Below are 576,716 nucleotides of genomic sequence, written 5' to 3' on the forward strand. Positions count from 1 at the left end.
GGCTCCTAACAGGGACAATAGAGGTGTAAAGAGGCCTCTAAAACAGCACCACTCTTCTCCTGCCCAAGTCCGTATTCTCCACAAAAGCGAAAGAACGTTAAAAGCAATGGGTGCCTAGACCCAGTGGAGAAGAGACCACCAGAAACTCAGCACACATAGCTAAGGAGCATTTCGACCCTAACTGAGGTGGATGCATGGAGGAAATGAGAAAAGAAGTAAATAAGCAAATAAATAATACAAAAGTAAGTGTGTTTGTTAACTGGCAACTCAATATGAGGCTACAGCACAATGACGTAACCACATAATGAGTGGGTTTGAAAAACAGTCAAAACTGCGGATTTGTTAATAGACTGAGAGTGTTGAAAGTAGAACAGGCAGTCTTACCCTTCAGTGCTGGCTAGACCACATTTAGAGTGTTGTGTTCCATTCTGTGACCCACACTTCAACAGGGGACACAAGAAACTGGAGCACATTATTCTTCCTGGAATAGAGAAGGAGTTGAGGGTAGATAGACAAAATGGTGTCAAGTCCCTTCTAATGCTGTGATGGAAGAACCCTTGAAAATTCCCTTCCTAGCACTGTGCACCTCCCAAGCCCTAGCAAAGTAACTGCCTTTCCCCCAGGAATGCTCTCTGCTAAAGGGGAGCGACTCAGCTCTTTCACGTGAAGGTAGGAGCGGCGTCTGGCCTGGACTCGCCTGGGAGACAGCAATGTAGCAGGTGTGAGAGCGTCAAAGCAAAGCCATCATGACTGCGGTGCTGCTGACGACCTGAGGCAAGTCCCTTTCTTCTGCACCTCATTTTGCTCATTTGCAAAGTGCGGAGAATATGTAGGGAATTTAGTCCAGTGGTCGACATGTGGAAAACCACCAGAAACACGCATGGAGATGTTTAATTTTGGAAAGAGTCTACCCTGAGCTAGTCCAGCAGCGCCAATCATCCTTCTTCCTACAGTCCTATCTGTACTCCACGCCTTTCAGAAATACCATCCCATTCGGAGTGGGCCAATGCATCCCGAAGAAAATGGGGAAAGGACGGATCAAGGGTACCGTCTGCTATTTACTAAGCAATTTCAGATTCCAGTTCTGCATTCACTTTTCTCAAGGTTGGATTCATTCCCCACTGCTACTGAAACAGAGACAATGGAGGCATTCTCCGTTCCTAATCACCCCCTCGGTCTCAATATTGATATTTAATAGGGTCATGTGGGCTGCAGGGGGCTTGGCTCTCAAGTCCTCAGGGTTACGAAGATTCATAGAAGCAGGGCTGGAATTTCTAAACACTCAGCTCTGATCCAAGCACTAAAATGGCAAGGACCTTCCTGACTATTATTAATAATTGGTCCCTGTGCCCAGCAGAGTCTGACGGCACCGTGGCGCCAGGGCCTGGGGTGGCAGTGCGCTGTGCCAGACCCTGCAGGTCCTGGACCTTGTGGGCTCCGGGAAGGGCTGAGCGTGAACCATTCCCGCTTCTGCCCTCGGGCACACAGCACACCAACCCGCTCAAAGTAGAAGGGCCTGCTGGGGCTCTCGGACGCCAAGGAACTGTTAGAGAGTAGCATTTTAATGAACTGAGTGTAAATGCATTAAAAACACATGGAATTAATGCTCCTTGAAATAAACATAGGTTTAAGAAAATGAGGAAAGCAAATGTTTTGGCAAAACACATTTTGGGTTTTTCGAACCCCAAATATTTGAAAACTATTCATGCAATCTTAATCCAGAGTGCCATTTAGCTCTCCTGTGGTGACGAATAATATGAAAGTAGGAAAATTCAGCGTCTTTCTCTGTATTCATGGGATTTCCACAAAGATACAGACCAACAGGAAGGCGTTCAGGGAACAGTTTAAAAAATACTTAGGAAATGAGGGTTTCGGTGTTTGAAAAGAAATGACAGGAGGTAAACGTGTGTTATTTGATTGATGGAAGGCAAAGGAGTAAATAGCTGCCATATTATTAATTTGAACGCTGAGGTGCGGCACTAACCAAACACTGAAGCTTAATGCGTATGACTCAAAAAGCCACAATCTTATTTAAAAAGAATAAAAATATGAAAAAACCCTTTCTCGATACATTTTGAAATCCTGTATTTATGTATGGGACTTGACAAGAAAGTAAAACTGAAATAGGAGAGTTCCCTGATCCCCCTTGTAGAGCGGGCTCACCTGCCTATCAAACCCCCAGCGGGAGGGGGAGCATGCAGACAGGCAGGTGCAGAGGCAGGGGGAGTGCTTTGGTCTCTGGCCCCGAGGTAGTGTCTAGGGGTGGGTGCTTGCAACCCCAGAGTTACAAAGCTCTTTCAGCTGTGCTATCTACAGATGGCTTGAGTGTTAACCAGCTCAATGGACCGTCTGCCTTTTTGCAAAGGCAGAAGACCAGTGTGACAGCTTTCTGTATCCTGAGCTCTTGCCCAGCATCCTGGAAAAATTGGGTCACACTCAGGCTTGAAGGGTGAATGTGAGGTTTTACTGAGTGGTGGAGGTGGCTTTCAGTGGGATGGATGGGGAGCTGAAAGTCGGGGTTGGAGTGGGACGGTAATCTTTCCCTGGAGTCAGGCCACCCAGTGGCTGGACTCCTCTCCAACCAACCCAGCCAGACTCCTCTCGGCATTTAGATGATCCTCCTCTTCTGTCTTTCTCTGTTGCGTTGTTCCACCATCCCTCTGCTGGTTTGCTGGCTTGCTGGTTGGCTTCTGGAGCCTGGGGTTCGGGGTGCATATGAGTGCAGGAAAGGGGGCGTGGCAGGCCAAAAGGCAACTTTTTGGGCATGAAAACAGGAATGTCTGTCCTCATTTAGGACCATGGGTCTTCAGGCTTGAGGGTGGGGCCTTTGCCGGGGAACTGGCCTCTTCTACCCAGTGTTTTCCTGTTTCCTGTCCGTATCAAAACTACCCGGAAGGCTGAGGGCACTGAGGCCAGGAGCACACCTACCTGCCATATGCCCCACCTGGGCCTGTACCTTGATCACCAGGCCCAAGAAAGACCCCTTCAACCCTCTCCACCACCTGTTTGGAGTGCTCACTGACAACTGACATTCCTAACCCACTCCCAGTGCCAGATCCAGCCCTGGAAATCTGACAGTTTTAGCTTCATCACCCTAAGGTCCTTCAGCTGTCCTCCAGCTGCCCCCACTATTTCCCCACCTCTCTAGAAACTGATTTCCCAATAGGCACGTGGTCTCAGATGGCTGTTGGCTCAGGTGTTAGCTAATAAGCAAGGTGTTTGCTGACAAGGGCTTAACGCCTCCCAGAGGCATTTGCATTTTAATAAGGACTGTTACAAGAATTCAGCCCCCAAAGGAATGAAGTTGTGATGGTAAAATGCCAGGAACCCACGTGGATATTTCAGAGCAGGGAGCCCTCTCCTTGGATCCTAACACCTGGTTAGCTAGCCCTGTCTATAGCTCTCTGGAGTGGAACATGAGATCATTTCACTTCAACCTGCGGGGGCTGGCAATCAGCTCACAAAGTGAGGTAGCCATCTTTAAACAGCAGGATCCAGAGTCCCAGAAATCTTGACTCGGCCAGATGGGATGTCAGAGGAAGCTTCTGAGGAACTGGAGACCAGGTACGGGAAGCCACTATGGAACATCTCTGGGCCAGATTCGGTGTTATCTTAAAGGTACCAGTTACAAGCAGTTCCTGACCTCAGGGAACTCTCTGTTTAGTGGAGGATGGGCCCTTTCAACAAAGATACAGGAGCACAAAGAGGGAGAAGGGATTTCTGCAGTTGGCTGGGGGAGCTCTCATCTTTCTCCCCGCACAAGCTATTCACCACGCCACTGCTCCGTCTCATCTCTGCTCCCTGCGTCTTGCTCCCCACCACCTTATGCACATTTGGGGCCTTTTTAAAGTTATAAAACTAAGATAACTTTATTTTAGAAGTTTTCAAATTACAGAAAAGCACAAAGCGGGAGGTAAAAATCACCAATAATATCACCATCCCTAGGATCACAGGGTTAACTGCTATTTTATGCTCTTCTAATCTTTAATCTACACTTAGGGATCTATTTTTTATAAGCTAAAGATCATAAATATATAATTAATACAAATATATTAAATTCTTATAATTTGTAAAAGTCCCATATTGTTAAACATACTTTGAAAATGTATGTTTTTATACATATTCCATATTATGAAAGGTGATGATCCATCTTACAAAGGGTAATAATTAACAAAGAACTTTGCGATATGTTTAGGTTTTAGCAAAATCTCTTTAATTCTTTATTAAATAGTCAAGCTCATGGGGAAGGAAATTGTAAAACTGTAAAAATCTTAAACACCGGAGCTTGTATTGAGCAATATATAACATTTTAGGATGATGCATCTCTTAAAGAAGGTTTGATAATGTTGCATTTTCATTGAAATTAACTCATAGAAATGTGAAACATCATCATTTTTCATTCCAGCCATTGTTTTGTGATTTATATTACCTAAAGTGTAAATTAACCTTGAGGTTGATTTAGGTTAGCGGTCTGTATTGCATAATAGAGAAAAACCAACAAGTCTTATTATTTCTAGGAGAATTTAGTATCTTTTTTCCCTTGAATGTCAGAATCTTAGGGAACAATGAGGGAACGTATTTTGCTAGCAAAAAGTGTATTTGCTTTGAGATTTTTTTCCCCTTTGGCTTAACATATCTGGCAACAAGCATCTTACACGAATTTATTTTCTTAAAGGGAAACTCACACTTCTGTAACAAATATGTTTTTCTTTTGAAAGAGGAGCTTTCTTGCTACTGCCCATAGTATGTATGGGTGTAGCCAGCCACTTGTCTAAGACAAAGCTTATTGTACAAACTATATGTTTGAAAAACATACTTTGACTCTTCATAGTATCTCAGTATCTCAACCATGACTATAAACAAGAATCACCTGGAAAGCCTGTTAAACTGTCCCAGGCCTTATATTCCAACTCATTATTGGGGTGGGGAATAGGAGGCAGTGGTTCTTATTTTTAAGAAGCCACACAGGGGATTCTAATGTCCAAGGGCCACATTTTGAGAAACACTGCCCTACTGAATAAAAGCCCAACACCTTAGCATGGGATGCAAGTCCCTCCTTAATCTCACTCCTCTCAGGCCCATCTCCCAACACTAGACCCATCCATTCTTTGTCACACTGATGAATCATTCTTCCGTAACACACCATTCTACTCCATGCCTTCATCCCTTTGGTCAAGTAGTGTAGCTGTCTTTTCCTTTCTGGTCTTAAGAACAAGTAATTCTTGTTCTTAAGAATTTTTCTGCTAATTGGTGCGTATCATCCTATTGTGTGCCTGGTGGTTTCCTAGTGCTGTTCTAAGCAATATATGTGTGTGTAAATATGTATATTTATATAAAAATAAATTTATGTTTATATATAAATTTATAATTTATATAAAATATAAATAACATAAATCATACATAATTTCCATATAAATATATAATATATAATTATATAAAATATAATTATATATTATATATATTTATATATGATAATTAATATAATATAATTTATATGTTCACATATATTTATGTATAAATGTATATGTTAATATATTATATATAATTATATACAATTTTTAAGTATATAATATAAAATATATTAATATAATATATTTTATATTAAACATTAAATATATACAATATTAAACATTAAATATTTATGTAGAAATTTATATATAAATATATATACACACACATATAAAAATTTATTTCATCCTCCCCGCCTCTCTATTAATGTATTATCATTTCCATATTGCAGCTTAATAAACTATGGCTGAATTAAATGAGTAAAGAGATGAATGAATATTATGAATATTTGTTCAACGTAAAAACAGCTGGAGTAGTGGAGGGGAACAGACTCCACATCCTAGGCCTGAGACTCGGGGGACATGGGAAATGACTGTTCACATTTCATAGGAATATGAAGATAATGGGTGCTATGGTCTGCATGCGTGTTCCCCAAAATTCATGTGTTGAAATCCTCTCCTGCAAATTGATGATATTAAGAGATGGGGCCTTTTGGGGACATGATTAGATCATGGGAGGAGACCTGCCCTAAATGGAATTAGTGTCCTTATAAAAGAAGCAGGAAGAGTTTGTTTGTGTCTTCCACCACAAGGACACAGCGACAAGGTGCCATCTGTGAACCAGGAAGTGGGTCCTCACTAAACACTGAATATGCTGGCACCTTAATCTTGGACTTCTCAGCTTCCAAACTGTGAATAAATTTCTGTTGTTTATAAGCCATCCTATTTATGGTATTTGTCCAAAAGAACTATGATAACGGGATGCTGATCATTCAGAATTTGAAAGAAAAGTATTTTAAAAACATCTGTCTCAATTTTTGTACATATTGTGTTGAAATTACAGCATAGCAATGCAAATCTTTTTATAATTTTTCATACCTACTCAAAAATATGCTATGGAGATCTTTATTTATGGGCATAAAATACGTTGCTTCCTAAGGCTGTCCTGCAGGGGAGGCTTTTCTTCTGGCCCTGTACTGCTCTTTAGTCAAGCCTCTCTGTGTGCCAGACACAGTGGCCTCCTCTCAGTTCCTCAGACACATCATTTTCTCTCTACCTCAGAGCCCTGACACGTGTGGGCCCCCTGCGTAGAGGCTTTCTTCTTGCTCAGTTTCAACTTGCCTTGCAAAGCCCAGATCAGATGGCCCTACCCCTAACATTTTTAGGGCTCGAAGCAAGAATGCAAATGGAAACTCACACACTATAGACAGAATTTAGACTTCTCAGATTCCATGCAGTTTCACATGGGAGTGCTGTGGTGTAAGAACAGGGACTCCTACTTGTGGCCGAAGCCTCATCTTTCTACTTTCCCCATCCTTGGCTCCTTCTCTCATCATGAAAGGAGGAGCTTGTGAATATCCCGGCGTGTACATCAAAATCCACACATACACACACTGCAAGCAACCTTTCTTGGTCATTATCCTGAAGCCTTGGGGCGTACCTATTTGTCTGAGTCCCCACTGGCATGATAGACCCAGGGAAGAGGCTTGAGGTGCTTTCAGGAATTCAGAGGTACAGGGCACCCCGAGCCTGGTCTAGAATGGAGGTGTGGGCTTCTTTAAAGTGCTGGTTGTGGTGGATCTTGCCTGGGGCCATGGGTGGCACTAAGCTCAAACATCCGTTTCTCCAAGTTTAATCTTCCAGATAAACTTTCATACTTCTCTTTGAAGTACTTAATAAGGAGAACTCATTCAAAGTTTAATGAGTTATTGTTCAAACTGGTGGTATAAGGTCTGACTCCCTTGCAAAAAAGTCAGTTTCACAAGGGCAGAGCTGAATCTTGTCTTGTTCACCTCTGTTTTTTCTGTTGTCCAAAACAGTGTCTGGCAAACAAATGGTGCTCATCATGTATTTGTTGAATGGATTAATGAAAGTCCGCTGAGACTTCTAGAAATAGTTTGAGTCTCTCAAAAATATTTTAAAAACTTTGCTTGGCTTTTTCTTGTATATCTGCATTATTATCAACATTAACAGTTTTACAGACTAAAAGTTTAAATATCACAGAAGATGTTCTAGCACTTTGGATCTAAAGATAAAGTCCTCAGTGGGAACTGTAGGGATAAAGGATTTAGGTACGATTCCCAGGCACAGGCCCATACAAATATGTGTGGTGTAAATCCTATAACAGAATGCCAATATCATATACAGAACTTTTTCTTTCTGGCAAATTACAAAGTTAGCATTAAAAAAATCAAACTGGAGGTGAAAAGAATAACATCTATCCTTCACAGGACTGCGTGCAATTCTACTTAGAGATCTTCATAACATCTTAAGGGAAAAATCCTTTTTGAAAGAAAAACAACGCTGGGTGGTGCTTGAAAATTCAGAAGGCAGCTAGAAACTTTGCCAATGACAACTGTAAGTAATAACAAAGTATTAAATTTTATTTTCCGTTTTTAAGACTGGATTTTTTTAAAAGCAGCAGGTATGTGGAGTGATATTTCTAACAGACGTTCTGAAAAACAATAATAGTTTTATTTATCTTGGTTGGTATGAAAACTTTGACCTTCAAGGGTAAGGTTTTGATTCATTGAGAGATGGGATCCTTATGGACAGAAGCCTGAATGCCTCAGTTTTGGGTTTTAGTTATTTTCAGAGTTTTTGTCCTCTTTTTCCATCTTACTGATTAGTGGGCAAAAATTACATTCTAAATCTGAAATTCTCTTCTCACTTGAAGCTTATTCTGTAATTCCGAATAATCTGGAAAGGATAATATTGTCTATATATCGGTGTTCTTGCAAAAAACACTGAGAGATGATAAGGCCACTTTAGCCAGAAGCCACCGTGGACAATGACTATCCTTATTTATTGAAAACTGTATTACAAGCCATGGAAATTCAAAGTGCTACAGAAACAAACACTCTTCCTTTAGAACCTGCTGAATTTCCCAAGAGCTTAACAGAACTCTAGCTTGTATTCTCTCTGGGAAAGATAAAATAGCAAACAACAAAACTCAAGGTCTAAAAATAAAACCAGTTAAATCAACACACAGTGTAGCAGAACACTGCCACTCATCTGGTCACCTCTGTAAGACTCACCTGTCTAACCCTGTAACCCAGAGTTTCTCAGCATTGGCACAGTCAACACTTTGGGTTGGATAACCCTCATTTAACTTCTCTCCTTTAACTCCTACTTTTTGTCACTGTGATAAATATGCACAACATAGAATTGATCATTTTAACAATTTTTGAGCGGCAGTTCAGTGGCTTTAAGTACATTCATGTTGTCGTGCAACCGTCACCGCCATCTAGCTCCAGAAATTTCTCATCTTCCCCAACTGAAACTCCACGCCATTAAATAATAATTCCCCCTCATACCCTGCCCCTAGTCCTGGGAACCACTTTTTTTTTTTTTTAATTCTAAAACTACCTACATCCTTGAGGCAAAAGTAAAGTGTGAAGCTGCATGAGTGTGCTCATATGTGTGTGAGTGTCATAATAATTTCATTAATTTAAAGGGCCAAGGACCAGGTGCTTTCCTTCCCACGCATGAGTGTTCTGTGGGGATTGAAAGACCACGCTGTACCATCAAACTGTCCAGCTTCAATCCTGCCCAAACCTGTTGCTGACTAATGTGAGGGATGTTTCAGATCTGCCTGCCTCAATTTCCTCATCTAAGCAGGGTTGGTTATAGTACTATCACGTAGAGTTTGTGTGAGGAGTAAGTGAGTTAAACACTAAGTACTAGGACTACCTCACACTCCATCAAGTTCAAATTCTGCACAACAGTAATCTCCAGATCAGTTGCTGATTCTGGCCAAAAGCCTCATGGCAGAACAGTTTGTTGCCATAGACATAGTAGATACTTAATCCCACTGTCTTCTCCTTGTTACAATGGATATCTAACTTGGAGTGTAATATGTTAGCTACAAGAATCTGGATTTCGTTTTCACACTCTGGGATCAGAAGACATAATCATGAGCAGATTTGGACTGCGACTCAAATGCGTGCAGTGTATACAGACGCGATGGCTGCCAACTCAGCCAGGAGACCAGCGTTCTTGAATCAGATGTTTCTGTTGTTCTGCAGGTGCATAAATGCAAACTACAAACTTCACTGAGCTCCCCCTCTTCTCTCTCCATAGTGTGAGCCCCAGGCACATGGTTCCTCCCTCCTCTCCACCCGCTAAATGCTGTTTCCCCTTCAACTATGTAATTTAAATAAATTAACATAGAGCCTGACAGATACTAAAAGTTGGTGATTATTATCTAACTTCAGATTTCACATATTTGAATGCTCCTTCCACCACTTGACTGCCTATGTAACCTTAGGAAACATTTTACCCTTAGTTTCTTATCTAAAGAATCGAAAGAATCATGGTTCCTGCCTCACATGATTCTTGTGAGAAATAATGAGATAACCAAATAGAATATGCTTGGCATGCAAATACTACCTTTCTTGTCCATGGGAGTACCAAGCCTTAGCAGGCACACATCACTCTCATTGCCTAGACAGGTGTAAGATGAGTTCAGCAAAAATCAAAGTTTCTCAAGTAATGTCTGTCAGCACTAAATGTATTAGTACTGTGAACCAAATTGAGTACTATTCTAGAAAGAAAGCGTCTAGAGTAAAAAAGAAATGCTATCAGTAGTTGTGTATTATGTGCTCGGAACTGTGCTAGTGATTTCACAAATATTTTCTTGTTCAAATTTTCATATGGTGTACTTAAGATATTATTATCCCTATTTTTCTTTTTCTTTTTTTTTATTATACTTTAAGTTTTGGGGTACATGTGCACAACGTGCAGGTTTGTTACATAGGTATACATGTGTCATGTTGGTGTGCTGCACCCAGTAACTCATCATTTAACATTAGGTATATCTCCTAATGCTATCCCTCCCCCGTGCCCCCACCCTACAATGGCCCCAGTGTGTGATGTTCCCCTTCCTGTGTCCATGTGTTCTCATTGTTCAATTCCCATCTGTGAGTAAGAACATGTGGTATTCAGTTTTTTGTCCTTGCGATAGTTTGCTGAGAATGATGGTTTCCAGCTTCATCCATGTCCCTACAAAGGACATGAACTCATCCTTTTTTATGGCGGCATAGTATTCCATGGTGTATATGTACCACATTTTTTTAATCCAGTCTATCATTGTTGGACATTTGGGTTGGTTCCAAGTCTTTGCTATTGTGAATAGTGCTGCAATAAACATACATGTGCATGTGTCTTTATAGCAGCATGTTTTATAATCCTTTGGGTATATACCCAGTAATGGGATGGCTGGGTCAAATGGTATTTCTAGTTCTAGATCCCTGAGGAATTGCCACACTGTCTTCCACAATGGTTGAAGTAGTTTACGGTCCCACCAACAGTGTAAAAGTGTTCCTATTTCTCCACATCCTCTCCAGCACGTGTTGTTTCCTGACTTTTTAATGATGGCCATTCTAATTGGTGTGAGATGGTATCTCATTGTGGTTTTGATTTGCATTTCTCTGATGGCCAGTGATGATGAGCATTTTTTCATGTGTCTTTTGGCTGCATAAATGTCTTCTTTTGAGACGTGTCTGTTCATATCCCTTGTCCACTTTTTGATGGGGTTGTTTGATTTTTTCTTTTTTTGTTTAAGTTCTTTGTAGATTCGGATATTAGCCCTTTGTCAGATGGGTAGATTGCAAAAATTTTCTCCCATTGTGTAGGTTGTCTGTTCACTCTGATAGTAGTTTCTTTTGCTGTGCAGAAGCTCTTTAGTTTAATTAGATCCCATTTGTCCATTTTGGCTTTTGTTGCCATTGCTTTTGGTGTTTTAGACATGAAGTCCTTGCCCATGCCTATGTCCTGAATGGTATTGCCTAGGTTTTCTTCTAGGGTTTTTATGGTTTTAGATCTAACATTCAAGTCTTTAATCCATCTTGAATTAATTTTTGTATAAGGTGTAAGGAAGGGATCCAGTTTCAGCTTACTACATATGGCTAGCCAGTTTTCCCAGCACCATTTATTAAATAGGGAATCCTTTCCCCATTTCTTGTTTTTGTCAGGTTTGTCAAAGGTCAGATAGTTGTAGATATGTGGCATTATTTCTGAGGGCTCTGTTCTGTTCCATTGGTCTATATCTCTGTTTTGGTACAAGTACCATGCTGTTTTGGTTACTGTAGCCTTGTAGTATAGTTGGAAGTCAGGTAGCATGATGCCTCCAGCTTTGTTCTTTTGGCTTAGGATTGACTTGGCAACGCAGGCTCTTTTTTGGTTCCATATGAACTTTAAAGTAGTTTTTTCCAATTCTGTGAAGGAAGTCATTGGTAGCTTGATGGGGATGGCATTGAATCTATAAATTACCTTGGGCAGTATGGCCATTTTCATGATATTGATTCTTTCTACCCATGAGCATGGAATATTCTTCCATTTGTTTGTATCCTCTTTTATTTCATTGAGCAGTGGTTTGTAGTTCTCCTTGAGGAGGTCCTTCACGTCCCTTGTAAGGTGGATTCCTAGGTATCTGATTCTCTTTGAAGCAATTGTGAATGGTAGTTCACTCATTATTTGGCTGTTTGTCTGTTATTGGTGTATAAGAATGCTTGTGATTTTTGCACATTGATTTTGTATCCTGAGACTTTGCTGAAGTTGCCTATCAGCTTAAGGAGATTTTGGGCTGAGACGTTGGGGTTTTCTAGATACACAATCATGTCATCTGCAAACAGGGACAATTTGACTTCCTCTTTTCCTAATTGAATGCCCTTTATTTCCTTCTCCTGCCTGATTGCCCTGGCCAGAACTTCCAACACTATGTTGAATAGGAGTGGTGAGAGAGGGCATCCCTGTCTTGTGCCAGTTTTCAAAGGGAATGCTTCCAGTTTTTGCCCATTCAGTATGATATTGGCTGTGGGTTTGTCATAGATAGCTCTTATTATTTTGAGATACATCCCACCAATACCTAATTTATTGAGAGTTTATAGCCAGAAGTGTTGCTGAATTTTGTCAAAGGTCTTTTCTGCATCTATTGAGATAATCATGTGGTCTTTGTCTTTGGTTCTGTTTATATGCTGGATTACATTTATTGGTTTGTGTATGTTGAACCAGCCTTGCATCCCAGGGATGAAGCCCACTTGATCACGGTGGATAAGCTTTTTGATGTGCTGCTGGATTTGGTTTGCCAGTATTTTATTGAGGATTTTTGCATCGATGTTCATCAGGGATATTGGTCTAAAATTCTCCTTTTTTGTTGTGTCTCTGCCAGGCTTTGGTATCAGGATGATGCTGAACTCATAAAACGAGTTAGGGAGGATTCCTTCTTTTTCTATTGATAGGAATAGTTTCAGAAGGAATGGTACCAGCTCCTCCTTGTACCTCTGGTAGAATTCGGCTGTGAATCCGTCTGGTTCTGGACTTTTTTTGGTTGGTAAGCTATTAATTATTGCCTCAATTTCAGAGCCTGTTATTGGTCTATTCAGAGATTCAACTTCTTCCTGGTTTAGTCTTGGGGGGGGTGTATATGTCAAGAAATTTACCCATTTCTTCTAGATTTTCTAGTTTATTTGCATGAAGGTGTTTATAGTATTCTCTGATGGTAGTTTGTATTTCTGTGGGATAGGTGGTGATATCCCCTTTATCATTTTTTATTGCGTCTATTTGGTTCTCCTCTCTTTTCTTCTTTATTAGTCTTGCTAGTGGTCTATCAATTTTGTTGATCTTTTCAAAAAACCAGCTCCTGGACTCATTGATTTTTTGAAGGGTTTTTTGTGTCTCTATTTCCTTCAGGTCTGCTCTGATCTTAGTTATTTCTTGCCTTCTGCTAGCTTTTGAATGTGTTTGCTCTTGCTTCTCTAGTTCTTTTAATTGTGATGTTAGGGTGTCAATTTTAGATCTTTCCTGCTTTCTCTTGTGGGCATTTAGTGCTATAAATTTCCCTCTACACACTGCTTTGAATGTGTCCTAGAGATTCTGATATGTTGTGTCTTTGTTCTCATTGGTTTCAAAGAACATCTTTATTTCTGCCTTCATTTCATTATGTACCTAGTAATCATTCAAGAGCAGGTTGCTCAGTTTCCATGTAGTTGAGCAGTTTTGAGTGAGTTTCTTAATCCTGAGTTCTAGTTTGATTGCACTGTGGACTGAGAGACAGTTTGTTATAATTTCTCTTCTTTTGCATTTGCTGAGGAGTGCTTTACTTCCAACTATGTGGTCAATTTTGGAATAGGTGTGGTGTCGTGCTGAAAAAAATGTATATTCTGTTGATTTGGGGTGGAGAGTTCTGTAGATGTCTATTAGGTCAGCTTGGTGCAGAGCTGAGTTCAGTTCCTGGATATCCTTGTTAACTTTCTGTCTCGTTGATCTGTCTCATGTTGACAGTGGGGTGTTAAAGTCTCCCATTATTATTGTGTGGGAGTCTAAGTCTCTTTGTAGGTCTTTAAGGACTTGCTTTATGAATCTGGGTGCTCCTGTATTGGGTGCATATATATTTAGGATAGTTAGCTCTTGTTCTTGAATTGATCCCTTTACCATTATGTAATGGCCTTCTTTGTCTCTTTTGATCTTTGTTGGTTTAAAGTCTGTTTTATCAGAGACTAGGATTGCAACCCCTGCCTTATTTTGTTTTCCATTTGCTTGGTAGATCTTCCTCCATCCCTTTATTTTGAGCCTATGTGTGTCTCTGCACATGAGATGGGTTTCCTGAATACAGCACACTGATGGGTCTTGACTCTTTATCCAATTTTCCAGTCTGTGTCTTTTAATTGGAGCATTTAGCCCATTTACATTTAAGGTTAATATTGTTATGTGTGAATTTGATCCTGTCATTACCATGTTAGCTGGTTATTTTGCTTGATAGTTGATGCAGTTTCTTCCTAGCCTTGATGGTCTTTACAATTTGGCATGTTTTTGCAGTGGCTGGTACTGGTTGTTCCTTTCCATGTTTAGTGCTTCCTTCAGGAGGTCTTTTAAGGCAGGCCTGGTGGTGACAAAATCTCTCAGCATTTGCTTGTCGGTAAAGTATTTTATTTCTCCTTCACTTATGAAGCTTAGTTTGGCTGGATATGAAATTCTGGGTTGAAAATTCTTTTCTTTAAGAATGTTGAATATCGGCCCCCACTCTCTTCTGGCTCGTAGAGTTTCTGCTGAGAGATCACCTGTTAGTCTGATGGGTTTCCCTTTGTGGGTAACCCGGCCTTTCTCTCTGGCTGCCCTTAAGATTTTTTCCTTCATTTCAACTTTGGTGAATCTGACAAGTATGTGTCTTGGAGTTGCTCTTCTCGCGGAGTGTCTTTGTGGCATTCTCTGTATTTCCTGAATCTGAATGTTGGCCTGCCTTGCTAGATTGGGGAAGTTCTCCTGGATAATATCCTGCAGAGTGTTTTCCAACTTGGTTCTATTCTCCCCGTCACTTTCAGGTACACCAATCAGATGTAGATTTGGTCTTTTCCCATAGTCCCATATTTCTTGGAGGCTTTATTCATTTCTTTTTATTCTTTTTTCTCTAAACTTCTCTTCTTGCTTCATTTCATTCATTTCATCTTCCATTACTGATACCCTTTCTTCTAGTTGATCGAATCGGCTATTGAGGCTTCTGCATTCATCACGTAGTTCTCGTGCCTTTGTTTTCAGCTCCATCAGGTCCCTTAAGGACTTCTCTGCCTTGGTTATTCTAGTTAGCCATTCGTCTAATTTTTTTTCAAGGTTTTTATCTTCTTTGCCATGGGTTCGAAGTTCCTCCTTTAGCTGGGAGTAGTTTGATCATCTGAAGCCTTCTTTTCTCAACTCATCAAAGTCATTCTCTGTGCAGCTTTGTTCCATTGCTGGTGATGAGCTGTGTTCCTTTGGAGGAGAAGAGGCATTCTGATTTTTAGAGTTTCCAGTTTTTCTGCTCTGTTTTTTCCCCCATCTTTGTGGTTTTATCTACCTTTGGTCTTTGATGATGGTGACGTACAAATGGAGTTTTGGTATGGATGTCCTTTCTGTTTGTTAATTTTCCTTCTAACAGTCAGGACCCTCAGCTGCAGGTCTGTTGGAGTTTGCTGGAGGTTCACTCCAGACCCTGTTTGCCTGAGTATCAGCAGCAGAGGCTGCAGAACAGCGGATGTTGGTGAATAGCAAATTTTGCTGCCTGATCATTCCTCTGGAAGTTTTGTCTTAGAGGAGTACCCGGCCATGTGAGGTGTCAGTCTGCCCCTACAGGGGTCGGGGGTGCCTCCCAGTTAGGCTACTCGGGAGTCAGGGACCCACCTGAGGAGGCAATCTGTCCACTCTCAGATCTCCAGCTGGGTGCTGGGAGAACCACTACTCTCTTCAAAGCTCAGTTGGAAATGGAGAAATCACCCGTTTCTGCGTCACTCACGCTGGGAGCTGTAGACTGGAGCTGTTCCTATTCGGCCATCTTGGCTCCACCCCTATTATCCCTTTTTCTCAAATGGGGAAACTTAGGCAGCAGGAGGTTAATGAACATGCCAAAGGTCACAGAACCAGTAAATAGCAGGACAAAATACAGTTTGGTCATATTCTCATCTCCTGTGTAACATTGCCTTCATGCTACAGGGTTGACTGATGAGACCCTGTAATGCAGTAATGATAAATAATGAAATAATAATTATATTATATTGTATCATATATCATACTATGCAGTGCTACAGTACACATAAAATTCCCATGTTATCTTTTAATGGAAATCTGTATGGGTACTTGCAAACTAAAACTAATTTTTATTTTCATGTATAACATACATTTAACTATAGTATTTGGTCAAAACTGAAACAAAATATGTTAATGATATTAGCGTTCTTTTTTTGCTTTGAAATTTGGTGATTATAATGCTGCTCTGTGCACAGCTTTTGCTTGATTTCTGCTCACTGGTTCAGGCTTGAAGACCTAATAAATATCTCTATATAGTCATTGTTGAATAGATCTTCACATTTTGATGAACGAAACTGGTTGAATTTGAAAAATCTACTGTTTGAGATTGGCACATAACCAAATTATAACTTTAGGAGGAAAAAAATACCTGATTGCTTGTTACTTTCCAAATTTTTGGCATGTTTTCAATGGTACAAAGCTGTTTCTAAATAAAATTTGTTGGGGGGCAGAAATCTTGAGAACTCCACAGTATACAATTTGCGTCATTTGCTTTTCTAAATTGTTGTTTCTTGCCAGTGTCAATAAACTGCTGTAAGTGGTTAAGCATGTTTGGTTGGCTGTACTTACGTATAAAATAAACAACGTGGCTAGTATTCTCTTTACAGTTGATGACCATGGGTGCTGTGTAACTACCCTGTATAACCCTTAATGAGGGAATAATGACATTTACCTTGCAGAGGTATCAAAAAGCAAACATGTTTTTCTAGTGCCTGGGTCCATGACTAATTTCCCAATTTCTGTATAAGAATTTTATATATAGGATGTCTTAAATTCCAATCCACATGCCTGACAAGCATTTTAAAACCTGTGCTTGTCTTACCTGGAATGACATCAGAGTGATTAATTTTTTTTAACCTTTTAGAATGGTGTCAGCTGGGATTGAGAAATTAATCAAGGGTACTACTCATAGTCTGAAGAAAATTTGAACTGTTGAATTAAGACAAGATGTTTGCACTGAGTGCCAGCAGGAATGGGGTACTATATGTAGTAACTTGTTAAAATATGTCATGCATTGAGGTATTTACATAAATTTTAATAGGAATATATTAGTTATACTTTTAAATTATACAGTTAAGGCTTAAGAACAACAGGCAATACATTGTGTAAAAGTTTGTCCGAAGGAACATCAGGTGGATTTGGAAGCACAAGGCAAACTCATTTTTCAAATTATAAAATCTACTGTCAAAGGGATAGAGTTTTAGTTTTGTTGCTTTTTAAAAGGTATAATAAACAGAAAATGCCAATAAAAATATATTTGAGTTATCTTAAACATAATTATTTTTCAGAAAAAAATGGCAACAGTTAATTACTTTGTTGTGTGAGAATCTTTGTGACTCTTAAGGCTGACCAAAAAAGGGAAGAGATTTTTAATAAGTAGGTTTGGAAGGCCAAGTTCATGGTGTCCTTCCAAGCTGGATAAATCAGGCAGCATGCTCCTTACCAAGAAAGGGATGGTCTTTTGGAAGAGAGGATAATCAAGCTAGATTCCTTTTACTCGGCATAAACATCAAAGTCCTTGTGGTGGTTCAAAGAAGAAGAATCTGCTTCCATACATTTGGCCAGATTTTTGGCACCTGGTTAAAGAGATTGAGCAACAAAAAGCCTGGCTTGAATTTCATTAAAATTGAGTATTAAAAGCATACTCTTACAATTGAAGTGGAGTGGATTGAGTCTCTTGATGGGGATGGGCCCTTAGTATATATGCATGGCTTGGGTAACTTTCTTCATTTGCTTAATTGGAAAACGTGCTGTTTTTATCTCTCTGTCCAACCATAGCCCCTCTCTCCACAATATTCTTTGAAGAACATCTAGCTCTCCATAAAATATCTAGCAAAAGAGAGAGAAAAAAATACTTTCACAAATGCTTGTCAAAATAAAAGAAAGCAAACGGAATTACATATCAAGTCTTTATTTCCTCTCAGATCTAACTTTGATTAGATGTGATGCTAATGATTAGGCTAAAATAAGTGATGATAAGCTTGTTTGTTAAACTAATTAATGGCATAAATGTGACTTCCCAAAACAATCCCGCTGAAATCCTGCTTCAGGTTTCCAAAGAAGCCTGTGCTTTCCATCCATTCCCATGGAATTTGAGGGGAGCCACCCATTTTTGCCAGTGGTTTAGCTAGAATTAAAATTAATAACGTTTTGGCCCCCTGCCTTTGCTAAAACTGCTGGGAAGCACAGACTTCTGTTGTTCAGTGCTACAGGCATCTTCCAGATTCTCAATTGGGAAAAATGTGAAGTCCGCATTCTGGCCTTGGGCAATAGAATGCTAGGCATGGAAATCAGCGCCTCGGGTTTTTACAGCAACGTCAGCCCCTCACAGGTCAGCAACCACAGCAGCTAACCTCTTTCTCCCAACCGCAACACAGAATGCATTTTCCAATGCGATGCCAATACATCTCCCAGGCCTTTGCTTCATTGGGATCGAGAGTTATTTTTTTTTTCTCCAAACATTTTGTTTTGAAAGTTTCAAAATTTACATAAAAGACAAAGACTAGTACAATAAAAAAATGTATATACCCTAATCTAGACTTATCAGTTGTTCCCACTTTGCCATTTTCCCTCAGTATCTCCTATTTATTTATGTATTTTTGCTGAACAATTTGCAAGTAAGTTGCAGACACTATGAAATTTCACTTCTATATACCTTATCATGCATCTCCTAAGTATGAGCTCGTAAGCACAGCACCATTTTTTACATGCCCAAATTAACATGCATTATGTTTAATATGAACTCCATATCAAAATTCCCCAATTATTTCTCAAATGTATTTTGTTTTCTTTACCTGTAGGATTCAGTGAAGATTGATGCATTGCATTTGGTTGTAATCACTTTTTAGTTTTGTTAAAGCAAACCAAATATGGCCTGAGAAGGACTCCATGCTTCTATATTTGAGTCCTTGTGGATGAACTGAAACCTAATTTAATAGGTAGACAAGATTGAAAACCTAACTTAAAAGTATGCACCTGTAACAATCGCTGAGCAGGCCGGCAATTGACCAATCCCAGCAGCCTTATTTCAGCCAGTCATACACTGCTGAGTGTTTAAACTGTGTTTAAATAAGGCAAACGCCAAGCTGTAACCAATCCAGTTATTTCTATACCTCACTTCCGATTTCTGTACGTCACTTTACTTTTTTTGTCTATAAATTTATTCTGACCAGGAGGCACCCCTGGAGTCTCTCTGAATCTGCTGTGATTCTTGGGGCTGCCCTATTTGTGAATCTTTCATTGCTTAAACTCCTTTAAATTTAATTCGGCTGAAGTTTTTCTTTTAACAGTTTCTTTTAATCTAGAACAGGTTCCTCATATTTTGTTTTGTTGTTCTCATGATAATTACTTTCCTGAAGAATCCAGGTTCGTTTTCTTATGGAATTTTCTACGTTGTGAAGTTACTGATTAATTTTTTTCATTGTAGATTCAGGTTAAACATGCTTTGACAAGAATACTCTATCAGTGTTTTTGTACATTTCTCAGTGCTTTATATACATGATGTTAGACTGTTCCACCATAATGATGCTAAGTTAGGCCAGTTGGTTAAGGTGATGATCGCAAAGATCTCCTCATTGTGAGGTAGATTTTCTCCTCTGGGATTAGTAAATAATTTACAGAAGAATACCTTGACTGTGTGACTAATCTGTTCCCTAACCTTTCATGTTATATTTTTGTGATCTGATAATCATCCTTGCTTGCTACAATTATTACTTAGGGGTTGCAAAATGGCATTTTTTCCAATTCTGTTATTCCTTCTTCATTTATTAGCTGGTATTCTCTTACGGAGAAATTTTCTTATTTTTCTATCTTGTTTATTCTCTATTATCATTATGAACTCATTTAAAAACATTCACTAACCTGGATGATTCAGAAAAGTCATTATTATGAGAACAACAAAACAAACAAAACGTGAGGAACCTGTTCTACATTTAAAGAAAGTGTTGGCCGGGCGGGGTGGCTCATGCTTGTAATCCCAGCACTTTGGGAGGCCGAGGCGGGCGGATCACGAGGTCAGGAGATCGAGACCACGGTGAAACCCCGTCTCTACTAAAAATACAAAAAATTAGCTGGGCGTGGTGGCGGGCGCCTGTAGTCCCAGCTACTCGGAGAGGCTGAGGCAGGAGAATGGCGTGAACCCGGGAGGCAGAGCTTGCAGTGAGCCGAGATCGCGCCACTGCACTCCAGCCTGGGCGACAGAGCGAGACTCCGTCTTAAAAAAAAAAAAAAAAAAAAAAAAAAGTGTTAAAAGAAAAACTTCAGCCGAATTAAATTTAAAGGAGTTTAAGCAATGAATGATTCACACATAGGGCAGCCCCAAGAATCACAGCAGATTCAGATTAATGTATTACAGTTATACCATCATTGTTCTTTTATAGACTCAAATGTGCAAAATTTGCTTCATGGGAGCCACTTTAACAGGCTCATGTGCTCCTCTGACGTGGTCTTAGTATTTGAGCACTTAGAAACAAGTAAACTACCTTTTATTTTCCTTGCCCTGGACTTAGAATTAGCTATTACTATAACAAATTATGATATTTTATACTGTGGAATGATGTCCAGAAATCAATAGCTGAACATGAACTCTGCTCATTCCTGTTGGAGTGTCATTATTTCTACCTGCTTTAGGTAGAGAGTGCTATAATACATGTGAATTTTATATTCAATTAAAATTAGTATTGCAAGATTGTTTACTTTCTTTAATTTTATATTAATACCTCTTTTACAGTTCAAATATTAGATTTAGTATGCTTAGTATCTGCATTAAAATTGGTAGTATAATTATGAAACTATCTTATGTATAGTGTATGATAAGTATAGGATCTCTTAATGGGATATTAATCCTGCACTATACATAATATTTCAATTCAGTTATTTTTGTACTTGAATATATGCCACAGAGAATGTACAATCAGAGGAATTATATTAAAAACTTACTTTAATTATTTTCTTCATTTGATTATCTACAATTTTGTCATTTTATTGAGGTATACTTTACACATGATAACACTTACCCTTGTAGAGTTCCAAGAATTTTGACAATTGCATGCAGTCCGGTATCCATACTACAAACAAAGTATAATGCTCTTCCATCACCCCACTCCTTCCTCATTCCCCCTTCTATTTAATCCCCTTCCTCCAACACCCAGCCCCTGGCAACCACTAATTTGTCTTCTGTCTCTATGGTTTAGCCTTTTGCAGAATGTCATATAAACAGACTCATATGTAACCACTGAGTCTGACTTCTTTCATTTAGTATAGTGCAATAGTATTGTGCAACTTAGTTCACTCAGATCATTTTTTTTTATTGATGGGTAGTATTTCATTGTATTGGTGTACTAAAATTTTTTTTTTTTAATCTATTCAGCATTTGGACATTTGGCTTGATTTTTGAATAAAGCCATTATAAATATTTATATGGACACATTTTCTTTTCACTTAGGTGAATAGTAGGAGTGGAATTGTTAATTTTTAGGTGCATTTTTAACCTTATAAAACACCTCTAAATTATTTGCCAAAGCGTCTGTACCTATTTTCATTTCTACCAGCAATGTATAAGAGCTCTATTTGCCTTTCACATCCTTATTAGCACCTATTATTGTCAAAACTGGTTTGTTTCTTTGCTTCTCTATTTCTTTCCTTTTTTACCTTTCTGAAATGGAGTTTTGCTCTGTTGCCCAGGCTGGAATGCAGTGGCGCAATTTTGGCTCACTGCAACCTCTGACTTCTGGGTTCAAGCAATTTTCTGCCTCAGGCTCCTGAGTAGCTGGGATTACAGGTGCCTGCCACCACGCCCAGCTAATTTTTGTATTTTTAGTAGAGATGGCATATCACTATGTTGGCCAGGCTGGTCTTGAACTCCTGACCTCATGGTCCACCCACCTTGGCCTCCCAAAGTGCTGAGATTACAGGCGTGAGCCACCGGGCCTGGCCTCTTTTTTCTTTCTTATCATTGTGATAGTTATGTAGTGGTACCTCACTGTGGTTTTAGCTTGCATTTCTCTAAAGACTAATGATATTAAGAATTATTTTACATATTTATTTGCCATCTGTGTATCTTCTTTGGAAAAGGATCTGTAAAATATTTTCTCCACCATTTTAAAATTAGATTGTTTGGTTTCTTACTATTGATGTTTTTTTTTGTTTATTTCAACATGCATCTTTTTATTTATTTTTATTTTTTAAATTCCTCCTACGTAGGAGGAAGGTAGGGTTTAGCAATGTGTTTTATTTTGTATTTTTATTTTTATTTATTTATTTTAACGTGTTCTTTTTTTATTACTATTATACTTTAAGTTCTAGGGTACATGTGCACAAGGCACAGGTTTGTTACATATGTATACATGTGCCATGTTGGTGTGCTGCACCCATTAACTCGTCATTTACATTAGATATATCTCCTAATGCTATCTCTGCCCCCTCCCCTCACCCCACAACAGGCCCCAGTGTGTGATGTTCCCCTTCATGTGTCCGTGTGTTCTCATTGTTCAATTCCCACCTATGAGTGAGAACATGCGGTATTTGGTTTTTTGTCCTTGTGATAGTTTGCTGAGTACGATGGTTTCCAGCTTCATCCATGTCCCTACAAAAGACATGAACTCACCATTTTTTATGGCTGAATAGTATTCCATGGTGTATATGTGCCATATTTTCTTAATCCAGTCTATCATCATTGGACATTTGGGTTGGTTCCAAGTCTTTGCTATTGTGAATAGTGCCACAATAAACATACGCGTGCATGTGTCTTTATAGCAGCATGATTTATGATCCTCTGGGTATATACCCAGTAATGGGATGGCTGGGTCAAACGGTATTTCTAGTTCTAGATCCTTGAGGAATCACCACACTGTCTTCCACAATGGTTGAACTAGTTTACATTCCCACCAACAGTGTAAAAATGTTCCTATTTCTCCACATCCTCTCCAGCACGTGTTGTTTCCTGACTTTTTAATGATGGCCATTCTAATTGGTGTGAGATGGTATCTCATTGTGGTTTTGATTTGCATTTCTCTGATGGCCAGTGATGATGAGCATTTTTTCACGTGTCTTTTGGCTGCATAAATGTCTTCTTTTGAGACGTGTCTGTTCATATCCTTCGCCCACCTTTTGATGGGGTTGTTTGATTTTTTCTTGTAAATTTGTTTAAGTTCTTTGTAGATTCTGGATATTAGCCCTTTGTCAGATGGGTAGATTGCAAAAATTTTCTCCCATTCTGTAGGTTGCCTATTCACTCTGATGATCGTTTCTTTTGATGTGCAGAAGCTCTTTAGTTTAATTAGATCCCCTTTGTCGATTTTGGCTTTTGTTGCCATTGCTTTTGGTGTTTTAGACATGAAGTCCTTGCCCATGCCTATGTCCTGAATGGTATTGCCTAGGTTTTCTTCTAGGGTTTTTATGGCTTTAGGTCTAACATTTAAGTCTCTAATCCATCTTGAATTAATTTTTATATAAGGTGTAAGGAAGGGATCCAGTTTCAGCTTTCTACATATGGCTAGCCAGTTTTCCCAGCACCGTTTGTTAAATAGGGAATCCTTTCCCTATTTCTTGTTTTTGTCAGGTTTGTCAAAGATCAGATGCTTGTAGATGTGTGGTATTATTTCTGAGGGCTCTGTTCTGTTCCATTGGTCTATATCTCTGTTGTGTTACCAGTACCATGCTGTTTTGGTTACTGTAGCCTTGTAGGATAGTTGGAAGTCATTCAGGATCAGGTTGCTCAGTTTCCATGTAGTTGAGCAGTTTTGAATGAGTTTCGTAATCCTGAGTTCTAGTTTGATTGTACTGTGGTCTGAGCGACAGTTTATTATAATTTCTATTCTTTTACATTTGCTGAGGAGTGCTTCCAACTCTGGTCAATTTTGGAATAAGTGCGATGTGGTGCTGAGAAGAATGTACATTGTGTTGATTTGGGATGGAGAGTTCTGTAGATGTCTATTAGGTCAGCTTGATGCAGAGCTGAGTTCAATTCCTGGATATCCTTGTTAACTTTCTGTCTCGTTGATCTGTCTAATGTTGACAGTGGGGTGTTAAAATCTCCCATTATTATTGTGTGGGAGTCTAAGTCTCTTTGTAGGTCTTTAAGGACTTGCTTTATGAATCTGGGTGCTCCTGTATTGGGTGCATATATATTTAGGATAGTTAGCTCTTGTTCTTGAATTGATCCCTTTACCATTATGTAATGGCCTTCTTTGTCTCTTTTGATCTTTGTTGGTTTAAAGTCTGTTTTATCAGAGACTAGGATTGCAACCCCTGCTTTTTTTTTGTTTTCCATTTGCTTGGTAGATCTTCCTCCATCCCTTTATTTTGAGCCTATGTGTGTCTCTGCACATGAGATGGGTTTCCTGAATACAGCACACTGATGGGTCTTGACTCTTTATCCAATTTTCCAGTCTGTGTCTTTTAATTGGAGCATTTAGCCCATTTACATTTAAGGTTAATATTGTTATGTGTGAATTTGATCCTGTCATTACCATGTTAGCTGGTTATTTTGCTTGATAGCTGATAAAGTTTCTTCCTAGCCTTGATGGTCTTTACAATTTGGCATGTTTTTGCAGTGACTGGTACCGGTTATTCCTTTCCATGTTTAGTGCTTCCTTCAGGAGGTCTTTTAAGGCAGGCCTGGTGGTGACAAAATCTCTCAGCATTTGCTTGTCTGTAAAGGATTTTGTTTCCCTTTAACTTATGAAGCTTAGTTTGGCTGGATATGAAATTCTGGGTTGAAATTTCTTTTCTTTAAGAATATTGAATATGGGCCCCCACTCTCTTCTGGCTTGTATAGTTTCTGTTGAGAGATCCACTGTATGTCTGGTAGGATTCCCTCTGTGGGTAACCCGAACTTTCTCTCTGGCTGCCCTTAACATGTTTTCCTTCATTTCAACTTTGGTGAATCTGACAATTATGTGTCTTGGAGTTGCTCTTCTCAAGGAGTATCTTTGTGGTGTTCTCTGTATTTCCTGAATTTGAATGTTGGCCTGCCTTGCTAGATTGGGGAAGTTCTCCTGGATAATGTCCTGCAGAGTGTTTTCCAACTTGGTTCCATTCTCCTCGTCACTTTCAGGTACACCAATCAGATGTAGATTTGGTCTTTTCATGTAGTCCCATTTTCCGGAGGCTTTGTTCATTTCTTTTTACTCTTTTTTCCCTAAACTTCTCTTCTAGCTTCATTTCATTCATTTGATCTTCAATCACTGATACCCTTTCTTCCAGTTGATCGAATTGGCTACTGAAGCTTGTGCATGCGTCAGGTAGTTCTTGTGCCATGGTTTTCAGCTCCATCAGGTCATTTAAGGTCTTCTCTATGCTGTTTATTTTAGTTAGCCATCCGTCCAATCTTTTTTCAAGGTTTTTAGCTTCTTTGCGATGGGTGCGAACATCCTCCTTTAGCTCGGAGAAGTTGGTTATTACTAATCTTCTGAAGCCTTCTTCTCTCAACTCGTCAAAGTCATTCTCTGTAAAGCTTTGTTCCATTGCTGGCGAGGAGCTGCATTCCTTTGGAGGAGAAGAGGTGCTCTGATTTGTAGAATTTTCAGATTTTCTGCTCTGGTTTCTCCCCATCTTTGTGGTTTTTATCTACCTTTGATCTTTGATGGTGACGTACAGATGTGGTTTTGGTGTGGATGTCCTTTCTGTTTGTTAGTTTTCCTTCTACCAGTCAGGACCCTCAGCTGCAGGTCTGTTGGACTTTGCTGGAGGACCACTCCAGACCCTGTTTGCCTGGCTGTCATCAACGGAGGCTGCAGAACCGCAAATATTGCAGAACGGTAAATGTTGCTGCCTGATTGTTCCTCTGGAAGGTTAGTTGCAGTGGGGCACCCGGCCATATGAGGTGTCAGTTGGCCCCTACTGGGAGGTGCCTCCCAGTTAGGATACTTAGGGGTCCGGGACCCACTAGAGGAGGTGGTCTGTCAGCTCTCAGATCTCAGACTTTGTGCTGGGAGAAGCACTACTCTCTTCAAAGCTGTCAGACAGTGACATTTAAGTCTGCAGAAGTTTCTGCTGCCTTTTGTTCAGCTATGCCCTGCCCCCAGAGGTGGCGTCTACAGAGGCCGGCAGGTCCTCCTTGAGCTGCAGTGAGCTCCACCCAGTTCTAGCTTCCTGGCCGCTTTGTTTACCTACTCAAGCCTCAGCAATGGTGGGCACCCCTCCCCCAGCCTCACTGCCCAAGTTGCAGTTCGATCTCAGACTGCTGTGCTAGCAGTGAGCAAGGCTCCGTGGGTGTGGGCCCCTCTGAGCCAGGGGCAGGATATAATCTTCTGGAGTGCCGTTTGCTAAGACCATTGGAAAAGTGCAGTATTAGGGTGGGAGTAACCCAATTTTCCTGGTGCCGTCTGTCTGTCATGGCTTCCCTTGGCTAGGAAAGGGAATTCCCTGACCACTTGTGCTTCCCAGGTGAGGTGATGCCTTGCCCTGCTTCAGCTCACAGTCTATGGGCTGCACTCACTGTCCTGCCCCCACTGTCCAACAAGCCCCAGTGAGATGAACCCAGTACCTCAGTTGGAAATGCATAAATCACCTGTCTTCTGCGTTGCTCACGTTGGGAGCTGTAGACTGGGGCTGTTCCTATTCGGCCATCTTGGAACCTCCCCACTATTGAGTTTTGAGTCATTTATATGTTCTAGGTGCCAGTCCTATATCAGATATGTGTTTTGCGAATATTTTCTGCAAGTTTATGTTTTATGTTTTTAACATCATTCTTTGAAGAAAAAAGGTTTTTAATTTTAATGAAGTCCAATTAACCAATTTAAAAAAAACTTGTGCTTTTTGTGTCCTGTGTAAGAATCTTTGTCTGACTTAAGATGGCAAAGATTATCTCCCGAATTTTCTGGTAGTAATTTTATACTTGTATATTTTAAATTTATAAGTATGATCCATTTTGATTTAGTATTTGCATATGGTACAGGGTAGATAGAGGTCAAACTTTATTTACTTGTATATAGGTATCAAATTGTTCCATCACCATATATGGAAAATAATATAATTTCTGCATTAAATTTACTTAGTACCTATGGCAAAAAGCAATTGAGTATATATGTGAGAATCTATTTCTGAAATCTTTGGTTCCACGGATATACATGTCTATCCTTTTGTCAATATCATATTACCTTAATTATTATAGATTTGTAGTAAGTTTGAAACCGGATAGTGTTAGTCTTCCAACTTAATTATTTTTTTCAAAATCATTTTGACTAGTCCCTGCTTTTCTGGTTATTCATTTCTTTATATTAATAATTTGATACTCAGCTTGTCAGTTTCCACAAAAATAGCCTACCAGAATCTTGCCTGTTGTGCTGTGAATCTATATATTGATTCAAAGGAGAATTAATTTACTAAGAAATTGAGTCTTCCTTGTGTTGATTTATTTTGCTCTTCTTTGATTTCTCTCATCAATGTGTTTTAGTTTTCAATACAAACACTCCACATATTTTGTTATATATAATAATTTTACATTTTGTATATTATAGTAAATCATACTATTTTCCTAACTTCAATTTTCAATTCTGTATATTAGCTATATAGAGAAGTACAATTAATTTTTGAATATTAACATTCCTAAATTCATATATTAGTTCTAGTTGCTTTTTAATAAATTCTTAGGGTTTTTCTATGTAGACAATCATATAATCTATGAAAAAAGACAGTTTTAATTCATTTAAATCTGTATGTCCTTTTTTTCTCAACTTATGAGACTGGCTAGGTCTTCCAGGTGATACTGAATAGGAGCCATAAAAGAATATATTCTTGCTTTGCTACTGATATTAAGGTGGAAAGCTTTCAGGATTTCACTCTGAATTAAGGTATTAACTGTAGATTTTTCAAAGATGCCTTTTATCAAGAATTAAATTCCTTTTAATTTCTCATTTGCTTAGAGGCTTTTTAAAAATCATGAATGGATTTTGAATGTTGTCAAATTTTTTTTGGTATCTATTGAGATGGTCTCTTTTTATCCTTTAGCCTATTGATATGATGAATTATACTGATTTTCAAATATTAAACCAACTTTATGTTTTTGTGGTAAACCTTCACTTGGTCATGATGTCTTATCTTCTTTATAAATTGCTAAATTTGATTTATTAATAATTGGTGAAGATTTTTGGGAGTGTTTTTATGAAGAGTAGGTTTTTCTCTTATAATATCTTTGTCAGTATTCCATTTTGGTTGCTTTCTATTGAACTATCTCTAAGTTCACTGGCTCATCCCTCAGATCAAGTTTACTCATAACCACATTGATGACATTCTTCATCTCTTATATATTCATCTCTATGCCACATTTGTTATATATAGCATTTCTAGTTAAGTCCTTCTTTTAGTTTTTATCACTTTGCTGAAGTTTCCCATCTGTTCGTACATGTGGTAAATCTTTTCCACTAGATCCACTAGAAGTTTTACATATTAGTCATAGTTATTTTATCATTTCTTTCTGATAGTTTCACATCCACGTCATCTCTGGCTCTGGTTAAGCTGATTGCTTTGTCTCTTAATAATGTTTCTCACCCTGTATGTGTATGTGTCTCATGATTTGTTTACTAAAAATTAAACATTTTTGTGTAAAACAGGAGACTGATGTAAATAGCATGTATGCCTGGAAGTAGGCATACCTCCTTTCAGACAGCTACAGCAGAAAATTGAGTCAATTTAGTCAGGATCTGAGCTAGGTTTGAGTTTTTTGTTGCTTTGATTAAATTTCCTCTAGTGATTTGTCATGCTTAAAACTCAGATGGAAGTGATGGAGACTCTGTCTTAATATTTTGCTTCATTCTCAGTTTTCAGACATCTCTATCCACTTGTACCATAGACGGGTTCTTTCTCTGTGGTATAGCCCCTTCCACAATGACAGACTGCTCTTTCTTGTTAATCAATTCTTGCTAGTCTGGAGTTGGGGGCTAGGGGAGTTCTCTGTTGTCCTGATGCAGCCTCAGTCTTAGATAGACCTTATATGTTTGGGCCTCAGGGGTGAAGTTTTCTGCCCTTCCTTCCCAAGGCAGGCAGTCAAACACCACCTTTTATCTATAGCAGGTCTTGGCTAGGAGAGTTTCCTTCCTCTCCTCCAGGAGTACTATAATAGTGTTGATATGGAATCCTGGGTTCAGGACTCTTTCTTACCCCTTTGCCAGGACTAGAGGGTTCTCTCCCTTTCTCCTTTTCCCAGCAACAAGGTGTTTCTACCTGTGCTCTGAGTCAATAGGGTTTACTGCCTCTCCCTCGAAGCTTAGGGCTTTGGAGAGAAGAATCCAAGCAGGAGAGGGGCTTTGTGACATTCCCACAGTGGTGGCTGATCCACACCAGGGTTTTCCTGGCAATTGTATGTTTTTGTTTGCCTAATAAGAACTTTAGAATCAACCTATGAAGCTTGAGGTGAAAAAAAATCTGTGGTGTATTTATCACTATATTCACACTTTACTTGGTGAGAAGTGGTATTATTAATATGTTCAGTTCTCCTAGCCAAGAACAAAGTATATATTTTTTATTTGTTCAAATCTACTTTTATGTCTTTCAGACATATTTTAAAGTTTTCTTCACAAACTTTTTTTGTTAGTTTATCTTAAAGTACTATATATATATATATATATATGTATATATATTTTCATCTCTCATATATTTGTATATATTTTCATCTCTCATATATTTGTATATATTTTCATCTCTCATATATTTGTATATATATTCATCTCTATGCTATATATAAAATATGTATATACATAGATACACACACAGTGGCTCTTATGACTCTTATAAATGATGGGGATTTTTCTCATGCCCCCAAATCCAGGTCAGAATAGACTCTCAAGGCAGATTTACACGTTGGTTTTCCAATTCCGTAGTCAGTCTTGTGATCCAAGACTGGAATATCTTTCTCTCAAGGCTTCAATGATGATATTTTTTAAAGTCCTTATTAAGGAAAATCTTACCAGTAGAGATTAGAGGCCCCTGAGTTCTTCCTGTTCTTTTTGGTTGGCTTGTTTCATGGGTCCAACTGTGAGCAGAGGTGGGCTACGAAGCTCAGCTAAAGTGAGGGGATATCCTTGTTTTCTGGCTAGTCAAGAACCCTAATGATGGCAGGCAGTGGGGGATAACAGTGCTATAATCCAGATAGGCTGGCCTTCAGGGGATGGAAACTAGGTAACATGTTCTCTGAGTTAATCCCATTTCTTGCTATTCAGCACCATCAAATTCAACACACATAGACACTGGCAAAACATTTTTAGCTTAGTTTAATTGCAGCTGAGTCCCCCCTTTTTCAGTGACCCTACGGGACCACTGGAAAATGATACTTCCATGAATTGTTATGGTGCATGGGATATAGACAAAATTAAAAGATCATTAGAGTGTTTCAGAAAACCAGGAGGCACTTTGGCACCAGGTGCTGGCCTAGCAGTTTTGGTTAAGGAGGTGATTTGCACATAGACGAACAACCAGGAAGAGGCCAAGGCATGGTCAAGAAAGGTATGGGGGAGGCATGGAGGAGTGATGCTAAGGGAAGAAGCTAGATGACTGACTCCAAAGAGCTCCACAGTGTAGCCTCTTTACCCTGCAGATTTTATGTGTGGCTGAGTTTGGCCTTTAACCTTACAGGCTCTGACACAGGACTGCAGGGCTCCATCTCTCAAAGACAGATTGGCATTCACTGAAGCACAACACTGATTATATCATCAGAATAAATAGGTGCTATGGCAGTGATCTTCATTGGCATTATCAGGAGAGCTTGTTACAATGCAGACTGGGGGCTCAGCTCCGGAGTTTCTCATTCAGTAGATCCGGGTTGGACATGAGAATCTGTATGTTTAACCATCTCTCAGGTCCTGTTGGTGCTGCTGGCATTGAACATCCGGTATTTACAACTTGAATTACAGAAAGGAGTCACTTGTGGAGCTCTTAAAACCACCGTTGCCTGGGCTTACCACAGACCAATTAAATAGGGATCTCTGGGGGCAGAGCCCAGGCACTTTTATGCTTTTATGTTAAGCTTCTCAGATGATTTTCTGTTTTTTTTTTTTTTTTTTCTGGAGATGGAGTCTCGCTCTGTTGCCCAGGCTGGAGTGCGGTGGTGCAATCTCAGCTCCCTGCAGCCTCTGCCTCCCAGATTCAAACAATTCTTCTGCCTCAGCCTCCGGAGTAGCTGGGACTACAGGTGCACACTGCCACACCCAGCTAAGTTTTTTGTATTTTAGTAGAGACAGGGTTTCACTGTGTTGCCCAGGCTGGTCTCGAACTCCTGAGCTCAGGCAATCCGCCTGCCTCGGCCTCCCAAAGTGCTAGGATTATAGGTATGAGCCACCGTGCCCAGACTCTCAGGTGATTTTCTTATGCAGAAGGTATTGAGAACTACCAGTATAGGCATCACAGAATTTTTCCTCCTGGAACATTCACCACTTTCAGCTAGCTAACTTCTTACCTGTCCTTCAAATGTCACCCAAAGTGTCACTTTGTTTTTTATTAGCCCTAAAATATCTGTATCTCTTTCCTTCAGAAACTGTCTCAGATTGTAACAGTGGGTCATTAGTATGATTATTTAGACACTTCCTGTTTCCTTAAAAGGCTCTAAGCTTCATGTGTCTACTGGGCTCATCGCTGAAGCCTCAGCCACCCTCCCACAGCGTGGGTTTGAAAATCAGCACTTAACTAAATGGAACCTTCAAATAATGAAGAAAGACCAACCAAGTTGGTCACTGTGATAACTATTTTCATATCTTCTTTTTAACTTCCAAGTATGTTTTAAAGGTTTTGTGCTCATAATTGCTTGCCTGGGTTTTACTGGCTTTAAGAATATGCTTAGTCTCCTTGTTGAACAATAAGCATTGGGAGAACAGCGTGTGCCAAGGCAGTGGGGAAGGGGAGATAAAATGAAACATTCAAATAACTGAGGAGGGCAGGCTGGATGAGCACAGTGTAACTAAAATGAAAGGCGGTACCGAAGGGGATTGAAACCCCGGGAAAGGCACAAGGCAAGGATGGGCTCTAAGTAGTGTACTTAGACCTGTGTTTTGCAAAGATCAGTTTGATTGTTGTGTGGGAAGTGGTCTAAATGGTCTCAGAATGAATGCCAGTCCACAAGCAGTCACAGTCAAGATGAATAATGATGGGGACTTGTGGGTGAATGTTGGATCTTAAACTCTGGAGCAGAATCTCATTCAGGTAGGTTGGTAGACTGAGGTTTTTTAAAAGAAGGACCATTGAATAGTGAGGCTGGTAAAACAGTGTGAGACAAGCCAGCCACTAGAGCAGGAAGTGTAGATGAGAACGAGGAATACAATAAATTATCAACGTTTCCTGGGGACATGTCAAATATTCTTAGCCCCATCTCCTTGACATCTCCTCTCAGTGTGACCATATTGAGGCCCAGAGCAATACTATTCACATGCTCTCAAGTGACTCCATCCATCAGCCAGGATTGGGGAACCATTGAAATAGATGGAGCTCAGAGTGGACAGGGTAAGGTTGAAAAGATGACTGGCAACCAAATTGGGCAGGCCCTTATGCTATTCCTCAGAAGTGATGATGATGACGTAATGTGGAGTAATGAGAACACTACCATATGGGGGCGGGGCTGTTGAGGGAAGGGCCCTGGCACTTGGAAATGGGTGCAGAGGATGTTTTTATCCCATGCATCAGCATAGAGTGGGAAGTCTACAAAATTTTGTACTCTAAAGCCTATAGGTGTTCCTCTGGATGACTCCATTATTGAAGTATCTTGGAAGTAGTTTGTGAAGAAGTCTGAGCGCTAGAGACAAAGTAGGCAGCTGGTTGCCTTTAAATAGTCCTCCACACCAGCTGCAGTACGTTCTCCAGAAGAACTCTCTAACAACTGCCATCAAGCTAGAGGAGGAATAACCGCCAGCATTCACAGATGCACCAAGTAGCTCCTGCCCTCAAATCCCCAAGTGCTTGTAGCCTTCCTTTTAAACATCCTCTTTTAGAGTTTTTTGAAACTCACTAATGACATGTTTGTATGGTTAATTGACATGGTCTAGTGTTTAGCCAGTTTACTGTCACATAATAAAATATGAATGGCCTTTTTTCTCATGATCTAAAGCAAGTTCTGGGAGGATAAGTGTGCACAGGTGGGTATTGATCAGAGTATAGACAGAGCAGAGGGGAAGGAAGTAAGATGCAGGGAATAGTGTTAGTTTCTGGGGTTTACTAAGTGACACTGAAGGGAGGAGGGCCTGAAGTGTAGGTGGAAGGAGAATCCAGGATTAGGGAATAGGGGTAAGAAGGAAAAGGAGCATCCCAAAATAAATCAGCACAAGTTTTTCCAAGGGCTTGCCCAGCCTGCCTGAAGTCATAGGAGTTTATTATTTCTATGTTCATAAACAACTCCCTTGTTCCTTGGCCCCAGGAGCAAATCCAGGTTTTTTGGGGTTTGAAGTTTATATAATTTGGGGTAGTTCCTCTTTGAGAAAAAAATTCAGATTATAATATGAAAGTGAATATTATGAGATAGGTAATCATAGAAAATTACAAAATTTAAAAACACTGTAATTATCACATTGCAAACTTCCTAAAATTACATAATTTAATTAATTAACTTCATGGCTTACCTACAAAATACTTTTTCCTACTTTTTGTCTGCACACTCTTTGATCACTTCATATCAATGCTTTTGTTATATTATTTTCTAATGAGAGAAAAGAAAGATAATTTAATATTTCCTTTAGCATGGATGATCAAAATTTGTTTTTTATTATTGTTTAATAGCATTGTTTTAGCTTTACAACTTGTTAATGGTATGCTATATAAATGTTCAAGATTATTGCCAAATTTGAAACAAGTGCCTTTTTCATAAGAATTGTAAGATTTAAGTTATTTCAAGTTTCATTGTGCAAGGATGAGCCTTAAATTCTCTTTGAATTTGATGATATTCAAACACCAGTTTGTTACCACAACCATATATTACTTCTTCAAACTTTACAATTCTATGAATATTTTACTGCACTGCTGGGGCTCCTTCCAGGTGAGAGGGGTGCAAGCATCATTAGATCCATAGCACAACCACCTCTGATTGCTTCACGTGCTTGTGTCTTATTGTTTAAAAAAAAAAAAGATAATAAAAGCTAACATTTGCTGAACAGGTTCGCTAAATTGCCTCATTTAATTTGACATTTTTTTTTTAGATAGAAATTAGCGTACCCCTGTACAGATGAGCAAACTGCTATTCAGTGAAGTTGACTTTGGCCAAGCAAGGACCTGAAATTAACTGAAATTTCCTGGGTGTCATTCCATCCATAGAGCTCTATTCCTTGCTTTTCTCTTCATTGCTGCCTATGAACTTTGAACCATTCTTTGCAAACCAAACCAAAATCTCCACAGAGAACCCTATAAGTCTGCTAAGAATAAAGAATAATCATGGGTATTTTATGGATTTGGGCAAAGAAGGTAACCACTTCTTCATAAAAGACTTTCCACATCTTGACTTTGAGTCTCTGTTTTATCCCTAAATGAGAGGGAAACATCCCAGATTCAGACTCCAGAAGGATCACAGAAGTCCTATCAGGGGCTCGGCTATTTGCAAGTCCAACAATTTGAGGCCCAGAGGCTGGGGGTGTTTGGCAAATGTGATGTCTTAATGGGCCAAAGCTGTTCAGTGGGATTTGTAACTAAAAAGAGATTTCAGCCCATCTGACTGAATGTTAATGGATTGGTCTGAGGCAGATTTTTAAAAATATACTGTTTTATCTACTCATAACAGAGTTAACAGGTTTTGATGACTCTGGCCCTTTCTTTTTGCTCTGTGTGTGTTGCCAGGCCAAATAACCTAGCCGTGTTGGAAACGAGTTTCAAATTACTTGCAGGTGGCTGGAGGCAGATGAAAGCTGCCATGGAGGTGTTCTTCATTCTATTCTCTAGTCCCCAGACTATCGGGCCATGTGCTGACACTTGGATTCTTGTTTTACAATATCATTTGACAAGTGGGATTTATGTGTCAAAATTTCAGTAGAAGCCAAGAAAATGTCAGAGTAAGCAAAGAGAGGCAGCATGAGAAAAGGGGGAGGGGGCTGCTTTTTAAACCCAGGAGTGTGTGAGTTAAACTGTGCCAAATCCCTACTCTGTACGAAACACACAGGGAGATTAACCCGGCTGCCAAAAGCCCGAGATTTCTTTGGTGTGTTTTTGTGCAGTGCTGTTACTGCCTTTATCATTAAGGAAACAATGTAATAAAAATGAGATCTTTTCCCTGAATGCATTAATAACGATAACTTATTGGTCCCGGTCCCAAACCACTGGAGCCACATTTAATTTGCTGCATTTATTGTTCTGGGCTGTGGTATACAGAGGTGCTCAGGAGCACAGCAACATCACTGGAAACACTGATAGAAAAGACAAAAGGAAAGGTTCCTGTTCTTACTTAGAATTTCCAAAATGTCCTAGTTACTAAATATTCATCAATCCTCCTAAATTTGTTTGAACTTTCCCCAAAGTTTTTATCTTATGGTTATTTTAAAAAGATTAAACACCTACACATATACACAAGTCCCTAAACCTTACCTGAAAATGTTAGAGTGTCCCATTAATTCCCACTTAAAATAACTTTTCCCCTATTCTTTTTTGTTGTTGTTGTAGGGGAGGGAGAGGTGGCAAGAGATTGAATGTTTAAGTTTCTCTAAGCCGTGTGCTGTTGCTCACCATATTAAGAGCATGTGTGCATTACTTCATAAACTATCAGATGACATACAACTTTATTTATACTCAATAAAAAAGAATAATGAGTTATGCAAAGTTATTTCTGACACAGGGCAGAATAACTTGGCAAAAAGGCCCCATTCATGGGGGCTAGCCCAGCCTGGCTCAGGGGCCATCATTCACTAGCTCCAAACAAATTTAAGAAAGAATTACAGCTGTGGACACCATGCCATGTGCCAAGGGTAATATGTACAAGTCATGATCAAGGATAATAACAAAAGCCCTTATGCCATCTATTCTTTTTTTTTTTTTTTTTTTATGCCATCTATTCTATTCCTCTCTGCAGATTAAGGGCCTCCAGAGTCAGGATCAACTGCCTAGGGAAGGCTTAGGAAGTCTGAGTTTGTGTATTCTCCAAATTTATGGAAGACAACATCACAGTGGCCATCAGCCTGGGGTTTGAAAATATCTAAATTGAAAAAGCTGAGATTTAGTCAAAGTATGAAGTACATTGGATCTCCTTATAGTCTGGTTTTTTTGTTTGTTTGCTTTGTTTTTTGCTTAATGACAACCTAGATGTAAGTCAAGAGGTAATTACGTGAACACTTAAGTTTAGTTGATAAGGAGGGGCAAATACTGAGGTTTCTTTGTGGGATGTCATACCTTTGTATTTTTCTCAACCATCCTAAGAGAAATATAGAATGTGTTTTCTGCCAGGATCCTGGGCCATCAACATGTCAATTTTTCTGATCTGCAAGTGTCTAATTTCTCTTAGTAGAAATGGTGTTTATGGGGAAAATATGTGTACAGCTAGTTGTTGCTTAGTTAAAATGAATTCTGGGAAACATACTTGGGGCTTCTAGGTATCATAAATACCTTATAAAGTAGCCCAAGAGTAGACTTGCTAATTTAGAAATTTTGGAAATAAAAAGATTGAGATTTTGGAAAACTCCCACTTCATGTGATATCAGCAGGTTAACTATGTGCTGTTAACTGCTGATAACTGGCATTTCATTACTGATGGAACTACTACCAACTGCCTACTGGAATGGTGTGTAGAAACACCATGACCAAACCTAGCATGCGCCAGTACTTATTTTTCCCTGAGCTCTATTAAGATGATTTATTACTAAATAAAGGCACTAATTTCACGGGCTCATATGAACTTAAATTCACTCGTATGAACTTAAATGTGTATGTGTCTCTGTGTGTATTTCTTTCTCTCTCTCTGTGTGTGTAACTTAGAGAAAATTAGGCAAAGACATTCGATTAACAAGTACAAAGAGGGAAGGAGGGAAGTTTAGTTTATCCCAGTAAAATGATTATTTTTAATGTTTCTGTACAATCAATAGGAAAAGAGGATGCGGGTGAAAGGGGAAAGTCACAGGTATTTATATCTAAATAGCTCTGTAGGTTTTAGACAAGGTTAAAGAAGGTAAGGGTGGTGATGTGTTTATTGGAGGTGGGAAGGTGGAAGTTGGAGGAGTGTACATCAATGGGCCCTTTTTTGTTTAGTGTCCTGGGAAATGGGGCCATTTCTGAAAGTCACGTGAGTCAAATGGAAGAGGTAATTTGAGAACTCTGATATTGCTGATATACAGGAAATAAGAAATAGGATGAGAATAAAAAGATTGAGCTGTAACGAAGGCCCATGTGAGAGTGGAAATGACAAATGTACACTAGTGGCTAATTGTTACAGTGTTGCCATTTTATTCAACTGAGCTCAACATGTCAGGAGCAGAAAAAATGAATGTGATAGGATTAAGTAAGGTGTATTAGTCTGTCCTCTCATTGCTATAAAGAAATACCTGAGACTGGGTAATTTATAAAGAAAAAAGGTTTAATTGGCTCACAATCCTGCAGCTGTACAGGAAACATGATTCTGGCATTTGCTTGGCTTCTGGGGAGACCTCAGGAAACTTACAATCATGGTGGAAGGTGAAGGAGAGGCAAGCCTGTCTTATGTGGAGGAAACGGAAGAGAAAGTGGGAAATTCTTGGTTTCCCAGAAAGTCTCTGGCTCTAAATCATATTCAGTTTCAGCAGAATATTTGTGTCTAAGCTTTCCCATGCTGCTGCTACACACTTTTAAACAACCACATCTCTTGAGAACTCACTCACCATATAGTACCAAGGGGGGATGGTGCTAAGCCATTCATGAGAACTCCACCCCCAAGATCAAATCACCTCCTGTGAGGCTCCTCCACCAGGACTGAGAATTACAATTCAACATGAGATTTGGGTGGGAACACAGATACAAACCACATCAGAAGGATTTGCTGGACCTAACACCCAGGGATCAGGAAGGTGGGAGACAAGGATGTTGCAAAGACACGGCTGAAATGATTGACTGTGTGGTCCAAGCTGGGTGAGAAAATTGAAACCAAGAGGAATTTAAGAGGGTGGGGAGGCATGATGAGAGTGGAAATGTCACAGTACAGACATAGTTAGAGTGTGAGAAGTGGAAGAATTAGAAGTAGAGATTGGAGAGTGAAATTTTACTAAGAGAATATGCTAGGGTCTGAATGTTTGTGTCCCCTCAAAATTTGTATGCTGAAAACCTAATAATCAAGGTGATGATATTAGAGGATGGGGTTCTTGGGAGGTGATTAGATCATGAGGGTGGGGCCCTCATGAATGGGGTTAGTGTCCTGATGAAAGAGGCCCCAGAGAGTTCCCTTGCTCCCTTTCACCATGTGAGGACACAGCTAAAAGGCATGACCTATGAGGCAAAAAGCAGGCCAGAGGCAAACACAGAAACTGCTGGAACCTTAATCTTGGACATTATAGCCTCCAGAACTGTTCTGTTGTTTACAACCTACCCAGTGTATAGTATTTTTTCATAGCAGTCTGAACTGACTTTGACAGACAATTCTTGGTTGTGGCTGGTATCTGGACTGTGGCCCTGGGAGTGGACTGATGTGTAAGAATGAAGGAAAAGTTCAATGATCTGTGAGGCTGGGAAGATACCTAAATCAACACATACATCGCCTCATGTAGGATACATTAAGACTCTGGTTGAAGAGAAAGTCTACATCAATTTAGACCACTTGGCCTCTGAAAAGATGTTGCCCTTGTTGATTTTCTGTGTATATATTGCTGAGTCTTTGGTTGGTAATGCTTTTTTTTTTTTTAAATTCTCAAGAGTCAAAAAGTCCCCACAGAGAAAACCCACATGCTAATCCTGAGCAGACCATGCAATGGAAGCATCTTGAGGCAGAGTGGTGAAGTTGAAAGCCCTGGACTAGGAACTGGAGCTGTAGAGTCCTGCTGTGGTTCTGCTGTTGACTTACTTGTTTAAATCAGATGAAATAACAACCTCTCTGGGCCTCTTATCTGTGAAATGAGAGGTTTGGCTAATGTGGTTTCCCAGGAATTTTCTGGCTCTAATTTACATTCAATTTCAGCAGAATATTTGTTTCTAACCTTTCCCATGCTGCTGCTGAGTTGGCCTAATTGCTAGCCCTCCACTGATTTCATTCTGCCCCACCCCACCCTCAGATGACTCCTTCTTTCCACTTAGAGATAACAGCACCAATTAACTCAGGATAATTTCCCTCACTGCCAAAACTATTTCCAAAATGCAAACTTGTGGCTGCTGATTCATGCTGCTAGAGAAGCACTGTTTCTTTCTGACTGGCTTCACGTGTGTTGCCACTACAGGAAGAGACCAAGTCACTGATAAAAATCTAGGGTAACCAGGAAAAATGGCCCCTTCAGATGACACTGTGAGAGTCAACAAGGTAAGAAAGAGGAAGTTTTAAAATCACCACCATCATCATTTCTGAAATGTGGAAAGTTAGTTATGCATGGTGCTTGCCCTTGGGTACCTTAAAATTGAAAACATATAAGCAAAACACCATATATGGCCTGGCACAGTGACTCATGCCTATAAATTCCAGCACTTTGGGAGGTGGAGGTGGGTGGATGGCTTGAGCCCAGGAGTTTGGGATCAGCTTGTGCAATATGGTGAAAGCCTGTATCTACCAAAAAAAAAAAAAAAAAAGAAAGGAAACACACAAAAATTAGCCGGGTGCAGTAGTGCATACCTGTAGTCCCAGCTACTCAGAAGGCTGAGGCAAGAAGAATGCTTGAGCCCAGGAGTTTGAGGATGCAGTGAGCCATGATTGCACCACTGCACTCCAGCCTAGGTGGCAGACCAAGACCCTGTCTCAAAAGAAAAAGAAAATCAAAAACCAACAAAAACTGAAAACCGTATAAACATCATCTTGTAAAGTGAATAAATATATAAGTGATTTAGGAGTCAACACATATTACTCAAGAGCACCCTATTGAGGCCCCAAGTCTCATTGACAAGATCTAATTGGAGTTTATATGTGTAAGGCCAACACTATGAGAATGAATGAGGTGATGAGCAGAAAAATAGTAGGGCTGGGGAGGGGACACAAAGAGGGACATTCTCAGCACAATGCCCAAAGGAGTTCCTTCTTTTACATGGCTAGATGACAAGAGAAAGTGATGAAGTCATAAAAGGAGTCAATGAGAGAGAAAGAAATGGGTGAGCGAAGTTCCTCAGTATCAAAGAAAATGTAGTTCAAAGGAGGAGAGGCTGGTGTGAAGAGGAAAATGACAAAGGTGAGTCAAAAAAGCTAGGCCTGGAATAGGTTTTTGGAATTATCCATTATGAGGTCATTGACAACTTTGTCATAAGAGTTTCTGTGGAATTAGAGGGCAGGATCCAGACAACATTAATTTACATAGCAAATGTTTGGAATGAAAGTGATATTTCTAAGTCGAGACTATTCTTTCGGAAAGATTAACAGCAAAGTTTGGTACTCAAGGGGATAATAAAAACAAGGGAAACATTTTGAGGAGGAATAAACCTTGGCCTGAGGTTAAAACAAAAGGGAAGAATTGATTGGAAGCAGGGCATTAACAATACATAGAAGAAGAATGGCACAATGGATGAAGCAGAAACCAGAGAAAGGAGACGAGATCACAATCCTGGGTGAAGGAATGAGGGGAAAGAGATTCTGAGTTTTGAAGAATAAAGGATATCAGCAGAGAGGCAGATATAAAGCTGGCCAGTCACTTTTATGTGGAGAGTTTCTTGAAGATTTCAAGCACAGGAAGAGGGAAGAAGAGCAGAGTGCCATGATCCAAGATCTAGGCTTAGAAAGTTCCAGGAGAAGAAGAATTAGAACAAGTAATTGGCTTATCTCCAAATATGCCTAAAGATGGGAGTGAAGACATTGCCTCACCTGCAAAACAGGGAACAATTTACTGTAAAACTAGAAATGATTGGAGCAAAGGTTGATTCTCTCACCTCTTATTACTTTTGTCTCCATTTCTATTACTAACATGGAGGGGCAGGAAAAAAAAAACAAAAAGCATTGCTGATCCTAGCAAGGACTTCTGCACATATGTGACCAACTGCTCTGTAGAGTGTATATTTGACAACCCAGAGTTCTGCTGGTGTGACATACAACCATTAAATTACCTAAAACTTCTCGTTAGCTAGAAAATTGTTTCTACTTCTATCATTTGTAAGTATACTCTAATTTTTTGCTGACTGGAGACCTATTTTGGGAAATAAATACAGGTCCACAACTCCTTATTGAAAAAGCACCTAAGTAAGGCTCAGCCTCTTCTACTGAGTTTCACCCACTATAGTAATGATCAATAAACTTTATTCTCAGATATACATTCAAAGGTTTTAAAGAAAAAATACATACTCTTTCATAAATTTTTAAGTTAACATCTAAAATTTTTCATTAACACCATAAATGATTACAAAGGATATCATTTTCCTGTATGTTATAAATGAATGACATTGAAAAATAGAACCATTACTTCATTTTCTGAAAGGTACTAATGACATCAAAGTACCATAGTGATCATTTAAAAACAAATTTTTGATTGACATATAACATTTAAAAATGTACCAAATTATGAGTGTACATCCCACTGGTTCCACAGAGTTAAGACACTCCTGTAACCAGCAAACAGACAAACAGTTCGAGAAGTTCTTCTTTGCTCCTTCTAAGACAGTCTTTTGCCACAAAGGTAACCATTATTGGGACTTTAGTATCACAGATTAGTTTCCTGTTTTTAAACTTTATGTAAATGGGATTATACAGTAGTTATTCTTTTGAATACGGCTTCTTTTGCTCAGTATTAAGTTTATGGAATTTATTGTTGGGAGTAGAAATACATCATTCTCCTTGCTGTATTGTAGTCCTTAGTAGGAATATACTGCAATTTATTTATTACATTTTTAGTGTACATTTGAATTATTTTCAATTTGAGGCTATTATGAGTAGTGCTGCTGTACATATTTTTATTCACGCTTTTTTGTGATATATGTAAATGTTTATGTTAGTTATATGTCTAACAGTGAAACTGTTGGAAGATAGGGTCATGTATATATTCAGCTTTATCAGCTATTACCAGACATTTTTTAGAGTATTTGTAGCAAATTATCTTTTTATTAGAAGTATGTGAGAGTTTTAGCTGCTCTGCATCATTTGATAGTCTCTGTTTATTTTCCTTTTACCTATTCTAGTGAGTATAAAATTTGAGTACTTTTCAAATTTTTTTTGGTTCTTTGGATATCCTCTTTTTGTAAGTCTCTTTCCATTTTTCTATTGGGTTATTCTTTTTCTTATTGATCTGTTGGTACTCTCTATAGAGTCTCTATATAAGCTCTTTGATTACATATTGCAAATATCCTATTTCTTTCTTTGGCTTTCAATTTTACTAGTAGTGTCTTTTATCCACAAGTTATTAATTTTAATGTGTACCAATTTTTAACTGTTTTCCTGTATGGTTAGTACCTTTTATATCCTGTATAAGAAATTTCTGCCAACTCAAGATTATGAAAATGTTCTTGAAAGTATTCCTCTAGAAGTTATATTATTTCAGCATTCACATAAATATAAGTATAATCTCATATGATAAAATATAAAATTACTAACTGTATTACATAATTAATTAGGTAAAAATCAATTTGAATTGACTTTTATGTATTGTGTGAGGCAGAAGTAAAAGTAATTCTCCCCTGCTTCATAGCCAATTGACCCAGGAATATTTACTAAAATGGCATTTATTTCCACAACACTGCAAGGCCATCTTTGTCATAAATTAGGCAACCTTATATTTGTCGCTATGTTTCTATTTGGCTATTGTTGTGCAGATACAATGTCATCTTAATCACTATAGATTTATAATGTGATCTGGTGATTCTTGTATTTATAATACTTTTTCAGTATTGCTTTGGCTATTCTCTACCCTTTAAATTTCTATATAAAATTTAGAATCTTGTGGTCACTGTAAACACACACATCCACACCCCATCTGGAATTTTTATTGAGATTATATATTGTGACATATACATTATATATTAGATTAATTTGGGAATATCTTTATACTATTGTATCTTCTAACTCATGAACATGGTATGTCCACCATTTACTTAAATCTTGTTTAATTTTTTTCAATAATGTTTTGTAGTTTTTAATGTAGAGGAATATGTGTAGATATATTTCTGTAATCTTCTAACTAATTGTATCTTTTTAAGATTTAACTTATCCTTATTGTTGAAATATAGAGACATGCTTAAATTTTTCTATATTAATCTTACATCCAGCCACCTTGTAAATTTTTTACTTTTTAATTTTAATGTTTAAATTTTGAAGGGGGTTATATGCGTGCAATCATATAATCTCCTAATGTCAGTTTTATTTCTCTCTTTCCATTTATTAAAACTATTTTTCTTATCAAAATGGGTAAGACCTCAAAACAGTTGAAAAGAAAAGGTGATAGTATCTTTGACTTATTCTAATCTCATGGTGATAGCTTTCAATATGAAATGATTAAATATGGTGTCTGCTATAGTTTTTCTAATTATTCTTTGTCAAATAAGAAAATTTGTATCTATTCTTAGTTTACTAAAAGTTTTTTAAAATCATGAATTAGCACCAAATTCAATTAAATATTATTTTCTGCATTTATTGAGTTAATTATATAATTTTCCTGCTTTTTTCTGTTAATATAGTAAATTACCTTGTCATTATATGTGTAGATGTGTATGATATGTATCTAGATTTAATTTGTTAATATTTTCACAGATTTTAAAATTTTATGTCCTTAAGGGATTGGCTTGTAATTTTGCTCTCTATGGCCTTGTCATATTTTGAAATCACAGTTTTAATGCCCTCAGTAAATAAACAATTACTTTCATAATTGCTTATTTAATGAAGGCATTAAAAGTTTGTGTAAGATTTGTATCTTTTTTTTCCTTAAATATTTTGGAGAATTTATCTACAAAGCCAGGTGGGACTAGAGATATCTTTGTCAGAAGGTTCTTAAATACAGATTCAGTTTCTTTAATGAATGTAAGAAAATGTTTTTCTTGTGTTAGTTTTGGTAATTTGTGTTTTTTTGAGGTATTTATAGATTCATTTAAACTTTTAAATATTTTACAATAAAATTATTAATAATATTCTCTTATCTCTTTTTGTTAGTAGGCTTTACACTTTGTAATAGTTCTAGATTAACAGAAAAATTGAGTAGATTATAGAGAGTTCCTATATAGCTTCACACATAGTTTTTCTTATTATCATTTTATGTTAGCATAGTATGTTTCCTATAATTAACGAATTAATGTTGATACAGAATTATTAACTAGAGCTCATAGTTTATTCAAACTTCCTTAGTTTTTAAACTAACATTTATTTTGTGTTTTGAGACCTTGTCTAGGATACCACGGTACACTTAGTTGTGATGTCTCCTTAGGCTCCTCTTAGCTGTGATAGTTTTGTAGACTTCTTGTTTGTTTTTTGATCACCTTGACAGTTTTGAGCAGTACTAGTCAGATATATCATAGCATGCCACTTTATTAGAATTTTTCTGATGTTTTTCTCATAATTAAACTGGACTTATTTCTTTTTTTCTTGTTTTCTAAGGTGAAAGCTTAGATTATTGATTTTAAGTCTTTTCTAATACACATATTTAATACTATAATTACCCTTCTAAGCACAACATTAGCTGCATTCCACAGATTTGTGTTTTTTCATCTCATTTTCATTTAGTCTGAAACATTAAAAAAATTATCTTGAAACTTCATGAATTCATGTGTTAATTAGACATGTTATTATATTCAGAAGTTATTTAATATCCAAATATTTGGGGTTTTTTCCAGTTATCTAGTTTAATTCTATCATGGTATAAGATAATACCTTGTATAATTTCTATTCTTTTAAATTTATTAAGATGTGCTTTATGGCCCAGAATGTGGTCTATCTTGGTGAATGTTCCATGTACATTTGAGAAGAGTACATATTCTGCAATTGTTTGATAAAGTACTCTATAAATGTCAATTAGGTGCAGTTGATGGTACTGTTCAGTTCAGCTATATCCTTAACGATTTTCTGCTTACTGGGCCTATCAATTACTAAAATAGGAGTGTTGAAGTCTCCAGTCATGATAGTATATTTGTCTGTTTCTCCTTGAGGTACTATCAGTTTTCACTTCACATATTTTGAGGATCTCTTGTTAGGTGCGTGCATATCAAGGATTGCTGTGTTTTCTTAAATAATTGATCTCTTTAAGAGATAAACCCGTTTATCCCTGATAATTTTGCTTGTTTTGAAGTATTCTTTGTCTGAAATTATTGTAGCTAATCCAGCTTTTTTTGTTAAGTATTAGCATGATATATTGTTTTTAACCTATCTGTGTATTTGTATTTAAAGTGGGATTCTTACAGGTAACATAGGGTTAGATTAAAAATGGTTTTTAAAAAATCAACTCTGATACTCTCTGCTTGGTAACTGGTACATTTAGACTATTCACATTATAAGTTATTATCGATTTAACTGGGTTAATATCTACCATAATGTAGCTGGTTTAATGTGGCAGATATAGCTTGTTTCTGTTTGTTGCCTTGTTGTTTCTTTTTTTCTCTCCTTTTTTCTGCCTTTTCTGGTTTTAATGAAGCATTTAAATGATTCTATTTTCTTTATTTTAATGCCATACAAACTATAATTATTTTTTAAAATGTTAGTAGCTAGAGTTCACAATATAAATTTATAACTAATCTAAATCCACTCTCAAATACCACTGTACTGCTTCAGAGGTGGTACAGGTATTTCATAACAGAGTAGCCCCAATACCTCCCTTTCTCTCTCTCTCTTTTTTTTTTTTTTTTTCTGGAACGGAGTCTCGCTCTGTCACCCAGGCTGGAGTGCAGTGGCACGATCTCGGCTCACTGCAAGCTCTGCCTCCTGGTTTCACACATTCTCCTGCCTCAGCCTCCTGAGTAGCTGGGACTACAGGTGCCCACCACCACGCCCGGCTAATTTTTTTTTGTGTGTGTGTATTTTTAGTGGAGATGGGGTTTCACTGTGTTAGCCAAGATGGTCTTGATCTCCTGACCTCGTGATCCACCTGCCTTGGCCTCCCAAAATGCTGGGATTACAGGCGTGAGCCACCGTGCCCGGCCCCTTTTTTTCTTTTACAACATTCCTGTCATTCATTTTAGGTTATCTGTATACTGTAATTATCCAATACACTTACTCTATTATTACCTTGAACAAACAATTACCTATGTAGTAACATTTCAAAGTGGTTACTTTTCCCTCTCTCTGCCTGGAACATGAAGAGATTTTTCTCATTTCTTCACCATGAGAATTTGATTTGGTCCCTGGCAGTAAAACCCACAAAACTGAGTCCCCAGAAGTTCATCCACTCTTAAGCTAGTCCACAGGCATATTGCAGCAGTTCCTCAACAATTAAGTGTTCCTACAATTTATGGCTCCAAGTGGCTTCTGCTTAAGGTGAGCTGATCTCATCTGTGATTCTCTGTATTCACTTATCTCTTCAAATTTCATAGTAGCAGTTTGTCTGGCAACCTCACTTTTTTGATGGATCTAAGAAAAGTCATTTATTTTCAGTTTGTTTAGTGTTTTTTTGTAGTTGTTGCAAGGATGGAAGTGACAACTTCTAGGCTCTTGTTGAATCTGAAACAAGAAGTCATCCTATCTTTTTAATGTCTAAAAAAATCAGTGGTAATATCCCATTTTTTATTCGTGATATTGGTAATATATGACTTTCCCCTTCTCTTCCCTCCCCTCCCCTCCCCTCGCCTCCCATCCCCACTCCTCCCCTCCCCTTCTCCGCCCTTCCCCGCCCTTCCCCACCCTTCTCCGCCCTTCCTCACCCTTCCCCGCCCTTCCCTGCCCTTCCCTTCTTCTTTCTTTCTTTCTTTTCTTTTTACTTTGGTTTTTTTTTTTTTTTTTTTTTTCAGAGTCTTGCTCTGTTGCCCAGGCTGGAGTGCAGTGACGCGATCTCAGCTCCCTGCAACCTCCGCCTCCCGGGTTCAAGCAATTCCCTTGCCTCAGCCTCCGGAGCAGCTGGGATTACAGGCGTATACCACCACGCCCAGCTAATTTTCTTGTATTTTTAGTAGAGACGGAGTTTCACCATGTTGGTCAGGCTGGGTTTGAATTCCTGACCTCAAATGATCCACCCGCCTCAGCCTCTGAAAGTGCTAGGATTACAGGCGTAAGCCACCCACTCAGCCTTTTTTTCTTCTTGATAGCTCTTGTCAGAAGTTTATTAATTTTATTAATCTTATAAAATAAGTACTTTTGTTGACTCTATTGTATATGTATTTTCTTTTTCTTTTTTTTAATTATACTTTAAGTTTTAGGGTACATGTGCACAACGTGCAGATTAGTTACATATGTATACATGTGCCATGTTGGTGTGCTGCACCCATTAACTCGTCATTTAACATTAGGTATATCTCCTAATGTTTTTTCTCCCCCCTCCCCCCACCCAACAACAGGCCCCAGTGTGTGATGTTCCCCTTCCTGTGTTCATGTGTTCTCATTGTTCAATTCCCACCTGTAAGTGAGAACATGTGGTGTTTGATTTTTTGTCCTTGCGATAGTTAGCTGAGAATGATGGTTTCCAGTTTCATCTTTGTCCCTACAAAGGTCATTAATTCATCCTTTTTTATGGCTGCATAGTATTCCATGGTGTATATGTGCCACATTTTTTTAATCCAGTCTATCATTGTTGGACATTTGGGTTGGTTCCAACTCTTTGCTATTGTGAATAGTGCTGCAATAAACATACATGTGCATGTGTCTTTATAGCAGCATGATTTATAATCCTTTGGGTATAGACCTAGTAATGGGATGGCTTGGTCAAATGGTATTTCTGGTTCTAGATCCCTGAGGAATCGCCACACTGACTTCTACAATGGTTGAACTAGTTTACAGTCCCACCAGCAGTGTAAAAGTGTTCCTATTTCTCCACATCCTCTCCAGCACCTGTTGTTTCCTGACTTTTTAATGATGGCCATTTGAACTGGTGTGAGATGGTATCTCATTGTGGTTTTGATTTGCATTTCTCTGATGGCCAGTGATGATGAACATTTTTTCATGTGTCTTTTGGCTGCATAAATGTCTTCTTTTGAGAAGTGTCTGTTCATATCCTTTGCCCACTTTGTGATGATGTTGTTTTTTTTTTCTTGTAAATTTGTTTGAGTTCATTGTAGATTCTGGATATTAGCCCTTTGTCAGATGAGTAGATTGCAAAAATGTTCTCCCATTCTGTAGGTTGCCTGTTCACTCTGATGGTAATTTGTTTTTCTGTGCAGCAGCTCTTTAGTTTAATTAGATCCCATTTGTCAATTTTGGCTTTTGTTGCCATTGCTTTTGGTGTTTTAGACATGAAGTCCTTGCCCATGCCTATGTCCTGAATGGTATTGCCTAGGTTTTCTTCTAGGGTTTTTTTGGTTTCAGGTCTAACATGTAAGTCTTTAATCCATCTTGAATTAATTTTTGTATAAGGTGTAAGGAAGGGATCCAGTTTCAGCTTTCTACATATGGCTGGCCAGTTTTCCCAGCACCATTTGTTGAATAAGGAATCCTTTTCCTGTTTCTTGTTTTTGTCAGGTTTGTCAAAGATCAGATGGTTGTAGATGTGTGGTATTACTTCTGAGGGCTGTGTTCTGTTCCATTGGTCTATATCTCTGTTTTGATACCAGTAGCATGCTGTTTTGGTTACTGTAGCCTTGTAGTATAGTTTGAAGTCAGGTAGCGTGATGCCTCCAGCTTTGTTCTTTTGGCTTAGGATTGACTTGGCAATGTGGGCTCTTTTTTTGGTTCCATATGAACTTTAAAGTAGTTTTTTCCAGTTCTGTGAAGGAAGTCATTGGTTGCTTGATGGGGATGGCATTGAATCTACAAATTACCTTGGGCAGTATGGCCATTTTCATGATATTGATTCTTCCTACCCATGAGCATGGAATGTTCTTCCATTTGTTTGTATCCTCTTCTATTTCATTGAGCAGTGGTTTATAGTTCTCCTTGAAGAGGTCCTTCACATCCCTTGTAAGTTGGATTCCTAGGTGTTTTATTCTCTTTGAAGCAATTGTGAATGGGAGTTCACTCATGATTTGGCTCTCTGTTTGTCTGTTATTTGTGTATAAGAATGTTTGTGATTTTTGCACATTGATTTTGTATCCTGAGACTTTGCTGAAGTTGCCTATCAGCTTAAGGAGATTTTGGGTTGAGACGATAGGGTTTTCTAGATATACAATCATGTCATCTGCAAACAGGGACAATTTGACTTCCTCTTTTCCTAATTGAATACTCTTTATTTCCTTCTCCTGCCTAATTGCCCTGGCCAGAACTTCCAACACTATGTTGAATAGGAATGGTGAGAGAGGGCATCCCTGTCTTGTGCCAGTTTTCAAAGGGAATGCTTCCAGTTTTTGCCCATTCAGTATGCTATTGGCTGTGGGTTTGTCATAGATAGCTCTTATTATTTTGAGATACGTCCCATCAATACCTAATTTATTGAGAGTTTTTAGCATGAAGAGTTGCTGAATTTTGTCAAAGGCCTTTTCTGCATCTATTGAGATAATCATGTGGTTTTTGTCTTTGGTTCTGTTTATATGCTGGATTACATTTATTGATTTGTGTATGTTGAACCAGCCTTGCATCCCAGGGATGAAGCCCACTTGATCATGGTGGATAAGCTTTTTGATGTGCTGCTGGATTCAGTTTGCCAGTATTTTATTGAGGATTTTTGCATCGATGTTCATCAGGGATATTGGTCTAAAATTGTCTTTTTTTGTTGTGTCTCTGCCGGGCTTTGGTATCAGGATGATGCTGGCCTCATTAAATGAGTTAGGGAGGATTCCCTCTTTTTCTATTGATTGGAATAGTTTCAGAAGGAACGGTACCAGCTCCTCCTTGTACCTCTGGTAGAATTCGGCTGTGAATCCATCTTGTCCTGGACTTTTTTTGGTTGGCAAGCTATTAATTATTGCTTCAATTTCAGAGCCTGTTATTGGTCTATTCAGAGATTCAACTTCTTCCTGGTATTTTCAATATTATTAATTTCTACTTAAAAAAATTATTTTTGCCTTCCTACTAATTTTTGTGGGTTTAACTTGTCCTTTCTCTAACCTTACATAATAATTACATCATAGACTTTCATTCCTTTTTGTTTTCTAATATATGTATTTAAAGATATAATTTATCTCTTAGCATTGTTATGTGTATCCTACAACTTCATATACATAATGTTTTTATATTTATTCCGTTTAAAAAATAATGCCATAGTTTTGTTATTAATTTCAAAATATTTTCTGATTTCATTGTGATTTTCTCTTTTGGATTATTTAGAATTGGATGCTTAATTTTCAAAAAGAAAATCTTAGTATTTGGATAATTACTTTAAGTTATTAATGGCTAGCTTAATTTCAGATAATATATTCTGAATGATTTTAATCCTTTTAAATGCATTGAGGCTTATTTTATAGCCAAATATAGTTGATATGGGTAAATATTTTAAATGTACTTGAAAGGAATGTGAATTCTTTTTTAAGTACATTGTTCTATATATATGTCAGTTAAGTTTGTTAATTGTGTTGTTCAGATTTATGTCATTAATTTGTTGTTGATTGATTTGCAAATGGTGAGAGATGAATGTTAGTCATCCACTTCTATTTCTCTGTTTAGTTCTTTCAACTTTTGCTTTTTGTATTTTGAAGCTATGTTATTCATTGTATACAGATATAGAATTTTTATATCTTATAAACTATCTCTATTTTTAGTAATGTTTCTTGCCTTTTTATTTAAAGGCTACTATGATATAAGTATAGCCACACCAGCTTTCTTTTGGTTATTGTTACCATGTTATCTTTTCCATTCTTTTACTAACAACTTTTCTGTGGCCTTATTCCTAATACATGGCTTTTAGAAGAAGAATCTGTTTTCTAAAAAATCTAGCCTGATAATTTTTGTCCTTTATTTTATTTAGTTTCTTATATTTAATGCAATTTTTATACACTTCAGTTTTTACTTTCTATGTTCCCTTTCTCTCTTTCCTTGCCTTTGGTTGTATTAATCAAATATTTTTATTGTTCCATTTCATTGCTTTATTATATTGGTAATTGTACATTTATATTGTTCTTTGGTGATTATCCTAGAGATTATTGCATATATCTTGAATTCTTTATAGTCTTAATATAAATTCGTATATTTATCCATTCCCAGATAGGACCTTGGAGCACTTTAACTCTATTTACTTTCCTCCTGCCTTTTATGTTACTATCCCAGGGATTTTAACTCTACATATATTTTTGATACCACAACTCGTTGTTATTATTGTTCTATATAGTCAGTTTTTTTGTATTTATCAATCTGTTTGGTTTTGATTCCTTCTTACATTCTATTTTTTTCCTTTGGTTGGGGAGGAGGGGATATTATATTATTTTTCCTTTTGCTGTAAAAATTTTCAGCATTTCTTTCAGTAAACATCTGCTAGTGAGGAATTGTCTATTTTTGAAGGGCTAAAAAAATCCTCATTTTGCCTTGTTTTTGTGACAGATATTGTTACCAGGCATAGATTTCTATGATGACAGTTGTTTTTTTCCATACTCTAAAGGTGTTTTTTCTGTTGCTCTCTGTAGACAAGTCAGCTGTTCATCTTATTGTAGCTCATTTGAAGATAATGCCTTTTTCTTTGGCTTGCTTTGAAATTTTTATCTTTTTTCTTTGGTTTTAACAGTTTTTTTCTCTAATATGCCTAGATGTCATTTTCTTTGTATTAACTCTAGTTTGTAGCACTTTTCATTCTGGAGGGAGGATTTTCATCCTGGAGGTGTGTTTACATCTGTAGACCAATTTCATTATGCCCCAGATATCTCTTTTTTTCTCTTTCTCTCTAGAATATCTATTATTCTGTCTTTTAGTTCACTAATTTTTTTTCGCATGTCCAATCTGCTGTCAAAATCTTCTCTTGAGTTCCCTATTTAAAATATTAAATGTTTCACTTTCATAATTTCCATTTGATGTTTTAAAATGTAATTTAGTTTCCAGCGGAAATTCTTCACTTTAATAACTATTTTCTTGAACGTGTCCATCACATACATTTTAAAGTCTGTTTCAATAAATGGGCCATCTATAATTCTTTTATTTGCTTTTTGGTTTCATTTCCTGATATGCTTGCCAATCTTTTAAAATAAACTACTTTTTAGAGAACTTTTAGGGTCACAGCAAAATTGAAAAGAAAGAACAGTGAGTTACCATCTTCCGCTTGCCCACACACACACTTGCACAGTGTCCCCCACTATTAACATCCTACCCCAGAGTTGTACATTTGTTACAATCATTGAATATACACTGACACATCCTTATCACCCAAAGTCCATGGTTTTCATTAGAGTTCATTCTTGTTGTTTATTCTGTGGGTTTGACAAACATATAATGACTTGTACCCACCTCTATACTATTAGACAGAATAGTCTCTCTACTATAAAAGTCCTCTGTGCTCCATTTATTTGTTTCTCCCTTCTTCCTTACCTCTGGCAATCACCATCTGATCTATTTATTGTCTCTACAGCTTTGCCAGCCTGCTTAGCAATTTTTGAGTGAATGGAAGAATTTTTGAGTGAATGTTAAGAGGAAGTACAGAGGCTCTGGATGGTGTTGCCTTCTTCTGGAGGGGCATCATTTTTATTTTTTGATAGGCAGCCAGGATGACACAGATTATTTCAATCCAATCAATGACTGAACTGACTTGAGGCTGAGTTTCAGTTTTGTAAGGCCTAGTCAATTCTTTTTATCTTTGCCCTGGAGTGTATAGCATATAGCAGCTTCACCGAGAATTTGGGATGCTTCTTTGGAGGTTTCTAAATGTTTTTCCTTTCAGCTCTCTGAGACAGCTAACATACCACTCTGCTTTTCAGAAACATTTTGCATAGTTACATAGAATTATACTCTGGCAAATTCCTCTGAGGGAAAAAACACTAAGTATTGGCCATATTTATTTGTATTTTCTTCCTCCTAGATCTTGGCCCCTCAAGACCTAGATGTCTTCACTCCCATTAGTATTACTTTTGTCCCTGCAGCCCATCAGATTGCCTAAAACTCTGCTGGCTTCTATGCCTCCCTCCATGTTGTTCTACTTTGGTTTTTAGCCTCCTGTCCAGGACTAGAATCAACAGATGGCTCAATGGGAAATTTGTTTCAGTGAATGTTAGCTCATTCTTCTTCCTTTCCTCTGAGATCATGGCCCATGAAGTCTAGGTTGCATTAGTATATCTTTGATATCTCTAAGAGAATTTTTGTTTGTCTTTTATTTAGCTTTTTTAGTTGCTTCATCAGAAACATGGTCTGCTGGAAGCTACTCTATCGTAGCACAATGTGACAATGATTTGATAAACACCATTATCCTTTTTTTTAAAAAAAAAAAAAGCTCTACAATGTTGGAAATTTTACATTGTTCCTTTTGTTCTTTGAACTGGTTTATGTCCATATTTTATTCTGCTTCCTCCATAGGAATCCTATGTGATTTAGGATCCTAATGTGGTATAACTTTTTACTAAAATGTCTATGCATCACCCTATAATAGTTTTCTGAAACAAAATGGACACATACAATATTTTTAAAACATTTAACATCTTATTATCAATAGTCTCTAATTCGTTAAGTCACTAATTCTGTATGTTACATAGTTGAATTACCTAAGAACATTTAAAAATTGCTGATGTAATTTTTGTCCTAACCCTAGAGATTCTAACTTAATTGATCTGGGGTGCAGCTTTGGCACTGAGATGTCTTTAAATCTCTTCAAGTAGTTATAACGTGAAGGGAATCACTGCTGTAACTGCTAAAAAATGTTCTTCTGGTTTGAGTAACCATTGCAAATGTGTTGGTACACAATCACAATAAATGAAATACATTATATATTTTGATAAAAGATAGTTCACAGACTCTCTTTCAAATTGTACCTTTGTCACTTTAAAAGTTTTCATAGGTAAGGGTAATACATAAGTATGGATAAGAGGCATGCCTTTTGTTCCAGATAGGTAAGATACGTCTTTTCTTTTCTTTTTTTTTGAGATGGGGTCTCACTCTGTTGCCCAGGCTGGAGTGCAATGGTGCAATCTCGGTTCACTGCAACCTCCACCTCCCAGGCTCAAGCGGTTCTCCTGCCTCAAGCTCCCTAGTAGCTGGGTTAACAGGCACACTCCACTGCACCCAGCTAATTTTTATATTTCTAGTAGAGATGGGGTTTCATCATGTTGCCCAGGTTGGTCTTGAACTCCTGACAGGTGATTCACCTGCCTCGGCCTCCCAAAGTGCTGGGATTACAGGCGTGAGCCACAGTGCCCGGCTGTCTTTTCTTTCTTTTTCTTTTTTCTTTCTTTTTTTTTTTTTTTAAGGTGAATAAGGGCATTTGTAAAAGATGGTAGGAAAGAAGTGGCCACAACCAAAGGCATATTCTCAGGCAGATTAATATTAGGAAAGAATACAAATGCAGCTGGAGGATCTGGAACTTGATAGACTTAAAGCTGTTCTTGCCGCATACCCCTAGGAAAATCTTCATGTATCCCCCAAATTAGGTAAGGGGTATATTACTTTGAAAACTCGGTTTTATAATATGTTAGATAATGTTCTTTTTCCCTTCCAAATTAATTGTTCGCCCTCTTCCACCCTGCTCTCTGCCTCTGGAGGCTGATCTCAATGAATGCCAGCAGACTTTCTTGCTCTCTGGCTTCTGGTTAGGTTTATTCAATGAGTTAGGGGAGAGATCAGGTCAAGGTGTTTATTTTCCAAGCTCCCTTTCAGCAGGGTTTTCAGTCAGCAGGAAGGCTGACTTCCTTGATTCAAGGTCACAGTTCCTCCTAGGTGGCCATCTCTACCTGACCTTCTCCTTGCTCTTGGTAGTCATTCCATCCACTTCTCCCCTTGAGAAGGTAACACCCCCAGGGTATTATATAATGCTTCTGATTTTCCCATAACATTTGAAAACAGGCTCTGCATGAAATCCTCCTTAAATTATCCTAGTTTGCCTGTCTGGTACACATAGGAACAATGGTATTCTCGGTGGGACTCAGTGGTTTCCACAGAGATTAACTGGGATCAGGAATGTTGTTGAACAGGATTTCTAGTTCCTCATCCTCTCTAATTAGACAGTACAATAATCTTTTATGAACTAAACCTCAATTTTGCCTGACAAACCTAGTATTATGGCTCTGTCGATACACAGATCCCAGAGAATGAATGCTTCAGCTGACATCATTTCAAACTAATACAAGGAGAACATGGGTATTCTGTTCCGGATCATTTCCTGCCCACATCTTTATGCTTGGCAAATGAGGGATAATTTGACAAACACTAAAGGAGGAATGTCAAACCTATATAATACATACATTCTTCCATCGCTTTTCCCCCGCTTACCCCTTATTTATATGCAATTCTGTCTTTTATTGTTTGTAAATCATTTCTTGGATGTCAGTCTCCTCTTCTTAGCTAGATTGTAAGTTTCATGGGGACATAAGCCACAAACTTATATGTCTTTGCAGTTTGTGCAGCCTGAAAATTTTCTACTCTCTTCCAGCCCACCTATCTTTTGCATGTCCAATCTGGTGTCAAGCTCATTTAGTGAGTTCTTAGTTTTAATTATTACATATTCTTCATTTATTTATTCAACAAAAATATTGAGCACCCATTCCATGCTAGGGATTGGGTGGATTGTAGGATATAAAAGTGAACAAGGACCCTGACTAGTGTTATTAAATGAGGATATAACTGATTGATTTTAGAAGACTGGTTGCTTTGAAAGGGTCACATGCCCTTACTCATCTTTCATGAAACCCCATCCACCCTCATAGTGGTTGCCAAGGATTTGGGTTGAAAACAATATAAACCAACTTCGTGTAATGACTTTATTATAGATTACAGACTCAACCAAAAGTTGGAACACCGGATGATATGACTTGGATTTGTGTCCCTACCAAAATCTCATGTTGAATTGTAATCCCCAGTGTTGGAGGAGGGGCTTGGTTGGAGGTGACTGGATCATGGGAGTGGACTTTCCCCTTGCAGTTCTTGTGATAGTGAGTTTTCACAAGATCAGGTTGTCTAAAAATGTGTGGCATTTCTCTCTCTTCCATCTCCCTCTTCCTTCTGCTTTGGCCGTGTAAGATGTACCTCCTTCTTTTTTGCCTTCTACCATGATTATAAGTTTCCTGAGGCCTCCCCAGCCATACTTCCTGTATAGCCTGCAGAATGGTCAGCAATTAAACCTCTTTTCTTTATAAATTACCTGGTCTCAGATATTTCTTTATAGTAATGTGAGAATGGACTAATACACAGGCAGAAAACAAGTAGAGACATGAGGAGTCTACCAGGTGAGAATTTAGTCAGAGCACACAGGGGGTCACAGCACTGAAGATGAACTCCTGGCTGTATGACTGACTCTAATGTCTCTCTAGAAACAGGACATCAGAGGTCAGTACTTCCCCTGATTGAGGAGAATGTTGTCAACTGTCTCTTCTTCTTGGGTCATACTTAGTCCAGACTCTAGGACCCCACAGTGATTATCTGTGGAGCTGAGTTTAGGTCCCTACCAGTTGCTAAGGGTCTGGGAGAACAAGGATATTCAGGGATTCTGAGAAGTGGCATTCCACTTCCAATTATGACTCACATAGTAGAAGATTTCCCCAGTATGGGAAGGGGCCCCAAATGCTTATTAGCCAAAAAGTGCTCATAACTGTCCACCCTATTTATAATAAAGTTTGCAGCCAACACATTGGCAAAGGTATTATGCACAGGTAAACTACCTTGAAAGTGCTGAATATTTCAGATGCCCTTGAAGCCAGCATTTTTGGGATAAATATTAGTGACTTCCTTAGGAATGGAACTATTCAGAGCAAGATTTTCAGTTCACTCAAATATTTGTAAGGACAGAAGACAGCACAATAAATTCATTCATTTACTTCTGTAAATATGTATTGACCACATGTTAAATGCAAGGAAGTCAAGAGTAGAAAAGACATAGCTGCCCCACCCCCACCATCCCGGCATCAGCTTCTAGCCTAGTTTTGGGAGCTGTGAAATTACAAGGATTTCACTTTACTAAAATTTAACCCAGAACATTCTCTCTCTCCCTCTTTCTCTCTGTCTCTCTGTGTTATTATACTTAGTATTTCTCTTGTTGAGAAACTAGTATTAGTTTTCTAGTTTACTAGGTAACTAGTAAAATGCAGAAAATGACCCAGTGTCAGAAAATTTACTACCCAAAATAAAAATTTTGGGTAAAAAACATCAAGGAAACCCACAAGTGAATGCTGGCAACAAAGATAATGATATAAAAGAGAAAATACATCTATAAAGCAAAAAATTGGAAAGATTTTTGCTTCTCTTTTTCCCCTATATTCAACATCCACTGGATGGCAGTTCTAAGGTAACGCCATGAGAATGTGGCCATTGCAGCTGCTGAGTTAGAGCAGCTAATCTGTCCCATGCAACTGACTAGGCTCTTCATGATTTCACTTGGACTTTACAACAATCCTATTAAGTAGTAGATGTTATTATCCTGACTTTCTAATTAATAAACTGATTCTTCAAGAGGATAAGTACCTAATGTAGTTGCACAGTTAGTAAATAACAGAGCAAGGAGTCAAAATCATCTTTACCTGACTCTAAAGCTGAGCTCTTAATGACGGCTCTATACATCTTATTGAAAAGGCAAGGTCTGTGGCATATACATGTCTGGAAGATGTTTGTTGGACTTGAAACAGACATCTTCTCTGCAGGTGGCCCTGGGATCTGGTTTGATAGGAGGTGGTGGTTGGGACATTTTAGTTTTGAATTTGCATGTGTAAGCTTGTTCTGTGGAGGAATGTTGATGATGCCATTTTTAGCCATTCAACTGGTTACCAAGCATGTGCCAATGAGGTGTTTTGTTGTATTGTGTCCTGACTGCTGTCTTATATGTCTTTATATAACTACATGATCATGGTGAAGACACAGCCTAGAGATTTCTGTGACTACTTGCATCTGGCTGTAGTGTGTACTAGGTAAACTCTAACGAAATGGCCTCCTGGTTCTTTCTGTGTAAGATTTCTTTTGCTATGGACTCACAATCTCCAGTCTTTTATCTTATCAATATTACTGCTTTATTTGCAAGTATCTTCAAAATAAAAGAAAGGCTGCTTCTTGGACTTGACTTTATAGAACACCGCACGTGCCAAAGCCATTCCAAATCTTACCTCGTTTTGAAATGCCTTTGTGGCTGGTTTTATTTTTCCTTCCTTTCCCTTATTTTAGATCATTATAACACATTTTATAGGTCGGCGTCAAACAGCAAGGCTTCAACAGTGTGGGGACTATTGCTGGAAGTCATGCCAGAACACACAACTGTAATCCACTAAGTTAATGGAAATGCAACCTTATGACTGAGATTTTACGTGTGTGGAAATCATGAAAACTCACAAACCCAATTCGCGCAACACAAAGAGAAAAGAGAACTGCCCTCTCTTCTACAAGCAGCTGGCCCTCACGCGGTTAAAGACTCAATTTGTAGGGTAGGAGACCCTTGGTAGTTCACATTTCAATAAATCATAAACTTTTACATGCATATTAAACACCAAAGGTCTTGCAACCATTTCACTGTTATCTAGATCTATTGAATTTTCACTGATGCCATCAAAAACCAAAGTGCAAGACAAAAAGCTATTTTATTAAAAACTTTACATTTGATCAGATCAACATCTCCAATGTCCCCAGGAGAGTAGCAACATGGAAAATAAGGTTTTGTAGTCCCATTTGGGCTCACTGGATGCTCCATTTTACAACTGCAGTTTTCATCCCGATACAAACCTCACATCTTTTTGCTAAGCAGAGTTAGCAGGGAAAAAATACTGTAAAGCAATGGTTCTCAACCTTGGCTGCACTGGAATCATCTGGGAAGTTTTATGGATCCCGATGCTTAGGCTGCACCCAGACCAATTACAGCAGAATCGTTGAGGGTGGGACCAGGGCATTCATATTTTCTTAAAACTTCCCATGCGAACATGAGCCCATGCTGAGGCCCCTGTTGCAAACCTTGCCCTTGGTAGTATTTCTTTTTTCCTTTTCCATGCCTCCTTTGTTCTTCATTGGGTTCCCCCACTTGCAGATCTGCCTGGAAAATTCCCTGAACTCCAAAATAATTTTTTACCCTGCATAAACTATTTCACAATAACACGAAAGCTTAATATTTTCTTTAAAGGAAAATGATCTCCAAGGAGGGAAAATGTTTTAAATGGAACACTGATTTCCAATACCATCACAGGGCCAATATCAGAGAGGTTGTGATGTGGATTTTCTCTCTCTCTTCAACCTCAAGGCACTTCATGAAAGAAATGGTCTGTTCTGACTATTTCAAGAAAACTCGGTTGCTGTGGATATACATGCGGTATGAATAAGAGCAGCATTTTAAAATATGTGGGCCATGGGCCATTGCATCAGTCACCTGGGCTCCAACTCCAGACACCTGAATGTCTCAAATAGGGACCTGGTTATTTTCATTCTAATAAGCTGCCCAGTGATGCTTATGCAAGCACATTTTGAAAAGTCTGGAACCAGCACGTTAACTCTCTGACAGCAGTGCTTTCTGTATAATATCAGTGATATGGTCTGCCTGTGTCCCCACTCAAATCACATCTTGAACTGTAGTTCCCATAATCCCCATGTGTCATGGGAGGGACCCAGTGGGAGGTAATTGGATCATGGGGGTGGCTACCTCCATGCTGTTCTTATGACAGTGAGTGAATTCTTACAAGATCTGATGGTTTTATAAGGGGCTTTCCCTCCCACCTTTCACTCTGCACTTCTCCTTCCTGCCATCATGTGAAGAAGGATGTATTTGCTTCCCCTTCTGCCATGACTGTAAATTTCCTAGGGCTTCCCTAGCCATGCTGTACTGAGTCAATTAAACCTCTTTCCTTCATAAATTACCCAGTCTCAGATATGTTTTTATTAGCAGTGTGAGAACAGACTAATACAATCATTTCATACAAAATATAAGAAAATTGAAGTGGAAGAAATATTGAGTCCTATGCTAATACAATTAATAGGTGGGAATGAATTTTTACAAAGAGTTAAAATACAACAGAAATATCTATTGTCCATGAAGCTGTTGGGTTTCACTGATGATAAATGTATTTGACTGTGTGTTTTGGTTGATAAATAAAAAGGGCTTCAAGGGGATTTGCATCATCAAATTCCATGCACTAAAATTTCATGCTTCCATGTCAAAATCTATGTTTGGCCAGGCATGATGGCTCACACCTGTAATTTCAGTGCCCTGGGAGGCCAAGGTGAGAGGATCACTTGAGTACCAGAGTTTGAGACCAGCCTGGATAACACAGTTAAACCTCATCTCTACAAAAAATAAAAAAAATTAGCCACGCACAGTGGCACATGCCTGTAGACCCAGCTATTCAGGAGGCCGAGGGAGGAGGATTGCTGATGTCCAGCAGCTTGAGATTGCAGTGAGCTGTGATCCTATGACTATGCCACTGCACACCAGCCTGGGTGACAGTAAGAAACCCTGTCTCAAAAAAAAAAAAAAATTGTGTTTTGGTACAGCCTTGGCCACTGTCTGTGTGACCTTGGACAAATTACCCAATCCCTCAATTATCATTGTCGGATGGGGGCCCCAGTGCCTCACAGACTGTGTAAAAATGTAATGAGATGATTTATGTGCTTTGTAATCGGTAATGCACAGCACAAGTAGTGGCTACCCCTGAAGCTTCCATTGTCCAGACCCACATCATCGTGCTGCACAGAGCTCAAGAAAGGTCTAGTCTTAATGAGGGACACGTCAATCAGTTTAGTGGCTGGGCTGGGACAGCAACCCAGGACTACTGGCTGTATCCAGTTTTTTTCCACTCCACCCCAACATCTAAATTGAGATGTTTGACTCAAATTTGTATCATATTGAGCAAGGAACTCAGAACAATGATTTGAATTCCTTGTGTGACAGATAAAAGTAAAATTTAAGTATTTTCAATCCTTCCTTTCTCATGTCTTCTAAAGAGAAGGGACATTTTTTCAAGTTAGGTACCTGAAGTTTGTTCTGCTAAAGAAAGAGGTAATAGGTAGAGAGAGTGGGAAGCGCTGAGAAGGCCAAATTGTGCTACAGGAGAGAAGGCTAAGAGCAAAAACCAAGATGAGAGGTAAGAGGAACTAAGCAGAAGAGGGCAAGGAGGATGAGGAGATAGGAGAAGCAAGTGGAGATGGGGGAAGGCAGTGGGCACTGCCTCAATGAGTGGAATTCCTGGAGGGAAAGAGATGTTCAGGGAGGATTTTTAGGAAACTTTGCTTTCCAAAGATGCACAACACAGTCTCTTTGTTCTCTCTGCAAGGCACCTTCAGGGATGACCTGCATTGCTTTTAAGTGCTTTTAGTGTCCAATTTGGGTTTACTTGTATGTTTGTTTTTCAGAATGCATTGGTGTATTGAGTTTGGCATAAGAAAAGAGTAAAAATGTAAGATAGTTACATGTATTTAGGTAAATGTTTTATCACCATTTTTCTCCTTGAGGTTTAAAAAAAATTACCGAAGGTAAATAAACCACCATTCAAAACAAAATAAACATAAATTCACACACGGTAAAGGCTTGTTAAGTGGGTCAGGCCTTGTCTTTATTTCTGGAGTTCCCTCACTCCCCCGCAGGATAAGGAGACAACCCTAGGCTAGACCCTCAGAGCAAACAGTTTTGCAATTTCTCTGTCTGTTAAATCTGTGGTTCCAGCATGAGGCATTCTGAGACTTTCAGTGCTCATCCAGTGTCACAATTTTCTATAACTTCCCATCTCACTGCCTTTCTGCCTCATGACCATCTATATCCTGATTGTTTTGCATCACTGCTATGGTTTGAAAAATGGTGTCCCCTCCAAAATTTATATTGAAACTTAATTCCCATTGTGGCAGTATTAAGAGGTAGGGCCTGTATTAATCTATTATCACACTGCTATAAAGAATTAGCGGAGACTGAGTGATATATAAAGAAAAGAGGTTTAATTGACTCACAGTTCCACAGGCTGAGGCATGGCTGGGGAAGCCTTAGGAAACTTACAATCATAATACAAGGGTGGAGGGGAAGCAAGCACATCTTCCCATGGCAGCAGGAGAGAGAGAGGGAGAAGGAGGAGGAGGAGGAGGAGAAGGAGGAGGAGGAGGAGGAGGAGCTACACACTTTCAAACAACCAGATCTCATGAGAACTCACTCACTATCATGAGAACAGCAAGGAGGATACCCACCCCCATGATCCAATCACCTCTACCAGGTTCCTCCCTCAACATTAAGGATTACAATTCAACATGAGATTTGGATGGGGACACAGAGCCAAGCCATATCAGGGCCTTTTGGGAAGTGACTGAGTTGTGAGGGCTCTTGCCTCATGAATGGATTAATGCCCTTACAGAAGAGGCTTCAGAGAGAATGTGCCCTTTCCTGGCCCTCTGCCTTCTGCCATGTGAGGATGCAACAAGAAGGCCCTCACCATATATCAAATGCCGACACCTTGATCCTGAACTTCCCAGCCTCCAGGACTGTGAGAAATAAATTTCTCTTTATAAATTACCTAGTTTCAAGTATTTTGTCATAGCAGCACAAATGAACTAAGACTGAAATTGGTACCAAAGAGGTGGATTGTTGCTTTAACAAATACCTGAAAATGCAGAAGCAGTTTTGGAACTCGGTAATGGGTAGCTAGAATGGTTTTGAAATAAATGCCAGAAAAAAAACCTATATTACCACTAATAGAGCATTAAGGGCAATTCTGGTGAGGTCTCAGAAGAAGAGAGCTATGGAGAGAGCCTAAATCTTGGAGATTATCTAAGATGTGAACAGAAATGTTGGTAGAAATGTAGACAGTGAAAGCCATTTTGATGAAGTCTTAGACAAAATGCGGAATATATTATTGAAAGCTGGAGGGAAGGCCATCCTTGTTACAAAGTGACAAAGAACTTGGTTAAATTGTGTCCATGTCCTACTGCTTTATGAAATGCAGAATTTGAGAGCTATGAACTAGGATATTTGACAGAAGTAATCTCTAAGCAGTGTTTAGGGCACTGCGTGACTTCTCTTAACTGCTTATAGTAAAATGTGAGAAGAGAAAAACAAGTTCAAGATGGAATTTATAATCAAAAGGAAAAGTGAACGTAAACATTCTGGAAAATTCTGGCCATGTAAAGAATAAAAAAATTGCTTAGAAGAGAAAACCAAGGATGTGACCAAGTGACCTTTTGATGAGGAGATAAGTGTGGCTAGAAGGAAGCCAGATGCTATTCATTAAGAAAATTGGAGAATAACCCCAAAGGCATTTCAGAGATAATCAATGCTGCTACTCTAATCACAGGCCCACAGCACCAGGACCTTAAAGACAGGACCCTTTCAAGGGAGGAAGGGACCCAGGGCTTCCTCATGTCTCTTCTTCCTGCATTCCAGTGCAGCACTCTGTCCACTCCCCCCACCCTCTCACCACACTGCTGGAGCTCCAGTGAGCTGAGGTGCAGCACAGGCTGTCCCCCTGGAGGGCACATCTGCAAATCTTGGCAGTGTCCACGTGGTGCTAACTCTGCAGGTGCTCAGAGTGCATGAGCTGTGCAGGCATGGCTACCTGTACCTGGATTTCATAGGATGCTTCAGAGAGTCGCAGGGCCCTGGCAGAGAATTGCCACAGGGTCAGAGGCATGTGAACCAGAGCAACTCCATCTTGAATAAGAGCTGGGTAAAATGAGGCTGAGACTTACTGGGCTGCATTCCCAAATGGTGAAGGCATTCTAAGTCACAGAATGAGACAGGAGGTCATCACAAGATACAGGTCATAAAGACCTTGCTGATAATACAGGTTGCAGTAAAGGAGCTGGCTAAAAGTCACCAAACCAAGATGGCTATGACGGTGACCTCTGGTCGTCCTCACTGCTACACTTCCACCAGTGCCATGACAATTTATAAATGCCATGGCAATGTCAAGAAGTTACTCTATATGGTCTAAAAAGGGGAGGCATGAATAACTCACACTTTGTTTAGCATATCATCAAGAAATAACCATAAAAGTGGGCAACTAGCAGCTCTCGGGGCTGCTCTGTCTATGGAGTGGCCATTCTTTTATTCTTTTACTTTCTTAATAAACTTGCTTTCACTTTACTGTATGGACTCTCCCTGAATTCTTTCTTGTGTGAGATCAAAGAACCCTCTCTGGGTCTGGATCCGGACCTCTTTCCTGCAACAACAGGGCTAGGGACCCTGCAGCAATCCCCCAAAAGGGCAATGCCTCATGGAATTGTATGGGACAGGGCTGCTCCTGAGATGCTAGATCTGTAAAGCAACCATCATGCAACTCCCCACCCTGGGGAGAGCCACAGACACTCAGTGCCAGCACATGAGAGCCGCAGTATAGGCTGTGCCCAGTAACACCATGCAGGTGGAGTCCCTGAAGCCTGGGGGACCCAAACTTCACCCTAGTGTGTCTGGACGGTGCAGTCTGGAGTAAATAAAGATTGTTCTCAAGCTTCAAAGTTTAATGTTGTGTGCCTTGTTGGATTTTGGACTTACTTGGGAAGCTATTACTCCTTTCTTTTTGCATATTTCTCCCTTTTGGAATGGGAATGTCTGTCCTATGCCTATCCCATCATTGTATTTTTGAAGCACATATTTTTTGATTTCACAGGTTCACAGCTGGAGAGTAATTTGCTTCAGGATGAAGAGTACCTTGAATCTCACCCATATCTGATTTAGATGAGATGCTAGAGTTTAGACATTTGAGTTGATGCTGGAAACAGTTAAGACTTTGGGGGCAATTTGAATGGAATGAATCTACTTTGTAGGTAACAAGGTTGTGGATTTCTGGGGGGCTAGGGGTAGAATGCCATGGTTCAAATTACGATGTCACCTCCAAAATTTATGTTCAAACTTAGTCCCCATTGTGATGGTATTTAGAGGTAGGGCCTTGGGGAAGTAATTAAATAATAAAGACTCCACCCTCATGAATGGATTAATGCCCTTATAAAAGAGGCTTTGGAGAGAATGTGCCCTTTTCCTGCCCTCTGTCTTTTGCCATGTGAGTGAGGATGCTGCAAGAGGGCCCTCACCAAATGTCAGCACCTTGATCATGGCCTCCAGTGACTCCAGAAATGCAAAAAATTAATTTCTATTCTTTGTAAATTACCCAGTCTCACGATTCTGTGATAGCAGCAAAAGCAAACTACGACAATCATAGTCCATTTTTAATCTGTGTCATACTACGGTTTTCATCTGTACCCAGTCTCTTTGGTTTCTGATCCTTGGCCCAGTTTTCCATTTTAATATATAGTGTGTACTACTTTCTCAAACTCGTTTCCTCACCTTCATCCCAAGAACTAACTTCTGGCTTTCACCATTCTCTGTGGTTCCTGTGCACCTCTTTGACTTCCTTGCTCTCAGACCTTTCTGGCAACACCTTCCACCATTCCAACTCCCCACCAGGCCTTATTTCCAAGACCAAGACCCAGAAGTTAGCTAGCAGCTCTTGCTAACCTCACTCCTACCCCAAAAGCACCAAGGAAAAGGTCAATGTCCCTTTGAAAACAAGGCTACAGGGTATTGTATTCCCTATCCATACTTTAATATCTCAAGGACTAGACTCTCATGTTAAATGTAGGCATCTACACACCTGACTGGCATAACCATAACTGTTGTAGTTCTGAGGCAGTAATGAGTAAGCACACACACCCCAGAAAACTACTCCTGCGCCTCCACACTTAAGTATGTGTGTGTGTTCATGCTAGTGCACGACTCTAGACCTCTACATTTGGTGTTTATTAATTTTTAAGATATTTTAATTAGAAAACAACACATGTGTTCTACGCTATTTTCATTTGTTGATAAATTCTTTAATTCTTAACCAATTCATTCAAGCTTAGCAAAGAAGAATGAAGATACATTCTGTATTCTTAAAACCCCATCTGTTTTCTCATGTATCAAAATAGAAGAGAAAAAGAAGAGGAAAGCCTCACCTGGACTATGCCATCTTTCCCATGAGATGATCTTGGAGGTCACATTCTTTTCACCATTATTTCCAAGTTGCCCTCTGAGGGCAGAAGCATAATGCAATTGAGCTCCAAAGCTAATTTGAGCAAAACTATTTATAGTCTGAATAAAATATTTTTATAGACTTAAGAAGCATTAAAATCAACAGCAAAACAGCTGTATTTTTGTGAGAATTAAGAAGTGAGTCTACAGAACTGTATCGTGGATGCTCTTTACTACCTTTTAAAATCAGCACATTTTCACCATTAGCACTACTACATTCTTCCTTAGACACCCAGCCCCACATTTCAGCTCTGCCTCTTCACTAGGGAACACATGAGGTGGATGCAGATGAGAGATAATTGCAAAAACATGGTGCTTTATGCTTCAGTTGCCAGCTTTTCCCACCCCAAATAATACACTGGAATCTCAAGTCATGTGTAATTCTTTGTGAAGAAAGCATAGAATTATTTTGAAGGAAAATGCATAAAGAAAAAGTGATTTGTTTGAAGGGAGAAAAATGCTACTTTTTCCTGTTGTCAGGATTATCAAACTTTTTGTTTCTAACTGCTTTTATCCCCGTATGAGATAAAGAGAAGTCAAAATGAATTCATTCAAGTCACGTGAGCTTATTTTTCAGGAGATGGGTATTAATATTTTATTTTAGAGTCTCTGTCATTCAGTCTGACAGGTGTCCCAGGCAGGGTTGCTGAAACCAACTCATCCCCACTCTGGTCTCATTTCCTCTCCTTGGATAACAGTCATAGCAGCCACATGCCAATGTGCTGAGAGTCACATTTTCCATCAGCAGCATTTTGCTATTTGGAAAGTCCTCAAGCAGTCGTGCCAGCTGCCTTGGAGTTGCCTGCAATATGGCTCATGTGTTCCTCATAGACCGCCTGGGAAGCTTTGTTAGTCTCAGAGGCATTTATTAAATGTTTAAAACAAAGGCAAGTTACCTTTGTCTGTCAAATCTGTTTCTGAACATGGTCTTGAGTTACTCTGTGTTTCAGGATAGCGCAACGATTCTGTGACAATAAGTGAGAATTGGGTTTGAAAACGCAGCACCAGTTGTTCCTACTTCTGTCCTTTTCTGCAGAAGGAGCTCTGTGTTGTGTAATTCAGCTTTCATATGTGCCTCTTCTGGCACCTGTTTTTGCATCAGGATATAGAGTACACAGAAATTTATTGTTTGCCTAGAAATTTCTTATGTTCACAAGTTGATTGCTGCTCAATCTGTGGCTCAATGGATGAATATGAAGTGTAAAAATAGTTAAAAACATTTCTAAACATTTAGTTTCATGTTTTGTTTCATTAGTTCAATGTTCACAGCAATAAATGGTTCTTAAAACATCTCTGAAAAGTCCAGTGGAAAACAAAGTATGAAGGAGGAAATGACCCTTTCTCGCAGAGGGTAGGTGCAGAAGCTCAAACCTCCCTTTCTTTTCCTGATTCCATTCGTCAGTGCTCTGCAGAAGTGGCCCCTAGAGAAAAGTTTCTCTACACATGTCTTGGTGATAGTGTGGAAGCTCAGCTAAGGTGCACCCAATCTTCGAGGTCCTGAGTTAAATAATGAGAATCTCTTCACCACCTGGCTAAAAATTTATTCTCCAGGAAGAATCGAAACATTGGGAAAACAAATTAATTAATAGCAGACAGTGAAAACATCCCCCAGGTTGGTACTTTGTTGCTGAAATCAGTCCCCGAGTCATCCTGAAGACTCTGGAAGGGATAAACAGGGGACTGGTTCAAGTTTCTATCGTTTCTGGCATGATCTCCCACAAACCTATCAAGGAATTTCCCTTTAATCAAATGTTCACATAAAAGATAACAAATAAAAAACCTTAAAGAAAATCAGCAAGGGAAAAATTTACAAAGAATTATCAAGAATGTTTGGTGTATTATTGGTGAGTAAGTTGCATTACCTGTGTGGGGAGTAGGACTTAGCAGAGAGAACCTATTGATCAGTTCCATTTGTCCAATAGCTGTGACTGCTCGAAATGCTGAGGTACCACCCCAGCCACCTGCAACAAAGCCTGAGGCCAGAGGTGGCCAAATTGCCGAAGTGTGCAGTGACTTCAAAGTAGTAGGTACATTGCGTTGTACCTGGGACAGTGGAATGTAGAGAAGACCTCTATTAGACGTGCCCTCTATCTTTCCTAATTCAGCAGTGATTTTATGAATTAGATAATTGGTTTTCCTCTGCAGATATTTGCAAGTTTTAAGCAATTAGTCTCAATATTTGCATGAACCTTTATTTATCTTAGAGGAAGGTGATTTGGTGCTATCTGGAAAAAAATATGTCTTTGAAATTGTTTTCCAGTCCGTTTCCACTTGTTGCCCTAGGCACCGACTGAAGACAAAAGAAACGTCTCCAGTGGATGAAGTTGTCCACTGGCATCCACAGCAATGATGTCCTTGCTTCCCAAAGTGTACACATTCTTTGATGGTGAGGGAGCAGACTGGGTTGTGGCACCCTTCCTGCCCCCACACATAAAGATAAAGACACATTCCTTCTGCTCTCTAAATAACCTTGAAACAGGCTAAGCTTTCCAGAGCTCATTGATAGAAATCCTTGATTTATGCAAACACAGTATCATGCAAAAGAATTAAAAAGGAGAAACAGAATTTAGAAATAGTAGTGCAAGGGAAGAGCTCAATGAGGACCACCCTGGAGATGGAGAAAAGATCCAAAGTCTGTTTCCAATTATGAGCTTCTAGGGGGAGAATGAGTTATATTTAAAGTAGTTCCAAACCAGGTGAGAATGGAGAGGTCATCTGTGTTGAAGAGGAGTGGGGCAGCATGGCTGATGGCAAGTTGTGATCCTTGTTTATAACTAAAATTAGATAAGTTTGCATACAAACAAAAAACAATGTGCCTTTGGGTACAGTGACTACAGTTGGGCAGACAGAGTGGGGAAATAGAGAAAGGCTTCACTTAGGATGGAGAGAGGGTCAGACCGGTGTTCTTAAAACATTTGGAGTGGGAAATCCTGGCTTTGTGTCTGAGCTCTGCCAGGTTGTAGTTACTTTGGGTGATCCGTTTCAACTCTGTGGGTCACAGCTTAGTTATCTTTCAGTGGTAGTATTAGCCAGTGATTCTCAAACTTTTTGATCTAAGGATGACTTAACACTCTTAAAAACTGTTGAGACTCCAAAGAGTTTTTGTTTATGTGGAATCTATATGTTGATAATTATATTAGAAATTAAAATGATGAATTTAAATAAAAATATGTATTAATTTATTTATAATAACAGTAATAAGCTCTTTTCATATTAACAAAAAATATATTGAAGAAAATTAACTATATTTTCCAGAACAAAAAACAGTTTGGTGAAAATGAGAGACAGGACTAGCTGGATTTCCTAGGCCGACTAAGAATTCCTAAGCCTAGTTGGGGAAGGTGACCGCACCCACCTATAAACATGGGGCTTGTAACTCAGCTCACACCTGACCAATCAGGTAGTAAAGAGGGCTCACTAGAATACCAATTAGGCTAAAATCAGGAGATTAAGAAATAGTCAAATCATCTATCATCTGAGAGCACAGGGGGAGGGACAATGATTGGGATATAAACCCTAGGCATTCAAGCCGGGAGTGGGCAAACCCCTTTAGGTTCCCTCCCATTGTATGGGATCTCTGTTTTCACTCTATTAAATCTTGCAACTGCACACTCCTCTGGTCCGTGAATGTTCCAGCTCCAGCTGAGTTTTCGCTCATCATCCACTGCTGTTCACTACTGTGGCAGGCCCGTCATTGACTTCTACCCCTCCAGATCCGACAGGGTGTCCCCTGCGTTTCTGATCCAGCAAGGCGCCCATTGCCCATTGCTGCTCCCGTTCGGGCTAGAGGCTCACCATTGTTCCTGCATGGCTAAGTGCCCGGGTTCATCCTAATCCTGCTGAACCCTAGTTTCTGGGTTCCACGGTTCTCTTCCGTGACCCACAGCTTCTAATAGAGCTATAACACTCACTGCATGGCCCAAGGTTCCATTCCTTGGAATCTGTAAGGCCAAGAACCCCAGGTCAGAGAACAAAAGGCTTGCTGCCATTTGAGAGTGGCTGCCACCATCTTGGGAGTGGCCCACCACCATCTTGGGAGCTCTAAGAACAAAGACCCACCTGGTAACAAGAAGAGTAATGTTGGTTTGCATTTTTGCAAATCTCTGTAATGCAGCTAGATTCTCATATCTGCTTCTGCAGATTGTGTGTTACAATATCACATATCATGTAGTCTCTGGAAAACTCCACTGTATAAGATAAAGAATGAATAAAGTGAAACAATAACTAAGTATTATGAAAATCGTTTTGACCTTGCAGACTCCCAGAAAGGGTCTTGGGAATGGGAAAGCTTACGGTTACATTCCCAACACGTAATAATATCATTCTCTTTGTTTTGTGCGTGTAAGATCCTCACAAAGTCTGTGGTCATTGTGCACCTATTCCTTTATCTGTGATCTTCAGACCCTTGGCAAAAGGGGAGATATCTTAGAGTCCTAAACTTCCCCCTCTATCCTCCTTCATCCTTCAAATAATGCAGTGGGATCTTCCCAGGACACCCCAGGCAACTCTAGGCCCAAATACCACCTGGTATCGCCCTATCCATTTCTTATTCTGGAAGCTAGTCCCTCACAACGGACAGGCAAAAGAGGTAACTCTGACCTGACTTCAGTAATGCTCCTGAGCTAAGGGCATTATTTGATCACTTTACCCTGTCCCTGATGTAGTGGAGAAACACGGGCTTTTGAATCGGACAGGATTGGACTGAATTCCAATTTTGTGATTTATGTGGCCTTGGGCGATTAATTAATATTTTGACACCCATTTTTCTTGTTTGCAAGAGGTTAATATATATGGTTGCATAAGAATTAAATGTGATACTATATGCAGTGCCTGTGAGACTCACGGAAGCATTTAAAAATGATAATCATTGCCAGGCATGGTGGCTCACTCCTGTAATCCCAGCACTTTGGAAGGCTGAGATAGGTGGATCACCTGAGGTCAGGAAGTTCGAGACCAACCTGACCAACATGGAGAAACCCCATCTCTACTAAAAAAAAAAAACAACAACAACAAATTAGCCAGGTGTGGTGGTGCATGCCTGTAATTCCAGCTACTCAGGAGGCTGAAGCAGGAGAATTGCTTGAACCTGGGAGGTGGAGGTTGTGGTGAGCTAAGATTGTGCCATTGCACTCCAGCCTGGGCAACAAGAGTGAAACTCCTTCTCAAAAAAAAAAAAAAATGATAATCATTATTATTAGAAAAGAGTATCCATAAGCCCTGGAGAATAAATAATGAAGAGAACTATTTGAGAGGGACATACTCCCCACTGTTCATTTGTGCCTGTGTAAGAAGTTCCAGTAGATCACTGGTACTTAATTGTTTTTGCTTTTAGGAGCCCTTTACATTCTTAACAATTCTTAAAACCAGAAAGAACTCTTGTTATTGTGGGTTCAATCTACAATATTTACCATAATAAAATTTTTCTTTTTTGATTTTTAAATTATGATTTAAATACAGTGAATTTTACCTTTCTAAGTTTTATAATTAAGTCTATGATCTATTTTCAAGTTAATATGGTAGAGTACAAAATATAAATAGAAGTTCATTTATACAGAGACAGGGTATCAGAAATGTGCAGACAGCTCCCTCAAGTCTTCATCTGAGTGTTAATGAGCATACATAAAAAAGAATACAACACTGATAAAGAACTATCTGAAAGGAACATCCAGAACCATTCATGAGACTCACACCTGGCTGGCAGTAGTTAGTGTCCCCATGAGTCAAAGTGGAAAAATAATTCTGTAATATGTAGACACTGGGCACTTAGAAGTATATAGCTTCAGTACTAAGGAAAAATTAGCCCTAGACTAAAAGTTCCTTTGATCTCCCTTAAAAAAAGATGAAAACTGCACCTCAAAAGGGTTAAGCTATTAACGAGAAACTCAACTGCATCTCAGAACAAAGCTTAAAAATACTTTAAGTTATATTAGTTATTTAAAAATATATTAATATAACTTAAAATATTATAAAAATATAAAATTTATCTAATCTACTTATTAAAAATAATATAAAATATTTTAAGTTATATATTATATCCAGCACCCAACAAGATAAGATTCACAATGTTTATATCTAATCAAAAGTGACTAGGCATACAATGAAGCAGTATGATATAATTCATACTGAAAATGACAGTATATTTTTCATCAAAAATAATCCAACTTAGAATTATATGCTGAAAAAAATACATCTTTTAAAATGAAGACAAAATTAATACTTTTGCAGGCATTCAAAAACTGAAAATATTCATTATTAGCATACCTGATTTGCAGGAAATTATAAAGTCCATCAGGCAGTGGGAAAATAATACCGGAGGGAAATATGTACCTACATGCAGGAATGAAGGGCACTGGATATGGTTTTTTGCAACTGCTTTTGAGGACTAAGTCATAAATTCTTTGCCAAGGCCAATTTCTAGACACATACTTCCTAGGTTTTGTTCTAGGATTTTCATAGTTTGAGGTCTTACATTTAAGTGTTTAATCCCACTTTGAGTTAATTTCTGCATTTGTAGGGGTTCAGTTTCAGTCTTCGGTATATGGCTAGCCAGTTTTCCCAGAAATATTTATTGACTAGGGGATCCTTTTCCTGTTGTTTTTTTATGGGTTGATTTTGTCAAAGATCAGATGCCTGTAGGCACATGACTTTATTTTGGGATTCTCTAGTCTGTTCCATTGCTCTATTTTCGTATCAGTGCCATGCTGTTTTAGTTACTGTAGCCTTACAGTATGGTTTGAAATTTGATAATGTGAAGCCTCTGGCTCTGTTCTTTTTGTTTAGGATTACTTTGTCTATTCATGCTCTTTTTTGGTTCCATATGAATTTTAGAATAGTTTTATTTTTAAGTCTGTGAAAAAAATGACCTAGGTAATTTGATAGAAGTAGCATGGGAACTGTAGATCGCTCTGGGCAGTATGGTCATTTTAAGGATATTGATTCTTCCAATCTATGAGCATGGAATATTTTTCCATTTTTTTGGTGTCATCTATGATTTCTGTCAGCCATGTTTTGTAGTTCTGCTTGTAAAGATCTTTCAACTCCTTGGTTAGCTATATAAGGTATTTTATTTTTTTGTGGCTATTGTAAATGAGATTATGTTCTTGATTTGGCTCACAGCCTGTATGTTATTGGTGTACAGAAAAGCCGATTTTTGTATGTTGATTTTGTATCTTGAAATGTTACTAAAGTTGTTTATCAGGTCTAGGTGCCTTTTGGTGGAGCCTTCAGTGTTTTCTAGGTAAATAATCATATCATCAACAAAGAGAGATAATTTGACTTCCTCTTTTCCTACTTAGATGGCTTTTATTTATTTCTCTTGCCTGATTGCTCTGGCTAGGACTTCCAGTACTATGTTGAATACAAGTGGTGAGAGTGGACATTCTTTTTGTGTTCCAGTTTTTAGGGGAAATGCTTCCAGCTTTTTCTCAGTCAGTATGATGTTGACTATGGGTTTGTCATCAATGACTTATTATTTTGAGGTATGTTCCCTCAATGCCTAATTTGTTGATTTTTTTTATCATGAAGGGCCATTGAATTTTTATTGAATGCTTTTTGGCATCTATTGAGTTGATCATATCTTTTTTGTTTTTATTTGTGTTTATGTTGTGAATCATATTTATTGAGTTGTGTATGTTGAGCTAACTTTGAATCCAGGAATGAAGCCTACTTGATCATAGTGAAATAACTTTTTGATATGCTGCTGGATTTGATTTGCTCATATTTTGTGGAGGATTTTATTAGGATTATTGGCCTGCAGTTTTCTTTTTTTTGTGTCTCTTTCACTGATTTTGGTATTAGGATGATACTGGTTTCATAGAATGGGTTAGGGATATGGTTTGGCTGTGTCCCCACCCAAATTGCATCTTGAATTGTAGCTTCCATAATTTCCACCTGTTGTGGAAGGAACCCAGTGGAAGATAATTGAATCATGGCGGTGGTTTCCCCCATACTGTTCTCTTGGTAGTGAATAAGTCTCATGAGATCTGATGGTTTCATAAGGGGAAACCTCTTTTGCTTGGTTTCTCATTCTCTCGACTGCCACCATGTAGGACATGCATTTTGCCTTCTGCCATGATTGTGAGGCCTCCCCAGCCACATGGAACTGTGAGTCCATTAAACCTCTTTTTCTTTATAAATTACCCAGTCTCAGGTATGTCTTTATCAGCAGTGTGAAAATGGACTAATACAGAGAGGAATCCTTTCTCCTTGATTTTTTGGAATAGTTTCAGTAGGCTTGGTACCGGCTTTTCACTGGTAGAATTTGCCAATTAATCCATCTAATCTAGAGCTTTTATGTTTGGTAGGTTTTTTATTACTGATTCAATTTCATAACCATTCTTAATCTGTTTAAGGTTTCAATTTTTTCCTATTCCATCATGTGAGACTGTGTGTTTCCATGATTGTATTCATTTTCTTTAGATTTTCTAGTTTGCGCACATAGAGGTATTCATAATAGTCTCTGAGGATCTTTTGAATTTCTCTGGGATCATTTGTAATCCGTTGTCATTTCTGCTTGTACTCCTTTGGATCTTCTCTCTCTTTCTTTTTTTCCTTTGTTAATCTAGCCAGTGGTCTATCAATCTTGTTTTTCCTTTCAAATAACTAACTTTTTATTTTGTTGATACTTTGTATGGTTTTTTGAGTCTTGATTTTGTTTCGTTTGACTCTGATTTTAGTTATTTCTTTTCTTCTGCTAGCTTTGGGATTATTCTTTCTCTTCTAGTTCCTTACATATGATATTAGACTGTTAATGTGAGATCTTTCTATCTTCTTGATGTAGGTTTTTAACTTTATAGACTTTCCTCTTAGCATTGCTTTAGATACATCCTAGAGGTTTTGGTATGTAATGCCTCTATTTTCATTTATTTCAGAGAATTTTTAAATTTCTGCCTTATTTTTTGTGTATCCAAAAGTCATTCAGGAGCAAGTTGTTTAGTTTCCATGTAATTGTGTGGCTTTGAGAATTCTTTTATTGTTGGTTTCTATTTTAATTCCACTGTGGTTGCAGAATATGCTTGTTATAATTCCAGTTTTTTTGAATTTATTGAGACTTTTTTATGAATGAATATGTGGTTGATCTTAGAGTATGTTTCATTTGCAGATTAGAATAATTTATATTCTGTAGTTGTTGGGTGGAATATTCTTTATATATTTATATGGTCCTATTGGTTAAGTGTTCAATTTTTAAGTCCAGAATTACTTTGTTAGTTTTCTAACTTGATGATCTGTCTAATGCTGTCAGTGGGGTATTGAAGTTCCTCACTGTTATTGTGTGGCTATCTAAGTCTCTTCCTAGGTTTAGAAGTAATTGTTTCATAAACCTGGGAGCTCCAATGTTGGGTGCATATATACTTAGGATAAGTAAGTCTTCTTGTTGAATTGAACTATTTATCATTGTGTAATTCCCTTTTTTACCATTGTTGGTTTACAGTGTGTTTTATCTAATACAAGAACAGTGACTCTTGCTCTTTTTTATTTTTTATTTTTTGAGATCTTGCTCTGTATCCCAGGCTGGAGTGCAGTGGCGTGATCTCGGCTCACTGCAAGCTACACCTCCCTCCCGCATTCATGCCATTCTCCTGCCTCAGCTTTCCGAATAGCTGGGACTACAGGTGCCCGCAACCACGCCTGGCTAATTTTTTGTATTTTTAGTAGAGATGGGGTTTCACCGTGTTAGCCAGGATGGTCTCAATCTCCTGACCTCATGATCTGCCCCCCTCGACCTCCCAAAGTGCTGGGATTACAGGCGTGAGCCACTGCCGCCGGCCGACTCTTGCTCTTTTTTGTTTTCCATTTTCATGACAGATCTTTCTTAATCTCTTTACTTTGAGCTTTTGGGTGTCATTGCATGTGAGATGCGTCTCTTGTAGACAGCAGAAGGTTCTGTCTTGCTTTATTTCAATCCAGTTTGCCACTTTGTGTCTTAAGTGGTATGTTTAGACTGTTTATATTCAAGAGTAATATTTATATGTGTGGTTTTGTTCCTGTCATGGTGTTGTCACCTTGTTGCTTTGTAGACTTGATTGTGTAGTTGCTTTATAAGGTCTGTGGGCTGTGTACTTACGTGAGTTTTTGTGGTAACAGGTGCCCTTTTTTCATTTCTTTTTTTTTTTTTTTTTTTTGAGACGGAGTCTTGCTCTGTCACCCAGGCTGGAGTGCAGTGGCGCGATCTCGGCTCACTGCAAGCTCCGCCTCCTGAGTTCACGCCATTCTCCTGCCTCAGCCTCTCCGAGTAGCTGGGACTACAGGCGCCTGCCACCGCGCCTGGCTAATTTTTTGTATTTTTAGTAGAGACGGGGTTTCACCGTGGTCTCCATCGCCTGACCTCATGATCTGCCCGCCTCGGCCCCCCAAAGTGCTGGGATTACAAGCGTGAGCCACCGCGCCTGGCCTCCTTTTTTCATTTCTATGTTTAGAACTCCCTTAAGCATCTCTTGTAAGGCCTGTCTAGTGGTAATGAACTCTCTTAGCAATTGCTTATCTGGGAAATATTTAATTTCTATGTTAATGTAAAATCTTGTGAAATCCAAATAAATTCTGTAATTCAGTTAGTAGTATTATATCAATGTTGATTCCTTAGTTTTGGTAGCTGCATTATGATTATATGAAATGTTGACAGAGGAAACTGGGTGAAGGGTATACTGGAACTGTTTGCGCTATCTTTGTAACTATTCCGTAAGCTTAAAATGATGTCACAAACTAAAAGCTTTTAAAATAGTTCAAGAAATAACCTAGTGAGAAAAGTGGCATTGTTTTACATTTTTGAAAATCAATTTAATGAATGTCTTTAGTGGGAATCAGATGGATTCTGAATTTTACATTCAATCTGTTACAATATTATGTGTCATATAGCCTCTGGAAACCCAACTATATATTTGTAAGAAAATGGGAGTGAAAAAGGCAATGGTGTCATTATAAAAGTAGTTCTGACTTTGTGGATTCCTGGAAAGGGTTTATGGGTCCCTTGGCCCCATAACACATTTGAGAACCAGTGAATTAGAGTAACACCCTTGAGTTCTCTTTACCATTTAGGATGATTGCTGAGTTCCGTAGACAGACTGGGCTTCTGCTTTCTTTTGGGGGAGGTGTCTGCTTGCAGAAAATTTATGTTCTGGGGTATTTAATTTTGAATAACGTTATCAAGCCCATTTTTGGCTACATCTAACTGTATTGAACAAATAGCTTTGTTACTATTAAATCAGACCTATTGATCTCTATCCACAAGAGTCCTGCTGTATATCTTGGTTAATTCAGAGCTTAGCCTGAGATCAGAGGTGTTATTTTCCTCTTATATCCATGATATGAGCTTGTGTGATTCACAATGGAAGGATAAAGGAGGACAACGTGGCAATAAATAGGGAGTGACAGGAAAAATTGTCCAGAGTAAAGTATCAGGTTCACCAGGGTAATCCATGGATCCTTTCTCTGAGTTCACTCCAGCCCAAAGAAGGATTCCTTCTTTGTGTGATATCTGCAATGCTAAATTTACTTAGGTTCAAAAGCATTAATAATACAGTAAATGACTATCATATGTGTCTGGTTATAAATCTTTTCTTTCTCCCATGATGAAAGCTTGGCTACTCATTTTTACTCTGAAGTTCATAGTCATCTTCCTCCTGAACTAAATTCTGGGGAAAGATTGATAAGCCATTTCAATGTGGCATCCTATGACAAATAAAGCTTTGGAAACTCAGACATTTAGCCCCTTCCAAACTCAGAAGATAGCTGCTACCCACACAGTCACTCAATAATCACAACATATTCCCAAATCTTGCTTTGTGGCTGAATTTTTAAAGTACCTCTAGAGTTATGATTGGACAATCTGTTTCTGTTTTACTATAATTACTGTTTAATTTGTACTCTACTAATCCAGAATTTTGCATAAACATCCCTCCCATGTTCCTGTTTAATAGAATATTGAATATCATTTCCTCATTGAAAATGTTTTGGGCTATTAAGAATAAAATACTCTATTTTCAGAGCAGTTTTTACATTTTCCAAACTAAGGGAGCTGAAAGAGTAAAGATTCTTTTAGCTTGCCTTTCATTTTCAGGACTAGCAGGTTCCTGTAATATAAAGGTCTTTGGGGTTTTTAGTGCAAGCCTATTGAGAACTATAATTTATTTCACCTCATTTCACTTATAAATAATACTATTTTACATGTTCTATGTAAAAGAAAAAAATAATATTTCCTTAAGAATTATTCTAGAAATTCCTTATAATTTAGTCTTGTGTGTGATGATGACCTTTTTCTATAAAAGAAAAACATATATAAATGCTGCCTTAATTATAAATAATGTTGTTGACATGTACAACTTAAGGCACACTTAGAAAATATATTCATATAGCTGAGCGCAGTGGCTCACGCCTGTAATCCCAGCACTTTGGGAGGCCGAGACTTTGGGAGGCCGAGGTGAATCACGAGGTCAGGGGTTCCAGACCAGCCTGGCCAATGTGGTGAAACCCTGTGTCTACTAAAAATACAAAAAATTAGCTGGGCGTGGTAGTGGGTGCCTGTAATCCCAGCTACTCAGGAGGCTGAGGCAGGAGAATGGTGTGAACCTGGGAGGCAGAGGTTGCAGTGAGTTGAGATCACACCACTGCACTCCAGCCCAGGCGACAGTGCAAGACTCCATCTCAAAAAAAAAAAAAAAAAAGAAAGGAAGAAAAGAAAATATATTCATATAACCCTGATTTTGGTAAAACACATTTCTACATATTCATTTCTGAGGCACAGGGTTTCTTATATAGTCACCTGTTTTGAGGTATTTAAGACACTTTTTAGTCTTGTGCTAGTTGCAAAACACGACATTTTAACATAAACTATCAGTTTTACTTGCAGAGTTTGTTGTAAAAAAATGAAGATTTTTATCTCCAAAATTAAGATACTTCTATGTACCTTTCCACACGTCTCAAATTTGTGAAGTTTAAGAGGAGTTTAGAAGTGATCAGTATCAGTTTACAAAATTACTTGGAACATGTGTTAATCAGTCATCTTCCTTTGCCAAGCTGACTCTGAAATTCATGGAATGTACCTATACACCACACTTCAAGTGACTGCATATGCTAGCTTCTAAATATTTATGAGGATTCTTTCAATTTTAGCATTTTGGGTGCTAGCAAACAGTCTATTCCCATTCCCAAATTCCTAAGCACAACATTGTTTCATTATCAAAGAAAATAACATCTTTTGGGGGCTGTAAATACTCCGTGAGGACAAATGGATTTTCTAAAGGAGACTACTAACCATGTGTTAAACTATGGCATTTCAATACACTTATTTGATTGTTGGTCAAAAACATACTCAAAGGTAAACAACTTGAGCAAATAATAGGCAACCGAAGTTGACCATTTAAAGAGAGGGACAATGAGCATGAAAAATCAAGACGAATACATTGCTTCAATTTCATACACAACATGAATTAAACGCAAGCCACTGCCATTCTGCTTTAATTTAAATAAATCAAATGTTTTCATTGTCTCAGAAAACTAGATTTTTCAATAATATTTATGAAATATTTTTCTTGGTTTGTGCACCTATTTGGAAAAGCATCACCGAGAGAGTTGTTGGTTATGAAAAAATACAATTCCCTTAGCCATTTACTGGGTTACATCAGTTTGTGGAAAACAGATTTCTCAAGATAAATTGTTATTGGTCATTAAAAACATATAATGCTTCTCCTTAGACAGACTAAATTTATCTGATATGTTTGTATTCCAGGATGAAATCAGAAAAGTGACTGATGACAGGGAAACAGGATAAGATCTATTTTCACACCAGATTTGTTATTCAAGTTAGCTTCAGAACTATTAATAAATATTTCCAAGAGCAGTTTTCATCAACTTAGATTAGACCAAGAATTATGACCACAGACCACAGACCCTCTGCCATCCCAGCTGGCCTCTCCCATCAAGTAGTGCAATGGGGCTATCAAATTTTTTATTTTATTTTTATTATTTTTTCTCTAGTTCTTCTAAAAAAAGGGGGAATACATGTGTAGAACATGCAGGTTTGTTACATAAGCCATTACATAGATATACGTATGCCATGGTGGCTTGCTGCACCTATTGACCCCTCCTCTAAGTTTCCTCCCTTCAACCCCCACCCACCAACAGGCTCTGGTGTGTGATGTTCCCCTCCCTCTGTCCATGTGTTCTCATTGTTCAACTCCCACTTATGAGTAAGAACATGCAGTGTTTGGTTTTCTGTTCCTGTGTTAGTTTGTTGAGGATGATGGCTTCATCCATGTTCCTACAAAGGACAGGATCTCATTCCTTTTTATGGCTGCATAGTGTTCCATGGTGTATATGTACTACATTTTCTTTACCCAGTCTGTCATTGATGGACATTTGGGTTGGTTCCATGTCTTTACTATTGTAAATAGTGCTGCAATAAACATATGTGTGCATGTGTCTTTATAGTAGAATAATTCATATTCTTCTGGGTAGAGGCTATCAAATTTTTTATGAAGACTAGGTGGCCAGAGAGCATATCTGCTCAGTTGTTCCTCCATTCCTATCCATTTTCCATACTCTCTCACACTCACTTTCACCCTCATCCTCACCAAAGGATGATAAAGCAAATGCCTACGACTGCAAGTGAGTGAGCGAGCAAGTCAAACGGATGAAAGACGAGCTATAGGAAGCTAAGCAGAATCATATGCTAAAACAGGGAGGTGCCTGCTTCACTTGGGATAAAGCCAGAAGCTTCCTTCCATCTCTTTGGTATCATTTCAGGCGTAGCTGAAAGTAAACGTGAACAGTGAAACGGGTGACCTTGAGCACAAGCTTATGGATAATGATAGTAAGAAACGAATTGTAAGTGTTTCACAAAACCACAGGTTTCAGTCCCTTGAGGCTCTGAGAAAGTAAACAGGGAAGCTGACACATGATAGTATATCTTGAGAGCACACTCAAAGAATTTTTAGACACTTGTGATAAGAAGCTTTCTGGGGAATGTTCAGTTGCTTTTCTCTCCACACAGAAGCAGTAGGAGGCAGAGTTTAGATTTCTGAGTATTCCAGAACCTGGGGAGGGTCATAGCTGCTGCTGTTGCTACAGAAGTCTGCGGTGTTAAGAGCAATAAAGGCAGACAAAATAAAACCTAAAATAAGTATTTGGCCTTCTGTTCCTCAGCCTTCTCACTAGGCGAGGCTGTTAGACTTCCTCCCTACCAAACAGTGGGCCAGACCTGCCTTCACTGTCATTTTCATCCTTGATTTATCTGTTGTCTTCAATGGAATTTTTGTTTGTTTTTGTTGTTGTTTTCTGTTTGTTTGTTTTTGAGACAGTGTCGCTCTGTCACCCAGGCTGGAGTGGCAAAATCTCGGCTAACTACAACCTCCGCCTCCCTGGTTCAAGCGAGTCTCCTGCCTCAGCCTCCTGAGTAGCTGGGACTACAGGCGTGCACCACCACGCCCAGCTAATTTTTTGTATTTTTAGTAGAGACGAGGTTTCACTATGTTGGCCAGGATGGTCTTGATCTCCTGACCTCGTGATCCGCCCGCCTCAGCCTCCCAAAGTGCTGGGATTACAGGTGTGAGCCAGCACGCCCGGCCTCAATTGAATTTTTAATGAACCCCTCAGAGATAGTATCTTTGTATCTGAATAATTGCTAGGCGAGGTTTAGATATATCGAGTATGGTCAACTTCATTTGAACACATGAAAAGTGGTGACTATTTTCTTCTCCCTCAGTTAGTTCATATCATCCTGTTTCTCTAGTGATAAAATATGAAAGATTCCAAAAGTTATAAAAGGAGAGAAAACAGGAATACAGAAGCAGGGAGTGTGTAGGGAAGATAAGGAGAGTGGCAGGGAACTAAATCTTGAGAAAGCACAGAACTCAACAGACACAGACCGAAAACCTTGTTTGTTATTAAATCTTACATTAGATTGAACAAGTGAAACTCCATCCCTGAGAAAGCTCACCTGTGAACTGGGCAATTTCAGTACAGTGTTTTTTTTTTTTCCTAGAGTATTAATAAGATGAATTGAGATAATGCCGATGCCTTTTGGAAGTAAGAACCAAACAAATGCAAGGTGGCCTGGAAAATTGTCTCCAAAAAAAGGCAGTGAGACCCCCATAAACATTTTTAACTATAGTTTTCAAAATTGCTTTTGTTTTCAAAGATTTACAACTTCAGGGAGACAAAGGAAACTCCAGCTCATCCCCCACATCATTGATTGAGAGGACCATATTCTGACTCTCTGCACACACAAGTACCTTGCTTTCACTAATTAGAAGCTCTTGCACTCCAGTCCTTACCTCCTGATGCACTTTTTTCCTTATATTCTGTCTGTGATTAATGTAGGTAACTTCCAACTACACCTGTCACATTTTAATCTAAGCTAAAGGGAGAATTATAGCCTAAAGGCACAGTAGGTAATTTCATGAACTTGTTTCTGAAAAATAGAGAATGACTGAGTAATGGAAAAATTGTGAGATCCTTCTGTTTCAACTCAGTGCAGTACCAAATTGAGTACTGGAGGAAGATCCCAAGGAAAGGAGAAGGAAGGACCAATTAGGGAGAAATCATAAATACTCAAATAGTTAGATAAGCTGCCCCTTAATTATAGAAAAAAATAAGTTATGAAGAGATAAAGGAAAATTATGAAGGAGAGCAGAGAAAAAGCACCACGCGAGGAAGCTTGTAATTAAAAACAGAATGACTGAAAAGAGATCACAATTGGCTAAGTGGATGAAAAGAGAGAAATGGAAAAATAACATAACTTTAAAAAATGACAATGACAGAAGTAAAGACTCTTCCAACAAAAAGCAAGGATTAAAAAAAAAAAAAGAGATAATCTTCAAAGCAAAAAGAGACCCAAAAGGCTACCTCAAACTGAATGACAGAAACAAGAAAGAAAAAAACTGAAAGGGGGAAAAAAAGACAAAACATACAGGAGAAGTAAGTAGACCCAGAAACACACATAAGAAAACATTATAAAACAGACCTATCTTATTCAAACATTAATGAAAGAATGAAGCTCTGAGAGTAATAAAATATTAATTATTATTCCACTACCTGCTAGTCTGTCTCTGCTGGAAGCTTTAGCATATCTACTTGTTTGAGTGACAACCTCCTGTCTTTGCTATTTCTCACACTTTTAGAAGTCCCTCTCCCCAGGGCAGAACTTATTTTACTCTTATAGAACCAGCATAAATAATGGGCCAAGACATCTTGTGTTTTGAAGAGTGAGAAAAAAAATTTCCAAAATGTTCTCTAAGTTGAAAAAGATGTAGAAGCCTTAGACCAAATGGTAGTCAATACCCAGAATATTCCCAAATAGATTTGTATCTGTAATTGGAAATAATGGCAATTTCTAGGGTTATCTGAGGACAAAATGAGATTATACACTTAGAACGTGTCTGGCATCTAGTACACACACAGTAAATATTAGCTGTTATTGTAAGCATGGACACTCATTTTTATCAGATGGTGGGCCAAACCCTGTTGGACTGTGACATACTTATTGTTTCTTCCTGGGTCTCTCAGCCCAAGTGAGAAGTCAGCAAAGAAATCATTTGGGAAACCCTCTGTTTTTGTTTGTTTGTTTAAAATACAATAATTAGATTAACTAATGCTTGTTCCATTATTTCCTATGAACAATCCAAGTTTTTTTCTTTCAGGAAGCTGTGCCCTGTGGTCATGGCCAGACATGTTTCTGTGCTTTTCCTCTCCACCTGCTTCTCCTCTGTGATGCAGAGGCAAAGGGGCTGTGGGTGTGGCTGAGTGCTCAGGGGTGCGCTGCCCAGTGAGGTCAGTGCATCGGTGTCAGTGACTCATGTCCACCTAGAATTGCCCCCACCAGGGCCTTGCTGAGTCTTCTCCCTGCTGCTGGGAATTTTGTCCCACCTTTATGTAGATGTGTGTTACTGAGTTTATCTGCATAGGAAGGGATATGAGCTCTGAGTTCCTGGACTCTTCCTCCTTTCAGGTTCCTTAGAATGATTTAGGAGTAGGATTCTGAGCATCTTGGGGAGCTCTCCTGGGGGGTCTAATTGCCCATGTCCCAGGGACATGGGAAGGCCTAACAATCAAAGTGTACTTGGTGCTAGACATAGAAGTGGGAAGAAAGTGGAGAACAAATGAACAGGAGGCTGGCTATCTGGATATCTGGATGATGGGCCCGAAGGACCATAGAGACCACCCAACCCACCCACGGGATAGACAAAGAATGGGCAGTGTCCGGAAGTGGAACTGGAAAGACCCCCACACACACACATGGCCCACCCATGCTAGATTTTCAATCCCTGGAATCAACACTGCCACTGACAAATATGTTATTTATGGGAGATTCTCTGACCTCACTAATCCTTAGTTTCTTCATGTATATAGCAGGAATTTTATAACTCATTTGTCAATCTTTTCCTGGAATAAAAACAAATGAGATACAGAAATGCTTTGCAAGCAGATGAACTAAATAAATACATCCAGAGAACTGGCAAACTGTACTGCTCCTTCCTACCCACTTCTTTGCTAAGTTTTGGAAGAGGATTTGTGGACAAACATCCTATTTTACATCTTTCATCTGGGGACAATGTATCAAATGACTTACAACATTTTAATCATGTAACACAAGTCTACTGTTAAGAGTGTTTAAAGTGTTGAAGATTTAAAAAGAAATGAAAATGACAATGCCTTCATTTAAAAGTAGAATGTTCTCTGAAAAAGAAAGAACTCTAAACTCAATTATTATTATTGAATCATATTTATTAAACAGTGTATGCTGTGTCCTCAAGAAAGAGACTACACACACACACAGATTAAGAAACACAAAACCTCAAACCCCAGAACCAACACTATGGTTGAAAATGCCCAGAGCACATGTGACTTTTCAGGAACCTCTGAGGACCCTGAAGCCACAGACAGGGAACCCTGGCTCTAGACTGTTAGCAACTCCAGACAGGAACAATGCTTTATTTGTTATTGTACCCCAAATCCCAGCACAGTGCCAGGCATCTAAGAGATGTCACTCTGAATTGGCAGGGCTAGACTCATTGTTATTTATGCTCTTTTAACACAAGCACAGGTGTGAAGGACAGCTTTGGACCAGGGACTCAGAGGGAGGATAACAATAGCTGAAGAGTTTGAAAAGCAAGACAAGAGCACAGGTATCCAAACTGCTGAGAAGTGACTCCACTTCTCAGCTAGCTATGAAGGTGTGGTGGACAGGGACAGTCCTAACAGCCAGCTAAGAATTCAGGAGAACACCTGAGGACAAGATCTTGATACAGTTATTGGAACCACGGTACAAGATGAGGTGTGACTAAGGGCAAGCCAGACCAGAGGCTAGTTACAGAAAATGGGTGCGAATCATAGAGAATGGGTATTCCCAGCTTCCTAGTGTAGGGTAATGAAGGGTCTAGGAGTCAGGGAAATAATTGCAGGAGGCCGTGTCTTTGACTGTGCCTGGGACTGGAAGAGATCACTCGGCTTCTCTGAGGTTGTTCCATGGAGCTTGCAAGTTCTCAAAGCACTCTTAGGCCCACTTTTAGAGGTTCATAAATACAAGACAGCTTCTTAGTTTCGATTGCTTCTACCTTATGCCAAGCATATGGTACTGAAAAAATTAAACAGTAGACATTTTTTACAATAATCAGTTGTAAAAATAATCAGTTGGTGATATTAAAATGTTGTTTACCCGTATTCATCCTTCCACATAGTATAGTCTAACAGACGTCATGTAACCTCAACACTTAATCATCTGCTCCTAAAACGCTGCTGCTCTTGTGGGGTATTATACTCCATTATTCTAAGACTAGGGAGTGCTTGGAAGAGAAGATCCAGAAGAGTGGCATCATAGTTGACTAGGCTGGGCTACATCTCATGCAGATGCAGTTATAAGAACAGAACTCATTTGAAGGGAAAATAGAAATGATACCTAAATTAGCTGATAAATAGAAGCTAATTAAGAGATTTTCTATAAATTTTAAGTTTACAGACTGTTAGAATCAGAAGGGATCTTGGAAATTACCACATTGCCAATTACTAATTTTCAATTGAGGAACCAGGTTTTAAGGTGGAGTGGGTTGCTGAAGGCCAGGAAGTTAGAGGAAAGGAATAGAATCTGTTTCCTCTCATCCCAATCAATGCTCCTTCGGAAGATCTCCCTGGCTGGAGGAAATGGGGTGGGGATAAGAACCAGGAGGAGAGATGTGTAGATTACTCCTTTCTTCTCAATGTCCACCATATAGAAGTCATTTTGTCCAGTGGAGAAACTATAAGGAAGAAACCATATTTTAAAATTACCTAACAAATATGACATCACAAGTCAGATTTCTTCTCTAGAATTTCTAGGTGTTTCTAATGACAACCTTATTTATTAACTCCCATAGCATTATTTTTACTTGTTTTCTAAGGAAAATAAAGGTTTGAAAGTAATATTTTTGAGTTGGAAAAAACTAGGAGATCAAAAACTGAGAAAAATGTGAACAAAATTATTTTAAAATTTGTGTTTCTTTTTAAATTGCATTACTTTTTATAGAGTAAAGCCATTTTAAGCAGTATTATAATATATTAATGAAGTTTACATTGTGGCAAAATTAGCTTTTGATTTATTACAAACAATATTTCTGATAATATTTTCTGAGGAATTTGTAACCCCATTAAAATTTTCCTTACATCTCTACTTGAATGTCTGTAGTTTCTGGTTAAGACTGATTAAATCTAAGGAAATGTTCTTCCTAGATGAAAGAAGGGGTTCAGTGCGTCATGATTCCTCTGTAAATGCTTTTGCTAATGGAGTGCTCATGTTCAACCAGATGTGGGAAAATTCTATCGACAGGCCCTTGAATAACTAATTGACAATTACCGTGGGAAGTCTTTTGATAGAATGCCACTTGACATTTATTAAATGTCAAACTTCCTTAGACCACAGACATCATATGTTTCTGACGTGACTTGAATCCTTTGAGAGAAAGAAATCGGTCATGTCCGATGCCAGGGTTAATACAGATTTGGGGCTGTCTTTATTCTTTAAGGAGGATGACAGCTAACATTTATGAAGTACTTATCATGTGCAAGTCTCTGTTCTAAGTATTTTATATGGATTAACAGCATTATTATTGTCCCAATCTTACTGTTGAGGGAAATAAGGCACAACAGGTTATGAACTTGGCTAAGATACACAGCTCATAAGAAAGTCTAGGTCCAGAGACCATGCCCTTTTATGTTATACTGCCTTCTTTTTTTTTTTTAGGCTATTAAATTACTATAATTGTATTTTTTAGTGGAGAAAGACAGCTAGATATCATTTATTATATGTGGTGTGTTCCCTGAATTCTGGATCTGTTTGCTTCCTACGTTTCTTTTTTTTTTTAATTATTATACTTTAACTTTTAGGGTACATGTGCACAACGTGCAGGTTAGTTACATATGTATACATGTTCCATGTTGGTGTGCTGCACCCAATAACTCATCATTTAACATTAGGTATATCTCCTAATGCTATCCCTCCCCCCTTCCCCCAACCCACAACAGGCCCCAGTGTGTGATGTTCCCCTTCCTGTGTCCATGTGTTCTCATTGTTCAATTCCCACCTATGAGTGAGAACATGCGGTGTTTGGTTTTTAGTCCTTGTGACAGTTTGCTGAGAATGATGGTTTCCAGCTTCATCCATGTCCCTACAAAGGACATGAACTCATCATTTTTTATGGCTGCATAGTATTCCATGGTGTATATGTGCCACATTTTCTTAATCCAGTCTGTCATTGATGGACATTTGGGTTGGTTCCAAGTCTTTGCTATTGTGAATAGTGCCGCAATAAACACACGTGTGTATGTGTCTTCATAGCAGCAGGATTTATAATCCTTTGGGTATATACCCAGTAATGGGATGGATGGGTCAAATGGTATTTCTAGTTCTAGACCCCTGAGGCATTGCCACACTGACTTCCATAATGGTTGAACTAGTTTACAGTCCCACCAACAGTGTAAAAGTGTTCCTATTTCTCCACATCCTCTCCAGCACCTGTTGTTTCCTGACTTTTTAATGATCGCCATTCTAACTGGTGATACTGCCTTCTATGAATAAAAATTTCCATACATTGTTATCATTGTCCCTAATAGGGCATGATTTTAGATTATTCACTAGGGTTCTACTAAATAAAGAAAATATGGATCCTTAAATTAACTTATTATCTCTAATTGTCCCCTCTACATGAGCAGTGATAGCAATGATGGCTATTATTATTATTTTGGACTTTTAAAATAAGTTTTTATTTCCAATGGAAATAGAACCTTGTCACCATTATTAATCTGGCATTGCACTGCACAGTACAGTAGGCACTAGTTTCCTGTGGCTATTTAAAATGAAATTAATTACAATTAAGTACTGTCATACTCTGTTTTCTGTTGCTGCTAAAAGAATAACTGAAACTGGGTAATTTATAGAGAAAAATAATTTATTCCTTATGTTATATAGGCTGGTAAGTCCAAGGTCAAGGGGCTACATCTGGTGAGGGCCTTCTGGCAAGTGAGGACTCTCTGCAGAGTCCCAAGGCAGTTCAGGGCATCACATGGTTAGGAGCTAAGCTTGCTAGCTTGGGTCTGTCTTCCTCCTGTTATAAAGCCACAAATCCCACTCCCATGCACTCACTAATCCATTAACATATTAATCCATTAATTCATGAATGAATTAATCTATTCATGAGGGCAGAGCCCCCATGACCCACTCACGTCTTAAAGGCCCTGCCTGTCATTTCTGCCACATTGGAGATTAACTTTCAACATGAGTTTTGAAGGGGACAAACATTCAAACCATAGCAAGTACAATTTAAAAAGTAGTTCTCAGTCATACTAGCTATGTTTTTAGTCCTTAATAGTCACAGGTGGATAGTGGCTACCATAGATATAAAAAACTTCTATCATAATAGAGAGTTCTATTGAAGAGCAATGTGTTATATAGAATGCTCAGCTTCTTTATATGTAACTAAGCAAATCAATTACTAGCTGCAGAATGCAGCCAGGAGACAGAACTTCATCTATTTGGGGGGAGAAAAACAAACTCATAAATTTATCTTTAAACTTGTGAGGTTGGAACTAATTAAAGTTTCCTGTTTGACCTTTAACCAAGTCAACATAAAGTGAGAAAGTTACAAGTGAGAGGAGACAGATTGGCTGGTGATTTGATCAATCAGTAAATTATTTACGTAAAGAAGGGAGGATCTTTTCCATGGAGCTAAAAGGAGTGTGTTAAAAGGACTCTTGACTCCCCCAAAACTAGAATAACTCACTTTTAATGTGTAGTAACATGAATGTATATGCCATTTAGAATGTCAAAATGAGCAGAATATTTTGCCATAGGAACATGTTTTGAAGATTTCTGAAAAAGAAATGGGATTTTAGGATCTTTTCCAGTCATGTGAAAGGGACTCGTTTTAGTCAGCTTTCTCCAGAGAGACAGAAACTATAGAATATAGACAGTAATACATAAAAAGGGATTTGTTAGAGGAATTGGCTCCCTTGATTATGGAAGCTGGGAAGTCTCAAGATAGGCTGTCTGCAAGCTGGAGAACCAGGAAAGTGGATAGCGTGGCTTGGCCCATGTCTAAAGGCCTCAGGACCAAGGAAGCCAATGGTGTAACCCTCAGTCAGAAGCTGAAGGTCTAACAGCATGAGGGTGGGGAGGTGGGTGTCACGTAAGTCCTGGAGTCCGAAGGCCAGAGAACCTGGTGTTTTGATACCCAAGGGCAGGAAAAGAAGAATGTCTTGGCACTGGAAGAGAGATTAAATTTGCCCTTTCTTCATCTTTTTGTTCCATTCAGGCCTCCATCCAATTGGATGGTACCTGTCCACATTGAGGGCAGATCTTCCCACTCAGTCCACTGGCTCATATACCAATGTCCTCTGGAAACACCCTCACAGACACACCTGGAACAGCCCTATCATGCTAATCAAAAGCAAATCCACCTGGGTTTTCCTCTCAGCAGAAGAGAGACAGGCTCAGTACCTACTGGTGCATTGAGAATAATTGATGCTTTACCAGCTATCTGGGTATCCCTTAATCTAGTCAAGTTGACCCCCAGAATTAACCATCACATTCCAAAGGGCTGACTTGTTTAGGATTATGCAGGTCAGACTGGCTTTTAGATTTCTGGGTTGGGGACCAAAGATACCAGGATCTGTGGTCATGATTCACTCTGGTGAGGGAAAAATGTTGTGGGTGAGGTATTATATTTTCTGCAGGGGGTAATTTTGACTCCAGGTCTGTTTGTCCACCAAAAGCCTGTCTTCCCACTATGGCACATGTCATTGGTACATCTCCCACAAGTTTAGCAAATTTAATTGGGGAAGTCAGAAAAGATGTCGCCTGGAAGAATGGCCTCAGGAAGAGGAAAGAGTGGGGGCCACAGGCCGATTGGATGTAACAGGAGAGCTGCTCTAGGGAAGAAGATTGGCCAAGGTGGAGGCAGTGGGATGGGGAGGAGGAGACACAACACATTTAATAGCCCTACTTTGGCCACAGTAACCTCGAAGAAGTGGAAATTAGTACTTAAATTATGTAGGAAGGTAGATATATAGTACTGAGCACAAGAGACAATTTTCCCTATTATTGCTGTCCAAAGGTGTTATCCTGTGAAGAAGCTGAGACTGACTGCGTCAACAATAACTAGCCTTCATTATGGAGGTTTCCTATGGTCCTAAACTTGACTTCAAGGTTAAGTTCTGTTAGGCACTAGCACTCCAGAAGGGTCAACCTCCTCTGAATCCTGATGCATTCATTCATGTCTCAATTAAGGAAAATGACATCATTTTAGAGAATTGGCACTTTCAAGGGGGTCAGTAAGTAAACTTACAGTATTAAACGGACTCGTCAAATGGCAAACAACACATTTTCCAGTGCACAGAAATGAGCAATATTTTCCTCTGAGACTCCTCTTTTCCTCCTCTGCCTTAGGTAACAATCCTAGACCAGTATTATTCAATTTTCCTCTAGGTACCCTCTTTATTTTCCTGAGAAGGTAGAACATTCTGCTGTTTAGCATTTGTTTTCCTGTCTTTTCATCTAAAAACCATCTGCTGTATTCTAAGAAAAGGGTTTCTCAGGAGGCGGGGAGTTAGGACCGATGTAGAGGTGATGTGAAGTGGAGGTGGAAAAGAAAATGAATCAGTAGAGCTGCTTGTGAAAGCTGACACAAAGTCTGTATTAAGACTTTGGCTCAAGTTTTTGTATAGTTTTGGGTGCATTCTAGGTTTACAGAAATAATTTTTAAGAGCAAAAATAAAAATAATAATTGAGAGGTAGGCTGGGCACGGTGGCTCACACCTGTAATCCCAGCGCTTTGGGAGGCTGAAGCAGGCAGATCACTTGAGGTCGGGAGATCAAGACCAGCCTGACCAACATGGAGAAACCCTGTCTCTACTAAAGATACAAAATTAGCCGGATGTGGTGGTACATGCCTGTAATCCCGGCTACTCAAGAGGCTGAGGCAGGAGAGTTGCTTGAACCTGGGAGGCGGAGGTTGTGATGAGCCAAGATTTCGCCATTGCACTCCAGCCTGGGCAAGAGCGAAACTCCATCTCAAAATAATAATAATAATAATAATATTAATAATAATAATAATTGAGAGCTAAAACATATTTCACCTATAGGGCACTACCTCAATCTATCCTGGGACTGAGATCATTTGGGGCTACTGAGAGAAAACCTGACATAAAATGAATTTTTGTGGCCTTGTTTAATGTGTAAGGTCATAAAAATGAGTATCACCACTTCAGATTGAAGCAGAAATGCCAAGAGTCAGCTTCTTTGTGCCTTTTATCAAAGCCATGCCTGCACTATGAATCATGGTCAGCTTATGAGTCCACCAATAATATCAGTATTGTGAATAGCTTCGGGTTAATATGTCCAGAGATATTTTAGTGATTGAAGTGGAGATCTTTGGCTCTACAAACCCATTGGTGCTGGCAGGCATTTGTTGAACGTGGAACCAAGTGTCTCTGCACACAGACTAGCATATTCCAGTCGGTGGAAAGGATGCTGGGGATAGGCTCTTCCTCTTCCCAGTTCCACGTAGTCATCAGTGTGTGATTGTGCTTTTGGAATGACCATGGGTACGCCAGGAACCCACTTGTTGCCAGACACTTCTTGTGGGCTTGCAATAGTTTCACTCTCCTGAGAAAACTGGGGCTTGCTTGCCCATAGTGAATACCATACCCTTTCCTTCCGCCTACCTCTCCTTGAAGGAAGCTTTATGCTCAAAGAGACAGTAGCTACTAAACACCTCTTTTCCTTTAAAGGAACGGGACGTGGAGTTACAAAAATATGACTCTAAATCTGTGTTTGTCTTTTCTCTACTTCCAGGATTGTTATGTTACCATTGTAAAACAGTTTTCAGCATACAAAGCGCTGTCATGTACATTTTTTTTTCAATTTTTTTTTTTTTTTTTTTTTAGACAGAGTCTTGCTCTGTCACCCAGGTTAGAGTGCAGTGGCGCGATCTCCGCTCACTGCAAGCTCTGCCTCCCGGGTTCATGCCATTGTCCCTGCCTCAGCCTCCAGAGTGGCTGGGACTACAGGCGCCCACCACTATGCCCGGCTAATTTTTTGTATTTTTAGTATAGATGGGGTTTCACTGTGTTAGCCAAGATGGTCTCGATTTCCTGATCTCGTGATCCACCCGCCTCGGCCTCCCAAAGTGCCAAATTATTTATTTTATTCTGGCAGGAAGATGTCAGTCATAATTGTGTTAGGATGCAACATCTGTATATGTAAAGATATGTCAAGGACCTGGACACTTAAATTGGCCCATTTATTAATAGAGGCAAGGCAGTTAAGGGAGAAATACCACATTAGCAGCATTTAGCTAGAAGGACAAATTCTCAGTCGTCGTTAAATGCCTGGATGATACAAAGACTCAGCTTTTCCCTGGGAGAACTATGGCAGCTAAATAATAGGATAAACACCCTGCTTATCTATACCAAACAAATCTCCCAAACTTATACTTCTTTGGAGACATACCTCCTCCTCTTATTCAGTTTTACATAGGCAAGTAAAAATGTAGACATGATTAAGAAATCAAGGACTCAGCTTCCAACAAATGCAATTAAGGCCACAAACAAAACTATACTTAATTATGAAGTTGAATGGTGACATGATCATTCTCCGTGTGCTTTCTGTGGGTCACTTGCCAATCAGAAAATGCCACATCTCATTCATCACAGAAACAAGGGGCTCTTTTGCTCCAAGTTAAAATGTGTATTTTAAAAACCCCGACAATTCTCAGGTTCTGTGGTCCAGCCCTAGTAATGTAGAGTTACATGATTGCATTCACTACTGACATTCTTTGTAATGTGAAAGAAAAGAAAACTCATTGGCAGAGGATGCTGATTAAAGCATATGCCTAAAAAATTTTCCACAGCAGTTAAGTGCTTAAAGATTCATTGCCACAGTTTGCATAGAAAAACCACTCTTTTAGAAGACAAGTTAGTTTTCCTAAATAAGCAGTATGAATATGAATTTAGAAGCAGCCAAGTTTTTAAAGTAAAATCTTTTTATTTGATATTGATACTTGTAATCGTTATTTTTTATTTGAAAAATACTACCAACTACTCAGCTCTATGAAAGCTTACTATGTTGCCAGATTTGCTTCAGATCTTTAAAAGTAATAAAATATTACAACCACATTTGAAGACCCCATGCTCCTGTCTTTCCAATGGTGAACACCATTGTGTACTTGTATCACTCACATTGAACATGTATATATTTATTGACTGTACAAATTTCCTTTTCTGTAATTTTTCTTTGTTCATTTATCTATTAAGCTAGCACTTTCTTACTAATTTGATATTAGGTTGTTGCAAAAGTAATCGCTGTCATTGCCACTACTTTCAATGGCAAAAACTGTGATTACTTTTGCACCAACCTAATAAAGGTTATGGATATTAAGCCTTTTTTTTTCACGATGTATATTGTAAATGCCTTCTTCTAGGTTATGGATTCTTTCATAACTTTGTATAGCATGATTGTTTCAACACTACTTCTTAATTTTAAAGTAATTTATCAATCTTTTCTTGTGTTTTTGTATTTTGTTTAACAAAGTCTTTCCTACTCTAAGACTATAAAGATATTCTACATTTTAATCTCAAAGTTTAAAATTTAATTTTAATTTCATATATGTGATGAAGAGATCCAATTTCATTTTTTAATAAAAATAACAATAATTCAGCACCATTTATTAAATTACACACTCTCTCTTTATTTACTAAGCTATCTCCATATCAAATTTCCACACAGGTATGTATTTCTAGGCTACTCTAATCTATTCATCTCTTTCTATCTCATAGGATCTGCCTATCCTTTCTTTTTTCTTCAAAGTTGTCTTCATTGTTCTTGTACCTTTATTCTTCTGGACTAACTTTTAAATAGTATTGTCAAGTTCCACAAAAATCCAGACTTGCCCTTTGATTAAATTGCATTGAGTTTATAAATGAATTCATAGAGAATTATCACATTTAAATTATTGAGTATTATTTTCCACTATATATCATCATTTAATTAGGTATTTTATTTCCTAAAATAATAATTTAAAATTTTTTTCCAAAAGATCTTCAGAATGTTGTTAGATTTATTCTTAGACACCTTATAGTCCTTGTTATTGTGAATGAGATTATGAGCTTTTCTTCTATTACATTTTCCATTTGATTGTATATAAAGGTGTAAAAGGTATTTGATATTGATCTTGTATTCACAAATGTTATGAGTTCTCTGTTAGTTCTAATAGTTTTCATATAGAATAGATGTCTAGGTAGTGATATTGTCTATAAATATGGACTGTTGACAGTTTTTTTCCCAAAATTTCCCTCCTTCCCTCCCTCCCTCCCACCCTTCTTTCCTTCCTTCCTTCCTTCCTGACTACCTGCCTGCCTGCCTGCCTTTCTTTTTTTCGTACTATTATATACAGCTATTGGTACACTTTTAAATAGTAATAGAAGTGATCCTTAAGTTATGGGCAGATTGACTTAGTTCTTATTCATGAGATCGAGTGTCTATCCAGGTTCTCAAGTTCCCAGGTGGTCAGCAACTTATCTTGTTCTATCCTTTTTTGGAGGAGGGAGCTCAGCAGCCCTAACCTGCTTCTGGTTTTAAGCACTTAGCTTAGCTATGTTCCCCATCTTGCAAAGAACATTTTAAGCACTTTCCTTCATAAATGTAAAATGTTCATGTCTAGCAATGCCTACTTTCTGGAGCAGACCAGGCCCAAACTTTAGCCTTGCACACTGCTCATTTCTTGTTCAATATCTTGGGAGATTTTTCTCTAGAGTACATACCAAGAAATGAAATTATCCCACTTGCTAAGATATCTTCAACTTTACTAGATACTGCCATGGAGATGATTTTCTTGTGTTTTAATTTGCCTATGCCATTTTTACTTTTATTTGTGCTTTAAGCATTTTATCTCTTGTTGCTATTTTTCTGCAGTGAAAACTGAAGCAATATATGAACTTTTGGAGCCATTTTGGCCAGAAAAGTCATCAGTTCTATTTAAACATGACTTTCTTTGTATGTAAGAAAAGGTGGGAATCAGAACAATTATATTTATGTGTCTGCAGAATAATCCCTCAATTATGAATTCACTATGACTATAGATTCCAACACAAGGAAAATATCTGCCCAATGGCCATATGGCTTATTTATCATTTGTTGAACATGATCTGTGCATATTAAAGAATTTTTAAAACAGGGTCTGACATACAATGGATATTTGTCCAAAGCTCATGTTGAAAGGTGATCCCTAATGTTGGAGGCGGGGCCCAGTGGGAGCTGTTTGGTCATGGGGGTGGATCCCTCATGAATGGGTTGGTGTCCTCCCTGTGAGTTCTTGCTCTGTTAGTACACACAGAGCTGGTTGTTTAAAAAAGCATGGCACCTCCTCCCTGTCTCTCTTGATCCTTCTTTCACCATGTGACATGCCACTTCCCTTCCCCTTCCACCATGATTACGTACTCCTTGAAGCCCTCACCAGAAGCAGATGCTGGCACCACACTTTTTGTACAGCCTGCAGAACCATGAGCCAAATAAATCTATTTTCTTTATAAATTGCTCCTTCTCAAGTATTCTTTATATCAGCACAAAATGGAATAACTTAGGGCCACTATAAGTTTATTGTTTTAAAAATTAGACCTTCCTACGGTGCTTTCAAGTGTGTAAAAGACACACTTTAAGACAACGTAGTGAAGGGGTTAAGAGAAGCGCTTCCAGTCATACCACTGAGTTGGAGTCCAGGTTCCACCAATTACTAGACATAGTTTCCTTATTAGTAAAATAGGACCCTATTAGTATCTACCCTGAAGGGTTATTTTGAAGATTAAACAAAATATACTACACTTAAAACATTTAGCACCGGATTTGGCACATAACAAACACTCAATAAAATTTAGCTATTATTTATTTAAGTTCACAGAAGTTAATATATTATCTTTTATGCGACACGTAATCTGACAATAATCTGAAGCCTTTATTTTCATTACTTTCAATTTGTCTATTTCATAAAATTAACCACATATGCTTCCTGTAATTAACATTTAGGATAGGGGTTTTCCATAATTTTTAGATAAAGATAGAAGCTATACCTTTAAATAAATTAAATCAGAAAAAGTTGAACTTCATAAAGTAATCAAAGTCTATTTGCTTGTGTCTCATTGCTGAAGATTACTTTAATATTCTAATAATAGGCAAATTATTTCCAATATATTAGCTGAAGAGAAAAATGAATGACAAACTAAAAATGATAGATAAGGAAATGAGAAATAAAAATTAAAAGCCAAGTTTAGAGATGACCTGCAGATTCAGTTACTAACATGAGGCTTTACTCTCCTGCTCTGCTCTGTGAAATAGCACTTAAAACTGGTGAATTCATGGTTTAGCCAGGTATACTTACAAATCTGTGTTATAAGTGAACATGCAACATAAAAATAGTATCGAATTGATGGTGTTATAGTGACAGAAGTATGTTCCTTTGAGGAACCGGCCTTTCTCCACCAAGTGCTTGCCAATCACATGACCCAACCTTTCACATCACAAGATTGACATGAGGCCAGACAACCCATCCTCCTGAACATTGTAATTGATTTAGAGTTTGTTTTTGCTATGCAAAATATTTTTTAGTCAAATTTGTCACCAATTTGTTATTACTTCTGGATTTTGAGTTTATTAGAAAATATTGGCTGGGCACAGTGGCTCATGCCTGTAATCCCAGCACTTTGGAAGCTGAGGCAGTTGGAGCACCTGAGGTCAGGAGTTCGAGACCAGCCTGACCAACATGGAGAAACCCCATATCTACTAAAAATACAAAATTAGCCAGACATGGTGGCACATACCTGTAATTCCAGCCATTGCACTCCAGCCTGGGCAACAAGAGTGAAACTCTGTCTCAAAAAAAAAAAAAAAAAGAAAATATTTTCCTATTCCCAGTTTATTAAATTATGCACTTGGGTTTTCTTCTAGTATTTACTTATATTTATTTGTATAGTTTATCCTGGTGTGTGGTATGAATCAGTTTGATCTTTTTTCATAAAACTCTCCAGTTACATCAACCACACTGATTTAAAAATTCCTCTTTTCTGAAATGTATGGCCTTTATCATGTGTTGTATTTCCATATGCACCCAGTTCTTTGAAGATAATGTGTCATTTCTCTCTGAATGCTTTTAAGATATTTTTATTTTGTTTCATAGAAATTTTGCTGTGATGTGTTTGGTTATGATTTTCTTTTTATTTATCATGTCTCTGGTGTGTAGCACTTACAAAATTGTGATTAAATGTCAGTTTTGAAAGATTCTCAGCTGCTATCTTATCAAATATTTCTGCTGGCCCATTATCTCCATTCTCTTTTTGAGGTTCCAATTACACATAGAATCTGTGTGTAATAAATTAAGGTTTATGTTAGATCTTTTTATTTTGTTCCACTCATCCCTTATTTTCTTTACAGTATTTTCCAAACATCTCTCTGTGTTTCAGTCTGTATATTTTCATTAGATATATCTTCTAATTTACTAATCCTCTCTTTATCTGTGTCTAATCTAATGTAACTATTGAGTTCTTAATTTTCAGTTACTGTATCTTTATTCATTTATTAATATATAATTCATATATAATATAATTCATACATGATATAATAATTCACCTATTTAAAGTTTACAATCAATAGATTTTAGTATATTCACAGTCATATAACCACCACTACAATTAATTTTATAACATTTTTATTATCAAAAAAGAAACCCCATGCCCATTAGCAGTCATTCACTATCTTCTCCCAACTCTCCAACCTCTAAGCCCCACTAATCTGCTTTCTGTTTCTCTATATATTTGCTTTTTCTGGAAATTACACATAAACAATCATAAAATATGTGATCTTTTGTGACTGGATTTTTTCACTTTGCATAATTTTTCTCAAGTTCATCTGTCTTACAGTATGCGTCAGTACTTCATTTATTTTTGCTGAATAATATTCAATTTTATCAATATACCACATTTGGTTTATATATTCATCAGTTAATTGACATTTGGGTTGTTTCCACTTTTTGGCTTTTATAAATAATATTGCTATAAACATTCCTGGACAAATGTTCATATGAACATAACTTTTATTTCTATTGGATATATACCTAGGAATGGAATTGCAGAGTATTATGATTTGACTTTTTGAGAACCTCCTGGACAGTTTCCATACAGACTGTACCATTTTACATTCCTATCAGCAGAATATGAGAGTTCCAATTTCTCCGTATCATCACTAACTCTCACGTGTTATTGTCCTTCTTTATATTACAGCTATCTTAGTAGGTGTGAAGTGGCAGTTGTATTTTATAATTTGGAATTTCTTTTTCATTAAAAAAATAGTTTTCAGTTCTCTCCTGATATTCTCTATTATGGCATCTAATTTCTTGAACAGCTATTTGAAAGTCCACATGGGATAATGCAATACATGAACTTCCTGTTGCCTGTTTCTATTATGTATTTATAATAGAATATGTATTTTATAATATATATTATATATAATAATTAATTTTCTATTAGGTATTTATAATAGAATATGTATTTTATAATATATATTATACAATATTGTATAATTAATTTTTATTTAATTATATTATATATTTTATATTGTATATATATTATATAATATATATATATTAGCTCTGGTCATGTGGCCTTTTCCTCAGTATCTCTTAGCAATTTTGGATTGAATGCTGGACATTGTTGTGAATAATCACAAATGTTCTGAATGATTTTATCTTCTACAGAGGTCTAAATATTATTTTTGGCAGGCAGTTAGAGTAGTGACAGATTACCAGACTCAGATATGTGATTGATTTTATTTGAAACTTGGCAATATACTTTATGAGAGCTTGTCTTTTCTGGTTTACCTCTGCTCCTGAGGTGTAGCTTTCTAGGATTTCCAACTTACAGGCTGGCGTATTTATCAAAGGCCTGCCTCCTTGGTAAGCAAATCAAAAATAAAATTCTAAGACCCCAATTATCTGAATGAATTCCTCCTCTCAACCAACAGCATTCCAAAGTTAACCTGAATAACTAGTTCAGGCCATGACAGGAAGTGGGAGTTGGACATGCCTAATTTTACCTCCTGTCTTTTGGAATTCAGGAAAAGCCAACCAACATTCACATCAACACAGGCTTTAAGTCTGGTAAGAAACATTTACAGTCTATTCTCTCTGAAATCAGCTACCTGGAGTCTTCATCTGCATGATAGAACTTTGGTCTCCACAACCCCTTATTGTAACACAGACATTCCTTTCTACTGATGCCAGGTGTTTAGATAATTTCACTCTTTCAAGCAATTGCCAATCACAAAATCTTTAACTGTTCCTATGACCTGGGAACCCCCACTTTGAGTTATCTTGCTTTCCACATTGTATCAATGTATATCTTACATGCATTGATTGATGTATTATGTTTCCCTAAAACGTATAAAAATGCGAGCTGTACCACAAGCACCTTGGGAACATGTCATCAGGATCTTTCAAGGCTGTGTCATGAGCATGTCCTTAACCTTGGTAAAATAAACTTTGTAAATTGATTGATACCTGTCTCAGATACGTTTGGGTTTACAACCCTTAACTCTAATTTTTGTCCCCATAAAATTGCCAATAGTTCTGTTTAGCTACTTCACCTTGCAGTTGACACTGCTGCTCAACCTCAAGGGGGTTAGAGGCACAGTGTACTATTAGGTTTACCTCTCTGTGTTTCTCATCTTTCCAGGAGCATGGCATCTCAAGTCTTAACTGCCTTGGTGGTTCTCTGATGCTTCACATACAAACACATATACACAAAACTGTTTCTTTTTCTTCTTCTCCTTTCCCTTCTACTCTTATGCGTCTAGCTTCCACTCCTCCTCTGTCCCTCCTCCTTTTTATTATCCAGCTTTTTGTACTTATTCTCAGCGGTGGGGTTGGTATACAACAACCTAATTCATCATTACAGGAAGCCTTCCACGCACTTGGATCCATTTTTGTATTTTCTATTCTGTTCCATTAGTCTATCTAGTCATGCTCCAGTGCCACCCTGTTTTAATTATCGAGGCTTTAATAATACATTTGTTATCTGATAGGGTTAGTGCATGAGTGCATGTTTGTGTACACATGCGTACACACACACAGCTTTTTTTATAGTGTTTCCCAGTTATCTTGTCTGTTTATGCTTCCAAATAAACCGTATAATCAAGTTCTTTAACTCCAGAAAAAAATATAATATGTATATTAAGATAAGGTTAAATTTGTAAATTTACTTAGGAACAACTGGCATTTTTCTAACATTTAGTATTTCTATTCAAAAACATCTACTCGAATTTACTCTATGCACTTCAGGAGATATAATTTTCCTCACATAGAAGTTACACATTTTTTGGGCTAAGTTTTTGCTTAGATTTTTTTAATTGTAAATGGAATCTTCTCTTTCATTCATCCTCTGATTGTTATTCATATATGTAAAGAGTAGTGACGTAATTTCTTGCATATTTATTTTATATCTTGCAACTTTACTAATTTTTTTGTTTATGGTAGTTTTCCATCAATTATTTTGAGCTTTCCAGAAAAATAACATAGTGTACCAATCGTGATAGTTTCACCTTATTCTTTCAAACTCTGATGTTTCTAATTGCTGTCTTGTCTGCTTGTATGGACTAATTTCTACAATACAACATTAAATTTTGGCAGAGAGACTAGGCATGTTGTCTTGTTCTTCCTTTCACCAGAAAGAATCTAGAGTATCTCCACTGGGGGAGATCCTGGATTTTGGATTAAATATCATTTTAAGGATGATAGTGATTTTAAAATGTAAATGATATTTAAAATAATGATTTTAAGGATTAATCATTGATGATTATTGAGTGCTTTTTACATCACTGGGTATTGGGTTTTGTTAAGTGCCTTTTTGCCATTTAAGAAAATGTTCTTTTTTTTTTTTTCCACCGCTCTATTAATGTGAATTACATTGACTGTTTTCTTAATATTGAATCATTTTGTGTTTATGAAATAAATCCTACATGTTGTGAGGTATTATTTTAAAATATGCTATTAATTCTTCTTGCTAACATTTTATTTTAGAATTTTGCATACCTATTTATAAGTGGGAAGAGTCTATAGTCTTCTATTTTGTACAATTTTTAAGATTTTGATATGAATTCTACATTCAATTCATTAAAAGATTTAAAATATTTTGCTTATTTTTTCATGCTTTGGAGTAGTTTATATAGCATTTGAGTGATCTAGGATTTAAAGGATTTTTAAGATGTCACTCTGAAACTTTGTGAGGGTGCTTCTTTATATCTTTATTTTTTTCTTCTAAGTTTGGTCCATTTAGATTCTATGTTTACTGACATCAATTTTAGTAAATTAAATTTTCCTATAAAATGCATTTTTAAATAGTTCAATAAATTTCTATATAGTTGTGCAGAAAAGTCTCTTTTGATGTTAATTCCTCTCTTTGGTGGCTCTCATTATCCCCTCTTTGCTCTTTCTTATTTTGTATGCTATTATTTTTTACTTTCTCACATTTAATTTATTTAATTTTATTGATTTTTAGGGAACGAGATTTATTTGTTCATAAATTCTGTGAGTTTTTTGTTTGTTAATTTTTTAATCTTTAATATCTCTTTTCTTCTAATTTCTTCATTTTTCTAATTTATGGCAATAGCTGTTACTCCCAGTTACTACCTATTAGGCAATTAGAAAGCATTCTATTTCCATATACTCTACCTTTCTTCTTTCATTGTTGTAGTTAAAATTTATTCAGATTATCAGGGCATATATTAAGCATATACTATTCTATCATCTTTATATCCACCATTACCTCTACAGTTAAATATCTTTAGTGGCCTTATGGTGAACCTGCCCCAGTATTTCCCAGTTGTCTGAAACTCATTTTCTACTTGATTCTTGAAAAATGTTCCTTGAGGTCTTACATACTCATAGCCTTCCCTATGACGTATGTATATATATTATGTCATGTGTGTGTGTATATACATGTATACACATATGTCTATGACATATGGTATAATTTATCATATTTATCATATGGCATGAATTTACTATATTTTCAATTCCGTTTGATTTTTAATATTTTTTCCTTTCCATTTTCTATTTCTGTTACTGTATTTTCATTGGTGTTTATTTACTTTTGTTCTTTCCAGTTTAGTCTTCTGAATTTTTTCTCTCATTTTAAATTTTTTTGTTTACACTTTTTTATTTTTAATTATTACAGATACTAGTTGTATAGTTGTATATATTTATGGGGTACATGTGATATTTTGATAAAAGCATATAATGCATAATGATCAAATCAGGGAAACTGGGATATTCATCACCTCAAGCATTTATCATTTCTTCATGTTAGGAACATTCCAATTTTATGCTTTCAGTTATTTTGAAATAATCTTATTCCTTCTATCTAACTGTATTTTTGTATCTATTCACCATACCCTCTTTATCCCCCCTCCCCACTACCCTTCCCGCCCTCTGGTAACCATCATTCTACTCTCTATCTCCATGAGTTTAGTAATTTTTAGCTCCCACATATTAGTGAGAACCTCAATATTTGTCTTTCTGTGTCAGGCTTATGTCACTTAGCATAATGTCCTCCAGTTCCATCCATGTTGCTGCAAATGACAGAATTTCATTCTGTTTTTATAGCTGAGTAATAGTCTATTGTGCATCTACCTGTACTACATTTTCTTTATCCATTCATCCACTGATGGACACTTGGGCTGATTCCATATCTTGGCTATTGTGAGTAGTGCTGCAATAAACATGGGAGTGAATATATCTCTTTGATGTACTGATTTCCTTTGTTTTGAATATATACCTAGCAATAGGATTGCTGGATCACATAGTAGTTCTATGTTTTTGTTTTTTGAGGAACAGAGAAAGAGGAACCCTCTACAATGTTGGTGAGAATGTAAATTGGTACCTCCACTATGGAGAACGGTATGGAGGTTCCTCAATTATTTCTTGAGCTCTGTTTTCTTTCTTTTAGTATCCTCCTCTTGGTTAGCCTTTTAATTTCCACCTTGTCTGATTGATTATGCAACCTTTACAGTTTTTATTATTTTCCTAATGTTCTTTAGCTGGTTTTGAAATATTAAGTAAAAAAAACTTCTTTTATTGGCCTTTTTGCTATATTTTTCTAGTGTATCTTCACTGTTCATTATTGTGTCTGTCAGTGCATGTACAAAATAAAATGTCTTTGCTTACAAGACATTTTATTCTGGAATTATTTTCTGTTGCTCATGTTTTATTGAGATGGATTATATTATATTTTAGGGGTTATAATGTAGGGGTGGTAGCAGGCCAGAATAGCTTTCCTAGATTCATGCATGGCTTTAAGACCCCTTCTTCTTTTGTTTCTGCAAAATATTTACAAATAGGACCCCTTTGTACCTTCTGCTTTCTCTGGTCCCTTCTCTCCTTTACATCTAGGACTTCTCTCCATTTTCTATTTATATGGATTTGAATTCTATTTTCAGTAGACTTTACTTAGTGTGGGGTTCTCTTCTTACAGAAGGAAATTTTGGTTGACTATTTCCAGAGGCTCTGGGACTTGAGTGCCCCTGCATAATCTGATTTCACTTTAGTTTTTCTACACCCATCTACAGAGTTGCTGCTCTGTAACCTCTCTCTAGTTTTGGCAATTATTCTCAGACCTGCCTGCTAGGTTTCCATCCAAGAGCAGACTTCTGCTTTAGGAGGTGAGTACTTGTGGATTCTTGGTACTCCAGCTCACAGAAAGTTGGAAGTTCCCCCTTTCTCCTCTCTGTTACTGCCAATAGTTGGTAATTTTTCTTGCCTACCCATATTCTAGAATTTGTAAGAATGACCCTTGTTTTTGTTGAAGATGACCATGAGGTTTTACTTTTACTATTCTAGATGCTCTAACCATTTTGTAAGGGAAATTGGGATGGTTTAAAAATCTGCACTGATGCTGCCATGTTGCCCTGACTAAAACCTAAATCACTTTCTTTATTTAATTTTGGAGAGACATCATACTACACTGTCTTTCTATCCTATCTCACTAGGCTGGTTTTTCTGAGAATTATTTGTTTATGGTGTGAGGAGAAATTTCACGTTTACTCCCTTCCCTAATACCCTGGCACACACTTGTGAGATAATCTGTATCTGTTTAAAATGTTACCCTTGACGCACACTAAGTATATGCACATATAGAATATCCCTCATAAATTCCTTATGTTGTTTGTACTTTAATATTGATACATTTTGATGTAAACATTCTAGGCATATCTACTGAACTGCATTTTGTTATCATACTGATAGAACTTCATTCTGCCATTCTGCTATAGGACAGTTACAGTTTATTATGAGATCAGAAATTAAATTAAACCAATGTGCTTGGTCATGTCATGTTGCTGTCTCAAACAATATGCTTTTGAATGTCATATATAGCTTGTTTCTCTTATGTCTAAACTTCACAAGATATACATGTATATTGTGGGGAAGGCAGAGAGAAGGAAAAAAACGAAACCAGATTACAGAAGAAATTACTATTCCTTTGGCATTTTATAAGATATTCTATAATATTTTGATATAATGTTTAAACTTACTTTCTCTCTGCTTTGTGACTGGCTAAAATCACAGAACTATTGTAGCATTCTTACCTAATGGGTTCAAGGCTATGTATCACATCCTTGCATTACTAGCATCCTCTGTGCCCGTTCACATATGTACTCATTCATTCTAAAAACCATCTGTACCTCATAATGCAAGTGGAGACAGGCCCTGAGGGTTTACTATCTAACAATGAAATCCATTTATTTAGTTTTCTAACCAAAATAATGCTTTCTCATTCAAGAGATGTACTCGTGCATCTGCTATTTATTTGCCATGCCTTCCCCCTCTCTCTTACTCACTTCACAGTTTTGGTTTAGCAAATGCATTGGGTGAAATGAATAAAGATATGTAGACCAAAACAGTAGGAAGTGTTAATTGTCATCAAATAGCCAAGTTCTGAGTTTATAAGAGAAAGGTATAGTTTGATACTCCAGCCATTTTAGGCTGGATCTTTCTAAGATGGCCACATTCTGTTTCTAATAGACAAATTTCTTCGATCTATATGGAATAATTTAATTTATGAATAATTTATGCACCAGAATTCAAATAAAATTGACAATGTTTGAGAACAAACTATTGACCATGCCCTTGTGTTATTTTGTACTGTGGTTTAAAAGTGATATAAAATGTAATATTTTAACATAAACTCACAACTGTCAAGCATGCACTCATTTCCTGACTGGCCATCAGGAAAAAAGATTAGGTAATGAAATTCCACATTCTGACCCACTGTCTTCTGAATGTCCATTTACTTGTTTATATGAATAAAAGCAACTACTTAAAACTGTGGCATTCTAAATGCCAATGTAGAGTGGGAAATAAGGTAATCATTCCTACCTTTTTGTTCTGAAATTCACCCCCCAAAAAAACCAATAAATGCAAGTTTTCATGGTCAAATGTATTCTCATTCATTATCATCTAGCTTTCAATTCACAGCTTGATACCTCTAAATTGTCAGACAATGGAGAGAGAGATTTGAGAGGAACACAAAGAAAGGAGGAAAAGAGATTCTTCAAAAGGATGAATCTGTGAAGGGCTAATGACTCAGAAAAATCTTCATACATTAAAAATTACTTTTTAAAAGTCCTTACCCATCTACCTTCTTGTATTTCTCTACTTGTGTCCTAATTATTCATTTTAAGATTTAATTATCTATCTCTCTTCTGTCCCTCGCTGCCTCTCCCCCTCCCTTCCTCTTTCACTTTTCTCCTTCAACTTTTTAAAATATTTTCTATTGTTTACATTTATTTTATTTTATATTATACTTTAAGTTTTAGGGTACATGTGCACAATGTGCGGGTTTGTTACATATGTATCCATGTGCCATGTTGGTGTGCTGCACCCAGTAACTCGTCATTTAGCATTAGGTATATCTCCTCATGCTATCCCGCCCCATCCCCCCACCCCACAACAGTCCCTGGAGTGTGATGTTCCGCTTCCTGTGTCCATGTGTTCTCATTGTTCAATTCCCACCTATGAATAAGAACATGCAGTGTTTGGTTTTTTGTCCTTGCAGCAGTTTACTGAGAATGATGATTTCCAGTTTCATCCATGTCCCTACAAAGGACATGAACTCATCATTTTTTATGGCTGCATAGTATTCCATGGTGTATATGTGCCACATTTTCTTAATCTAGTTTATCGTTGTTGGACATTTGGGTTGGTTCCAAGTCTTTGCTATTGTGAATAGTGCCGCAATAAACATACATGTGCATGTGTCTTTATAGCAGCATGATTTATAGTCCTTTGGGTATATACCCATTAATGGGATGGCTGGGTCAACTGGTATTTCTAGTTCTAGATCCCTGAGGAATCGCCACACTGACTTCCACAATGGTTGAACTAGTTTACAGTCCCACCAACAGTGTAAAAGTGTTCCTACTTCTCCACATCCTCTCCAGCACCTGTTGTTTCCTGACTTTTTAAATGATCGCCATTCTAACTGGTGTGAGATGGTATCTCACTGTGGTTTTGATTTGCATTTCTCTGATGGCCAGTGATGATGAGCATTTTTTCATGTGTTTTTTGGCTGCATAAATGTCTTCTTTTGAGAAGTGTCTGTTCATGTCCTTCACCCACTTTTTGATGGGGTTGTTTTATTCTTGTAAATTTGTTTGAGTTCATTGTAGATTCTGGATATTAGCCCTTTGTCAGATGAGTAGATTGCAAACATTTTCTCCCATTTTGTAGGTTGCCTGTTCACTCTGATGGTAGTTTCTTTTGCTGTGCAGAAGCTCTTTAGTTTAATTAGATCCCATATGTCAATTTTGGCTTTTGTTGGCATTGCTTTTGGTGTTTTAGACATGAAGTCCTTGCCCATGCCTATGTCCTGAATGGTAATGCCTAGGTTTTCTTATAGGGTTTTTATGGTTTTAGGTCTAACATGTAAGTCTTTAATCCATCTTGAATTAATTTTTGCATAAGGTGTAAGGAAGGGATCCAGTTTCAGCTTTCTACATGGCTAGCCAGTTTTCCCAGCACCATTTATTAAATAGGGAATCCTTTCCCCATTGCTTGTTTTTGTCAGGTTTGTCAAAGATCAGATAGTTGTAGATATGCGGCATTATTTCTGAGGGCTCTGTTCTGTTCCATTGGTCAATATCTCTCTTTTGGTACCAGTACCATGCTGTTTTGGTTACTGTAGCCTTGTAGTATAGTTGGAAGTTAGGTAGCGTGATGCCTCCAGCTTTGTTCTTTTGGCTTAGGATTGACTTGGCAATGTGGGCTCTTTTTTGGTTCCATATGAACTTTAAAGTAGTTTTTTCCAATTCTGTGAAGAAAGTCATTGGTAGCTTGATGGGGATGGCATTGAATCGATAAATTACCTTGGGCAGTATGGCCATTTTCATGATATTGATTCTTCCAACCCATGAGCATGGAATGTTCTTCCATTTGTTTGTATCCTCTTTTATTTCATTGAGCAGTGGTTTGTAGTTCTCCTTGAAGAGGTCCTTCACATCCCTTGTAAGTTGGATTCCTAGGTATTTTATTCTCTTTGAAGCAATTGTGAATGGGAGTTCACTCATGATTTGTCTCTCTGTTTGTCTGTGATTGGTGTACAAGAATGCTTGTGATTTTTGCACATTGATTTTGTATCCTGAGACTTTGTTGAAGTTGCTTATCAGCTTAAGGAGATTTTGGGCTGAGACAATGGGGTTTTCTAGATATACAATCATGTCGTCTGCAAACAGGGACAATTTGACTTCCTCTTTTCCTAATTGAATACCCTTTATTTCCCTCTCCTGCCTGATTGCCCTGGCCAGAACTTCCAACACTATTTTGAATAGGAGTGGTGAGAGAGGGCATCCCTGTCTTGTGCCCATTCTCAAAGGGAATGCTTCCAGTTTTTGCCCATTCAGTATGATATTGGCTGTGGGTTTGTCATAGCTCTTATGATTTTGAGATACGTCCCATCAATACCTAATTTACTGAGAGTTTTTAGCATGAAGGGTTGTTGAATTTTGTCAAAGGCCTTTTCTGCATCTATTGAGATAATCATGTGGTTTTTGTCTTTGGTTCTGTTTATATGCTGGATTACATTTATCGATTTGCATATGTTGAACCAGCCTTGCATCCCAGGGATGAAGCCCACTTGATCATGGTGGATAAGCTTTTTTTTTTTTTTTTTTTGAGACAGAGTCTCGCTCTGTCGCCCAGGCTGTAGTGCAGTGGCGCAATCTTGGCTCACTGCAAGCTCCGCCTCCCGGGTTCACGCCATTCTCCTGCCTCAGCCTCTCCGAGTAGCTGGGACTACAGGCACCCGCCACCACGCCCAGCTAATTGTTTGTATTTTTAGTAGAGACGGGGTTTCACCGTGGTCTCAATCTCCTGACCTCGTGATCCACCCGCCTCGGCCTCCCAAAGTGCTGGGATTACAAGCGTGAGCCACCGTGCCCGGCCAGTGGATAAGCTTTTTGATGTGCTGCTGGATTTGGTTTGCCAGTATTTTATTGAGGATTTTCGCATCAATGTTCATCAAGGATATTGGTCTAAAATTCTCTTTTTTGGTTGTGTCTCTGCCTGGCTTTGGTATCAGGATGATGCTGGCCTCATAAAATGAGTTAGGGAGGATTCCCTCTTTTTCTATTGATTGGAATAGTTTCAGAAAGAATGGTACCAGTTCCTCCTTGTACCTCTGGTGGAATTTGGCTGCGAATCCATCTGGTCCTGGACTCTTTTTGGTTGGTAAGCTATTGATTATTGCCACAATTTCAGAACCTGTTATTGGTCTATTCAGAGATTCAACTTCTTCCTGGTTTAGTCTTGGGAGGGTGTATGTGTTGAGGAATTTATCCATTTCTTCTAGATTTTCTAGTTTATTTGCGTAGAGGTGTTTGTAGTAATCTCTGATGGTAGTCTGTATTTCTGTGGGATCGGTGGTGATATCCCCTTTGTCATTTTTTATTGCATCTATTTGATTCTTCTCTCTTTTCTTCTTTATTAGTCTTGCTAACAGTCTATCAATTTTGTTGATCTTTTCAAAAAACCAGCTCCTGGATTCATTAATTTTTTGAAGGGTTTTTTGTGTCTCTATTTCCTTCAGTTCTGCTCTGATTTTAGTTATTTCTTGCCTTCTGCTAGTTTTTGAATGTGTTTGCTCTTGCTTTTCTAGTTCTTTTAATTGTGATGTTAGGGTGTCAAATTTGGATCTTTCCTGCTTTCTCTTGTGGGCATTTAGTGCTATAAATTTCCCTCTACACACTGCTTTGAATGTGTCCCAGAGTTCTGGTATGTTGTGTCTTTATTCTTGTTGTTTTCAAAGAACGTCTTTATTTCTGCCTTCATTTCGTTATGTACCCAGTAGTCATTCAGGAGCAGGTTGTTCAGTTTCCATGTAGTTGAGCGGTTTTGAGTGAGTTTCTTAATCCTGAGTTCTAGTTTGATTGCACTGTGGTCTGAGAGACAGTTTGTTATAATTTCTATTCTTTTACATTTGCTGAGGAGTGCTTTACTTCCAACTATGTGGTCAATTTTGGAATAGGTGTGGTGTGGTGCTGAAAAAAATGTATATTCTGTTGATTTGGGGTGGAGAGTTCTGTACATGTGTATTAGGTCTGCTTGGTGCAGAGCTGAGTTCAATTCCTGGATATCCTTGTTAACTTTCTGTCTCGTTGATCTGTCTAATGTTGACAGTGGGGTGTTAAAGTCTCCCATTATTATCTGTGGGAGTCTAAGTCTCTTTGTAGGTCACTCAGGGCTTGCTTTATGAATCTGGGTGCTCCTGTATTGGGTGCATATATATTTAGGATAGTTAGCTCTTCTTGTTTAATTGACCCCTTCACCATTATGTAATGGCCTTCTTTGTCTCTTTTGATCTTTGTTGGATTAAAGTCTGTTTTATCAGAGACTAGAATTGCAACCCCTGCCTTTTTTTGTTTTCCATTTGCTTGGTAGATCTTCATGCATCCTTTTATTTTGAGTCTATGTGTGTCTCTGCACCTGAGATGGGTTTCCTGAATACAGCACACTGATGGGTCTTGGCTCTTTATGCAATTTGCCAGTCTATGTCTTTTAATTGGAGCATTTAGTCCATTTACATTTAAGGTTAATATTGTTATGTGTGAATTTGATCCTGTCATTATGATGTTAGTTGGTTATTTTGCTTGTTAGTTGATGCAGTTTCTTCCTAGCCTCGATGGTCTTTACAATTTGGCATGATTTTGCAGTGGCTGGTACCGGTTGTTCCTTCCCATGTTTAGTGCTTCCTTCAGGAGCTCTTTTAGGGTAGGCCTGGTGGTGACAAAATCTCTCAGCATTTGCTTGTCTGTAAAATATTTTATTTCCCCTTCACTTATTAACCTTAGTTTGGCTGGATATGAAATTCTGGGTTGAAAATTCTTTTCTTTAAGAATGTTGAATATTGGCCCCCACTCTCTTCTGGCTTGTAGAGTTTCTGCAAAGAGATCCATTGTTAGTCTGATGGGGTTCCCTTTGTGGGTAACCCGACCTTTCTCTCTGGCTGCTCTTAACATTTTTTCTTTCATTTCAACTTTGGTGAATCTGACAATTATGTGTCTTGAAGTTGCTCTTCTCGAGGAGTATCTTTGTGGCATTCTCCGTATTTCCTGAATCTGAATGTTGGCCTGCCTTGTTAGATTGGGGAAGTTCTCCTGAATAATATCCTGCAGAGTGTTTTCCAACTTGGTTCCATTCTCCCCGTCACTTTCAGGTACACCAATCAGATGTAGATTTGGTCTTTTCACATAGTCCCATATTTATTGGAGGCTTTGTTCATTTCTTTTTATTCTTTTTTCTCTAAACTTCTCTTCTCACTTCATTTCATTCATTTCATCTTCCATCGCTGATACCCTTTCTTCCAGTTGATCGCATCAGCTACTGAGTCTTCTGCATTCATCATGTAGCTCTCGTGCCTTGTTTTTCAGCTCCATCAGGTCCTTTAAGTACTTCTCTGCATTGGTTATTCTAGTTATCCATTTGTCTAATTTTTTTTTTCAAAGCTTTTAACTTCTTTGCCATTGGTTTGAATTTCCTCCTGTAGCTCGTAGTAATTTGATTGTCTGAAGCCTTCTTCTCTCAACTCTTCAAAGTCATTCTCTGTACAGCTTTGTTCCATTGCTGGTGAGGAGCTGCATTCCTTTGGAGGAGGAGAGGCGCTCTGATTTTTAGAGTTTCCAGTTTTTCTGTTCTGTTTTTTTCCCATCTTTGTGGTTTTATCTACCTTTGGTCTTTGATGGTGGTGACGTATAGATAGGTTTTTGGTGTGGATGTCCTTTCTGTTTTTTTAGTTTTCCTTCTAACAGACAGGACCCTCAGCTGCACGTCTGTTGGAGTTTGCTAGAGGTCCACTCCAGACCCTGTTTTCCTGGGTATCAGCAGCGGTGGCTGCAGAACAGTGGATTTTCATGAGCCACGAATGCTCCTGCCTGATCGTTCCTCTGAAAGTTTTGTCTCAGAGGAGTACCCGGCCATGTGAGGTGTCAGTCTGCCCCTACTGGGGGTTGCCTCTAAGTTAGGCTGCTCGGGGGTCAGGGACCCACTTTAGGAGGCAGTCTGCCTGTTCTCAGATCTCCAGCTGCATTCTGGGAGAACCACTACTCTCTTCAAAGCTGTCAGACAGGGACATTTAAGTCTGCAGAGGTTACTGCTGTCTTTTTGTTTGTGTGTGCCCTGCCCCAGAGGTGGAGCCTACAGAGGCAGGCAGGCCTCCTTAAGCTGTGCTGGATTCCACCCAGTTCGAGCTTCCAGGCTGCTTTGCTTACTTAAGCAAGCCTGGACAATGGCGGGTGCCCCTCCCCTAGCCTTGCTGCCACTTTGCAGTTTGATCTCAGACTGATGTGCTAGCAATCAGCGAGACTCCATGGGTGTAGGACTCTCCGAGCTAGGTGCGGCATATAATCTCCTGGTGTGCCGTTTTTTAAGCCCGTGGGAAAAGTGCAGTATTAGGGTGGGAGTGACCCGATCTTCCAGGTGCGTCTGTCACCCCTGTCTTTGACTAGGAAAGGGAACTCCCCGACCCCTTGCACTTCCCGAGCGAGGCAAGCCTCGCTCTGTTTCGGCTCGCGCACGGTGCACTGCACCCACTGTCCTGCGCCCACTGTCTGGCACTCCCTAGTGAGATGAACCCGGTACCTCAGATGGAAATGCAGAAATCACCCGTCCTCTGCGTCGCTCACGCTGGGTGCTGTAGACCGGAGCTGTTCCTATTCAGCCATCTTGGCTCCACCCTCTTGTTTACGTCTTCCATCTTTATAATGGGTAAAAACTGCCACTGAAATTCTTCATTTGGGTCCTAAGCAAATCTTCTGCAACTCCACTGGATCCCAGTATCCCTCCTGTACAGGACCATCTTCCATTCTAACTTCCTTCAGTTATGGCCAAATAGATGGCTCTATGCCTTTGAGCTCAAGTAAAACATGCTGTGAGAATAAACTCAATTAGCTTATCCGGAATATCACGTGAGAATACACTGACCATATTAACGCCATATATTTTATTGCTTTGAAGTGGATTATCTTAGATCCTTAGTTATGTCTTGCTTTTTAAAGTTAAGGTATGTATAGAATGGCAGAACAAAACTAACAAAGTGTCTGTTTGGATGAAAATAACTTTAAAATTTACAATTAATTATCATTGCTATAACTTCTAGAAAACACAGCAAGGAGGGCTAAAGGTGAAGGTCCCGAGAAACACAAATCCTGTCTCAACTGGATGTCTATTATAGATTGAATATGAACACGTGGAGGCAGCCAGTAATGTAGAGTCCATTTTAATAATTTTTAAAAGAGTTAAGTGATCAAATCCCTAAAGATACAGCATTTTTCTTTTTCTTTGCCCAGGAATCTGTTTTGGAAGCCAATTCAATGATTACTACTAGGACATGGAATTTTGATATTCATTTGGTACTGATTTACACCAGTATTTTTAAGGCTGCCAACAAGAAAGTCCAGAATTTCAGGCAGCCAAAATTCCACAAGAGACAACTGTCTTTTATTTTATAGCTTATGAATTTAGGGCTTAATATGATTTTCCACTAACAAGTTCTGTACCCCCTCCAGAGTGCTAAAGCCAGTGCATAGATCAGCAAAGTAACCCAGAACATATGAGGCAAGTTAATATTAAACTTGAAGGAAAAATGTACAAATTATATTGTTTACTTAGGAAAAAAAGCACTCTAGTTGAAAGGGCTGACATACGATTTATTGCAAACACTTAACCAGCGTGCTCACATTTTTACCCCCAATCCCACTTGTAGTACTTGTTTGGTGGCATTGTGGCACTGGATACAGAAAAATAAATCTATCAATTAAAAATCCATTAAATATTGATAAAAAAGCTCTATTACATGTCTTCTGTTTTTATGAAATGGCTAGAAAACATACAGAATCACATCCATAATGAGTAAATAAGTCACAGTAATAAATAACCTAGGGAATAGGTAGATGAATAACTCTTTTTAAGCATAAGTAAATGAAGAACCTGTTTAATTAAAAACAACAAAATGTTCTTGGTTTCCAGAAATAATTCTATTGTGAAAAAAAAACTTCCATATATAATTAGGAAAAATAGTATAGGGTTTCTTTCTATGCTCAAAGCAATGTTTTCAAAAGAGTCAGAGATAATAAATACTGGAACACATAAATGATTAAATATGTGTGGGTTTTTTTTTTTTTTTTTTTTTTTTTTACAAAAGTCACGAAATCTTCTTCCCCAGATGCCAGGAAGAAAAGGAGAAACATATATCAGTCCCATAATATTTAAATTTTCTACTCCTAAAGGATTTTTCCTAGGAATTCAGGCTTATTGAAAAACCTTCATGTTTCATACAATTTGTAATATAACTTTATACATTTGTTCTCAATCTGAGTCAGCATAGATAAGTAATAGTAAATATCAGCATAGGAAGCTGTAGAATTATTTATCTACAAAACCAGATACCAAACACTGCACCCTGCAATATTTTTTAGTAAAGAGAAATTACGTCACAAATTTTCACAGATGAGGCTTATGGAAGAAGAACACAAAGGAACTATTTCTGTAGTAGAAGCCCATCCTAACTACTAAGAAAGCCACACGATACCCTTTAGATTTCACATTAGAATTCCTAAACTGTTAGCCTAACACCTGGCCCTGGTGCCGACCACGGGAAGAGGACTTCTGCACCACCACCGTCAGGATGCCCTCCACCTTTCTGAAAGGGATGAGAATCTGCGATGATTCCCAGGCTCATCAGAAAGAAGGCTAGAGCATTGTATATGAGCACCATCTAGCACTGCTATATTTCTAAAATAGTAATTGTACAGAGTCATTTTAACCATGTGCCAAACTGCTCCGTCTAATGACAGTGAAAGCTGCACATGTGTGTGAGCAAATGGTAAAAAGACTTCTGACTTCTATTCTTAACTTTTATAGTAGAAACATTTCCATAAACAAACTTCATTTAAAAATATATTGCTAAGTTAGTCTATGAGATTTATCATTAGCTAATAACATGATTTTTATCTACACAAACTTTAAAAACTGACATTGAGTGGACAAATTATTTCACACAAAAGTTATTGTATCTAGAAGAAAATAAAATGAAGAAATTGCTATAAATTAACCTTTGAAGTTTAATGTCTTTACTCACACCGACTTATAAGACAGGACCTGAAAAAAAAAGCCATTCTGTTTGTAAAGAAGGCCAAGATAATATGTCTCAGGTGGTAGCAAACCACATAAATATTGCGAGTATCAATCCTGGCCCTCTATCAGGAATATGCATTTCTGGTTTATTTAATCATGAATAATTATTTATATTACCTATCATTATAAATCCTATTTGTTTCTCCCTATTGGCACAGAGTTATGACAAATTTCCTTCTGAATTTTTTATTAGTTTTCCAAAAGACTCCACATTGAAATTCAATTATGGCTAAACTCTACAGGTGTGGTATATGGGGAAAAATGGAGAAATACTCCTCTAAATATATCAGATCCACTGACTGTTGCTTTATCTTAAAATGAAAGTTTATTCCTCTAGACTTCCCCTCTCTGTTATAATATGTTCTGACCTAAACTTATTCCCTATTTAGCCTTTACTAATTTGTTTTCGATATAGCAGTGTGATCAGCAGCAATGTGACCAGAGTACACTATATTTCGTTTCCATATAAACATTCTGGCAGTCAGTTAAGTTGACTGTGTCCTTTGGAAGTCTAATCATACAGACAACAGGTCTGACAGAATATACACTACTTAATATATACAAATGTGAGTCCTGAGAGCAACACATAAGGATTAAAAGAGGAAATAACTTTTCATTAAGGCTGGAAGAAATTTGAGAAACTTTAATGGGGAAGTTTTAAAAACTCTAATTAAATTATATCACTTGCTTTTAGATAAAAATGAGCCCAATCTCGAGTTGCTGGCTTGAAAACGTTTTGTTCATTTATTCATGACCAATGGTGGGCAGGTACTTGGCATCCCAGTGGTTTCATATTTGAATTTCATCTTCCGCTTTAAGTTCATGGCATGTACCACTGACGTGTGGTCCTAATAATTCTCCTGCTGACAACAGTGGAGACAAGGCAGGAGGCTGCATCGTCAATAGGGAAAGAGATGGAGAAAAATTGGGAGTCATGGCTTCTGGCAGAGAACCAAGATGGTAGGGGATGGGAGAGCGTGGGTGTTTCGGAGGCATCTGCCGCAGGGTTACTGCCGGCATTCTTGGTGGGACTGCTTTAATCCCAGGCTGGGCTACTGCTGTTATCAAAGGGGGTGGAAAAACAAAAGATTTCTTCTCTTTTGGAATGCCAGGCATATGCAAATGTTCATCCTTTAGTTTTGCAATATCATTAAATACTGAGGCAAGAGGTTGGAATTTGGGCTCCCAACTGAGAAGATAATTCCAGTGATAGTTGCCTCTTCCATCATGATCAGAGGTTGTCTGAGTTGAAAGAGCTGCACACCTTACTTCCTGATCACCTGAAATAAAGACAGACTCTTTTCTAACATCAGCCAGGATGCCCTCTTTTGCCTCTCTCTTCTGAACTGTCTGGGGTAACACATTATTTTGAGCACAGGTGGTGCTGCAGCCTTCCCCTTCATCTCCTTCCCCAAATGTTTGGCTGGCTACTGCTGTTTCAGCAGTCACCATCACATCGGTTTCCCCAGATAGGCAGGAGAGCTGGTCTGAGTCCCTCGGGATACCCGAGTCTGGCACCCTGGACTCGTGGTCACTCAGAGCTGAGTCTGAGCCCTTTCTGTAGGGATGCTCATTTATCCTCTGGATTTCCTTATCTTCTGCAGTTTCTCCTTCCACAGAACAGTGGCCACTGGAATTTGAGTGTCTGTACAGATTGACAATGTCCTTCTCCATGATACTTATTAAACTCAACCATTCCGGCGTGGCATCCACAGGGACCACCTCGTTACTGCAGTTGTCAGTTTTCTGGAAGGCTTTGAGCACACTGGCATCCCGGGTCACTCCCAAGTCCATATCTAAAGATGAGGTTTTCTTCTCCTCATAATTGTTTCTTGTGTCTTTTTGTTTATGTCTTAAAATCATTACAATTAGAGTGCAGATGAGTATCAGAAACACTAAAAAGGAGACCACCAGGCTGACTGAAAAGCTGCTGGCGAACACTGCCAAGGGTGTTCCTTCAGAGGAGAAAGACACGTTCACAAAAACAGTGCAAGATGCAAACTTGGAGTCTGATTTGGGACTATGAGCGATTATTTTCATTTCCATGGTGTCTTCTTTGTTGAGTTGACTTTTTATTAGGGGAAGGGCTCTAATCAAATAAATATTTCCATTGGTTTTATTTACTGAAAAGAAAGGAGATGAGGTTCCAAGGGAGTAAAGAATGACTCCATCAATACCAGCATCTGCATCTGAGGCTTCCACTCTGCCAATCAACTGTCTGTCTTTATTCTTTTCTGGGAGGGTGAAAAAATACTGATCTTGAGTAAAAATGGGCTCAAATTCATCTATTCCTTCAATATCCACCCAGACCACTAAGGAGGCTGTTGCATCACCTTTGTCTTTGGCTTGGATGGTGAGGCAGTATTTATTGCCATTTTCATAGTCAAGGATTTGATTAGCATGAATATCCCCTGTCAAAGGGTCAATGAGGAAGAGATCGTGATCATAAGACATTCCATGAGTGAGAAAACAGGGTGATACAATAGAATAGGTCAATTCTCCATACGGACCTGCGTCAAAATCCAGAGCATTTATAGAGCATATGGTAGAGGAAATAGGCAGATTTTCTGGAACAATACAGCTGTAGCTTGAGAACATAAACTGAGGTGCATGGTCGTTATCGTCCAGGACATTGACAAACACAACCGCGAAAGAAAAGTGTTTCTTTTCTGCATCTGAAGCTTGAACAGTTAAGGTGAATTTTGTCATTTCTTCATAATCCAGAGGTTTAATCAAATAAAGGACTCCAGTGTTTTCTTCTAAGTAAAAATGTCCCTTCTCATTTCCAGAGATGATGTTGTAGATGATTTCTGCATGTGACCCTGTGTCACGGTCATTTGCTGAGACCACAGTGATGTGACTCCCTAGAGGGGTGCTTTCCTTGACATGGGTGTGATAGCTCAGGCTGCTGAAGTTTGGAGGATTGTCATTGACATCAAGTACTTGTATTGATATGACAGCTGTGGAACTCAATGGAGGGCAGCCACTGTCAGATGCCAGAATGACAAGCTCATGGCTAGCACTTGCTTCTCTGTCCATACTGTGAAGCAACACAAGATAACCGACTTGCTTATAAGGATATTCTGAATGAAAGAATTTAGTTTCCACATGAAAATTGTTCTGTAAATTACCACTGATGATGGAATATTCAACATATGTGTTTTCACGGGTCCAGTCATGGTCGATGTTTGAAAACGTAACAAGCGTGCTTCCAACCAGAGCATCCTCACTTAGGCTAAGATTATAGGATTTGACTGTGAATTCAGGGGCATAATTGTTCATATCTTGTATTCCTATCTCCACTAAAGTAAGAGCTCTCAGGTCAGGATTTCCACCATCACTGGCTTCAACAAGAAATTGAGTTGTTGATATTGTATCCAGAAGTAATACGGGACTGATAGTAAATATTGTGCCTGAAAAATAAGACATAGTATTTCAACACTGTGAGATGCAGTTTTGATGATCCATTTAATCAGCAGTTGACTATCCAATGTCTACTAATATGTGTTTAATTCTTTGTTAGATTTGTTAAGTCACAATGAACAATGACTCCAAATAGAAATATAAATTATTGTATTTATTTGTTTATAACATGTAAGATACAGAAATAATATTCATGACATTCACTCTGTGAAACATGTGTGCTGCTTGAGGTTGCTTTTGCCACAAATTGCTCTGAATTTTATTTTTGTATAGTAAGTTGTTCCACTATTCTTAAAAAATATTTTTGTTTGTAAAATTTATACCCCATTCTACTACCCACAAACACATGTATAGAGATATTCTGGCATAAAGATACTTATTCTGGAGATACTTGTTGATATTCAAGCCAAATGAAAGCAGTAAAAATGATAATGCTGAGTTACTATTATACTATTGCTTAATTAGAGAGATGGGCTTTCCTACAGATCATGCAAGTCGATTTTTCCCTGATTGCTGAAATGTAGTTAATAAAGTTTATTGTACTAAATATAGAAATATATAATTTTTATAAATATGTGTGCTAAAACATTTTTAAGATAAATATGTCTTAAGGATGGTCACTAAGAAAGAACACAGAATGCTGACATTTAAATGCCATGTTTCAGTTAGAGTCCCACCATGAACTAAATCGGCCATCATTTAATATTTTAAAAATATTTGAATCAATAGCTTAGTGTGTTTAATGTTTTAAACATTGCATTTAATGTTTTTAACGTTGCATTTAATGTTTTTAACATTGCCTTTAATGTTTTAAATATTGCATTTAATGTTTTAAATTAAACATTTAATGTTTTAAAAATATTTGAATCAATAGCTCAGTGCAAAATTTGTCAATAGCACATGTCAAGTAAAAGTGTTGCTAAGGATTGAGTGCTCAGAAGAACTGCCTTGCACACTGTGATTTGCTGTGGACAGGGTGGCAGTTGCCATCATCTGGGACTAGAGAAAGAGAGAGAGAGAGAGAGAGAGAGAGAGAGAAAAGATGGTGGGGTGGGGATACAGAGAGAAGAATAGAAAAGCCAAATTCCTGATATATTTGTAATCATGCAGTAATTGTTCATCCACAAGCAGAATGATACAGGACGTACTTCTCCATTTACAATACCCGGTGGGCTTCATGCTGGTATTTTGGGACTAAATTCCCCTTTCAGGTAATCCCAAGGTTAATTTTTAAATGAACTCTCACTTGTGAAATGATGCAATGGTGGATAGAGATGGGGAACAGAGTGTGATGTCTCCCAGGCCCTGTTATTTTCTAGTATGCTCTGCTAGGGACATTGTTTTGCTAATTATTCATCTTTATAAAATTTAGCTTTTAAATTAAATTAAATATCCACTCACTGTTCAACTTTCTCTATATACTGTTTAATTGAATGTAGAATCACTTGCCTGAAGGCATTTCACAACCACGAATGTCTTGGTCTCTGATAAAAAGACAAAAAGCCTTGGGAAGCATCAAGTAAACCAAAACACCACAGTGGTTTCTAGTTGGTAGAGATGCTTAAATAATTTTCCTTTTAAAATTATTCTTGTGCTTATTGAACATATAATGCTATTACTGATTTTTTTTTAACTTGGCTCGGGAAAAAAGCACCAAACTATAGTAATATGAAGTCTTCAGCACTAACTTAATCCCTTCAACATCATTTTGATTCTTGCTGACTCCTGGGATAATTGCCTGAACTGTGCTTGGTTGGATGGATGTAACTGGGTGTTTATTATACTGGGGTCTCTGAATTTGTGAGCATTTACCAGCATTTAAACAGTGACATTTGCTTTCCAGCAACTGAGATGTTGGAGAAGAGAAATAACACTGGCATTTGCTACTGCAGCACTTGATGTGAAGAGTAATGAAACAGTCGTGCTTATAATTCTGTGGGGTGTGGGGAGGTGGGGAACTTTTATAGAGGCATTTAGAAAGGGTTATTTCAGGTTTCTACTTTGAAACCCAAACCTATGAGCACTAATGCAACTATAAATAACTCACCATTCTTAGGATCAATGGAGAATTCCTTAGAAGAGGATAGAATTCTGTAAGAAATGTTCTCATTGCTTTCTAAGTCTGTGGCTGACAGAGTCAGCACTGAATACCCCACAGGTATTGATTCAGGAACTGTGACCTGAGGGAAAAAGAAAAATAGGGACATTGTGCTTAAAGGCTGAAGGTATTTTCACAAACAGGGACAGAACATGAGGTCATTTTATTCATTTTGATTATGGAAACCATACAATACAACCTGACTTTGTTAGACATACTAATTTATGGAACTGACATATTTAAAAGATTGTGTGAATAGTCCCTGGATTCAGAAAAAAAAGGTGTTGTTTTGTTTTGTTTGAGATGCAGTCTTGCTCTGTTGCCCAGGCTGGAGTGCAGTGGCGTGGTCTTAGCTCATTGCATCCTCTGCCTCCCAGGTTCAAGTGATTCTCCTGCCTCAGCCTCCCGAGTAGCTGGGACTACAGGTGCCTGTCACCACACCAGGCTAATTTTTGTATTTTTAGTAGAGATGGGGTTTCACCACGTTGGCCAGGCTGGTCTTGAACTCCTGATCTCAGGTGATCCGCCCACCTCAGCCTCCCAAAGTGCCGGGATTACAGGCGTGAGCCACCATGCCTGGCCAGAAAAATATAAGTTTTAAAAGTAATTTTATTCAGTTTTTTTTTTTTACTATGAAGAAAAGTTCTTCTAAACTATTTCTATGTGGCAGAAAATAGTTAATACATTCACTAATATATTATTCCATTACATACATGGCATAATTCAAGCAAGCCTTCACAGGGGATCATTACTTAGGTTAGCTTCCCCTTGTGTTTACACTTAAATCTTGCATTTGCTACATTCAAAAGTTCTGGAGTCCATTTGCAAGTATTGAGTTGAATGCTATCCTGGCCCTTACTTCTATAAACACATACTATGCTCTAAAAGCTAAAATTTCCACTTTATAGTTTTGTTCATGATTTTTTTCTGTAAAATTTTAATCAATGCATTCCAAAAATATGCCTATGAAGGAAAGAATTTTCCCAAATTAACTGCAGATAATGCAAACAATCTTATCAGTGGTTTTGCAAATATTAGGCAGGTTCCAATTGTCATGACAAACTGGACTACAACCTCTAAAAACTAAAAAAAAAAAAAATACATATGTAGTAAACTAAACTGAATGAGACATTCATTTCCATATGTACTTATAGACTCTGTGATATTAAGTGTAAAACCCGCAGCGTTAACTTAGGCACTAAAAACAGTGAATGCTGTCTATCTGAATTAGTCTATCGGTGATGGAAGACTTACATTATTCTCTATTCTTTCTAGTTTTGGCTTTGGTTTCAGCATCTCTTTAAGCCCTTTACCTGATAGAAATCTTGAGAAAACACTGGTGGATTATCATTGACATCCAGCACACGGACTACGAGTGCTCCCTCTGTGTGGTGCACCGAATCAGAAATTCGGATGAGCAGCTCATATTCAGTCATTTCTTCAAAATCCAATGTTTTCACCAACACCACCACTCCAGTGTTCTGATCAATAGCAAACTTGGTTCCAGGATTACTCTCTTTGGCAAAACTGAATATGAAAGCTGAATTCAAATCCACATCATGAACTGACACATGAGTCACAATTACACCAGGCAAAGAATCTGAAATAGTCATGACCAGTGTCAGTCTCCATTAAAATTCATCCTTTGAAATACATTTCTTTAGTAGTTCCATCCAAGTATTTTTATTCTAAGTCCAATATGATTTGCTTTTTCTTGGCTTGATTTCTCATACAAAGCTCACTATGCACTGAACAAAAACTCTGAAGAATTTATGAGACCAATAAAAGTGAAAATTTACCACTGAGTAGGGAATTGAGGAGGTAGGGTATATTCAATTTTTATATTACATTATTTTCATTATATGCTTACAACACAATTCCAGTACCAAGAAGCATTCTAAGCCACTTATTTATAATATACAGTTTCAGTATCAAAATAATATATTCATGGGGGATATGAATGGGATGAAGGGTATTACTCAGGACATTAATACAAAACATGGCATTTTCAAAAATAGGCCAGGTTTAAATATTTGGGCACTGATGTTCGAATTAGATACTTATTTCCTTATATTTATTTTTGTACAATTATTTATTTTGGAGTGGTGCACACACTGCTTCCTTTTCTTAAATCTGACTCTCAAAATTATTAAGACTATAGAAAAACAAAGTCTACATAGTACTAGTGAGGAAAGCAAATCTCAAATATTATTCACCAAAAAATTACAAAATAGATGAAATGTTCAGTGCCTCACTCACCACATATGTTCTCTAGCCTAAACAGCCCGTGAAAGGGACTTTGTTTTTAAGCTTACAGATACGGTACAGCTAGAAAGAATATGCCAAGATGCTCAGAATAGTTCCATTGTATATGAAACCCATAATTTTCCATTTTCAAGCTTGAACACTCTTGATGTGCACCAACCACACCGTACCCTATTCAGTATGTTTTGATTTATGTAGTTTCTTCTTGTGATATATTTATATTAGGCCCATTGCTATATTTTAACACTAATTGCAAGTGCTGAAAAATAGAACCTTCAATAAAATCAAATGAAAATATATCAAATATGCAAAAGGCAAAACTGGAGAATTTATTTTATTTGTAGGCTGTAATATTTGTAGATATCTCTATGCATAGACATGTCTGGAATATTTCCCTCTGTGAGAGGTTATGGTTGTAATTTGTTTAGAAAGTGAACATAATAAAATGTTAGAAACATTTTAGGAATGAATGTAGTATTACGAGTGAAGTAGAGAGGCAAGCGAGGGGTCACCATTACTTTCATCTTCAACTATGAAGACTTAGGTTATGTTTCACCAATGCAGCCATTGACCATGGACAACTTTGGGTCCACAGACTACGGGACCACTGTATAACCCATAGACCCAAATAATGAAGATTAACCAGCATCTCACTTAAAAATTTCTAGCTTCAACCTCTACCATTAGTGTGGTACAAACGTTGAAGATAAGGTTATTCTGGGGAAAATGATGGGTTTGTACAATAAACATCTAATTTACTTCACTAATTAGTTGTTATTCGTATCCTGAAAAGACTGACAGAGTTATGAATGTTGATTCTTCTTAGAGGAGGTTCACGATGGTTATCACAGTCAACAAAATATGCTTCTTCATAGAGTAGATATAATTTGTAAGAAATGTCTGCATTATAAACAGATACTATAAGGGATGATGGTTGGAGCATGGGGACTTGGCCTCCAGCTGATCTGAGTGCAAATCTCAGCTTTAACATTTTACTCCTTTGACATTTAATATTTAACTTATGATCATCCATTTTTTATTCTGCAAAATGAAGAGAAAAATGATCTAGTTTGCATGGTTGTTGAGGATTAGCACTCATGTTAATACAGTGTCTGGCTAAAGAAAATAGTAAATGATCTTATACAAGTTAATCAAAACCACGATGCCAAATTGTCACACTTACCTTCTGCAATTTCCACTGCTTCAGAGGGGAGAAAAGCTGGGGCATTGTCGTTTACATCAGTCACCTGTACCTTGATTATAGTCGTATTAGAAAGCCTGGGTATCCCTTTATCTGTGGCTTGGACAATCAAGCTGGTTTAGAAAAATAATCAAAGAATGTGATTCATCATCCAGGAATTAGAAAAACAACATAAATATCAAATATCTAGTTGAAAATTTTTAAATGAGCTGACTAGATACTTTTATTCCTCTCTTGGATTTTCTAAATGGAATCATTTAAAATGTATTTCATAAGAATGGCACTCTGAAATTTATTTATTTTTGGCATGTTCAGAGAACCAAATCCAGCAAGCTGCCAGGGATCATGAGGCATTAATGTCAAAATGGACCATTTCGGAGAGCCAGACTGTAAAATTCAATCCTGTCCTGTGAAGAATAATCTTAAAAAATAGAAACACCGATACCTGTACTTTGGATAAGTAGACTGTCTCCACCTTGCCATGCCATGGTCTGGATATTGCTACATATTTCCATCTTACTGAACCAACAAAAGATGTAGGCACTAAAAGATTGCTTTGTACTGATATTTTTGGATCCAAATAGCAAATCAATCGAAATGCTAGAATTAAGACAGGACACTGCTATGATGAACACACTTACAGAAGATGCGTGATTGGCTAGGATTGTGAAGTAGAGGTGAAAGTCCATGATCTGAAAGAATTTACATAGACTAATTTAATCTCTCTTGGATGATGCTACAATGAGCTTCTCCATCAAACAAACTACAAATCTTGTTACTTTCTTCAACTTCTCCCTTTCTCTCACCACCCTTCCAATGTTCAACTAATTATGTATCTTATTGGTATTACCTCCTGGATGTCACTTGGATTAGTGTCCCCAGCCATTTCACTCCTACCTTCAGAGCCCTCATGGATGGTAATCAGCACATTTTGCTTTGTTTGGGAGTGAAGAATCTCCTGGGACATAAGACTTGCAGTGTTTTTAAAACCAAGATACTCCAGGCAAACTGGACGTGGGACTTTCAGTGCTATATCCACTAACGTCCCAAGCAAACCTGGTCAAGCCAGTCCCCTGTAGCCTCAGCCCCTCACCATTTTTACCTGAAATGCTCTATATGTATTGTACCTTTTCTCACCAGGAGTAACTGATAAATTACCAACCTCCCTACTGTGAGTCTCCTCTTGTTCCATCCACCCTCCATATTGCGCTCAATTGCTCTAAGATCCTAGTTTGAAAACCTGACCTCCCTATTTAAAACCCTTCTTTGGTTCTCCATGTCTCTAAGAGGTTATCCAACCCCCGAACATGTTCACATAAACTTTTTTGTTCTTGCTTTTACATGGAATCCCAGCCCTTACACCTTCTTGGTTTTTCAAAGCTCACATCTCTGTGAAGTTGTCATGGACCTTTCATTTGATTTAAATGCACCTTTATGTATTCCCATAGCACCCTGTACATTCTTCTACCATAGCAATCATCACTCTTTTTTCTTAATAACATATTTGTCTGCCTCTTCTGTAAGTTTCTTATGGGCAGGGAGCTGCCTTATTTGCTTTTCTTTAGTAAGTATTGAATGTTGGTTTCTCAAGATTTCCCCAAGGTTATACACGTATGACAGAGCTGGGATTCAGGCTCACGTTTTGTCAGCTGGAAACCTGTGCTTCATGATACTTGTTGAACATACCTCTCTTATTGTGTATATATCACATTCTAATGTATAATTATTGGCTTATTTTTCACTCCCCTCTAAACACGATGAAGGCTAGGAGGGCGGCTGAGTAGTAAAATGAGTTATTAATTAGAAGATGCTCTTTATTTCAGAAGTGGAATTAGTCTCAGCTAGTTGTGGGAACCACGTTTTAAGAAACTATGTCTTGAAAGTTGATACACTTTCACTTTGTTTTCATTGTTAGCTCACTTGATGAATGTTCTTTCTCTTTCCAGTCCTAAATTTAAAAGTGACATGAAATAAACATCAACTCCTTGGTTTGAATTCCTCTTAATATTAAATAATCAGGGCGTATCTACTATTCATGAAGAACACAGGCTGCCTTCTGCATTATCAGAGTTGGAATATTAGTAGAACAACAACCTGAATTTCACATTTCTGGAGCCTAACTTCTGGAATAATTATATGCGGAAAGTTTATTTTGTTAGTGTGAATGTCAGTCAGATACATATGGAAATATTTTACCAAAGATAATCAACTCATACTGCTTTCTCCCGTGCTGCTTGCCCCTTCCAATGTCATCTAAAGTCTCAGCCAAGACATCAAAGTTAAGTTTCTATCAACTCTTCTACTGTAGCCATAATTACCATTATTTTCACAATGTTACAATTTCAGGCATCCTAAATATTATCTTGTCAGATTAAAAAGAAGTGAGATTCTTTGATACGGAGAGAAATATGTTGTTTAGCATCAAAATAAATGGGAAAGGAAAAGGTTTCTCAATGACCTGAAGAACAAACAAAAAAATACGAAGGTAGATGTGCAGATATTCTGTACACAACCCCTGCAAGACTTCAAGCCATCTATGATGGCTCTTTCGCAGTTGTGAAACTGTTGGTTGTAGCCAGTCCAACTCACTCCATGTTCCACAACTGTTGCGCTGGTTACTATTATCGCTAGAGACAATAAATGAAACTGACCAGATTTAGAACAGGCTCATTCTAAGCCTTTTAAATTCAGAGCATTTTTTTCCTATTCTATCAACCATGGGAAGCTTCTTTTACCATGTTAAACTTTAAATAAGGCCTTTGACCAGGAAGGATCTTTTTGATTGTCTTAACAAGTACTAAACTTGTTGGTAGAGGATTTTTCAAAACTCTCATTTATATCTTAAACATCTAGCAGGAATTTTCTATTCCTTCTGAAATTCTGAAAAAAATTAGAATATCAGCCACCAGCAGAAATAACTATGAAAAGAAAAACTATGATTTCTGGTTAAAGACAGCAAGCTGACTACACAGGTTTTATCTTCTCTTCCTCTCAAGATTCTTCTAAAATGATATCAAAAACCTTTTATAATAAGTTATAAGTCCATAAAGCTAAAAAATGAGGGAAGATATTAGTGAGTGAAATGAATGAGAAATATCAACAATTTCTGGAAGATACAAGCAGATTGAAGAGTGGTTGCAGATGAGTGGGCCAAAGGAAATCAGAGATTAAAATCCACTCAGAATGTACAACACCAAGAGTGGATCCCACTGAAAACTGTAAATCTGAGTGATAATGATGTGTCAGTGTAGCTTCATCAAATGTAACGAATGCACCACTCTGGTGGGGATTTTGATAACGGGGGAGGCTGTGCATGTGTGTGGGCAGGGATATACAGGAAATCTCTGCACCGTCTCTCAATTTTGCTGTGGACCTAAAACCACTCTAAAAGTCTTTTAAAATGCATTCAGAGGAGCATAAAGATACATGAGGAGCAGAGTTGCTCCCAGGTCACCAAGGAGAGGCTCAAGACATGGCAAAAATTGCAGTGAGGTATTGAGATAAAAATAGGAAGAATATTTTAAATTCAGATTATTTAAATAGAAAGATAATTTATGTTATTTTAAATACAGGGTAGTTATGTCCCTCTTGCCCATTACTCTGGATTCTCAGCCAAAGAATGCCTTTGGTTCATACTTGGGGTTAGTAATATTGAAAGACCTTCTCTGGAGAACTGAAAGTCCCCTCCCAAAGAAAAGTGAACTCCACATACTGCCGTTTGTATGTCATCCTGAAAAATAGTCGACTTCCCCTGTGGTTCATTTGAAAGTGAAGTGTGCTAGTCAAGTCCCTCTAGCCCACTCAGAGGTTCTAATGACTTTCACATTGCCTCACTTGTATCTAAGAATCAACACTTATTTACAGAAAGCCTTCAGCATGAAAAAGAGAGCTCAATATAGACAAATAAAAAAAAGGAACCCAGTGGAAACAGATATTGAAAGGAACAAAAGAAAATTTAAAACAATTCTAATTAATACCTTGGAGAGATATCAGAAGACAACATGTGCATAAAACAAGAGTTGGATATTATTTAAAAAGTCAAACATCAAAGAAGAGCTTTTAGAAGTAAAAACAAATATATAACATTGTCTCAATTTTTAATTAGAAAATAAGAAAAAAATGTTAGAAGATTAAAATTCAGGAAATATCTTCCCAAAATAAAACAACAAAAACCAAACCCACACACAAACAATAAATGGAAAGTAGGAAATAAAATATAACTAACAAAGAATCCATCTAGGCAATCCAATACCTAATTGAATAGGATTCAGGAAAATGAAACAGGGCAAAACAACAAAACAAAACTAAAAAAAGGGGAGGAAATTTTCAATGAATTTCCTCCCCTTTTTAATAATACAAGAAAATTAAAAGAAACATGTCTTTTTACTAAAAGGGAACACTGAATACACAGCACAAGGAGAAACCCACATCAAAATATGTAATCATATTTTAAAATATTATGGATAAGTATAACCTATAAATTTCTAGAGAGAAGGAAAAATTATACAAAGTAAAAGAATCAGAATGGCGGCCAGGCACAGTGGCTCATGCCTTTAATCCCAGCACTTTGAGAGGCTGAGGCGGGTGGATCATAAGGTCAGGAGTTCGAGACCAGCCTGGCCAATTTGGTGAACCCCCCATCTCTACTAAAAATATAAAAATTAGCTGGGCGTGGTAGCGGGCGCCTGTAGTCCCAGCTACTTGGGAGGCTGAGGCAGGAGAATCGCTTGAACCGGGGAGGCAGAGGTTGCACTGAGCCAAGATCACACCACTCCAGCCTGGGCAAAGAGCAAGACTCCATCTCAAAAAAAAAAAAAAAAAAAAAAAGAATTAGAATGGCACCAGACTTGTTAATAGCAACACTGGGTTTCAGAGAATAACACAGCAATGCCTTCAAAATTCTAAAACATACTTTCAACTTCTGTATTGTCCATTGTATATATTACATGAAAGAGTAGAATAAAGACATCTTCAGACATGCAAGGGCTCAGATAATTTACTTCCCTGGCACCTTTTCCTGCAAACCTATTGGAAGAGAAAGACATGGGATCTGGAAGTGCTGGCCTGACCTAGGAGAGCTATAAACCAAAGTTATGGGATCTCAGCTTGCAATAGGTTTATTAACCCAGACTGTTCATGCTAGATGGAGAGGGCATAAAGCAGTAGGAACCAGGTCTTCATGAAAAAAGAGGGCTTGATAGAATATTTGATGAAAGGCAGTTAGAGGAAAAATTAGATGCAGATAACAGAGCTTATGGGATATTTACAAGGAATTAAGTGCATAGATATAGCCAATTGGGCAATCAAGAAAGGAACTCTGGGGGCTTGAGGAGTAGTGATAAAAGGAAAAAAAATCATATATTATGATCTGACTATGAAGTAAACATGAATATATTCATATAATATAAACACTAATTACTGATTAAATGAAAAACAGTGATATGAATATAGAAAGAGTTGGAGTGTTAGAAAGTAAGGATTTTACACCTATATCTATTATAACAGGAAGTTAAGAGATAATGTTTAAAGTTATAAATTATTACATAGTTGTATTTATAATATCAGAGAAAATCAGTTAATAGTGTCTGCTTCTGGAGGGCTTTAGCCTTGGGAGAGGTGAGGCAGTGGTTGCTGACTTTCATCTACACTCTATATACTATTTGATTTTTTTAAAAATGTATATATTACTTTGATAATAATAATCAAATTAAGAAAATGTGCTTAGATCAAAATCTTTAATCTTTATGTATCTATTGAATACTTCTTTTCTGCCTAAACAGGCTCAATTCTAAACAAAAAGAAGAAAGCCGGAGGCACCATATTACCTGACTTCAAACTATACTATAAGGCTACAGTAATCAAAACAGCATGGTACTAGGAACAGAATAGAAAACTTAGAAATAGAACCACACACCTGCAACCATTCAATCTTTGACAAAGGCAGCAAAAACAAGCAATGAGGAAAGCACTCCCTATTCAATAAATGTTACTGGGATAACTGGCTAACCAGATGCAGAAGAATGAAACTAGATCCTTACCTTTTACCATATACAAAAATTGACTGAAGATGAATTGAAGATTTAAATATAAGACCTCAAGCTATAGAAATCCTAGAAGAAAACCTAAGAAATACCCTTCTTGAAATTGGCCCTGGCAAGAAATTTTTGACTAAGTCCTCAAAAGCAATTGTAACAAAAAACAAAAATTGACAAATGGGATCTAATTAAACTAAAGAGCTTCTGCACAATAAAAGAAATAATCAACAGAGTAAACAGACAACCTACAGAATGAGAGAAAATATTCACTAACTATGCATCTGGCAAAGGTCTAATATCCAGAATCTACAAGGAACTTAAATCAACAAGCAAAAACCAAATAATCCCATCAAAAAATGGGCAAAGGACATGAACAGACACTTTTCAAAGAAAGAAATAGAAGCAGCCAACAAACATATAAAACATGCTCATCATCACTAATCATCAGAGAAATACAAATCAAAACATAATGAGATACCAGTCAGAATGGCTATTATTAAAAAGTCAAAAAACAACAGATACTGGTGAGATTGTGAAGAAAAGGGAACATTAATACATTGTTGAGAATGTAAAATAGTTCAGCCATTGTGGAAAGCAGTTTGGAGATTTCTCAAAGAACTTACCACAAAGTACCATCGGACCCAGCAATCCTATTGCTGGGTATATTCCCAAAAGAAGGTAGATCATTATAGCAAAAAGATACATACATTTATATGTTCATCACCATGCTATTCACAATAGCAAAAAGGCAACCTAGGTGCCTGTTAATGGTGGATTGGATAAGGAAAATGTGATCTATGCAGCCATAAAAAAGAATGAAATCATGTCTTTTGCAGAAACATGGATAGAGCTGGAGGCTATAATCCTAAACAAATTAACACATAAAAAACCAAAACAGCTCATGTTCTCACTTACAAATGGAAGCTAAACATTGAGCACACATGGACATAAACATGGGAATAATGGACACTGTGAACTGCTGAGGGGGAGGGAGGGAGAGGGCATGGGTTGAAAAACTACCTGAGTACTGTGCTCACTACATGGTGCAATACACCTATGTAACAAACCTGCACACGTCTCCTGTATCTAAAATAAAATTTGAAATTAAAAATAAATAAATAAAAATAAACTATACAAGAGGATTGCATAGGTAATATGCAAATACTATGCCATTTTATATAAGAAATGTGAGCATCCACGGATTTTTGTATGGGGGAGTGGGAGGGATGCAGTGGAGAGTCCACAACCAATACCTCATGGATACCGAGAGATGACTGTATTTTTAGTGATTCTAATGCAAACATATTTTGAAGTCTTCTTTTATTCAGACCAACCTCTCCCCTTGGTCTCCATGACATTATCTTTTTCTAGATCTTTCTTTTTATTATTATTATTATACTTTAAGTTTTAGGGTACATGTGCACAATGTGCAGGTTTGTTACATATATATCCATGTGCCATGTTGGTGTGCTGCACCCATTAACTCGTCATTTAGCATTAAGTATATCTCCTAATGCTGTCCCTCCCCCCTACCCCCACCCCACAACAGTCCCCACAGTGTGATATTCCCCTTCCTGTGTCCATGTGTTCTCATTGTTCAATTCCCACCTATGAGTGAGAACATGCAGTGTTTGGTTTTTTGTCCTTGCGATAGTTTACTGAGAATGATGGTTTCCAGTTTCATGTTTCATCCATGTCCCTACAAAGGACATGAACTCATCATTTTTTATGGCTGCATAGTATTCCATGGTGTATATGTGCCACATTTTCTGAATCCAGTCTATCGTTGTTGGACATTTGGGTTGGTTCTAGTGCCGCAATAAACATATGGGTGCATGTGTCTTTATAGCAGCATGATTTATAGTCCTTTGGGTATATACCCAGTAATGGGATGGCTGGGTCAAATGGTATTTCTAGTTCTAGATCCCTGAGGAATCGCCACACTGACTTCCACAATGGTTGAACTAGTTTACAGTCCCACCAACAGTGTAAAAGTGTTCCTATTTCTCCACATCCTCTCCAGCACCCGTTGTTTCCTGACTTTTTAATGATGGCCATTCTAACTGGTGTGAGATGGTATCTCATTGTGGTTTTGATTTGCATTTCTCTGATGGCCAGTGATGATGAGCATTTTTTCATGTGTTTTTTGGCTGCATAAATGTCTTCTTTTGAGAAGTGTCTGTTCATATCCTTTGCCCACTTTTTGATGGGGTTGTTTTTTCTTGTAAATCTGTTTGAGTTCATTGTAGATTCTGGATATTAGCCCTTTGTCAGATGAGTAGATTGCAAACATTTTCTCCCATTGTGTAGGTTGCCTGTTCACTCTGATGGTAGTTTCTTTTGCTGTGCAGAAGCTCTTTAGTTTAATTAGATCCCATTTGTCAATTTTGGCTTTTGTTGCCATTGCTTTTGGTGTTTTAGACATGAAGTCCTTGCCCATGCCTATGTCCTGAATGGTATTGCCTAGGTTTTCTTCTAGGGTTTTTATGGTTTAAGTCTAACATGTAAGTCTTTAATCCATCTTGAATTAATTTTTGTATAAGGTGTAAGGAAGGGATCCAGTTTCAGCTTTCTACATGGCTAGCCAGTTTTCCCAGCACCATTTATTAAATAGGGAATCCTTTCCCCATTGCTTGTTTTTGTCAGGTTTGTCAAAGATCAGATAGTTGTAGATAGGTGGCATTATTTCTGAGGGCTCTGTTCTGATCCATTGATCTACGTCTCTGTTGTGGTACCAGTACCATGCTGTTTTGGTTACTGTAGCCTTGTAGTATAGTTTGAAGTCAGGTAGCGTGATGCCTCCAGCTTTGTTCTTTTGGCTTAGGATTGACTTGGCGATGCGGGCTCTTTTTTGGTTCCATATGAACTTTAAAGTAGTTTTTTCCAATTCTGTGAAGAAAGTCATTGGTAGCTTGATGGGGATGGCATTGAATCTATAAATAACCTTGGGCAGTATGGCCATTTTGATGATATTGATTCTTCCAACCCATGAGCATGGAATGTTCTTCCATTTGTTTGTATCCTCTTTTATTTCATTAAGAAGTGGTTTGTAGTTCTCCTTGAAGAGGTCCTTCACATCCCTTGTAAGTTGGATTCCTAGGTATTTTATTCTCTTTGAAGCAATTGTGAATGGGAGTTCACTCATGATTTGTCTCTCTGTTTGTCTGTGATTGGTGTACAAGAATGCTTGTGATTTTTGTGCATTGATTTTGTATCCTGAGACTTTGCTGAAGTTGCTTATCAGCTTAAGGAGATTTTGGGCTGAGACAATGGGGTTTTCTAGATATACAATCATGTCATCTGCAAACAGGGACAATTTGACTTCCTCTTTTCCTAATTGAATATCCTTTATTTCCTTCTCCTGCCTGATTGCCCTGGCCTGAACTTCCAGCACTATGTTGAATAGGAGTGGTGAGAGAGGGCATCCCTGTCTTGTGCCAGTTTTCAAAGGGAATGCTTCCAGTTTTTGCCCATTCAGTATGATATTGGCTGTGGGTTTGTCATAGATAGCTCTTATTATTTTGAGATACGTCCCATCAATGCCTAATTTATTGAGAGTTTTTATCATGAAGGGTTGTTGAATTTTGTCAAAGGCCTTTTCTGCATCTATTGAGATAATCATGTGGTTTTTGTCTTTGATTCTGTTTATATGCTGGATTACATTTATTGATTTGCCTATGTTGAACCAGGCTTGCATCCCAGGGATGAAGCCCACTTGATCATGGTTGATAGGCTTTTTGATGTGCTGCTGGATTTGGTTTGCCAGTATATTATTGAGGATTTTTGCATTGATGTTCATCAAGGATATTGGTCTGAAATTCTCTTTTTTTGTTGTGTCTCTGCCAGGCTCTGGTATCAGGATGATGCTGGCTTCATAAAATGTGTTAGGGAGGATCCTCTTCTTCTATTGATTGGAATAGTTTCAGAAGGAATGGTAGCAGTTCCTCCTTGTACTTCTGGTAGAATTCAGCTGTGAATCCATCAGGTCCTGGACTCTTTTTGGTTGGTAAGCTATTGATTATTGCCTCAATTTCAGAGCCTGTTATTGGTCTATTCAGAGATTCAACTTCTTCCTGGTTTGGTCTTGGGAGGGTGTATTTGTCGGGAAATTATCCATTTCTTCTAGATTTTCTAGTTTATTTGCATAGAGGTGTTTGTAGTATTGTCTGATGGTAGATTGTATTTCTGTGGGATTGGTGGTGATATCCCCTTTATCATTTTTTATTGCATCTATTTGATTCTTCTCTCTTTTCTTCTTTATTAGTCTTGCTAGCAGTCTATCAATTTTGTTGATCTTTTCAAAAAACCAGCTCCTGGACTCATTGATTTTTTGAAGGGTTTTTTGTGTCTCTATTTCCTTCAGTTCTGCTCTGATTTTAGTTATTGCTTGCCTTCTGCTAGCTTTTGAATGTGTTTGCTCTTGCTTTTCTAGTTCTTTTAATTGTGATGTTAGGGTGTTAATTTTGGATCTTTCCTGCTTTCTCTTGTGGGCATTTAGTGCTATAAATTTCCCTCTACACACTGCTTTGAATGTGTCCCAGAGTTCTGGTATGTTGTGTCTTTATTCTTGTTGTTTTCAAAGAACATCTTTATTTCTGCCTTCATTTCGTTATGTACCCAGTAGTCATTCAGGAGCAGGTTGTTCAGTTTCCATGTAGTTGAGCGGTTTTGAGTGAGTTTCTTAATCCTGAGTTCTAGTTTGATTGCACTGTGGTCTGAGAGACAGTTTATTATAATTTCTATTCTTTTACATTTGCTGAGGAGAGCTTAACTTCCAACTATGTGGTCAATTTTGGAATAGGTGTGGTGTGGTGCTGAGAAGAATGTATATTCTGTTGATTTGGGGGTGGAGAGTTCTGTACATGTGTATTAGGTCTGCTTGGTGCAGAGCTGAGTTCAATTCCTGGATATCCTTGTTAACTTTCTGTCTCGTTGATCTGTCTAATGTTGACAGTGGGGTGTTAAAATCTCCCATTATTATTGTGTGGTAGTTTAAGTCTCTTTGTAGGTCATTCAGGACTTGCTTTATGAATCTGGGTGCTCCTGTGTTGGGTGCATATATATTTAGGATAGTTAGCTCTTCTTGTTGAATTGATCCCTTTACCATTATGTAATGGCCTTCTTTGTCTCTTTTGATCTTTGTTGGATTAAAGTCTGTTTTATCAGAGACTAGGATTGCAACCTTTGCCTTTTTTTGTTTTCCATTTGCTTGGTAGATCTTCCTCCATCCTTTTATTTTGAGTCTATGTGTGTCTCTGCACCTGAGATGGGTTTCCTGAATACAGCACACTGATGGGTCTTGACTCCTTATCCAATTTGCCAGTCTGTGTCTTTTAATTGGAGCATTTAGCCCATTTACATTTAAAGTTAATACTGTTATGTGTGAATTTGATCCTGTCATTATGATATTGGTTGCTTATTTTGCTCGTTAGTTGATGCAGTTTCTTCCTAGCCTCGATGGTCTTTACAATTTGGCATGTTTTTGTAGTGGCTGGTACCGGTTGTTCCTTTCCATGTTTAGTGCTTCCTTCAGGAGCTCTTTTAGGGCAGGCCTGGCGGTGACAAAATCACTTAGCATTTGCTTGTCTGTATTTTATTTCTCCTTCACTTATAAAGCTTAGTTTGGCTGGATATGAGATTCTGGGTTGAAAATTCTTTTCTTTAAGAATGTTGAATATCGGCCCCCACTCTCTTCTGGCTTGTAGAATTTCTGCAAAGAGATCAGCTGTTAGTCTGATGGGCTTCCCTTTGTGGGTAACCCAACCTTTCTCTCTGGCCGCCCTTAACATTTTTTCCTTCATTTCAACTTTGGTGAATCTGACAATTATGTGTCATGGAGTTGCTCTTCTCAAGGAGTGTCTTTGTGGCATTCTCTGTATTTCCTGAATCTGAATGTTGGCCTGCCTTGTTAGATTGGGGAAATTCTCCTGAATAATATCTTGCAGAGGGTTTTCCAACTTGGTTCCATTCTCCCCGTCACTTTCAGGTACACCAATCAGACGTAGATTTGGTCTTTTCACATAGTCCCATATTTCTTGGAGGCTTTGTTCGTTTCTTTTTATTCTTTTTTCTCTAAACTTCTCTTCTTGCTTCATTTCATTCATTTCATCTTCCATCACTGATACCCTTTCTTCCAGTTGATCGCACTGGCTACCAAGGCTTCTGCAATCTTCACGTAGTTCTCGAATCTTGGCTTTCAGCTTCATCAGCTCCTTTAAGCCCTTCTCTGCATTGGTTATCTTAATTATACATTAATCTATTTTTTTTTCAAAGTTTTTAACTTCTTTGCCATTGGTTTGAATTTCCTCTCATAGCTCGGAGTAGCTTGATCGTCTGAAGCCTTCTTCTCTCAACTCTTCAAAGTTATTCTCTGTCCAGCTTTGTTCCATTGCTGGTGTGGAACTGCATTCCTTTGGAGTAGGAGAGTTGCTCTGCTTTTTAGAATTTCCAGTTTTTCTGCTCTGTTTTTTCCCCATCTTTGTGGTTTTTTCTACTTTTGGTCTTTGATGATGGTGATGTACAGATGGGTTTTTGGTGTGGGTGTCCTTTCTGTTTGTTAGTTTTCCTTCTACCAGACAGGACCCTCAGCTGCAGGTCTGTTGGAGTTTGCTAGAGGTCCACTCCAGACCCTGTTTTGCTGGGTGTCAGCAGCAGTGGCTGCAGAACAGCTGACTTTTGTGGACTGCAAATTCAGCTGTCTGATTGTTCCTCTGGAAGTTTTGTCTCAGAGGAGTACCTGGCCGAGTGAGGTGTCAGTCTCTCCCTACTTGGGGGTGCCTCCCAGTTAGGCTGCTTGGGGGTCAGGGACCCACTTTAGGAGGCAGGCTGCCCGTTCTCAGATCTCCAGCTGTGTGCTGGGAGAACCACTACTCTCTTCAAAGCTGTCAGACAGGGACATTTAAGTCTGCAGAGGTTCCTGCTGTCTTTTTGTTTGTCTGTGCCCTGCCCCCAGAGGTGGAGCCTACAGAGGCAGGCAGGCCTCCTTGAGCTGTGGTGGGCTCCACCCAGTTCGAGCTTCCTGGCTGCTTTGTTTACCTAAGCAAGCCTGGGCAATGGCGGGCCCCCCTCCCCCAGCCTTACTGCCACCTTGTAGTTTGATCTCAGACTGCTGTGCTAGCAATCAGCAAGACTGCGTGGGCATAGGACCCTCCAAGCTAGGTGCGGGACACAATCTCCTGGTGTTCCGTTTTCCAAGCCCATTGGAAAAGCGCAGTATTAGGGTGGGAGTGACCCCATTTTCCAGGTGCCGTCTGTTACCCCTTTCTTTGACTAGGAAAGGGAACTCCCTGACCCCTTGCGCTTCCCGAGTGAGGCAATGCCTCACCCTGCTTCGGCTCGCACACGGTGCACTGCGCCTACTGTCCTGCACCCACTGTTTGGCACTCCCTAGTGAGATGAACCTGGTACCTCAGATGGAAATGCAGAAATCACCCGTCTTCTGCGTCGCTCACGCTGGGAGCTGTAGACTGGAGCTGTTCCTATTTGGCCATCTTGGCTCCACCCTCTCTAGATCTTTCTATTCCCTAAATATATATTGCACTTCCTATTTATCGGCTGAATCTTGAGGTGGTGATAAGTCACCACTCCTCAATTCTCATTTTACATATTCTCCCTAGGTAATTCATTTTACACATTTTCCCTGGATGAATCTCAAATCCGTATCTTGAGTGAAGACCCCTACCCTGAGCTACAGATTATTATTTTCAATTGCCAAAAGGGTATCTTCACTTTTGTCCTTGTATTGGTCCTTCCACCTCAAAATACCCAGAATAAAAAAATCATAATGTCCGTTTATTCCTCTCCCTTCCTTTCCTACGCAGAAATTTCAGAACTATTCTATCTCTTTTCTTGCCCAGTAAATTCAATTGGTGATCAAGTTCCTATGGATTCCATATTTGAATCAACATTTTAGTATGTACCTTCCTTCTGTCCCCACTGCACCATCCATGTAACAGACTTTTCATTGCTGAGATCTAGCTCAGCTTGTTGGCCTAAGCTAGTTCTCTCTCTTGCAGTGCATCCATTACGAGGTGTCTTTAGAAATAAAGATACAAACATTCGTTCAACTGCTTATAGTTGTATGTAGTTCACAGAATAATGTTTAGTGTCCACTACGAGACACAGAAAGTCTTTCAAAACTTGCCTGCTGCGTCTTTTATTACCCCACACTTAGTTGCTCCTTTGGTGTGCTGTACTACTTGCTACTTCCAAACATACATACCAAACACTTTCACGTTCCCGTGCCTTTGGCCCCAAATCCTTTTTATTCCCTTTTTCTCAGGGCATCAATAGACTGAGATTCCAATCCCAGCTTTGCTTTTCATGAATTGTGTATTTTGAAAAAGATAATTAACATCTCAGGCCATTTCCTACATTGCCTGTAAAATTGCTTTCTCCCACAGTCATAATGAGCATTCAATGGAGAATACACTGAGTTTAGCATTGCTCCTGAAAATAACTGCTTGCCTTGAGTATTTATTTATTTTCTAAATGTACATGCATATACTTTTAAGATTCATTCACATCATAAAATAAGCCCTGCAGTCATTCACATCGGCTAGAATCATGTTCTACCATGTACTAGCTTCGGATTCTTGGCCAAACCACTTTATCTCTCTGAGTTCCCATTTCTTTATTTTATAAATCATGTCTATTACAAGAATTCAATTAGATAATAAATGTGAAGCAGGAGTTCCATAAATGGCAACTATTGTGATTATTAATGTGCCTTCTGCCATATATTTTACTAGGACTTGATTTTCTTTTTCTTTTTTTGAGACAAAGTCTCATTCTTGGTGCCCAGGCTGGAGTGCAGTTGTGCGATCTCAGTTCACTGCAATCTCCACCTTCCAGGTTCAAGCGATTCTCCTGCCTCAGCCTCCCGAGTAGCTGGGATTACAGGAGCCCGCCACCATGCCCGGCTAATTTTTGAACTTTTAGTTGAGACGGGGTTTTGCCATGTTGGCCAGGCTGGTCTCGAACGTCTGACCTCAGGTGATCTGCCCGCCTCAGCCTCCCAAAGTGCTAGGATTACAAGCATGAGCCACTGCACCCGGCCAGGACTCGATTTTCAAACTCCTTGAGAACAAGGGCTATTACATTGTCTTTGTGTCCCCAGCTTCATGCTTGATAAATAGCTTTTTATATATTCATAAACATCAGACAGAAATTAATGCCTATTTTATAATCTGTCATCGAATTTCCACTGAATTTTCTTCTATATGGCTTAATATGAAAACTAAAAATTATTTAATACATTCATATTTAGTAGAATCATGACTGACACTATCTCCCTTTTTCCATTTTATGTTTTAATTTATTATTATTTTAAAAAATGCATCACTAATTAAAGGTTAAATTGCCCAAGTCTTGGAAATTGAAGAATAGGAAATCTTTTCTTTCTCAATTTTTAATTTTTGTGGGTACATAGTAGGTATATACATTTATGGGTTACATGAGATATTTTGATACAGGCATACAATGTGTAATAATTACATCAGGGTAAATTGAGTATCCATCACCTGAAGCATTTATCCTTTGTGTTACAAACAATCCAAATGTTTTAGTTCCTTTTAGTTATAATCTTTTTATTTTTAAATGTATAATTAAATTTTTGACTAGAGTTACCCTTTTGTACCAGCAAATACTGGGTCTTATTCATTCATTCCAACTATATTTTGTAACTGTTAACCATCCCCACTTCCCCTCAATCCTCCCTGACCCTTCCCAGACTCTGGTAACCATCCTTCTACTCCCTATCTGCTTGAGTTCCTTTGTTGTAATTTTTAGCTCCCACAAATAAGTGAGAACATGTGATGTTTGTGTTTCACTTAACATAATGACTTCCAGTTCCATCCATGTTGTTGCAGATGACTGGATCTCATTCCTCTTTTTTTTTAAATGGCTAAATAATACTCCATCATGTATATGTATCCCATTTTCTTTATCCATTCACTTGTTAATGGACACTTAGGTTGCTTCCAAATCTTGGCTATTGTGAATATTACTGCAATAAATTGTCGATATAGTGATTTCTTTTTGGTGGGTATACACCTAGGAGCAGGAATGCTAGATTGTATGGTAGCTCGATTTTTTTGAGGAAACGTTTTATATTTTAAAACAAAGGGCTAGAATTGGGATACTTTCCTCGATCAGACAAAATAGCAATACTTCAAAAGTAAAAAGCTGAAAGCTAAATGAGACTGTTTCCAAAACATTCACTAAAGGTGTAGCAGACTAGGGAAAATCCTCCTTTGTTTCTTATTGCCTTAAATATCAAGAAAAGCACTAAAGGATAGAAGCCACGCCACAGCAGGTGTTGTTGGCGGAGGGTGTGGGGAGAGCCCAGGAAGGCAGGAGGTTTAAAATAATTCCTTGCCTTGGTGATGCTGGAGAGAGACAGTGAGAGAGTGTGTGTGTGTTGTTACCTGTGTGTATCTCTCTGTGGCAGTGTGTAGGGGGTTCAACTTTTCTCAGTTCTTGCTTCTTCAAGCCTAGAGTTAAATTCTTCATGGGGATGGGAGAGAGTCACTTTTTAATATTGGGACCAATTTAATATTGTGAACATAGAAACCATGATGCAAATAGGAAAAAGTTGAAATAAATTAGATTTCATTGTTAATTAGGTTCCATTGAGTAAGAACACTGTAACAGAAAGTCCTTAAAATCAGAAAATGCTTAGTTCTTAGAACATGGCAGACCTTTAATAATTCCTGAATTTGTAATCACTCAATTAGATTGAGATTTATCTGCAGTCATCCATGGAAGAGGAGAAAAGTTTCATGCTTGAGCAATTACTATAGAAACAATGTAGCAGGGAGTAGGTTTTAATATATCTAAACAGTAAGTACCAATAACTATTATGCTAAAATATTATTTTAAAATTTATAAGAGTTAATACAGGACAAAGTCTTAAACTTTTAAAATACTTTTGAAGTATATTAAAAAACTAAACATTTAAATTTTTAGTATTGGGAGGTTCTTCAGAGGGTAATTAATCCAATATATCCAGTAAGATATTCCAGTTTAATCAGCTCTCATTGCTCAACCACATGCACATATTATAACTTTTTCATAAAATATAAAAGTAGTCTGATGTGGAAGCATACTGACACTCACTGCCTTTGGTATACTGTACCTGTGTTTTCCTTAAATAGGGCGTCTGCTCTGGAGCTCTACAGTGGAAAGAATGTGACTTAGAAGCAGAATACTTAAGTGCAAGTTCACGTTTGAACCTCAAATTATCCTATGACCCTGAGCAAGCCACTGTATTTCTGTTGCCTTATCAGCAAATAAGAAAATGCCCACCTTAACATCCTCATGAGGTGCTTGCGAGGATTAAATAGAATACAGTATGAGCAAGGCCTTTTGGAAAAACCCCAAAATACAACATCTAGCTAAAGCATACCAAAATGTTCAGTAAGAGAGCTAAGGCTTTCTTGGACCACAGGCTGCCTGACTGCTTCTCCAGAGACAAATAAGGTGAACAGTTTCTTATATTTTCTTCCAGAAGCATTCTCAATATGTGGATGTGCTTTTACTCAAACAGGCATGCTGGATAAGCACGGTAGTGGGTCTCGTTACTGCCTTCACTTAGTCGCATACCCTAGAGCTCCATCCTCATCGGCACATAGAGTTATGCCTCTTTCTTTTGTAAAATCAGCTTCGTGGTATTCCATAGTATTCTATTCCAGGGTTTTGCTAATTCTTTAAGCAGTCCCCACTCATGGATATTTTAGAATTCTTAAGAGTCTTTTGCTGGCCGGGTGCAGTGGCTCATGCTTGTAATCCCAGCACTTTGGGAGGCCAAGACAGGTGGATCACTTGAGGTCAGGAGTTTGAGACCAGCCTGGCCAATATGGTGGAACCCCATCTCTACTAAAAATATAAAAATTAACCATGCATGGTGGCAGGCGGCTGTAATCCCAGCCACTTGGGAGGCTGAGGCAGGAGAATTGCTTGAATCCAGGAGACAGAGGCTGCAGTGAACTGAGATTGTGCCACTATACTCCAGTCTGGGCGACAGAATAAGACTCTGTCTCAGAAAAGGAAAAAAAAAAAAAAAAAAAAAAAGCCTTTTGCTTCCACAAATTGTGATGCCATCACTATCTCTCTGTATAAGTCTAGTCTTTTGTAGCACTGACTTTTTTAAACACCAAGAAAACTTAAACACTATTATTCTTTCGTTTGTTGAATTCTGTATAAGGCTGGCATATCTTAGATTCTAGGCAGAAAGTTTTAATATTAAATATATGCTTTTAATAATATCATTTCTACTAGAACACAGAACTGCAACAGGACCTTGAAGACAGCGTTGTACTTTCACACGCAAGAATAAAGAATCAAAAAGCAAGGTATCCCTTAGTCTTCACGTTTTTTAAAAAACAATAACAACAAACACCTGCAGAGGGCTCTCTAGTTCATTAGACATCTCACAAACATTATCTTTTTAGTGTCCCCCATTTAGTGCTTAATAGCATCACAAATTCATAAAATCTTAGAACTAGAAGGGACCTTAAAGTTTTGCTATTTTAATCACTTTTTCCAGATACAAATAATTTTGATATTTTTAATATCAAAAAGAGTGGATCAAAGAGAATATCAACAAGTTGGATCAAAGGGATAACACATTTTACGACTAAGCTTACGTAACAGGAAGTTATGAACAAACAGCAATGTTGTCAGTTAGCAGGCAGAATAAATGGAGCCTATGGATCTGAACCCTGGACCAACCTGTAGGTGCTGGTGAGCTCATAATCTAGCATCGCTTTTGTTGTTATCACACCACTCAGTGCATCAATCTGGAATGCTTCTTCTTGGTTGCCAGAGAGAATGGAATACTCAATCAGGCCGTTCAAACCACTGTCCAGGTCGGTAGCAAAAACCTGTGAGGAACCGACTGTTTCATTAGATAAGATTTATTCTGCAATATGTGTTCAGTCTGTTTTTCAGAGACATGCATTAAGAAAGAATCACAGCTTGTCAAACATTTTAAAAACAATGATTAAATGAAATACCAACAGACAACTGAAGCTTACATTTAACATTATGATAAACTGAGTGATGGGGAAATTCTTCATCCAAAGAATTTCCAAATAGCTCTCAGTAGACATGGTACATGTTTTTGAGGTATAATTTTGTGCAATGAGAAGAAATATTTTTAAAAACATCTAAGTTGCTTGAATAGGAGAGTTCCAATAGTGTATATGAATTAATGCTAGCACAAGTCAAGGAAAAAAATGTTATGAGAAATCTCCACATAGTGAGTGACAATTTTTTTCATTTGCTCTTTTTTTTTGCTTAAAGAATTACCTATAAAATTGGCCAGGTGTGAATTTTTTTTATATTGTATTTAAAGTTTCATTTTATTTTACTTTATTTTTGAGATAGAGTCTGGCTCTGTCACCCAGGGTGGAGTGCAGTGATGTGATTCATGGTTCACTGCAGCCTCGGCCTGCTGGGCTTAAGTGATCCTCCCACTTTAGCCTCCCAAGTAGCATGCGCCACCACGCCCAGCTAATTTTTGTATTTTTTTGTAGAGATGGGGTTTTCCCATTTTACCCAGGCTGTTCTTGAACTCCTGGACTCAAGCGATCCACCTGCGTCAGCCTCCCAAAGTGCTGGGATAACAGGTGTGAGCCACTGTGGCTGGCCCTAAAGTTTCATTTTAAAGGGATCATTAAATAAGTGAAACAAAATCTAGATTTAGTGCTGAGAAATGTAGATCCTGATGATGTATTTGATGAGTTATCAAAGTTGTGTTGAGGATAAAACAGAAGTTTTACATCATTCTCCATCATTTTGCAATAAGCTGTAATCACTAAACCAATTATGTTAGTGGATTCGATATCTTGATTAAGAACAAGTTGACAAATTAATTAATTACTTTTTACTTGTTTATATCTTCTATGCCCCTGAGCCTCAGTCTTAGCTCATGTCCCCTGTCATCTCTCCTGGGTTACTATACTGATGAATGTCCTAGTGGGTTTTCAGTCTACTTTCCTACCATCTCAATTTATCCTTCACTTTGCTGCCAGAGTTCTCAGGGGACCCTGAGTGACCCAGGTGCAGTATCCAGGAGCTCATCAGGCAGGGGACAGCTCTTGGGACCGAAAGGCTGCAATATGCAGTTTCCTTTGGGATCACCAAGAAGAGAAACCAGTCTGCATCAAAGTCCACTATATCCCTTGGAGCCGTACATTTAAAAGTGCTACAGAAGCACTTTGGGAGACCGAGGTGGGTGGATTACGAGGTTAAGAGATCAAGAACATCCTGGCCAACATGGTGAAACCCCATCTCCACTAAAAATACAAAAATTAGCTGGGCGTGGTGGCACATGCCCATAGTCCCAGCTACTCGGGAGGCTGAGGCAGGAGAATTGCTTGAACCTGGGAGGCGGAGGTTGCAGTGAGCCGAGATCGTGCCCCCACACTCCAGCCTGGTGACAGAGCGAGACTTCCTCTCAAAAAAAAAAACAAAAAAAAAACAGTGTTACAGAGACTATCTCTGGGTGGTCTATCAGCTGCGGTTCTAGGGTACTGGCAACACATCTTAACTAGGGCTAACCAAACTGGGGAGAGATGTATCAGAAAGACAGTGCCCAGTGAATACAAGAGCCTGAGCGGCTCTAGGGAATGTAAAGCACAGCTTCTTTGAGTTGTTGTCATCAAGATGAATTGGCTGTAATTTGTCTCTGTCTTGGTGTCCCTTCACCCAAGATTCAAATTTCAGGGAGGGAAAGTCTGTGTGACTGAGAGAGGCAAGGCAGTTCACCACACCTTTGGCGGGGTGGGAGTGGGAGGCAGGTCAATATGTTGATGACAACCCCACCAGGACTGCATCGACAGAGGGTCAGACCCTCAAAGGAAGTTTGTGAGGCTGTAACCAAAGGAGGGCATTGAGCAGTGTGGGGGCAAAAACCATGAAGCAACCACCGCAATTGGTATGAGCTCCAGAGCCTCCTCCATTTCTAATTTTCTGAACAGGACACAGCAGAATGGTAGTGCTAGCTTCCTGGGAACTCAATGATTAAAAACTGGAAAGAACAAAGTTCATTCTATCTGTCCCTGACTCAGCCTTCTACAAGTCTGCCATAATTTGAAGCACTGGTGGGTTAGGCTCTCTCTCATTCAGTGCACCTGGGCTTTATATGGGTCTTTGCCTTCACTTATTTCACACTGAGCAATTTAACTCCATCCCAGTTAGCATGTGGGGCAGAGAAGTGAAACGATGCAGGGCCCCATTGTGGGGATCCTCTTGTGACCAGGTCGCATTGGAGGCATCTGCCATCCCCACTGATCAGCCTCACTGGGCAGGGATGATAAAGACTGGAAAAGTGGATGTCCTCACTTTCTTCTGAAACATCTCAGTCATGACTGAAACCAGGGTAAAGACACAGCACATCTGGAACAGGCTGGTGACTAGAGCAATCAGGCTGCTATAGTACAAAATACATCTGCAGTCATAGCCTGGGGGATCCCAGATATCCTGGACAGGGTGTAGGGGCACAGAGCTAAAACTCCAAGGCAGCTGAGACTCCATTGGTCTTGTTTTCACCAACAGCAGGGATATGTGCATCAGAAACTGGAATTGCAGTGAAAGAAAGCCTTTTTTTTTTTTTTTTTTTTTGAGACTGAGTTTTGCTCTTACTGCCCAGGCTGGAGTGCAAGGGTGTGATCTCAGCTCACTGCAACCTCTGCCTTCTGGGTTCAAGCAATTATCCTGCCTCAGCCTCCCACGTAGCTGGGACTACAGGTGCCCACCACCACACCAGGCTGGTTTTTGTATTTTTAGTAGAGATGGGGTTTCACCATGTTGGTCAGACTAGTCTCGAACTCGTGACCTCAGGTGATCCACCTGCCTTGGCCTCCCAAAGTGCTGGGATTACAGTTGTGAGCCACTGCGGGGTCTTTTTATATAATGAGGTGAAGGTGTCTGCACAGTAAAGAACTGTTGCAGGTTTTGTCCAGAAAATATGCTAGCATGCTGTGTAAACGCCTTACCCCACCTAGCCCAGAGAAAAAGGGGTGTAATAAGCATGAAGTGCTGACCACAGCCATGACATTCCAGGGGCCAAAAGGAATGACCCTCCCTGTGGCTAACTTTGCCTGGAAGTTGGATTTATACTGATTTCCTTTCCAAAGTCACGGGAGGTTAGAGATCTCCTAATGCCCAGCTTCATGACTACAAAAACTTAATTCAATAGTGGAGGGAAAGATGAAACAAGCAGTTGTCCTGAGGCAGGTGGAGAAAGTATCAAGGATGGGTGGGTTTTACAGCGTGAACAAAACTGCCCTGTGAATGGATGCTTCTCCAGGACTTGGGGCCTTTTACTGAGATGTGGCTAGTCCTGAAAGCAGATCTGTCCACATGCCTATTCACCTTGAAGACTTAGTGTAAATGTCACTATTCTGTGAAGTCTTACACTTTTCCTCCAGGAGGAGGCTGTGTCTCCTCTTTTCACTCATTACACTAAATGCATACTTGTTTTATTAATAAATGCATACTTCTAGTGCTCAACAGTGCTCCTGGGGAAAGCAGATGTCAGTAACTGAGCACTGAATAAATAAAGAGGAAGAGACAGTGCAAGAATTTCAGATTTTCTTTAACCTAAGCTTTCATCCCATCTATAAAATGTACATGCCCTGGAAAGACTGTTGGACCACAGGGCTTAGAAATTTTGATGTACATTGATTCGTAGTAATTCTCTCTCTCTCTCACACACACACACACACAAATATATTTCTGTTACCTGTATGACATGAGCATTGTAGAGTTGGCCTTCAGACACTGCTGCTTGGTAAACGCTTTGTTCAAAGCATGGTGAATTATCATTCTCATCCTGTATCAAGACTGCTACTTTGCAATAGGCTCTATGCCCACTACTTTCAGCTAAAACGATGAGTTGTAGCTCATTTCTGACTTCAAAATCAAGAAACTTGGGTTCTTTCACAGTAAGTTGTCCTATTTTTATTTCCAAGGAGAAAAAAAAGAAAATGATGTTATAGTTATTCTTTTATTTTTTATTTTATTTATTTATTTAGTTTTGAGACAAAGTCTCACACTGTCGCCCGCACTGGAGTGCAGTGGTGAAATCTCGGCTCACTGCAACCTCTACCTCCCGGGTTCAAGCGATTCTCCTGCCTCAGCCTCCTGAGTAGTTGCAGTTACAGGCACCTGCCACCATGCCCAGCCAATTTTTTGTATTTTTAGTAGAGACAGGGTTTCACCGTGTTGGCCAGTCTGGTCTCGAACTCCTGACCTTGTGATTCACCCGCCTTGGCCTCTGAAAGTGCTCGGATTATAGGCGTGAGCCACAGCACCTGGCTGTAGTTATTCTTAAAATGACTCAAAGCATCTTTGCCTCATGTGCTCACAGCTCACCTGTCCCACAAAAGCCTCCCATTGGCGGGCCTCCTTTCCCCACCAACCGGGGTCATTGTGAAAAGATGTGGGATCTTGCAGATGTTTGCAGGTTCAAATATGTAGAGAGAAAGAAATTATGAAATACCAAGACCTGGGAGCTATCTCTCTCCATATTTACCCTCTGGCCATGTCTGGGAAGTCTATCTTTCAAATATATCTTCACTCCAGCCCCATTACTGCTGCCTTTCTTCAAGCCACAAGCACTTCCCACCTTGTCCCCTGCATTAGCCACGAAACTGGTCTCTCCCTAATCCAGTTTTCATTCTGAATTTAATAAAAAAAAAAGATGCTGTCATTGTTCTGCATGGAACCCTTCCATGATCATAATATGCATCTGCTCCTTGAATGCTTATTAAAGAGTCATCACGCACGCGGTTCCATCAGCCTGGAATGGCTCCCACAGCTATCCTTCCTCAGGGATTTTTCCAGTTCACCATCCCTGTACCATCAGCCTCCCAAAAGTCTCTTACAAAGCCTCTGCACTTCCCAGCAGCTGCATCATCACTTTGTTCACCTTCACCTGTTTTTGTCCTATTATTCCTCTTGTTTATAAGCTCCATACACCATCTCTTACGTACCATCATATCTCCAATGTTTAGCTCAGGGTCTGGCCTCCAGAAGGCACACAGTAATACTTTTATGCCCTCATATAAAAGGCAGATCCAGGTTAGGGAAGCAGATTTTGTAGGGTGATGCCATGCTCTAGTTTCCCCCACCCTCAGCAAATTAAGAAACTTACTCCGTTAACATAATTTCCTTGTCTAGTTTTTACTGTTTTTTCCTCCAATTTACAACAAAATTTCTGACTCAATGTATTATTTTTATTTACTTGGCTTTCACTGTCAGCAAGTCCATCAAATAGAGAATTGCTGAATGAACACTAATTTGGAGTTAGAGAAACCTGAAACCAGGCATACATCCCAGGCCTAGAAATTTAATTTAGGTCAATTACCTGGCTCCACCACCTCCTAACTTTGTGACCTGGATAAATTATGCCGTTGACATAAAGCTGAGTCTCCTTTTCTATAAAATGGGATGTTAACAACGACTTCAAAGAGTGGCTGTGAGGAGCAAGTGACATAATGCATATTTGGAATGTCTCTTTGTAGTAACATGTAGATTCCACGATGTGTTACCCGTGTTTGGCCTCATCATCACATATGGATTTAATATCTCTATGAACTCTGAATTTAGAAAGAGAACATTTAATAGCCGTAAACTACTAGAAGTTCGATCCTCTGGTGAAAGAATCTGTACTGTTTCTGGAACTATGGCCTGGGAGCTGCAGTTTTTATTGCTCTATCTGAATCAGCTTCCCCAGATAACCTAGTCCAAGAAGCTTTAGGTCATCTGGCACCCACTTGAATTCTAGTGGGAGGCATATCCTGTTCAAATATCCTATCTATCTTTGTTATTGGGTGTTAGGAAAAAAATAACAATATATTATATATTAACTCACTATACTACCAAATTTAAAATTTCATAAACTCAGTATCATTTTTTTGACATCAAATTTAGTTATCAATTTAGTACTAGAACCAAATTACTTCACAAACCACAGTCTGTTGTGACCAACACCCCTGGCAGAAAATTTAGAGTAGCTCTAACTTTGGGCAGCTGGAGAATAATTAAGATGCCTTTTGGTACGCTGGTGATGAAACTAGGTGGTCTTCAGAAACCTCCCTGAAACAAAGGCTGATTCCCACACCCCAAAATGTCACAAGAGCCCAAGTCTGAGGTGGGTCCACAGCTCTCATCCAGATCTCTTGTCTCCACCACACAGAGCACTTGCCTGGCTATCATGTTCTGTTACTGTTTGTAAAGGAAAAATAGAATAGAAATGCAACACTAAATTGCCCATGTCACTGAGTAGAAAGTGTGCCAATTACAGTGCAGATCAAAGTCGATTTTTAATAAAAGTCTTGTGTTTAGGCTTTGATAATTGGAATTTTGCACTTGGAATGGATCGACGGTTCTAATGCTTTCCTTGCATGGTTTTTATTTTTGGGGTAATAACTGGCATATGCTGTGAAAGTCGTGCAAGTAGAAAAGACAACCAGTCTGTGGGATGATTCAAGGCTGGCACACCTACTAGATCCACATTTTTCCTTGAATAATACATGTGTAGTTTTCACAAAGACATCAAGCGTGTACGGTCATCATTGAGAGGAAAGTACTACTGGACTCTGTCTGATGGTATACGCAGAAACTAACACCTTCCTTAGAGTAAGAAGCCTCACAAATACTAACTTCATGTTCTTGCTTATATGTTAATGTGCCAGGTATGTAATAACTTGAGAAAAAAATGGCAGTAACATTTTCTTCTAAAAAATACATATGTTATAGAGCTTTTGACAAAGTTATGAAATACACATCCAAATGAGATTAAGATTCATCAAATGCTACATGCTTGATAACATAATCAGGTTACTTCCATCAGTTATATACTGTGTACATGCATTTGTACAAACCAAAGCAGAATGTGATAAATATTTATGTTATTCGGTAGCTTTCAAACCCTCTCCTACTTAAACAATGTCTTTGAAAGTTTGATCAGTTTTGTTTTGCGCCACTCTAATAAATACTAAAATGAATGCTGCCAGCTGTTACTTACATACAAAACCTTAGTCAAGCTCTAAAATTGCTGCTGGTTTAGACAGTGAGAAATACATGTTTTTACACTAAAGTGGCATGAAGTTTAAATACAGAGCCAACTTGGTTTGTGACTATGGGACAGAGGGTAAACTGGCACAAACTGACGGAAAACACAGTTCTCATCGGAGATCTGTCTAATGACAACTTACTTATTAAACTAATTACTAATAAAATGGTTTTCTCACACTTTTATTAAGTTACTATAATCTTAGAGATAAACATTATTGATTTATTATACATATCAGTCTCACATTTTAAGTGGTGTATGTTTAAAATACATACATTCAGAAAACCTATACAATTAGATACAATTTTAATGATAATTTGTCAAAGGTAGCATAAAAGATGCATTTAATATCATAATTAAAGTTTTAAAAAAGCTTTCTTGATAGCAGTATGGTAAATTATATACTTGACCAATCTTCATGATAAAAACAACTAAAATGCATGATAAATTATATATATAATACATATATGTGCATAGACATATATGTGTATGTATTACAATGTATTATTAAGTTGGTACAGTTGTAAGAATTCTATAGAGGAAAAAACAGAAATGAAGACAGAAATCCTGAGAGGTTAGTAAGTACTAACAGCTCATTTTTGTCCCAGAGATTTCTACCACAACCTTCTATCTTACTATTTATTTCTGATAGTTGCATGGAGTGTGGAAAATAAGGTGAGAACGCACAAAAGGTGAAGGGGCTAACAGGAAAAACTGGCATAAAGCTGGAAACCTAAAGGCTACATATATTCCAGATCAGTGGCCATTATTGAAAAAAGAAAAGAATGAAACTGAAGTAGAATTAGCAACGTGGACATAACTGAAATTTGCTGAAGTGTTTCAAATTGTGTAGATATTAAAGAACAAACTAATGAATACAATCCACAGATGGAATGCAGCATCAAAGTCACCCATATGATCACAGAAGGATTACAATCTGCAGCGACAGTGATGAGTTAAAAAGAAAGAAAGAGACTACAACTTCTAATTACAATGTTATTCCAAAAGATTTTAGCCAAAAAACCACCAGAAGCTTGACTTTTTTTTTTTTAACCTTGGTGTTGATTGAAAGGGAGAAAAAAAATCTTCTGTATTAGTTTAAGCCTGAATTTATGGTAGCTATACTATCATAGTTATACATATTTAAAACTCTTAGGAATTAAATTTAAACTAGCTTCTCCCCGATGATTCTCCAGGTGAATTGCAGAAAAGGAAGCAAATCCTCTTTTAAGGGCATAAATTCAACTGAGGCTTCAAAGAATCGTCAAAGAAAGAGCTTTCAAGGATAATGAGTAGCTCATAGTCTACAAGCATTAAAATCATAGAGAAACAAGGCACCATAAATGACAGCAAACAAACCCATAGACAACAGAACCAAACATCAAAGACTTCAGATGCAGGAATTGTTGGACACAGAATTATTATATATGTTTAAATACATTAAAAACCCTTGGAAATATGAGCAAGGAACAAGAGGCTATTTTTCAAAAGACAAAGAAGAGTTGAAAAAGAACTCAACAGAACTTCTGGAAATGAAAAATGCAATTTCCCAGAATGAAGAGAAAGATGATAGATGAAAAATATAAAAAAGAGATGTAGCAGATAGTCACATAGGCCAACATTTGTCTAATTGGAGTTCCAAGAAAAGATACAAATGAATGGTGTTTAGATCAACAGCTGGCTTCTTAATGCAACAATGGGATGCCAGAAGCCAGTAGAATAATATCTTACTATGATGAGATAAAATAACTGTGAATCTAGAATTACAAGACCAGCAAAAGTATTTTAAAAGCATGGATTAAATAACTACATTTTTTAACTCCCTAAATCTGAGAGAGCTTACTATACAAACCCTCACTAAAGGAGATAGTTCAAGCAGAAAAAAAATAATACTAGAAGAAAGGCTGAGATGTAAGAAAGAATGGTTAGCAGAGACATCAGCAAGGATGCAGCTAAATCAACTGAAAAATACTAATAATGCCTAATTTGAAAGAACCAAAATTGTGGTCACAAAAGCATGTAAATTGAAATAGGAGCACTTTGAGATCAATAATTGCAAATCTCTTGTATTACTCAGGAAGAGAATATTGATTAATGTTGGACTTTATATATGTTAAAATAACTAGGCTAGCCACTGAAATAAGAAAAATAACTATATAACTTCAGACAGGGGGAAGTGGTCATTTTCAGATATGATTTTATGTGTCAAATATACAGAAAAATGTCAGTCTCTAGTTTGCAAATTTGCCAGACAAAAAATCAAAACACAAAAATCAGTTTCAAATACATACACCAGCACCATCAGGAAAAGCATTTTTTTTCATTTACCATAGTGAGAAAAAGTATAATGTACTTAGGAGAAATCTAAGAAGAGACATACAAGCCTGTACATTTCATTCTTTGCTATTTCTCTTTAACACGTAATGGTTTATGCACTGTAAGTCATAGTAAAAATGTTGAGCAAAGGAATAAAGTCATAGAAGTGTACGTAGCATGATTCCATTATCATACTTACGTCAAGGTAAAAGTAAATGACATATTGTTTAGAAATTCAAATGCAGTGGAAAAATTATAACCAAAAGTGTCAGTGATCAGTTGGGTGCAGTGGCTCATGCCTATAATTCCAGAACTTCAGGAGGCCAAGGCAAGGAGATTGCTTGAGTTCAGGAGTTTGAGGCCAGCCTGGGCAACATAGTGAGAACCTGTCTTTCTTTATGAGAAAAAAAGAAGCCAGTGATCGATACAAATTCAAGTTACTAATTATCTCTGGGACAAAGAGAGACATAAAGTGATGTGTATGTTAATTGGCTCAATTTAGATATTCCACAATGTACACATATTTCTGAACAACAACAAAAAAAAGAGAAAGGAAAAAAGAGATATAAAAAGGAAGGGGCACACAGAGGCTTTTGAAAATTCGAAAATTCTATTACAGTAGTTCCCCCTTCCCTGTGGGGGATATATTCTAAGACCCCCAGTGAATGTTTGAAACTGTGGATGGTACGAAACCCCATATATACTATGCTTTTTTCTATATATGCATACTTATGAAGAAGTTTAATTTCTAAATTAGGCACAGTAAGAGATTAACAACAACTAATAAAATTGAACAATTATACTGTAATAAAAGTTACGTGAATGTGGTCTCTCTTGCAAAATATCGTATTGTACTGTATTCATCCTTCTTCTTCTTGTGATGATGTGAGATGACAAGATGCCCACATGATAAGGTAAAGTGAGGTGAGTGACGTGGGCACTGTGACGTAGCAGTAGGCTACTACTGAACTTCTGATGGTATGTCAGGAGGAGGATCATCATCTGCTTCAAGTGGTCCTGGATCACCGAGCCACGATGATGGCGACGGTTGGATGTCAGGAGCAGATGATGTTGATGGTTGGGAGTACTTGAGAGTTGCAGGTTTTTTGTTTGTTTTGCCAAAACCTTTTGGAAATCATTGTAATAAAAGCTTCGCCTGTAATCCTAGAACTTTGGGAGGGTGAAGTGGGCGGATCACGAAGACAGGAGATTGAGACCAGCCTAGCTAACACAGTGAAACCCTGTCTCTACTAAAATTACCTGGGTGTGGTGGCGCACGCCTGTAGTCCTAGCTACTTGGGAGGCTGAGGCAGGAGAATCGCTTGAACCCAGGAGGTGGAGGTGGCAGAGAACCGAGATCATGCCACTGCACTCCAGCCTGGGCAACAGAGCAAGACTCCGTCTCAAAAAAAAAAAAAAAAAAAAAAAAAAAGCAAGCTTGTCAGTTTTTAATCAAAGTGTTGGTACAGAGGTTATAATCCTGTGATCATATGGGGGGTGACTTCAATGCTGCACTTTATCTGAGGACTGTATTCTATAATTTTGTCTTTTCATATCTGTGTGATTTGAAACACTTGAGCAAATTTCAGTAATATCTACATTGTTGGTTCTGCTTTAGTTTCTTCTTTGTCTTCCCTTTCTCTGTAGATGACTCAAAAAGTTCTTCCTCATTTATTAACAATTCTCAATGGCCTTCAATATGTTCTACTTCTTCATCAAGCATGTTGGCAAACCCTTCTCCACCAACTTGTCTTGCTGTGTGAATTATTTATTTTCCTAATTTTTCCATCAATCCCCAGGAAGCCATTAAAATCATTCATGACTTCACTCTAGAAGTTCTTCCAGCAGGCATTTACAGTTTCTGGTTTTAATTCATGCATGGCAGCTTTGATGAATGTTACTGCGTCAGCAACGGTGAATGATTTCCAGCATTACATTACATCCAGATTACGATCTGCATCAATTAATGGCTAATCAAATACCAGGCAGGTGTGTGACCTTGACAAACCAAATGATGCCTGCTCAAGGAGCTGAAGCAATGAGGTTTTATTTGGAGGTAAAAATACAACCTCAACAACATTTTCATTTTCATAGCAAGATGGCCAGTTGCATTGTCTAATATTAACAGAACTTTGAATTCCAACCTTTCCTCATCCAAGTATTTTTTTTTTAACTTCTGGAATGAAGCACTGGTGGAACCATTCCATAAACAAGATGTGTGTCACCCATGCTTTCTTATTATGTTGCCAGAACATAGGCAGATAATTTTTTGTTTTAGAGGGCATGCGGGTTCTTCACTTTGTATACTACACTTGATTTCATCATATGTCCTGCAGTGTTGCCACAGAGCACCAGAGTTCATCTGTCCCTCCATGTTTTATGCCCTGGTGCTTCCTGTGTACATTTATGAATGTAGGTTCCATTGGGCATCTTCTTCCCGAAAAGCCTAGTTTTACGGCAATTAGAGATTTGCTTTAGATGGTTTCCTTTCTCCTTATTCAACATTTTCAGAAATGTGGCAGCACCTTCTTTGTTGGCAGATGCAGCCTCTCCAGTAGTTTTTGTATTTTTCAGTCCAAACCTACTTCCGAATCTGTGTAACCATCTCTTACTTGCAGTAAATGGCTTAGAATCACTCATTTCAGGGGATTCCTTGCTGAAGCCTTCATAGAGGGCTCAATGCTTTCTGGTGCAACATGTTACGGTCAAATTGAACACATTTTTCTATTCAGGTCTTCCACTCCCAGATTTATGCCTTTTCCATTCTTAACTAAGCATTTACCATGCCCTGTGGCCATGACTTTTGCATCGTGAGGTGCCGTAGCAAAACTAGCACAAATTTTTTTTCTTTCTTCACAATTTCACAAGTAGAATATTCATTCTTACTATAGATCTTAGCAACCTCAGCATACAATCTTTTCTCTTTTCTTATTAAATTGAGAACGTTCACCTTTCACTTCCAAAAAAAAAAAAAAAAAGAATAACACTTTACCACTTCTCTTTGGCATATCCAAATTGCCAGAATCCAGAATACTACACTTGTGCTTTGGGGCCATTATTAAGTTACATAAGAGTGACATGAATATAAGTACTGCAATATGTGACAGTGAAACTGAGAATTGAGACAGCTACTGACTCATAGGGAGCATGTACAGTGTGGAGACCCTGGACAAAAGGAGGATTTACTTCTGGGTGGGACAGAGTAGGATGATGTGAGGTTTCATCACACTACTCAGAATAGTGAGAAATTTAAAACATATGACTTGTTTATTTCTAGAGCTTCCCATTTAACATTTTCGTTGGCCACAGGTAACTGAGCCTGGAGAAAGAGAAACTAAGGATAAGGGGGGACTACCTTAACGTCTATTTCCAGAGATGGGTGGCATGTGTATGGGTTTTTATTTTACTATTGTCCATTAAACAGTCTTATATGTTTCAACATACCATCTGGCAGATATTTCACAACAAAATTTTAAAACTCAATGTAAATAAGTTATCTAATAAAAAAGATGTTCCTGTGAATGACCTCTTTGGACTAACCCTAGAAAGATTTTATCTGCATTTTAATGATGGACTGTAGAAGAAATAAGACCAGGTCTGGGCCATGTTAGGAGTACAGTGGCAGAGGGTCTGGATAGCCTGGGAAAATATGCCAGCTCTGCTACTCTTCTTTGTTCCTAAGCATTTTAATCTGGGCTGCTTTCCCAGAACCCTCAGACACCTGGACTGCAAGAAAATTAAGACCTAGTGATGTTCACAAATGATCCTTTTGTGAACATGCTTCCTACACCACCCTTTAATGCAACAATGGGATGAAGAGATGAAGACTTCTAGCAGGCTACCTCAGAAAGGTTGCTGACCAAAGCTGTGTGGACCAAAAAGTCATAACACCACCCTGGATGACAGGACATTTACCTGAGGAATTACCCTCTCTCAATTCTTCCCAGATGTATGTAGTATAGATTAAATAAGGCAGTTGTGTGGCAACATAGACATTATTAGAAACATTCTTTTTGAAGTTTGACAACAAAGCAGTAGATGTGTATCTACTACAGAGTTGTTAGTGAAAAAAAAAGTATGTTTGAAATAATCAATTGGTATTCACTTAAAACAGTAATGGTCTTACTGAAGCTAAATTTAATACATGCTGTATTTGGAAGTAATTTCTTTACCACTGTATAGAAACCTTCGCAGCTGTTCTTTTTTTTTGTTGGGTTGTTGACATTCAGTAGCAAATTACAAGAATCTCTGATGAAAATTCCTTACAGCTAGATGTGTTCTTGTTTTGAATTTGGACTCAGTGCCAATGGTCTCACTACTCGATCTCCAATTTTCCCAAATACATGGGTAAATTGTAAGTGGAAGCTAATTTATCTTCAAAAGTTTGAAGGGCAGGATAGACATTGTCTAATTTGGAAATATTAAGAATATAATTCTTAGTGAATACAAATAAATAGTTCTTGATTTCCCACAATTTTTCATAGGCTAGCTTAAAAAATTCTTTCTTGCTTACCTTTTAAATTATTTAGCTCTAATAATTTCTACTTTGCAAATTTTGCAGAAATAACATTAAGTGGAGCAGAAAATAAAGCTAGTATAGGGTAGAGAAAGATTACCTGACTTAGAGCACAGGGAAAGAACTCCATCTTCATTTCCACTAAAAATTGAATATTTCATGCTGTCCTGAATTGAGTCAGGAGCAAAAGCTTTTACAGTCACAATAGAAGTACCTGTAAAAATTAGGTAAAAAAAGAACTCCATTAGGATAAAAAATTTCATGGAAACACAAGAGAAAATACTGATTATTTATTATTTGCCTACTATGTTTTCACTTGTTCATTCATTCAACAATAACTTGTTGTCTTCAATGAGCCAGATCCCATGCTAGGTGCTGAGGATATACTAGCAAACGAGATAAAAAAGATCTCTGTCCTCATGGTGGTTATTAACTTGTGTAAGGAGACAGACAATAAACCATTAAAACATACATAATCATAGAAAAGTTTAAATTGTGCCAGGCCCCTAGAAAGAGAGGAATAAGGTTACTTGATATAAGGTACTTCTTTTTCAGGGGAAGCACCAGACTTTAGAGAGGTCTGGGGACAGTGAAGGATGAGAAGCCATAGAAACAGCTGGAAGAAGAGGATTTTGGGAAAAAGAGCCACCACCACAAAGGCTGTGGGCTAGGAAAGGGCTTGGTTGGGTAAAGCACAACGAGTAGGGGAAGAGGCAGAAGGTGGAGATGGCAGGATAAGCAAGGGTTAGATTTTGTTGTAAGTGCAAAGGGAAGTCATGGAAGCATTTTAAGGACTAGAGTAAAATATGATTTGCTTTTTAAAAATATCGTACTAAATGCTGTGAGAACAGAGAAGAGAGGGGTAAGAATGGAGCAGAGAGGCCAATTAAGATAATACTGCAATAGTCCAAGCAGAAGACAATGACCTAGGACTGTGGGATGGGAGATGGAAAGACATGGACAGATTAAAGACATTTGACACACTGCCCCAAAACATTGGAGCTTGGGAGTGGGAAAGGAGGCTATGGGAGCATAAAGAAAAGAAATATTCCCTCAACCAGCTTCCGATATAGCTGTAGGTAAAAGCAACCCAACTAGAGAGTAACCAACACCTTAACTGCAAGACATGAATTAATTCAAGATTTGTTCAGATAGAGCAGGCTCAAAGAGATAACTCTAAGCAAGAAACAGAAATTCAGTTAGGTATAGGAATTGGAAAGACAAAAGAGAAGGAAGTCATTTTAAGTTATGGGAACAGACTAAATGCCAACATGAAAGAAGAATTAGCAAGGACTGATAGAGGCAAGAAGACAATACTTGTAATTAGATCTAGAACCAAATAAAGCAGGAGTGGGGAATACATTTAAATAGGAAGTATAAATACAGTGTGAAGAAGGGTAAGAGAGGTAGGCAAGAGAATGGGAGAGCTTGAGAGCCAGGGAGATAAGTGTGGCTTTACGTCAAGAATCAGCTAATTTTTCTGTCAAGGGCCAGATATTAATTATTTTAGGCTTTACAGGTCACATAGTCCTGTTGCAAATACTCAAACCTGCTATTGTAGCATGAAAGTAGTCACAGACAATGCATAACCAAGGGAGTGTGGCTGTGTTTCAATAGATATTTACAAAAATAAGTGGATGAGCAGATCCTCACTTTATGTGACAGGAAGCAATGAAGAAATGCAAAGTTCCTGAGGAGACTGATATACTAAGAGAAGATGCTGAGTGCCTTTAAGGCAAACTGGGTAGGGCAGCTGTCTGTATGGGAAGCTCTAGGGAAAAAGTCATCTACAGCAGCTGGAAGGGTCCCAAGGATTCATTTGGTCCCCATGTTAGTACTTTGATGTCTTTGTAATATTTTATGTCCTTTGCTGCTCATCTTTCTCAGTTGTCTATGTGTCACCCTCCTAGGATTGCCTGCCTTGTTTTGTAAAAGTATTTTTTTACTTAATCAATTTCATTTATGTGAAATTTACATACAATAATCTGTACATATTTTAAATATACGGTTCTATGAATCTTCAAAACTATATACACCTGTGTAATCAGTATCATAAGCATAGAATATTTTCTATGATCAGTATCATCATCATAGAATATATTCAACACCTCAAAATGCTTTCTTATGCCCATTTCAGTTTTCTCTCACTTTTGGCCCCAATAAATCACTGATCTGCTGTCTATAACTCTACATTAGTTCTACCTCTTAAATTTCATACATTTGTGAATTACACAATACCGGATTTCTTTTGCTCAGCATTTTTTGAGAATCAAGCATGTTATTTTATGTATAAAAATTCATACAATTGTTATTGCAGAGTAGTATTCTATTAAATGGAAAATCACAATTTATTTTTCATTTACCTAGGGATGGGCATTTGAATTGTTTCCAGTTTTTGGCTATTATGAAAAAAACTGCTATGAACATTCATACACAAGTGTGTGTGTGGACCCATGTTTTCACTGATCAAGGGTAAATACCTATAGTAAGTACACATTTAACTTTATAAGAAAATGCAAAACTATTTTTCCAAAGTAGTTGTATCATTTTACATTTCTGCTAACAACATATGAGAATTGCAGTTGCTCTACTAATATGGTTTGGCTTTGTGTCCCCAGCCAAATCTCATCTCAAATTGTAATCCTCATAATCTTCACGTGTCAAGGGAGGCACCAGGTGGGAGGTGATGGGATCATGGGGGCAGTTTCCCCATGCTATTCTCGTGATAGTGAGTGAGTTCTCATGAGATCTATCTGGTTTTATAAGGCAGTTTTCCCTGCTCTTGCTTGCTGTCTCTCACCTACCGCCATGTAAGACATGCCTCTTCCCCTTCCACCATGTTTATAAGTTTCCTGAGGCCTCCCCAGCCATGCAGAACTGAGTCAATTAAACCTCTTCCCTTTGTAAGTTACCCAGTCACGGGTAGTATCTTTATAGCAGTGTGAGAACGGACTGATACATCCACATTGACTGGTATTATCAGTCTTTTAAATTGTAGCCATCTTAGTGGATATGTAGTAGTATCTTACAGTGGTTTTAATTTTATTTATCTGATGTCTGGTGATATTGAGCATCTTTTCATGCGCTTATTGGCCACTTCCCCCTCTTTTTAATCCATCTTTGGTCCTTGGCCTCCTGTTTACTATTCACCTACCATTTCTCAGAAACTTCCTCATAGTTCCACTTCTATGCTGTTGGTGAAAATGTAAACTAGTACAACTACTATGAAAAACAGTGTGCAGATTCCTTAAAGAACTAAAAGTAGATCTACCATTTGGTCCAGCAATCCCACTTCTGGATATCTACCCAGTGGGAAAGAAGCCATTATACAAAAAAGATACCTGCGTATGCATGTTTAGGGCAGCACAATTCACAATTGCAAAAATATGGAACGAGCCCAAATGCCCATCAATCATCGAGTAGATTAAGAAAATCTGATACACACACACACACACACACACACACACCATGGAATACTACTTAGCCATAAAGAGGAATGAAATAATGGCATTCACAGCAACCTGGATGGAATTGGAGACTATTATTCTAAGTGAAGTAACTCAGGAATGGAAAACCAAACATTGTATATTCTCATTCATATGTGGAAGCTAAGCTATGAGGACGCAAAGGCATAAGAATGACACAATGAACTTTCGGGACTTGGAGGAAAAGGTGGGGAAGTGAAGGATAAAAGACTATACAATAGATACTGTATACACTGTTTGGGTGATGGGTGCACCAAAATCTCAGAAATCACCACTAAATAACTTATTCATGTAACAAAAGACCATCTGTTTCCCCAAAACCTATCGAAATAAAAACTTAAAAGAAACAAAAAAGCAAATAAATATGTATATATAGAAAAAATATTATATATATATTCTAAAAAATAAATGAAAGAAGCTTCCTCATAGTTCCTTTACTGGCATTAGTCCTCTGATATTAGGCCTGTAACTTATGGCATCTATTTTACACTCCCAATCTTGCAATGACTCTGCTTCTTCACTTACTGTCATCCTGCCCCATAGGATTACACATACTGGTAAAAATATGCACACTGTCCTGACTGGGGAGAGATGGATGGGGGGTAAGGCTATAGGAGTCTACCCTGCTGCTGGGTGCACAGTAACAGAGGCCACGTATAAGACAGTGGTAACAAGTCACAAGAGGAAAGTAAGAGGAAACATTGAAAAGGAACAGGAGCTGACATGGTGTCAGAGATGAGTACAGAGCAGGGCTCATCATCCCATATGCATTTTGGTAAAAGCAAGAAGCAGGAACAAATGAAGGGGTCAAATGGTGGAGGAGGCCAGAAAATGTCTCAGACAGTCACTGTCAGCCTATTTCTGTCAGCAGGGAAAGGAGGCTTCAGGATGCTGAAGATTCTGGGCTTTTCAAGAGAAGCTCAAAATTTTATATATTTATTTTTATTTGAAATCTCTCAATTTCTAAGTGTTGGAAAATAATTTAATTTATGGGGAAAACCCCACTATATGGGTTGAACAAAACACAGCTCTGGTCTGACTCCAGTTCTGAGTTTTCTTGTTTACCATCTCTGATAGAGAAGACAAATCTCTCCTCTTTTGTTACTAACCCTTTTGGCACTTAGATTGTGCTACTAATTTGTCATCTAAGAATTTGTACTGAACATAGTTGAAGACTGATCTCATCTGCCTGCTTAAATTGGACTAAGTTCCATGACAGCAGATGAGATTTTCTATATATTTATATTGTATATGTTTTATAACTCTATATTAGTTTTGCTTTAAAATTTCATATACTTGTGTATCACATAGTATCTGGCATATTTTGCTCAGTATAATTTTTCAAGAATAAAACATGTTATTTTGTGTATCAAGTTTATTTCCTTGTATGTCGTAGATGCTTAATGAGTACGGGAAGAAAGGAGGTTAAAAAGGGAGGCAGAGGAGAAAGGACATTGACGTTTTCTATTGTGAGAGATTAGAAAAATCCTGGTATCTACCTACAGGATCACTGTAAGCCAACAGCAATTTTTTTTAACTAATTTTTTTTTCAAATAACTCACTGCTATAATACCACGTCTGATAGTGAGATTTGCGCTAGCAAGACTAATAAAGAAGAGAGAAGAATCAAATAGATGCAATAAAAAATGAAAAAGGGGATATCACCACCGATCCCACAGCAATACAATCTACCATCAGAGAATACTGCAAACACCTCTATGCAAATAAACTAGAAAATCTAGAAGAAATGGATAAATTCCTCGACAAATACACACTCCCAAGACTAAACCAGGAAGAAGTTGAGTCTCTGAATAGACCAATAACAGGCTCTGAAATTGTGGCAATAATCAATAGCTTACCAACCAAAAAGAGTCCAGGACCTGATGGATTCACAGCTGAATTCTACCAGAGGTACAAGGAGGAACTGGTACCATTCCTTCTGAAACTATTCCAATCGATAGAAAAAGAGGGAATCCTCCCTAACACATTTTATGAGGCCAGCATCATCCTGATACCAAAGCCTGGCAGAGACATAACCAAAAAAGAGAATTTCAGACCAATATCCTTGATGAATATTGATGCAAAAATCCTCAATAAAATACTGGCAAACCGAATCCAGCAGCACATCAAAAAGCTTATACACCATGATCAAGTGGGCTTCATCCCTGGGATGCAAGGTTGATTCAACATACGCAAATCAATAAATGTAATCCAGCATATAAACAGAACCAAAGACAAAAACCACATGATTATCTCAATAGATGCAGAAAAGGCCTTTGACAAAATTCAACAACCCTGCATGCTAAAAACTCTCAATAAATTAGGTATTGATGGGACGTATCTCAAAATAATAAGAGCTATCTATGACAAACCCACAGCCAATATCATACTGAATGGGCAAAAACTGGAAGCATTCCCTTTGAAAACTGGCACAAGACAGGGATGCCCTCTCTCACCACTCCTATTCAACATAGTGCTGGAAGTTCTGGCCAGGGCAATCAGGAAAGAGAAGGAAATAAAGGGTATTCAATTAGGAAAAGAGGAAGTCAAATTGTCCCTGTTTGCAGATGACATGATTGTATATCTAGAAAACCCCATTGTCTCAGCCCAAAATCTCCTTAAGCTGATTAGCAACTTCAGCAAAGTCTCGGGATACAAAATCAATGTACAAAAATCACAAACATTCTTATACACAAATAACAGACAAACAGAGAGCCAAATCATGAGTGAACTCCCATTCACAATTGCTTCAAAGAGAATAAAATACCTAGGAATCCAGCTTACAAGGGATGTGAAGGACCTCTTCAAGGAGAACTACAAACCACTGCTCAATGAAATAAAAGAGGAAACAAACAAATGGAAGAACATTCCATGCTCATGGGTTGGAAGAATCAATATCATCAAAATGGCCATAATGCCCAAGGTAATTTATCGATTCAATGCCATCCCCATCAAGCTACCAATGACTTTCTTCACAGAATTGGAAAAAACTACTTTAAAGTTCATATGGAACCAAAAAAGAGCCCGCATCGCCAAGTCAATCCTAAGCCAAAAGAACAAAGCTGGAGGCATCATGCTACCTGACTTCAAACTATACTACAAGGCTACAGTAACCAAAACAGCATGGTACTGGTACCACAACAGAGACATAGATCAATGGATCAGAACAGAGCCCTCAGAAATAATGCCACCTATCTACAACTATCTGATCTTTGACAAACCTGACAAAAACAAGAAATGGGGAAAGGATTCCCTATTTAATAAATGGTGCTGGGAAAACTGGCTAGCCATATGTAGAAAGCTGAAACTGGATCCCTTCCTTACATCTTATATAAAAATTAATTCAAGATGGATTAAAGACTTACATGTTAGACCTAAAACCATTAAAATCCTACAAGAAAACCTAGGCAATACCATTCAGGACATAGGGGTGGGCAAGGACTTCATGTCTAAAACACCAAAAGCAATGGCAACAAAAGCCAAAATTGACAAATGGGATCTCATTAAACTAAAGAGCTTCTGCACAGCAAAAGAAACTACCATCAGAGTGAACAGGCAACCTACACAATGGGAGAAAATGTTTGCAACCTACTCATTTGACAAAGGGCTAATATCCAGAATCTACAATGAACTCAAACAAATTTACAAGAAAATAACAAACAACCCCATCAAAAAGTGGGCAAAGGACATGAACAGACACTTCTCAAAAGAAGACATTTATGCAGCCAAAAAACACATGAAAAAATGCTCATCATCACTGGCCATCAGAGAAATGCAAATCAAAACCACAGTGAGATACCATCTCACACCAGTTAGAATGGCCGTCATTAAAAAGTCAGGAAACAACAGGTGCTGGAGAGGATGTGGAGAAATAGGAACAGTTTTACACTGTTGGTGGGACTGTAAACTAGTTCAACCATTGTGGAAGTCAGTGTGGCGATTCCTCAGGGATCTAGAACTAGAAATACCATTTGACCCAGCCATCCCATTACTGGGTATATACCCAAAGGACTATAAATCATGCTGCTATAAAGACACATGCACACGTATGTTTATTGCAGCACTATTCACAATAGCAAAGACTTGGAACCAACCCAAATGTCCAACAACGATAGACTGGATTCAGAAAATGTGGCACATATACACCATGGAATACTATGCAGCCATAAAAAATGATGAATTCATGTCCTTTGTAGGGACATGGATGAAACTGGAAAACATCATTCTCAGTAAACTATCACAAGGACAAAAAACCAAACACTGCATGTTCTCACTCATAGGTGGGAATTGAACAATGAGAACTCATGGACACAGGAAGGGGAACATCACACTCCAGGGACTGTTGTGGGGTGCGGGGAGGGGGGAGGGACAGCATTAGGATATATACCTAATGCTAAATGACGAGTTAATGGGTGCAGCAAAACAACATGGCACATGGATACATATGTAACAAACCTGCACATTGTGTACATGTACCCTAAAACCTAAAGTATAATAATAATAAAAAAAAAGAAAAAAAAAAAGAAAAAACAAAACAACCAAAAAACCAGCTACTCAAGATCTTTGCTGAGCCATCTCATTGAACCCTCACACACAAGCCCCAGAGACCCCAGCTTGAAACCCATCTTGCTAGAGGTAACAACAAAAATGACCCCTAAACCAAGCCAAATTATTATTTTTTTTCTGGATATGTAAAAGGATTTTACTGAAAAGAACAGAAAAAGGAAAAGGCTCTGGAACAAATAGTAGTTTTCCCTAGAAGCTTTTCAATGCCTAACACTCAAAAATGCAGTGATCACTGTAAATATCAAAGGAAATAAGTGTGATATTGCCTGCAAAACTGAAACTTCAGTGAAAACTCAGTTAAAAAAAAGGGATGAAACAGAATTTGTTAAGGAAAAAGAGCAAGAAAACCCAACTGAATATATTACTCTCTTTACAAACATTATGTTTGTTTAACATAAACTGTAACAAAGTTTAAAAATCATTTATCAGGATTTCCAAATGGTTATTCTTTTCAAGCCATTTAGGAAGTCATTTAGTGATAAAGTAATGGATTATAATCAATCATGGTGGAATCAGGTTACTACACATGTTGAGAACTCTTTCAAATTGCATTATAATCTGATGCTTATTTTATTGCATTTTGAGAGACATAGTGTTAATATAAAAATGTCTTACATTTTTGGTAGGAATATGCCTTTACAGTAGTACAATATGTTTTATCCCCACTGCTCAAAGTTCTGTGCTTCTGGGTACAATTTATTTCCTAAACACAGGAAATTTTATTTCAACTGGCTTGTCATATAAGTCTTAAGGATGACAGTAAGAAAAGAAACAGCTTTGCCAACAAAAGAAACAATTTTGCTGACGGCCTTTTTTTCATGGGTTAGAATGCTTATTATATGCCCAATTACAAAAGAACATAGTGACTGCTTGCATAGAAAAGAATAAAGATGAGGACAGAACTGCAAAGAAGAGTTATACATGGCCTCTCTCATGAAGGAACAATCCTATTTTTATTGCAAATCAAATTTTCATAATATCAAATGGAATTGTAGCACAAAAGAATTTCATTCCATGAAAATACTTCAAACTAGACACTGATGTCAGCAAGAAGCTGCAAATGCTTTATATGTTCTTCCTCTGACAAAGTCCAAATTGGAGATTCTCTTGAAAAAAGATAGATAAAATAACGAAAGGGACTTGAATCCTTCTTGGCATCTGCTTACCGTGAAAATTTTAAATAAAAGTCTATCTCTGGGCACATAGATGAAACTTACTATTCATTTCACATTATCAAGGTAGAAAGGGTAAGCTATGAAAACCAACACAGTACCTGCAACTCGAATGAGTTAAATGAAACATACAGAATAATTTACCTTTTACATTTTCAAGCTTTTATAAGTTTTATTTCAAGTCTGACACCGTATTTAAAAAGTATAAAACATTTCATGTTCTTGGTTTTTTCTTCTTTACAAAAATAGAGTTAAAAAACTCTGGCTACTCACAGCAGCAATTTAAAAGCATAATTAGATAACAATTAGTGCTATATGACTGTAAAAATCAATAATTATAAAAATATTTAGGGAAAGTAATTATGAAAACATTGTATGCATAGAAGTGCATGAGTAAATAATTCTAGAGTTTTATGTTTGTTATTCCTAAGCAATGCCAACATTTTCTTATTGATGACTGACTTGAGAGAAACAGATTTTCAAATATTTGGATGATTCTGAATTATCTGTTATCACTCAAGTGTCCAACCATTGAAACTAAACATACATATTGCAACTACTTAAGAAAAGTCTGGAGTGACATTAGCAAGATGGCAGAATGGGAAACCCGAGACCTTGCTGCACAAAGGCACTGACTTAACAAGAACATATGTTCCAAAAAGCGTTCATGAGAACTGCAAAACCAGTTAAGAAATCATGGGACACCAGGCAAGCTCAAAACCAAGAACAGCAGATTGTAGACATTGCATTTAATCCCCAGTGGACATTCCCCCAAGCTAGCAACAGTGCTAGTGAAATTCTCTTGTGCTACAATTCCATTTGATATTATGAAAATATTATGAAAATATTATGAAAATTTGATTTGCAATAAAAATAGGATTGTTCCTTTATGAGAGAGGCCATGTATAACTCTTCTTTGCAGTTCTGTACTCATCTTTATTCTTTTCTATACAAGCAGTCACTATGTTTTCTTTTGTAATTGGGCATATAATAAGCATTCTAACCCATGAAAAAAAGGCCGTCAGCAAAATTATTTCTTTTGTTGGCAAAGCTGTTTCTTTTCTTACTGCCATTCTTAAGAATAAACACACAACTTGGGGCTTCTCCACTGGGATGGAAAGAGAAGGGTAGAATATACATCCAACTTTATAGCTTTTGAGGGGGCTACCTGTGGAGATGGTTTCTCTGTTAACTTGGCTCAGAATACTGATGGGGAGCCAGCATACTTTGGATGCTTGAGGGTTGCTGAGAACAAAAGCTTACCGCAGTGCCAGAGAATGTGAAGTACTGCAGATAGACACCAGAGAGAGCAAGGGACTACAAAGCCCCCCGGAAAGAAACTGGCAAACCTCTCTAATCGGGTAGTCACGTACACAAGCCCAGTGAAGATTCATCTCCAGAAAAGCTTTAGGAGGCCCCCAGAATCTGTAGCCAGGCTGATTGCTGAAGATCTTCCTTTGCACAAATCAAGTCTGTAAAAACTAGAGAGGTGGTGATTTTTTTCAAATGCACAAATCACACCAAAAAAAAAAAAAAAAAAGAATATAAGGAATATGAAGAAACAAAAAATGGCTGAATCAATGGAATAAAACAAATCTCCAGGTGCTAACCTGAAGAAACAGATCTATAAATTACTTAACAAAGAATTCAGGACTGGGTGCAGTGGTTCATGCCCATAATCCCAGCACTTTGGGAGGCCAAGGCAGGTGGACTCCTGAGGTCAGGAGTTTAAGACCAGCCTGGCCAACATGGTGTAAAGCTGTCCCTACCAAAAATAAAAAAATTAGTTGGGCATGGCGGCAGGCGCCTATAATCCTAGCTACTCGGAAGGCTGAGGTAGGAGAATCGCTTGAACCCAGGAGGCAGAGGCTACAGTGAGCCGAGATTATACCACTGCACTCCAGCCTGGGCAACAGAGCAAGACTCCATTCCCCCCACCAAAAAAAGAATTTAAAATAATTACACAGAAACTCAATGCACTACAAGAGAACACAAACAGAGAATCAAATTAAATGAGGAAAACTGCATGAACAAAGTGAGAATATCAATAAAGAGATAGAAACTAATAAAAAAACCCAGAAATTAAGGAGCTGAAGAATAAAACAACTGAATTGAAAAATTCACCAGAGGGATTTAACAGAAGACTTGATCAAACAGAAGAATCAGTGAACTTCAAGACAGATCATTTGGAATTATCAAGTTAGAAGAACAACAACAACAATAAAATAATGAAGAAAAGTGAAGAAAGCCTAAGGAACTCATGGGACATCCTCAAGTGGACCAATATATTCACTGTGAAAGCTGCAGAAGGAGAAGAGGGAAACAAAGGAAAATGGGTAAAGGGCTTATTTGAAGAAACAATGGCCAAAAAGTCCCCAAATCTGAGGAAAAAAATAGACATCCATATTCATGATACTTAAAGGACTATACATAGGATAAATCCAAAGAAGTCTACATGAAAACACATTAAAATCTAACTGTATATGTCAAAGATAAAATCTTAAAAAAAAAAAGAGAAAGAAAAAGTGACTCATCCTGAACAAGGGAGCTCCCATAAGATTAAGTGGATTTCTCAGCAGAGACAGTACAGATCAGAAGGGAGTAGGATGATGTACTCAAAGGGCTTGAAAGTAAGAAAACTGCTAGCCAAGAATACCAAGTCTTCCAAAACTGTCCTTCATAAATGAAGGAGAGGTGACTTTCCTAGATAAACAAAAGTTGAGGGATTTCAAGCCTATTAAACCTGCCTTACAGGATATGAGAAAGTGAGTCCTTCAAGTTGAAACAAAAGGACACTAGACAGCAAATGAAAACACACAAAAAAATACAGCACTTGTAAAGGTAAATATAATATGGCAATAGTGATGAAAAAATCACTTTTATTCTGGTTTAGAATTTAAAAGATAAAAGAATAAAAATATAACTACTAACTAGGTTAATGGATATGAAATATAAAAGATGTAATCTGTAACACTGATAATATATAATGTGTTGGGGATGTAAAGGAGCAGAGTTTTTTGTATGTAATTGAGCTAGAGCTGTTATAAATTGTTATTAATATGATATTTTATATAGTCTCCATAGTAACCACAAAGAAACTATGTATAGAAGAAACACAAAAGGAAATTTAAAAAAAGCAAGGTATGTTGCTACAAAAAATTAACAAAACACAAAGGAAGGTAACAAGAGAAGAAAATAAACAAATGAAAAATAAGATCCAGCTATATGCTGTCTATTAGAGATTCACTTTATATAGAAGAACACACAAATAAGCTGAAAATGAAAGGATAAAAATATTCCGTACAAATGCTATCCAAAAGAGTGTAGGGTTGGCCATACTTTTATCAGGAAAAATTGCCTTTAAGTTAAAAACTATCACAAGATGTAAATAAGAACATTATATAATAATAAAAAGTCCATTCAACCACAATGGAATGAAACTCAAAATCATTAGCAAAAGGAAAACTAGTAAATTCTCAAGTACATGGAAATTAAACAACACATTCTTGAACTACTGATACATGAAAGGGAAATCAAAAGAAAATTTAGAAAATATATTGAGAACATATATTGAGATAAAAACAGAAACAAAACATACCAAAAATTATGGGATGCAATGATAGTAATACTAAGAGGAAAGTTAATAGTGGTAAACACATTAAAAAAGAAGAAAGATCTCAAATTAACAATCTAACATTACAACACAAGGAACCAGAGAAAGAACAAACTTAACCCGAAGTTAGTAGAAGGAAGGAAATAATAAATACTAAAGCAGAAATAAATGAAATTATAGGAAAACAATAGAAAAAACAATGGAACTAAGTTATTTTTTTGAAAAGGTTAATAAAATTGGCAAAGCCTTAGCTAGACTAATGAGACACAGACAGAGAAAGAGAGAGGAAAAAAATGAATCCTTAATTAAAGAGGAGACATTAAAACCAATGCCACAGAAATCCAAAGGGATCATAAGAGACTAATTTGAACAATGATACAGCAACAAATTAGATACCTAGATGAAATGGATAAATTTCTGGAAATATATAACCTACCAAGACTGAATCATGAATAAATAGGAAATCTCAAGAAACCTGTAATTAGTAAGGTGATTGAGTCAATAATCAAAACCTCTCAACAAAGAAAACTCCAGGACCAGATGGCATCACTGGAGAATTCTAAGAAACATTTAAAGAATTAATGTCAATTCTTCTTAAACTCTTTCAAGAAATTGAAAAGGAGAGAATACTTTGAAACTCATATTATGAAGCCAGCATTATTCTCATTCCAAAGTCAGACAAAGATACTAAAAAGAAAGAAAGTTTTCTTCAGACCAATCTCCCTGATAAATATACATGCAAAATTTATCAATAAAATACTAGCAAGCATAATTCAACAGCACATTAAAAGGATTATACACCATGACCAAGTGGGGTTTGTCCCTGGGATGCAAGAATTGTTCAACATACAAAAACAAATTAATGCGATACACCACATTAACAGAACAAAAAACAAAAATTACATGATCATCTCAGTAGATGCAGAAAAAGCATATAACAAAATTCAACATGCTTTCATGGTAAAAACTCAAAACAAACTAGGAATAGAAGGAAATTATTTCAACATAATAAAGGCCATATATAAAAATCCCACAGCTAACACAACACTCAACAGTGAAAAACTGAAAGCATTTATGCTAAGGAACAAGACAAGAATGCTCACTTCTTTTTTTTTTTTTTTTTTTTAAGACGGATTCCTACTCTGTCACCCAGGCTAGAGGGCAATGGCACCATCTCGGTTCACCACAATCTCCGCCTCCAAGGTTGAAGTGATTCTCCCACCTCAGCCTCCTGAGTAGTCAGGATTACAGGCACCCACCATCATATCTGGCTAATTTTTGTATTTTTGTGGAGACAATGTTTCACCATGTTGGCCAGGCTGGTCTTGAACTCCTGACCTCAGGTGATCCTCCCACCTCGGCCTCCCAAAGTGCTGGGATTACAGGTGTGAGCCACTATGCCCAGCCAGAATGCCCACTATTAACACTTCTATTTAACACAGTATACAAGTCCTAGCCTGAGCAATTAGACAAGAGAAAGAAGAAGAAGAAGAAGAAAAAAACATGCAAACTAAAAAGAAAAACAAAGTAAAATTATCTGTGCAGACGACATAATCCCATATGTGGAAAACCCCAAGATTCCACAAGAAAAACTAATAAATTCAGCAAAGTTGGAGGATACAAAATCAATATGCAAATATTAGTTGTGTTTCTATCCAGTAACAATAAGCAATCTGAAAAGAAAATTAGAGAAAAACAATACCATTTACAACATCATCAAACAGAATAAAATACTTAAGAATAAACTTAATCAATGAGGTGAAATATTTCTACGCTGAAAATTTCAAAACATTACTGAAGGAAATCAAAGAAGTCACAAGTAAATGGAAAACCATTCCATATTTATGAAGACAATATTGTTAAAGTGACCATAGTACCAAAAGGAATCTACAGATTCAATTCAATCCCTACCAAATCTTCAATGTCATTTTTTGTAGAGTTCATATAAGCTACCCTAAAATAAATATGGAATGTCAAAGGACCCTGAATAGTCAAAATAACCTTGAGAAAGTAAAACAAAGCTAGAGGCCTCATACTTACTGACTTCGAAACACTTTACAAAGCTACACCAATCAAAATGTATGATACTGGAATAAAGACAGACATATAGACTAATGGAACAGAATATAAGGCCTAGAAATAAACCCACATGTATATGATCAAATGAACTTCAATAAGGGTGCCAAGGTTACACAATAGGGTGTGAATAGTATCTTCAACAAATGGTGCTTGGAAAACTGAATATCCACATATGAAATACTAAAGTTGGACCCTTTTCTTATACAATATACAAAGATCCACTCAGAATGGATTACAGACTTAAATGTAAGAGCTGAAACTCTAAAGTTAATATAGGAGGAGAGCTTCATGATATTTAATTTAGCAATGATTCATTCTTTGGATATAAGACCAAAAGCATAGGCAACAAAAGCAAAAAAATAGACAAATAATATATCAAACTGAAACCTTTTTCACAGCACAGGAAACAATCAACAGATTAAAAAGGGAACTTATGTAATAGGAGAAAATAGTTGCAAGCCATATATTTGATGAGAGGTTAATATCCATAGTATATAAATAACTCTTGCAAATAAGAGAACAAAAACAAATAACCTGATTAAAAATGAACAAAGGACTTGAACATTCTCCAAAGACGATATCCAAATAGTCAATATCATTAAATACCAGGGAAGTAAAAATCAAAACCACAAGATATTACCTTATACCCATTAGTATGGCATTTATTTTATATTAAAAATTAAAACAGAAAATAACAAATGTCGACAAGGATGTCGAGAAATTGGAACCTTTGTACACTGTTGCTGGGAATGTAAAATGGTGCCGCCCACTATGGAACATAGTACAGAGGTTCCTCAAAAAATTAAAAATAGAATTACTTTATGATCCAGCAATTCCACTTCAGGATATATATCCCCAAGAATTGAAAACAGGATCTCAAAGGGATATCAGCATATTCATGTTCCTTGCAGCATTTTTTTAAACAACAAATGAGAGGTAAAAACAACCTAAATGTCCCTCAATGAATGAATGGATAGCCAAAATGTAGTATATACATTCAATGAAATACTATTTGGCCTTTAAAAAGAAGGAAATGAAATCCTGTTATATGCTACAAAATGGATAAAGCTTAAGGACATTATGTGAAATAAGCCAGTTACAAAAACAAATACTGTCTGATTCCACTTATATGAAGTATTTAAATAGACTCTTAGAAACAGAAAGTAGAATGGCATTTGCTAAGGGTTGGTGGAGGGGGGCAGAAGAAAATAGCTCGGTGGGCACAATTTGAATTTTACAAAATGAAAAATATCTAGAGATCTGTTGTGTAACAATGTGCACACCAGTTAACACTGTTGTAGACTTAGAAATAATCAAGATGGTAAATTTTATGTTATGTGTTTTTAACACAATAAAAAAAGGAGAAATGCATTGATTTTTTTCTACCACCTTCCTACGATTAAGAATGGCTGAACCATTACTAAGGCTTTTAAAAAAATCACTCCTGATGTGAGACAAAGCATGGAAAATGTATGCTCAAAAGAAATAATTTTCCAAAATTTGTGGATAGGCGAATATCATGCTTTAAAATGAAAATGGTATACATTCTTAAACTTAATTGCTTTTGTGAACCCCTAAAGAAATAATAGAGAAGCCGGAAAACTGCTTATTTATTTTTTATAAGTTTTAGCAAAAAAAATAGACGTGCAGAAAAACCAAAATAAAGTTTATGCATGCAATGAGAAGTAAACACAATTGATTAAGTCTGAAATAGGTTTTTAATAGGATTATAGATTTTAATGGGCAACTTTCAAAGAAGTGATTATAAATTATTGCATTTAATTATTTAAAAATGCAAACATAGCAACTTAGAGAAAGGCAGGTGCTAAAATGATCCCTAGATGTTCCAACTACATCTCTAATTTTGTAATTTACAGAAGACTGTATTTAAGATATGAGTTTGAGAATTTTCACTGCTGCTTCACTGTTGGATCAGAGTCAACATCTTGCTTGTGGACCTGGTGCTGCCAACTTTCCCTCATTTCCCAACCATTTGCTGTATGGGCTGTCATCCCAAAGTTGACACTCAGACTTTAGATTCCCTGAATTTTCAGGAGCCATCCTCATGATCTTTTCTAGCTCCTGGAACTCCAGACCAAGCTAGAATCCAGAGCCTGCATGTATTCAGAAAGAAAGGTTGCACAATTTTTCTATGTGAGTAATTCTCAACTTTGGTTTTGAGATAACCCAGAACATTTCCAATTATCTCAAAAAACAAGGTAAATGTATCCACCAAAATGTACAGCTACACTTCACTTAAAGAATTGCCTTTTAAGATGTTTTTAGTTGCCAAATAATAAAAACTACACTACAGTAGTTCCATAATTCAATGATTGTTGCAGCAGCTCTTCATGAAAACAGCATTTTTATCCTCAAAATAATCTAAAAACAGGCTTCAGACATCCACAAACAATAGATGCCAATTAAAAACAAAAATAAAATCCTGTTATTTCTACCAAATGTTTTATTCTATTTCTGACTTAAATATTAATAAGGAGGTTGAGCAAGATGGCAAAATAGAAGTCTCCACAGATTGTCCTCCCAACAGGAAAACAAAATTGAACAATTGTCTACACAAAAAAGGACCTTCAAAAGAACCAAAAATCAGGTGAGCAATCACAGTATCTGGTTTTTACTTCATATCACCAAAAGAGGCACTGAGGAGTGTAGGGACAGTCTTGAATTGAATACACCCCCACCTTCCCCATCTCCTGGCATTGGCCACGTGCTGAAGAGAGAGAATCTGTGCACTTGAGAGAGGGTGAGCATGGTGATTGTGGGACTCTGCATTGGCACTCAGTGCTGTCCTGTCACAGCAGAAAGCAACACTGAGCAGAACTCAGCCAGCTCCCATGGAGGGAACATTTAGTCAAACCCTGGTGATAGGGGAATCTCCCATCTCAGCAGTTGGAACCTGAATTCCAGCAAGCCTTGCCACTGCAGGCTAAAGAGCTCTGGAAAGGTTGTCTAGGCCACAAGGACCACAATTCCTGGATAAGGAATTGTGCGGGGCTTGAAACCAGTGGACTTGGGGGAGCACATGACCTACTGAGACACCCAACTGGGGTGGCCAAGGGAGTACTTTCACCACCCCTCCCCTAACCCCAGGCAGCACAGCTTATAACTCCAGGACGGACTCTTTCCTTCTACTTGCGCAGAAGAGAGGGAAGAGTAAAGAAGACTTTGTCTTGCAACTTGGACACCAGCTCAGCCACAGTATGATAGGGCATTAGGCAGAGTGCTGAGGCCCCCATCTCAAGCCCTAGCTCCCAGACAACATTTCTAGACACACCCTGGGCCAGAAAGAAACTTGCTGTCTTGAAGGGAAATACCTAGTCCTGACAAGATTCACCACCTGCTAATGAAAGAGCCCTTGGGCCCTGAAGTACTCCTTGGTAGCCAGGAGTACTCACCATGAACCCTGGGTGAGACTCAGAGATGTGCTGGCTTCATGTGTGACCCAGCATATTCCCAGATGTGGCTATGGGGAGAGACCCCTTCTGCTAGAGAAAAAGAGAGGGAAGGGGAGAGGGGACTTTGTCTTGCAGTTTAGGTACCAGCACAGCCACAGTGGGACGGAGCACCAAGTGGGCTCTTAGGATCATTGATTCCAGGCCTTGGCTCTTGCACAGCATTTCTTGAACTGCCCCAAGGCAGAGGGGAGCCTACTGCCTTGAAGGGAGAGTTCCAGGCCTGGCAATATTCATCACAAGCTGACTAAAGATTCCTTTGGCCTTGAGTGAACGTTAGCAGTAGCCAGACAGTATTCCTCATGGGCCTGGAGTGGTGGTGACCATATGAGAGAGACTCTTATGCTTGTGGAAAAGTGGTGGGGGAAGAATAGGAAGAACTTTTTTCTTGTGACTTGGGTGCCAGCTCAGCTGCAGTAGAATAGAGCACCAGGTAGATGTGTCAGGAGTCCTGACTTTCTGATGACATCTCTGTACACTCCTAGGCTTCAGGGGAACTCACTGCCATGAAGGAAAGGACACAGGCTTGGCTGGCTTCAACACCCACTGTAGAGCCCTGAGGCTTTGAGCGAACATAGCTGGTAGCAAGGCAGTGGTTACTATAGGCCTTCGATGGGACCCAGTGCTGTGCTGGCTTCAGGTATGACCCAGTGCAGTCCCAGTGGTGGTGGTAACAGGGGTTCTTGTGTCACTCCTTCCACAGCTTCAGGCAGCTCAGCACAGGGCAAAATAATTTGTTTGGGAGGAAGTAAGAGAAGAGAACAAGAGTCTCTGCCTGGTAATCAAGATAATTCTTCTGGGCTATATCTAGGACCACCAAGGTGGTGCCTCTGCATTAGGAACCCCCTAATGCAGATATGACTGCAGTGACCAAAAACTTAGACCACAACACCAAAGTCACTTCGAATACCTGGAAAGTCTTGCCAAGAAGAAGAGGTGCAAACAACCTAGATGGCAAAGACTACAATAAATACCTACTCTTCAATGTGCAGACACTGAAGAACATCCATAAGCATCAGTACTGAAGAACATCATAAGCATCCAGGAAAACATGACCTCACCAAATGAACTAAATAAGGTATCAGGGACAAATCCTGGAGAAACTGAGATAGGTGACCTTTCAGACAGATAATTCAAAACAGCTGTTTTGCAAAAACTCAAAGAATTTCAAGATAACATAAAGAGGGAGTTCTGAATCCTATTGGATAACTTTAACAAAGAGATTGAAATAATTGAAAAAATTCAAGCAGAAATTCTGGAGTTGAAAAATGCAATTGACATACTTAAGAATGCATTACAGTCTCTAAGCAACAGAACAGATCAAGCAGAAGAAAGAATTAGTGAGCTTGAAGGCAGGCTATTTGAAAATAAGAAGAGGAGACAAAAGAAAAAAGGATGAAAAACAATAAAGCATGTCTACAAGATCTAGCAAATAGCCTCAAAAGGGCAAATCTAGGAGTTATTGGCCTTAAAGGGTAAGTAGAGAAAGAGGTAAGAGTAGAAAGTTTCTTCAAAGGGATGATAACACAGAACTCCTCAAACTTAGAGAAAGATACCAATATATAAGTATAAGAAGGTTATAGAACACCAAGCAGTTTTAACCCAAAGAAGACTACCTCAAGGCATTTAATAAACTCCCAAATGTCAAGGATAAAGAAAGGATCCTAAAAGCAGCCCAAGAAAAGAAACAACATGCAATGGAGCTCCAATACATCTGGAAGTAGACTTTTCAGTGGAAACCTTACAGGAAAAGAGAGGGTGGCATGACATATTTAAAGTTCTGGAAGAAATAAGCTTTTATCCTAGAATACCATACTCAGTGAAAATATCATTCAAATATGAAGGAGAAATAAAGACTTTTCTAGACAAACAAAAACTGAGGGATTTCATCGACCTGTCCTACAAGAAATCCTACATGGAGTATTTCAATCAGAAAGAAAAGGACATTAATGAGTAATAAGAAATCATCTTAAGGTACAAAACTCACTGGTAATAGTACACAGAAGAACACAGAATAGTATAACACTGTAACTGTGGTGTGTAAACTATTCTTGTTCTAAGTAGAAAGACTAAACAATGAACCAGCCAAAAATAATAACTACAACAACTTTTCAAGTCATAGTCAAGACAGTACAATAAGATATAAATAGAAACAACAAAAAGTTGAAAAGTGAGAGAACAAAGTTAAGGTATAGTCTTCTTTAAAATTTTTTGATAAGGAGCCTTACTCTGTCTCCCAGGTTGGAGTGCAGTGGTATGATCTTGGCTCACTGCAAACTCCACCTCCTGGGTTCAAGTGATACTTGTACCTCTGCTTTCCAAGTAGCTGAGATTACAGGTATGTGCACCATGCCTGGCTAATTTTTCTATTTCTTTAAGTAGAGATGGGTTTCATCATGTTGGCCAGGCTGGTCATGAACTCCTGGCCTCAAGTGATCCACCTGCCTCAGCCTCTTGACATCCTGGGATTATAGGTGTGAGCCACAGCACACTGCCTAAAGTGTAGTCTTTATTAGTTTTCTCTTTGTTTGGTTGATAGTTTGTTTGTTTATGCATTCAGTGCCAAGTTATCATCAGTTTAAAATAATAGGTTATGAGATATTATTTGCAAGCCGCCTGGTAACCTCAAATCAAAAAATATACAATGAAAACAAAAAAGCTAGAAATTAAAATAGACAACCAGAGAACACCACCTTCATTAAAAGGAAGTCAGGAAGATAAGAAAAAGGGAAGAGAAGACCCTAAGACAATCAGAAAACAAATAACAAAATGGCAGGAGTAAATCCTTACTTAGCAATAATAACACTGAATGTAACTGGACTAAACTCTCCAATCAAAAGACATAGTATGGTTAAATGGATATAAGAAGAAGACACAATGGTGTTTTGCCTACTAGAAACACACCTCACCTATGAAGAGACACACAGACTGAAAATAAAGAGCTGGAAAAAGATACTCCATGCAAATGGAAACAAAAAAGAGAAAAGCAGCTATATTTATATCACATACAATAGATTTCAACACAAAAACTATAAATATAGACAAGGAAGGTCATTATGCAATGATAAAGGAATCAATTCAGCAAAAGGCTATAATGTTTGTAAATATATATGCACCCACCACTGGAGGACCCAGATATATAAGGAAAATATTATTAGACCTAAAGATAGATTGACCCCAATACAATAATAGCTGAAGACTTCAACACTCCACTTTCGGCATTGGATAGATCATCCAGACAGACAATCAACAAAGAAATATCAGACTTAATAGGCACCATAGACCAAATGGACACAATAGATATTTACAGAACATTTCATTCAATGAAATGGATGGAGAATACGCATTCTTTTCCTCAGCACATGGATCATTCTCAAGGACAGACCATATGTTAGGCTGCAAAACAAGTCTTGACAAAATATTGACAATAATTAAAATTATATAAAATATCTTCTCTGACTGCAAAGGAATAAAACTAGAAATCAATGGCAAAAAGTATTTTGGAAATTCTACAAACACATGAAAATTAAACAATATGCTCCTGAATGACCAGTGATTCAATGGAAAAATTTAAAAGAAAATTTAAACATTTCTTGAAACAAACGATAATGGAAAGACAAAATACCAAATCCTATGGGATTCAGCAAAAGCAGTACAAAGAGTAAAGTTTACAGCTGTAAGTGCCTACATCAAAAAAGTAGAAAAATGTCAAATAAACAATCTAACAATGCATCTTAAAGAATTAAAAAAGCAAGAGCAAAACAAACTCAAAATTGGTAGAAGAAAAGAAATAACAAAGATCAGAACAGAAATAAATGAAACTTAAATGAAGAAAATAATACAAAGATCAATGAAACAAAAAGTTGGCTTCTTGATCTTTTCAAGAAACAAAATCAACAAACCTTTAGCCAGACTCAGAAGAAAAGGGAGAAGACCTAAATAAATAAAATCAGAGGTGAAAAAGAAGGCATTCCGACAGATACTACAAAAATTTAAAGGATCATTAGTGGCTACTATGAACAATTACACACCAATAAATTAGAAAACATAGAATAAATGGATAAATTCATAGACACATATAACCTACCAAGATTAAACTATAAAGAAATCCAAAGCCTGAACAGACCAATAATATGTAATGAGATCAAAGCTGTAATAAAAAGTCTCCCAGCAGAGAAAATCCCAGGACCCGATGACTTTACTGCTGAATTTTACCAAACATTTACAGAAGAACTAACACCTGTCACACTTAAACTATTCCAAAAAATAGAGCAAGAGAGAATACTACCAAACTCATTCTACCAGGTCATTGTTATCTTCATACCAAAATCAGACTAGGAGACATCAAAAAAACAGAAAAGTAAAGGCCATATCTCTGATGAACACTGATGCAAAAATCCTCAACAAAATAGAAGCAAACAAATTCAACAACACATTAAAAAGATCATTCATCATGGCCAAGTGGGATTCATCCCAGGGATGCAAGGATGGTTCAACTTACATAAACCAATGGATGTGATACATCATGTCAACAAAATAAAGGACCATATGATTATTTCAATTCATGCTGAAAAAGCATTTGATGAAACTCAACATCCCTTCATGATAAACACCTTCAACAAACTGGGTATAGAAGAAACATACCTCAGCAAAACAGAGCAACCAGACAAGAGAAAGAAAGGACATCCAAATTGGAAAGGAAGAAGTCAAATTATTCTTATTTGCAGATGATATTATCTTATATTTGGAAAAACCTAAAGACTCCTCCAAAAAACTATTAGAACTGATAAACAAATTCAGTGAAGTTGCAGGATACAAAATCAACATACAAAAATTCATGGCATATTGCCATGCCAGCAGCAAACAATATGAAAAAGAAACAAGAAAGTAATCTCATTTACAATAGCTACAAATAAAATAAAATACCTAGGAATTAACCAAAGAAGTGAAAGACTTCTGCAATGAAAACTATGAAAGATTGATGAAAGAAATTGAGGAGGCTTCACAAAAAAGGAAAAGATATTCCATGTTCATGGATTGAAGAATCACTATTGTTAAAATGTCCATACTATCAAAAGCAACCTACAGATTCAATGCAGTCCCTACCAAAATACCAATGACGTTCTTCACAGAAATAGAGAGAAAAAATCTAAAATTTATATGAAATTATAAAAGACCCATCATAGTCAAAGCTATCCTGAGCAAAAAGAACAAAACAAAGGGAATCACATTACCTGGCTTCAAATTATACTACAGAACTATAGTAACAAAACAGCATGGTTCTGGCATAAAAACAAACACATAAACCAATGAAACAGAATAGAGAATCCAGAAACAAATCCAGACATCTACAGTGAACTCATTTTTCACAAAGGTGCCAAGAACATACACTGGAGAAAGAACAGTCTCTTCAATAAATGGTGCTGGAAAAACTGTATATCCATGTGCAAAAGAATAAAACCAGACCCCTACCCCTCACCACATACAAAAATTAAATCAAAATGGATTAAAGATTTAAACTTAAGACCTCAAACTATAAAACTACTAAAAGAAAACATTGGGGAAACGCTCTAGGAAATTGGAGTGGGAGTAGATTTCTTGAGTAGTGCCCCACAATCACAGGCAACCAAAGCAAAAATAGAAAAATGAGATCATATCAAGTTAAAAAGCTTCTGCATTGCAAAGGAAAGAATCAGAAAAGTGAAGCGACAACCCACTGAAGGGAGAAAATACTTGCAAACTATCTATCTGACAAGGGATTAATAACCAGAATGTATAAGAAGCTCAAATAACTCTTTGGAAGAAAATCTAATAATCTGATTAAAAAATGGGCAAAACACCCAAATAGACATCTCTCAAAAGAAGACATACAAATGGCAAACAGGTATAAGAAAAGGTGCTCAACATCATTGATTATCAGAGAAATGCAAATCAAAAAACTACAGTGAGATATCATTTCACCTCATTTAAAATGGCTTATATCCAAAAGACAGGGAAAAAAAAAATGCTAGTGAGGATGTTGAGAAAGGGGAATCCTTATATGCTGTTGGTAGGAATGTAAATTAGCTCAACCACTATAAATAAATAACAGTGTGAAGTTTCCTCAAAAACCTAAAAATAGAATTATCATATGATCCAGCAATTGCACTGTTAGGTTATATACTTAAAAGAGAGAAAATCAGTATATTGAAGATATCTGCACTTCTATGTTTATTGCAGCACTGTTCACAATGGCCAAGATTTGGAAGCAACCTAAGTGTCCATCAGCAGTTGAATGGATAAAGAAAATGTGGTACATATACACAATAAAGCAGCATCCAGCCATAAAAAGAGAATGAGACCCAGTCATCTGCAACAACATGGATGGAACTGGAGGTCATTATGTTAAGTGAAATAAGCCAGGCACTGACAGAAAAACTTCACGTGTTCTCACTTATTTGTGGGGGCTAAAAATTACAATAATTGAACTCATAGAAATAGAGAGAAGGATGGTTACGAGAAGCTGGGAAGGGTAGTGGGAGGTTAGAGGGGAAGTGGGAATGGTTAATGGGTACAAAAATATAGTTGGACAGAATGAATAAGGTCTAGTATTTGATAGCACAACAGGGTTCCTACCATCAACAATAATTTATTGTACATGTAAAATTAGCTAAGAATATAACTGGATTGTTTGCAACACAAAGGAAGTATACAAGCTTGAGATGGATACTCCATTTAGCCTGATGTGATTATTACACATTGCATGCCTGTATCAAAATATTTCATGTACCCCATAAATATATATACCTACTACATACCTGCATAAATTAAAAATTAAAATTTTTTGAAATGTAAAAAAACAAATTTTCTATAATAAAAAAATGAAAGCTTCTTGTAAATTTTCCAGTGCTATAAATCACAAATACCCAAACCTGTTCCTGCTTTCAGAAACAGAACAAAATAACCCTCTGATTCTTCAGGGTTCTTCAAGCTATTGCCACTTTCCTTTCTTTCCCTTCATAGGAAAAGCTTGTGAAAAATAAACTGATGTCTTTGTCTGATTTCAGGGACTGATTTCACTTTTTCACTCTGCACTTCACTATATTCTGTTTTTTAAAATAAATCTCTATGGAATTAGTCCACTCCCAAAAATCCCAATTCCCTCCCAGGTTGTTCCATTTAGCTATGAAGAATTCCTATAAGAAGCCACAGCTGACTCCAGAATTCACATTAGAAAGCCTGGGCTGCTGGTATCTATTCTTGGCCCCAATCCTGAACAACTTCAACAGAGCAAACTTACTCCTCAGAACTTCCTCTAGAGGAAATAAGGAAGAGCACCTTATTTTGCTTTTAGTGCCGTTCCTTTATTGTCTTATCCTCTATATTTAACACATGGACTTGTTATTTCAGACATGCCTTCCTTTCTCCCATGTTCATACCTCCCGATACCAAGATGGCATCCCCAGAACACCTCAGGTAATGCTCTTCCCAACTCAACCAAGCCCAGGGACTCAGTGAGCTGTAGCCCCACTCCCAGCAGGTGGCAGCCCACTACCTCACTTACTTCTGCTTTTGGGACAGGCCCCCATATGAACCAGTAGCCATTTTTCCGTCTCTATCTTACCTAGCCCCTGCTCTATATTAAATATGGTTGACCGCCCCGTTTCTTAAATGTGCCACTTTCTTGTTTCTCTAACACCATTCTCCTGGGAATTGTCACTACCACCCTAGCCCTCCATCTCAATCTCCTTTTTAGATACATTATTTCATCAACTCCTGTAAAATACTGTTGTTACTTTAGATTTTCTTCTCAGCCCTCCCTCTTCCTTCACCCTTGGCTGCACATTGGAATCGCATGGGAGCTTCTACAAATAAACAATGTGTGATCTACCTTCAACGATTACCATTTAACTGGATGCGGGAAAGGGGTGGATGTCCAGGGGTCGAATTTTTTTTTTTTCTCTGAGACGCAGTTTTGCTCTTGTTGCCCAGGCTGGAGTGCAAAGGCGTGATCTTGGCTCACCGCAACCTCTGCCTCCCAGGTTCAAGCGATTCTCCTGGATTACAGGCAAGCGTCAGCATTCCCGGCTAATTATTTGGATTTTTAGTAGAGATGGGGTTTCTCCATGTTGGTCAGGCTGGGCTTAAACTCCTGACCTCTGGTGATCCACCCACCCCGGCCTCCCAAAATGCTGGGATTACAGGCGTGAACCACTGCGCCCGGCCGGTATTAGTAACTTTTTAAAGCTCCCCTTGTATTTCAATGTGTAGTCCTGGTTGAGAAGCTCAGGTGTAAACAATACCCAGGCCTCATTGAGGCTGTCTTGGAAACACATGAGAAGCACATTCCTCCTTGTCATCCCTCACTGCTGTGGCTTTCTTCAGGCCTGGGTCATTATCACGTAAATCACCACAGTATCCTCCTAACTCATCTCTCTCCTCCAGGGTACACTCCACACAGCTTCCAAAGTGAACTTTCTACAATGTCAAGGTTGATTTTGATAATTTTAAGGCCATCAATGTCTCTCTCTTCCAAGTTATCACTGGAAAGCACATGAGGCTCTGTGCACGCTGCTCTCCAGCTATTCCAGATGAGACGGTTGGTTGTGGGGTCAACTCACCACACCCTCTGGAGGCCCCAAGCTTTGTGCATGGCATTTCCACTGCCTGGCACAACTGTCTCCCCGACCCTTCCCTCTTACCCTATGAGTTTTTTTTTTCCTTTCTTCATTTGTGCATATGTATGCCTTTTGTTATCTTAGAAGTAATGGTTAAATGGTAAAATGATATCAATAAACATTTGGGGAATACCCACTAGGAGAAAACATCCTCTAGCTCTGCTATCCACAGGGTCTGGCTGCACTTTCTTTTTTTTTTTTTTTTTTTGAGACGGAGTCTTTCTCTGTCCCCCAGGCTGGAGTGCAGTGGCGCAATCTCGGCTCACCGCAAGCTCCGCCTCCCGGGTTCACGCCATTCTCCTGCCTCAGCCTCTCCGAGTAGCTGGGACTACAGGCGCCCGCCACCACGCCCGGCTAATTTTTTGTATTTTTAGTAGAGACGGGGTTTCACCATGGTCTCGATCTCCTGACCTCGTGATCCGCCCGCCTCGGCCTCCCAAAGTGCTGGGATTACAGGCTTGAGCCACCGCGCCCGGCTGCACTTTCATATTCATATCTTAGACTTATAACTACTGGTAATCACGATGGCGAAACGCTTTAGAGATTACAAAGCGCTCATTTGATCATCAAAACCACCTTTTAAGAGACTAAATGAATAGATGTTCAAGGCCCCTTAAAATTGAATATTGTGTATAATATATCAAATATATAGTCAATATATAATAGGAAGTATATTGGGGAAGGAGAAAAACTGTGAGGGGTATCCTCAGGAATATTAATGAGTGTCCTTCCATAGTTACAGCTGTATGAAGCAGAGTTACAGTTTTAAACAGTACAGCTGATATGCACACGAAATTAGTTGATTTCTTGATGCTTGATCTAATATTTTTATGAGCCCCACTCAGTATTTTGTTTATCAAAGGCAGAATATCCTCTCTTTGTACTCCTGCTATAATAATCCTAATGCTATCTGCAGCAAATGGATGTGTTTTGCAGAATAGGCGGAAGGTCTTATCCACAGATAGGCAACAGAAGAGTATTAATATAGTTCCAAAATATTAACCCTTTACATTTATAAACAAAGTGCAACAGTTCAGAACAGAGTTATGCAAAATCATCATAAAAAATCATAAGTGGCTTCCAGGGCTAAGCCTTGACAGCGGTGTTAAAACACCAACAGGGAATGTGTAAATCAAAAGGAAATTGGTGAGTAATGGAAGCCCAGACAGTCAATGAAGGCATCATAAAATCTGACTTGGCAGGGCTGGGTAAGCTCTGCCTGAGGAAAGAGTAATGTAGGCTGATGACACTCAACACTTGAATGACATCCTACTCCTAATTGTTGAGGGTTAGCAAGTAACTTTCTGTTTACAACTTGGCTTATTGTGTCTTTTATTCCTAGAAAGAGAAAACTGGTCATTCCAATATGACTACTCTAATCCACATAACAATCACAGCTCACCAAATAAATAACAAAACTGTCATGGTGTATATATCAGTCTCTTTCATATTGGTGAATAAGTTCCCATTCCTGGGGAAAGGAACTCCTTGGTGAGTTAATCAAATGAGGTCTTGTGCCTGTATGGCTGAGGGCCAGATGTGGGACTTGGGTGAATTTGCAAAGATAAAAACTGCTTTGTGAAGTACGTACCTTCTTCTGAGAATAAGACGTTTCTCTATCTTTCTTCTCCAGAGCTAACTTGGAGTCATAAGTCAAGTGATTAAATTCCATACCATTTTAGATGCCTAGTTAGATAATGCTCATTCCAATGAATTTATAATAAAATATGAGACAGTCCCTAAATAACAAAATAGCAATGACAGATAACACGTGCTTCCCTCTTTCATTATCATAGGAATTCATATGTGGAAACATTCATACATTCCAAAGCTGAGAATAACACTGTGTTTATGGAGAAATTCATCGCCTTGGAAAGTATCATTCTTATCTGGTTTGAAGACAAAATAAGACATACTGTAGGCCCCTAAAAACCACCAGTTCATTGTTGTAATATAATTGTTATGTAACAACTGGTTGCTCTGGTGAGAATTTATACCCAACTAACTTTATAAAATTCATAGATTTGGGACAGGAAGATAACAAAAATAACAACTAAAGAAAGCAATGACTAGTATCCTCTTAAAGCTTAATCTTTACAGTATCCCTGTGAGGAAGTCATCAAGGAGAATATGCCTAGTAGAGCCATCACAGAGGCCGACCCACTCAACTACACTAACTGGTGTCACGAGTTTCACACTCTAACACACATGTGCCCAGCCTTACCAAGAGTGGAGCCTGAATTCAACAGATCAACGGCCAAAGGGCTGGAAGAAGGGTTCTTCCTTCAAAACATCAAGATCTAATTTATGTATTGTACAATAGTAAATACATTTTACTAGTGAGAGTCCTCCCATGTGTCATCAGGTTTTAATTTTATTTCATTTTCAAAGTCTGAGTATTTACTTTTAATCGGGGTATCAATATCATTCATAATTTCAATTTCTCCTCTCCTGGCAATTCAGTGAAATGCATGAAGTTGTGATTAGTCCACATCATGGACTATGGTTGCTGATTCATTCTTATCATGACAACCAAAGCACCGGAAATGAAACCGAAGAAATAAAAGCTGGTTTCTAGGAGATTCGTTTAAATTGTTTAGTTGGGTTAAACATCGTGGGCAACCAAGTGGTTTATCCCTAACTTTTAAAGAGATTCAGAACAGTTACATTTTCTCTAATCTGGCTTGGAAATGCCAGGGGGTGGAGGGGTAGTCGGGAGGGGTGGCATTCACAGTAAAGAGTGGGAGTCACTTGGTTAACTTTTCTTGTCACACTGCTGTGGGGCCAGCCTGTGTCTTACCAGAAATTCTGAGTGCCTCTTCCTATGATTAAGTGAACATTTCATGACTGACTCTTAAAGAAATTTTACCAACCAAAAGGCTGATTTTAAAATAGAAACTATACATTATTTTAAACAATTGAGGTGTTAAGTTTAATCATGTTAATAGATGAATGCAATGTTAATCAAAAGCTGAACCTGTGGGCTTTCCAACAAAGAAATGTTAAATAACAATACACTGGAGTTATTTGTTTTAACTTTTAACTTTTTGTTTTCTTAAAAGAATAAGAAAATGTTAAAAACAGTTTGGAGTGATGAAAATGTATGATAATACCAAAAATAATTCACTCAGGATGCCAAGTGGTGCTTACTCACAGATCAAATGTGTGAGTGGCCCACAGAAAACTTAAGCTTCCGATAGGCATCTATTTTTCATTTGAAAATAAAGGTTAAAATCGCAGGCGTATTTGGGGAGAAAATAATGCTGGCAGCTATAAAATGTTATTAAATAATTTATATCAAGGCTATTCTAACACTGGTAGGTGGATTTACAATCTTTTAAAACCACTAGAATTTGGGAATTTGAAAGCAAAAAATGAACAAACGAGGAAAAATAATCTTCCGGTGTCTAAAATACGACCTGGCAGTTTGTAATGAGTTCATTTTCCAAGCAAAGCATCAGCCAGCTTGAAATGTCAATCAATATTTTATGATGTTGTCATTATTTTTCACAGGGGCCCAAGAAACCCTGCTGACCCAGGTGTAGATTAATTACATCTAGTCAGCTTCAACAGCCTCCTTAACTATCATCCTTTCCTTTTGCCTTTCTCTTTCCTGTTACACCTGCAACTTTTAGTTCACCTCTCAATTTAGACTTATGCCCTTCACACGTTATATTTGCTCTTCAAAGAGAGGTCCCAACCTATTGCTTCAGTTGTCTTGACATGTACACCTACCTAGATATTTATGGATACCACATGCTTATATTATTTCCAGAAGTATTTCTAGCCTTTTTAATGTGTAATATTTAATAAAGGAATTTTCAGAGTAAGTTCTATTAAAAAGATAAAAGCTAAATTTAATTAAGTAATTCCAAACATAAGGGAACTAAGAACAACTCTGACAAGAGGTCAAGAAAACACAGTAAGAATATCACATTGAAGGCTCCCCATCCATTCATTCATTAGCTTTTCTAACTGAAGCTTTAATGGGAGGGCCCTCCTTTAGAGGTCAGAAGGAATTTGGTCCTCACCGTCTTCTGCCCTGTCATTTCATCTCAGACCAGGTTCCACTTAACCATGTTTATTCCAATATCAAGAATAGGCATTGAACTAAAAAATGTATAACTGAATGCACAATGGCACTCTTGTAGTATAATCTGTACTCTTAAGCATTTTGTCAAAACAGCTACAATATATGAAAAACTTGAAGGGACACTCACCTGCCTCACAATTTTCAGTCACGAGCCCTTTGTACAGATGGTGGCTGAAGGAAATCTTTACATCTTCTCCTTCCATGTGAATGACCAACAGACCTGTGGTTGTCCTGGCTGGAACGCCCTGGTCTGTAACTTTTAACTGCAGCCAGATAGGGAAATATTCTGAAGACGGATTTTGCTGAAATTGAATTTCTCCTGTATATTTATCAATAGAAAACATTGACTGGGTCTCTGCAAAACTAAAAACCACAGTTCCATTGGGCCCTAAGTCTGGGTCATCAGCTCTCACAATGACGGTTGTCTGGTTTGTAGGCGACTGGGGGGAAAGAAACACATCAAAAGGGTTCTGTTCCAAAACTGGATCATTGTCATTAACATCAGTGACATACACTTTTATAATTGCGGTGGTGCTTCGTGAGTCCTGAATGCTACAGTCTCTGGCCACAGCACTAAATGTGTGCTGAGATCTGGCTTCACGGTTGAGGGTGTTGCTGGTTCTCAATGTGCCTGACATAGGATCAATGGTGAATGCACCAGAAGCCTCATCAGTCAGAAAATACTCAGTTTGCCCATTCAGGCCTTCATCCTTGTCCACAGCTGAAAGCACAAGAACCACTGTTCCCACTTCAGCGTCTTCTCTCACAGAGGACTGGTAATAAAGTGTGGGAAAAGAAGGACTGTGGTCATTGGCATCCAAAACTCTAACTTGCAGGTGTATTACAGAGCTCCTAGGTGGATCTCCCAGGTCAGAGCACAGAATGGCAAGGGTAAAATTGCTGACTTGCTCCCGGTCCAAAGCACGAGTGGTTGAGAGTTCTCCTGACATCTCATTTATAGCAAAGTACTCATCGGTATTTCCATCTATCAAAGAAAACAATTCCAAATTCATTTGAATTGAAAAAGTAGCAGCTCTTTGATAGCACTATCTATGGTATTCATTTATACATTTATTAAAAATATATTTATTCCCGATTATATTGTATCCTAGCGCTTTTGTAAATATTGGAGATATAACAGTAAACATGATAAAGGCTCTGCCCTCATGAAACTTCTGTTCTATTGAGGGGATAAACAGAATAATATGATTCAATGCCTATCTTTAATCAGTCAATAATTAGAACACTTGCTTTCACTGATTTGCAGCCATATGATTTTTTGTGTGCATCTACAACTTTTAATATATTTTTCCTCATATGAGGATGAAGATGTATGTTTTATTTAACACAAAACAATAGGGGTTGAGGATAAAAAACAGAATACAATGTCCTTTTTAAAGATATCTATCAGAAATGAACAGATTTGATTTGTAGTTATTTTCTATTACCCACTACAGATTTCATGCCTGTTATACTATTGCAGTAAGGTTTCTCTTCTACATGTCCACAGCATTTTGTACATAAATCATGACACTTTGGTTAGAGTTAGCTGGACACTTGCCTATTTCTTCCAAAACATAAATAAGGACAATGTTCTATTCATCTATTCCTTAAAAAAATCTGCCCTTTATTATATTCCATCGTATCAAGTAGAATAAAACTTAAAATTGAACACAGGGACAAAAAGCTTTCAAAGACATTTTTAAATAACCCTGAAAATTAGTGAGTAAAAATGTGGTTCAAATACCTGCCAGCCATATTATTGGATGAAGAGCAGGCCCAATAGTGTGGGAACTTACTAGAGTCTGCATATCAGAGGCATATGAGGACCAAGTGGTATGGCATTTAGAGGAAACAACAGCAATAGGTAGTTTTAGGGAGGAGGAGAGGGCCCTGCATTTGTATTCATGAGGCATAGTTAATTTACACCAAAAGTAGAGATGATTGGACAAACCCACATTTCTGTAGTATTTGTGGTTGATAAAGTGATTCAGTCATTCAGCAAACATTTGATGAGCACCTACTATGTGCCAGGTTTCTGCTTGAGATCACAGATATGAAGGGAGTAAGACATGACCTAGCTCCAAGAGTTCACAGTCTAAAAGGAAAGGCTGGCCAATACTCAGATATTAAAGTACCGTGTGAAAATCATATGTACAGAGTGCTAAATGAGTACATCTAGATAGTGCTAGCCAAGGGGTGCTGTTTCTCTGAGAAGTATGGCGAAAGGGCACATAGTCCTATGTTAGTATGGCCCAGAAATGCTTATTGGAAAAAGTGACATCAAATCTCACTCCTAAAGTGGAGGAAGCCATACTAGAAGTTTTGGATAGAGTGTTCTATGCAAAGGAAAGAGCCTGTGAGAAGTTCTATAAGAATATAAGATTTAACAGGCTGCAAATGTTTGGGTGTGACTAGTACACAGGGTTCCTGGGTGTTTGTATGTGGCGAGTAGGAAAAGGGCTGGCAGTAGTGGCAGAGGAAAGACATGAATTTGGGAGGTAAGCACGGGGTCAAATTGTGAAGGGCTCTGTGTATACTGCTGAAGATTCTATAGTTTCTCCTGAAATCCATGAGGAAGCCCCCTGAAGGATTTTGGACAGGAAAGTGTCATGAATCAAATTTCTATTTTACGAATAGTATTGAGGCAGCATGTGAAAGTTTGTTTAGAAAATAGGATGGTTCCTGTAATCTCAGAACTTTTGGAGACCAAGGCGGGAGGATCGCTTGAGTCCAGGAATTTGAGTCCAGCCTGGGTAACATAGTGAGACCTCATCTCTACAAAAAAAAAAAAAAAAAATGTTTTTAAGTTATTCAGGCATGGTGGCATGTGCCTGTATTCCCCGCTACTCAGAAGGCTGGGGTGGGAGAATTGCTTGAGCCTGGCAGGGGGTAGAGGCTGCAGTGAGCTGTGATTGTGCTGCTGCAGTGAGCTGTGAATGCACCACTGCACAGCTTTGGTGACAGAGCGAGAGCCTGTCTTAAAAAAAAAAAAGAAAAGAAAACGAAAATGGGAAGTAGTCATAGTAATCTACTTGTGCAACAAGGAGTATCTGAAACAATATGTGCATGCAGGAAGTGAACAGATTGCAAAGATACCAAGGAGAAAAAATAAGAAGTTATGGAGAAAGGATTCATGATCTGGCTTAGGCGAATAAGTGAAGGGTGTTTCGACTAGTCAATTATCTTTAAAACGAGGGCTGAGTACAGCTGGGTTACTTGAAGTTTTCTAAGGAATTCACTTGGAAACATGTAGTTTTGTGGTAATCTCCAGTAGTTCAATTTAAATATCCTTATTCCTAAAATTGCTCTACCTGAGAGCGCACCTGGGATCATGGAATTTATCTTTCCCATTCACCTTTATAAGCACTCTTCTTGCAAATTAAAAAAGAAAATCTCCCTCTCACCCAAATAAATGGCTGCCAAATAAAGTGGTCATTCCCAATGTTGAAAGTTCAATGTCAAAACAGTGACTGACTTTAATGCCTGGGAAAAACATCCTTTTGCAGTGGGAGAAGGTCTCTGCTATCAACCAAATTATAGGGCCTATTCAAGCTTTCAAGTGGTAGATAAATAAAAAAATAAAGACTATTCATTAACTTTTTGGCATATAACTCAGAAGGCGTACAAGTACTAAATTAAATTCTGTAACAATACTTCCATTTTTAAAAAGGTGAGCAAGAATTTTCAGTGCTTACATCTGTAACAAAGAGAAACAGCAACAGACTTGGCACTGTGCTTTGCCTTTTGCCTTATTTTTATTTATTTATTTATATTTTTTGGACAGAGTTTTGCTCTTGTTGCCCAGGCTGGAGTGCAGTGGCATGATCTCAGCTCACCGCAACCTCCGCCTACCAGATTCAAGCGATTCTCCTGCCTCAGCCTCCCGAGTAGCTAGGTTTACAGGCATGTGCCACTGGCTAATTTTGTATTTTTAGTAGAGACGGGGTTTCTCCATGTTGGTCAGGCTGGCCTCAAACTCCAGACCTCAGTTGATCCACCCACCTCGTCATCCCAAAGTGGTGGGATTACAGTTGTGAGCCACTGCGCCCAGCCACTTTGCCTTATTTTAGCAAACAGGAACATACATTCCCAGATTCATGAACTCACTGGAAAAAAGAAACCCACTAATCCGATTCAGAGATGCATTTACAACACAATTTTACTTTTTATGTTATTATTTGTCAAAATTTGGAATACATTTTTGCTATTTTGATCTTACAATCATAATAATAACAATCTAATATAATTTTCAAAACTGAGATCTTATGTTCATTGGAAATTTTTAGAAATCTTAGATTTATCCATATATTTTAGTTGTAGAAAAGTAAAATAAAATGATCAATACTTTAAGCATAAAAGTCTATTACATTGTGATAAAATTCTGCAAGGATGGAGAAAGGTAATATTGATTGAGGAAGTAAAAATGCAAAACATATAACTGAAAATGCTTGTTCATACATATAATTGAAAAAAACTCAAGTAAAATTCTACATTTTTATTAACTTAAAAAAATCATATTTCAAACTGTAGAGGCTGTGAGCTATGAAAATGTACAATTCACTTGGCATTCCCAGCGCCCTGCGCTCCCTGTGACTGCACTGTGCAGGTGTCTTGGTTTGTGCAGGGTTGTTCTCATCCTTGCCAGCATCTCCTTCCCCTTTCTCCCCTTACGTACCTCATTCCCTTCTTTGCCAAGTTGCAGGGGCTGTTTTAGGCCTGGGTTCTGTTTTTAGAAGGGCAGGTTTAGCAAACAACCCTGCCTATCTCCTGTGTGACTCTTCTATCACCTTTGCTGTGTCAACTTTTTAGCCTATTTCCTGGGCATGGTGGCTTGGCAGGCAGCTTTGCCAATCCAAGGTATGCTCTCTGCTCCTGGAAAGATTTCTGAGTCCCACAGCCATCCAAGGGCTACGGAGCTCCCAGTTTCCAACCTGGCTGAGAAGGTGGCCTCAGCTTGGGCAGAACAGGTGGAGACTTTGGGACCATGAAGAGACATGCAGAGCCAGGAAACAGGAAGGTGACACAAGGGGAGGATGCCTTTCATATATATATGAAATATATATACACATATATATATGAAATATATATACACATATATATATGAAATATATATACACATATATATATGAAATATATATACACGTATATATGAAATACATACACACGTATATATGAAATACATACACACGTATATATATGAAATACATACACGTATATATGAAATACATACACACGTATATATGAAATACATACACAAGTATATATGAAATACATATACACGTATATATGAAATATATATACGTCTATATGAAATATATGTATACGTCTATATGAAATATATGTATACATCTATATATGAAATATATGTATACGTCTATATATGAAATATATATACGTCTATATATGAAATATATATACGTCTATATATGAAATATCTATACATATCTATGAAATATCTATACATATCTATGAAATATATATACATATCTATGAATATATATACACATATATATGAAAAATATATACACATATATATGAAATATATATACATACATATATATATACACATACATATATATATATATATATGTATATATTTTGAGACAAAGTCTCACTCTTTTCCCCCAGGAAGGAGTGCAATGGCATGCTCTCAGCTCATTGCAACCTCTGCCTCCTGAGTTCAAGTGATTCTCCTGGCTCAGCCTCCCGAGTAGCTGGGATTACAGGTGCCTGCCACCACGCCCAGCTAATTTTTGTATTTTTAGTAGAGGCGGGGTTTCACCATGTTGGTCAGGCTGGTCTCGAACTCCTGACCTCAGGTGATCCGCCCACCTTGGCCTCCCAAAGTGCTGGGATGACAGCCATAAGCCACCGTGCCTGGCCGCCTTTCAAATATTTTTAAGGTATTTTTTATTCTATCGAATACTTTTAAAAGGTGATATAACAGTCTTATTTTAATGTGTCAATATGTAGGATATGCTGGGAAACACACCTTTGTTACTCTTTAAGCTTATGGGAAAAAGTTTAGTTGACAACATAAAAATATGTCTGTGTTGGTACATAAGTTTTCAAGATTATTTTAAGGGTAAGTGAAGCAAAAAAAAAAAAAAAATAGCTGAAGATCACTGGCAGAGACTAGCAGAAGGACCCAGACCATGATCGGGGAGGTAGAAAGGGGGTGAGGCTGATGTGTCATTTTGGACACATTGATAATGCAATGCTGTTGGATAGAGAGACTGGGTCCTTGGGACTGTTAGGAAATTGTGAAACAATTTGAAATAGGAGGAACAAGATGAGTAGGTGTCTTGGTATTGAAGAAAGAAGGGTGGGGCACAGGTGTCCAGTGTGTCTTTGCCATCAGAGTGGTCTTCCACCTTCACCACATTTGGACCACTCTGTAAATTGTTGAAAACTGATAATAATGTAAATGATTCTTGTCCACAGAAATGCAAGTAAATCTGGTGAAATGCACTGATTGTTGTCTTGCAAATACACCTTTTCTGCATTTCAGAATTCCTCATTCCCTTTGTGTGTGTATGTGCCTGTGTGTGGCTCTTGGAATTCTCCTTGAACACATTTTAACATCTTTTTGGTTTACTTATTAATTAGTGAATTAAATAAAAGTAATTTGCAGGTACCATTTTTATACTTGTATGAGAGTTATTACTTTACTTTTAAAAACAATATCCTTTAATGGGACCTAGATCTAGGATGCAGACAGAGATGGGAGCCATTGGCATCCCAGTGGTAGCTAAAGACAGGGATTGGATGAAATGACCCAGTAAGAATCTGTCTATGAGACAAGAAAAATTAAAAAAATTAAAACTGATCACATGAAAGCAACAAAAATAGAAAAACACTATCTTTTCCATCCTTACATCCACTAATGTTAGCATAGAAAAAAATTCACAGCAGTTTGCAAAGGCAGATTTTTAAAGAATGTGGAGAGCAGTGGTTCAAGGTGGCTGTGAGAAGGAGGTAGAGAGAAAGCTCATGGCACCAGTCAGTTCTGACTGGGTGTGTATTTTGTAGAGAAAAGCAACAGGTATCAAACACAGAGTAATCAACACAGAGTGTGTGTGTCAACTCAGCATCCTGGAAGAAATTTTAATTTAAAAGTACTTACCAATTTGGGAGGCTGAGGCACAAGAATTGCTTGAACCTGGGAGGTGAAATTGCAGTGAGCCATCGCGCCACTGCACTCCAGCCTGGGTGACAGAGTGAGATTCTGTCTTAAACAAACAAACAAACAAACTTACCAATTATGTGATATTCAACAGCTCTGTTATTGCCAGCATCCATATCAGAGGCTAAAACAGTATAGACAACCTCTGGTTCCTGGTTTTCCAGAATCTCAATGTCATAACTGGAAACAATAAACTCTGGTGCGTGATCGTTTTCATCTTCAACGGTGCAGAGGATTGTTGTGGTGCTGGACAATGAAGGGAATCCCCCATCTCGTACTAGTACTGACACAGAACACAAAGACGGCATGAATTGTGGCCTTTGATTCATACCTAAAATATATTGTTCTAACTAGACAAAGTCAGGCTAACCAGGTAGCACTGTCTCAATAATATTTTATTTAAAAACACCCCACCAAAATATAACATTTCACCACTTAACAAGTTTTTTTTAAATTTTATTTTTAATTTTTTTTTTAGCATAATCAAAGAATCCCTTACCTCGAAGGGTGAAGACTTCTTGAATTTCTCTGTCAAGTATGGTGGTTGTCACTACCTCTCCAGTGTCAGAATTTATCTGGAATGATTCAAATGAAGCACCTGGCATGATTTCAAACTGAAGCTTGGAATTGACTCCTTAAGAAAAATATAAAGAAAAACTTAGCAATCATTTCTTTGAAATACATTTATCCACTTTCCTATTTCTTTTCCTTTGAACATGTTAGGCCATAGATGAAAATGGCAAGATTCTCAAACAGCCTTTAAATTAAGGTAAAAGAAAAACACTTTTGGCTGTTCTTGCTAAAATAAAAGCCTCATGGGCTGAAATGCTTGATTTTCAAAAGTCTTATGAGACTTCCCCACAGTGAATGCTTAGAATTTTTTCCTTCCCATAAAAAATTTCTTATGAGTGTGCAACTCTACAACATATTCCTAATTACTCCTTCTAACACCCCTGATTGTGATTTAATGACTTAATTGTAAGCTTGCAGGGCAAATGACAATTTCTGTAGATTGACCTGCTGTTTAAAAGCCCGTGCTAAGTTACAGAACTCTGTTTATTCTCAACCTCAAGAAGCGAGCACCTAGAATTGCTTATATACGTATTTCTGTTTGTTTTGTTTTCCACTTAGTGTTCAGTCTACTATCCGGAGTGAGAAATGTGGTACCACATCATTACGCATTTTGGAAATAATTCTTCCCATATTTTTGTGGTTTCATTTCTCCCCTGAGAAAAGTATCACGTCATTTCCATGTCTGGTTATGAAGATCATTCATACTACTAATTTTAATGAGTCTGTCCCATGCCATTGTAATTTATTTGCATTTTACACAAGTTCCTCTCAGTTATTTTCCTATGTTCCTTTCTTAACTGACAAGAATCTAGGTGTGCACACAGTACTGAGAATATATGATGTTATACTTTAATAAAAGGTGAAATGTCATTCTTTTGACCTTAACAAAAAATCTTCAATTACAAATTTCCATCTTGCAGTCTTAAAAGGTAAATTTTCATTACATTATGATCTGGCAGATATTATATAGGACTGAGAGCTGAAAGGAGTGAAATAGAATTCTAGTTTTATATAAGAATGAATATACATATCTTATTACTATATAACTTGAAGGAGAAATATATTTGAGATATAATCCGCAGGCATTAGAATGACCCTGAGAAATAAAAGGCTAATAACATAGGACCAATGTATTTGATATGACATGGTCAGAGGTCACCAAAATGCTTCATTCTATTATTAGGCATTAGGCATATTATTAATGATATTATTAAAGAGTCATAGTGATTATTTCAGTAACTTAAGGATCATATAATCTATTCTACAGCCAAGACAGAATTTCTTAAAGTTCCAGGTTGTTAAAATTTGTTATTCCTATCTCTGCCTACATTATAAAAATGGGAACAATATTATCTTATATTTACTTTCCTTTACCTCAAAAAAAAGAGAGAAATATCAGGTGCCAAGCATAGTACTGTGTGCCAAAGACAGAGTGCTGAGTCAAACAGATATGACCTCTGTCTTCAAAAAGATTACATGGATCTTTTAAATGAATGAACTCATTTATATGATTTTGTTACACATTATATATACATCATTGCATATTATTTTGTATGATTTTCTTACACATTATATATACCATTGCATATTATGAATTGTATTACATATTATAGAAAGCTATATATTATACATTTTTAATTCTCGCCACTTGCCAAATCTAGAAAATGTCTTAGTTTACACATAAATTCAGATCTTTCTGCTGTCCCTTCCCATTATCCTCTAATGTGCTTCACCATCTACTCAATATTTCTCTGACTTTTTAGAAACTTGCAGATTTTATTTTTTTCTATTATTCTGTACAGGTTTTTTATCCCTAAGATAACAATACATTAACCTTCAATCCTCCTAGTATATTATTAAGGATAAATAAGATCTTTACCTATAACTGTAGTCTGCATACACGCATTTTTCATTCCCCAAACTTCATACCCTTTACAGCTTAGGAAGTAAATTAAATGTATTTTACTATGGCTTATTTGGAATTTAACTAGTGCTTTGGTTTTTCCTCCTTACACCCTTATAATCCTACAGAACAAACATAGCATCATCAAACTTGAGAATTAAGAAAATAAAAATTAAAAAGCGGTTATTTGGTCTCATTCTATCACCTCACTGAGCAAACTGGAAATTTGGATCTGAAGATATTTAGTGATATCCTTATGACACATACCCACTAAAGGATATGTGTGTGTGTGTGCCTGTGTATATATGCCCATACCTATGTGTGTATGCACGCCAGTGTGAATACACACACACACAGACGCACGCGCATGCGCACACACACACACACACACACACATCTGCCTTCTCTTAGACTTCAAGACCTGCAGTCCCATGACTTCTTAATCCTCCCGCTCTAGGATACCTCTCCTCAATTCATTTCTCTCCTTCTCCAGTCCGGCCCCATGAGCTATTCCTCTAGCAACCTTGCATAGTTTCTCAGGTTCTGGGGCTTTCTGCCAAAGATTTCCAGCAAAGCTTCAGCCTGGGATCATTCCAACCATCTCTTTACTCCATTTGAATATCCAACAGATGGCTGGGGCTACAGAAAATTTCACAACAGCATGGATTGAGAAAACCGTAGTGCTGTTGTATCTGGCAATCTTTCCAGGTGTCCATAATCACCCCTCTTCCATTCAGGTCTCCTACCCGACCGCTACCTGGCTTACTCTCACAAACACTTCCCTTTCCATTTCCCAAAGAGAAAGGAGGCATTGGGAAAGAACTCCCTCACCCTCTGCACCTGTACTCAACTGTACGCCTTACTCCCTGTCTCGATGGCAAAAGTCGTTCTTCAAACACACTCTCAGAATTTTCCTGTCAGATCTAGTCTTTCTCCTAAAATTTTTTTCCTTAAATTATATCCTTCTCTAGCTATAAGAATTAGGCTTTTATCTCCTCCTCTTTGTGGCTAAATTTCTTTTGAAAATCATATTCAGTCTGCAGCTAGCTTCAAACCATGCCATTCCCAGTTGCTCTTTCTACAGTGACCAATGACCTTCTGATTATAAAGTCTACGGCCATTTCTAGTTCTTACCTAACTTGTCTTCTCTGTGGCATCATATATGGTTGACCAATTAAAAAAAAAAAAGGAACAAAAGAAGGGAGGGGAGGAAGGCATGATGAAGAGAGAAATAAAAAATAAAAGAAAAATAATATTTTTATTTGTTTCTCTATGACATATTTTTCTCCTGGTTCCAGGAGTGGGGTGCATTGACAATCAATGTGCTGACCATCACATCATTGTCATCTCACTCTACACATTCATGTCTTCAGTTTGCATCCATATCTGTTTGGTTGGTTCATTCATTTATTCATTCGTGTGTTCATTTATTAATGCACAGATACTGAGTGTCAGGTACTGGAAAGGCACCACTGAATAGTTACCTTGGTCCTCAGAGTTTCTCTCTAGAGCGGAAGATGATTAACTCAATGAGTAATGGAAAGTGTGATGGAATATATGTAATCACTGAGGGAGTGGATCATAGAAGACTTATCTCAGGTATATAGTTTGTCATTAATTATCTCATTGTATTAACATATATAAAGAGTGATCTTAGGTGCCAAGGTACCATACCATGTGCTAAAAATATAACTGCTAGTAAACAGACAAATTCTCTACCCTCACAGTTCTTACAATATAGCACTGGATACAGATAAGAAAGCTGGCAGTGACAATTCCCCCTGAATAGACATGATGGGTAAGTTGAGTTGCCTTGATATAACCAGAAACCCTAAAGATGAATAGGAGTTAATGGGTAAGAGGGAAGAAAGAATGTTTGAATGCGTTCAAAATAAAATCTAAATACGTTACCACAGTCCGCAAAGTACCATATGATGTGGGCTCTGCATATCTTTCCAACCTCTTTTCACGGACTTGCTCCCTTGCTGTATTCTTATCCCACTGGCTTCCTTTCTGTTCTCTGAACATACTACGCATCTTTCTGCTGAGGCCTCTGTAGTGGCTGTTCCCTCTGCCTGCTCTTTTCAGTTCTTCACATGGTGTATTATTTATTAAACCATAGTGTCTCAGATCCAAATCTGTTCTTCTGTATTCTACCCTGTGATGCTGGGGCTGGGGATCTGCAAACCACTTTCTCCATCGCCAACTACGTCTCTCCTAGGGTTTGCCACAAAAGGACACTAGAAGGAGACTGAAAGTCAAAAGGACAGAAAACGGGACTTCCTTCTTCCTAGTTACTTACTGTCATCAGCAATGCTATTCAGTCTGTTTTGCTACTCCTTTGCAAGGCCCCCTCTCTCATTTCCTTCCTAGGGTCTGATAATCCAAACCTCTTCTTCTTTCCCAATATTAGGGGTGGTAGCTGCCTTCTAGAATTTTGTTTTTGTCTTTTTGGTTACCTCAGTATTCCCTTCTTGCTTACTCATTTATCCAACACCTGTTTGTAGCATCTATTCTTCCTGACTAAACATGGCTGATAGAGTACTTGGCACCAGAATTGGGTCTCAGGTAACAGGGACTCTGAGATTGGTTTGGTTATGTCTTAGGCTTTGAATGCAGCAATGAGTTCCTTAACCATGGGAAATTAAATGCTAGGAATTCAATACTTGGAGCGCTGTCACGATTAATTAAATTATCAATCATGTTTGACTGTGATAAAGTGACTATTAAAGGACTTCAATTCCTTAGAGAACCAAATGGCGCTGACTTTGACCACATAATAGTAAAAAGGACTGTGATGCAGAAGACTGTTTTTCAAAGGACTAGGAAATTATAGAAAGATAACTACGAGCTGAGGCTTTAAACCTGTAACTCAAGTCATGGTTAGAAAGCTGGAAAGCTCCTATATAGAAGGCCTAAAATTAACCTCCCTGAAGATCAGACCCAAATTGAGTGGCAGGTATAACAAATACCTTGTAAGGAGATGACTATTCGTGTAAATACCCATAACCAGAGTCAGATTTCAACATAACTCAGGTAGCCAAGTGCAAATCTGACTCAGTCAAAGAAGCTTATAGTTTCAAAGAATAGTAATATTTTCTAAGTTATATCAGCATAAACCTGGGGAATATGTGTGGAAATCAATTCTAAGAATGTGAGACCTAGAAAGATATAACATTGGTTTAGGCTGGATTTATTGACAGGTAAATAGACAATATTGATACTGTTTGCTAAAGAGTCAGAATTTAATGTTGTTAGCCCATAGAGCTGTGTCTCTTGAGAGTTTCTTTGATTGGTTGGATTCAATGGGAGCCTATAATCACTGAGGTTGAGACATTAGGTCTTCCTTTGAATACTATAAATAATCCAAAGCTTAAGGAAATGAGAATGTTAGAGTGAACTTATGATGTATGACATGACATGCTCACCAAACACCCCCACTGCCTTTCCCAAGAGATCAGAGGACCCTCCCTTCATAAGTACACTGGGAAAGGTATTAGAAGGCCATCAGCATCCTTGAAAAGCAGAATGGGTGCTGTTTTCTGTAGACAAGGGATGGATCATGGTGCCACTGGTCCCGGGGACCACCTTTTGAGAAGCAACATTTGATACTAATTTATAAGAACTATCAGAACTCATTTGCTTTCACCCATCTTTATGCAAACTCTCCCACTGTTGACATCATCTAGTTGGTAGAGATATTATGATGACATCATGATAATTAGATCTGATGAGCAGAAAGTAGCAAGTAACTTGGATGTCTTAATTAGACACATGCATTAGACTAGGGATTGGCAAACTACAGTCCAGTGATCAAATCTGGCCTGCTCCCTGTTTTTGTAAAGTTTTATTGAAATACAGGCACAATATTAACTTTGGCTGCTGTCTTGCTATAGTGTCGGAGTTGCACAAAGGAGACTGTAAGGCACACAAAGCCTAAAATATTTACTATCTGGTCCTTTAAAGGAAAAAGTTTTCCAGAATTCTATCCTAGAGTAAAAGGTGGGAGAGTGATAGGAGCTGAGAACAGACAGGAAGGCTGGTTGTTAAGCTAAAAGGGATAAAACTTTATCCTCCTCTTCCTCAAACTATGGAGAATTAATAAAGAATTCTTTCCAGGGGTGTGTCATTTTTAGGAAGATCATTTTTCTTTTCTTTTCTTTTCTTTTTTTAAGACAGCATCTCACTCTGCCACCCAGGCTGGAGTGTGCAGAGGCATAATCGTGGCTCACTGCAGCAAATTCCTGGGCTCAAGCCATCCTTCTACTTCAACTTCCCGAGTAGCTGAGACTACAGGAGCATGCCACCATACCCAACTAATTTTTATATATTTTTTTTGTAAAGGCGAGGTCTTGCTATATTGCCCAAGCTGGTCTTGAACTCCTGGCTTCAAGCAATCCTCCCACCTCGGCCTCCCAAAGCACTAGTATTACAGGCATGAGCCACCGTGCCCAGCCAAGATTCTTTTTTGTGTAATGCCTCAACTGTACAATGCCCTCACAATCAGGCATTTCTAAAGCAAAAATAGAATTATGCCTGGTTCATTGAATAAAGGAATAAATAATAAATAAATTCTAAACAGTGAGGGCAGCTTGAGGAAGTTTATGTCATACATGCTTCAGTTTCTCAGATCATATGGTCAAAAATATTATTGAGTTCCTATGTCATATCTTGCACTGCTCTAAGAGCCTGGAATAAATGTATTGATAGATAAAAAGTCCTGAATCCAGGAGAAGTTCACAGCCTAGAGAAAAAGCAGATGAACAAACATTTACACAATTATAATACTGTATATTAAATGTATTAAGAATATATACCAAAGTTTACACAGTGATTGTCTCTGAGTGAGTGAGGTTATGACTGGTCCTTATTCTTTTTCATCTGCTTATTTTTGATATTTATGCAAATGTATTTATAATAGATTTTTTTATATATATAGAGAAAATTTATATAGAAAGAGCCAAGGAAAACATAACAGCACTAAGGGATTAGCAGAAATACTGCAGCCTAAGTAGGCGAGGGCTTCAATGAGCATGCTGTTGTGACTTTCTCTAGCAAATATTCCATAGCCTTGGATTGGGAAATTCAACTTTTGAAATGCCCTATAATCTAGCCTGCCTTTAAATCCTTCTCTGGGACTTCAGCATAATCGAGATTGCTAGAATGGCGCAAAGCCAGTAAGATCAGCTTGCGCTTGAATCCTATGGATCTCCTTATGTGTCCCTGGATTAATTAGATTGAATCTAAAATGATGGACAAATGCCACTGGTGAAAGAATGAGGGGGCATGTCGATGAATAACTGCTAATAAAGTGCAGCGAGACCGAGCGCGGTGGCTCACAACTGTAATCCCTACACTTTGGGAGGTGGAGGCTGGAGGATGGCTTGAAGCCAGGCATTTGAGGCTACAGTGAGCCATGACTGGGCCACTGCCCTCCAGCCTGGGGAATAGAGTGAGATTCTGTCTGTATAAAAATAAAAAACAAATAAATAAAAATAAAGAATCAGGGATATGTTCTCTTTAAAAAAGTATGGAAGAACGTTGATGGATATTTTGCCTGAGTATATGATACAGAGAAAATATCACTCCATAAAGAAACATTTAAAATAAACTGAATAGCCAGACAGTATTGTCCACTCGAATGAGAAATTGTTATTACAAAATGCCATAGATTCAGATATTTTAGATCCTTATCCTTTATTCTTTGGTATACACACAAATAAGTCACCTTCTAAAGGGTATATAGAATGGCACCTTATAACTTCCTATGAAGATAAAGCTATCAGCCCAGTGGAAGTATTCCACAATTAGATGCATCTTACAATTAATGGTGTCTTAGATTTGATGAAATAAGGTGTTTCTCCCTGACTCCAAGTGTAGACTTAGGCGGTGCAGTTGTACATCTAGTGCAGCACCAGGGATTCCAGAAAACCAGATGTAGTTTATTGAAGATGACCCCAGATAGAGAATACATTCTTATGGAATAGAGAATAACATCTCACTAATCAATTCTGTATTTCAGTGTGGCAATACACTGTTAAGTTATTTTGTGTTCGACACCCTTGAGCGAATGTAAGTGAGTGGTATTCCCAGTGGGGCACCCTTTCCTCTTGGGTGTGGGGGAAGGGCACTGCAGGGGGAGATCTTTTTTCACTAACAATGGAGCTCTTGTTGGTGGCACCAAATGCTGCAGCAGTTTTAATACCTTAGTTAAAATCTGGTAGTTGTTTTTTCCTTTTAATACAAGAAGAAACTCCTGCTAGAGCAAGTGTGAGTCATACACCATAAACATTCAGTGCTCAAATCCCTGTGGGTTTTGAATGCCAAATAACACTGTATACTTACATTTTTAAAAACTGCATCGTAGAATGCTAGAAAACACACGTTAAGCTCTCTAGTATTAAGGAACACTGTGGTATTTTTTAAAAAAATACGTACTATAAAATAAACCATTCATAAATTCCAGTGTAATGCCAGTTATGTTAAAATCTTGACTACGTCATTTAATTCTCATGCATAATCCTGTTTCATTGTTTTAACCCAATAATCAAAAAAGAAAAAAAAAGATTGAGGGAAAATATATTCGAAAGTACGTGCATACACACAAATATTCACATGTGTTTACATAACCGCCTACTTAACAGATCTGGCTTCATTAAAAACACTGAGATTTGCAGTAAATCAAAATTGTCTCCAAAATATGTAAGGTTACATGAGACTCATGAAGATGTTAATGTGTATTTCAAACATCCATTAATTCAGAAAAACAATAATTTTGTATCTAAATTCTCAGTTGGCGTACCATAATCTCTAGAATGATAAAGTTTCAATTCAATTATAATTAGCAGGTTGCAGATAATTCATTCTAAATGAAAATAACATTAACACTGGGCAACTTGACAGTAAAAATCAGAAGAATATATTTATGGTAATTGTCTTTGGTTAATATATGCAAATTTTGAGAGAAATTCTTTTCTCCCTCTTCAAGCGTTAAAGCAAGAGGAGCCTTTTTAGTAGAATCCATTACAAAAAAATAAAATTCATAAAATAAAGCAAGACCAAAGGGAGGAAGCATTTTACATACCTTACTGTTTGCAAAATCACACAACATCAGCAATAAGTTCAGTATATGTCTATATACTTTGGGAAGTAGTTTTTGCATTGCCCAGCACCCTGTATTGCTCTGTTTCTACAGAGAACACTCTAAGAGAACTTTACTGAGCTGAAATTATTGTGAAACACAAACCTTATGTATATTCTTCATTGTTTCTGACACCCTAAAAATGAATACTGCCAAAAATGTGCTAAGTTCTAAGCACAGATTGGAGCAAACAATCGTTAGCATGCTTCGGACTCAACTCTTAGAAAAACTCTTTGATCACACTGCCCCACTCTGGTCAAAGACAGAAAATTGGGTTAGCCCTTGAAAAGAATGTTAGTAACATCACATACAAATTCATGTAAAATGCATTTCGTTAAAAGATAATGTTTTCCAAGACGGCAAAGTATTCAAATATTTTATAATTTACTTTAAAATTTCAAGTAAATGTATCTTTTGCCCCTTAAATTAACAATGTACAAGGAAATGCTATTGTTAATACTATTTCCATAAAAATATCTATTACAATTCTTGCAAAAATATAACAAAATATTACATTGATATATAATGCCATTTGCTATATACAAACATAAATTTTAAAAGACCGGATTATTAAACTGAACACGAATAGTTTATATTCATATAATATTTATATTTACACTTGATCTTAGCCAAAAGGCCGAGAAGCAATAATATTCATATTTACATTAGTTCAGTGTTTCACATGTGAATGGGAATATAAACTATTCATATTAGTTCAGATGGAAAAATTTAGCATGTGCTGTGAATAAGAAACACAGCACTGTAATTTTTGTAATTATTTTGTTTAAGATAAAAACAGAATATGGTTAAAGTTGCTGAACCTTAGTTGCCAAAACAGCCACAGTGATGTTGAAAAGCAAGTCTAAGAAATTTATAAATTCCTAGCCATAGTAACTGTTTACTCCAAAGTCATTTGTCTGGACACAGTGTTTGAAAACAGTAAAAATAGTAACAAAGTTAACATATTGACCATTTATTGTGTGGTCAAAGCTGGTCTAAGCTCTTTATTCTCTTTACTCTTTATTTTATAGTAAAAATAGTAACAAAGTTAACATATTGACCATTTATTGTGTGGTCAAAGCTGGTCTAAGCTCTTTACATGTAATAATTCATTCATACTCATAACAGAACTATAATTTAGGCACTGTTATTTTCTCCATATCACAGATAAGTAGGGAAATAGAAAGGATTAGTAACTTGTTCAAGGTCACATGGCATAAGTAAATGGTAGTTTTGGATTCAAATCTAGGTGGTCTGACACCAGCACCATGCCTCTTCCACTATGCTATATACAGAGGAAATAAAGAACCATTTATCTTCTTCTTCTCAATGTATCTAACTATTATAGTCTGGAAGAAATGCGATGCTTTGTCCATACTTCGATTATCAAGATCAAATCAATAAAGTGTATGTTAATTAGGTGTGTATCACCCTAATATAAATAATAATAAAGTTAATACCAGCAAATCTTAAGTGATAGATCTGTACCTTTACAGGTGTATGTGTTTCTGTGTGGATGCAAATGAAAGAAGTATTAGAAATTTGAGATAACTAGCAGCTGTTCATTTTTTCTGAGCCATAACTATTATAAATTATGTCAATTATAATCTTCAATTTTTTTAAGCATTAAATGCCCAGTTGCTGTACTTTTAAATTACCTGAATCTCTGTCCAGAGCTTCAACCCTGGTAACAAACTCCCCTGGATTTCGGTTTTCTTTCACTGAAGCTTCATACAGGTGCTGCTTAAATACTGGAGCTTCATCATTTACATCAAGAACAGTAATTGTCAAAGTCTGGGATGAAGAAAGTGCTGGTGTGCCATCATCCAGTGCCAGAACAGTCAGAATATGCTGAGTTTTCATTTCATAATCCAAAGGACAGGTTGTAGTTAGTAAGCCTGTTTTGAAAATGGAAGAAAAGCAACACGTAATGAATATTCTTTAGAGAAGTCATGCTTACTCCACTTATACCTAACTTGTCTACCTAATAAAAATTCAGAAGTCTTAACTGCTAAAATATGAACTGCATTAAATCATCTTTAAATGTATACACTATCTACAATTAAAAGCAAACATTTTTAGTCAGAAAAGTCATCTCAATTTAAATTATATCAAACAAAACAATTCAGTTTAAATTATATCAAACAAAAGAATAATCAATGTTATGCAATTATCTACTCAGAGGATTACATTAAAATTATCTAGCCAACATCTACCTCCTTTTTAAAAAATATCTAGGATACTAACAATATATGTCTTCATGTCACATAACACCTCATGTATAAAAGCGACAAAGTCACAAAAATGTGGGTATGGCTATCTTCTTTAAGACAGTTGATTTTTGTTAAAGAATTATGATCTCTTAATATTTATTCTCAGTTAACTGGATTTTTTTTTTTTTTTTAACAATAAAGAGCAGGCCGGGTGTAGTGGCTCAGGCTGGGTGTGGTGGCTTACACCTGTAATCCCAGCACTTTGGGAGGCCAAGGCAGGAGGATCACTTGAGGTTAGGCATTCAAGACCAGCCTGGCCAACATGGTGAAACTCCATCTCTACTAAAAACACAAAAAACTAGCCAGGCATGGTGGCAGGTGCCTGTAATCTCAGCTACTCGGGAGGCTGAGGCAGGAGAATCACCGGAACCTGAGAGGCAGAAGCTGTAGTGAGCTGAGATCATGCCACTGCACTCTAGCCTGGGCAACAGAGCAAGACTCCATCTTAATTAAAAAAAAAAAAAACACAAAGATGTTATAACTCAGATAATACACTTCACAAGTAAAACATGTCTCTATCCCACTGCCACTTAAGCATACAACCCATATAAGTCAGATGTAATACAGACTGGCACACAGATAGCCATTATATTATTCCAATTATCACATTTTTCTTTTAGGATTGCTGTCTGCTTCTCCCTTTTATAAGAAATAATGAAAGAAGTTTACTGAATTCTATTTTATAAAATAATTTTTCAATAATTACTCATCACTTTATATTTCACAGCCATAGCCACCAAAAAAACTCACTGTCTTCTTTATAAGAAATATGAGCTTTGTGAGAGAAAAAAAATCCCATCTCATATGAATGCAATTGGCAATTATCATTTTATGTCTTTGAAAAACATCTCCATTGAAACAGTCACTGCAGTTACTCAAGACATTCACGATACCTATATTACCAAAACACAAGTCTAATTTTATCCATTCTTTTTAACAATCTGAAATATACCTTCCTTAGCCATCTTGGAACACATTCCAAGTATTACTGAAACAGGTCCTTGGAGAGCCTCAGCTCTAACAGATATCAGCAGCCTGTGTCTGGACTATTTCTCTGTCAGTTGGGCATTTAGGTGGTGTCCATGCATGCCTCAGAATGAAACCATGTGTACAGGATTTAATAAATATGTTGATGAAATTTTCCAACGGAATATAGCCAGACTATAGTCATGAATTCCAAATCCTCCACATTTAATTCCATTCCAAATAATGCTTTTAACTAACAGTTGGGCCAAATGGTGTATATCTGAGATTTTTTTCTAAGGTTCATGTAGAAATAACTTTATTTTTTAGTGAATATGATGAGAGGTTATTAATTTTTCAATATTCCCTGAAAATCTGGTAGAAGGAGGTTCATTCTTAAAGTCACAAGACTGAAAATTCGTACATTTACTCTTCCATCAAACTACATAAAAAGCACATAGTAGATGTTATCTAGCAACATGGTGACAGCAAGACAAGTGAAGTTGAGGGTGAGTGACATTTCTGTAGAGTACCTGACAGTGAATAAATGCTTCTTCAAAAAAAGAAATGTTACAATTGATGTGAAAACAGGGGTCTTAATGCCCAAATGAATTCAGCCATTAAAAATATATATTATTTCCAATATTTACAAATACATGTTTGTATAATCTCAAAGATAAATTTCCATACTAAAGTCTTTGAACACTGCTGTTGATTTGTCATACTGCTACCTGATTCACTATTGGTACCATATCCTACCCTGCAAGGACTCACAATGGGGGCAAAGAAGTTTTCTGTTGTATATTCAGCCCATAGTGTCAGCTAGCTACAGAGCATAGTTAATATTAACAAACAGGACCATTAAAGTTGGTTCTTCAAATACAAACTCTGTGTCTATTATATATATATGTATATGTATACGTATATGTATATACGTATACATATACATATATATATATCTAAGTTAAACAACGGAAGAAGTCAAAAATGTTTAAAGCATATGTATCTTAAGAACCATCATTTTAAGAGAAGAAAATGAAAAAGTTAAATATAAGCAAGCGATGAGAGGGTTTAATTGAAAGTGGCAGAAAAAGAAATGAAAGGCATCCAAATCAGAAAGGAAGAAGTAAAATTATCCCTGTTTGTAGATTACATGATCTTATGCATAGAAAACCCTAAAGACTCCACCAAAAAACTGTTAGAACAAATAAATTCAGAAAAGGCAGGATACAAAAATCAGTTGCATCTCTATACACTAACAAGGAACCATTTGAAAAGGAAATTAGAAAAACAATTCCATTGACAATAGCACAAAAAGGAATAAAATAAAACACTTAGGGATAAAGCTAGCTGAGGAGGTTAGTACCTTGCATATTGAAAGCCACAAAACAATGATGAAAGAAATTAAAGAAGATACAAATGGAAAGACATGTATGTTCATAGAGTGAAAGGTCTAATATTATTAAAATATTCATCCTACCCAAACTGATCTACAGATTCAATGCAATCTCTACCAAAATCTCAGTGGCTTTTGTTGTAGAAATAGAAAAAAATAATATTGCAATTCAAATGGAATCTCAAAGAACCCCGAACAGTGAAAATCCTCTTGAGAAAGAACAAAGCTGGAGGCATCACACTTCCTAGCTTTGATATATTACAAAGCTACTGTAATCAAAACAGTATGGTATTGGCATAGGACAAACATTTAGGCCAATGGAACAGAGTAAAGAGCCCAGATATAAATCCACCCATATATGGTCAATTGATTTTGAACAAGGTTTCCAATAATACACATTAGAAAAAAGCTAATCTCTTCAACAAATGATGTGGGGAAACCGGATATCCACATGCAAAAGAATAAAGTTGTATCTTTATCTTACACCATACAAAAATAAAACAAAATAAAATGGATTAAAGATTTAAATGTAATACCTCAAACTATAAAGTTCCTAGAAGGAAACACAGAGGGGAAAGCTTTGTGAACTGGGTCTTGGCAATTGTTTCATGGGTAGACAACAAAAACACAGACTACAAATCAAAAATAAACAACAGGATTACATACAATTAAGAAGCTTCTGCACAGCAAAGAAAAGGCAACCTATAGAATGGGAGAAAGTATTTGTAAACCATCTATCTGATGAGGGCTTAATATCCAGAATATATATAAAAAATCTCCTACAACTAAACATTAAAAAAACTAATTTTAAAATGGACAAAAGACTTGAATAGAAACATCTCCAAAAAAGACATACAAATGGCTAACAGGTATGTGAAAAAATGCTCCATGTCACTAATTATTTGAGAAGTGCAAGTCAAAACCACAATGGGATATCACTCATACCTGTTAGGATGGCTATTATTAAAAAAAACAAGACAACAAGTATTGGTGAGGGCATAGAGAAACTGGAACCCTTGTACACTGTTGGTGGGAATTCAAAATGTTACAACCACTATGGAAAATAGTATGGATGTTCCTCAAAACATAAAACTAGAACTACCATATGGCCCAGCAACTCCAATTTTGGATATTTATACAAAAGAATTGAAATCAGGATCTTGAAGAGAGAGTAGCACACCCATGTTTACTGCAGCACCATCCACAATAGCTAAGATGTGGAAACAACCTAAAAATGTTAATCGGCAGATGAATGGATAAAGAAATTGTGGTACGTGCATACAGTTGAAGACAATTCAGCCTTAAAAGAGAAAGACATTCTGCAAAGATGTGACAGTATGGATATATCTTGAGGACATTTTGCTAGGTAAAATAAGCCAGTCACAAAAAGACAAAACTCCATTATTCCATTTACATGAAGTATCTAAAATAGTCTACTTTATGGAATCAAAGAGTGCAGTGGTGATTGTCAGAGGCTGGATGGAAGGGAAAATGGGAGAAACTAAAGTTTCAGTTAAGCAAGGTGAATAATCTCTAGAGATATGCTGTGCAACATTGAACTCATAGTCAAAAACAATGTATTGTACACTTAAAACTTTGTTAGGAGGGTGGGTCTCATGTTTTCTAACCACAATAAAATAAAATATTTTTAAAAGTGACATATAGGGCACTGTACCTGATGACTCATCTAGCATAAATGCCATGTTTTCATTTCCTGAGAGGATGCTGTATGTTACTTTTCCATTCCTTCCTTCGTCTGGATCGTGAGCAGTTATGTGGTGCACCAAGGAGCCCACTGTGACATCCTCTTTGACATGGGCAATGGGGAAAGACATAAAAGTGGGGTTGTGGTCATTTACATCCAAAATCACTATTTGTGCTGTCAGTGATCTCAGTCGCCGGTCTGTCACATTCACAGCCTGATCAGATGCTGTTACTGTCAGGATGACAGTTGGAATGCTCTCTCTGTCAAGAGGGGACACAGTGACTAGTGTGCCAAATGAGGGGTGGATGAGAAATGGATTCGTGCCAGGGTTGTGGGATTCAATGTGGTATTGTATTCTACTGTTCAAAAAACTGCCGTCACCATCTTTGGCATTGAAGACATACACCAGGGTTCCTATGGGAACATTCTCCTCTACACTGATCACGATGAGCTCATCTTGGAAAGATGGGGAATGGTCATTCTGATCTTCCACATCAATACTAAGGAAGACTGTGCTACTCAGGGAAAGGTTTTTGCTATGGTCTGTAGTAATTACTCTGAAAAGATAATGAGATGTCGTCTCATAATCAAGTTCCTTAGAAAGAAACAAGTCTCCGGTTGAGCTGTCTATTTCAAAGTGTCCATCCTTATCATCTGCAACAATACTAAAATGTAACTTTCCATTATAATGTTGTTGAAGGTGATCAGGTGACTTTATCAAGCTCATTACTTTTGCGGGCTTCGAATTTTCTGGTATAACTAAATGTCTAATATTCTGAGACATGATTGCTCTCCCTTTGGATAGTGGGATCACCTGAAATATGAATAAAAGAGATATTAATTTGGGGTATTTTTAAAACAGTTTAATCAATATATGTAATAATATTATTTTGAAAGCAAATTCCTTCCATGTATGTGATCATATGTTAATTAGTGAGAAAAATATCATTTTTATATTATATAATTCCGGTATGTCTCAGAAGATCAAAAACTGCATAATATTTAGGAGATAAGAGCTACAGAATTTTCTATTTCCGAGTTTGCTGTATTGTGTGAAACGACAGTTTGGTAAAGCCATGTTATAGTTAAGCTGAACTGTAGCCTTATGATTCTTCAATGGGAGTGAAGGGTAGCTAGTTCTCCAAATTATTTTAAATACTACAGACCAATCTATCCATAATGACAACATCTGTGTACATTTAAGTATCATATGTCTTTGTTTGTCTGAAACAAGAAACTGGAGATACGACCATATAGATTTTTCTCATAACCCACATATCCTTAAGCAATAAAGAATATAATTTGGAAACAGTTCTTGTGGATATATATCCTTGGTTATTGTATATACCTGTATTAGTATTTCTGATTATCACATGCACACACAAAGAAACTAACTATGCACAGTCATCTTCTTTTTGAGTGGTTGGTGTAATTTTTTCCTACTCTGGAGAATTCCCACAACTTGTTTGCCCATTATGATTAAAGTAAAACCTTAAAATATGAATCTGAAGTTACTTTTCTAAATTAAAAAAAATTACAAAAAACTATGTCATTTATTATATGGCCATTTGTTTACATACAAGTGTCTCCTGCAAATTTACCAGGTCCTTGACATTAGAAATAAGCACAAGAAAAGATACCTTTTGTCCATTATAAACAAAGCAACATAAATGCCAATATAGTGATGATTATCTTGTCAAGAACTGTACAAAGCTAATTTGCAAAATAATTTGGGTCTAAATCATTTTTCTAGTGATAGCAAAAAGCTAAGTATGCTATGTACAATGCTCTCTTAAAATAGTATTCATGTCACATACATATATATTCATATACATACATATTACATGTATCTTCACTCTATAAACTTGTAATAAAAGTCAAATGAAATCTTTAGATGTCCTTCCATATTTTATGGTGACAACATTACCTGAATATTAACAACTGCCTGTCCTTGAAGAGGAGGCACTCCCTGGTCAGTGGCAATGACAGTCATTCTGTAGGAAGGTCTATAATCATATGAAAGTATTGTGGTTGTTCTTATTTCACCACTGTTGGCATCAATCTTAAAGTGATCAGGACTATCTTCTATACACACACGAGAAAATTGAGAAATAAATGTTAATTGACAATGCAGAAAACAGAAAATCAATTAATCCAATATACCGATCATTTGGAAGATTTATTTGCTTTAAATTCTATGAGAGTATGAACACAAAAATGACACTAAAAATAGACAAGAAACATTAGTTTTTAAAAAGTTTTATTATGGAAAATGTCAAGCATATAAAAAAGTGGACAAAATGGTATAATAAACTTTCATGAGTCCATCACCTAGCTTCAACAATGATCAACTCATGGCCAATCTTATTTCATCTATTCCCCATGTATATACTTCTCCCATTGTTTTGAAGCAAGTTCCAGAAGTCATATTATTTCTTCTGTATATATTTCAAAATGCATCTCTAAACAATAAATATTTTTAACACAATCACAGTACCATATTATACCTTAAAAATTAATAATGATTCACAGTATCACCAAATATCCAGTAAGTTTTCAAATTTTCAACCATCCCATAAATACTCTTTATTTTTCTTGTTTACATTAAGATCAAAATAAAGTCCATATATTGCATATTTCTTTAATCTATGGATTCCTGCCACCCATCTCTTTATTTGTCCTTGCAAATTATTTGTTGAATAAACTGGAACTTGTATCCTGACATTTTCCATGATCTAGATTTGCTGTTGCATCTCCAACGTGTAGCATAGTATGTTCCTCTATTCTTGTGCTTTCCTTAAATTGAGAGGTAGATCTAGAGAAGTGACCAAATTCAGGTCAGGATTTTGTTTGTTTGTTTGTTTTTTGCACGACTACTTCACAAATGCTGTTTTTCCCTTCAGAGGCATATGTCTAGCTGCCAAAAAAAAAAGAAAAAAAGGTGAGGTCTCTCTCTGTTACCCAGGCTGGAGCGCAATTGTGCCATGATAGCTCACTGCAGCCTGGAGGTCAGGGTAGCAAGCTATCCTCACACCTTGGCCTCCTAGATAGCTGGGACTTCAGGCATGGGCCAAAAGCTAGCTGTTTTTGATATTGGCCCCTACTGATGCACAGCCTGGATCCATTAATTATTCTTTAAGTTTTGGGAAGTATAATGCAAGTTGACATCCCAAATCCAAAAAATATGAGATCCAAAATATTCCAAAATGCAAAACTTTTTGAGTACTGACATGATGCTACAACAAGGAAAACTCTATGCCTGATTCATCTGATGGGTTGCGGTCAAAACACGGTCAAAACTTTGTTTCATGCACAAAGTTAAAAAAAATATTGTATAAAACTACCTTCAGGCTATGCATATAGATGTATATAAAAAATGAATTTCATGTTTAGATTTGGGTCTCATCCCCAAGATATCTCATTATGTATATGCAAATATCCCTCCCAGAAAAACCCACCAAAAAAAAAAAAATCCAAAAGCTGCAACACTTCTGATCCCAAGCATTTTAGATTAAGGATACTCAATATGCACTGCATTCTGGTTTATCATCCCTTTTTCATATATTAGCTGGAATATTTCAATAAATAGAAACTTTCAAAGGAGTTCTTTATAAGAAAGGCAGGATAAATGCTTGATGAGTTAAACTTTTATTTAACAGTTTTTGAAATAATGGGTTGGTTCACTAACATCCACCAATGTTCCAACTATGATAAGTAAAATTTTGTCTTGCTTTTGTTTTGGAAATCATTAAGCATGATTTAAACATATTAGTTGTGTTTCAATATATTGCCATTAATATCCTTATTGATGCTCAAATTGTCCCATCGCCGAACATTGGGATCTTCTTAAAGTTGGTTCCTGGGTCTCTTTCCATGATCCTAATAGTGTTTAGTAGCCTCCTTGTAACAGGTATGACAATATGGTGCAGACTCATCTTGTAGATTTCCTGACCGTGACCTGACATCACCATTTCTCCAAAGGACTCCTGGTTCCTTGTGGTGGAAAATGGTTTTGGGAGAACATATTTGGGACATTAGGGGTGCTCATTGTTTCTGGCTTTGTCATCACTTCTAGGCCTTTTCAGTGCACAGAGAATACACATGCACACATCTATACATTCATATTGATGCTTATAATTTAGATTGTTATCATAAGGTTTTGAGTTAAATAACAGATTTGTATTCTTCAATAAAATCTGAACATTTCAAACAGTTCAAACCTCAGACAAGTCTTGAGTAGAAGCTCCCCTCCATTCTTTAGTTCAACAGTTGCTGAGTCATTACTATGGACCAAATACTTTACTAGTTATTAGGGATATAAAAGCAAATAAAAAAGAAGCCCTGTCATTAAGAAACTCATAGCATAGAGCAGGCAATTATGTAACATTTATTAGTTGTGATTTCTACGCTTTAATCCATTGATTTTGTTCTCATAGAAATACTATAGGATGCATTCATGAATATGATACATACCTTTATTCCCCGTATACCAATTTTCATCTCGTTATTTTACCATATATTTTGTAGTTGCTTCTATTTTACTATCAGATAAAAAATAAAGATAGGAATAATGTAATATATATCTCCATATTTTTATATCGACGTGCCTCAAATATCATTTTAGAAGCTAATTTTTAAAAAAGAATATTTCGATGAACACCAAAATATCACTTCTTAGATTAATTTTCAATATTTTTTCAATTTTTTCCAAGAAATGGCAGAGTATAAGTAAAGGAGTGGATCTGTAAATAGCTCCAAATCTCATTCCCCTCCTCTTTCCCTGTAGAAAGTCACTTTTATAACTGAAGTTGAGGTATATCTTTCCAGTCCATACATCCATAAGTAACATATACCATGGCTTTGCTTGCTTTTAAATACTGGTATTATAGCAGGATTATAGCTGTGTGTGTGTGTGTGTGTGTGTGTGTGTGTGTGTGAGTGTGTGTATCTTCCCTCTTCACCATCATTGTCCTTCACAGGCACACTATGTTGTCTTCTCCACCCCAAAATGAAACAGGAAAAAAGATATAAAGATCTTATTGACCTAACTGACCTCATAGCCAGAGGAAGATTCTTGAATGCATGCCTGCAAAGCCAGTTTTTCTTCCTCCCAATGACCAGATTAAAATAAGCTAAGACAATAAAAAGAAAAATTTGAGAAGTAACAAAAGGGAAGACAAAAAAAGAGGGGGAGGATGGGGAAAGAGTCTCTGAAGGTGGGGACAGCAGGAACACAGAGGAAGGGCTGTCTCCAAATGTGGATCTGCTGCAGGCTCACTACCTCTGTATAATCCACCATTCAAGGGTCCTGAAAACTTGGGAAGACATTTATAGGTAAATAAATTTGGATGGTTTATATGGGCATAGAAACATCAGAGAAGAATTTGGCTCCCTGACCACGGAGGTATTGAGAAGAACTGTATATGTAACTTTTCCAAGGAAAAGCAATGCAATGAACTCAAAGCTTCTGTTTGTGTCAAATTCTTTTTATCTTCTGTAAAATCCTTACCTTCCTTGCTTAACTTTGGATTCAATATTTACCCACACTGCCATGTATGAAACTCTATCGTATTCATTTTCATTGCTGTATAGTATTCCGTGAATATACCGTATTATGCAAACAACTGAAACAAAGCTTCAATGAATATCCTGTTACAGTCTCACTCTGCACATATAGAATTCCTCTAGGGTAACAGAAGTAGAACTGCAAGGGTATAGCACAAGCACATCTCCAATCTTATCAGATACTGCTTCATTGTTCTTCGAAGTCGTCACATCAAGGAGTCTGGGCATGCTTTAAAAACCTTTTTAATGATTCAGGCTTCTTTTCTTTGAGTTGCCTGTTAACATTCTTTGTCCAATTTTATTTATTTACTGGTTTTTCTTACTAGTTTGCAGGAGTTCTTAATAAATTCTGAATACTAATTTTTTGATAGTGTTTTCAATTTTCATGTAGTTTTATTTATCTATTTCTTTGTGAGCTTCTGCATTTCTTCTTGTTTAAACCGTCTTCTTTATTCTCAATGCCGTAGATATAACCAGTCTCATATTTTCTTTTGTAAGAGTTAAAGATTTCTACATTTAATAAGACTCATCTTTGATATGCCGAGAGTAGAGATATTTTTCCTTGCAGGTAACCAATCACATCAGCATCACGTATTGATAGTCCATCTTTTCCCCATTTATTTTCTACCCCCTCATATGTCAAGTTTCCATATGTGTAAAGTGTAACCCGTACTCTTTTCAACTGGTCCATTTATTAATGAGTGAATTAATACAATAGTGTTGTAATTATGAAATTTTATAAACGAAAACTGGGTAAGGCCAACTTCCCACTTGTTCTTTGGACATTGTCTTAGTTATTCCTTGTCTTTTGCTCTTCCACATGACTTTTACAATCAGCTTGTCAAATTCTATCAAAGCCTCACTGAAAATTTGATTGAAATCATACTGAATTAATACTTATATTTTTGTTAAGAATTGTCATCTTTAGGATATTGAGTCTTCCCAAGCATGAACATGATACAGCTTTTCACTTCATTCTTTTATGTCTTTCATTAATATTTTGTACTTTTCTGTATGAAAGTCTTGTACAAGTTATACTGGAAGTTTTTCTATGCCCCTAATAGAGACAGATCCTATCTGTGTTGTTTTGAAGTCTGTATAGTTTGAGAGGCACTCCTTAAGAAAAATAAATTGTCCACTTCCCGCTCCCTGGGGAGGCTATGCAAGTAAAACACCACAAAACTAAGCTTCATTAGTTTCACGGTAGATCTGCCCCTACACCCTTTCATTTTCTTTGTGAATTCACCATAGTGAATGAGATCTTTGGAAACTGCTAAGTTTTAAAAATACCAGTGAGTTTCATATGTTGACATTATTCTCAGAAATTGGCTATTTTATTAATTACAAAGGGTTGCCTATAGCATCTCTTGGGTTTTCCACGAAGACAGTCAAATTATCTGTGGGTAAGGGCAATGTTATCTCTTCTTTCCTATGTCCTATGTTTGTGTCAAACACGACAAAGCACCAAATGTCTTTTAAAATGATATAAAACACAATGCCAACTAAAGTAAATAACTGGAAAAAATCTGGGGCCTGCACGTTCCAACAGAAAACATAACAGTAAGCCCACTTCAATAAAATTTCCCCATACACACATGTATGTATACACGTGACATTTTCTAGGCGTGATTTACTCTGACCTTACAAGTATTCAGTCTTCATAAAGATTCATAGATGCTTGGAACTCTTAATCATACTTAATACCAATTCTTATCCCCTAACTAACACTTTCCTATCAATAAAAGTAAATTTGTACTTCACATTATTGCAAATTATTCACTAAAGATGAATGGTTTCTATTAAGAATGTAAAAAGCTACTCTGATTGTTTATTAAACTTTAAATTATTTTTCAAAAACTGAAAGTAGTTCTTGACAATAAAAAATGTATTTTGTTTGTAACTTGGTGGTTTTTTCAAAACTAACTACAGCATTCAAAGATATCAAAATAGAACCTCTTTTCCCAGAAGGGGATAGTTGACAAATGAAAGCAGAAATCCTAAAAGTTCTTAATCCTGTATGAACAGTAAGTTTTACCTGAAGATACTGAATATATAACTTCTGCATTATTTCCTTCATCAGGATCCTTTGCAAACACAGTTGTAACCAACATATTTACTGGTTGACCTTCCAGAACCTGCCATTAAAACAAACAGCTTACAAATGAGTCGGCAAAAGTTTAAAAAGAAATATCAGTGGACCTTTAAATGAATGAATACGTTATACTAAATATTTTAAACTATCTTAAAATCCACATATAATTCAAATGCATACCATGTAAAAGTTATATGAGTGTATGTCCATGAAAAGAATCCTCCTTACATATTAAATCTTTTATTCAATTAGAATGAATTATCTGAGGCATCTGAACTAATTCTGACCAAAAGAAAAAGAAATTGAACTTACTAAACAATCTTAGATTTTTGGTGTATTTTAAGATTTCTAGCATATTCTCATTCATCAGCTCTTAGGACATTTTTTGAAAGGTGGTTGCTATGGCTTAAAATATGCTTAAAATAAACATGAACCTTTAATTCAGAAAACAAAACTCATGCAGGACATATCAATTATCAGGAGCTGTCCTGGAATATTGAAATGCACATGTGAAGTTCAACTACATGTTTAGAGTCCAACTGCCCAATTAAGCCACCGGACATTTTAATGATATGATTAAAAAGTGTAATGATAATATAATAATATTTTGTTTTGTTAGAATTGTTCTTTAAAGCTGGATTCAGAAGATCAGTTTAAACTTATGAGTTCCTCAATACTTTTGTTGAGTTGTTCAATATGCATATTTGAGCACAATTTGAATGTCTAATTCAATTGTTCTGGAACAGTAGCTTCTAAACTTTTCATTATTATAACCCATCCACTAAAAAAATTATTAGTAGGTCCAAACATATTTATTATGTGAATGAACTGCTATTCTTATTTATGTATATTATAAAACATACAAAAAGACAAAAAAAGAGATAATATAATTAAAAGTTTGTGCATGTGATCAAAAGGGTCAAATTTACTATCTCTGGATGTCCACCTACCCACTTTAGAGCTACAGGTTGTTCCCCCATCCTTAAGTGACTATCTTAGAGACATGTATCAATTGCCCTTAAGAAGCTCTGCACAAAGAGATGCATGTAAGCTACTGGAAAAACAAGCCATTTCTGAGCATTATCCTGAAGCACCATTCAGTTTGTGTACAAGGGCTGAACTAAACTTATTATTATAAAGCAACTGGAGGTACAATGCCAAAGAGCACATAAATTCATTTACTTTTTTAAAATTTTCTTTTAAAATAACATGTGCACAATATCTAGGTCTTCTAGAAAAAGTACGCTTTGCCACACCAAGACTGATGTGATAAATTCACATGTTTTACCACAAGGTGGTGCTCAAAACAAATGACTTAAGATATTACAAATTCATTGCAAGGTTACTTCACAAACCTTCACGTGTAACTCCTTTACAGGGTGACACTGGGGGAAGAAGGGCCTGTTATCATTGATGTCAGTAACTGAGACGTAAACCGCCATGGTGGCATTTCGTGGTGGGGAGCCGTGGTCTGTCACTAGCACAGTCATCTGATGGTGCCCCCAGTGCTCACGATCCAGTGCCACCCAGTTGATCAACTCTCCTGCGGGATACAGAGCAGAACAAGACACAGGCACTGTGTACCAGGCGTACCACGGCCAGAACAATTTCCAGAAGGAAAACCAAGTACAAAGCTTTGAGCAAACATGCGACTTCTAAGACCATCTACATAGTAGTTTGGCTCTGTGCTACTGTTGAAAAAATTTTCTCAAGTTGCTCCTGAAAATGTCACTTTATATTTGTTATTCTTTGTATTTCATATTTCAAATTATCATCCATCAATCATTTGAACTAATAAACAATGAATTCATAAAAATGATAGAACTCTGTGGGAACTTAGTAATGATTTGGAAGATTTAAAACTGCTGCTTATCTCTCTTTATGCTGCTATACAGAATGATGGAAAGCATGTGAACTCTGACACAAGTTCTGGATTTGGGCCCCAGTTTCCCCACCTCAGACATGGAATGACCCCTCTGAGCCTGGGACTGCTGTCAGGAAGAAATGTAATCACACATAAAAGTATTGTGCAAGCTATACATGACGACACAAATGGCAGCTGTTATCACTACTTTAACATAATGGCTAAATATCTTTCTGGAAATCAAATAATATTCCTTAGGCAACAGTTTGTGTTTTATGTACACAAGTATTTGTTTTTATCTCACAAAATATACATGTAGCAATGGATAGTGACTTCCTAAAAACTCTTAATGCTTTAGAAGCTTTATTTCAAATATTTCTGCCTAGAGCTACACTACCTTTGGTAACTTTCCTCACGTGTCAGCCATGCAGACCCAGGCATAACATCTAACTGCCTCTCCCTATTGCCGGGGACCTTGGAAAGACAAGCACTCGGTCCAATAGCCTGTCAGAGCTCTGCCAAGCACTGGTTTCCTCACCATTTATGAAAAAAAAAAAAATGTACCTGTGAGAATGTGAGCATGAAGCAGCTACCGACAAACATTTCTATGGCTAAAAACTTTTTTCCTCTTAATACAAATAAAATAGCATTGCATAAAAAAAAGTGGAAACAAGGAACAAAAATGAAAATTCTCATTTAGGTAAGTTGCTGAATTGGTGAGCTTAAATGCAGTGTTTATGATAACTGTTTACTGTTAATATATAAACTATATTTATAGTGTTTACTCTGAGGTTTTAATATAGATCATACACACAATTGCTTTTTTTAAATTCCAAACTCTAATTCTCCTCTGAAGACCTTAACTTCTGAATGGCAAACAGATTTTTACTCATAAAGCAAATCTGATGGATAAGCAGCAGCCTTGGAGGTCGGGGATGTAAAAGACTGTGCAGCTCAGGCTGCAGCTGGGGATGGGTGACACCAGGGTATGGTTCCACGGGAGCTCAAGTCCTGGTCACTTGTAAGACTGTCCAGAGAACTGGATGAAAAGGGGGTGTGTCTCCCAGGCTCTGAAGGGCACCCTCCACCCTGCCTTGCCATGCTGTCCTTGGGAGGAGGAACAGTTTACAAGCATATAGTCTTCCAAGCCCCTTCATACTCTTTAGCTCTTTATCCCTCAAAGCACGGCACAGGGCATGTCAGGAATTGTCTCCTTTATTTATGGTAAGGAAGCAGCTCTGAGCTTAAGCTACTTGCTTAAAGCCATACCATGAAATTAGGAGTGGACACCTGGTCTTTTTGTAGGGGAGGGAAGATCACGGGGGAATCAACTGTAGTTTGCTTATTTTAAAGAAAAAAAACAAGTGAAATAGAAGACCTTGAAAACTAGCCATATGGAAGTAAAGTGCAAACAGGGTCATCCTGTATAACTGTATGGTTTGTGCCTTTGCAGAAGGAGTCTCAGCTTAGGGAGTGAATGAGAGTGGAAACGCAGCTTGCAACCTTCTTGGCAAGCCATGTGCCCTGTGAAAACCTCCATCTGCTGTGAAAAGTCACCTTCTCCTAAGTCACAGAACAGAAGCTTGAGAACAAAGGCTTGAAGATCATCAGAACTGAACGCAAAGTCTGTCCCACTAAAGGCAGCGGCACCATCTGCCCAGCTTATGACATAGATGGTGCCTGCTGGACCTGCACAAAAAGGGAGCTTCCTCTCATCTTACCAGCTCCATGACTTTGGGTGTACTACCTGAGCTATCCGAGTTTGAGATTTCCCGGGTGTGTATTTGCAATATAGATATATTTCATTGTAAGAATTAAATAAACTCCCCGTAAACTTATACAACATAAATTTTAAAATATAGTGACATTTAATCTTTAATTTCTTAATTCAGACTTCAAAAACTTCACGGTAATTATTCCCCCTTTTCCTCTGGTTCCTCTGTCAGAATGAGAAAAAGGATATATATTCTTAGAGTGATTTTGAAATCTTAACCAATGAATTGATTTCTAGCTTTACATTGATGATATTTATATTTCACAAAATACGTTTTGACATTTTTTAAATGTCTACAAATGGAAAAAGATGGTTGTTGAAAAAATTAGCCTTTACAGAAGGATACATTCAATCCAGTTCTGTCTATACCTCTAGTTCAGAAAAAGAACCATATATTGGCGAGATGTGGATGTGATGCAGGGAAAGTATGATTATGGGTGAAACTCTATTCAATTTTTAATCCATTTTTAAGATCTCACAATACAGTAATCGAATACCTTATTTATTAAAAACCATTATTTCAATTGCATGTCTGCACTAATGCTATACCTAACGATTTGAGTTTTCTCAATCCTGATTTTATTTAATTTTTTATTTTTATTTTTACTTAAAGACCAGTTTGATAGTACTCAATCCTCGTTTTAAAGGAATAGGTGGAAACTATGAAGTGCTACCTGTATTAGGATTCATCTTGAAGAATTTTCCATCAGACAAAAGGAAATATAATAGCTGTCCATTCTTTCCAGAGTCTATGTCAATGGCTGTAATTTTGCTTATTACCCCTTGGGGAACAGGGCTCTCTTCGACTTTCAAAAACAACACATCATTCAAGAAGGTGGGGGAATTGTCATTCTCATCCTGGACACGAACAATGACTGTAGTGCTCACATTTTGCAACAATCCGTCCTCGGGGATCCAAGCAAACACTCTAAAATTGTATGTTTGGGTGGATTCATAGTCAAACTGCCGCCGCAAATAAATCCAGCCCGTGTAAGGGCGGATTCCAAATATAGCAGAGTCTACGCTGGGTTCCAGCGAGTACCTAAGCGGCGAGGCTGCACGCTGGGGGCCAAGTGGGTGCGCCTGTGTTTGTAGTATTTGTGTCATCGGTGAGAGAGACTCACTGACTTCCACTTGATAGACCAAATGTTCGAAAGTCCAGGATGGGCTGTATTCGCGTTTCTCGATAACGACTGTCAGCACCAGCAGGGCTGCCTGAGGAGGCACGCCTTGGTCCTCGGCCCTGAGAGTCAGGATGAGCTCCCGGTGCTCGCCCGCGCCCAAGCTGCCGTTGAGGAACAGCACCCCGAGGGCTCTGTCGATGGCAAAGACGCCCGGCTGCGGGCTGGCGATGGAGTACCGGATGAGTCCGTTCCTCCCACTGTCTCTGTCTTCTGCACGTGCGAGGTACAAGGCTGTGCCAGGGGGCGTGGTCTGGGATATTCTAATCTCATCTGAGGTCCTGAGGAACGCTGGGTGGTTGTCATTGACATCCACGACTGTTATGTTGACCTCCGTGCTGCTGCAGGCTGGGGCGCTGCCGAGCTGCGCCTGCACCGTGAGCACAACCACGGGCTGCGTCTCGTGATCCAGGGGCTTCCGGGTGCGAATAGTGCCCAGCCACGGGTGAATGGAGAACTTTCCGCCGAGATCACCAGAAGAAATCCTGTAAAAGATTGGTTCTGAGGAGTCTGAAAAAGAGAGAGGGGGCAACCACTGTATGTCAAAAGGGTGGACCCACTGGAAACTCAGAAATTGAAATGTGAATACAGTCATCCACTGCCTAATGACACTTCAGTCAATGATGGACCACATATACTATGATGGTTCCGTAAGATTCTGACACCGTATTTTATTGTACCTTTTCTATGTTCACATACATAAATCCTTACCATTGGGGCACAACTGCCTACAGTATTAAATGCAGTAATATGCTGTGCAGGTTTGTAGCCTAGGAGCAATCGACTATAACATTTAGCCTAGGTGTCTGGTAGGCCACACCATCTAGGTTCGTGTGAGTACACTCTGTGATGTCTGCACACTGACAAAATTTTCTAATGAGGCATTTCTCAAAACATTTCCCATCGTTAAGGACGCACGATTGTATATTCTCCATCTACAGAGACTACTGTGCAATGTCTTACTTTCTCTGCTCTCTAAAGCTTGTTGAAAAGTGGACACATGGTTTTAAGAATTTTTTGGTGTAAGAAAAGAATGTTCAACGGGCAAAGAGCAAGTCACAGGTTTCACTCTCTTCCTTCGTCCCTCTTGCATTAGATAAAAGGGAAAGATATTCAGAAAATAATTCGGATACCTTTTTTTTAATATGTTTGAGGAAGTCAAGTTAAATTTATGTTGATGTTTCTCTATTATATCTACCTATGAAGGGCAAATACTCTCCATAGAGATTGAGGGAAGGGAGAGAGGAAGGAACAGAAGGGGACCAGGAGGAGGACAAGCTCTTTGGAAAGGTAATTCATTTCTAGGGATTTATCCTGCACAGGTTCCTCTACAAGTGTGAAAAAGTCACACACGGGTATTTGCTCAAGTACTATTTGGACTAGCAAGATTTTTTAAATCATTCAAATTGGTAGCAAATGTAAACATAGAACATATCTAAGTTGAAATACTATAAACTGTCTTTTAAGGAGACAGAATGGCGTCCATTTATCTGGAAAGTCGTTCAGTATATACTAAGTGGGGAAAGAAGCTCTATAACAACAAATACAGAAGGATGCATTTTTGTCAAAAATTTGTAAATTGTGTGTGCATGTGTGTGTTTTTGTGAGTGGGTTATAGGAGACATATATTTTGTATATTATAATCTGTATTGTTTTAAACATTCTTTTTAAAATGCCTATTATTTTTGTGATCAGAAAAAAAATTGTGGGATGGACAGAAACAATGTTGGAAGAACAAAGAGCAAGCCACAGGTTGTGTTATCTCCCTTGTTTTGACTTGAGTGGAAAGAAGAAAAAAATTATTCAAGATTGTACCGCCTAGGAAAAAACAAGAAATGTTCCAATAATGGACTTCCATGCAGCATAAGAAGCACTTACTCAAGGGCTCTCTTGCTTTCACTGTTCCAATGGGACTATCTTCAGGCACATCTTCATAAACTAAGAAAGTGTATTTAGGCCTTTCAAACTCAGCAGGTGCCAGAGTTGTCTGGAAAATGTGTATGGTGACGTCGGCATTAATGACAGCTGTGAGCCCACCACCGTCTTGAGCAGAGACCATCAACGAAAGTGTGGTAGATTCCAAATGACTAAGAGGTGATGTTAAGTAAATAATTCCTGGGTAAGGAAAAGAAAACATTGGTAAACAGATAACATGTAATAAATACTGATAAGCAATAGTAACACCTTGTCTGTTAAGTGTATTGTAATGTTTTATTTTATGTGTTAACTGGGCCACAGGATGTCCAGACATTTGATCAAACATTATTTTGAATGTGTCTGTCTATGAGGGTGCTTTTGGATGACATTAACATTTAAATCTGTAGACTGAATAAAGCAGATCATCCTCTCTAATGTGTGTGGGCCTCATCCAATCCATTGAAGGCCTGAATAGAACACAAAAGCTGACTAAGAGAGAATGGCTCCTGCTCCCAACCTGGGGCACTGGTTTTTCTCCAGCCTTCAGACTCAGATAGAAGCATTGGCTCTTCCTAGGTCTCGAGCCTGCTGGTCTTCAGTCTCAAACTACACGACTGGCTCTCCTGGTGTTCAGGTCTTTGGACTGAGACTGAAGCAACCCTGCCAGCTCTCCTGGCTCAGCTTGATGGATCTGCTCACCCTGCAGATCTTGGGACTTGCCAGCCTTCATAATCACATGAGCCAATTCCTTGTGATCAGTCTCCTCATACATACACACACACACACACACACACACACACACACACACACACACATATACACCCTGTTGGTTCTGTTCTCTGGAGATGAACTGATACATGTATTTGCCAACCAAAGAACTTGAGCATATTTGCAAAACAATGTCAAATTATGTTAGGTAAGCAATATTTTCCTAGAGCTAAAACATCAGACATTTTAGAAGTATGTACAGGCATCTAGAAAAAATATAAATTGTGTCGTCTTTTTTAGGACTTACCACATCACCAGCCCAAAATGACAGAAGATCAGATTATATCCCATAATCCAGTGTATTCTAATGCAAGCTAGCGCGGGGTTGTAGGGTGATTACAACCTGCTCAAGTGCCAGAATCCCAAGTCTACAGGATGAAACTAAAATTTTATCTTCTGAGGTATTTGACATTTGCCCTGAACTAGACTGTGTAGGGTAACTCTCTTTTTAAACTGACTCCACTCCACCTTTGTTGGTGAGAAAATATAATACAATAGCTGTGTACAACAAAACTTCAGCAAATGTAAAGACAACGGGGACAAGAGTGATGACTTAGGCTTATGAATGTGGAGTATGTGAGAGGAGAATGTACTTATGGCTAAGTTGGGAAGAGATTCGGTAATACTGACACAAATGAATTATTTAATATTATTAATACTACCACTTAGTGTACTAGTTTAAAAACCTGAAAACAGCTCTAATGCAATCAACTTAAGAAATGAACCTGTTAGTTTTGTTTAATGAGAAAAATGTATGCAAACTTATTAAATTAATTTGCAAACCAATACGTATGGCTGGCCTTTATGGAATTCATCATGTACAACTGGCCATAACAGTTAAATGAATGAATACTGCAGTCTTTGCCAGTTTAGGAGAAGTTGGCAAAAACATCAGGGATATCAGTTTCTAGGCATTAAAAGGTGACATCCATTTGATTTCTTCCTTTTTTATATAAAAATCTGCCCTCTTGCAACTTCAATTTCTTGTTTCTATTTCTATTAGAAATTTAATAAAATATTCTTATTTACTGAAATCAAATATCCTGCTTGGCCTACCCTAAACACATACTCATTTTCCTTTTCTCCCCAGCTTTATTAAGGTATAGTTGACCAATAAAATTACATATGTTTAAGGTGTACAATTTGACAATTTGTGATATATATACATATACATACATATATAACCATTTTCTTTAATGATTCCTTATCTAATATGATTTTAAGTCATTTCTCTCACAGTTCTTTCTCCTAAACATGGTCCAAGTTGATCATCTCAACTTTGACACCCAAAGTGAAAAAACTTTGTTTCCAGATACAATTTTACTATTATAAAGCAGAGTATAAACACTCTTTATTAGAATACTATAAAATACTAATGTAACCAACTATTAGTATACCAGCTTTTAGTAGCCATATTCACATTTGGTTTCAGACTGATTTGATGGTCCATCAAAGCACTCAGTACTTATCACAAAAAATTTCGAAGTCAGATCTTTCTCATCTGTTATTGGTGCAGTTTTTAAAAAATATTGCTTTAGTATTAAAGTCCCTGATTGATTGAAAAATAAAACTTGAATATACACAAATGTGTACAGAAGAAAAGAAAAAGTCCCTCTACCCCAACCATCCCCACTCACCAGGTATATATTCTTCCAGAGCTACTACTAAATTCCAATTACAGAGAAATTTGAAAAGATTTTATGTTGACCCCTGATGATTATGACAATGAAAAACTTAATGTCTGCCTCAACACAACCTGGTCTTCCTGCATCCCGACTGACTCCTTCTGAACTATTTTTATATTTGTGTTAGATCAGTCTTCTTGAAATCCAAATCTAGACACATCAATGGCTCCCCAGGTTTTCAGGGTAAAGCTTAAATGCCTTATATTAACATACCAAGCCATTCATAAATGGCCCCCTCCCTCTCTGTAACCCCACCTCATAGCTCTCTGTGTCATAGCTCTCTGTACAGTAACTTTTGCTCTAGGCTAAGTGAACAACTTATTTTTTTTTTTTTAACTAACTAGGCATTTTATTTCTATGTTAAAAGAAGCACAGCTCATGGTATAAAGCATTCTTTCAGCCCCAAACAGTAAAAATGAACACATGAAGCCCTCCACACTTAGCCCTTCTGAGAACCTCTGCTGAGTGTCTTGTCTGTGTCTTTTTTTTTTTTTAATTATACTTTAGGGTTTTAGGGTACATGTGCACAATGTGCAGGTTTGTTACATATGTATCCATGTGCCATGTTGATTTCCTGCACCCATTAACTCGTCATTTAGCATTAGGTGTATCTCCTAATGCTGTCCCTCCCCCCTCCCCCCACCCCACAACAGTCCCCGGAGCGTGATGTTCCCCTTCCTGTGTCCATGAGTTCTCATTGTTCAATTCCCACCTATGAGTGAGAACATGCGGTGTTTGGTTTTTTGTCCTTGCGATAGTTTACTGAGAATGATGTTTTCCAGCTTCATCCATGTCTCTACAAAGGACACGAACTCATCATTTCTTATGGCTGCATAGTATTCCATGGTGTATATGTGCCACATTTTCTTAATCCAGTCTATGTTGTTAGGAAAAGAGGAAGTCAAATTGTCCCTGTTTGCAGATGACATGATTGTATATCTAGAAAACCCCATTGTCTCAGCCCAAAATCTCCTTCAGCTGATTAGCAACTTCAGCAAAGTCTCAGGATACAAAATTAATGTACAAAAATCACAAGCATTCTTGTACACCAATCACAGACAAACAGAGAGCCAAATCATGAGTGAACTCCCATTCACAATTGCTTCAAAGAGAATAAAATACCTAGGAATCCAACTTACAAGGGATGTGAAGGACCTCTTCAAGGAGAACTACAAACCACTGCTCAATGAAATAAAAGAGGATACAAACAAATGGAAGAACATTCCATGCTCATGGGTTGGAAGAATCAATATCGTGAAAATGGCCATACTGCCCAAGGTAATTTATAGATTCAATGCCATCCCCATCAAGCTACCAATGACTTTCTTCACAGAATTGGAAAAAACTACTTTAAAGTTCATATGGAACCAAAAAAGAGCCCGCATCACCAAGTCAATCCTAAGCCAAAAGAACAAAGCTGGAGGCATCATGCTACCTGACTTTCAACTATACTACAAGGCTACAGTAACCAAAACAGCATGGTACTGGTACCACAACAGAGACATAGATCAATGGAACAGAACAGAGCCCTCAGAAATGATGCCGCATAGCTACAACTATCTGATCTTTGACAAACCTGACAAAAACAAGAAATGGGGAAAGGATTCCCTATTTAATAAATGGTGCTGGGAAAACTGGCTAGCCATATGTAGAAAGCTGCAACTGGATCCCTTCCTTACACCTTATACAAAAATTAATTCAAGATGGATTAAAGACTTATATGTTAGACCTAAAACCATTAAAATCCTACAAGAAAACCTAGGCAATACCATTCAGGACATAGGCGTGGGCAAGGACTTCATGTTTTTTTTGTTTTTTTTTTGAGACAGAGTCTCGCTCTGTCGCCCGGGCTGGAGTGCAGTGGCGCAATCTCGGCTCACTGCAAGCTCCGCCTCCCGGGTTCACGCCATTCTCCTGCCTCAGCCTCCGAGTAGCTGGGACTACAGGCGCCCGCCACCGCGCCCGGCTAATTTTTTGTATTTTTTAGTAGAGACGGGGTTTCACCGTGGTCTCGATCTCCTGACCTCGTGATCCGCCCGCCTCGGCCTCCCAAAGTGCTGGGATTACAAGCGTGAGCCACCGCGCCCGGCCACAACTTATAATTTCCAGAAAAGACCTTACTGTCTTCCACTGGATTGCTATGTCCTCTTCCCAGAACAACTTCTTCATCTTCTTTGATGTAACAATTTCTAGCCATATTTTATTATTATTATTACTATTGAGACGAAGTTTCACTTTGTTGCCCAGGTTGGAGTACAGTGGCATGATCTCGGCTCACTGTGACCTCCGCCTCCTGGGTTCAAGCGATTCTCCTGCCTCAGCCTCCTGAGTAGCTGGGATTACAGGCACGTATCACCATGCCCGGCTAATTTTTGTATTTTTAGTAGAGACAGGGTTTCACCATGTTGGCCAGCCTGGTCTCGAACTCCTGACCTCGTGATTTGCCTGCCTCGGCCTCCCAAAGTGCTGGGATTATAGGTGTGAGCCACTGCGCTTGGCCTCTAATCATATTTTAAAACACAGCTCAGGTTTCATCTGGTGCAGCTGGCCTTCTTTTTCTCTCCACTTAGCTCTAGCTACCACTATTCTATGATCCCACAGCAGCCTGGGTACATGTGCCTATTATGAACCTAACATGCCTTACTTAATTACCAGTTTTTAATATTTTATATCAGTCCTTCATTTACTCATTAGTTTACTCAATGATTTATAAATAAAATTAAAAGACATTTTGAAAATATATAAACAACAATTTACTATACATAAGGAGAAGAGAGTTCTGTAAGCAAAATGGAAAATAACTGAAAGTTAGATGAGCAGTGGATAAGGACAGGTAGTTTAGATAAGAAACAATCAAATGTTAATAAATATAATACTGCTCAAAATCACTAATAATAATGAAAATACAAAATTAAAACCACTACCTCATTTTTACCTCTCTGTTTTCCTAAAATATTTAAGTGATAATACCCAGAGTTAATAGCAGGTTATTTATGTACATTCTCCAAAAGGCACTTTGGTGATATTAATCAAAATTTTAATTGTTCACATTCAATAACTCAGAAATCTACCCTATATTTGTGTAAGTACGCAGAAATAAATCAAGAAGATGTCATTTGAAACACTGAAAATGACCTTAATATCCATCAAAAAAAGAATGGATGGTACACTCTATCGTGGTATATCAATACAATAGAATACTGTGTAGCATCGAAATGAAGTAAATGTACATGTTTTCATCTAGAAAGACTTTACACGCTACATTTTATGTGAAAAACAAGTTGCAAAAGTGAGTCTATGTTATCAATCCATTGTGCTCAAAAAAAAAAAAAATGTCAGTACTGCAAGTATTAGCCAGGATTCTCCAGAGAAGCAAACCAATGGAATCTCTCTCTCTGTAGATATAGATATCTACAGATCTTAGATCTCTCATATCTACATATAGAGATAGATAGGACATTAATAGATAGATATAAAGTGAGATTTATGTTGAGGAATTGGCTGAGATTATGAAGTCTGAGAAGTCCCATGTTCACCCATCTGCAAGCTGGAGACCTAGAAAAGCTGATGGTATAGTTTGAAAGCCTGAGAGGCAGATAGTCAGTGGTGTAGATTCTAGTCAGGGTCTGATGGCCTGAGAGCCAGGAGCACTGAGGGCAAGAGACTGATATCTCAGCTCAAGCTGTTAGGCAGAGAGCAAATTCAACCTTCCTCCACCTTTTTGTTCTTTTTCAGACCCTCAGTGAATTAGATGATGCTCACCCATTCTAGGGCCGGCCATCTGCTTTACACAGTTCACCAATTCAAATGAAAATCCACCCACAGAGACACCCAGAAACAGTGTTTAATCAGCTATCTGGGCATCTCATGGACTATTCAAGTTAACACATAAAAGTAATAATCACATGAACAAACTTTTTTTTTTTTTTTTTTGAGATGGAGTCTCACTCTGTTGCCCAGGCTGGAGTGCAGTGGCGCGATCTCGGCTCACTGCAACCTCTGCCTCCCGGATTCAAGCGATTCTCCCGCCTCAGCCTCCTGAGTAGCTAGGACTACAGGCATCCACCACCACGCCTAGCTAATTTTTGTATTTTTATTAGAGAGGGGTTTCACCATATTGGCCAGGCTGGTCTCAAACTCCTGACCTTGTGATCCACCTATCTCGGCCTCCCAGGGTGCTGGGATTACAGGTGTGAGCCACCGCGCCCAGCCAGCCAAACATTTTTAAAATCATGGTATATCTCTATTTAACGTAAAAGAAAAATTCATGAAAACCTGCTGAGAATATTTGATTACAGAACACTATGTAAAGTTTGAGTACAAACACTAATACATATGCGATGTGTGTACACACAGAACAATGCGTACTGAAAAATATGAAAGGATAAGAACTGTCAAGGGAAGTCATCTTTGTGTGTTGAGATTATGGGAAGCTCACTTTTTACTTCTTACATTCCTATAGTTAAAATTTTTTTTTTATATGTTAACTCTGTAAATGAAAAAATATATTTTAAAGATATTCAGAGAAAGAAGATATATTTGGTTATTTATTTACCTTTTTTAGAACTATGAAGGAAACTTGTAAACTATAGTGTAAACGAAGATTAGACATTAAAATGTGGGCCTCTAAAAATAATTGTAGAACACACTTCCTTAAAAATAGGATTCTTATTCTACAAAAAATTTCAAGAATGAATATCATGGATATTTCAGAACCATCAAATAAAGATATTAAAGGGATTAATTTCCATTAAATCAATCCCTGAGGTTATGATAAACAAACTCTGGAGAAGCTGTCTATATAAAGCTGAACATGAAAAATAATGTTTCAAATACTCAAATTACTAAAGTGTGTCCTAGTAACATACGGCAAATTGTGAAGTCTAATAAAATTAATATCTACACTATATTCACTCTGCTACTGAAAAGCATTCTCTCTGGTAGAACTATTTGGTGTCTAATTATACCCCCTCCAAATCCCCAAACTGGCATTTTTAATTGAGACAGTTTAATAATAGTTTTTGAGGTTCCCGATGATTTGACAATGGGGAACAAGAAGCAACACATCACTTATTTTATCCTTGATACCACCTAGAATGTTAGTCCATGAAGCAAAATTAAGTTTACTATCTTAACAAAATTTTACTGATGAATGTCCATTTTATTTGCCATATTATGAGTTATCAAATAAATTTGAAGGAAAGGAAAAGGGAAGAAAAAGGGAGACATGACATCAATTATAGAGAGTTCTACAAATGTAACCTTTTCAAGAATCTTTACCCTTAAAAATTTATACAAGCCAATCAGTAACTAAGTGTAATGCCAACAAAGACAAATAAGAGCTGTCAGTTACAGGTGAGCAGGAGATAACGAAATTTAAAGTTGTATGTAAACAGTGAAACATTACACAAATGTTAGCTATTATGAAGAGGGCTTAGCTTTGAACCTTGCATATGGTAGCCACTCAAAGAAATGAATTTATGTGGGGGGGAGAATCGTGAACCTTACTTCTCAAAGGGAAGTGCCTTGTTAATAATTTGAAAAAACGTTTTCGTCCGGGCGCGGTGGCTCACTTCTGTAATCCTAGCACTCTGGGAGGCCGAGGCGGGTGGATCACGAGGTCAGGAGATGGAGACCATCCTGGCTAACACAGTGAAACTCCGTCTGTACTAAAAATACAAAAACATTAGCCGGACGTGGTGGTGGGCGCCTGTAGTCCCAGCTACTTGGGAGGCTGGGGCAGAAGAATGGCGTGAACCCGGGAAGTGGAGCTTGCAGTGAGCCGAGACCGCACCACTGCACTCCAGCCTGAGAGACAGAGCGAAGCTCCGTCTCAAAAAAAAAAAAAAAAAAAAAAGAACGTTTTCAAGTATTTCAAAACACCGCTCTATAAGCACCTAACCATACAAGGTAAATCTCTGAAATCTCAGTTTTCCACTAGGTTTTAAAAAGAAAATGCCTGTTATCATATTCCTCCATTTTTCATTTCATGGAAGTCTTAGAAGTAGAGACCATCACTCTGTATACTGTATATGTATCTTAATGCATACATGCATATATATACACATACATTCATATATATATACACACACACACATCTATCTATATATAATATGCCGATCTATCAAAAATTCCTGCGTAGTAACGGGATTATAAATATTGTGGGAACAAAAAACCTGTCCATCAATTGCTAGGCTCTAAGTAATTTTTCAATAACATCTGAAATTCCACTGTTTTCTGTGCATATCTACTGGCTAATCACTTAAACCTACCATGGTTTTACCTTAATCCCCCCAGTAATATCAGACAGAGGTATCTCCTCTCTCAAAGTGCTCAATCCTTGGCTTAATTATTTCCAGAAGCCCAAAAGTTTAGTCTTTTTAATTTTATTTTTTTATTAAATGAAAGCATTATACTCAACTAAATATAACCATCAAAAGAAATCAACACAATTGGTAAATTCACTTGTCTTTGAACTTGAAGGGCTTTAGAGATACTGTGGGCTTTATTCCAGACCACTGCAATAAAGCCAATACTGCAAAAAAAAGTGAGACACAGAAATTTTTTGATTTTCCAGTGCATAAAAAGTTATGTTTACACTATGTTGTAGCCTATTCAATGTGCAATAACAGTAAGTCTAAAGAAAACAACGTATATACCTTAATTTAAAAATACTTTATTGGTAAAAAAAAAAAAAGTGTTAACTGTCATTTGAGATTTTAGTGAGTGGTAATCTTTCTGCTGGTAGAGGGGCTTGCCTCAATATAGATGGGTACTAACTGGTCAGTGTGGTGGTTACTGAAGGTGGCAGTGGCTGTGGCAATTTCTTAAATAAGACAACAATGAAGGTTGCCACATTGATTGACTCTTCCTTCCACAAAATATTTTTTTCTGTAGCATGCAATGGTGTTTGCTAATAGTTTACCCACATTAGAACTTCTTTAAAATTGGAGCCAATCCTCTTAGGCCCTGCTGCTGATTTATCAACTAAGTATATGGAATATTCTAAATCCTTTGTTGTCATTTCCACAATGTTCACAACATCTTCCCCACGAGTAGATTCCATCTCAAGAAACCATTTTCTTTGCTCATCCAAAAAAGCAATTCCTTATCAGTTTAAGTGTTATCATGAGATTGCAGCAATTCTGTCACATCTTTAGGCTCCACTTCTAATTCTATGTCTCTTGCTGTTTTTACCACTTCACTGAAGTGGTGATTCCCTCAAAGTCATCTGTGAGGGTTGGAGTCAACTTCTTCCAAACTCCTATGTTAACCTCCCTCCATGAATCACAAATGTTCTTAATGGCATCTAGAATGGTGCATCCTTTCCAGAAAGTTTTCAATGTATTTTACCCAAACATATCAGAGGACTCATTATCTATGGCAGCTATAGCCTTAGGAAATGTATTTCTTAAATAAAATACTTGAAAGTCAAAATTACTCCTTGATGGATGCATGGATTGCAGAATGAATCTTGTGTTAGGAGGCATTAAGAAAAAACCTCCTTGTATATCTTCATCCGAGCTCTTAGGTAGCCGTGTGCATTGTCAGTGAGCAGTAATGACTTGAAAGAATTTTTTGTGAATAATAGATCTCAACAGTGGGTTTAAAATATTCTGTAAACCAGGCTGTAAACAGATAACATCTGTTTGTCATCCAGGCTCTGTTGTTCCTTTTATAAAGCATAGTCAGAGTAGATACAGTATATTTCTTAAGAGCCCTAGGACTTTCAGAATGATAAATTAGCATTGTTCCACTTAAAGTCACCAGCTGCCTTAGCCCCTAACAAGAGAGTCAGCCTACCCTTTTAAGCTTTGAAGCCAGGCATTGACTTCTCCTCTCTAGCTATGAAAGTCCCAGATGGCATCTTATTTCATATAAGGCTGTTTCATCTACATTGAAAATCTATTGTTTAGTGTAACCACCTTCACCAATAATCTTAGCTAGATTTTCTAGATACCTTGCCGCAGCTTCTCCATCAGCACTTGCTGCTTCACCTTGCACTTTTAGGTAACGGAGATGGCGTCTTCCCTTAAACCTCATGAACCAACCTCTGCTAGCTTCAAATTTTTTTTCTGCAGCTTCCTCATCTTTTTCAGCCTTCCTATATTCAAAAAGAGTTAGGACCTTGCTCTGGATTAGGCTTTGGCTTAAGGGAATAATGTGGCTGCTTTGATCTATCCAGACCACTCAAACTTTCTGACTCAGCAATGAGTCTCTTTTGCTTTCTTATCATTTGTGTGTTCACTAGAGTATACTTTTAATTCCCTTCGAGAACTTTTTCTTTACATTTACTATTGGGATAACTGTGCAAGAGGCCTAGCTTTTGGCTTATCAGCACTTTTGACATGCCTTCATCACTATGCTTAATCATATCTAGCTTTGGATTTAAAGAGAGAGATATGCCACTCTTCCTTTCACCAGTACACTTAGAGCCCATTATAGGGTTATTAACTGCCAAATTTCAACATTGCTGTGTCTTGGGGATTAGGGCAGCCTGGGGAGAGAGAGAGACAGGAAACAGCCAATGGGTGGAGCAATCAGAGCACACACAACATTTATCAGTTATGTTAGCAGTCTTTCATGGGCATGGTTTGTGGCATCCCCAAACAATTACAATAGTAATATCAAAAATTACTGATCACAGATCATCCTAACAGGTATAATAATAATGAAAAAGTTTGAAATATTGTGAGAATTATCAAAATGTGACACAGAGACACAAAGTGTCCCCATAACGCTAATAAGTTTGCTTGAGGAGAGTTGCCACAAACCATGAATTTGTAAAAAGCACACTATCTGTGAAGCACAATGAAGTGGGGTATGCCTGTATAAATAGGCTGGGCTTAGATCTGAGCGTGGCTACTAGGTCATTTATCAGCAAATATGCGTATCTATACATTCAGTAACTTCCTTCATTTCTTGAATTATATTCAATATATTTGTTTTTGTCAGGGTCTAATCAGGGAAACTGAAACCGTCCTAAGAAATTTTAGAGGCTATTTAATTAAAGAAACTGATTACACAAGTATGGGAAAGCCAAAAGAATAAGAAGGGGATGATGAACAGTAACTCCAAGGAACTGCAACCTTCTCCAGTGTTGCAGAAACAGAAGGAAAAAGGCAGTATTGCTACCTCTCAAAAAGAGGAGGAGAGTGAGCCATGGTGTGTCTTGGAGCCCTGAGGCGGTGCCGCAGGGCTGGCGTCCACAGCTCCGAGGCATCTCTGTGCAGCTGAGACTCAGGTGTCTCAGAGGATTAGTGCAGAGCTATGTTCAAACCTTTAAGGGCAGGGCCCAGGAAGTACTCTGGTCAGCATGGTGTGGCTGCTATAACCCGAGGAGGCCTGGTGAGGGCAGTGCTCACTGTCCAAAAGGCTTTGCGTGACTGATACAGCTGATGGTGGCATTTCTGAGGAAAATGGTGCAGTTGGTGCCAAAGGACTTGGGAGGAATACTAAACACAGAAGAAAGCATGAAAAAGCCCCTTCTCTCCTCCTCCTGATGTCCAGTTTCCTGCCAGTACCTGCCACTGGTGGAACAGATCTGAAAGCTGGCTGTAACAGTGTCTTGGGGCATCAGTCCCCGTCTGGCTGTGCCTTCTCCCAAGAGGTCTAGGTCCCAGCTCTGCAGGGCCTCCTCACTAATGCTAAGTTTTTGATGACGCCAAATGTTTAGCTTAGTTCCCCCAGCCTAGGGGTGATAGTTGCTTCCATCATATGTTAACCTTGGTGTTTCCTTTTTGCCTTTTCTGTCTTCCATTATCCACTTAACCAGCTGTCCGTACTAAATTATTTCTGTTACTATAAATGTTATTGTTTCTGTTTTCCTGACTGGATGCTGACTGGTGCTGATCTAACTGATTCTACTGGCCTGGCTTGTACTAGTTAGATGTAATAATCACTATGGCTTGAAGGGATGTGATGTTTGACCAATGTCACCTTGTTCACATGTCAAGGTTCTCCAAGCAAATAAACAAGTGCATACTGGGCAGACAAAAACTACAAGTCCTAATTATGCCACCCTTACAAAACAGGCTCTTGTTATTGTCTGCCTAACTCCCCTGTTGTTTCCTTCATGAAATCTATCATAACCTGTGATATTTTCTGTTTTCCTGTTTTTGTTTGTCCCCCTCCACAAGTTAAAGCCCATGACAGCAAGGACTGTGTCTGTCTCATTCACCACTACCAAACAGGGTCTGGCACAGTCCCAGGCTCAGAAAAGCTGCTTGGTAATTATTTGTGGAATGAATTAACAAATGAACAAACCAATCTGGAAAGAATCATGGCTTGAGATTAGTCAGAATTACACAAAGAAGAAAGAAGATGTCTTAGTCAGTTTGGCTACTATAGCAAAAGTAGCATAGACTGGGTCACTCACATTTCTGGAGGCTGGGAAGCCCAAGGTCATGGCGACAGCAGTTTCAGTGTCTGGACAGGGCTGTCTTCCTGGTTTGCAGACAGCCATCTTCTTGTATCCGCACATGGCAGAAGAAGCAAGCTCTAGTCCCTCTCTTCATATAAGCCACTCATCCCATTGTGGAGCGCCACCATTATGACTTTATCTAAACATAATTAACTCCCAAAGACCCTATCTCCTAATTCCATCCCATTAGGGGTGAGGGATTCAACATATGAATTTTGGAGGGGCATAAACATGTAGTCCATAGCAGAAGAGTAATGTGGTGTCAGAACTCCAGATCAAATATTTACAGTATTATACACCTGTAACCATTTATAGTGTGTGCTACCAAAGCAAGAATAGATAATAGAACAGAACAGATAGCCCCTACAAAGATGCTAGTCTACTTAAGTGGCAGTTATGATATTAATGAAGGAATTCCTCTAGGTCCTGATGTATTACATTTAAAAATCAGTCAACTCAGAGAGGGAAAATCACCCCACAACACCTTTGTCCCATGCAATGTAGTTTCAGTGTATAAAATCACTTTTGTCCCTTTGGTAACAACATGTCCTTATTTAGTCAACATATATAATTATTTTTAATACATTATACATGAATTCTACCTAATTGCCCGCTTAATAAAGAAAGTCACCAGATCAGGTGCCTACGTAAGTAACTCTTCATGCTTAAAGTCGAATTCATGGAACCCTGAAAAGTCATTTATTGAGCTGCTCCTACTTAAGACGACAAAATTTGTCCCTGGCCAGTGGGAAGCTATGTTAAAAAACTATAGAGAAATAATTCATAATTCCTAAATACCCATCAAAAAGTCTACCACATATTTAACTGTACTCATTTGCATTTTAAACCCATACTCTCCCTCTTGATGTGGAGTATTTACCATAACAAGCTGCAAACTTTGTGTCACAAAACTGGACATTTAAAATAGATTTGTATGTATCTAACTCTTGTGAACCTGCTTAGGATGATATATTAAAGATATGTGTGTGACTGTTAGAAGACCACTTTAATCGATGCGATATATTCAGAGGATATGATCATTGTTTCGGTTTAAAATATGACTCTCCCTCCTGCATCAGTACTGCACAAACAAACGAGTGATGTTTGTAATGTTTTTAATCCTTGCCTTCAAATGCTATGAATGTTAGATTTCTGATTCTATATGCTAATTTTACGTTCCCGGTGCTAGGTTTATTTGGGAATGATTTTGATTAAATCTTAGCAGAACCAGACTTTCTACATAAACCTGACATCCTAGATATTTTCCATATGGGGAACGGCTTCTTAAAAGCAAGGCAAGAAATCTATTATTTAGGGTTGATGGAGTAAGAGAAGAGCATGGAGTCAGATTTTTGCATCAGATACAGCTAGGTGCAAATCTTGGTTCTATCAATCCCTAGTTTGACCTTCAGCAGTTTCTTAAGTGCTCTGAGCTTCTGTTTATCACTTTAAACAGACTGAAGAATCAGACTAACACCATTTACTGTGCAGAAATGCTATGAGGATAAAATTATATCGTATATATAAACAAAGTACTGTTGTACTACAGTATAGTACTACAAAGTACTGTAGCGTAGTGTCTGACATACACTGACTCCTTAATACAATACTAGTTCCCTTCCTTCTCTCCTAAGGACTACAAGGTATTAGATGGGCAATTCTATGTGCCAAGAAATAATCAATAATGAATGATTTAAAAATATTTTGGGGAAAGGGAAAGTAGGAGGAACTGGAGTAGCATCAATACTTCACTGCAAAGCATGCATAGGAAGTCCGCCGGAAGAGCTGACCAGTGGCCAATCTGACATGGCAGCCTGCCGCCAAGGAGCATTTTGGGGGAGGGTGTAATGACACTCCTTATTCCAACATGTCTAGCCCCTCTACTTAAATGGTACAGATTTTTGGTCCATAGACTTATCTGAGTCCTGGATAGATGTATGTAAGTCCATAGACTTATCCAGTCTTGGAGAGATGTATATTTTGCAATCGCCCCACTACTGTAGATGGCGGACTCTTATAGTTCACATGGGGTTTACAATGTGTTCCCCTAAGTTAATATTTCAAAATCTTTTCAATAAATCTTTATGATTTTATAAAGGTGGATACTGACACAAGTTGGCAACAGGGATGTGGGCTGATAGTCCCTTTTTGGGAGGCCCAAATACATTTCCAGGGGACACAGATGGCTTAACTATTATTCTCTCTCACTTTGTCATTTGAAACACTGATCATTTGAGAGAATCAACTCTGAACACCACTATTTACACCAACCCACCACCAACAACAGACATAACACTGATTTAAGTATCCAGTTTAAAGGAAATAATTTACTTAAAGCAAAACCCAAAATCCTTGAAGACCTGGACCTGATAGTGGTCCTCACAGTTGAGGGAGTACCATGGAAAGGTCATAAATTTGGCAATAATTGAGAAAAAAATCGAGTATTATTTTAAGATAGTATAACTTTAGAAAGGTAATATAGTAAGTTGGATCATGTCTCACCAACTTTATGTCCACTTGGATCCTCAGAATATGACCTAATTTGGAAAAGGGTCTTTGTAGATATAATTAGTTAAGGATCTCAAGAGGAAATCATCCTGGTTTTAAGGGCGCCCTAAATCCAATGACCAGTGTCCATACACAAGGAAGGACACAAGAAGACGCAGAAAAGAAGGCCATCCAAAAATGGAAACAGATGACAGTTATGCTGCCATAGACCAAGGAGTGCCAAAGATCACCAACAAACACCAGAGGCTAAGGGAGGTTCCAGAAGGAACTAATCCTGTTGACACCTTGATTTCAGACTTCTGGCCTCCAGAACTGTTAGAGAATGAGATTCTGCTGTCTAAGCCACCCAGTGCGTGGTGGTTTGTTATGGCAGTCCTAGGACATGAACACCGGCATGAGGCATACGGTAAGGTGGGAACTCTGAAGCCAGACTCTCTCAGTTCACATTTTGGTTGTCACTTTCTCATCACGTTTATGGGCTGTTGATCTTTTTTGGATTCATTTGCTCATTTGTGAAATGGAGATAAAACTAGTTCCTACATCAAAGGTTTGGCATGACAGTTAAATCAGGCAGTTAATGCTCAATAAATATTGCCAAAAGACAAAATGATAACAAATTTAGTTTAAAGATCTTAATTGGCTTTTATCTGTAGTTCTAGAATTGAGAAACACCTCAGTGTGTTCCAACAAGCTGAGCAGAAGTGGCTGGCTTTATAGACAGAAAAGGAAAGCAGAAACAGGGAACAAAAAGTCGTTTCACAGTTACTTTCCTTGTAAAGGTTAAATCAGATGGGACTTTCTTATCATGCCAGCTAAAGCTGGCTCATTTGGGGATTCGGCTATCTATTATCCCTCTCTCTCCTGATTTCTTGGAAGGTCAAATAAACAACTTCATTTCAGCTTGGTGGCCATGAAACTTTAGCATGAGTAACTCCATTTTGATCTGGTCAGTTGGGCCTAGTGCAGGAGCTCTGTTCAAACCAATGGCTTCCTATAAATTTTATTTAACAACACTCATTATGATTTACAGACTGTGTCTCTATGTCCCTGTATCTTCAAAAGCATATTATTTCTGCCTTCTCCTTACTTCATGGGAAGATTTGTGACAATGGACACAAACTAATATTTTTATAAACATGGTGAATATGACTAAGCCCGTGTTTCTATTATTACTATCCTTTCATGTCTACTTAGGGTTCAACAACTAAGGGAAATCACAGCCTTTATGGTAAAACTCATGCATTTTTTGTGTGACAGTTGTAACCAAATGCTGATTCACATGATATTTAAATGTGTTGCTACGATTACTTTAAGAAAATAACAGAGAGTTGATGAATACTATTTAATTAATAAACCAGAAGTCTTATTTTGGAGTTTTAGAAAAATGAAAGTTAGAAAATGCATAGCTAATTCCAGAAATAAAATCTTTGTGAAATGATGATAAATAAAAATGCCTTCCACTTCCTTTAATTTCATTCTACAGTCTTGGTTCTATCTCCGAGTCTGGAATCTGCTCATTTGAAATTTTCTTTTGTGATAAGGTGAGCAGGTCCTGGCCGCTCCACCTACTGATGTTACTTGATAGAAATCATGAAACTTCTCTTGGCAACTGCTTCTTCATTGGAAACATAAAGAAACATGTAGGCTCTACCTTACAGGGCTCTGAGGAACTCAGCTGACAGGACACAAGTAAAGAAAGAACTATAGCATGAGCACATGGCGACTGTTCAATAACTTTCTGAAAAAGTTGTTCTTATCTCCAAGACATATTACCCTGAATTTCTTTGATTTTAATTACCTTAACATGAAAGATCTCATCACAATCCACAACTTAGATAATACATCTAACAACTAGCACCAAAAACAAACAAATCACTGGAAAACATCTCTGCAGAAAGAACTACATAATTAAAGAACAATCTGTGAAGATCTATAGTTTTTTAAATTTTTTTCAACTTGAAGGTGAAATTGTACATCTATGCTTTCCCAGCTGACTACTTTCTGGGGCTGATTTGAGTCATGTGCACACACTGGTCTCCAGACACACAAAACAGAAGCAAGGCCTTGGCTTACAGTGACGTTGCATCTGTCAGAGTGATGTAAATACCTGCTACTTGGTATCTTCTACATCTTAGATATTTATTTTTATTCTAAAGCCAACCTACATATCCATAACTGCACAGCAACCATTTATACATCTATATATAAGTAAAATTCAGAACTTTACCTAGAAGAAAGTATGGAATTTTGTGATTTTGATTTTTAGGCAACACTTACCATCTTTTTTTTTTTTTTACTATCAATATCATCACAAAAGGTATAATCACATGTATTTTGTATATTGGAAAGTAAATTTACCACTATTAACTTTAGGTAGAAGATGTCAGAAAATCCTTTTAATATTACTTTTGATCTTTATTTTCACCAGCAGCAATAGGTTAGTGTCCATTAAAAAGATGAGCTTTACAAAAGTGCAAGGTTTCAAAAATTATCTGAGAAGTCAGATCTCAGGGAAAATGCAGGAAAAGAAGGGATGGCCAGAGGTTCAGCAAGAGGGACACCCACTGGCCATGCCTTCAGGAGGTTCTTGTTCTGGTTTGCTGACATGAAAGCTATGTCAAGGAAACTGCCTTCTAGTGATGAAAAGGTTCATTTAGACAATGGCATTTATGATGGTTTTGTCTTATGTTCAGCATGACCAATGAGAAGCAGAGGGATTTGGGGAATGGTGGACAACAGGGGAAAAAAAAGGGGCAATTGAAGGAAAAGCTTTTAAGGGACTCCAATAAAGTATATACCAAAAGATGGTCCTTTTATCATGAAATGCTAATAAGGGATTACACTACAGGCTCTCAATGGGAGTGTAAAGAGGAGGTGTGTGGGCAAAATTTGGAGGGGGTTATAGTCTGGAAAGCATATTCAAATACTTGCTGTTTTATAATACAGTTCGAAAATTACAGAAATTAATGCAACTGCAATAAAAGCATTACAAAAATATTTAGAGTGGTATAAATACTGAAAATAGGAATCTATAGATGACGTAGGTTTAGCAGATTGAAAAATACTGCCTTCATAAACAGTTTCTTCTGAATAGCTGCCTTCTTATTTATACAATAGTTTTTAGCTATTCAATATATTTAACCTCCAAATTAGTGGTCCTCAACCTTTTTGGCACCAGGGACCGGTTTCGTGGAAGACAATTTTTCCACAGGACAGGGGTGGTGGGGGAATGGTTTCAGGATAAAAGTGGTCCACCTCAGATCATCAGGCATTAGCTAGATTCTCATAAGGAGCATGCAACCTAGATCTCCTGCATGCATAGTTCATAACAGGGTTAGTGCTCTTATAAGAATCTAATGCTGCCACTGATCTGACAGGAGGTAGAGCTCAGGTGGTAATGCTTACTCATCTCCCATTGTGTGGCCTGGTTCCCAACAGGCCACAGACCAGTACCAGTACCAGTACCAGTCAGTGGCCCAGGGGTTGGGAACCCCTGCCCTATGAAGGCACTGATTGCTTTTAGGCATTTTGCTATTTCTATGAATTATGTATATTAGGCAATTTAATCACAGTTATAGCTAGGTGCTTCCAACTCACCTGAGTATGGCATGAACTAACTCCACACACACACAGACACATATACATACACACACACACACACACACACGCAGAGAAAGAGAGACTTGCATACACACACAAATTATGAAGGACTCTATGTTTGTCCAGCAATAAGAGGCTTATTATTATTATCTGTTTCATTAACTTTTTATTTTCTATATGGACTTTCAAGAATTTCTAGTTCACCACCAGTGCCATCACCCCACAAGTCACCCCAACCTGCCAGACTAAATATGGGATCTTCTCTAAACCAATAAGGCTGAGATAATAAGAAGCAACAGCTTGCTTTATCCTCATCCTCTGAGAAGCTCAGCCTTCCGGGAAGAGATGAGTAGCCACCCCCTCTAATCACAGAAGGTGTTGAATCCAGAATCTAGTTGTCCTTTCAGAAAAATCAAGTGTCCAGATAAAGACTCCCTTACCTGTCTTCTTCGTAAATGTTCCCAACTTCTGGTAAATGCAGAGGTTCCTCTTGGGCCTCTTTCACGGCCCCCAGGTAATATTGGTAAAATTAAGTATAAAATAAAACAAACACAGACAGATAATTTACATCTTGCAGACCATCGCTGAAAGGACTACTAAAGGAAAGTTTTGTGTTCCAGCACTAGGGACTCTGACTAACCTTCCTCCTGAAAGCAAGTGCTCCATAAAATATAAAAACACATCCTCATAAACGCTTCAATAAATTGACAACAAAGAAGGCAGAAAGTTTAAGTGATGTCAGAAACCTAGAGAAGAAGCAGCATACTGAATTTGGCTTTGGCCCTCAGGACATTGGCAAAATCCTAGTGATCTTAAACTTTCCTTTTACTGACCTTGTGGAGCTCATGCATGAAGGGCAGAAGACAAGACCAGAGCCATTTGAGGGTAGGGGTAGACTGGGGATGGAGAATCTCAGAAGAGTTTCTCCAATAAAATTATGTCCACAAAGGTTTCAGTTTAAGGGTGAACTAGAAATAAGCTTCTGTATCCCCAGTAGACTGCAAATAAAATTGTCTGGCTTGAAATTCAGTGATAAATAAGAGGTGGTAAAAATTTCCTTTGAGAATTCCTAACTATAAACCAGATTCACACCAGTTTTTAGTCTGAACTCACAATATAGGATGATGTGAAAAATTTCAAGCCAAGAATTTAGATTAAAATGGTGGGGAGAATTATGTCTCTAGGACACTCGGGCAAAAGAAACACAAATACCTAAATACCTTCTAAAGAAACCCACCTTCACCCAAGGATTCAAAGAATTCTCTCAGATAAAGATCCAAGCCCACAATTTAAAAAAAAAAATCACACAAAAAATGAGGAAATACGTCAACATGAGTGAGACCAAGAACCAATGGCAGATTTAAAGGAGGAAAGACTACAGAAAAGACAAACAGACAAAATACTCTAGTTAAAAGACAAACATTATCAGAGTGGATTTCGAAATAAATCCAACCATATGTTGTGCATAAGAAGCACACCTAAAACAAAAGAATACAGACAGGGTGAAAGTGAAAGACAGCCAACTGGAGGTCATCTCCACCCTCATGTTCCCTGACTCCTATCATCTATTAGAGCCATGATGACCCCTTGCTCTTTGTCTCTTTCCTTTGGTTATGTTAAAGTTTTCTTTTTTGCCTTCCCTAACAATCCCTTGGACTTTCCCAGTGGTCCTTCTTCCTCCTCAAACTTCTAAGCATTCCTCTAGCGAAGTGCTACGCTCTTTGTTCTATTCCCTGGAGGGTCTCAAAGGGTGTCCCCTGACTACCTGCATTAAAATCATTTTGGCTACTTGTAAAAACAGAATTTCCTGGGCAATTAGCCAGACATTCTGATTTTTAGATTTGGGAAAGGATCTGGGAGTTGCATTTTTAACAAGCTCCACCAGTAATTATTATATACTCTAAAGTTTGAAGACCTTTTTTTTTTTATTGTTGTTTTTATTTTTCAGACAGGATCTCACTCTGTCACCCAGGCTAGAGTGCAGTGGTGTGATCTCAGCTCACTGCACCCTCCACCTCTTGGGCTCAAGCAGTCCTTCCACCTCAGCCTCAGCCTCCAGAGTAGCTGGGACTACAGGCATGTGCCACCACGCCCGGTTAACATTGTATTTTTAGTGGAGATAGGGTTTTACCATGTTGCCCAGGCTGGCCTCGAATTCCTGGGCTCAAGTCATCCACCCGCCTCAGCCTCCCAAAGTGTTAGGATTACAGGGTGAGCCACTGCACCCGGCTTGAAGATCATTTTCATGTATTCTTTCTTTCAAAATATTCATGTTTTCATGTTTCATGGCTTTAATAATTGTTAATATTTTATTTTAGTATTTTCCCCTGTCCTCTCATCTAAATTACAGTTCTGTACTTTAGGTGGCACTTCTAAGGCATTTGTCAACTTGATGTCAATTGGATCATCAATCACCTGAGTTAAAATTAAGAAATTATGTATGGCTCATCCTTTCATTAATAAATCCAAGTAGTTACAACTCATATTATTTTCCTGTAAAATATCCTTAAGTTCCTTTTGTTCTGTCTTTATTGCTATCTCTTTAGTACAACCCTTGTTACTTCACACATGGATTTTTATAACTAGTTTTTCTATTCAAATGTTCTAGTCCTACAATCCATCTAGGACACTGCTGCCAGAATAATTTTCCTTAAATATCACTTTCACCATACCACACTGATGCTAAATATCTTTATATCATTCCTTAGTTCCTTAATAATCAAATTTAAACTTGTCTGTCATGCTTTTGAACTTCAGAATCCACTCCACTCAATGTGCCTTCCCATCATCCAGCAGTAGTCCATACCCTCTACGTCAGACATGCTGCTCTCCTGCTGTCATGAATGCATGCAGCAAGTACGACAAAGCACAACTCATGGCAGGCAATCACAGAGTGGCTTTTTTTTTAATTTAAATTTATGTTGTGCAGCTAGCTGTTTTTCCCCTACTCCTAAGTGAAAATTTAGAAAGCTCCTATGCCTTCCACAGCTGCCATCAACCAATTAAAATTCTCAGTTATTTTCAGTGATGAAACAGTCTCAATTTAATACTGATATTAGAGGTGCTTGAACCAGAGTGACTCCATCTTGAATAGGGGCTGGGTAAAATGAGGCTGAGACCTACTGGGCTGTATTCCCAGGAGGTTAGGCATTCTTAGTCACAAGATGAGATAGGAGGTCAGCACAAGATACCAGTCACAAAGACTCTGCTGATAAATAGGATGCCATAAAGAAGCAGGCCAAAACCCACTAAGACCAAGAAGGCAATGAAAGCAACCTATGGTCATCCTCTCTGCTCATTATATGCTAATTACAATGCATTAGCATGCTAAGAGGCACTCCCATCAGCACTATGACAGTTTACAAATGCCATGGCCAAGTCAGGAAGTTACTCTATACAGTCTAAAAGGAAGATAAATCCTCAGTTTGGAGAATTTCCTGCCCCTTTCCCAGAAAACTCAGAAATAATCCATGCTTTGTTTGGCATCTAATCAAGAAATAACCGTAAAAATAGCCAACCAGCCACCCTCAGGGCCGCTCTGCCTATTTTATTCCTTTACTTTCTTAATAAACTTGCTTTCACTTTACTCTATGGACTTACCTTGAATTCATTCTTGTGTGAGGTCCAAGAACCCTCTCTTGGGGTCTAGACCAGGACCAGCATTCCAGTAACACTGTCACATACATAATGACATTTTGGTCAACAACGGCCCATGCACTTATGATGGTGGTCCCATAAGATTACAATGGAGCTAAAAAATTCCTGTTACTTAGTGATGTCATAACAGTCCTAATGTCATAATGTAATGCATTACTCATGTGCTTGTGGTTATGTTGTAAATATACCTACTGCACTGTCAGTTGTATAAAAGTATGGCACATGCTTATGTACATAAATACATAATTAAGTATATTATACTTGATAATGACAATAAATGGCCATATTACTGGTTTCTATATTTATTATACTATACTTTTTATTATTTTAGAATGCTTTTCTACTGATTGAAAAAAGAAGTTAATTGTAGAACAGCCACAGACAGGTCCTTCAGGAGATATTTCAGAATGCATTGCTATCATAGGAGATGACAGCTCCCTGTGTGTTACTGGCTCTGAAGACCTTCCAGTGGGACAAGATGTGGAGGTGGAAGACAGTGGTATTCATGATCTTGACCCCGTGTAGGCCTAGGCTAATGTGTGTGTTTATGTCTCATTTTTAATTAAAAAGTTTAAAAAGTTAAAAAAAATTAAAAACAGAGAAAAGCTTATACAATAAGGATACAAAGAAAGAAAATATGGTTGTACAACTATACAACATGTTTGTCTTTCAAGCTAAGTGTTACTACAGAAAGTCAAAAACTTAAAAAAAATTAAAGTTTATAAAGTTAAAAAGTCATCGTAAGCTGAGGTTAATTTATTTTTGAAGAAAAAATTTAAAGAAATTTCATGTAGCCTAAATGTAGTGCTTCTAAAGTCTACAGTAGTGTACAGTAATGTTCTACATCTTCACATTCATTTACCACTCACTGTCTCACCCAAAACACCTTCCAGTCCTACAAGCTTTATTCATAATCAGTGCCCTATACAGGTGTACCATTTTAAATCTTTAATATTGCCTTTTTACTCTACTTTTACTATGTTTAGATACACAAATTCTTACCATAGTGAAACGGTTGCCTATAGTAGTCAATGCGGTAACATGCTATATAGGTTTGTAGCCTAGGAGCAATAGGCTATACCATATAGCCTAGGTATGTACTGGGCTATGCCATCTAGATTTATGTAAGTACAATTTATGATGTTCACACAACGACAAAATCACCAAATGATGCATGTCTCAGAATGTATCCCCATCTTTGAGCAATGCATGACTAAAATTAAATATAAAGGACCACATAATAATCCAAATTCTAAACTTACTTTTAGGTTTGGAGAAGCACAGGCTACAGGTCAGAAGTAACTGGCTTCTCTCTTTCCTTATCTAGTAGTTGTTTTCTTCCTTCATCATTTTGCTAAACTAAATCTCTGAATCATCCAGGATTAAAGCAAGGGAGAAGAAGAGGAGGAGAGAGGGCCAGTAATGTTCTTTCTTGACAAGCACTAGTATAATAATCTAACATCAATGAATCTTTGGCCTGCAAAGTTGTTTAAAACTCACTTTCTCATATAGGTGCTTTCATGGCCTTTTTGGTGAATGCTTCTGACTCTGGCTTTTTTTGGAGAAGGCTAACCTCTACTTCAAGTGCCTTAGCAGAGGTAAAAACATCTCTATTTAAACTGTTCATTACTTCCTTGTCCACTGAAAATCTGACAGTACTCAGAATTTCTACCTCTGGACTGTAGAGTCCTAATTAGGGAAAAGGAGCCAGGCTGGTGGGAGCAGGGAAGAGCAAAAAGAAAAAGCAGGTAAGCTATGAGTCTGCCTTTCTTCATGGTCCAGGACACATGGCACTCTTGTGCAAATAACTCACAATCTTCCTGAGCCCAGCTATCACCAGACCCTTGGATGATAGTAAAACGCAGGTTAGTTCACTGCAACCTTGGTGTTATCAGTACCGCACAAAGCCCTCTTTAGCACATCACACAAGCACCATCTTATAAAACCCCCAGCAAGCTTTTATCTCCTTACAGTCAGCTCCTTTCTTGCTGACCTACCCATTGTACTCTTAAAATGTATTTTCATACTTTCTTGAATAATCCTGCCTTTCTTTACCTACAACTGTCTTGGTAAATTCTTCTTACTGCCCATGCCACTGGCCCCAGATAGTTGCTGATCACTTGCAGTATGGCCCTTTCTGGACAGGGCCTAAAAACAACTCTATACTAGCTCTCCCTCACAAATGATCCATATTCAGAAGAAAAAATTAAATACTCTTTGCACCTACAAACTCCTGGAATGTGGTGTGACTCCACTTCAGAAACTTCTCCTTTATTCTGTCAGCCATTCCTTTCTTCAGATTTCTCAGGTGAGAATCAGACATGAGTCTACAGTTAGCCAGCAGACTGCAGGGAATACATAGTAAGTTCTCTGAGTAGTTGATAAGGTGCAGGTGCCCCATCCTGGTACCCACAAACAACAGCAGCTCTCTCCAAATTATCAATCTTTTACACCATTGACAAGGTGGATCTCCTTTGTAAATCTTGCATAAAGTCTAGTATCTCTGTGGAATGTAGAATTTGTATATATCTTAGTTTCTTGGTCCAAACTTATATCTTCATTTCTCATTACAAATGCTTAATAATTTCCATCTTCATATATGTTGTTTGCCTCTCTGGAATCTATCTATTCTTCCCCAACTTGCTTATCCAAATCTCAGCTATCCTGCAAGTTTGTGCTCAAGTTCCATCTTATCCATGCTCCCTTGCCTGACTGTTTTAGATTTTCCAGCATTCTCTTTGGAAGCCCTACACTACTTGCAGAAGTTACTATAATCAATACATAAAATTTGCCCTTAGCATTTCTTTTTCATGAAAGAAATACAGGCACCTTCTTGAGACAGTGACTCTGTGGCTTACAAACTTAATTGTACTTGAAATACAAAAATATCTTTGAAAAATGTGCTGACCCAAAAGGTGGCTTCTAAGTCTAAGAAAAGTGGGACAAAGAGAGGCAAATGTTAGGCATGCACATCCAGGTTCATTAAATTTCTTTGAATGAACACTCATCACTTAGAAGAGAAGGGAAGTATTAGGATAAAGCTGGTTGTTCCATATTATATATGCTGAATATTTCAAACATTCACTTTTTTAAACATTTATGTATAAACAGGAGCTAGAAAACCTATTTACTTGAATCTAACATTATTTTTTTCAACTTTATTGAGTATAACTGACTAGTACTTGTATATTTGAATCCAACATGCTTAAATAAACTAAGCTCTCTATTAGAAGTTGAGGGGCCAGAAAACATGTAACTCCCATATTTTTTATTAATTGTTTACTATATATAAATGTGCATATATGTAATATATGTGTGTATCATAATTCATGTTATTTATTAATAAATAATAAAATCATAAATAAAATGCTTAGCTCTCTTTGCCTATATATTGGTCAGAGTAAAATTTATGACACTATATTTTAATACTTTAAAGTACAGTGATTGTTTAGCTCACATTTTTCATGAGACTTGCAAATGGTAATTAACCACCAGTGCAGGCGCCAACATTAACTTTAAAAAACGTTATTAATTAAGTTACAGAGCACTGGTTATTTTCTATTTTAATGACTGCTTGGATTTATACATATCAATTATAATATATAATGTTTGTCTATGCTCTTCATCTTGTAACTTTTTATTTAAATAGAGGAAACTGTTGTAATGAAAAAATGTTTTGAACAGATGCAGTACTAAGTGAACTTAAAGATATATACATGTATATAATCATGCTCTTCTACTAACTAAGCAATACTGACTTTCAGAATAAAATATCCTAGGAAAATGGAATTTTTAACCAAGGTAGCAATTCATAATTAGAAAATAATCAGTAAATCATTACTAAAATTATAAGCTATGAAATAGTTAAGAACAAAAATAAGCACAAAATCATGACCTTCAACAGATACGGAGTTTATAAGTGAGGTTCTCTCACAAACAGATACAAACCAAAAACTACAGGATATCAATACCAATTTCTTATTAGTTGTAGATATTTATGAAGTATCTCCTATATTCAGTTTGTGAGAATATAAAAACTTATTCACCAAATAGATTACATTGTGCTATTTATTTTACACACAAATCTTAGTGACTAAGTAGTATTGGCTGAAAAAACTAGAATGGATTTGAAATTCTATCTCATATTGAGAATTTTAAAAAATTCTTAAGAAAAAAATGTACCTGTTTTGGAAAAGTCCACTGAGTTCTACTTACTCAATTGGAAAGAGTAAATAAAATTCAACAGATAATTTGGGGTTTAGGTAGTCTCATAAAGAAATTCCTGTCACAATGAGAGGTCATTTTTCTATCTTATTTAGTTGAATCAATAGAACCTATATTTATCTTAGCTTCATTTTTAGTGTTTTTTTTTAAGCCATAATTATGAAACAAGCTTTGAAATGGAAGTGGAAGAAGTAAATTCAGGTGTTAGGTTTACTACTGTGTCTTTGAGTAAGTCACTAAGACTTTTAGATTCTTCAGTCTCTTAATCTGCAAATGAACGTAAAAATATTTGCCTCGTTTATCCCATGTAATTAATGTAAGACTCAAATAGGCAATACTACATATGGAAAAGACACTGAAAAGTATCATTATCTAAGACAGAGCAGCACAGGAACAGATCACAGGTTTAGAATGGGGTTCAAGTCCAATTCCACCATCACTAACAGTGTATGTTTAGATAAGTCATCGAATCCCTTCCAGCCTCAATTTCTTCCTCCACTAAATGAGGCAGCTGATTTGTAAGGCTCTTTCCATCTTTATGAGTCTGTGATCTGGTACGAGAAACCTAATGAAGAAATTCTCTAACATGCTTTTGTTTCCTATGAAAGTAATATACACTGATTAGGTGCTCATGATTAATTTTAGACTCTGTCTTGCAAATAAGAGAAAGTCATTATTTATTTGGCAGGAACAGGCTCACATCCCTTATGAAATGAGGTGTGGTATTAATTTATTAACTGTATACCAGAATGTTCAATGTCAAATGAAGGAAGGTGCCATTTGTGAAGAATTACAAGAATCATTACATGGTATATAATCTGAGCATAAAACTAACATCGGAAAAGAATCTGCCCTTGAAATACAGAAAACAAGTCTGTACTACATTACTTACAGTCTATGTTAAAATCACACACCCCATACAAACAAAAGATTACAACTAAACACTGAGGCACAGCTGCCCTTGTCTGGCAGTTTGATATCCTTTTAATTACTTGTTTTTTTGTAGTGCTAAACTTGGATTTTGTGTACACCACAACCAAACATAGAACAGACAAAGGCTAAGCAACATAAGCTTGTTGCTGTAAGTGCTACAAGAGCAGGGATTCTTGTCTGTTTTATTCACTGATGTATCCCAAACACCTAGAACACAGCCTGCCACATCATAAGCGCTGAATAAATATGTATTGAACAGATGAACTGGCTTCCATTTATTCCTTGAATAGATAAGCTACATTCTGTTTATGACTTTTATTGATTTGCATTTATATCATTAACATGCTTCTATAAAAAAAGAGATAAACCACAAGATTTAACCAAAGGTTGCCTGAATAAAAGAGATAGTTTGGGATGAAAATAAATAACCAACACAAAAGTTTGAAACCTGCCTGTTGCCTTAAAATGATCTGAATTCCTCAAACCTCAAACCTTGGCATTATGCAATATACCCAGGTAACCTCACCTGCACCTGTATCCCCTGAATCTAAAATAAAAGTTGAAAAAAAAGTAGTTTCTTCCAGTGTAAAACTACAGAATAAATAGGACAAACCACAAAGCTAAATAATGTTCTTTTAATGTTACTAAAGAGAGCACTTCAAACAATGGAGGAAGAAAGCTACATATAATTCACAAAATGGGATTAAAAATACATGAAAAAAGTGCTATTAATAAATATGCCTCTTGTGTTTCTTCCCGTTAAAACTCAAAACAGTGTGGTCTGCCTTGTGCCCACATTAAAGAAAGCCAGTGAACTAAGAATAAGAGAAATGAAGGATCAACTCAGTATCTCTCTCGTGGCGTCTAAGCACATTTTACAAAAATGTTCTTTGAACCAGCAACAAACCCAGAAAACCAGAAACAGAACAGGAAGATAAACCCACAAGAGAAAACAACCATGACATCGCCACACCCCCTTCTAGTTTTCTCCAAAACATTTCTCATACCAGATGAACACAGTAAGTCAAAGAGCTCTATTTTTAATGCATGAGTCTTGGTTGTGGTGTAACAGATCAATGAGAAATCTTTTGTCTTCAGGAAAACACAAGCCTATAACAGAAAGTATGTAAGTTTATAAAATAGCATGTCTGATAGAGAAAGCATCAAAATGAAAGAATGAATGAACCAGTGTGCAAATGAATATCTCTAAGAGAGAATTCTAGAGTAATTCAGGAAGAAGTATTAATGTACAAATGGGCTCATCAATTCTCAATATTCTTCTCATATGATACAACATGTCAACCTGCTTATATAAGAACTTAGGATAAAAAAGAAAAAGGAAAATTAAAAAGTGTTGAGACTAGGTTGAACAATTCCCATTGTCAAGGGCAGAGAGCTATTCTGGAAGAGAAAAGAATAAACCCAGAGACAAAGGGAGGTAAGAAAAAGTAAAGTGCCAGCACAGGCAGGCTGGAGAGAAAGTCTAGGGAGAGTTTTGAGGAAACGTGGGGATAGGCCATGGAGTAACTTACCATGCTGTGATTCAGAAAGAGGATTTTAAATAAAGTTTTGCTCCATATATCAATGAAACTCCCATGCAATTTTTAAGAGGCTGTAGGAAGGATTTAAGGTACTTTTTCAATATTTCTAGATGTTATTTATTCATTTATTCCATAAATACATGATAGGGGCACTTTCTTAGGACTGTGTTTACACTGGCAGCCTCTGTAAAGACCAGCCATATGATAGGAGCAAGAAAGTCCAGCTTTATGTAGGTTCCTGAAAGAAAATATCCAGAAGAGGAAGACTACAGTTGAGCCTTGAATAACATGGATTTGAACTGCGTGAGTCCACTTATACACGGATACTTTTCAATAACATTTACAAGTATGCCTGCCTCTCCTGCCTGCCCTTTCCTCCGTCTCTACCACCTCCGCCACCCACGAGACCGAAAGACCAACCCTTCCCCTCCCTCTTCCTCCTCGGCCATCTCAACATGAAGATGATGAGGATGAAGACTTTTACTTAATGGTAAATATATTTTCTCTTCTTGATGAGTTCCTTAATAATAACTTCCCGTCTCTAGCTAACTTTATTGTAAGAATACAGTATATAATACATAAAACACACAAAATATGTGTTAACCCACTATTTATGTTATGGGTAAGTCTTCCAGTCAGTAATAGGCTATTAGCAGTTAAGTTTTGGGGGAGTCAGAAGTTATGCACAGATTTTCAACTATATGGAGGGTCAACATCTCTACCCTCTGCATTGTTCAAGAGTCAACTGTATATTCTAATACTGCTTCTTGTTCTATTCTTTGAGAACATCCTTGTACGGAAACTGTGTTACAGTCCTTATGGAAAACAGTATGGAGGTTCCTTTAAAAGTTAAAAATAGAACTAAAATATGATCCAGAAAGTCTACTTCTCAGTACATATCCAAAGGAAAAAAAATCAGTATGTCAAAGATATATTTGCACTAGTATGTTCATTGCAGCATTATTCGCAATAGCCAAGATATAGAATCAACCAAAGGGTCCATACATAGATAAATAGATAATGAAAATGTGGTATATATACACAATAGAGTACTATTCAGCCTTAAAACAGGACAGCCTATCATTTGTGACAATAATGGATGAACCTCAAGAACATTATGCTAAATAAATAAGCCAGGCACAGAAAGACAAATACTGCATGGTCTCACTTTGACATGTGGCATTTAGAAATATTGAACTCATAGAAACAGAGAGTAGAATGGTGGTTGCCAAGGGCTGAAGTAATTGGAGATGTTGGTCAAAGGTTACAAAGGTTCAGTTAGACAGGACGAGTAAGTTCTGAAGATCTATTTTATAGCATTAATAATAATGTATTAATAATAATATATTCTATACTTGAAAATTACTAAGAGAGTAGGTCTTAAATATTCCCACCACAAAAAATTCTAAGTGTGAGAGGTGATGGATATGTTAACCAGCTTGATTTAATCACTTCACAATATACACACATCAAAACATCACCTTATACGCCATAATTATATACAATGTGTTCTCAGTTGCTGTCAACCAACAGATGAACTTTCAGAACTCAACCATTCAACTTAGGGACTGCCTGTTCACCAGACAACTTTTTCCCATAGCTAGTCACGATGCTTTTTCATTCTCCTCTAAAGGTTAAAGTAAAGCACTACCAGTCCTCATGAATTTCTCATGAGTTATGATTAAGTGCGACAAAATTCCAAGCACTATTTGACTGAGAAATGTCTTCAATCTAAATATGCGGGTATCAAAACGGCCAACAATAACAACCCAAAGCTATTTCCATATAAATTTGGTCTTTGCTTAAAAATAAAATTCCATGAAAGTTCCCTAAGATAATGACCCACACAGAGTGTTTTCCACGATTAACAATGGCATTTGTGCTATAGTCGCTGCCAGGAAGGGGAGCATGAGTCTGGCTTCGGCCAAGACAGCAAGAGAGATCTCTTCTAAAAACAGAATACGGTATAGCTCATTCTTCCAGATCTTCCAGGGAAGACTGAATGATGAGTGTGTGAATGTCTTTTTAAAACAATCTGTTAAATGCTTTTAGATCCCGTGCCCTGATTACTGGCTGACCTATATATTTTTGGCAGTGCTAGTGCCCTAGAGGGCCTGACGATTTGATGGGCAGTTAAGTCCTCAGTTAAGATGAATTTTGAAAAAGCTGAGATTAAACAGACTAATTTCCCACAAAAGTATTTTCTTCTGATCTTTGAAATGTTAAAGGGGCCACATCAGTGTATTATTTTGAGCAAGGAAAGTTTTGCCTTACAAAGACTGCCAGTATAAACAATTAATCCCTGGCCAGTTGCACAAGCCAGACAAAGCACAGTTTCCAGGCAGAAGCAGCGGCTCTCTACTTAATGGGGCTGGGTGAGAGGGCACATTCACATAGCACATTAAATTTCCTGTGTAAATTATCATTTGTTTCTACCATATATGGCTATTACAAAGCATGTTGTGAAGATCCAATAAGACAATGTACAGAAAATGTCTAGTGTAGCATCTGACATTATCATTATCATTACAATAGAAACACATTCTACCCATTGTTTGGATCAGGTGGAAAAATGCAAAAGAAAAAAATTCTTTTTTTTTCCTTTTCTTGCAGCCTCATTTTTGGACCAGAGTATCTCTAAGTATCTCAAAAGTATTGTAATGTCATATTATATATTTGAAATTTTTTATTTTCTTATAATCAAATATTTAAACCATTATTTTGTTAGCAACAAGCTAATGAATAGAAAATGGAAGGTAACTTCTTAAATATTCATTATTTCTAAAAGACAGCTTGCCCACTGGGATTCTTTGGCAGATATGCAATTACCATTGTAGAGAACTAAAAGGAGCTTTAGGTATCATTTTAAAAACAAGGAAACTAAAACCCAAAGAGACTAAGGGAATGCCAGACCTAGTACAAAGAAAAGGATCTACTTTGGACGCCTGTACAAATGTCTTTGCACTAATCTTAGCTACTAAAACATCCAAATGAGGCTCAGTCACCCGTGAGTCACCCTCAGATGGCATGATCATACAAATAAAGGGAAATTAACATCTGCAAGGTAAATACTGGCCAACCACTTCTACATAAATTACTGTCTTTAGTTCTCTCACAAAAACTTTGTAACATAGGTATTATCAGTGCTACTTTTTTGTTTTTTTTTTTGGAGACAGGGTTTTGCTCTGTCACTCAGGCTGGAGGACAGTGGCCTGATCATAGCTTAATAGCTCACTGCAGCCTCAAACTCCTGGCCTCGAGCCATCCTCCCACCTCAGCCTCCCAAGTAGCTGGGATTACAGGAGTCAGCCACAGAGCCCAGATAACACTACTTTTTTTTTTTCTTTTTTTTAGACGGAGTCTCTCTGTCACCCAGGCTGGAGGGCAGTGGCGTGATCTCAGCTCACTGCAACCTTGGTTTCCCGGGTACAAGCAATTCTCTGCCTCAGCCTCCTGAGAAGCTGAGATTACAGGCGCCCACCACCACATCCGGCTAATTTTTGTTTTTTTTTTTTTTTAATAGAGACAGGGTTTCACCATCTTGGCCAGGCTAGTCTTGAACTCCTGACCTCGTGATCCACCCACCTGGGCCCCCCAAAGTGCTGGGATTACAGGCGTGAGCCACTGCACCCGGCCAACACTACTTTTAAGGTAAGGACACTGAGGCCAATAAAGACCACAAGATCAGTAGTAGGCAAAGCTGGGACTCAGATCCAGGTCTAACCCATTACAAAGCCTCAGCCATTTTCAATATACTTCAGTGTCTACTAGAAGGTTAAGTGAGTCCTGCAACACCCCCATTATTGAAAAAAAATGTCACTTTTTCTAATTTTCTGGCTGTTAAATAGTTAAGCAGAAACTTTATAGCCAAAGGATGAAAACTGTTCCAAGATCACATACCTGTGGTGGAATCAATGGTAAAAAGGGATGACACATCTCCTGGAATAAGCTCATAAGCCACTGTCCCATATATCCCAGAGTCCTGGTCAGTGGCAAGAACATTGATGATCTCGGTGCCTGGCTGGGTCTCACCGTTGATGCTCGTCACATAGGTTGACGGGTTAAACACGGGATGATTATCGTTCACGTCCTCCAGGTCCACACGAACAAAGGCTTGGGCACTTAGCCCACCCTGGTGGATGAATGAGCGGTGATTACAAATGGGCTTTTGCTGAACACTAGGATGTAGAATAATTGACAATGGCCCTACAATAGTCTTGAAACAACAGAAGTTGAATATGTGGGGGTGTGTATATGTATATGTATGTATACACATATACACACACCCCCATATATACACTTTTTGTCATTTCAAAAGAGTGTGTATATATACATACACACACACACACACACCAACAAACACGTCTATATATTCATTTTATTTTCGACCTTGATGTATGAATTCATAGGTAATAGCATGGTATGTACACTTCACTGCTGATTCTTAAGCATGGAATGAGATTTCCACTTAGAGCAGCTGTGAGGCAAAAATTTCAGAGTAGAGGCCAAATACATTCAAGGAAAGTTGTCCTGATGTCCAAAAAGAAATCAAAATCACTTTTATCCCTAAGATAATTTTTAAATGAATGCTGGTAAGTGCTAAGAAGAAGGTGTGAGGGAGCATGGGCGGAGGGGTGCCCTGGTGAGGCCCTCACTAGGAAGGTACCATTGGTGTGCAGACCGACCCACATGAGGCAGCTAGACTTCAGTTACCAGAAAGGAAAGAATAACAGGCAGAGGAAAGAGCAGAGCCAAAGGCCCTGAGACAGGAACGTGGTGTGCCTCTCAGGCCTGCTGAGCCGCAGCAATGAAGCAGGAAGGGCTGAGGTCAGAGAGGCAGGAGTGAGTCCTAGGGACCTCTGCAGGTCTCTGGAAGGACATGGTTCTTCCCCACTGGAGGGCTTTGAGCACAAGAGTGGCCTGATTTCACCGAGATGTTAACGCTGCTCTAGCTGCAGTGTTCAGAACAGACCGAAGAGCAGCACGGTGGAAGGAGGGAGAACAGGCAGGAGGAGGCTCTTTGAATCAAGTCCAGAGTGGATGGGGCCTGAAGGATGACAGGAGCAGTGCAGGTACTCATCCCAGATCCTGGGGGCCAGATTTGTTTGGGGATTCTGAATTTTTCAAGTTTTAGAAGGGGATACAGCACCTAAAGTAGTGAGAGGTGGATCCCATACTGCTTATTTTGTGTTGCCTCCATCTAAAATCAAGGAGAAAGAGAGCAAATGAAATAGAAGAAAATAATCCTCTGCCGTTTTTACTTTTCTAAAGTAAAACACATGTTCCTACTTTAAAGCACCATTTTCTGTTTCTATCTGGTACATTTTGACACTTTCATCTTTGACAAAAATCCTTGGTAAGTCACAACAGCCTGGGTTTTCTCACTCATGTATCCTCCCCCTCCTCATCTTTTTTTGTTTCCTTTTTCTGCTCTGGCAGGGAGGCATAGAGCAAGGAGGAAAAAGGACAAGGAGGAAGAAGATTTGGCAAGAGACAAAGGGAGAACTGCTGCCATGCAGACAGAGAGGAAGCACTTGTTGATAGGGAGGGAGGGACGGAGGGCAAGAATGAAGATTGTTTGGGAGGAAGGTAAGACAAACCCAGAAATGGCTGTTCTGCTCTGAGCTCTGAGCTCTGAGGTCCCTTGTACTCCAGGCTTTGAGGACTAAAAAATGATGCGGAAATAATTTAGAAATAGTCTGATTTTCCATGTTCTGAGTTGAATAAAGTGCCAGAGCCATGCTGGCTATCAATTAGAATAGGAGAAATGGGGCTGGTTATGATTCCACAAAGAACAATGCAAGTTCACCCATCTGGCCTTTATGCTTAAAATGCAGGGTGGCCCTACATCTGCAGCCACCCTAAGTAACCTGTATGTCTCCAGGTTCGACGTAGTAAGAGGGGACAGCACACTGGTGATAAGCTTATAGAAAATATTCCTTCACCTCTGCCACAGACCCTGTTGCTGCTCCAAACTGCCTTCCTTCTCAGTTTTGCTTTCCCTTTTCCTTTCCCCTTCCTCTTTCATTTCTCCTCAAATTCAAGAAGTCACTTAGGGTTGAGATAAGAGAAGTAATGAAAATGAAAAAGTGGGGAAAATATGAAGAAATGAATATTGCCCCAGCTTAAGATATTTAAGAACAAATATCCTAAATCAGGCAATGCTATAAAAAATAAGCAAATGTTAGATGCACAAAGTGGAAAACGTATAATACTTTTTGGTGTTTTGTTTTTTTTTTTTTTTTGAAACGGAGTTTCTTTCTTGTTGCCCAGGCTGGAGTGCAATGGCACGACCTTGGCTCACCGCAACCTCTGCCTCCCGGGTTCAAGTGATTCTCCTGCCTCAGCCTCCCAAATAGCTGGGATTACAGGCACACGCCACCACATCCGGCTAATTTTGTATTTTTAGTAGAGATGGAGTTTCTTCATGTTGGTCCGACTGGTCTCGAACTCCTGACCTCAGCTGATCCACCCACCTTGGCCTCCCAAAGTGCTGGGATTACAGGCGTGAGCCACCGTGCCTGGCCAACAATACATTTTTGTTGCCGGTAGGGTAAGCACACTAGTGGGGCTAGAGAGGGCTGGGTGTGTAGTGACAGAGGCTGGGCACAATCCAGAGGACAGGCTTGGCAGTCAGATTCCTCTCACCTGATTTAAGTGCTAAGGAGGACAGATTTATTCTACACAGCAATAGACTCCATCAGTTTAAAATGTGATGTGCATATTCTTAATATATATTTTTATCTGTTAATAAACTGTATATACATTTACTGTGCTAATGTATTATTTATATTACAAATATCAGAAAAATAAAGTGTAAAAGGACAGAAGTCTAATGTTGTCTTCTTAAACACCCACATGGGACAACTATTTCTGTCCTCAATGAAATGACAAGATCAAATCTAGATTTTAGAAAGAGGTATCTGGGATAGGGAAGAAGAGACGCATCTTTACAAAAAAATAAAGAAGTTGCTCAGACAAAAAGGTGGGAAAATGCTGAATTCACCAAGTTAAGTGGATGCATTCTATGCCTCAGAACTTCTCACAGAGCCTTTTGCATGTACATTTCTGGAGGGAGTGAGTTCTGAGGTGTTCCCCACTCTTTTTAGGCCCCAGAATGCTCTTTGAAAGAAACATGTTGGGAAACCAGTTTCCCACAGAACACAGTGCGGGAATAGCTGATCTAAACTAATTTTCTCCATCCACTTAGAGTGTGCACTTCCCAATGCTGTGTAGCTAAACTTCTGTCCAGCTCATGGAAACCATTTCGATAACGCAACCTCATGAGAGACTGAGTCAGAGCCACCCAGCAAAGCCACTTGCAGGTTCCTGGCCCTTAGAAACTATGTAAGATAATGAATGTTTGCTATTTTAAGCTGCTAGGTTCAGGAATAATTTGTTATACAGCAATAGGTAGCTAATACAGCCCATAAATTCCATGCATGAATATGTCTTAATTTTGTCGTATCCTTTCTTTTTCCACCAATGATTCATGTGGCATTTTAATTTCATTTTAAGCATTTAATTGTGAGGATTGTGGTAGGAAACCCAATTCCCTCAAGTTATACTGTAAAAGATGAAAGTAGTTTGGGAAAGCTCCAAGCTCGAAAGCATATAATACTGGAGGCAGGAGGGTCGCCTAGGGCAGTCAGCAGGTAGGGAACATTTTCTACTGTTACTTCTACTTCGGTAATTGTCTGCTTTCCATTCTCTTTGTTCTTGCCTTCTGGGACTCCTGAATAGTAGAATATTAATAACATCTCTCCTTCACATCTCTCAGCTCTTGTGAGCTGTAGTTTCATTCCAGTGAGCTTTCTATGTCAATGAACTCCAGTCTATATTTCATGATTCAATAAACAAAGGTGGAAGGAAATGAGGTTCCAGCTTCTTAAAGGGGAAAAAAAAGAAACATAAGTTGTGACATCACCAAATCCAAAAGAAGCAGCATCTAAAGAATATTTTCAAATTTATTGAGAGGATGAATCAGATAAAAATAAATAAAGAATCCCAGGTTATGGCACAACAGTAACCACGTAGAGAAAAGCAGTTTTATAGAACAGGTAGAGAGGGAAAAATAGATCAAATAAAGACTGAAAAGTGAGGAAATGGAGACAACTAATTTAGTAGACTTGTTGTGAAGGAAAGAAGAGGAATAAAATGGTTTTCTGAAAAGGTACATGACATCAAAAGGAATCCAGAGTATTTTTTAAGACAGAGATTATTATTATGCCCTGTATGCTTATGAGGGTCATCCAAAAGAACTTGATAAATTAATGATGCAGGAAAAAAGAGAAAATCATTATAGAAATGTTACCTGTAAGAAAGCCAGAATGGATGGGACCCTAAACAGTAGAGAGATATGCTTTTGATGCAAGCAGGGACATCTCTAAAAAGATAACAGAAAAGAAAGCAAAGAATGTGAGCTGATATACAGGTAGGTTAGTGGATTTGGTGGCAGGAAGGTAAGACCTTCCTCTCTCAAGCAGACTTGTTATTTTTCTCCAAGTACTTTAGCTGCTGAGGTGGAAGGGCAGAAAATGCAGAGTCAGATTTACATAGGGCTGGGGTTTTACCAGGAGAGTTCTATTGAATGGAGAAACTAAAGGGAGTTTGCAACTGAGTGACTTTAGTGATGGGTAACAAATCAATGATCTTAACATGGGAGAAGAATTATTGATTAGAGTGGACGTGCTACTGTAAATTAGACAGAAAGATAAAAATGTTGATCAGATACAGCATGCTTGAAGCCAAGATGTCAAAGCTGTGCAATTACTGGTGACAATCCTTGGAAATGAGAAAGTCAAGGAACTGAGAGGCTCAGGGTGCTGGGTTGTTCAGCAAATGAAGAGTAAAATCTCCCAGAATGATGAGGAAACTGGTGAAGAGGAAGACTGTGAACAAAGTGTGAAAATCCTAAGTGATAAGGAGGTTTAAATCATGACAGAAAAAAAAAAAGAGGAGAAGTATCTATGGGATAGTCAGACAACATGAACTTCAAAAGGGATTCGTTTTTGATGGAGAAATGAGTAGAAATTATTTGGATGCTGCCCTGGGCAACAAGAAGGGCACCCAACTCACTTCCTGCCAGCTTGTGATTGGTGCACCATGGGCTTCCTTGTGAAAGTGCAGAAAGGAATGGATATCCTCGGGGGGTAGGTTGTTTTAATCAGGGCCGAAAGTTAAAGGAACAATCAGAGACCAGCTTAAGTTCATAAAGGAGTTTGCCAAATAATGGACCATGAGTTTCAAAGGGCATGGTAGAAGCATTTCAAAGGGCAGAGAAGGCAGGTAGGTGTATTAGTCCATTCTCACATTGCTATTAAAAAAAACCCTGAGACTGATTAATTTATAAGAAAAGAGGTTTAATTGGCTCATGGTTCTGCAGGTGAACAGGAAACATAGCAGCTTCAGCTTCTGGGAAGGCCTCAGGAAGCTTCCAATCATGGCAGAAGGCAAAGGGGAGCAAGACATCTTAAACGGTAGGAGCAGGAGCAAGAGAGAAGGCGGAGGTGGAGGGTGTTGCTACACACTTTTAAACAACCAGATCTCATGAGAACTCACTCACTATCAGGAGAACAGTACCAAGGGGGGATGGTGCTAAACTATTCATGAGAAATCCACCCCCATGATCCAAACACCTCCCACAAGGCCCCACCTCCAACACTGGGGATTACAATTTGACGTGAGACTTGATGGGATACAGATCCAAACCACATCAGAAGGAGACTGATTCAAATTAAGGGATGAACTGGGCAGGGTAGGGAGGAGAATATGGATAATAATAAATGGCTGGGACGCTTAAACTTTTAGAGATTAGAAGGAGGTAAAGGAGTATTGAAGATATTTTGGGATACATCCTGGTCATAGATTAAAGAACTGTGGGAAATCTGAGATATGGTCCGGACAATTTAGTTAGAAAACACGGGACAATGGGGTGACGGAGCAACTGCCCATTCCTCGAACAGGTGAAGGGTGGTAATGAAGGGAATGAAAGACAGGAATAAGCATTTGAACATTTGTTAGAAAGTGAAAGAACATAATCTATTAAAATGAAAATGAGTGTGCCTTTTTACTCAGCAAGTTTACTTTTTGGTAGCAACTGCATTGCACACAAACTATGAGCACAACTTCAGTAGCCAACTTTTCTCATGAATGTATACAACAGTGAAGAGCTCAGTCCATTTACTTCCTATATTGCTCATCTGACAAAATCCTCCCTTAAACCTTCAGTGGTGAGATGGAGTTTAAATGGCTTTATCTCAAACACATATGTCAGCTACAGAATCCAGGATGTAACAAAAAATAGAGACAGAGTGTTAATAAGCATATACACCAAAAAAATCTCTTTGGTAAAAATGAATGGGAAAAGGAAATGGAAAATTAGATATAAGCATAGAATAATTAAATTGTAGAGCTTTATTGTGAAGACCACTTGATTGCCAATGTAATTCATTGTTTGGTCCCATTATGTAATTTTATAGCATTCTCATGACTTATGAGATAAATAGCAGCAGCAGTAGCAGTAAAAACAGAGTATTTCAGAAGTAATATCAGTAGAGTAGAAGTGACTCAGTTGAAAAAATATTGACAGTCATCACAAGGATAAGTAGAGCAGTGGCAACAAGCATCAATGTATTTTACAAGAAAAATTCTTCTATTGGCAGATAAAAATCTCTTAGTAACCACCGGCAAATGGGTTCTCAGCAACTTTCTTCTAAAGGGCTTTCAGGACATTTATTAGAAAGAGAAGGAATCAGAGGAAAAACTATAGATTGTCAAGGTAATAATATAAAGTTAAAGGACTTCTGCCAAGGTTCAGTTTATTGTTTTAAATAAATTCATTATGGCCTAGAATCCAACAACATAAACCTAAAATATCCTGTCTGCGTTAATTTATTCTTTGCATGCAGTCTACATTGCTTTCAGGGGAAGACTACTAAGTCATTACCAACCTTGTCATCTTTCTCTTTGCCAACCTTTTTGACTATGCGTTTCTGAGCGACATGTACTACTAATTAATATTGCAAAGAATAATTATGATAGATGCAGAAGTCACCCTGTAAAAACTCAGTTCATCACAGAAGAAATTCATGAGGATTACGCAGTCAACAGAATAAACACTGCACACTGGATAACTATATTTGTATATATGTTTATATACATATATACATACTATATGTGTATATATACACATACACTCACATGAAAACACATATGTTCTTGCTCTCCATATATTCTGAGGCAAACATAAGGAATGCTGGAGGCAGTTTTAGGTAGAGAGTGAAGGTTAGGGATTTGTTAAAAGCCTGTGATATGGAGGCTTTTCTAGAATTTGTTTTTTAAAATGCATCCCTGAGATTGTGCCAGGCCCCGTTTTCACATAAACCTACTTCCAGGAGGTGTCCTGCTTCCAGGAGGGGACCTGCTCACAAGAGGGTTCCCTCCTGCACACAGCTCCCTGCCTGGATCTCCATTCAGCCTCATACCTGCAAGACAGGCAAGAGGGCAAGAAGGAGAAAATCACAGCCAAGATGGAGAAGGTGTGCAAGCACTTTGGGAAGAAGGAAAACTCGAAGCTCTGATAACCCATTTCCAGGCACAAGATGTTAAGAAGACTCAGATTATAGAAACATCATGTTCCTCACCTTCACCAGGGCTAAATGTGTCATTCTCTGCTCATCCTGAAAACAATGAATTGATCCTTTTTGGAGGTGAATATTTTAATAGCAAAAAATCTTGCGTATATAACCACCTCTATATCTACAACACCAGAAAAGACACCTGGATTAAAGTCAAAATTCCCAATGCACTTCTGGGGCACTGTGCTCTCCAAGCTGTCGTGGTGCATTGATGTGACAGACAGATTATGAGTGTTTGCAGGGGAGCTTGTTTCTCCTGATGGACAGCAGTTCTACCACTACAAGGATCTCTGTGTCCTGCATCTGGCCACCAAAACCTGGGAGCTAGTTGAATCAACAGGGGCTCGTTTAGATCACAGTGGACAGCAGACGGTAGCCTGGAAGACACAGCTAATTCTTTCTGGTGGTTTTCATGAGAGTAGTGTTTTAAACGCATTATTCAATTCTAGGATGGCATTATACAATTGTCTCAAAATCTATCAAGAACACATTTCTAAAGCCTTGGATTAATATTTGGGTGTGCATCTATTGGGCTTCAAATAATTACATCGACTTGAATTAATATAAATTCTGTTTACTCCTATTTTTTGTTTCCTACATATGTTCTTACATAGAGTCAGGGATTCCTGAAACCACGTAGTAAGGTATTGGCAAAAATCCAACCAAACAGATCATGAATATTTTATTGAACATAAAGGCTTTCCTTCATGTTCATTTTTACATGTTTACTTGCAATATATTTAGACTCATTTTTCCCCAAAATTCATAGCTTAAATAGGTGGATTCTCTCACTAATTTCAAAAGAGAATGATTAGACCAGAGGGGTGTTAGTAGGGTCCGTCTATACAAAGGAGTAGTAAGCAGATGAAAAAGAAACAAGGAAGGTCTTCAAAATGTGTAAGTGAAAAATATAAGTAAAGTCTCCAAAATGAAATAAGTGAAAAAAAATCAAAGCGCAGAACGGTGTGTATAGTAGGCCACCTTTTCTGTGCAAATTGAACACGTTGTTTCTAAACTGTATTTGGAAATGTAAATGGCCAAGAATAGTCAAGGCAATTTTAAGTTGGAACAAAGCTAAAAGAATGTATGATACCATGACCTATGATAAACCTAAAATAATTAAGAGAGATGTTGCCAGCACTAAGGTGGATAAATAGGTAAAAGTGAGAATAACCATTTCAGTAAGTGGTGCTGAGTTAACCATAGGGAAAAAAATAACAAAACTGCTTCCCATTAGATTGAAAAATAGTAAGTATGAAAGGTAAAACAAAACAAAAATTTTGGAGGAAAACAATAAGAGAACATCTTCATATCCCTAAGATAAGCAAATATTTCTTAAAAGAACACAAAAATCACTAGCTATAAAGGGAAACAAACTGAGAAACTACTAAGCTCTATTATAATGAAAAACTTCTGTTCCTCAAAAGAAACCATTAAGGATAGAAAAGGCCAGCCATGGAATGGGAGAAAAATATATGCAATAAATATATTGAAAAAAGGACTTTCAGGCCAAAAATATAAAGAACTCATGCACGTCAGTAAGAAAAAGATCCAACAATAACAATGGAAAATGAATAAAGGGTTTTCTTTTGTGAAGAATAGACACTTCACAAATTATACGACTAGCAATAAACATGAAAAAAACCTCATTAGTTATCAAACAAATACAAAGTAAAACCCCAATGTGTTATATCATTACATAAGTACTATTATTTCTATAATAGAAAAGGCATTAAATATCAAACATTAGGGAGAATGTGTAGCAAATGAAACTTCCATACGTTACTGGTGGGAGCACAATTCTACTCCTAAGTATATACAAAAGAGAAATGCTTACATTTGTTCACCATATTGCAAGTGTAAGAATGTTAAAAGAAGCATAGCCTAAAATGGATACCACCAATTATAGAACAGGTTAAAATTATTGTATATTCACATAAAGGCATACTATAAGCCAATGAGAATGAGTGAACTATTGCTATACACAACAGCATAAATGATTCTGGCAAATAATGTTCAGCAAAAGAAACTTGACAGAAACACATACTGTACGATGCCATTCACTGAAAGTTAAAAAAATTGGTATACTAATGCTTGGTGTTAGAAGTCAACAGTGGTTTCTAAAAAGGCAGGGATGAGGGCATGGAGGGGTGGAGGGAGGACAGTTACAACAAGAGGCAAAGAGGGGGCTTCTGGGTTCTTGTAACGTTTTCTCACTTGCTTTTATGGGTCTGTTCATTTTGCAAAAATCCATTGAGCTATACACTTATTTGTGCATTTCTCTGTATGCATTTATATGTCAATTGAAAAGTTTAACAACAAAAAAGGACAAAGGAATCAAACTGAAGGTGCCTTCACTGATCAAGAATGGGTCAATGAGAACATCAGAAAGGATAGGGTCAGCAATGTATTGAAATACATCAAATTTTTTAAAATCCAGGAATTTATACTCAAAGTAGGAAAAAAAATTATTGTTTATCTTTGGAGATAGTTAAGATAGCAAGCTACTATTCAAAAAAAACTGGTAAAATAAAAACAAATAATCAAGCCTTATCCTGCATTTCCTGTATGAATTATACTTAAGAGTAATCAAATAGTTGTTGTGAGAACATTTTCCTTAGTTGAAGAATTCCAGATAATAAATGCAAAAGGAATAATAGAATTCAAAAGTTACCATTTTTCAACCTCTAATAAAATAATGGTATGTGTCTGCTGATGCAAAAAGAAGCAAACGGCATCACCTAAATGAATCTGAAAACAATCAGCTCTCTGTCTCTAATGCCAGTTTATAGGAAATAGAGGGAATGGGAGAACACGGTAAATGCATCCCAAGGATGTAATCAGCCACATTTAGCACGTGGGAAATGTACCGTACAAGTGACTTGGTTTTTTAAAAAAGCCATAGGAGAACAGATAAGAGGCCTGACTGTTATAGATGGAAACTTAAAGAATACATCAATCAAATCAATTTGTGAACTTATTTGGGTCTTCATTCAAAGAAACCAACTATAAAAGACATATTTAGATAATCAAGAAAATTTAACATAGAAAGGATATTAGATATCATTAAAGCGTTATTGTTAATCTTTTGTAGTTCTGTGTTTTTAAAGTCATTTTTAGAGATATTATTGAATTATTTACGGGTGAAATAACATGCTTGATATTTGCTTCAAAAAACTTCAGCAAAGGAAAGGGGTAGTGACACATGAAACAGAATGACCCAATTACTGATCATCATTGGTCCTCTGTGATGTATACACAGTGGCTCACTTGTGATTATGTTTAAAATAAACTTCATATGTAAAAACTTACTCCGTCCTTAGCTTTCACCAGGAGATCATAGGTAGCTGGATCCCTTTCCCTGTCGATATCTTGAGAAACACAGATTTGCCCATCATGAGGGTCAATCCGGAATGCCTGAGGTGCTTCATAGCTCAGGAATCCATCATAAAGAGAATACTCAATAAAGCCATAGAGTCCTGAATCTGCATCAGAGGCTGTCACCTATGAGACAGGAGGGTGATCAGGAGGAAATAGAAATGCTAGCATTACTTTTCAGTTAGTTATGAATTATTACAATAATTTGCACAACCACATAACCCCCATAGCTATTCACAAAGCCTAGGCTTTGGTTTTATATCTCTCTCCTCGCTTACCTTCTGTGATAATTCCTCCTTCACTTTTCTCCTTTCTTTGTGAGTTCTGCTTTTCAATATCTCTTGCCCACTCCTGTCTTTTCAGATGATCTTTGAAAGTTTGAGGTCCTTAGGGCTCAGCCCTGTTCTTTTGTCTTCTTATTTCATTCACTATACCTAACTAATCTCATCCAATCTCAAAGATTTAAGAATACCCATAGGATTAAGGACTTGACAGCCAAGGTGTTGATTCCCTCCCATACCTAGGCCTTCGAGTGATAGGCTTGATGCCCCCCACCTTTGAGAGCAGCAAGGGGAGGGCCAAGAAATCAAGACAGTAAATGCCACCTTTACTAGAAACCCAATCCCAGTGACAGAATTCACACTGGAATGTGAGAGTTGAGTCACCCTGGCCAGCTCTCCTTATGGGAGTAATGTCCCAGTCAGGGCCCTGCACAGTGGTGTAGCATTCAGTCTGCAGGTGCCTGTAGGTACATGGGGAATGAAATGCAGCCCATGCTGTGCTTGCCAAAACAGGCACAAACACTGACATGCCCAGAAGAAAAGGCACCGTCTTATTTTGCCTTACGTACCTCTTATGTTACCAGCAATCCTGTGCCTGATAGAAAAGATGAAGCAAGTGAAATTATGAAAGCACTTAACTTATTTATACCAACTGTGGGAGTATATAGTGAGAATACAACAGGCTCTACAGAACTCAAAAAATTCTCAAGCTCATAGTCTCATCATAGATAATGCTTTTAATTTACAACCCAACTAACAGTAAGAGCAAACACCTAGATAGCACTTACAATAAAAGCAGCATTTTAAGGGAAGACAGAAAGGAAGAGAGGGAGGAGGGAGGGAGGGAGGGAGGGAGGGAGGGAAGGAAGGAAGGAAGGAAAGAGGGAGGGAGGGAAGGAAGGAAGGGAAGGAGGGAAGGAAGGAAGGAGGGAGGGAGGGAGGGAAGGAAGGAAGAAGGGAGGGAGGGAAGGAAGGATGGAAGGAAGGAAGAAAGGAAGGAGAGAGGGAGGGAAGGAAGGATGTAAGGAGGGAAAAAAGGAAGGAGGGAGGGAGGGAAGGAAGAAAGGGAGGGAGGGAAGGAACAAAGGAAGGAGGGAGGGAGGGAAGGAGGGAAGGAAGGAAGGAAGGAAGGAAGGATTCTATGCTACAGCACACATACTCTTATAAGGGCTTAAAATACATTACATACTTACAATCTATAGGTACTAACGTTCATTCTTCAGATCAGACAAGTCAGGCTCAGAGAGTTTATGTAACAGGCCAAAGGTCACATAACAAATAAGTGTCAAAACTGAAATTCATATCCATACAATTGGCAGCAGAGGGCATGCTGAAATGACCATGATCTATGTGCTGCCTCCCAAGTCTGACACCTTGTCATATATCCTTTATTTACAGAAAAATCAGACCCCAAATCTCCTGACCTTCCTCTGATGCAGAATGTGCTAGATTATGTGTAGCACCATTCCAAGTAAATGTTTACCCCATGTATATGTTGTTTCTCACCATAATATCATTAACATGAAGAAACGCAGCTAGTAGTGGTGCCCGTGCTCTTAAGTCTTAGCTGAACCTTCTATTCCATGTGATCAAATTCCAACTGGGTTCAAGAAAGCAGAAATATAAAGTGATGACCATTGGAAATAAAAGAGAATTAAGCAGATTAATTCAGAAAGTCCAACTTCCCACTAATGGACATCACAGAAAAAGAGAAAACAGATAAAATGGGAAAAAAAGGAGCAAAGGAGCAGCTATTTCTTTGGTTCACAAGGACACATATGCGCAAAGTCCCCAAAGTCACTCTGACAGGGAAGGAGAGAGATGGAAGAGGCATTCTGGCTTTTAACTTCTTTGGCCCAGAAGCCGTGCTCAGTTCACATTCCACTGGGCAGAACCAGTTATGTGTCCCCAGCTTAGCTGCAAGGGAGGCTGAGAAAAGGAGAGGAGCATAAGGATATTTGGTGCATACAAATAGTCTTTGTCATACATATCATTTAGTCTAGAATATATGAAGACAGGCACATAAGATTACGTAGGTCTCCAAGTAGATGTAGTGAAACTTGAGCAAGTGGAAAGTTATACCCAGAAATGGCTACCCAATGCCACCCTACTATAGATTTAGTTTTGGAAAATAATTCTGGCTGTCTTGCATATATTTGTAAGGCTTTTAGGAGGGAGGCAAAAATAAAAGACAATTTCATCACCTACAATATTTGTGCTCCTATTATACTCATTTAACTCTGGACTGAAAAAAAAATAATTAGCTTTTCATCAATATAATATACAGGCAGGAGCTACACCTTAATTACAGTACTTCTGAAACAAAGCTTCATTCTGATAACATGTTCAACAAAGTTCTCAATAAACCTTCTCCATCCTGTTCCATCTTGAGCATATAACCAAAATGTGACTTTTGGAACTATTTTGAAGTAGTCTAGCTTAGTGGTTCTCAACTAGGGACAAGTTTGCCCCCCAAGAAGACATTTAGTATGTCTAGAGACATTTTTGGTTGTCACAACTGGGGAAGGCTTTCTACTTTCATTTAATGGGTTAATTTAATGGGTTAATTTGAGAGATACTGTTACAATGTACTATATAACATCCTACAGTGAATAAGATAGACTTCACAACAAAGAATTATCTGACCCAAAATGTTAGTAGTGCCTAGACTGAGAACCCCTGGGCATAATGAAACTCCTACCAATTGGCAGTGTTATTTCCCTACTTTAATTGTCTATGTCTTAAACTGATGATACAGCCTTTAAATTTATCTTTTCTCTTATCTATCTCATATTCTGTAGCAAAATTATTCATCCTGTACAACCATCTAACATATTTATAAGTTCTTCTCATCACTTCTTCTCATATTGTGATTCTTCTCATCAGTTGGGCTGAAGCAGGAAATCCACAAATTTCCCCACTATGAAGAACTAAACTCCAAATACATTTGGGCTAGTCTATTCTGACAGCTGTTAATAATTTAGCAGCTTCAAGTTCCTTAAGACAACAAATATATCTTCTAAAGCCATATGGTATTCTCAATAACTTTGGCTTCATTGAAAGACACATACAATGAACTTTTAAATTCTAAAATTCATTCTTAGCCTTTAATAGTACATATTAATAAGTGATTCAGCTTATATAAAACAAATTTCCTTAGTTCCACTTTCAAGACCTTTTCCTCATCTGGACTTTTGGCAAAGTAAAATGTAAGGAGACAAAAGTAGGATAAGAGTATTGATCTCAATTTATGTTAGCAATTCATATTCTGAGTTTCAGAATCATAACATAAGAATGTTTCTCTCCCTGTTTTGACCAAAATACCTAAAAATATTGACCTAGTATTCTCAACAACATATCCCACCTATTGGGTCTTGAATGCCTAGAATTAATATTGGGTCTTGAATGCCTAGAATTAATTTGACATCTTTCTAAAATTTATATTTTCCAATATCTATTGGCTGACACATGAAATTTAGGCAAATTGAATAATAGAAAATGGAAATGGCTTTGTCAAAGCTTCAAGAGGAAATCTTGCTTAGTTAATAAGCACCATGGGTCCTTTCTCCAAAGACGGTTGTTTAAATTGAAGCAAGAGGCACCTGGCCAACTCTATTATCGCAATCTTATGGTGCTGATTGAGCATCAGAGGATATCTCAAGAGGATTTTATCCCTACATCTACTTACTGAGCCACATTACAGCACTCTCAATAACATTCCTGTGTTCTTCATCCTAATCTCAATTTACCTGTTTTAGACAGAGATGAATCTGATACTTTTTACTGTAAACTTCTTCCAACTCAGAATTGTTCTCCCCAAGTCTGATGTTTCACAAGTTTGATGGAAACATTATAAAAATGCAAAATATCAATATATTATTAAAATCCCCCTGATTCCATTGTTAGGTTTCTGAGATTTAAATAATTTTTATCAGACAAGGATATACACTCTCACCACTCCTATTCAACATAGTACTGGAAGTCCTAGCCACAGCAATCAGGCAACAGAAAGAAATAAAAAGCATCCAAATAGGAAAAGAAGCCAAACTATCTCTCTTTACTGACAATATAATCCTATAGCTAGAGAATTCGTAAGACTCTGCCAAAAGGCTCCTGGAACTGATAAACAACTTCAGTAAAGTTTCAGGATATGAAATCAATATACAAAAATCAGTAGCATTCCTATACAGCAATAATGTTCAAGCTGAGAGCCAAATCAAGAACACAATCCCATTTACAATAGCCACCAAAAAATAAAATACCTAGGAATAAATCTAACCAAGGAGGTAAAAGATCTCCACAAGGAGAACTACAAAACACTGCTGAAAGAAATCATAGATGACACAAACAAATGGAAAAACATTCCATGCTCATTGATTAGAAGAATCAATATTGTTAAAATGGCCAGACTGTCTAAAGCAATCTACAGATTCAATGCCATTCCTATCAAACGACCAATGTAATTTTTCACAGAATTATAAAAAACTATTCTAAAATTCATATGGGATGGAAAAAAATGCCCAAATAGTCAAAGTAATCCTAGGCAAAAAGAACAAAGCTGGAGGCATCACATTATCCAACTTCAAATTATACTATAGGACTACAGTAACCAAAACAGCATGGTACTGGTACAAAAACAGAAACATAAACCAATGGAACAGAAGAGAGAACCCAGAAATAAAACATCACACCTACAGCCATCTGATCTTTGACAAAGTTGAATAAGCAATAAGGAAAGGACTCCTTATTCAATAAATGGTGCTGGGGTAGCTGGCTAGCCATACACAGAAGATTGAAACTGGATCCCCACCTTTCACCATACACAAAAATTAAATGAACTTTAATTTCAACTAGATGAATTTTAATTTTAATACACAATAATTCACAATATACAAATATTTAAATGGATTAAATATTTAAATGTAAGATCTCAAACTATAAGAATCCTAGAAGAAAACCTAGGAAACAAGATTCTGGACGTCGGCCTTGGCAAAGAATTTAAGACTAAGTCCTCAAAAGCAATTGCAACCAAAACAAAAATTGACAAGTGGGATCTAATTAAACTAAAGAGCTTCTGCACAGTATAACAAAATCTCAACAGAGTAAACAGACAACCCACAGAATGAGAGAAAATAATCACAAACTATGCATCTGACAAAGGTCTAATATCCAGAATCTACAAGGAACTTAAATAATCCAACCAGCAAAAAACAAATAACCCCATTAAAAAAGTGGGCAAAAGACATTAACAGACACTTCTCAAAAGACGACATACAAGCAGCCAACAAACATATGAAAAAAATGCTCAGTATCACTAATCATCAGAGAAATGCAAATCAATACCACAATGAGATGCCATCTCACACCAGTCAGAATAGCTATTATTGAAAAGTCAAAAAATAACAGATGCTGATGAGGCTATGAAGAAAAGGAGACACTTATACACTCTTGGTGAGAATACAGATTAGTTCAACCACTGTGGAAAGAAGGATGGAGATTTATTAAAGAACTACCATTCAAACAATAATCCAATTACTGAGTAAATATCCAAAGGAAAATAAATTATTCTACCAAAAAGACACACGAACTTGCATATTCATCACAGTGCTATTCACAATAGCAAAAACACAGAATCAACCTAGGGGCCCATCAATGGTGGATTAGACAAAGAAAATGTGGAACATAGGCACTATGGAATGCTACACAGCCATAAAAAAGAAAAATATCATGTCCTTTGCAGAAACATGAATGCAGCTGGCTGCCATTATCCTAAGGGAATTAACACACGAACAGAAAACCAAATACTGCAGTTCTCACTCATAAGTGGGAGTTAAACATTATGTACATATGGGTATAAAGATGGGGACAATAAACACAGGAGACTACTAGAAGGGGGAGGTTGGAAGAGGGTTGAAAGTCTACCCATTGGTTGCAATGCTCATTGCCTGGGTGATGGGATCAATTGTACCCCAAACCTCAGTATCACACAATACATTCAGATGACAAACCTGCACATGTACCCCTTGAATCTAAAATAAAGGTTGAAATTACAAAAAATAAAGTAAAATACAAATAAATAATTTTTATTACTTCCTTCATATTAACATCTAGGTAAGAATTCCTCCCTATGAATGTGTCATGAAGACAGGAGACAAATTGAAATCACTGGCCCTTGAAGGCATGTTTCCATGGTTTTTGGATGTTCTATGAGTGGAATGGATCTGCCTACATCCCCCTCATCAGGATAACAGAGCCTCCTCCCCTTCAACATCAGTGGTCAGTCCAGCCATTTATATCAGCCAGACTCCACCCAAAAGGCATGATGTGACAGGGTTGGCCATAATTCCTCTATCTACTCCTAAGCAACTGTATACTTAACTCAGCAAAATTTGTGCAAAAAAAATAAAAAGGTCTCAGAGCCCAGTAAAAAAGAGCAATAAAACAGTTCTAGTGGGAAAAAAAAAGCAGCACTTGAGATGAAATTTAAAATTAAATAACCCACTTTAATTTTTTTCTTATTACAATTTCCAGTTTTTCTATCCATGAGCATTTAACAATTTGTTTGAAGAAACAAAGTATTAACACAACACACACATAGAACTTTACATAGAAAAGAAGAAAAAAATCATTAAATAACATTTTACATTTGAAGCACTGGACAACCACTGATCCTGCAGCTGAAATAGGACTATAATATTCCAGTGGAACTTGGAATCAGCATTGGGGCCCACAACTAATACAAGTGTGCCACTCTCTGAACACTACTTGGCAAGTTCACCAAGTTCCAAAGTCTAATGATCGAGGCTTGATATTTATTTTCTGAATCATTTGGCAGCCTTTCACACAGCTAGTCATTGCCTCCTTATTGAAACACGTCCTTCATCAGACACCACGTTATGGCCCTCCTCCTCATGCACCACCTTACTGACCTCACCTCAGTTTCCTTCACTGGTTTTGTGTTCTCTTCCTGGCTCTGAACACTATAGCACCCCAGAGCTCAGTCTTGGGAATACTTCTTTTCAATCCACTCTGACTGCTTGTAGGGGACTGAATCCTGGCCTCCAAAAAAACTCTGTCAATATTCTAATCCCCAGAACCTGTGACTATTCTCTTATTTGATAAAGGAGTGACTACTACCTTATATGGCAACAGACATGATTAAGTTGAGGATTTTGAGAGGAGAATCTTATCCTTGCTTATCTGGGTGGGTCCTATATCCAACAAATGTCCTTACAAGAGATAGGCAGAGGAAGGTCTGCCCAACAGAAAAGGAGGAGGCAATGTGACCAGGGAAGCAGAGATTGAAGGGATGTGGCCACAAGTCAAGGGACACCAACAGCCACCAGAAGCTGGAGAAGATAAAGAATGGATTGACCCCAGAGCCTCCAGAAGGAGCAAAGCCCTGCTGGATTGCAGAATTCTAGTCTCCAGAACTGTAAGAAAGAATAATTTCTGCTTTTTTTTTCTTTACATGGAAATGTTTTTTATTTTTATTTATTTTTATTTTTTTTATTATACTTTAAGTTTTAGGGTACATGTGCACAATGCGCAGGTTTGTTACATATGTATACATGTGCCATGTTGGTGTGCTGCACCCATTAACTCGTCATTTAACATTAGGTATATCTCCTAATGCTATCCCTCCCCCCTCCCCCCACCCCACAACAGGCCCCGGAGTGTGATGTTCCCCTTCCTGTGTCCATGTGTTCTCACTGTTCAGTTCCCACCTGTGAGTGAGAACATGTGGTGTTTGGTTTTTTGTCCTTGCGATAGTTTGCTGAGAATGATGGTTTCCAGCTTCATCCATGTCCCCACAAAGGACATGAACTCATCCTTTTTTATGGCTGCATAGTATTCCATGGTGTATATGTGCTACATTTTCTTAATTCAGTCTATCATTGTTGAACATTTGGGTTGGTTCCAAGTCTTTGCTATTGTGAATAGTACCACAATAAACATACATGTACATTTGTCTTTATAGCAGCATGTTTTATAATCCTTTGGGTATATACCCAGTAATGGGATGGCTGGGTCAAATGGTTATTTCTAGTTCTAGATCCCCGAGGAATTGCCACACTGACTTCCACAATGGTTGAACTCCATCTCCAGGCTGGAGTGCAGTGGCGTGATCTCGGCTCACTGCAACCTCCACCTCCCAGGTTCAAGCAATTCTCCTGACTCAGCCTCCCAAGTAGCTGGGACTACAGGTGCATGCCACCATGCTCAACTAATTTTTTTTTTTTTTGTATTTTTAGTAGAGACGAGGTTTCACCATGTTGGCCAGGATAGTCTCGATCTCTTGACCTCGTGACCCACCCACCTCAGGCTCCCAAAGTGCTGGGATTAAAGGCATGAGCCACCACACCCGGCCCAATTTCTGATGTTTTAAGCCACCAAATTCTTGGTAATTTGTTACTGCAGCCCTAGGAAATTAACACTCCCTGAGTGGTCTGACCAGCCCACGGCACTACACCAATCTCTGTGCCAATGACTCCCCAATTCTAAATCTCCATCTGGGCTCCAGACTCTGCATCCTCCTATGCCAACTCACACCTCACACATCTCAAGTGGCTAATTGGCATCTCAAATGCAACCTGCTCAAAGGGAACTCCTGATTCCCACCCCACAATCTGCTACCCTCCCGGTCTTTTTAGTGAATGATACCACCATTCACTTTCTGCTACAGGCAGTCAGGGAGATACTGTCTAAAATGACACCAAATCCTATTACTCTCTTGCTAAGAATCTTTCAACAACTTCCCATCCTACCCAACATAATCCAAGTCTTTAATTTGACCCCTGGCTACTTCTCTGACCTCATTCTCCACTCCTCTCCGACTCTCTCACTCCCCTCTGGACACACTGGTCTCCTCCACAGTCCTGGAAAACACTGGCCTGTTCCCACCTTAGGGCCTTGTACTTGGTGTTCTCTGTGCCTGCAAGGCCTTTCCTCCAGCCTTTAGTATAGCATGCTCACATCTCTTTAATCTTTGTACACCTAATCAGGTAGGCCTTGCTTGATGCTCTAGTCAAGAGTCACTTTACCTCTGTCTCACCTTTTTTTTTTTCTTAACCCTGCTTTGCTTTCTTCAGAGAACTCATCCCAAATTATGTTGCATTATATATTTTTATTTATTTGTATATTGATAATAACATGTCTTCCCCACTGGAATTTAAGCTTCAGGACAACCATTACACTGATCTCGCCCCACCCCTAACCACCCCTGCTGCATCTCCAGCAGCCATAGCACTGGTGCCTAGTTCATACTGAGGTGCTAGAAATGTTTGTTGCATGAATTAATGAATCTAATACTGTGTATAGGATACAAGCACGTTTAAGAAGTAACCTTTATGATTATTATCTCTATTTGCCCTTCAGAGGAAACACATAAGAACAAGATGTTTCATGACACTCATCAAACACTCATTGAGGAATAATATTTTTACTCATAAAACACTATCTATTAACAAAGCTATATTATCATAGAATAAGATCCATAATGCTTTGTCAAAGCCACTAAATGCTACAACTAAAATCAGCTAGGCAAAAAGAAAAGAAAAGGAAAGAAAACTATCTCAAAGCATGTGGAACTATTAAGATGTTGGAAACAGAACATCTTTTAAAAGGTTTTACCTTTTAAAAGGTATGTTCAGAGAGACTCTCACAGCTATTAGATGAATAGGCTGAATACATATCCTCAAGTTACAGCCTGAAAAAGTTGTTACAATAACATGTTTTTATTGCCTTAATTGAAGAGTGAGTTTAAGAAACCATGAATTCTACTACTTAATTATTGTCCTTTCTTCCCACCTCAGAAAAGCAGTCTAAGGAAATTTTGTGAAAGGAGACCAGTGGGGTTTAGGGAGATGGAAAGTAACTTGTCCTATAAGGTGTTACAAAATAAACAATTAAAACAGTGTGATCTAATAAAAGAATTGGCAGGCAGATCAATAGAACACAAAAGCAAGACCTGAAACAGATCCTACTAAAACTAAAATTGTATATAACAAAGAAAACCATTGAAGAATGTGGGTTTATTCACATAAATTGCTAGAAAAATTGGCAAAGTACATGAGGAAAAATCAGGATTGATATTATCCTCAGACCAAAATAAATTCTACACCAATATGTTAAATGTAAATAATGAAATCATTTAAAGCACAAAGAATATATAAAGAAATATTTGGCTGATCCTTACATTGAAAAGAAATTTCAAAGCAAAGAAGAATTTCAAAATTAAAGCAGATCACAAAGGAAAAAGTCAATAAATTGACTACATAAAGGCTTAAACTCCATTATGTCAAAAATATACACAAAATATTAAAGGCAAATGAGGTATATCTGCAACAAATATATAGTAAAATGTTAATGTCCTTGATATAGAAAGAGGACTTCAAAAATAAAAATAATACCGATTTCCCAGTAAAAACAAATAGCCAAAGGACATGAACAGACAATTCATGGAAAAATATATTTAAGATATTCAACTTCACTTGTAATTAAATAAATAAAATAAAATAATACTTTTGCCTTCCAAATTGGCAATCATTAAAATAGTATATTAAGTTGTAGAAAGATGTATTAAGTATATGCTTATTCTCACAGCCCATCTGAAAAGTAACTTTGTGTTTACCACATATACATGTTAAACAGTCTCCCAAATCTAAAAATATTCATCTCCTTTGACTCTGTTAGCATATTTCTAAGAATATACATAGAAAGATATTTGTATGAAAAACATATAATGTGGCATTATTTATTCTAAAACCCAAACGTCCAATCAGAAAAGAGTTGTTAAATAAATTAAAATTCTTTCATAAGAGAGAATTCAATGTAGGCATGAAAACTGTATATTTAAAGGCACAATAAAATGTCTAAAATATTGTGGTGAGTAAAAAAAGGTAACTAAAAATTACATATAAAAATTCCATTTATGCAAAAAAATTCAATGTATAGAATTAAAAACTGAAAAGAAATAAGCAAAGGGTTAAGTGATTTAATGTGCGGAATAGGTGATTTTTTTTTATTCCATTCATTTCTTTCCCAAATTTTCAAAAATACATGTAGTTTTTTTTTTTTTTTTTTTTTGAGATGGAGTCTCCCTCTGTCTTCCAGGCTGGAGTGCAGTGGTGCGATCTCGGCTCACTGCAACCTCTGCCTCCCGGGTTCAAGTGAGTCTCCTGCCTCGGCCTCCTGAGTAGCTGGGATTACAGGCGCACACCACCACGGCTGTCTAATTTTTTGTATTTTTAGTAGAGACGGGGTTTCACCGTGTTAGCCAGGATGGTCTCAATCTCCTGACCTCGTGATTCACCTGCCTCGGCCTCCCAAAGTGCTGGGATTACAGGTGTAAGCCACTGCACCCAGCCAAATACATGTAATTTTATGGAAACATTATTATGAAAAAGAAGATGAGCATCAAAAAATATTAATCCTAAAAAGAAATTGTATTTGATAGGCATTGGCCGTCTGTCTATTGAACTATTATGAGTGCATCTTCACAGTACTGGGTTCTTGAAGACCCACTACAGGATGGATGGGGAGGAGTCACAGGGCTGAAGGCATTACTGATGTCTAAACCAGGGGTGAGCAAGGGCTGGACAGTAAATATTTTAGGCTGCACAAGCCATAAAGCCTCTGTTACAACTACTCAACTCTGCCATTATAGCATGAAAGAGCCGTGGACAATAAGTAAATGAATGGCTGTGTTCCAGTAGAATTTTATTTACACATACCAATATTTGAATTTCATGTCATTTTCAATTGTCATGAAATATTATTTCTCTCTTTCTTTTTTCAACATCTAAAAATGTAAAAACCATTCTTAGCTTTTGTACCAGGTGGCACAAAAACAGACAGGAGGCTGGATCTGGCCTATGTGCCATGGTTTGCTAACCCTTGATCTAAAGCATAAGAAGTAATCTTTAGAAAAACAGAGTCAACCCTTCAGGCCCAGGAATACCACTTCAGAATGACCTCAGTCCAGTGCATATCAGGGGCTTGTTTGACATCCTGGATTCGAGCTGGTCTCACAGGCAGGTTTACTCTCCATTTATTGCCGTCTCTATGTTCTATTCCTAAAGACAAAGGTTATATCTATATAACCTTTTTTTAAAGGACCTAAACTATTTGACTTCAAAATGCTTTCACTGAGTGAAATTTTTATGTCATGACTTTATATTTTACAAAAATTTCATTTTAACCATTTGTCATTGGAAAAACTAAAACAGAAAACGGATCTATTACAGGATCCAGTAATTCTTTTATCAAGATCCTTTTGACTTTAAATCTAATCACACTCCACGACCCCCACCCCTCCGTGAAAAACACACACACGAATCAAACAAAACAGAAACCTCTCCATGGTACCTATGCTAAAAGGAATTGAAGGAAGTTAGAGGAATAGAGTATCTGCACAGGAGCTCTCATTCCAGAGCTCTTCTCTACCAAACACCCTGTTTCAATAAGGCCTTGTCTGCCCTCACAGGTAAGATACTCATCTTTAAGAGGATAATTAATTTATATTTGTGGCATAAAAATTAGGTTGCTGGTAGCTGATCCACAGACTGGCACTTCAACATCTTTTTAGATTACTTGCTTTTGAGTTATTAAATTATTTCAGTGAACTGACCTAGGCTGTTGATACTCTTAATCCTGTGGCCAAAGAATATATTAAAATACTGGTAGCAATTGTAAGTAACTGGCTGACTAATGCTGAAAAGTCACCTCACTTTTATATCACTAAGTCATTCACACACACACACACACACACACATGCACACACACACACTAGCCCAAATACACCTACATCATCTTTCATTTCCAGATACTCCTGAAAAACAAGTTATGATGCCTACTTTCCCAAGTTCTTAATATATGACTTCAGATTCTCTTTTTAACTGTTTATTATTAGCATTAACAGTGTTAGTAACAAGTGAAGCTCTCTTAGTTCTGGTTCATATGATCATTTGTCATGTACAACTCTAACTATTCAGGACAACAATCATTTTCAAATACATTTGTACTAGTCTTCATCACCAAACAATAATAAAATAAAGAGAAAGAAACCATATGTAAACAACAAAGCAATCCATGACTGAATATTTTCATTGTATTCTTACAGGTATCTGGAAACACCAAAAAAAGTATATGGCCAGAAAATTTTATTTATCCAAAAATGAATTTGGATTACAAATACTATATGTCTATCATAGATATTGGTAACGTCTAATACCATAAATCTTTAAATGACAAACAAATTCATGAGAGGATCCTAGCTAAGTATTTCTTCCAAGGCTTTATTTCCCCGAAGCTCAGAAGCAAATTCTTTGGCCAGTATGAATCTCATATGTAATTTAGTAGAAGGAACAGACTTATAAAAGCTGATACTTATTTTTAATTTTTGTTCTTACCTCTAAGATTTCACAATGGAATTTATTTTCACATACGCCTCATATACACAGGCATCAGTACTTTCAAACTGCTGAGTAAACATCTTCTTTTCTCCATCTTCATTCTCTGGTTTGGTTATCTCATCCAGTCTCATGATTTGAAATATCTCCTATATGAGGGTAGCTTCAACTTCATGTCTCTGGCATGAATCCTTTTCCTGTGCTACAGATTCACATATGGAAATACCTCCATGACTTTCCCACTTGTAGCATTAAGAAAGCGTTCAAAACTAAAAATAGGCAGCTCAGAGAGTCACTGATGCTGAGTTTGTAAGAGGAGGCAAAGTGCTGAAGTTCTGAGAAGAGGAAGAGTTAAAAAGACTGAGGCAAAGGAGTGCTTCTCCAGGAGAGGGACCATATGCAAATGGAAACAAAAGTCCAGGCGAAAAGACAAGGCAATGGGCAACTGGGCCAGCCAACCTCATCTGACATCTCAACACCCTCTTGACACCTTATGGGTTGGATTGCGTTGCAAGAATCCAAAGTAAAAGGTGACTTTCAATATTTTGGGGGTTCTGTGTGTTCCCAGCAGAGGAAGAAAACAAGATACTGTTCTCTCTGCAATCACCTGTACTCCACCAATGTGAACAGCAGGAGAGGAAGGCGATGGGCCACGTGATGGCCCTGACCTGTTGAAAGCTAAAGCTCATTTCCTTTTGACCAATATTCTAACTCAAGATAGAAGACCATTGTGAAGAATTACATAAATGTTACTATTCCCAGAGAAAATAAAAATCTGAATAACATACCCCAAACTACTAACAGGTGTTCTCTCTTGGGGTACAATCATGGGAAAAGTTAACTCATAAAATGACACAGTTTTGTAAACAATGTTTTACATGGAGCCTGATTTACTTTATATACACCAAAAGCTTCCACGTGGTATGATTGTTAAGGGCCACCCTCTTCCCACTCCACCCACAAAGATACCTTGAAAGGCCCATGAAGTCCAGAGAGGAGAGCTGGTTGTTGATTTTTTTCCAAGTGATTCACATTTAAGCATCTCCCTCTTTTTTTGGGAATGAGTATCATAATTCAGAATCATTTGACTTTTATCTTTTAGCTGTACCTTCCCATATATGTTTTGTAAAACAAAGAGACACCCTAAATTTATGCACAGAGGTCTTCCCAGTGGAAGGATGCATTCCCAGATATACACATGAACAGGTGCACTCTAAACTCAAGGGAAACCCATCGTTTTAAAAAAAAATTCTAATGAAAAAGACAAAGAGTAGGAAGGCAAAGTGAGTAAGTTCACAATGTAACCTTAAGGGCTGTGATTTCCAATATGGACTGTGACTGACTGCACTATAGCTAACTGCTTCATTTTCACACCTGCAAAATCGTCATAGTCACAATGGGCAAATATTAAGGTTTGGAAACCTATTCTCAATTTAGCAGCTTTGCTTCATGGAGGAAAAGAGAAAGCCATGCACATAGATCTAACTATGGAAGTGTGGGATACACTGTTTTGTATACCAGCTCCCAAAACAATCAGTTTTACAGAACTGTATATTTATTGTAAACATACTATTTAGGGGACTTCCTTTTAAATTTTAGAGTCCCCTTTATAAAGACTTACAGGAAAAACATTTCCTCAGGGCTTAGTGCCAGGGAAAGTCAATGCTGCTTCTCCTGATCAGTTAGGAATGTTTTTAACTTGGGGACTATATGAGTCTTATCACTTCATTGATGTAGCTTTAATACATGTGCATAATCTTGTATAATCCACTTCCATGTACTAAGGCTTCCTGATTTCATCTCACTATTCCACTTGACCTTTGTCCTGATTTCTTTAATTTTTATCTTCATCTTACTGAGTTATTGTAGTTTTGTTAGTAGCTCATATTATATTTTTTAAGTAGATGGATAATAAAATACATTAACTTAACAAACGGTATCCAACAGAAATGGATGTTACAAGAATACAGCTATATGATTAATACCTGATTAAAGAATTTAAACCTAGGAAATGTTTTCAGCCCAGAAGAGACCAACAGATAACTGTAAACATGCCACTAAAATGAATTATGTGCAAAGCCCATTCCTCGCAAGTTAGAACTTCTACATGTTGATTCAAGTCCCATTCACATGGCTCTTCAACTAATCTCTCAGTGTTCCAAGTCAGTGATTGGGCTTGAAACCTTTTGGTTGGGGAAAAAAATGGGTTTTATATTTTAACACATACGGAGTTAAGACAAAGACAATATGGAGATATAAAGTGATTCTTTTAAAAAGATTCTCTTTATGTAATAATCAGATATTGTATTTCATGATGTGATAGTCACAATGTCTTCAACATCCCAATGTCATAAGTGCTGCCTAAATTCTGGCTATGTCCAAAAGTTACTTTAAAGCTAAAAAGCAGGATTGTCCTGCCAAGGTACCCTATAGAATGTTTCATTATGTCATATGCTAGTCTAATCTCTACAGTCTTCCAGAAATGTCCCACCAGTCCACTCTTTGCTGTTTCAGCTTGACTTGGACATGCTCTTGTCCATGATCCTGAAGTCTAAAATGTGCCATATCACCACTCCCAACAGCATGTCCAAGGACTCCCAGAATTAATTACATTATGTCCTGATGGTGTCTGTCTCTACGAGGATGAGGACTGACTCTTAAGGTGACTTTATTCTCAGGCAGGTACAAACCATCAAGTAATAATATTTATGTATATAAATATTTATGATGCACACATGGGATAATTCCGTGGTCTCAGACACGTCCATACTCAAGAATTCAAGGAATTAATCTAAGTAAGATTTATCATGCAGTTAAAAACACAGTTGACAAAAACTAAAATTTTACACATCCATTGGATAGATTCTCTCTCAAATCTGTAATCACAGGTAAAGAGGAGGTGTGTAACAGAAGGCTAGGAGAGGACCCATCACATGTCTCTTCTGCTGCTTCATAACTGTTATTAATGAGGGAGCCACAGTCCAGGGAGGACTCAGGGTCACCAATAATCTCACTGTAGGCCAGACTAACAAACACCGTACAGCAAATTTTTATTCTTGAAATGCAATGCACTTAAATCAGCACTATTCTGCTCATACAGAATTGAAATGTCAAGGTCAGTGCAAAGGGATTACAGCTGGTCGTTAGGCACAAGGCCCCCCTCAGGAGTCAGACAGGTTTTGGACTCTGGTTTTCCCTCTTGGCAGCTATGTGACCTTGGACAGTAACTTAACTTCTCTGTGCTTCAGTTTCGTAGAAACCGAATAACTCATCTCTAGGCATTCTCTTGGTTACAAGTAACAGAAAATCCAACAGGAATATCTGAAACAATAAGGACATTTATTATCCCTCTTTGTCAAGATCTGGGCAGTGGTGGGGTGGGCAATTCCAAGACTGGTTAATTCAGTAGCTCAATAATCCTATCAGGGTTCTAGATCCTTTATATCTCACTCCTTCCATTCTCTGACCATGCTTGATGCATTGGCTTATCCTCTTTAGCCTGGTCCTCACATTGGGCCAAGTTGCTGTTTGGTGCTATATATCACTTGCCAATGACAATATCCACAGATAGAAAGGACATCATATTTACCTTGCATACATATTTTAGAGAAAGAAAACTCTTCTCACAAATTCTCAACAGTGTTTCCCTCAAGTCTCAAAACTGCATGGCCTTTCCAGGCCTAGCCAATTATTTGGCAAGTCAAATTAGACCACTATGATTTGTTTATACCAATTACAATTCACTCCAAGTGGAGGGACTGAGAAAGAGCCAAACAGAATGTGCCCATTTGGAGAAAGGTGAAAAACAATAGGGACTCTGTAGCAAGGAGAAAAGACATGAGACTGTTGGACAGGCAACTACTACATCTGCCACTATCTTCTTGAAGCTATTTTGAGTTTTAAATGAGAAAATGTGTATAAAGCTCTTAACACAATGCTTAGCCACTAGTGCAGAGAAGTAAAAATATATTAGCTGTTTATATCATTAAGAGCATTATTAATAACATCACTAAGTATGAGTACCACATAGTCTTTCCACAACGTTCATAATCTGTTTATTTAAACACTTAACACCTGCTTGGTCACACTCCACCTGGAGAATCTAATGAACTTTTCTGCCAACCTAGCATGCAGCTACAGGTGTGTGCCTCTGTAGTGACCATGCACATACATTTTTCTATACTGTCTCAGCTGAAGGTTCTTGGCCCTCTGAATGCCATCTAGGAGACTCTGGATTAAATCTTTAAAAAATACTTCCTTATATAGGTCTTGCCACTGATCCTCCTGTCTCCTGGATTGCTCCCCCATCACACTTGTGGTCTGCCTCCTGCCATAGACCATAAGATCTACAAGGAGAGAGACTATCTCTATATCCTTCAATGCTAGTTCCCACTGCCCAGTAGGGTTTTTGATTCAGCACATTGACCAAGTTCTATTTGTAAAACTGAGAAGTTATCAACTTTAAATAATGAGTTAAAGCATTTTCAAAGCACAAGCAAATTTTCTTTCCAATACAAAGTAGCTATAAGACTATTATATAAAACTCAAGGGTGGGTTTCTTAGAAAGCCCTCAAATATCCTTAGTGGAGAAAAGCAGGCAAGAAGGAAAGTAGACGAATGAATAAGAGGACAAAGAGGAATTATGGTAATAAGAGTCGCTAAGTAAGAAGAGGGAAGAAAACATAAGGTTTATTAACTCAACTTGTCTCTATCTGTGAACAGTATGCTAAGATATTCAATGTGCTTTCATTGGACTTAAAAATGGAAGAGTTATTCAAGGGAAGAGTTCTTATTATGATTTTGTAGGTTAGGAAATTGAGCGAGGTAAACATTTGTCATTTCTGTGGTTATACAGCATCCTGAGTTTAGGAGAAGAAATTGAGCATGATCAGCTGAGGCTTTTCTGGGATTTTCCTTTTCAGATCTGGTCTGCCTTAAGAAGACTTGAACTCTTCCTTAAATGTAAGTCTTATGTCTTTCTTGTTCCATACTTTATTCTCAGCAGTAGAAGTGTACCTGGCACATAATAGGTACTCAATATATATAGAAGAAAAGAAGAAACAAAGGAAGCGAGGGAGGGAGAGATGGGAGATGGAAGGAAGGGTGGGGGAAGAAGGAAGGAATTGAACAATTTCTGATGTCTGCCACATGGTACAGGTTTTGCCCACAAACGAGAGGCCTTCAGTTGACCAGTAATTTTGTCTAATGCAAGGGTGGAGTATTAATAAGCCCACTTGGCCACCAATTAAAAGTCCATTCTCTAATCAGTTCTAACAGTACTGATGATGGCATTATAAGTCCAATTTGTTGACACCTAAAACCTCTTAATTGGCTCTGAATTCAGGAAGGGAAAGAGTTTATTGAGCTCCCAATGCCAACACTTTGTGCTCAAAGTTTCAACTGCTTCTCTAACCTCCCTTATAGCCTATTCTCTTTTATTTTTTGCAACGCCTGTTCCTGCCAAAATACACAATCCACTGTTTCACACACTCCTCACTCCAGTGTTTGCCTCATGGTGTTCTCTTTGCATGAAATTCCCTTTCCCACTCTACTTCAGTATAACCAAATGCTACTCATAATTCATTTATTTGAATACAAAGGCCCAGTGCAATTGTTACCACTCCAAAAACTCTTCCCAGATGCCCGCAGCTGAGGTAATCTTCCCTTCCTCTGAATTCTCAGTGCCACTTCTCTGTATCATACTGATAGTGACCATCTCCTATTTGATGTATTTGTATATCTTAAACCTTCCTGATATAACTTCTTCAAACAGGATCTGAAGGAATTGGTAGGAATAATAGCCTAAGAGAAGAAAGGCATCCTTGTTGACATCAGCCTGAGCAAAAAGTAAGACTCATGACTGTCTAACTCATGTTCATGTGGACTGGAGGAAGCACAGGGGCATGTAATATAAGCTAAGAGTAGAAAAGGACACCGCACTATTCTAATTACACTAATTCTCATGACAATGGAAAGCCAACACAAGTTAGCATAGGAAAGAGACATAAACAGTAATATGGGCAAACATTTATCAGGCTAAACAGATTCTTACATATTTGTCAAAATCTATTTCATTCACGCATACCATTTGGGCTAAGACTTACTGACTGATTGTTTTCTCTATTTCTGTTCTTAACTTCTTATACAAATTAGGCCAAAACTTTGAACTAAGTTTAGTCTAGGTCTAGAATACCTATTCTATATTTGAAAAGAGAGCCCATTTGTATACCTGAAATTGACCCAATTTAGGATATGGGCTCAATTTAAGTAAAATATTGCATCATATTAAATAAAAAAGTTCACTTATACTTCTCATGCTTCTTACAAAATACTACTTGCTTTTTCACAAAACTGTGACACCCTTTAATTACAAGATACTGCGTTCCTGGTTTTTCTAGACAACAATCCCTCCTTGGTGGGTACCTTTTCCATACTTTTTAACCTGACTGTGCCTAACAGTCTGAGTTTTACCCATTCCATAGTTAATTCTCCCAAGGACAGGCAAAGAATTCAATTTTACAAGTTCACTTTAAAAAACGGCACTTCCTGAGACCCAGATTTCCCATTTGTCAATGAATTCTGAAGGGCTCCTTTCAGAGCAACAGCTTCTCAAAATGAGGAGGTGAGGGAGGTGGTTGAGCAGTAGTTTTTTCTTCTCTCTCATTCCCCCAAAAATGAATAATGAAAACCTGGCACAAAATCTCAGAATATCTGCTCATCTCTGTGTTGGGTAGAGTAAACCTACAAAGAAGGAAAATGGCAACTGAGGGGAGAGTTTGAAGGCATAAAAAGAAAGAGTTAATACATACACCAAGGACTGAGACTGGAAAAGGAGACAATAATGGGCATGAAAGTAGATACGCTTTGTTTTTGTTTCTGTTTTGGCATTAAGGAGGAAAAATCCCATCTGATACATGTTTATCTTCTGTGTTTTCTAAGAGATTCTGAAATCTATGTGGCCATAAGGCCTTACACTATGATCAGTGGATATTTGTTGATTTCATTTTAATTTCATTCAAATCAAGAATTGAACCCATAAATTCTCTCCATGCCCTTATAGGGGTAGAAAAGAGGAGTTTGAATTCTGGGTCCACCATGTACAAACTTTATCAAAGTTAACTAGCCACTTCCCAGGGTTGCTGCAAAGATTCAGTGAAATAATGTGCAGAAAGTGTCCAATGCCTGACATATAATAAGCACTCAATTAAACATAGTTATTGTTATTATTCTTGTTCTCATTTTCCTTCCAACTTCCCTGTCTTTAACAATCACAGCCCCAGCCCTTCGACTGTGACACTGTGCTTCCGTAGTTCTCAACCACCACACCTCAACACATCATTGTTGGGATCAGCAATGAGGCATGCCTCAACTAATGTGCTTATGATATAGAATAACTTCCAAAATTTTTGAATGATTTTTTGGAAAATAAATGTTATTGAATTCCTATCCCTATAAAGCTACCCCATGATAATATCACTCTTAGTCATTCACATTCCAGTGAGCTCTCAAGCAGGACCTTCTCCCCCAAACTGACTGCCAGCCCTAACCAATAAAGTCACATTTACTATATAAAGAGACTTAAGTCTCCATTCCTACTTAGAACTAAGGTCTGAGTCTAAATCTGCATAAGCAAAAACTAACTAAGTTATTCTACTAAATAGAGGATTACAGGTCTATATCCCTCCGGCCAAAACATTGGCAGAGGCTTTATTTAAAAGGACAGTTTTTCCTTTGACATGCTCAAATTCTTAGGCAGGACCCTGCTCCTCATCACCCCCGCCTTCTCACTAGGTCTAAGGGAAAATGGGAACAGAACGATCAGCACAAGCCCTCCGTGTCTGTGGGCTTTTTCCATGCCTCCAAAAAACATCATCTTAAGAGGAGATTTGGAGTTTCATGAACAATTTCATGAAATCTGTCTTCTGGGAGAACTGGAAACAGAAACTGAGCTGTAAATGCTAGACTGTCATGCCTGAGAGCAACTTCCATTTTCCATTCTGGATTGGTTTTAAAATATGGTATCATTCCCAGAACTGTTAAGAATAATTCAACTTTTACCTACCCACCCTCTCCCTTTGCTTTTAATCCTTCCCCCAAATCAGATGCCATGCAAGAGTTTAACATTCAAATCTGCCAAAAAATATAAAAAAAACTAGTGAGTACAAATCTGTTAAGAGTTAGAGACAGTTTATGGAAATACATATTTTAAGTACTCTGCATTAAAAAGAGAGAGAGCACATTATCTGAGACATGCCTCACTGGTGACCCCAACAACGATGTGTTGAGGCGTGGTGATTCAGAACTACAGGACCATACAGTATGACCATAGAGGGCTGGAGGTAATGGCTAAAAACAGGAAAGTGGGAAGGAAAATGAGAACTGCGAATAATAAAGTAAGTTTCACTGAGTGCTCAATTACAAGTGAACATCATCTTGCTTTTGTTTGGAGTTGCTGTCTTTAATATTCCAAAGAAATACAAGACCAGCAGAGGGAGTTGGTGACAAAGGGATTCATGCACCAAAGCAGAATCCGAAACCAATGTTGGTCTATAGTGGCTGAGGAATAAAGAAAGTAAATTCCAGCAGCTCCTAGAACATTCTGCTGAGGTTTTCATAGAATTTCAAATTGTTTCAGAACAGCAAGGGAAACCTAGGGGGATGCCTCGGGGAGCAAACGAATAAGAGAGGATATGCTACGCTGCTGTGAATGAGCTGTGAGAGGGCATAAATCCATAGGGCATTTCGCCCTGTTCAAGCAACCCATGATGGAATCACCAGGATTCTTCACTTATAAATCCAGAGTAAGAGTTTCCTTTAAAAGTAAGTAGGCTTTCACGGCCGGGCGCGGTGGCTCACGCCTATAATCCCAGCACTTTGGGAGGCCGAGGCGGGCGGATCACGAGGTCAGAGATCAAGGCCATCCTGGCTAACAAGTCTCTACTAAAAATACAAAAAATTAGCCGGGCGTGGTGGCGGGCGCCTGTAGTCCCAGCTACTCGGGAAGCTGAGGCAGGAGAATGGCGTGAACCCGGGAGCCGGAGCCTGCAGGGAGCCGAGATCGCGCCACTGCACTCCAGCCTGGGCGACAGAGCAAGACTCCGTCTCAAAACAAAAACAAAAACAAAAACAAAAAAGGAATTAGGCTTTCAAGACTAGCCCTTATTGTTTGATGATATAAGGACCCCTGCAGAATGTCTTTCCAGGGTCCTTCTCATCCAGGAAATCAGAAATGTACACTACACTCTTCAGTAACCACCCATCGACCCTTGCCCCCCATGCTAGCAGGGTGTTGAGTTATTTGATGATTAAATGAGAGTTGGATGCTACCTGACACCCTTGCAAATCAGAGTCCTCATGCAAGTAGCCTCGGTATAGTGACACTTTCAAAAGCAACAGGAGCCTACTCTGAACACCAAAAAGAAGAATCGGCTCTTCACTTCGGGTTTTCTTGAAGGGATAATGAGAATCTACATGCTGCTTCAAACAAATAAAACTTCCTTAAAATCTATCTTAGACATCCTTCTCTTTCCTCTAAGGTTTCACACTCATGCTAGCTACAAAATCCCTCCCTCTCTCTCATGTAACGTTGCACACATTCACTCTTTTTTTACCCTATCCCCACCAGTTTTCTCTCTGTCCACCTATTCCATGCTCCCAACTTGGGAACTGCCAACTGCAGGCAGTTCCAGAAAATTAAGAAGTCCATTCTCTCAGCCAAGCCTTTTCTCATCACTTTCATTGCAGTAAATTTATATTCAGAGTTATGCATTGACCTTAAGGTATAGTTAGATGAGTTTTGAAATGTGTATGTGCAATCAACACACCAATCAAAATAGAGAACATTTAAATCAGCGCAGAAAGCTTCCCTGTTCCTCCTCCCAGTCACTCCCACGCCCCTAAGCAACCACAGCTTTCATTTCTATCACCATAGATTAAGTTTGCTCGTCCTTAACTTTACATAATGAGATCACACATGTGCTTTTTTCATTCAACATAAGTTTTTTGAGATTCATCCCTATTGTTTCGTGTTTTAGTAGTATTCTATTAACTCTATACACCGTAATTGATTTATCCATTCACCACGGACATCTGTTATTTCCATTTTGGAGCAACTATGAGTGAAGTTGCCATGAATATTATCGCATAAGTCTTTTTGTAGACATGTTTTCATTTTGGGGGGGTAAAAATCTAGGAGCAGAATTGGAGGGTCATAAGGTACCCATCTAACTGCTACAGAAACTACCAAAACACTTCTAAGTATTTTACCAGTAACATATGAGTTCCAGCTGCTGCTCCACATCCTCATCAACATTAGTGTTATCAGACTATATTCTCCCAATATGTAGCAGGCCTTTTTATTTTCTTAATGATGTCTTTTGATGAGCAAATTTTTTAAATTTTGATGAAGTTCAATTTTAGCCATCTTCTTTTTTTTTTTTTTTAATGGTTTGGGCTTTTTGTTTCCTCTCCAAGAAATACTTTTATCTCAAAAACTGCACTGTCTCAAAAGTGCAATGGTGGCCAGGTGTGGTAGCTCACGCCTCTAATCCCAGCACTTTGGGAGGCTGAGGTGGGCAGATCACTTGAGGTCAGGAATTCAAGACCAGCCTGGTCAACATGGTGAAACCCCATCTCTATTAAAAATACAAAAATTATTCTGGCATGGTGGCGCACGCCTGTAGTCCCAGCTACTTGGGAAGCTGAGGCAAGAGAACCGCTTGAACCTGGGAGGTGGAGGTTGCAGTGAGCTGAGATCACGCAACTTCACTCCAGCCTGGGCAACAGAAAAGAAAAAGTGCAATGGTATTCTGTTGTGTTGTCTTCTAGAAGCTTTAAAGAAACTTTTAATCTTTGGGTCTATAAGCAATCTCAAATTAATTTTTTTGTACAGTGTGAGATTCTAAAGTTTTTCCCCAAACAGATGTCCAATCATTCCAGAATGATTTATTGAAGAGACTTTCTTTTTACCACTAAATTGCCCTGGTACCCTTGTCAAAACTCAATGTGAGGATATCTTTCTGCACCCTAATTCTGTTCCACTGAATGATTTGTCTTTCGTAATGCTTATTCTGCACTCTCTTGATTAATATAGCTTTATACAAGGTTTTAAATCAAGTAGGGAAAGTTCCCCAACTCCCAACCCCCAAATGTTTGGCTGTCCTAGATCCACTATATTATCATATAGGTTTTAGAATCAACTCACAACTTTTACAAAATAAGCTTGTTGGAAATGTCAATCGGGACAGTGATAAAGGTATAGATCAATTTGGGAAGTAGTGACATCTTAAAAGTACTAAGTATACTGTATCAGTCTGTTCTCACACTGCTAACAAAGACATACCTGAGACTGGTATAAAGGAAGGAGGCTTAATGGACTCACAGTTCCACATGGATGGGGAGGCCTCACAATCAGGGCAGAAGGTGAATGAGGAGCAAAGTCCCATCTTACATGGCAGCAGGGACTTGCCTTGTCTCAAATGAGGGCTTGGACTTGGACTTTTGAGTTAATGCTAGAATAAGTTAAGACTTTGGGGAACTGTTGGGAAGGCGTGCTTTGTTTTGAAATGTGGGAACATGAGATTTGGGGTGGGGACACAGCCAACCATATACACTAATGCATGAACATTATATACCTCTCCATTTATTTAGATCTCCTTTATTTCCTCTCAGCAGAATTTTGTAGTTTCCAGTGTACAAGTCCTCATGCATTTTATTCAATTTATTCTTAGTTATCTTATTTTTGATACTATTTAACAACTGAATTTTTAAAATTTCATTTACTACTTTTATGCTAACATATAGAAAAACAATTGCTTGTGGTATATTGACCTTGTATCCTCACATCTTGCTAAATTCACTTATTTGTAAATTATTGTAGATTACTTAGGCTTTTCAACATAATCATGTCATCTGTGACTAAAGACTATTTTATTTTATCCTTTCCAATATTTTGCCTTTTATTTCTTTTCCTTGCCTTACTATTCTGACAATGACCTTCATATTACAATATTGATTAGAAGTGGTGAGAAAAGCACATTTTTCTTTTTCCTAATCTTAGGAGGAAAGCATTTAGTGTTTCATGTAAGTATAAAATTAGCTATAAATTTTGGGTCGATGCCTTTATTAGGTCCTATTTTCAGTTTGTTGACAACTGTTTTATTTTAATCTCAAATAAGTGTTGTTTTTTCAAATACTTTTGCTGCATTTATTTAGATGATTATATAAATTTTTCTCTTTTTTTCTAGTAATGTGGCTAATTTACACTGATTTTCAAATGTTGAACCACTTATATTCCTGGGATAAACTCCGCCTGGTTTTATAATTCTTTTCATACATGATTGGATTTGATTTTCTAATATTTTACTAAGGATTTTTATGTCTATGTTCATCAGAGATACTGGCTGTCATTTTGTTTACCTGTAATGCTTTGATCATGTTGTGACATTAGGATGATCCTGGCCTTATAACATGAGTTGGGAAACATTCTGTCGCCCTATATTTTCTGAGTTTGTCTGACATTAGTACCAGTAAACTATTTGGGCCTGGTATTTCAAGGAAAAAGAGTGGGTAATTATTAAAAATTCTATGTTTTAAGTAGATACAGAGCTATTGAGATTTTTAATTTCTTTTGGTGTCAGTTTTGTAAACTTGGTTATTTGTCCATTTCATGTAAGTTGTCAAATTTACTGAAACAAGTTTACATACCCTTTTTAAGGTATGTAGGATATGCCATTATATCCTCACTTTCATTCCTGCTATTAATAACTTATCTTCCCTCTCTTTTTTTCTTGATTATGCTTGCTATGGGCTTATTAATTTTATTAGTATTTTCAAAAAAACTTTCATATGGTAATTTTCTCTAATATTTGTGTTCTACTTCATAGGATTTCCTCTTCATAATTCTTTGCTTCTATTTTCTACCTTGCTCTGTCTTATTTCTTTCTTCTTTTCTAATATAAATATGTAAAACATTTCCCTCTAATAATTATTTAACTGAGTTCACAAATTTTTATATTGTATTTTTATTACTATTCAATTCAAAATATTTTCTAATTTCCATTTTAATTTCTTCTTTGACTCATGGATTATTTAGAGGAGCATTGATTGATTTTCAAACACTTGGGATGTTTTCTTCTTTCTAGAAATTCTATGGTTATTTATTTCTAATTTAATTCCATTATGATCACAGAACATAGTCTATGACTTCAATCCTTTAAGTGCATTGGTACTTTTTCATGGTCCAACACGTGATCTATGATGCTGAACATTCCATGTGTACTTGAAAACAATATGTTCTGCAACTGTTAGATAGAAAGTTCTGTAAATGCCAACTGTGTTAAGTGGAGGAAAGAGTTGTTCAAATCTATATTCTTGGATTTTTGTTTGTACTTTTGCCTACTTGACCAATCAACTACTAAAGAAGGGTGTTAACATCTCTAATTTATGTATTTTATTCTTTCTCCCTGCACTTTAATCAGATTTTTCCCCAAGTATTTTGAAGCTATTATTAGGTCCATGCACATTTGGGATTATTATGTCTCCAATGATTAATTGACCTTTTATGGTTATGAAATATCTTCCTTTATCTGTGGTAATAATTTTTGTCTTGAAGTCTACTTCATCTGAAAAGACAAAGCCACACCAGCTTTATCATGCTTATCATCCAGATAATGTATTTGCTAACCTGTCATTCCCTGCTACATAATGTGTTTCCCCGACCTTCAGTCGCACCTCTACCCCCCGACTCTGCCCACTTTAAATATTTTCTCTTGGCGTGGGCACGGTGGCTCATGCCTGTAATCCCAGCACTTTGGGAGGCTGAGGTGGCTGGATCACCTGAGGTCAGGAGTTTGAGACCAGCTTGGCAAACATGGTGAAACCCCCTCTCTACTAAAAATACCAAAAAATTAGCCAGGCCTGGTGGCAGTCACCTGTAATCCCATCTACTCGGGAGGCAGAGGCAGAGGCAGAGGCAGAGGCAGGAAAATCGCTTGAACCTGGGAGGTCAAGGTTGCAAGTGAGCTGAGATCGCGCCATTGCACTCCAGCCTGGGCAACAGAGCAAAACTCCGTCTCAAAATAAATAAATAAATAAAAATAAAAATAATTTATCTTTATCTTTGTTTGGTTTTTTAGCAGTGTGAGGATGATTTGCTGAAGTGTATTTTTCCTTTTAGTTTCCCTGTTTGGGATTTGCTAATGTTCCTAGTTATGGACATTGATGTTTTTTTCCAAATTTGGGAGATTTTTAGCCCTTATTTATTCATATTATATATATATTTTTAATTGCGCCATTCACTCTCTTCTCCCTCAGGGATACCAATTATATGTAAGATAGATTGCTAAATATTGTGCCAGAGTTTACTAATGCTTTAAAAATATTTTTTAAATCTTTTTTCTTTTCATTCTACAGATTAGACTTATTTCAGATATTATCCTTTTCATTTCTGAATTTCCTTAGCTAATTTTCATAGTTTTTATTTTCTACTGTCATTCCCACATATTCTCTCATTAGAACCATGCTGTCCTTTAAGTCCTTGAACACATTTTTTAGCAGCTGTTTAAAAGTCCTTGTCTGCTAAATCTAACATTTGTGTCAACTTGGGTTATTTCTCAGGGTTTGATGTTGGATCACACAGTTTCCTGCTTCTTAACATGTCTTGTAAGTTTTTTTTAATTGTATGCTGAATATTGTGCGTGATACATTGTAAATAGCCCGAATTATGTTGTCTCCCTTTAAAGAGTTGACATTTTGTACTTAGGGAATGGCCCTTACTTGAAGGCATAATCCTTATTGCTAAGGTGTGGGTTTTCTGTAATCTCAAAAGAATGCCCAAGTTGTACAGCAAATCTCTTCACCTCTGTCATGGAAAACCAATATCTCATAGCACTGGATGAACTCTGGCTTCTCCATGTCAGCTCTCTTCCCAACTGCATCTGTTCTCTGCTGCACCTCAGAGTCTGGGCCAGCATATGCACAGCCCAGGCCTAGGCCATGGTCCTATGGTAAATACCCACGCAGATTTTCAGAACTTCCCTCTAAGCAACTTCCTTTTCTCTAGCACTCTACCCACAAAGCTTAGCAGCCCTCAAGTCCCAATCACTGCCTCTCAGTTCAGCAAGAACACTGCTCCTCAAACTACGCCTCATTTTGCTACAATTAGAAAGGCGCCCTGAATCAAAGTGCAGGGCCAACAAAGGTATCATTCCTGTTCTCTTCCACAGGAATCCCAGTCCTGCTCTGCCTATTGTCCAACACCTGAAAACATCTGTCTCATATATTCTGTCTGATTTTATAGTTGTTTAGGGTGGGAGGACAAGTCCAGTATTGGCTACTCTGTTGTAGCTCTGAAGTGCAAATGATATAGCTCTTATTGTTTTTCTTGTGAAAATCAACCGCACCCAAGAATGTTAATGACTAAATTCCTTCATTTCATTACATCTTACTCCAGGAAAGTTTTTTGGAATCCTGACAAATCTATTACACAGTTTTCTCTCAGAGGACTTACATGTTATATGTACTTGTGGAAAGCAAATCTCTTCTGACTTGCAGCATAGATCCTACCTTCCCTTCTTCTTCTGCTATTGTGTTGGACAACATTGTCAATTTCCCAATGGCATCTGACTGCATATCCCACCGTTTCTTCCAACAAATCTTGGGACTGAGATATAAGTGACTGTGTTGGAAAGGAAGTTATCAGCATCAGGTTCCAATCTTCCCCTCCTTGGGGTCTCTCTCACAAAAGAAAAAAGATGCCAGGTCTATCAATCCTTTTCCTCATGAATGTGGTGAGATACCAAATACTGCAAGAACTATGAAAGCACCCACACTCCCAAGTTCTAGGCAATCCTGAGACTCTCCCACACATACTGGCGTCTGCAATGAGTCAGAGAATAAGTGGTCACAAAAATCTGTTTTATGGCAACATGAGGGAGGACAGGATACACAAGGAAATGCCCAAATTCTGGGACTCAGGAGTCTTTTACTTAGGATTGGGGGCTCTCTAGCTCCTTCACCATCATGGGGACTTTCTTACTTGTTACAAATCTGGCTTTAGAAGGTTGAATCATATGGACCTTAACTTCTATTTCTCCCAGGTATCTTGTATATGATCTCTGTTAATTTGCTATTGAAAGGTTTCTATGTTCTCCTCCTTTTTCATATCAACCCCAACTTGCTTAACCAAGAGCAAAAACTTGGAGCTTCTCAGGCATGTGGTGGAGGCACAGGTTATGTGTTAACTCTGAACTATCGCATAGCCCTCGTCCAAGTAGACATTCCAAGCTGAACATACACATAAAACCTTTTCTTTTTCTTGTGACAGGAAGTCATACTTTTTTCTAAATCCCAGGACTGCTCTGCCTTTCCACATACTTGTTTTAAAGTAGTCACACATTTCACCAAAGTCCTGGTTGCTTTCTGTCACAGCTGAGAGCACTGACTCTGAAAATCCCCCACTAGGCCAGTGAGGTGCCCCACACAACCCCGAGACTCTCCCCCTGAGTCTTGGTACAGTTCTTCCTATAAGTTCCTGCAGGGTCTGGGAGGGTGTGGTTGCACCAGTGCTTGCAAATATCTGCTTAATGGCAAATTCCACAGTGGCAGTCCCTGGGAAACCATCTTCTATTGGTAGGTCAGGGCAAAAGCCCTGCATAAGGATATGCATTCCCTTTACTAAATCCTGCATTTTCTCTTTTTTCATGACCCCTTTCCTCCTCATCTCCTTACAAATGCAAAAGTTTCTATAACTAGACCCTCCCTGCTGCTCCTCCCACCCACCCCAAGTACCATCCACCTCTCACCCTCAGACTGCCCATGTCATGGGAAGTTTCTCTGGGTTTCTGCTCAAATAGTATCTTTCATCTCTGTACGTATTTGATATGGAATTAACCTTAGAAAACAAGTTTAAGAATGAGAAAGTTAATACTAATATAACTTTAAAATTAACTTCTCAATACCTAGGTTCCAGAATTTTAGTGATAAAAATGCAAATTTAAAACACTTCTCTCATGTGTGAAATACATTCAGCCAGATCATTTTAAAATTACATTAATCATATTATCTCATTTGTCACTCAATGATTACTCTGATTTAAATATTATGATGGTGCCAGAGCTATATTTAATGAGCAAATTTAATAAGAATAGCACTGAAACTCTATCTAAGAAGCTTAATAGTCCTTGAGGAAAACTTTCATAGGAGATCAATCTATAATTCGTATACGTTGACCATGGAAAATAAAATGTACTGGCTTTTCCTAATATAGGCCATCATTATTTTGTATATAACTTATTTTTTAAATTAATAGTTTAAAGTTAAAAAGGAAAGACTTAAGAGTTATGAGAGGAAAGGTCAAATGCAATAGAGCAAGATAGCCAACTAGAAGCCCTTAGCACTCATTCCCACACAAATAGAGCCAAAACAAAAAATAAACAACTACATCTTGAGGAAAGTAACTAAAGGAGAGTGCTGGAGTATATCAAAAGAATAGCAGAAACTGTGTGGAACACGGTAACCTAGGACAGACACAAAGAAAAGAGGAGAAAACATCTGGCATCCACCACCCCATCACCCAGTGGGATCAGCTTGGAACTAGGAGGTACTTTTTTTTGCAGAGAAAAAACTAAGCAAGGGGACCCCAACAGTCCTCATCACCACTTTTGATACCTACAGACCTCACCACTGGGAACATCTGAGGTTCTCACAGAGGCTAAGCCCAGATGAGTGAGCTGCATGGAGTTCCCCTGGGGAGATGATGCCTTGGATGCCCAGAGCAGCCACACACAATGGGCCTGAGATAAAGGAGCACATCATCTCCTGTGGAATCGGTGCCTTGGACAAGCCAAGCAGTCAAGCATCCCAGGACTAAGCTGATGTGGAGCCCCATGTCCTAGAGAAACCGAGCATTGGCTGAGCTCAGACGCCTAGTCCTACAGGCCAAGCAACTGCAGTACCCTGTTTCCCTGGAAGTGGAGTAGAGTCTGGGCTGGTGGGAGGCAGTGGAGTCACTACTGTGTTGCCCCCTGCCTCCCAGGGCCCAAGTGACAGCTATGCTCCACCATTCCAGAGTCCTTGCTGCTGCCATACTTGACCCCACAGAATCTGAGATACTGCCATGTCCCATCATCCTAGGGTCCAGAATCACCATTATGCAGTGTCTTATCTTCTGGGGCCTGAGTTTCCACTGTGCCCTATTGGCTCTGGTTCCTAAATTGTGATTGTACCCTGTTCACCAAACTCAAACCTCCAGAGAATCTCTTCTTTCCCAGAGACAGGCCAGTAGTGTGCTCTGTCCCCAAGGGTCAGCTACAACCTGGCCTCCTGAGCCTGAGCTGACAGGGGATTCCTCAGAGTAACAGATCCCAACATTGTGGATAATCTTCATCCAAACATGCCTTGGAGACTCACCCTGTACCCCAAGACCCTGGTGCCACAATAGGCTCATAAGCTCCTGAGCACAGGACTCTGACTCCACAGCCACTCTGAGCATTTGTGTCCTGGAACCCAGCACCAATGCAGTTGCTTAAGGGTCATGTCAGACATGACACCAAGAGGGATCCCCTCAACTAAGATTACCCATTATAGAGAAAAGAAGAAGAAAAGGTCCCAAAAGCCCTCACCTCTGAGGACCCTAACAACCTATGCTCTTGCCACCACTGCCACAAACTCCTGTAGCCTAGCCCACTGAAACACCACAGTCATCACTGACATTGATTGTAGCTGAAGAAGCTGCACAGAGGCTATACTACTGCATCTACTTGGAACCGAAGTCATCACACCCTTTCCAACTGGCACACTAAGACCCATCTGTAGTGAAAGTTTTTCCCTACAAAAGCCACTCCGTAAAGTTTGGAAGAAGTGATTATTCCACCAGATGCTCAGCCAGCAATGCAGGGCCACAAAAGAATGAAAAAGCAAGGAAACGTGATACCACCAAAAGAACACAATGTCTAGTAACTGACCCCAAAGAAAAGTAAATTTATAAATTGCTTGAAAAAGGAATTTAAAATAATAATCTTAAGGAAACTCAGCAAGATACAAGAGAATACAGATAGAAAATTCAATAAAATCAAGAAAAAAATTCATTACCTTAATGAGAAATTCAGCAAAGAGATGGATATCATACAAAAGAACCAAGCAGAAATCTTGAAGCTGAAACATTCAATGAATAATATAAGAAATAAAATAGAGAATTTCAACAGTAGACTACATCAAGAAGAAAAAAGAATCTCTAAACTTCAGGACAGGTATTTTGAAAATACCCAGAGGGCAAAAAAAAAAAAAAAGAAAGAAAGAAAATATAATGAAAAAGAGTGAAGATGGCTGGGTGTGGTGGCTCACACCTGTAATCCCAGTACTTTGACAGAGCGAGACTCCATCTCAAAAAAAAAAAAAAGAATGAAGGCAGCCTATGGGACTTATGGGACACCAATAAGCAAACAGACATTCACATTATGAGAGTTGCAGAAAGAGAAGAGACAAAGATAGGGACAGAAGCTTATTTAATGAAATAATTGCCGAAAGTTTCTCAAGTCTTAGAAGAGATATGGACATTGACATCCATGAAGTTCAAAAGTCTCCAGACAGATTCAATTCAAAGGGGTGTTCTCTGAAGCACATTATAATTAACCTGTCAAAAATCAAAGACAAAGAATTTTTAAAGCAGCAAGAGAAGTGTCAAGTATCGACATATACAGGAATCCCCACTAGACTACCAGTGAATTTCCCAGCAGTAACCTTGAAGACCAGGAGAGAATGAGATGTTATACTCAAAATGCTACAAGGAAAAACAACAAAAACTGTCAGCCAAGAATACTATACCCGGGAAATACGTCCTTCAGAAATGATGGAGGAGATCTTGCCATTTGCTATAAATGCCATTTGCTATAAACCTGGAGAACATTATGCTAAACAAAAGAAGTCAGACACAGAAAGAAAAATATTGCATGATCTCACTTACATGCAAAATCCTTTTTTAAAAAGTCAAATACATAGTGATAGAGAATAAAACAGTGGTTATCAGGGTAGGATTGCGATGGGTGGGAGGAAAGAAGGAGGTGTAGGTCAAAGAATACAAAGTAGCAAATAAAAAGAATAAACAAGTCTGGGGCGGGGCACTGTGGCTCATGCCTATAATCCCAGTACTTTGGGAGGCCGAGGTGGGCGGATCACAAGGTCAGGAGTTCAAGACCAGCCTGGTCAATATGGTGAAACCCTGTCTCTTCTAAAAATACAAAAATTAGCCAGGCGTGGTGGCGCATGCCTGTAGTTCCAGCTACTCAGGAGGCTGAGGCAGAAGAATCGCTTGAACCTGGGAGGCAGAGGTTGCAATAAGCCAAGATCATACCACTGACTCCAGCCTTGGTGACAGAGACTCCCTCTCAAAAAAAAAAAGAAAAGAATAAACAAGTCTGAACAAGTCAAAAGACCTAATCTACAACACAGGCTATAGTTAATAACAGTGTATTATATTCGGGATATTTGCTAAATGAGTAGATTATAGCTGCTCTTGCCACCAGGTGAAGGGAAATGGATAACTATGTGAGATTATGAATGTTAATTTGTTCCACTACAGTAACAATTTTACCATATACAGTATATGTATTATATAACATCATGCTGTACACCTTACATACACAAAATACATTTTATTTTTCTAAAAAAGCCTGAAGGTTTTATTTATAGAAATAAAGAAAACACAATTTATTTAGTATAAAAGCACAGAATTATTCTTACATGCAATTGACCCAATTAACATTTTATAATGTAATGTTTACAAGTTTACTTTCAGAGGAATAGAATATAGGGCTTAAACAATTTTTTAAAAACGAATTCTATGTACTAATTTACTGTATCATGCATTCTCAAAAATGAAATAAATTTGATTTGGTTTAATTATAAGACGAAAGATAGTTATAAGGGAAATACAGTTCCCAGAGAGAGAGAGAAAAAAAAGCACAAAATTGCTAAGATCTCTTTTTCCAAGTGAATTCTCTCTTGTCAACATTGGAAATAAAGAGAAACCTCTGCATGTCTCTAAAGAAGCATCTCTCTGAGCACAGAGCAAAATCTTATTTCTCACCTCCTCTGTAGAGGACCCAACAACGTTTTGCCCCCATCAATTTCAGCATGTCCTCAAGCTGAGCCTCTAGAGTGAGTAATCCTCTTTTCAGTCTAGCTGCGTTTCTCATTCCGCACCATCAAGACATTTGGAATTCCAGAAAAAGAGGAAGAGAAGGAAATGTTTCCATTGATTGGAAGGATATCACTCTGGACTCAAACTCAATTTCAATGGGTCCCTCACTGAGAAAATGTTCCTCATCCATATGAAAAATTGAAATCTTATCCACACTTGATAAGCAGTAGGTTGTCCAATTTAATATTTAATATTTAATATTTATTTAATATTTCAGCAAACGAGCACTTTCAAAACAATCAAACTTAGCTTTATAGGGCTAAAATATGGGAGATCATTTTAGTAATCCCTTCTCCTAAACTTTTCATACATTCTTCCTAAGACAAACCAAGTCTCCTTGAATAATAACAGTATCTGGCATATAACAAATGTTTACATAAGTGTTTGGATTATTATTACCTTGTTGAATTACTGAGAAACCCTGTGGAATGCTGAAATTCAAACTAAACTCCCTGATAAAGTAGAAAACATGGTCTTGTTCAATGCAGTGACATACTGCTTACTTATTGCAACTATGCAAATCATGGGCGCTCAATAAATTTTTGTTGAAAAGCACAGAAGTAAGAAGAGAGGAGAAAGTGAAATAGAGAGGAAAAGGAAGAGGAGGAGGAAGGAAGGAAGCTAGCGAGCACTGACAGACATAATTTCTACACTGGGTAGGGAGGTTAGGAGAGAGCAGGCTTATTTTTAATTACAAGTCTGATTCTGAAAGGATTATAGAAACATCCAACCACTGGAGCCAATTTATTTCTAAAACATGTCCTATCTGTGCACTTTGGCCCATGACATTTTGTATTCCTGGGATGCGTCCTTCTTCCTTTCCAACTATTAACAATCTACCCATTCCTTAAGCCTAATTTTAATTATACTCACTCCATTAAATGTTTCCTCTTCTCCCAAAGTAGAAGCAATCTTTTCCTGTTCTCAAATGTAAGAGTTATGGTGTAGATGAACACCACCTTTTGTCACCTATATCCAGTTCTATATTGCTACTTATATTTTCATGGATTTATTTTTGATCACCTTAAATAAACTGTCAGCATCTTTGAGACATTGCATTTTAGATCACCAAGAAATGCAAGTTTTATATAACATCTCATTTCTCTCTGATGCTGGATATCTCCAGGTGGCTCCAGAGCCACATGCTCTACCTTTCTCCCACTTGACCTGTGTCCCAGAAGGCTGACCTGTAGGGACGGATTATGTCATCCAGCTCCCTTGCCATCTGACTTCCAGTAGGGTAGGCCAATGGGGGAGCCAGTGAGTTTGGGTACTTACTTCTCCAGTTCCTTCCCTGCAGAAACCCAAGGGCTGGCTGAGGCCCTCACTGAAGGTCAGAACTCCTATAAGATGGCCCTCCTTACCTGGCCACCCTGTCCTTCACATAACTATGCTCTCCACTTCAGGGTTTACTTCTGTTACCAACCCCAAAGCACTGCATTAATTTATAGCTTCCTACCATGCCCTTACCCTTATTCTTGTAAACAGAACTTTTATTAAACTTTTCTTAAATTATACTAATTTGCATGCTCTGTCTTGAGACCCTGGTTAATATATCTGCTTTATTTTCCTTCTTGCACTTAAGATCTGAAATAATCTTATTCATTTATTTGTTTACTGGCATTTATTTTCAAGACTCCTCTCCTCCCTACAAAAAAAAATAGCAATAAATTCCATATGGCAGGCCTTTTTTCTTCACTTTATATTACACTCTCTGGGAATTTTCTGCTTGGCTTCCTTTAATGTTAGAAACTCAACTTAGGAGGATAACGTATAGTGTTAAGCATTTTGTGTTTTGATTGGGTTTAAAGAAATGCTAGATTTAAGCTCTGAGTTAGTATTTTGTTTTAAATCTTGAAAAAGTAGATTGGTAACTGAACTAGTGTTTTGGAATCTTCTTCTAAACATAAAGAGATATCACTCTGAATTGGAACATCTATCTATCTATATAGATATATAATTGATTTATTTCTTCAAGAACTATTTATTGACTGCCCTCTATCTGCACTATTCTAGAAGCTGAGGTAATATAAAGTGAAGACAAAAAATATCTCCAAACAACTCTTTTTTTTTTTTTTTTGGCCAAGGGACATATGATAGCTGCCAAAAATTAGGCCGCAATTCAAGAAGCATTCCTGACATCATTGTACACTTGTTTCTCTACTCAAAACACAAATTTATCACTAACTGTCACTGGACTGCTATCCAACTACAACTTCCCCATCTCATGCGTAAAACTATGCTTTGAAAGTACTAAAACATTAATACCCACCAAGATAGGGGATAGGCCTTTTCTTACATGAAAATCTAAAAGTTGATTTAGGTATTCGTGATAGAGAAGTGAAGGAAAGACTGAAAATGAAACCTTGTTCACCTCTTTCCTAAATAGGATACTGCGGGTTATAAGGAAAATCAAGAGTGGACAGAGAAATGGGAGCTTAGAATGATCTGAACCTGTGTTGGCAGTCACGCCATTGGGGAACGCAGCCATTCAACAGTGGAAGTACTTGCCTTCCTTGACAGCTGCTAAGAAGGTGATGCTGTGGCTACAGCTCCCAGATGAGCTCATGTGGGTGTGGCAAAAGGTTCACCCCTGTAACATACTGCCCTCTTTAGCAGCTGTTCAACTGCCTAACATATGGCTGTTTTCTCTGCCTAAATCAGTATCATTTAGTTATACTAGTGAAGACTGGGAAGGACCTGCTATAACTGATGTTATTAGCAAATCAATAGATGAGGGAACTAAGCATAAAAATTTTTTCAGAAATCTGACAGCAATTTGAACAGTATTTTCAATCAATTACAAGGATTCATTTCTAATCTTCTCTCAAATATTGATGAAACATTTCATAATTTGTTTTGACTTATACATAGATTTAACTGCATATACATTTAATTGGAGCCCATGACTCATTAGCAATAGAATTTCCTAACTTGCCCCACATTTTCAGTAGCCTCAGGTTTCCCAGAGACCCAGCCTTTCTCAGTTGCCATGGATTTCCTGCCTCTGGGGGTGCCGCCACATTATTGCTTAGAGGCATTCCTACTCCTAGATCTGCTCTTGAATGAGCTGGCATTTGACAGAATTCCTCCTTGCTTGGAGAAGCAACCAGAGGCAGTCTGAGATTATTCAGATATTTATCTTTGACTTCCGGTACTGGGAGAAAGACAGAAAGACTTAGCTAAAGAATCTCAAGTAAGCCTGACCTTGGGTACTGGGCACCTAAAGCTATGGTGTCTCCAGGTCCTGAGAATCAGTAAGATGGAGCTAATTAGGAGGAAACTGAGGTCGGTGAGGAAAATGACTATGAGATCAGATTCAGACCAAAGCGTGGCCAGGAATCAGCTCCACCCAGAGGTCTCCAAAAAGTGGCAGAACACTCTGAGTTTTCTCCAAGGGAATTGATGGACACAGTTGTAGGAATAAAACATAAATTCACTTAAATTAGTTTTTTACCTCTTCCATTTTTTTATTATGTTTTAAAATATTTTTATCTTATATATTTTAAATTCATATTTTATCCTCTATATTCATTTTTATTTTATATATACATTCACATTTATACACCTGTATACAAAATTATTGCACGTGGTTTATAAGGAAATAAACATATACTGGAGATGAGTACTCAAAACTTTTATTAATAGGTACATTCAGTCCAAAAAGTTTGAAGGCTGATGCAGTAGAACTGAGATGAGCACAAGAGAAGGGGTAGGAAGAGGGCCCTAAGTCAAATGGTCATGATCAGCTGTCTGAAAGTTGGGGAGATCCCACAGGAAGAGAGCCGAGAGACGGGGGACCGGATAGGCCCCGAGGACAGCCTGGAAGGAGGGTCCACACCAGAAACAGAGAAGCACAGCTGCATCAGCCCCGTCTTCTATTTCCTGCCAGAGGGACGCAGTTGACCTCACAGCGCCCCCACCTCCTATCCCAGGATCATCAGCAGCTGACAGCGCAGGGAGGCTGTGTTTATCCAACATCTTTTCTTTTTCTTTTCCTTCAGGCCTCTGGTGTTATTCCCCACCCGATGAGGAATACATCTTCCTTCTGTTATTAAATCTTCAGGCTCCCTGAGTCCTGCTACTATTGTTTCCTCTTTTGTGCCATCGGATCCTCCAAACACCTTGTCCTAGGCTCTAGCGGGACAATTCTGACATCTCAAGACTTGAGACTTTGATTTCTGAGCCCCTCAGATCACATGTAGCTCCACCCACTTTCCTAAGCAACCAACTTGGTACCACAGAAGAGGAACTGGGGAAAATCAAACTGAATAAACACTTATAAATAAGCTAGTTTCCCCATGTGTAACAGCACGGTTTCCCCGGTGCTGCCTGTTTTAAGTCTCCGAGCTGGCGGCGCCAGGCAGGGAAGTGTCTGCTCCAGCTCCTCGCTGCACCTTCCTCACATAATCTTGGCGAACGTTCACATTTCCAGTCAGCGTGGCTCATTTTATTTCCCAGATGTTTTTACACTCCAAGGCCAAAACTAACACGAAATCACTCCTTTCCTGTCACCCCCGGCCTCTGTCTGTCTCCGTCACTCCCGTCCTCCCATTACCCTCTCCCAGCTGCAGGGATCACGGACGCCAAGCGGCACTATTTTACTAGGAGCTGCAACTACAACCACACGATCCGCGGCGGGGTCGCCCTCTGTGAGAAGCCACACAAATGCGAATCACATGGCTAAAACCACACAAAAACCACCTGTCACCACCTCAGGTCGGTCCAGAGTGTGTGTGTGTGTGTGTGTGTGTGTGTGTGTGTGTGTGACCCGTCAGGGGAACTGGGAGTCATTCTTCCCGTTTACAGTGCAGACTCCCAAGTGCACTGTGAGCACGTTTTTGACAGTTTAATGCTCAGGATTAGTAGCCTTACCACGCTTCCTTGGCCAAATTCAAGAACTATTTCCATTTAAGCCAAAGCACTTTGTTATTACTCAACAGTTGTTTTAATTAACTCCCTCAGAGCAACCGTAGCCCCAGTAAGCTGCTTCAAGGCAGGGATCTCATGGTATTTTTGGACCTCACACAACAAAAACCTACAAACATTAGTGGACTGGTTAATCTGAGCTGTTTTAGAAATCAAATTGTTTTATGCACTATTTGGGACATGATTATACTAAAAACAAAACAAAAAACTATTCATTGTTTATCCGAAATTCAGATTTAACTGAGTACCCTGTCTTTTTCTTTGCTAAACTGAACAACCCTAACGTGGCCAGGGGGAAAAAAGGTGTCCTGGTTCTGTGAGAATCAGTATTGTCTTAGGAAGACCTGGAAAACAAAACATAAAAACCTTCTAATAGCAGAAACTATCTTAAAAATCAACTAGGCTTTCAATTCTCTTTCTATATTCTACTACTAGAATATGGTATTTTCTCAACTTTCAGAGAACAAACTAAGTTAATTAAAATTTCTCAATGTTAAGCCTTTTTTTCCCAAATATTTTTTCTAACCATTTCGTCTTTGCTTATTTGCCAGCAAACACCAGTGGATGTCAGAAAAAGTGAACAATCCTTAAATGATATTAGTAGGAAAAATGACCTACCCATTCTTAGTTTGGAAAGTTGCCTTTTTCTGGACAAATGTTCTCATTTTTGTTACATTTATATTATATGGTCAAATTTCTGTCAGTAAAATTATTTCTAGTTAATACAATAATTTTAAATGCACCTGTATGTCATGGTATTCTTCTAGGGACATAGTTATCAGAACAAATGTGAAAACCAGCAAATAATTGCATGTATTTCTTTCATTTTACATATGCAGAAACCGAGGCTCAGAAAACCCCATGAATGTGCCCAGAGTTAGGCACATGGCCCCAGTGTATCAGCACTAACGCCAGGTGTCTCAGTGCCCAGCTCACTACCTGATTAAAAACAGGACACTACTTTTCAAATGGCAGAAGCCCCTTGCCAGGTGTGGCCAGCTGAGAGTGCCTTTAATCCACTCACTAAGACTCCCTTTTCCTCTTCCACCATTTAGAAAGGATGATTATCACACCACTGCAGCTAAAACATAAAAGAACATATCAAAGGAATTTGTATTTATTAAAAATGTTTATTTCAGAAGAACCAATGTAACAAAATTTTGCTATTACAAAATTGACACCTAATGCCAGTTGTTCTCCCCTTTCAGATCCATGCACTCTTTTTAGTTAAGCATTTTGTAATATCTCCTTTTCTACCCTGGTATAAATTTTTTATGACATCGATATAATGTCCTAGCTATAATATAAAGGGAAAATAAAAGTGATTCATAGTAAAATAGCATGTATTTCAATATGTAATTATGCAGGTATGACTATAATAGGAAACACAATGAGATAGATATTTGCACATATTTTTAATGAATAAGTTTGGAGTTATGAGAAGGCACCATTCAATAAGCTTTTGTACATATTTTACAATTTGAAATAAGGACTAAAGCTATACACATAGAAAAACAGCATGAATGCTGAACATGAATGAGTGCTTCATATTTGACATTTTAAAAGAAAAACCAAATAAGCGTACATGCATGTGTATGTGTGCATGTCGGTGCACACACAAACACACATGCAATCAGCATGAATGTAATAGCTACAAAAATAGGCCTCCTGAGCTGGTGACTCAATTTAATAGGCAATGCTGCCATCAGTGACGCATTTTGCAAAATGGTAAAGTTACAAATAAAGTTTCATCTTACCTCAATTTACTGAGTAGTTGTATTCTTGGGTAATTCAAAGTATATAAAGTCAGCTCAAAAATTATTTTGTGTGTTTATATAGAAAATAGAGGAAGGTTCTGAACTTAGGTAGGTTATTATAAGCACGTTTTTCACCTGCTTGGATATCAAACTACTCATTCAAAATTTATGAGGAACTCAAGCAACTTTTACATTGTGTGAAAAAATGAGATGCAGCAATTATATTTAAAAAATGCTACTTTGTGAGGCTGAGGTGGGTGGATCACCTGAGGTCAGGAGTTCAAGACCAGCCTGGCCAATGTGGTGAAACCCTGTCTCTACCAAAGATACAAAAGTTAGCCAGGTGTGGTGGTGCGCACCTGTAATCCCAGCTACTTGGGAGGCTGAGGCAGGAGAATGGTTGAACCTGGGGGGCGGAGTTTGCAGTGAGCTGAGATCACACCATTGCATTCCAGCCTGGGCAAAAGGAGCGAAAATCCATCTCAAAAAAAAAAAAAAAAATATGCTGGATGCCATTACGAAGGATGTGCAGGACACTGCAGGAATATAGAGGAAAGGAGTCATCTAAGTCCATATGAAGATGGTGAAGAAGGTTTCCAGGACAGAAAGCAGGGTGATGCTAGAAGTAAATGTTTGAACTAGAACAAGACCAAAAAAAAAAAAAAAAAAAAGCCAGAGAAGAACGTATGAGTGGACAAGGATTGGGGCATGAGGGACCGTGGTGTGTAGGGGGAGGTGGACATGTATAGGCAGGGAGGGGATGACGAAAAATCAGAGTATATCCTGGAGTCCTTCAAGCTGGAGTGACATCCAGTTTGCATTTAAGAACATCCTCTTTGGTAGCAGTACAGAATGATTTCTAACAGGGTAAATTAGATAAGTTAGGAGATTGTTAGTTTAACACAGGTAGAAATAATCAAGGCTTAAAATAACAGTCATGGGGGCTTACTGAACAGGGCAGACTTGACATATATTTAGAGGTAGATTTGATGGGCTGGGGAGACCAGATGGAGAGAAGAAGTGAGAGAAAAAAAGGAGTCAGAGTTCTCCAGAGAAACAGAACCGATGAGAGATAGATAGGTAGATAGATAGATAGATAGATAGATAGATGGATTATGATAGATACGTATGGACGTACGTACATACATTCATAAATACATACATACATACATACATAGATGGATGTGAGAGAATTTATCACGGGAATTGGCTCACACAGTTATAGAAGCCAAGAAGTTCCACAACGTGCTATCTGCAAGCTGGAAAACCAGGGAAGAGAATGGCATACCTCAGTACGTGTCCAAAACCCCGAGAACCAGAGAAGACAATGATGTAACTCTCAGTCCAAAGCCAAAGGCCTGAGATTTGGGGCAGGACACTAGTACAAGTCCCAGAGTCTAAAGACTGGAAAACCTGGAGTTCTGATGTCTACAGGCAGGAGAAGATAGTCCCAGCTCCAGGAGAGTCAGTGAATTCACCTTTCTTCTGCTTTTTTGCTCTATCTGGGCCCTCAACTGATGGGATAGTGCCCACTCACATTGGCTGAGGGCAGATCTTCCTTACTCGGTCCACTGATTCCAATGCCAATCTCTTTCAGAAATACTCTCACAGCCATACCCGGAAGTAATGTTTTTCCAGATACCTGGGTATCCCTTAACCCTGTCAAGCTGACACCTAAAATTAACCATCACACCCTCACAGTGGGACAATTGTAGAGGACTGGTAGCTATGCAGGGAAGATACTCTTTTGGCATGAGTGGATGGTGCATACTAACTAAACTCGTAATTACCAAATTACTAGTGCCTACTCGTAACCTGGTAATTACTACTACTACATATAATATATACACTACCATCACTGGAAAATAAGGCCCAGAAATCACACTTACTGACAGTGGTTTGAATAACACAATTCAGCAATTTTTATTGACATAGTTGCTATGATAGGTATTATCTAGATACTGGGGAAGCATAGTGAAGAAGACTCAAAATGCAGCTTTATGGAACTTTAGCTACATAGAGGACTTATAGAAAGTATCCTGAGAGGAGAAACTGGTTTTCATTGATATAATCCTAGTTGTAGCATATTGCCTAGCAAAAAGTAAAAGGTCAGGAAATATTTATAATATAAAACACTTCATTAAGCATCAAAATACTTTATTAAAGAATCACTCCTTTGTAGTCTGAAAGTTTCCTCTCTTTATTAGACCCTTCTCATCTGTGTTTATTTAATTTAATTTAATTTAGTTAATTTATTTATTTGAGAGGAGTCTCACTCTGTCGCCCAGGCTGGAATGCAATGGCGTGATCCCAGCTCACTGCAACCTCTGCCTCCAGGGTTTAAGCAATCCTCCTGCCTCAGCCTCCTGAGTAGCTGGGATTACAGGTGCCAGCCACCATGTCTGGCTAACTTTTGTATTTTTAGTAGAGACAGGGTTTCTCTATGTTGGCCAGGCTGGTCTCCAACTCCTGACCTCAAACAATCCACCGCCTTGGACTCCCAAAGTGCTGGGATTACAGGCGTAAGCCACCATGCCCGGCCTCATCTGTGTTTAAACATGCTTTAGTCTGCTTTAAAAAATAAAAACACTACCTTGCACCCATTTTCCCTTCTAGCCACAGCCTTTTCTCTCTCCATCCTGTTGCAGCTGAACATTTCAAAATGGTTTTCACATGCTCTCTTTCTATGTTCTCACTTCTCACTTCCTCTTTAATCTGCTGCAATCTGGTTTAAAATCCCATCACTCCGTTGAAGTAATTATTGCTAAAATCACAAATAGCCAAAGTTGCTACATCCAATAAACATTTTCTATCCTCTTTTTATTTAACCTCTCAGCATCATTCAATAAAGGTTGCCACTCTTTACTTCATGATAGAAAGTTTCTTCACCTAATTTCACTGAATAATACTCTTGGTTTTCTTCCTACTTCTCTAAATATCCTTTTTCAGTCTCCTAGGCTGATACACCCTCTTCAAGTCAACCCTAAGTGTTAGAGTTCCTCCAAGGTTGGGTCTTCAAGCTCTTCTTAGGTTATACTCTCTGTTTAAGCTATTTCATCTCTGCCCATGATCTCAAGCCCATATGATGCCAGGTTTTGGATTTTATCACCTGTCCAGCACATTCTTCTGAGCTCTAGTACTCTAAATACAAGTCTTCAGCATCTTCACTTGAGTGACCACAGCTCCCCCAAACTCAATATGAACTCATCAAGACATACTGGTCAGAAACCTAAGAGTCACCCTTGAGTCACCCTTTTCTTTATCCAGTAACCCACTCCATCAGCAAGTTCTATTGCCTCTACATTCAAAATATATCCTGAAACATCCACTATTCTCCTTCTTTATCAGAACCCTGGGCTATTACATTAATCTCCAAAGGTCTCCCAGTCTCCATTCTTGGTCCCCATCCAATCCATACTCCACCCAAAAGCAAGAGTGATCTAGAAAACATATATATATCCATTCATGATTGAAGCTGTTTAGTAATCTTTTATTGTTTTAGCATAAAAATCAAAGTCTTCTATGTGACCTGGCCTTGCTGCCTCACCAGGCTTGCTCATGATGCTCTCCTCCCTCAGCCCCATGCTCCATTCGACTAGCCTGTCAGGTCCTCAGATGTTCTATGTGCTTCCCGCCATAGGCCCCAAGCAATGCCACCCTTTCTGCCTGGAATTCTCTGTGGCCCCACTATGCTTGTCCAGGCAATTCCCCCGCATTCACCAAAGCTTAGCTGAAGGGACACACGGTCAAAGAAACCTGCCTGTCCAGGCCTGAAGTCTCCATTGTACACACTCAGAGCACCCACGACTCCTCCTCCATAGCTCTGCCCAAAATAATTTTAACAGTATTATAACTGTTAAAATTTTATGATATGTGAGATATAACTCACATACCATAAATTTATTGTATTGATTTAAAATATAACTCATACCACAAACTCCACCCATTTAAACTGTACACTTCAATGGTATTTAGTAGGTATGTAAATTTTAGAAGTTTTCATCACCTTGAAAAGAAACCCTGTAGCCTTTAGCTGTCACTGCCTGGCCCTGCAGTCCACTGGCCTAGGCCAGTGCTAACATTTGACCAATTTCTGCCTCTATAGATTTCCGTATCCTGGACTTTTCATACGAAAGGAGTCATGTGATATGTGGTCCTTTGTGACCAGTTTCTTTCCTAGAACATAATGTTTTCAACGTTTATCCATTTTGTAGCATGTGTCAGCACTTCATTCGTTTTTATGACCCCCAAATTATTTTTAATAGTTGAATAAATGGTTGTCTCTCCTGCTAAAATGTAAGTCCTACAAAACCAGAGACCATGTCTTATTGCTTCCCATATCACACAAAGAGGTGATCAAAAATGATTTGTTGAACTACTAACAAATCAAAAAAGTGAACTTGGCTCAAAGCCTATGCAATACATCACTCCAACTTTGAACGCTAAGAATCCAGCTGAGCTTCTTTTCATCACTGAATAAAACTCATTCTGCATTCTATATTGGTACATTGTAGCAATAATTAGAAAATAATTAAAATCTAGGAATATATCCTCAAATTTGTGTTATACAACTTTGTACACTTTTCTTATATGCATATGTTAAAATGCATATACTTATACATACTTATATGCATGCGTTAAAATGCATATAAACCACTTGGGGATCTTGGTAAAGTGCAGATTCCGATTCCCTAAATCTGGGATGGAGCCTGAGATTCTACATTTCTAACAAGCTCGTGGGTAATGCCAATACTGCTGGTCCAGGGACCAAACTTTCAGCAGGAGGGTCTTAAAATATCATGGTTTATCTTCTTCAAGCCTGCTGGCATTTTAGAAATATCTTCAAATCATTTTTGATAAATTATTGTACTTACAATATACATGGTAGGAGCTTAACAAATGCTTAATGAATTAGTACTTAGTAAATGTATAAATTGCCTCCAGACATAACAAGGTTTCATTGCTGCATCCTTGGTCTGACTTATGTACACAAACAACAAAAAAATAGGGCTGAAACATCAAGTAAAAGCAAGGAGCTTTGAGAATCAAAGAATTCAAGAAAAAGAAAAAGTAAATCAGATCCTAAATTACTATAATTCAGGGATATAAGTAGAATAAGTTACTAAGCCGAAAGTAAAGGACAGTAAAAAGGAAGCCAGAAAAGAACATCTTAACATTCCAAGCAAATGTGTGTACTATCTAAAAAAGAAATAAAAAGCTTCCCTTGTCTTTATGCAGTGATTAGAAGGAGCAAAAGAAAATGAGACAATTAGGATGTGCAAAAATGAAACTTTACAGTGGATAGGAAAAACGGTGCAAGAACCAGAAAATGAAGATGAAAGCAAGCTACAGATCCAAACAACTAAAATGAGATCTCTTTTGAGAAAATGAATCAGGCAGACATTAAATTGAATTACTAAATCAAACTAGAATCTCTTGAATTTTAGAATAAACAGCACAAAGGCACACTGTGAAGAAGTAAATGAACACTGACACTGGAGGTTCTAAAAACTGCAACTTGTCAGAAACCTTATAGGGTCTCAGTAAATTAGTTAGGTCTGTGTGTCCAAGTAAGCCTTTACTTCAAATCAGATGTTTGGCAGAAAACAGAAAGGTTATCTCCATTCAAGCCCTCCTATTTAAGATTCAGGATTGTGTTATCTGCAAATTCTGTGCACTCCTCTATCACAAGGTAATGTCAGCTGGAAGTCTCTAGCTACAGAGACCCTTCCCCATGATAATGACATCTACAACAGGTACAGAGTCAAAGATAACCATGAATGCAATAATTCACTTCTGGCAGCTCTATTTCTTTTTTAATTAACATCTTTTCCAAGCAAGAGGGAAGACTGCACTGCAGAAAGCAGATTCCTGATAAGCACACCTTGACAGCAGCAGATAAACAAGATCGCTAGGCTGAGGGATCACGGCCAAATAACAGGTGACAGCAGTTATTCACCATGGCTGTGCAACAGGATCTAGAGGGGTCTACCCCTTCAGTAAAGAGATTGACAATGAATGTCATCCCAAAGTCACAGCTGAATGAAAGGACGAACTTCTTTTCAAGGCTCTAGCCCCATCCGAAGAATAGGTAGCTCTGTACCATGCCTGCGTTGTGCAAATGCTTAGAGCCCTCGTGGTTATACCCAGGCCCTCAAGTAGTGTGTGGAGGCCTCTTCTCTATATTTAAAACTTCTAAGCTAAGTAAAATTTCTGAGCTGAGTGCATTTCTTCCAGATAGGATAATTTAATCTACTGAGGTCACTTGCATTTCCAAATGTTGCTGAAAAACATCTAGAAAAAGTACAAACTCACTGCCCTATTTAGAAGCCAAATGCCAATTAGCAGGTGCCCTTCATCAGTAAAACCAGAGCTGTGAAACTGACATGGTAGTTATCTCATTTGGAGATCTCAGCATTTAACACTTAGCAGGAACTGAATTTCCATTCCACCTGATCTCTACATTATGTAATAGAAAGTGCATTTCTGGTTCATCAGGCTCCACTTCACTAAGGCAAAACACACAGCTCCGAGGGAACTCGCAAAGCCACAATGCTTAAATGAACCATAACCAATTTTTAAACAGAGCTTTTTAAAATACTGTCATCAGCTTCTCAGTGCACACACCACAGACCCCTGGCCCCAGCCAAGTGTGGCTAATTGCGTCTTCGCTAGGCCCACCCGCAGTCTGAGAGCCGTTCTGGCCCTGGGCAAAAAATGAGGAAGAATTCAGTATCACACTCAATTTTACTGCTAAAGCATTCCATTATCCTGCCTGCACCTTTAGATTTGGATGCGTTGGGGCCCAGGCTACATGGATCCCTGGGCCTTTCTTTGATCGCCCTCCCCTGCCCTATTTTTTGTTTCCTTCCTTGGTTGCCCTCTTGGCCTCTGTTTTTTTCTCAGGATTAACGTGCAGCCTGTCTAAACCAGAACTACAAGCCAGATTCTTCCAGGGGCTTCAACACTGTTCCCTCACTCCCAACCCCCACCCCAGACCCCGCTTCTACTGGCCTATTGCCACCAAAGTCCTTGAATGACTAACAACTGACAAAAAATTCTAGTTCATTTTATTGCATCTAAAAATACACTGATATATCTCATGTCTTCTTCAATTAGTTTTTAGGGGCAGACAGTGAAAGGCTGTAGTGAATACCTAACAGAGAAAAGTTGCCATCAGTTGGTGACAGTAATAGTACCATAGATTCTTTAAAGTCACCTGTTTTCTCACTTTGCAGTCTTTAGATAGGGAGGCATTCCATTCATCATGATGATCTAGGTAACATAAGGGAATAAGCAGGAAGCTACACAGGTCTCTGCATAAGGTTATATATGAAGAACTGTAATACAAAGTGCAGGTCCACAAAGGGGAGAAAAATGCCATGAAATCAGTACAAATATATAACTAGATAGAATGAGATTGAGTATTTGACAGCACAACTGGGTGACTATAGTCAACAATAACTTATTGTACATTTTAAAATAACTGGTCAGGTGCGATGGCTCATGCCTGTAACCCCAACACCTTGGGAGGCTGAGACGGGAGGATTCCTTGAGCTCAGGAGTTTGAGACCAGCCTGGGCAACATAGTGAGACTTTGTCTCTACAAAATAAAAATAAAATAACTAAAAGAGTATAATTGGATTGTTTATAACACAAAGAAAGGATAAATGCTTGAGGTGATGGATTCCCCATTTACCCTGATGTGATTATTATTCATTGTATGACTGTATCCAACTATCTCATGTGCCCCATAAATATATATACCCACAAAATTTTTATATTTAAATTTTTTAAAATGCCATACAAAATCAGAAGAGATAGAGATTACTCAGAGCCACAGTGATTCATGAATGTTGATGGATAGGCTAAACACTGTGATTTGATCATTACACACTGTATACATGTATGGAAACATCACAAGTACCCCATAAATACACACAATTATTATGTGTCAATTAAAGAAAAATAGCATGTTTCACTGAGAAGTGGTAAATTAATTCTACCCTAAAGCTGCCTCCTTACATATTTTAAGTTCAGCTTTAAGGTTTCTCTGTACATAGTGAACTGTAACCTAACTGGATGTATAAATACACTAACTTGCTCTTGTACCACCACAGAGTTTCAGCCACTCACAGGTGAAATGTTCAAACTGTGTTAAAACAAGGCAAACGCCAAGGTCTGACCAATCTAACAGCTCTAACAGAAGAGCTGTTCTGTACTGTACTTCTCTTTTCCGTATGTCACTTTCCCTTTTCCATCCATGACTATTGCCCGACCATGCAGCAACCCCAGAGTCACTCTGAACCTATTCTGGTTCTGAGGGCTGCCCAATTTGCGAATCATTCTTTGCTCAATTAATTCTGTTAAACTTAATTTGTCTGAAGTTTGTCTTTTAACAGAGGTAGCATCTGAGTTATGTATTGAAAGATGGGAAAATTTAGTCTTACTGAAGTAAAAGGAAAGGGGATCCAAGACAGAGTGAACTGAAAATGCCAACAGACAGAGGTGATAGTGTCCTGATGAGAGCAAAGGCTCTGAGCTAGAAAGAGTGGGTCTGAAGACTCCTTCTACCACCTGCCGTGAGAGAGACCTGGGGAGAGGCCCATAATGTTAACCACCTTTCTCTCCATCTGTAAAATGGAAAATATAAAACCTTGTCACATAGGAATGTTGTGATTGAAATAAATAGTAGAAACAATCAACAAAATCAATTGCTCTACACATTGAGAGCAAACAAGGTATAGATTATTCGTTCACAGTTCAGCTGGAGAGAAGTGCATATGAAGGCAGTCTGGAGATGCGGTCTGGAGCCATGCCATATGGTTCTTTGAACTCAAACTCAGGAGGCTACAGCCATTGAATAGTGGTGAGCAAGAGAGTCATAGAACTGGAGCTGAGCTTCAGAGTAACTTAATTTGGTAGAAAAAGGAAAGGCAGACTGGAAGAGAGACACACTGGAGATATGAAATCTAGTAGATAGAAAGCAAGTCATACAAAAAAATAACAAGGGTGAAAATAAAAAGAGAGGGCCAATTCTAGATGCGAAAAAAGACTGGCCAGGCACAATGGCTCGTGCTTATAATCCCAGCACTTTGGAAGTTGAGGCGGGAGGATCGTTTGAGGCCAAGAGTTCAAGACCAGCGTGGGTAACATAGTGAGACCGCCCCCCCATCTCTACAAAAATAAAAATTAGCCAGGCATGGTGGTGCATGCCTGTGTGATTTCATCTACTCAGGAGGCAGAGGCAGGAGGATTGCCTCAGTCTAGGAGTTCGAGGCTCCAGTGAGCTATGATTGTACCACTTCACTCCAGCTTGGGTAACACAGTGAGACCCCGTCTAATAAAAACAAAAACAAGAACAAAGAAACAAAACATAAGTGCTGAGGTTTGGTAAATATGTGGTTGTTGAGGTCAATGAAAATGAAAAAAGCAAAGTGGATACTGTAATCCCAGCACTTTGGAAGGCCAAGGCGGGTGGATCATTTGAGGTCAGGAGTTCAAGACCAGCCTGACCAACATGGTGAAACCCCATCTCTACTAAAAATACAAAAAAATTAGCCAGGCATGGTGGCACGTGCCTGTAATCCCAGCTACTCTAGAGGCTGAGGCAGGAGGATCGCTTGAACCCAGGAGGCGGAGGTTGCAGTGAGCCGAGATCACGCCACTGCACTTCAGCCTGGGCCCTGGGTGACAGAGCGAGACCCCATATCAAAGAAAAAAAAGGAAAGTGGGTAAAAAGGCAAAGCTATTGACAGACTTAGAGAACCAAAAGAAGGGGTAAGTTTAAAAAGAAAAAGGAGATGAATGAAATCAAGTTCAAGGTCCTCGCAGAATATTTGATAATGGTTCTAAACACACAAATAAATCTTCAAAAGCAAGAGTACAATCTGGTGATGGTTTATAAACTGGGTCACTTATGTCCTATGCAACTATGAGGGGCTCTTGTTTAATGTCTTTAATCTGGCTTATGCATAGAGCTCTCCTGTTTGCTGGCATAGAATGTGAGTGCCTATTGGGCCACTTTTGGTAGACAGAACTGGCGCTTCGGGATGAACACATGACAGCAAATTGGAGAGCCGAAATGACTGTTCATCATTTTTTTGGCTGCTTGACATCAACCCCCCCCCTTTCCTTCCTTTTGTGGGGACATCCTCAGTGCATGTGTTTTGATGGGAAGCCAAGTCTTACTTCTCACTACAAAAGCCAGAGGAGGCCAGATACTCCCTCTCCTCATTCTTGGCAGATAGACTATGGACAGGCGTCCTAGGCTTTACCAAACAAAATGTTTCCATACAAAAACTTAGATTTGTGAGCAAAGGACATATGGAAAAGGAGGCAGCGTAGAACTCAGCCTCAGCAGCAGCACCCAGCGGCAGCATATTTCTTAGACCACCTCGGTCACCTGACCCAGCTCTCCCAGTTTCTGCCCAAACTCCTTATTCTTGTTTTCTAGATTTTAGATCAATTTTTTAAAGTTACCCGCTATCCTTCCCATAAGTTTTTTTTCCCTATTAGATACAGTCTGTTTCCATTGTCATATAATTTCAAAATTTCAAAACTTCTCTTCTGTCATCAATGTCTCCTGCGTATAACAAGCATCATCCAGTAGTGAGTAGCCAGGACTCTGGAATAAATCCCTGCTGGGCTTTTCCCCTAGATCTCCTCCTTACTAGCTGTGTAATCTTATGCAAGCCACTCACACACTGTGCCTCAGTTTCCACATCTGCAAAATATGGGTCATAACACTAACCCATGTCATGGTGGTGTGTGAATAAATGAGATAATATAAAGTGCTTACCACAGGGCTTGACACCTAGTAACCATGAATGTCGGGGGTGATTATGATAGTGTGAAGACAAGAGTAGTGTAGGTGTCTCCTAAATAAGCCATGATCTCTGTCCTTAGCGCTTACCTAAGTGAAGAGGCAAGAGGCATACATGTGAAATATTCCATAAGTAGAAAAGAATGGCATAGCATGCTTGCAGATGACACAAATGTGAGTCTAAAACCTGTTGTCATGTCAATTCATAAAATGCTCTTTTTTCAACCAGCCGTATCTATGCCACTGAAATATTAGGCCATACCCTACAGCCATGAAAAGTTTTCAGAGTCCAGCTGAGAACTTCTGACAGGCTAAGATCAAAAGAGAAAACTAGAAAAAGGCATGCATTTCAAGCCTGGGCAGCATCACAAATCCGAAAGCACTCCCCAGGAACATGGGTCTGTTTCCATGTGCCCTAGGGATTCTGGTCAGGCATATGGAGACCCAAGGCAGAATAAAATTAAAATATGACCCCATAGGATCCTCCCTGGGGAATGTGGGAAATAATTCCCCTGGATGAAGAGTTAACTCCAAAAGGAGTCTCTTCTGTAGAGCAGACAATGCTGTAGAATTCTTAGACCTGTTCTCACAGCAAAAGTCTGAATTATGTACCTTTTAAATTCTGAGCATGAGTTGTGTGGTGTAGCATCTATCAATATTCTTCAAAATGTATCCATCCCCCCTTATCTAAAACAATTACTTACAGGAATTCAATTTCAGGATCATCTAGTGCATTGCTTTTGGGGATTCAATTTCATCTTTTCACTCTAAATTCCCAATTGTTCCAGCACCATTTGTTAAAAAAGACCATCCTATCCTGTGGCCCTGCAGAGCCACTTCTGAAATAAATCAAGTGTCCACACGTGCAAGTGCTTCTGGGCTCTCTTCTGTTCCATTGATTGATCTGTCTATTCCCACGCCAGCAATGCCCTATCTTAATTGCTATGCTTTTATTATTAGCCTTCTTATCTGGTGGCTCAAGTCTCCTCACCTTGTCCTTCTTTCAAATGTCTCAATTATTCTTAGCTGTCTACATGTTTATGTATATTTTAGAATCAGCTTGTCAAATTCTACCCAAAAAAATCTGCTGAGGTTTTTCTTGGGATTGCATTGCATCTACAGATCAATTTAGGGCAGCATTAGCATCTTTACAACATTGAAAACTACAGTGAACAGACCTCAGCTTGGATGCAGGTGGGGGGAAATTTAACACTAAATTTTCTAAGTTTGGACAATTACAGGAGGGTGGGGGTCCCGTTTACTGAAACCAGACAGTGTGTGTGACTTAAAGAAATCATAAAACTTATTTCATAAAGAAAACATAAAACTTATAAGCGGTAGTACTGGTTCAACATACCAGTATCATTCAGCACCAATATATACTTTTCTCTTTTTTAGATACTTATATATATAGTTAGATATATCACACATCTTTTGTTAGATATATTCCTAGTCATCTTCTTTTATATTTTCTTATTCCTTATATTATTACATATAGGAATACTCCTGAGTTTTTATGTTAATCTTATATATTGTAAACAATCATCTTATAATTAGTTGATATATTTTCTCGGAATTTTCTATGCAGATAATAACATCAGTCCCAGTTAAATCTCTTCCAGGACTTGTAATGGCGTTTCAGGATTCTTGTCCCATGAGGACATAGGGATATCATGATTCTAGCCTCAAAGCCCACAGATGGCCTGAATCAGTTTTTGGTCACCTGGCTTGAAGTTCCCAGACTCCATGGGCTTTCAGCCTTCTTTACATACAGAAGCTGAATTCTTAGCCATCACTTCCTGCTTTCAGACCATCCCAAGCCGAATGCCCAATAAGCCTGAGGTTTTGGTTCTAATGAACATTTAAAAAATTTCTGTTCTATTTGTATTCCACAGAGAGGAAGGTGTTCATTTTAAGCCTGGATACATATTTTTGTTTCATATTTTAATATTTACCTGCCATTGTTATTTGTTTATAAAGAAGCGAATGCATCAAGATATAAACCACCTGTGCCACTTTGTCAAAAGTTAATACAACCACCCTTACTATCTCTCGACTATGGGAAATGTTTTGAACAAGTACTGTGTGCAAAAAAACAAGCATGAAGTTCTAAGAGACCATAAGACAAATCATTTTAAAAAGATGATGTTAGCTATTTTGTCTAAAGAGCAACTTGAATAGTCCATCTTTTTATATTCTCCTGGAGGTTACAACATAGATTATATCTTATCTTTATATTCCTAGAGTCAGGCATGCAATAATACTAAAGACCCTTAGCTTATCTACAACTATAATTTGTCAATTTAATTTTAAAAAATTAAAATAAAAACTCAGTGGTGTGCTGGTTGTCTTAAAACAAACCACATAACTTTCAGTGCCTCATTTTCTTTATCAGACAAAAGTTATGTTATAATAACAACTATTTCAAATAAACCATAATGGCATATAAGTTGGGAGGGAATAATAGGAGTTAAAGGTCTTACTTACATTGTTCAGTAAGAGAGTAAAGGTCCTAATTTGTTTTAGACTTCAAGTTAAATATGCATGTTAAAATAGGCCAGGTGATCACTAAAAGAATAGGCACAAATAATATAATTTTCAGGATAATGGAGTAATAGAATGAAAAAAAAATGATGAGAAAAAGACAGAGAATCTCAATCAATCCAACAGCTGTGCCCCAGATCCAGTCCTAACCCTTCTCCACCAGGGTCTGTGCCCTTCAAGCCTAATCTTGCATGGACCACAGACTGAGGCTCCCTTGCTTCTGGAGTTCCAGTGAGCTCAGCCATCCAATAGGAGAAAGGATAAGAAAGCAGAGAGAAGAAAGGGAGGGAAAGCAGGGTGTCTACTCCCTGGCTCCATTTTACAGGGCCATCAGCTTCTAGAGGGAAGGGTCTACAGATCTCTCTCTCTATATATATACCTGGTTCCAGTAACTGCTACCTTCCTTAGTGGGTTGAGTCTTGTCCTGCAAAAAGATGTGTTCAAATCATAAACTCCGGTACCTGTGAGTGAAACTTTATTTGAAAATAGGCTCTTTGCAGATGTAATAGGGTTAAGAAGAGGACATATCAGATTAGGCAGACCCTAAACCCAATGACTGAATTTTTATTTATAAAAAGAGAAGAAAAGGGACTTCAGTTACAGAACCAGAGAGGAAACAGGCCATGTGACAATGGAGGCAGTTTGGAATGATGCAGCCACAAGCCAAGGAGGGAGGAAGGATTACTGAGAGCCCCCAGAAACTTGGAGGAAATGAGGAAGAGCTCTACCTTGAAGCCTTCAGAGGGACCATGGCCCTGCCAAGTACATTCATTTCGGACTTCTCATCTCCAAAACTGTGAGAAAACAAGTAACTAGTTTTTTTTTTTTTTTTTTTCCTTTTTTTTTGAGACAGAGTCTTGCTCTGTCACCAGGCTGGAGTGCAGTGGCGTGATCTCCACTCACTGCAACCTCCGCTTCCCGGGTTCAAGTGATTCTTCTGACTCAGCCTCCCAAGTAGCTGGGCCTACAGGCATGTGCCACCATGCCCAGCTAATTTATGTATTTTTAGTAGAGACGAGGTTTCACTATGTTGGCCAGGATGGTCTACGATCTCTTGACCTCTTGATCCGCCTGCCTCGGCCTTCCAAAGTGCTGGGATTACAGGCGTGAGCCACTGCGCCAGGCCAGTAACCGTTGTTTTAAGCCACTCAGTTTGTGATAATTTGTTGCATAGCCCTAGGAAACTAATGCACTCCTCTCACTAGGCTCCTGCAGTGGCCTCGCTGCTCTCACTGGCTCCAGGCCACCTTCTATCTCTTGTGGTTTTCCTACACCTTGTCCATGCCTTCATATATAGTCACTTAAACAACAATCTACAAATTGCCAAATTACCCAGTTTCAGAGTTCATCAGTTTCATGCCAGAACCTTGACCGATACAGAAAGCAAAAGAAAAAAGGAAAAAAGAAACACAAAAATCTTGACAAAGAGAAAGTGCATATGATGGTAGATGAAGATAGTCAATCCAAATATCAGTCATAGACACAGATAAATGTCACGAACTAAAACTGAGCAAAATAAATCAAGTTACAGAGAATACATACAAAATTACATGTTTACATGAAATTCAAAAACAGGCAAATAATGGGCTGGGCATGATGGCTCATGCCTGTAATCCCAACACTTTGGGAAGCTGAGGGGGAATGATTGCTTGAGACCAACCTGGACAATAGAGTAAGACCTTATCAATACAGAAAATTTTAAAAATGTAGCCAAGCATGGAGGTGTGCACCTGTAGTCCCAGCTACTTGCAGGGCTGAGGTGGGAGGATTGCTTGAGCCTGGGAGGTGGATACTGCAGTGAGGTATGATTGTGCCACTGCACTATAGTCTGGGTGACAGAGTGAGACCCTATCTCAGAAAAAAAATTAGTCACTGGCAAAAATAATACAATATATTGTTTAAATTATACATATTGAAGTAGTAAATTTTATGAGAAAGATTAATACAAAATTTAGAATTATAGCTTATAAAGGTGGAATACAGAAAATTTCCAAGGTGTTGGTTTCTTAAACTGGGTAAAGGGTACATGAGTGTTTTTCTTATTATTATAATTAACCTGTACCTATATGTATTCTGTGTACTCTTATGAAGATAATGTGCTTCCCAATAAAAATTGTAGGGTTAAAAAGTGAGTTAACATTATCAGTGATAAGCCATTTTGATAGCATGTACTTCGGATATGATGTGATGAAAATGGTATTTTACCTCTGTGGTCTTCTTTCCCCATAATTTATCAGCCCAGTCAAATCCTGAGAAAAATGTAGGACAAACCCCAAATTAAGGGACATTCTACAAAATACCTGATGAGTAATCATCAAAACTACCAAGGTCATCAAAACCAAGGAAAGTCTGGGAAACTGTCACAGACCAGAGGAACCCAGGGAGACATGCTGCATAAAGGTAATGTGGTATCCTGAATGGGGTCTCGCAATGGAGAAAGGACAAGAGGGAAAACTAGGGATATTAAGAATGGAGTTCAGTCCATAGTAATGCACCAAGGTTGGTTTCTTTGTTTTGACAAATGCACCATGGAAATATACGAGGTTAACAATAGGGAAAACTAGATGAGGGGTACACAGAGAATCTGTACTATCCTTGCAATTCTTTTGTAAATCTGAAACAATTCTAAAAAAATTATAAAAGTTATTAGAAGCAAAAACAAAGCTAACTTTTTAAGATTCATCAGCAAATTCTCAGTCATCACAGTTACTATGCCAGATAACATTTAAAAATTACAGAAATTATGTCTGGGCGCGGTGGCTCATGCCTGTAATCCCAGCACTTGGGGAGGCCGAGGCACGCAGATCACAAGGTCAGGAGATCGAGACCATCCTGGGTTAAACGGTGAAACCCTGTCTCTACTAAAAATACAAAAAAATTAGCTGGGTGTGGTGGCGGGCGCCTGTAGTCCCAGCTACTCAGGAGTCTGAGCCAGGAGAATGGCGTGAACCCGGGAGGCGGAGCTTGCAGTGAGCCCAGATCGCGCCACTGCACTCCAGCCTGGGCAAGAGTGAGACTCCATCTCAAAAAAAAAAAAAAAAAAAATTACAGAAATTGTAAGACTAATATTACTTTAGAAATAATGAATATCCCTGGCCAATAAAAAAAGGGTACAGATTTTATATCCTCTCATTTACCTCCTAACAAAATAATCCAAATTGTACCTACCAGCTACCAAAAATTAAAACTGATAAACTAGATTAGAAACTTAAAGATTTTGTAGAGGACTTGTTACACAAATGTTAAATGCAAGCTGCAAAAATTTATCTTGTTGTTAGTGCCAGTATTATTTGAGTCTGAGCTTGATGAGAAACCTGAAACAGGCTCAGTGACAGCAAAAAGTGAAGGCCAAGGCAGAGTGGAAAGTAGTATAGCTAAGTGTTGAAGGCATACAATATAATCATATATAACATCATGATAAACATCCTTATTCACAAAGTTTGTGAAACTCTCTGCTTCTTTTGCTAAATTCCCCAAAGTAGAAAGAAAGCTGGGTCAAAGGGTAACCTTCTTTACTGCTCTCTGTAGGGAAATCCTGTAGGGGGTTCCCCAAAGACTGAACTAACCTGCCCTCTACCTTCATGTTATTTCCCCCCAGTAATGCTCAATTGATAAATCTCACTGCTAGCTTTAATGTTTTTATCAATAAGGTTGAATTTTTAAAAATTTATTGGTCCTTTGTGTGTCTTTTAACAAATTATTATATCATGTACACTGCCCATTTTTCTCAAAAATATTAAGTAGCTCTTTATAGTTTAAGTATATTATCTATACTATATATTGTAAGTACTTTCTTCCATCTTCATTGCTTGATTTCTAATTTGGGATGCAGTGTTTCTGATTAATTAAATGTTAGATAGATTTGACTGCATGAAAAGCTATTATTTTCTTTTATGACTGCTTTTCCCTGTGTTTTCATGTTAAAAAATACCTCGTGGTACTCTCAATATCAGAAAATGTGTCACCTATATTTCAACCACATTACTGTATGGTTTATTTAAAAATCCTTTATCCAGAAATTTATTTTGGAATATGTGACGTGATACATACGTATACAATAAGTATATACTGTAAACATGTATTTGGCTCGTATACATGAAGTAGGAACCAGCATGTCCAAATTTTTATTTGGGCTAAAATTTGTATAAATCAGAAAGGATTCTTTTACTGTTTTATGGTTCAATATGGTAGCTAGTAGCCACACGTGGTTACTAAGTGCTTGAAATGTGGCTATATTACAATGCACGTGGAGGTATATTGTAAGTATAAAATACGCAGGGGATTTCAAAACTTAATTTGAAAACAAAGTATGTAAAATATCTCAATAATTTCTTCCATCGATTACATGTTGAAATAAGAAGATTTGGGATATAGTCTTTAAATAAGATATAGTATAGTATTACAATTAATTTCACCTGTTTCCTCTTCCTTCTTTTGGTGTGGGTACTGGAAAATTTTAAATCATGTATCTGGCTCACATTGGTGGCTCACACTACATTTCTTATGGACAGTGCTGATTTAGTTCCTACATTCAAGTTAGGCCTCCTTGGCTCCTTTTCAGTTTAGCCCCTTGCTATTCAAAGCGTGAGCCCTAGACCAGCCTTAGAGAGTTCACCCAGGAGCTTATTAAAAATGCAGAATCTCAGGTCCCACTCCTGAACTACTAAATCAGAATCTGTATTTTAAGGAGATACCTCCAGGTGACTCCTTTGTACAATAAAATGAGAACCACTGCTTCCATCAATAAACGTCCAAAACTTGGCCATCTCACTCTTACCACTAACCACTCTCACGATGAAAAAACGATGGGAAACAAATTCAGTGACAGGGAAGGGAGGGCGGCGACTACTGAAAGCCTAAAACAAAACAAGCCCAATCTAGGCTTTCTTTGGGTAGAGAAAACTCCCTAGAGCAATGATCCAAAATCAGGTAATTCAACAAAACAAAGACATTTGCTTATTGGGTTTATGTTTTTAATCAAGCAATATAAATACTATATGTATTTTATAAGTTTCTTTGGAGGGGAAATCTTTTAAAATCTATACAAACAATTTGTGCTATGGCCCCTGACATTTTTTCCATTCCTGCAAATAAACTTTGATTTTGAGTAACATATTTGTTGAATCTGGCTTACTTTGTTCTTCCTTGACTGACTTACAGTACCTCTTTCAACTTTTCTCTAAAATATGTTTTTAAATCATTATATATAAGGAAAACTGAAAAAGTATTCCTTAGTCTCCTACATAGAAACACACTATTCCAAAAATTCTTTTTTCTTAGTAACTGTATAAACAGTTATACAGTAGAGATTTGGGTATTATTTCTAAAATTACCCCCTAAATGGGCATGGTGGCTCATGCCTGTAATCCCAACACTTTGGAAGGCCAAGACAGGAGGACCACTTGAGCTCAGGAGTTCGAGACCAGCCTGGGCAACATAATGAGAACCCACCTCTTAAAAAAAATTAATAAAATAAAAATAAATAAATTATTCCTCTCAGTCCCTCTGTGCACTTCCTCACTGCCAGTCACCCTCCTTAAGGAGGTTAGAGTAACAAGACATTTGCCCCTAAAATCATCTTGCCAGGCAAACCTAATCAAATGGTCATCCTCTGCCTGCCCTACCTAATACCAAACACTGAAATGGCACAAGGTATGGTGGAAAGTGCAAAGGAGACAGGGCTGAGTCTGGCCCATTTTGAGTGATAATAAAGAGCTTGGAAGGCTAAATGTGAATCTCTAGTAGGAAAATGGCAAGCGATGCCCAAGAGACTGTAGAGGCCAGGCAACTAATTTCTGGCTTTCCATTCTGTTAAGTGGATCTTCTTGTCTAATCATGAGCCAACAGTTTGCTATTTTCATTACTTTAATTTTAGGGTAGCTTTACTATCTGGTTGTACAGGCATACTCTTACAATTCTTTTTCAAGATTTTCTTGGTTATTCTCACCTACATTTTTTGTTCTTTTAGAACTTTAGGATAATTTTGCCAAGTTTAATTTCCCATGGGTTTTGACTGGATTTGCACTAACATCGGTAAACTTATATTGAATCATTCAATTCATGAACATGTTACAACTCTTCATTTATTCAGGTCTTCTTTTATATACCTCCATAAAATTTAATAGTTCTCTTTCCAAAAGTCCTGCACATTTCCTAGTAGCTTTATTCCTAAGTTGTCTATATTGCTGTTGTTATAGCAGATGTAATCATTTTTAAATTTTTTTCCTTTTACTTAATTATGCAGCAATACATGAATACAAAGTCATTACAAAACATTACAGAAGAGTAAAAACAAACACTCTTGTCATTAATCCTACAAACCCTCACTCCTCCCACCAAAGGGGACATCTATAAAGAGTTGGGCTCATGTCCATCAAGACAATTTTCCATGTCCCTTAACTATTACTGAGTTTGTGGCTTTGTTATGTTTTGCATAAATAAGAAACTATGTATTTTCTTTATGACTTTTCATACAGAAGTGTTGTCTTAGAAAAGTTTCCAGGTTCATAGATATGGCTATACCTGTAGTTTCATATTATGCTATTATAAGAATTTGACAATACATTTAATACATTTCCCTACTAATGGACATTTAAGTCATTGAGGCTTTTCACAGTGAAAGCACTATTTCACCAAACATACATATACATAGATTCATGTACATATTTATGCCAGTATTTTTTGTAGGTGAGATTTATAAAGATGGGAGTTCTGGGTCAACATATGAGCATTTTAAGAAATTGAAAGCTACTATCAAATTGCCCTGAAAGAAGGATTTACCACCTTGTGCCAACTTTCTGAAAAAGTCCATTTTCTCATACCGTTTATATTTTACATTTTCACTCTTAATTTTTGGCAATTTGCCAAAATGCTATTAAATAATTGTTTTTTCGTTAATATGGCACTGAACAACTGAGATATTTATATTTGCATTGGCTATATCAATATTTTCTCCTATAATCTGTCTTTTCCTAGCTCCTCTTTGATAAGCCATGAATTTTCTCCTTAATCCCATGAATCTGCTGAAGGAGCTCTGTTTTATTATGAATGTGGATTTCTTGTATGTTATAATATGCATTCCATACTGTCATTTTCCTTTTACCTTTGTGGTGTCCCTTGTCAAACAGAATTTTTGCATTTTATATAGTTAAATCTGAGCTTTACAAAATATGTGCTTTATTAACAAAATGTTAAGTAACAAAATCTAGAGGTGTATCTAGTAACTATTATAATTTCAAAGTAGTTATGACCACAAACAATATTTCAAGATATCTGCAACAACCATAATGCTCTATGGAAATAGCTAGTATTTCTATTATTAACAAAATCCAGGTCCTGCTAATACTACTGAGGTTTGCCACATTGTAATTAAAGGAGACAGTAAATTTTAGATGTGGTTAATTGATAATAAAGATGTGGTTGTTTTCGCATTCAATTTTGCAAACTCCTTGGTCCAAAGTCATCTATTTATTGAATTCTTTCCTAACCACCTTCTGGCAAAGTTAACTATTCTTCCTCTGTGATCCCACAGCTGTCTACACTTGTACTCATAGAATACTCCATGCCAAGTGCTTCGCTTTCCTTATCTCATTTCCCTCAAAAGACAGCTCCTGGAGGAAAGGACTAGAGTGAGACGAAGCTGACGGAGCCAGTGCCCTGCCTTAGAACCCTGGCATACATGGCCTAGTGTGAGTTATAAAGAAGCCAATGTACTAAAAGAAGTGTAAGATTGATGGTTAGCAAATAAATGAAATGGTGCTTGCACAATTGGAATTTATGTTCAAAATCTGTCTATAGTCCCATTGTGCTGGTGGCTCACATTTTATTGTGGTGCTGAGCTTCTATTTCAAAAGACTCTATCAGCGATTCTCAACCTTGTTTTGAAATTACTGTCCCTCAAAAGGGCCTTTTTGGGCATTTTTTCCTAATTGCCCGCATGAAATTTTAATATTACAGACTATAATATACATGTATAGCTATTCATGTACCATGACCCTTTGGAGGGCCAAAAACCATTGTCATAATTTTTTTTACTTCCCCAAACCAAGTTTTGCCCCTGCTAAGGATTCATAGACTAAAATGAAATTCTAAGAACGATGAGTATATCTGTATTCCATTTTAATGAGACATCAAAATCATAAGTCATTGTGTTTCTTACACAGAAACAATGTTATGTTGTACCCTTCTTATCCCTACAGGCTAAGAAGTTGTAAGACCAAAGAACACAGTATTAAAGAAGATATAAAGAGAGGCATTTTAAAAAGTCACAATTGAACCCTACACTCCTTGCCACATAACTCAGACTCTCTCAGTTTCACCAAATAATGTCTTTCACATGTTTATTACTCCATATGTCATTAGAGAAAGTATAGGATGCCTGGAGTTATAATGCGCAAAAGGCATACACATATATCTCACCAGTAAGTTTAGAGTTACTATGAAGTCTCTTTGAACTTTGCCAGCATTTTAGAAAAATGACTCAAACTTTTGCTGGCATGGGCAAAAGTAAAGCAGAGTCACAGCACTGACAGTCCTTTGATATTAGATTGTTGTTAAAAGAAAGGATGCAAAGTCTTTGTTGGAATCATGAACTAAAATAGAACGGAAAGCCTCATCGACTTAAAAGCTAAATGGAAATTGGTTTGGTCATATTTTAAAACTGTAGCCAAAATATCTTCAATATGATAATACAGTATGTTCAAAAGATTTCTGCATCAACTGTAGCAACCTGTTGAGTCTTTGGGAGCAAAAAAGATAACACTCTGAATCAGCATTTTGGGAAGCAAAGGGATTGCAGTTCATGAATTAATTAAGCACAGTAAATAATGTTCTTTTTCCCCAATCTTCTTAAATCAAATACATGTAAAGTCTATTTTTTAAAAGCACACAGTATGCAAAATATTTGTCATAAAATAAAAGTAAACTGAAAATTTGTAAAGCTCTTTATATTTGCTGTGATGATTGCTGGCAAATAGGATAACATAAATAAAAGTTTTTCAGAAAAGTTTTTTCCTATTTTCATTTTGAAAACTCCTCTTGTACCAGAACATTCTTTCCCCAAATTAAAAAAAAAACTATAACATTTATCAGTTAGCAAAACTCAATTTAATTTAGTTTAAAACTATTTGTATTGAATGAGCTACGTCACCCTTTATTAGGCTGTTTTTTTTTTACTTGAAAGTCTCAGTGTTTATAAAGCATTTGTTTTACAAAAACAGCTATTTATTTATTAATAAACATAAATGTACACGTATGATCAATAAGCTCTTGTGGCTGAAAGGTTTGAGGAGGGAAAAAGACATAAACCGGGGCCACAGTCGATTGCATCTAGGTAACATTCTGGTGAGTGATATCACTGGGAAGAACTGAGCTTTGTTTTGCCTCTATCTTCAATAACCATTGGGTAAATAAATGGGTAAATTTTATTTACCTCTAAACCAAAGTCTCCTTCATATCCTCATCAAATATACCATACTCATCCCCTACTCAAAACATCATTATATCATCTTCCTCTGGGTGACCTTTCAGCCTTGTTACCACTGGTGACAAAATTTAGGGGGCAGGTACACAGAATTCAACTTTCTCCCAGTCAGACCACCACTTATCCTTCCTATCTCATGGTGCCCCATTTTACTGCCTAAATGAGTCATCCAAGGAAGCTACAATCTTCTGATCATCTGTCTCCCCTATGTGACTTTCAGGGCAGACCTTACTATCATTCCTCCATCTTGTTGACCTCAATTCCCATAAAAATGTGGAGTCTCAATCCCTAGACTCTATTACCCTACATGGCTCTGTATATCCTGTAACTGACTCAAACATGCCCTTCCTGAATCCCCCAAACCCCTCGGCTGTACCTTGAATAATCCAGGTCTATGACCTCTGGAAAATCCCCTATGTTCTCACCCTCTTCTCTGAATATTCTCTTCACTTTTTTGCTGTCACTGAAAAGTGGACACCTCCCCCCACCCCCTGCACCACACACACACCAGGACATTGCTTACCTTGACACCTTCTTGTGTAGCAGCTGTTATTTTTCCCCATATCCCTAGTGCCAGTGGGCTGGAAGTGAGGTGCATATCCTCTTTGCTGCTTCCAAGCTATTTCTCTTTCCTTCTTCTTGGAATGCATAATCCCTTTAAGGCACATGTCATCAGATACACAAGCTACCTCTCCTTATGATAATTATCTACTATATTCCTGAGGACTCCTCACTTAGTGTTAGAAGATTTTGCTATGGTTCCCTGTCTTTCTCTTGGTCACTAGTTTTCTTATCTGCATAGATGACTCATCCAGAACCCTGGTGCCAAGGTCCATGCCCTCCTCATGCAGAAAACTCCTGTCTCCCAGTCCTCCTCAGGCACACACCCCTCTGCTCATGCCCTGTCATCATGAATGCCAATAACTGCACCACCTACCAACACCCCAAACTCAACTTTCCCTTTCTTTGACCACCTCCTCCTCTCTCTCCATCCTACTCACTCCAGTATCCACTCCAACCACCTCCAAAAACCACCACTGCCTCATGCCCTCACTTCCTCCTTATATTATTTATATTCCATGGTCCACTGTTAAAGTCACTCCCATGCCCAAACCCTTACTTCCATCGCTCCTAAGTTAGTTAAACCCAACTCTTCACCTATTAGATGTTTCTCTAGACCAATATGGTTAAACAAAAAAAACAGTTACACTGGCTCATCTCCCTTAAAACTTATTAACACAACCTCAAGTGACAATTGAAGCTACCTGGAAAATAAAATAAATTACCACTCAAGGTTGTGGTAAAATAAATTTCTCTGCTGAGTGTTCATTTTCATTCTCACATATACATTGTGGAATGCTCTCTCTTCAAAAGGCTCTATTCCCTCCACCACCTGCACTCTGAGATGACTGTCAATCCTGTTTCTCTTATTTCCCTGAGAACACAAAAGGTAACCAGAAGAGAACTTCCGTATTTTCCCACCCACAAACTACCATCCCCATTGCAAACATACCCACAGACTACACCTTTCCCACAGAAATGGATTAATTGTACCCTCTCCACTAGGGCTCTGGGCCCCATCCCATCCCACCTACTCCAGGACTCTGCACCTGCAATTATTACATATCATAGGCATCATCAATTGTTCCCTTTCTCAGGATCATTCTTGCAGTACACAACACACTGTTAGTTCTCAAAAAATCTCCATTGAGACCACACAGTTCTCCAGCTACACCGCCCTCCCCATTCTGCTATCCAAATGAATCATGGAAAGTGAGGAGTGTCCTCTTCTCTTTATATTCCACTCCATTAAAACTGCTTGTCAAAATCACCAATGAGCTGCTCACTGCTTGTGGCCCATTCTCAGCCCTCATTTGTATCCAGTTTTCATTGGACAGAATTGATCACTTGCTGATTCTTGAAAACATTTCATTCTCTTTGCTTCCAGGATCCAGTATTCTCCTGATTCCTCTCCTCCCTGCCCAACTGCTTTTTCTCAGCCTCCTTGCTTCCTCCTTCTGTTTTGGGATGGACTTCTGCATGGCTCAGCCCATGGGCCTCTTTCCTATTTACATTCAACGCACTGGTGATGGGGCCCAAACTAATGGTTTTGATACGATCTGCTAGCTGATGACCCTCAAATTCATATCTCCAACTCAAACCTCTTCTGAATTTCAGAATTGTATATCCAAGTGCCTAGCTGTTATCTCACTTGGATATTTTGTAGGTATCTCAAAATTAACATGCCCCCAAATCAACTCCTAACTTCTTCCCCTAAACCTGTTCCCCCAGGTGCCTGCATTTTCATTCACCCCATTACTCAGGCCAAAATTCACACAGTCTTTCTGGCATTGACCTTATCCAGTTCATCAGCCAATCTTGTCTTCTCCACAATGAGAACATATCCTGAATCTGATTTCTTCTCCCCACTTCCACCTCCACTTCTACCACCCTGGGCTGAGCCAGCACCACCTTGCACCTGCATTACTGCAACAGCCTCTTCACGGCTCTTCCTGCTTGGAATCATGCTGTATCACCCCCAGCACCACCCTCACAACACCATCCCACCACACAGCTCCAGGTGATCTTCTCAAAGGATAAATCAGATCATGTCACTTTGCTGGTCTCAAAAGCCTCCACTCACTTTCCTCCACACTCAGGATAAGATGCAAAGTTGTTGCTGTGGCCTACGAGGCAGGCCTCATATTAGCTGGCCCCTGACCATCTCTCCACATCTCTTCCATGCTCCCCATTCATTCCTCATTTAGCTCCAGCCACACTGCCCTCCTGGAGTTCTGCAAACCCAGCCAGCAGGCTACCACCTCAGAGTGTTTGCGCTTTACTTGCTGTCTCTTCTACCTAGATGACCGGTTCCACACATTTGGGCATGGCAGCTGGCACCTCACCACACTCAGGTCTTGGACCAACAGTTACCTCTTTAGACAGGCCTTCCTGACCACCTTATCTGAAAGAGCAATGGCTGTCACTCCATCTCCTCATCTTGCTTTAATTCTACTCATACATTTGTCACTTATGCACCATGAGTTGTTACTTCTTCATTAGCTTTCTCCCTCACTAGACTGGCTCCCTTAAGGCAGAGATATTGGCCCACAGTGTTATCTTTAGGGCTTAGAATCAAGTCTGGAACCAGCCTCCATAAATAAATATTTCCTGAATGAATTAATTCATAAATCAATCTTGTCTTCATGCTCTGAGGAAACCAACCCTATCGAACAGGAAATCAATTTCTCCAGGGCATTTAGGAAAGGAGGCAATTTCCCAGGTCAGTTATGCAAGTAACCAAAGGAAACTGTTTTGTTTTGTTCTTAACATATAATTTGTTCTTCCTGCTCCTCCAAGCACCTCCTAGAAAAGCCTCAAATAGTGGTTGTTCTAAGTGCACCTCGCCTTACAACGAAAGCATAGGCCAGGCCGGGCATGGTGGTTCACACTTGATCCCAGTGCTTTGGGAGGCCAAGGTGAGGGGATCACTTGAGCCCAGGAGTTCAAGACTAGCGTGGGCAACATAGTGTGACTCTGTCTCTACAAAAAATAGAAAATAATTAGCTGGCTGTGGTATTGTGTACCTGTAGTCCCAGATACTATGGAGGCTGAAGTGGGAGGATCACTTGAGCCTAGTAGTTCCAGGCTGCAGTGAGCTGTGATCAGGCCACTGCACTCCAGCCTGAGTGACAGAGCAAGACACTGTCAAAAAAAAAAAAACAAAAACAAAAAACAAAAAACGAAAGAAAGAAAGTATAGGCCACCTGCCCTTCTGGTCGAGCCACCAACGTCCCTCAAGTAGAACAAAAACTGATTATAGAATCCTCATTATAAGAATGCATTTGTCTACCCCTGAAAAATGACTTCAAAATCTCTCAGGGTACAATCAGAAAAAGAGTTTCATTACTGAATTTATAGAAGATGAGAATATTCCTTGGAGAACTTTTTAAAATAATTTCATCTACATTTTCCTGTCAGAAAGAACTCTTCACCTTCTCCTTTTCCAATAATGAGTCTAACTCTCCTATGTTAGATATGTGGCGTCAGCTCTTAATAAATCAATAAGATTTCTCAGGAAATAGATAAGAGTTAAAAGTCTAATCCATAATAGCTTACATTAGAAATCTGAAGGTTAAAGAGGTTGCCTTTAAGGCTTTTATCATGGCTCTGAAATGGAATTTCATGAATCAATACATCCTTGAGAGTCAAATGTAGAGCAACATATTTCGATTTATACCAAAAGTTAAACATACACTAAAGTTATCACAGACCCGCTGTCAAGAGAAAGTCTTGCTTTACACAGAGTGAAGAAGGTGAAGCCCAGAATCTGTTTCTGGAATTTTCACTGAAAGACAGATTATAGTCTTGAAAGAATTAACTGTAAAAATAATGAGGCAGTTCTCAGTTACACAGTATACTATTTAATCCCCAGAACAACTTCAGGAGGTGGGTCCTATTATCATCTGCATATTACAGATGAGGAAACTGAGTCAGAGAGTGCTTATGACCTGCCTAAGATCAAATACACAGAGTAAGGGATTGAGCTGGAACCTGAGTGCAGGCGATCTGGCTGGAGTCCACGCTCAGCACTCCTCCATATGACATTACATGATGGGACCTACAATGCTGCCTCTCCTGACATTTGGAAATTATCAGATCTCAAGAGTAAAGCAAGTTATTGGCCAGAAAAAAAAGGAGGCAAATAAATTAGTTAGAATTGCTCTTCGACCTATTGATGTACAATTTACTATCAACTATGCAAACTTAGAGTGTTAGCTTGTTTTCTCATCAAATTACTTTTGACTGAGGTAGTGGACACACTTCACCTGTGATGAAGGTTTATAAAACTACACACATGCACACTCATACACACACACATAATAAATGCAAGTAAAACTAGGGAAATCTGGGCCATGCACAGTGGCTCCTGCCTGTAATCCCAGCATTTTGGGAGGCCGAGGTGGGCAGATCACTTGAGGTCAGGAGTTCAAGACCAGCCTGAACAACATGGCAAAACCTCCTCTCTACTAAAAATACAAAAACTAGCCAGACGTGGTGGCGTGCACCTGTAATCCCAGCTACTTGGGAGGCTGAGGCAGGAGAATCGCTTGAACCTGGGAGGCAGGGGATGCAGTGAGCTGAGATTGTGCCACTGTGCTCCAGCCTGGGCAACAGAGCAAAACTGTCTAAAAAATAAATAAATAAATGAATAAAAAGAAAAAAACTAGGGAAATCTAAATAAGTGGTTTATATCAATGTCTGTATAAACCAATGTCTGTAAAATCAATGTCTGTATAAAAATTGGTTTATATCAATGTCTGGTTGTAATATTATACTATAGTTTTGCCTCTATGTTGCTGCTGAGGTAAGCTGAATAAATAATACATGGATGTCTCTGTATTCAGTATTCCTCCCAACTACATGCACGTCTACAATTATTCCAATAAAAATTTCAATTAAAAATTATTAAAAATGTATACCTTTAGGGTTTTTGCTATTTTAAAAAATCACTTTCAAATGGATTTGGATTCTCCATACTGGATTTCAAACTATTTTTCACTCTTAGCAAGATGGAGTTTGAGGAAAAATCACCTGGAAACTTTATACTGTGAGGTACTCTCAAGAGGGCTTTAATAACAATATTCAACTGCAGTTCTGATGTGGTGCTGTCTTTACTGAGAAGTTAAAACTATTATATGATGGTCAGTGATGTGGAAGGCACACTACCTTTTTAGATCATTTTTATGTAACTGAAATAGATAAATAAGAAAATTATAAACAAGGAAGGATACCTTTTCGAAGCAGCCTGAATGTGGCAGACACCTTTTGATCATAAAACATACCCCTTAAACAAACTCCCTCAATCCTACATTTCTTTCCATGCAGAAGACAAAATTCTCCAAAGAACTGCCTAATTCCTTGTTGACTTCCTTTCCTCACCTCCTATTCCCTCTTCAAACTACCTCAGTCCTGTTTCAACCCTCATAACTCATCCCATTAAATTCAACTGAAAATTATTGCACTCAGTTCCTTGCCTTGTCCTCAGCCTCCGAGGCTGCTTTCCTTCCCTGCTTCTGCATTCCCTCTTCCGTGGCTCTTCTGGTTTCCTCCACATCTCAGGCGCTCCTTTGCACTCTGCCCTGAGAGCTTGCCCTCCCATTCCTGGCTATGACATGTGGGCGTTCCTCTCTCCCTAGGTAATCTGATGCAGGCCCATGACTTCATTTTATATCTATAAATCTATCTTTTGCTCACTATTTTAGGTCTCAAGACCGGAACTCTATATCTCAGATGCCTCAAATGTCCTCAATATGAAATCTGGATGTATGATCTTTTCCCCTTTACAGAAGCAAGTAACCCAAGAGTTCTTTTATACCACTCTCAATATCCAACCCCTTAGCAACCCACTTACCTGCTTATCCTTGTAAGGATTTCTCAAATCTGTACACTCCTCTCCATCACTCCTGCCACCACCCATATCCCAGCTACCACTATTTGTCACCTCAACTAAAGCAAGAGCCTGCTAACGTATCTCCCTGGCTTCACTCATGCCCCTGACCTCCATCCAAGTGAGCTTCTTGTGACCCCCATGCTTAAAACACTTTGATGACTTTTTACTATAAAGACAAAATCCTTAACATAGCCCCCTGCTCTCTAGTCCAGCCATATGAGCACTTCTTTGTAGTTTTCACAGAAGCTGTCTCTGTTTCCTCTGGGTGAGCCAATCTTTCCAGTTTGTTTGCCAAATGAATTTCTACTCACCCTTCATACTTCAGCTCCATGAACAGTATTTCCTCAGGCAGGACGTGCCTGTCCTCTCCATCCCCCAATATAGGCTCACACATTGCCATATGCCATTCTTTGTAGCACTCATTGATATTTAAATGCAACTTCCATCTGTGTGATTGTATGGTTAATGCGTGCCTCCTCACTGGACTGTAAACTCCTCAGGGAAGAATCATGTTTACAGGTACTCATCACTGCACTCATGCCTGACACACTCCCACAGACACACCAATATTGAGGAAATAGCATCAAAAATAAAAGGTAGATTTTAGAAATGGTAGAAATGGTGCCTCTGCCTTTCTGCCCCTTTGCACCCTGGCTGGAGAAGAAGATGAGGTTTTACAATTATATACATGATAAAATTTGTCATTTAAACATCCCCAAAACTGAAAAAAAAAAAAAAAAACACTGTCATTGACACGACTGTTATTTAAATATTACCATTCATGTTTTAATTGAATTATGATATTTTCAATTAATCTTGATTTTTCCCCATATCTCCATTCCACAGGTAATAAAGAAGTAAAAAAAAAAAAATGAGTAAGTAAGTTTTTTTTTTTTAGACAGTGTTCCTGTCGCTCAGGCTGGAGTGCAATGGCACAATCATGGCTCACTGCAATCTCCACTTCCCAGGCTCAAGGGAGCCTCCCACCTCAGCCTCCCTAGTAGCTGGGACTGCAGGTGCGTGCCACCACACTTGGCTAATTTTTGTAATTTTTTTGCAGAGATGAGGTTTCATGATGTTGCCTAGGCTGGTCTCGAACTCCTGGGCTCGAGCAATACTCTTGCCTCGGCCTCCCAAAGTGCTGGGATTACAGGCATGAGCCACCAAGCCCAGCCAATCTTTATTTTCTCTCAAAATTTTAATTCACAAGTAAAAGCTGAAAATGTGTATAAATAAGGAGTTTTATATTGTTAAAATAATAATAAATGCAATTTTCAGATTTTTAACTTATTAGGCAAATGGCATTGCTAAAAATTTCCCTTAGAGCATAATTTGTTTGCCTTCACGTTTGTGATAATCAACGTCATAATTTTATCAGTGTCTTCATAGCTTTTGTAACTACACAAAAAATCATTAACGTGAGCATCACACCCTTTCCTCCTTCCACTCTCACCTTTCCACAAACAAGAGACAGTTACCAGCTTAGCCTTACCCTGTCCCTTGTGGCTTTCAGTAGAGAAAGTGGGAAATCCCATGCAAGTGGATCTTTAAGAGGAAAACAGTTAAAGAACTATACTCCTCATGGGCTGAACATGCAGAAGGAGCCGGCCCCTGGGAGAAGGTTACCCTGGGGAAACAGCACAGAGTTGCTGAGAATCCAAAGAGAAAGGCGACAGTGGAAAAGGGAAGATAACATAGATGAAGGAAAACACTTCTTGGCTAGGAGGGCTCCACTCTCCCAAAGTTATAAGTGCCAAAGAATAGGAAGGGGACAAAGGACTTTAATGAGATTTGACTTGAACAGTACTTGAATGCTGTTAAGTACTGGAGGGAGTTTCAGGTGGACTGGAATTCTTGCTTGGACTGTGCATCTTCCAGTGGACATGCTTACATCACACTTTCTTTACCAATCACTAAAAATAAGAATACTTATTCTGCACTTACTCGGTGCTGGATACTACACAGAATGTTCCTGGTTCTAGCAACTATTCTAGACTTACTAGTAAGAATTTTTTTTTTTGCCAAAAGGTGAGAAATGCATCCATCAAAAATTTAGGAGCCAGCCAGGCGCGGTGGTTCATGCCTGTAATCCCAGCACTTTGACAGGCCAAGATGGGCGGATTACCTGAGGTCAGGAGTTCAAGACCAGCCTAACCAACACGGTGAAACCCCATCTCTACTAAAAATACAAAAATTAGCCAGGCATGATGGCATATGCCTGTAATCCCAGCTACTTGGGAGGCTGAGGCAGTAGAATTGCTTGAACACAGGAGGCAGAGGTTGCAGTGAGCCATTGCACTCCAGCCTGGGCAACAAGAATGAAACTCCCATCTCAGAAAAAAAAAAAAAAAAAAAAGAAAAAAAAATTTAGGAGGCTTTCACCTCAGTGAAATGTCTAAGGGTCCAGTGGTGGTGTAGGGCACGTTGAGATATCCCTTCTAAGGTGAAGGATAATGTGTTGCATCTGGTCCCTCCTACAACCAAGAAAGAGGCATATGCCTGGTGATCCTCTTTGGATTTTGGAGGCAACATATTTCCCATTTGAGTGTGCTACTCCAGTCCATTCACTGAGTGACCCAAAAAGCTGCTAGTTTTCAGTGGGTCCTGAACAGAATAAGGTTCTCTAACAAGTCCAGGCTGCTGTGCTGGCTGCTCTGATTCTTGGGCCAAAGGATCTGGCAGATCCAATGGCTTGAAGTGCCAGGGGCAGACAGGGATACTGTCTGGAGCCTTTTGCAGGCCCAGATAGGTGAATCACAGCACAAGGCCTTAGGATTTTAGAGCAAAGCCCTGCCATTCTCTGCAGACAACTACTCTCCCTTTTGAGAAACAGCCTTTGGCTTGCTACTGGGCCTTAATAGAAATTGGACACTTAACCATGGGCCACCAAGTTACTACACTCATCCTGAACAGGGTGTTAATGACCTTCCAAGATATAAAGTTGGGTGTGCGTAACAGTAATCCACTCTCAAATGGAAGTGTTATTAATATATATAGGCTCAAAGTGGCACTGAAGGTACAAGTAAGTTACATGAGGAAGTGGCCCAAATCCCCATTGACCTGACTCCTGCTATGTTATCTCCTCTCCCTCTGTCCACAACTATGACCTTATGGGAGGAAACTTGGGCCTGTTCACAGATGCTTCTGCACGACATGCAGGCACCATCTGAAAGTGGACGGCTGCAGCACTATAGTCCATTTCAGGAACACCTATGAAGGACAGCAGCGAAGGGAAATCCTCCCAGAGGGCAGAACTTCAAATACTGCATCTGGTTGTTTATTTTGCTAGGAAGGAGAAATGGCCAAATGTACAGTTCTATACTGATAAATTGGATGAAGCCAGTGATTTGGTCATATGTCAAGAAACTTGGAACATGATTGGAAAATTGGTGAAAAGGTCAGGGGAAGAGATAATGTGGACAGACTTCTCTAAATGGGCAAAAATACTTGAAGATATTTGTGTCCCACGTACATGCTCATCAAAGGGTGGTGTCAGCAGAGAAAGAGTTTAATATCAACAGGACAGGATGACTTGTTCTGTTGATAACAGTCAGCTACTTTCCACAGACACTCCTGTCATTGCCCAAAGGGCTGATGTACAAAGTGGCCACAGAGTCATCTAGTGCTTGTGACACACCACAACATAAACACAAAATCCATAATGCCAATTATCATCATGGGTTTGTGCCCATGTTGATATATATAGCTCATCATATAGCTTGATACTATAGTTCCGCACAACTCCTACACAGAATGGAAAGAATATATTTGTTTATTTACATCTTTAATATAAGGTATCATTAAGCCTCTAACAAACATTGGTTTGTCAATCTAATACTCTCCTAACATGTATTAACTTGTCGGTTTAGCACCCTACTAAAGAAGCTTTAAAAATTAAAGGTTGAGGCTGTAATCCCAGCAATTTGGGAGGCCCAGGCGGGTGGATCACCTGGGGTCTTGAGACCAGCCTGGCCAACATGGTGAAACCTCGTATCTAATAAAAATACAAAAATTAGTCAGGTATGGTGGCACGTGCCTGTAGTCCCAGCTACTAAGGAGGCTGAGGCATGAGAATCACTTGAACCCAGGAGGCAGAGGTTGCAGTGAGCCAAGACTGTGCTGCTGCACTCCAGCCTGGGCAACAAGGCAAGACTCCACCACAAAAAAAAAAAAAAGACTATTAAATGTTGAGTTTTATTTCACATACCTCAAATGTGAAAAATCTAAGTCTATCCAAATAACCCTAAATTTTTTTTCTGAAACTAGGAAGGATCTACATAAGTGTTCCAGGAAAAAAATGTTGTGAGAAAAACAAGCAGTATTTGTTACTTATTACAAATATGAGTATGATAGAACCAGGCAGCTGGAAGTCCTTTTATTTGACAATCACAAAAGCATCGTCTTCAGGATAACAGCTTTACAAACATCCTAAAGGACACAGTAAGCACTTCCACTTCAAGCAGTATGAAATGCTAGATATTTTAAGAATCCCTCAGGCAATAAGTCAAACAGAAACTGGACTGACTACAACAAGCTTATTGCCTTGCTAAGCTCACAACGAGGTGTAAGCTGAAGTCCAGGTCTTGGGAAAGAGAAGCATTAAGAACAAAGAGATGCAGCTAAACTTTGAGACCATCCCATGCATGCAGGCAAAAATGGAGAGCCAAACCTGAGAGGCCCACATCCAGATGGAACTCCTGAAGGAAGCACTGTCTTTCCTATTTAATAAGGGCCTTACGGGACTGCAGTTAGACATTTTAGGGGACTGCATAGTAATGCAACACTGCTGGAGACAGAAATAGGCAGACACTGGGGCCCTATTGCATCCTAGATGTGAAATCTATTTAAGGGGGTGGGGGTGGTGGGCAAAGATAGACAGAGCTCAAGAGGGTTATATTTAGGAAATCATGAAGATTTTTTTTCACCGTTTCTAGCAAGACAAGGATTCCAGACATCTTCAGAGTATCCAGCAGTTAGCTGACATCCTCCAGCTGCCATGCCTTCAGGATCTGTGGCAGCATCCTATCCCCAAGCCTCTTCTCATCAGTGCCTAAACGTGGTGGGGCTTGGCTTTCCTGCTCAATGGTTGACTCATCTGCTGGGCAATCTTTGCTGTAGAGGACCCCCTGGTCTAACCAATATTTTTTCAAAGCTTTATTCAGTCTGGGTCTCTTCCTGCCCAACCTCCTTCCTTCCTTCTTTCCATTCACAAGTGTCAGACCTGCATCACAGTCTGAGTCCTACCCACCTATTCCTGCTCCCTTGTCCCTGTGTCCTTCACAAACTTGTCTCCCAATGAATCTCTTGCCTATCTAATTCCGTCATGGAGCCTGAAACTCAGAGTATCTCTGAACTGACATAATAATCAACAGTGCTATTTTGTATTTGTTTTATTTTATAAGAAGGAAATACTGTTACTGTGATAAAAGCACATTAAGTTTCATGAATGCTATGCAATTACTTATTTTTTAAAGCATTAATGTGACAAACACTAATGTAGCTCTTAGCTTTCATACACTAAAACTAGTAAGTTATTTAACACATGCCATTGATGAAAATGAAATATTAAATAGAAACTATAACTACTTATGTACGATGGTCCAATCATTTTATATATTCCCATGGTTCAAATAGCATTTACACACACACGCACACACACATACACACACACCCCTTGCCAGGATATCGATGTACTCAGCATAACATGCTCAGGCCTTTCAAAAGAAATTGTTTTAATCAGAGAAATAAGAAAACAATCTGCCTATTCTTTTGTTTTGAGATGGTGTATCTCTCTGTCACCCAGGCTGAAGCTCAGTGGCATGAACATAGCTCACTGCAGCCTCATACTCCTGAGCTCAAATGACCCTCCTGCCTCAGCCGCCCAAGTAGCTGAAACCACAGGTGTATGCTATCATGCTCAGTTAATTTTTTATTTTTTATAGAGATGGGGTCTCACCATGTTGCCCAGGCTAACAATCTACCTATTAACCCCAAATTAAATATTATTCTACATATGGACTTAATAATTATTACATTTGTAATTTGGATTATGTTAGTTATCACCAAACAAATATTAATTTTGTTTCGAGAGCACCCTGGGCACTACAACCAGGCAAAACTGCAAAGCAGATGAAGCTGAAGCTGCCTATGACCCCCTCTCATTCATTTTTAGTCTTTCCAAGTTCTTCTCCATCCCAGTACTACTTCAAGGCTATAAACGAGGCTCCCCAGAGTCCACAAAATGTTCCCTCCAAGGGGACATCCTCTAAAGTATTAACAAGTGATACAGCTCATAGTACAGTTGCTTTTCAGTAAGAAAATAACACAGAAATACAGCTCACAGTACAGTTGCTTTTCAGGAAGAAAATAATCTGAGCTGCAGTGAAAACTGTCCCACAGAGCTAACCCTGTGACCTGGATCTGAGGGGATTAAAGGCAAAGCTCATTGATTTGAAAAGTGAAATACAGCTGACTTCAGCTTTCCTGCTGAACCACAGCTTTCTAACTATTCCCTGTCAAAATGTGTGTCACTACAGGCTTTGTCATCAATGATGTCAATGTGAGGCAGCAGCTAAAGCACTGTGTGAAGACAAAAATGTTAAATAAGAAAAATGCACATATAAACTTTCAATTACCTGTAAATATATCAGAAGTCCAGTGTAGTAAACATTCTTTCACAAGTCTTAAAAATCCAAACCTCTGTTAAATTCACCAGGTCTAGGCCTACTTTCTGGTACTGGTGCTCAGTTCATAACATCTGATTTCCTTCTTTGAATTTATAATTCATTTACCAACTATTTAGGCTCAGTAGCAAACCTACTTTAGAAAGAGCCAGGCCAGCTCAAGAGAACGGTTGGATCTGTGCCATTTTATGTAAACAAAGAATCATCCGACTTCATGAATTGTCAAGGGAAATATCATAGGAAGGAAGAGACGGGAATGGAAAAATTAAATACTTCTGGCAATTGCTTGGATCCCGTCTTTTAACATATATTTTGTGATATGAGTTCCCACCATGTCTGCAAATGATTTTGTTTATTAAATGCCCTTCACACACATTATTTTATTTAATTATGAAAACAATTCTATGTTGTAGGTTTGCTTGGCTCCATTTTGCAAAAAAGGAAATCGCTTCTGGTGGAATTTTAGTGGTTTAGATGAAACTCACACTTGCCATGTGGCAGACTGGGGAGTAGACTCCAAATAAGAACTGTACTACACAGCTTCTTTGCAAAGTGCCACGCAGCACTTTTCTTTCGCTCAACACAATATTTCAAAAAGGTATTCACAGCTGCTCAAGAAAGTGTTTCTTGGCCACAAAAGATTACCACACTATAGGATTTAAAAGATTAAAAGTAATAATTTGGGGCTGGGTGCAGTGGCTCACGACTGTAATCTCAGCACTTTGGGAGGCAGAGGCAGGTGGATCACTTGAGGCGAGGAGTTCGAGCCCAGCCTGGCCAACATGGTGAAACCCCATCTCTATTAAAAATACAAAAATTAGCTGAGCGTGGTGGCACATGCCTGTAATCCCAGCTACTCAGGAGGCTGAGGTAAGAGAATTGCTTGAACCTGGAAGGCAGAGCTTGCAATGAGCTGAGATCACGCCACTTCACTCCAGCCTGGGCAACAGAGCAAGACTTCATTAAAAAAAAAAAGTAATAATTTGTTCTCCAGCCTGCGCTTCTATCTAGGCTTCTTTATATATAGTATATAGGTTTTCTGTTTTGCCTTTTGTTGTAAAGTTGTCAGGAGTCTGTCTTTGCTGCTATAATATCTCTCCACCAGGAAACTTTCTTTTAATTTGCTATCTCTCAGGGGCTATGAAATTGGAAACCAGACAACCATGTTAAAATCATTCATGCAGCAAGCATTTATTGAGCCCCTTTTATTTATCATCAACAGTGCGGTAGCTGCTGATGATTTGAGCTCCTTGAGATGCTGTCCCTGTCCTCCAGCAATCTGCAGTCCAACAGAGAAGATAAGCACACAGAGAGAGGAACCCAACAGTGGAGCTCCAGATGCTAATGCAGATATGACACACTGCTGTGAGTGCACAGGAGATGCGGAAACTAGCTCAGCCTCTGGGAATGGTTCTCAGAAGTGAGATGTGAGCTGGATTTTGAAGAATATATATGATTTTATTAAGCGAAACAGAGGAAGTGAGGGCATTACAGGCACGAAAGAACAGAGCATGGGAAAAGTCATGGTGTACTGAAAGGACTTGATGGATTTAGAAAAGGTAGACAACTTAAAATAACAAGTCATGGAAGATGTTCTTTAAAAAACTTTGAGTCAGAGCTATAGGTAAAGGGTATGAGGTTAGTAGATGAACTTGTTGACATCTATTTTGGGGTTGCAGAGGACTTTTTTCTTACTTTCTGGTTAGATGTGTTTGATATAATATATTTGGGCTATAAGTAGGTAAACTGTTATTGCCATATGGGACTTTTTTGCATTGTGATTTTTTCCACTAATCAACCTCAGTTTACTCATAAGTACCCATGTATAGCTTACCTATAACGTGTACATACTAAAATATAACTGCAACCCACTAGAGTATGAGTTCTGTGAAGGCATGGCCATTTGTTTTCTTCATTGTTGATTCCCCAGCCCCTAGAGCACTTAAACATTTGTTGACTGAATAAATGCACAAGTTCATTTATGTTGTGCTTTACATAAGTTTACCTACTTATAGCCTGATTATATAGTAATTTCAAACACATCTAACCAAAAAGTAAGAAAACAGGCCTCTGTGAACCCAAAATAGATGTCAACGAGTTCATCTACTAACCTCATGCCCTTTAGCTCTAGTTCTGACTCAAAGTTTATTTTATAAAACGTATTCCTCAACTGGTAACTTTGTCTACCTTTTCTAAATCCATCAAGTCGTGCAAATCATTTTCATGTCTATTACCTTCTTTTATCCTACTAATATGACACAAATAAAAGCAAGCACCATTTTAACTAAATGAGAAGGTACTCACCCATGCCTGGTTCCTCTAGCTCCCACCACTATGGCCTTAATGCTTCTGTGGCAACATTTAAGAATGGCGCACACATCCCTGCGTTTAGAGCTACTATTGGCTCATCCCCAAAGCAGCCATACAAATTTTTCTTCACATGAAAGGCCTCTACAAATCCAACAACCAGCAGCGGTACTGTTGATGATTTTGTTTTTTAGAGTATCTATGCCATCTGTTACATCTGGCTTATAACAGGGTGAGCTGAATTGACAAGTGATACCCAATCACAGTAATTATTCTAGGGTCCACAGAATCACCTGGAGGGCTTGTTAAAGCACAACTTGCTTCTCTCCGCCGCCTCTTCCTACTGCCAGTTTCTGCTTCAGTACACCTGGGGGGAGCACGAGAATTTGCATTTTTAACGAGTTCTCAGGTGTTGTTGATGCTGCTGGTCCAGGGACCACACCTTGAGAACCACTGATCTGGAAAATCAGGATAATCCATTCACTCTACTATTGAAATTACATCAGTATGCCCTCTGCCTTTTTGTTTAGCTTTTTTTCCTATTTTTAATCCACATCAATCTTCAGTCTTATACAGAAATAAATGTTCAGATATAGAAATAAATGTTAATTCGGATACATTATTTTATGAAAACAAGTTTCATTCACCTTCTTGCCAATTAAAATGAGTTAAGAAAAAAGTACACAAGACGGGTAGGTAACTGCAGAGAATTAGTATAACACTATTTTTAAATGAAATACTTCAATTTAGAACAAGTTTCTAGCACCCAAAGAGAAATAATATTTTGCTAAAATTCTAAATAAAATTCTCTAACTGTATTAATAGAAAATCAGACCCATATTTCCAAATGAATGGAATTTTCATTATGGAATCAAGTTACTTGGTTCATAAACTTAGTATGTAGAAGCTCTATGCTTCCTAAGGACAAACTGGAAAACAGCTGTTATGGTTTTTCTTCTCCAAGCCTTAATTTCACAGAGAAGTGCTAATATTCTCTTGTTCATTATATCATATAAGCACCTCATAGTGTTTCCCATCATGAGATTTATCTTGTTTGTTTTGAAGTTCAAAAGGCAATGACTGTCTGGCCAAATCAGGACTCATGAAGTTCTAAAAGTCGATGAGCTCAATTTTGAAATAAAATGCTGTCTCTTGCACACACCATATTAAATCTAGGAATCTGTATTTACATGGCTGTTAAATGATCTTCCATGTTACAATCCAAATATCTACATATACCATACAAATATGTGCAGATATATGCTGAAAACTCTAAAGAAAATAAAACAAATGGAATTCTCTGTTTTCAAGTGTTGATAATTAGAATGTTCATTGATTCTAAAGTTCATTAGACTGGTGGTAGTATCAGTTCAAATACTATCCTCTAAGGTTGCAGTTTCTCAGGTGCACACACAAATATTCCACAGATGCATACAAAGCAGATTTAATCCCCACAAAACAATAAAAACATCATTACAATACTCTGATTTACCCAATCTTCTGACCTAAAAAATACCAAATGGAGATTTGACAACAGAAAATACTACAGTGATAACTGCTTTCATCAACTGACCCCAAAATATTCTACGATATTTCCAAGAAGATAATGTCTTTGCAGTTACATAATGGAGGCCAGAATTTTAAAGAATTGTGAAGCATTCCTACTCCCCATGTGTGGAAATCAGCCAGATCAGAAAGTAGCAGCTCCTATAGAACATTTCAACATTAGATTTGTCAGGGGAGTTATGCTTCCTCTGAAGCATATTCTCATGACAAAATGGAATAGCCTGAAGGTAGAGTGTATTTGAGAATCTCTCGTTTAAAAACCCTGAGAGGGAAGGTTAGGATTGAAGCATTTGCCCAAGTGATAAAACTCCTGCCTTCAAAGCTCTCGTTATAGAATTTCTTAAAAGGAATTTTATGTTTCATAAAAAAAAATAAAACAAAAGAGACTTTAAAAAAATCATCAAAAAATCCCAAAATCAAAGTTTTTGCTCTTCTCTTCTCAACGAAAGGGAAAGCAAAGGCAAAGAGCCCCAACCACCACCCCCACAAATGCTTTGCCAGTCCTCCCTGTCTTATATCAGACCCTTCCCTTCCCTCGCCCTGCTCTGCCTTGCCCTTCCCAGGAATGACCCTGCAGGCTACCTCTCTCAGGCACCCCTGTGAAGTGGCTTCTGGTTAGATTTACATAATGGGATGTGGCAGGAGACTGAGGACCAAAGGAAGGGAAACTCCAAGATGTGCCAGCCCTCTCTCTGTCTGCAACAGGATCTACACATTCTCTCTCTCTCTCTCTTTCTCTCGCTCATTGTTTCCAACTTACAAAACCCAATCCAGATGTAAAAATAGAATATTCAAGACCTAAATGGACCCACTTAACCCAACAAGTACTAATCTAGTACTTAGGTAGGGTCTTCCCAACATTAAATCTGCCAGGCCACCAATTCTACACCTGATGGACCAGCAGCTGATTGCAGCTTTTCTCTGCATTGTAACCAATACTATTAGCATGAACAGCTCAGTAATACCAGGGTTGTGCACAGAGCACTGGTACATTTCTACTGTTACAAATGAATTAATGCCCTATCTATGAACCTCAGCTTCAGTGTTCCATCTTAAGCTGGCATTAATTATACTGGTTCAACTGACAAAAGTCTCCAATGATTTAATTAGAGATGGATACAGAAGGGGAAAAGCAAAGCAAAACACAAATATATACTGCTATGTAAATGCTGTGTTATTTTGATGAGCTCAGGTTCCAACTCCTTCTGAGACACACTTTGTGCTAAATGATTTTGTCAGTGCTGATACAAACATTTTCCATGTGAAGTGGAACATCTTCCTAAGGGAGATTTGTTTCCTGAGACATTTGTAAACCTCCTTAATATCACCAATTAGGCATCCTGACTCCACCACTTATGATCTGTTTGACTTCAGGCACATTATTTCACTGCTATTAAAGCCTCCGTTTCCACATCTATAAAATGGTTTAGTAAAAGGACCAACCTCATGGGGTTGTAGTGAAGAACTTTGAACTTTAGCGATGCTGTTACTTAGTATGGGTCAGGGACTAGGATTGGAAAGGGCTCTGCTTGAGCCCTCTTTGGGGCATCCTAAGGCTGGTGGAAATAGTTTTCTGAAAACTTGGTGGTTGTCAGAAACTTGTGCTTCTGACCCAAAAATAGGTTAAATTAGATATTCCATATAAAGTTAAATGGTATTGCCTAGCATATAGTAAGAAGTCAATAAATCTTAGCTATAATATTATTGCCAGCTACAACTTCATGCCAGTAACTGGAAAGGAATATAACAAGAAAAAGTTGCTGATCTATATATTATTTGGTTAAAACAATAATAATTAAAAAACTAGCAGGGTAAAATATCTACAGAACATGTAAAAACGCTATTTTCAGCCTCCACTTTCAACTGAAAGGCATAATTGAATCACTGTATGCCATTGTTCCCAAAATGGGCTTCCAGACCAAGTAAAGCTCAAATGTGTTTAAAAGGAGAAGCAATTCAGTGAGCAGAGGAATAACATACGAATCACAAGCTTCCGACAAACATCAGGTCCTCAGAAAACTACTTCTACCAGCCTAGGAAGCCCCAAAGAGGACTCAGGCAGAGCCCTTTCCAATCCTAGGCCCTGACCCATACTAAGCAACAGTATCACTAAAATTCAAATGCAATTTTAGGCCCATCATCTAACAATCTAGAGTTTTTCATTGAAAACACATTTATCCTTTTCTTCTATGAAATAGCATTTCTGTTTTCCTTCAGTGTCCAATTGTTATATATCCAATATATGGCCATCTAGGGCCTAGCTAAATAAAGCTGATGGATACGGTCCTTTTTTAAAAAAAATAAAATAAAACATAGTTCTGAAACCATAAAAACAAATAATTCTTCTTTGTATCTCAGGATATATCAGTATTTAGTATGTCTCAGTGGGAAATTTATATTTATCTACCCTTTAAAAGCTAACATTTGTTTTTCTATCCTGCTAGGTCTATTTTCTGAAAGACAGTAGGAAAGAAAGAGAAAATATATAAAATGGAAAAGATTGTGACATGGTATAATGACAGATCATAACTTAGAATAGAAGGTATATAGGTTATTAAGTTTAAGAAATAGAACATATTTTTATAAACTAAAATGAAATACACTCTAAATATTATAGGTTTAAATCCATGTATTGTAAGAAGGGATAAAGATGTTGCCTTTTTTTTCCCTTGTGCTCTTAAGATTATTACCATCTGGCTGCAGCAGATCCTTAAGTAACTGTATTCATCATTTAGAGAAACGTAGAGCAAGAACCTGGACATTTTCGGTGGATTGTCCAAGGGATAGGTGAGGAGGGGACATTTGCAAGAGGAAGACTTCCCCCTACTTATTCACTTTCCTAGGCTTCCCAGAAAGTTCTCCCTGAGGTCAGGAGCTGACATTCAATGCCCTGCACTTGATGTTAAATTATCAAAAGCACAAGAGGGAGGTCATGCTTTTAAAATTCAGAAGAAGGAAAGGGACAGAAACCACCTGGAGGGAACACCTCCACCTCACCCAACCCACTCCCAACAAGATGAGATGCCTTCCTTCCCTTCTCTTCAGTACAACAAATATCTTGTATTATCCAGAATTTTTATCCCCTTTACATAGAGTATCTTTGGTTGCTCTTTTTCTCAAGTTACGAATGATACATCTAATTTTTGCCTTAGATTTTTGGCTTCATAAATATTATCTGACTCCTTCAATGTCTTTTCTTATTTCAAAATATGGGAAAATTGGACATCTCAACTCAGTGGTCTTTACTTAACACTTTACAGTCAAGCAAAGGACTACAAACAATCACACTTTATGTTTGCATATTGTTTTACAGCATACAAAAGCTTTAATGTATATTGTCTTTTGTTCCTCATCTCAAACATGTAAGGTAGGTAAGAAAGATGGCATCATTATTTATGTTCTCTGAGAGAAAACTGAGGGTCTGAAAAATAGTTGTGAATGTTGACTCTATGCACATGGACAGACAGAGAGACAGAAGAGTTGGAAATGGTTAAATTTCCCATACAGGGTCTTACAGCTATTAAGTGATAGAATTTAAATTCCTTCCAGAATGTCTGACTCTGGATTTTGTATATACAAATTGACAACTGTTCCAATCCAAAATGTGGCTTAGGGAGATTTAGCAACTTTAATACATATAACCAAAAAGCATTAAACACTGGGATAGAGAGGAAAACATTATCTAAGAGATTTAAAATTTATACTACCCGTAGCTAAAGACATAAATGTATAAACCCAATATGTAGTAAAAAGACTATGAAAGAGAGATCCTAAAACAAGACGATAAAAGGAAATAATTGTATATAGTTCTCTACAACTAATGTAAGATTGCACAACTGATATGTATATGCTCAATGTTTAAAGTAACTAGCTAGTTAATCAGGAAAATGACATGAAATGAGAAAAAGCCAAAACCTCAAAGATGAACCATGAAAAAGTAAGACTCTTCCCCATACCAAATCCTCAACCCCATTCCTCAGTTTCCTCTGTATCCTTCTAAACATTTTGTTTACATTTATAAGCATGTGTATACACACACACACACACACACACACACACACAGAGGAATTCGGAGGGTTTTGTTTTGTTCTACACTATTGGCAGCATACTATACAACTGCTTTTTTCATTCAGAACATATCAGCACATTTTCTAAATCAATATACATAAATCTACTTCTTTAAAAAAATTATATAGGCTTTTTTTCCCAATATAAGGCCTTAAGATCCCCAACTATTAATTTCCCTATCATAGCATTTTTCAGGGACATAAATTGCATGACTAGAGAATGAACACTTAATTGTCATGAAACTAATTCATACCAAGCCTGACATATTTTTAACAAAACTAAGTAGGAGCATGTAATAAAAACTGTATGCTAACAATTTAAAAACTCTTTAAGAAAGCCTCTTTTCATTGATTTCTTGAAGGAGAATCAGAATCTTTTGGAAAACAGCACTGAGCTACTAAAATGTTAACAGAAATGTATCCCTTAAGTCTTAGTACACATCGTACAAGCAGAGGTCATTAGGGAAACCAAAAATCCTATAAGCTATTCTGTCTTCTCTCTCTCTCTCTCTCTCTCTCTCTCTCTCTCTCTCTTTCTCCTTCTCTCTCTCTCCCCAAACCAAAGTTGATACAATACAACAAATTTTTAATAGTCAGGGCTCTATATACATCAGCATAGAGACTTCATATAGATTCCATGTGATTTGGATTTTATGCTTAACTCAGAACAAGCTTATTTACTTCTTTACTAAAAAAGCATGTGTAAAAATAAAAAACACCAATAGTGACTTTGCAGAGAATAGCAAATACTCAAAGAGATAGAATATGATATTTAGTTCCCTATTACCCAAGTAACATCAAAATACAACTCTAGCCTTCCAAAGTCCGAGTTGGAAAATGAGTGAACGTCAGAATTAACACCTTAATGACCATGTATTGTTGAAAAACAGCAATGTCACCATGTAAAATGTGTGAGCGGGCCAAATTAGACTGGTCATCAAAAAGCACCCTCCAGCATATTAGATAGAGGGGACACTGAATTCCTATAGAATTCAATAAACAGCCATACTGAAATGTATCACCAAAAATGCTTTGTGACTTAAGTAGTATTTGCAGGAAAAAAACTTTTCCCTCATTGCTTTTTAACTTCCCTGAGAGAAATGAATGTGGAGTTTGACTCCTACTTTTGATTACACAAGATTTCTGATTAAAGAATAATTTGAGGAAAATTCACAGCAAGAGATAGCTCCAATTACATCCAGAGATCATTCTAACTAACCTGGTATACATTTTTTAAATAGAAAAAAATCAAAATGTGTGCAAGGATATAAAATCCATTTATATGTTTATGGAATATATTAGTATAGAATAGAAAATGAAGAAACTAAGTGTTTCAATCCTCTCAGAGGATGACTAGAAAAATCGGACAAAATATTTAAAGAAATAGCCCATTAAAGGCACACAGATCTCTCAAGTATAGTAAAGATTTGCTGGGAAAGGGGTCTAGGTAAATATAAGTTTGAAGCAACTTCTTTCCATGGGAACTTACATGGATTCCAGCAGGGAGAACTAGAGACTGAGGCTGAACAGAATTTGCAATATCCTCTTGGTGCCCATGCCACAGAGATTGGTCTCCAGGGCCTATAAAGGGTTGGGGAAAGCCCTGCTGAACTCCCTCACTTTTGGCTGTGATCCCTAAAGCCCGTTCCTGAGAAGTAAAGGTGAACCACAACTTCAGCCCCTGCAACTCAGCTTTGAATTATTGCAATATTTGAGACTGGAAAAGAGATCTTTCTACCTTCTCATCTCTCCAGGTTTCCTAAAGTGTTAGCACCCCCAGGCAACTGGCAGAAGGAAGTATAAACCCTACTGTTAAAAAGAGATCATCATCTGCATTAGTTATCAATTGCTGCATACAACATTATTCCAAATTTAGTGGCTTAAAACAAGATATATTTATCATCTCACAGTTTTGAGTAGCTTAGCTTGGTGGTTTTGCTTCAGGACTTCCAACAGGCTGCAATCAAGGTGCAATCATCTAAGCCTTGACTGGGTCTGAAGGAGCCACCTCCAAGTTGACTCATCTGGCTGTTGGCAGGAGCTTCAGTTCCTCACTGTGTGGGTTTACCATAGGGCTGCTCTCAATGTGCTTCTCCCAGAGGGATCCAAGAGCACAAGAGGGAGTCCAATATGGAAGCCACAATCTCAAAAGTGACATACTGGCCAAGTGCTGTGGCTCACTTCTGTAATCCTAGCAGTTTGGGAGGCCGAGGCAGGTGGGTCACCTGAGGTCAGGAGCTCGAGACCAGCCTGGACAACATCGTGAAACCTTGTCTCTACTAAAAATGCAAAAATCAGCCAGTCATGGTGGTGCACCCCTGTAATCCCAGCTACCTGGGAGGCTGAGGTGGGAGAATTGTTTGAACCTGCAAGGCGGAGGCTGCACTGAGCCAAGATCACGCCACTACACTCCAGCCTGGGTGACAGAGCAAGACCCCATCTCAGAAAAAAAAAAAAGTGACATACCATTACTTCTACCATTTGCTATTAGTCAGAAGTGAGTTACTAAGTCCAGCTCACCCTCAATAAAGGACAATACACAAGGATTGATGTCGTTGGGGTCTATCTTAGAGCCTGGATGCCTCATCATGCTGGGCCTCAAAGTATTTTTACAAACAGCTTTTCAAACACAATATCCACGTACAATCAAAGGTAACCAGGAATACAAAGAAAAAAGGCAAAAAGAAAAATACACTAGAAACAACAGATCCATAAAGCTTCAGATATTAAAGCTGCATTGTCAGACAGAGGCTTTAAAAGCTGTATAGTTTTTGTTGTTGTTGATAAGGAAAAGATGATAAATTTTAACAGATAACTGCCCCAAAATAATTAATTTAAATTAATTAAGTTTCAAATTTCTACTTCCCAGCATGCTGGTATAACTGAGACTGGATTTACCCTTTTGTCATAAACAACTAGAAAACTGGACAAAATATAGGAACTAGCTCCTCTCAGACATCAGAGAACAAGCAGGACAAAATTGTGATCCCTGGGCTGAGAGAAACAAGGTGATTCTCACAATTACCCAGTTTAGAGGCTGGGAGAAGACACAAGACTCCTGGATCAGAAATGAAAGACTTCATTACTCATAGCAAAAGCAGTAGCCACATATCAGCATATTCATATCAATTACCCAAGCCTAAGTTTTAAGGGCAAGGTAGATGGCCAGATGATGCCTGCACACAGATAGAGTAGAAACACTGAGCCTAAAGAACTCATCACTTTATAGCAAGCAGTAAAGAAGCTAGCTCTTCATTCTGAATGGAGACATTACCTCATCCCTCGAGACTGCTTGCTGAAAATGCAACCCTGATAAACAATCCAGGTAAAGAGTGGTCAGGACCTTGCATTCTTGGCATACCCAACAAAACATGTAGGACCTATGGGAAAACTGATTTAGTCGAATGCTAAGTGCATTTCATGTTGGGTAGATTAGAATGACAGCTCTAAAAGCTGAACCACTTTTTGCCAACTTAAAAAACCAGACTGTTTATATTCAATATTTTTATTAATCAAGTAAGATAATTATTGTTAAAGCTAGGTTTTAAGAAACAGAGACAAGACTTTTTGTTTTAGTTCAAGAAATATAGGTAGTGTATTTATACTTCTTATACAAAAGGAAGCTTAAGGTTTAACTAGATTTTACTCTAATTCCTTTTCTATTTTAGCTTCCTTTACTGGCATATAAGTAATACTTGGTCAACAAAGTTCCAAGAGAGCTCTCTTTCCCATGTTCACAGGTATTAAGTATTATACACAAAAACTTTGTCAGCACCTGGTACAGTATTTAGTGCAGCATCTATGAAGGTTACACAAGATTCCTGATTAAAGAAAAATTTGAGGAAAATCCACAGCAAGAGATAGCTCCAATTACATCCAGAGATCACTCCAACTAATCTGGTATACGTTTTTTAAATAGAAAAAAACAAAATGTGTGCAAGGATATAAAATCCATTTATATGTTTATGGAGTATATTAGTATAGAATAGAAAATAACTTATAAGCTTAATATACAATATACCTGATGGCTGTCGAGTTGTCCTATACTTTGGATAGAGTTCCTACTACTAAGTTGCATATTTAACTTCAGTCTTTTACAAGTAAGCAAGGATTGCCAGGCGTGAAATGATACCAGGTTATATTTCTTATTAGCAAAATAAGGTATATCTCAATAATTTACTGTTTTATACTATATTTTAAGTGGCTTTAACTCTAAATATACACTCTATAGCCACTGTAATAATTTAAACATGGAAGCCTATCAATTAAAATTGCTAAAATAATGAAAATAGTCAAAAGCAGCATTAGCCAATTCTTGTAAGGAATTTGCAGAAATGTCAAAAGTTTAAACAATGTTTGTAATTTTACCAAGAACAAAGAGGTATATTATGTCCAAGTATAATACTTAATATATTTACATGTTTCTGGAAAAAATGGAATGAAAATAGATATTTGTAGGTTGAATTATAATTTGAATGCATGATGAAAATTATACCTAAAGGCAATTTTGAAGAAATCATTTCTAAAGAAAATAATCTCTTCATAAAATAGCTATATTTTTATAAATCATACTTGTTTAAAGCAAGGTATGTCTTATATGCTTTATAAATGTTTGCAGAATGATATTCAATATCATAATCCCTGTAGTCTGATGAAATCATTCTGTCATATGTTCATGCCACGATTATTGAATAAGCATGAAACAGTTTTGAAGATACATGCACATTTAGTCATTGTGATGTGTAAAATCTGGCAGGTACACATTTAAATGAGTCTGACTAGGTAGTTGGTTTGAATGCCTGACCACCATTACCCTAAAAGCAAAACCTCATCAGCTTGCTATTTTGTGTCCACAGTTTTCTCTGATTAGTTGTTTCATATACAAAGGATTATTAAACGTGGGCAGTTCTCCAGCCCGACATTCTTACCCAATGACTAGAGAGTTTTATTGCACATACATGTTTCATGAGCAGTAATATCACATTTTGAATGGTTTAGAATGTTTTTTCAGCTCATCTAGATATAAATCATAAAATAATCAAGTCCAAAATGTGCAGCAGTATTACTGAATGCATAAGGTACAATCATATATGATTACACATAGAAAAGTTTAAGCATTTTCTTTTAAAATTTTTTCCAGGATTTTCTTTGAACACTCATGTCATCTAAAGGTCCCCAATGCAGAATTTTCTCCTCAGAATCATTCTTTTTCCTGACCATTTCTCTATGTTAATCTTGTAATTATTCACTGGACACTTTTCTTTATGAATGTGTTCATTAAAATTCTCATCTGCCATACAGTATAGAGTTTCATTTGCTCTAAAGTCATGTTTTGATGGGATATCATGTTAATTTATGTTATACTAGCATCCAGTTAAATAAGACAAGATTAGTCCATTTCATAATGATATTTCTTTATTGCTATTGATACAATGGTTTCTCTTAAAATAAAAATCCTATATTCATTAACAAATTTATTAAATTTATTCACTGATTCCTTCTCTGAATACCAACTTGGCTCTATTTGTTAGGTCTCCTAGGCATAATAGTAATATATTACAAACTATTCATTAAAATACCAAATATTTATTGCCTACTATGTACCAGGCATTGGTTTCCTAGGACTACTAAAATATGGATCATGCTATTGTGAAGGCACTTAGAGTCTGGTGGAAGAAGGGAGGAAGGGAGAGACAGTGAAGAAGGAAGGAAATGGTAACTATGTAAAGTGATGAATATGTTAGTTAGCCTAATTGTGGTGATCATTTCACAACTTATATATATATCAAAACATCAAGTTGTACACCTTAAATATATGCAATTTTTATTTGAGAATTATACCTCGATAAAGCTGAAAAATAGCATATATATATGTATATTTATACTTGCTTGTATATGCACAAAGAAACACTGGAAAGACGTAAGAAACTAAGAGAAAAGGTTGTTTATTGGGGTCAAGGGAGGCTGGTGAACTGGGTAGACACAGGAGTGCAAACAAATCTTCCCAATATACAAATTTCTATTTTTTTTACTTTTGGATGTCATAAATGTCCAAAATTTATGACATTTAATTTAAAATTTTAAAAAGTGTATTCAATACAACAGTGTACAATAATCTATAATTGCTGGAGGAAAGATGCAAATTAGCTTTGAACTTCCTAGAGGTCATATCAAATGGAGAATTATGTTGTTTCAAAATTCAAATTTTCCCCATATTAAGACCTGAAAGGAATTTCTCTACTGTATTCTCATTAATTGGATATTCTGTGATGTAGTGAATGAGAATCAACATCTTCTTAATACATACTTGTAAGTTTCAAATCATTCTCTTGCTTAAACTCTCAATACCCTCCAATTTGATTGGAATAAATCCAAATCTCTTATCACAGTCTGTGACACCCTGTGTGACCTGGCCCTCACCTGTTCTCCCCTTTGATCACAAAGCTCCAACAGCAGTGGTCTTTCTTCTGTCCCTTGACCATACCAAGCTCCTACCTGTCTCAGTGCCTTTGTACTTACTGGTCCTTTTCACCTTCGATGTCATTCTCCCAGGTAGTATTAGCACGGTTGCCTCCTTATCACTCAGTTCTCAACTGTAACATCATCCTGTTAGACAAATCTTCCCTTCCTACTCTCAATAAGAGCACATCACCTTGTCCCCACCCACTCTTGAGCCCATCCTGCTGTTTTTATTCTTTATAGCACTTTTTACAGTCTTCTATTTTATTATTTCTATTTTCTGTCTTCTCCCACAAGAAAACAACTCCCAAAAGTTGTTGACTACCATCTTGTATCATCAGCTTTCTACAACAGGGCCTGAGATGTAGTGGGTGGTGAATAAATAGTTGAATGAATGAGTGAATGACAATGAATTAGTGATTGTGAAAGAGAATGAAAGAAGCAAGAAAGAGAAAGATGCAGAGAGATAAGAGAGAGAAAGGAAGGAATCTCTTAATATTCAACAATTTGTAGCTAGGCACAGTGGCTCATTCCTGTAATTCCAGCACTTTGGGAGGCTGAGCTGAGAGGATCAACTGAGCCTCAATTGAGGAGTTTGAGGCTAGCCTGGGCAACAAAGCAATACTCTGTCTGTACAAAAATAAAATAAAATAATTAGCCAGATGTTGTGGCACTTGCCTGTAGTCCTAGCTACTCAGGTGGCTGAGGCAGGAGGATCACTTGAGCCTAGGAGTTCTAGGCTGCAGTGAGCCATGATTGTACCACTGTACTTCAGCCTGGGTGACAGAACAAGACCCTGTCTCAAAAACAAAACAAAAAAAAGTCAAACAGCTGTGGCTAATATTAAATCAGATCTGTCAGCTAATTCTGATATTACCTTACATGAGCTTTTTAGACTTCAATGGCTTATACATAATTTTAACCAGTATTTACTTAGAGTACAAAGTTTTAATGCTACTGTACATATGTCACTCATCTCATAAGCTATGTATCTCAAGAAAATCATTATTGGAAAAGTCCTAAAAGTTTAACTAATACCTGTAGTTAGATTTATCATAAATTTATGTTTGTCAAACCATCTTCCCCCCAAAAAAAGAATTTATGAAGAAAGACTAAGGATTCTGAAAAAGATTTTACCACCTACCACCATACTTTTCCATTGTAATACTTGGTCAAAGTTAACTAACAATTATTACAGTATAGCTAGAGCTTCACGTAGACTGGATTTGGGCAACCACATTTGGATATCAAGAGAAGGAACCTGAACAAAGATCTACTGGATCACTGGATTTCTGCAGTTGCACTATAGAAGCAATCTAACGTCAAAACTTACTTTCTTCCAGCCCTTCACAGTGGACAAAGAGAAGAAGCCTACAAATGGTTTCTATTAATTGGCCCAGAATTTCACATCCTTTATTTCTTTGTGTGCTGGCTAGATTTTATAACCATTGCCATGTGGGTTCAGGACAAACTGACTTGCTTAAAATCACACATTAAAAATGTTTCAACTCCACAATGTCTCTGACAGCCCAGTTTTTGTTTCAGAATGATGCCACAATCTACACAATGTGTAAAATTACTCATACAAAGATTACTTCCTATTATTTTGCATCTGTTAAGGTTCATGTGTGTTATTTATTGCAGCATAGGTCTGAAATAAATTATGGTTTAAAAATGTGTTCCTGATAATGCCCTTTTCATATCACAGCATGAGGGCAACTGGTGGGAAAGGCTTCCCACTTTTGATCAAACCATGCTTCCCTTTATTTTCAAGGTCAGCTATAACAAGAGTTATGTTTCTAACTCAGTTAGAAATGGTTTATCGTAGTACCTTAACTGGCTATCCTCAGTCACAGATGATTTTTACTTTTCAGTTAATAAATCCAGGGTTAAATTTAATATCCATTGGCCCTCCTGAGACACATATGCACAATCCTAAGAGGACATCTGTCTCAGAGAGCAAACATCTCTGCCATCCTCAAAACTAAAGTTGCATTATGGTCACGTGCAGAGCATTTGTTTTGTGTCTTTTCCATTCTCTAAACTTTAGAGAATGCTTTAGAGTGTGAGATTGAACTTTTCCCTGGAAGAGTAATTGTTCATGCAAATCTGTGCCCAATCTTCACAAAAAGTGTGGAAAAAATATGCGAGCAGAAGCAGAGAACAGCAATGCTCACAGTCCAGATTTTAAAGGTGATGCATAGTTAGGTCAGTGATTTGAACACTGCTGGAGCTTTCAGACTGAAAAACCATCTTCTTGTTTCAATAGTAATGGCATTAAGGATTCTACTACACTACTACAAATATTGTATGCCTTATGTCCTGTTAGTCTCTAACAAAAACAACTTGCTATTTAAAGTACAGCTCTGGGCAAAAAAAGGTGGTTTGGATTGCAAGAAGTTATTAATTAACATGACAGCAAAGCTTCAGGACATGAAACCACAAAGCAGCTCTCTGGCTGGTTGTCAACAGTGTCACACATATGTAAATAATCCACAGCTTTAAAAGGCTGTTTTCTCTTCTATACTTTATCCCCTTGACAATGATTGTAATTTTCTGTACTGAGATCTCTTCCAAGTCTAACATTTGTGACTACAGAACAGTATGAAAGTAATCTTGGTTCCAATTGTTTCTTTTTAAATCTCATAATAATAAAAGCATCCTAGAAATGAGCTCTGTCATATTCTTAAAGACAACTGAGACAGTTGTCAGTATATCTATCCATTGTAATTTCAGCTAGCAGGTAACAATTAAATTAAATTAAATTAAATTAAATGTTGTGGGATATTTTAAGCCATTTTTAAAGAACACTACCTTTTTGTCAACATATTAGAAAGTCCTCATTTTTCCCCTAAACTTTTGGCATACATGACATTTCCAGGAAACTGTTGATTAAGACTAACTGCAAGAGAAAGACTCACTCTCTCACCAAAATGTCTACAATTAAGTTCACATTTTATAATAGTGATTTTTTAATGAACCGCTAACACTGATGGAAGCATAAAGACTTTGTAAAACTGCCTTGGATATGAAAACCCATATTAAATATGTAGGTTTCAGAGATGACCCCACCCTGCCCACAATACACAAACACACACACAAACACCCACATATACACATTCACACACACACACATATCACATCACACATAGAGAATAAAATCTCTCAACTGGCTTCATTAGAATAATATTTCAGTTAGAAACCAAATTTGAAAATCATTCAACAGAAATGTATATTTTAAGTACCAGCCAACTCATTTTCATTATTAAGTAAAATTAATACATGTGAAGTAAGGGGAAACAGCACTGTGCCTCACCAGGATGGGAGTGTCCGGGGCCCAGTTCAGCTGCTGCTCAGCTGTGTGACCCTGGATAAGCTACAGCACCTCCCTGAGCCTGTAGAAATGAGGAAAGCCAATCAGGTGGGCTCTATCATCTCTTCAGCCACTGCTCCAGAAATCCTCAGGCTAGGGTTACTTCAAAGCATCCCTTCTGCATAGCTGGTTCTACTGACCACTCCAACTCTATGTGAAAAACCTTGGCCACCACCACAACTCTGGGCTCAGTGCATCCAGACATTTCGATTCCCAGAGTCGGGGAGCACTTCCCCATGGGACACAGTGATCATTCTGTTAAACTAAGCAGAGGCTGCTATCTGGTTGGTCATTCGGTCTTCTTGTGCCAAGTGACCAGCTGCAAGGAAAGAAGTTACTATGCTGTCAGGAATAACGGACTCTGATCATTAATAGGAAAGGAGAGCTAATATTATACAATGCAGACGGGAGAATTCATTTGACACCCAGGTGACACATGGAAATAATTTTTGGTACTGCCTTGCCCAGTTTGGTAGCAAATGGACAAATGTAGTGGATACAGCCCTAGAAGCATTATGGTATTCAGGTGTTTGACCCCTCCGGGACGAAGATCTGAGTCACACCACCTTGACGGAGAGGGGTGCTAGCCAAGCCTGAGGGGATTCTAGAATGGGCAGGAGAAGAGGAAGATGATGAGTATCAGCTGCAGTCCCGAAACCATCTGCAGCAGAGAGATATGGCTCCTCTCACTTATCTTCTTGTAAGTTTCCCCAGAGAAAGAAACCAACCAGAGTCCAGAATCCTGGAGGAGGATGGAATAAACAAACATTTAGGAAGTAAGTGGACCCGGCCGGGCGCGGTGGCTCACGCCTGTAATCCCAGCACTTTGGGAGGCTGAGGCGGGCGGATCACGAGGTCAGGAGATCGAGACCATCCTGGCTAACACGGTGAAACCCCGTCTCTACAAAAAATACAAAAAATTAGCCGGGCGAGGTGGTGGTCGCCTGTATTCCCAGCTACCGGGAGGCTGAGGCAAGAGAATGGCGTGAACCCCAGGGGGTGGAGCCTGCAGTGAGCCGAGATCGCGCCACAGCACTCCAGCCTGGGCGATAGCGAGACTCCGTCTCAAAAAAAAAAAAAAAAAAAAAAAAAAAAAGGAAGTAAGTGGACCCAGGAAGCCCAAGAGGCGCTATATTCATTTCCTTAGGTGCCAAAATAAAGTACCACAAACTAACTGGCTTGAGATAACAGAAATTCATTATCTCACAGTTCTTGAGGACAGAAATCTGAAATCTGAGCTGATATTAAAGGTAAGTAGGTATCAGCAGGGCCATGCTCCCTCCAAGGGCTCTAAGAAACAATCCTGCTTTGCCCTTTTCAGCTTTTAGTGACTCCTGGCATTTCTTGCTTTATGGCAGTGTAACTCCAGTCTCTGCCTCCGTCTTTACATGGCCTTCTCCCCTGTCTCAAACTTCCCTTTCTCTTGTCTTACACACCAATAACTGGAATTAGGGTCCACTCTAAATCCAGTGTGATCTCATCTTCAGAGCGTTAACTTACATCAACAAAGTTCCTATTTCTAAATAAGGTCACAGTCACAGGTGGGCAGCAGTGGATGGTCCAGTGCCCTGCCCAGAATCCCCTTTCAAGCCCAGGCACTTGTTCCTCCATCAGGCAGTGTAGTGTCCCCCAGAAAAATGCCCTCAGCTAAAGGGAGCTTCCTCACGCAAGGCTATGCCCCTTCCTCAGGGGCAGCCCCGACTCAACTGAGCACAGATCTGAAGGGTGCCTCCATCCCAGAGCTCCCTACAGGAGAGGATGAGGTCTTGCTGTGTTTGCATCATGATTCACCTTCCTCTATGCCCGACGCTGCTGCCCTCACTGCTTTCCAGGTGTTGTTCCCAAGAGCACACACCAATAAACTATGTCCGTCTTCACCTTAGTAGTTGTTTCCAGGAAACCTGACCCTCAGGCTCCCTGACCCCAGGCTAAGCCTCTTGGCCACTTACTAGCTGGAGAATTTTGGACAGGATACTTAACCATGCTACTCCCAATTTTTCTTATCCATGAAATAAGGATAATAGCAATACCTTCCATGTAGGGTGTTGTGAGAATGAAACAAGTTAATTAATCCAAATCTCTTAGAATACTGCCTGGCAACATAGGAAGTGCTCCATAAATGTTGATTATGAGCTATTATTATAAGCATGTTTTCTTCTGTAGGAAAAACATTCATTAAGGAATGAATTTGTTTTTATATTATTATTGTATTTTTTAGCTTTTCCTAAGTTATGAATCAGTAGGACAATGAATCTAAAATAAGTTATAATTTATATTATTTCTGACCATCTAATTATAATAAAATTAAAGTATTACTACTTTTTAAAATCACTATTACCTTATCCTAATTGCCACATTAATTAATTTTCAGCAAGGGAATGTAATAAGTGGTTTTTGAATTTTTTATACATATCAAAGAAACAAATGTACTGAACTCCTTCTGTAAACTTATATATTTACTCTAAATTTAATATATCAAACCCAACAAAATCAGAAAGGGGCAAAACTGTAATTTAAACTGAAGGTTTAATATTTCAGAGTGGCTCTGGATCTTAAAATTTATTAGCCAATTAAAGTATCAAAAAAATACCCTATAGAGTTCTTCCCATCAAGGCTATAAATTAACCCTTGGAGAACAATATAAAGTTTCAAGGGTAGAGTCATTTAATTCATAAGCTTAAAGGACTGAAATCTTAAAGGAATAAATTAGCCACACTTTTTTTTTTTGCATTTAGTACAGCCATATCTTAGTTTTTCTCAAGATTAGGATGTATTATTTATGACCACGTCCAGTCCCATTATTTGTTAAGACAAAAGCAAGTAAGTCCTAGTTAGTCAAAGTAAATCAAGAAAATTAACCCAGCAGACAGAGGACTCACAGGCTATTTACCCTTATGTAGTAAATATTTCCCACATTGCTTCACCCAGAAATCTCACCCAGTCCAGTAAGAGCCAGTCCTAACAATGTCTGGTTGACTTTCCATGCCTCCACTTATAAGACATTGCTGAAACTTTTTAAGTGCTTACATGTGCTAGTGCTTTAAATACATTATCTTCAATTCTCAAAATAACCCTTCAAAGTACATATTATTATCCCATTTTCTAGATTAATAAAATGAGGTTCAATACACACAGCTTATGAAACACAGAGCCAGATAGATTCAAGCCTATCTGTTCTTTCCTCTTGCTGTGTCTCACTGAGCACATAACTATTAATAAATCAACTCATATTCTGCTTAAAAGGATTGGGAAAGTGCCTCACAATATTGGCATTTCTCCAAAAACGAGAGGAAATATACTATAATTGTTTTTTTAAGTTTTCAATTGTTTCATTTTTCAAACTAGAGAACAGAATAAATTAAAAAGTTAAAATATTGTGTTCTCAAATCTGCTACCCAAATTTTTTGCATAACAATGAAAAATATATATGCTTTTTAAAAAGTGATTTCTTACAAGTGGAGACATGGAAACTCAAGGTTAAAAGACCAAACAGCAGATTATTAACTTGAGACATTTAAGAAACAAAATCACTCTAGTAATATTTCTGCTAATATGCAAAATTCATAGCTTCATATTCTGACAGCAAAGAGAGGCACAGACAAAGATCATGTTTTTTTACATGAAATGGAAAGATCTGTCTGATACTAAATTACAACACAAAGAGGGTATTAATTGTCTTACTGTTGTATAATGTTTATGGCAGGCATTTCAATGACAGCACTGCTTTTCAGAAAGCTGCAAGAACATGAAAGATTATAGATAGACTTCACTGTTACCCTGCAGAATGTGCCCAATTCTTCAAGCAATCAACACTCTTTTATGTGGCTACCATGCAGGGCATTTCATTTTATCATTGAACAAATTTTACTTTTATTATGTGCCAAGCATTTTACTAAGCACTCAGCAGTAGGCAAGATGGGTAAGCTCTCTGCCATCATCTCATGACGCTTATAATGAGCAGGGAAGCAGATACTAAGTGGTTACCTGTGAGGAATGCTGCAGAACATAATACGCATTACACGGTATCAGGAAATGTCAGGTTCTATCTGATATATGATAAGAGATATTATCTTTACTATTGCATAATGCATATTATCTTTAGGTGTTTATAAGATGGGAACTTAACTAACAGTGGGCAAGTGGGGAGCTTAGGTGGTCAAGGAAGGCTCCTAAGGACATGATATTTTTAAGAAAAAAGTAAAAGTTAGCTAGGGGAAGGGGAGACTCATGGCAGAGAGGACAAGGACAGCATATTCAATGCAAAGGGAAGAACTAGAGTGTCTTACTCAGCTCAGGCTGCCATAACAAAATACTGTAGGCTGGGTGGCTGAAACACTTCAACAACAGAAGTTTATTTCTCATGGTTCTGGAGGCTGAAAGTTCAAACTCAAAGTGCCAGCACGGTTGGGTTCTGGTGAGGGCCCTCCTCCTGGTTTGTGGACAGGTGACCACTTGATGTAGCCTCACACGGCGGAAAGAGATTCAACTCCTCTCTCTTTCTCTTATAAGGACACTAATTCCATCATGCAGATGCAACCCTCATAACTTCATCTAAACCTAATTATCTCTCAAAGGCCCCACCTCCCAAAAGGATCACATTGAGGATTAGGACTTCAACGTATGAATTTTGGAGACATACAAACATTCAGACCATAACATAGCACAAAGGTCTGAGCTGAGAAAAAGCATGGTGCCTTTTTGAAATACAGAGGACTGGGGAAGAGTCCCTTGAAACAAGGATAGAGAGGCAGGCAGGATGGATCAGATGTGAACTCGATCTTACAAGCAGTGCAAAGCCACAGAAGGTGCTCAGCATGAGTAATATAATCAGATTTGTGTTATAGATTATTTGGAAAGAAAGCAATTATCAAAGGAAATGTCAGTTTCTATCTGATACATGATAAGAGAAAGTTGTACTCGGTGAGAGATAATTGTGAGATATTTGGGTCCCAGAGCGTTGACTCTCAAAAAGAGAAATAGCAAAATAAATTTCTACTTAAGATGAAAGTGTCTTTGGCATTCAAAACTTAGTCTTTACGATTTTTAACAATCTTAGGTGGTTCTTATCATGTGGTCAGGGCTTGCTAAGGACTGATGTTCTTCAAATGGGTCACAGTGAATGACTTTTCCTATATGTCCTAGTCAATCCCAAATAGGGTGGGAAATATTATCAGCTAATTCATGGAGTTGATTTCTATTTCTACTTTTCCATGAAGGATTATCACAATTATTCAATTAAAATTCCATAATCATAAATACATGCAATAATTTGTTCACACTAGGTGAAGCTTAAAAATACTTAAATAATTTTAAACTGTTAGCATTTACTACTAGTAACGCTAGTTAATCCAAAACACATTGACCTAGTAAACCTTTGCAGCTGTGTACAATAGCTATCACTCAAGAACAATGTAATATATTATACAACTAGAGGAAAATTCTACAGGCTTTATTTTCAAAGGACTCTTACTATGAAGTCTTAGTCGTCTGAATCTCATTGAAATTAATAGAAATTGAAATGCAAGAATAAAGCAGGAGTTTTGCTTCTGGTATGACTGAGTATACGCCTACTGAAACCTACCCTCCTGCATGTAACAACTGTAAACTTTAAATAAAACAGAAACAAAAAATACTTGAACCTTCTAGGGGTGAGTAAAAGCATTCAACTTTTTACAAGGGGTCCAAAATGGAAGAATGGACCTCTATGGAGTGAATTTCCCATTTTTTGAGGATGATTTATGTAGGCTGTGAACCTGAGGTTGGGTAGCAGTCAAGGCACCATGCAGGGTGGCTAGAGTCACTAGAAACAGAGTCTTTCTGGACACAAGAACCTTAGGATAGGGTTCCAGGCAACCATAGCCATTAGAAAAAGGGAAATCTTAGAGAGGGGAAATCCTGGCAAGCTTGAAATTCTGTACATAAACTATGCCCAAATTTCTGACTGACCTCTGAGCTCCACATGCATGGGATATGGACTGAAAACAGCCCAGTTAAGAAAAAACAGAACTGAAATGGGGCTTTCACAGGTGCCTGAGAGTCAGAATTTGCAGTTTGAGTCCAATCAAGTTGATTACCTGCTGAAACAAAAACATCAACATTATTCAGAAGAATGTAACACTCAGAAGAATCTACGGTCTCCACAACATAACGCACAGAATGTCCGGAATAAAAGGAAAAAGTATTCAATATCTGAAAAACTAGAGAAATATGATACATTTACAAGACAAAAAACAATTAAAGAAGCCAAACACAGATGACACCGATACTAGAATTCACAGATAAAAACTTTAAAGCAGCTATTATATGAGGTAAAGGAAGACAGTCTTGTAATGAATGAAAAAGATAGATAATATCAGCAAAGAAACAGAAACCATAAGACAGAATAAAATGAAAATTGTATAAGTGAAAGATATAATAAATTAAAAATGTGTTAGAAGGGCTTAACAGCAGGATGGTGATGAAGAACATGAGAGTGAATTTGAAAATAACATAAGCCATCTGATCTGAATAGAAAAGAAAATTATTGAAAAGAAAAATGAACAGAGCCTCAGGGCCTCAGATCTAAAGGCCTAACATATGTATATTTGGAATCTCTGAAAGAGAGAAAAGAAAGAATAGAGCAGAAAAAAATATTTTAAAATAAAGAAAAAGCACTCTCTAGAAAGATTCCTGCTGGCACATGGAATAAGCTTTCTCATTTTAAAAAAAAAAGTTTTCTTCACAAGTAACAGACAAATGTGGTAACTGTACTTCAGATGTTAAAAGAAGTACAGTTTGGAGAAATAATGATAAAGTAGCCTTAAGATATTATGAATTTAGATTAGAGCACAGTTGTACTCCTCTGTATAAATGGCAAATCTGAATACTACTGTGTTCCAAAAAAATTATCTTTCTTTTAAAATCTACTAAGATTCAAGACTCAAGGTAAACTTATTAAATTCATGTTGTGGTATTAAGAGTATGCTGTGATATATGTAGAATCTATATGCTTAATGCCAGCAAGCAAATTACCTCTAATACCATCAAACATTAATTTATAAACTGGCCTCTCTGTCACCTCTCTTCTTTATGCTGGCCGCTGATAGAGGCAGTGGAAGTGAAACAGACATAAGCATGACAATTAGATTCTACGCAAGAAAAATGCCATATAAAAATTCTTGTAAGATGAGTCCAGGAAATATATCTGACAGCACTGAAATATTGTGTTCTTGTTTATACACAATGTAACAGAACAGCCTTTGTATTATTTTTAACCGTTCCTACTTAAAATAATCTATACTTCAAAGGAGAGTAAACAGTGCATAAGCTTAGGTTGCTCTTTACTTCATAACTTGGTTCTTGTATAATAGATATTCTTAGGACCAGACAAGTCAATCTCTAAATAAACATTAACTTCCTCTGTGTTTCCAAATGTAGAAATAAAGATGAACATACAACATGAGGAGTTTCTAACTAAACAATTGTTAAAAATCAAATCGTGTTTAAGGCCATATACAGTAAGGCTAAAAATATTTAATCTCTTGAAATCATACCTGTAACAATTGCTAATTCTACACAGTTAATTGAAATGAAGAACAAAGGAAATTTCAGAATAATCTGAACAAAAGAGCTTTGAAAGTTGGAGGATGACTTGTCATATTGAACAGAATTTTTAGATTAACTGTCATCAGTAATGAAGCCACTCAAAAATTGCCAAGTTCTGTTTTGTTCTTTCTTCTTAGCTATTCTCATGAAAGTGAAGCTCCACTACAGGTCTTCCCTGCCTTTTGCCATAATACATTTTTCAAAAGCATCAAGGAGATGGCATTTTCTAATCTGAGAATTTAGTATGAAATAAATCAACAGTGTCATCAAAGCAAGTATGTAATAATTACAAATTATTATAGTCATTTAAAATAAAAAATAAAGATTTTAATTTCTATAAAGCATGCATAAACAATTTACTTGATTGCATGAAGGGCTATCAATATATTTAGTACACACACAATACAAATCAATTCAACTGAAAAAAGTTTTACATTAATATTCTTTTTAAAATTTATTTTCTTAAAACAGAGATAGGGTTTATGTTGCCCAGGCTGGCCTCAAACTCCAGGCCTCAAGCACTCCCCAACACAGGCCTCCCAAAGTGCTGAGATTACAGGCATGAGCCACTGCCTGGCCTAATATTCTAATTATAATAATATGTTAACAATTATTTTAATAATGTTTCCCTTAATATGCAAAAGAAATTACAAGGAAAGATTTGTGTTGTTCAGCTTTCTTAAAAGTGGTATACAAATAATTTTTAACTGATGTCCCTTTTTGTTAGTAAATTTTGTACAAACAGCTCCTGTTTAGCTGTCCAAGGTAGGAAGCTGACTGAATTTGGGATGGAAGCCCTGGGTATTAATAGGACAATGGTTTTCCTAGAGTATCTATTGAGATCATATCTCTGGCCATTTAACATGACTAGCCATAGGAATTTTTAAAAGAAAAAACTGACTTTTATTTTATTTTATTATTTAATTTTATTTTATTGGAGACAGGGTCTTGCTCTGTCACCCAGGCTGGGGTGCAGTGGTGCAATCATGGCTCACTGCAGCCTCAACCTCCCAGCTCAACTGATCCTCCCATCTCAGCCTCCCAAGTAGCTGGGACTACAGGTGCATATCACCACATCTGGCTAATTTTTGTATTTTTTGTAGAGGTTTTGCTGTTGCCCAGGCTGGTCTCAAACTCCAAGCTGTCCATCCACCACAGCCTCCCAAACTGCTGGGATTACAGACAAGAGCCACCATGCCCAGCCTGACGTTTCTTTTTCTCACTCTCTCTTAGCTCCATAGTTTAATCACACTCAAGTGAAATTACATATAATGGTAAACTTTCCTAGGAGTTTACCATGTGCTAGGCAGTGCTCTGTGTCCTGGATATGCATAATCTCATTTAAGCTCCACAATAACCCTACCAGGTGAATCCCATTATCATCCCTATTTTATGGATGACAAAATTGAGGCTTATAAAGGTTTAGGAATTTACTTGAGGTTAAGCTATTAAGTAACAGCTGAAATTTAAACTCGGGTATGTTTCACTCTGCATTGCAAGCTTTTATCCACGGGATTACTCTTCTTCTGTCCAAATGAAGGACACCTGGAAATAATGAGAATGAGCAAACCTCTTCCATCCTCTCTACCAAAGAGGTTTCACACACTTCATCAGTGGACTCTGAGATCTGCATGTTTATGGGAAAGTGATAAAGCCTGAAAAGAAGGTAACAGCCTGGGCTGTTTAAAAGGAAATTCAAAACAGAATTATTGAGAAAGGAAGACACGGTGTCTTGCTGTACAGATATGGTAGGGTTAGTATGCCCAAAAACCATCCAGTAAAAAGTGAGTGTAGCAAGATGATTTAAAAAATAATCAAGACTAAGACACTTTTGCCTGTTCAATAGAATATACTATTTTGATTGATTCAACCATTTCTTCTCATATGAAACATATTAGTTAATGGCTTCCATCAATTACAGTGTATAACATTAAGAAATGAGCAAAAATAAATTCCATATGTCATTTCTTACACTTTAGCAGCTACATTTTTTTCACAACTTCTTGACACTAACAGATGAGAAAGAAGGCCAATTTTGCTCAAGAACCAAAACAGAGTACTGAGTCCATCATCAAAAGATATCAGACATTGTAAAAGATAGCAGCACAGGTTTCCAGAACTCTTCTTTGAGTAGGAAAGGCCTGGGAAAAAAATGGGCCAACGGGTAGCAGACATCAACTCCTACAGGACATTGAGGAAAGAAGTGAGCAAAAAAGACCCTCACATACTTAGTTTTTAAATATTACGAACTATGAAAGAGTCATATTATATGCTAAGAGAATAAGTAAGTATAGAGGTAGAGGTAAAAGATAAAGCAGAAATGGAATGATTGAGAATCCATGTCAGAGAAGATGGAATAGGGGATTGTTGGATGGATGGATGGAGAGATGGATGGGAGAATATGAATGGGTAAGTTTGATTTGGACAAAGAAAAATCACCTAGTCCCTAGGGACTGGATGGTGCATTTACAAAAAGCCTCATGGTGGCAGGCAAAAACACAAGCAAGTTTTCAACTACTAGCCTCTACTGAGTAGGAAGCATAGTTACCTATAAAGAGTAAAGGCAGCAGGCTATGATGCTTAAAGCGAATGAGGTTGTGGAAGAGATGCTTAGATGAATACAACAAAATTACTCAACAGAGTCGAGGGCCTGGCTGATACTAAAATACCATACTTAAATTCTACTCTAAGTAGCCTCTATTATCACTTGGAATTACTCCAGCAGTCCCCTGTAGTCTGAGTGTTTCAGAGAGTGTGTGGGGCAGGGGGAGATACAGTTGGAGAGATCTACTGTTGGTGATATGTATACAAGTATGGAAGAGGAAGGGTTAGTTTGGTGCATAGAAGAATTACAACTGAACAGAGAAGGAACTAAAGCAAGGAGGGGGGTGATATACAAGAAGAGAAAAGAAAGAGCAAGTCTTCTAGAAAAAAATCCAGATTAAAAAATAAATGCAAACCAAATCAAAGGCTGAGAAAGCGGAAAGGCTGGCAAGCTGTGATCAGAGAATGAGATGAGACATAAGAGGTAGAGTTGTTTTAAATGATTCCAGATTACAGGAATGGGGATGGCTGTAGGGTAGGGTTCCTGGAGAGGAAGTAACAATAAGGACATCAAAACCGGGTCAACTGAAGAAACATGAGACCAAATTGCCTGGATGACAAGAGTTACAATGGGGACAACAATGACTAAAACAGGCTGTCATTGTCTTCACTGCACATGGGGACTGACCAGATGGTCCATAGGAAACAGGAATAAGAGGAGAGAGAAACAGGCAGATTCAAATAATGAGTGCCTTAATGCCTGGGACTGTGGCATGGGAGGCTGAATATCTCAGAAGCTGTGCTGAGGAGCTCAGAAAATGGAGTAAGATGCCAACCATCTCTCTGGATTGTGGTCCTTGAGGCTCAGGAATACAAGCACATAGCATTATCATCACAGAGACCTGCCCCCCAACGTCATACGAGTCGCAAGACCCTTGTCCCAGCCAGCGTCCTTAGCCGTTGACTCTTCTCTCACTATCCTGTCACTTTCAAAGCTTTAAGTATCACCTCCACATGAGTAACTTCCAAGTTTATGTCTCCAACCTTACACTGTCTCCTGTTAGTAGTTCTGAAGCTCTAAATAGCCTTCAAGATGTATTCTCCTATACTACTGGCCATTAATTCACACTGAAATCAAAAACTCGAGAGAGCCAGCATCTTTCCCCCAAAACTCTCACCTCCAGCTTTTCCTATTCTTCCCACTAATCCAGATGGAAAACATGGTGTCATTTTTTACTCCTTCCACCAGCTTCTCACTCACATCTATACAAGTTTTACCAATTATTCCTTTGTGATACCTCTAAGGCCATCCTTCCTCTTACGCTTCACTACCATTCCAATTCAGGCCCGTGTAGCTGAATATGTGTTACTACAAGAGACTCAGAACTCTCCTACCTGGTTTCCCTCCTTACTTTTTTCTAGTCTTTCTACTAATTTAAGATGACTCTTCCTAAAACGTTACTTTTCACATGTCAATCTCTATTCACAAACCTCCCATATCTCCCATGTATTTCCATAATAATAAAGGCCAAACTCTGCGCAAACACTGACATCTCCCATGTCTCCAAAACGGCCTCCCATTACTTCACTACAGGAACCAGACACACTGTGATTATTCCAATTCCTCCTATCCCCATGGGTTACATAGATTTTCAATTAATTCATATTTCCGATTATATTTACCTGATCTACTTTCACTACAAAGCACATATTTTGATTAAATGAAGATTTTAATTCAGTAAGATTCAAATAACCTGGCATTTGTAAAAATGATTTAGCATAACTTCCCTAATGGGCTATGAAAATATAAATTACTTCCACAGTTGCTCACTTCTCATTTATAATTTAAAAGGTGAGGGGACCATTAATAGATATCTGGAGTTTAGTTGTTAATGAAATCAATTTATTGTAAGATTTCAATCCTCAGAGAAGGGAAATCTTACTGATCACAACTTTCTGAAGTCCTTCCTAAGTGGTTCTCTTTTGGAGATGATCATACCTAGAAATGCATTACACATTCCTACATACACACAAAATGTGCAGCTACAGTGGAATGCATCCATGACAGGTTGTAAATAAAAATGTACATAACAGAGAATCCCCGATCTACTGGATAGATCTACTTTCCCACCTATAAAGCTCTACATACCACTTTCTACCGTGAAATACCAGTTATCTCCAATCCTTACATCCATGTGGTGTTACGAGCTTTTTTTTTTTTTTTTAAATGAACTTCTGGGAATATACAGGAAGAGATTACAGAAAGGCAGGGAGTGAGGGGAAGACAAAGCCTTTGGGAATGCCTCTACCACATTGAGTGTGGGGTGGCACAAGAGAAAAAAGGAAAAAGAGGAATTGGCAAGAGAGAGGCAGAATGTAAGGGCAGTGAAAAAGATGCATGCGAGAAAGAGGAAGTTGTCAGCAGTCCAAAATGCTTCAGAGAGCATGAGGGAGGTTATGACTAAGAAAAGCCCATTGGATTTGAAAGAAACATAGATACATGCCTCTTGAGAGGCAGAATTTAGTACAGTGATGGGAGAAGGTCAGAACACATGGAGAAGGGGTGATCAGCAAGTGGGAGTCAGGCACATGTCATTCACTCACAAGGACTGACAGAGAAGGGAAGGAGATGGAGAACACACTATAAGCTCTGCTAGCAAGCACCTTGCCCATTTTGCTTGTTGCTGTCCCCAGCACCAAGAACAGTTCCTGGCATGTAATAGATATTCAATAAGTATTTGTTGGTTAGATGTTGTTGAATTGAATCAATGTTATTGAATTAATGAATGTGGTTGTTTGGATAAATAAATGAATTAATGAATGAACATAGTACTTTAATTTGAGGGAGTATGAAAGAATACTCTTCATGTTTTCACATGTAATTCAGGTCTCAATGCTGGAGTTATACTTAGTACAGACTAAGATCTGGTTATAAGATAAAAGCTGCAAATGCAGCTCACAACATCAGACTTAGTGTAGGGTGGAGGATGGAGATCTTGTCTAGAGGTTGAAGTTAATCTTTTTGACAGTTATCTGAGCAAAAATGGAATCTTTCAGACCAAACATTAGGACTGGAGGAAAATCTCTGGGTGTCTGCAGACTGGAATCCCCTCTCTGTCTTGACCAAGAAGGCAGCAAGAGATTGAAAGGAACTCCTGAGGGGTGGATTGTTAAGAAGAGGCTCTTCACCTGAGACAGGCAGAGACTGAGTTATTAAGAAGTCCAGACAAGTGCTTACAATGTTATAAAAACCTTTTGTAGCTAGAAGTTATCTATCTCAGTTTGCTAATGGTTCTTGTCCTCTGCATTAATTCCCTCAGTTCTGCCTCACTCATAAGTCTTTGGAAAGGTCTCATCTGGGCATGAGAATATAAGAGTTCAGCCAGCACTTGGAGAGGGGAGGGTGGCCAGCACCATAGTGCCAGCAGGAGCAGCAACTAGAGTGGTAGGACCCCAAACATTGGGGATGTGGAGTAACCACTAAGACAACTTGAAGTTTAAGGAATTGTTTTTATCAGACGACATGGTATTATCTTACAGGAAATCTAGGAAATATTTTGTTTTTCCTGTGTTTCCTTTTGTTTTTGTTTGATTTTGACAAAGGCAACTTGAGCAGATATAAGCTGTAAGGAGAAAAACTTGTAGATGGCAACAGAAAGAAGGTACAGTTACAAGGAATGTATGTAATGTCATTAAGCAAAGCCATGGAACACAGGAGGTGTCCTGAGACTCAAAGGCAAGATGGCGGAGTTGGTTTTTGCAAAGTGGTATAAAGAAAGACTGAGAGAGTAGAAAGAAGGAAGACGCTTCTTTGAATCTCATATGGAAATTAGGGGGTAAGTCAGCTGCGAGGCATATGGAACACAGAAAGTTCATATAGCTGCCTTGGAGAGGCCACCAGAGAGCCCAGTGACTAAGAGGCTTTAGCAAATCTTGAGGGGCTAGATCGCTGGAATTTCCAGAAATTCTAGTCAGCACAATTTAATGCTGTCTGCAGCAATACTTGGCAACCTGGAAAGGTTTGTTGCAATTGTTGGAGGTGCAGTCCTACATGTAAGCCAAGCTGAGCTCACCATAATGGATCTACCACATATGGAGTCGTAACAATGGGATAAACTCACACCTCATAGAAGAATCATCTCACGATGATAGAAACAACTCTAAAGACAGGCTTTCATCAAAAAAGTCATAATTAATCCACCCTGCTTATTTTCCTAGCCAGGTTGTACTATTCATACCAAGATCTTCAGGGAGTTCCAGGTGGAAGGAATATTGGAAGTCAACTTGTCCAACCTGTCACCTATTATGACTTTCATTTTTGGAAATCCGTGGAAGAAACTATCAGTGGGCACTGGCATACCCGGGCTCCTCTACATTTCTCAGCCTCCTTTGCAGTACATCTGAGGCTGTATGGCTGAGCTCTGGCTAATGTGACATTGGCGGAGGTTGTTTAAGTCACTCTCAGGCCTGGCTCTCTCAGATGGAGGAGAAACAGCCAAGTTGCTTCACATCAGACTCTGCTTGAGAGAGAAATATACTTTGACAATGTTAGTCACTAATATTTGTGGATTTGTCCATTTCATCAGCAAGCATTAATTCATATCAAGCCACTTTTTAATAATCTAGCAACTCAGAGCTGTCAATCACTCTAAAGAAAGGGATGAAGATTATTATCACCCAAATATCCAAAAGATTAAAATGGTGGAAGCAGTCATGAAACCCACTTTTACTTTGCAGTAGCACCTCAGTTATCTAAAGGTTATTATTTGAGACATAACTTGCAAAGCTAAAGCCTGAACTCCCTAACTGAGAACCAGAAAGTAAGCAGCAAACATCTTAAAACAACCCAGGCTGAGAGCAAAATAAAGCTTTAGAGCTTCATTCCCTGGTAAGCTCTTCAGGCTAGATATATTTACTCAAGTTATTTCAGAGTAAATAAATCAATCTTGGAAATTTGATTATCTCCCATCAAATAAGAAATAGGAAATTGGCCAGGCACAGTGGCTTACGCCTGTAATCCCAGCACTTTGGGAGGCTGAGGCGAGAGTATCACTTGAGCCCAGGAGTTTGAGACCAGCCTGGGGAACACAGCTAGACCTCGTCCCTACAAATTATTTAAAAATTAGCCAGCCATGTTGGCGCATGCCTGTGCTTGCAGCTACTTGGGAGACTGAGGTGGCAGAATCACTTTACCCTGGAAAGTTCAGGCTTCAGTGAGCCATGATTGTGCCACTGTACTCCATTTTGGGCCACAAAGCAAGACCCTGTCTCAAAAAAATAAAAAAGAAACAAATAGGAAATCAGAAGCAAAAAAAAGGAATGGCCTGGAAGGGGGCAAAACATGCCATTCTGATAGTGAAGGAGAAATCAGGAAAACTATAAAAGGCAAAACACCCAAATCAAAAAGCAGTGCACAGTGCCCCATTTTATAAAGGATAATTGAGTCCCACTGCCCCTCAGAGTCCTGAAAGCATCATGGAAGGAGCCTAGCTCACACCTGATGCTAACTAATAAAGATGACTTCAGTCTTCATCCAACCTTTGTAAGCTTCGAAGGAAGGTAGGAAAACGTGTAAGAAGTCTCTGGAAATGGTAACTCCAAACAGTGTCAGTTTATAAAGACATACACTTGGTCATTTGAAAAACTCACTTATGAGAACTACCTTATTCCCTACGTTGCCTCATAAAGCTGTTAAAAAAAATATGAGACATTGCTGGGCATGGTGGCTCACCCCTGTAATCCCAGCACTTTGGGAGGTTAAGGAGGGCAGATCACCTGAGGTCAGGAGTTCGAGACAAGCCTGGCACACATGGTAAAACCCCATCTCCACTAAAAAAATACAAAAATTAGCCAGGTATGGTGGCAGGCAGGAGAATTGCTTGAGTCTGGGAAAAGGAGGTTGCAGTGAGCTGAGATTGAGCCACTGCACTCCAGCCTGGGCAACAGAGTGACACTCTGACCAAAACAATATATATATATATATATATATATATATATATATACATATATATACATATATATATACACACACACATATATTTATATGATACAATGCGAGACACTGTCAGTTGGAAGAGGTCTGATTTAGAATGGGCGGTTCCTCCTGAACCTATTTAGGTGCACACATCCAGCATGAAAGAAATCAGGCTTCAATAAGATAAATCAAGATCTAAAAGTCAAGTTGAAAAGACCTTAGAGATCATGTAGCCAAGACTCTGGCAAAAAAAAAAAGTTAGGTGACTAGAGGGCATCATTCATCTCACTGTAGAGGGGGAACTACAGCCAGTCTTGTATTTGAGAGCCGGAATATTATCCTCCACATCACAATTTCCTAGGCCAACCCACAACCCTCTCCATCCCTTCCCAGGCCTTCAGGTTGGCCCACAGGCCTGATGCACTCACCTGCAGAAAGCAGTGTCCAACCGGGGCATGCTCTGCAATGGTGGCATTGTACACCTGCCTCCAGAAGATAGGCTCGTTGTCATTCACATCATCTACGGTGATGCTCACCAGGCAGGTGGCAGAGAGTGGGGGCTCTCCGAGGTCCTGGGCCACCACTCTCAGCTCCACCGCCTCCTGGACCTCTCTGTCTAGAGTCTGGATAGTGCTGATCGCACCGCTTTCGGAATCAATGGCAAAAGATGGTCCACATTCTGCGGTGGGCAGAGCCCCTTGATTGCAGGGAGCCGAGAGTTGGACTACAGTGTAGCGCAGCCAGGCGTAATCAGTGCCTGCCTCGTCGGCATCGGAGGCGCTGACCCACATGACTACAGTGCCAGGGGCTGCGGCCTCGGACACTGAGGCTTTGTAATGCTGTTGGCTGAAGAGAGGTGGTTGGTCATTGAGGTCAGCGACCCGGAGCAGAAGCGTCTCCTCCGTGCTCAGCGGCGGGGACCCCGCGTCCGTGGCCACCAGTAGTAACTCATACAGATCGCGGCTCTCTCTGTCCAGGGGCCCCTCCACGCAAAGGAAAAATACCCCTGGGGAGCCGCCGGGCAGCAACGCGAAGTCTCCCTCTCCGCCTTCCAAGGACAGCGAGATGCTCCCGTCTCCAAGACCCACACCAAGCTCCCCTGTGGCCTCATCTTCCTTCTCCCAGTCACCGTCCGCGTCAGACACCGAGACGCGAGCCACGTAGTCGCCCGGTCGGGCGCCTTCAGAGACACGGGCGACACCTCCCTCTGTGAGAAAGAGCACGTGAATTGCTGGCGGGTTGTCATTCACGTCCAGCACGGCGATGGACACGCGCACCGTGGCAACCTCAGGCTCGGCGCCTCCATCGCGGGCCTCCACCACCAGCTGGTGCCAGGCCTGTGCCTCGCGGTCCAGAGGTCTCCGCACTCGCACCACGCCGCTCAGCTCCTCCACGGCGAAGTAGGCCGCGTCGCCCAGTGCCCCGCCGCCGCTACCCGCCCCGGGCACTTGCCGGGCGCGGACACTGTAGCGCACGAAGCCATTGGGCCCCAGGTCGCGGTCGGTGGCGCGCACGCGACAGACCTCGGCGCCCGGCTGGGCGTCCTCGCGCACTGCGACGCGGTACTCGTCCTGCTCAAAGACCGGCGGGTTGTCATTCTCGTCCAGCACGCGCAGCTCCACGCTCAGGCGGCCAGTGCGCCGGGGGCGGCCGCCGTCCCATGCCTCGATCTGCAGCCGGTGCGCCGCCGCCTCCTCTCGGTCCAAGCGCCGCAGCAGCACCAGATCTAGAGGCTCCAGGGGCGACGAGGAGCCTGGCAAAAGCGGTGACGGTAGTGGCCCGGGAGTCCGGTAGCGCAACTGGAAGAACGGGCCTGCGGGGTCCTTGGGCAGGTCAGACGGTTGCACCAGCGTGTAGCCCTGAGTGCTGAACGGTCCGGCGTCGGGATCGTGGGCACCTGGCAGGCGGAAGGCGGTCCCTGGCGGGCTCAGCTCGGAGACGTCGAGTTGCAGGGAGTCGAGGGGAAAGCGAGGCGAGTGGTCATTCACGTCGTTGACGCGAATCTCCACCTGCACCACAGCGCCCAGCAGCGTGGCAGCGACGAAGCTGTAGTGGTCCCGCCGCTCGCGGTCCAGGCGCCGCGCAGTGCGGATGATGCCGGTGTCCGGGTGCACGTGGAAGTCGTCCAGCAGCGGGGAGTCATCGGAGTCCTCCGACAGAAAGAAGCCGCTCCCCTCCTGCTGCTGCGCGGCCGGCAGCCCGGCGCGGATGTCACCGACCAGGGTGTCCGGGGGAAGCCCCTCATCTACGGAAAGGGTGAGGTTGAACAACTGGGCAGACGAGCCCGAGGCCGCCCACAGCCACACGTGCACCAAGAGCCAGAGCAGGGAGCGCTGCGTCCTGGCGCTGCTGCTGCCTGACCGCCCATGGGGTGTATCTCTCCACCCGGGGAGGAGAAGGAGCTTCCCGACGGGAGCCCGCCGCTGCTGACGCCCTTCGCCCATCTTCCGCCCACAAGGGCTCATTTCTCCTCCAGCTCCTTGGGAAGGCTCTCGGGTAACTGCCAGCTTGTGGCGGGATCGCTGAACAATCCAGGAGCCTCTTCAGTGTCTGAGCCAGAGAAGAAAAGACTTTGTTTGGCAAACAAACCGACGGACCCAGGAATTCCCGAGGTTACATCTGCAACTGGTGAAAGCGTCCTCTGCCTGCAGCTCACGCAGACAGGGAAGCTCTAGCTGCCTCTGCCGCGGCAGCCACCTCTTCTGCCCCTGGATTTCTTTAAACGAGTCTCACCTGTTTTTCTCTCGCCTTTTATTCCTTTTACATCTGTTCCTTGTTCTACTCGGCTGGTTGTTCCCCCCTGGTAAAGTCAGGTGCATTATTTCTTTTGCCAAAAAGGAGGAGATTATTTGAAGCGCGCACACGCAAGGAGAGGATGGAGATGGGGCCGGAGTAGGGGGTGGAGTAAGGGCGAGGAGGCAGGGAGTCAGGGCGCTGGGGAGGAGGGAGAGAGGGAGGAGGGAAAGGAGGTCTGCGGCCCAGTCCGCTGCTCCGGGGGCGGGGCGGTCGTTCCCCGCGGTGTCTCTGGGCGCCAGGGAACGCGCGACTCCTGCTCCGACCCAGCCTCCGCCTCCTGCCTTCCCCTCCCCGCCGTGTGACGCGGCGCACACGAGGGCAAACTCCAACCTGCGAGCCGCGCTCTGCAGCAGTGCGGAAGAGGAGCAAATGCAAAAGCACTGGGAGACGTGCACCGCGGGGCGGGTGGGGGACGCGCAGGCGGGGCGTCTGCCCGGGCTTGACCAAGTGCCAAGTGATGATGGGTGCGGGGAGGTGAGGGGAGCGGCCTCTCCGCGGCCTCCCCCTCTATCCCCTTGACCGTCCCTCTGCAGGCCTGACGCTTGGCTCGCGCTGAGCGGAGAAGGTAGGGGTTATCATCACTTTGGGGTGCCAAACTTGTGTTCTCCATTTGGCGAGAGGGACTCCTGTCCGCAGCGGAAGGACAGATGGAGTCAAAGGCCGATGCACAGCTGGGGCCAGGATGGCTGCAAAGGGGAGAAGGCGGAACTTGGAAAAACCTTCCAGAAAACCCGAGAAATCTGTGACACACATGGTGCAAACCACACTTTATTATGCCGCGCTACTACTCAGCGACGTGTGAGCCTCTTGTCACTCCTCTCTGCCACCAGGAATGACGACACTATATCCGCCCTGAAAACCCTTTTTCTACATTCAGCGCCATCATAACACTTTCGGGATGTTTGACGATACTGATTGATGAGCAGAAAGCCCTGGTGGCTGACACCCCCGCAAGCCCTCAGCGCTACACCACCACCCCCTAGGCAAGGAAGTTTGCAAGCAGGATCACTCTACGGATACCACTTTCAAAACTAGCTTCTGTCTGAGCCGAACGCAAATGTCAATAAATAGCCATAGTCGCAGATTTCCCTTCAATTAACCATAATAATCGGTAGAAACTGATCAATGGCCTCTAATAAAGTATGCCTGAGAAAAGACTCTCTGGACTCTTAAGAATGGCTGGCCATATTTAGCAAGTGGTTTCTGCAATTTTGCATTTGGGCCCGAGAGAAGAATTAATTTCCTAGATACTGTTTCTCTCCTTTAGGGAGGACCAAAAGCCCTGCATAGTGGTTTCTTGCAGCAACAATAAAATGCCTTTTTAAATGTGCAATGGAGTTATATATAATTGCTAATCCACAGCCACACTGTTATCTCTACCTGTGACCAAATGACAATAAAATAATTGACTTTGTAGCAGATATGTTGCCGTAAATAAGGACATTATTAAAATAAATTCAGCTTTCTTTCCCCCAATGAACTCTCTTTAACCATTAAAGAGATTTGTTATGACTCTTTAGAGTCTTTTTATCTTCAGTCTCTGCATTTGCTCCCTAACTAGTCCCTCCCCTTCCACTCTTGCCCCTTTATAAGTAATTCTTTTTTGTTTTTGCTGTTGTTGTTGCTGTTTTGTTTTCTGAGTCAGGATCTCACTCTGTCACCCAGGCTGGAGTGCAGTGCTGCAATCATGGCTCACTGCAACCTCTGTCTCCTGGACTCAAGTGATTCCATCACCTCAGCTTCCAGAGTAGCTGGCACTATAGGTGCCCACCACTATACCTGGCAAATTTTATTTTATTTTATTAATTTATTTATTTATTTATTTATTTTTTACCTTTTGTAGAGATGAGGTCCTCACTCTATTGCCCAGGCTGGTCTCGAACTCCTAGGGCCAAACAGTCCTCCTGCCTAAGCCTCCTGAAGTGCTGGGATTACAGGCTTGAGCCACCGCAACCAGCCTATAAGTAATTATTGAACAAGCATCTGGATTAATGTTTTTAAAGCTGTCTCAAATCATATTACCTCCTGCTTAGAACCTGAAATGACTCCATTATACTTAGATTATAATTCAGACTCCTTCAATCAAGCTCCTTTTAATAGTACAGGATCCTATCCATCTTTCTGACCTTGCTTCATACCACCACTCTGGACTCAGCCATCTGCTTTCTTTTTTATCTTGCACCTTTGAATTGTTAGAACTTTCCATGCCTGAGAGTTCTTTTTTTCTGCTTTGGAAAGATCTAGCTCTTTCTCATTCAGGTCTCAACTCCAATGCCCTCTGTTAAGAAAGATCTTCCCTAATCACCTTACCTCAGATAGCCTTTCCACTATAAACCTGATATCCTTTCAGTATATTTCATTCACAACACCTATCAGCATCTGAAATCAACTTGCTTTTTTTTCATTTGTTTATTAGATTATTACAACCTCAAAACCCTCATTCTGCTTTATCTCAGCACCTAGAACAGTACCTAGCATGTAGTGTGTCTCTATTTACTAAATATGTGTTGGACAGATGGTTGGTTGAACCTATGGGTAGGTGAATGCATTTGTCTGTTAAAGTAGAAGTTTGAAGCCATAACCAAGAATGAATTGGCCATGAGAATCTTCACTGTGATGAATTATATCTTTGCAATCTTACTCATCTTAATTATTTCATAGGGCTTCTTGAACTTATTTTTCAGCTTCATCAACTTACTTTGTAAACCATTGTATTAGTCTGTTCTTGCATTGCTATAAAGAATCTGAGACTGGGTAATTTATAAATAAAAAATGTTTAATTGGCTCATGGTTCTGCAGGCTGTACAGGAAGCATCGTGGGATCAGCTTCTGGGGAGTCCTCAGGAAACTTACAATCATAGCAGAAAGCGAAGGGGAAGTAGGCAGGAGGAAGAAAATGAATGGGGAGGTGCTATACACTTTTAAACAAACACATCTCATGAGAACTCACTCACTATCATGAGGACAGCATCAGAGGATGGTGCTAAACCATTCATAAGAAACTGCCTCACGATCCAGTCACCTCCCACCAGGTCCCACCTCTAACACTGGGGATTACCATTCAACATGAGATTTGGGCAGGGACAGAGATCCAAACCATATCAACCATATTGTTAACAAATATTTACTTGAGTCTAAAAACAAAGGAAAAAAAGCATGTTTTACTGCATCTTTCACTGACACATTCTTTGTAAACAGTGGTTTAGTTTAGAAACAGTGGAAAACAAATGGAAAATCAAGAACTTCAGACATCTATTTTCCCATTAGTTCTAAAGCTTTATATTTCCAGCATGTACAATTCGAGGTCTCATGTCCATTTCACAATTACCCTTCATTGAATGTCCTGAATGTCCTTAATTATAGAATTAAGAATTCAATTTTGTAAAGTAAGAGAAATAAGAGCATTTATCAGATATGTGAATAATAATTTTAGATAATACAGAAGCCAAAAGCCTGCAAGAAGTAGGTCAAGGTCTGATCCTTGTAAGGGAAGCATTATGGCGTAACTGGCCAGTGTTTTAGCTTTAAAGTTGGAAAATCCTTATTCTGCTCTATAATTTAGGGCAAGTTATTTAAATCTTAAGCCTTAGCGTTTCCTCCTTTCTAAATTGGGGATGATACATCTAATTTACAGGGATGTCATGGGCCTTAAATGAGGCAATGTATGTGGATTGGTACATAGAATGCATGTGGTAAATTGTATTTTTCTTGCCCTCTGTTTGTATGATGAAATGTTTTAGGAGTGAATTATTTTGGAATTCTCAGTAATATCAAACTCCAACTTCTTAGCCCCCGCAGAGTGTGTGAAGGGGGAGGATATAAAATTCCCACTATCTGGCTGGATACAGTGGCTCATGCCTGTAATCCCAGCACTTTCAGAGGCCAAGGCAGGAGGATTGCTTGAGCCCAAGAAGTAAAAACCAGCCTCGGCAATGTGGCAAGACCTTCTCTCTAAAAATAAATAAATAAATAAATAAATAAATAAATAAATTTAAAAATGGCCAGGCACACTGATGCATACCTGTAGTTCCAGCTACTCAGGAGGCTGAGATGCCAGGATGGCCTGAACCCAAGACATTGAGCTGTGTCATTGCCACTGCACTCCAGCTTGGATGACAGAGCGAGAGCCCATCTCAAAAAAAGAAAAAAAATCCCCAGTATTGTAAAGAGAAACTTGGACAAAAAGGCTCAAGGCATTTCTTCACTTTGTGTTACTCACTTTAAGTAATACAGGAAGTCCATCTTCAGAAACATTTTCCCTCAGACTGTAGGTAGCCCTCAGCTTTGTAATAGTTAATTTAAATAGTGTAGTTACTAAGTGCTCAAAGTAGTGTTCAAAGCACCTCACGTCAACCTTTTAGGAAAGGAGTTATAATTAGTATTCCCATCTTACAGATGAGGAAACTGAGGTTCAGGAGCATTGCAAGTCACGTGACCAAAGTCCCACAGGTAGTAGAATTGGAACCTGAACCCAGTTTTGCTCCAGTGTCCATGGTGTTCACTGGTCATTTATTGTCTTCATGATTTTCTTTAATAAGATTGTCTTCTTCTGAATTCCTAATGAAATCAGTACAGTGATATAGTGAGTTTTGGGAAGATCTGGGAGAACTACAGAAGGAGGAACTTGTGAACATGTTAGTGGGAGTGGTGGGGAGGCACAAGAGGATAGTCACACGTCAGTATTTGAAAATGCAACCAAAAAAAAACCAACTCTGTACTTAGAAATGGTACTTGAAGGCCAGTAAGGAGAATCTTGTGACATGGAGGGTTTCTTCCCAACTTCTCACCCATAGGGATGGCCCTCTGAGGGTTAAGAAGGGTGCATGATACCAGGAAGCCCCCATACTCCCTTGACTCACATGCCATCTTTCTGAAAATGTTTGAGCCAAAGAGTGTTTGGAGCTTGTGATGGTTAAATGCGATATGTCAAGTTGGCCAAGGCTACGGTGCCCACATTGCTTGGTGAAACACTGGTCTAGATGCTGCTAGGAAGGTTATGTCATGCTGGGAAGAACCCTAACTAAAATAGAGCTTTGTGGAAGTGGAGATAATTTAGTATTTAATATTATAGCCGGTATTTAGAATCTACATATATTTTGTGTTCTTAAAGTTTTTAAAATCAGAATCCTGGACATAATAGGGATCCTAACAAGTAATCAAGTACATCTTTCTGTCTTAGATTCTAAGCCAATCAAAAGAGATGATAGTCTTTTCCTTTTTTAACATTGAGAACTAATTCCACACATGCCTGTATGATATTCTCAACTCCACAGAATATGACCAAATTTTACAGATTATGAATCTCTGATTTGAATATCAACATATAGTTATTTGCTTTGATTTTTAGGAAGATGAGAGAAAACTGGTTGATAATTTTTTAGGCCAACACTTCATCATATAGCCAAAGGGAACTATAACAAGGCTTATCGTTAAGTTGGTTTTATCATACTATATTGAATCATAGTTTTAGATCTAGTAGAAGCTGGAATGTAAGAAGTGCATATACCAAAGTTGTCCCTGCTTTTGAAGATTGTGGTATTTGTAGATCTCAGAACCCCTAGCTAAGGTAATTCCTGCCTAATTTCCCCTCTTCTGTCCTAACTTGCTTATTCTCCTTCCCAATGCTTGGTAAGGCAGACCAACTTCTCCCCATTCCCTCCAACAGACTCGGGATGGCCTACAAAGACCAATCAAACCTGCTCAACCACATAGCCTCTACAATTTGGCTTTTCTAATTCTGTCTTTGGCACATATCCCATTTTGCCTTTTGTAAAAGCTTTTCTTTAGATGAAATAATCCCAGCTCCTCATTCCCTCAACCCTTTAATCATTTTGTTTCTGTTCTCTGAACTCTTTCCAATTTTCCTATATATTGTATCAGATGCGGAAACCAAAGCCACACACCATTTTCTAACAGGGTCTATGCATTGCCAAAGCTGGGGAGGCTGACTTACTTCTTCAATCAGAAATTGAAGCCAAGTCCAAAAGGTTAACAAGTGGACGTTGGAACAGGTGTGACACCCCCATTCCAATAAAGCAACACTTTCTGAGTTGGTAATTATGCGGTGTGGAGAGTGTAATCTACTCGCTTTCACATAAAAGAATTTTTAGAATATTCATGTATTTGTATAAGACAGCATGATAGATAAAGCTGGTGAAGAAAAAGATAAATAGTATTGGATCCTGCCAATATTTTTCTAAGTGCTATTGTTCTTTGTGAGAAGTTAAGGAAGCCGATCTGTTTCCCGGGACAAAGTAAACTTCACTAAAATATATATACATAATATATGTTATAATAATTCCAGGCAAGAGAAAGCAAAGGAAATACCCAGGACCCTGCCAATCCCACAAATATTCAGTGAGAAAAACACCTGGATTCTCCCCAAGCCACAGCTGTTTAGTTGGAAAATGCCTGGTTCCCATTGAATCAAGGCAGTCAGGGAAAAGAGCCACATCCGGCCCAGTGTGTCTACTGCGTACGACACACACACATGAATCCTATTTGATCAAGACACAGTTATTTTGGAAATAAATAGATCCTGCTGGATTCAAGCACAGTTCATGACTAGCACACACAGATGGGGGTGTACTGAGTGCAGATTTTATCTATGAGAAACTCCAGTACACAGATATTTCGTAAGAAAACTTCTGCCACAGGTTTTTGGGCTCTGTTACTATCTCGATTATTTCTCTCCTGGAACATATCTGGGTTTGGCAGTGCTGCTCCTTGATTAAGTTTGCTTGGATCACCAAGATCTGATCATGTCCACCCAGATCCTTTAGGTCAAGCAGCGAGTATATGTAAAATGAAATGCAAAATTGATAAGTCAGTCTTGTTTTCCTTTAGTATACAATCAACAATACAGTAGCATAATCACAATAGGGAAGTTCCAGGACTTTCTGAACATACATGAATTAGGAAAAAGCCTGTATCTCTATCATCACAATGTACACTTTCCACATATCCCCATCTTTTCCTTTATTGGCATAAACTTCTTTTGTGTCAAAAGGACACATTTTCACTACATTTTCCAAATAACTTTTCATCAATCCATTATTAAAAAAAAAAAAAAACACTGTTGGCCCTGAAATTAACCTGAAAATTAGGCAGGTATTTCCAATGAATTAAGTAATCATTTATACTTAAGATTTACCTACTTTAAATCATACAGAGGTTTCTTATTGTTAACATAATTTGTAAGGAGTAAGGAGTGAGTCAGTGCTTAATCCCTTTAAAGGTGTTTTTAGTTTGCTATCCAAAATCAACCTGAGGAGAGAACCTGTGCTTTGAGAAATCACAGACTTCACATCTGAGGGCTCCAGAATCCCGAGGCCTTGGGAGAATTTCTTTTACCCAATTACTTGCTCCAGAAATCAGGAGAGGTTATGGTGGAAACGGCTTCATGAATTCAGGTTCTCCTCATCTTTCCTCTGTTGACTACCGATTCCTTATTTCCCATAACTCTTTATATCTCAGTGCAAAAAAAAAAAAAAGGAGAGAAAGAAAAATAGAGGAATGATATTGCAGAAGCTTCTAGCCTCAAAGGATGCATTCAATTAATAAACAGTAATCTTTCAGGAATGCAAGCCTAAATTCCCTGGTCAACAATGTCTATTCTGACCACTGCACATTGAGTGTTTTAGCCATCAAGCTGACCTCCAGGGTATCTGCAGTAGCATTACTGCATGTGCAGGAGCTTCTCTTCAAACACAGCTTCCTGTGTTTGCACATGTATATGTATAATTTTTTTTCTCTGACTTCATGGACTTTTATCCCCGACCCTGTACTTTTTTTTTAATAAATGTAGCTTCCACGTTTTTGCTGTGTGCTTTATCTTGAAAATCCTTTTTGAAGGCCTCCAGCCTCTTTTCTCATGCATGTTCATCCCCAGTCTGCCCTGTTTCACCTGTGGGCTTTATTCACTCTTTTCCTTCTGTTAAGCCCTGGTCTCTTATCCAGGCATAACGGAGAAGCTTAAAAATAGCCACAAAAAATGTAGTTTAGAAGAGATGCTTTAAAGCTCAAATGATAAAGCCCTTCAGGAGGCACAGATGAATGTTAAATGTTGGGAAGCAAACACCAGTAATCAGAGATGTAATCGTTCATTTTTGAGCAAGTGCATTGGGTGGCCCAAGAGGAAAAATGCAGAGCTGTAAACGGCTGCAGAGTGGCCACAGCTGCCAATCCTTGAACTTTGCAGGTGCCCAGAGTGAATGATTCCAGGAACTCAGCTCTCCTTCTGCGAGAATATCACCAGCCCAAAAGCCATATTCACAAATCAAGGGAATCTGATGGACTATTCTAGACCTAATCTCCATAGTCCCCTGTGGTAGGCAGAATAATTCCTCCTCCCCCACGCCGACAAAGATGTCTTCGTCATAATCCACTGAACCTGTAAATACATTACTTGACAAAAGGGACTTTGCAGATGGGATTAAGTTAAGGAATTTGAGATGTGGAGATTGTCTAGGTGGACCCAATGTAATCCCAGGGGGCCTTAGAAGGGAAAAGGGGAGGAAGGAAAGTCAGAGTCAGAGGAGGAGATGGGACAAGAGGTTGGAGTGAAGGAACCATGAGCCAAAGAACTCAGGCAGTCTCTCAAAGCTGGCAAAGGCAAGGAACTGGATTCTCCCCAGAGCATCCAGAAGGAACACAGTTCTGATAACACCTTGATTTTGGCCCAGTGAGACCTGTGTGGGACTTCTAACCTACGAAACTGTAAGATAATACATTTGTGTTGTTTTAAGCCACTAAATTTGTGATAATTTGTTACAGCAGCCACAGGAAACTAATACACCCCTTGGCAGTGCCGAGACCAGTTTTTTCCTCTTCCCTGAATTCTCTGAGGTAAATATTCACATTCCCAGTGCCATTGTTCCCTTTACATTCTCATTGAAAAGAAGACAGAAATTATCACAGCATCAGTTTTTGCCTCCAGCCAACAATATCTCAAGAGATCAATTCCTGCTGGAAATTTGGGCAGATTCCTTTCATAGAAAGTGTCTCTCAACAGTGTCCAGACGAAGTTTTTCTTTGATTTAAATGCATTATTTGAAGTTATGTCTTTGTAAAAATGTTTTTTAGAAAAAAACCTGTCACAAAACAACACTCTTGTTTAAAAGGCTAAAGATATAACAATCATGATTGTTAAAACTTTAACTAGATGTGATCTGGGGATAACATTGAGTTAGCCATAATTTATCAGAGGGAGAGAATAGAGTCTTTGGGAAAGAGAGTCAAGGACACAAAGGTTCTGTTTAAATCAAAGGGCTTGACCCAACAGCCAGAAAATGGGGTTCTGGTTGTACTGTGGAGAGAAATAAATCCCAACTGTGGAAACAAATCTAAGTGCTGTATAATGGGCCATGAAATCTATTGAATGGGAGTCACTTGTTCCAGAGGTGGCAACCTGCTAGTGTGTACACAAAGAACCTGTTTCTTTTCATCTCCTCATACTCAAATGGAAATGTGGTTTCCAAACTTTTCTGACCCACCTTAAATAATATATTTTATATCATAGGCCACATATACACATATACAATGTAATTAAAACAATAGTTTCATGACATCTTACTTATCCTTGCAATGTGAGCTATATTCTGACATTTCCTAATTCTTATTGTTATTTTTCACTGATGTTCGTTCATTTATTTATTTTTCATTTTTAAAATGCTAGTCAGGATCAACTAAGTGGTCAAGAATTGGAGTTTGAAAACGTAGCTTCAGTAGGACTATTATCAAGAAGGTAGGTATTTTCTTTTGGTTGTAGTAGTAACAGTTACTCATTACTACCTAGTAACTTCAAACAAAATGATAGCTTGGAACTCAATACCCTTAAGGTCTTTCTAAGTCTATAATTTATAGTTTTTCGTCAAAACAATATTCCTCTATCTAAAGTTTTTTTAATAAAATAAAGCAATGACTAATAACTTGAAACCTTCTCTCTAGCAAGTTTGTTTAATTTAAAAAAATGGTTTTACTAAGATAATTCTGATTCCGTTTTGGTCTTCAATTATTAATTCTAAACCCCAAATATGTCCTTCTAATCAAAATCAGGAATTATTGAAATTTTGGCCATGTCTTTTTTGTCACATTGTTCATTGGTGTTTCTGAATTTTGATTTCAGGAGTTGGGGAACTAGAATCACTCCTAAGGGATAAAGCATTTTGAGTCACTTCCAGAGAGTGTTTTGATTTATGCTGTAGCCAATATCACCTTGAAATTGTCCTCCCCTTCTCATTACTAATATTGCTGAAGGCAGGTGAAGCTAGTGTCCTAAGACTCACAGAGAAACTGCTCGCTTTCACTTTGTTTTTAACAATTATGCTGCACAACACACTTCTCAGATTCTTGCCTGTAAAATAAAAGTGACACTAAACTCTCAGGACTGAAGAATAGCTAATAAACTGTGCTAACCCTTCAGAGATGCAAAACAATAGCAATCACTCATCAGTTTGCTGAGAGGTGACAGATTCCAATTTCCTATTTTTCCAGAGACACTCTCCTCATTACCAAGCAAAACCAGACCGGTTAACTTGCCCAAGATCTATACCTTGCTGCAGTGATCTCATCGGTCTGGGTCCCTGATGGGAACTCAAGCAGGTGGTGCGGAGAGCAGCGAGATGACATATGGAGACATATTGCCTAAATAGGCTGATCCACCAGGCCAACTAATTTTCCTTCTGAGAAGAGCAATTATTTTAAATTGCCGTGTATCAAAATGACTTTGTTCTTGCCACTAAAATATAACGTCAATAAACTATAATGTAAATGAATCCCTCCTGCTACATTGATTTTTAAAAATTAAAGATTAAAAAATTAAAAAGAAGAAGCAGAGCTCACATTGCTTCATTTAGAATTAAGACAGGATCACAATTCAAGGCATTACGACATTAAGCTGGGATGTGTAACTCACACTATTTTAAAAGCCTTTTGACAATATCACAAAACTACTCTGTAACTTTGTTTTTAAATCGTATTAATTCTGTTGCAAAGTGTTCTTTTGTGTGAGAGAACATGGTCTCTTATAGAAAGTGATAGATACAAATCTAAGGATGCTGGAAAGTAGATGTTGGATACAAGAGAGATAAAAAAAACTCATCTGCCCAATCTGTCTAGAACCAGAACTTAGGCTAGTTCAATCAAATACTCCTCATGAAAGAAATGCATTCAGAATTCCAAATAAGGATTTTGAAGGAAAATTTTAATATCTGTATTTAGATTTAGGGGCCCTAAAGGGAAATAGGTTGTTGATTTATGAAATTGAGAGAAATTATGAGCAGCTGGAACATTAAGGGCACATTGTCAGAGGGAGTTTTCATTGCCAATTTGGAATGAAGTTCCAGCATAGTCCAGCGCCATGATTTAAACACATAAGATCTTAGACGCCCCGATCTACTTAATTTTAGCATATGTAATATCCAATCCTTGGATTATTTGATTGACAGAGCCATTAAAGATACAGCAGTTAAAGATAGATACAGAATGTAGTTAAATTTTGTTACATTTTACAGTTTTTTCTTTAGAGATAACTATTTTTTAACTTATGATGAATGATTTTTGAAATAAAAGACATTTTAACAGAACGACTGAGTAAAAACAAAGTCTGAAAATCTTTTATTAATTCTAGAGAGCTTGACAATCAAACTACAAAGCTGTTCCCAAGGTAAAGTATCTAAATGCATATAAGCTTGTTCATGTGGGCTGAGCTTGCAGCAGAGACATAAAACAATAAAACGAATGTCTCAGGGTAGACAAAGATATAATTATCTTCTATATTATTGAATAAATACATTACTGCATAATAAATCATCTTAACCCCTTTTTCTTCAAATTCAGATAAAAATTGTTTTCCCGACTTCTTGCAAAGAGCTTCCAAATAATACATCCATTCCTGATCTCTTGGTTTTCTCCCAGAAATCTTTAAATCAAAGCAAGATAAGCAGTTTAAACCATTGAATTCCTTCTGTTATCTTTAAGGATTTTCTCTAACATTACTCTTCATTTGTCTGGACAAACAAGTTACCTGGGGTTGTGGAGGACCCTATCATCTCCCTACACAAGAGGAAGATCATTTGGGGTATATTAGACTACCACAAGGGGGAGTGAGTGCCAAATATTTTCAGTTGGGATTTTAGAAGGAAACCATCCTGATCTATGAATTATTTGTATTACGAATTCAAGGAAGAATCTGGTGGAGAAGGTCCCTTCCCTGGAAGAACCCAGGATATAGTAAGAAAGTTAGATAACAAAAATTAATTACATTACAAGACAAATAATGCTGTGGGAATAAAGACTTATGAACTTAGAAGACAGCTTCGCTTTCATTCATATCCAATCTGGCTAACGGAGTTCATTGCTTCAACCGTCTCTTAGCAACATACCTTAATATCCTTAGCACCTGGTCCTTCCAAGGCATTGTCCCCTTCCACAGCCTCCTCGTTCCCCACATCCTTTTGGATTAATCCAAACAAGTGTTTCCTTTTGTTTGGCCTTCCTTGAGATGCTACCTGCTCCTGTCTGTGTCTCGCCGCTGCTGTTTGTTTCCTGCAACAGCACTTATCACTTTCTAAAATGAACATCTTTGTTGAGTTACCTGTTTATTGTCTGCCTTCTCTCTAAAATGTATGATTCTGGTGAATTTTATTCACTTCTCTGTCCTCAGTGCCTACAACAGCATTGACTGAATTTATGAATTCATGCAAACTGAAATCATTTTAAATCTATAGGTTCTAATCCCAACTGGGTCCCCACTGCTGTTCAACAAACCTTTAGTCAACAAATTCCTTTCCTTGAGTTATAAGAACCTCCTTCACTACTGTTACAAATTCACTTCAGCAAATGATCTGGTCCTTCACACCCCAATGGCAGCCCCTCTAAGGACCTCATGGGTTTAGGGATATTTAGGGTACTGTCTCATAGTTAGCATCTCTGCTGCATTAGGCAAGGTTTCCCAGTATCTCTTTTAAATCCTTCTCCTATGACTTACGAAAAACCATTCTCTCTTGGTTTTCATTCCTCAGAACTGCTGGATCAAAATCTCCATAGACAAGACCAAAGTGTGTGTGTGTGTGTGTGTGTGTGTATTTCAAGACAGAGTCTTGCTCTGTCACTTTGCCCAGGCTGGAGTGCAGTGGCACAATCATGGTTCATTGCAGCCTTGACCTGCTGGGCTTAAGTGATTCTCTCACCTCAGCCTCCCAATAGCTGGGTCTACAGGCATAATCCGCCATGCCCATCTAATTTTTTTATTTTTATCTTTTTAGTAGAGATAAAATCTCACTATGCTGCCCAGGCTGGTCTCAAACTCTTGAGCTCAAGTGATCCTTCCAGCTCAGCCTCCCAAAGTGCAAGGATTACAGGCATGAGCCACTGTGCCTGGCCTCTTTGGTTTTTGTTTTAAGAGCCACTGATACACAGGTAGGATTGACAACTTCCTCTGGATTTCTTCTCTTCTCCTTTTCTTGTCCAGGGACAGCTTTAAACTTAGCAACTGGGTAAAAGCCAAGGTAAGGTTATAGGGGGCTGGGCTTGGGGGGGACACATTTTGCCTTAAAACTGCCTTTGCATGACAAACACATCTCTTTTATTTGGATTACATGTTTCCAGATCATTACAAATAGGAAATTTTAATCAAGATGCCCATATACACAGCTTACATAAAGGCAATTGTAAGATGCATGTATTCAATATTTATATGTTTCAGAAAATATTAGTTGCCATACAGAAGAATATTGCTATGCCATGGTGATTATCATTTGGGGGAAAATCATTTGAAGGGATGATGTCTCAGAAGGACCAGGCGCCAAGGATGTTAAGGTATGTTGCTAAGAGATGGGGTGTCCCCACTACTGACACCCCCTCATTTTCCCACTCTCTTAGCTTCAGCTTCCTACCTAGACCCCAACGATACTCAAATCTATCACTTTAAGAACACATAGTATATTTAAGAGCTGTTAAATATACCACTATAACAGCCCCAATATACCACTTTCTCTCCTAAACTTCCTTTCTTTCACTGAGTCCAATGGACTATATTTTTGATTTAAATTTTTTCTCCATCTCTCCACCATTTCTTGAATCTGGATAATCAGGTCTTGTTTAAATGATTGAAATTGCTTTTTGACAAGCCAGCCTACCTCCAATACCTAAACATGTTCCCTCCCTCCACTGACAAACTACTAAATACTTCCATAGTTATCTTTCCAAAGAGACAATCGGATTATTTCCACTACCATCCCCTCCTGTTTTAAAACCCTTCAGTGGCTCTCCCATTAAGGGCTAGAGTCATATCTCCTTATTCCTGCATGCAATGTCCTTTGTGATCAGACCTCAGCTCATTTCCCAGGCTCATCACCCTCCTGTCCTCCCCAGGCCTTAGCCAGCTCTCATTATGTGAGAGTTTGAGAAGATGTCACTAAATTGTAGCCTTTCAGATGCCTTCAACTTCTAGGCATGGACTTTTGCCTCCAAAAATGCAAAGTAATAAAATGTGGACAATAATCAGTTTATTTTTATTTGCTGGTTGGTTTTATTTCACATGCTAAGGTTCTTCTAAATTTATTCTGGTTTCCCCGCAGCCATTCTGCCCAATTCCATTTTACATGAAGTGATAACAGCAGCAAAGTTCAGAAATACTGCCACCTTGTGATCACAGAGTAGGTGAAAAGCTAAGTGGTCCTCCCTTTATAAACATGTTTATAAACAGAGGAGCTGAGAACTGGAGAGATTCCCTGACCAGTCCCTCTTTCCAGGCCTTAAAACTAACAGCCACTTGATTACTGCTAGAAACTCAAAATTACAAAACTCTACCTTTAGTGTCTACTTTTAGTGACTCTCTTTTGTAGAGTTTTGTTGATTTCCCTCCACCAGATTATTTAAAGACACTGAAGGACACACTTATTTATGCCATCTTCAGGTTCAGGTCCTTTGAAGCCCAGAGAACTTTTTTAAGCCTTTTACTTTTAGGAGGTATGTGCTCCAGACCGTAGCTGTCAACTGTATTAGGACAGCAGTGAGTTGATGCTATTTGCCAATACAAACCCAAAACAGGGTGTGTAAGAAGCCCTCAAGAGCTGCTTCTTGAGAGAATTAATGAGTAAACAAATGAACAGCAGAGATGATGATGATTTTAAGAGTGGAGAAAAATGTTTCTAATGTTTTTGAAAGCAGTCATTTTATTGTGAAATGTCAAGTCCATCTTGAAGCATTGACATATTCTATACTTTTGAGCTATTTAAGGTGGGTTTGAATAAAAGAATAATGGAGGTGTAGAGAGGCGAAGTGACCTATGTCTAGTGGCATACCAACAATAAATAGGTTCAGGGCAAGTCAGGGCATTGCAAAGATGGGTAAGGCTGAAAGGAAATGTAAAACGTATTCATTCAAACCCCTTTTGATACTGCTTTGCAAAAAACAGGTTCATCTAGCTCTTCCTTTCTCTCTCTCTGTCTCTCTCTCTCTTTCTTGAGACGGGATCTTACTCTGTCACCCAGGCTGAAGTGTAGTGGTGTGATCATGACTCACTGTAGCCTCAATCTCCCAGGCTCAAACAATTCTCATGCCTCAGCCTCCACACCTGGCTAATATTTTGATTTTTTGTAAAAACAGGTGCCCACGCTGGCTCAAATTCCTGAGCTCAACTGATCTATGCGCCTCGGCCTCCCAAAGTGCTGGGATTACAGGCAAGAGCCACAATACCCAGCCTTCTTCCTTTCTTTGACTCTATTCTTAACTATTATTTCATCACATACACTAGCTTATTTTTTAAGGTTTGTTCTCAGAATGATTGTTTGCAAATGACTTAGAACTGGTTCTCATAAGCAGCATAGTAGCCACTGGAGACTTTTGTACACAGATGGAGAATAAGCTGCTTTGAAAAGTCATTGGTCATTCCAAAACTCATTTGTATCACGAGACATCACAGAATATATGCTTTGTAAATAATTTGTTTTTCAGAGTCAATAACTAATTATCAGTTCATGCCCTATAAATAAATCAATATTGGAAATTATGTCTAAGTAGATTCATCACAGAAATGATTGGCTGACTGACCAAACAGCAAACTTCATGATTTACTTCTTGGCTTAACTGCTGTCTTTGCATTTCTTTTTTAAACAGTCCTCTTCCCCCATCATTGTTATAATAAAGAATGAAAATGGACAAGGTGAGGCAAGGCTAGACAGGTGTGAATTTAAAAATCACTGGTCCTAGAAAATGTCTGTAGCTTTTGGATTGTAAGAAAGTGAAGTAGGCCTGACATGCTGGCTCATGCCTGTAATCCCAGCACTTTGGGAGGCTCAGTCAGGAGGATCACTTGAGCCTAGGAGTTTGAGACCAGCCTGGCAATATACGGAGACCCCATCTCTACTGAAAGTACAAATAAAAAATTAGCAAGTCATGGTGGAGCATCCCTGTGGTCTTAGTTACTCAGGAGGCTGAGGTAGGAGGATTGCTTGAGCCCAGGAGGTCGAGGCTACAGCAAGCTGTGTTCGCCAGGAAGAAGATGAAGCAGGTTCTGTGACACAGAACAGAATTCAGGGCAAGTGCAGGGCTGGGCAGCCTCACACTGTAATTCATACTCAGGGCAATAAACAGAAAATAACTTTCAGAATGAAATCATGGCATTGACCTTGTCATCATCTCCGAGCGCTTGAGTTTTTGAAACAAATTAACATTGTCTCCTTAAATGCAATGTATCCTTCTTAGGCTCCTTAAGGAACTTTGCCATTTTAAAAAAATTAAGTTTTCAAGATAAAGAGACCTACTTTGGTCACAGTGAAGATTATGACTAGCCAATTGGCAAACACCAGAAGAAATCTATGTCTTTCTTTTCCTTTCACTCTGCTCGTGTTCCACGTATATCAGTTCCACTTAGCTAAGTTGTCTGCTCCTTTTGACTTGCTGGAATATCACAATGCAAGTCTGGTGGGCACAGAAATTCTGGGATGGTGTCTAGCCTTAATTAAACACCCCCAACTGTGGTGCAGTCAAACTTTGAGATTTTCTTGACTACTGAGACCTGGACAAAACACAAGTATTTTTTGCCCAGTAGAGTTGAAAGCCGAAATAAGCAAAGAAGGAGGAAACAAATAAGTAGGAGATTGCAAAGGCAGAGAGGTAAAGATGGCTTAGCTCCAGGTGGTCAATGATGCTCTATCCAGATGAGGGGCTTTGGGGCCCAGAGCCTACATGTCCTGATGGGTTTTCAATTCTGAGCACAAGAGGTCCATCTGAAATGCTAATTTTCCATGTTCAGCCATTTGCCATCCGGTTAAAATTCCCAGCACAGCTTCCGCACAAACTCAAGATAAAGTGGCAAGCTCTCAACTGCCTTGAGTGGTAAACCATGTAACTAACCACTTTGTTTTTTTTTTTTTTTTTCCACAGGCAAGATAGAGTAATCTTTCTAATATTAACTTCAGCATAAATATTGAAACTCACATAACTTGAATATTGAAAAAAACTTCCAAATGGTCTTTGAATTTAAATAGCACCTTGAGACTCCCAGGCCCCAGAACAGCTCTAAAATTCAAATGACTAACCAACTTGCTATTCTTTGCCTTCTCTAATTTCCATATTTCTTTTTTTTGTGTGCTGATAATTAGCCATCTCCCACGTTCTTGATCACGTGTAAACAGTAGACCAGGCATGGTGGAGAGAGCAGCTAATTAATATCATTCAGATGGAAGGGCTTTCATTTTCCGCCTGCTTTTGGGAAATTATTCCTTGGAAGAATTTATTTGTGTGGAGATATTGGACAATCCTATGTCCATCCTGTGGACAATAGGAGATGTCTGGAGCCTGTAACATGGATTTGATAATTCCAACTGTCTACTTTTAGCAGTGTGTGATAACACATGGTTGGATGGCTTGCCCTGCCCTAACGTACGCACGATCATGGTTCAATATCACTTCACCGGAGTACCCAGATGTTTCTGGTTTACCTGCAAAAAATTCAACTTTTTTTAAACAAAATTGGGAAATAGTATAGGTCATGTACAGCATTCCAGTCATGCACCAAGCACACACCAAGGGTTGTTTAGTAGGTGGCCCCATGTTGGGTACAGTTCTCTCCCTAAAACTACAGGAAAGGCACTCCATTCTCACACATTGGATCCTTCTTGCACTTTCATTGTTACACATAACAAATCTCCCACAGGCAGACAGTTCGCAAAGACCATATAGATAGAGAGCCATTTTGTCTTATTTTTAAATTTTTTTTTTTACAAAACTGATATGCAGATTTAATAAACTATCTAACAGTATTGTCCAGGGAGTTGGGCAAAATTTTCAGATAATTATACTTGGCTCCATTTCACATGAAAATATCCTTTATGACTTAGAGTACATTCTTGGTGTATATATTTTAATGTATTACTCACATTCTGCCTTTTAAATAAAATATGCTGAACTTGAAGTATCCTCCATGAATCTTTGATGTAATTAAGAATATCTGATTCTTCCACTCCCCAATGCCCCCAGGGCCTGCTTAGGTATTTGAAGCTGTTTCTTGCTACATAACACATCCCAGACTGATTTTTGGGCTGTCTTTTTAAGTTGTAACATACTTTGTTTCTTGGAGCCACTCTTGGCGTTTTCATTGTATTGATTTCTGGTGGCCCTGCTCCTGAATATTTTCTAGATTAAGCCTTGCATGGCTGTGACAGGTGATTATTTTATACTTACTAGCACACAGCAGGATATTGATACATATCCACATTTATGACTATCTTGATTGTTCATGATTTTACCCCTAATACATAGAAAAATCTACTTTTATGTTTGCAGAACAAAACTTGGGGATGTGAGTTCTGGTGGTTTCAGGCTCGCTTATTTGTGGCCCTGTGTGACATGTTGAGCAGGATTTAAAACTTGCACTTAACAAAGTTTAAAAGAGCTACAGGTCACACACTTCAAGAAGTAGATATGCAAATGACAAGGATCTAATACATTGCATTTATACCTACAATCACAGATGATTTAATTAATGGCAATTCAACTCTCTTCAGGAGCCAGTGAGTAATATAAATGTGTGAATGAGCCAAGGTTAAGATAGCAGGGAGTAAATGAAAACAGGAGTGCGTGCCCCTCCTAATAATACAGATACCTTTAATTCGTGCTGGCTCAGGCAAACATATCTCCAAGTCAAATATGGCCTCTGGAGCATTATAATTTTATTTTTGGGGCTGTCTCTGTCACTGGTTTGTTCTTTTTTTTTTTTTTTTTTTTTTTTTTTTTTTTGCATTTAAGGGCAACGTAACATCCTTTGCCCTTATATGGGCAAGATCAACTGAAGAGCTTTTTCTTTTTGAATGCTCTGGTAGAATTTTATTATGGAAGTGATCTTCCTTTGAAAGTGTGAAACAGTATATAGTTAACACAATATGGTGGAAATGCTCTGATAATTGTTTTAGTTCTTCTGCAGTTTGGGGGATGTTCATGATACTCACGGAGGAAGGAATATGGTGAGTGATTCCGAACAAGGGCCCCAGAGTCAGATTGCAGAGGTTCGCATCCCTTCTCCTCTAGTTCCCAGCTGGACAATCCTGGTCACATGTGCTCTCCTTCCTAAGACTGGGGATTTCTTCATCTGTAAAGTAAGATGGGAGGCCAGGCACGGTAGTTCACACCTGGAATGCCAGCCAAGGCGGGAGGACCACATGAGGTCAGGAGTTTGAGACCAGCCTGGTCAACAAAGTGAGACCCCGTCGCTACAAAAAATATATATATTGTTTTTTAATTAGCCAGATATGTGTGTGCCCACCTGTAGTCCCAGCTACTCAGGAGGCTGAGGTGGGGGAGAATCACCGAACCAGGAGGGCCATGACTGCAGTGAGCCATAATCACACAACTGCACTACAGCCTAGGTGACAGAGTGAGACCCCATCTCAAGAAAAAAAAAAAAGTATGATGGGAGCAGTGCCTACTTCACAGAATTGGTCTGAGGATTACATGAGACAAAGAAAGATCTCACAACAGTGCATGGCAAATAATAAAAGCTCAACATATGATGGTTATCACCATTATCATCATTATAGCATTATATTTCACCTTGTAACTAATGTGTTTTCTTTATTCCCTGTGATTCTAGTATTTTCTAGTAGCCTCTGTGATCGGCACCCAATTAATCAAAGGCATTCATTGTTCCCAGGAGGAAGGTGGGTAAAACCTACAACAAAGACATCAATTAAAGTGCTAAATTAATTTCTGTCCCTCTCTAACATAAATAACATACTAGAAAGCAAGGCATTCATTTGCAGGAGGCTGGCTTTATTAAGAGAGACAAAGATTTCTGTTTCCAAAGAGCTAGAGAGTGGAACACTGGAGGCTTTGGGCATGCAGTAAGTCACAGGGAGAGGAAGAATGCACACGTGTGTAAACAGTTTCCCTCTACACCGAGGACAGACAGCAGCTGTCCCTGGAGGGCTGGAGGGAGGATGGAAAAGAAAGGAAAGAGCAAAGGCATTTAGACACCAATAAAATGGTGACTCACTGCCCCTCCTCATCCCATACCTCATCCCCAGCATCTACCCCCAGAAAGAGGCAATATTGAACCCCCAAGTTTGTTCTGAGTATTCAAAAGTATGGGAAACCCATGCCCCAATTCCTGTATAGCACTCTAGGAGAGCAGTTTCAGAGTGGACAGTGTGATACCATAAACCACAGTAGAGAAAAATAGCTGCTTCTCAGATTTCAGACACAGGAAGAACATGCGTGGATGTCTAGGTGTGTGTGTGAAGGATGAGGGCCCCAGAAATATTTTCATAAGTTTAAATTCTGACCTGACTGCATTTCAAACCAGAAGTGATTGATTTTTGTTGAATTGGCAAGGTTGTTTTTCTACCACTGGGCCAAAATAGGGCTTGCAGGTTGATTTGCATAAAAATAAAGAAAGTTACCAAACTGAGTCTAATGAATGTTTAAAATTCTTCCCCTTTTATTATGATCTGTTCATTGATTTCCAGGAAGGTGTTTTTTGCTTGCTTGCCTGTGCTCTGGATTGCTGGCTGCTGGCTCTAGTTATTAAGGAAACAAGATCATGACCCTGAAACTTTTAGACACTCAACCAACTCTGTGCATCTGTTTTTTCTCTGCCATGATCTGCTCTCTGTATTTTGCAGCCACATGGAAAGAGCAATGTTTTAAACCTTCACTAGTGCTGTGGATCAATTCTGGCTTGGATTCTCATTTGGAATTGATTCCCCTTGGGGCAGGAATGTGGGTGCTATATCACTCCCTGAGCATGTCGGTAAACATCCTCCCTGTCAGCATTGCTGTTCAATCATGTCTTGCCCAGCACACTGTGGGTACAAGAGTTCACACAGCCCTTACATTTGGCCATTTCCTAGGAAGCCACACTTTCATACACTAAGTCAAATTCTCAGGTATCTCTTGGTTTTGCTCTATTCTCACCTCTCAAGCTGACATATATTTTCTAAAATTAAGACTTCCAGAGACTTATCTGTAAAAATATTTTCTTAAGAAATAATTTTCATTTTATGGAAGAAGAAATATCAACTTAGAACTGCTTTGTGGAAGCATAGAATAAATTTTTATAAATGTGGACATAACTATGAGAGTCCTGGAATTAAAATAAAAAACTGTGAAGTGAAAAGTTTCTTTGATGAATGATATATGAATTCAGCTGAGTTCTCCACTACAGCATTCATGGAAGCCCCTCCCTCCAGGAAAAAAAACAGTGCCATCAAAAATGACAGCATCCAGGCTCATGCCTGTAATCACTTTGAGTGGCTGAGGCAGGAGGATTGCTGGAGCCCAGGAGTTCAAGACCAGCGTCCTAGGAAACATAGTGAAACTCTATCTCTACAAAAAAAAAAAATAATAATACAAAAATTAGCTGGGTGTGCTGGCACATGCCTGTAGTCTAGCTACTCATGAGGCTGAGGTAGCAGGATCACTTGAGCCTAGGACATTGAGGCTGCTGTGAGCTGCGATTGTGCCACTGCAGTCCAGCCTGGGCAACAGAGGGAGACCCTGACTCAAAAAAAAAAAAAAAAAAAAAGAGAGAGTAAGAGCATCCATTTTTGACAGGCACATATTGACTGCTTGGCCCCCTTAGCTATGTGGGAGCTAAGGCTCCAGTTGGAGGATCTGTGCTGGCAGTGGCCTGAGCTGGATATTTCACTGACGGGTCCTTACGTAATCATCCAGTGGGTTCTTTCTGCCCACTGCACAGACAAAATCAATTCACTGAGATCATGGCATTACAGTAAAGATGGAGTTTAATCCATGGGAGGCCAGCCAAGAGGGAAACAGAGTTATTACTTAAATCAGTCACCCTGAAGGCTCAGAGTTAAGGTTTTTCAAGGATAGTTTGGTGGGCAGGGGGCTGGGGAATAGGTGCTGCTGATTGGTTGAAGAAGCAATCATAGGTGTGTGGAAAATGGTCCCATGCACTGAATCTACCTCTGAGTGGGGCCACAGGACTGACTGAGTCATGAGGGTCCATGTGGAGACAGCCAGTCATCAGAAATGCAGAAAAAACATCTCAGAAAACACCTTAAAGGCCAATCTTAGGTTCTACAAACAGTGCTCTTATGTATAGGAGGAATTGGAGAAGTTATAAAACTTGTGACCTCTGGAACAATGGTTAGTTACTGTTTAATTACACCTACGTCTTTGCAGAATTCAGGCCCATCTCTCATGATCCTAACCTTGTGGCTTTTCTTTAGTTTCACAAAGGCAGTTTAGTTTTGGGAAGGGTTATTATCATCTTTACTTTAAGGTTAAACTATAAATTAAATTCTTTCCAAAGTTAGCTTGGCCTATGCCCAGAGATGACTGAAGAAAGCTCTGAAGTTAGAAGCAAGGTGGAATCAACTACGTCAGATTTCTCTTGCTGTCATAATTTTGCAAAGGCGGTTTCACAGTTGTCTAATACCCAGCTTCTCTCAGGGTCTCAGTCCAGATGGATTCGGAATACAGGATCACTGCAGTCCAGTTCTGCTTCATCTTCTCCTCCAAGGCACTGAGTTATTTCACATGCATAGGGCGTCAAAGCAGCTTATTAAAGTGGTGTATAAGCAGAAAGAAAAAGAGAAGACTAGGAAATCCAGAAGAAAATCCTGTTCTATCTTTTGAAATTCGTATTCATTCCCAAACATGAATGCCAGCATTTGCTCATGTGCTGGCCAAATAATGGAAACCAAAAATGGAATAAAAAAAAATGATGTCTGAGGCTTTCAGACTATCCCATATCAACTTATCTTGAGGTAGAATTTTATTGTTACTGACCTACTGCTCCTACTAGTACCGTAAACTTTCAGATTTAAATTTACAGAAAACATCAATTGCATGATTGTCCCAAAGTACTTGTCCTCTCCTGTTCTTGCCCTCTGCAACTCTTAGTTGCATTCATAATGTTAACTTACCAGTTTTCAAAATTCCTTTTTCAATTGGATAGGACTATATGAAAAAAAAACTAATGTGTAAATATGGTGAGAAAAATCTAAAGATGAAAGTAAAATTCAGAGAGGCAATTTCAATGCCCCTCATACAATGAAACCCTTTCTACCTGAAATTTCTCTATCCAAATCTTATCTGTGGACGCTCTTCAGAGCAGCCTCCGGAGCAGCATTGAACTTTCTGCAATGAAGGAAATGTTCTAAAATTGACTTGTCCAATATAGCAACCATTAGCCATATGTTGGTATTAAACACTTGAAATGTGGTTGGTGTGATTGAGGAACTGCTTTTTTTATTTAATTTTAGGTAATTAAAATTTCAATCTTTTAATTTAAATAGCCATGTATGATATGATAAGAAATATATATTTTGGTCTTCTTTCCCCATTTCTTGGCACATAGCTCTTAAAACCCATGCAATCTCTGAAGTAATCATGTCTTTCTATACACTAATGAGATGACTGGTGGCTGGGGGCTCTGGACAGCCTCAGAATAGGGGGATGGGTGCCAGGGAATCCAACCACATGATTAGAGAGTCGGAACTTTGATCTCCAATCCCCCCACCTCTGGAAGGGAAGAGGGCCTGAAGGTTGAGTTGATCCCAGTGCTCAACGATTTGATTAATTACGCCCACAAGATGAAGCCTCCATAAAAAACCAAAAGGATGGGGTTTGAAGCGCTTCTGGGTTGGTGAATGCGTGGAGGTGCTGTGAGAGAGTGGCCCAGAGAGGTCATGGAAGCTCCTCATCCGTTCTCCCGTACCTCGCCCAATGCGTCTCTTCCCTCTGGCTGTACCTAAATTATATTCTTTATAATAAACTGGTAATCTTGTAAGTAAACTGTTTTCCTGAGTTCCGTGAGCTGCCCTTGCCAGAGAGGACCTGTTATTATTAGCTAAGTCAGACGGAAGTTATGGGCAAACTGGGGCTCACTACTTGTGATTGACACCTGAAGTGTGGGACTGTCTTGGGGGACTGAGTCCTTAACCTGTGGGATCAGATGCTATCTCCAGGTAGATGGTGTCAGAATTGAGTTAAATTGTAGGACATCCAGTTGGTGTCCTCAGAGAATTGGAGAATTGCTTGTCATAGGAAAAAGCTCTACACATTTTGGTGACCAAAAGTGTTGTGGGAGTATAGAAGAGAAAATATTGGCTTTCCCCCTAAAACCATGAGGCTAGTAGCTGCCATTTTTGACAGCACTACTGCAGAGGATTTTACTTTTAAGGTTAGAAAGAGCAAAGCTCCAAGGGGGTGGGAGGGAAGAGGCCCCAGCACCAGGCATAGGCATAAGGTAAGCCACTACATTTGACCTTGCTGGTGACTCTGTTTGGAGCTTCTGAGAATCCCCAAAGCTGACACTGGGAGAATGGAAATGGGCTAAGATGCCCTTTATGAATCTCTTCCAGGCTCATGAGAATTCTGATCTATTCATTGTGTAATTGTAGTTTCTCCCTTCCTCCAGACATTTTTCTCATTTGGAGAAGTGTTGGTTGCTAGGAGACTGAACTGCCTTTTCAAGGAGAGTACTTTAGAGAGAAACAATTCACATGATTTTCTTCTTTTATAAAATGAAAACTTGTAAAATATTTGCAATGCATAGTGAAAAAGTCAAGCTTTTACATTTCTTTGTATATTTGTTTTAGCAACCATAGAACCTTTCAATTACTTTTCCCACTGCTTCACACTGCAAGAAAGAAAACAAAAACTGACTGCCCTTTCTGTAGTATTTCTTAAGAAAAAATAACATTCCCAGGCTTGTTTCCAGAAATGGTGAGGTGATATCTATCCTGCTTACCTCACAAGGGAGCTGTGAGTGAGAATCAAAAATAATGACATTTATAATGGAAATGGAAATTGCAAAGCACCATCCACCAGAAATAAATCAGTATTGCACCCAACAGCTCATAGTTTTATCCAACTACTTATTCTTACCATGATTTTCATAAACTTACAAAATCACGCAGTCTGAACACATCATTTAATAAATAAAAGAGCCACAACTTGGAGAAATGAATAGGTCTCTTAGGTTTCTAACTTCCAGACAAAGATGCCATTATACTGCAATGACTTCTCAGGGAATGTGAACAAAACTCCTTTAAATGTTCGACTAGCTCTTGTAATCACTGTCAACAACATTTAAACCTTGGATAGGGAGTAGTCAGCATGAAATGACATTTCCTCTCTAACTCACCTAATACGATGCCTGGCACACAGTAGGTGCTCATTAAAGAGTAACTGTTAATAATGATGATAATATCCTAGCTAATAAGGATCTTTTCTTTCTAATTTCTTGGCCCCTGCTTTAAAAATCCAGCTGTAGTAATTTTTTTATTGACCAACTGCAAAATTCTTTAATGTTTGAGAAATTTGCCTATGTTAATTGACAGTTTGAAGCAAAAGAGCTTTCTTTCTTTGTACATCTGAGCAGCAGAAGAGCCACCACAAAGGGGACTAGGAACAAGTTATTTTATAAATAAATATTTTGGCCAGGCATGGTGGCTCATGCCTGTAATCTCAACACTTTGGGAGGCTGAGGCAGGAGGATCCTTTGAGCCTAGAAGTCCAAGACCAGCCTGGGTAACATAATGAGACTGTCTCTACAAAAAACAAACAAACAAAACTATCTGGGCATGTTGGCACACACCTGTAGTCCCAGCTACATGAGAGGCTGAGGTGGGAGAAATGCTTGAGCCTGAGTGTTTGAGGCTGCAGTGAGCCATGTTCACGCCACTGCACTCTAGCCTGGGAGCCTGGCCAACAGAGTGAGACTCTGTGTCAAGAAAAAAAAAGAAGGAAAGAATTTTTAATGTAAGAATAATATGGCTGAAAGAATCTATTTGATAATTATCATAGATGCTATATTTTTTCAGGTTATCCACGGCTTTTGTGGAGCCCATACTCCTTAGAAAGATTTCAACACAGGAGAGCACCCCATGGGTCCTCTTTTGTTAGATGAGCTAGTATTTTAAAAGTACTTAGATGTAGACAAGCTCCTCAGGGTGACAACTAGTTTACAAACAGCATCCCATAAGCACACAATGCCAGTTTCATACTGCCCCAATGTCTCCAGACCTGCCTAGGGTCTCAACCGTGACTGGGCATTAGAACTACCCAGTGAACTTTAAAAAATACGATGTCCAATCCCAGATCAATTGGTCCCTGTTTCTGGGAAGTGAGGCAGGTCTAGGCGGCTTTTAAAACTCCCTGGGTGGATCTAATGTGAAGCCAGATTTAAGAACGAAGTCCTTAAACTGTTCTGATTCCAGGTTTCTTTGATCTAAACCAAACACTTGTAGGTCCACAGCACTAGCTAAAAGAACTGAGAGATCAAAAGTTTCTCTGCCCCATCTGAAATTGCCAACATCAGATCCTCACTGAATCTCCTGTGCCCCTATTTCTGCTCCTCTCTCTCCCCCTTTTTCGCCCTGCCTTTCCCTTTGTCCCTTGCTTTCTTCTCTCCCTTCCTCTCATCTCCTTTTCTGTCTCTCTCCTTACTCTCTCAGTTCTGCTTTGAGAAATTTTCCCCTTCAATATGCCCTTTGATCCCTTTCACTTTCTTCCTTTCTGATAGTTTATCTTAGGAATCCACCTTTCTTATTTTTCATTTATTGTCCCACTTTTGTTTCATTGTGAGACAAACTAAAAGATTGTGTGTGTGGTGAGGGAAGAGCAGGAGGGTTGGAGGGCAACGATCCAGACATACACATAAAAACATAGAAAAGAAAAAAGTTCAAAAGGAATCAATGCCACCAACTTTCAAAGCACTTGAAAGCAGCCACAAGTCCCATTCCAAATCTCCCTATCCTCCTCTAATTAGACTTTCCTTTCCTTAATCACCAGCATTCAAGAAAACAAAGCACAAAACAAAAAAAGCCCCACGATTTTGTTTTTAATGTAATTTAATGCTCTTCTCTTTTAATTAAGGGTATTACAACACCACTGTGCTAGTCTTGGCTGCTTTCAGTATTCAGTTCTCCAGTTCAGTGGCTGAATGCCTGCCACCATGGTGGCTGTAGAGAGCTGCAGATTGAGAAATTTAAGATCTTAACGAAAAACTGTTTGGAGGTCATCAAGATTGAGAGTAAAACCATTAGTAATGATAAGTTCTATACCATGAATTTCCATTTGACATCTCTTGCTCTCTGGAATCTCTTGAGGATCTCCCCCATAGGCCATTTTAGTGAGGTGCTCATAAATCTGTTTAGCATTGTTGAAGATAAAATGCAGACTAAAATGCATTGGTCTCTGTGTCTGTACTCCCATCCCAAGTGCCCCACATATTCGATAGTTTCACTCAGCGAGTGTTTGTGCTTATCTCTGCCTCCTCTGTCCTCAGTCCTCTGTGCTGGAATTATTCTCCAGTTATCACATTTGCTCCAAGAACAGCCATCTGAGACGGCAGCTCACATTCTGCGCTCATTTTTGCCATCCCTGTCTATTTCTCCCATTACCTCATTTAACCCTGGAAAGAGTGACTTAAAACTTACTCAGTAAAAACCGAATTCCTTGGGATTGTTGTAAATATATACAGAAAAGACTTCAGTATGCTAGGATTTATATATATATATATATATATATATATATATATGAAAAAAGGGGAAGAGTCAGACTGTTTCAGATTCCCTGGGCTTTTGCCAACTGACCTAGGAACCCAGACACAAGAATGGGAATGTTTCTGGAAAATGCTCCCTGAGTTCCAAACAACCAACTTACAGCAAATATAGGGCATAAAGTCAGCATACAGCTATTCAGTCAATAATTGCTGTTCTGGGAGTTGTCAATTGAGGACTGCCTAAGGTGATGGGAATCCAAGTGTTCTGTTTGAATAAATAAGACAATTTTGGCTTGTAAAGCCTTCTTAGCCTGTGGGGGATGCTTAAATGGCGCTGGCTAAGATTATTTGGAGAATCAACACTGACGGCCTTGGGGATGAGAGAAGTCAAAGGAGAAGGGCCGTACCAGGGAAGTGGATGGGTTCCAACGGTTTCCACCTCCCTGGTGTGGGCCCTTGCTTCTGCTGTCATCCTGTCTCAGACTTCCTTGTTGCCAACAAAAACTAATAATAACCTGACTCCTTTCAGGAAACCAAAGATAAAGGAAAACAAATAAAGCAGGATTCAATGAGCTAAGGATCAAATGTTTAAGAACAATAATCTTTCAAACTAACTAGTTAATAATAGATGCAACAAACAAAAATTAAGCAAACATGATGAAAAAAGCAAAAGTAATATTAAGAGCTCAAAGAACAACTGAAAGAATAAAATTTTAAATAATTCAGAGTACATTTAAATAAAAATACTGTAAAGAATAATTAGTATGGTGAAATAAATCTTTATTAAATACCTATTTTTTCTTTTTTTTTGAGACGGAGGTCACCCAGGCTGGAGTACAGTGGTGTGATCTCGGCTCTCTGCAACCTCTGTCTCCCGGGTTCAACCAATTTTCTTGCATCAGCCTCCTGAGTAGCTGGGACTATAGGCATGAACAACCATGCCCGGGTAGTTTTTTTTTTTTTTTTTTTTTTTTTTTGCATTTTTAGTAGAGATGGGGTTTCACCATGTTAGTCAGGCTGGTCTCAAACTCCTGACCTCAAATGATCCACTTGCCTCGGCCACCCAGAGTGCTGGGATTACAGGTGTGAGCCGCCGCACCTGGCCAAATACCTAATATATTAAAAGGAAAAATATTCTATATAAATTCAAACTCTGTTAATGGGTATTGTGCCAGAAATAGGCTATCAGTATAAATATCAGCTACTAAATGCTTAAAGTATTCATTTGTTCACCAGCACATATCAAGGAAACATTAGTCAGCCAGCTGAATTGTGAAAATTCTCTCCCTATAATTAAATTATCATAGTACTAATTAAAACAAGTGTATACTTTTTATACCTGCATGTCCTTAAACAAATGTCCACTTCTATCTAGCCAAACACTAAATGAATGTATTGTAAACATTGCATGAATTCTAAATCCCAAAGACCAATGCACATAACAATTTCATTTTGCTTTTCAAGATAGCAAAAAGACTGAGAATAAGTCTCTCTCACCCATATGAATTTCCTATAAAGGCATTACTCCCGGGTTATCTAGAGTTGAATTGTTAATGCTATTTAATTTTAACAGCCTTCTCAATTTTAAATCCTACTTGCAGAATGTGTACTCCATTTATGCTACTTCATGCTTGACTTGTCTACATACCTGGGGAAATTTTTTATTTTGATTTGCATTCAGAATTAAAAAAAAATTCACAACTTGGAAACAACTAATATCTGAAAGCACAACCAAATAAATCTTCTCTCATTCATAGCACCCAGGAAAGCCAAGATTGGCATGAATGAATATGCTTTCCAAGCCTTGGCTTTTCTTGAGATCAAGAAGATTTTGCCTTGTATTTTTGCATGTACAGAAATAAGAACAAAAAGCACAAATATATATTCAATTTTTGCACTAAGTTTTGGGCTGCTTATACAACTTAGAAATATTTCTCTATGTATCCATCTATCTATTGTGAGGTAAAGTCCAATGCCATGAAAGGAGCTACTCTGAGTGGAAGAACATCAACTATGTTTTTAATGGTCATTAAATGAAGTCTCAAAAGTGAAGATATCTAATCAAGTCCAATCCCTGGAACAATGTAGAAAAGATGGACCTAAGAAACTAAAACTGAAATGTCTTTTTCATGGATTTAGTGCAGATTCCCTTTAAGAAATTGATAAATTTCACTATGGACTGGTTGCTAGGATACCCCTCAAAATCTATTAAAGTAAGCTCTTTCCTTTAAAGGACTGGGCAGGGTTTCCATTATTTCAAAATGACTTTGAAAATCATGATGGGTGTTCCATCTGAGTGAATGAAACAGGTAAATGAATGGCCCTTAAGAAAAATAAATGACCATGAAGATTCTAAAAAATAATTAGGCTCTCTCATAATGATATATTTAAAAGTTAGCTTTGTCAAGGAGGTTCAGATTTTCAAACCTGAAAGAAAGAAATAAAAATCAAATGTGAAATGGACAATGAGAAGTTCCTTGGGGGTAGTTAAAGGCCTACTGTTGTAGAAAGCAAGGGACAGAGTTTACATTAGAGTGGGCATGTTGTTTGCCACTTATCATCTTAAAAGTCATTTTTCTCTGGAACGGAAAGTAGCATGGGTACTTAAAACATTTCACATTTTGAATTTCTGTCAATTAGTGAAAATTTGGTAAGCGCTCTTACAGGAATGTTCATATCCAGTTCTGTTACAAGGAAGGCAGGCTGGGGTAAAACAGATGAATGAGTTCTAGGAAGGAAACTAGAAGGCTGACTCCTGAACTGAGGACACAGAGTGAATGTTCTTTGATATTTTGATATTCACATCTCTGGAAACTCATTACATATGGCTGTTTTCCTTATCTCTTTTTGTCAACTATGGATACAATTTCTGAAATCAAGAGTGATCTTGTATCACCAAAAATGGGAACTTTGATGTCAGTACTACCCAAAGTGATCTACAAATTTAATGCAGTCCCTATCAGAATCCCAGTGTTTTTGCTTAAGCAGAAAAAAATCCATCCTAAGACTCATATGGAATCTCAAGGGACCCAGAATAGCCAAAACAATCTTAACAGGAACAATTTTGGAGGTTTCACACTTCCCAGTATCAAAATGTATTACAAAGATATAGTAATCAAAATAGTGTGGTATTGGCATAAAGGGACATATAGACCAATGGAACAGAATAGAAAGCCTAGAAATAAATTATCCATATGTGGTCAAATGATTTTCAACAAGGCTGCCAAGACCAGTAAATGGGGAAAGGACAGTCTTTTCAACAGATGGTGTTGGGAAAACCAGATATCCACATGCAAAAGAATAAAGTTGAACCCGTAAGTAACACCATATACAAAAATTAACTGAAAATGGATTAAAAACTTAAATTGAAGAGCTAAAACTATAAAACTCTTAGAAGACAATATCAGAGAAAATCTTCATGACACTGGATTTGGCCATGATTTCTTGTACCTGACACCAAAAGCACAGGCAACAAAAGTACAAATAGATAAATTGGACTACATAAAAATTAATCATTGTGCATCAAAAGACACAATAAATAGAATGAAATGGCAACGAATGAAATGGAAGGAAATATTTGCAAATCATATATCTGATAAGGGTTTAATATCCAGAATAGATAAGAGCTCCTACAACTTAACAGTGAAAAAAAACCAAACAACATGATTTAAAAACAGACAAAGGACTTGAATAGAGAGTTCACCAAAGAAGACATACAAATGGACAATAAGCACATACAAATAGGCTCAGAAATACTAAACACCAGGGAAATGCAAATTAAAACGAGATACCATCTCATACCTACTAGGATGGCTACTATCAAGGGGAAAACAACAACAACAACAACCAAAAACAAACAGGAGGTGCAGCACGTGGGAGTTGCTACCGGAGCCGAATCCAGATTGGAGTTGGAACCATGGAGATGCAGAAGGAAACCCTTCTTTCCTACCGCCCGCTAACGCACCGGCCGGCATGGAACGCAGTTGGAGGCTGCGCGGTACCAGTCCTACGGGGAATTCTGCTCTGGGTCCTCCAGTCTCAGTGGCCGCTGCTGGGCCGGCTCCCTCTGACTTTTTTTTTTTTTTTTTTTTTTTTTTTTTTTTTTTTTTTTTTTTTTTTAGACGGATCCTCGCTCTGTCGCCCATGCTGGAGTGCAGTGGCGCGATCTCGGCTCACTGCAAGCTCCGCCTCCCGGGTTCACGCCATTCTCAGTGGCGCGATCTCGGCTCACTGCAAGCTCCGCCTCCCGGGTTCACGCCATTCTCCTGCCTCAGCCTCCCGAGTAGCTGGGACTACAGGCGCCTGCCACCACGCCTGGCTAATTTTTGTGTGTATTTTTAGTAGAGATGGGGTTTCACCGTGTTAGCCAGGATGGTGTCGACCTCCTGACCTTGTGATCCGCCCTCCTCGGCCTCCCAAAGTGCTGGGATTACAGGCGTGAGCCACCGCGACCGGTCCCCTCTGCCTTTTTAAGGACCCCTGTGGCACCCCTAAAGAAGGCTTCTGCTCTGCTGGAGCCCAGATGGAGGCTGGAGTGGCTGACCTCACTTGGGCGGAGGAGAGAGTTATCATAGCGGCTTCTGATTCAGGTGCTGGTGAACTGTGGGAGGTGGATGAGAACAAGCCACTTATCGTCAGCAAGTTCTGCAAGTATGAGCATGGAGACACTGTGTCTACCCTCAGTGTTCTCGGCTGTCAGCGGCAGCAAAGACTTCAGTATCAAGGATTGGGACCTTGTTCAGCAGGTGGCACTGAATTCATACCGATCTCATGCTGGGCAGGTCACCTGTGCTGCTGCCTCTCCCCGCAAGGACTGTGTGTTTCTTTCCTGCAGTGAAGACAGTAGAATTTTATTCTGGAATACTCTCTGTCCCAAGCCAACGTCACAGGTGGGCTGCAGTGCCTCTGGCTGCCTTCCCACCTCACTGGCTTGGCATCCTCAGCAAAGTGAAGTCTTCATCTTTGTGATGAGAATGGGACTGTCTCCCTTGTGGACACCAAGAGAGGGAGAGGTGCCCTTGGCTCAGCTGTACAAGACCAATGTGTCATTGGGCTGGTGTTTTCCTCACACGGTGTTCCCTTCCCGGGCTCTTACAGCGAAGATGGCTCACTGGCTGTGCTGGACTCCAGCCTTACTGAGGTCTTTAGAAGCCGAGGCCACAGTGACCTTGCGAGAGATGCTGCTTGATCCCCACTCAATCCCTTTCTGCTTACCACAATGGGCTGGGACCATCAGGTCGTCTGCCACAAGTGCCCACAGAACCTCTCCCAGCCCCTGGACCTGAGAGCGTTGCTGAGTAGATTGGACTTAAGACAAACAGCAAGTCCCCCATGAGAGTCCACTTCTTTGCCCCTGTCCCCTCAGCTTGTGAGATAACACATGAGCCTTCTGTAGTATGCTGATACATTGGATCTGTGCCACTACCTGGCATCGTCTCACAGCCTGAAGGAGGCTGGATGCTGGGATCCTGTAGTCACAGGGAGGAAAAGCTTTCTTAAAAATGGGCGTGCAGGTGCATCTGAGTGTGTGAGTGTAGGTTTTGCTGGGGAGGTGGGGCAGTGGGGCGGGGGGGATTAAAAAAAATCTATCCCACATCTCCCCTGAACACCACCTCTCCCTCACTCCCCAAAAAAGTTGACAGAAGGGTTTTATTCTTCCCATGTAGCTGTCTGAGGAACTGACAATGTCTGCGTGGGGTATGGAATGTGGGCATCCCTAGGTTCCTGGAAGCAGCTCTTATGCTACTCATAGAGATGGGATTGATTTTATTTTTTATAGCGCTTAATTCACCATTGTGGGAAATGCTTCCAATCACAGAAATTCAGCCCAGTTCGTTTTGAGGAAGGGGCGGAACATGTTATAGTTTTATATAACTCCTTACCATTAAACTGAATCAGAAATCCTTTTTCTGGATGAATTAAAAATGTGGCCTGTGCCTGTGTAATGTCCACTCCTTTCTGCCCACTCCCTTCTCTCTGCTCTCTGCTGGTGTTGTGTATATGAAAGAGTGTTTTTCTGTCATAGATGTCCTAGAGGAAATTTTGTGGATGATGGAGAGCTTAAAGGCATTTCAATTGTTAGAAAACTGACACAGACTGTTATGGAGAAATCTTTGCCACTTTTCCCACCCAAAACCAGCCTGGGGCCTGACCTCTTCTGCTCTCAGCCCCTTTCTCTGGATGTAGAAAGTCTAAATGCAGTATGTGTAGACTTCTAAAGTTTTAAAATACAGCCTCAGGAAGAAAATCAGAAATACTGGCTGGTGAAATAAACAGTTCAGGTATCTTGTAAGCCTGCCTTTTTTGAAAAACAAAACAAAACAAAGTAAATGTTGGTGAGGATGTGGAAAAATTGGAACCTTTGTGCACTGTTCATGGGAATCAAAAATGGTGCAGCCATTATGGAAAACAATATGACAATTCCTCAAAAAATGAAAAATACGATTACCATGTGATCCAGCAATTCAATTTCTGGATATACATCCAAAAAAATGAAAGTAAGATCTCAAAGAGATATTTGTATACCCATGTTTAGAGCAGCATTATTCACAATGGTCAAAAGGTGGAAGCTCCCTGAGTGTCCATTGACATGAGTGGATGAATAAAATATGGTATATACATAAAATGGAATATTATTCAGCCTTAAAAGGGAAGGAAATTCTGACATGGGCTACAACGTGGATGAAACTTGAGGGCACCATGCTGAGTGAAATAGGCTAGCTATAAAAAGATACATGCAATTCCACTCATATGAGGAACCTAGAGTAATCAAATTCATAAAGACAGAAAGTAAACAGGTGGTTTCCAGGAGCTACAAGGAAGAGGGAATGGGGATTTATTGTTTAATTGGTGCAGTTTCAGTTTTGCAGATGAAAAGCATTCTCAGGTTTGGCTGTACAACAACGCAAATGTACGCAGCACTACTGATGTGTATAATTGAAAATGGTTATGATAAATTCTATGTGTATTTCACCACAGTTTAAAAAAATAAAATACATGAAAATTATTTGGAAAGTATAAGATATTACAGACAAGAGGCCTCAATTATTGAAAAAAAAATTAAACACTGTCCTGAATATCCCAAGGGGAACAAAATCTTGAGCATGTCACCTTTGACATCAGCATCCTGATCCATGTGTACTAAACCAAGTCTAGCATGATATAAAGTTCCATAGGCTGCATGTGGTATTATGTGCCACCGTTCAAAATTGATTACAATCCAAGAACAAGAACAAATCTTGATTCCCAAGTCTTTCCACAACTTGCTTGCTTTTCAAACATAAATCATACATATTAAATCTGGCCATTGTCTATAAAAAGCCAACCACACATTTAAAATGTGTTACTGGTAATACAGCAGCTTGAGGAGGAAGAGGAGGAAGAGGATGAGGGAACTGAAGGCAAGGGGAGGGAGGTCTGTGGAGAGGGCGGGGTGGGGTTACCTGCTAGGATCTGGGAAGATCAAGGACATTGAGAAAAAAGAACAGATTTACCATCACAGAAGAGATGAGGGTAAAAAAACAACAAAGAAACAAAACAACAGGTTACAGGACAGGACATGAGGGCAGACCAACCATTTAGGGAAAAGAAGTCTCATTAGAGGGTTAGAAACATTAAAAAACTTTTTTCACTTTATCCTCTGAGGAGAATATTTCTGAAATTTCTGCTTATGGTTATATAAAATTGGGCTGAGGATTTTTTAAAAAGTAAAGTTGGTAGCAGACTTTGATTGGATATTTTCATCTATATTTGTTTTTCTGCCTTTAATAAAATAGTGTGTATGTTTTATTTCAGAAGATATCAAAGACCATATTTTGATTGGTCCACACAATCAAACCAGAATAATGTTCCACTTTATTGAATTTGTCTCCTTATTTAAGATAAAGAAAATTAAGCCAGGAGAAGTTAGCGCTCCATCCACCAGCTGGGTCTTTGATTAAGGGAAGTGAAATGAGGATTCTGCACAGGTGGGCGGTAGCTGGTGGAGTGAGCGCCCTTCAGGTGCAAGTCATGACAACAAATGGGGAACGATGCTGTGAAGACATTGCCCCATTGTGTTAAAAGAATTCCCAGACACCGCATTCCACTCCTCCAGCTCTCTCCAAGATGGAAGAATGGGGAACTATGAGGCGCATGCACCATCCAGGAAGAATCCTAAGTCACATTTACCCTGAAAAGCATGCTTCTGTCCATGAATGTCTTCCACCCTATGGCTGGGGTTTGGGGGCGGGTAGGGAACAGTGTGGCTGGTGATATTTATATTTTTCTTTATTTACCAAGAATCTTGTAAATGGAACTCTTTCTTTTTTATAAGTCAGTGTTAATGAGTGTAGACCTCAGAGATTTAAAATGAACTATCTGCAAATCTGTGACATTACACGAGAATAAATGTTTTATTACTTCCTCAAATCCAAGTCTCACTTAAAAGGTGTTGAACAGAAAGTACTTAAAGGAATATCTTACATTTTTCATCCATAGTTCAAGTTAAATGATAGGGTAATACTAACACATTAGCTGTCCTTTATATATATTAATCAAGAATGCAGTTTTATTATCAATAATTGATTTAAGTCTCAGTAGTGGACAATTTTAAAACAGTCTAAATGTGAAAGTTCAGCATTCTAATCGTTCATGGACAAGCAAGTTGGTGTGAATATATGACACTATGTAAATGACAATATATACATCCAAGTTTAAGTTTATAGTCAAATATAAGGTTACAATTATGTCAAGCCTTAGAAAAATTTTTTTCATAGATATGGACTTCTAACCTATGTATCTCACTCTTCTGTTACTATACTTGATAAAATACATTTTGCTAGCTAGAATAGACTTATAAAGTTCCATTTACAGTTACACAATTTAATAAAGTTTGACTAAATGAACTAGCAAAATCTGTAATGTTACAAAGTAATAAAATGTAAAACTAAAACATGGCACATCTGAAAATCAAGAATGACTTGTTTGGCCCACATTATAATTCCTGTATACTAGAATAATGATGTATGTTATGTCATAATTTTTCATAAATGATTTTTCAAAATTCAGCAATAATTTTAAATAAATGTGTGCCTATATATACGTTTTGTATATAGTTACACAGGTTTCCCAACTGAAATAACTAAAAGAAATAAAAACGGAGAAAAACCTGCCTCTGTGCTGGAAGGAGGGAAGGGTGACATGTCAATAAGTGTTTGTTGAATGAGTGAATGAATCATGCAAAGATCTAATATCTTATTAAAATAAGATAGGAGATAACCTGCCATAGCTAGGACCCAGAAATAAAGAAAACAGAGTAGAGTTACTTTCATTGTGTCTGGGGATCATCCCTTAGCTCTTTCTCTCAGTATTTTGAGCCTATGTTAATAACAGTTGGATATCAAATTTTTCAAACACCAGCAGACGACAAGGAAGAGCTAACATTCTGACCCCAGTGAAAGTGGACTCTGGTACTTTCATTTAGTCACAGGCTTGCTTAGGGAGTCTTGTTTCTTATTCCTCACTAATAGTCCCAGTCATATGAGTACTTGAGATTATTTTGGCTCCATCCTACTTCCCTGTAGCTGCTATGGCCTCCCACTCTCTCATGGACATTCATCATATTTTGCTCTTGCAACATTCCCTCTCTTGGCCACACTCCAATGTAAATGATTTACTGTAATACATCTCCACCTTCACACCTCGTATGAATGAAACGAAAAATCCTACAAGTAATTCCTAAGGAAAACAGTACCTTCTAATGCCACCAAAGGTATTGGAGGCAATTATTATTAATTAATAATATAATTATTATTAATTGCAATTGTCATTGCAAACAGCTTCCAAGAGGATGGTAGACAGTCAAGACTTTTATTCAAATAGCTGTTTCATTCATAAAGCAATCTACTAAATGATAATGTCATGCTTTTTGGCAACATTAGTATTCCTGGGTTCTCCTTTTTAAGAATTTTCTCTTACATTTGGCATGCTCAGTACAGGACAATACTTCTTAGGAAGTTCGATGGGTATTTTTCTTTTGTATTTTTTTAATCAACAGAAACTATGCTGATTTTGATATACTTAAACAATTTTTTTTTTTTTATTAACAGTCATTTTACCATAGTGTTAGAAGACACCATGGTGGAGGTACTTGTAGTGAGATAACATCCTGGACATTAATCCTGTGTTTTTCTCTCCTCCACTTCCTGACTCTTCCCCTCATTAGTTGGAGGCAATCATGTTGCCTGGGAGAGAATTAAGATTGTTAAAGCAGGAATTTAAGGAGAAAGAAACTATTTTAATATTATTTTTGAAGTAGAAACTAGGGTTTTAAGATTCAAAAGAGAAGCTCCAAGGAGAACAGAGCAGAGAATTTATAACCTCTTCAAAAAGAAAGAGTCAGCCAGGAGTAAGCTCCACCCTTTGGAAACATCAACAAGACCAGCCAACACCTACAGACCATCCCTTGCCATTCCTGTGAGCTCATCATCATGCCCCTGGCAGAAAAGCTTCTTCTCATGACTTTCCTATGAATGCCTTCCTTGCATTGTGGCCTATACATGGACCGTTGCTCATTCAACAAAAGCCAACTTCTCACCATTCCTCACCCTCTCTCCTGCCCTGAGAATTTGATGAGCTCCCAACTGAATTGCCATGGATATGTACCCACTTCTGGAGGCACTCAAAAGCAAGTCCCCTGGGTCTGTTAAGAAACAATGTGGCTGCCTATAAAATAGAAAAGTCAAAATAACCGTAGCTTAAGGAAGATGGAAGTTTATTTCTCTATGATGTAATAGATATCTAAAGGTGAGCAGTCTAGAATTGGAATAGCAGCATTATATTCGTAATGACATCAGGCTGCTTCTGTGCCCCTGCTGCATTATCCTAAGGCTGGCTTCCATTTTCAGGGTCATCTCTTGTCCTAAGATGGTGGGACAAGCTGTCACATTTATATGCTCCAGCTATCACATTTGCTTTCCTGACAGGAGAAAGGGTGAATGCCCGCATCTTCCAGCTGAGTCAACAACTTTAAACAAACTTTCTGAAAGTCCCACACAACATTTCTGATAAAATCTCCCTGGCTAGGACTTGCCTTCATGGCCACACATAACTGAATAAAAGTCTGAGAAATGTAGCATTTTAGGTGGATGCATCCCCTACAACTTCCCCACCGACCCCTGCCAAAAATAAAAAAATAAAATAAAATAAAGTGAAAGAGGAGAATGCTTATTGGAAATTAACTCACCCTACCATATGCCCCTCTCCTAAAAAAAAAAAAAAAATAGAGCTGGGTCTTTGAAGAGAGTTGATGTGGAATTAATTCACAGGTACGTATCTGGGGGAGGACTGGGTAGTGGGGAAAATTAATCCTTGTTTCATAAGAAATATATAGATAAATAACCAAGTAATTAAGGTTCCATTAAGATTTTTAAATGGCAATTAACAAAGTCAAATATTTCAAATGTGTTATATATAATACAATTATGTATGTTACATATAAAGATGAAGATGATTATATAAAATATAAATTGTATTAAAAATAAACATACAGTAGATTATGTATAATATATGTATATAAATTCTGTGGGGGAAAAATAGTATGTGGGAAGATATGGAAACACATTTGTAAGGGGAGCCTGAAAATAACATAGATGCCCCATCCAAGGCATCTATGTTATTTTCTCCTTGAATGCTCAACATGACATTCACCAGAAACTGGGTATGTCTACAGACATCTTGATTTGCACCTAAAACATGAAGAGCTGCTTTACCAAAGGCCTTGAGAGAATGTCCTAGAGCCTAGAACTAATTCAGCAGCTCAAGATAGAAAGGAGAGCAAAGAACCTGTGACACCATAAAAAACTTCAGCAGCAGTAACCAACCATGATGGCAATTAACATATCCAGCAAAATAATAGCTAATATTCATAGAGTGTTTACTATTTGGTGGGCCCTGCAATGACTTTACTCTTTAATAGGCACAACAACTCGATGGGACTAGAACTATTATCACCCCTGTTTCACCAGTGAGAAAACTGAGAAACAGAAAAATGCAGTCACTGAAGTCACTTGTAGATGAGCCCATTGCACAATTAATCAGTGTCAGAGCCAAGAATAAAACCAGGGTGAATTGTTCTGCTCTGAACTATACCTTCCCCTCTTCCCGAAGTGCAGACATCTGATCAGAAGAAAAGATCACAAGATATCACAGAATCATCAGGATGGTGCTGAAGATGAACAAACTGAAATGTCTGAAAGTTTTTAAGAATTTCATAGGCTGTCTTTTAAGTATGATGTTAGAGATGCCAACCAAATATTGCTCTTCTCAGGGGTGGGTCATTTCAATTTCATTTTCAGAAATTTCCGGTTGATACTTATGACCACAAATGATAGCTATAAAGAAAGGCTACTTGAAATGCATGTCAGTCCTTGTCTTTAATAAATTCAGTTTATGGTGAAGCCGCAAGACAAAAATATGTCTATCCCCAGGGGGTATAAACAACTCAGTGCAGGTTCTAAGAATCTCAGTTTTTTTTTTTTTTTTTTTTTTTTTTGAGACAGAGTCTTGCTCTGTCGCCCAGGCTGGAGTGCAGTGGCGCCATCTCGGCTCACTGCAAGCTCCGCCTCCCGGGTTCACGCCATTCTCCTGCCTCAGCCTCTCCGAGTAGCTGGGACTACAGGCGCCCGCCACCACGCCCGGCTAATTTTTTGTATTTTTAGTAGAGACGGGGTTTCACCGTGGTCTTGATCTCCTGACCTCATGATCCGCCCGCCTCGGCCTCCCAAAGTGCTGGGATTACAAGCGTGAGCCACCACGCCCGGCCAGAATCTCAGTTTTGTATCCAAACAGGTGAAATGTTTTTACCACTGACCTTCAGGCCATCCTCACTTATCTGAATTTCTGAATTTCAGACAGAAATTAAGCAAGGATGTAATGCATACTCTATTTACTTATATTATTTATATATCTCAGAGCTAAATTTTTTAGAAATGCAAACACTATCTTTGTTTGTGAGACAGGGTCTCACTCTGTTGTCAACTGCACTGGAGTGCAATGGTTCCATCACGGCTCACTGAAGCCTCGACCTCCCAGGCTCCAGTGATCCTCCTACCTCAGCCTCTCAAGTAGCTGGGACTACAGGCTTGTGCTAACATGCTTAGCTAATTTTTTTAAAACAAATTTGTAGAGACTGGGTATCACTATGTTGCCCAGTCTGATCTTGAACTCCTGGGGCCAAGCAATCCTCCTGCTTGGTCTCCCAAATTGCGGGGATTACAGGCGCAAGCCATCATGCCCAGCTGACACTATCTTTTAACCATAAGCTATTTAAAAAAAAGAGCAGTAGAGGGTACAGTTTGTTCAAAGAAGAAAATTTTACTTCTTGAAAAATTGAAGAGTACAAATGCTGTGAGATTGTAACCCACACTTTCTAAATTCAGCTTAATCACATCAAAGTAGCTTCCAAATCTATGAGTTTGCTGTTAAATGTTATTACATTTTAAATTCATAAATGTATAAATTAACCTTGTTAAAATTACTTCTGAAATCCCATTGTTTAATAATTCATTCAATAATATGCTTTTGTTACAAAAGTTTAAAAATTCAAATCAGATCACTGAAGGTGATTCTTCCAATTTCCTAATTATTAAAATTTCTGACTTCAGTTATCTAACAAAACATAGTGAATACCAGCCAACACGTTGGTGATTAAGATAGACCTGTTATTTTGCAGCTTACATTCTATTGGGTGAAACAAACAATAAAAGGTAATAATCGAGAAAAATACAGCAGAAATAGGCGATAGCTAGGGTGTACTATGTGATTTAGATAGGAGTGTCACAATTTTAAATCAAGCAGAAAGCACACCCATTCCTCCCATTCTAAGGCAGAGGAGTCCAGTAAACTTCAGTTTTTACAAAATTAAACTATAATTTATGACTCAGGTATCAATATTTCTATTTGATATGTTAATTAGGTAACAAATTATTCTCAATGAAAGACAGAAATTCTCCATGAGAATTCTGGTTTTCAGCTTTCTAAACTCTCCTAAAGAAGTTTCAGGAGAAACTTCCTCTGACCAAGTTAAGAAAGAAGAGTCATATTTAATCGAAGTATCTAGCTACTGCTTTGTTATAAGTTTCTTAACCAAGAATAAATTTCAAATTATATGGAGAATCACTGGAACCCAGGAGGCAGAGGGTACAGTGAGTCACGATTGTGCCACTGCACTCCAGTCTGGGCAACAGAGCAAGACTGTCTCAAAAAAAAAAAAAAAAAAAATATATATATATATATATATATATACACATATATGCTTTTTTCTATGCATAGAATCCCTTCTTTGGCATCTATGAAGATGCTCATATTTTCTACCTTATCTAAATCTATGTAGCTAATTATCAATATAGCTAATTAACTTAATTAGCTATATTAATTAATAGTAAACTATCCTTGCATTCTTAGAATAATCTCCACTTGGGTATGTGGCTTGATTCTTTTATTAAACTTTCCTAATAATATTTGCATCCATAAGTGAGATGAAATCACAAGTTATTTGTTCTTTATTGGATTTAGGTGTCTTTATTATAGTAACATTTAAAAACACACGAAAGATTTCCTTCTTTATCTAGGTCCTAGGAAAAATTTCAAGTGCATTTAAATTATTTTAGGATGCAATTCTGAAGTTCTTCAGGGTTAGTGATGTATGTGTTAGAGGTGGCTGTCTTTAACAACTTCATTTTTTTATGGAAATTAATCTGTTCATGTTTTCTGTATCTTTTTGAAATAGCCATAGGCTATTTTTTTCTTTAATCATTTTGTTTGGTGAATGGCATGGAATTGGACAGAGCTCTTTTAATTATTACTTCCCTCCTCCCTTTGTTTCTATTATTTATACTTCTGTTTAACTGGCTTATCTAGTTTTAACCTATATTTGTACCAAAAAAATCAGTATTTATTTACTATTTTTCCTTATTTCATTAACTTACCAATTCCTTTTTTCAAAAGAAAAATGTTTAACACATTTTCATTATTTTTTTTTGCAATTGGTTGAAAAAATGTAAAGTGAGGAAATAGAAATAAGTTTATCAAAAACTCTAATAAGAGTTTGGCTGTAAGAGTAGAGAAATGGGTATATTCCTAGAGGGAAACAATAGGTTTAGTGATTTTTTTTTCTAAGAAGCAGTATGGCAACCTATTTGTTGATGACACTTATTTAGGGCAGAGGGAAGAAATTCACGGTACAGGAGAGAAAGAGTTTAATCACGGGAGCAAGGTCCTTGAGTGGGCAAGAGTGTATGGCAACAACTGCACAGAGGGAATTGTGAGGCTGATTGCTCATCCTAACAGCAGGCAAAAGGCATTAACTATGGAAATGTGTATTTGGTCATTATTGATGGCCCACTTGAGATATGTGGTTACAGACCAAGAATGAGTCCAGTCAGTGGAGTTGTTTTTCTTTGGTAACATTTTATAGCTTGACTACACTCAAGCTATACGGAATGGGCAGTGGAAGAGATTTGAGCTTAACCCTGGTTGGATGTCTGTCAGGTAAGTAAAAGGGCACACCCATGAAATTCTGCATCTTTCATAGGGTTCATGAACACATTATGGTATATGAACTTAATGCAAGAGAGGATTCAAGAACACTGTAATACAGGGCAGCATGGAGCAGGGAAACAGATTTTTTTTTAAATGCTTTTCAGAATTTGATACGTATACCTAACTTGAACACAACAGTTGAAGCGTTGCCAGACAGGTTGGTAGGGGCTTTCTCATCTCCTTGTACTAGTAATTTCTTGGCCTTTAGAGATGGAACAGCATCCACCTCTGATTTTTGTTAGAAGGCATATCAGAATCTCTCAGGAATGCAAGTGTAGTGTTCTTTTTTCTTTATTTAAGTTTACGAAATACATGCTTATAGAAAATTAAAACATTATAGAAATATGTAAAGCCAGCCATGAAAGTTCTTCCATAATTCTGCTTCCTAACAAAGCTACTGTTAGTAACGTGGTGTTACTTATATTTTAGAGCAACGAGTTGTTCACAAAAATGCTTGCACAACTTTCTTACCCAAGTTTAGAAATCTTGCCCTAATAATCCAGACATTCCTCACTCTCTTAATGAATACTTAGAAACAAATTGCATAAAGGTGCCATCTATTAAACCAGTCCCTTATTGACAGGGCATTTGGGCTAGTTTTAAGTATTACAGAACAAAGGTGCAATGAATTTGCTTGTGTACACTTGTCAGATTATACCCATTAGGCAGTTTCCTAGAAATGAATTTAGTAAGCCAAAAGGTTCAAACAGTTTCAATAAATCCCGGAAAACTACATTCCTAAAGGCTGTGACAATTATACTCCCACCTATGGCATGCAAGATGGAAGTGTAATGTAATTGGAAGTGCTCGTTCGAAATCATGGTGCAATTTTTTAATTTGGAAAATTTTAAAAATTGACTGTTCCTATAACTGTGTTTTCTAATTATAGAAGGTGAAGTCTGACAAATCTTCTTGAATAATGGGGAATCAGGATCCCAGGGCAGGATTTAGAAAACTTGTATTTACCAAAAAAAGGCATCAGTATTAGAAACTTTAAAACTTCTCTTTAAAATCTAGACAAGATTGCAGCCCTTGCTACAGTTTTAAATAGCTGCACTGGTATCTCCAGTTATTTTCCCCAAGTTTTAATACCAGTATTGGTATCCTACTAGTTGAGGAATAAAATCCATACTTATATGAGCTTTCCCCAGAACAAGCCAGCTTTACTCCCCATTATTCGACAGTAGCAGAACGTTCTTTGTCCCAGAACACACCGCACACTTTCTTGTGCCTGGTTTCATCACTTTATGCCTCATCTCTTTGCCTTCTTCGTCCTCCTTCACTTCAAGGTTATCTCCAATGCCACTTACTCTATGAAGTCTTCCACAATCCTTCCTGAGAAAAATACCCCTTCTGTTCCCCCAGCATTTCACCTGAACCTGTTACAGCATTTCTATACTAAGCTACCAAACTGGAAGTCTTAGAGGATAGACACATCTTACTTGTCTATTTCCTGAACAGTATCTAGTGCAGAACTTTGTAGAACATACACTCAAAAACTGTTTTTGGAATAAACATACATAAATTAAGACTTCAAATCTTTTAATCTCAAATTATTAGTCACAGATATTAGTTTTTAAAGGATTAAAAAAAATTACTGCTCCTTCAAATGTCCTAATAATCGGTTTCATACATTTTTTTAAAAAAGGGGGTTTTCTAATAAGACTATCAAAATATTACATCTAGAATAGTTATGCTCAATAAGCCTGCATTTACTTGATTATCTGCATCTTCCTAGTATCACAAATTGTTTTAGAAATAAAAACACAGGGGTAGGGGACAGGAGACAGTTTATTGTAAAATATGAAGCAGCAATGATTGAAGCAAGTGAATTTCTCCTTTATATTCCCAGCCAGAGCACAAAATGACTGGATATCCTCATCAACGCCAAGTTTTTTTTTTTTTTAATTAAAAAAAAAAAAAAGAGAGAGACAAAATTCCACATTCATTAAAATCTCTTTCTCTTGATAATTTCTGGTTTCCAGCTGACTGGATGAGTTTCTTCTGTCTAAAAATAGAAAAGTGAGTTAAAATAAAGTATTATTAGTTTGCTTCATGTCTAATAGGCTTCCTTTCTAACAAAAATAAGGTATCTACTCTAACATTATTCATTGGCATTATACACTTAGTTCTTTGACAATTTTAGGAAGAGTTGATAAACTTCTGGCATTATCCAAGTCTAACAACAGATGGATGGATTCATTATGTTTAGTTTGTAGTTTTCCATCTAAAATAACATTTCTACTTGGATATTCTACTAACACCAAAGCTTATGATTCTCGAATTAATTTACATTGCAATCTATTTATTTGCTGTTATTCTTGGTGCAACATTTCCCAGCAACTATAACAAAGAAAGTTGGGATAAAATTACAGCCATCCAGGGATTCACTGGCATCAGTGAAACAATATAGAAATCTATAAATGGACGCTATTCAAGAAGACAAATATCTTAAATACTATAAAGATTATTTTTCCTTCTGATAATTAAATGAGAATACGCTGCCAAATTGGTATAGCTGTTTTACTTAACGAATGTGAAACAGAGAACTTACGGCTGTGTCATCCTCTCTGTATACTTTAATGGTTTTATCAGCTTCAGCTGTTAGTAATCGACTTTCAGACTGATCAAAAGCACAAGCAAATATTCCTGATTCACTGTCCAAAGACCCAGGTTGCACAGCTGCGTGAACTCTCTGAAAATTGTAGCCAGTTCTCCAGTCCCAAAGATGCATGGTGCCATTGTCAGCTTAAAGGGAAAAATCTAGTTACACCTGGTATCCCCTCAGCAGTACAGCTTGACAAACATTTATTAAGCATCATTAGCCCAGGCATGGGAATACTACGGTTATAAACATACATAAGACACAGGCACTCCACCTTCTCTTAATATTGGTTTGTCTACTTTCATTTGTGCTGGGTTCAGAACTTACAGATCTTAAAAAGCACCTCAAAATCTGACATCCAATTCCAGAATAATAAACAAAATTTTAAGCAATTCCCAGCATAAATCCCTGAAATTCATTAGATGGGAACTCAAAGAGGACTAAGCTATGAAATATACTACATGTATTATGAATATGCATGAACACACATAATAACATGCAAATATGCCCTAACCAGGCAAGTGCTGCTATAATACTTAAGTGTGACAGCTTAGAAGCATTACAAATGTTTATTCATCATTAAAAGAAAAAATAACAGACTAAACATATTTATTATAAAAATCTTATTTTACCTCCAGATACAAGTACTCCATCAGAATTTACTGTCAATGTGTTAATAATAGCATTATGACCGGAAAGATTTTGAATGAAACTTCCATCAGGGAATTTCCACTGCTTTATGTTATCTGGAGAACCAGATGCAAATGTGTAACTGAAATAACATTAAAAAGAATTAATGACAAAGTAAACCAAGTTAAATAAAGTTGTGGATTTTAAAAAGCTTATTTCAGTTATATTTTGCATTGTGTACTCAATGATTTATATATTCAGCAAAACAGTCATATCAAAATGTAAAAATATTAAGACATTTGTTCAAGGTTAAATCAGACCTTCACATTTTTAACAGTATATTTTAAGTCCTAGATTAATGTTTTGTTCTCCTTTCATTTCCTTAATGCTCTGCACTAAGCCAGAGCAATAAATGTGCAGAAGCCCTATTTCACATGAAGGGCAATGTGTTATGCAACTCTTTTGGAGGGAGGGAGAGCAAGACAGGAACAGGAAGAAAGGGAGAAAAGGAATAGAGGGCAAGAGGAAGAGAGAGAGCGGGAGGGAGGAGAGGAGAAATGGGAGTGAGAAAGATAAGCAAAGGAAGGAAGAAGAGAGGGGGAAAAGGGTATGGAGAGTAGAAGACAGAGAAGAGGAAAAGAAGGAGAGGAAGAATATGAATATAACCAGAAAAGTGTCAGAGTGATCTGATACAACAAACAATAGTTGTGATATTATGCTCCACCTTTTTTTTTTTTTTTTTTTTTTTGACACGGAGTCTCGCTCTGTCGCCCAGGCTGGAGTGCAGTGGCGCAATCTCGGCTCACTGCAAGCTCCGCCTCCCGGGTTCACGCCATTCTCCTGCCTCAGCCTCTCCGAGTAGCTGGGACTACAGGCGCCCGCCACCACGCCCGGCTAATTTTTTTGTATTTTTAGTAGAGACGGGGTTTCACCGTGGTCTCGATCTCCTGACCTCGTGATCCGCCCGCCTCAGCCTCCCAAAGTGCTGGGATTACAAGCGTGAGCCACCGTGCCCGGCTGCTCCACCTTTTTAAATACTCTGACTATAATGTCCACAGTTGTTATTATTTCTCTTTCTACATATATTAATTTCCTCCTTAAGAATTAAACTATTCAATGAATGTCTCAGTGTCCAATATCATTTATGTCCAAAACATTAAGCCCAGCCACTAATATCTTTTATTTTGACATGCAGCATTTAATCATGATTTACATTGTCTTATTTGACATTATTTGTTATCAAGTAAAAGGCTTTCCTCATGTTTTATAGGGCATGAAGCAAAATAATGCATGAGGAAAATAAAAGAAACACACGTTCCTATGCAGCACAGGCCTAGAAATGACAGCAGCTAAATGACTGCCAAAAGTAGTGCTAACACCACTAGCATTTCGGCATTATATTAAGAACTGAAGAAAAACAAGAAGCTAATTAGGAAAATACACTTACTGTCTTGGATGTAAAACCACAGCCCTAACTGATTTTTTGTGATTTGTTAATGTCACTCTTGTTTTTCCAGCCACCAGATCCCATAATCGAATTGTAGTATCATGGCTTCCTGTAATGCAAACACATATATCCCTCAAAACATAGACCAGGAAAAATAATGCAAAAGTTAAATAAAATACAAAGCATCCTTCCAAAACATATATGTTCTAAATGAAAGTCGTATCACATGCAAATTAGTCTTGGCTAATTTCTTCATAATTCCAAATTTTTAGGTTGATTTTAATGCTTTAAAAAAATGCAATACAGCAACTGATTCACTGTCAATTGAACAGCTAAAACACATGCAAATAAGAAATAAATATATGATTGTATACCCTAGTGAAAAGGAAAAAATTTCTATGATTTTTTTAAGTTAATAAAATACATCAAGCAAGGGAATTATTTTCTAGTATTAAAGATCCATTGTTACTAACTTTATTTAGAGCAAAGTAAGATTCACATCAGCTCTAAAGGTTACTAGTCTCAAGGTATTTTGTCTTCTAACTTCAATTTCCTAGAAAAATAATTTTGACACTATAAAATAATACTTAATTGTTCATAACACAGTATTCAAGTCAGACATTACAGGATACTATTAGTATGGCATACTCTATGGTATGTAAAAAGCATGAGGTAAAAACAGTGGAATGAAATTTCATTTGAATACATTTCAATTGTCCGTAATTAAAATATGACACAGAAACACTGTAAACACAATACAGAGCAAGAGTCATCATGAATATTAAAAGCATATGTATAATAACATGGATTCTGACATGAATATTCTGTGAACTTGGAAAGTATCGATCATACCTGTAATAATTTGTGGTTCTGCAGCCTGACATCTCACTGTAGCAACTGCATTTGTATGTCCAGATAATGTGTGTACACTGGCTTTAGTTCTCACATCCCAAATCTATAAAAACACAATAGACATATTACAAAAGAGAACAGGTATTCATCATCTCAAGAAGATAACCGGATCAATTCAAGGCTGAAAATTTACTACACAACTAGTGTCTGAATATAATAAAGAAAATGCTTAAGTGAAAGATAATGATTTATAAACTGGAGGACGAATATAAATAGGAGAAAACTTGCAAGAATTCTAAAAAGCTAAAAGATCAGGGTACTGAAAGTCTAAGAATGGGTATGATAGGATTACTTTTTAAGACTATTGAATGAAAGAACTAATGGACAATAGTTGTTACAGAATGGAACGTGAGAATATCACATTGCAGGGGCAGGGCACTAATAACACTAACATGGTGAGGCCACAGAACTGAAGACTAAGGTGGAAAAAAATGCAAGTTAAGAAACTTAGGGGCTAGGATATTGATGACTCAAGACAACTATCTTTAATTCTCTATCAATTGAAGACTCTGAAACCAAATGTGCACCCTAGAAGATGCAATATATTTACAGATAAATACACAACTCCATCCCGTTTACCCGTGCAGTTGAATCTCGACTACAGGTTACCAACACATCGATTGTTGGGTGCAAATCCAAACCATACACTGCACTTAAATGTCCATGATAATGCCGTATAACCTAAAGACAAAGCAGGAAAGTTAAAACTTCTAGAATTAGAAAGATAAACCGTAGTTCATAATGTTTTAAATCCTTAACTCCAAGCTTACCTTATTGTATTCGAGATCCCAGCACTTCACTTGTTTGTCTTCTCCACAAGAGAACAGGTATGGGCTCCTTGTGCTTACTATCACGCCCCGCACGGTACTAATATGCCCAGTCAATGACAGTTTTAATTTGCCACTAGCCAAGTCCCAGATCTGCAATCAAAGAATATTTATTGTTTTCTTTCACTGGTTACTGCAAAACAAAATTTTAGAATCCTGATTATTAAAACTGAGCTTTCAAAGAGAAAAGGAAAAAGATAACAAATATGTAAAAATAAAAAATTTTGCAAAATGATTCCCCTCCAAATAAAAGCAAGAAAAAAACTAGCATGCTCAAACTGGAAAAATATTTGCAATTAGATGACAAAAGGTTAACCTTCTTGTTATATAAATGATATCTTTGATAATAACAGTAAGAAAAGTATGGTATTAAATTAACTGAGGATGGCAACAACTTAAAGAAACCCTAAAAGCAGCAAACACAGATATGAAAAAGTTCAAACTCATTAGAAATTTTATACAAAGTTTTTAAAAAAGATTAAGTATCCATTTTTGCTTACCATATTAGATATTTGTAAAGGAATGTACAACCAATGTGCTGAAAAGGATCCTCTCATACACTGCAAGTATCGATTCACCCATTTGGAAAGTAATTTGTACTTTGGTTATCAGCTTCAAAAATATTTGACCCATTTATTCCATTTATGGAACTCTACCATAACAAAATAATTTAAAATACAGAAAAAGTCTTATATACAAAACTTAACAGTATTACTTATAATGGTGAAAATCAGACTAAAAACTCTACTGTCCAACAATAGGAAAACAGATTATAGACTAAATGATATAACATTATGCAACCACTTTAAAAGATGGTAAATTTTTCACAGGAATATGCCTTTGATACAATGTTAAGTGAAAAAAGCAAGATACAAAATTACATACTAAGAATGATTTTTAAAAGATACACACACAGGAAAAGAGCTTAGAAGTAAAGGTATTGATGCTTATGGAAATAAATACTAAAATGAAACTTATCCAAATATCTAACAATGGTAGGATTATATACAGGTCTATGTACTTTCATAATTCTCTATATTTTCCACATTTTCTATGAATGAGCATGCTCTTAATTTTGTAACCAGTTGGAGAGAACAATGTAAGTATAAAGGAATTAGTGGTAGGTATTCAGCAGGTAAAGAAAAAGTGGTTTAAATACCACTTTTCAAACATATTTATTTAGAACACTCACTAGTATAAATGATAAATTTTACTCCTTATTCAGGTCTAAAATAACAGAGGAACTGCAATAGCAATTCCTGCCACAGGAAATAATAACTGATTAAACTTACATGACAAACACAAAGTCATGTTTATTTTTTCTTCCTTCCTTATTACCTTTATAGTTCTGTCAGCAGATCCAGTAACAAACCACTGATTTCCAGGTTCCACAGCAATACATCGAACCCAGCCAAGATGCCCACTGATAACCTGTATAAAACAAAGTTGAATGGGCAGGTTAACATAGAAGTTAAAATGTATTTAAGTTTAACTGCAGCCCGAGTTTGAATTGCCCTCCCATCTTCAAATCATAAATTTAAGAGATAATGACTATTATATTTTACAATAATATGAAATTTATCTTCAGTGAGTTAATAGATAACACAAATTGTGGCTCATCTATATAATGCATACTACTCAGTAATAAAAAGGAATACATTATTAATACTTGCAACAACTTCAATGACTCACAAAGGTATTAAGCTGTGTGAAGGAAGCCAGTCTCGAGAAGTACGTATTGTGTGATTTCATTTATATGACATAGTCAAAAAGACACAGCTAAACCAACCCAAGTGTCCATTATGAGGTGAACGGATAAATAAAATGTGGTACATACACACAATGGAATACTATTCAGCCATAAAAAAGAATGAAATTCTGTTATTTGCAACAACATTGATGGAACTGGAAGATATTATGTTAAGTGAAATAAGCCAGGCACAGAAAAACAAATATTGCATGCTCTCTCTCACATATGGGAGCTAAAAAATAAATGATCTTGAGAGTTGAATAATGGCTACCAGAGGTTGGGAAGAATAATGGGGAGGCAGAAGATAAAGAAAGGGTGGATCATGGGTACAAAAATACAGTTAGATAAAGGGAGTAAGATTTAGTGTTTGGTAGCACTAGTTTGGTTAGCTAGTTTGGTAGCACTAGTTTGGCTAGTTAGTTTGGTAGCACAATAGGGTGACTACAGTTAAGAGTAATTTATTGTATATTTCAAAATAACTAGAAGAGTAAAACTGGAATGTTCCTAATACAAAGAAATAATATCCCAATTACTGTGGAGATAAATATCCCAATTACCATGATTTGATCATTACACACTGTATGTTTTTCTTTGTTTTTTGTTTTGAGATAGGGTGTCACTGTTGCCCAGGCTGGAGTGCAGTGGCATGATCTTGGCTTTTTTAAAAGTATTAAAAGGCTCTTACTGTACAATCATTTGAAAAATAAAATTTTTAAAATACATATTAAATTATGTGTAGCTGTACATTTCCTACTATGTACATTTTCTTTTTTAAAATTTTCTGTTTTTAATTTTTGTGGGTACACTGCAACCTCTGCCTCCTGAGCCCAAGTGATCCTCCCACTTCAGCCTCTGGAGTAGCTGGGACTACAGGTGTGCGCCACTACACATAGCCAATTTTTGTCTTTTTTTGTAGAGATGGGGTTTTGCTGTGTTGCCCAGGCTGGTACTGAACTCCTAGGCTCAAGAGATGCACTTGCCTAGGCCTCCCAAAGCACTGGGATTATAGGCATGAGCCACCATGCCTGGCCTACACACTGTATGCTTGTATCAAATTTGATATGTAGTCCATAAATATGCACATCTATTATGTTAGCCATAAAAATTAAAAATAAATTAGAACTGAAATTACTGAAAAACAAAATAAGACAACTATAGTGATAGAAAACAGATCAGTGATTGTCAGAGGTGAAGGAAAGTGTGAATAGCATAAGGGTGTTTTTTGAGGTGATGTAACATCTATATCCTAATTGTGGTAGTGGTTACCCAAATCAATACATCTATTACAATTCATTAGACCTGTATGTCAAACAAAAAGGCTCTTACTGTACAATCATTTGAAAAATAAAATTTTTAAAATACATATTATGTGTAGCTGTACATTTCCTACTATGTACATTTTCTTTTTTAAAATTTTCTGTTTTTAATTTTTGTGGGTACACAGTAGAAATATATTTATGGGGTACATGAGATATTTTGGTACAGGCAAGCAATGCAAAATTGGAACACTTCACGAATCTGTGTTATCTCTGTGGAAGGGCCATGCTCATCTTCTCTGTACCATTCCAATTTTAGTATATGTGCTGCTGAAGTTAGCATGCATGTCCATTTTCTTTTAGATGATACACTCTGAATCATTTTCATTTATTGTAGTTGAAAGAATAACTGGTAGGCCCAAAGAAATTTCTTTATATGGTGTTTTCCCCCTTCACCTTCAAACTAAATACTTTGAACACTTTTTCTATATTTAGTCTGCCATCCATATTTAGTAGCTTTATCTTGACATTTCATACTATTTTATATAAAATACAAGTATAACTTTTACTTAAAGAAGTCGCCTTCCCAAGAGATCTTTTAAGATACTCCCTAAGATTCTTCTCAATCCACCTCAGATCGCTCTACCAGCTTTTCATATTCACTCTTTTTCCTCCTTATTCTATTCTTCAGTGCTTGTCAACTAGAAAGCAATCATGGTTCACATAATAAAATAAATGCAGAATCACTCACCCTGTAGAGTTTCCACGGTGGGTGCCACTGGGGTTTTGGCATTGTAGGGGCTTTTTTAGCTATCAGTGCAGAGTTCTTGGTATTGCCAGTCTCCATGACAATCTAGACATAGAAGAGACATTATTATTATTAAAGACATCATACCTAAGGCTTCATGGTATCAATTCAGAAATGGAAATGGAAAGAGGGAACTTACAAAAGAATTTTTCCATAAATGATGAAATAAACTTTTCTGTATGTTAATTTAAAAAAGCAATTATAAAATCACAGAGAGGCAGAACATTAGACTTAAGAGCAAACATCACTGTGTATGGGTTCAAAACCCAGCTTGGCCAATTACTAGCTGTTTGACATTAGGTAACAATTATGTAACCTCTATGTGGCTCACCTGTAAAATGGGAAGAATAGTGCCTATTTCATAGGGTTACTACAAAGATTTAAAAAGTAGTAAATGCTCCATGTAAGCTCCCAATATTAAAGTCATTTTAAGTGTATTAATGCCATTGCCTTTCACTGTTATATTTTAACATTATTGGTTTAATATAGCAAAGACAGTTCCTTCTATTTATCTTCTAATACAGTATTTAAATACTATTTTAACAGGTATACTGCCTGATATACCATCTATTGTAAGCAGTCATCTAGTCATCCAAAAAATAAATAAGCCCATAAAGTTCCTGCCCTCAAGAAGCTTAAATTATACCCTGATAAGGAGGGTAGAGAGCCTGGACAGAAGATGTGCTCTGAATGGAATAAAGGAGGAAATGAGATGTGGCGGTTACACATTCATTCACTTCATAAAGTCAAATCAATTGCATGATGAGCTGAGAGGTAAAGCCAGCACTTATTTCAAGTGGCAGCATATTTTATTATGCTGCAGATAAATCAATAAAATAACTGTAGAAAATAATTCAACAACTATTTCTACCATACTAATACCAGTTGCCATTTACTTACAAACAGATAAACTTATTTCTAAATGCTCATTTATAAGACTAGTTGTATAGCCCATGAATAGTACAACACTAACAGCACTCAACATAACTGTACACACCAACTTAAAATTTAATAAAAAAAAAAAAAGACTTTCATATTTAATACATACTAACACAAGTTTCAGAAAAACTCTCCTTGCATTTTTAATAGTGGGCAATAAATACCAACATCACATTATCTTCATCAAAATATATATTGATGAATGTACAAGTAGACAAATAACAGAATTAAATTCCAAAAAATACGTTAATTTACTACCAACTTGAGTTTTAGGGCTATGAAATATGAATGACTAGCTCAGGCTGCTATTTATCTTAATAATTCCAAAGAAGAGGGAAATAAGGCAATATGTTCCAGAAGTTAGAAACCTGCTATTTGACGCAGAAAAACTTACTGAATTCATCGCTGTAGGCTGTGGACGGTCAGAAGCCCCAGGATGTCGGTATTCACTTCCACTAGGTGCAGTACGATTTGCATCAGCCCTGAGGCAAAAGAAATAATATATTCAAAGTAACTAATGCCTCCAGTCATGTATTCTGCAAAACTAACCCTTTAAATTGTTACTAAGTCCTAATAAAGGAAAATGTCATATAATAGTTATAAAGAAATTTTAAAAAGAAAAAATGTGAACAGTGAAATATGCTTTTAAGATCTTTGTAATTATAATATTTCATACTTGGTCTGCGAAGGTAATGCCACCGCTAAGGACTGTGCAGCTGATTCACTTGGCATTCTCTGGATCTTAGTATCTGCTGTCAAAGCAACCCCTATTAAAATGAAAAATCAACTTCTTTTAGTAGCTGTGTATTATTCATTTACATGCACTTAAAATAAAATGATGAAGGAAAACATACACCAAATGTTTATTATCTCCAGGCAGTGATATTATACAAATTTTGATTAAGTTTTGCTCATCTTTGTTTTTAATTTCTACAATAAATACTGCTTAATAACATGTAACTCAAATTTGATTTGATCACAGCCCACATGGTATTAAAGCAGCCCAGAATAGTAAAGTTAATTTCCATTATATTTGGGTATTAGTTTCAAAAGTCAGTATTAAGCAGTTCCTCAGATACTAACAGAATGTTTCCAAGAGTGGATGTAACTTACTAAAACTAGAAACACCCAATTTCCCTGTACTTTCTTTACATACTAAGCCTTTTGTCCTCTACCCTGTTATACTGGCCACTCCATCTGTGGACCAATGCCTTAATACAGACAGAGGACATGTTTCTCAGATACTGCTTCTAACATTCCATCATTTTTATAAGCTTAGTGGTATTTACATGTCTGCCTAAACCACCAGATAATAAATAACTAGGCCTGCAACAGTTTTACTGTCTTTGAATTCCTAGCACATTGTCTGAAAAATTATATGTACTTAAGAATGTTTGCTGAATGAAGGCATATGAGTATTCATTATCACCTACAAAGCTATGCATGGATGCTTGGTTATTGAGCTTATCTTGCATTTTATAGGCAACAAGAATCTCATTATTGGCTCGTTAGTGAAAATATATGTGACATTTTTAAGACATTTTCAATATATAACAGCTCACTAACCAGGTCCTGGTGGGTATGGATGTGTACCTGCCACAAAGTATTCAACTTCTTGTCCTGGAAAAAAGACAAAAAAAAATCAACAGTAGTGAATTTATCTTATACAAAAGTTGTCATCTCTTTAAATGTATCAAGTAATATTAAATTTTCAACTGGATCTATCCAATTTTCTCAACTAAAGTCAAGCCTCAGAAATAAGGGAAGTTGATCACTTTTGCTTTGATCTCTGTAAACCATGTCCTTGACCATTTGCTATATAGCAATGGTATACAAAAAAGCCCTCCTATCAAGTGACAATCTACTCTGGTAATTCTTCCAAGCAAATGGTTTCCTGTGGAATCTTGAATTCTCTTTACTTACTAAGATTTCAGTATTTAATTTCCTTTCTGAATTACAGACAAGATAGATGGTATCCCCACAGGTTAAGAATATTCTCCAATTTTTTCCTTTAATCTCTACTGTGACCTTCTCCACATTCTAAGAATCTCTGCCATCATTATACTACCATTTTTATTTCCTATAAGAAAAAAGTCATCAACCAATGTCTCAGTATTCCCATGAGGATCAAAACTTCCATTATAATACTGGTACGGCCATTAAATACTGTATGACCACAATAAGTCCTGCCAGGAGGGGCAAAAATAACACATTTTATTTTTCTGTTTTTAAAACTCACATATAAGTCTGACACTTCTGATAATACCATACTCACCTTGATTGGCAGGGTACTGTTTATGAACATATGAATCCGTTGCATTCTGAGGACCCTTCTCTTTAAGATTTTCTTTTGAAGTAGGCATATGCAACACAGGACCATACTCATTACGAAGCTTGATTGCCATTTTTCGTTTGTGACTATTTAGAAATTATAAACATAAGAACGTATCCATAAATACTTTAAAACAAACACTTAGCTTAAGTTTGCCCATTCATGTAGAAAAAGTTTCTAGTACGATTTTAAGTAGTATTTAAAAGAATCAAAAATTTCCAAGTGCATTTCCCCACCGTATCTGTTCTTTTGCTTACATTCGACCACACAGCATTCATTAAACCTAAGTAATATTTTAGTTTGTTACCTAATAGAAAACCTTTTATGATAAATTGTCAAGGGTCTGATTGAAAGATATACAGAAACTAAAATACTCTTTAAGAAACCTCAAAGTCAATATACTTTCCTTCAAAATATAAATACAGTAAAAACTCTATAGCAATCTTTACTAGATGTATCCAAACAGGTTAGTTAGAACTAATCAAAGTACTTAATTGGTTCAATATTTTAAAAAGAAACGCACTTATATTACTATTAAAAATAGTCTACTTTATAAATTAAATATAAATGCTTGTTTGAGGAGTTAAGTAGATTTTAAAAGGGTAAAGGACAAAGAAGGAACACTGCACATAATGCAATCCCAGACTGGAGCTGGATATGTAGAACCAAAAATATGCCACCACTCAAAAATCTTCACCATACTAACAAGAAAAGATGGGAGTAGAGGTACTGGCCAGGTACAATTTCAGCTCAGCAAGGCTCTGAGAGCAGCGGGAAGCTGAAAGCACATACAAAGTGATTGATTATAAAATAAAATACCTAAAAGGGACTCCCTTAATTACTGGGTATTTGTAAAATGCAATTAATTAATGGAACTTTTACTGTAAAAGGCCAAAAAAAAAAAGTTAAATCAGCTTAAATTATGCCAAAACACCACTCATTATTGAATAATTAGCCCATGAGTAGCTTATCTTTAAAGGTCTCCCTCTCCCTGCTCTCTTCCCCCAGTATTAGAATGTTAAGTATTTTAGCAATTGAAAAAAAAAACAAAACTACACCAACCTCTCTTCATCTAAAGGCACAGGTTTTCCATTATCAGCTACAAACATGTCATGGGTCCTCTTCAATGACCTGAACACAAGAGTGTGTACAGAATGTTTCTGTACCTCCTAAAAAAAAGGAATGCAATTACACACCTATCTACAAATTACACAAATCATAACCTAACGTCAGATTGATTATACACTTCACATGTTTAAATATCTAAAAAGCTTTATACCACTCACCATAGCTACTTGTTGCAAGCTACAGGAGTCAAGTTCAGAGAAGAGGAGGAAGCTCCTCTTTGGCTAGAACCTCAGGTATAATAGCAACTGAGTGATGCCGGAGTTTAATTTATTCAATAAATATTTACTGAGCTCCTACTGTGTGTCTGGCAGGTATTGTGCTAGAATCTCACAATAGAATGATAAAAAGGTGGTAATGGTCCCTATGCTCAAGAGGAAACAGACAAATAAAAAGAAAAATAATTCCACATTTTGGTAAGTGCTATGAAGGCAACAAGCAAGGCGCTGAGTCAGGGAACGAAGGACTAAGTATAATTGTGAAAGATTTCACTAAGGTGATATCCAAGCAGAAAGGGAGTTAGCCTTGCACAAAACAGAGGTAAGAACGAACCAGGCTGATGGAAATGTCATGTAAAAAAAAGTTCAGTTAACTGAAATAATACAAGGAGCGCAGTACAGCTGTGTATGGTGGATGAGATGGTGCTTTGTAGTTGCAAGGGTAGACGAGGTCCAGATTGGGTAAGGTCTTTTAGACTATTACAACAGCCTATATTTTGTTCTAGCAACATAGGGTCAGTAAAGGGTTTTAAACAAGAAAGGTATGAACAACTTACGTTTTAAACAGAACAACTTATAGAACAAAATGGAAGCAAGGAAACCAACCAACGGGGAGCTAATGCACCAGTCCAGGTGAAAGATGATGTTGGTCTCAATTAAGGTGGACTGCAGTGGATATGAAGAAGAGTGAATGGAATCAATAAACATGTGGGGTAAGATGGACAAGACCAGCTAACAGCGTGGATGTTCACGCCAAGAAAAGATGTAAAGAATGGCAAGTTTTTCTGGGGGTAGAGGTGAAATAAGAGACGACCTGAACGCAAGATAGAGAAGACTACCAATCTTTTAGGGCACAGAATCACTGACACTGCCCCGAGGGCGGCGAGTATCAGTGGTCGAACACCAACAGAGGCCCCGCCTCCAAGGACAGTTTCCAGCTCCCAAGAGTCAAACGAGGACTGGACGAATTATCTCAGGCTTCGCGCCCGGGCTGAACCTCCAACTTGGGTTCTCATCCGGCTTCTACCCCTTCCCCGAAAACCCGAAGAAGAGACCACCCGGCCTTGGCCAAATAGCTCCCCTCGTAGCCTCTTTTCTCTCCGGACTCCAGGTACTCTCAATCCCCCACGCCCACTGCCAAAAAAACAGTCCAGAGACAAACGACTCTTGAGAGCCCCAGTGTCACTTTACCTCGACCATGATGCTACCGTGTATCCCACCTCCGGCAGGGAAGAAACCCTAATCACTAACGCAGTACCCGCCGCCACAGCTGTGCTGCACCTTCCGGAATTGGGTGCCCAGGCGGCGGATGTGATGTAAGCTCTGCGCACGCGCGCTAGTCTCCCCCGGCCATCTAGGATGAGGAGGCGGGTCTCCCTCCTCGGGACCGCCTCTAGGGCGGAGTCTAGAGGCTGAAAGCGGGAGACCCGTGGAAGCGCCTGGGTGGAGGGTTTCACTTGTCCCTCTGAAGAAATCTTAGAATTATGTTTTCTGCCTTACCTGGGGTCCTGGTTGTTCGTGCTGTATTCCCCGGAAGCTTAACGCTTTTTATTCAGAGAACCTAAGCGTCTAGAGAGCAAACTCCCGTGGGCTCCATCTAAGGCACTTCCACTGCCTTGATCTCTTTGGAGGTCGCCTGTGTGCTTTGTGTCTTCTGGTTCTAATCCCGGCGAGAAGCACTTGGACATTGTTGTAGGCTTAACACCTGAAAACAATTTCGCTTAAACAGTTCAGTAAACACTTGAGTGAATGTTGAAAAATAGCTGTTTTAATTTGGAAAATTTTGACATGTAGATATAACAAAACTCCATATTTATTTTCTGCGAATAGTTTTTTCATTATTATTATTTCTCAAAACTGCATAGCTCTTGGCCATTTCCTAGTTGCCTGCTGGTTATCGTGGTTTCAACAATGCCAGGGTACAACTTTTCAAAGCTGGTAGAAGAGAGACACAATTGGAGACTTTAGCCATTTTTATTTATACATATCCTTGTGCCAAGTATTGGTATTTTTGCTTTCTACCCTGGTAAAATCTGCGGTTTGTGATCAACCCTACCCAATTTTTTTTCTATGTTAAAAAAAAAATGGATGGACTTGGGCATTTGCAAACAAATAGACAAACATTTTACTGGCCCTGTTTCAGTTTCATTGATCCTGTCCTGAGAGCATACTGCATACACTTTGAGAGGGGGAAAAATCTAGCAAAAGAATAGCAATATAAATCAACCTCACTTGGAAATTCATTAAAAACATTAAGGTCATTGTTTTTTGTTTGTTTGAGACGGAGTTTCACTCCTGGCGCCCAGGCTGGAGTGCCATGGCGTGATCTTGGCTCACTGCAGCCTCAGCCTCCCAAGTTCAAGCAATTCTCCTGCCTCAGCCTCTGGAGTAGCTGAGATTACAGGCACTCGCCACCATGCCTGGCTAATTTTTGTATTTTTAGTAGAGACGGGGGTTTCACCATGTTGGCCAGGCTGGTCTTGAACTCCTGACCTTAGGCGATCTGCCCGCCTCGGCCTCCCAAAGTGCTGGGATTACCGGCATGAGCCACCGCGCCCTGCCTTAAGGTCATGTTTTTACTTGAAGATACAACATCTCTAAATTTAACTGTGAGTTTGGCCTAAGAATTGATTTTCTGTAAAGGTGGCAGGTGATGGTATTTCCTTGCGAGAAAATACCATAATTATATAATATATACTTGATGAACTAAATAATATATTCACCTTTTAATAACTATAGAAAATAACATGGTTTGAAATGACAATAAAACCATAGAAACCTAAGCAAGACTAATATCTGTGGCAATATATTAATTGTCTAGTTGGACCTATTAACTTTTTACATATTTAATCATCCTGGAGACATTAATTTAATTTCTCAAGAACAACATGGTAATGATTGAGGTAAATTGCCTCGAATTTGCTCCTTTTAAAACACTGTCGTGAATTTATAGAATTATGTCATCTACTTGAAAGTTTACAATATTTTAGATAAATATAGAACTCAAGTGACCCTATTATTTAGTTCAGGGATTCATGAATTATATATATTGTAGGAAAATTTTGTATTTATATGGGAATATGTTTTATTTTCTGGAGAAAGGATCTACAGGTTTCATCGGATTCCTGAAGGGCTCCAGGATACACACATGGCCTGGCTGACACCCCAAGCTGCCTTATTTGAACAGCAGGTGTCACTACTGCTCTTCATACTGGCCCTCAGGGCTGTCCTTAAAGCAGACACGGCAAGCAACTTATTAATATAAATATTAGTATTATGTCTGTGTAAAACCAAGAATACAAGTTTTAAGGAAAGCCCTCCTTTAGGCAAGATTTTTAAAACTCACCAATACAGAAATTCTTTTTATTCTCCTTCAAATATTGTCCTTTGCTCTTGAACAGTAATAGGTCATACAAGTATAGATTTGCGTGCCATTTTCATCAGCTTTTTATGATATTTTTATAGGAAGTGTTTTCTGATTCTTATAAAATAATAAATGTTACTATTATTTTCCTGTTTCAACTTAGAGGGTTAAATATACAAGCTTTCAAAAACACTATATGCAATGTTCTTTAGAGTTGTGTAGCTCAGTTGTCCATCCCTTAAATTTCATATTTGAAATTGTTCATTAATTCAAAAGAAAGTAATCATGGGAGTTATCACTGTTTATTTGAATTTCTGAGGTCAAAACCTGTGAAAAATGATACTTGGACATTTCTTCCAAAAATTTGGTCTTTAATTGTTTAGCACAATGCTATGAATTTGCCTAAATACTAAGGTAGTGTTAGCAGATACTTTCTTGTAGCATAGTTGAAACAGAAGCTTCTGGGACTATAAGGAACAGCGAAGGGGCTGTTCTTCCTGTTAATGCCTGGAAAGACTTTGGGAATAATTAGATTGCACTATCAGTTATAAACTGTCAGTTATAAATATCTTAGCTGTGTGTGTGTGTGTGTGTGTGTGACAGAGAGAGAGAGAGAGAGAGTCCTCGGGTCTTACTTATCACAATTTCACCATCCTCTACTACTTGAAGCCCCATCTTATGTGTATTAGTTTGCTAGGGCTGATGTAACAAAGTACCACAAACTGGATGGCTTAGATAACAAATATTTATTGTCTCACAGTTCTAGAGGCAAGAGGTTTGAAATAAAGCTGTTGGCAAAGTTGGTTCCTTCTGAGGGCTATGAGAGAGAATGTGTTCTATGCCTCTCCCCTAACTTCTGGTAGTTCTCTGGCAGTCTTTGACGTTTCTTGGCTTCTGCTGCATCACTCTCATGTCTGCCTTCATCTTCACATTTCATTCTCGCTGTGCATATGCCTATGCCAAATTTCCCCCTCTTAAAGAACATCAATCATATTGAATTAAAGGCCCACCCTACTCCAGTATGGCTTCATCTTAACTAATTCCATCCAAAAATACCCTATTTCCAAATAAGGTCACATTCTTAGGTACTGGGGGTTAGGAATTCAAAATGCGAATTTGGGGGGACACGATTCAACCCACAACACCATATCACAAAATAAGTGACAATATTGAACATAATCATGACTTTTGTTGTTTACCTTTACAAATAAGAATTTGTACCTACAAATATTTACAGTCATTTACAAATGTTTTTATTTTACAGAAATATTTTTGGTGTTTATACTGCCACAGAAGAAATAACAATGTCTTGGTTCCAGCTTTCTTAGCTGAATGTTTAGTTGTAATATTTGTTTAAATATCTGTATTTCCCAGTAGACTTATGGGGTGAATATGGCATGATGTTTGCTATCACACAGTCAGAATCTAATTGACTTGCAACTGGTAAGTTTTCAATATTTATTGAATGAATGAATAAGTAACCTATTATATTGTACACTTAAATATGGGTGTAGGTGGCTTTGAGAGCTTAATTTTTTTTGAGACAGAGTCTGGCTGTGTCGTCCAGGTTGAAGTGCAGTGGCACCATCTCGGCTCACTGCAACTGCTGCCTCCTGGATTCAAATGATTCTCCTGCCTCAGCCTCCAGAGTAGCTGGGAATACAGGTGTGCACCAGCATGCCTGGCTAATTACTTGTATTTTTAGTAGAGATGGGGTTTTACCATGTTGGCCAGGCTAGTCTCACACTCCCGACCTTAGGTGATCCACTTGTCTCAGCCTCTCAAAGTGCTGGGATTACAGGTGTGAACCACTGCACCCAGCCGAGACTTTAATTTTGATTTGGAGTTGCAGCTACTGAATATGTAGGAAAGATAGTGTGTGTGTGTGTGTGTGTGTGTGTGTGTGTGTATGTGATGTGCTCACCCCGAAAAGTTGCTATTTCAGCAACCATTAATTTAATCACAGTCTTTCTGTGTGTGTAATGCAGATAATTGCTTATAAAAGGACAATTCAGTTCTGTATTTCTGATCATTGTAAATTTTATGACAATGAAAAATATTTTCCATTACATTTAAGTAAGTTAATTCTAAATTTTATTTAGTTTCTATAAAACTTAGCAACTTAGTTGCAAAATGCAATTTATCTGTAGAAATATTTTCAACAGTCAGTTTAGTTAGCAGAAATACTTCTTGACATGAATAATTAAGAAGAGTAAGGCATTTGATTGAATATTTTACTATTATTATTAATTCATATTTATAGATCCCATTATATTTATATTACATAATGCTATTTAGGCTTTCTTTTAGAAATATGCTACCAAAAGCCAGTATCATGTTCACAGAGAAACATTAAAAATATTCTTATTAGTCACAATACAAGGATGTCCACCATCACCACTATTATCCACGTTTATTTTTTATGAAAGTACTAGTCATTCAATTGGACAAAAACATTAAATTGTGTAAAATAGGAAATAGGGATGCAAAGTTATCTTTATTTGCAAATGGTATGACTTTATACTTAAAAAAACCAATTGAAAAAACTATTGGAAACAATATGAAAATTCACTAAGCTGAGTATAAAAATGTTATTAAAAATCAATAGTTTTCCTTTATGCAGTTAAAAATATAGCAGGGAAAGGGATTGTTATTTAAAATAGCAATAAATTTTAAAATGTGCAAGACCTAAAAGAAAAAAAAAATTAAGAAACGTGAAAACCTGAATCAGGGACCTCCCTCCTCCCTGTGCATGTGGCCCCACTGCTGCTGCTTCTGGAGGGACTGCAAAAGCTCTCAGGGATGCTGGTCTGGCAGTCAGAGAGGTCTCTGAGCTGACAGGATTTCCTGAAATGCTGTGAAAACTTTGCATCCTGAAATCCATGCTGGAATCCTGGCTCATAATATCCCAAAAGGTAATGCTGACACGGTTAGGCCTGATTGTTGCCTGTAATCTCTATCCCTTCCTGAAGACAGTGGCTTCTCCAGGTGTAACGGTTGAGAGGCTGTTGAGCAAATTGATACTGGTAGAGTAACTTACTGAGAGATGCCACCAAAAACCACAATCCAGTGACAGTGGTGTGTCAGAGGACTATGAGGCAGTGTCCACAGAGAGGCAGGGCTCCAAGAGTAAGGACACCTTCTTGGAGACTAGATGCCAGTTAGTCTTGAAGGCATTCATTCACATTCACTTATATGGCACAATATGATGAAGCAATTTCAGATTACCTCAGGAAATAGTACAGTAAAGGATTATCTCAGATGCCCTTGTAGTATAGAATGATTCCTCATCAGACTCCTGTGCAGCTATACACACTGAAGCCTAAGCTTCCCATCACAGTTCTAAATGGAGCCCCTGGATTTATAAAATTGTGTGATGCTTTGAATGCCTGGCAGCTGGTGAAGGAACTCAAAGAGGCCCTAGGCATTCTAGCTGCTGCCTTTTTCAAACATGTCAGCCCAGCAGATGCTGCTGTTGAAATTCCACTCAGTGAAAATGAGGCCAAAGTCTTGCATATATCATAAGCAAAGTCAAAAGACAAATGAAAAATTGGGAAATATATGCAATGTGTATGTTAGCCACAGGGCTAATTTCCTTAATATGAAAAGAGCTCTCATGAATCAACAGAAAAAATGAGCAACTCAAAAGACAAGGCACATGGACAGGCAGTTCACAGAAAGACCACTCACATTGTGGCTGTTATGTAAATTGAAAAGATTCTCAGTGTGCTCATGATGAAAGAAATTTTAATCACAATAAGATAACATATTTCACCTAACGGGTTGGCAAAAAGTTTTAAAATTTGACAAGAACCAGTGATGGCAAGGATGAGGGACAACCTAAATATTGATCAGAGTATAAATGGTGGCAATCATTTTCATAGGCAGTTTAGCAATAAGCTGACAATTTTTTTCAAGACAGAGTCTTTCTCTGTTGCCCAGGCTGGACTGCAGTGGACAACCTCCTGGGGTCAGTCAGATCCTCCTGCCTCAGCCTCCCAAATAGCTGGAACTACAGGTGTGCACTATGATGCCTGGCTAATTTTTTTGTAGAGACAGGAGTCTCACTATGTTGCCTAGGCTGCTCTCAAACTCCTGAGCTCAAGCACCTTTCCTGTCTTGGTCTCCCAAAGTGCTGGGATTACAAGTGTGAGCCACCACTCCTGGCCCCAAAATTGTTTGCATACCTTATGTTACAATGGATTTACTTTCTAAAAATGTCCTTGGTATGTATGTATGTGTGTTTGTGTGTGTGTGTGAGAATGTGTGTGTCTGTATGTCTGTATGAATGTATGCATGTGTTATATATAATCTTCATAGAAGGATGCAAAGATACACATACATAGGTGTTCATTTTGCTAAGGTAGGAACACCACATCAATACAAGAGAACAAACAGCTTTGTGCATAACAGGAAGAAACTGTCCATCATAGTAGGTAAGGTTATAGAGTCAGAATGCCATGATTCAACTCCTTCTCTGCAAGTTACCTGCAGCATCATCTTGGGCAACTTTCTTCTTTTTGTACCTCAATTCTCCCATCTGTAAAATGGGAATAATAGTACTGCTCTACCTCATAGAGTTATTGTAAAAATCAAGTGTAACGTACTAGTAACAGTGACTGGCACAGAATTACTTGATCCATAAGCATTAGTTATATGATAATAATTATCCCCTTTGTTCTAAAAGGGGAAAAAGCTGCATAAATGTAACCTAGAAGTCAGAGGTCAACACGGGCAGCTTCTGTTTTCATCCTAATCTAAACCTAAAGTGGGCCTCAATTCTCCCCACAAGGAAACCTAGTACACAAAATATTAGTTAGCATATATATTAGTCTGTTCTCACACTACTAATAAATACATACCAACAGTGGGTAATTTATAAAGGGAAGAAGTTTAATTAACTCACAGTTCTGCAGAGCTGGGAAGGCCTCAGGAAACTTACAATCATGGCAGAAGGGGAAGCAAACATGTCCTTCTTCACATGACGGCAGGAAGGAGAAGTGTGGAACGAAACAGGGAAATCCCCTTATAAAACCATTCAATCTCATGAGAACTCACTCAGTATCATAAGAACAGTATGAGGGTAACCGCACCCATGATTCAATTACCTCCCAACAGGTCCCTCCCACAACACATGAGGATTATAGGAACTAGAATTCAAGGTGAGATTTGGGTGGGGACACAGCCAAACCATATCGGCAAAGTAGATTGAAACATTGAGCAAATAACAAAGGATTGAAGGGAGATCCTGGACCCAATAGCATACTTTGTCCATCCTCATTCAACCTGCCTCTTTTTCTTAGTTTGTCATTACCTCTTTATTATGTGGAGAGGATAGAGATTTTTCTGCCCACCTCTCCCTCTTCCCTAACATTTTATCCATGTTTCTAGAAGCCAGCCTTTCTGGCTTTCTTTGATTTATATCTAGATTCCATATTTTTTTCAAGTACATGTTTGTGTTTTTTTAATATATATATGGATATATATACATGTATATATATCTTTTGCCCATTTTTATCTATAGGGCTCATGCTTTCTCATCAAACTGTAACTCTTCATAAAAATTTTATTAAACTTTTGTCTAATCCTGTGCACATTTTACAGAAAATATTGTTAATCTAATTCAAGAAATACTTATTAGTTATTAAATTGTGAAAGATTTTTGAAATTTTTGAAATGCATGTTACTGACATGCACCAACATAAAAGTTCCCATTTTCCCTAGAGTTTCACTGCTAATACTATCAGACTGGCTGTCTTATTTTTAAGCATAAATTCCATGTTGGAAAGAGAAGCTTTATATTCAAATAATGTAATCAATCACTAAAAGTTTTCATATATTAAGTATATGGGCTGGGTGTGGTGGCTCACAGCTGTAATTCCAGCACTTTGGGAGGCCAAGGCTGGCGGATCACTTGAGGCCAGGAGTTCAAGACCAGCCTGGGCAACATGGTGAAACCCTATCTCTACAAAAAAATACATACACACACACACACACACACACACACACACACACACACACATATATATATATATAGAGAGAGAGAGAGAGAGAGAGACAGGGTCTTGCTTTGTCACCAAGGCTGGTGTATAGTGGTGCAATCTCAGCTCATTGCAACCTCAACCTCCCAGGCCCAAGCAATCCTCCCACCTCTCAGCCTCCCAAGTAGCTGGAGTGGCTGAGACTACAGGTGTGTGCCACCACGCCCAGATAATTTTTTCATTTTTTGTATAGATAGGGTTTCACCACGTTGCCCAAGGTGGTCTCGAACTCCTGGGCTCAAGTGATCCTTGGCCTCCCAAAGTGCTGGAATTACAGCTGTGAGCCACCGTGCCCAGCCCATATGCTTAATATATGAAAATTTTTAGTGATTGATTACATTATTTGAATATAAAGCTTCTCTTTCTAACATCCAATTTATGCTTAAAAATAAGACAGCCAGTCTGATTCCTAAAAATTTGATCTTAATTTTCTCAACAAATGCCAAAAATCATCTCAGTCAAAGTTAATGAAAGGTAAAATGAGTACTATAGAAAGTACATCAGGTGTCTCACAGATTGGGCTGTGAAGAATCAAATTATTATATTTGGAAGTTTTGGTTACTTCTGTTGATGCAGTTGGTAGGCTTTCCCTCTAAAATGCTGCCATGGATATAACATCAGGCCAATTGACCCAGTTCCCTTCCCCTTCCCCTTCCCCTTCTCCTCCTCCTCCTCCTCCTTCTCCTCCTCCTCCTCCTCCTCCTCCTTCTCCTTCTTCTTCCAGCAAATATCAAATTTGGAGAGACAATCTGGTAGATTTAGCTTGGGTAAGGGGTCTGTCTACCCCTAGCTTGGTCACCTGTGGTTAGAGGGTCAGGGTGTTGTAGTACTGACAGGACCACTGGAGCTTCACACCTCCATTTTAGGGGTCATTCTAGGAGAACGGAGCAGCACTCTCAGAGGTGTTCATTACACCCTTAATGGTTGTGGGTCTCAATGTGACAAAAGCAGAAGAGCATCTCTATCTTTTCTTAGCTCTTGTGATCTCCATCCGGTTGGAGGAGAAAATGTCCTATTATCCCTTACTGCCATGCTCTATGTCAGCTCCCATAAGAAATGGAAACTGACATCTAAGCCAGTAGAGGGAGACATTCCACAAGAGATGGCGTCATCTCCTATTTCTTCCCCACCATATGCTTTCCCACTAAAGATGACTAACCAATTGCAGGTGTCACCACTGCACTGGTCTCAGGCTTGCCCCAAGAGCTCTGGTCCAGCCTGGCCTCCAACTCTTCAGTGTTAATTTCCCTTTGGATAGTGGTGCTCAAACTGTTTTTCAAGGTAACACAAGGAAAATATATACAGAGACTAACAACTTATTATAGTACCTCAAAACCTATGCCTATTTAGACAATGAGAATCAGTATTCCTTTTAGTTTCGTTCATTTATATATTCATGAATTTGCTCAACCGATATTTATTAAGTACTGGCTATGTGCCAGGTGCATGACATAAACTGTACAGTCATTCAAACCAAGTTTCAAGTCTAAAAGCCCTTTTCCTTTGAAGTTCGTTTCCTCCTGAAGAAAGTTAGATCCTTAAGTTACCAGTCCCAAAGCCTCACCTCCCATCTTAGGCTCAACACTAATTATTGTAAGTAGTTTTCATTTTCTGTCTTTCCTTTTAGACTTAAGGCTTCGCCAAGGTCTCCCCGGCCCCTAGCAAACTACCTGCTATGAAGTAGATGCTCTGTAAATAGCCCAAATTGCCCAAATTGCCTTGTGCTATGGAAACTGGGCCTGACATGAGTTGTAAAAGTATCAACAAGTGTATTGACAATTGGTATCGGCAAGTCTTTGCCCTTCGAGCCAGAGAGCTGCTGGGCAGGACAGATTATCTCTGTTTTCTCTGTCACTGATTTACTGCTCTTGACTTATGCAACGACATCAGCTAATATGAAGAACACTGCACTAATGACCTCAAAATAACTGAACAAATAGTACTCCCTTTCCCCTCCACCAATGGCATCAACATTCTAAAAAAATTTAAGCATCTTAGTAAGCGGTGTCTCTGCAAATATATTTCTTCCCTGAAAACATGATCATCTTCTTTGTAATATTAGGCAATTTAGAGTCTCAGTGTAACTGTATATAACTCTACAGAAAAAAGACATATCTAACAAGAACTAGAATTAAAGAAACTCATTATCACTGCATTGCACATGCCTCACACAGACATGAATACTATACCCACATATGAGGGTAAAAATATAAGTGAAAGTAAAAGCTATGAGTGAGTGCATCAGCCTGATACATTATAGTCCTAAGATGACGGGCTGGCCAAAAAACTCCAAAAGAACAAACAAACAAAAAGAAGGTAGAGGTAAATTTTTATAATGTTTGTATCCTGTTGGGCAATATGATGTAATGGGCACAGATTGTGGACTGTAGAGTCAGACAGTCATGGGTCAAGTCCTGATACCAGCGCCTACTACCTATACACTCTGGGGTGGTTTACTTAACCTCTCTGAACCTGTTTCACCATCTGTAGAACATAGTGGTTTCAAGAATCAAATACGATAAATGACTACCCCATAATTTGGCATCTGAGGCATGTACCAATGACGGCTAGTTCACTCATTCATCCCGTAATTATGTATTGAACGCCTACTACGTCTGTCTTGCTCACCAATGCATTCCCAGCCCCTATCACACTACCTGTCACTGAGGAGACTCTCAAGAACTATTTGTAAGATGAATGTTAAGTCTGTGCTGTTATGGTGCATGCGTGCTAGACTTAATCCATCCTCCTTCTGTCCATGGGAAGAATGCCAATCAGGGTAGAACAAAGTAGGAAAGTAAAGGAAACTTCACTTTAGTGTTGAACAAGAGTCTATTATATACTAGAAAAAACTTTACAAATTTACAGACTTCTGAAAGTTAAATGATGATTCTATTATTAGTTGATCAAACATCAGTCATTGAAAATGTACTAATATGTTACCACAAAAGAAAAAAAAAGGTTAGAGTTTTCTTAACAGATAATTCTTTTTAAATCTGTAAGAATCTGTACATCACTAAAATAAAATCCTGTCCAGATTATTAAAATAAACTTTGTTATCAGTTATATTTTCATGGGAAATATTCCTGTATATATTTTAATTAATATCCACATAGATATTTGCTTTTTCTGTCGGATCATATATCCCTTTAAGAAACATTAAAGCTAAAGAAAAAAATCTTAAAATATAATATTTACTCATTGCTAATAAAGGGAACACAAATTTGGAAAGACTCAAGTGAATATTTTTTCTTAATTTAAACTGAGTTCTTTGTCTCTATTAAGCTAAGTTAAAAGAATTTGGGAGGACAACCTATGCTACCAAGAGAATAATTTGTTTCTAGGAATCTGAGTTAAAAGAATTTGGGAATGCAATCTCTGCTACCTAGAGAAGAAAGAAATGTAATGGGTCCCACACCATTCTCAGGACTCTGTTTCAAAGCATTGTTTCAATACTCTGCTGATCCAAACCCTGATAACCTGCTATCTTTTTAATAAAATAATTTTTAAATTTAATGAGAATGTTTCACTTTCCATACAAAAAACAGAAAAATGCTTTGAATCAATGCACATACTGGGATTTGGATTACTGACTGGTGTTCTTATTGATTCTTGTAGGAGTTATTAATCCTGATTGCAACACACAAGTGAACAGACAAGAGAGATAAATTTTGTGGATTGTGGGAAATGAAGGAAAATGGGCCTCATTTAGTCTGTGAGCATACTAATTGAAATAGATGTATGAAGACTTCACCAATGTTAAAATAACATTGTTTTTATAAATCATATGATATAAACTATATAACAATAAAATAGAATGTTAAACATGTATTTAATCATCATCATAATTTTGATTCAGAAATCTATAATTTATTAGTTATCTTAATAGTGTTTAGAATTTGTTGAACATTTTACCATATGTGAATTAAGGACAAAATACAAAAGCTGTTCAGCACAAAAAAAAGGTCTTTCTGATGTTTATCTTTCATAGAATAGAATATGAATTTGTTATTTTGTTATTTTGATTAATGTCTAAAACAAAAGATAAACACATTATGATATAACATTACTATTGATTTTAATGGCCCCTTTTGAAATAGAATTATGTGATTGTTACAAAACATAAGCATTTATGGTATATCATTAATGAGTCACGATTTTAGTGGTTGCCTTGTGAGTAGGTCAAATTTACTAAACTTAGATTTGTTTTCTCACATATTCTTTGGGAGCTTGTGTAGTTTCCACATTAATTTACCAGAAATAAGATACACATCGGTCTTTGAGGAATGTCCTAACTTTCCATTATTTTGTCCAATTAAATGAACTGAAGAAATTTAATGCTTCTAAACTAGACCAACAGAGAATAATAGTTGTATGACAAGTAAATAAGTTTTGCTGGGAAGATGTTGCTTAAGTAATAAAATGGTTCAGCCAACAAGTGAACCAAAAATTAAATATTAACTAAGAAAAGGTAACCATTTCTAAAGTCATTCCTAGCAGAGGACTCAGATATATATATATAGGATTGAAGATCTCTCAGTTAAGTCTACATGAAAAGGATGGTTTCTTGGAGCTTCCACAAACTTAAAACCATGAAACATCTATTATTGCTACTATTGTGTGTTTTTCTAGTTAAGTCCCAAGGTGTCAACGACAATGAGGAGGTGAATTTTTTAAAGCATTATTATATTATTAATAGTATTATTAATATAAGATGTAACATAATCATATTATGTGCTTATTTTAATGAAATTAGCATTGCTTATAGCTATGAAATTGAATTGTTAACCTCTGACTTACTGTTTTTAAAGAATGTTTCATAGTATTTCTTATATAAAAACAAAGTAATTTCTTGTTTTCTAATTTATCACCTTTGTTTTCTCAAGATGATGGCTTAGCTAATGTAAGATGTGTTTTTCTCACTTGCTATCCTGAGTAGTGTGATTTTCATTTACTTCTAGCAATACAGGATTACAATTAAGAGGACAAGATCTGAAAATCTCACAAACTATAAAATAATAAAAGAGCAGTATTTTAAAACAAAAAAAGCTGGTCGTAGGTAGATTGTTCTTTGGTGAAGAAAGGTAATATATATTGTTACTGAGATTACTATTTATAAAAATTATAACTAAGCCTAAAAGCAAAATACATCAAGTGCAATGATAGAAAATGAAATATTGCTTTTTTCAGATGAAAAATTTAAATTAGAGTTAGTGTGTATTGTTATTATTAATAGTTATGAAACACGGTTCAGTCTAATTTATTTATTTGTAGAACAGTTTTTCCTCAGCTATTATTTTTGCTGACTTATTGCTGTTAATTTGCAGTTACTAAAAATACAGAAATGCATTTAGGACAATGAATATTTAAGAAATTTAAATTTTATCATCAAAGGTATCATGGCCAAATTTCTTGCATATAGCGTAGTATCATTAAACTAAAAATAAGAATGCACAATAATATTTAAATGAAGTGATTCATTTTGGATCATTATTGAGTTTCGGGGAACTTAAGTGTTGTACTTCTCAGACTCTACATGTAAGAACATATAGTTAATCTGGTTGTATGTGTAAAAACACATGATTAATCTGGTTAAGTCTGGTTAATCATATTAGGTAAGAAAAATGTAAAGAATGTGTAAGACTAAATTTTTGTAAAGTACTCTGCAAAGCACTTTCACATTTCTGCTTATCAACTAAATCTCACAGAGACAGTTTAGTAGTTTAGGCTTCAAAATGAATTTTGATTATTCAACAAGTGGCCTTCATAATTTCTTTAAGTGTTTTTAAGTATATAATTTCTTTAAATATTTTTTAAAATTTCCTTTTCTCTAGTAAAGTCAGACCATCCATGCTACCTCTCTAGTGGTGCTCTGAAATAAAAAGAAAATAGTTTTCTCCTGTTACAATTTTATTTGTAACAAACAGATGAATCACATTTCTTAAAATTTGTTTTAGAGAAGGTAAGCTCTGACTAGGACCATGCCTTCAATGTGAAATATGTACATATCCTCCAAATCTTTACATATTAAGAATGTATATAGTCAACTGGTTAAACAGGAAAATCTGGAACCAGCCTGGCTAGGTTTTAATCCTAGCACCATCCTACTAAATGTTAAATAATATTATAACCTAATGAATAAGTGACAATACGATTCCAAATAGAGTTCATCTGATGACTTCTACACTCACAAAATTGCAAGAGAGCTCAGTTGTTGCTCAGTTGTTCCAAATCATGTCGTTTGTTAATTTGTAATTAAGCTCCAAAGGATGTAGCTACTGACAAAAAAAAGTAAGAGAATGTAGTTAATCCAAATCAAAGCTTTCCTATTGCAATGCATATTTTCTGCTTCATTATCTTTTAATATAATATTTTAAGTTAGCAAGTCATTTTAATTATAATGCACAAGCCTTGAGAATTGTTTTAAATGTGAGAAAATCATAGTGTTTGATAAAGAAATCATGTAAGAAATTTCAAGATAATGGTTTAACCAATAATTTTGTTGATAGAAGATAAGACTAAAAGTGAAAGCAGCGGAGAGGACACTTGAACTGTAGTACTTGTTATGTGTGATTCCAATAAAAATAATAATGAGCACTTATTATTGCCAAGTACTGTTCTGAGGGTACCATACGCAATAAGTTATTTAATCCTTACAATAATCTTGTAATGCAGATTCAAACTATCATTACGCTTATTTTACAGATGAGAAAACTGGGGCACAGATAAAGCAACTTGCCCAAGGTCCCATAGCTGTAAGTCAACCCTATGGTCAAGACTTACAAGTATCCAAGCTCCAGAGTACCTTATGAGGGTCAAAGATTGTCTTATTACAAATAAATTCCAAGTAGAATCAACCTTTAATAAGTCTTTAATGTCTCTTAAATATGTTTGTATAGGAGTCTAATCATCAATTCACAAAAATGAAAGTAGGGAAATGATTAACAATAATCATAGGAATCTAACAATCCAAGTGGCTTGAGAATATTCGTTCTTCTTGACAGTATAGATTCCTTACAATTTTGTAAGTTCCAATGTATGTTTTAGGAATATGAGGTCATTACTATTCATAATCTGATACAGCTTTATCCTGAGGCCTCTCTTTAAAAACTACACTGCATCATAGCTTTTTTGTGCAGTTGGTCTTTCCACTGTTACTGAACAGTAAGCAACTTACAGATTCACTATCACCAACCAGCCAGTTGATGGATCTTAAGCAAATCATCAAGCTTGTGATAACCTAAATTATAAAATGAGGGTGTTGGAATAGTTACATTCCAAATCTTCTATAACACTCTGCATTATATTTCTGCCTCATTCCTTGTAGGGTCTCTTTGGTGCCCGTGGTCATCGACCCCTCGACAAGAAGAGAGAAGAGGCTCCCATCCTGAGGCCTGCCCCACCACCCATCAGTGGAGGTGGCTATCGGGCTCGTCCAGCCAAAGCAGCTGCCACTCAAACGAAAGTAGAAAGAAAAGCCCCTGATGCTGGAGGCTGTCTTCATGCTGACCCAGACCTGGTGGGTGCACTGATGTTTCTTGCAGTGGTGGCTCTCTCATGCAGAGAAAGCCTGTAGTCATGGCAGTCTCCTAATGTTTCACTGACCCACATTACCATCACTGTTATTTTGTTTGTTTATTTTGGAAATAAAATTCAAAACATAAACATATCGGGCCTTTGGTTTAGGCTTTCTTTCTTGTTTTCTTTGGTCTGGGCCCCAAATTACAAATTAGGATATGTGGGTGCCACCTTTCCATTTGTATTTTGCCCACTGCCTTTGTTCAGTTGGTAAAATTTTCATAGCCCAATTATATTTTTTCTGTGGTAAGGAATATTTTAAATCTCTATGAGAGTATGATGATGACTTTCGAATTTCTGGTCTTACAGAAAACCAAATAATAAATTTTTATGTTGGCTAATCATATCGCTGAATTTTCCTATGTGCTATTTTAACAAATGTCCATGATCCAAATCCTTCAGCTAATGCCTGCTATTTTCTTTGTTTTTAGGGGGTGTTGTGTCCTACAGGATGTCAGTTGCAAGAGGCTTTGCTACAACAGGAAAGGCCAATCCGAAATAGTGTTGATGAGTTACATAACAATGTGGAAGCTGTTTCCCAGACCTCCTCTTCTACCTTTCAGTACATGTATTTGCTGAAAGACCTGTGGCAAAAGAGGCAGAAGCAAGTAAAAGGTAGATATACTTGTGCTTTCCATTTGATTTTCAGCTATAAAATTGGAACCGTTAGACTGCCACGAGAATGCATGGTTGTGAGAAGATGAACATTTCTGGGTTAGTTGAATAGCATTCATACTGCTTTTGGGCACCTTCCCCTGCAACTTGCCAGATAAGCACTATTCAGCTCTTATTCCCAGTCTGACATCAGCAAGTATGATTTTCTATGAAAAATTCTACTATGACTCCTTATTTTAAGTATACAAGAAACTTGTGACTCAGAAGATAATATTTACAGAGTGGAAAAAAAAACCCTAGCATTTATAGTTTTAACATTTGAGGTATTGAATGAGAGAGTTATCCATAATATATTCAATTGTATTGTGGATAATGACACCTAATTTGTGAATCTTGAGGTCAGAATGTTGAGTGCTGTTGACTTGGTGGTCAGGAAACAGCTAGTGCGTGAGCCCGGCACAGGCATCTCAGTGAGTAGCATACCCACAGATGGAAATTTTTCAAAGAAATCAAAGGAATCATGACATCTTATAAATTTCAAGGTTCTGCTATACTTATGTGAAATGGATAAATAAATCAGGCATATCCACTCTATAAGATTGAACTTCTCAGATGGAAGACCCCAATACTGCTTTCTCCTCTTTTCCCTCACCAAAGAAATAAACAACCTATTTCATTCATTACCGGACACAATCTTTAGCTTATACCTATGGTAAATTACTAGTATGGTAGTTAGGATTTATGTTAATTTGTATATGTCATGGGCCAAATAATTTCCCCTAAATATGACTGTATATCATAACTGCTTGGTGGTAGCTCAGTGTTTAATAATTTATTCTCAGAAAATCAAAATTGTATAGTTAAATACATTAGTTCTATGAGGCAAAAATGCTGACTATTTCTACATAATTTCATTTTTCCAGATAATGAAAATGTAGTCAATGAGTACTCCTCAGAACTGGAAAAGCACCAATTATATATAGATGAGACTGTGAATAGTAATATCCCAACTAACCTTCGTGTGCTTCGTTCAATCCTGGAAAACCTGAGAAGCAAAATACAAAAGTTAGAATCTGATGTCTCAGCTCAAATGGAATATTGTCGCACCCCATGCACTGTCAGTTGCAATATTCCTGTGGTGTCTGGCAAAGGTAACTGATTCATAAACATATTTTTAGAGAGTTCCAGAAGAACTCACACACCAAAAATAAGAGAACAACAACAACAACAAAAATGTTGAGTGGATTTTCCCAACAGATCATGATGACGTTACAGTATATCACAAAAATATCCTTAGCCGGTTGTGTTTTGGACCAGCCTGGTGCATTTGCTGGTTTTGATGAGCAGGACGGGGCACAGGTAGTCCCAGGGGTGGCTGATGTGTGCATCTGCATACTGGCTTGAACAGATGGCAGAACCACAGACAGATGTAGAAGTTTCTCCATCTTGTGTGTTCTGGGAGATCATGGATATTCCAGGACACAAAAGGTGGAGAAGAGCTTTTTTCATCCTCTTAGCAGATAAACGTCCTCAAAACTGGGTTGGACTTACTAAAGTAAAATGAAAATCGAGTATTTGCTATATTATTCTCAAAGGCCTATAATAAAACACTCCTTAGTAACTTATGTAATGTTATTTTAAAGAATTGGTGACTAAATACAAAGAAATTATGTCATAAACCCCTGAACATAATGTTGTCTTACATTTGCAGAATGTGAGGAAATTATCAGGAAAGGAGGTGAAACATCTGAAATGTATCTCATTCAACCCGACAGTTCTGTCAAACCGTATAGAGTATACTGTGATATGAACACAGAAAATGGAGGTAAGCTTTTGACAGTTGTTGACCTGTTGATCTGTAATTATTTGGATATCATAAAATGCCAGGAAACAAGGCCAGGTGTGGTGGCTCATGCCTGTAATTCCAGCACCTTGGGAGGCCAAATTGAGCTGATTGCCTGAGCCTAGGAGTTTGAAACTAGCCTGGACAACATAATGAGACCCTACCTCTACAAAAAAAATAGCAAAAAAAAAAAAAAAAAAAAAAAAGAGAATCAGCTGGGTTGGTAGTATGTGCCTGTAGTCCCAGCTATCCAGGAGGCTGAGATGGGAGATCACCTGAGCCCACAACCTGGAGGCTTGATCATGCTACTGCGCTGTAGCCTGGGCAACAGAGGATAGTGAGATCCTGTCTCAAAAAAAAATTAATTAAAAAGCCAGGAAACAAGACTTAGCTCTAACATCTAACATAGCTGACAATGAGTAATTTGATTTGGAATTCAACCTGATATTTAAAAAGTTATAAAATGTCTATAATTCACAATTTGGGGTAAGATAAAGCACTTGCAGTTTCCAAAGATTTTACATGTTTTCCTCTCATATTTATTTCCTTATTGTATCTATTTTAGAGCACCAAATATATAATAAATGGAATGGACAGGAGATTCAGATATTCTTTTCAAAGTGACATTATTTGCTGTTGGTTAATATATGCTCTTTTTGCTTCTGTCAACCAAAGGATGGACAGTGATTCAGAACCGTCAAGATGGTAGTGTTGACTTTGGCAGGAAATGGGATCCATATAAACAGGGATTTGGAAATGTTGCAACCAACACAGATGGGAAGAATTACTGTGGCCTACCAGGTAACAAACAGGCATGCAAAATAAAATCATTCTATTTGAAATGGGATTTTTTTTTTCATTAAAAAACATACATTGTTGGAAGCCTGTTTTAGGCAGTTAAGAGGAGTTTCCTGACAAAAATGTGGAAGCTAAAGATAAGGGAAGAAAGGCAGTTTTTAGTTTCCCAAAATTTTATTTTTGGTGAGATTTTATTTTGTTTTTCTTTTAGGTGAGTATTGGCTTGGAAATGATAAAATTAGCCAGCTTACCAGGATGGGACCCACAGAACTTTTGATAGAAATGGAGGACTGGAAAGGAGACAAGGTAAAGGCTCACTATGGAGGATTCACTGTACAGAATGAGGCCAACAAATACCAGATCTCAGTGAACAAATATAGAGGAACAGCCGGCAATGCCCTCATGGATGGAGCATCTCAGCTGATGGGAGAAAACAGGACCATGACCATTCACAATGGCATGTTCTTCAGCACGTACGACAGAGACAATGATGGCTGGTATGTGTGGCACTCTTTGCTCCTGCTTTAAAAATCCCACTAATATCGTTACTCAGAATTGTTAACAATATTTTTAATAGCTACCACTTCCTGGGCACTGTCAGCCACTGCACTAAACTCTTTATGCATCACTCGAAAGCATTTCAACTATAAGGTAGACATTCTTATTCTCATTTTACAGATGAGATTTAGAGAGATTACGTGATTTGTCTGATGTCACACAACTACCCAGAGATAGAACTAGAATTTGAGCACAGTTACTTTCTGAGTAATGAGCACTTAGATAAATACCTATATCTCTATATTCTAAAGCGTGTGTGAAAACTTTCATTTTCATTTCCAGGGTTCTCTGATATTAAGGGTTGTAAAAGCTATTATTCCAGTATAAAGTAACCAACACAGTCCCTAGATAGATTGGCCACAAAGGCCCAGTTCTCTCTCTTTCTTGCTATAGGGCACAGGAGGTCTTTGGTGTATTAGTGTGACTCTATGTATAGCACCCAAAGGAAAGAGTACTGTGCACACGAGTGTAGCACTCTTTTATGGGTAATCTGCAAAACGTAACTTGACCACCGTAGTTCTGTTTCTAATAACGCCAAACACATTTTCTTTCAGGGTAACAACAGATCCCAGAAAACAGTGTTCTAAAGAAGACGGTGGTGGATGGTGGTATAATAGATGTCATGCAGCCAATCCAAACGGCAGATACTACTGGGGTGGACAGTACACCTGGGACATGGCAAAGCATGGCACAGATGATGGTGTAGTATGGATGAATTGGAAGGGGTCATGGTACTCAATGAAGAAGATGAGTATGAAGATCAGGCCCTTCTTCCCACAGCAATAGTCCCCAATACGTAGATTTTTGCTCTTCTATATGTGACAACATTTTTGTACATTATGTTATTGGAATTTTCTTTCATACATTATATTCCTCTAAAACTCTCAAGCAGATGTGAGTGTGACTTTTTGAAAAAAGTATAGGATAAATTACATTAAAATAGCACATGATTTTCTTTTGTTTTCTTCATTTCTCTTGCTTACCAAGAAGTAACAAAAGTATGGTTTTGACAGAGTCGGTGTCATAATTTCAGTTCTAGTTGATTGCAAGAAGTTTCAAATAAGGAAGAGGGGTCTTTTATCCTTGTTGTAGGAAAACCATGAGGGAAAGGAAAAACTGATGTTTGAAAGTCCACTTTTAAAACTATATTTATTTATGTAAGATCTGTCAAAGAAAACTCCCAAAAAGATTTATTAATTAGACCAGACTCTGTTGCAGTAAGGTAATGTTTCCTTGTTTTGTAATCCACACATTCAATGAGTTAGGCTTTGCACTCGTAAGGAAGGAGAAGTGTTCACAACCTCAAATAGCTAATAAACCGGTCTTGAATATTTGAAGATTTAAAATCTGACTCTAGGCCGGGCACGGTGGCTGATGACTATAATCCCAACACTTTGGGAGGCCAAGGCGGGCGGTCACAAGGTCAGGAGTTCAAGAGCAGCCTGACCAATATGGTGAAACCCCGTCTCTACTAAAAATACAAAACTTAGCCGGGCGTGGTGGCGGGTGCCTGTAGTCCCAGCTATTTGGGAGGCTGAGGCAGGAGAATCGCTTGAACCTGTGAGGCGGAGGTTGCACTGAGCCAAGATCTCAACACTGCACTCCAGCCTGGGCAACAGTGTGAGACTCCGTCTCCAAAAAAAAAAAAAAAAAAAATCTGACTCTATACCATGGAACAGCCACCACTCTGCCGCTTAAATAGACATCAGGATCAGAGATTCCAAGAGGACAATCTGGATCAAGTCTTCACCAAGTGTTTTTTAAGGGAAATAATGAAATAGGGAGCAGAATGTGCCTATTGCCCATAGAAATGAGGTCTATTCTTGTCCTCAATTAGGCTTTTCTTTCATAGTTACACCAGAACTGAAGTAAAAGTGGTTTTTCTGTTCTTTCTACTTCTCCCTATGAAATGGGCATATCATCTCAACACTTCACTCCATCTCCCCATGGGCAACCTTATGACCCTACATCCTCCACCCCTAATGTATCATCATTGCCACTCATTTTTATGGTACTTATTGTTCTTAAGCTTATCCTCTTAATCTTTGCATGTAAGCAAATCTCATTAATTTCTATCTTGGAAATGCTACTACTCTCTTTAATTACTCATCATATCCAACTTTAACTTTTGACCTGGTTTCTCTGCCACAAGTTCTGTCCCACTGGAGCTCATACTCACCTACTGCTTTGCCGTCACATTTAACAGAAAACTCTTATCAAGTTACTTTCCTGCTTAACATTAGCTCCTTCCTATCTATATCCAAATTTCTTAAATACAAATTTTTTAGTTGGAGTAAAAATGGTCCCAGTACCATTTCCTGTTCCCAGTACCATTTCCTGTTCCCTTCACTATAACCTACATTTTTGTCACATTAAGTTTTTTGCCATTCCGAGACAGGTCAGGCCCTTTAAAAATTTCAACAGCTTTATTGAGATATAATTGATATAATAAAAAAATCCTGCAAATATGTCATGCTGGAGCCCTATTGATTCCAACAGGGATGGCACCGTGTCCAAGAAGAGACCCAGAGCCAGTGAATGGGACATAGGGTTTATTTAGGACTTAAATACAGATGTGGTCCAGTGGCAGTGGGCTGGACAGGACCGTTACTATTTGTAAAGAGTATGCAGTTTATATAACGTTTCTACTTAGCACTCTCCACCTAGCAACCTCCATTTAACCCAAAATAAAAGGCCTTGGTTCCTTGCACATCCTGTGTTCTAACAGACAGGCAGTGAGTTCAAGTGTCCTTCACAGATAAGAAGTGAATCTCTCTGGGTTGGCCATTCCTGGATTCCTTAGCTTAGGACTCTGAACACATATTCTTCTTAGACCATATGGTCATTCTCAGGGTATGCTTGAGTTATTACTGTCAGGTGCATCTGTCATACAAAGTGTTTAACATATACAATTTTATGATTTTGGAAATATACACACACCCATGATATCATTGGCACAGTCGAGACATTAAATATATCCATCACCTCCAAAAGTTTCCTTGTGTTCATTTATTTTAGTTTTTCATGGTAAGAATGTTTGATATGAAATATTATCAACAAATTTTTAAGTGCACAATACTGTATTATTAATTTTTGGCACCATGCTGTACAGCAGATCTTCTAGATTTCTAAAATGAAATTTTATCTCCATTTCCCCCTACCTCCCATCCCCTGGCAACTACCAGTCTATTTTCCGCTTTGACTGTTTCAGATACCTCATATAAGTGAAATCATACAGTATTCTTTCACACTGTTGTTGGGGATGTAAAACGGTGCAGCCACCATGGGAAGAAATGTGGAGGCCCCTAAAAAATTAAAAAAAAATTCTAATTATCATATGATCCAGCAATACCACTTCTAGGTATACATCCAAAAGAACTGATATCAGGATCTGGAAGCGGTATTTGTACATCTGTGATCATTGCAACATCATTCACAATGTTCAGGTCCTTTTATATGATGCCCTCATTGCAGCAGCATCTTCCTCTCAACACCATCTGACAAACTGCTATTTGTTTTTAAACCTCACTTGAACTGTCACCGCCCAGAGAAGACTTTCTAAAACCTTTGGGCAAATTTTGTTACTTTTTGACAATGAATGCCTGAGGCTTATCTGTTTGGTATAACCCTTTCCTTCACTAATAATGAGCTCTTATCCAGCTTTGATTCCAGAATCATCAGCCTGTCAGAATGGCTAATTTTCATGCGTTTGTGAATGCTGGATGGCTAAATCCAGTGATTTTCAGTCTTGAATATCCTCCTTTTTAAATGCAGAACCCATTTTCTAATAAAGCCACAAACAGAAACTCAACATGCAAAATTCTTGAATATGGAACTTTTGGGGCAATACTGAGAGTCGCAAAAGTTCACTGAATGAAAGATGGGAGTTGGGAAGACTGCAGTCCTCAGACCTTTGTTCACTCCTTAGGTGTTCACAGAGGATCAAATGAATCCCTAGAGCCTGAAGTAATGCCATAGAAGAAAAACCACTAAAGTAGATAATCCGATGGTCAATTCTTAGTTAATGTACAAATAGAAAAGACACAGAGACCACTCCCAGGTAATATGTAAGTCTATCTTGAAAGAAATGCACTTTCTTGGCTGGGCACAGTGGCTGCCATCTGCAAACCCAGCACTTCGCCGGGATGAGGTGGGAAGATTGCTTCAGGCCAGGAGTTAGAGGCCAGCTTGGCAACATAGTGAGACCCTGTCTCTACTATAAAACTTGAAAAAACAAACGAAAATACAATAACAAAAAAAGAAATGCACTTTCTTAAGGTATCATTTGGTAAGAAATGTTATGTGTCTGATTTTGCCCATTCAGGCATCACAATTTTGAATGTAATAAAAAGGTAGCTTCCCCTAGTTAGAATATATATAACAATATCAACAAGATTATATAACTCATGATTTTAAGATGATAATAGAAAGATTAGTTGAAAGATTTTAATCCCACACTCTGGCGTGGGAACTATTTTATATATATATACACATATATATAATTATACAATTATACAATATATATATTACATATATATAATTATACAATTAGGACTGAAAGTCCTCAACAAACTATAATGGATGTATGCACTTGGGACATAAGCCTCTAGTTCCTCTTTATTTATGAACCAAGAGAAACAGCTAACTCAGGGATTGTTTTTAAACTGACTACAGATTCCCACCATGGGGCAAAAATATGGGTGACATGACACATCACCAGCTGCAGTAGCTCAGCTCACATTTCTGTTTAAGCATTACACACATAATATCCTGTATGCTGATCATTTAAATCTACTGACGCTTATAATCCCAGCACTTTGGGAGGCCAAGGCGGGCGGATCATGAGGTCAGGAAATTAAGCCCATCTTGGACAACATGGTGAAACCGAAACCATGTCTCTACTAAAAATGCAAAAATTAGCTGGGTGTGGTGGTGTGCACCTGTAATCCCAGCTACTCGGGAGGTGGAGGCAGGAGAATCACTTGAACCTGGGAGGTGGAGGTTGCAGGTGGAGGTTGCAGTGAGCTGAGATCACACCACTGCACTCCAGCCTGGGCATCAGACTGAGACTCCATCTTAAAAAAAAAAAAATGCAGATTTCTTGGTACTAGCCTAGGTTTATTACATCAGAGTCTCTAAGGGCAAAGAGCCTGAGTCTCCATTTTAAAATAAATGTCCCTGAGAGTTACTGATCACTGGTTGGATTTCAGAGTTACTGACAGACGCTACATTTGCATTCACCTGAGATTCCCTTGATATTTCTTACCTAGTATCCTTTTCACTCAAATGGTGACCATGAGGCAATATTTTGAGCAAATAGTCATCCTTAAAGTTACCTTGAATAACTTCATAGGTGACCACTGCCTATGTTTCGGACTGGACTTGGGTTTAACATGTCTCCAAATGCTAAAATCACTATTTCCACTATACTTCCGCTAGTCTCTGGTGATTCTCTAGATTGGACTTCAAATTCTCTTGCAGTATAGAAAAGAATTACAGATGCTACCTCTCATATGTACATAGAGCTGACACTTCAGTTTTTGAATTCCATCCTCCCCCTCACTGTTGCATGTGATCTGATACTCTTGCTTGAACTTCTTGTGGTGTGCAGCTCTGCACCGAATAGCAATGAATTGGTATGTAGTAATGCATACACATGGAAAGTGGAATCACTGATTTTTTTTTTTTTTTTTTTTTGAGACGGAGTTCTGCTCTTGTTGCCCAGGCTGGAGTACAATGGCGTTCGAGATCTCGGCTCACGGCAACCTCCGCCTCCCTGGTTCAAGCAATTTTCCTGCTTCAGCCTCCCAAGTAGCTGGGATTACAAGCATGCACCACCACACCTGGATAATTTCATATTTTTAGTAGAGGCGGGGTTTCTCCATGTTGGTCAGGCTGGCCCCAAACTCCCGACCTCAGGTGATCCACCTGCCTAGGCCTCCCGTAGTGCTGGGACTACAGGCGTGAGCCACCATGCTTGGCCAACTGACATTTATTTTAACAACATTAATTGTGGTATTAAATAATGAAAGTAGCCCATATTCTTTGTAGACATTTTGGGAAATATAGAAATGATTAGACCCATTTATAATTTCAACACAAGCAGTGGAACAGCTAATACCTTCATTTATGTTTTTTGTCTTACCCTGTACATGATTTAGTACCTGGAATTTTTCACACTGAGTCACAAAAAGTTTTCCATATTATTTAACATTCTTCTATAGTATCATTTTCTGTAATTTGCTTTTTAATGGCCATATAATATTCCATTATGGGAATTTATTTATGGGAATTATTAAACTCTTATTTCACATTTAGGTTTTTTCCAACCTTTTTCTATTAAAGAGAGTACTGACATTAACATCCTTCTCCATAAACCTTTTGTGCATATATATTATATAATACATTGTACACGTTATTTATAATATAAATTTATTTTAATTTTAAAGTATTTATTTTATAATATTGTTTACACTTTATAAACATATATTTATAATATTTATTTATTTATTTCTAGGATAAATTACTTGAAGCAGAATATCTGGAGGAAATAAAATGTTTTGGGGTCAGCGCAGTAGCTCATGCCTGTAATCCTAGCACTTTGGAAGGCTGAGGTGGGTGGATTGCTTGGCCCAGGCTGCAGTGAGCCCTGATTGTGCCACTGCTACTGCACTACAGCCTGGATGACAGAGTGAGAACCTGCCTCAGAAAAAAAGAATGCTTTTGGCATTTTAAACTTAAAATATATATATATATATGTATATATACATATATATGTAGTATATATATAGCCAAGTAACTCTCCAGAAAGATTGTACCGATTTACCTTTGATGCACAGAATAACATATTTAATTTTTATTTTGCTTCTCCACCACTAATATTATAATTAAAATATTAGTAATTACTTTAATTTTAATATCTTGAATTAGTAGTACAAGTAAGAGATTTAAAAATGTTTAATGACAATTTTACTATCTTCTGTGAATTGCCTATCCATGTTCTTTGCTCAATTTTCTTTTTTTCTTTTTTTTTGAGACGGAGTCTCGCTATGTTGCCCAGGCTGAAGTGCAGTGGCGCAATCTCGGCTCACTGCAAGCTCCACCTCCCGGGTTCACGCCATTTTCCTGCCTCAGCCTCTTCTTTTTTGTTTTTTCTTTTCTTCTCTTTTTTTTCAGACAAGGTCTCGCTCTGTTGCCCAGGCTGGAGTACAGCAGTGTGATCTTGGCTCACTGCAACTTCTGCTTCCTGGGCTCAGGTGATTCTCCCACCTCAGCCTCCCGAATAGCTGGGACCACAGGCGTGCACCACCATACCTAACTAATTTTTTTGTATTTTTTGTAGAGACTGGGTTTCGCCATGTTGCCCAAGCTGGTCTCGGACTGCTGGACTAAAGCGATCTGCCCTCTCTGACCTCCCAAAGTGCTGGGATTATAAGCATGAGCCACCGCGCCTGGCCCTTTCCTCAATTTTCCATTGGCAAAGTCATCTTTTATATGAATTACTCATTTTGTAATATGTAGGATAGCAATCAGAAACATGGTATTTTCCTCTATACAAATATTTTAATTTTTAAGTGATTACACTGGGAATCATATACTTATGCAAATAATCTTAACTGGTACCGATATTCACCATCAGACACTTTCTTTTCTTCTCCCAGCCAAGATGTGATGAACAGGCAATACATCTTTTTGTTTGTTTTTTGATTCGATTATGTTTATTTCTGCCCCAAACTTTTTATTTTGAACAGTTTATAATCTACAGGGAAATTGCAAGAATTTTAATAAACCTCTCTACCCTTCTCCTAGCTCCACCCATTGTTTGAAGAAAGGAGATACTTTAGTGCAGTATTGCAACAGCTTATGTAGACATGCAACCTCGAGGTCATAGACCTATGAGGGATTGAGACAAAGGTGAATTTAGCAAATATTTTCCAGAGTACTCTGCTGCAATAACCACGTACCCACCTTCAGCAATTACCTGGTGAACAGGGAGACTACTGCTTAGTAACAGAGCAATTCTCAGCTCAAACCTGGCAGGTTGTAAGTTTTCTTGCCTCTGTGGTTTGGAATGGTTGCTCTTACTACGTGAAAATGGAAGACATCATGTCCTGTTCATGTTTAAGAATTAAGTGAGATTTCCCCAGGGGCAAATTCTTCATGATACTGCTTTCCTCAGTGATATTTAATGCACTTCCAGCCCTCATCCCCAATTAATTAAGCATTTTCCTCTGTACATGAGATTTATAAAGTACTTGGAATTCCATTAAAAAGAGGTAATATGTGACTTAAATGAATGTATAAACAAATACATCAAATATAAGATAGCTCAGAAATGATTTCTGTGTAAATTTTGTTATACACAAGCAACTTGTATTATGTTCATGGCTACAAGAAATTTAAATGTGGCTGCTTCCCAAGCTGTTTCAGCAAGCAATAAACGTTTTATTACTTTATTTGAATATAACAAAGCTTTAATTTATGATTGCATGTGCTTACATTGACACCTTGGCATTTCCTTTCAGGTTTTCTAGACATGAAAAAGATTAGTGAACTTGGCTGGATGGGTCTTTCTGTTCTGATTCACCAGCTGCACCCCCAGCATCAGCTAACTAACTTGGAAATATATTTTGTTTTGGTGGGGAACCGATGACAAAATATAATTAGATCAGTGATACCACTGGGCCAATTATGAAAAGCAAATGCTATATACAATAGTGTCATGTTTATTTAGGAAGTGTAGTATCATTATCCCAGAATGAATAATGAATGAGGCATGGAACTTAGGTGGTTAGAACCTGTAAGAACAATACTGTCGGCTTCATCCCCAGATGTCCTCCTTATCATCACATTATTTCACCTCCTTAAACTACTATTTACTCAGCTGAAAAATCAGTTCATAAAATGTTCTCACCTTCATTAAAAGAACACTAGTAATAATTGATTATCCATTAAAAGTATCCACATATTTGGGGGGAAACTTGTAATTCTTTATCCTAAAGAGTTTCCAGGAACTGAAAGTAAATACATAAACACAAGACTTGGATTAAAATGTAAATAATATCTTTTAATAAGAACCCAACAAGGCATCTTAACTTCATTATATTATGCATTCTGTAGAAAATTGGAACAGATGATAAGCTCCTTGTTTTGTTTTGTTTGAGATGGAGTTTCATGCCATTGCCCAGGCTTGAGGGCGGTGGCACAATCACGGCTGACCGCAACCTCAAACTTGATCTCCTAGGCTCAAGTGATCCTTCCACCTCAGCTTCCCCAGTAGCTGGAATCATAAGTATGCAACACCATATGCAGCCTATTTATTTATTTATTTATTTATTTATTTATTTATTTATTTAGTAGAGACAGGGTCTCACTATGTTGCCCAAGCTGGTCTTGCACTCCTGGTCTCAAGCTATCCTTCTTCCACAGCCTCCCAAAGTGCTGGGATTACAGGCATGAGCTACTGTGCCTGGTCCCAAAAGTTCCTTTTTAACTGTTAGATTCCTTAGCTCACAAAAATTTATTGAGTCATTGTTATGTGTCAGGCCTTGTGTTAAGTACTAGATATCAAATACAGTTCCTACACCTAAGAAAAGAATAACATATACTATGGTATACTAAAGGAGAACATCAAAGACAGCTTCAGGCTAAAGGATGGAGATAGATTTACCTGGAAGTAAAATTAAAATCTAGCCAGATGTTTGTTCTATTCCTGACTCAGGATTAAAAACCCCGATTCATCGTTTTTCTCTCTAGCAGAAATATTTAAAACCATGTCTTTTCCTGGCAAAATTTTCACATTCATAACTGTTTTGTTCATTAATCCATTCATTCAACTAAAGACTAATTTGAAATGGATAGCCTGAATAGAACTTGCATGTTAACGGAGGGAGACCATCTTATATAATTAAGGGAGCAAAAGTTAAGGAAAGACGAAACAATAATATTTTAAAGTAAATGTAAAATAATTAAGTTTTAAAATGTATTATTTATAAGAAAGTATTCTAAATAAGATGAGAAATAAATCTTGAAAATAAAGGGATATATAAAACTTAAGAAAAGGGAAAACAATGGTAAAATAAAGTCACGTTTAAAAATTCATCTGTTATTTTGGGAAAGTCTTCTAAACAAAGTGGCAAAAATTATGTTGAAAATGAAATGACATGTCAAGACATGTAGACAAATTCAAAGAAAAGAAAATCAAAAGTGATGACAATATTGATATTTCACAAGATGGAATTTAATTCCAAAAGGATAAATGGAAAAAAAAAAGAGAAACATTATGTAATGGTAGAAAGTACAATTTGTGAAGAAGATATAACAGTCATAAACTTTCATGCACTGTATAAGGAAGGAGCCAACCGTATGAAACAGAATTCCTAAAATGCAGAGCCCACACACATGCACAAAACCACAGAGTGAGGTCTTTTTATAAACACACACAAACACAATGAAAATCTCATAACTATAATCCCAGCACTTTGGGAGGCCAAGGCAAGAGGCCAGGAGTTTGAGCCTCCAGTGAGCTATGATTGCACCACTGCACTCTTCCAGCCTAGGTAACAGAGTGAGACTCTGTCTCTTAAAAAAAGACACATAAAAAGGAAAAGATATAGGATATTTAAATAGTACCATCAACAGGCTTGGTAATATGCAATATTACAACATATGGATGTGATAATATACATTATTTTCACCTATGAAACATTTGCAAAAGTTAATGCAAACTTGTCCACAAAGAAAATCTTAAAAATTCTATACTTTGGGAGACTGAGACAGGAGGATTGCTTGAGGCCAGGAGTTCAAGACCAGCCTGGGCAACATAGCAAGACTCTGTCTCTACAAAAAATGAAAAAATTAGCTGGACAAGGTGGTGTGTGACTGTAGTCCCAGCTCCTCAGGAGGCTGAGATGGGAGAATTGCTTGAGCCCAGGAGGTAGAGGCTGCAATGAGCCATGATTGTACCACTGCAATAAAATTAATTAATCAATTAATTAAGAAAATCTAAAATACTTAGAATGAAACAGTTGGTTAAATTAACAAAATTTATAAAATACTTGAAAACTAGTGATTGAAAGATGACTCACTCTAACCCCCTAAAAAAATAACAAATTGGGTATTAAGATGAGAAAACCGGAAATTAAGAAAAACTTCTGTAAGTAGTCCCAGAACAACAAAATAAATAAAAATTAAAAGTACAATTTTACAGACTAAAAAAAAAAAAAGGAAAAAAATAATGGGGAATAGGATAGAGACTACTTCATCCAAACTCTGTACTCGAAATGTGAGCAAGCAGGTATAAGCACAGGAGAGAGTTTATATATAGATCCCAAGAAAATCTTATAGAAAAAAATTGACATTTTAATTCTATGGACAAAGAATGCTTTCTTTATTAAAGGATCCCAGTATAACTGGCTATCCATCCACAAGAAGACAAAAGTAGATTTTCTTCATGAGATATTAAAATAAATTCTAGGTTAAATATATACATGCAAAAGAAAAAACAGGAAAAAGAAAAAAAACATTTAAAAATTTAAGGAAGTATTTGAAAGACTGCATAATCTTAGAATGGGGAAACATTTTGTGTAGGACAGGATGCACTATATAAATAGCTCTGTCCCAAAGGAATTTATAACCTAGCGCCACAAATAATATAAATGTTAGAGTTAGGGATAGAATATGCTATTTTTGAGATAAGAACAAAAACAGTGAGGACCTAGAGGATAATTCAATTCATTCTATGGAGGGCACTGGGGAAAGGTTCACAGAAACAGCATTATTTGAGCTGTTTTTCAAGGGGTGAATGGGTGTCTTCCAGGTAGTTTGTGAAAAGGCCCCAAATCATTAAAGAAGCTGGTATTTCGGTGCCAGTGAGAAATTCAGTGTAACTAATGTGTAGAATGAATGATTGCAAAGGTTGAAAATGGACCAATTTGTGAAAGAGTTTATATTCCAAGCTAAGAAGTTTTAACTTAATCTTAATGTCTGCCTCCTGCTTAAGGCCACTGATTGTAGTTGAAGCTATGGTAATCGTCAGATCAATCAAGGAGAAAGGGTACTCATTGTAGAGTGAGAAAATGTTTGGCCAAGACTGGTAATTGCAGACTTCCTTATCTATTCTCTCTCTTTTCCTTATTAGCAGAATCCTGATCTTAGTTAGGATAGTCTTGTACCCAACTAATAGTCAACTTGCCTCAGCTTCTCCTGCAACTAAGCTTATCTATGTGACTAAGTTGTGGCTAATATAAGCAGAAGTGCTGTTTAGAACACTCAAGAAAGTTCCTTAAAAGGAGAAGGCACTCCTTTGCCCTTCTGTCTTTTCTTCTTCTTCCAGATTGCCACAGGACATGATATTTGGATGACAAGTTGAACCGAGGGATATAAGTCTTATTAAAATGACGGCTTTCTGAAGACTATGCGGACATACTCCTACATAGGCTTTTCTGTGAGCAGGAAATGAATTTCTGCCTTGTTGAAGTCAGATGTGCCAAACCTAATCCCAAATGATAAAGATGAGTACCAATGTAAATGCAATGAGAAAGCCCTACATTTAAGAAGTGGTCCGAGAAGAAATTACCAGTTAAAAACACCGAAAAGAGTGAGAAAGGAAGAAATGGTATAGAAACCAAGACAAAAGGACAGGCCCAAGAGGCAGGATAAGGGAAAATAAGTAGCAGATATTTAAAAGAGAGAAGTAGAAAGAGGCTTGAATACAGCACATTTAATTTAGAATTGCAAAGTTGTGTTGATTTGAGATCAATTTCAAGAGCGTGGTAATTGCATGAAAACCAAGTTGAAATGGGCTTCTGAGTGAATAAGAGTCAGGTAGCTAAATTAATATTTAATTTCAGAAAAAATGAAATAAATAGAAGGCTAAAGATAAGGTGAAATGGAAAATAGATGTTTCATGTCTTTTCTTACAACCATATTGTATCTCCAGTTCTCATAATCCTGCTGATACTGGCTACCATTTGTTAAATTAAAAGAGGTTTATCTAATCCTTTGATAAACTCAAAATCTTCTAAATAACTAGAAGTGAATGGCCCTTCCCATTCAAAATCACTTTCATTCCAGGAACCAATTACATTCCTACATGGTATGCTATTCTGGAAAACAAAATATTTTCTAGTCTGAACTCAAATTCTGTCAAGGCAATATGTGTGGGTGTAAGTGGAGTGGGGATAGAGATAGCATGAAGTTCTGATGTCTGAAAGAAGTGAAGCTTCATTTGATTCTGAAGAAGTTATTTTCCAAATATCCAGCCATTTGAAGGTATAGCATTTAGTTTGTATCAGAGATTTACAATTCCCCATAAAGAAATGCAAGAACTCTGGGGTTCATCTGTGATACATTTGCAAGGTTATCTCCCCTTTGATCCCCAGGCTCTGGCCCCTAGCTGTAGCCTCCTTTTTCCTCCTCCCTCTCTTCTCCTCTCCTTCCCTCCCTCTCTCCTTCCTTCTTTGAGAAATAATGCAGTTATATCAGAATAGAAGCTATGTAAGAAAGGGTGGCATACTGGATTGCTTGGGATATTTTAATACATATTCAAGAGAAAATGGCAAATATATCTTAATAGAAAAGGATACAAGTTAAAAATCAGAGAGCAAGGCCACCAGGATTAAAGATGCAACTTAGATGAAATATTGTAAATGTGTTGAATTTTGAATATAGCATAGATCATACTTAGTGAGATGCTTTCAAACTAATGACTTACATTTAATAATAATTAACATGTCACAGAATATAGTTTATGATTGTTAGAAAAATGAAGTTAAATCAATACTTGGGAGATTGTTTATTAATGTCTGAATTATGTCTGTTTTTTTAATACTCATAAATAGTTTTAAAATTTTAAATGTGTTTTAGAAAGAAATTGATTACACCTTGGGAAAAAAATAAGTATGCATTACAATGTCTAGTGGAAGAGTTTAAAAGACAGATTTTCATTTATATTTAGGAAAGAATGTTTCTCCTGCCTTCCTGGATTTGCTCCATAGCAAAAGACATAAATACATATTGTAATTATAAATCGTGTATTGTAATTATAAGTCGTAAATTCTACTACAAAGGTCAGCTATGGTTAGATTCAGTGAGTTTTACCTTAAAATATTGGCTTAAAACCATTCAAATCAAATGGATAAAATAACTTTTTTGCTTTCCAATGGCATTATGACTTTGGGTGGTATGGGAAGAGAAGTTCTCAAACCAATACTCTCCACGGTTGCAGAGAGAAGTTTCTGTCTGCCACTTTCCTGATGTACTGAATGGCCCTTGGTATATCTTTATAAAAATGTTAAAACCCACAGAGCTCTTTAAAGATAAAAAAACCTTACATAACTTTATTTTTCAAAGACTAATATGTCTCAGGTACATTTAGCTACAGTACAAAGGATAAGAAAATAGCACCTAGGAGTTTTTTAGGTTGTAGAGAATCTCAACTGCTTTACCTTTTGTATTTTCTCTCCACTTCTCTAGCAAAGAAGACAGAGTGCTCCCATTCCCACTTCTTCAGCCTATTGGGTCACAAGGGGCCTAATTTTCATGCGAACAGCCCTGAGGGAATAATCTGCCCCTCTAAAGGAAACCCAGACCACTCCATTCTCAATCTCATAAGGACTATTATTCCTTGGGTCATAGGAGCCCCCAGGGTAGTAGATGCCATTGAGATTGGCTGCTTGGCAGTTGTTATACCACCAGCCTCCCCCATAGACTTCTGCACAGTTCTCTTCCCACTGGTCTGCATCCCTGTCAAAGGTGCTGAACTGCATGTTGTTGTGAGAGGTGTACTCTGTCCCTTCCTCTACGGAACCCTCAATCAGAGCATCACCCGCAGTGCCTTCATAGGAGGAGACTTGGAGGGCATAGCCTTCCGCCTCAGAGCCTACCCGGAAGTGATATTCTGCATAAGCTTCATTCCCAGCCCAGTCCTCTAATTCAACCCTAAGAACAGAGCCCCTTTGGGTTAGTAAGTGGAGGTAGTCATTGCCTAGCCAGAATTCTCCTTCCCCCTCGTCATTCAGGCTGCCGAAACCTCTCTTGTAGTCTTGCCAGGTCCGGTTAAAATTCAGTGATCCATCCATTCTTTGCTGGATCAAAAGCCATCCTCCCAAACTGGTCTCTTGATCGCAATAAACAGAAAAAATCTTACTGGATCCCGGTAGCTTGATATTGAAAATACCACTTTGGGTACCTGAAGGATGTGTTTGGAGGACATCATCACAGTCTAAAAAAAAAATTAAGCTGGTTGGAAGAAGTTATTCTCATTTAATTTTACAAAGATAGGCACAGCTCAGATTAAATAAGGCAAATACTGTTTCTTTCCCTTCCTTTCTTTCTTCCTCCTTTCCTTCCCTCCATAGGGAAAGGATGCATTTACAGTGGGATAGAACTTATGCAAATAAGGGGTTATTTATACCTACAAATTGCAAAGGGGATTTTCCTCAACTGGACTTGGAATTTTACTTGCGCAAACTAATAGCAAGTAACCAGTACAGGTAGCTAAGCATCAATTAGTACTAACACAACTTGTTTTTACCCTGACCTAAATGTCAACTGAGACACATACTAAAAATGTGATTAATCAATTGGGTGACAATTCTAATAGCACACACTTTGAATAGTGAAAGAATTTGATTAAATAAGCTCAAATAGAGTTTCAGAAGAATTATTTCATCCATTTAACATGTATTTATTGAGTCATGACTCTGTACTGTTAGGCATTTGGGAATACAGAGATAAGACAGACAAAGGCCCTGCCCCCATGGAACTTACAGTCTAGCACAAAAACAGACCAAAAAAGTGTAGTTTCAATGATGTGTAACAGAGAGTTAAGAAGGAAATGCAAGGGGCCATGGGAACACTGTGCAGAAATATTTAACTTAGTCTAGGGGGACAGGGAAGGCTTCCCCAAAGGAGAAGTGTGGATACCTCTGACAGGGCGAGATTTAGCATGGCCTCTCTTGGTGCTATGTGTTCCTTCATAATCGGCTTCACTTCCGGCCTCATCTGCCATTTTATAGCTCTTGCTTTCAAATGTGGAGCCTTCTCTGTTGTAACTCGTGCTACTAGTAAATTGTTTGCTGTGACTTGAAGTTTTACGACTGGAAGGGAATCCAGCTACCCCAGGGTGATGAGAACTGGATTCCTTTGCATTTGTGAAGATGCCAGATTCTGAGCCCGTAGACTCAGTCTCACTGACAAACTCTCTGACCATAGGTGAGAAGAAACCTGGGAATGTTTTTCCAGTTGAGGCAGTGTCGAAGAAAGCAGCTTCATCAGGGTGCCTATGGCGGAACTCACCCAGAGTACCTATGCCAGACAATGTGCCTAAATCTATTGCCTCGGGACAGTCAGAACCATCTTCAGAGGTCACCACTTCTTTGGTAACTTCTTTGCGACCATCAGGACCAATAACAGTCTTAGTAACGGTTTTAGAGCATGAACGACGCGTGGTGGTTGTGCTACCAGAGGTGACCTTCTCTTTACCAGTCGCGAGCTCTTTATCTCCTTTAGAAGTGACCAGTTTCTCTGTGTGGTACTCTCTCCTTGTCCCTGGACTTACATTTCCTGACACCTCTTCAAATGCGCCCCAGTCTGGGTTGGTAGGCCTCGTGTTCCCAGACCCTGAGCTGTCTGGCCTAAAACTTCCAGATTCAGAGTGCCAATGTCCAGTACTACCAGATACAGAGCTCTCAGAGCTCCAGTGCCCAGCACTTGCATGTCCAGAGCTGCCAGGATTCCAGGTTCCGGTACTACCAGGTCTAGGGCTCCCAGGGTTTTGCTTTCCAGTACTTACAGTTCCAGAGCTCCCAGAGTTCCAGGTTCCACTACTTCCAGCTTCAGAACTCCCAGGGCTCCAGGTTCCAGTACTACCAGTTCCAGAGCTTCCAGGGTTCCAGGTTCCAGCACTTCCAGTCCCAGAGCTCCCAGGGTTTCGGTTTCCAGTACTTCCAGGTCCAGAGCTCCCAGGGTTCCAGTTTCCAGCACTGCTAGGGTTCCTGGGGCTTTCCGTCTCTGATCTGGTTCCAGAAGATGTGGAGTCTCCTCTGGTAACCTCATTTCTACCAGGTCTCTCTAACTCCATTCTCATCTGCTGCAAGTCTGTTAATGCCCTCCACTCTGGGGGTGCCTTCTGAAGCTGGCTCTTAAAAGTTCCAGGAACCAAGTCTGGAATGGGTTTCATTTTTATCAGTGGTAAGTGTTGCCTATCTCTAGAGGGAAGTAAGTCTTTGGCAATGACCTGTTCAAGTTGCTTCTGCTGATCTTCATAGTCCTTCAGATCTATTTCACGAGCTAAAGCCCTACTGCATGACCCTCGACAAGATCGGATCTTAATGTCAATGTCCACCTAGAGAGAGGGGAGAAAAATAAAGAGAAAATGTAGATACAAATACATAAACTATATCTATTGAGTTCCTGGTAGTTAATTTTCCTTCTGGAAACTGGTTTCATTTTTTTTGACTCAGAGACCTACCACTTAATATTCTCTGTTTTCTGCTTATCGAGTACCCTCAGTGGAAGAGATGTTGGGTATTGCAGGACTAGCCAGGATAAGCAATGGATGCTATTTAATTCATCTTAGCCTCAGAATGGATCAAGAGTAAGGTGCTATTCCCTCTCAAAGGAAACGCTAATTAAATGATCCTTGGTGAAACTCAGGCTGAAGGCTCAGAGGCATGGTGATGTAATGGGCTTTGGAATTAGACTGGGACTGAACATTTTGCTTTTGAAATTTTCTATCTATGTACCATTGGAAAATTTACTTAATATCTCTGAATTTTTTTTCTTCAACTGTGGAGTGAAGAAAATAATACCTACTTTTAGGTAGATGATGGATATAACACTTTTCTCTGCATGTAGTAGACACTCGATGCATAACTATGGCCTTCCTTTTCCCTCTACTCAAAAACAAAGACATCCGGGACCACAGCCAAATACTTACCTCCAGTCGTTTCATATCAACCAACTGAGCTCTAACATTTTTCTGCAGAAGTTGGATATGCTGTACTTTTTCTATGACTTTGCGCTTCAGGACTTCAATTCTGCTTCTCAGATCTTCTGATACTTGGTTATAGGTATTATCACGGTCTGAAATAGAAAATATGGTTATTGAAGTAGCTGCTGAGTGATTTGTCTGTAATTGCCAGCAAAAAAGAAAGGAAGGAAGGAAGGAAGGAAGGAAGGAAGGAAGGAAGGAAGGAAGGAGAAAGGAAGGAAGGAAGGAAGAAAGAGAAAGAAAGAAAGAAGAAAGAAAGAAAGAAAGAAAGAAAGAAAGAAAGAAAGAAAGAAAGAAAGAAAGAAAAATAAACTAGCTTGTAAATATTCCCAATTTTACTTTGGTTACAGTTTAATCTGTGAGTTCAAAACCTCTGGGGCATTTGACTTTTGGATAATGTTATGCCCTACAGCCATCCATGAATTCCAGTTAAGATGTCCTAATAGCAATTAGTAATCCCAAATAAATACAGAAGAAGAAATTTCTTTGGAATTTTAAAGGTGTAATTTGGAGTTAAAATAATTGGTTTGATTGCATTCCAATTATTTTATAATATCCTTAACCAAGGGACTTGAACATATTGGATTTTCTCACTGATGAGTTTTTCTTTTTATCTATAGATTTGAAATGGTTCCTAAGCTGTTTTAGGTCAACAGGATCACTCACTTCCCAGCTAGTGTTGCATCACTGATTTTAAATGTCAAGTGTTTGTGAAGTTGTAAAAAGGCAAAGCAAAACTTGAGAAACTGAGGCCTCCCTAGACTCGCTGTCCATGCCCAGAGTGAATACAATGTTTCCTAACCCTAACGAGTAGACTGTGAGAATGATGTAGCTTGACTCTATATTTTAAATTTAAAAATCTACATCATCAGCTCAGTGGAGTCTGGTGGTTGAACTCCCAGCTCTGTGTCTTTGAACAAGTTCCTTGACCTCTCAGTTTTCACCTCTACTTGTAGAGTTGAAACAAAAATATCAACTCAAAGAGTCTGACCCATCCTACTTTCAGTATACACTGTTGAAAAGAACACATTTAAATTCTTGTTTTTAATCCAAAATTCTGACTTTTGTGACCTTAAACAATCTCAGTTAACATCTTTTACTTTGAAAAAATAACAAAAACAAAAGCTCCCCGTTAAAATTTTCAAGGATATTATGAAAGCATGTGTTTCCACACTAAGTACTTTGGGATGAAATTGTCATAAATATAAGCAGATATCATATTTATTTAGGATTTTTGTTGTTTCTGTTATAAAGTCAAAGCAGTAAATATGTAATACTTACTATTGGCTGAGGAAAAATCGCCTCTCAAGATTTCCATTATATTAGTGGTCAACGAATTAGAATCCTTATTGTTCTTCTGATATTCAAATAGTGAATTTTTGATCTTATTTATTCTGCTTGTAAAATCTTGATTGACTTCATCCATCAACCCTTTCATCCTGCAGCCAGAAGGGCATTTGTAGTTCTGAAAGTGAAGGGAGAAAATTACAGTAAGGATCTATCTCTTGGATTCAGAATAATTTTGCGTGTTTCCATGCAGCCCCCATTTCTTCCTACCCTATCTCTTCCAGACAAGTTGGCTTAAAAGTGGGTAAGAGGACTAGTTAGAGGTCGCAGAGAAATTCTGGAATGAGGGTCCACTTACCCATAAATTAGGTGCCAGGAAATTGAGGCCACAAGACTCATGTGCCTGGTTTTGCCTGAGCATGCAACTGAAATCCTGTCTGTTCACCCACTAATGATCCAGAGTTGGGGAGATAATTAAACAGTGTTCTTGGGAGTAGGTTCCTTTTCTTTATTTGCTATGTAGGTAACTATTCAATTATTTTCTATTTAAAAAAGTTTCTGGGACCAATCGGGTTAGCCTGTGAGCCCCTCTAGCATCAGAGGGAAGGAATCTCCTGCTTCCCCGCCTAACTGCTTACCCAGTCTTCATCAGAGCAGAAGGGCCAGTCTGAATCTTTGCAGGCAGATTGATGCCTTTCCACAACCCTTGGGCCACGCACGCCTCCTCCTTCAGCTAGAAAGTCACCTTCACCAGTATCTGCAGTCTTTAAAGATTCATTCACATACACAAAAGAGAGCAAGAGCAATGTTAGCCAGAAGAGGAGACGCTGGCATGCCTACAAGTCCCCAGGAAGAGATGGCACTCTCACAGAGATTAAGGACAGCAGCCACAGGGCTTCCGCAATCTTCAGGTTTCTTATCTTTAAATGGAAATCCTAGGACCCATTTTATGGAGTTGTTATGAAAATTAAAGGAGACAAGGTCTACAAATTTCTTAACTGTGTATGACACTAAATAAGCATTTGATAAATATTAGGAGTTTTAAAGAATCCATCCTAAAAGGAAAATTATTTGAATCTATAAAATCAGTTAAATTTTACCTTTCCATTTTTACTAATGACTGCAGACAGAAAGAAAGTTGAAAACTGTAGAGCTCTTTCTCCTGTAATTGCTGCTTCGGTAGAAAAACCTACACCATCTTAACTTAATGTTCCTCTCTCCTTCAAGTTTCTATGTAACCTTTAGAGATGGATTCATAATTTAAAAGAATACCATTACTTCCGAAAAGCATATCGCCTTACTAACTAATCTCTTCTCATACTGCAAAGATGTTTCCAAAGATAATTCATTTGCTTTTTCTTCTGTCTTGACAAACACAAAAACAACCTTTCAGCAAAACTGTTCTAAAACTAAAAGTTCTGCTTATTATGGACAAGTAGCAAGAAATTAATAATTAAAGAAAACAAATCTTACCATTAAATGTTTTATTCTATTAACTAGCATTATAATGCACCAAGGCTTTATAGGTACAAGGATGGCAAAGAATTCTTGCCCTTTTTAAAACAAAACAAAACAAAATGTGGTAAGACTGAATGACAGATGTTAAAGTTTCCCTTGTGAGTTTGTACACTCTCATCCATCTAAGATCTTCCTCTTGGGGTCATATTACCCTGTATTCTTGAGGTGTCAAGCCCATCCAGGAACTTTCCTCCCAGGCCTGGAGTTCATAAAGCTAAGAGTGTGTCAGTACGTAGAACAGGTAGACTCTGACCTCCAAGCTCTTTGTGGAATAAACACCAGAGAGAAAGCAAGAAGAGAAAATGAAAAGGACCATACCCATGCTGTGCCCACCACACTTAGGACCAGGCAGACGATCCTCATGGAAAACATCTTTTCTAAGGGTGGGGCTGGCTCCTGAGGAGCACTCCAGCTGAAAGAAAGGGTTGCCTCCACTCCTAGTTCCCATCCCATTTAAATCTGAAGGAGGTTTGGTTAATCATTGGCTTTGTCCTGTGTAGACAGTCAACCCTCCCTCTACATCTTTTGTTCCTCCTATGCTGTTGGTATCCCAGAAATTCTTGCTCAATTCCCCCAGCTTGTTTGCTTCCGATAAGCTGTTGCAAAGGTAGCATTTGATTCTCCAGCCAACAATTAGGAGATCTCTCATTCCAGGAACCGAGTGGCTTTGAGAATGAAAAGAGGAGCGTAGGAGGGTATATCCATATTTCTATACGTGAAAGAATATAGAAGGTGCTTAGGTAAGCTAGCTGTAGCCACCAGCAGTAGTGATTTAGCAAACAATATTTCACTTTATGCAGAAATTAGGGTTGGGTGATCTGGCTTGTAAAAAATAACTTTGGTGATAAGCTGGCCCTGAAGGCTTTCTATAAGTTTATTTGGAACATATTACTTTTCTCTATTTAAAATATTAAGATGACAGCAGCTCCAGGAACCAAACATCTTAGGTTCATAATCCAAGCTGCACCACTTCCTGCTCCGTGTTCTTGGACAAGTTACTTTACCTCTTTATGCTTCAGTTTCCTCATTTGTAAAATAAGGATGCTGATAAGCTACCCCACGCTTTTATGAAGAATAAATGAGTCAATTCTTGTAAATCTCTCAGAACAGTGACTGTCACATAGGAAATACTCAGTGAATTATGGGAGATCATAAAGTGCCATGAAAAATCCCATTTATTTCCTGTTTCTGTGCCAGTAATCTCATTTCTGAGTGTATTTCCAAAGGAAATGAAATCAGGATCTTGAAGAGACACCTGCATTCCCATGTTCATTGTAGCTTTATTGACAATAGCTGAGATATGAAAACAACCTAAGTGTCCACTGATGGATGAGTAGATAAAGAAAATGTGGTGTATATATATACACACAATGGAGTATTACTCAGCCTTGAAAAACAAGGAAATTCTGTCATTTGCAGTAACATAGATGAACCTAGAGGACATTATCCTAGGTGAAATGAGCAGATATAGAAAGGCAAATACTGCTTAGCCGGTCATGGTGACAGGCACCTGTAATCCCAGCTACTCAGGAGGCTGAGGCAGGGAGAATCACTTGAACCTGGGAGGTGGAGGAGGTTGCAGTGAGCCGAGATTGCATCATTGCACTCCAGCCTGGGCCACAGAGTGTGACTCCCTCTCAAAAAAAAAAAAAAAAAAAAGGAAAGAAAGACAAATACTGTATGATCTTTCTTACATGTGAAATCTAAAATAGTCAAACTCACGGAAGAAAAGAGTAGAATGGTGGTGGCCAGGGCCTGAGGCATAGGAGAAATGGGGGAGATATTGATTAGAGGGCACAAAGTTTGAGTTATGCAATATAAATAAGTTCTGGAGTCTAATGTGCAGCACGGTGACTATAGTTGATAATATTATGCTGTATATTTGAAGGTTGCTAAAAAGGTAGATCTTAAGTCTTCTCACCACACAGAAAGGTAACTATATGAGGTGTTTTATGTGCTAATTAGATTAATTGTGGTAATCATTTCACAATGTTTATGTGTATCAAAACACCAATCAGAGAGAAGTTCCCCTTTAAAGGAAAATTAAAAAAAAAATCAAGCTGTACACCCTAAATTATGCAATTTTTATTTGTCAATTATACTTCAATAAAAGTAAGAAAAAAATCTTCAGCTTAGATTTGCCAGATGTATTAGGTTGGTGCAAATAGCAAATAAAAATAAGGGTGTCCCAGTTAAATTTGAATTTCAGATAAACAACAAATCTATTTTAGTATAAGTATGTCTCATGTGATATTTGAGACACACTTAAAATTTTTTTGTTGTTCATCTGAAATTCAAACTTTACTGGACATCCTGTACTTTATCTGGCAATCCTACCTTGCCTCAAATTCTGCTTCCTACGTGAAGCCAATCCTAATAAGAGTAATAGCTAATGTGTATTGAATGTTTACTAAGTCTTGGGTTCTTTGCTAGACATTTTGCAGGGTACCTGATTCAATGTCAAATTAAAAGCAATCTCATGTTCTTTCATACTTCCTTAGACCGTGCACCACTAATGGCATTTATCATTATAGGAGTACTGTCTATCTCCTCCACTAGACCATAAACTTGAGAATTGAAATGTTTTATTGGTCTTTATATTCTCCTCAAAAGGTATGGGCCCTCACTGAGCAAGAAAGCATAAGTGGGTTCCAGTGATGCGAAGCTGCCCGGCTGCCTCCCCCAGCACTGCAGACGTGTGAAGCTTTCTATAAATGAATGGAAGCCCTGGTGCAAGGCAGTGCACTCTGCTCTATGGAAGACTCCTTGTCTGATCAAGCTCACCCCTGAAGCAGCTTGCTATGATTTCTAGAGTTAACTGCAGAGCAAAGAGGAAGACCCAGAGCCCCATCCAGGTTCCAGAGGGCAATGATTCCATGGAAAGCTGGGTTATACTCACTCACAATGACTGCACTGGCAAAATGTCAGGATTAGATAGGAAGGTGAGGCTTGATCTCTGCACACATTTTCCTGTGCCCACAAGAAGTGTCCCTTTGGGAAGTGAACATGGTATATAGCAAAGAAGTTCTGAAGAGTAACCTGGTAGGCCTCAGATGAGTCGGCTGAACATAATCTGATTGAAGGTAAATTAACAGAAAACAATTTGGTTGAATGCCACCACCCTAGTGCCATGTCAGGGTGTTTCCAAGGATGCCACCTGAGGGCTTTATCCTTGCCTCTCAGAATCAGCACATCTCATGCCCTTTCTTACTCCTGGCCTCTGCTCACACGGCATCTACTCAGAGAGGCCTTCTCTGGCCACCTGATCTAAAGAGCTGCCACTCTCGCATGTCATTCTATTGACTCTGCTTGGTTTTCCCACATGGTACCTTATAACTCCTGGACAACGTGTATTTGGGAAGGTATTTGCTTATTCTGTGTCTTCCCTACACTAAGCTTCCTGAGGCCAAGGCACAAGGACTAGCACAAATGCCAGGCATAGAGCAATTGCTGCTCAGTATCTGCTGGAGAAATGGAAGGCTGTCACCACACAGTGGTGACAATGCATGGTGGGCTTTCCAGCATGTGAAACCTGGATTCCAGCTAAGTGACATGGGCAAACTATTTAAATTCTCTGAGCTATAAATGGGATGATGATGTTTGTCTTGCAGGATTGCTGTGAAGATTATGTAAAACGGTATATGTAAAATGTTGGCCAGACACAGCAGGAGCTCTAGCAACAGTAGCTTTTATTGTTCCTAGAATATCCCAATGCTCCATGATAAAATGTTCCCTTGTTTTGACTCTAGTGCCAGGAGTCCCTAATGAGGCACTTTTGTAGGTCACTCTTTGACCCCACACTGCAGGCTGCTCACCAGGCTGGGCTCTCTGCCCCATGAACAGGCTGTATTGTAAGCTTTGGAGGAGTAGGTTTTGTTTAGATGGAAAACCATGCAAATTAATAGGCATGATAAGAGTATCATTTTTTAAAAAGCATGTGACAATAAGGGTATCTTTAAATGTGCGAAACTGGAAAAAAGATTGAAGAAATTTTCAGTTGCTTAAATTATAATCTGCTGTGCATTGGCTTTTTCTTTTTGAGATGGAGTCTCGCTCTGCCACCCAGGCTGGAGTGCAACGGCGCCATCTCGGCTCACTGCAACCTCCTGGGTTCAAGCGATTCTCCTGCCTCAGCCTCCCGAGTAGCTGGGATTACAGGTGCCCACCACCATGACAGACTAATTTTCTGTATTTTTAGTAGAGATGGGGTTTCACCATGTTGACCAGGCTGGTCTTGAACTCCTGACCTCAGGTGCTCCACCCACCTCGGCCTCCCAAAGTGCTGGGATTACAGGCATGAGCCACTGCCCCAGGTTTGTCTTTTTCCTATAGATAACTACATCTTATTTACCTTAGCTCTAATGAGAAGGATGTTTGATATATCTATCTTTTTGAAGTTAATGTAATATAAACATTTAAATATAAATGTTAATATAAACATTTGAATGCAGGAATTTACACATTTGTTATGCCATAACTTTTGGCATGACTAGAATAGTTTTTACTAGTTTTAATAGCTTTATTTGTATGGTATATAATGTATACAGAAAGAGTAGAAATTCTATAGCTGTATGTTTCAGTTTTAAACTGTATCTACTCATCACAGCTTCCACAGGAAAAGTAAAATATATAACCAGTTATCTAGATATTTGCAATTGTATAAATACAACTTAAAAATACAAAACAAAACAATAGTGTTATTTTGAATGGAATATTTGTCTTACCCTGGGCTGACATCAGAAATTAAATGTATTGATTTCTGAGAGCAGCTCACTCATTTACTCATTTGTCTAAATTTAGCAATGATTTATCCTATGTATATTATTTCTCTAGTCCTGCATACTATGTGCTTAAGATAAAAAGGCAAATAATGTATAGTCTTTTACCTTCAAGTTGCTTACAATTGGCAAGCAAGTCAAATACGTTATGCAGCTGAGAATTAAGTTAAACTATGTAAACTTGACATTTTTGTAGGTCAAAACAATAATATCTGCAGTTTTATATGGTTTAATCTAATGTAAAACAATGGAAAAAATCTGTAAGCTATATGCTGAGTTCTGTTAGAACACACAGCAGAGAGTGATATATCACTTACATATTGCTTTTTGTTTTGTTTGTGTGAGATATTTCTTAAAGAGTCAGATTTAATTCAGGTCTCAAAATACAAGATGTTTCTGAAAAATTCTTGTGTCATCTATCATAAAAATCTACATGAATCTGTACATTCTTTCCAAAGACATTTGGTATCCTAATAACAAGAAGATAATGGTACTTTGACAGGAACTATTTTGTTAAAACAATATTAAGTGCATTCTTGGAAAGTACTAAAATTATTTTCTAAATTTTGAAATGACTAAATTATAAAAATTTACAAGATTTTGGCATTTATAAATACAGTCTGATCTATAATGAATTCACTGGACAACATTGGCAAAGCTATTTAACTTTCTGTAGTTTTTTATTTTTCTTTTTTGTTTTTTTTTTTAGAGACAGGGTCTTGCTCTGTTGCCCAAGCTGGAGTGTAGTGGCACAATCACGGCTTACTGCAACCTGAACTCCTTGGGCTCAAGGGATCATCTCACCTCAGCTGCCTGAGTAGCTGGGATTACCAATTTGTGTATCTTATTTTCTCTATTTGTCTTGTGCATCTCAAGGGTATTGCAAAAGTTTGTCTTTACCAAGCTGCTTACTGTGAAAGGTAAATGAACTGGTAGGATGACCTATGTAAGTGTGACTAATGGAGTGTTTAATGTTTATTTTCAGAACTCATCAATTTTCTGACCTCAAATGGTTTCCCCAGAAGTTACAGCTGCAAAGATAAAATAGGAATTTCCTTAATACCCAGAAGTGATTCTGAGTTGCACTTAAGAAAGTGAGGAGGAAAAAAAAAGCGCTTTTAGTGATCTCGATTTATTCCATCACACTGTATTTCTTTTTAATCTCTTTATTCAGGAAAGACACCCACCTTATTTTTTTGTAGTTGAACTGACTTTAGATTAATGGCCACTTAATTGAATAACTTTTTATCATTTTTGAGATTAAAATCTATTCTGTTCCAATAATATAATAATAATTCTGTTTTTATCCTTAGGCATAATTTTCATGGTCTTTTCTTAAGCACTTTTAATCAAGTTCTCATTAAGTAGTTATGAGAGAGAGAGAGAGAGAGTATGTGTGTGTGTGTGTGTGTGTGTGTGTGTGTGTGGAGAGGGAGAGAAAGAGAGGTGAAAGTAGAGTCTTTGAGGTTTTTTTACTGTTTTATCTCTTTCCATGTTTAACTGCAGTATCAATTACATAATTCACTTTTCAAGATTAATTTATCTTACCTATAATGTGCTTGATCTAGATTTACTAATTTTTGGCACTTAACATGTATTAAAACTTAAATGCTAGTTTTGAAAAGTAAAACCGTTATACAGATAATCAATTGATGTATTAATATCAACAACATGGATTCATTCTCACATCATATCTATTAAATCCGTGATGCTCGGCACATTGCTCGATGGTTTTACTGTGGTTCTTGTATTAAAGATTGGCAAACAAAATCTATCGGTTGGTGTTGGTTTAACAGTGACATGTTAAAAATTGGAGAAATATCATCTGCAAGGCATGTGGAATTTCTGCAAACCAGGAATTATATGGAAAAAAGGGGTAAGTCAGTTACCAAGATCCATATAATTACCCGTGGCATTTATTGGGCCCTATATTAATGGAAGGTTTTACATAAAAATTTTACTTAGATAAAATTTGGCAAAAAGTTACTAAGAAAAACAGCAGAGAAACCTAAATTGAGGGACATTTTACAAAATTCATGACTGGTACACCAGAACGGACTTCCTCAATTTGTGAAGGTTGTGAAACGACAAAGAAAGACTAAGAAACGGGGAACCAGAGGTGATTAAGGAGATGTGACAACTAAAGGTAATGTGGTATTTGGATGGGATCCTGGACAGAAAAGGGACAGTAGTGTAAAAATTGTTGAAATCTGAATAAAGTGTGAAAGTTACACAGTAGCAAGGTACCTGAGTTGGTTTCTTAGTTTTGACGAATGTACTGTAGTAATGTAAGACACTAACGTTAAAGAAAACTGGGGCAGGGCGCAGTGGCTCACCCCTGTAACTGGGGCCAGGTGCAGTGGCTCATGCCTGTTGGGGCCAGGCATGGTGGCTCATGCCTGTAATCCCAGCACATTAGGAGGCTGAGGTGGGCACATCACCTGAGGTCAGGAGTTCAAGACCAGCGTGGCCAACATGATGAAACCTTGTCTCTACTAAAAATACAAAACTTAGCAAGGCGTGGTGGCGGGCGCCTGTAATCCCAGCTACTCGGGAGGCTGAGGCAGGAGAATCACTTGAGCCTGGGAGGTGGAGGGTGCAGTGAGAGGAGATCATACCACTGCACTCCAGCCTGGACAACAGAGTGAGACTCAGAAAGCAAGAAAGAAAAGGAAGGAAGGAAGGAAGGAAGGAAGGTAGGTAGAAGGAAGAAAGAGAACTAGGTGATAGTCTAGTGAACTCTGTATAGTACCTTTACACATTTTCTGCAAATAAAAACATGATTCCAAAATTAAAGCTTTATTTGAAAGCAAAAGCAAGCAAATATTAAAGTTTTAAAATTACATTTAGAAACTTAACATAATTCAAACCCCACACAGCAATACCAATCTTAGGAGTAAAAAACAATAAGAGTAAAAAAAAAAATTTGTTTTATTGTCTCTGAAACAGTTACACATATTATCTCACTTGACCCTTACCACAGCTTTGTGATGTAAGGAGAACAAATTATGAAGGAAAACATTTCCAGTCCAAGGTCTCTTAAATGTTAGGTCATATTGTCTTAATGTCACATTTTAACTATTTGTCCCTAAATATTTCAAAGAAGCCACTTTCATAACAGAGTGGAATCTGCCCTACTCTGTTTATCTAAGTAGAGTCAACATTTAGATTTATTTAGTGAGGATTCTCTACTTGCCTCAGTTCACCTCATGCTTTAAAGTTGCCAGTAGAAGAAAATCTGGGTGAGGATCTGGGAAATAGGAGTGAGGGCCAAGGATACTGGATTTTGGATTGGGAAACACATTTTTGACCCAGCTGTAGATGTGATTAAATGTCATGATCCTGATTTACCACTATGTCTTCCTTCTAATATTTCCCAATGAAATTGAGGTGAGCAAGAGCTTAAAATTGCGCCAGCTACCCTTCCCAGAAAGCCTTCCAGGTTGCTACAGAGCAATGTTCTGTAAGCCATGGTCGAGCCTACCATCAATGCCCAGAATGAGCCAATGGCAACAGTACAATTTGGGCCAAAGCTCATGTTTATGATAACCATTAGTCTATCTTTTAACTACTTTTTTTTTTTTTTTTTTTTTGAGACAGGGTCTCACTCCGTCGCCCAGGCTGGAGTGCAGTGGCGTGATCTCGACTCGATGCAACCTCCCGGGTTCAAGCGATTCTCCTGCCTCAGCCTCCTGATTAGCTGAGACAGGCACGCACCACCATGCCCGGCTAATTTTTGTATTTTATAATAGAAATGGGGCTTCACCATATTGCCCAGCTAATTTTTGTATATTTTAATAGAAATGGGGTTTCACCATGTTGCCCAGGCTGTTCTTGAACTCCTGACCTTGTGATCCACCCTCCTTAGCCTCCCAAAGCACTGGGATTACAGGCATGAGCCACCACGCCCGGCCCCTTCTTTTTTTTTAATTTTTTTAAATTTTTTTATTTTGAGACAGGGTTTCGTGCTGTTGCTTAGGCTGGAGTGCAGTGGTGCAATCACGGTTCACAGCAGCCTTGGCTTCCTGGGCTTAAATGATCTTCCTGCTTCAGCCGCCTGAGTAGGTGGCACCACACCACTCCCAGCTAATTTTTGAATTTTTCTGTATAGATGGGGTTTCTCAATGTTGCCCAGAATGATCTGGAACTCCTGGGCTCAAGTGATCCTCCTGCCTTGGCCTCCCAAAGTGCTGGGATCATAAGTGTGAGCCACCACACCTGGTGTTTTTTTCCTTCTTAAAGCAAAAATTATTAACAGGCTTCCAGTATATAGATCATTAGTGGAGAATAATTACAATTGATGTACACTTTTATGAGGTGAGTTAATTCTGTAACAAACATTTGTGCCAAAATAATTTGTGAAATCTCTTTCCTGAGAATCAATATCATCAAAACTATGTTCTCTGATTATAATGCAATAAATTTAGATAATAATTAAAAATAGACAGTTGAAAAACTCATAAACTTTAGAGCCAAAAAGTGTTCACTTCATAACCCTTGGGTTCAAAAGGAAATCAAGGAAAATTATGAAATACTCAGATTGTAGATAGATCTTTTTTTTTCTTTTCATTCTGCTTTCAAACCACAAATTCATACATGGATAGATCTTAAAAACACAATGCTGAAATAAAAAAGTAATAAGTATGATGAAGACTGCAGCAGTGATTGTCAAAGGATTTGTGGTGAAGGACTAGTTTTATTAAAATTCTAATTAGCCACAGACCGGGTTTTTATAGAATACAATAAAAATAATTACTAAAAAAATGAAATGTTAAAAAATAATAATATTCAAAATATAGGCCCATATTTTTATTATGTGATTTGAAAGATATAAAATTCCATCTCAATAAGTATAATCAGAACAAATATAAATAGGAAACAGTTTCTCCATGCTAATTCTCAATTTTTGTACTTAGTGCAGAAGAGTAACAGAAGTTTCGGGACCAGTATTCTAAGTAACACTAACTTATAGCATAATGTCATTTGCATAATTTAAAAATACATACAAACACAAAAAACCATGATTTATAAGAATGCATACAAATAAAGAAACAAACATCAAACCTATTAAGGTGATTGTTTATTAAGGGGAAGATGGAACAAAAAGGAAATGTGAATAAATGAGAATCAATCAATCAACAGAGTGACCCAGCACAGAGCAATGAGAATGATGTACTGGGAGTGTGGTAACTCAACTTCTGTCTCTGCACGCATACACACACACACACACACACACACGCATGCACAAACACAAAGAGATAAATGAAACGTAGTCTTTCCCGCACTCTTGGTCTCTTTCACCAACTTATTTATTTATTTATTTTGAGATGGAGTCTCCCTCTGTTGCCCAGGCTGGAGTGCGATCTTGGCTCACTGCAACCTCCACCTCCTGGGTTCAAGTGATTCTCCTGGCTCAGCCTCCCAAGTAGCTGGGACTACAGGTGTGCACCACCATGCCCAGCTAATTTTTTGGTATTTTTTAGTAGAGATGGGGTTTCACCATGTTGGCCAGAATGGTCTTGATCTCTTGATTTCGTGATCTGCCCACCTCGGCCTCCCAAAGCAGCTTATTATTTTCCATCCACTTTGACTCATCTTACTATCTTTAACTTTTTCTCCCTCTTTGAGCTACATCAAAGTGATAAGAAATCAACAGGTACACATATTTCCCACAGGGTTAAATGTGTATTTTGTTTTCACCCTTTTCATCTGAATAAACTGAAGGTATCTATTACAAATACCTTGGCTAGTTTATACTAATTAGAATCAGAGCAAAACAATTTTGGATCTTGGAAAGATTTCAACTATGCTGTCCATACATTTATTTTTTCATTTCTCGCTCACTTTCAACCCACCCACAGGTATGAAACAGAATCTTCACAGGTATATTTTAAAATCTTGGTATTTGGTCGGTAAGTCATCACCCCTCTCTATTGATTCAAGAAGTCTGCTCTGTAGTTGTATGGTTTGAAGTCACAGTATCACTACACCTGATATCTTCCTTTGTAGAAGCTTCCTTCCATAGGTTTGTCACGGTGTAAGACACTACACATCTGCTTTGCACTTCGCCTGGCTACTTTTCAGTGACTAGAGTTTTTCTGTGTCCAGAAAAATAAAGAGGAGGGCTTAGCAATAGTCTCCTGTGATTTGAGTTGTGAAAAGAATATATAATCTGTCTCTGGAAGACCCCAAACTCTTTTTTTCACTTAAAAGGTTTTTTGGTTGATTTCTCAACATAACCCTTTCAATTGCCACTTTATTTGAGGAGACATGATGCAAATGAGTCTAGAAGGGTTTTTCATGCTTTAGTTCTTACTGTAGCCTTTCAGTGCTCACCGCTGGGTATTAATAACTAAACAAGTAGAATTTTGAAATTCTTTTTTTTTGTCTCTGCTTCACTGGGTTGCTAAGTGAACCACAAAATTAATATGTACTCATTATAACAAGCCAAACAATGCAGAGATATCTAAAGAAAAAGTTAGTAGCCCCTTTCTACCAATGAATGCTGGATTATTCAACATGCAGATCAAGCTCGTACTCAGGATACCTACAAAAATCAGGAGACTCCTAAATGTTTTTGAAAGAATGCTATATTTGATATTTCAGAAGAAGCATTGGACAAGTAATCATGGGAGACATCAGGAATCTTTAGACTTCTTTATATTTATTTTGTGTTTTAGTATTTTTTTGTTTTTGAGACAAGGTCTCACTCACCCTGTTGCCCAGGTTGGAGTGCAGCGGCACAATCACGGCTCACTGCAGACTCAATTCCCCAGGCTCGAGTGATCCTCCCACCTCAGTTTTCCTGGTAGCTATGACTACGGGTGTGCACCATCAGGCCTGGCTAACTTTTTTTTGGTATTTTTTATGGAGACAGTTTTACCATGTCGCCCAGGCTGGTCTCAAACTCCTGGGCTCAAGTGATCTTCCCACTTTGGCCTCCCAAATGCTGAGATTACAAGCGTGAGCCATCATGTCCAGCCATGTTTTAGAATTTTCATGTTATTATATATTGTGGATTGGTTGAGAGGAGAACAAGTATGTACAAATAAGGATATATGTCAAGCTTATATTTTGTTCATAAATATATGTATATATAACTTTACATAATTTTTATTTTAGAATTATTCTTACATATTAATATTTCACTTATTTTGTAAATATTTCCATATTCATAAAAAGCAATTGTGCTTATATAATCATTATTATCTATTTTATTTACTAATAAACTATCTTGCCTGTCCATTCTTCCACTGTTAAATATTTTCTTAATTTCCTACTAATATGAAATTTACATCTATATTTTTATTTCTGTATATAACTATTTTCTTTTTAAAAAATGATTTTCTTGGGATAAATCACTAGAGTGATATTGCATGAAAACTCATGAATATTTGTATATATCTTCATAGCTATGACCAAACTGCTCACACAAAGGATTTTATAGGTTCACAAAGGATAAACTGTGTGCATTCTGGGTTTAGAAGTGGTTTGGAGGAGGATGAGATGGTAGCAGGTGAGGCTGGATGTAAGAAAGGGAACAGGAAGTGGGTGATTGCCCTTATCCTGGCAAGAGATGTGTATCTCAGCTACAATGGTGACAATCGGTATAGAGGAAAAAAGTGAATATGATAAATATTTGGGAGGTGAATTCAGCAGGCTTGATGAGTAATTGTATATGGGGAGGTAGAAATTGGATATGGGGAGGAAGATTGGAGGATGAGTCACTGTTTTTTTTTTTTTTTTGCATTTGAGGACTGGATGGAATAGAACAGGTTTGGGAGAGTGGAGAATACTAAGCATACCATGTACTATATTCCCAAATCCAACACAATGGCTACCACAAGGAAGGCATTCAATAGATGTTAATTGAATAAATGCTTCATGCATACATGTATATATGAAGGCTGCAAACAATGAATCAATGTTTCTATTTTCCAAAGCCTCCTACGTCTTTGGTTGTATATCTAGAAGCTGATTTACTGTTTTTATCTCCTCAATAGGATATCTTAAATTTAGCACTCCTGATAACAAGAAAGTGAAAAGATTAAGAAGGAAATTGTGGGCCTGGCATGGTAGCTCATGCCTGTAATCCCAGCACTTTGGGAGGCCGAGGCAGGAGGATCACTGGAGGCCAGGCATTTGAGACCAGCCTGGGCAACATAGTGAGACTCTTTATCTACAAAGATAAAAATTAAAAAAAAATTAGCCAGGTGTGATGGTGCACTCCGGTAGTCGCAGCTACTCAGGAGGCTGAGGAAGGAGGATCACTTGAGCCCAGGAGTTCAAGGCTGGCTGCAGTGAGCTATTATTGTGCCACTGCATTCCAGACTGGGTGACAGAGTGAGACCCTATCTCTAAAAAAAAAAAAAAAGGAAAGGAAAGAAGAAAGAAGGTGGAAAGAAAGACAGTGCAAAGCCAAAGCTCAGGACTTCGGAACAACCAGACCCACCTCTCATAAAATTAGCCAATTACTTCCCACAATCAGCCTTTTGCTAAGTTATGTAGATTTAGCTATTCCTTAGAAAGTTGGCAAATGAACCTGAACTCAGGTTGCTAAAAAGTCAATATCCCTGAATCAGAAGGAAGAGATGGTTCCATTCAGCTCACCTCACGACTAGTGAGGGATAGGGCAAATAGCTCCCTGAAGTTCTCTGCTCTGAGTTGTAGTCCTCTCAGAGTGCCCAGGTCCCACCACAGGTGTTTAGAGCTAAAAGGTTCTGCTGGGAGACTCCCCAAGCAGCTTTCCTGTCTCCAGCTGCACTTTGGATACCATGCATCTTAGTTGTGTGGCTGTGACTCCTGCTTAGTGATTTGTTCTTGTATAGAATATTGTCAGTTTGGGTTGTTGTATTTTCCTGTATTTGTCCTATATCTCCTAGAGGGCAAAAGCCATAATTGCTATTTCCTTTGTAACTCCCAAAGAGTTAGGCATAACATTGAGCATAAAATAAGGACTCAATTACTACTGATGGTTGCCCAATTGTAATTAGTAAATTGGCAAAAAGTGGTGGCTTTTAATGGTTAATAAAGGTACCATGTATCTAGTCTTAGGAAACAAAAGGTTTATTGAAATGCATGTAGATAAATTATCATCAGCATAAAACTGTTATGGAGTTTTCAACATGGGGTCTTTTGCTCTTAAAATGAAGTGAAGCTTTGCAAGTCCATTGTCCAATAGGAAAAATATTATATCTCTCTGTTCAGATAAAGTCCTTTAAAAAAGTAAATCTCTTTTGAAATGGTCTTTTAAACATCTCCAGCCTGTGAATATATAACAAAACAAAAACCATATTAAAAAGATATAATTTTCTCCATTTAAAAAGAAGAATTAAACAGGAATGATTTAGGGGTAATAAACAAGGAAAATACCTAGGAATTTGAGACTCTAAAATGTTCTCCTATTTTATTAAGTACATACTAAAATATTTGATATAATAAAAATAATTTAGCAAGACAAAATAAATGACAAGTGGTCATAAAAATGCAAATAAAGTCAATCTTTTTTTATTATATATTTAGGAACAAAGTTGAAATATTGTCTCCTCAAATAAACAATTTTTAAATAACTGATGTCAGTAATTTGGAAATACAGTCCTAAATGAGTTTTAATTTCCATTGAAGGCCAAATATCTTTAATAGAAGACTTGAAATCAATAAATATAGTCAGAGAAAATAGGAAGAAACTTTCAGAGAATTTCTGAAACTTTGTGGGTCAATAGAAATTAGCAGGTAATTTTCTACAAATCATCCTCAGGGTCATATTCTGTTTCCACAGGGTGCTCTGGTCTGACCTTTTTGGCTCCCCCCAGGTGGTGTTGCTGTCCTTCTCCAATGGTGAGTCTGTTGAATGGGATTATCTTCATAGTGGTTTTCTTCATGGAATACCACCGGGTTTTCCAAGTGGCCCAAATAATGCCATTATCATAACCATTAGGAGTAGATGCTTTTGAGTAAGTGCCACCTAAAACAAGTTGTAGATGTACATATCATTATTCTGGAATCTTTTTACCTCTGCTAGTCTATGAAGAGCTGTCTATTACGAAGTGCATTGCCAGTTACATAAAATTTATAGCATTATCTGCTAACTGAAAATATCCCCAAAGATTCCTAAAATATCAATTTATAAAATAAACATATTATTAAACAACATCTGTGCTGTGACTCATGGTCACATCCACACTTTAAATTTATTCACTGCTAGTAGGGCTAGAAACCCAAAGTTCCCTAATTGGCCTCTTTCCCTAAGCTTATCCATCCTGGACTCAGCTACTGCGGACCATCTTTCCTCAGGCAGGTTAGAAGAGAAGGAGCCACAAAATTCCCGATGAGGTCATCTCAGGTTATTTGAAAGCACAATTTTATTGGTTGATTGAGGAGCTTTAGGAAATGGTTCTGGCATGTTATTTTATGTCTCCATTATAAAGTGCAGCCTCTGTTGATTTGCCTTCTCCTTGTCCTAGGGAAGCAGATCTCGTGTAATTCTGTAAAAGGCTTGTCAGAGCACAGCACTGGCATGAACTACAGCTCTGGCATGGCTCCCCGGGTCACACAGATCAAGCATTTTCCCTTAGAGTTTCTTCTCATTATGTGGTTTGTGAGTGCAAAGATAAGTTATGTTTCTCCAATTTAAAAATGTTGTGAAAACCAAACAGTTACTTTAAATAAACTTTGCAAAGTTTCCTAGTTGGTGATTGGCTAGGACATCAGGTGGTAAGGTTGCTCATCTTGGTAGATGAGGAGAATATGGTTTGCTACAAGCCTGGAATGGTTTGGAACACTGGTTTCACTCATCTACCCAGCAGATATGGTGGGCAAGCCCTACTGATGCTAAACAGGTCTGGTCTGACTGTTTGGCTTTCCCCAGGTGGTGTTGCTGTCCTTCTCCAACGGAGAGTCTGTTGAGTGGGATTATCTTCATAGTGGTTTTATTCATGGAATACCACAGGGATTTCCAAATAATGCCATTATTGTAACATGGATCCTTTAGCATCGGTAAGGCTTCCCCACACATAACTGCTGGGTAGGTGAGTGAAACCAGTGTTCCAAACCATTCCAGGCTTATAGCAAACCATAGCCTCCTCATCCAACCCCCATTCTAAAATAAGTGTCTACTATCCTCAGACTGGTCTCTTCTCTCAAGCTTTCACAAACTCCTGCCCTTACCAGTACTTGCCTGCTCTTTATTCTGTTCCTCCAAACACGTGCTCACTGCGTGTATCTGACACAAAGCTCATGGGAAGCCAGGTTAATGTGTCAACAAGCATCCATATAGTAATGTTAATCCATCCAGACCACATATGTGGTATGTCTAAAGGAGATACCACAACCCACAGTGCCAGCTTTGATGGTGATAGTTTCGCATATAATGCCCAACTACTGGATATTTTGCAGCAGGTGGATTTCTTTAGAGGGGCTAATTTTAGGCATGAACTTGGTATTATCCACTTCCAGTTTCAAAGAACTTAGTTGAAATAAAGAACATGATAAAATCCCTACTATCTTTATAAATTATTCTTCATTTCTTCATATGTATTTATTTTTTTTTATGAAAATTGTATACACTATACATTAACTTGGAATCTAAGAAAGGAAAACATACCTTGGTAATAAACTCCATTGAGATGGCCAGCGTGACACTTGTTCATCCACCAACCAGATCCATCCTGTTCAGCACAGTTGCCTTCAAACTTATCATTGTCATTGTCCCACGTACTGAACTGCATGCCATTGTGGGATGTGAAAAACTTGTCACTAGGATCATCGCCAAAATCAAAGCCATCAAAGGCATCTCCAGCATCTCCACCAGCGAAGTAGGCATATGTTAGGCGGTACTTGTCAGCTTCAGGTCCCACCTTGAACATGGCATAGTCTGCAGTACTGAGAAGAAGGAAATACAAGCATCACATGCTGACCCTCCTCAGCGATCTCAGAAGTTCCCTCTTTCGTAGGACAGTTCCTTGGAATTTTTGACTTTGTTTCTTAAGGCTGAAATTTGCTCATTGAGTAAAGTTTTTTGCAAATCTGGCAAGAGGCAATAGAGATGTGAACCAGTCCACAGCTCATTAACACTTCCCAGGATGGGCCTAGAAGCCTTTGAAGCATCTCAGTGAAAACTAATGATTGCACTCACTTGAATGCTTTTTTGCTTGTTTCATTCTAAGATCAAATCCAGATGTGTAGATGACTCTAATTTCATATTTTCTACTTTTATTGAAATGTTATGTGTTGCACACACATTATCATAGATCACAGAAATTATCTGACAGTGAGTGACCCTTAATTATTGCACAAAACTTGAAGGAGGTACAGTTTCATTAGCCACTCATACCACCTGACGGGTTAGGTGCTAAAAGGATTTTCTTTCTCAAATCAGTGTGGTAGTGGCAAGAAGGAGAGCTTCTGAGGGCATTACACAATCAAAGTCTTCCCTGTGTGGTCCAAAGCATGTGAGCTGAAGGAGTTAGAGAGATTCTTTCCTGGAAAAAATTGTGCAAGTGGGCAATACTTCTATAGAGAGGGGGAAAGGATGGGCTTTAATGAATGAACAGAAATTTCCAGAAAATATTTAGCTTCTTTTCTAATCTCCAGTAGCTGGGAAATGGAAGGTCCTTTCCTAGAAGAAGGTCTACTGACTATAGCACTTTCTGGATTAGAAATCAATCAAGCAATAAAAAAAAATCCATGTGTTTGAAGACAACATATTTCACTATTCCTTAAACATAACAAGAGGGTTGGATATTTTTCTGCATTTTAATTAGGTAACAATGCTTAAAACCTTCAAATATCTCAAGCAAAAAGAAGCCTCTAGAGCACCAAAAGAGCTAGCTGGTTTAATTTTAGGGTAGCTCATGATTTGACAGAATAAATGGCCATTAAGGCACTGGGAAGTCTGAAGAGGATGTATTTGCTTTTCAACCAGGATAGTTGTTAAGAGGACAGGCTCTAAAGTTAAACTACTTGAGTTCGAATTCTACCTCTACCACTTATCAGCAATGTGACTTTGAGCAAGTTAATCTGTAAAATGGGATTAATAATAATACCTGCTTCATGAAATAGTAATTTAGACTAGATAAAATTATAATTTTATGCTCAATTTCTGGGACTGATTAAAAGTTCAGTAATTAGCTATTATTCTGAATGGTTCCAGGGAAATTAGATTGTACCAATACACTTAGATTCATCCTGAATAGAATTTACCTTTTTGGATTGCCCAAGAACCAAACTGACTCCTGGAGAAAATGGTGGCTGGATGTGCTGTCTGCATTTGTCAGGCTGCATTTGCCATTGTCTATTGATAGTTGGAAAGTGCACATTCCAGGCAATCTTTACAATAAAAAGTTAGAAGTCATTTCAAAACAGTACCTGGTTCTGCCATTCCAGTCTTCCAGTTCCACTCTTAATGCATATGGGATGGCAGACTGTGTGCTTATCAAATGAATCTTCTCATTTCCCAGCCAAAATTCTGTTGTGCCAGTGGGAGACAGATGTCCAAATCCTTCTTTATATTGAATCCAGTTTTTCTTGAAATCCACACTGCCATCAAGTCTCTAATTACACATTTGCATGGGCAAAAGGAGAAAATAGACTATCAATGCATGTAAAGAGAATGCTATCAATATTTTGTCAAAAATATGGAGCACTAGTTCTATCAATTCCCAACTAAGTGATCTTGGCCAAGCTACCTCAGTTTCCTCATGTATCAAATAGGAAAAATGATGGTTACTTCTTAGGGTTGCTGCAAGGATCATGAGAGAGAATATAAGAGAAATACTTAAGAGAGCTCCTGGCACATCATAAATTCTAAATTAGTGACAGTATTAAAAACACACCTAGACGACTTCAGAACTCTAGCTGGATATTACTGATTCTTACACTTATGATGGAACCCATTGCTCAATTGTTGTCTGGCAACTAATGCTTCCACCATTCATTCCCTCTGAGCACCCCCTGTAGGAACAGTTGTAACAGTGGTGGGAGGTAAACAGAAAGTAAAGGAGCCAAGATTCCTAGTGGGTATCAGCAAGTGGCAGATGCAACACAGGTTCCTTGTCTTGGAGCAGCCCAAGTGTATCCTCTGGTGTGTGAAAGGGTGGTGGTGGTGGCGGGGTGGTGGGGGTGGTGGGGTGGTGGAGGGTGGTGTTGGGCTTCATCATCTTGTGACGGGCAACCTCGGGTCTTGACCTACCTGACAAAAGAGTTTCCTTCTTTTTCTTTGTCACTGTGGTACTATGATTGTGTGCCACCATGAATCTACAAAGTCAGTGCTAGTACAATATAGAGTCAAATCACAAACTCTGAAACTATACTGCCTAGGTTCAAATGCTGACTCTGTTGCTTATTAGTTATGTGGTCTTGGGCAAGTTATTTAACCTTGTGTGCCTCAGTTTCCTTTTCTGCAAATAGGAGTAACAGAAGTACCTTCCTCTTAGGGGTATTGCAAGGATTAAATGAGCTAGGGTTCACAAGGTGCTTAGAAAAATATCTGCCATATGGCAGAAACAATGTAGGAACTTATTAAATACACATGGTGGGGAAAAAATTACCTTCTGAAACACAGTCCATCCATTTCCAGACCCATCAATTTCACAGTAGACTAAGAATTGCTGGTTAGCTTTCAGAGGTTTGATAAAGTAAAGCCCGCTCTGTTTAGCTCCCTTATTGGCAATGTCTTGACAATCTAGAGAAGGAGAATCAACTTTTATTGTGGTTTGAAATGCAGGTAAGACTGTGCCAGCCTTGAAAAATAGCTTTTAACATGTAGTAAACTATTCATTTTCCAAGAATAATTTTCTTACTTTTCACATCACTGTTCCTTTTAAACTGTTTTTTAGCTATTCAAGGAAGGTCTAGACAATTGAAATTCTTAGACTTAATGGGTAGCCACTTTCTAAACTATTCCTATACATTCCAGTACATACTTTCTCCTTTACATTATTTACTTTGATGAACCTAATCCCAATATAACCTTCATCAGTTACCTCTCCCAGTGGTATCATGGATTTGCACCGTGTCTTTGCAAGGTTCCTGGCACTGTGCTTCAAGCTGGGCTACCTTCTCTTTCAGGTTAACAATCTTTTGATTATTTGTATTATATATGTCCTGCAAAAATCTACAAACAGAAACATAAGATAACAAAAATAAGAAGACAAAAACAAGTATTCCTTTCAGAAGAGTAATTTTATATTTTCTTTGGAAACTGCTAACTATTTTCTTAAGAATTACTTTCTGATAAATTATTCCATTCTTGGGGAAAATGTAAAATTATATTACTAAATTAACATGAATTAAAATTACAAACTTTTTGAAAAAGAAAAACAAACCAAAAAATCAATTAAAACAGGAATACAATGTAGACCTGAATCTTTTTACTTAGAATGGGGCATATTGTCTCAACTCCCAACACAAATAACAAAGTCCTTGTCAATAAGCAAATGTCATTGACATTTTGTTTTTTACTTTATGCATAAGGGGCAGCAGATAGCAACCTGCAAGAGTGATGAGACTGGTTAATAGGAACACCCCCTGATGCTTTAGAAGCAGGAAAGGCTCAGTTCAGTAATTCACACATGTTGAAGCAGTATATCTTTCACTTGTGGATCTACTGAGGCTATACATATAAGCTTCAATCTAAAATATAACTTACACAGGGACATGATCTGGAACGTTATTGTATGTAAAATAAAACAACAGATACTTCCCCTTTCTTCTTTAATGCTTCTGGTTACATAGCTTTGGGAATGGACTGGGGGAAGTAAAAACCCTCCTTTTGTAGTTACTTACAGGGTGGCTTGTAAATATTCAAAAATGATAGAAAACTGTCTACAATGCATAAACTGTTCTTTCTTTGAAGTAAAAAAGGGTAGACAAACTATTTGTCCACGTTTTCCCTCTGCCTTGTCTTAGGCAATTTCTGTACAATAACCTCCTTCAACTTCAATGATGGACAATAATAATGCAAGTAATAATAACAACAATAATAACAAGGGCCCTCTGATAGCAAAAAGAGGAGAAATCTTTCCTGGGCTACTTCTCCCTAGCTACTATTCATCTCAATTTCTCAAGCTGCTTTGAGAAAAATTTAGAAAAAAAATTGGGGAAAAATATTAAAATTGTATCTGAGACCTTATGTTCAGAAAGTTTATGAGTCCCTGAGAAGCTGTTAACAGAGACATTCACTTCCAAATGAAGGGAAGAGACTATGCAGGTTCATTCTGCAATGATCAACATGAGCTTTGCAATGTTTGCTACACTTAGTCTCTCAAGACATGTTTCTTCCTGCTCCACATTCAATATAATTTACTTTAGGAGCCAAAATCCTTGCTATGCCTCTGCTTGCTAATTTTTTTAGCCACCAATTTGTCAACATTTTTATAAAGAGGATTTTATTTTCAACACCCAAATTCCTATGAGATTGATTTTATGTTGTAAGATAAATGGGGGATGGGGAAAAAATTTTCAGTAAATATGGTCAAACTAGCATTTGAAGTCATCTAGAACATCTTTCTTCAATGTGATTATTAATAAGCAATCATAACCCAGTATAATTTATATTGCACTAAAAACTTCTATCTCTACTATGCTCAACATAATCAGGCATAATGTCACTGGGATATTATAAATGGGGAAAACACATTAAAAATTACGTTCACTCAAGTATAGAATATTAAATAAAAATTAAATCAGTCTTGCAGAGAAAATTAAAACAAAAATCCTTACCGAATACTTTGGTCATGTGTTAAAATCGATGCTTCATATTTCATAATTTCTTCTAACATTTTCCTGGACTTCAGAGTAGCAGAGTCTATCGTATCTGTAATATAGGATCAGAGACATAAAAATCCTTAAGCAAATAGAACAACTAAAACCACAGCAAAAGAACTTCACAGATTATTATTATAATTTTTTGGTCAGTAGTCTTTATTTTCTCACTTGGTTTTGATGATTCATCAGGATTATAACTGAGTTGGATTGCTTTTATCAGCACTTTGACTTCTGACGTTTTGTTTTCAACTTGATGTAAGATGTCTTCCAAAGACTGTAGATCCTTGTCTACTTTGATTTGATAAGTAGACAGGAAATCTGCAATGCCACAGGTAGTTGGACAATAACTACCCTGAAAATATAACAGTGATTAAAAATGTTGACAGATGCTACACTTAAAATCTATTAAGAAAAATAGGTAAAACTTAGACAATGTTTTTAAAAAGCTGCAAGTGCCAGATGATATTTATGAGGGAATTATTTCTATTCCTCTGCCCCTCTCCAGTTCACACACAAAGGCAGAAACATAAAAACTACTTACGAATCTTTCGTCTAAGATGCAGCAGTTGTCTCTGGTAGCAACATACTAAAAGAGAAAAAATACAGAAATTTCACTGGTTTATTATCTGTTTTGTTTTCCAGCTTTCCATTTAAAACAATGTTTTGTGAAGAGCACACTTACTGCCACACATGTTGAAGAGAGAAATAAAAGAGCATGGAAGTAGAGAATTAAATTCCGGGGGTGCAAGGACCAACTCATGATGTCTGAGTGCCCGGAGCTCCGAGCCTTGTAGCGTCAGCACTGTCACTTCTCAGGCTCCAACTGTCCCTTTATGTAAGCTCCTGGGATAGCCAGGACTGCAAGTGGCTGGAGCTGATCACGGGGCCTCCTTACCAGAAGGGTGGGGAGGTCTTTCTTGTTCCTTTTTCCTCATCCTGGCCCCCAACCTATACTGTCAGGTTCCCAGATTTTGCACACAGGTTGAAGCTCCTCCTTTTTGGCCCAGCTCAAGGTTTTTTCTCTGATCCAAAATTATCTGCAAAGGCTAGTGAAGCATTATCCATTGCTGTGAGGAGGAGGGCTGTCCTGGAGGCTGTGTGATGCAACTTCTTCCAGTACATGGCTGAGAGCAAACAGATATGACCTTGAACTGAGCAAACCTAGTCTATCCTTAAGATGGGGCCTGCTGCCATCACCCGAATTACCAAAAGAACTTTCTTAGCCCAGGGATCAGTTAACATTGTTATTTTAGCCTAGGGATCAGTTAACATTATTATTTTTAACCTGTGGCTGTGGCAGGAGGAGACTGACTTCCCCCATGTCCCAGTTCACTATTTCCAGGAACGAATGACCCTGGAAATACATTCCTGTCCCTCTGTGTCGACCATGTTCATAGGCTGTCAGTTCTCAGGGAGCTTTTGAGCTCAATCTTCCCTTTGTCTGAAGATGGGCATGGCACCCCATCTGCCACAGAGAAAAGAGCCAGGAGCCCACTTCATTGTTCCTGTGGTTCCATCAAGCTATCTCAGAGGAGAGAAAAATCCACCTCCCTTGTATCTGAGGAGAGTAGAGGCATAGCTGGAGGAAGAGGGACAAAATGAGATGCTGGGGAGGGGCCATCATCTCTGTTTGGCCCTTACAGCATCCTTGTGTTTGGGAAAACATGTCTGTCAACACTGCCTATTGAGAATTATCACTGTGCATTACACTATTATTAATGTCTCTATTTTTGGTTATCCCTCATGTCTTCCTCTGGAACCAAGCTTATTATAAGTTTTGATGAAATATGTTAGTGGGAGAAATGCCTCCAGTTTGAAAGAAATACTAATACTTTAATGTTTAATTCTATCTTTACAAAGGTATATTTATGTGACTCAAAAACAAAGATAAATGTTGATACTCAGTAAATAATCAATAACTATAACAAAGTGAACACATCAAAACAAGATTTGTTGCTTTTCTTCTCCTCCTTAATATATCCCTCTCTGACTTAGCAGTTATTGTCAATCATATCACCATACCACCAGCCAATTAAGTCTCACAATCTTTCTCATCCATCTTTTCCACTCAGCTAATCAGTTGTCAATCAAGTCAGTTGAATTAAACATTAAAGTATTAGTATTCTTTTGAACAGCTCTACCTCAGATAGCATTTGTAGCAACCTTATATGTATACATGCTGTATCCATTGCATTAGATTGTAAACTGATTTCTGTGGCTACAGCATCTAACACATATAGCTGTACTTAACATAGTTGTAGTTAACACTCAATAACTATGTAATGACTTGAATCAGTTGCCTCTGTGAAGAAGTATGGTATGCAGAGGTGGAGGACAGGACTGGTAAAAAAGGCTTTATTTTTCTCTGTAAACTTTCTATATTTAAAATTTTGAATGTATATAAATATTATCTACTAAAATATATGTAATCAAAATATGTAATTATTGATCATTCACAAAGATTTACATAGTACACTGACAATTACATCTTGCTAACTTTTTAATATGATTTGAATATGAAAGGTGACTCAGGCATTGCCTTTGCCTTCAAGAAGTGTATAGCTCAATTGGAGAATGTATAAATAAATAGTTGTTAAGGCTCTGGAGTCCATCTCCCTAGGTTTGAATCCCATCTTTACAATTTACTGGCTGTGTGACTCAGTACAAGTTACTCAATCTCCTTGAGTTCCATTACCCATGTCAGTAAAAGAGAGATAATACTTATGATATGGTATTTACTTAACAGGGCTATTACTAAGATTTAGTGGGATAATGTGTTGAGCACATTACCCAATTCATGGTAAGTGTTAAGTAAATGTTTGTAAGGTTTATGAATTACCAAATGTATTTGGTATAAAATCTATGTAAATAGGAAACTCTTTTAATAGAGCTATTATTGGTAGACTTGGTTCACAGGGAACAAGCTTTGTTGTTCCAGCTACAGAAAATTCTCTTTAATAAAAAATCTGTTGCAACTAACTGCAGTCTCCTTCTGTAAGATTCCCCAGAGAAGAAAGCACCTGGTTGTTTAGTTTAGGAAATTCTATCCAAATTGATTTTACCAATCAAAGATCAAATGATAATATAAATGGATTGCATGCCTTGTGAGAAGGTATACTTCCTATCTATAAGAATGTTCAAGCAAAGTGTGTTTAGACAGAGCATGTCTTTGTGTTTTTTTTTGCTGAAGACCATAAAATATTAGTTTGTTGAATTTAGGGTAACAATTCATGCAGCCACAGGTTGGGTTTTGAGCTCCTTAATGTCATAAAGTTTCATTGGTTGTGTAAGATATATAATATTCACAAAGTTGATAAACATTTGAATTGAGGACATTAGAAATTCTATCTTATCCAATTTTAGAAGTGGAATACTTGTATTACAGGCTTTTAACTGACTTATATTGGAATCTAGATGTGTTATCACAATTTTAGAGAAAAGAATTTCCTTTTACTACAATCTCAAGTCCTAAATTCAAATCATATAAGACAAGATGCTTGCTCTCCGAGAAAAAAAAATGGTCAACAGTGATTTAGCGGTCTACATTGGCCCTGCATTCAATCTAGTATCACTTAGGCTTATTAAATTTTAACTAGTTTTTTCATGTTTGGGCCAATTTTTTCTTTGAAAAATGATAAATGATTGATGAATTCCAGGAATGGAGAATATTTCTTAAATCACAGTTCTTCTACTTCCAGGTATGTTTTTTGAGATAATAGCATAGGTAGTATTTAAGCCAAAATAATCATTTACTGTAACTCTGAGGTCAGTGGGCTTGTTTATTGAAATAATAATGTCCCAAATTCCCTATCGTCCAACCGTTTGTGTTCTGATTTGAAAACACAAATCTACAGCTAACAGTCTTCATGTATATTGATAACTTACTCTGTAAGCCAAGTCTGTTACATTCATCTTTGCTCCAAAATTATTTGCTGAATTTAAATTTGATTATGTAGAAGACTTCTTGACCTGGTGACAAATGATATAGGCCCTAAGGAATAATAGAAAGAACTACCAATTTTGAGCATCTTCTTTATGCTAGATATTATGTGGTAGTATCGTTTTTGTTGTCAGGTATATTCTCTCATTTAATCTTCACCACAAGCCTAGGAAGTAGATATAATTACCTGTATCTTATAATGAAAAAAGAAAGGCCTAGAGATGTTGTATAACATATGCAGGGTCAGTGTGCCAGAACAGGAACTCAAACCCATGGGGCCCAATGCCTGTGCTCTTAACCATGAATCTTAATACAACCATGAAGCCCTTCTTAATTTAAAATAATATACAGATACAAGGTGTTATGAGACTCAAAGTTATTCACTGATAGAATGGATTTTAAAGATGTGTGTATGCACCTATATAAGTGTGTGCATGATTATTTGAACATACATTTACATCTATCTGTCAACTTATCTATCTTCTTCTCTGGGTTAGAGACAAGATTTTGTGAATGATCTTTTACAGTCTTTGAGTATTTCTCAAACCTAGATTTGTGTTGTTTTATGATTAGCTTGTGTTCACGGTCCTTTTTTTCTCTCTCTCTTTAGAGATGCAGCCTAGCTTTGTTGCTCAGTCTGGCCTCAATCTGAACTCCTGGGCTCCAGCGATCCTCTTGCCTCAGCCTCCTGAGTAGCTCGGACTTTGGGCACATGCCACTCCACCTGGCTTCAGTCCAATTTTAGATGAAAGCAGGTTTTCAATGCTAGCTGCATTGTTCAAGTTTAATAGGACTTGATAAATTGAATTCCGTCAGTAGGTTAAAGGGAGAGACAGCCACTGCGTGGTCAAGGAAGCTCAAATCAATGGCCACAATGATATATCTGTTTTTCTAACAAGTAAACCATTTCTAGATCTAAGCTAAATTTATAGCCTGAACCCTCAGAACTGGATTTTCTAAAAACTGGCAGAAAGAAAATGACCTATTGGCATACTGAAAGCCAGTCCAACCTAATAGTAAAAATATCCCATTAAGGGCAAAAGAGTTGTCTGTTAGAATATTTGCTTTGTGTATAAAAATAGCCCAGGGAAAGTGAAAACGCAAAAGCTTTCTTGGTAGTCTATGAACAATGTGCTTTTAGTTTCACTGTGTAAATCAAAGACAAAAACAACATTGGGCACAAGTAAAATGGACTCCCTCACTGGCAGCAGAACAGCAGCCACAGGTTGAGTTTTGCACTTCTTAACTTCATAAAGTTTCATTACATGTGTCATTTGGGGGATCTGTCCTAGTGGCAGGGATGTTGAAAAATCTCTGCTGTAATTGGAATTTAGGAAATTAAGTAACTGGGTGCCTAGAGAAAGAAGGATTATCCCATTGGGAATTACAGAGGCCAAAGAGGCTGGAAATTAGGCATTTTTAATATTAGTTTGAGACTAAGGAATGATCTGAGATGCCCTGGATTGAGACAAATTGGAACAGAGAAGTTGGATTTAAGTGTTTTGCTGTGCTACATTGGTATCTGATACTGGTTTGTTTGTGTTTTCCATCTTTATGTAATCTACGATTTCAAATCTCTCACCCCATGAAAGAATTTTCACTACTAAATATGATTAGCAGGAGATTTACAAGAGCAAATGAGTTTGGGGGAAGAAAAAAAAAAAACACCAACAGCCAAGGGGCCAAGTTATATTCACAAGAATGTGTTCTGGAAAGAAAAACTTTTTAAGCCTTTGAGTAGAAATACTGGCCTATGTTGAAAGTGGACAGGCCCTGCTTGAGAAAAATTGTAGTTATTTTGTCATATAAACTATCTTTGGAGGAAAATACATATATATATATATATTCCTAAAGAAGGAGAGAAAATAAGAAGAATAGAAAATGCTATCAGATCATCAAAGCAATTCAGTCATCTTATCTAGCTTAACGCACACATTTGCTTTAACCTGCAATTTTGAATGAGGACAACCAAAACATTTATAAGATTTAGATCTTTGTTTTAAATTCTAACTCCTTGGGTTAGTTTATTGTCTTAGTGTAATTGCACTATAGTCCTTTCAAAGTTAAATCCATATAGGATTTGATGTGTACAAAGGCTAACTTTCTATTGACATTTTGAAGGACTTTGCTTCATCCATGAAAGGTGACATATCTCTGTCTTCTTCAAGTGTAGATTTCTGTGTATACTTTACATTGAGTGGTGGAGCAGTGACCTCTGCTAAGTAAACAAAGACACGATTTGCAAAACCAGATTAAGTCAAAGACCCAAATATTTATTGAATGTTGTGCAAGAAACCCTAGAGTGTAAACCACACTCTTGACGGATAACGCTATGGCTGCAAGTTACCGAGGAACGGTCTGGCTTCAGGGCTGACCAGAGCAAGCTCATTCACAAAGAAACAAGGTTAGGTCAAAATTTAGAACACTGCGTTTTACCTTTCATAAACAGCAGAGAGGAAATTCTGTTGACCAAGATCCAGGAAGCTGATTGCTTAATTATGCGTCCTTCTGGGTCGGAAAACTACCTGATATTTACATATCAATACTTCCTGTGGATCTCACTACGCTTTATAAGGTTAATTTCCTCATTAGTACTTTATTGATATTTAATACTACATCATCTAATTATGGCTATGGAAGGACTCATACCCCTCCTCATATTAACCTGATATGTTAAGCCATTTCTAGCTCTGACCGAGAAACTTTATAGAATTTATCTAGGATAATATCTAAAATAACGCTGAATCAAATATGCACCACAAAATTTGACTGCCGGGTAACTGCACACTGTCCCACGGTGTTCCTCTGCTGGATGCTCAGATCAAAGTGGTCATTCACTTAGTAAATATATATTGGTCATATGCTATTTGCCAGGCCCTGTTCTGTACAATGAACCAAAGTCCCTGCTGATAAGTTTACATTCTAGTGGAGAGAAAGAGGATATAAACAAAATATTATATAATGTCAGTTGGTGACACGGGCTGTGAACAAAAATGAAGAAGGATTAAGGAAATGAGAGACTAGAGGAGGTGCTGTCTTAGATATGGTGGTGGGGCAGCACTCTGGGTTAAGGTGACATTTGCTGGGTTTCCGGTGAGGCTAGTTACAAAGCTCATGGCTGGCTCACTATTGCCACCTGCAGGCCCCAATACTTCTGGAGGATGAATGATTTAAAGCCAACAGACACATTTTTTTTATTTAGAGCTGTCAGAGATTTGACAAGTGTAGGTAAGTAATAGAATGAGAAGCATACTAAGAGAGGCACACTGCGCAAGTTAGCCAGAAAATACCACAATGACCATCTACACATTATTATTGAGCTTGCAAGTTATGCCATTCTCCTCATCAAAATTCTCTGAGGAATTCCCATTTCCTATCCAATTCAATATAAACTTCTCAGCCTTGTTTTTAAGCTTCTCCAAAAAAAAAAAAAAAAGGCCAATATAACTTGTTAGTAATAGCTTATAAATTGGATTGAGGTAGCGCATCCCATAAAATTTCAAAACTGTGCCTTGATGAGGCTGACATAAAAGGTATTTTAATTATTATACAATTATTATTATGTAATAATACCTTAATTAAATACCTTCATAATTATATAATAATACCTTAAAGTAAATTTTATGTAAGCCTCATGAAGGCAAGGATTTTTAATCTGTTATTATATGTGGCATTTGATCAATGCACCCAACAAATATTTGTTGAGTGAATAAAATATATTTTACTAAAATATTACTAATTACTAAATATTACTAAAACACTAACATAAAATACTAAAATGCAGTTTGAGGCAGAGAACACCACCATTAAGCAGATAACAAAATCAATCAAGAAAAGGAAATACACCAATTTCAAAACCATCTGTTTCAGAGCAAAAATCTGTAGCAAGGCAATCAGATCTCACAGTGTGGGTCAGTGACAGAGCTGATGGAGAGTACCGGGGAGGGACCACGGTGATCCTCCTGACTCCATTTGAGTGGATCAGGAGAGGAGCGAGACATTCACCGTGATTTGTTGACTGAAGGAAACTTTATATGTATTTAATTTTTGGAAAACTAAAGCAAAATTGTGTCACATTTTAAAACAACTCCAAGTTTGAATGATAAACATAAAATAGAGTGGGCAAGTTCTAGAATATCACAACACTAGGAAGAATCGCGTAGAGCCATTGGTCACTATTTCTCCTGATTTGCTTTATAAAATATAAGGAGAGAAGGCTCCACATAGGCCTCTGAACCACTCCTGCTTGACTGGAACAGGTGGGCTGCCCTAACCAAACAGTACAACTTTAACAAAGGTCAATCAAATCCTAGAAGATGGGGAAATGAGGGAGTTTCTAGCATTGTATTGTGCATATTCTCTAGAATATGCAGAACTAGGGCTACGGTGTGTCATAGAGAATGCCAGGTAACCTTCACCTGACCCTTTACTTAGGTTTGTTTGTCTTGGTCCCATGCTTTAGCTCAGCTCACTCAGCTGTGCTCCAAGTCAGCAAGTGGTCATGACCTACATTTGGGACACTATTGCAGGACCTTGTGTCACCCACTGCACTCCATTTCTCAACTAGAATTTGCAGCTGGGCCTCAGGCTGCCACAGCCTCTGGCTACTGTCAGGAAATGCACCAGTGCATCCCAGCCTGGCCCCAGCACCCAACCTACTTAGGTTTGTTGTGGTCCCTTCTTTCTCCATTCAGGAATCCCTCTCTACTTCCTGCTCTCCCAAGGACAGGATCTGGTAAACTCATATGAAGTAAGGTAGGAAAGACTGAGCTCGCCTAAGGTATTACTTCTACCAAGACTGAAATTTAAACTTGAGAAAAACCCGGAAACTGAAAACATCAGAATCTAAAGAGAGAATTTTACAAAACAGTCAGCTATTAGAAGAGAATTATGGGATCAAATACAAATTAGGTAACTAAGAGCAGTTGTATAAAGCCATTTAATGATGTAAAGACAATGTTTTATTTCTATTTTGAGTACTTGGAATTTCTTCTAAGCGACTATTTCTTAAAATGCTCCTTAGATTACTCTGTTTCACTTTGTTAAAAATGTTAGTTTCCTCAGCCCCTTTCCAGATCTACCGAAGAAGAGTATCTCAGAGTGGACCCCAAGAATCTTCATTTCTTTAACAAACTTCCCCAGATGATTATTATACACAGTAAAATAGGAGAACCACTGCCCTACACAGGAGAGTAACCATACCTGCTTTACCTAAGAAGGCCTTATTTCCATTAGACAATCTCAAATCCTGTATACTTCCTCTTTGTTAGAGTATTTAATACTGAAGTTATGCCGTAATCATTTCTTGTTGCAAAAAGAATTTAAAAACCAACTGTATCAGTTTTTTTCTATTGAAGTTTAAAATTAGATTTTGGTAATTCAAAAACAAAAAGACAAATACAGCATGTTCTCAGTTATAAGTGGGAGCTAAAAATCTGCACACATGTACATACAGAGTGGATTAATAGACACTGGAGACTCCAAAGGGTGGGAGGGTCGAGAGGGGTCAGGGATGAGAAATTACCTATTGAGTACATGTACATCATTCAGGTGATGGTTACACTAAAAGCCCAGACTTCACCACTACACAACATATCTGTGTAACAAAACTGCACTGGTAACCCCTAAATCTATGAAAATAAAAAACAAAACAAAAACAAAATAGATTGTGGATAATCCAGTTTACTGATGCATATTGCTTTATTGATGAATATGGCATCGATGCTGCCCAAAGAATAAAAAGTAGACTGGCCCCAAGCCCCAGTGCCTTAACACATTACAGAAGTAGGTGTTCAAGAAATCCAATCGCTTTACGGAAATAGAATAGAAAGGACTTAGGGAAAGACTGAATGAACACGTAGGAGAGGGGTAAAATTTCACAGATAATAACTCTGAGAAACAGTAAAAGTTTCACAGATAATAACTCTGAGAAACAGTAAATATGGGAGAACACTAACATGAATAGGAAAATGAGAAGAGGAGCTGGTTTGCTGAAGAGAGAAAATGATGAGTCCAATTTCCAACATTTTAAGTTTGGATGGGAGTGAGACCTGTAAGAGGAGATGGCGTCAGAATGCTGGAGATGACAGAGCTTTGGGAATGAGAACTAGTGGTGAGTTGATGGAAGGTGAAGTGAGTTTCCAAGGAGAAAACAACCTGAGGACAGAATTTGGACTAAATTTAAGAGCTGGCAGAACAGGCAGAGAGGGGAAGAATGGCTCTGACTCTACCTCATGGCCCTGTGCCTACACAAAAGCCAAAGACTTTCACATCTCCAAATGACACCGCTTGGATGTGATTTAGCTGTTTATCTGTGTCTTGGAATGCTTTCAAATGAAAGAATTATAAACAATGTTTCATATATATATACACAGATATATGTACACACATTATATATACATATACATACATATGAAACCTTTGCTGTTAGATATGTCAGATAATACAGAATGAGTGGTAGTCATTTTACCCATTTCATGTTCTGTTGTGCCAGAAATGGGTAGTCTGTCTAGTAAATAGATTTTGTTAATTAGTACATTCTGTGATATAATCTAGTTGTGCTGAATTTCCTGAGATGCTTGGAGGAATCTGTTGGATTTCACTGTGAATGGATTTTTATGTTGCATATGTCATTACAGATTTTGATGAATACATAGGGTTTATTAGGACTAATTCAAACCAAAATTCAAATAACTTAGAAATATAGTACTCTATTTTAGCTGGGTGCTGTGGCTCACACCCGTAATCCCAGTACTTTGGGAGGCTGAGGTGGGAGGATCGCTTAAACCCAGGAGTTCAAGACCAGCATGGGCAACAAAATGAGACTACAAAAAGTGACGAAATTAGATGGGTGTGGCAGTGTGTGCTTGTGGTCCCAGCTACACAGGAGGCTGAGACAGGATTCCTTGAGCCCAATAGGTCCGGGCTGCAGTGAGCTGTGTTTGAATCACTGCATTGCTTTTCAGAGCCTGGGTGATAGAGTGAAACTCTGTCTCAACTTTGTCTCAAAAAAAAAAAAAAAAAAAAAAGACAAGAAAAGAACTGTATTTTAAGGTACTTTGTTGGAAGCCCAGTCCTCTCTAATGGTTAGTGTAATAGAGCCACCTGCTGGTGAAGTTACTACTAGACAGCAACAGCCACTTCTGTGGATACACCTGTGCACTCAAATTGCCACATAGATTCTTGTAGATTAAATATCCCCCACCTATTCTTTTTGTATGTGCGTAAGTTCTTATCCATATGTTAGGTTTCTGTGTTTCTGTACTGAAGGGATGGTGAAATAGATATTTTTCTTAGTGTCAATCAGCAGCATTTGAAATGGGTCCTCAGGTCAAAATCTGAAATTCAGAATTTGGGATTCTCTGTGTGTTTGGAGGTACTTCCAACCTAGCAGTTAGGGTATAATAAATGACCCCCAAATGGCCTCTGTATATTGACTTCTAAGCTGTTGATTTATTTTGTATTTTTTCCAATTTATTATTATTATTTTAAGGGATGGGTGGGGGTGGGGGCTTTTGCCCTGTCACTCAGCCTGGAGTGCAGTGGTGCAATCATAGCTCACTGTAATCTCCAACTCCTGGACTCTAGTGATTGTCCAGTCTCAGCCTTTTGAGTAGCTGGGACTACAGGCACATGCCACCATGCCCAGCTAATTAAAAAAAAATGGTAAAGATGGGATCTCACTGTGTTGCCAAGGTTGGTAAGGTTGTTGATTTTTGTTTTAATGGCAGGTTGCCAACAAGTCAAATGTTTATATATCTTAATGTTTTAAACACAGCCTGAATAAACAGATTTTTAGCTATTTAGAAACTGCCTGCTCTGTATACCCTGAGCAACTGCACCCAAGTTCTGCTAGACATAGATAAGATAAACTTTGCAGCTAAAAAGACCCCACTCAGCAGCTGCCCTTTGAGGGTATCTGATCCTGAGATTTTGCAGTGTGTTGAGGGACGTTACCTAAATACAGAAGTCCCCTCTCTGATTCCTCTTCTTCAGGGTTTCCTTTATCCTCCTCCCCTTCTGGGTGGTGGCCTCCATGCTGCCAGAGCTCTGGATGGGTCCACGCTGTGTGGGACTCCTCCTCACCACGCAAACCTGTTAAAGTGCTTCCAAAATAGAGCTCATTGTGTGCTACTCCCACTTCACGATTATGTTTTTTACCTTGATCAGCCTCAAAATCCCTTGAAAAACTCATTCTATCAGGTGAGAAAGGCCTCACCTCAGCAGGGAGACAGAAATGAATGTCATAAACTCTGGTAACTCCGGTTGTTCATATGGTCATGGCCCTAAGTTACCCTCTGTGCCTCTTCTTCAATTACTGTTGTTCCCCTGCAGAAAGCAACATTATTTCCTCTAAAAGGGCAAAGGTTACTTGGTGATACTAGTGCCCTTAGTTGTCCCTTCCCAAAGCGTCCAGGAGACCTGGTCACAGAAGGGATGAGAGCGCACCATGTGCCATACCATGTGCCCCACTGTGTGGAGGCTGTTTGATGCCCTGGCCTTCTAAAGGAACAGTTGTTTCAGCTGTAGGGAACACAGCTGGACCTTAGTCTGGCCCTGAGTTTGGCGAAGGGCTCTTTATGCTCTTGGCATTGCTAGTGGAGTGCAGGAAGGAAGGAGCTGCTTAAACAGACAGTTCAGCCCAATGTCAGGCCTTGATTCTCAGGGGCTCAGCCTGAAGCCCAGGTGGATCATTCAGGGTTCTCTAGAGGGACAGGACTAATAAGACAGATGTATATATGATGTATATATGAAAGGGACTTTATTGAGGAGAATTGACTCAATAATCACAAGGTGAAGTCCCACAATAGGCCATCTGCAAGCTGAGGAGCAAGGAAGTCAGTCTGAGTCCCAAAACCTCAAAAGTAGAGAAGCCGAAAGTGCAGCCTTCAGTCTGTGGCCGAAGGCCTGACAGCCCCTGGCAAAGCACTGGTATAAGTCCAAGAGTCCAAAAGCTGAAGAACTTGGAGTCTGATATTCTAGGGCAGGAAGCATCCAGTATGGGAGAAATATGAAGGCCAGAAGACTCAGCCAGTCTATTCCTTCCACGTTCCTCTGCCTGCTTTTATCCTAGCTGCGCTGGCAGCTGATTGGATGGTGTCCACCTACATTGGGGTCGGTCTGCCTCGCCCATTCCACTGACTCAAATGTTAATCTCCTTTGGCAACACCCTCACAGACACACCCAGGATCAATACTTTGCATCCTTCAATCTACTCAAGGGGCTGGATTTGTTTAACCATCACACAACGGGCTGTTTTTGTTTTTGTTATTGTTTAAGAGATGAGCTCTCCCTCTGCCACCCAGGCTGCTGTGCTGTGGCACAATTAAAGCTCACTGCAGCTTTAAACTCCTGTTCTCAAGCAATCCTCCCACCTCAGCCTCCATGTAGCTGGGACTACAGGCATGCATCACCATGCCCAGCTAATTTTTTAAATTTTTTAGTTTTGTAGAGATAGGGTCTCACAATGTTGTCCTGGTAGTTGCCTAGATTGGTTTCAAACTCCTGGCCTCAAGCAATCCTTGGACTTCCCAAGTGCTGAGATTATAGGCAAGAGCCACCAAGCCCAGCTGGGCTCACTAATTGAAGGTTATGAAAGCATCACACACTTTCTAGGCAATTCCTTCTCCCTCTGTATGGTTGAATGTAGGAAAAAAGTATCTCCCTCCCATGGTTAGTTAAGGATCAGACTCACTGTTCTAATCTTGCCTGTACACGTTAGTAGCTCTGTGTTCCTGGACTATTAGCCTCTCTGTGCCTGTTTCCTTTTTTCATAAAAGGAGGCGACTACCTGTAGCTTTGTTGTGAAAATTAAATGAGACCTGGGATCATAGTGTTTTTTGTTTGTTTGTTTTATTTAGGCAGTATAACATGATAACTAAGAGTATTAAGAATAGGGGCATTGGAGCCAGGCTGTCAGGGCTTAAATTCCAGCTTTATAACTTACTTCTAGCTGTGTGACCTTAGGAAATGTACCTGCTTCTTTGTCTCAATTTTCTCAATTGTAAAAAGGGGATAATATTATTACCCATCTTATAGGGTTGTTTTGTCTAATGTGTTAATAAATGTAAACATTTAAAACATTGCATAAGAGCTGATTTTATTATTATTATGAAAAAGCTCTTAAAACAGTTTCTGGTCAGCAGTAAGAACTCAATAAATGTTAACGGTTAATATTAGTCATGTAACTACCCAGATAATCCACAAACTGTATTAGTCATTCTGTTAAGAAGCAAGGCCTGGTTTGTTTTCTTCCTTTTATTATACAATTTTACTGCTTCTAATTTAAACTCCTGCCTCCCTAAGTTCAATCTAGGAAGAGAGTCAGGATGAAAGGACTAGAAGGCAGGACAAGAGTGCTGATGGAAACAAAACTACTCAAATAGTAGGTGTTAGAGAGGCAGGGAGAGAGAGAGACTTTCTTCGTCAGCTAAAAATTAACTAGACTGTCAGCTCCTGCGTCTTTTGCATCCCTCTCGCAACCTGGGAAAAAAATATTTGCAGTGGTCCTCGTGTCCGCAGCAGGCCTTGCTCCGATGGTTTTGCAGAGTAGGAAGTGAAGATTTCCAAAAGGCGGAAGAGCGGGATAAGAGAAGCAAAAGAAGTAGATAAGCTAGCACAGGAGCAAGACTCAGAGCAGGAAAGTTACCAGGACAGAACAGGGAGGGACTGACTGTCACAAGGCAGGGAGCAGGAGGAAAGAAGCCACTTTTCAGGGAAAGGTATTTGTAATTACAAGAAAGCCAGGTTCTTCAGGGCCCTGGAGAAAGAGAATTACAATTCCCTGGCTTCTGGGGAGAGCACTTAAGGGCTCCTATATCCTCATCTTTTTTGGATTTTCCCTTCTCAAAGGCCAGAATTTGGAAAAGGGTGGGGAGGGTCTTTAAATTATTTAGCACAAACTCCAAAAAAGTGGAGAGGCTGTGAGCCAGCCTCCCTCCGACTAGGTTTTGCGGTGATGGTTGCTGAAATCACCTGCGCACAGGATAACAGGAGCTGAGAACCTCAAGGTAGGTGAGCCTGCCAAGACGCGGGTCCGGGACTCGGCTGGGGCGCAGATGGAGCCCGCCGGTAGGGGGTGTGCGGGGCCGTGTTTCCCGGGCTCCGGCCCCCAGCCCAGCCCAGCCCAGCCCAGCCGCCGCAGGAGCGCTCGGCCAGTAGGTGTCTCTGCTCCTCGGGCGGCCTTGAGCAGTGCCCAACGTTGAGCGTGAGGCTCGTGCTCCGGGTCTCGCGCTCCGGGTCTCCCGGACGGCCGCCTCGGGCGTCGAGTCCCGGAGATTGGACAGACACCAGAGCCCGGGGACCGCGGAGTGGCCGGGTGGGGCTGGAGGGCGGCGCCGCGCCTTCTGGGGAGACGCGGAGGTATCAGGTAATCTCCTGGCGGCCTGCGCCTCGCAGTCATGACCACCCGAGCCCTGGGACCCTTTTCACCTCCTCTTTCCAGGGAGGAAAGGCGGCAAGGGAGGCGCGAGGAGTCGGTTGCAGCCCTGGAGGCAGACACTGAACTCCAAGACATGCCACTTGGACTCTGGAAGTGGGCGCTTCTCTACCACGGGAACCAGCTTAGCTTTTTCCTTCTCTCCAGAGGTAGAGAGGGCCAGGTGCCAACTCCTTGCTCAACTTCTCACTGGAAAAGTGGCTGCCTTCCTCCGTCTCCCTCCCCTAGGCTCCGGCCAGGGAAGCAAGGCCTGCTGTGGACGTGAGGAACTCCCTGCCCTGTCCTGGTAACTTTCCTATTCTGCACCTTCCCTTTGCTAGCTTGTCTGCCTCCTCTTCTTCGCTCTTCCTCCCACTGGAAATCTTCACTTCCTAGTCTGCAAAACCGTCCAGCGGAGGTTTGCAACAGAGTCGGCTCTTGCAATCATAGCGCCTCTTAGGTTGGTGGGGGTTGTGGATTTGAGGGCAGCAGTAGGGACGATTAAAACTAGTTTTTAATACTTAAATGGTTTAGGGCTTTCTAGTGCCTTTGTTCTGCCTAAACATTAGTTTGGTGTGCTAAAATCCTCCCCTACCCCATTTCTGGCAACTTGGTAAAGAAACCAAGTGAAGGTAATCAGGCCTCGGGTATTTATGTATGTAGAAATCATCTAGCAAAATAGAATGAATAGATCATTTCTTTTGAGGGGCCGTAAACTTTTTTGTATGTTGAAGTGTGTTTTGACACTTGGGCGTTCCCTGGTTGCTGTGGCTGCCTGTTTCATTTGATTTGAGGGCCTTTGAGCATTGTCTGTCATTGCCATTCTACTACTGAAGTGTATTCCTTTTGTTTAAAGTCTTAATGTTCTGTTCCAGTCCCCCTAATGAATCACAGTTACCATGAGAAGGATGACCTCATGTTATTGAAGAAAAGTCCTGGTCTGAGATTCAGGAAACAAGATTCAGATGGCCTGTGTTCAGTGTTTAGTTCTGGACTCATTTCTGGGGCTAAGTGGCTATGTGATTTTGGTTGTTCAATTTATTTAACTTCTCAGAACCTTGGTTTTCTCATTTCAGGGAATCTGGGACCAATAACCTCCATCCACTGTTCTATGACTGCTAAATTCAGTCTTCAATTCTTGGCTGTCTTCTTCCTTGAATACCAGTGGCATTTAACCAAAGTGATCATTGTCTCCTTGAAATACTTTCTTCTTGAAGTCTCATGAGGTCTTCCTTCTTCCTCCTTACCCACTACTTCTCAGTCTCCTTAACTGGTTCCTCCTCAACTCTAAAAGCTAAAGTTTGATGTGTACTAGGCCTCTTCTCGGACTCCGTCCTCTCTAAGTGCTCTCCATCCATGACATTTAACATCACCATCTTGGAAGAATCCCACACTTATGCCTCCAACATGGACTTGTCCTCCTCTAAAATCCATACTCAGGTATCCAGCTGCCTTCTTGACATCTTCATAGGCATCTCAAAAGTAACATGTTCAAAATGGAACTCCTGATTTTTACTCCAAATCTGATTCTTCCCAAGTCTTGTTCACCTCATTAAATGGAATCCCTATCTTTCCATGCTCGAGCCAACATCTTTGCAGTCAAACTTGATGTCCACCATCATCCTAGTCCACACCTCCATCTCTCTAGTTGATCTATATCACTAGCCTCTGATCTAGTCATCCTAGTTGCTCTCTTGCGCTCCCAAAGTTTTTTTTCTGCACACAGCTGCAAGAGTACCCATGCAGGAGAATCATATCCCTCATTGGACAAAAACTTCCCAGTGGTTTATCTCATTTAGAGATCTGCAAGACTGTGATTTAGTTTCATCTTCTTTTCTGGTCTTACCTATTTCTACTCTCCCTTTTGCTCACCAACACTGCAGGCACGTTGGTTTCCCAGTTATGACTCCAATATGCCAAGCACACCCCTGTCTTGGGAATTTTGCACATACTTGCCCCTCCATGTGGAACACTCTTTCCCCAGACAGTGCCTGGCAAGCACTTCACTTCCTTCAGGTCTCTACTCATTCAAATATTATCTTATCAAAGACGCTGTCCCCTGACCACTTTACATCCAATAACTACAATTCTATGGGATTCCTCTTGGTATTATTTTTTTAACTGAGACAGGGTCTTGCTTTGTCACCCAGGCTGGAGTGCAATAGCATGAACATAGTTCAAGGCAGCCTCAAACTCTTGTCTAAAGCAATCATCCTGCCTCAGTCTCCCAAGTAGCTGGGACTACAGGTGTGTGCCACCACACTTGGCTAATTTTAAGATTTTTTTTCTTTTCTTTCCTTTTTTTTTCTGGGTAGAGATTTTGTCTTGCTATGTTGCTCAGGCTGGTCGCAACCTCGTGGGCTCAAGTGATCCTCCCACTTGGCCTCTGAAAGTATTGAAATTACAGGTGTGAGAGACACTGTGCTCAGCCTTCTTGGTACTTCCTAACCCCTTACCTGGCTTTAGTTTTCTCCACAGTACTTGACAGCTGACAAATATTTTGTTGTTGTTTCTTTTCCTACCTATACTCCCGAAAGTGAACTCCAAAGAGGGCAGAGGTTGTGTCCATTTTGATCACTGCATTGTCTCCACTGCCTAGAACAGTGCTTGGTATGCAAGATTGCCAATGTATCTTTACTGAATAAATGATATTCATAATATTTATACCATAAGGCTAAAGTGAAGATCACGTTGTGAGGCCAGTTTGTATACTGGAAAAAAACTTGGCTTTACAATTAGTGAAACCTGGTTTCCAATCATGGTTGCACGCTCACTGGTAGTGTGAACTTCTCAGAAGGTCCATTTTCCACACTTGTGTGATGGATATAATATAATATCTTGAAGGTTTATTTTAGGCATAAGGTATAACAAAAATGTTCATAAAGGACTCAGCTATGAGGAGGCTAGAAAATGAGCAGTTTTGAAAATATATGTGTGAATCTATTTTGTAAGCTATAAAGCCACATTTATACATATAGAACTAATATTACTGGGGACAGTTGTGTGAAATGTACTGTGCAAAGCATTTCAGGATGAATGGTTTCAGTGCTTGTAGCATACTGAAAATTAGAAAATGAATAATGGCTGGGATCTATACCTGTATTTACACATTCTAATGGAATTGAATGTCTGACTTCCTATTATTTCTGCATAATTTTCCCAATAACCTGTAGTCCTGTTGTGCCTGAGAAGGCAGTACATTATCTTATTGTATCTTATCTTATTATCTCAGTCTGTCAAAAAAACGTGTGCACAAATTCAGCCACTTAACATACTCACATGAAACCCAAGTAATTAGCTGGTGACAAGCTGCCAGTCACCACTTCCTCAGCATGGTCCTGCTAGATGAGTACTGACTGGTTTATTTTAGTTCAGCACACATTACTAGGTTTTGAGGATTCAAAGGGAAATATAGTATGTCCTTATTTTCAGGGTACTCATAGTCTCTTGCTATACTCTAGCCTAGCTTTACAAGGGGTATACAGTTCAGGCTCTTTGAGGACAGGAAGGAGGTCAGCTAGCATATAGATCCGTAAGAGCTTTTAACTGCTGCAGTTTGAAGACAGCAGGAAGGCAGACAGATGCTATGCTGATTCCCCTTTTCATCTTGAGTTTTTCCGCAAAAACTTCAAGGTATAGGCCATATTCTTTAGACCATGAGTTAGATTTGAAGCCTTAGGACACAAAGAGTTGTGAGTTGAGGGTCCCTGAAATCCAGGTTCAGTTCTGTATTCTTGTTTGTTGAAGTTTAAGAATCACAGACTACAGGACTCTTAGATAAATGCGGACAGCTTCAGAACCCAAGTCATCTTGTCTTGGTTGTGATGTACCCGTTCCCTGGTTTGCAGTCCCTTCCCCAATGACCACACAGGCTCAGAACAGAACTTAAAGAACTCAGATATATTGCTGAACTGTGTCCACCTGCTCCCCAAACCCTTCTCACCTGCTGCCTCCCCAGCAGCCCCACCTCCCCAAATAAGGTTGTGCTTCTTCCAGATGTGGAGGTTAAGGAGAAAATGCTGCAAGGTCACCAGAAGATGATCCCCACATATGAGGGCGCAACCAGGGTAGAGTTGTTCTAGATCTGGACAGCAGAACAGCTTGCTTGACCGTGAGACAGTGTACTTCAAGTTAAAAGAAATTCTTCAATGAAGAAGTTGGCTGTGGCCAGTATATGCCTTCATTTCCCTATCAAGTAAAATAGCCTTGTAAGCACCCTCAGAACAGGGACCAGGATTTATTCATCCTTGCCTGGCACAGTATTGATCAACTGTACATAGTTTTATTCTCTAGTAATATTCATTGCCTCACATTTATTCATCAGGAATCCTGATACAACTACATAATGTGAAATACGTAGACATTGTTTTGGCCTCACATTTACTTGGCAATAAATATTTCTTGAGCACTGTGCTAGATCTTGGGAGTACAAACCAGAATACGACCTATTTCCTGAACTCAGGATACTGTCTTGGTGTATTTTTATTTCCAGATTTATACCAAAATTAACACACTTTTTACCTTTTTAAAATCCATGGCTGGTATAAGTATAAACCTTAGAGAAATACTTTAAGATGATTACTTCTGTTATCTTCTTATCTCTATTTACTTTTTTAAAACTCTGATGAACACAGCATATAAGCACATTCGTTCATTGAATTCTTTTTTTTTTTTTTTTTTTTTTTTTTTTTTGAGATGGAGTCTCGCTGTGGCCCAGGCTGGAGTGCAGTGGCGCAATCTCGGCTCACTGCAGGCTCCGCCCCCTGGGGTTCATGCCATTCTCCTGCCTCAGCCTCTCCGAGTAGCTGGGACTACAGGCGCCCGCCACCTCGCCCGGCTAATTTTTTGTATTTTTTTTTTTTTAGTAGAGACGGGGTTTCACCGTGTTAGCCAGGATGGTCTCGATCTCCTGACCTCGTGATCTGCCTGCCTCGGCCTCCCAAAGTGCTGGGATTACAGGCGTGAGCCACCGCGCCCGGCCCATTGAATTCTTTAGTAACTTTCAACTCCACAGTTGGAGTGAGACAGAGTACAGCTGAGCTCCCCAGGGCTCCATACCTTGTAAAGAATGACTTACTTTAGGGAGGGCACAGTGCAGCCCTTGGGAGAGGGTTGTCTAGCTAGACCTCTGCTGCTGCTGTATCCTTGAACCTTAATGACTTGGCTTTGGACTGCTTGCCGATTCTTGTACACTGAAGGGAAGGAAGGAAGACTGACAGCCCATTTGACTGCTTTTTGAGTTTTCCACTGTGTCTTCAACTTATTCAAATGCCTTTCCTGAAGAAAGCAAATTTCATGGACCACTCCATTTGCTTCTGGACTATTGAGACACTGGCAGATATGATTTAAGAATCTGAACACGGAAACATTTAAAAATACATGACACTAATTTGCAGTGCAGTTTACATCTTCGTCTCGGATTTTACATTGTCTCTGGAACCTACAGCAGTCATTTGAATTATCCATCATTCACAAAGCCAGCTTTGTCGATTTTTGTGGCATCCATTTGTTCTTGTCTTTCTTTTCTTCCTTTCCACAATATTCCCACGATCACTGACACAACTGTTTGTTGTGCTCTGTTTGAATTTCGCACTTGAATCCCTTTTACTAAACATCTCAGTGTCAAATCCCAAAGTGAGATTTTTCTTCCTTCGCTGAAACCTTTGATGAAAAGTTACTGTTTTGCGTGCAGTTTGTAGAATTGCTTAATTGGAGATTGTCAGGGTTTCACTGGAGGGTATTGCATCTCATTTTGAAGTAGTTGCTGTTGATTTTTCTGAGCTCAAGTGCTCTAAAAACAGGCGAGCTGTGTTGAAGTTATCATTATTATCCATGATAAATAATGTATAATTAATTATGGGACCATTTATCTTTCAGTATTTCCCTTATATCTTTATGGTCTTCCATGTGCATGTTACATAATGTCTGAGTTTACTCTTTTATGATTGTAAAAGCCATCCAGCTTATAGGGTATGGCAGTTGCATTATACAGAAAAAAATGTGTAAATGTATATTTCAATAATTAAAAAATACTTTTAATGCTGCTTTTATGTATTTACATAAGACTGCTATGCCAACACCTCTGACCTAGTGGAAAATATTTCCATCTTTGGTAAATCTTTACCTAAAATCTTTATGTAGGTTTTAGGAATTCCAACATTTCAAAATAAAAGATTCTATGGTAGTTAATAAGAAATTAGAGACAAGGAATCCTGGAGTATGCCATGAGAGCTTACGAAAAGTGAGAGATATGAAATGAAGAAACTTTAAGGTGAACAGCTGTTTTAAAATGTGCTTTCCTATTCATTCAACCATCATTCAGCCAACATTTGCTAAGTGCTCATCAGGTACAGTCAAAGAGACTAGGGACACACACACATCAAGACAAAGCTCCTACCTTTAAAAATACTGTTTTAGAAGAAAACACTGTCTTGCGATGGTACTTTTTCTTTAGGCTTTTATAACTCTTTTTTTGTACTCTTGGAACTGCCTTTGCATAACATTTTTAAATAAGGAAGTAACTTGAAGAAAACCAGTTATTTTAGGATTATGGAAAACTAGGGGCTTGGTAACAGCAAATCTTTCCTTTGAGGATGCTACTGATCCCTCATATTTACATCATATGTCAATAAGCAGGATCAATTTTTGCCTTAATTAATTATGAGTTTGGAATAGCAAAGACAATTGTACATTGGATAAAGGAAATATATAATTTGTTTTAAAATGAGACCCTTGCCATTGGAAGGAAATAATTCCTGGAGATCACTGGGAATAGGGAAATCTGCTACCACTGCTATATTTTCCTTACTTGTCTGTTACCATATAATAATTTACTTTTAGTCAGCATAATTAAGTATATGGATTACCACTCTAATATGCCAATGATTGAAATGTAAAGTACAGTGACAACTCATTGAGATAGAGAGGGTTTCCAGGAAATACCCTAAATGAATAAAAATATATCTACAACTTCTATATTTGGATAACGTACTGTAAAATAATATTTTACTCATACATTTTTTCAACTTTGATTAATTCATTGTTAAATTTAAATTTTAAAAAGTAAAATACACTTTGTGTTTTTCTTCCAGTTCCTCAGCTTCTGATATGGTTTGGCTTTGTGTCCCCAACCAAGTGGCATCTTGAATTATAATCCCCACGTGTATCCAGGAAGGGACCTGGTGGGAGGTGATTGGATCACCTGGGTGATTTCTCTCATACTGTTCTCTTGATAGTGAGGGAGTTCTCACGAGATCTGGTTGTTTGATAAGTGTCTGGTGTTTCCCGGTTCTCTCCTGTCTCTCTCCTCCCACCATGTAAGACATGTCTTGCTTCCTCTTTGCCTTCCAGCACGATTGTAAGTTTCTTGAGGCCTCTCCAGCCATGTGGAACTGTGAGTCAGTTAAACCTCCTTTGGTTATAAATTACCCAATCTCACATAGCATCTTTACAGCAGTGTGAAAACGGCTAAGACAGCTACTGTATGGAAAGAAGCTAGATTCTTTTCTTCTCTTTTCTTTTTTTGAGACAGAATCTTGCTCTGTCACTCAAGCTGGAGTGCACTGGTGCTATCTCAGCTCACTGCAGCCTCTACCTCCCAGGCGATCCTCCCACCTCAGCCACCTGAGTAGCTGGGACTACAAGTACACCACCACACCTGGCATATATATATATATATTTTTTTTTTTTTTTTTTTTGTAGAGACAGATTCTTTCTATATTTCCCCAGGCTGGTTTCTAACTCCTGGGCTCAAGCAATCTGCCTGCCTTGGCTAGCCTATCTGATTTTTTATTATCTCTCAGAGATAAACTATGTTCCTGCTAACTGCTACAAAAGTAAAATCACCTATAAGTTAACTATTGTAGTCACCTTAATAGCCCCCTAGCCTTACCTCTAAGGCTAGACCTTAAAGACAATACCTTAAAGGCTAATTATACAAGGAGGTGTTTATGTAAGTGATTTACTGTAAAACTTTAAAAATGTTAGGTGCTATTGTTAGAAAAAAGGTAAGTAGTTTGGTTATTTACCATCTTTATGTCAGAATATCTTAAGGAAATATAGCTAATTATAGAACTTTTGTTCACAGAGATGGATATGGTAGCCTTATTTATAACACACACACACACAAAAGGAAAGACCTAAATGCTTAACAATAAGGAAATGGTTAAATAAATGAGGAGAGAGTCAGGCAATAAAATCTTACGTAGCCATTAAAATTTTATTTATGGAAAACCTTATTACCATGGAGAACTGCTTATGCTGTCATATATTGTACCTGATAAACGTCTTAGTCTTAATTTTGAAATATTTTGGTTGCTACAGATGGATTAAATTTTCTTATTTTAATATTTAAGGCCTAGAAATTGGCCTGAGGCATGGAATATCCCAGCGGAAATTCAATTTAGACAAGAGAACCATTCAAATTATTTAGCTTGTTAGAGAATATGTATTATTATAGCTATAGCATCAACTTTGTGATTTTTAGTTTATGTAAGAAGCTGCTTTGATTTGGTGAAATTAATTTAAAAAGTCCCTGTCATAACATACCTAGATTAATTATCTAGTTTGTGCTTTAAAGGGCAGTTTGATCACAAAGGAGGTACTTTTGAATAGCTATATCACCTATGGTAACTCTTACTCCAATCTACCCTTTTGGTTTTTCTGTATCTGTTTCTATAATCTATGAACTAAATGTGAAATCACTGGTTTCTCTAAGGAATAGTGTAGACTTTTAATAATGAATGTTCAGGTCATGTATAATGTTGGTAACTTTAGGTTTTAGTGAAACTTTGGAGTTGAAACTGCGGCTAGTTGGGTACAGTGGCTCATGCCTGTAATCTCAGAACTTTGGGAAACTGAGGTGGGAGGATCACTTGAGCCCAGGAGTTCAAGAGCAGCCGGGGCAACACAGTGAGACCCTGTCTCTACAAAACAATTTTTTTAGAAATGAGGAGGGAGGATCGCTTGAGCCTGGGAGGTTGGGGCTGCAATGAGCTGTGCTTGTGCCACTGCACTCCCTCCTGGGTGACACAGCGAGACCCTGCCTCAGAAACAAGTGAACAAAAAAGCTGCTAATAGATCACAAAAGAGAAGTGGTTACTTTGTTTAGTTCTTTTAAAGTCCAATTTTTTCCCTTTGGTGGTAATGAAAGTTTAGTGTATCTTGAACATAATACCAGATCTTTCCATCAATTGATTATATTTCAAATTCATATAGGATTAGTTCATATCAAACAACATAAATATTACAATTTCTTAATGTTCATTATGGCCTTGGAAACACTAAAAGGTTGAATAGTCTGCATTATTGCCTTTGATAGCCAAATATATTTTATAGTGAATAATACATTTCTTTTTATATTTTAGGACCTGGGCTATGCTCCTGATTTTATACAGACTGCCATGGCTCAAGTTATAAAAGACCAAATAAAAAGGTAATTTGAAAACTATTTTTCATGTAGATTATCTTAATTTTTTGTATTCAGTAGAATGTCAAATTTTAAGATGGAAGCACACACACACACACACACACACACTTACTAAAACTGTTTGATTTATATAGTCACAAAAAGTAAATAACTTGAACCTTTAAAAGGCCTTTAATAGACACATGCACACATATGTTTATTTCAGCATTGTTTACAATGGCAAAGTCATGGAACCAACCCAAATGCCCATCAATAATAGACTGGATACAGAAAATGTGGTACATGTATACCGTGGAATACTATGCAGCCATAAAAAGGAATGAGTTCATGTCCTTTGTGGGGACATGGATGAAGCTCCAAGCCATCATCCTCAGCAAACTAACACAGGAACAGAAAACCAAACACTGCATGTTCTCACTCATAAGTGGGAGTTGAACAATGAGAACACATGGACACGGGGGCGGGGGAACAACACACACCAGGGACTGTTGTGGGGTAGGGGACAAGGGGAGGGAACTTAGAGGTTGTGTCAATAGGTGCAGCAAACCACCATGGCACAGGTATACCTATGTGACAAACCAGCGTGTTCTGCACATGTATCCTGGAGCTTAAAGTAAAATTTTTTTAAAAAGTGCTTTATTGGCCGGGCGCGGTAGCTCACGCCTGTAATCCCAGTATTTTGGGAGGCCGAGGCGGGCGGATCACGAGGTCAGGAGATCGAGACCATCCTGGCTACACGATGAAACCCTGTCTCTACTAAAAATACAAAAAAAAAAAAAAAAAAAAAAGTTTGCTGGGCGTGGTGGCTGGCGCCTGTAGTCTCAGCCACTCCGGAGGCTGAGGCAGGAGAATGGCGTGAACCCGGGAGGTGGAGCTTGCAGTGAGCCGAGATCGCGCCACTGCATCCAGCCTCGGCGACAGAGTGAAACTCCGTCTCAAAAAAAAAGGGCTTTGTTAGCCGCCATGTGGTTCTGAGGAAAGAAGGCAATTGCCATTATGTGAAAGAATTTTTAGAAATACAAAGCCACTTTTAATGCCTCAGCATTTTGGGGGGTGATTCCCGGTCGGAGAAAGTTAAAACTGAACTGTTTGCTCTCTGGCACTCTGGATATCCTGTGACTCAGGACAGATCATTTTATGATGACTCCCGGGAATTAGTGTGAAACTTGAGGCTGTTAAACCATTCAAAGCAGCTTCCCAAACTAGAACCAAATCCAGGACTCTTGCCTCATTATCACAGTGGTTTGATTTATTGAGCTAATGAAGAAAGTCTTTTGTAATTGAGTACTGAATATCAAATGGTGTTACTGAATATCTCCTTTTGAAGTACTGAAAATGTACTTCTGCTTAAGAAGGATCAATTCCTTAGAACGTGCTGTTGTTTTAGATCTACATGAGGAGCTTTGAATAATTAACAGTCTGGATGTTGTTGCTATGTACGACTTAGTTTTATTAATGACACATTTCAGAATGCACCATAGAGTTGGAAGGGCTGTCTTTAAAATATCATTATCATCCATGAGGGGGAGCTATATCTTCTTTTAAGAAATCAGTTGCCCAGAAAAAAGAATAAAACTAGTTATACTATCTTGCAAAAAAAGAAAGCAAAGCTTCATTTGAAAAAGTAAATTCTGTCAAATTTGCAAAACTTGTTATAAAATCACCAGAATTGTTGCTAAATTTTCTATTTGTATACTATCTTTCACTTTTTTTTCTATTTGTATACTATCTTCACTGAGATGTGAGGAAACCCTCATGTCAGTTAATCCACATTTATACAGCTCTTGCTGTCTATGTATGTGCCAAATATAGAGCTGGACATCACAGGGCACAAGCAGTGTTCAAGTCACCAGTGCCTCATAGATGAGAGGGTGGAAATAGGAACAGGTTAGGGGGAGGAAATTATATTCAATAGAGGTACCTGTTGAAACTATTATTGGGAAGTATTTCTGTAAACAGGGTGAGAATGGTGTCAACCTAAATCGAGCAACAGGGATTAATTCTCAAGCTTCTTAGGGAATAGCAAGGAACTGCAATCAACATAATACATAATACATGCCTGCTATGGAGGACCGTAAGAGTATCCGAGGGAGGTGGGAAAAAAAGGAAGCTTTTAAAGGCAAAAAGATATCCATGTACCTGTTTTGAAATAAAGACCACTGGCTACAAGGTCTTGTTACATGCAGTGGCATTTGCTCATTAGTGGTACTGGCTGTTGGTAGGAGAGAGTTTTCATAGGAGTAGCTTAACTGGAAATTTCCAGTTGAGGAAGTCGTTTCTGGCAGTACCTGGTGCAGGCACACATGTGTGAGGGCCCTTCCTTCATGGCCTCGCACTGCATTTTGTTGCGGTTTGACATAAGTGACTCCTTTTTGGGTACTGACAATTTTCACAGGAGTTCTATTCAATAGAAGTAACAGTAAGAAGGTTGAGAATGGATATAAAGGAGAGTAGGATTGAGCTTTAGGGAACCCCTGGAGAGAGGAGAAATGGTAGCAGCTAAGGAGATAACAAATGGGAGAAGATACCAGGTGTGGTGGCTCATGCCTGTAATCCTAGCACTTTGCGGGGTGGAGGCAGGCTGATTGCTTGAGCCTAGGAGTTCAAGACCAGCCTGGGCAACATAGCAAGACACCTTCTCTACAAAAAATGCAAAACTTAGCTGGAACCATGGTGCATGCCTATAGTCCCAGCTGCAAGAGAGGCTGAGGCGGGAGGATCGCTTGAGTCCAGGAGTTTGAGGCTTCAGTGAGCTAGGATTGCATCACTGCACTCCAGCCTGGGTGACAGAGCAAGACTTTGTCTCTTAAAAACACACACACACATGAGGGGAGGGAGGTGAACCCTGGAAGAAGTGGGAGGGATCTGGATGATCACAGGAACCCTGGAAGGAGGGAGTTTTAAGAAAGTAGTGGTGCTGGGGGAGGAGGCTAGGAGGATAGAGTGAGTTCACATGGACCGGAATAGGTTCAGGAGAATACACACAGAGAAAAAGATTTTGTATTTGGTTAGAAAGAGGACTAGTGGGTATAAATTCTAATTATAGACACTTAGTAACCATTCTTTGGCCAGTTGATAGGAGTGGTTTAATAGAACATTTAAGTCCACATAGAGCTTGATGCAGCAGATGACAGCAGACAAGATGCAGGAAAAGCAGGGTTTCCATCTTGCCTCTGTCACTAACAAGCTGCATGACCCTGGTTGAGTCACTTTGTCTCTCTTCTCCTTAATTGCTTCATCTATAAATGAAGTTTCTTAAATTGATGTCCAAGGATGAGCTTCAGAGAATCTGAGATGTCTGAAATTATAAGCTAAAAAAAAGTGGGTTTTCCCTCTAGGGAGAAGGTCTATAGATTTGATCAGATCCCCCAAAGTGATAATGCATCCTAAAAAGTTAAGGACTACTGGATTAGGTGATCATTAAAGTCCTGCTTAGTATAGAGTATCAGGAATTTTTAATCTCTAACTTTCATTTCTCTATTGTATTCCATATGGCCTGTCTCCCAAATCACTCTCAGAGACCACTCTAAGGATTAGATTTTCTGAAATATAATTGACTGTATCAGTCATCCCCAGGGGATTATTTAGAAAATCCAGGCACTTTTTAAAATTAATCATTTCTTTAGTAGTCCACAGATATTTTCATTAGGACACAACCTTTATATCACTATTTATATAATTTACTAGCCATGCATCTAATGATCATAAACACCAGAAGTGGCTGTAGCCACTTAAACACATGTGGATGTCATTGCCTTTAGTGTTTTCCCTCCAAAAGGAAAAAACATTGGGAAGAAAAAGCAATTTACTGAATGTAAACTGGTGACTGAGCTCCCATCAGAGTGATTGCTTTGGTGGTTCTCTTCTGGCAGGCATGTAAGCTCTTAGTAGTACAGGGGTACTGAGCCCCCAAGTATGCTGCTGCCCTTCATAAGATGGCCAGGAAGGCCGGCCTGGATTTGAATACAACAGTTGTCACTGTAGATAATGTCATGGGAGATGTTATTAATATTTATATTATATGCTTCTAAGCAAGAAGCCATCCTGCCATGTAATATACAATTATGATCATTTAATTTGGTGTAATTAATAGATAACTCTTAGGATTGAGCCCTAGAAATCCCTTTCAGCCCTAGAAATCCCTGTAATTAATAGACAACTCTTAGGATTGAGCCCTAGAAATCCCTTGTTACTTTATTCTATAAAATCTAGTATGTCAGCTGCCTTTACTGGTTAACGATTTATGTCTATAAACCACCTATGTGGATGGTATTCAAGATGTATTGTTTCACTGAAAGCAATGTTTAAAATAGCTCTGGACATTTCTAATTCACACAGAAGGTTAAGCTGAAATTGTGCTTCTTATAAATCATAAAGTTATTTAGCACAATCTGCTATCCACCTTTCTCATCTTACCATCATTTGGTTCTAACTGATGGATTTTGCTGCAAGTGATACATTCTACGTGTCACAACAGAAAGGGAAATGAAGTTAATAAATACTTTTATTAACACTTCAGTTGGAAAAGCTAATTGTTGAAGGCAAGTGTCATACTTTTCCTTGGAGCTGTTTCTTTAGCACCGTCTTTAGCTCCCAGTGAAATGCAAGAGGTGGAAAATCCCACCTTTGAAATCCAAACACAGTTCTTGCTGGTCATGGATATTTGCAGTATTGGTATGAGCTGTCAGGTGCACAAAACACTAATTTGTTTGCGTGTAGACACAATAGTTCTGCTAATTATTTATCTTTCTAAAGCCATTGTCCTCCCTCACAGGGGCCTGCTAAATGTGCTGTCTATGCAGAAGGTTTAGATTTGTGAAAATTGTTCTGGAGATAACATTGTAGAGTTGTTCTATTGCTGTGTAGATAGTGTATTTTGAGTTTATCTTTATCCTTCTTCTAAAAAGAGGTTCTTGTTTTTACACTACTGACGTAGTAACTAGAAGAGTGATTTCACTGCCATAACTGCCTGTTGGTTTATTTTAAATATGGTGTTTGTTAGCATGTGGCAGACTTCTGCTTTAATGATCACAATGTGATGACAAAAATGCTAAATCTTATCCAATGGAATTACAACATGGACCTGTTTTTGCCTTATGGAAAGGAAAATACCCCTCAGAGATTTTAATTTGCTCATGAAAAGCAAATGTGGAAACAGAAACACCTTGAACAGAGAGGAGAAGTAGGAACCTGCCTGGGAATGTAGAATTTAATAGCCGAAATTCTATTTCCTGTTGTGATAGTAACTGAAGACAGCATAAAATATACTTGTCAAAATAATAACACTCTTTAAAATTCCACATTGGTGATTTAAGGATGGAGAAGTTTCAGCTTTAATTTTTGGTAGGGAACTTGCTTTTTGACTTCGATTGCTGTGGACAGGCAATCCACAGCAATCAGTCAATGTGGAGTAGCAGAAAATGTCCTCAGCAGCTATAATGGCTTGATAAGGTGATATGCAGTTTTTATGAATGGCTGTACCCAAGCGGCATCCGTTGATGCTATGGTGGCTTAGAAATTTTCACAGGCTTTTACCCGTTTTCCATAACTCTAGCCATGCACCCTCCTTTTTGAGGTGATACAGAGATCACCCTTTATAAAAAGGCCCTCTCTAGTGCTTTGGCACTTAGCCTGGGAAAACATGCCTGCTTCAGGAATCCCTGGACACATGCCTCATGATTATAAGAGAGAAGACTACAAACCTCATGTCTTTTCAGGAAATATATTGATAGTTTATTCTTAACTTTGGCTTGATAGGGAGCATCATTCTTTACTAGATATAGACTACTGGTACCTTCCAAATATGGTAAATCACTTTGCAAGAACAAGAGATTATATCTATGTGTTTATAACAACCCTATGAAACAGATAACTGTCAGCGTCCTACTTTAAAGATGAAGCAATTTCCATCCTTTTGTAGAGAGCTAAAAAAAAAAAAAAGAAAAGAAAAATGAAGAAACTTGGGGATAGAAAAGTCAGGTGGGTTGCCTAGGGTCCAGAGTCTACACTTTAAACCACCAGGCTTCACTTTTCATTATGTTTCTAAGGCCCTAACAACAGGCTTATTGTTACTAGAGAATTGATGAATGTTATGAAAGTGAGGTAGGAGACTGGCAGGACTTGTTTTCTGGTCACAATCCTGCTGACCAAAACAGGATCTGATCCAGATAGGATAAAGTGAAAAACTAGCAGGAGCCAGCAGATGGCAACAAAAGCCATCCCTAGCTGCCCTCATTGCTTATTGGCATAAGATACTCCCACCAGTGCCATGACAGTGACTGGAAAGTGACCACTCATTTCTATGGCAATTACTCAGAAGTTACCGCCCCTTTCTAGAAAGTTCTAATTTACCCATTCCTCAATTTATATTGACCCACTCCTTAATTTGCATGTAATTGACATTGGATTTACATGAATGTAAATACAGCTGACAAGAGCCCATACATTGCTGACTGTGGGCACACTGCCTATGTGTTAGCCCTGCTCTGCAACTGTTCAATAAAAGATTGCTGTCTAACACCACTGGCTTGCCCTTGAATTCTTTCCTGGGCGAAGCTAAGAACCCTCCTGGGCTAAGCCCCAGTGTTGGGGCTTCCCTGTCCTGCATGCAAAGGAAATGTTCAGGGAGCTTAGAAAATTTATAACTGGGGGTCCTAACATGTTCTGAAGGGGATGAGGATGGTCTTTCAGCAGAAGTGATGTTGAAATTGAGACCTTTAGAGTGAATATAATTTGCTCTGGAAAAAAATAAAAAGTTTCAAGTAGAAAAGACTACACTGCACATTTTAAGCCCTGGAGGGATATGCTGGAGGGATGCAGGAACTGAGAAGTCCAGAATGGTGACATGCAGAGACAGGAGGGTGATGTGCCTGGAGAGATAGGCAGGAGCCAGAGGGGAGAGGACTTTGAAGGTTATGGTTCTGATTTTGTACTTTACTTTGAACACAAATAAAAAACAACTAAAGAAAAGTAAAAGCAGATAAGTTTTATGATCAGATGTGAGCTCTGAAGATATCGTTCTGGCTACAAAGTGGTTTAGAGACGAGATGGAAATAAGGAGTTTACTGATGAAAGGCAATTGAGAGCTAGTGGCTTGGGCATGAGAAAGAACTGTGAGTAGTGTATTGATTGAAGAAATCTTTAGGAGGTAGAACTGGCAAGATTTCATAATAGAGGGAATATAAAAGGCTAGAGAAAAGTAGGCCTCAGTCTTGTACACCATGCCAGTCTCATTACATTTAATAAAGTAATATTAAAGAGACATAAACCCATACACACTTTAAAATCTCTAACAGTTAGGAAATGACTACGCGAACTCTTTACTCTATTGAGTAATATGTCATCATTAATTATTGTGTTTGTAACAGTTATAAGACATACAAAAGGCATATTATTTAATTTTAGGTAAATAATGAGTGCATGATGATAAAAGTATACTAGTAGTCTGATTTAATATATGCTGAAAACATAAAGATGTCAAAATCCTACGCATAGGGAAGAATCAGGAAAGAATTTACAAAAGGTGGTATGAGTAATTTATACCAGCTGCTATGAGTAATTTCTTCTTTTCTATTTATTTATTTATTTATTTATTTATTTATTTATTTATTTATATTTTTGAGACAGAGTCTCATTCTGTCACCCAGGCTGGAGTGCAGTGGCATGATCTTGGCTCACTGCAACTTCCACCTCCTGGGTTCAAGAGATTCTCCTGCCCTGCCTCCCAAGTAGCTGGGATTACAGGCATGTGCCACCACACCCAGCTAATTTTGTGTACTTTTAGCAGAGAAATGGTTTCACCATGTTGGCCAGGCTGGTCTCAAACTCCTGACTCAGATGATCCACCTGCCTTGGCCACCCAAGGTGCTGGGATTACAAGTGTGAGCCACCGTGCCTGGCCTTCTCTCCTTTTTTAAATTTTCACATTTTTTTTGACGACCAAGTACTACTTTTATAACAAGAAACTATTTTTACAATAAAATAGTATGGAAAAGAGCAGCTACTTTAAAGAAAATTCATTTGTCATTTGCCCTTTGTTATTTGTATACATCTGAATTTTTATTTGCAGCATGTTTAAAATGAGACAAGCCTGCATACATTTTTTTAAGGAAAGAGTTTCATTATTCATTTCTTGCTTATGTTAAAAGTCTAACAATAAGGAAAAAGTTAAGCAAACTGCTTGGTCTATTAAGTAATATGTTATCATTAATTATTATGTTTATAACAATTATAAGACATAGGAAAATGACTTCTGCTAAGTGGTGAGAATTAACTGACTTTAGAACATTTGGAATGGTTTCTGTGTTGAACACCATTAAGCACTACATATAATCCTGAAGTGAATCCATGGAGGGCTGCCGCAAATGTTGTTTATGAACCACGCCATTTATACGAGCATGTGTGGAAGCCCTAAGAGATAGAAGAGTCTGGGAACCCAGGTCTACCAGGGTTTAGACCCATGCATGTAACCAGTGCACACTCAGTGCTGTATCTCTATGGCCCTTCTGTACCAAAAGCTGCATGCAGACAGGAGCTTTCTATTGTTCACTGCTATATCCTCACAGCCTGAGCACATGGTAAGCTCTCAAGAAACTTTGTTGAACAAGTGCATATATTTGTTTATCAGTATATACAATGATTTTCTTAGGTTGGTTCTAGAAATCAAATTAGCGTGTTAAAGGTTATGGACATTTTACATTTCTGAGGTCCTTATAATGTATTACCAAATTACTCTGCAGAAGGCTTGTACCAATTTATACTTACTCACTAGAAGTATTATTTTGTTTGTTTAACCATTCCTTTACCAGCATTAGCTATCTTTATTTTCTTAAGATTTTAAGTGTTTTTGATAAAAACAGGTAAGGCCTGTTTTCTCAATTTCTGAGTTTTAATCTAATTTTCATGGTTTGTTTTATTTTAGAAAGCAAAAAGTTCATTTAAAAATATGGTTAATAAAGAAAAAAATAAATGCAATAATGATCCAACTACACATAGCTACAGTCAATATTTTGGTATATATCGTTTCAGCCATCTATATTTAGACTTACATATATTTTATATATAATCCATTATTATGTATGTATAATAAAAAGTCAGACTCCATTTTTGACATTTGACTGCTGGCAGCTTTCAAGCCCCACCACGCCCCCTTCCCCTGCTCCACTACATTTGGGTAAGCAAGTAAAAAAGACCTGTTGCTTCTTCCTCTGGCTCCAATGAGAAGGACACAACACACAAACCTTGGCCAACATGTGGGAGCCTTCACCCCAGCTTTATCTCTTCACTGCAATAAAATCTAAGCTGATCTTTCTCTACTCTCTCAAATCATTTGTGAATCTGCTTGGGAGCCTTTCTCGCTCTCCCCAGAAAGCCTCATTGTGCGAGTAGTAAATGTTTGCATATCCTCTTGGTATGTATGTAGCATTATCATCAGTCTCTATATGTGACTCCAATTCAGGTGTTTAGGGGTGAAGGGAGTCTATCATGTCTCTTGTGGAGACCACAACAATAAAGATTATAAAAATGGAGTTTAACTGTATATCTCAAACAAGAATGAGATTATACTATACATATTTTGTAATAATCTGATTTTTATTTAATGATGTATTTTCAAAAATATCATTAAATAATTTTCACAATACCACATTTAATGACAGTATATTATACCGGTATATGGTACAAATGATCTAAATGACTTATTATTGGATACATATGTTGGTTCCATTTTTTTTTGGCTATTTTATATAAGCTACAGTGAATAAACATCCAGCTATACTTTTGTGTCTATTCTTGATGATTTCTGTAAGATGGCTTTGCATTTAAGTATTAATGCATCATAAGCACATTCACTAAACATTTACAGAGTACGTGAAATGCACAATTTTTGGGAATCCTAAACATAAGAGACATCAACTTTTCTTGCAGAGAAGTCCCAATATAATAAGGGATCCAGAAAAATATTTACAAATTTAAAAACTGAATTTTTGGTTAAATCAATATTGGTTTTAACTGTCTGCATTAAAAAAAAAACATAATAGCTTTTTTATTTGTATAAAATTTTATTAGGTGTGAAGTTTACCGCAGGGTGGCACTAGTACATTTCTATTTATTTGTGACATGTTAATGAGCAGTTTCTTCTCTGATCTATTTTCAGTGAGTTATAACTGGAAAAGTAGGTTTCATTTGACATTTAAAAAATTAGATTACATTAAAATATAACCACAAGGCAGGATTTTTATAATACTCAAGTATTACGTATGTTTTTATAACCGCAGAGCCTGACAAGTGATTTGCTTTTTTGAAAACTGAACTCACATTACTGAACATAGTGTGTATGTATGTGTGCAAATTTATGGACATATGCGGATGAAATAACTAATTTACAGAGTTAGGTTTCCTTTCTGACCTAGTGTCTAACTGAAATTTCAGGTTCATATGTTTGTTTTTTTAAAAGATGGGGGAGAGGGAGGGACCAAGATGGCTGACCAGAAGCAGCTGCAGTTGGAGACTCCCACCAAGAAGAAAGAAAAAGGTGATTGAATCCTTCACTGGCAACTGAAGTATCCAGGTTCTCTCACTGGGACTGACTAGGTGGTTGGCATGACCCACAGAGAGTGGGAAAAAGGAGGATAGAGCAATGGTCCACCTGGTAGCCACATGGGGCAAGGGAAACTCCCACCCCCAGCCAAGGGAGGCAGTGAGTGATTCTGCTACCCCACCTTAGAAACCATACTTATTCCAATGATCTGTGCAAAGCACAGGTCAGGGGATCCCCTCGTGAGCCCTTGCCACCAGGGCCTTGGGTCCCAAGCACAGAGCTGTGCAGATTCTCTATGGCTGCTCAACTAGAGACTGTTTAAGGCTACCCAGTTCTCAGGCGGAGGGGAAACCATCATCATTGATGCCTAAGAAAATTGGAGAGACTGGGCAGTTTGGACCCAGGAGGAATTCCCCATAACACAGCACAGCAGTTGTGGCAGATTGTGGCCGGACTGCCTCTTTAGGTTAGACCCTAACCCATCCCTGCTCAACGGGTAGGGCCTCCTTGTGGGAATTTCAGCAACTCTAGCCAGGGGTTTCCTGACAGAACTCTGATCTTTCTGGGATGGAGTGCCTATGGGGAGGGGTGGCTGTGGTCTCTGCAGATCAGCAGACTTAGTCTTTCTTCCTGCTGGCTCTGAAGAATCCAGGCAATATGGACAAGTGGGATTCCCCCCAGTATAGTGCACCGCCAAGGGGCAGCCAGAGTCCTTCATTAAGTTGGTCCCTAATCCCATGCCTCCTGACTGGGTGAGACCCTTCAACAGGGTCACCAGACACTTTATACAGAAGCGTTCCTGCTGGCATCAGGTTGGTGCCCTTCTGGGACATAGCTCCCAGAGGAAGGAGCAGCAGCCATCTTTGCTATTCTCCAGCCTCTTGGGTGACACCTCCATGTGTGAGAAGGAGCCAGGTGAATAGGGTCTGGAGTGGACCTCCAGCAAACTGAGGTAGCCCTATGGAAGAGGGACTTGACTGTTAAAAGAAAAACAGAAAGCAACAAAAAAAACAGGGTCAAAAATAGTCCCCACAAAAACCCTATCCAAAGGTCAGCAGCCTCAAAGATCAAAGCTAGATAAACCCATGAAGATGAGGAAGAATCAATGAAAAGACTCTGAAAACTCAAAAAGCCAGAGTGCCTCTTCTTCTCCGAATGATCACGACACCTCTCCAGCAAGGGCACAGAACTGGGAGGAGGCTGAGATGGATGAAGTAGGCTTCAGGAGGCGGGTAATAACGAAGCTTGCTAAGCTAAAGGAGCATGTTCTAACCCAATGCAAAGAAGCTAAGAGAACACATGGACACAGGAAGGGGAACATCACACTCCAGGGACTGTTGTGGGGTGGGGGGAGGGGGGAGGGACAGCATTAGGAGATATACCTAATGCTAAATGACGAGTTAATGGGTGCAGCACACCAACATGGCACATGGATACATATGTAACAAACCTGCACATTGTGCACATGTACCCTAAAACTTAAAGTATAATAATAATAACAATAAAAAAGAAGCTAAGAATGATGATAAAACATTACAGGAACTGGTAACCAGAATAACCAGTTTGGAGAGGAACATAAATGGAGCTGAAAAGTACAACTCAAGGACTTCACAATGCAACCACAAGTATCACTAGCTGAATAGACCAAGCAGAGGAAAGAATTTCAAAGCTTGAAGGCTATCTTGCTGAAATAAGACAGTCAGACAAGACTAGAGTAAAAAGAATGAAAAGGAACAACAAAACCTCTGAGAACTATGGAATTATGTAAAAAGACCAAACTATGACTGATTGGGGTATGTGAAGGAGACGGGGAGAATGAAACCAAATTGGCAGGGAGAATGAAATCAAGTTGGAAAACATACTTCAGGATATCATCTTGGAGAACTTCCCCAACCTAACAAGACAGGCCAATATTCAAATTCAGGAAATCCAGAGAACCCCAGTAAGATACTCCATGAGAACATCAACCCCAAGACACATAATCATCAGATTCTCTAAGGTTGAAATGAAGGAAAAAATGTTAAGGGCAGCCAGAGAGAAAGGCCAGGTTACCTACAAAGGGGAACCCATCAGACTAACAGCAGAACTCTCAGCAGAAACCCTACAAGCCAGAAGAGGTTGGGGGCCAATATTCAACATTCTTAAAGGGAAGAATTTACAATCCAGAATTTCATATCTGGCCAAACTAAGCTTTATAAGCAAAGCAGAAATAAAATCCTTTTCAGACAAACAAATGCTGAGGGAATTTGTCACCACCAGGCCTGTCTGACAAGAGCTCCAGAAGGAAGCACTAAATTTGGAAAGGAAAAACCATTACCAGCCACTACAAAAACACACTGAAGTACAAAGACCAATGACACTATGAAACAACTACGTTAACAAGTCTGCAAAGTAACCAGCTAGCATCATGATAACAGGATCAAATTCACACATAACAATATTAATCTTAAATGTAAATGAGCTAAATGCCCCATTAAAATACACAGAATAGCAATCTAGATAAGGAGTCAAGACTCATCAGTGTGCTGTATTCAAAGGACCAATCTTAGTTCAAAGACACACATAGGCTCAAAATAAGGGATGGAGGAAAAATTTACCAAGCAAATAGAAAAGAGAAAAAAGCAGGAGTTGCAATCCTAGTTTCTGACAAAACAGACTTTAAACCAACAGAGATAAAAAAGACAAGGGCATTATGTGATAGTAAAGGATTCAATTCAACAAGAAGTACTAACTATTCTAAATATATATGCACCCAATACAGGAGCACCCAGATTCATAAAGCAAGTTCTTAGAGATCTACAAAGAGACTCAGACTCTCACACAATAATAATGGGAGACTTTAACACTCCATTGTCAGTATTAGACAGATCAACAAGACAGAAAGTTAACTGGATCAAGTGGACCTGATAGACATCTACAGAACTCTCCACCCCAAAATAACAGAATATACATTCTTCTCATTGTCACATGGCACTTACCCTAAAATCAATCACATGATTGGAAGTAAAACACTCCTTAGCAAATGCAAAAGACCTGAAATCTTAACAGCCTCTCAGACCACAGCACGAATTAGAACTCAAGATTAAGAAACTCACTCAGAACCACACAACTACATGGAAATTGAACAATCTGCTCCTGAATGACTCCTGGGTAAATAATGAAATTAAGGCAGAAATCAAAAGTTCTTTGAAACCAATGAGAACAAAGAGACAACATACCAGAATCTCTGGGAGGCAGCTAATGCAGTGTTAAGAGGGAAATTTATAGCACTAAGTGTCCACATCAAAAAACTAGAAAGATCTTAAATTGATATTCTAATATCATAACTAAAAAAACTAGAGCCAAGAGCAAACAAACCCCAAAGACAGCAGGAGACAAGAAATAACCAAGATCAGAGCTGAACTGAAGGAGATAGAGACATGAAAAACCCTTCAAAAAAAAAGTGAATCCAGGAGCTGGTTTTTTGGAAAAAAAAAAATAATAAAATAAACCACTAGCTGGACTAATAAAGAAGAAAAGGTAAAAGAATCAACTAGACACAATAAAAATGGATAAATAGGATATCACCACTGACCCCTGAAAACTAGACAACCATCAGAGAATACTATAAACACCTCTGTGCAGATAAACGAGAAACTCCAAAAGAAATGGATAAATTCCTGGATACATGCACCCTTCCAAGATTGAACCAGGAAGAAGTTGAATCCCTGAATAGACCTATAACAAGTTCTGAAATTGAGGCAGTAATAAATAGTCTACCAACCAAAAAAAAGCCCAGGACCAGGTGGATTTACAGCTGAATTCTACCAGAGGTACAAAGAGGAACTGGTACCATTTCTTCCAAAACTATTCCAAGAAATTGAAAAGGAGGGACTCCTCCCTAACTCATTTTATGAAACCAGCATCATCCTGATACCAAAACCTGGCAGAGATCAACAAAAAAAAGAAAACTTCAGGACAATATTCCTGATGAATATCGATGCAAAAATCCTCAATAAAATAGTGGCAAACTGAATCCAGCAGCATATCAAAAAGCTTATCCACCATGATCAAGTCAGTTTCATCCCTGGGATGGATGCAAGGCTGGTTCAACATATGCAAATCAATAAACATGATTCATCACATAAACAGAACTAAAGACAAAAACCATATCTCAATAGACACAGAAAAGGCCTTTGAAAAAACTCAACATCCATTCATGTTAAAAACTCTCGATAAACTAGGTATTGATGGAACATACCTCAAGATAATAGCCATCTGTGACAAACCCACAGCCAATATCATACTGAATGAACAAAAGCTGGAAGCATTCCCCTTGAAAACTGGCACAAGGCAAGGATGCCCTTTCTTGCCACTTCTATTCAACATAGGTGTAAGTTCTGGCCAGGGCAATCAGGTAAGAGAAAGAAATAAAGCATATTCAAATATGAAGAGGGGAAGTTAAACTGTCTCTGTTTGCAGATGACATGATCCTATATTTAGAAAACCCCATCATCTCAGCCCAAAAGCTTCTTAAGCTGATAAGCAACTTCAGCAAAGTCTCAGGATACAAAATGAATTTGCAAAAATTACAGGCATTCCTATACTCCAACAATAGACAAGCAGAGAGCCAAATCATGAATGAACTCCCATTCACAATTGCTACAAAGAGAATAAAATACCTATGAATACAGCTAACAAGGGATGCAAAGGACCTTCTCAAGGGGAACTACAAACCACTGCTTGAGGAAATCAGAGAAGATATAAACATTCCATGATCATGGTTGGAAAGAATCAATATCATGAAAATGGCCATACCGCCTAAAGTAATTTATAGATTCAATGCTATTTCCATTGACATTCTTCACAGAATCAGAAAAATCTACTCTCAAATTTATATGGAACCAAAAAAGAGCCTGTATAGCCAAGACAATCCTAAGCAAAAAGAACAAAGCTGGAGGCTTCATGGTACCTGACTTCAAACTATACTACAAGGCTACAGTAACTAAAACAGCATGGTACTGGTACAAGAAAAGACATATTGACCAATGGAACAGAATAGAGACCTCAGAAATAGGATCACACATCTATGACCATCTGATCTTTGACAAACCTTATGAAAACAAGCAATAGGGAAAGGATTCCCTAGTAATAAATGGTTCTGGGAGAACTGGCTAGCCAAATGCAGAAAATTGAAACTGGACCCCTTCCTTACACCTTATACAAAAATTAATTCAAGATAGATTAAAGGCTTAAATGTAAAACCCAAAACTATAAAAACCCTAGAAGAAAATCTAGGCAATACCATATAGGACATAGGCACAGGCAAAGATTTCATGAAAAAAATGTCAAAAACAATTGCAACAAAAGCAAAAATTGACAAGTGGGGTCTAATTAAAACTGAAGAACTTCTGCACAGCAAAAGAAACTATCATTTGAGTGAACAAACGACCTATAGAATGGGAGAAATTTTTTGCCATCTATCCATCTGACAAAGGTCTAATATTAAGAGTCTACAAAGTACTTAAACAAATTTACAAGAAAAGAACATTAAAAAGTGGGCAAAGGACATGAACAGACACTTCTCAAAAGAAGACATTTATGTGGCCAAGAAACATGAAAAAAAGCTCAACATCACTGATCATTAGAGAAATGCAAATCAAAACCACAATGAGATACCATCTCATGCCAGTCAGAATGGCAATTATTAAAAAGTCAAGAAACAATAGATGCTGGCAAGGCTGTGGAGAAATAGAAATGCTTTTACACTGTTGGTGGGAATGTAAATTAGTTCAACCATTGTGGAAGACAATGTGGTGATTCCTCAAAGACCTAGGACCAGAAATACCATTTGACCGAGGAATCCGATTACTGGGTATATACCCAAAGGAATATAAATCATTCTATTATAAAGATACATGTGTGCCTATGTTCATTGCAGCAGTATTCACAATAGCAAAGACATGGAATCAACTCAAATGCCCATCAATGATAGGCTTGATAAAGAAAATGTGGTACATATACACCATGGAATACTATGCATCCATAAAAAGAATGAGATCATGCCCTTTGCAGGGACATGGATGGAGCTGGAAGCCATTATCTTCAGCAAACTAATGCAGAAACAGAAAATCAAACACTAGATGTTCTCACTTACAAGTGGGAGGTGAACAGTGAGAATACATGGACACAGGGAGGGGAACAACACACACTGGGACCTGTTTTGGGGTGGGGGAGAGCATCAGGAAAAATAGCTAATGCATGCTGGGCTTAAATACCTAGGTGTTGGGTTGGTAGGTGTAGCAAACCACCATGGCCCATGTTTACCTGTATAACAAACCTGCATGTCCTGCACTTGTATCTCGGAACTTAAATTAATTTTTTTTTTTAAAAAGAGACTGGCCTCTGGGTATGTTGCCAAGGCTGGCCTGAAAGCACTCCTCTGGCCTTAGCTTCTTGAGTGGCTTGAACTACAGGTGCTTACCACCACACCTGCTTTAATATTTCCTTAAATTAAGGATCCTCAGTAGTCCATTCTGGCTCTCTTATGCCCCATTAAAATTGCGGGGACAGGGAAGATTGGGGAAGTGTACTCTACTAGCTTCTTCCCACCCGTGAACATTCTGATAATGCCCCTGTTGGCATTTCCTTCCCTCCTGGGCAACCACTGGTCTAGGGGAGTGCCTGTTGACAGGAAGTGTCCTCTCCAGTGTGCCTGAATGAAAAAAAGGCTAAACGCTATCTTTTTTAGATATATCTTTTGAAAATCATTTTAAGTGATTACTCTAAACCGTTATGATATTTTATAAACTAATATTTAAAAACTAGTTAAAAAAATTAAAAATATTTTTAAAATAAAATAATTGATGGTATACATAGACATAAATTATTGAAATAGAGTTGGATTATAAATTCCTTTGCTTAAAGGAAATAAATATTTCTGAAGTGGTTTTAATCTAGATGCTTTATTAGTCCATCATCAAGGATTAATTTTAAATGTCTTTAAATATAAATTTGTTAACTCATTGTTCTGTACTTTACATTTCCTTCATTATAAGAAAAAAATATGCCAAGAAAATGTTCATTGTGCTTTAAGTTAATGAATTCCACTGAATGGTTATATTATTGGAGAGATGATTTTAGGTTAGTGCACATAATATTTTTTTCATGATTGTCTTTTTTAAAAACAGTATTATTGGCTGGGTGTGGTGGCTTACACCTGCAATCCCAACACTTTGGGAAGCTGAGGCAGGAGGATTTCTTGAGGTCAGGAGTTCAAGACCAGCCTGGATAACATAGGGAGACTCTGTCTCTACGAAAATAGAAGTAAAACATTATCTTAGCTTGGTGGCTCACACCATTGGTCCTGGCTACTTGGGAGGCTGAGTCAGGAGAACTGCTTGGACCTAGGAGGTGGAGGCTGCAGTGGGCTCTGATTGTGCCACTGCACTTCAGCCTCAGTGACTGAGAGAGACCTTGTCTCAAAAAACAAACAAAAAGCTCCCCAGCGTTACTGAGGTATAACTGTTATGCAGTAAACTATACATATTTAAAGTGTACAGTTTGAAAAGTTTGGAGAGATGTATACACTATTTGTTTCCTCTAAGTGACTTTTAAAAAGAAAGTTTTAAATTTTGATAAGAGGTTCAATCTATTAATTCTTTCTTTTGTATATCATGCTTTTAGTGTTGTATCTAAAAAATCGTTGCCTAATTCAAAATCACAAAGACTTTATCCTGTGTTTTCTTCTGGAAATGTAATAGTTTTAGCTTTTACATTTGGGTCTATGGTCCATTTTTATTAATTTTTGCATAAAGTGCAAGGTATGGATAAAAGTTCCTTTTTTTTCATGTAGATATTCAATTGTTCTAGCAGTATTTTTAGAAAAAAAAATCCTTTCTCTACTAAATTGCCTTTACATCTTTGGGCAAAAGCAGTTGACCATGGATTCTTTTTTGTGTTCCATTGATTTATTCATCATTGCAATGCAAATATTACACTGTCTTGACTAATGCAGCTTTATAATAAGTCCTGAAATCACATAAGTCATCTTTGCCCTTTTTTAACATTGTTTTTGGTCTTTGCATTTCAATGTGAATTTTAAAATTGACTTGTTAATTTCTACGAAAAATGTTGATATTTTGTTTGAGATTGCCTGGAATCTGCAAATCAATTTTTAAAGAATTGACATCTTAACAATATTGATTGTTTGGGCCCTTGAACAGAGTGTACCTCTTCATTTATTTAGATCTTCTTTAATTTCCCTCAGAAATGTTTTGTAGTTTTCAGTGTGCAGGGCTTGCACATCTTTTAACAGATTTTTCACCATTTCATATTTTTATGCTATTGTTAATTATGTTGCTTCATGATTTCAATATCTGATTATTTATTGCTACTGTATAGCAATACAGTTGTTTTCTGAATATTGACCTTGTATCAGGCCTGAATCATTGCTAAACTCACTGGTTAGTTTAGTAGTATTTTTGAAGATTTCGTGGGATTTTCTGCATAGATGATCATGTTGTCTGCAAATAAAGTGTTCTTTCTTTCTTTCCAATCTGAATGCCTTTTATTTTCTGCCTTGACTTGTGACCTGGTTAGAACCTCCAGTACAATGTTTAATACAAATAGTTAAAGCAGTTATGCCAACAAGTATGCTTTTCTTGTTTCTGATCTTAAGCAAAAGCATTCTCATGTTTCATTATTAAGTGTAATGCTAGCTGTAGAGTTTTTATCAGGTCGAGAAAGCTCCTTTCTATTCCTAGTTTGCTAAGAATTTTTATCTTGAATGGATGTTTGGATTTCGTGAAATCTTTTAAAATGTCTGTTGAGTATGTATTTTTTTCTTTTTCAATCTGTTAATATAATGATTAATATTCATTGATTTTTCATCTTTTATCTTATTTTAAAATTTTAAATTATTTTTAATTGACAAATTAAAATTGTTAAATTTATGGCATACGATATGATGTTTCAAAATATATATGCATCGTGAAATGGATAAATCAAGATAATTAACGTATGCATTACTCACATACTTACCATTTATTTGTGTAGTCATTGAATTTTTTTCTTTTTTGTAAAGGCAGCATCTCCCTATATTGTGCAGGCTGGCCTCAAGAGATCCTCCCACCTCGGCCACCCAAAGTATTGGGATTACAGGCATGAGCCACCATGCCTGGACTGTCATTGATTTTTGAATATTAAACTAATCTTCATGCCTAGGATAAATCTCACTTGGTCATGATATAGTATCCTTTTTATATGTTGTTTGATTTACTTTCCAGAAATTTGTATTATAATTTTTGTATCTATGTTCATGAGGGATACTCGTCTATATTTTTATTGAAATATCTTTGTCAGGATTTTGGTCTCATGGTAATGCTTATATCAAAGACTTGTGAAGTATTCCCTCCTCTTTGATTTTCTGGGAGAGTTTTGTAGAATTGGTATTATTTCTTTTATAAGTGTTTGGTAGAATTTACAGTGAAGCCACCTTAGCCTGGAGATTTCTTTGTGGGAAGATTTCTAGCTACAAATTTAATTTTTTAAATAAAGTCATGGCTATTCAGATTATCTATTTCCTTTTTAGTAAACTTTGATTACTTCTGTCTTTTAAGGAAATGTGTATATTGCATCTAGGTTGTCAAATTTATTGGCATGTGATCATATATATTTCCTTATTTTTCACCATCTGTAGAATCTTAGTTATCTCTGTCACCCCAATATTGGTAATTTGTGTTTGCTCTCTTTTTTTCTACTCAGTTAGGCTAGAGGTTTATCAATTTTATTGATCTTTTTAGGAAATCAGCTTTAGGTTTCACTAATTTTCTCTTATATTTTGCTTTTTTCAACTTCTTCGATTTCTGCTGTGATTTTTATATTTCCTTTTTTCTGCTTACTTTGGGTTTCATTTACTTTTCTTTTTCTAGTGTCTTAGAATGAAAACTGGAGGTCACTGACTTGAGATTTTCCATCTTTTATAATAGAGGCCTTTCCATGCTATTTACCTCTCAATTTTACCTTAGTAGTGTGGAGGCAGAATAATGCCCCTACCCAGAGGTGTCCATATTATAATTCCCAGAAGCTGTGAATATATTACCTTACATGGCAAAAGGGATTTTGCAGAAATGATTAAGTTGAGGATTTTGAAATGAGGAGAGTATTCTGGATTCTCTAGGTGATGCCAATTTAATCAGAAAAGTTCTTCTCAATGGGAGGCAGAAGGGTCAGAGTCAGAGGAGATGTAATGAGGGAAGCAGAGGTTGGAGTGATGCAACTGCTGGTTTTCAAGATGGAAGAGAGCCCCAAGACAAAACATGTGGGCAGCCTGTAGAAGCTGGAAAAGACAAGGAAATGATTCTCACCTAGTGCCCCTGGAAGGGACACAGCCCACTTGACACTTTGATTTTAACCCAGCGAGACTTCTAATCTCTAGAAATGTATGATAATAAACTCATGTAGTTTTAAGCCACTACATTTGTGATAATTTCTTAGAGCAGCAATAGGAAACCCATACATGTGGCATCCCCCGAGTTTTGGTATGTTGTGTTTTTATCTTCAGTCAGTTCAAAACACTTTTAAATTTCCTATACACTTTTAAATTTCCTATTTGATTTTAACTGGACCCATTGATTATTTAGTAGTGGGTAGTTTGAGGGATTCTGAAGATTTTCCAGATATCTTTCTGTTCATGATTTCTTATCCAATTCCATTGTGGTCAGAGCACATATTTTGTATGACTTGAATCCTTTTAAACTTATTGGGACTTGTCATTTGTCTTGGTAAAGCATCAAGTACACTTGAAAGGAAAGTGTATTCTGTTGTTGTTGGGTGGAATATTCTACGCATGTCAAGTTGGCTGAATTGTGTTGCTCAGATCTACATTCTTACTTATTTTCTGTCTACTGGTATCATTTATTGAGAGAGAGAGAGGGGTATTAAAATATCTGATTATAGTTTTAGATTTGCACAGTTATATTTACAATTATTTTGTGTTTTCTGATTAAATGACTTATCAATATGAAATTACCTTCTTTATTCCTGGTAATTGTCTTTTCTCTGAAATCGACCCTGTTTGATACTAATGTAGCCATGTTAACTTTCTTCTGAGCTTACTTTTTTATCTAATCTGATAACCTTTCAACTGGGATATTTAGACCATTTGCTTTAATGTGACTATTGATATTGTTAGGTTTAAATGTCATCTTATTGTTTTCTATTTACCCTATCTATTCTTTGTTCCCCTTTTTCTGCCTTGTTTGGGTTTTTAAAAAATGATTCAATTTTATCTCCATTGTTGGCTTATTAACTGTAACTCTTTATATTCTTTTAGTTGTGGCTTTAGCATTTTTTGTCTATCTCTTCAATGTAATAGTCTACTTTCAAGATATTACAATACTTCACATAGAGTATAAGAACTTTATAATTGTATAATTCTGTTTCTCCCTTCTCATCTTTTGTGCCTTTGTTTTCATACATTTTGCCTCTACATATGTTATAAACCCAACAATATGTTGTTTTTATTTAGTATTGTTATTTATAGTTTACTGGTATTATTATAACAAATTATCTTTTTAAAGGACTTAAATGCTAAGAAAAAATCTTGTATATTTACCCTTGTAATGAACATTTATAGTGTTCTTCAGGGTTTCCCGTGGATGAATAGTTCCATTTGCTATCATTTTCCTTCTGCCTAAAGAACTTCCTTTAACATATAACATAAAGGAAGTATTATACATAGTATTTATATAATATATATCTGCTGGTTATTAATTCTTTCAGCTTTGTATCCCTGGAAAATTTTTATTCCATCATTGTTTCTAAAAGATACTTTCACTAGGTATAGAATTCTAGGTTGATAGGTTTCTTTTTTCTTTCAGTACTTTAAAATTTTTGCTCTGCTGCCTTTTCACTTGCATTGCTTCTGATGATAAATCTACTGTCATTCTTATCTTTGTACCCTGTCTTTGTACATATGTTCCTTTGTTTGAGCTGCTTTTGAGATTTTGTCTTTATCACTGGTATTGAACATTTTATTGTATGTGCCTTTTCTTCATGTTTATTCTTGTTGGTGTTTGTGAATCTCTTTGAATCTGAATTTATGGTTTTCATCAAATTTGAAAAAAAATTAGCTTTTATTCCTTCAAATATGTTTTCTTTTCCTCATCCTTTCCTGGGACTCTAATTACACATATTTATGTCACTTAAAGTTGTTTGACAGCTCAGTGATTCGCTTTTCATTTTAAAAATGCTTTTTTCTCCCAATATTTCCTTTTGAATAGTATCTATTGCTATGTGTTCAAGTTAACTGATCTTTTCTTCTGCTATTGTCTATGTCTAATCTGCTATTATCACATTCCATGTTTTTTTCTTCTCAGAACTGTAGGTTTCATCTTTAGCAGTTCACATGTGGATTTTTGAAATGAGATTTTGTTTTGGATCTGTTTTATAGGTATGTTTTCAACTTAGGGAATACAGTTATAGTAATGGTTTTAATGACCTTGTCTACTAATTCTAACATCTGTGTCAAATATGAGTCTGTTTTAATTGATGGATTTCTTTTCCCTCAATGTGAGCCTATTTTCCTGCTTTTTTGCATACCTGCTAATTTTGGTTAGGAAGACAGACATTGTGAATTTTACCTTGTTAGTTGCAAGTTATGTTCATATCTTGAGCATTGTTCTGGATTGTGATTAAATTACTTTGAAACTGGTCCATTTTGGTCGTGCTTTTAAGATATGTTAGGTAGGACCAGAGCAGCATTTATTCTAGGACCAAATTCTCCACTTTTGAGGCAAAGCCTTCTGAGCATTCTACCTATTTTCCTATGAATTGTAAGGTTTTCCAGTCTAGCTAGTGAGAATAGGCACTACTGTCAGACTTAGGTAACTTCTTCATACCCGTGCACTGGTAGTTCTCTGCGGAATACTTTACAGGGACCCTCTGTAGATCTCCAGAGTTATCTATCTGTATAGCAGATGCCTGTCTCTCTCCTGCAATCTGTCCTGTGAACCCCCTGGACTTCCTGGTAATCGGTTTATGTTCTTCTTGGACTCTTAGTTCCTCAACTCGGGGAATCTGCCATTCCCCATCTGAGTTCCTCCTCCTGGTTCATGACCTGGAAACTCAATCATACACACACTTCATTTGTTTTTATATCTCTTAGGGATCACTGTTCTTTGTTGCTTGATGTCCAGTATCCTGAAAACTGTTGTTTTATGTATTTTGTCTGTTTTCTTGGTTATTTCTATCAGGAATATAAATTTGGTCCATGTGACTCCATCTTTTCTGGAGTGAAATTTCTACTTCAAGTGTTTATGAAAAGGTTTTTGTTAGTTTTGCCATATAATTTTCTATTTGAATTTAGGCAGTAATCTAAATTATAGTTTAGATTAAGAAAGGAATGAATTACTTTATGTCAAATACATATTTATATAAAGAAATATTCTACATACAAAAGGTGTATTGTAAATAAAATAATTAACTTTTGTGTTTTTTTCATAGTTTGGTTGGAAAAGTAATTATTTTGATTTATTAGCAGCTGTAAGGTAAGTCTAATAATAATAGTAGCAGTAATTTTACACTTTTAACTATATTACAGTAAAAGTTATTTTTTTGAAATTAAAATACATATGTCTGGAGGTCATGCCAAATACATTTTAAGCTGAATATAATTATAGTTTTTTAATACTGCAGATTATTAAAGCTGAATAAATAAGCCTTATGCAAAGACTTAAGAAATTTTCTGAAAAAAAGTAACTATCACTTACTGAGTGTGTACTTTGCGGCAGGTACTTCCTAAAATTATTTTTTGTTCTCATAATGTATTTATTAGGTAGATATCATTATCCTCATTTTAGAGATGAGGAAATTGGTATCTAATAGGGTTATATAATTTGTCAAAGTTACAGAGTAAGTTAAATGGTAGAGCCTGGATTTAAACAGGTCAGATAACCAAAACTCAAAGTATTTTATTATGCCATGCTGGTCAAGATTCTCAACTCTATAAAGAACTTCCAATTATTAAGATTTTGAAGAATGTGTTTTAATAATGAATTTGTTTGTTTGTTTTAGCTTATTAACATACCAAGTAGGAGAGTAATATTTTATAAATTTTCTCTCCTGTAATGTAATGATAATTTAATGTCACACTTCAAGTCTGGTTTAAGTCACATTTTGAAACACTTTGCAGTTTCCATGGTGCTTTCACATAGTTTTATCTATTAATTCTCATAGCCACATGGGTATGACATTAACCTCATTTTGCTCAAACTTTACCACCTGGTCTAGGTTCCCATGATTCTTAGATGAGTGTTTTTTCTATGATTCCAAGCTAGCCTTTTTGTGTCATTAACTTATTTTATTAAAAGAAACAAATAAGCAAAACCAAAATGACACTCATATAAAATCAAATCATTTTCCCTGCTTTTATCATAATACCTTTAAAAATAAAGTTTTATTTGTAATATATTCTTTTTATATTTGAACATGTATTAAAACATTTTTCTCACTATAGTAATGCTAGTTTTTTATTTGCTTTGCAGTCTTGCAGGCAATCTCACTGAATGTGGTACTCAGAGTACTGGTGGAATATTCACCGATTATCATTTGGTGCCAGACTGACAGGAAGCAATGAATATATATATATATATATATATATATATATGTTATAGCATGGCATATAATATCTACATTTTATAAATTTTATTGTTCATTTATTAAACTGTATTTAAGTAGTGCCCATTTAAAAATATCTTTGTATTGTGAAACACAAGCAAATGTTATATCCTAGTCATTATTATCTTATTAGGATCCAGAAATAAGTTGTAGGAGAATTCTTTTTTTTTTTTTTTTTCTTTGAGACAGAGTCTCACTCTGTGGCCCAGACTGGAGTGCAGTGGCGTGATCTCGGCTCACTGCAACCTCCAACTCTCTGGTTCAAGCGATTCTCCTGCCTCAGCCTCCCGAGTAGCTGGGATTACAGGCACATGCCACCACACCCAGCTAATGTTTGTATTTTTAGTAGAGACAGGGTTTTGCCATGTTGGCCAGGATGATCTTGATCTTCTGACCTTGTGATCTGCCCACCTTGGACTCTCAAACTGCTGGGATTATAGGCATGAGCCTCCGCCCCTGGCCATAGGAGAATTCTTTAAGGCGTCTTAAAGATCATACTTCCTCAAAATAATATGCAATATTTTTGTACTCCTATTATAATATTATGATGTCTAACTTATTATCAATGTTTGTTGTTATTAAACCATTATTATATCTGTTATGGGTTGAATTGTGTCCCAAATTCAACAAAAAGATACAGTATGTTGAAGTCCTAACCCCCAGTGCCTAAGAATATAACCTTATTTGGAGATAGGGTCTTTAAAGAGGTAATCAAGTTAAAATGAGGTCATTAGGGAGAGCCGTCATCCAATATGAATGGTGTCCTTATTAGAAGGGGATATTTGGACAGACAGAAAATGGGAGTGATGCATTTAAAACCAAGGAACACCAGAGATTGGTGGCAAACACCAGAAGCTGGGAAGGGGCAAGGAAGGATTCTCCCCTAGAACTGTCAGAGAGAGCATGGCCCTGCCTGCTGATACCTGGATTTTGAATTTCTAGCCTCCAGAACTGTGAGCCTATAAATTCCTGTTGTTTTAAGTCACCCAGTTTTTGGTACTTTGTTATGGCTGCCCTAGGAAAGTAATATAGTACCTGAAATAGAAATAGAACCTCTCCCCTTAAGGACTGAATACACTGAATATACTGAGACCTTAAATGCCAGGACATGCTCATGATTTACTTTTTCTCTCACCCTATTCCATCCAAGGCTTCGTTGTTAGAAGTAGCAGAAGGCCCTTGGTCCTAGAAGCTCCTTGCTCTCAGAAGCTCCTGCAATACGCACCAGCTTACAATACACAGGCCTCTGCTTTAGTGTAAAACAGGAGCCTTTAGATGACATTCCAAACTGCTATCAGTCTAGACAGTAAATCTTTCCAGTCTTGTCTCCACTTTTACTCTGAGTCTTGTCTATAGCCAGAAAGGCACTGCTCACTCTTCTCTCTATCGTTTCTTTTGCCTCCTCCTTGGCTGTCATGTGGCGCCAGACTGGCAGGAAGCAGTGAAAACATGAGTGTCAGAGCACTGATGGGAAATGTGGCTGAGGCCCATTGCTGTTAGGGCTCTGCATTGTTTCCCTCAGCGGGAGCATCTGCGGTCTCAGTGTGGAGAGCAGGTGGCTCCCACACTTTACGTCTACTGCCCTGGCCTCTCACCGGAGCTTCTGAATCAACTCCACTAGAAAGATCTGAATAGATTTGACTTTATTTATAATTTTATTCTTACCTCAAAATCATCCACCCCTATTGAAGACATGTCCATTTCTGACAGTGACATGGTCAGTCAGCCACTAATTCAGACTCAGGCAATGTTTGTTCTCTTCCATGGTCTTCTTTATCTCATCAATCACCAGATGAGATCAGTGTTTCAATCCATAATATTTCTCATTTTGTTCCTTTCATATTCACTCACACTTGCCAGTTTCCTCATCTAGATTCTGCAGGCTACTATAATAGTCTTTTAGTTGATTTCCCTGTCTCTTGTTTCTAGTGCAAGGGCTTTCCAACTCTGAAGTAGTTGATAGTCTTATCTATTCAACCAGATTGTAAACTCTTTGAAGAGATGGATCTTTGCATATCTAGGAATTTATCATAATAGTATATTCTCTTCCAAAATAGCAATTGAAAACCATAAATTCTACAGACATTACCTGGAATCCTAGTTCTACCACTTATTAGCTCTGTGAGATGGGTCAAGCTACTTCACTTCTATTTGCCTCAATTCACCTATCTGTAGAATAAAGATAATCTATGCTAGTTAGGTTGTAGAATGGGAAGGTGGTGTGAATCAAATAATAAATGTAAAGCACTTAGAACAGTGCAAAAGATATTTAGTAAGTTTTCAGTAAAATGTTCACCTCTATTTTACTGTTTTGCACTTAGATGTTCATCAAATATTTGTAAACGAATCAAACTGATACTATATTAACACAAGAACAGACATGTGCTTTGACTGCATCTGAACATATGTTGCCTATCTTTTTCTTTTATTATTATACTTTAACTTTTAGGGTACATGTGCACAATGTGCAGGTTTGTTACATATGTATCCATGTGCCATGTTGGTGTGCTGCACCCATTAACTCGTCATTTGGCATTAGGTATATCTCCTAATGCTGTCCCTCCCCTCTCCCCCAACCCCACAACTGTCCCCGGAGTGTGATGTTCCCCTTCCTGTGTCCATGTGTTCTCATTGTTCAATTCATGGTGACGTAGTCCTGAGCTTTTTGAGTTCCTCAAGCATAAAATTAGGATAACACCTACTCATAGGGTTGTTTAAAGATGAAAATAAATGAGCTGCCATTGGTAAGGGCTGAGTCCAGTGCCTGACATATAGTAAACACTAAATAAATGGCACCCAGTAGAAATAGAAATAATGGCAGTACTACTGGTAGTAAAGCAGTGGTAGCAGTGATGGTGGTGGTTTCAACGGTAGCAATACTATTAGTAATGGAGCGGGCAGCTGTGTTTCATTTAGTTTCTTACAACTGTGGGACATATAAGAAATTGAGAGTAGCTTGGGGGAATGTGAGGAAAAGACATCAAGATTTACTTGAGAATGGGTGAGCATTGATAGTTGAAGCCATGGAAGTGGATGAGGTGGCTTGGGAATGTAGAGGACCACAACAGGAGAATCAAGGAATCAAGGGAAGGGAAGGACAAGGGGAAAGTTGAGTGTATTGGGAAGTCGAGGGTTGGGTATTAGTACGTTCTTGTCCATCTGATTCAGAGGTAGTGGGAGGAAGCACATAAGTTCTAAGAGGGGCAGCTGTGATAAGAGAGTTAAGGAAGACAGCTAGTAGGCTGTGCTGTAGTGCCTGTTCAGCCTGCATCTCCAGGCATTTCTCAACCATGTTCTCATCTTTCCACCTTTCTCTGACTTTGTCTCCTTTCAACACTTAAAGAATTAATTTCTTTATCTATATACCCATATAAAAGATGTATCATAAATGAATAAATCTGGTCATATTCCATCTGCTTTCTTTAATGTAGTTCTTTTATTTTTTGTTTGCCTCCTCTTTTCCCGCTGCTCCTCTCTCCTACTTATTGGCATCGCTTTTGCCTATGTAATCATGCTATAGACCAAACACGCATTCTTTTGTACTTTGTATTTACCCTCAGATAATCATATATGGATGTGAATGCATATACACATATTAACATATTGGTGTATAATAAAATGTTTCCAGGCGGGCATGGTGGCTCACGCCTGTAATCCCAGCACTTTGGGAGGCAGGGGCGGGTGGATCATGAGGTCAGGAGATGGAGACCATCCTGGCTAACATGGTGAAACTCCATCTCTACTAAAAATACAACAACAAAAAAATAACAGTAAAATGTTTTCATATCTGAGAAGCCAAGTCCTTCCTCATCCCCTTTTCTTAAAAAATATTTTTTGCGGCTGGGCACGATGGCTTGCGCCTGTAATCCCAGCACTTTGGGAGGCCAAGGTGGGTGGATCACCTGAGGTCAGGAGTTCCAGACCAGCCTGACCAACATGGAGAAACCGCGTCTCTACTAAAAATACAAAAAAAAATTAGCCGGACGTAGTGGTGCATGCCTGTAATCCCAGCTACTTGGGAGGCTGAGGCAGGAGAATCACTTGAACCTGGGAGGCGGAGGTTGCGGTGAGCTGAGATCGTGCCATTGCACTCCAGCCTGGGCAACAAGAGCGAAACTCTGTCTCAAAAATATATATATATTTTTTGCTATTGTTTGGCATTTGTTCTTTCACATGAGCCTTAAGATTATCTTATCCAAAGGAGAAAATTCTAATTGGATTTGTTTTGAGTATATAGTTAACTTGGTAGAACTGACGTTTTATTATAATGTCTTTCCATCTAAGAAAATGGTTTGTTTTTCCATTTTTATAGATCTTGTTTTATTGTTGTTCAATGCATTTTAGAAATATGTGCCATGGATCATATCACAGAATTGTCAACTTACTTCCACACTTTGCTTAGAAAGGATGGTATGAAGTTGGAAACAATTGCAGTTTCGTATGATAAAGACTGGAGTGTGTGCGTGTGTGTGTGTGTGTGTGTATGTGTAGACATAGCATTTAAGAACAAAACCATATTATTCACTGACCTGGAATTTCAGTAGGAGACACTTGGGAAGAGTCACAAGTCACATCTGCTGAAGATCACCAACTTCATACGATAGCTGTTCAGCCACTGTACCAAAGGAGACAATCCCCCCCAAGCAGGGGGGTATGAGGAACTGTCCATTGGAAAGCTTTCCAATATGGGAAATCATATATCGTGCATAGGTGAAAAACAGGGAAAACTATGGTTCAGAGCAGCCAGGAGGAAAACCCGAGGAAAAGTGGCTACATTATACCAAATGATACATTTGATGAATAACAATTATCCAAAACTGTGTATTTTACATATTCAATTTCTATATTTAATATTACACCTCTTAAAATCACACGATGACATATCAGTGTGTGATAAGGACTAAATTCAGGTGATGCCTGGGAGCCAAAGAGAAAGAAATCATACTGAGAGGAATGGATGTATGTAGTATAGAAATTCAGTTAATGTTTTTCTAAAGGTGCGGAAACGGCATCTGGCTTCTTGTGATGAGAATCCTAGCTGGATGGAGCAGGGATTCAAGGGAAAGAAGTCAGAGGAGTAAGACTGCATGAGCTGTGAGGCCTGACAAGGGCTACGCATGATTGGTTCCTGCCCAGTCAAATTGAGGCAGGAGAATAGAGTCTGGAGGCTGGGAACCTAAGGCTGTTTCACGCCGACTTCCTATGACTAATTGAAAGGAAAACCCTAACTTTCCAAGCCTAAATAACAAAAGGACCAGAGGCTACTCACTTTGTAAATGCCCCACGCTTTCTGCACTGGCAGATGGGAAATTGGCTGTCCACAGAAAATCAGACTGATTGCTGGTGGAGTCTTCATTTGCAACTTTGTAACTTCACTCCAGCCTCTGAGTGGTTGCTGTCCACAACCAATCAGACTGATTGCCAACTGAGTCTTCATTTGCATAGAAGTATAACTTTGTAACTTCACCCTAGCGTCTGATTGGTTGCTTTGCACAACCAATCAGATGCTTGCACAGGAGTGTGATCCTTGTAACTTCACTTCTGCCGGCTACTGCTTCATTTACATGAAGTGAGCATGAAGTGGCCAATGGGAAATTTCTAGGGGGTATTTGAACCCAAGAAGATTGTATATCCGGGCCCTTTAGCTGCTGCTCAGGTTGGCTGCCATGCTGTGGAGTGTACTTTCATTTTTCAATAAATCCCTGTGTTCCTTCTTTTTGTTGCTTCATTCTTTCTTTGCTTTGCTGGGAGTTTTGTTCAATTCTTTGTTCAAAACACCAAGAACCTGGACAACTTGCAGTCACGACCCTCTATCAGTGACAGAATTCCTCTGGTCCCTGGTGACTTCAGACTGATTCCAGGGCTTACTGTGTTGGTGGTCAGATTGATTCCTCACTCTCCTCTTACTGCTTGCAGTAAAAGGAAGATTCTTATGAACCCAAGCTGGCAGGACTTAGCCTCAGCTTTCAAATACCCCCTGTGATGTACCAGTACTTTATAGAAAGAAAATATTTTTAATCTTTGAAGCCAGAAATTATCCCCTAAATGTATATATGTGTTCACTATTATTTTCCTTGAAAAATATTCTTCCAAATCTTAAAAAATATTATGGTTTTATCCAAAAGAAAAATCTTAATTTTTGCCTCAGTGATTGAAATCATATTGACGAATGCTGTGTGGTTTAGGTTTTTTCTTAATGATTCAGTGATTTATTCCAAATAAGACATATTTCTCCTGGCTGCCTACTTCTACTATAAACATCCCACAAATATTGTACCTTAAATAGCATTCTTAGCAACTGCCAATTAAAAATCATCTCTATTCAGCTAAATAGTAAGATGATATCCACTTATTATTTCTGATGTTTCCTCTTTTTTCTATGTCTCTATATTTCTGCATTTAAATGTGTGGTTTAAACAAAACACGCAATACAAATGTAAAATATGACAACTGTTTTACTTTAAATAATATCTAAAACAACCAAGATTTATCTATAATTTTTTCTCTAAGGATAGTCCCAAGGAATAGTATCATCTTCTGTAGGGTCCTTTTAATTGTAATTATGCATAGCACATGGCCTTTTAAAATTTGTAATTTTTATTTATGATGCATAAAAATGCGGTGGTCATAATATAAAATGGCTTCAATTAGTATATTTATTCTTTTTCCACTGCAGTCTTTAAAAACGAATAATAAACTCCCAGTGAACTTTTACCCTGTAAATGACCTGATATGACACATTTGAACTTGCAGTGAACTTCCACATGAATTTTCAGTTATCCTCTGGGAAATATAGCAGATGGAAAATAGGCAGATTTTTCAAATATTTTCAGAAGCAGGACTTTGACATGCTCAACAGAGGCAACAAGGCCGGTTATCTCTAGGCAGTGTTTACTTTGCTGGCTTTGTTGTACTACACGCTGTTTAGTTACATTATATGCCTGAACAGAGAGGTTCAGTTATATTTGTGTTTGACCAACACCTTGATTTTAAACCAGTTCTTGTGTGTATATTTAAAGACAAAATTAAGTTTCAGAGGCCAAGGCGGGTGGATCATGAGGTAAGGAGTTCAAGACCAGCCTGGCCAAGATGGTGAAACCCTGTCTCTACTAAAAATACAAAAATTAGCCGGGCACGGTGGCAGGCACCTGTCATCACAGCTACTGGGGAGGCTGAGGCAGGAGAACTGCTTGAACCCAGGGGGCAGAGGTTGCAGTGAGCCAAGATTGCACCACTGCACTCCAGCCCGGGTGACAGAGTAAGACTCTATCTCAAAAAAAAAAAAAGACGAAACTAATTGGGTCATAAAATACAATAAATTCTAAGAAAATTTTGTTGAATCAATTGAAATAATATTGTTTCTAATCATTTAAATACTAGGGGGTTTTAAAGGTTCATTTCAGATTTTAGAATATGAATCAGCTATAATGTCTTTTATTTGAATAGTTTTCAGCTAGAAATTCATGTCAAAATGTATGTGGTTTCTGAAAGGTCACTTGGAAAAAGAAGAGGAGAATTAACTGAGCACTAACTAGTCTACTATTATTGCTATGGTGTGAGATAGGCTCCTTAGAGTTGCTTAATCCTGACAGCTTTCTTCCAACGTAGTTCATTTTACAGAAGACAAAATCATGCTCATTTTACAGAGAAGGGAGACAAAGTTTGAATAACTTGCCCAAGAAAACACAGCTAACTAGTATTCAACTTTAGTGCTCTCAAACCCTCGGACCCTTGCTCCTTGAACAATTTCATGCTCCCAGAAACAAAATATTTTGTTTGATCAAATAACTGCTGAAGATCAAAGTGTGATAAAACTGTAATACTTTTATAATCTTCATTTTGAGAATTTAAAGAGTTTCTTTATTCCACAATATCTTTAAATAACTTAGATTGAATAAATTATTTCAGAAAGCGCTCAGTGGTTTGAAGATAGTAGCTAAGATTTCTGCTTCTCTTGACAAAGAAACTATACATCTATTACCTTTACCAAATAATGTAGTCGTATATACTATTTATCTTCTGATATGCATCTCTTTCCTTAGAATCAATTCTTTTTAACACCCACTTTATTCTCAGACCATAAGTTATTCATTCTAAGTAGTGTTTTAGATGTTATTTAGTTGAGAGAGATTATACTTAATGGACATAGATGCGTGAAATGGCACATAACTGCATTTATAAGATTAGAATGTGAACTGTGTTAAGCTATCATTAGTCCAGCTTTTTTGACATTTGACTTAGTAATGACAGTATCATTGATCAGGCAGATAAATATCTTTCCATTGTACAAGGATGTGCTCAGAAGGTAATTTATAGATTCAGTGTCATTCCCATCAAGCTACCAATGACTTTCTTCACAGAATTGGAAAAAACTACTTTAAAGTTCATATGGAATCAAAAAAGAGCCTGCATTGCCAAGTCAATCCTAAGCCAAAAGAACAAAGCTGGAGGCATCACGCTACCTGACTTCAAACTATACTATAAGGCTACAGTAACCAAAACAGCATGGTATTGGTACCAAAACAGAGATATAGACCAATGGAACAGAACAGAGCCCCCAGAAATAATGCCGCATATCTACAACTATCTGATCTTTGACAAACCTGACAAAAACAAGAAATGGGGAAAGGATTCCCTATTTAATAAATGGTGCTGGGAAAACTGGCTAGCCATATGTGGAAAACTGAAACTGGATCCCTTCCTTACACCTTATACAGAAATTAATTCAAGATGGATTAAAGACTTAAATGTTAGACCTGAAACCATAAAAACCCTAGAAGAAAACCTAGGCAATACCATTCAGGACATAGGCATGGGCAAGGACTTCATGTCTAAAACACCAAAAGCAATGGCAACAAAAGCCAAAATTGACAAATGGGATCTAATTAAACTAAAGAGCTTCTGCACAGCAAAAGAAACTACCATGAGAGTGAACAGGCAACCTACACAATGGGAGAAAATTTTTGCAATGTACTCATCTGACAAAGGGCTAATATCCAGAATCTACAGTGAACTCAAACGAATTTACAAGAAAAAAACAACCCCATCAACAAGTGGGCAAAGGATATGAACAGACACTTCTCAAAGGAAGACATTTATGCAGCCAAAAGACATGAAAAAATGCTCATCATCACTGGCCATCAGAGAAATGCAAATCCAAACCGCAATGAGATACCATCTCACACCAGTTAGAATGGTGATCATTAAAAAGTCAGGAAACAACAGGTGCTGGAGAGGATGTGGAGAAAGAGGAACACTTTTACACTGCTGGTGGGACTATAAACTAGTTCAACCATTGTGGAAGTCAGTGTGGCGATTCCTCAGGGATCTAGAACTAGAAATACCATTTGACCCAGCCATCCCATTACTGGGTGTATACCCAAAGGATTATAAATCATGCTGCTATAAAGACACATGCACACGTATGTTTATTGTGACACTATTCACAATAGCAAAGACTTGGAACCAACACAAATGTCCAACAATGATAGACTGGATTAAGAAAATGTGGCACATATACACCATGGAATACTATGCAGCCATAAAAAGGAAGAGTTCATGTCCTTTGTAGGGACATGGATGAAGCTGGAAACCATCATTCTCAGCAAACTATCGCAAGGACAAAAAACCAAACACTGCATGTTCTCACTCATAGGTGGGAATTGAACAATGAGAACACATGGACACAGGGTGGGGAACATCACACACTGGGGCCTGTTGTGGGGTGGGGGTAGTGGGGAGGGATAGCATTAGGAGATATACCTAATGCTAAATGATGAGTTAATGGGTGCAGCACACCAACATGGCACATGTATACATATGTAACAAACCTGCACGTTGTGCACATGTACCCTAAAACTTAAATTATAATAAAAGACCTGTTGTAATTTTGTCAGTGATGTAATTTAAATGTATAAGAAGTTAAAATAAGTTATTATTCCTTTTAAGGGACTTTCTAATATCCTTCATTTAATTTTTGCATTTTTTCATTTATTTTAAAAAATACTTTTTTCATTAAAAGTAGGAACAGATTTTATGTTAAAATAAGTGATGCTGTTTTTCTCTCCAATGTTTAGCTTTGGAAGGTAGAGAAGTGTAGGCTCAAAGAGCAAAGAGGTCTATTCCTTCTTCCTTTATTTTTTTTTTCCTAGAGATGCGATCTTTCTTTGTTGTGCAGGTTGGACTTGAACTCCTAGGCTCTGGCCTTAGCTGCCCAAATAGTTGGGACTACAGGCATGCACTATTGTACCTAGCTCAGTCTTTCGTTAATAAGATCTTCTCTCCTGTTTTATTTTGTTACCTGTTAAGAGTTGAGGGAGGAGCACACTAATTTCCCTATGTACAATACATAGGGAGACTTAGGGGTAAAATATTAATTTCCCATAGAAAGTAGGGAGAATCCTTAGATGGGGGATAAGTCCACAGACTATCTTTGGTTTCATGACATTGATTAAGATTAATTCGTATATATAAATTCCAAATTTTATAGTTACTCTTCCAAGATGACAATTTCTTAAATTTGAGGTTTTCATTGTTTATCTTAAACTCCAGGTGTATACTTTGGCACTACAATTATAAAGCATCATAGAGGGGAAGTTTAGTTTGGATTTTGAAATGTTCATACAGGAACATATCTGCATGATACTCAAGATGATGTATTTTTTAGACATGATATGGAAGTGGCAGAAAACATCAAATTTAAGCCTTTTTTAACACTGTAATGAAATTTTTTCTTTTGTCCTTTTACTTTAACACAGGCTTTTGAAAGCTACAAAGCAATATTGTTTCAAATAGTAAAGTATCAGCTAAAAAAGCTGACTGTTAATAGGAAGTTAACATAAAATTTTATTAATTTTCTATTAATAAATCTAAAAATATGTTAATTTGGACTTTTTTATTTCAAGTGACAGAAGCTTAAACTAGCATAAACAAAAAAGGGTGGTAGTCATGTGAACATAAATACACATAATATTTGGATCATATTTTATACCATTTTTGTATCTTTTTAAAAATTTTAACATTAAGAATATTTCTTCATGATTACATACTCCGTAACATTATTTCAAAAGCGCTTCATAGCATTTCATTATTCACATATATCAAAGTGTATGTAACCATCCTGCTCTTGTTAGACATTTAGATTGCTTCCAATACAGTTTCCAAATTCTCTGCCCAAGTAGAACAAAAAGCATAATTGGAAACTTCAACAGCAATGAAATTTAAAGCCACAAAATATTTGTCTGAATTCAGAAATAACACTCAAAGGCAGCTGTAATTAGTTATTTAGTATTTAGCTAGTGAATTTTTTTTTTTTTCCCTTGGGACAGGGAAAAAATGCAGTCTGTTGCCAGACTGGAGTGTAGTGGCATGATCTCGGCTCACTGCAACCTCTGCCTTCCTGGTTCTCCTGATTCAGCCTCCCGAGTAACTGGGACTACAGGCGCCTGCCACCACGCCCAGCTAATGTTTTGTATTTTTAGTAGAGATGGACTTTCACTGTGTTAGCCAGGATGGTTTTGATCTCCTGACCTCATGATCCGCCTGCCTTGGCCTCCCAAAGTGCTGAGATTACAGGCATGAGCCACTGCACCCGGCCACTGGTGAATATTTTTAATTGTTTATTAAATTCAGTGGGACTCAAAAATAGTTTTTAAAGAACACATTTCTTATAATGAACCTTAAGTCTCAGTTTACTTTTGGTCTTTTGTTTGTTTTGGGCTTTTGTCAGTTTGCATTGTGCCAGCCTTTCAAATTTTCTGCATATAATTTTAACCAGTATTGATAACATTTATGCTAAAGTTTGCAGTTACACTTTTAGAGCCATGAGTTACTTGAAACTTTGCTATAGACATATTCTCTATATATGCCTTTGTTAAAAAATAAAGCCACATAGGATTAAAACAGTTTTTAATTTTTTGTATTTTTCTAATTTTCTACAATGAAATTATGTTTCTATTATAATCTCCCCACAATTTTTCAAACCTCTATTTTATCTCTATAAATATCATTATTATTTCATTATTTAAGAAAACATAATTACTGATTTATATATTTAGAACAGCTTTTATTTAAAAAAACTTCTCATGTACAGTAGTATGATCCATTCTAGGGCATGTTATTCCTATGTAATCTCATTGTTTATATTTGTAAACTTTGACAATTTTAAATTGCTTATTAAAGTTAGTTTTGACTCAAAAATGGTTCAGGTGAATGCTTGTTACCATGATGGTTTCAGAGCAACTGCAGTCTGCATGATAGGAGAGCCCAAAGCAACTGAAAAGGAAATGAGAACAGCTGAAAGTATTTTTTAAAGGTTTGTATGTGAAGCAAAAAGACCGAATGTCCAGTCTAGCTAATTGTTTTTTTTATGGACAGGGTCTTGCTGTGTTGCCCAGGTTGCACTGAAACTCCTGGGCTCAAATGATCCTCCCATCTAAGCCTTCTGAGTAGCTGGGACTAACTAAATTTAAATGTCATAGTGATCAAATTATTTGACAAAAGTCATTATTACAGTCAATGTTTTCTCCCAGAGTATTTATGTATTCACTCAGCACATTATATATTAAGCAACAGGTACTATTGGCAATACAAATGAGCCCTGTACTAACAACTTTACAGTTTAGTAACGCACAGACCTAGAAAAAAGTTAAGTATTAGGAAAGTTTTATAGATGCCAAATTTTACCAGAAAAACCTGTACATTTTTTGTCTTGACTTAGAGATTATGTTCAGAAAGGTAACATAATGTACACAGGTGGTAGAATCAGAACTAACAGACCTATTTGCCACTTACATGTTACATCCAACTGTTTGGTGTCTGGAGAGCACTTCATTGGTTTTAGACACTTCTCTTTTTCTTAAAAATATCCAGATAAATAAATTTTATATTATTTCTGTAACCAAATTGAATTATATCATGTATTTAAAGTATGTTATAGAGTTAATCAAGAAAACCTAGGCTTAAAAAGGCAATCCCTATTAATAAAAATAAGTGTTGGTGAGAGATATTAAAAAAATTCTATTTTTTCTTTATATGAAAAGAGACTCATATCAAATCATGTCTTTTTTTCAAAAATGAACATCATAAAACATTTAATAATACAAAAAAATGTAAACAGGAAAAGAAATGAAAACAGTCTTTGATCTCATCACTCAGTAGAGAAAGTGTTTTTAAATTCAAGATAATCACAGTTGAATTTTTAAGACTATCTATATCGTTAATTTATACATTCAGTTATTTATTCTTTTAACTAACATTATTGAGTCCCTTGCTACATGGCAATCCCTTCTAGGCCCTTGGTATATAGTTATGAGCAGGACACACAAGGCACCTAACCTATTGGGATGTAGTGAGTGGATAGAAATTATACTAATAACCTCACAAACAAAGAATTGCAAAATACTTTGAGGAAAAATTAAAGGATGCTGTGAAAAAGAATAATAGGGGAAAATAATTTAATTTGGCAGCTAAGTAAGGCTTTACCTAAGTGATTCTTTTTAAAAACAGAGAAACCTGAAAGATGAGTATGAGTTACCTTTTTAGGCACTTAAAATAAAATAAAAGCAATGAAAAGATAGTTATATGTCACAATGTATGACATTTATTCTTGAGTAAATGTTGTTGAATCAATAAATGCCTTTTCGAAAACATGAGAAAACAAAGTAAGTGTTAAAAGGAAAGCATAAAACAAGGTTTCTCAAGTTAAATCAAAATTATAGTAGTGGAAATAAACAAATACTATAATACTGCAAGACAGATAGTGTCTTGCAGTTGATTAAAATCAGAGCCCAACTAGGTGCTGGGAAGCACATTGAAACAAAAAAGTGCAGGAAAGTTGAAAAAAAAAAAACGAGAATGGGCAAGGAACAAGAAGAAAAAGGTAGAGGAGCAAGAAAAGGAGGAGGAGGAGAATGGGAGGGGGAAAAATACGGGAGATGGAGATGATATTAATAGTGTGAAGGGAAAATAAATTTTGGGACTCCAAAATCACTAAGCTAAAGGGAAAAGTCAAGCTGGGAACTGCTTAGGACAATCGGGCTGTGTCACAGGCATATCCTTAACTTTGGCAACATAAACTTCCTAAACTGGCTGAGACTTGTCTCAGATATTTTGCATTAACAATAATAAAGTTGGATTCAAGTGGCATAAAATATTCACAATGAAGATAACATGGTCATGCATTTTCATGTGCCAAATAACATAGCATAGAGGCACTTAAGTCAGATCTATTAGATACCTAAAGAGAAACGAAGAGAAATACAATTACTATGGAAGATTTTTAACAGATCTTAATATTTTATCAAGTTGATTTTTAACAGGACACAAAATATTAGAATAATATAATATAATAGTATTGAATTCATAGCTGCAGATAGAACATTCTCCCTTCAAACCAAGCATACACCTTGTTTCCAAGTATCCTCAAAACTACCTTAATTCTTTTCAGAAAGTAGGTATTTTGTAGACCACATTTTTGGCCATGTATAGTACAATAAATTAATAATTAAACCTTAAGCAACAACAAAAATAAATTCTAATCCTGTATAGATATAAAAAGCGCTGGCTTTTGTGACTGTTGCATCAAAGGGGAACTGTTCAATTTTAGACTAATGACAAAATAAGGATATTGAGTCTATGACCTATCAAATGTGGTTTGAAGCTAAAACTATACTTGAATATAACTTATAAGCCTTAAATGATTTAGAGTGCCCTGTTGCTTTAACTGTAATTGTTATTGAGATCCAAAATGGGTAAACTCTATCAGGAACGCAAACTAAGGGAATGTTAGAATTGATCTACCACACATTCATGGATATATTTTATTACATACACTTTGGTGCAGAACTAGTGTTACGTTTCAAGAAGCTGGTTTAGATTATAGTGAGGTTCACATTCAGATTTTAGGATCTGAAAAAACATATGTGGCATAAGCTACAGTAAATTTAAGTGGAGTAAGCAGAACAGATTTCTTATTCCAGTATAAATGAATGTGTTGGCATATTGTTAATGACTTATGTATAAAAATACTTATTGTACAGGCCAACCCAGTTAAGGTTTAATGGGTTATACATTTTGGACTACTTCTATTTCACAGTGTGTATTTTTTGAAAGGTCTATATTTCTATGAAAAGTTTATTATATATATATATATATACATACAGTGTGTATATTTTAAAAGATCTATATTTCTATGGCAAGTTTGAATTTTATATTTGTCTATGGCAAAACATATTTTGTAGAATGTCCGCTACCTACATTTTAAAAGTATCAACTTCCATAGGATAAACAATAGAAGATCATTTGTACAATTGGCAGTTTATTGTGTTTAATAAACAAGGGTTTATGCTTCAATTCAGTGATTTAGGAGATATGATGTTGAAGGCTTAGAGAAAATAATAAAAGTTATATCATTCTATATCCATCACATCAGGAACAAGAAAGTCTCTTTCCATTCTATTCTGTTCCTTTCTTGCTCCACCTTTATATTTGTGCTATGTTCAAGCACTGGGGTGTCACGTATGTGATTTTCTGAAAAAATTCTTAAGGAACTGTGAATCTTTAAATTTTCAACTTCTACTTCTTAATATATGCTGTTCTTTATCAGCAAAAACAGAAGTAATATTCTATTCTTGCTGAAAGTTTTCTAGCTTTTCACTAGAAAAGGGATCAAATATTCAGAATTAGATTTTTTGGCTTACCTTAAAAAGATTTTAACATATAAAGCATGTCTTAATCTATTGTAACTACCCATTAAAAATTAATTTCATTAATCTAATTTAATTTGAGGCATTTTGAGGTTACTTTAAAAATATAAATGAGAGAATTAAACAAAGTATAATCAATATCTTATTAAATTATGGATAATAAATTTGACCTTGTCTAGGTAGTTTCTTTCCTCTATCAATATATTTATTCCTAGCAGCATTATTACACGTGTCTTGCATTATTTATAAGCTTTCTATTCACATCTTTTATCTGTTTGAATAATTTTTTAGAACTTTTAATGCCAGTAATCATATTCGCGAAGGTTTGGTCATCTTACTAATTCTGGGATTATTTATAGACATTTTGATCTATAGTGATTATTTTCATTTAATAAATGTTAGTCAAAGATAGGAAAATGTTTGTAAATAACAATGACAACAGTAACAATAACAATTAACACTTAACATTTACATGTATTGAATACCAGCTTAAATTGCTGAAAGTAACAGAGGTAGAAATTTGCTTTTAAAATAAACCATTAGCTCAATTCCTAGAACAGGTGTTAACTAAAGCCATTGTTTTCTTGATTCAAGGGTACAGGATGTGATGACTTTTCCTTAAATTGCATAAATAGAAATACTTGCAGTGCAGAGTTAATTACCCTTCACCTGGTTGATTGTGTTTTCTGTTTTAATGGAATGAAAAGAGACTTTCCTGTTCCTGATGTGATGGATATAGAATGGTATTAATTTTTATTATTTTGTCTAAGCCTTCAACATCATATCTCCTAAATCACTGAATTGAAGCATAAACCCTTGTTTATTAAACACCAGAAACTGCCAGTTGTACAAATGATCTTCTATTGTTTATCCTATGGAAGTTGATATTTTTAAAATGTAGGTAGGGAACATTCTACAAATATCTGACTGGTATTTCTCAAAACTAAACTGGTATCAATGCATATAATTTAAGTAAGTTCTAATCAAAACTTAATTTGAATAACATTTTACTAAAATAATTTTTATGGCTTTTGTGAAGCAGTTTACCATAGTATATGATTTACACTAGATAAAAATGGGTGAATGTTAAAAGGAAAAGGGTTAGAAAGAGGGAAGATCACTTTGTACTAGTTTCAAGTATCAAAATCCAGAAGTGATTTCTGTAAAAAAATAATAATAATTATGCTCTTAGAGCATAATAACAAACATTATTATTAAAAAATGAATTAACACTAATTGAGGGATTAGTATGTGACAGGCGCTATTGTTAAGTGCTTTACTTGTGTTAAGTCATTTAGTGCTCCTGACAACTTTCTTTTAGGTAGGTTCCGTTCGTAGTTCCTTTTAAAGATGAGAAAACAGGCATAGAGAGATTGAGTCCTACATATATACATGAAGTTATACATAAGTCATATGTAAGATGTTGCAGCTAACGAGGGACAGGGCCAGATATTGAATCCCCTACAGTCTAGTTCCATTTATCGCGTTTCATTTAGTGTAAAGAATCAATTAAAAATATATAGAACTCTCGTAGCTGAATTATTAAAGCTTGAATAACATGAAAAGATCATTTATTAAATTTTAGAAGAGAATAAAATTAAAATAATGTATTTTAGAGTCCTAGATATATTAAAGTAAAAATAACTCAAGTATCTTTATTGAGACTTTCTTCTATTTAGAAAATTTACTCTTCTATATAAGAATAAATTCAACAAAGTATTGGCTAAATATTTTACTTTGAAACACTTTTTGGAGAAAGGCTTCTTGTTTTCATAATTTTTGCAATCTGTTATTAATTTTATTTTATCAAGCTCTAAAAATGACAGGAACTTCTTGTGTTTTATTTTGTAGACTAGTGTGTGGTAAGGTCAAGACATAAACTTAGGGACTATTTAGAATTATATGGGAAATTTTAGATGCTTGATAAAATCCAGAAACAGAAACCAGGTGTCACAGTGCAGATATTTCACTATACACAGGAATATGTGCTCTGTTAGTTGCCTGGCAGTGTAATTGCCATATTTTAATTCACTAAATTAAAATTAGTAAATATTGAACTTAAAATGAAAGGTTATTTATTATGAAAGCAACTTATAGTATCTTGTTTAGAAGCTTCTCTTTATTAAACATGCTTGAAAACATTACCTATGTCTATTTTTCATGGTCTGACTATAAACTCCAATTTAGTCACATAATTAAATTGTCAAATGGATTCCTTAAGTTGGATTTTGAGAGAGAATGAGTGACAATAAACATGATGGGAAAGGTAGAAATTTACTTTGATTATTGGTCTGATTAAAATAATTATATCTCATATTTGTACTTGAAGAAGTGTTTCACATCGGATGGAACATTTTTTTTTCATCATAATAGCTCTAAGAAGCACTTAGGAAGCTGATATGATCTGTGTTTTGCCGAAAAGGAAAATGAAGTTATGAAGAAATGAACTGACTTAATTAAGGACAAGCAGGTTTTTAGAATAAGAAGCAGAACTAGACCTTAGACTTCCACTCCTTTCCAGAGACTTTCCAAATGACTGCACATTTCAAAGGTGATTGACAAGTTCTTAAAATTTTCAAATTAGATACTTTAATGGACATATTTATATCATAAGTCTGTTTCAAACTAGGAGAATTGATTTATTCTATAATAAGCTATCTATTTACTACAGACCATCTTTGTTACAGATATTCTATAGAGGAAATTGAGCTGTCTCAGTTACATACATAACATTTTAAATCAGCAGTCATATGAAACAAAGCAATAGGTATCAGTTAAATAAAAGAGTAAAAAACAAAGGAATTTTACAAATATAATTTATATGATTTTTTCAAGCTTTCATTATTGTGTGTCAAGTTGTATTCCTAAGATAAAATTAATTATTATTAATTTATGGGGGACCAAAAGGGTTATCGTCTGTTTTCAATAAGTTGTTTATCTTGTGCGTACATGTGTGGCATAATTACAAAAATTTATAACTTTCCCATAGTAATCATACAAACTAGATGACCCAGAAAAAAATGCTCTTTCATGGTGTGCAAATAGATATTTATGCCTTATTTTGAGGTATGCTCTTGTTAGTTTCTATTCTTTGTTATTACGGTCCTTTAGAAGGTGTCTTTTTGTCTTTCAGTCCATCATAAACAGAAGACAGCAGTGGAAATTTTTTCTAGAGAAATTTCACTAGCAGGGACTGGAATGGGTAACTACACATATTTTTACAGTTACAACTGTAAGAATCTCTACTTTTTCTCACCATCATCAGTTATGATACTCATTAGTTAGCCCTTCTGAACTTGGCAATGTGTGCTAAATACATGGGTTATGCAATACTCATAACCTGCTGCCTGTGAGCATGTTAATACCTTTAAGCATTTGTCAAGAATATACCCTTTTTGTAATATTTATTTCTAGTTTATCAGCATTAAAACAGTCCTGACATTAATTATGGCAGTATATATTTGTAGATTCTGTGTAAGCTGAATTGTGAATTTAGGGTGATGATCCCAGACAGAAAATAAACCTGGTAAAGTTCACTTTGGTTTCCTCTGCCCCACCTCCATCCCCATCCTATGTTCCAGTTGCCTCTACATTAGGATCCCATGTCCCCGCAAGCCTCTCTTCCTTCCTAGTGCCCTCTAAAGAGGTCTCATGTGTCCTGGGCTGTGCAGCCCTAGGCACATTGGGCCCCTTCCCACAGTGCTCTTTCTTTCCCCACACTGCAACTGAAATGGTCTTGATTTGGATCTGATCATTAAAGGACCAGGCCTCAAGGCTTCAGTTCAGTTTATCCAATGAACTAATTTTTCACTGGACCATAACATTCGATATACCTCAAGCTTCCATGTTTAAATACGGAGAGGTTGAGGCTTAGGGGGTGAAGTGGGGGATGGGAGAAGCCAGGAACCCTACTCTGACTCCTATAAAAAGAAGTAAAATTTCCTAGAAATACTGGTGCCATGGGAAAATTTCTGTTCTGTTTCCACTTCCCTCTTCCTCTCCCAATGATTAAAAATGGAGAGAGAAATCAAATGTTGGCTAAAATATAATTAAAATACAAAATAATATTACATTTTAAAATTAAAACAAGAACCACGTTATAGAAATAGCAGAAGCATATTAACTGTAAAGCTAGTGAAACTTAAACTCCAGGCCCCTCATTGGTGTAGTCCCCTTCCAAGGCCTTACCATTGTGCTTACGCAGTCGAGATGTTTTTGTAAGTTTTCTAAGAATAAGATATTTTATCTGCAGTTTTTAACAAAGCTTCCATAACTTGTATTAGCTTCAGACCTCACAAAACCCTGGATCCATTCTATTTATGGTTAATATTGACTCTAGTTAACATAATTTTTAATGTTGAGGAAGTTACCAAACTTTTTAAAGTCTCAGTTTCTTTGTATCTGAAATGAGAAGGATAATAATCACGCTTGCTCAGATGCATGTAGGTTTGTGGGGTTGTAAAAGAAAGACAGCAGGGAGAAGGGGACAAGAGGAAGGAAGAAAGATGGAAAGGGACGAGGAGAGAATGTGAAAGTATGTTTTGAACTGCAAAGCAATATACATGAGCAAAATACAAAGTGATCTTAATGAAATATGTCTGCAGCATGTGACCTCCTCCTGTCTCTTCTTAGCACATTACCCATCGTTTTACTTTTTAATTGATGATTTAGGATGGCTCTGTTGAGCACATGAAATGGATAGATTAATTCTCCCTTTAATGTCCATTAATCTGCAGGTCTGAGAAAAATAAACCCCCACTTTGTTTAAGTCACTGTGGGTTTTATGTGGTTGGTTGGCTGGTTTTTCAGTTTTTGACGTAGTTAAAAATAATCTAAATGATACTGATTTTGGGAAGGAATTTGGGAACTCTGTATACAAAGAATTATTTTCCAAATCCTATTAAACATTTTCATGCTGGACCAGATTTTTCTCACTCTTTCTTCTAACAGAACATTTGCAGCACGTTGTCTGCTTTCCGAGGGGCAG

At 38.1% G+C, this 576,716-nt stretch overlaps 6 protein-coding genes and 1 non-coding gene across 16 annotated transcripts; 2 read left to right on the forward strand and 5 right to left on the reverse strand.

Annotated features, from left to right (window-relative positions):
- Positions 1-115,930: 115,930 nt before the first annotated feature.
- DCHS2 (dachsous cadherin-related 2) lies at positions 115,931-385,522 on the reverse strand. 2 transcript variants are annotated; one of them, XM_063638296.1, is made up of 21 exons: positions 384,439-385,522; positions 382,134-384,255; positions 270,204-270,395; positions 259,153-259,384; positions 225,875-226,111; positions 223,490-224,506; positions 220,533-220,720; positions 219,121-219,220; positions 213,448-213,605; positions 211,491-212,334; positions 206,842-207,081; positions 196,066-196,200; positions 195,640-195,849; positions 188,505-189,362; positions 157,343-157,456; positions 147,075-147,286; positions 143,057-143,208; positions 124,272-124,402; positions 122,137-122,423; positions 120,773-120,905; positions 115,931-118,715 (listed from the first exon to the last, which is right to left on the reverse strand). In XM_063638296.1, exons 2-21 carry the CDS (start codon positions 384,168-384,170, stop codon positions 116,092-116,094), a joined length of 10,101 nt encoding a protein of 3,366 aa, XP_063494366.1. In that variant the 5' UTR covers positions 384,171-384,255; positions 384,439-385,522; the 3' UTR covers positions 115,931-116,091. The 2 variants fall into 2 exon arrangements, with proteins under 2 accessions (XP_063494366.1, XP_055132166.1); XM_055276191.2 differs by lacking the exons at positions 115,931-118,715; positions 120,773-120,905; positions 122,137-122,423; ... (8 more) ...; positions 211,491-212,334; positions 213,448-213,605 and adding an exon at positions 214,065-214,437 and having other exon boundaries at positions 382,134-384,802.
- A 27,286-nt stretch (positions 385,523-412,808) lies between these two features.
- LOC129480166 (methylosome protein WDR77) lies at positions 412,809-417,827 on the forward strand. Its single transcript, XM_063637116.1, is given in 8 exon segments — positions 412,809-412,926; positions 414,238-414,442; positions 416,341-416,456; positions 416,459-416,542; positions 416,938-417,169; positions 417,171-417,442; positions 417,445-417,726; positions 417,729-417,827. Coding segments are annotated over 8 exon segments (1,362 nt in total). The 3' UTR covers positions 417,782-417,827.
- A 12,005-nt stretch (positions 417,828-429,832) lies between these two features.
- Positions 429,833-444,235, reverse strand: PLRG1 (pleiotropic regulator 1). Of its 2 annotated transcripts, none has more exons than XM_055276193.2 (15): positions 444,100-444,235; positions 442,628-442,734; positions 441,509-441,651; positions 440,827-440,853; positions 439,910-440,000; positions 439,628-439,715; positions 438,238-438,339; positions 435,819-435,911; positions 434,424-434,573; positions 434,233-434,334; positions 433,594-433,696; positions 432,742-432,850; positions 431,297-431,436; positions 430,614-430,807; positions 429,833-430,067 (listed from the first exon to the last, which is right to left on the reverse strand). In XM_055276193.2, exons 1-15 carry the CDS (start codon positions 444,106-444,108, stop codon positions 430,008-430,010), a joined length of 1,518 nt encoding a protein of 505 aa, XP_055132168.1. In that variant the 5' UTR covers positions 444,109-444,235; the 3' UTR covers positions 429,833-430,007. The 2 variants fall into 2 exon arrangements, with proteins under 2 accessions (XP_055132168.1, XP_055132167.1); XM_055276192.2 differs by having other exon boundaries at positions 440,800-440,853.
- Positions 437,725-437,829, reverse strand: LOC129481405 (U6 spliceosomal RNA). Its single transcript, XR_008657408.1, has one exon. It is a non-coding gene; the product is annotated as a U6 spliceosomal RNA (small nuclear RNA).
- A 12,628-nt stretch (positions 444,236-456,863) lies between the features above and the next one.
- On the forward strand, positions 456,864-464,593 carry FGB (fibrinogen beta chain). Of its 7 annotated transcripts, none has more exons than XM_055276196.2 (8): positions 456,864-456,977; positions 459,641-459,832; positions 460,323-460,506; positions 461,430-461,657; positions 462,218-462,331; positions 463,025-463,150; positions 463,359-463,644; positions 464,260-464,593. In XM_055276196.2, exons 1-8 carry the CDS (start codon positions 456,864-456,866, stop codon positions 464,489-464,491), a joined length of 1,476 nt encoding a protein of 491 aa, XP_055132171.1. In that variant the 3' UTR covers positions 464,492-464,593. The 7 variants fall into 7 exon arrangements, with proteins under 7 accessions (XP_055132171.1, XP_055132176.1, XP_055132173.1 ...); XM_055276201.2 differs by having other exon boundaries at positions 464,458-464,593; XM_055276198.2 differs by having other exon boundaries at positions 463,359-463,620.
- Positions 464,594-478,218: 13,625 nt separating this feature from the next.
- On the reverse strand, positions 478,219-484,877 carry FGA (fibrinogen alpha chain). Its single transcript, XM_055274057.1, has 6 exons — positions 484,824-484,877; positions 483,626-483,751; positions 482,982-483,165; positions 481,647-481,792; positions 479,633-481,052; positions 478,219-478,928 (listed from the first exon to the last, which is right to left on the reverse strand). Exons 1-6 carry the CDS (start codon positions 484,875-484,877, stop codon positions 478,219-478,221), a joined length of 2,640 nt encoding a protein of 879 aa, XP_055130032.1.
- Positions 484,878-498,328: 13,451 nt separating this feature from the next.
- FGG (fibrinogen gamma chain) lies at positions 498,329-506,854 on the reverse strand. Of its 2 annotated transcripts, XM_055274059.1 has the most exons (10): positions 506,730-506,854; positions 506,589-506,633; positions 506,216-506,399; positions 506,003-506,096; positions 504,265-504,395; positions 503,830-503,963; positions 502,649-502,833; positions 500,886-501,163; positions 499,078-499,247; positions 498,329-498,547 (listed from the first exon to the last, which is right to left on the reverse strand). In XM_055274059.1, exons 1-10 carry the CDS (start codon positions 506,805-506,807, stop codon positions 498,533-498,535), a joined length of 1,314 nt encoding a protein of 437 aa, XP_055130034.1. In that variant the 5' UTR covers positions 506,808-506,854; the 3' UTR covers positions 498,329-498,532. The 2 variants fall into 2 exon arrangements, with proteins under 2 accessions (XP_055130034.1, XP_055130033.1); XM_055274058.1 differs by having other exon boundaries at positions 498,364-499,247.
- Between the last annotated feature and the right edge of the window lie 69,862 nt (positions 506,855-576,716).

This window comes from Symphalangus syndactylus, chromosome 4 (assembly GCF_028878055.3).
Source record: "Symphalangus syndactylus isolate Jambi chromosome 4, NHGRI_mSymSyn1-v2.1_pri, whole genome shotgun sequence".
In the NCBI taxonomy this organism is placed as follows: Eukaryota; Metazoa; Chordata; class Mammalia; order Primates; family Hylobatidae; genus Symphalangus; species Symphalangus syndactylus.

Coding starts and splice junctions, on each gene's coding strand:
- DCHS2 (XM_063638296.1), bottom strand. CDS start 384,170: ATGAGCCCTTGTGGGCGGAAGATGGGCGAAGGGCGTCAGCAGCGGCGG. Junction 213,606..219,120: donor TATATATTCAGTATCTTCAG/GTAAAACTTACT, acceptor GTGTGTGTATAG/AAGATAGTCCTGATCACTTT. Junction 196,201..206,841: donor AGCTCTGGACAGAGATTCAG/GTAATTTAAAAG, acceptor ATTTTTCTTAAG/GAGTCAATTCCAAGCTTCAG.
- FGB (XM_055276196.2), top strand. CDS start 456,864: ATGAAAAGGATGGTTTCTTGGAGCTTCCACAAACTTAAAACCATGAAA. Junction 463,151..463,358: donor GAATTACTGTGGCCTACCAG/GTAACAAACAGG, acceptor TTTTTCTTTTAG/GTGAGTATTGGCTTGGAAAT. Junction 463,645..464,259: donor GACAGAGACAATGATGGCTG/GTATGTGTGGCA, acceptor ATTTTCTTTCAG/GGTAACAACAGATCCCAGAA.
- FGG (XM_055274058.1), bottom strand. CDS start 506,807: ATGAGTTGGTCCTTGCACCCCCGGAATTTAATTCTCTACTTCCATGCT. Junction 506,634..506,729: donor TCTCTTCAACATGTGTGGCA/GTAAGTGTGCTC, acceptor TTTCTCTTTTAG/TATGTTGCTACCAGAGACAA. Junction 501,164..502,648: donor GACTGGAATGGCAGAACCAG/GTACTGTTTTGA, acceptor CCTTCTTCTCAG/TACTGCAGACTATGCCATGT.
- PLRG1 (XM_055276192.2), bottom strand. Junction 430,808..431,296: donor TGGAGTACTTGTATCTGGAG/GTAAAATAAGAT, acceptor TTTCCCTTTAAG/CTGACAATGGCACCATGCAT. Junction 430,068..430,613: donor ACAGAGAGGATGACACAGCC/GTAAGTTCTCTG, acceptor TTCTATTTTTAG/ACAGAAGAAACTCATCCAGT.
- FGA (XM_055274057.1), bottom strand. CDS start 484,877: ATGTTTTCCATGAGGATCGTCTGCCTGGTCCTAAGTGTGGTGGGCACA. Junction 483,752..484,823: donor GTGTGGTGGGCACAGCATGG/GTATGGTCCTTT, acceptor GAATCTTTAAAG/ACTGCAGATACTGGTGAAGG. Junction 481,053..481,646: donor TTGATATGAAACGACTGGAG/GTAAGTATTTGG, acceptor CCCTCTCTCTAG/GTGGACATTGACATTAAGAT.